The 576,716-nt window shown below is 40.7% G+C and overlaps 3 protein-coding genes, 2 long non-coding RNA genes, 1 other non-coding gene and 1 pseudogene across 9 annotated transcripts in view; 2 read left to right on the top strand and 5 right to left on the bottom strand.

The window, feature by feature from the left end:
- Window positions 1-99,735: 99,735 nt before the first annotated feature.
- On the bottom strand, window positions 99,736-99,839 carry LOC113600075 (U6 spliceosomal RNA). The gene has a single exon (XR_003421043.1). It is a non-coding gene; the product is annotated as a U6 spliceosomal RNA (small nuclear RNA).
- Window positions 99,840-106,708: 6,869 nt separating this feature from the next.
- On the top strand, window positions 106,709-463,553 carry FNDC3B (fibronectin type III domain containing 3B). Of its 4 annotated transcripts, none has more exons than XM_027061428.2 (26): window positions 106,709-106,848; window positions 183,784-183,922; window positions 206,447-206,522; window positions 296,072-296,148; window positions 313,353-313,596; window positions 317,566-317,856; window positions 362,389-362,447; window positions 370,129-370,280; window positions 373,257-373,316; window positions 381,039-381,177; window positions 384,923-384,976; window positions 399,428-399,552; window positions 401,030-401,204; window positions 403,043-403,129; window positions 404,518-404,656; window positions 407,297-407,368; window positions 409,441-409,559; window positions 411,253-411,358; window positions 412,238-412,410; window positions 414,425-414,538; window positions 414,876-415,025; window positions 418,926-419,206; window positions 431,784-431,996; window positions 445,747-445,913; window positions 449,054-449,181; window positions 459,990-463,553. In XM_027061428.2, exons 2-26 carry the CDS (start codon window positions 183,812-183,814, stop codon window positions 460,299-460,301), a joined length of 3,624 nt encoding a protein of 1,207 aa, XP_026917229.1. In that variant the 5' UTR covers window positions 106,709-106,848; window positions 183,784-183,811; the 3' UTR covers window positions 460,302-463,553. The 4 variants fall into 4 exon arrangements, with proteins under 4 accessions (XP_026917229.1, XP_026917232.1, XP_026917230.1 ...); XM_027061429.2 differs by lacking the exon at window positions 106,709-106,848 and adding an exon at window positions 107,619-107,753; XM_027061431.2 differs by lacking the exon at window positions 206,447-206,522.
- Window positions 168,968-181,595, bottom strand: LOC106990075 (replication protein A 14 kDa subunit-like; annotated as a pseudogene).
- On the top strand, window positions 384,983-398,817 carry LOC128315240 (uncharacterized). The gene is made up of 2 exons (XR_008297814.1): window positions 384,983-395,417; window positions 396,574-398,817. It is a non-coding gene; the product is annotated as an uncharacterized LOC128315240 (long non-coding RNA).
- Window positions 463,554-463,698: 145 nt separating the features above from the next.
- On the bottom strand, window positions 463,699-512,881 carry LOC128315241 (uncharacterized). The gene is made up of 3 exons (XR_008297815.1): window positions 512,765-512,881; window positions 511,705-511,908; window positions 463,699-464,082 (listed from the first exon to the last, which is right to left on the bottom strand). It is a non-coding gene; the product is annotated as an uncharacterized LOC128315241 (long non-coding RNA).
- Window positions 512,882-529,638: 16,757 nt separating this feature from the next.
- GHSR (growth hormone secretagogue receptor) lies at window positions 529,639-533,941 on the bottom strand. Its single transcript, XM_027060848.2, has 2 exons — window positions 532,898-533,941; window positions 529,639-530,750 (listed from the first exon to the last, which is right to left on the bottom strand). The coding sequence occupies exons 1-2, from the start codon at window positions 533,691-533,693 to the stop codon at window positions 530,446-530,448; spliced, it is 1,101 nt and encodes a 366-aa protein (XP_026916649.1). The 5' UTR covers window positions 533,694-533,941; the 3' UTR covers window positions 529,639-530,445.
- Window positions 533,942-568,536: 34,595 nt separating this feature from the next.
- Window positions 568,537-576,716, bottom strand: part of TNFSF10 (TNF superfamily member 10) — an 18,278-nt gene continuing 10,098 nt past the window's right edge. The window contains exons 4-5 of the mRNA XM_015088565.3: window positions 572,326-572,430; window positions 568,537-570,690 (exon numbers count right to left, since the gene is read on the bottom strand). Coding sequence (XP_014944051.1) covers window positions 570,257-570,690; window positions 572,326-572,430 — 539 coding nt within the window. The 3' untranslated portion in view covers window positions 568,537-570,256. The remainder of the gene's footprint in view (window positions 570,691-572,325; window positions 572,431-576,716) is intronic.

Below are 576,716 nucleotides of genomic sequence, written 5' to 3'. Positions count from 1 at the left end.
TAAGAAATGAAGACAAAAGGGAGAGAAAGAAGAGAGAGAGAAATGGGAAAAAAGATTAAGAAGAGAGGCTCTTTAAGTAATGTTATGTAGCTAGAACATATGGCCATTGGTAAAATATGGAGTGGGAAATGCGGAAGGGGAAAAATTGTAGATGGTCTTAAATCTCAGACTGAGACCCTGCAATCAATGAAGAGCCACATGGTCAAATCTATTTAAAAACAGCACTCTGGTAGTTTAGGGGTGGGGCTCCTAAGATCAGAGATAGGGAAATCAGCTCCCAGGTTATTGCAATGATGTTGACATAAAATCTTGAAACAGTTCAGGGAGTGGTAGCAGGAATGGAAAAGCAGGTCTGGAGAAAAGAGCTATTTAGGAGGTAGCAAGTTAGTGAACAATGGGTGAAAAAAATCATCACTGAGAAGGATACTGAGCTGTCAAACCTTCAGCCTCCTCTTGAAGTGGCTGGGCTTTTATGAGGAGGTTGAGCAGCTTGGGTGTCATTTTGAAACTGGACAGAACTAAAGACTGCTGGGGAATGCTGGCCACTTAGCGACTGCACAGAGAGCAGCTTCAGACCACAGCTACCGACCTGCTATCCTGGGGCTATAGGCCTCCTCCTCTCCCACTGCTCCAAGCTGCCTGACCACTAATGGGAAATGCCTGCAACCAGAGCAAAAATAAAGCACCGAAGCTTCCGGATCTCCTCTTCACACTGCCCAACTAGGAGAGGAAAAGCTGAGTCAAGAGCGCCTGCCTCCATTTCTGTGAGATTCATCTCCTCCTTTCAGCAACCCCTTTGTAGTTGGTGGAGCACAGCTCTCCCTAAGCCTGGTCACAGGGATCTCCCCTTTTTGCTCTACAAGCAGCAATGAGGCCAGCAAATTTGAACACGATTTTTTTGAAGGCTTGAGTATTACAAAAAATAAATACATTCGGAGAACAACATGAATCCCCCAAATTCATGAGATCCAGCCCCCTCTCCCAGATCACACAGCCCATCTTATTCCATGGGCCCCAGGACAGAAGCAGGGACCCCTTGTACCTTCCATCCTTGGCCTCAAACTTCTTCCTCTCGGTAGAGGCCATCTCTAATTCCCACCACACCAGAGGCACAGCATTCCCGACCAACCATTTGAACTCTGGATTTATTGTTTTCTTTACAGCTGCCCCGGTCCCCAAGAATTCTGAAAAAAGTAGTTGTATCATTTTTACTATATTTTAAGTTTTGAAGTGATAAGCAACCTTTTAAGAAAGGTTAATATTAGAAAAAAAAGTTTTAGAATTGCTCACAGATTTTAAAAACCTTCAGAAAACATATTAGTATTTTGTATATTCTTTCTTCTAGTGTTTATATATAAATATGTTACATAGCTTTGACTATACTGTATATACATATACCTGGTTTTTTGTTACATTTATTATATCATAGACATGTTCTCATATTGACTTTTATACCCTTTATTTTGTTTTTTGTTTTTTTTTTTAACAATTTCTAAAGTTCCATAATTACATTACCATTTCTATATTTAGGGCTATTAGACTGCTTCCATCATAAAATGATTTCTCATTCATTTTTTTTCTAATTATATAACGATTTTAATTGTTGACAATGTGGACTCTAAGAAAAATAATAAAACCACCTACACACAAAATTGTGACATACAGTGTACAGATCTGATTTCAACCTTGTCTCATTTGCTTTAGCCTTATATGGTTACACGGCTTACACGGTTACAGGGATTTAAGCTTATATGGTTATTCTTCATAGAGGAAATGTGCTCTAAGGTTATTGTCAGTCATTTGATCCCAATGAGGCTCTTGTCTCAGCACAAAGTCCCAGACAGTTCTTCCCCACGTTGAGGCTAGCTCAAATCTCAGTTTTTTAGATAGTATCACTGCCATCAGCAGTCACCCCGAGGCAGCCCTGTCTTCCCAGGGGCTTGATCCGCAAAACCACAGATCTTAGTCTCCCATTTTCTCCTCTTCTGTAGACTTCCGCCCCTCTGGCGAAGCCAGCAGAATCTCCAATAATGTGTCTTCTCCAGGGCCAGTTGTCTTACATTAAGAGATTGCCTGGGAGCTTCCAATCTGCACCACCCAAAATGCTCAAAGCAGGAATTGGCAGATTTCTTAATTTCTACATTATTTTTTTACATTGCTGACTGTTTTATAATTGCTTTACTCAGCAAGCCTGGGAAATGTGTAAGTAGTCATCAGTTTTACAGACGTGGGGATTACGGTTCAGAAAGGTTAAAGACTTGCCTTAAATAGACACAAAATTATATCATTAGAGAATCAAATGAGAACTCTCTTTTCTATCAAAGTTATATTCCTCTTGGGGTAAAGATAAACAAAATTGTAATAAAGAAAGTACATGTATTGGTCCAATAAGGGGATGGGGTGGGGAGCAAAAGCAGAGAGAAGGAGGTGAAAGGCAGATGGAAGAGCAGAGATGCAACAAAAGGCAGAGGTTGTAGGGGAAAAAAGCAATTTTGTAGCCTTGTCCTCTCAAAAAGGCTCATTGTGCGTGCGCATTTGTGTTTATGGGGAGCATGTTGGTTCCCGACTTGATCCACATGTAGGCTGTTTGCCGATTGGCTCACCTCCATTCTTGTACGAGCAGAAAGGAGGCTTCCTACCCACCCACCACCCATCCCACCACCCCTTTCCTTCAAGGGTCGCTTTTGAGTGGTACATGTGGAGACAGAGGGTTTGAGCCTCACATGGGATTAGTGTCAGTGCATGCCAACAACCTACATCTTCACTATGCTTACAATGACTCCTCCAAGCCTCATCATGCTCTTCAGCCAACCCTGCCGCTTAGCACCGTCCCAAACTCCTGGACAGCTCTCTCCCTCCCATCCTACCCCAAATCATGCTGTCACTGCCAAGGGGGCTACAGGGGAGGAGATGGACTGCAAGACTACACTTCTCTTCATTGTCTCAACCCTCAGGTCCTCAGAGCACCATTAAACAAGGCTGCTCTATTCAAGGTTTGAGTTTGATCAGTTTGATCAAGGTTTTGAGTTGTCTGTGGTGAGGGGAGAGGGGAAGCTTTCCTTCCCCTGTATACCTTTTGTATAGTTTTTAAATTTTGTATTGGGTGTGTTTATTACTTACTCAAAGGTAAAAACTAAAATAAAGCCATGAATGTTATATATAACTGTTTCCAGAGTTCAACTAAAGGAAACATCTCATAGAGTTCTACTCGTTGGCGTACCTCAGTTCCAGGTCTGACTTTTTGTCTCAGGATCACCTCTCTACTTCCTCCCTCTCTTAGTAAAGGTCACATTTCAATTCTTAGCATGAGAATTTCCATTCATTCATAGAAACCCCAACTTCCTGGCCACAATGGTGTGCCCTGACCTGCAATCTGGCTCGACAACCAAAACAACCCATAAGACACCCTAATCAGCAGAAGTCTAATTCTCAAAATCTGAGCAATTTCATCTAGAATAACCATTATAAAGTTGTCATCTAGAACAACAGTAATCCAGGATGGCCTTTGCCAATTCATTTCCCAATATTTTCTGGATTCCCTCTGCCAGGGTCAAGAGGAGACGTGATTTCTCATTCTCTTTGTGATCTCCTGATCTTGACTGTGTGTGCCCTATGGGTGAAATACACACCCACACACATCTGAAAGATAAATAATAATTCTTAGAGATCATATTGTCTAAATCATATTAAATGAAGAAAACTTCCTACGTGTTCTGATAAACTGCAAAGACTTATCCTGAAATAAACTCTGAAAATAGACCTTTACATTATTCCCCGGTGCCATTATTTGTTTCCTTTCTTCAATCTCCAACTTCCAGGCTGTGTCCTAAAGGTTTACAGGTGACAAAGACACTGCCATCACAAGTCCTGCTCAAACAGAAGAACTATTTACCTCTGATCTTTATTCTTAACTACATTAAAACAAAAAATAAATGAAAAAAAAAACAAACAAACAAACATAAAAAAACAACCCTGACAGTCACTTTGACTTCATAGGTTCTGACAAGGTCATGTCATCTGCAAATAGAGATAGCTTTACTTCTTTCTTTCCACTCTGGATGTATTTTCTTTTCTCTTTTATTGCTTAATTTCCTGGGCCATAACCTCAAGTACAATGTTAAATAGAAGTGGTAATAGCAGACATCCTTATCTTGTTTCTGATCATAGGAAGAAAGCTTTTAGTCTTTCACTATCTTGTATGTTAGCCGTGGGTATTTTGTAGATACCTTTTATCTGGTTGAGGAAGTTCCTGTTCATTTCTAGTTTGTTGAATCTTTTTAACATGAAATGTGTTGGGTTATCTTCAAATGCTTCTCCATCTATTATGATGATCGTGTAGTTTTTATCCTTCATTTTATTTATGTGATGTATTATTTTAATTGATTTTCACACGTTGAGCTAACCTTGCATTCCTGGTATAAAACTGACTTGGTTGTGGTGTGTAATCCCTTTAATATGCTGCTGGATTGGGTTTGTTAGTATTTTGTTGGAGATTTTTAGATCTATATTCATAAAGGATATTGGTCTTTTGTTTTCTTTCCTTGTGATATCTTTGTCTAGGTTCAGTTTCAGGGCAATATTGATCTCATGGAATGAGTTGGAAAATCTTCCTTCCTCTTCCATTTTTTGAAAGAGTTTGTGAAGGATTTGGGTCAATTCTCTAAACCTTTGGTAAAAATCACCAATTAAGCCATCTGGGCCTGAAATTTTCTTTGTAGGAAACTTCTTGTTTACAAATGACTTTAATGGTGAAGCCTTTTCTTGCTTTTAAACAAACATAGAATGATTCATGCTCCCCAGGTTACCACTACCACAACTCCTCTTGGTCTGAGATTGAAGAGAAGAATCACTGTGGAAGAGATTGAATATGATTTGTTCATTGACCTCTAAAGTAATTTCTTACACTCTCTCTGGTGCTTCTGCCAAGAGAGAATTTTCCATCTTTTCTAACAAGGAGGCAGGGACCTGGGTAACAATGAGAATTGAATCAACAGTTGTAGCTTCATGAAGAAATTCCTTTTTGTTATAAATTGCAAGAACATGTATACATAATATTTAGAAATACTATTCCTATTTATTTTGAACCCTAATTAATAGATATTAAATTATTTGTTTATTGAAAAATGTTAATAATATATTCAGTTGTATAAGTTTATCTGCACTAAATTTATCTGTTCCATATCTGTACTAAAAGTATAAAAACATACACAGGAGGGATACAAACAGGGTAATAGTTATTTCTAGAGAGGAGTGGAAAAGAATTAGAGATAGAACTTTAGTTGTATAGATAATATTTGCTTGCTTTTTAAAAATGAGAGGAAGAGGGGTGCCTGGGTGGCTCAGTCGGTTAAGCATCTGACTCTTGATTTCAGTTCAGATCACCATCTCGTTGTTCATGGGTTTGAGCCCTGTATTGGGCTCTGCACTGACAGCTCAGAGCTTGCTTAGGATGCTGTCTCCCTCTCTCGGGGCCCCTTTCCCGCTCGTTCTCTCCCTCTCAAAATAAATAAATAAACAAAAAATAAATAAACATTAAAAATTCTTTTCAAAAATAAAATGAGAAGAAGAGAAATTTGAAACAAATGATACATTCATGTTAACGTGTCAAATTTGGGTAGAAGGTTCTTGAGTGTCTAATCTTGATGGGCAGGTCAAAACAGGAATTATTTAAATAAAAGGAACATTGATGTTTTAGATGGTGCTTTTTTAAGTTTAATGTTATGATAATAAATGAAGGAAGTGAACAGTAAATTACAAAAGAGGAAATGAAATTGCCCCACCCTAATTATCCTTCTGGACTGAGGGACTTACTCCTCCAGCTTTGGGAATTGCCTTGGCTAAAGAAATCTGCCTCACCCATGCTCCCCTTAGTCACCCTTCATCCAATGGTTGGTCAGTGCAGGTATGAAAACCTGTTCCCTTGCCCTAACTTGGAACAATTCTGAAAAGACATCCCAGCTTCAAAATCCCCCATGGTTTATCTGAGACAATTGTGAAATTGCCCCTCAGCCCAGCTTCTCCCTCTGTTGAGTCCTGCTTTGTTCGTCTCCCCCACAGGTATTGACCCCAAGAACTTTCCTGATCACAAATCTCCATCTTGGGATGTGCGTTCTGGAGAACCCCACATGCGACATATATGTATGTATATAAATACAAAACCTCACTAATAACCACAGAAAAAGTCCAATTTAAACCAGAAAACATTCAATTATGGTCAGAGCAGAATGGTAGATGCCGTGCTGTGGCAGAGCTTGCCAGTTTCCTATACAATGTTTACCACCCCTTTTCACCCAGTGACAGAATCCTGATTTGATTTTGAGACAGCAGTGTGCTCTAATAGGAGGATATATTTCCCAGCCTCCCTTGTAGCTAGATGTAGATATGTAGAGAGAGATTTATTTATTTATTTATTTATTTATTTATTTATTTATTTGTTATATTATTATATTTACGTGACATTACATTATACGTGATGTTACATTCACATTTACATTATAAAATAAAGCCATATGAAATGACTTCTGGAAGTCCACCAACACTTTAGGAAAGTAAACTCAGTAAGTATTTTTTTGACAGCTTTCTTCCTCTTTCTTGCTGCCAGATGGGGATGTAACAGCTAGAGCTCCAGCAATCATACTGTGACCCTAAGGACGGCAGCCACAGTGGCACGTACACAGCTGGGTGCCTAATGATTTGATGAAGCACCGTATCATTCTGCTTCCTCTGGACTTAACAAAATACAAGGGCTTTGGGGAATCTTACATATGAAGCTTTGTCAACCTTAAGCATTTCAGCCACTTAGTTTTGTTTTGTTTTAAATTTTTGATATCTTTATTTTTTCGAAGTGGCTGTTACCGTGACTTTATTTGCTTGTTTGTTTTTTGCCACTGTTAGTTTTTACTTTCTATCATAAACTGCCAAACCTAATTATAACCGAAGCAAATGGGTTACAGTCTAAAGGTAAAATAGAAAATGAAAAAATAATTTTGGAAAATGAGTGTTTGGCTTGTCAATGTTCTTAAGGAGTAATTCTATTTGCAGAAATAAATCCTAAGGAATTGTGTGTGGGTGTGTGTGTGTGTGTGTGTGCATGTGTGTGTGAAGCTTTAACAACAGAGACATTTATACTATAAGAAAAATAGAAACTACCTAAATAGCAACATAATGGAATGGATAATAAAATGTGATGCATTCACTGAATTAAGAAATTAAAGAAACAAAGAACATTTTTATTTAAAAAAAACTTTTTTGGGAACAATTTAAAAATATAGAAATTTATGAAGTAAAAGAAATAGCCTCCCTCTCCTACTATACCATCCTCACTCTTAACTGTTTAGTCTAGTGTATATATTTCCATAATTTTTCCTTTATCTGTATGAACAAATACAGATATATGTTCACATTTACAAGGTGTTTCAAAATTGGATTATAATACATATATAAAGAATATATATTGTACTGTGAGCATTTCTCCTTTCTCCATGTTACTGATAATTAACATGGAGACATGCTCACAGTACAATAAAAAGTTTTACAAATAATATATAAAGTTGAGGGGCATCTGGGTGGCTCAGTCGGTTAGGTGTCCAGCTTCGGTTCAGGTCACAATCTCATGCTTCATGGGTTTAAGCCCCACGTCAGGCTCTGTGCTGACAGCTCAGAGCCCAGAGCCCGCTTTGGATTCTGTGTCTCCCTCTCTCTGCCCCTCCCCTGATCACACTCTGTCTCTCTCTCAAAAATAAATAACATTAAAAAAAATTAAAAATACTTATATATAAATTTGATATACAGCAAGATCTCAATTACTTTTCAAAAAGTGCCTAGAAAAAAAAGCCTGAAGTGAAACATATAATAAACAAATGTGTAAATGAATGAATATTAAATTCTAATTGCCAATATTAATAGTTTACTATTAATAATAAATACATTTTCTCCCAGAACTAATACAGAGTTTTTTCCACAATCCACACAAGACTAAAAGTAAAAAATATCTTACTATATTTCAGGGGAAATATGGGAGACGGAGGGCACATATTTGAACCACCTGCCTCCCAATCCCATCCAAAATGACCTAGAAAACTTAAAAATATGCAAAACCCTAAATCAGTACTGGAAGCTAGGGAAGGAAACCATACAAATGCCAGAAACTTCAAAAGAATTTCTTCTAAATCCTGTGCAGTTGGGACCATATTTAAAAAAGACATCCAAGGCCAAATTTGCCAGACACCAAAGGAGAAACATCCCCTGGAGGGGTGAGGCCTTGGAAGTGGACGACATCAGTGATCCTTTTCAGTCTTGAAAATTGTGTGAGTTTGAGGGTTAACACAACAGTAGAAGTTGGGAACAGAAAGCTTGTGAACAGTGGCCATAGTTGTATTATTGGATGGTTTCCCCAAGCTTTGGAGACCTTCCCTGTGTCTGCGGAGCTGGGCATGAAGGCGAGGCCTAAGTAGCTCCCCGAAGCCTCAGGCTGTCACTAGCAGCAGTATTCCTTGACGATGCAGTGGGCGCTGGGCTGGAATCCTTGGCCTGGGTGTATCACACACCCACAGTAAGCTTGGAGGTACCTCTGGAAGCCCTAGATAGGAAGCCTACCACAAAATCTGTCAAATAACACAGCCCTTGTGCCAAATACAAAGAAACTTTGTGAGTTGAAATTTCGATAACCATATATTTTTTTTCAATTTTGACTTCACTCTCACACAACACGTAAGAATTAATTTGAGATGGACCATAGATGTAAATGTGAAAAGTACATCAATGAAGTTTCTAGAGGAGAGCATAATGTCTTCATGATCCCTGGACAAAACTCCTTAAATAGAACACCAAAAGCACTACCCAGAAAATAAAAGATGGAAAAATTGAACTTCATTTAAACAAAGAATGTATATTTGTCAAAAGACAATATTAAGAGAGTAATAAGGCAAGCCACAGACTGGGAGGAGATATTAGCAATAGATACACCTGACAAAGGACTCATATCCACACCATATAAAGAATTTCCACCAATCAATAAGAATAAAATAGGAAAACAAACTAAAAATGGGTAAAATGCTTTAACGGTCAGCTTAGAAAATGACCAGTAAGTGTGAACATTATTAGTAACAGGAAAGCAAATTGCCAACGATATCAAGTGTTGGCAAAGATGTGCAGCAATTGGAACGCTCATAAATTGTTGGTAGATGTGTAGCGATTAAAAAGTTGCTTTAGGAAGGTGTTTGATAGTGTCCACTAAAACTAAACATATGTATACCCTATGGCCCAGAACTCCACTTTTAGGTACTTACCGTACAGAAATGAATGCTTGTATCTACCAAAATACATGTGCTAGGATGGTCATAGCAACTTTATTTATGAAGCCAAACATCTATAGGAGAACGGGTATATGGATTTTAGACTATCCATATCCATATGAAAGAAGAACAAACTACTCCTATGCGAAAACATGGATGGGTCTCAACATAACATTGAGCAAAATAAGCGAGACTCAAAAAAGTAAGATGGCAGTTGTGTCCTCCGAGAAGCAGACGCCAAGACTGAGTTAGAAGTACAAAAGATTGGGAATGCAAACTGGTGCAGCCACTCTGGAAAACAGTATGGAGGTTTCTCAAAAAATTAAAAATAGAACTACCCTAGGACCCAGCAATTGCACTACTAGGTATTTATCCAGGGGATACAGGTGTGCTGTTTCAAAGGGGCACATGCAGCCCAATGTTTATAGCAGCACCATCAACAATAGCCAAAGTATGGAAAGAGCCCAAATGTCCATCGATGGATGAATGGATGAAGAAGATGTGGGGTATATATGCAATGGAGTATGACTAGGCAATCAAAAAGAATGAAATCTTGCCATTTGCAACTAGATGGCTGGAACTGGAGGGTATTATGCTAAGTGAAGTTACTGATATTTGTCAGAGAAAGACGAATATCATATGGCTTCACTCATATGAGGACTTTAAGAGATAAAACAGACGAACATAAGGGAAGGGAAATAAAAATAATATAAAAATGGAGGAGGAGACAAAACATAAGAGATTCATAAATATGGGGAACAAACAGAGGGTTACTGGAGGGGGTGTGGGAGGGGGATGGGCTAAATGGGTAAGGGGCATTAAGGAATCTACTCCTGAAATCATGTTACACTATATGCTAACTAATTTGGATGTAAATTAAAAAAATAAAATTATAAATAAATAAATAAATATTAAAAAACTGTAAAGTAACAAGGCATAATCACTACCCTGTGTGGAGAATTTTGTGGGAGCTTTGCATATTATCTAAGCAAATTCTTTCATGAAAACATAATAAATAAATAAGTATTTTTAAAAAATTTTTTAAATAACGTCTATTAAGAAAATCTAAAAAAAAAAAAGAAGTACAAAAGATTTTCTGGGAATAGTAATGGGCAGGGGAGAGGCTCCAAGACTGACATTTAGAAGAGAAGGATACAGCTGCATAAAAAGAGCCTCAGCCTTCAGTGCAGCTCCAGGAAAATCTTGGCGAGCTCAACGAGAAGCTTCAACACAAAAATTACCCTTAGAGAGGGCTCTCACTAGCCACAAATGGCAAGCCTTCATACCAGCCTGCTCAGTCATTGACTGATGCTACCCCGGACGTACATGACCTTAACTCAAAGGCTGAAGCATCACTAGGATCAAAGGCACAGTTTCGGGAATATAGTCAATGGTATTGGAATGGCATTGTATGGTGACAGATGGCAGCTACAGTGTGGTGAGTACAGCATAACATATAGACTTGTTGAATCACTATGTTGTACGCCTGAAACTAACGTAACATGGTGTGTAAACTATACTTGAAAGAAAGAAAGAAAGAAAAAAAGAAAGAAAGAAAAGAAGAAGGAAGAAGGGAGGAAGGAAGGAAGGGAGGGAGGGAGGGAGGGAGGGAGGGAGGGAGGAAGGAAGGAAGGAAGGAAGGAAGGAAGGAAGGAAGGAAGGAAGGAAGGAAGGAAGGAAGGAAGGGAAGAACCACAGGCCAAAAGCTGAGGCACACATACATCTGGAGACTGTCACCTAACTGCACTCTTTGTGGTGAGTTATCTCCTGAAGGGTGATCTGAGTGATACACCTGTGTGGTTGCCACAGTTACTACCAAATGATTACACCTGTATGAAGTCCAAAGCCATCAAACCTAATCCACAGCTATAGAAAGCAGAAGAGCAAGGATTGTGACCAGGAGAAGGGTAGGAGGGAGCCTGCTGGATTGTAGGAAATAAGCTATTTCTAGATTTGGATGGTAAATACATATATTTACACATGTATATTAATGCAATTTATGATACATAGGTTATCCCTCTGTTAGAAAGGGGAGGAAATGATAGAGATCAAGTTTCCTTTCCAGGATTTCACATGGCCCTGACTCCCCCAGGTTGTTTGTCTAAGGAAGTAGCCACACAACTCCATTTTAGATTTAAGTGGTCTAAAAATATTTTTAAGAAAAAGAATAAACAGGGGCACCCGGGTGGCTCAGTCGGTTAAGCATGCGACTTCAGCTCAGGTCGTGATCTTACGGTTTGTGAGATCTCATGGTTCATGAATTCAAGCCCCATGTCAGGCTCTGGGCTGACAGCTCAGGGCCTGGAGCCTGCTTCAGATTCTGTGTCTCCCTCTCTTTCTGCCCCTCCCCGTTCGCTTGATCTCCCCCCACCCCCCGGAAATAAACATTTTTAAAAAGTGGGGAAAAAAAGAGTAAACATATTTTTTTCAATCCCCTTACCTGGTTTCTGGAGGAGGTAGCAAAAAAGAATTCTCACTATATAAATATAAGTAAACAGAAAAGTCTCATGTCAGTTAGGACTAAATTTGGCTGTGACAGAAAACCCAAAGTAATCCTGACTTAAAGAAGATAGTATTTATTTTACTATCACCTAAACAAAGTCCAGAGGTAGACAGTCCAGTCCTTATTTGGTGCTGCTCAGTGGGCCCCTTTTATCTTATCGTTCTGCCATCCTTGGCACATGGTTTTTACCTCACTGTCCAAAAGGGCTACTTTAGCTACAATCATTACATCTGCATTCCAGCTACAAGAAAAGATGACAAAGAGACACTCTCCCTTCCATTTAGAGACACTGCCCAGAAGCTCTGTACTTAGCGCTTCCACATATATCCCACTGGCTGCAACTTAGTTTTATGAGCATGCCTAGCTCCAAGAGACAAGCAGGTTTATTTCAGGGGCCAGGTGCCCAGCTAGAAAGCAGAGTTCTATTACTAAGGACAAAGGCAGGGGCACCTGGTTAAGCATCCGACTCTTGATTTCAGCTTGGTCATGATCTCACCATTCATGAGTTGGAGCCCCACGTGGAGCTCTGTGCTGGCAGCAAGGAGCCTGCTTGAGAGTTTCTGTCTCCCTCTCTCTCTTTGCCCCTCTCCCATTCATTCATGTGCACTCTCTCTCTCTCTCTCAAAAACTAACAAACAAACTTAAAAAAAAAAAAGGACAAAGGCAAAACAGGTATTGGGGCACAACTAGCCAGCTCTGCCATAACCCACAGAAGAATTTGTAGTATAAAGGAAAGAAAACATAGCATGCAAAAGATAGAAGAGAATCATATCAAAGAAACATAGAGACTTCAGGAACAAAAATTTTTAGATGTATCTATATATGCTCTTAATTAAAAAAAAAAAAAATACTTGTACACCCAGAACTGAGTGATACAAGATAAATTGAACAGACAGAGTTCAGGAGGGAATCAGTTGAGAGAAATGAAAAGGGAACTGGGAGGGGCGCCAGGGTGGCTCGGTCAGTTAAGCGTCAGACTTTCAGCTCACATCATAATCTCATGGTTCATGGATCTGAGCCCCACATCAGGCTGTGCCCTGACAGCTCAGAGCCTGGAGCCTGCTTTGGATTCTGCGTCTCCCTCTGTCTCTGCCCCTCCCCCACTTGCGCTCACGCGTGTGCTCTCTCAAATGAATAAACATTAAAAAAAATTTTTTTTAAAGAAATGAAAAGGGAACTGGATGACTAAGGGAAAAAGCATCTTGAAATTACTTTACAATTGTGAGATTTTGTACTTCATTCGAAGCAGTGAAGAGCAGAACTGACGATGTAGAAAACTGTATCATGAATACAGCTGACAAGCTTGATCAATTTTTCCAGGGCCAATGAGAGAGGGAAAGCAGACAAGACAAATGTGCATCTACAGAGATAACAGACACGGAACACTAACAATGAGGGTCCACTGTGTGGATAATGGCAGTTTTGGAGAAACGATCTAAACCAATGTAAAACGAGCAATATTTAAAACCACAAACAAAGAAAATGTTTGTGAGCTAAAGGTAAAATTTAATCTGCAGATCAACATAGCTTCCTAGATACGAGGAAAAAAGATCATAAATGAAAAGATATTTAGATGCATCCTAGTGAAAGTGTTAATTTCAAGGTAAAATAAAGATTCTTATGAGAATCCAAGCAGAAGAAAAATGTCGTTCATCCAGAATGGAAGGCAAATCATCTTTCCTTAGATTTCTCTCCTGTTGTATTAGAAACCTAAACATAATGGAGCAGCAACATCTATGGAGTGAAAACAGTGAGAGCAGGAGAGCTAATCTCTTAGCGACTTAGCAGGATTGGGAGACAGGGATTGTGCACTTGTGTTAAAGAGAGTGATGGTCCCTTTCTTGACCCATCCATTGTATTTTAAATTTCTAAGTAAAAACCTAGAAGATGGGAGAGGGGTACTTACTAGAAAATCCGTGTGATTTCTGCTAGCTATCATACAGTTGATTACTCCTGCAGGGCAAGAACAAGTGACTGGAAAATAATGGTAGACATCTTGTCTGAACACCATGAAAACCTTGGAACTTAAATAAGTTGCATCAAACCAAACCGAGGGCAGTGGAAGTACCCCCTTCCCAAGTGGACTTCATATGTGTGCGGGAACAGCTACTCGATTTCTGAGCCTCTCTCTCTCCCCTGCTCTTTGAGAGTGAGCAATGGAACTTCATTTAGACCAGGAGTCTATCATGGGGACATGAGCTTTCATGTAGGGATCACAGAGATCAGAAGAGTTGGTCTGTGAAATGATATGCAACTTTATGATGTGGCCATTTTGAGGGGGAATAGAATCTAACTTTAATAAAGTTCTCAAAGGCGTCTATGACTCCCAAAAGACCCAGAACCAGTACTGATGACTTTGAAACAAACTGATAACAGTGACAAAATGATGAGGGAAAATAAGAGAAATATAAGGGAGAGAGAGATCCAGGAAATACCATCAACATGTCCTAAGAATCCAAGAAAGAGAAAACAGAATGGATAGGAGGGAAGCAATATACAAAGAACTAACAGGGGGAAATTACTGAGTTTATAGAATTAAAGTTTACCAGGCAGTAATGAAGAGACACAGGTGCCTAGACATATCCTGTCGAATATTTCAAGAATTAAGGAGAAGGAAAAAACCCTACAAGCATCCAGGCAAGAAAAAAACAACTTAAGCCTTAAGCAGTGTTTCTCAACCCCAGCCATCATTCATTGGGTGAGCCTTTAAACAATACTAGTGTATGGGCACCATCCTTAGACATTCTGATTTAATTATTCTGGGATGGAACCTCAGCACTGACATTTAAAAAATCTCCCTCTCCGTGATTTGAATGTGCAGCGGAGGTTGAGAGCTACTGCCCCAAGGGAAGGAAAACCATCACCTTCTCCAGAGAACCAAATAGCAGCAGTAAATGAAGACAAGCTTCCAAGCTGGGGGGGGGGGGGAGGGGGGGGGGGAAGAACAATGTACTTTCATTTATAAGAAAGACCAATATTCTCCCATTAGCCAGTGCTCAGAAAATATTGTACTTGCAGTTTAGGGATACAATCCCGCCAACCTGGGGAGGGATCAAAAGAAAGACCTCAAGAATGAGGATGACGTGATAAAAGCAGATGATAGGGAGCAAAGGAAACCAATTAAGCCTAGATCAACATCTTGAAAACTGTGATTAGTATGGTTAGAAGAGAAAACAAATTTCAAAAATCAATCTCCAAAGAATAGTTAATAATGTAAAATAACAATAATAATTTACATCTAAATTCCAGAGTACATCAATCAAAACTGTGAGGTGGGGAGAGACAGTAAAGACAGTAAAAGCTTGAAAGACTTCTCGTTTTACGCATATGATAATTAATAGTTATATTCTTAAGCTTGATAAGCAGAGAGAAAAATATTTCAAATGGCTTTAAATAACATAAAGATTATTAGTAATAGAAAAGGTGTAATTATAGTTTAAATTACTAGAGAAATAAGAGGCAAGAAAACATAGTTGCGGAAAGTATATCAGGATATAAAAGCTATTATACAATATGATCCTGTTTTATATATGTATATATAATACACATAAAAGAATAGAAAAAAGGAACACCCCCATATTAACCTGGTTGCCTTTAACAGGTTGGGATTATGGTTTGTGGTTTTTTTTTTTACTAATGTGTTTCAACTTTTTCTACATGTTTTACAACAAGAATGCTATTTTTGTAATTCAAAAAATCAATAAACACTAAAATTGTAAATTAGTATTCATCTCTCTTTTATCTACTGTGCAATTCCATGGTGCATATTTACTACACAGGATAAGAGTTTTTTCATGTGCTAATTTTAGAAATGATAAAAATTTTTAAATCCGATCCCCCGTATTTTTAAAGACTCAACACCTATGAATACTATAAAGGTGTTTCTATTAACATTTCTTTCTAAATCACTTTCTGGAAGTAACATGTTTGTGTAAAATCTTGCCAAAAACAAGAATATTAAAATGTGTTCTACATTAAGAAGGAATCCACATCACAAGTATATTAGAAGTTAACAAGATTTGTGAGTAAAAAACATGAAACCAGAAGAACTGGGGAAAATGCGCTTGCAACTATAAATTCCATAATTAATTTACTTTACAAGTTTTTTTGGAGATGGTAGGTCACCAAGTAACATCTTGAATTTGCTTTTTATTCAGTCAAAACATATAAAAGCATGCATTACTTGCATGGACCACAGGACTGTGGTCTCAATGTATTTATCCATCCAACTACCCACTTTTGATACGAAGAACACTGCACAAAGTCATATTGTTCTTTAATTTCACTTCAATTATTCCTTATTTCTGCCCCACACAGAACTCAGGATTTTATTTAATTCATGTTTTCCCAGGCTTCCACAGCCTGAGGGTTCTAATGGAGTCAAATTAATAAGAACCCAAGTTTTATTTGCCCCTAACCCACTTTCCACGGTTACCTTCTGCAGGACCTCAATTGCCTGTGTCTCTCAAATACTTCTAGATGCCCCTGGACGTATACCTCATGTGCTCCCAGAGGGTCTGCTTTTGCTGTCTGCACTCCCTGCTGCGCCATCACCCACTGGGCAACCTGTGCCTGCTGCCATGTCTGTGGGTCCCACTGCCTTTTGCTGCAGCGGTGGCAACAAAGTCCTTAAAGCTTCAGTGTTGTGTTGGGAAGTAGGTAAGAATATTTCATTCCTCTCTTGCCATTGTGCAGCCCCCAGTGTTGTTCCCACCCTAGTGTCATGTTTTAAAATAAAGCTCCTCAGGGTTTTTCTCTCTGATAACCCCACTCTCTCTATGCGTCTCAGATACATTTCCAGTGGGGCTTAGGCCTGGGGTTAAATCTAAGCGACAACCGACACGCTGAACTCATTCTCCCCTCCCCTCCAAAGTCTAAAGTTTCATAGACTCAAGCTGGGACTCCTGTTGCACTCATGCTCCAAGGAGGCTATATACTCCGTATAAAGAAACATTTCATAATCTCGGTGTTGGATAAATGTATTTTAATGAATTTGTTGTGAATAAAGATAAATCTGATCTTTTTAAAAAGCACATGATTAAGCCATCGAGTTAGCCATTATCAGTTTCATTCTTGGGAGTTGTTTGTGGTTTCTTTTCTGGACTCTATTCTGTGTTGATTTTTTTTTTTTTTTTAATTTTTTTTAATCTTCTGACTGAGCCACCCGGGCGCCCCTGATTTTCATTTTGGAGAAGATGGCTACCTATCCTCTCTAAAATCTATCCGGTCTAGTACTGCATGACACGGGATAAAAATCACCCTGGGGTTAAAAGGCATTTTATTCACCTGGCTAGTTAGGTAGATCTTCTTATCAATATAAATAGATGCACTGCCAAAATAACAGGAACAAACAAGCAAAAAATTTCCTTGGAAATAGTGAGGAAAGACCTTGGCCCCTAAACACCTTAAACAAACAAAGAAATAAAGCATTGTGAAATATGTGAATTAAAAAAAAAAATGACTCTGTTATCTCTTAACCACATCCTTTTTTTCACTCTTTTTTCCAGCATTAATCACATCCTTTTAAAGTTGTCTTCTAATTAATCAAAATCCTTGTGAACTTTCCATGTTAAGATATGAATTTTGCATCATCATTCACTACTATATAGAGATTCCCAGGAACTTCCTACTCCCACCCCAGCTTGACAGGGTCTTGAATGTTTGTGGCTTGCTTACTCCTTAATTTCCTTGGCAGCCAATGTTTTTATTCCCTGAAGTACCTCTCCTTCTAAAGAAAAACTTCTCTAAGATAAACCAACCTCTCCTTCCACTTCTGTGATTGTTATTTTAAAGAATTTTCCCCTACTGAGCATCCTTCTGGAAGAGTTTTCAAACTTGTTCCTCAAAAAGAACTTTTTCTCCTTGATTCTCAATGAGAATTTCTCCTGAACTGCTCTAATACGGTGACATCACCATAGATCTCCTTTATATGTGGAATTTTTTTTTAAAAGTCAAACTCAAAGAAACACAGTAGAATGGTAGTTGCTAGTGACTGAACGTTGGGGGGAAATGGGGAGAGGTTGGTCACAGGTACAAACTTTCAGTTATAAGATGAATAAGTTCTGAGGATCTAATGTACAGTATGTGACTATAGTTAACAATATTGTATTGTATACTCAAAATTTGCTAAGTGGGTAGATCTTATATGTTCCCATGACAAAAAAGAAAAAAAAAAAGATAATGTAGGTGACAGATGTGTTAAGTAACTTTGTGGTGATCATTTCACAATGTATTGATACGTCAAATCATCACGTCAAAGCTCTAGAAAAATGGAAGACCTTTTCAGCTTTTTGGTGTGGGAAACCAAAGAAAAGCCAATTTCAAAATCATATTTACTCATTCAAATACTTATTATCACACTGGGTATGTCTAGAGCCTATGATCATGGTAAGGTGTGAGATTCCTCTTGGAGTCTCAAGGAGCTCACTGTCTACTGGGGGCTCACGCCATGCTCCTGGGAGAGTGGCTCTCTCTCCTTCCTCCAGCACGCCAAACTCAGTCCTTTCTCGGGAACTCATCTTCCATCTCCAGTTCTGTGTATAGCTTTCCTCTCATTGTGCTTCTGGACTCGATTCTAATATCACCTCCCTCAGAGAAGGCTTCCCTGATTTCCCACTCACATACCCCAACACTAGCTAATCATCATTTCACCCTATTTATTTCCTTCAAAGATTTGTATCAAATTTTTATTGGAAAATAAATCGTTCATATATTTATCATTCATTTTCTTCCACTAGAATGCAAATTCCATGAAAGCAGGATTTTTTTCCTGGCTTATTTATGGGTACATGTATCTCTAACATGTATCTCAAAGATGGCTGGTAAGCACACTATAATGGCATTGAAAAGGAGATGAAATAAATGGAAGTTAGATGAATGAATTCAGCAATTAGCTCATTATAATCCAATATGGTTATTGCCACAGTGGAGGAAGGATCTGGGTACCTCCTTGTATCTAACAATTGATGGGGTGGTAAACTATCCTAGGAGACAAGGGTTACTTTCTAGAGGACATGAAAACATGGACTTGAGAGAAGGGACTGCTCTAGAACATCCTGTAGCTTAATATGTCTGGAGATAAAAGGAAGAGGGAAGTGGGAGGAAGGGCTGGAGAAGGAGGAGATGGACAGAAAGCAGGGACCCACCCTGAAAGAGTTAGGGAGCCCGAGTAGGGATTCAGCCTTTATCCAGGGAGCAGTGGGGGGAGCAAACAGACCCTGAACAATGACAGGTGAGGGAGAGACAGGGAATGGGGACAGATCTGTTCTATAGACTGCTCACCTCAGAAGCACTATGGAGAATGGGATGGCATGACAGACACCAATAAGCCTGGTGACTCAGTAATTCAGACAAGAAATGAGAAAGAATTGAATTCCAGGGTTACGGAAACAGCAGAGAGGATGGTCTGGGGAGAGCATCTAGAGGTAAAATTGATTGCGGAGGGAGAAGGCAAGTTCAATTCTTCACGTAGTGACAGTTCTCAGTTCAAGTTCTTCATTTTCTATAAAGCAGTTCCAAGGGCTACCCCCTTGTTCTTTCTATACTGAGACTGGGGGAGCTCCTTCCAGGTCAACCCACCGGTTGAAAGGACAGCCTCAGAGTCAGCCACTCCTGCTGCAGGTCGAAAACATGACCAGATCTCTTTGTTTTGGCCCACAGGTCAGCTTCAGGCTGGGCCACTTATATTCTGATACATACGGTAGGATAGGATTTTTTTGAAGCTTCCATTTCCAGGTTCATCAAAATTCCTTTTAGATAAGGATATCTATTCTCTTCTATACTTATCTAACAAGTATTTGGTGAAAGCCAACTAAGGCTGGGTTCTGGGAACAAAGCCTCTGCCCTCAAGCAATCCAGAATTTCCTGAAGGAGATAAACCCCAGCAAAATGCCCTATGGTAAATACTGTAATAGAAGTCCTCACACAAAGAACACAAAACAGGGACCCCCTAAGCCAAAAATTAGTTTAGGGGTGGGGGTCTTAGATCAGTGAAAGGTAGGAATGGCTCCTGAAAAAGAAAAACAGCTTGTAACAAAATGAAGATAAATACCCATTAAAAAATAATGTCAGCTCAGGTATAAACACAAGTGCATCGAAAACGTCCACCGTAATAAGTGATATTTCCTGAGTGCATGAAATGTGAGAGGAGCAATGGGTCTTGTATCTGTTTTCCTCATTTCATTCTCACGGCAACCCTATGAGTTAGTCGCCCACTCCTCCATTTGCAGGTGAGGAAGCCGAGGCTCACAGAGGTTGAACACTTGGCCCCAGGTCCCACTAGTAGTTTAGCTGGGATTCACACCTGACGGTCTGAACACAGAGTTCTTAACTGGGATGTGGTCCTGCCTTCCACAGTTACAGCCATCTGTCTACCCATCAGCCAGTCCTCCACAGGGTTTAAGAGACTTGCCCACCATTCCCCTGGGTAAGAGTGAAGATTTCAATCCAGTTGGCTGAGCTCAGCTGCTTCTGCTTGTTCACACAGCCTTATCTTCCCACTGGACATACAGCCTCCATGGAGAAAGAGAATGAGGAAATACACTCGCAGAAAATTAACTTTCCCCTCGTTTTCTTTGTCTCAATTCTCCACAGGAGGATCCAAGCACCGCCTCCTGCCTACGTGCCTCTGTTCCACAGGGGAGTTTGTCAGAGGTTACAAGGCCAGGGACCGGAGAGGTTGGGCTGGCCCACACACCACTCCATCATGGGCCTGTGCTAAGAAAGCTGGCAGTCCCCAGTGGGCAGTCATCCTCAAGAACATTTGCCCATAACTGCTGCATTATGTGGACAAATAAATACTTTTTTTTTTTTTTCCAAAAACAGTAATTGGGAATGTGCAGTTGCTATACTGTTTATGAAAAATAGGAAGGGAGCACCTGGGTGGTTTTGTCGGTTAAGCATCTAACTTCGGCTCAGGTCATGATCTTATGGTTGGTGGGTTCAGGCCCCACATCAGGCTCAGCGCTGACAGCTCAGAGCCTGCTTGGAATTCTCTCTCACGCTCTTTCTCTGCCCCTCCCGTTTGTGCACGATCTCTCTTTGTCTCAAAAGTAAGTAAATAAACTTGAAAAAAAGAAAGAGAGAGAGAGAGAAAAAGAAAGAGAATGAGAAAGAGAAAAAAAAAAAGAAAAAAAGAAAAAGGGGAAGGTTAGCCTGAATCTATGTTGATATTCTTCAATATTTGCACCTCAGCAACCCAAGAGCTGGCTAATCATGGTAATAGATGTCCCTATTACCATATAACCATTGATAGCCTCTTCCTGTATAGTTGCAAGACCTAGATCTTTCCCCACCTGAAGGAGGCCCCAAGTTATTTTTGTGGGAGTCTGGGATGACTTTCCCAGGTTTCCTTCTCAGGCCTCCATCGCTCCCCTAGAGGAGAGATGCTTTCACGCCCCCTCCTACTGTCTCCCTCAAAGGCTCACATGGGCTGGGCTTCCTTTAAGCTTCCCTCTGCTGTTACAGAAAACTGGTCTGGATCACCCTGGCAGAAGAACCAAGTGGAAGGAAGGAGGTAGGACATTTATTTTACACCGGTAGGCCCAGAGGAGATCATTCTCCAGAGATCTGAGCCCAGAGCATCAACAGAGGGGACAATTTATAGTCTTACTTCTGCATCCCTAATTGGTAGTAATTTGATGCCTGTGGCAAGCAGAATAGGAAGGAAATCCCGGAAGGGGAGTCTTCTGACGAGGACTGGAATTCCCTTATCAGTCCTGTCGGCCATCTTACAACAGATTTTTCCCTAACACTGCAAGAAGGCTGGCTCTTTCCATCAAAATTGCAAGATGCCTTTCTCCACAGCTCTCCTTTACATCTTCCCAGTTGGGACCCGCCCCGACATTGCTTGTGTCATGAGTCTCAGGAAATCACTTGAGAAATCAAGGTCCTCAAAATCTGCTCCCCGCCCCTTCCCTCCATGCTCAGACTGGAAAGAGGTCCTTCCCCGTGCTTCTCCACATCTCCCTCCCAGGCATCTGCATCGAGGAGACTCTTGCCCTCGTGCCTACCAAGGAGCCCAAAGTGAGGCCTTGTTCAAAGTGGGAACCCAGGCTGCCGGTTCACCCCACCCAATTCAAACACTCACTTTGGCTCAGACACTACCTTTCTAATGAATACAGCCACCTAAAAATGATTGAGGAGATACTGGGCTATTTCTAGCAGGCATAAGGCTGTCACGTGATGATAACAAAAGGTGAGATAACATCCAATATATATATATATATATATGTATGTATAATACATGGATAAATGTACTTGAGATAATGGAACCCAAGAAAGAAGCTTTCTCATGTCACCTTGGGGGCTTTGGCAGACCCTGGGAAGTCCAGTAGACTGATCCAAAGAAGACGCCATGGCCCGGGCAGTCACAGAGCCTGCCTAACACGTAGAGTGGAACAGCATGAACCCATCAGTTATTCTTCAGCCTGAATGAGCCTGACCCTCAGAGCCTTACATTTGTTTTTATGTTCAAATGGGGATAATTATACCATCCTGACAGCATTGTTTGTGCTCAACATACTTATCTGTATTTTATAAACTGCAAGTACCACAAAATATTAGTATAATATTGCTTGCAAGGAAGAACCAGAACAGAAGTTGAGTTGGAGGCAAGGCTGGAGAAAAGAAGGGCCAGGAGGTTGAGGCAAGGAGAGTGGTCTCTAAAGACTATGGGATGTGTCCCACAGTGGCGGTAGCAGGGCTGGGGGAGCACCCAGTGCAGGCCAGGGGAGGTACCTCAGGAGGGTAGAAGAAGTCCCAGGAGACAGGAAGAGAAGCTTGAAGGAGGCAAAAGGGGCCAAAGACACTATCTAGAGGGAGATTGTCTCAAGAGTCCTAGATGCTTTTCGAATGTTCCACTGCCATTCCCGGCTTGATGTAGGAGAGAGCTCGTGCTTGGCACACTGCAGAAACCTGATGTCAGGAGCCTGCACACTGAGATAGGAGCCGGAAGTAGGAATCAGTGCCACTCAGACTTCCCAGCCTAAGATTCCAGAAGGTGTGTGTGTGTGCACCTGTCTCACGTGCACAGGCCCCGACCCCACATCTGAGCTACCCAAACCAACAAAGCAAAGGTTCCCCAATTCACCTCTAACTGCTGAGCTCTGTTTAGTATTACTGGGGGGATGCTAAACATTTCCTTCTTAAAGGGCTAGTGTGATTCTGGCAAGAGGAGATGGTCATTAAGCCTTGTAATGAAAACAAATTGTTTGGAAGGGATGGTTAAAATTATGTATGGTAGGAATTAAATATTCAAGGTAACAGATTTAATTCATCATAAGAGTGGTTTTTTTTTTTTAAGACTAATGCAATAAATGCTTCCCTTGAGACTTCTGGTTACAGTACAGGGTTTCACCTCAGGAAGCATTTCAATATAAAGTGTTCTAACTGTATGGGTTGTAAGGGAGGGCATTTAAAATATGCAGAGTGACTGGCTCGCTCTCAAACTCCAGGTGCTACTCTGTCCCTAACTGATAAGGCAACAGTTGATATCCAGAGGTCCCCCATACAAGGAGTGGGTTTGCCCCCCAAATGGGGGAAACCACTTTGACAGTCTTGGATTCCAGGCATGGTGGGGCAGCTCTAAGGAATTCCAAGTGAGCCCATCCTCACAGTCAGGAAGCAAACATTGGGGAAAATAAACCATCAGTTCTTCTCTTCCGCCTCACCTGGAGAGCAAATTACTTTGTGTTGTGTAAAAACAGTTCATACCCCCGTTAAGAAGTAAGAATAAGGAAGCCTGGGCAGCAGGAACAAAGGAATCACCCTGTCTCATTTGAATCGTTGCCTTAGGGGTCCCGGTGCTAGGAACAAGACCTCAGGTTTTAATACAAAAGAGTCTTGGATGAAACTCTGAGATGCCCCCCCTACCCTGGGGTTACTTAACATCACAAGGAAATTTTAGGGTGAGCATATATCCTGACTAAAAGGGAAAGGAACAATACTGGTTGAATTTTAGGCACCCAGATAGGCAGTCAGAGAAACTTTGGGGTGATTTCCCTGGCTCCTTTCACACTGCAAGCAACTACCTGACACACAAGACTGACCTCTGTGCATATAGATGTATGTCTAACATGTAGGGGGAAGTTTGCTTTGGCCGCTCTTGGAGGCATCCATTTGTCCAGGGAGGTCTGATGGCCAGAGAAGGCACTGCCTTCCTTGCCATCTTAGCAGTTTTAAGAGGGTGGAGTGTTTTCTTTGAGGCCAAGGTTGGCACAGACAACATCCTCAGCTGGCAAATTTTCTGCCGGGCTGGGTTGCTTTTCTTGCATGATTCCACCCCTCCCACCTCCCCCAAGCCCCCTCCCCCAGGCTTTGGTCAAATTTCTGGAGATTTTGGCATATGTTTGTGGGATTGTATCTATTCCTTCCTGATGTGGTGGATGCAAAGATATGCTTTCTCTTGGGTGAAATTTACAAGCACATTTTCCTCCATGACAGGAACAAAGAGCCACAAATATTTCCTAAGGGGAGAAAAAGGCTTCCAGATGCAGAGCTCCAAATGTGAGGGTTTTTTTTTTTCCTTTCTTTTTCTTTTGGCATTTTTAAAGCTTAATAATTACACTGGACATATTTATCCAGAAGGTCCACAATATTCATCGTAACAAGGACCTCACTAAAATCTCCAAGTCACAGATACATCTGCATCTCTGATCTTTTTTCCTAAAGCATCACCACAGAGGCCCTAAGTTTCAACCCTCACTCGAGACTGCAGAAGATAGAAGGCCCCCTTTCCTCTCCTTTTCCTCAGCTATGGTAGCGCAGACTGCAGAATAATAAAAGGGGGAAAAAAAACATTTCTAAACTCTTGAACTCTCAGCAAACTACTTTTAAATTGTCTCTAGTTAAAGGGCTACTGGGAAGAGAATTATAAATGTCAAGAAGACCTTTTAGCAAACTTTTACAACCCACAGAACAGTTTCATATTTTTAAAACTAAAGCATCCCAATTGGTATCGTTTTCTATTTTAGAATTGTATTTTCCAGGGCTAATGAAACCTTCAGTTTATATGACCTATAATCTAAAAATGTTCTGTCACCATGATCAGAGGAATTGTGGGTGATGCTTAGCTCACATGTGGAAAATCACTATCACCGACAATTAAAAAAAAGCTTTGAAAAAATAAGCTACTTGTAGTTATTTAGAAAAACATTTCTCTGTTAAGCATTGACAAAGAAAAAGACTGAGTCCTCAGAAATCTTTTTTTGGCTATCTATCATTGAGCAGGCATGGAGACATTTAACACAGGTAAATGGCTTTAGCCCAGTTTTATTCTAACAGGGACACAACTAAGGTGCATATGAATCAGATTCTGCCTTAGTGGGTCTGGGGCTAGAGCAATAGTCTGCACCCTACCAAGGTCCCAGGGCTGGAGATGCTGCTGGCTCATGCAGCTCACCGCTCAACCAACGTAGAGGAAGGTAATATGTCTTCCTCACCCTCGGCCTCCATTCAAGGGTGAGACGGTGGATACTGGAGTCACACAGCCCCAAGACACCGGAGAAGGGACTGGACCCTTGGGAGGTTTTCTTAGCATGTTCTTACAAGCAGTTTAATCTATGCTATTCAAAAAATAAGTGAATCCCTCCTAAGTTCAAAGCCCTAAGCTAGGTTCTGTATAACATAATATAGCATAATACTGTATAATTTAAAGGTAATAACCTCATTAAATGTAGCATCTGTGCTGATTATCCTCTCTGTTACTGTTCCTCCTCCAACACACGCACTTTTTATTTTGAAAATTTTCAAATTTGCAGAAAAGTTGAAAAACTAATATAACAATTTTAAATTTAGATTTACCAATCTTGAACATGCTGCATGCTCTGTCTCTGTATATACGGATACGTAAATATACATATCCATATATACATATGTAATATCCATATATATATATGGAATATATTTTTTGCTTATTTTAATGTTTGTGGCCAAGTTGCTTAAAAGTAAGTTGCAAGTCTCCATTGTTCTTTATCATGTTGCTATGCTTTGTCTCCATTGACTGGCCCCACTACGAAGTGGCTTGTTAATGGAGAGCTCTGTGAGTGCGGGAAACCAAGGTGACTTGGAGTTTCCCAGACTTTCTAGGATCGGGCTTACACAGGAGAAAAACAGATGGTGGAAACCTTTTCTCCGCCTTACAAAATATTCAACAGTTCACCCTTAGGTTCTATCCAGTCACCCAGCTCTATACCTTCTTTAAGAAGCTACGGAATAATCACTCTGGAGACCACCAGAAATACGGACTCTAAGACGGCAAGCAAAGAAGAATGACTTATTTTGCTAAACCATACGAAAATAGGTGAGCTTGTTTCTTCCTCAATGAGTTCGCATCTAGCTAGTGAATCTTTGGTCTATGCTGGGAAAGGCAAAGTTCTGTCTTCATATCATTTGATATCACTATTCTAATGTGATTAAAATAATTACCTATGCAAATATTTTGTGACATTATAAAAGGAATGTGTTCATGCTTGTTTAATCTATATAATATACAATCTACATCATCTATATGTATCTGACTTTACCTTTTTATTACAAAATGTCCAGAAATGAGGCCCCATCAGAAGGTCTCTGCATTACTTGAAAATTTCCCAGACAACTGCCCATATATTTTTCTGACCAAGTCTAACTAGAACTTCCACTCTAGCCTCCCCATCCTGCCATCACATTACTGCCTAGATGGTTAATGACCAGAGGAAGAGGCCCCACACACTGTGACCATCTTACTACTACCCATGATCTGTACCATACGTGGCTCACACCCTCTCAATCTCTCTCCCTCTCTCCCATTCTCCACTGCTGCTGAGCCACCTGCCTCCATCCTCATTCTTATAAGAGTCTATCTACATTCAGATATCGGTTTAAAAAATATATCTCAAATTATACAGGGTAGAGTCTTACCAGTACACCCAGTTTACATTCCAAAACAGAACGTTAAATTGTTCCTGCTTGGGGCACCTGGCTGGCTCACTCGGTAGAGTGTGCGACTCTTGATCTCGGGGTTGTGAGTTTGAGCCCCACGTAGGGTGTAGAGATTACTAAACAATAAACAAGCTTTTCAAAAAATTAAAAAATAAAATGTTCCTGCTTAAGCAGGTGTGCTGGGTTACATTCCTGCATTCCGCTTTTCTCCGAGGGCAAAAATCAGCTTGATGTTTAAAAATCACAAAATCCAGTTTCTAAAAGTAACAGCCTAGCTACTTTTAGACAGCTCTTTGTTGCAATTGTAGAAAGTTATCCCAGGGTCTGTCTAATATTCTGCAGTGGTTGTTCCCTGAACTCTATTTGTCAGAATTGGCATATGGCACTAGAGTCTATATTTCAACACTGGCTTCTAAGGGAATGGCCAGAAAAGAAACACATTTCAAATAAAAGCAAAGAAACATTTCTTTTATGTTTGCTCTTATTTAAGAAAATCACCCTGAGAACAATAGTTAATTAATCCCAATGACAAAAATATGGAAAAGTTTTTTTCAGTATAGAAACGTTTCAGAAGAATAAAAAATATTTTGCACATATAAACCTGTCTTCATGGTGTATAATTTGAAACTTTTAAAAGTTAAAAAATAAAAATGTTAGGGGCACCTGGGTGGCTCAGTCAGTTGAGCGTCCGACTTCAGCTCGGGTCATGATCTCATGGTTCATGGGTTCAAGACCGGCATAGGGCTCTGTGCTAATAGCTCAGAGCCTGAAGCCTGCTTCAGATTCTGTCTCTCTCTCTCTCTCTCTCTCTGCCCCTCCCCCACTCACTGTCTCCCTCTGTCTCTCAAAAATAAATAAATTTAAAAAATAAAAATAAAAATAAAATTGTTAGCCTCTAATTTTGAATCCCATTGAAGCAAAAATAGATGGGAAAATTTTGAAGAGGACCATACGCTATATTTTATATTGATATTTACATATCATAGAGAAAACCAACACTAATATTCCAGCCACTGCCTTATTAATAAGAATGCATACCTGGGACACCTGGGTGGCTCAGTTGGTTAGGTATCCAACTCTTGGTTTCATCTCAAGTCATGATCCCATAGTTCATGGAATCAAGCCCCACGTCAGGCTCTGGAATGACAGCATGGAGTCAGTTTGGGATTCTCTCTCTCTCTCTCTCTCTCTCTCTCTCTCTCTCTCTCCTGCGCACGCTCCCTCTCTCAAAAAAAATAAATAAACATTTTTTTTTAAGAAAGAATGTACACCGAGATGTTATAATGCTATCTTGATGATGTTTCTTTTCTACTGACTTGATCAACACAGCAGCATAGTGTTTTATAAATTTGGGATAAAATAGGACAATATATCCATGAATGCCTTAACAACAGCAGCTTGACCACATGTTTTATAGAATTAACTGAGTTCCATTAAATGGGAAAGAGTGTTTTTATTTTATCATGGTCAAACCAGTCATCTAATACTAAGGCAGCTGTCATGATCTGTTGGCCAGAACTCTAACTTATATCTGTGAAAGAGGACACTAGATTGATCATTTCAGTAATTGGCAGTAAGCAACTGTTCGTGGCAGTAAAATGAGGATGCTTCTGAAGCAATATCTTTAAACTCTGAGCTGCAATCCATTAATGGTCATGAAATCAATTTAGTGGATTGCATTTAGTCTTTTTTAGTTACTGAGATAGAATAAAAAATATTATTAACACACTAAAAGTAAGCATAGTTTTGTGAAACTAAAATTTTATTTATATATACACTCATATAAATCATGACATCTGTGTATATATAATTATATATAAACCTCTCTAAATATAATACACATACTCCATGGTTCCTTTAGGCAGTGTATTCTCACTGTAGGTCACAGTCAAAATAATTTAAAAGTCTCTGTTCTAAGGGTAGTGAGAGAAACCACAACTATCAAATCTTCTCTTACTAATGGAAAGCATTTTAAATAAATACCAACCATTCTCTTTGTTTAGCCTTGAATTGTGTTCCAAACATGTTAGTTTCTTCAACAGGCCATGAAAACCTCACAAGGAAACTCTCTGTCAGCAAAACTACGATGTCAACATTCCCAAGAGCACCACGAGAGAAATGATGTTCACATGCATCTGAATCGCACAACCCTTTGGCCATATCTGGATTTCACAGCTGTGGCAGAGGTAAGATAAGGTCTTGGTTATGTGATATTCCTTTAGAACTCTCTATAACTTCATTTCCTTCTCTCACTCAAAAAAGCACAAGGTGACAGATGCCTGGGTGGCTCTGTCGGTTGGGCATCTGACTCTCGGTTTCGCCTGGGGTCATGTGCTCACGGTTCCTGGGAACGAGTCCCATGCCTGGCTCCACACTGAGTGTGGAGCCTGCTTTGGGATTCTCCCTCTCTCTCTCCCTCTGTCCCTCCCCACTCGTGCTCTATCTCCCTCCAAATAAACATTTAAAAAAGGCACTGAGTGATGAAAAATAGTGACCGTGGTCGGGATACTTGAATTCACTCCAACACTTTAAAAAGAGAGAGAAAGTAAATCATTTGCAAAGTTCAACGTCGTATAACCGTTATTAATAACAAAGATCTGAGACACCTCACAACTGTGTCACTGAGACAAGGTCGTAGTAAAGCATTGCTGTAGAGCGCCGAGGGTATACTCATGTATCTCTTTCTCTACTTTTCCAGAACTGCACACAGTTTGCCACCCAACTGGCCAATCTGGTGTCTTTTGCAGAGGACATCTAGGTACCAAACACAAAGCAGTATACCCAAGAAGTAGTACCCCTGAGCTGCCACCACAGGGAATGGCCATGATTAAGAAAAGCTCCAAAAGTTCATCAGCGTGAATGACTTTACCTCAGGTCTCTTCTTTTCTGGCTTAAGATCAGTTGTGAGACTTACCTTCTTCCTTGTTTTTCCCCCTCTTTCGGTTTCGGGCTCTGGATAAAGAGAAGGTTTGGGGTTGGAAGGCTTGGAGGTGATGGAAACGCAAGGAGCAGACTGTAATAGGTGAAAAATTCCCGTACTTTAGAACTCAAACTTCATCTGCCTTTGATGGAAAATGAAAATTCAGGAAATCGAAGAGACTTGCCAAGCGTCATGAGGTTTCCTGGTGGCAAAGACAGGGGAAGCTTCCTGGCACTGAGATTCTGCACACGGTAGCCTTTCTCTGGGGATAGATTAGGATCCAGCCTGCACGACTTACTAGCCGCTCTTCCAACTGATGGTAGTTGCGCCTTTCACAGTGAGGAGTGTCAGGCCTGGCAGCTACGTTTGGGGAAGAGATAACAAAGGGAAAAAAGTATTGAGACACTTAAGAAGCGCTGCTAAATCATTCATTTGATCAACCCCAGTTTAAGTCACAGGTTCACAGGGTACAAAGATGGCCAAGAACGAAGCCTGCTGTCATAGAGTGCATACTGTGGCACAGAAAAAGATCATACACACACTTCATTATGAAACAATACTGGGAGGTTATAATGCCGGAATAAACCAGTGCCTTATATAAAGAGAATTTTGCCTGGAGCTTGAGCTGGTGTGGGGGCGTGGGGGTGCGTGTGGGTGTTGGGGGCTCATCCAGAAACCAGGTCAGCTGTGAAGAGGAGCAATTATGTCAGCAGTCTGTTTGAGAGGCCAGGTGGTCTAGCGAAATATTTTCAAACTTTAATGTGGGACTCTTAACTAGATCACAGACTGTGATTTAGGAAGCAGAGGGGAGAAGCCTGAGTTTCCGCATTTCTAACTAGATCCAAGAGATTCCCTTGCTGCTTCTCCACAGACCACACTGTGATGAGCAGAGGTTTAGTAAGAGGAGTAGAGATTTCACATTAAAGAGAAGAGAGTTTTTTTAATCCCAGCCCTATGTCCTGTAGTTGATGATGTTTGGGTAAATTACAGACTCCGCGTCCTTATCTGTAAGAATGGCCGTTATGTTAAAAACCTTACAGCTTGTAAAGATTGAATGAGAATGTAAGCACAGTGCTTAAGACAAGGTAAAACCCAATTAAAATTAGTTCCTTTCTTATTGATTTTGAATTATACAATATAATTTGGCTCCAAAGAACAAGATTCACGTAGAAAGCCCTCTCATATGAATCCATTCAAAGTCTTATAACCCTTTTTCAAAGTAAATATCCCTGATATGTATTTGTTTTTACAGCAAATTATGGCATTAAGATTTTCCCTGAGGCAATAACAAAACAATGGCCAAGTCAGATAAGAATGCAGGAAGTATTATGCCTAGTCCCATAACCTAACCACTAACCCACTCAACCTTGTCCTTAATGAACTAACGTAATTAATGGGTGAAACAAGGGAAATTTTGGAACTTCCCTATATAGCGAAAGGAAACGGCCCTGCAATAATGTGGTTTCATAAACCTAAACTTTCTTTAATGTACTTGGAAATCAGATAATCTGAAATAAACAGTAACCACATTTGCAAAGGGTTTTCATGTTTCTTTTCCTCATACATCAAGATCGTTGAGCCTCAGAAAAACAGTCAGGAAGGCCAGCTATTTTCACCTTTTACAAATGAGGAAACTGAGGCCCAGATTGATGAAGTGACTGGCTCACTGTACTGAAAGTTTTTTTTTTTTTTTTTTTAAATTTCTTTAAGTTTATTCATTTCAAGAGAGTCGGAGCAAGTGGGGGGTGAGGGGCAGAGAGAGTGGGAGAGAATCCTAAGCAGGCTCTGAACTGTCAGCGCAGACACTGTGAGGCTTGAACTCTCGAAAGACTAGATCATGACCTGAGCTGAAACCAAGAGTTGGACACTTAACCGACCGGGCCACCCAGGCGCCCCTGTACTGCAGGTTCTTAAGGAACACTAGCCCTGGCCTAGTATGGCTTACCTCCAAGGAATCTGTTTTGGCTTGCCAGGGGTGGGAGGTGAGTGGGGAGGGAGGTGGGAGTGAGAAGGTAGAGGTTTGTGTTGAGGGTGGGCAGTACAGCGGCAAAGTCCCAAGAATGGAGTATGCCTTTTGCCTTCTGGCCAACTTTGGCATTAAAGATTTAGTGCCTGTGTTCACAGCCACATTTGTTGGGCTAGAGTTAAATAAATCACATGGAAGGGGGAATGAAATCTCATATGAGATTTTAAAATGTTTTGGCAAATTTACAAGTAGCATTTTTGGGATTCACCCAATTTTTTTCTTGATTTCAATATGCCGTTTTTTTTTTTTTTTGGCTTCAGTTTTTTCCTGTTTTCTCTATTTTTTTCTGATAAAATTCCAACTTAAGGAAGTTGGCAAATTATGAAAATACTTATATGAAATGCAGATTTCCTCCTTCCTGTATATATTTCAATATTTATTTTTTTCAATATTTATTAATACCTGGGAAGCATAACGTTATTTTAACAAAAACATTTAAGTAATGGGATTAGAACTTTATAAGTAGAATTGCTATTTTGTACATGATGACAAGTCATTTTGATTCTTTTTTTTTCTTCAGATGAAATTCAAGTGTCCTACTAAAATTGAAAAATGAAAAACAGTATAAGCAATACTTTGGGAAACTTAATAGCATAGACCACCAGGAGATAAAGTAGGTTATTTGACATCTTCCTACCCAGGGATCTTTAGTTATTAATTTTTAGACTCAGTGATCATAGATGTTTATAAAAATAACACAAAGGGACAAGATTCATTGAACAAAACTCTTGATAAATCTTCACTGGACACAGCTGAAACCGTGATAGAGAAACTCCTGCCTTTAAGAAGTCGACATGCCCTAAGAAGTAGAAAGTAGAATACTTTCTCAAATATTTCTAAACATGAAGTAGTCTGTTCTTATCTTCAGAGTTGAATATTTTATGGTATTTAAAAAAAATTTTTTTAAGTTTATTTATTTATTTTTGAGAAAGAGAGGAAGTAGAGGAGGGGCAGAGAGAGGGAAAGAGAGAGAATCCCAACCAGGCTCTGCACTGTCAGCACAGAGCCCAATGCAGGGCTCAAACTCACAAACTGAGATCATGACCTGAGCCACAATCAAGAGTCAGACACTTAACCGACTGAGCCACCCGGGCTCAAAATTTAAAAAAAAAAAAAAAAAAATTGCAATTGATTATAGCACGCTAAATGTGTATTCTTCACTATGTATTAAAGTCCTTGAAGGCAGGAACCATATCTTGGCCATCCTTTTATATATCTGTAACGACCAGCAGAGTGCTTTGCTTATATTAGGCACTAAATAAACATTTGTGAATTCAAATTTTTGGATGGAATTATTCAGAGAATTTGATGAACTGACTGCAGTAAGTACCAGAATCTATTAGATAAACAGATATTTGTCATCCTAAAGTCTCTGTTGCTTTTCAGGATCAAATATGAGACTGGGGTGAATAGCCAATCTATCTCTTTGAAAGCATATAAATAGTCCTTTCCTAGCTTTAAAGAGGAATGGAAAAAGCTATTTGAACATTTTTTTTTTTCCCCTGTAACAACAGCTCTGGCCCTAGTCAATTGTTCATGGTTTTTACAAAGCAATAAAACCTAGCCAAAAATACATAAGTGCCTACAGGTGAGCACATGTCAAAGCTCAAATCCCAAATAGGTTATAAGAGTCATCAGGTTGGATTTACATAAGCAATGACATTTAGGAATTCCCTACAATCACAAATGTTACTCACTGGTAGAGTGAGTGCTTTAAATGAACTTGCCTGTCTCAAGAGCATCAAATATCCAGATAATAGAAGGGCTTATACCCTCCCTGATAAAAACAACTGTCTCTGTGGAGGCTTGTGATCCACTTCTATTCTAAATAGGAAGCCTGAGGCCTAATATTTGCTTCAGTTACTTGTCTGTATCTTCCAAGACCTCTCAGGATCTGACAAATGATAGGATTTCTTGACGCAAGTATTATTAGGATCATATTTTATAACAGTACTGACCCTATAAACTTTATTTTCTTTTTTACTTAGCTTATTTCCCATCTGTTTTGTCACCATTGCTTAAGTAATTTAATAATTAAACTGGATTGTCTGGATACCAATAAAATGTAAGTAACAAAACAAGCTTTCTAACCTTGCCAATTGTGCTCAGGACTGACCAGCTGTAATAATTTACATTTCTTATTTAGGAAAGAACCATAGGTGGTGGCAATTGAATCTAAGACCATCCAATGTATCTAAAGCATCTGATATAACCAGTGGCGTGCTGATAAATGTTTAGCAACCGGCTCTCTGAAAAGAAAAGAAAATAACACTGATTGATAGTGTTTGTTGATTTCATGGTACAAATACTCCCACCGTGGCCGTTTTCAAGCTGACAATGTGAAATCTCTGAACTCAGTCTTGGGAAGAGATGCTACAATGGGCTCTCGCGACTCAGTAGGAGCTGGCTCCATCACACTGCTCAGTGAAAAAACACACAAAATGGATCGCCTTTTCACAAAACCGCTATAAAGTTTTCAACGCCTGATCTGATGTAATGATTGACATTCAGAAGAAAGGAATTCCAAGACGTGTCTCAATATATAAAGCCCTTATGAAATAATAGGGATGACATTTCACTGATTCAGAAGTCTGGAAAGATAGAAAGTTCAAGACCTCAGCTTTGGTAACAGAGGTAAGTGTTATTATTTTTCTTTTTCAAGATATTGCCACCTAACGTATGATTTTGATAGGTTAGCCTCCACTAATCTTAAGAAGTAAGAAGCATATTATTCATTATTGTCAGGGAATAAGTATTTTACAGAAGCATTTTTTAATAAGTAGAGTTCATCTCTCTAACCAAAAATGTTTATTATTCTACTTACATTGCATCAAAAAATTAAGAAAATACAGCAATTCTTTGACTTCTTAGAAACTGTATAATGATGCCATCACATTCTTGATTCTTCTTTTAGGACATTAAGAAAGACTTTAGACTGATCTGTAAAACACTGCAGTGCATTGAGGAGTTATTTAAATAAATTGAGCTGCAGGGGTCCCTCGCTTACTGTTGTGTGCTTGAGCATTTAGGTTGGCTTTTTATATTTCTTCTTCACTTCATCCTTTCTGCCTGCTGTGAGCTGTCACTTGCTGTCTGAGTGACAGCCCCTGGCTATTTCACTGTCTCCTCCCCATTTCTAATTTGCTGCTTCCAACCTGCTGAAGGCTAGGAAACAAAGCAGCTAGCCCACCTTCTTCGCCTTATGTATGAAATAGACTCCGAGAGAGGGCCTGGGGGGAGTTAAAGGGCAATGATTTCAATCCATCAGTTCTGACATCTAGTTTCCCTATGGGAACTTACTCTGTACATTTCCTAAGACAAAGGGGAAAATGTACCAGTGTGGCTATAATCCTGTACAGTTAAAGTTGAGGTTGGATCTATATTGTCCACAAACTAAGATATTACTATTTTGTCTCATCTTACAACACCTTGAAATATTGAGTGTCTTTTTTTCCTATCTTAGGATGTCTCGAGGAATAGACTCATCCCATTATTCAGAGTTGGATTACCAACATGGAATCTGTCACCTTTGCCCCCTCCTATTCAGAGTTCTCTATTGCCTCTAAATTGTCATCTGTAGTCACACAGAGGAAGACAATTCAGCCTACATCTTGGGAACTTTCCTCCCTAGCTTTCCCCCCACCCACCTTAGGTAAACCTTATATACAGAAATGCATAGATTTTTTTTTTTTAACGTTTTTATTTATTTATTTTGAGAGAGAGAGCACGTGCACCAGCAGGGAAAGGGCAGAGAGAGAGGGAGAGAGAGAATCCCAAGCAGGCTTTCCCTGTTAGGGCAGAGCCAGATTCAGGGCTTGATCTCATGACCATGAGATCATGACCTGATCCGAAATCAAGACTTTGATGCCTAACTGACTGAGCCACCCAGATGCCCCACACAGATCTTAAATATACAATTCAGTCGGCTTTGATCAAGGTGCACATTTGAATATCCATCATCCCAATCATGATATAAAACATTCCTTCACTCCAGAGAGTGGTCCCATGTGCCTTCCCATCAATTCCCATCCCTCATAGGCAATCCCTGCTCTGATTGCCTGTTTCTAAGTTTAGTCTCTTACTTCTTTGGCTCAACATACAGTTTTGGGATTCAGCCATCTTATTGTATGTGTTAGTGGTTCATTCCTTTCTATTTCTGAGTAGCACTCTAGTGTATGCATACACCACAGTTCACACCCCCATACTCCTGTTGATGGACACCTGGGTTGTTCAAGTTTAGAACTATTAGGAACAATGCTGCTATAAATATTCTCGGATAAATTTCTGTGTGAACATATTCCTTCATTTAATTCGGGCAAGTACCTAGGAGTGGAGCTTCTGGGTCATAGGGTAGGTGTATATTTAAGTTAATTTTTTTTTTTAATTTTAGAGAGAGAGGGAGTGAGGGACAGAGAAGGAAAGAGAGAGAGAGTGAGAGAGAAAGAGAGAGAGACAGAGAGAGAATCCCAAGCTGGCTCCATGCTCAGTGCAGAGCCTGAGCAGGGCTCAATCCCATAACCCTGGGATCATGACCTCCGCCGAAATCAAGAGTTGGATGCTCAACCTACTGAGCCACCCAGGCGCCCTTAACTTAATTTTTTCTCAACATCTTTTAATGAAAAATTTCCAATATACAGAAAAAGTGAAAAAAAACTATACAATGGGCAACCGTTTCCCAGTACCCGACACCTAAATTCTGCAAGTAGCATTTTGCTAATTTGCTTCATCACATATCACATATCTATTCCTTTATTTGCCCCTTTTTTAATGCATTCCAAAGTCAGTCACAGACATCAGTATACTTTACTCCTGGACACTTCAACGTGCATCTCACTGACTAGAGCTCAGTATTCATCCACAGATTTTTAGGATAAAATTCATGTACAGTGACATGCACTAAACTTAAGTGTACTTTTGATGAATTCAGGCAAATATAACTCAAGCTCTTACCAAGATATAGAACATTCCCACCAAGCCAGAATGTCCCCTCTTCCCACTTAATCCCCACTTTCATTCACCATATGCAACGACTGCTATGAAATTTTTTTTATCATAAAATAGTTTTGCCTTGGGGCGCCTGGGTGGTGCAGTCGGTTAAGCGTCCGACTTCAGCTCAGGTCACGATCTCACGGTCTGCGAGTTCGAGCCCCGCGTCGGGCTCTGGGCTGATGGCTCAGAGCCTGGAGCCTGCTTCTGATTCTGTGTCTCCTTCTCTCTCTGCCCCTCCCCCCTTCATGCTCTGTCTCTCTCTGTCTCAAAAAAAAATAAATAAAAACGTTAAAAAAAAAAAGTTTTGCCTGTTCTAGAACTTTATATAAATAGAATCGTATAGTATGTACTCTTTGGAGTAAGGCTTCTCTGACTCAGTATAATGGTTTTATGTTGCATGTATAAGGAGTCATCACTTTTTTTTTGGCTGAGTAGTATTCCTTTCATTGGATGTATCACACTTATTTAAGCCATTCTACTGTTCATGGACACCTGGGCTCTTTTCAGTTTTAGGCTATTATGAATAAATCTGTTTTAAATATTCTTTTACAGATCTTTTTATTTTAATTTCTCTTAGGTAAATTCCTAGGAAGAGAATTACTAGGTTATAGAGTAGGTGTATGCTTAGTTTTGTAATTGTGGGACTGTATTTAAAGTGGTTGCTCCATGTTACATACCTACCAGCACGTATGAGAGTCCTGGTTTCTCTACATCCTTACCGACATTCGATAAAGTCAGTCTTTTAAAATTTAGTCACTCTAGTGGCGCCTGGGTGGCTCAGTAGGTTAAACGTCCAACTTCAGCTCAGGTCATGATCGCATGGTTTGTGAGTTCGACCCCCACATGGGGCTCTGTGCTGACAGCTCAGAGCCTGAGACCTGCTTTGGACTTTGCGTCTCCCTCTCTCTCTGCCTCTCCCCCTGCTCTCACTCTATGTGTGTCTCTCTCTCAAAAATAAATAAACATTGAAAAAAATTTTTTTAATTTAGTTATTCTAATGGGTGTAAAATGACATATCATTTGTGGTTTTTATTCACATATTCTTGATGACTGATGATATTGACTGTATTTCCATGGCCAATTTGGCCATCCATACATCTCCTTTGTGAAGCAGTTGCCCATTTTAAAAATTGAGTTTATTTTTATTGTTGGATTGTATAAGTTCTTTATATATTCTATCAGACATACATACTTAAATATTTTCTCTCAGTCTGTGGCTTGCCTTTTGATTTTTTTAAAGTGTCTTTTGATGAGCTGTTTTCATTTTGATGAAATCCAATCTATTGCTTTTTTATGGATTATGGTGTTATGTTTAAGAAAACTTTTTCAAGGCTGCAAAAATTTCTGTGTGCTCTTCTGGAAGCATTTTAGTTCTAGATTTTACATTTAGCATGGTGACTTTAAAAAGCCTTTTCTGAAATCCAGAGAACACTCCTGATATATGTATTGGTAATATACAAAATATATACAATATACCAATTACTAAGTTTATCATCTTAAATTCGAATCTTCTTTATTCTCTCTTGAACTATGTGTTTATATTTCTAAATGCTACTCAAACTGTTGTCATAAACAACAAGAAGGAATTCGTTTCCCCTCATCCCAAACAGCAGGAGAAAATTCATTTTGTAGTCTTGTCTGTGTGCTGCATGAATGTTTCCGGGTTTGCCAGCTGACGGGGGGGTGGGGGGGGGCGGAGGGCAGAGGGTGCAGAGCCCCAAGCAACGGGCAGTCCTCTCCAGTGCAGGACTGCCGCAGGCACAGTGCCACGGGGGCAGTGTTGTGTGGCTAGTCTGCCTACTTTGAGTAGCGGAATCTTGACTAAAATTGTCAAACACTCCTGGATCAGCTGTGTGTTCTTAACAATATTGTCTTAAAATTTGGAACCCGAGGAAGTTTTATTAATTGAGAACGATGCCAATGCACTGCAGAATAAGCTCTGTGTGTGTGTGTGTGTGTGTGTGTGTGTGTGTGTGTGTTCATAGTAAAACACACAGGATGTTTCTTCAGTGAGGTCTCCAGCCTTCCTCACTGACAAAATGTGAAAGACCTTCACGAATCTCAGGGAATTCTCTCTGTCTTTTGCGCAGTTTTGTGTCCTTTCCCATAATGCCAGTCCTGCACTATCTGTTGATCCTTTTCTCAGGATCATGCAGTAGTGGTGTGGGAACAACTGCTCCCTTGTGTTCAGACATTTAACACCAATTGCAGAGAGGGTTCTGGCTGTCTCTGTGCAGGTGCTCAAAGCTCAGGTTTTTCACTTTTTTTTTTTAATGTCTATTTGTTTATTTTTGAGAGAAAGAGAGAGAGACAGAGACAGAGCATGTGTCGGGGAGGGGCAGAGAGAAAGGGAGACACAGGATCTGAAGCAGGCTCCAAGCTCTGAGCTGTCAGCACAGAGCTCAATGCCGGGCTCGAACCCATGAACCATGAAATCGAGACCTAAGCCAAAGTCACATGCTTAAGCGACTGAGCCACCCAGGCATCCCTACTTTTCTTTTCTTTTTTTTTTTTTTTTTTTTTTTGGCTCTTCACCAACCTCTTTTCCATAACTCTTCCTAACCTCACATGAGTGTTACATAGCAAAAGGAGGGCCCCTGTGCCTTCAGCATACTCCACACAATTCCTAGTGCCAGTTGTGTTTTTGGCCCCCCCAGGATAGGTTCTTGAGCTCTTCTGTACCCTTTTGCTCATGGTCTTTAAACTATGGCAGTGAGAAGGTTATGTAACCTCGCTTTGGCCATTGATAAAAGACAGTTAATAGATACTCGAGATTGAATAAGTTTCTTGGACATCAATACTCCGAGTGTCAACTTTTTTTTTAATTAAAAAAAAATGTTTATGTTTATTTATTTTGAGGGAGAGATAAACAGACCACGAGCCGGAGAGGGGCAGAGAGGGAGACACAGAATCTGAAGCAGGTTCCAGGCTCTGAGCTGTCAGCACAGCCACCCAGATGCCCCCCGCTGAGTGTCAACTTTTAACACCCCTTTGATTTACATAGCTTTGCCCCTCGTTGTGCTCCTGTTCATTCCCTGAGTACATGGCCTTCGTAGACTAGTATGATTTGCCTAAAATAAATATTGATTTGAAGACATATTTCCATCTTTTAAGAAATGGGACTCACATGATGCCAAATAATCAGACGAACTAAAATTTTAACTTTTTAACAGTTGCTTTGGCTTCTTACCTACACAACCTTTGTTGAAATGCTTACTACTTTAATTTATGCAAGTTAGTAATTCTCATTCTACAACTGGCTTAGTCTAAAAATATGGACATTTAATTATACCAAAGTCAATAAATACAACAGGTTTTTGCATGAGAATTCTTGGGAAAACCTTTTAGCTATCTAAAATATCATTAATTTAAAAACTAATTAGCCTAAATAAGATTTGGCAAGTTCTACCCTAAAGACAAATGGCTCATATTTTTCTTAATTTGTTCATGCGTGTTACCATGGAGACAGTGGAGTCAAAACACACAAGCTAGTGTATTGTTCAGCTCTGCACTTCCTACTATAGATTTGATGAAGTCATTCTGGCCTCCTCGTTTTGAGAATTTGAGAACATAGCATTGTTTCTTTTATAAAAACATGGTCAGCATTCAGACATGATCAATAAGGCAAGAAAAATTAGATCTTACTTGTAATCTTTGCTCCTTCTGATGTGATAAAATAAGAAAGAGGTAAATCACTTCCTTCAATTAGTTATTTTTGTGGTAAAGGTAATGCCTCTGATTCATTCCTCAGAACAGCAAGGCTTAATCTTATTAAAAAAAAAAAAAAAAAGCCTGAAAAAAAACCCCGCCTATTTGGTGGATAAGGCAGGTGTCCTTTCATACTACAGCACTAAAAAAGGCCATTTGGCAGCTCATTTCCTTTGCAGATGCCTTGAATATTATTCTCCATCTTCCTGCCCTTCATTATACTTAAGAACAATAGGAAAATGCACCTCTTTTTCAATGAGGTGTGTTTGTGGTCCTGTCATTTTGCCTTTCTGAGACCCATTCGTGATGTGTTCCTGTTCTCTCATAATAATATTGCTTCTGTCCCCACTGGCGCTCACCTAGGAAATCAAGATGTTATTATTTCTCCATTCTGTTTCTTTTGCCGTTAAGATGGGCAGAAGAGCCGTTCCTAACCCTTTCATCCATTTCATGAAAAATGTTACCAGTGGCTTAGCAAAGGTAGGTTCCACATAGGTGAGAGTCCCTTCCCGGCACTTCATGTCGTGGAAACAAAAATGCCTTAGATTTGTTTTGTTTTGTTTTGTTTCTTAAGTGAATTGTCTGAATCCCAGAGAATAGCCAGAGACCATCTCATTCTGCCTTCTACCCATTACCAAGAAAATAAATGTGATCCTCTTTAGGGAATCTCCTTTCTCTTTGTATCCAAACACTCCCGTGGAGTTTTGAAGCAGCCTGGCTTCCTAGCAATTGTACTCAGTAATGGTCAAGTCACTTAGGCAACTGAAAAATTTCGGTTCTTTTATAAAAATGTTCCTGCTGCAGCAAACAATGAAATTATTTCATTGCGAGTGTACAGAAAAAGCCTAACTCTTTGGGTTTTCCTACTTGACTCTATACGGAAAATATTTCAATAATAGTTCATTAACGTATTTTTTTCTAATAATTAAAACGTGAATATTTAACCATGTAATCCCATTTCATCTCCGTAGAAAAACTATGTGTATCATTTCTATACCAATTCATAGAGCATGAAACAGCCTTTGCCACCTCAATCGCAGAAATGATCTCTCTCTCACAGCACTTAATTCGAGGCATATACCAGATGTCTGTGGCACACATCTCAGCCATAGTTACTCTGTAAATACCAACTCCGAGAGTGAGCTCATGGGAAAGGAACTATCAGTCTGAATCCGCCCAATAAACAGTCTGTTCAAGAGCTCAGAGATGAAGTGGGCCTCCTTCCCCATTTTTGCTGGTTTGGAGGTGGAGGTCCGGGGAACTGTCTCTCTGCCTGGGCAAGCATCGGCCCTCCCCTCCAAGGAGAGCCAGGACAGATGGGCAGTGTATTTGACAAGGAACCCCTGCGTCCTTGCTTCAACGCCCTTCTGCTCTACGTTAAAAGCAGTACTGTATTTTTTAAGTGTTGGAACTGGCAGCTATACTGGTCACTGGCTACAGCGAACAATCCTCCATTCAAATCAAGCAGCCCAAACCCAGATCCAGTGGAAAGCGGTGATGAAGCACACAGAGGGAGCCTCTCTGCCCTCCACCGTGCGGAGGGCGAGGGTTATGTCAGGCGCCCCGAAGATTCCAGAGGGGGGAATTCAGCAGAGTTCTTATACAGCATCTATTATACCAGTTTCACAAGGAGGATTTACGAACTGGAAAAAAAAAAAAAAAGAAGAAGGTTACCTTGGTTGGCTTCCTTTTACTGGTGCCACCAAGGTCTGAACCTCCCCAAATCTCCTGTAAGCAAGAGGCCTCTCTCCCTCCCTCACTGGAGGCCTCGTCAACCAGGCCATAGTTTGTAGTACTAACATTTCTAAGTAAACATCAGAATAAAATGTCCCTTTTAAAGGAGCCAACGCAGAGAGGAGGTGAGGGAGGGTTTGTAAGTTGCAGTAAGGCAAGGAAAGACAGAAGAGCAAAACAGGGAGGGAGAAAGGAGAAGCAGAATCTGCTCTTGGGTTTAAGTCATTTCAGACAAATGGCATCAGCTGAGTTTCCCAGGAGCTGGCCCACTACCTGCCCATGATGTAATTACCTTACAACACCAGCAACATCTTCCTAACACACACATGTACGTGCATACGGGCACGAGTGCCCCGTTCTTCCTCTGTGCGGCCCTCATAGCTCAGCCTGAATCCTGGATTTGTTTCCCAGCGCTGTAACCAAGTACCAGAAACTGGGTGGCTTAGAACAACACAAATGTATCGTCTCACAATTCTGGAGACCGGAAGTCCACAGTCAAGGCATTGGCAAGACCAGGCTCTCTCTGGCGGTTTGAGAGGAGACTCTTTCCTTGCTTCTGGCTTCTGGTATTTGCCAACAACCCTTGGCATTCCTCAGCTTGTAGATGCATCACTCCAGCCACAGAACCATCTTCCCCTTGTGAGTCTTCACCTCATCTTCCCTCTGTGTGTCTGTCTCTGTGTCCACATTTCTCTTTTTCATGACGACACCAGTCATATTGGATTAGGGCCCACCCTAATGGCTTCATTTTAACTTGATTAGCTTTGTAGCAGCCCTATTTTCAAGTAAGGTCCATTCTGAAGTACCAGGGATTAGGGCTTCAATGTCTCTTTTTTAGATGACACAGTTCCACCCATCACAGGCCTCCATTTGTGAAGGACCTCCCACTACTTTGTGCTCACCTCCCCAAAGCCTGCCCCCTGTACTAGGGCAGGGAGGAAGAACTTCTCAAGGGAGATGAACCTCTAGATCAGGGTAGTGGAAGAAACAGGGTACGACTGACTTTTCTAGTACGCTGGGGTGTAGAAATAAAGACATCAGGAAGGAATAAGTCTCTCCTCTCTTAAGGACTCTGTGCAGCAGGCCAGTGTTGGACACTTTCACAATCATCTCGTGTCTAAAAAGTACATCACCCAACCCCTTTTCACTTTGCCTTTTCCTCAAACCTCCCCCGAGGATTTTTTTTGCCCATAGGAAACTATGGATATTCCTTAGAAAATAACATCACCCAGGATAAAGTCTTAATTTTGTAGATGAAGACACTGAAGGTCAGAGAGACCAAGTAATCTCTCTCAAGATGCCCGGCTACTTAGTATCAGAGCTAGGGCTAGAATCCAATTTTATTGACTCCTTCTCCAGCAGTCGTTGATTCAATATTGCCTTCCAATTTGACTTGACATCATTTGCAGGTAGGGAACAAATTCAACCTTACTTAACTCCTACCCTTCTAGGGAAATGAAATCCCAGGCAGAGCAAATGGGAGGGCCAGTAAATTGCATATGACTAGAGTATAATATGGATGTCTTGCACCAAAATAACTGCTCTTGCCAGGGTCTGTGTAGAAGATGGAAATTCAGAGAGAAATGGATACAGACACTGCCTTCAAGGAGTTCATAATCTTTTTTTATTTTATTTTATTTTATTTTATTTTATTTTATTTTATTTTATTTTACAGAGAGAGCATGAATGCTGGAGTGGGAGATAGAGAGAGAGATAGAGATAGAGAGAGATAGGAGAGAGAGATAGAGAGAATCTCAAGCAGGCTCCATGCTCAGTGCAGGGTCCAATGCAGGGCTTGATCCTACACCTTGGGATCATGACCTGAGCCAAAATTACGAGTTGGACGCTCAACCGACTGAGCCAGCCCGGCACCCTGGGGAGTTAATAGTCTTGTAAGAGATTCAGAAATGTAACAAGTTAATCATATTCGAATGGAATAAGTGTCACAATAAAGGTTTTAAACAAGTCTAGAGGGAGCGTGGCCATGGCTAACAGTTGACTGGGTCCCATGGGCATGTTGCCTAGACAAGGTCAGTGGAGCAGGTGGATCCAGGAAGAGAGCCTGTGCAGTGACCTCCAGCTGGGGACCAGCAAAGGTTTGTAGGATCCTTGGGGCAAACAAGTCATGAGTGTCAAAAAGGAGAAAGGAAAGGTGGGCTAGAGCCAGTTTCTTAAGATTCTTCATGCTATACTAAATAACTTAAACTTCGTTATTGGCTGTAAAAGTCCAAAGTTGGTTTTAAAGCAAGGGAATGACAGGAATCATATTTCTTTCTTAAGAAACAAGGAGAAGGGGGGGCTAGGACCAAGGAAACCTTGGAAGCACCAAACCTCACCTCCCTCGATGCCCAACACTAACTAGCCCAGGGCCTTCAAGCTGAAGTAGCCAACATCAGGTGACACCCCCATCCCCCAAGTGGCTTCCAAGAAAAGCAGGGGTCCCTAGTAAGCACTGAATATCCAGTTTACCTGTGGGAAAATCCAGCTCCAGTGTCACGGAGAAAGCCCCTGACAAGCTGTTAGGAAAATGTCAGCAGGAGGGAGTCCCTGACATTTCAGAAATCCCTTTCCCCCTGTCTTTGTCCTTCTCAGTCTGTGTCGTTAATTTCCAGGCCGTCTCCATAGCAGAGTCCAAAGAGCACCTCAGGCATGTGTGTGGGGGTGTTATCTGGCAGGGCCTTTCGGAGCCATAGGTATGTTGTAAGTTTGATACCCGAGTAAACTCTGAGTGGTAGATGAAGCCGCTTTCCTCAAAGGTTAAAAGTAATAAGGCCGTCTTTGTGCCTTTGTGGTCTGACTTTTCACAGGCTATTATGAAGGTGCAGGGGGGGTGGTGCTGGTAGAGTTTAATCCATATAATTTGCATGTTAATGTCCAGTCTAAAAATATTCACTGTGAAAGGAAAAAATACACTTTAAATTACGCTTCAAGGGAACAACATTTCAGTTCTTATGATCCAAGTGTTTAGCAGTAAGGAAAAGGACACCAACTCATTTCAAATTAATTTTATTTATTACAGGCTTTCAGATATCAATCATTTTACTTATTATTATTTTTTCACTAATTATATTTAGAGTTTTGGTAACACATCATATTTTTTAAGTTTGTTTATTTTTGAGAGAGAGAAAGAGAGAGAGCACATGTGTGTGCACAAGTGGGAGAGGGGCAGAGAAAGAGAGAAGGAGACACAGAATCCAAAGTAGGCTCCCAACGCGGGGCTCGAACTCATGAACCATGAGATCATGTCCTGAGCTGAAGTCTGAGGTTTAGCCAACTGAGCCACCCAGACACCCCAACACATCATATTTTTATGCTTATTAAACTCAGAGTAGATTAAGGAAGTTCAAGGAGAGACTCTTTCAAAATGTCCATTCTTCTCCTCCCTCGACACACATGTCTCAGCTGCGTGTTGGGGGCCCCAGACTCTGCTGGATGAATACAGGGGCTCCTCAACATGTAGCACCCAATATTTTATCAGGAGCTGACATTAAATTGAAAGGTGCTTATGGTCAATCCTTTCCAGAATAAAAGAAAATGAATCCATACTGCTGTGATCAGATTCATGAGGAAGTTTGTGATTTATGTAAATCGGGATATGGGCTTTTTCTTCTAAAAGGAGAAACAAAATTCATCTTTGAGGAAAATTAGCAGGGCCAACTAGGAGTTTGGTGTCTCTCCTCTGAAACTCGTCTGAGAAGGTGAGCCTTTTGGGTGTTCCTTCAGGGTGGTGTGAAAGGAACTGCTGTTACCTGCTGAATCACCCTCCCCACATCCTGGCCCGCCTGCCTGCTCCCTGGGGGGTGTCTGCCCTTTCAGTCGTGGCCACACTTGCTCAGGGAAGGATGAGGTCACTGCCTGCGTGCATCTCAAGGATGGCCAAAGAACGGCCTCCTCAGATGAACTGGGTCCACCCTCAGGAGGTAGGAAGACTACCCTTTCCTGTGTACTTAACCTAGCCCTTTGGGCAAATAATGACTCTATCTTGAAGGTTCTTCACAGTTTTCTTCACAATTTCTTTCCCTTAATGTCCTGTGAGAAGAAAACCTTTCATGTCTCTCTCTAAAACTTTAGGGGCAGGGGTGGGTACCACATGAGGCTTTAGCAATAACAATTACACATACAGTGAGAGTGAAAACTCGCACAGAACAGAGCAGAAATCCGGATTCTGGGTTTAGTTTTCCTCTTCCTATGTGATCTGAGGACCACCAATTGACCTCTGTGAGATGTCCTTCCTCATGGAGATATTGCATTAATTCACAGGGACATGCACCACTGATGTGTGTAATGAAAAGAGAAGGGTAACATAAAAAATTTTTTAGGTAAGTTCTATACACAACATGGGGCTTGAACTCATCACCCCAAGACCAAGAGTCATATGCTTCCTGACTGAGCCAGCCGTGTGCCCCCAAAAATATTTCTTCGAAAGCAGATACAGAAATGGACTGACAAAAAGGCAGAGGTAGGGGACACAAGGGAATCAGGTCATGGACCAGTGTACAGAAGAATATGGACAATAAAAGGAATTGTCAGCACAGAACCAAAAGTAGAAAGCCCAACATAATTTTGCCCCAGCTTTATCCAGAACTAGAATAAGCAATCTTCCACTGCTGGGCCAAGGTATGAGAAGGAAAGAAAGCATTTTTGGATAGAAAAGAATTTATTTTTTCTTAAAATGCAAACTCTAATTCAGGAGTTAGGATGGGAACTGAGTGTGCTTTTGTTTTTCTTTTTCTTTTTTTTTTTTTTTTTTTTTTTGAGGAGGAGGAGGAGGGGTGCAGAGAAAGAGGAAGAGAGAGGAGAGAGAATCCCAAGCAGGGCCCACAGTGTCAGCTCAGAGCCTGACTTGGGACTCGATGCAGGGCTCGAACACACAAACTGTGAGAGTATGACCTGAGCTGAAATCAAGAGTCTGATGCTTAACCGACTGAGCCAACCAGGTGCCCCTTGAAAAAAAAATTTTAAAGATAGGATGGCATATGAGCATCTTTTTTTTTAAGCCTTATTGATGCATACTCATTCAAATAAGTTGACTCATCCATCTTGGCAGATTTATTTGATAAGAACAGATGTCAACCCGAGGCCCACACTAACCCATAGGACCCATTTAACTAAAGGCATTTAGGTATGTTGGATTGTTATCCCAAGAAGCACTGGGAATTGATGAGTTTGTTTTCTTCTTCCTTGTTTCAGAGCAATGTGCATTGCTGTCCTCACCTGGGGTTCTGAGTAGTATGCACATGTCAAATGTGGCCGTGACAGAGAGTTAAATCAATAATCATTGATTGGACACCTTTTAGATTTTAGGTATCACTTAAAGATACAAAGAAAATAAGACGTGGACCCTGCCCTCAGAAAGAGGCAGATGGTGTAAACAAACAAATTACAACACAGCATCCTAAATGCCGTGACACAACATGGCCGGGGCAGGAAGGAGAAGGAAGTGATTAACTCCTTCTGGGAAGGCTTTGCAGGAATGACAAAGAGAGGGGGAGGGGAGAGTGTATTACACAGTCTCTTCAATTATTTATAGAAGTGTTGTTTTTTAATATGGGGGGGAGGGGTTCATGATCAAATAACTTAAACAGACCCTTTGCTGTAAGATTTACTTTTTACTATTACAGGTGTGATTTTAGGTAAATTTCTTAATCTCTCTACACTTCTACTGGTTTAACCATAGACTCGTGATAGTAAAACACACCTCATATCATTACTGTGATCACTGCAAGATATATCTATATGTACAGACCTAGAGATATACACACACACCTCTAGTAAGTGGTAGAGCCTATGCCCACCCACCAGGAGATACCCACTAACAAAATAATTAGGGTTTATGTGTAATGAAAAATAAGCACAAGAAAAAAAAAATGACAGAGATTTTGCTCACAGTGAAGTAGTATCTTGAATTCTCTTATTGCCCAGAAAGAGAGAAAGAAAATCAGTAGAAAGAAAAGAATATCCTCATGGCACATCTCAGTCAGAAAAGACACGTTAATAAATATGTGTTCAATGAATTCCAAATCGTCTTCTTCAAGATCAAGTTCAAAGATGAAATAAAAAAATACCTCCCTTTGTGTGATAGTGACTGGGGATAAACAGATGACACTGCAGGGCTTTAGATAGGGGGTCTGATGAGAGCTTTGGGAATGGGACAGTTTACTTTGTATTTTGGAAAACCCTGAGTGGAAAAATGAAACTGTTGACTGTACTTTGTAGAAATACTTTTGAGTAAACCAGGGATAACGTTCCACCAATTCTTTCGCAACGAAACATGGCTAGCTCTAACTAGACAGCATGGGCCTGCTCTAAAAGAAGAGGTTTTGGTTTTTTAAACCTTTTTAAAAAGTCTATTTATTTATTTGTTTATGTAATCTGTACTCCCAACATGGGACTTGAACTCATAAGCCCGAGATCAAGAGTAGCATGCTCCTCTGACTGAGCCAGCCAGGTACTCCTAAAAAAGAGATTTTAATATTAATAGTTTCTATTTATTAAAAGCCTAATAGTTCAAAGCATTGGCTTTGGGGTCCAATATGTCCAGGAGTTCAAATTCCAGCTTTCACTCTTGCAGGTACAGGATGTTAGACAATTTACTCTCTCTGTCTGTGCCCTCATACATAAAAAAGAAGATATAAGAACACCAACTTCACAAAAGATTATATGAGGATTTAATGAGCTCACACATGTAAAGCACTTAGCACAGTACATAGCACCCACAAAGTCTCCAAAATTAGCTACTCTTATTATTACTGTATTATTCTTTCTTGTGAGAGCAGAGAGGAAAAGGGGGTTGATTCTTTTTGGAAAGAGAAAGAGCTAGAGATGAATTCACGTAAGAAAAATATGTATAGAGTCCACTAGGATGGCCGTAATTAAAAAAAAAAAGTATTGGCAACAATGTGGAGAAATTACGTAGACAGTTCCTTAAAAAGTCAAACATAGAGGTATGATACAACCCTGGCAATTTCATCCCTAGGTATATACCCAGGAGAAATGGAAACATATCCCCAATAAAAGTAGTACATGTTACTAGCAGTGATATTCATAACAGCCCAAAAGTAGAAAGAACCCAAATGCCCATTCACTGGTAAAAGTATAAACAAAATGTGATATATCCATATAATAGAATATTATTCAGCCATAAAGAGGAATGAAGAACTTATATATGCTACAACATGGATGAACCTTGAAAAAATGACACCAGGTGAGACCGGCCTGTCACAAAAGGCTACGTATGATATGATTCCATTGATACAAAATGTCCAGAATAAGGAAATCCTTGGAGACATAAAGTAGTGGTTGCCAGGGGCTGGAGGGGAGTGGGGAGTAGGTAGCCACTGCTAATGGGTAGAGAGCTTCTTTGTTGGTTGACAGGAATGTTCCAGAATTAGGTAGTGATACAGCTGCAGAAAACTGTAGATGTGCTAACAACACTAAATTTTACACATTAAAATGATAAACATATGTTAGGCGAATTATTTCTTAAAAAAAAATTAATGTGGGCCTTCAGAGACAAGTAGGGACATGCCAAGCAAGTGAGGGGAACAGAGGCACCCAGGCTGTCGGAAAACTTAGGGTCAGAGTTCAAAAGTAATAACAACCAAGGTTTGTTCAGGCTCTTGGTAAGAGCCTGGTGAGGATAGAGCCTATGGCTGTGCTACTCCAAGTGTGGTCAGTGGACTGTGATTGTTACATTCTCTGACCATATAAGGAAAGAAATCACGAGTGAGTAGGCTATAGAAACGTTGGTAACTTGACACTGCACGGTCAGTGGCCTCTTGTCCTGGGGCAGGATATAAACCAGGTGTGGTCAAGCATGTGTGGCGAGGGGAGTGTCTCCCAAGCTGCACGCTAGCCCTGCACAGTAGGACCACATATCCAACCTTGATAGATGGGACATAAAACAGCTGGTTCTTCACTTTGTCCAGTGTGAGAAGCACTGTCATATGGGATGCATTAGAGGGAGTACAGGCTGGAAAAATAGATTGGGAACAAAGTGTGAAAGACCTTATTAGTACAATAGTTTGGGATCACCTCTCTGTCCAGAATTCTTTAACTGGGTTGTGCCTAGTTATGCCCCATAATTGTGACACTGTGGCCCTTTAAAACATGGAGGATCTGTGAGGACTGGAGAAAACAGAGCAACGGGGCAATGTTGGGACAAAAAAAATCTTTACGAACCAAAACAAAACAAAAATACCTGGGAAACAAGTAAGGGCATATCTCTTCCTCTTGGAGTAAGCAGAAACTAGATGCAACAACCAAAGGGGTTAAAAGAGGCACATAGCCCACTGATCAACATCCAAAGGTTTGTTTCTATTTATTGAATAAGAGAAGCCAGAATACGCCATCCCAGCAAGAAAACCAGTGGAGAGCTAGGCTAGTGGTCCAGAGATGAACGAGGCAGGGAGAGGAGCAGTAGAAAATCTCACAGCTCACTCTCCCGTGTAGGGAAAGCGCATAGCCAGGAAGCTTCACGTGTGGGAAAATACTCAACCTCACAGAAGAAGAGCGCTATATTGATTCCAGACATTGTTATTCCTGCGTGCAGGGGGGACGAAGAAAGGAAAGGAAACCGAGGTATTGACAGAAAAACCAGCTTCTACTTTCTCAAATGTCTTAATATGTCACTATGAAGCAACCGCGAGACTTCCCCTGGTGTCTCATGTTGACTCATTCTTCCCCAAGCCAAGGCCATTTATTTAATGTCTAGTTTTGTTAAACTTGATGAGAATTTGTTTCAGAATCCGGGGCAGTGCTAATGTAAAGGCTTGTTTGTCCTGGTTGTGCAGAATGAAGGAAGTTCACGCTCTGCACAAGGAAAGCAATGTGTCATGTAATATTGCCAAAAGGTTGCATCATTTCTAAACTTTCCGGAAGACTGGATGGATGAGAGGTCATCTATGTTTATTTTGTGAAGTTTGGCCTACCAGGAAATGTGTGGGTACAAGAGATATTTTAGGCCCATGAGACTCTCACTTTAGAAGATGAATCCAGCAGCATGTGCTATAAGCTTCAGTCTCTAACTAAATCTTTGAAAAGAGTGGCAAGTTGTGAAGTATGCAAGGTTTTTTGGCTGCACTAACAGAGCCACGTATAAAATGCTGTTGCCAAACAGAGACTAGAACCAGATGACAAAGACTGAAAACACACACCATGTATTGACTTTCTCTATAAAGTACTCATTACAACTTAATCCAGTAATATTCATTTCTAGAATTGCATAATCACTTACCAAGCCATATTAATTAAATTTGTAAATTGACCATGAAAGAAGACTTTTAAGCAGAATTCTTCATGTTGAGTTTCTTTAAGAATGTAATGGAATTACCTCAACAAGGAAGGAAAGATGTTTTAAAGCAGTGATTTGTAGCGTATAGTTTAAAAGATGTGATCATTAATGGCCCACCAGCAACTCTATTCAAGCCTGCTCATGGACATTTTATTTGTGGTTTCACAATCTCTGTAATCCAGAAGATAACTATATTCCTTCCGTAGGAGAAACTGCTTTTCTCTACTTTTTTTTTCACATGGTTCTAGGGTGGGGGGCTGCCAAAGAAAATATCACTCACACCCCCAGCACACACCCACCCCAACAAAACACACACACCCTTCCTGCCCCCATCACACACAAGCATAGGAGATAATGATACTAACACAGAGGGGAATGCAATGATGCCAAGAGATGGAATCAGAGACCAGCTCTATCCCTAGAATGCACAGGAATGAGCCAATAGATCACCTCTACTGCTAAAGCTGTCTGAGTTGCGTTTCTGTGACTTGCAACCAAAAGAATCCTAACACCAAAACTCAAGATGTTCATCTCCCTATAGACAGTACTCCTCATTGCACTCTTCCGGAAGACAGGTGCAATGAGGAATATTAGCTAGGTGACTGGAGTAGCATCTATGGGACTGCCACCACCAGGAGCGTAGCCCCATTTACATAAGCTATGTGTGAGTGCTCCCCTCCCCAGAATTGTGCAATATGAGAATGGAAGGGATCATAAACTCTCCTTATTATATCTATCAGCACCGATTTCTCCACATACCTACTGCTGCTTCGGCTTGGGCTTGGGTGAGCTGCTTCTTCTCGAGCTTCCTTCCTAACACTATGATTTTGCACCAACACCACTGCCAGTTTTCATGAAATGCCTCTTAGAGAATGTTCCTCCAGTATTTTCCTTCCCCTGAGTCCTCACGACACAGGTACCACCTTCTCTATGGAGACTCTTTTAGCTTGATCTCCAAGTGGAACAAGACCACAGCATCTTCTCATAGCAGATGGGGGCCAATTGTTTCTATTCAATTCCTGGCTCCATAATTCTTGGCCCTAGAAACCTCTGTACCCCCATTTTCCTAGAGACTATAAATTCCCTCCTCAAAAATCATCCATAAGTCACATGCCCTCCAATCTTTTCCAGTTCTGTGATGGTGTCTTCTTTGACGTGCCCTCTCCCTCCTTATCAGATGTCTTTCTTCTCTGCTTTTAATATAATAGTAACTCCCAAAATGTGCTACCTTGTTTAAAAAAAAAAAAATTAAGTCTTGGAAGCAGTATTTATCAAAACTAGAAAGTTTTTTTTTACATGCAGGAATTTGTACACAGCCAAGCCCCAGATTCTTTTCTTAATGATTTCAGATAAATCTTTCCCATTCACTGTATACAACTCTGAGGGTCCTAATATTTCATGAATAAAATATTGAGACCTGTTCTCTTGAAGAGGGAAGAAGCCTCCTCCCTTGAAAACACTCTTGATAAAAAACGCAAGGCAAACTTCCTTGTTGAACCTCTGGCAAAATGTATCCAATAAAACTGGGGGAAAAATTAGAAGGGAAATGAGAGATTGACTATTAAAGAAAGAAATGACAAATGGACAATGACAACAACAGGGACAACAACGAGAGTCACTGCAAGGAAAGAATCGTCTCTTAATGATACACAGCATAAGTGCAAAAGGAAGTAAGTTGATATGTGGGAAACCAGTCCAGCCATGTGTTCAGCATTCTTCCAGGGACCAAGCTGGAAACCGTCCTCACAACATCTCACCGCTTCTGCCTCCCACCTGTCCTGCATCGGTCATTTGTCAAGTCACATCAGTTCTATCTCCACACCAGTCATGCGGTCATTCAGCACATGTTTTTTTGAATCGCTGCTGTGGCTCAGGAACCATTGGAGCCACCAAAAAGCAGTGAACAAGAAGAGAGACAAAGTCCCTGCTCTTGTGGGATTTATAATCGTGGGAGGGGGAAAAAACCATAGTCACGTGAACATACAAGAAAAGTAATTTCAACTTGTGACACGTGCCACAAACACAGCAAAACAGGATCATCAAGTATCCCGATCCAACCTTCTGTACATTCCCACAGCCACCACCATCCTATGATCTCTTTTCCTTCTTAGTTGGCTGGTTATGGTCACTTCCTACGTGGTCTTCCCATTCCCTACCTGCTGTCTGATGCATGGCCGGTCATGTGATTTCTCGTCTCTAAAATCTCAACATGAACCAGAGGTGACCACATGAAACACCAATCCTCACCGCGCCATCAAAGACACTCATGTTGTGGTCCCCACCCCCCTTTCAGGCCCATCTCCCACCATGCCCCTTGCCCATTCTGTGTTTCAAGCAAACTGGGCAACTCAGGGGGCCTAGACACTCCAGAGGCCTTCCTGCCTTCCTTCCCTTCCCTGCAAGTTCAGTTCACTTCTGTTTGGCTCATCCCAGAGGTCATCTACCTGTTGAAGCCCCTGCTGATGCTCTTCTTCCCTTCTCCCCCTTCTTCCCTTCTTTCCTTCTCCCTTCTTCCCTTCTCCCCCAAGAATACCTTTCCCTCTTTGAGCCCCCGAGAGAATTTATTTGTATTTGTCTCTGGGGCTTTATCTTACACTGCCTTATTTTACACTGCTGCCCTATCTGACCACTCCTGAGAGCAGAGATGATGGCTTCATAATTTCTGGGTTCCTATTGCCTATCACTGTGCTTGACAAATGGTAGCTTCTTGATTATATTTATTATGAAAGTGATATGAAATGAAGTGAGTAACTTTAAAAAAATTTTTTTACTGTTTATTTATTTTTGAGAGAGAGAGAGAGAGAGACAGAGCATGAGCAGGGGAGGGGCAGAGAGAGACGGAGACACAGAATCTGAAACAGGCTCCCGGGTCCGAGCTGTCAGCACAGAGCATGACGCGGGGCTCGAACCCACGGACCGCGAGATGATGACCTGAGCCAAAGTCAGACACTTAACCGACGGAGCCACCCAGGCGCCTCACTAACAGTAACTATTGGCTGTATGAAGAATATTCCATCACAGCTGTACCTAAAGTCCCTTTAGATTGACGTTAAGTGGCACATTTTGCTGAACGCGAAAGCACTTATTCTTGGTATACAGAATCACCTTCATGGATGAGTAGCTCAGGCTAAAACCAGAGAAGGAAATAATATTATTGAGCACCTACTATGTGTCAGATATTATGCTAGATACTTCATATATATTATCCCTCATTGAAGCAAGGAGATAACCTGACAATCTTGCAAAAAGCAGGACTCTAAGCGTGTAATTTGATCTTTCAGAGTTCAGAACAATTTTATCTAACAAACTGCACTCTTGTTGACTTATTATTTTTTCATATTGTCATCTTCTTCTACCTCCTTCCCTAGCTAGAATAGATTTGTCTCTTTCTTTCTCTTTTTCTCCCTGTTTTCTTTCCACTGCACAATTCCCAGCAGTGCTGCTGAGCCAGAGTAGACACTCAAAATATATTTGATGATTAGATAATTTTACCTTCATATTTTCCTTTCAAATCCCTGCTAACTAGCAGGTCTTGCAGTCAACTCCCTAGAACAAAATAACCATTTTGAACATTTGCATGTGAAGATCACATTCTTCTCACTGTAAATAAAACTCAAACATTTCTCCCAAGTGGCCCAGCTTCACAGGTGTACATCCTGAGAACCAGAAACATCTGGGTGGAGGGGGTGGGGGGAACCTGCAACGTTCCAACCCCACAAAATGGTTTTCAAAAGACAAAATGAGAGAAAGCTTTAGGAACAGCCAAAGCGTTTTGCAAAAAAAAGAACTCCCTTGTGGATTGAGGGAAAAATCCGGAACAGAGGTTTCCCTGGGGCCGGAAGTGTTACTGGCCTCAAGAGTCATCTGAACCAGAAGCACTGCTGGAGTGAGTGTGGGTTCCAAGCTCAGCACCTGCCAAATCCAGGATCTCTCCTCCCCAGTTCTGAAGACAAACCAGATAGAAATGAAATCTGTTGGAGATCGGCAGTGCAAGGGAAAGTCCATGTGGCTACAACAAGGGAAGGAGTCATTTCTATTTATTTAATACCAGGCTGGTTTTAGTTGACATTCCCTGGATTCTTGCATAATCGTGTTTCATTTACTTACGTGTGGGTGTTACTAGCAACTGTACACTCTTTTCTTCAATAAATAAGGCAGGTGGGACCTTGCCGTTAGAAAATATATTGATTTACCTCTGTTGTCTTTTTTTTTTTTTAACTTGCAGAGTAAAGTAATAAGCTTGTTCGTTTCAAGATACCTACCTAAATAACATTAACAATTCTAAACAGTAAATATTTCTTAAATTTCAGCCCGGGGAATCTGCTGTATTTTTTAGGGTATTTTCTCCTCTTCCGTTTGAGTCTGTACTTTTTTTCTCCACCTGAATTGTGAAAAGAAAACCAGAAAAGAATGATTTCTCCCATCCCGGCCCATCTTTTGTTTTTAATATCATCTTTGGAATGGCAACACCAAGGTCAACAGTGGCTTCTCTAAGTGGCAGGTGTTTTTCCCTTGTCAAAGAAGATAAAGGAGAGGGATAGGAGAGCATCTGGCTGTCCGACCTTAACACGAGATGCAAGGAGGAAGGTCTCTTTCGTCCTTTATCCCCTTTAAATCCATCTCTTATCTCCCTAATATTTCCCTCACCTAAAGTTCAAATTCAACTAATTTTTATAAGTGTTCGTATGCCATTCATGTGATACACATTCATAGGGTCATTTATTCCCTATAGCTCTTGAGCTCCTATTATGCACCAGGCACTGTCTAGACTCTAGGGTTAAAACTGCAAGGAAGGAAAGGTCTCTTCCCTAAAATCTAAGAGTAGATGGACAATTAAAGCAAGATGAGTACTATTATGGAGGCAAACGCATGATAGAAGATGGGAGGAACATTTAACTGTTACAAGGAGGCCATAGAAGGCACCATGGAAAAAGTGATGAAAAGGAGTTAACCTGCCAAGAGGGAATGAACAGGAAAAAACATGTGCAAAAGTCCAGAGGAACACACAGCAAATAACGCGATAGAACTACAAATAGTTCAGTGTAGTTGAAGGATAAGTCGGGGGAGGCAGTGGCAAGACACCGTGTGGGAGAGAACAGACCATGAAAAAGCTTTATATCCTGTGGACAAGAGGAAATCATTGAAGAATTTTAAGTAGGAGTGAGGGAAGGGACATGATTAAAGATTCAGAAAGATCACTACGGGTGGAAAATGTGGTCACATGGAAGCAAGGGAAGAGAGTCTTCCAACAGAGAAGGGAGTGGTGGACAGTGTCAAATGTTCAGAAGTCAGGTCGGATAAGAAATGAGCACTGTTCATGAGAATTAGCAATGGGGAAACAGTTTATGACCTGGGTGAAAGCAGTTTCTGAGGAGAGGTGTGGGCACCAGCAGATTGCGGTCAATTGAGAGGAAAGGGAGGTGAGGAAATGGCAGGAAAATGATAACAGTTATTTCAAGAACTTGAGCTGTGACAGGAAGGAGGGATAGGAGGAAAGTGTGGGGCCAGGGAGGGAAGGGAAGAGTTGGAGGGAGTGTTGTTTTTTTTTATTCTTTTGGTTTTCTTTGTTTGTTTGTTTGTTTGTTTGTTTTGTTTGGGGGGTTTTGTTTCATTTTGTTTTGTTTTAAGATGGAAAAGACTTGAGGATAGTTAATGGGAAGGATCCAGTGAAAACGTCAAGATTGAACTATAGAAGAGAGGATTATTGTTGGCGGGAAGCACCTGAAGAAGCCCAAGATGTGAGAGCCTGGGTTCAGGCAGAAACGTTAGTCTTGGGGAAAGGTAGGTAGGTGCAGGTAAAGGGACAGGTGAGGTGATGGGAGGGGTGGCAGGAAATTGTGGGCATCCACATCGGGCTTCTAGGTTTTTGTGGAGTAGCAGGCAGCATCATCTGAGGGCTGAGGTGAGGAGGAAGTACAAAAGAGCAAAGTAGAAGGTCTGAAGCGAAAGAAGGAAAAGGCTTATGACAGATGTTGTGGAGGCTGAAGGAACATGCTGACCAGGGAAGCAGGAGTTCCAGGGCATTGCTGATGGCCCAGGTGACCTGGAAATGAATTTGGACTACATGTTTCTGGAAAATTGGGTGATTTTCTCCAGCAGTACTCCCTAACCCAGAGCATGAAAAAGGCAGACAGCTATGGATGGGAGAGTTCTGCCTGAAATCTTGGAGGAAAAGTCAACTTAAGGATGCTGCAGGGGAAGCACAAAGTTCAGGAGTGAGCCAGGTTTCCAGAAAGTGGAGGCATTTCGTGGAGAAGTGGAAGGTGCATGTGATCGCCTTCCAAAAAGAATATGGAAATGCTCTGGAGGAGAGGAGGAGTGGAGTTTGGGTTAGGGAAAAGGAAACCCATAACAGAGGAGTGAAATGGGAGAAGACAGTTGTCCCAGGAGAGTCACACCTTGGCCAAGGACCAGGGAAGGCAATAAGATAGAAGAAATGGTGGGCTTAGCTGACAACCAGGTGTGTCCCCAAAATGAAGCCCAGCAGTCATCTGGGTAGCTAGGAAAATCTCAGGCCTCTGTGAAGGAGTGAACCCAGGCTTGCATTGATTGTCCTGTCAGGGGAACCCTGGCCCCTTCCTCAGGCCTGTTGGGTTAGCTGGTTCCTGTGACACTCCTGTTACAAACCACAGGGACTGGGACACTCTAGTGCCTTTGGAAGGAGTAAGCCATGTGTGGTTCAAAGGTGCTTTGTTCTCTTTAGCTGTCGCCTTGCGTGGTGAGTAGTAGTATTTCCTATTCACAGGTGAGGCTCAGAGAGTTGAAGAACTTGCTCCAGGTCATCAGCAAATAAATGGGAGAGGGAGGATGAAGCAAGCATTTTCTCCAAGTTCAGTGTTCCTTCAAATTACAGTCCTCCATGCTTTAGGACTATCAATCGCTCAGTCACTTCAAACCATACGGGGAGGTGCCAGTGCAATGGTTGTAATATTTTTGAAAGTAATACACTGATCTATTTTGATCCTAATGAACTCCCAACGTGTAGGTGCTCCTGATTCACACACTAGATAGGTTGTCAACAAGGGGTGAATACTGCCCATCTTAGGGATGTTGCAGGGGCACTTTTGATTGTCACATTGACTATGCAATGCTGCTGGCATTTAGTGGGTGAAGGTCAGGAATGCTGAGATGTTCAGCAATGCCTGGGACAGTCCTACCTAACAACAGTTGTCTTACTCCACATGTCAATGCTGCACCCATTGAAGAACGCTGGCAGAACTATGTGTAGCCAGCCTCCAAGATGGCCCCTGTTGATCCCTACCTCCTGGTATTCACACCCTTCTCCTGTCCCTCCCACACTCACTCTAGAGGAGGGTTGGTCTTTGTGACCAGCAGACTATGGAAGAAGTGATACTATGCCACTCCTGGGTTAGGTTATCTTGGGTCACCGCTCTGGGGGAAGCCATATGATGGGAAGCCCTACTGAAAGGCCCACCAGTAAGGAACTGAAACCTCCTTCCAGCAGCCACATGGGTGAGCTTGGAAATGAATCCTCCAGTCCCAGTCAAGTCTTTAGAGACTATAGTCCTGGGTGCAGCTTGATGGCAATGTACCCAGCTGAGCTACTTTTGGATACTTGACCCTCAGATACTGTGTGAGATTATAAAAGTCTATTGTTTTAATTACTACATTGGGGTGGTAATTAGTTCATAGCAAGACTTGATTTGATAGCCACACACAGTAGGCTCAGTTCATAGGGATCTCACATGAGCAATAAGAATGGTAACTCAGGATATGACATAAAGGGACTTCGTGACTCCCTAAAGAGAAAGGGGAAGTGGGGGCTCATTGGGGAGGAGCTGAGAAGATAAGAGAGGGAGAAGAAAAGAAAGCATTCAGATATTTGGGTTCTAGCTTCTTCCTCCAGACCTACTGCAAGTGGTTGTGCAATCTGCTGCTGCACCCAGATGCCTGGCCAAGGAACCAAGTAAGAAGGTCTCTCCAGGCCTTGTCTCTCCACTCACCAAGCTTTGCAGCCCGGCCCAAAGGTATATTCACCTGAGGAGTGTCATTTTCTAATTGTCACCAAGAATCTCTATGGGCTAGTCATCTCCCTGCCTACTTTTGGATCAAGATAATGAGAAATGGGGAAATGGAGACAATCAGATAGTTTAGAGGTTTTCCAGAGCAGGGGCCCTTTCCTAACTTTTTTGGATACTCATTGTGATGATTTCAAGTTCCTTAGGAGAAACCCAGCTTTAACATGGCACCATCCAAGCTGGTTGGAAATAGCTGAGGAACAGGTCCAGGTGGAGAGAAGCCAGAGAAGTGTCCCTAAGGTCTCCCTTGGCTGCTATCTGAAGTTCCCACATGACCCGTGTCAGGGATGACCGAGTAGAGAGCCAGTGGCCAGCCAGGAGGTTGCTGGGGCCTGGGGTAAGAATGGGCTTTCCCAGCCATGTTGGCTCTGGATGTAACCAGAGGATCTGCAACACCAGCAATAGTCTAGGCCTTGGCTGAATCAAGAGAATGCCAATTTCGTAACCAGAGATTTCAGTGGCAGATGTCAGCAGGGTATGCCTATAACCAGGAGGGATAAGAGCCATCATCCTGGAGGCCATCAAGGGCCTATTTTAATCCAACAGCTCTAGGAGAGCTCAAGGACCAGCACCCCCTCTCCCAGCCTCACCTCCAGGACCATTAAAAGAAGACCTGAGTGGTGGGGAGGGTATCCAGAAACAATGAATATTTACCCAAAATACACAAATTACCAAAGAGCCTGTTTTTAACTGAAAGACATTAAAATCTCTTTAACTGACAAGTTTATGCCTCATCCCAGCGGCTCGTGGAGCAGACTAGAGAGCTCTAGAGAGCTCTCAGAAATAGTTTGAAGAGAAATTTGCTAAACCTTTTTTTTTTTCACTTTCCAATTTGTAGTGAGGTACATTTTTGCCCCCATGGAAACATCAATGTAGTAATTACAGCAATTGCCTGATTCTTTCCCTCTGAAATTTTTTAGAAAGAAAACACTGAATATAAATGCAGCATTCACTTTCCTACCAATCACATCCCCTGTGCATGCAGTCACCCCAAAGCATAGCATCTAATGTGAATATGAGCAATACTATGGATTCTAAACTTCAAATAACTTGACCATTGACTACAGTAGAGAAATGGTTTCCTAATAAAATGCTGAAAAGCTCTCAAAGAATAATAAATTTAAGGGCACCTGGCTGGGTCGGTCAGTAGAGCCTGTGACTCTTGATCTCGAGGTTATAAGTTTGACCCCAAGCTGGGTGTAGAGATTATTGATAAAAATAAAATCTTTAAAAAATAAAGAAAGAAATAAAAATAAAATACTGAAAAAAATAAGTTTTCCTAAAATAGTAGAAGTCAGGAGTCTAAGTACCTACAAAGCTGTCTTCCATTCCGTAGCGGAATACAAAAAGGATGAGAAAGAAATAAACTGGGGAAGAGGATAACCCCATTTCTTGGCATTTATCCTCATTTTAATTTTGCCTCCTTATTCTCCATTTACATATTATATTCTTCCACTTTCTTTTAAACAAAGCTGTGTTGTTTTTTTAATTTATTTTTTTTGTTGTTTGATTTTTAATTTTTTTAATGTTTATTTTTGAGAGACAGAGAGACAGAGAGAGAGAAAGAGAGGGAGAGGGACAGAGAGAGGCGGAGACACAGAATCCAAAGCAGGCTCCAGATTCTGAGCTGTCAGCACGGAGCCCAATGCAAGTCTCGAACTCGTGAACCGCAAGATCATGACCTAAGCCAAAGTTGGACACTTAACCGACTGAGCCACCCAGAGGCCCCTCTTCCATTTTCTTTTAAAACCAAGGAATGATCTTTCTCAAACTGAGGTCAACAGACTGTCAAGGGGATCAAGTTGTTCTTGCTCTAACTCTGTAGAAAGAGGGCAGATATGAGAGCAGGCCAATGAACAACCAAAGAAAATTAAATCTGTGGATGTGTAGGGATCCAAAGACACCCCCAAAGTTTGGACGGTCATCTTCCTACTGGACTTGGAGCCACCATATGAGGGTGTGAACCCCAGTTTTGCTGTTTACTTCCTTTGTGGAAGCTCCTTGTAGGAGTTCTTGAACTACTTTACATCTCCACTTTCTCACCTCTAAGATGGATATTATAATGTTAATACCACCTACATCACCAGGTTGCTGTGAGAATTCAAGGAGATAACATGCATGAAATTCATATTATTTGAGGGTAGTGTCCCAAATCACCACTGGTATCACACAGAAAGTATTACAGTGCTATGCAGCTTACATATAAAGCAAGAAATAACTCTTCCTGTCCCTTCTCTCACCATTTACCTCCCCAGCAAAACAAAGAAAATTGAAGCTTCAGAGAATGTGGTTGCCAGAACCAGCATCCAAATGGTGCACAGATTAGCAACCAGCAGCTGTTCCCAGGGTTAACAAGTCCATACTAAGGAATCTACGTCATCAGTAACAAAACCCTAAGGCAAACACAGACACCCCTGGACAGGCCAGATGACAGGAGAAAATACAGGCCAGGCCCTTTCTAGCTGAGGTTCATCAACAGTTCCTTAACGTGAAGGAACCAAGGGGTGGTAACAAAACCCTATTACCTTTAGACCCTTGCTGCTGAAGTGCAATCTACCGACCGTCCCCAGCAGTATCACCTGGGAGCTTGTTGGAAACGCAGCATCTCAAGCCCTGCCCCAGACATACTGAACCAGAATCTGCAACTTGACACAATCCCCAGGTGAGCTGTTTGCACATTACAGTCTGAGAAGCACTGTTCTGGAATTCACTGGACAGAAGCATGGGAGATCGTATATGTAGTTCTCAACCTGTGTTTCTGAGTGTTCATAAGATTTCCGATGATAGAACCCCTCTGGGTATTGTTACACAGAAATCTCATGCAGGGGAACTCTACCTGGCTATTACCAAAGATTTGGATATGTAGATGAGCAAAAAGATAAGTAGCACCCTCAGGTTTTACGTCTTACTAATTTTTTCTCATGTTTATTCATTTTTGAGAGAGAGAGAGTGGGGGGAGGGGCAGAGAGCGAAGGAGACGCAGAATCTGAAGCAGGCTCCAGGCTCGGAGCTGTCAGCACAGAGCACAATGCGGGGCTTGAACTCATGAACCATTGAGATCATGTCCTGAGTCGAAGTCAGATGCTCAACTGACTGAGCCACCCAGCTGTCCCACCCAGGCTTATGTCTTAAATGCATATCCATGCCTCGGGGATGCTTCATGCTACCAAGAACACCTACTGAGTATCCTAGTAAGAATTTAATTTTGTACATTGAGCATTCATCCAAAAATCACTTATTGGACACATATTATGGGCAGGGTTCTATTCTTAGAGGAATAACCAAACCTGGAGTAAGTAATCTTTCCTTTCAACTTAAATTACACCAGCCCATAAAAGCCAAAATCTAGACATAATTGAAAAGCTTTTAAATGAAGACATTTATAGAATTTTACTCTTCTGTTTCCAAAACTGAAAAATAAAGTTAACAGAAAAATGAAATTTTTGTAGGAAAAATATTAGAAACCCTAAAATATATATACTTCAAATATATTTTCTCATCAGTGCACACGAACAAGCTGGGGTCAGGAAAAGGAAGAAAAATGCACAAAACAAGAAAGAAGCAGGGAAGCTCAAAGAAAGCAAATAAAGGATGAGATAGTGAGAGATGAACAGAAGAGAGACAGGGAGGGGCGCCTGCATGGTTCAGTCAGTTCAGCGTCTGACTCTTGATTTGGGCTCGGGTCATGATCTCACAGTTTCATGGGTTCAAGCCCCGCATCAGGCTCTGTGCTGACAGTGCAGAACCTGCTTGGGATTCTCTCTCTCTCTCTCTCTCTCTCTCTCTGCCCACCCCCCCTCCCCCACTGGTGGTGTCTCAGCCACTCTCAAAATACATACATACATACATACATACATATCTCTAAAAATGGAAGAAAAAGAAGACGGAGAGAGAGAGAGATACAGAGAAAGTGAGGCAGACACAGGTGCAATGGTGTGTGAGGTTTCAGACAAGTTAGAATTGCCACACCTGACACTCATTTGAGTTCATAGTAAGAGATCATTTCCTGTCACTTCCCTTTGTAAGATTCTGTACTACCTAACTATCCATGGCTCTTTACCTCCTTATCAAATATTGTTAACTCTAAAATTGAGGGATGCAGCAGCCCTTTTGTGCTTAGAAGTACTCAAGTATCACCTCTAATTGTGAAAGGAGGATTAATTAATTATCAACAAAAATAATTTGTAGAGTTCCGATATTTGGTGTGCTCTGTAAGACCTGATCTAAGGACCTTGCCATCTAATTAATCATCAGTCATCAAAGCAATGATAGAACTAAACTGGATCTACACACTATGACAACCAGGCTAATAGTTGTCTCCTCTTCCCTAAAAGATATCCAAGAATAGAGGTGACATCTCAACAAATTAATATGAAATTGACAGTTAAGGTATTCACATCAGAAATCTAGAACTTATTTTATATTATTTATTTGAGAGAGAGAGATGGAGAGCATGAGCAGGGGAGGGGCAGAGGGGTGGGGGGAGAGAGAATCCCAAGCAGGTATCAGCTGTCATGCTCTCAGCACAGAGCCCAACTCAGGGCTTGATCCCAGGAATAGTGAGATCATGACCTGTGCTGAAATCAAGAGTCGAACACCTAACCGACTGCACCACCCAGGCACTCCTTGAATTTATTTTAATAAAAGACCATGTTGGGCACCTGGGTGGCTCAGTCAGTTGAGCGTCCAACTTCAGCTCAGGTCATGATCTCACAGTCCGTGAGTTCAAGCCCCGTGTCGGGTTCCGTGCTGACAGCTCAGAGCCTGGAGCCTGCTTTGGATTCTATGTCTCCCTCTCTCTCTGCCCCTCCCCTGCTCATGCTCTGTCTCTCTCTGTCTCGAATATAAATAAAAACGTTAAAAAAAATTTAAAAAAAAAATAAAAGACCACGTCAAGCTGTCTGAAGTGAAAATCAATGGTTTTATTATCCATGAGCATACAAAATCTTGCTTTTTTTCACTTGTAAGATAGAAATGTTTATTCTTCTTAAGGCTTACATTGCTTCTAGGATAAAGTAATGCAGAGAAGAGAGGCACATAAACTCACGCAGGTCCAGTTTATACTGTATTGTGACAGTAATGTGCAAGGAAGCAGAGACTAGTGAGCTCGTAAATATAGAACAATTTGAGATTTCGCACACAAGTTATTCTAGAAATGCCAAAATACCTCGTTTACAACAAACCAAGAATTTAAATGTTGGTTGTTCCTGTTCACCAGGACACAGAAAACACAGAGTGAAAGGCTTTCACATTTCAAATAAAATACACTCAGGGAGCAACAGGATTCATCTCGCTCTAAAAGGCAAAACAACTTAGTTGGTTGTGACTGGAAATAAAATATGGCTGCGTATAGAAAGCAGAAAACATAACTTTCAGGGAGATAATCTGCTTTTTAAAAGATGAGCATATGGGGGTGCCTGGATGGCTCAGTCGGTTGAGTGTCCAGCTTCGGCCCAGGTCATGATCTCACATGTCATGGGTTCGAGCCCTGTGTCGGGCTCTGTGCTGACAGCTCAGAGCCTGGAGCCTGCTTTGGATTCTGTGTCTCCCTCTCTCTCTGCCCCTAACCCACTCATATTCTGTCTCTGTCTCTCTCAAAAATAAATAAACATTAAAAAAATTAAAAAATAAAAAGATGAGCATATGATTCTGCAATGATGACATAGAAACTGAAGTGTTATTTCCTGGTCCCTATTACATTTCAGCTGTCCCCGAAACTAAAGTAATGGAAAAATTATATTTCTATGTACAAAGTGACTATAAATTATCCATTCATTACAGAACATTTTACCCCTTATCTATTTAGATACAATTATAGCCTTGCTTTCCAGCGTTTTAGAAAACAGGATGTTGGTTAATAAAAATTCCAGTGAAAAGTAAGTATTCATTTTCTCTGAGCTTGTCTTGCTCCTATTTTGTCCCTTATTTCTTTCCTCCTAAATTGGGCAAAAGATGTGTCCCAGTGATCTAACTTTTCTTTCTGAAAACTAGCCGGAGCAATAAATAACTCTCTAACTAAAGTTTCCACTCTTTTTATAGTCTTCTGACATTGTCATTCAGTAAAAAGTTTTACATGATGGACTATCAGATGGGCTGAAACTAGATAGATTAGTAAAATACTATATAATAGCATCTGGCTGTGATCGCACTTTTAAAAATATAGTAGACACATGCGTATTTTATCTATGTCTGCTATATATGTATATAATTTCTTCTAGACTGTGAGCTCTGTGAGGGTAGTGACTGAGCCTGTCTTGTTCACTTCTGTAATGCCAAAACACAGCATAGTTTCTAGAATATAGCAAGTATGTGGTGCATTTATTCACTCATTGGCTGTCTTTATTGAGCGCCTAACTCTGTTCCAGGCACTGTTTCTAGATGCTGGGGATATAGGATTAAAAAAGAAAGAGGGAAAGAAAGCTTCTGCTCTCGTGGTGTTTTATTCTAGCAGGGATCTACGAGCAAACAAATGAGTAAAACATATAGTCTACACTTTGAGAAAAAAATAAAGCTGCATAAGGGAGGTAAATTGAGGAGTATGAGATGCTACCAGATACTGGTGTTTATGGCAAAAACTGCACCGCCTAGGTCCTCCTACGGGGGGAGACATTCATTCCTGCCTCCTCCCCCCGGACTCCTACCCGCCAGCTACCGTGAATATTGGCAGCTGACAGGTCACAGCTGAGTTCTCTCCAGGAACTGCTCTCTGTAGGAGGAAACTGCCTTGCTCAAGGTTATGCCCCTCCTGGGGGTAGCCTGCATCCAATAACTGGCTCATGCGGTGGTTCAGATCTCTTTTGCCTCAACTGGAACAATTCTGAGGGTCCATCCCAGCTCTAATGCTCCTAGTAGGATCAGCTGAGGACTCTGTCGTCACTGCTAGTAGTTCGGCTTTCTCCCACTTCTCAGTACTGCCTCCTTCATCCCCATCCATCACAGGTACCTGCCCCAAATACACTCCCCCCACATCTCCTCATGTAAATCTCAGAGTCTCAGAGTGAGCAAGGGGGAGAGTGGCATTTGGATTTTCTTCCAATTAGAGTTGTCAAATACGTACCTGGTATGTGATTCTGGAGCTCAGGGAAGAAGTGGAGTAGAGTACATAGATTTGGAAGTTGTCAGTAGTAGTTAAATCCATAGGACTGGATAAAATTCAGCCGGGAAGTAAGTGTAAATAGAGAATAAAAGAGACCCAGTGATGGATTTTGAAGCCCTCCAACACTTAGTGATTAAGAGAGATGGAAAGAAACAGCAAAGAAAATGGAAAAGAAACAGCTATTATAATAGCAGAATCGTGGAATGGCGTCCTGGCAACCAACTCCTGGAAATGCTCCAAGGAGGAGAGAATGATTAGCTGGGTCAAATGCTACAGACGTATCAAACTGAAAACTGAACTGGTGATTAGATTTGGCAACATGGAGGTCACTGACGACAAGAGTGGTTTCAGTGAAATTGTGGTGCAGTGAAATGGTATAACAGTAGAATGTGTATAGCATGTCTTAGTCAAGATTTATTAGATGCCTGTTATATTAACTGGCTATATTTATATTTCTTCCATGTTTGAAAGGGTAGGTTATTTGTATTCCCAGGGCCTAGAACAAATACCTGGCATGTAATATGTGCTCAATGCATATTTTTTGAATCAATGAATCACTTGGTGCCATTTTTATGTGTACCCAAGCTTCATTGACCTTAATAGTATAGAATTTTTAACATGAAAAGAGATTATAATCTTTCCACCTAATTCAACTACCTCTTTTTACAATCTAGCAAGCCATAGCCTTCAGAGATCGCCACATAGCTGAGTTGGGACCAGAATTCAAATCTCTGAAGCTGAGTTCTTCATTTTAGCCCCTGCAACATTCTGAGATGTGAAAATGTTTGCTTTTATGTAACTCTATGGACCTACAATCACCTTCAGTTCAAATTAGAGAAAAAGCAAAAAAATTTTTTTCATGGTGTTCAAATAGTTACTCGCCTAACCCCTTAGTGAGATTTCTTAATGCTTCTAAATAGAGTTCATTGTGTGGGGCGCCTGGGTGGCTCAGTTGGTTAAGCGTCTGACTTTGGCTCAGGTCATCATTTCTTCGTGGTTCTTGAGTTTGAGCCCTGTGTCAGGCTCTGTCCTGACAGCTCAGAGCCTGAAGCCTATATTGCACATTCTGTCTCCCTCTTTCTCTCTGCCCCTCCTCCATTCATGCGTGTGCATGCTCTCTCAAAAATAAACATTTAAAAAGTTTTTTAAAAACTAGAGTACGTTGTGTGAAACTTTATGATTAAAAAATTTACTTTGTAATTCTGTATTTTTATTTGATAAAACACTAAGGGGTCTAGGAGTCTGTGCTAGGGATTTCCATATTATTTCAAAAACCCAAAAAATTACCCTTTGGGAAAAAACCAGCATGGGATTTAGGTTCTATTGTCTCATTCTCAGCAAAAAGTTACCTAGCCTGATTCTTTTCAGATGAATCTTTAATAGAGCAATACAACATAAACCTTATCTAAGTGATGAGTCTCTAAATTCTACTCCTGAAACCATTATTACACCTAATGTTGACTAACTTGGATTTAAATAAAATTAAAAAACAAAAACATAAACCTTATCATTCAAACAAACTTTAAAGCTTTTTCATGCACATGGTGATTCTCTTGAAAAATGATTTTAGATGAAGCATTGCGAACTGAAATAGATTTCCGTTGTACTAGTCACTTGGACTCAGAAGCGTCTACTTTATTTTCAAAGACTGTAAGTATTTAACATCAAAAACCGGACAGTAAAAGTGCAGTATTGTGAATGTCCTAATTTATTTTATAGAGACAGATTTTGAATGTCATACTCAGAAAAATGCTACTTGTGGGTAATATCATTGAACGAGGCTTTGGCAGAAACTTCAAAAAGAAACTGTCAAGTGCAGAAAAATAGAACCTAGAATAATAAAACTTTATTCTGGTCAGTTTTACTAATCTATACTGCTGATGAAGGTGCCAAAATCGAAAGCATAATTTACCTGTCCCATTGGCTAATATGTTACAGTTTTTTTCCCTGGAAGTGTCAGATCGTCTGAGAGAAAACAGAAAACATCAACTGTATTCAGTTTGGTCATGGAGATAATGAGTAAGCATGAAGCAAGTCTGTTTGCTTTGAGTCTTCACAGGCCAAGACAAAAAGAAAGGAAGCCATTGTGTAGATCATTCAAACTTCAAAACGCACCAGGGAACAAAAACAGGGTTTTAAAAATGATTCGGTTCATTTCAGTAAAATTAATTTTATTGTATTTTATTTTTAAAGTTTACTTATTTATTTAGAGAGAGAGAATGAGAGCACAAGCTGGGGAGGGGCAGAGAGAGTGAGAGACAGAATCCCAAGCAGGCTCCATGCCACCAGTGCAGAGCCCGATGCAGGGCTCAAACTCACAAACCGTGAGATCGTGACCTGAGCCGAGCTCAAGAGTCGGACACTTAACTGACTGTGCCACCCAGGTGCACCAATAAAGTATATTTTATACAAAATAAAAGATTCATTTGTAACTACCTAATGTAATTAATTCATTTGGGCCAGGATACAAAATGCACTGAATGAAACGCATTTGGGGAACAGGATATTCATCTGGCCTCAAAGAAGCATCTCATATATTCGTTATCAAGTATAAGAGGAAATGGTATTTTTATGAGGGACAGATGCAAAAGACACTCACATATTCATACACATATATGCATAAATACATAACTTAAAAAAATTTTACATACTTCTCTACAACTTGCTTTTCTCAGGCAGTAGTACCTGAAAGAATTTCTAACTCAACTAGTATCTCTTTCTCTAACTTGCTATCTCTATCTTTTTCAGTGTGGTTGTGGATATAGTGTGACTGTTTGAACAAGTTTCTCCATTGAGGTGCATTTTCTTTTTCCCCTCTAATTTGCCTCCTCTATGGACAATGCTATAAAATAAGCATCCTTGTACATATTTCACATGTGCTGATCCTTCGTTTCTGTAAAATTACCATCTAAGAATGGGGCGAAAGTGTGTCTGTATCTTACATTAATGCATTACCAAATTGCTTTCCAGTGGCCCGATAACAGTTTGAGGTATTTCCACAGGAAATAGGAGATTGTTACTCTTAATCGTATTCCCACCAACAATAGATACTATTGCTCTATAGTTTCCCCACTTTGATGGAGTAGAAAATGATACCTGATCAATGCTTTAATCTGCATTCTCTCATCGTGCTTCAATTTATGCATATCTATTTATCTATCTATCTATCATCTATTTATTGACCATTTGTCTTTGCTTTTCATATTCTTTGCCTATTTTTCTTTTGGATTGTTTGTCATTTTCTTATTAACATCTAAGATTACCTTGCATTATCAGAAAAATTCGTGTTTTGTCAGCTGCTGATAATTTTCTTCAAATATATTATTTTCTCAGTTCATATAATTTATGGCATCCTTGGCCAAAAATTTTACAAATTTTTAAAATAAATATATGTTGATATGACATATAGAAATATACTTTAGGATTTCCTATCTTAGTTAACAATGCTTGCCATACCCATGGAGGGAGAAAATTGATTTTTCAGTTTTCTTTATATAAGTTCTTCTCCTTCTTTGTCTAATATATACCTAGGGGTGCCTGGGTGTTTCAGTCAATTAAGTGGCCAGCGGTAAGCTCAGGTGACGATCTCGCAGTTTGTGAGTTCGAGCCCTCTGTTTTACGTTGGGCTCTGTGCTGACAGCTCAGAGCCTGGAGCCTGTTTTCGGATTCTGTGTCTCCCTCTTTCTCTGCCCCTCCCCTGCTCACTCTCTGTCTCTCTGTCTCATAAAAATAAATAAGTGTTAAAAAATTTTCGTAAATATATATCTAAATTTTTCACTTTTTATTTTTTATAATAGTTTTATTGAGGTGCAACGTAAGTGTACAATTTGTTGTTTTTAATGAATTTATACAATTGTACGTCCACCACCACCATACATTTCTAGAACATCTTCTTCACCCTGAAATGTTGCCTCTGCCCATTCAGTCAATCCCTTCTTTGATCTCAGCTCTTGGCAACCACTGATCTTTCTGACTACATATTTGCCTTTTCGGAAATTTTCATATAAACAGAATCATACAGTACGTGTTTTTTGTTTGTTTGTTTCTGGATTCATTTTCTTAGTTTAATATTATTGAGGTGGTATTAGTTTCCTGAGGTTGGCACAACAAATTACTGCCATCCAGGTGGTTTAAAACAAATTCATTGTCTCACAATTCTGGAGGCCAAGCCCAAAATCAAGTTATCGGCAATGCTGCACTTCCTCTGGAGGCTCGCAGGGAGAATCTTGCTTTGCCTCTTACGGCTTCTGCTGGCCATCAGCATTCCTTGGCTAGTGGCCATATCACTCCCTTCTCTGTCTCGGTCTTAATCTCACCTTCTTCTGTGTATGTGTGTCTTTCAAATCTCCTGCCTTTCTCTTATAAGGACACCTGTCACTCCCTTGTCATTAGATTCAGGGCCCACTTGCATAAAGGATGTTCTCTTCTTCTTGAGATCTGTAAATGAATTATATCTGCAAAGAGTCTTTTTCCAAATAAGGTAACACTCACAGGTTCCAGAAACGAAGATGAGGACAATATTTTGGGGAGGCCACCATTCAACTCACTACACAGGTTAATCCGTGGTTTGGCATTTATCAGTGCTTCATTCCTTTTTATTGCCAAATAACTTTCCATGGTGCAGATGCACCATATTTTTTATCCACTCATCAGCTGATTGACATTTAGATTGTCTCTGCTTTTTGGCCATTATTATGAGCAATACTGCTATGAACATTCATATGTGAGATTTTGGTGGAGAGGTTTTCAATTCTCTTGGCCATATATCTAGAAGTGGAATCGCTGAGCCTTATAGTTACTCTGTATTTAATCTTTTTAGACATTGCCAAATTTTGTTCTAAAGTGACTATACCATTTTACATCCCATCATCAATTGACAAGGGTTCCAGTTTCTCCATTGCCTCTCCAACATTTGATATTAGCTGTCTTTTTCATGACAGTCATTTTAGTGGATTCGAAGTGGTATCTCATTGTTGTGACTTTATTCTGTGTATTTCCTAGCTCTGTCCACTTAGATAACCTAGATGCAGTGATATAGTGATATCTCAATAGCAATAAGCCACACCTACTACCCAGATCTTGGCTTCTAAAAAATTTTCTTTTAAAGCAAATCATGCTTTCCTAGGGAAATGACTGATTTCAAGGCCAATGCAGCAAAGTAAAAGATAAGGCTGGCACATCTTGCTATGAGAGAATATAAGGGCACGATCACGGAAAGATATAGATCTGTCCGAGAGACATAGAAACAAGCTTGTAAGTGATCCCACTGGCCAAAATATGGAACAATCTGATCATCAGAATAAATAACAGTAAGGGATGGTAAACCATTGAGTAAAATAAGAATTCTTTAGTCTACACTGATACAAATAAATAAATAAATAAATAAATAAATAAATAAATCAGAAGAAAAGCTCTTCCTCACAGTAGAATGCTAACCAATAAATGTAGAAGAAATTATCAAATTCTCCACTTAACCATCATCACAAAAATAAACAATCTAGACAAAAGCATTGCAAGAAACTAGTAAGTGAAAGTTGGACAAGGAACAGGACATTTACTAGTTATCTAAGTATCTTCCCGCAAAAGAACTTCTTAATTACAAAGAGAAAAAGAGAAATTCTATAGTGGAGAAGTCTAGGCAATGCCACCTTTCTCTGGTAAGCAAACTACCAGGTGTGGGCAGATCAACATCGAATACCACCCAAGGGGATGCAACATCACACATCACTCTGTGCTGTTCCTGCCAAAGATGCATAATCCACATGTAATCGTGAAGACACATCAGACAAGCCCAAACTGGGAGAGTCTACAAAATAGCTGGCCTGTGATGTCTTTGAAATGTTAAGGTCATGAGAGTCAAGCGATTGCCGAGGACCTGTTCCCAATCTGAAGAGATTAGAGACAAAGCTACGTGCAGCGCGTGGCACTGGGTGGATCTTTTTCCTATAAAGTGCATTACTGGAAGAGTTGGCAAAATTTGAAAAGTGTCTCTGGGTGAAAGGTGCATGAGAGTTCTTTTCACTGTTCTTGTCCTGTTCTGCGAGTTGGACATGATTTCAAATGAAAAAGAACAAAAATTATGTTGTTGGGTTTAGTGAGGGTGGCTGCACTATTGGAACAAACCCTGCTTGGTCACATGGATTGTTATTTGACACTCTCTTTACTGGGTTTTGGTATTAAAAATTTCCTGTCTTCATCAGATTAATTAGAGTGCTTTCCTATATTTTTTTCTAAGATCAGGAACAGTTTCATAAATTTTTTTAATGCTTATTTATATTTGAGAGAGACAGACAGACAGACAGACAGAACTTGAGCAGGGGAGAGGCAGAGAGACAGAGACAGAATGTGAAGCAGGCTCCAGGCTCCGAGTTGAGAGCTGTCAGCACAGAATCCGACATGGGGCTCGAATCCTGAACCGTGAGGTCATGCCTGAACCGATGTCGGACATTTAACCGACTGAACCACCCAGGAGCCCCTAAGATCAGGAACAGTTTAAATCGTCTTGCAATTATTTAAAGTTTTGCTAGAATTCAGATATGAAGACACTTGATCCTGTTGCTTTTGTAAATGCTAGATCTTAAATCACTTCTAAAAACTTTGGATTATTTGAGATGCCTGGGTGGCTCAGTCAGTTAAGCACTGGACTCTTGGTCTCAGCTCATGTCTTGATCTTGGGGTTGTGAGTTCAACCCCCACAATGGGTGTGAAGCCTACTTAAAAATGGTTTATTCAACTTTCCTGTCTTTATTTGAGTTAATTATTATATCGTTTGTTAGGTTTCAAATACCAGATTTTTAGAGAGTTGCACATAATGTCTTATTTCTTTTCTTCTCTTTGGTATTTGTCCTTACGTGCTCTTTGTCATTGATAATCTTGTATATTTTTGGTTCTCCCTGCATTCCTCAACCTCAAATGAAAATTGTTTCTCCTTTTGTATGTCATTCACATCAACTGATTTTGAGCTTTTTGTTCTTTGTACTCTTTTTATTTCCTATTTCTTTATTTTCAGGTCTTGTCTTTCTTAATTCCCCCTTCCTAGTTTGTTTTTTTTCTTTAGCTGTTTTTTTTTCTAATTTTTGTAAATATTCTAAAATTTCTATGTGTTAACATCTTTTGTCTTTATTTTTTATTTTTATTTATTTTCTTTAGAGAGAGCACAAACAGGGAGGAGGGGCAGAGGGAGAGAGAGAGAATCTTAAGCAGGCTCCACGCTCAGGGCAGAGCCGGACATGGGACCTGATCCCAAAATCCTGGGATCATGACGTGAGCTGAAATCAAGAGTCAGACGCTCAACCAGCTGAGCCACCCAGGTGCCCCTAACATCTTTATTCTTTAATAATAAAAAATTTAAGGGTATTACTCTTTTCTGTGAATGGAGCTTTTACCAAGTACTATATGCCTTGGTAGGAAATATTATTTTCATTACTTTCTAGATAATCTTAAATTTTTCATTGCTTTTTTGACAGTTTTTAATATTTTTTTGAATTTAGGAGCAAGCTATCTAGGTATGTACTTCTTGATTCCGATGAAGTTAAGGTTTTTGTATCATTTTTATTTATTTCTAAATTTGCTCAGTTATGACCAGAAAACCATAATTAGGTATTCTTTAAGGGAAAACACATAATAATTTTTAGAAATCTTCCATGGAATATTAAAAAAATGGCTATTCTATGTTTGAGGAGCTGAAAGTTCGCTCTAAATCCATATACAGGTGATTCTCATTATTCCCAGCACAGTAACTACGTTCTATAAAGTGACCGTGAACACGCAACCATTGCTTCTAGGGCAAAAACAGGGTTGGGCTCCTATGAGCCAACAACGTTTTTGTCAACCAATCAGTATATAACCTTCCTTTATATGCGTTTCTGTTGAAAGACATTATTTGTGTATTTGTGATTCATTAGCATTGAATTCACAGCCAACAGCACAATAACTCAGGTCTGAATGGAATGTATCTACCACGTGAGGCACATCCCAGCTTTCTTGTGCTTAGGACATTAGACAGCACTTCAACACTATGCTTGGGAGCCATTTGAAACAGTGAACTCACCAACAAAAAGCATAAAAACGTGAAAAACATGACACTAAATATCCCGGGGAAAAGGTTCTTGCTTGTAATATGAAAGCTGAAACAAGAAGGCAGCGTCACCTTGTTTGACTTCAGCTGTGAATGTGCCCATCAGGCAACTCAAATTTTTTGCTACTCTGCCACATGTCTGTGAATGGCTGCAAAAGTGTCGCAAATATTGATTTGAGGGTTGCATTTTCGCAATGCATTTTAAATGCATTTTAGCTAATGGGCAAGCCACCAATAACGGAATCCATAAGTAATGAGGATGAGCATATCTATATAAAGCAAGCATAATGATTATATTATTTAATTCGTCTATGTCTTTTTCTGTCTGTCTACCTCTATGTATGTATGTATGTATCTATCTATCTATCATCTATCAGAACTAGTCAATCCTGATATTCAAGTCTTTTGCTTATAGACTTAAGTATTTTTGGCTCATATAAAATATTATATATTTTATGTAACAGTTGGCACTTGGCATTTTTACCATTTTAAAATTTTGTTTAGCTGCTATGTTGCATAAAAACTTAGTATTGTTGGGGCGCCTGGCCGGCTCAGTCAGTAGAGCATGTGGCTCTTAATCTCAGGACTGTGAGTTGAAGCCCCACGTTGGGCATGGAGCCTACTTAAAAAATAATCTTAGCAATGTTTTATTTTCTTCATAAATTATGCTTTTTATCATTATATAGGGTCCCTCTTTTTTCTGTTTAGATATTTTAAACTTCAATTCCATGTTCCATAGTATTAATATTATAACACCTGCTTTGAGAGTTAGCTCTCCTTTTACATTGTGTTAATGGTTACTTGCCTTTCTCAGCCCTCAAAGAAAACCAAACCAATATTTCCCTGGTAGTGCATGAAAAAAAGACCGACACCAACTTTCCCCTGACTGAGGGGTTTTATTAGCCCACTACCACTCCCCACCCACGACACACAACTGGAAGAAGGCATCTACTGCAATTTCCTCCTCACTCCCCTCCCAAGAGATAAAGCCTTGGGAATATTTGTGCTTCCTTCCTCCTCATGCTCCTCCTCACCATTCTTTAGTTTTGCTGAGGTCATTTAGTTCTTTGAATCCAAGATTATTCTTGGAAGCTTCCTTTTTAGTACACTTCTCTATTTCTAGGGTCTTTATTTAGTACTTACATTACACGTTCCCAAGTCGATCCTTGTTCCTTCATTTTCAATTAGTTATCACAAACTCAAGACTCACTATAGTGTTCTCTCCTGGTCAAGTCTCTGTTTTATTTGTTTAGGGTTTTTTAAGTGTTATGATTAAAGTGTTTTTCTAGTATTTTTCCCAGATGAGTAATGAGATGTGCGACTTCTCGGAATTCACACATATCTACAAACATCTCTCTTGTACCCTAACAAGTGAGGTATATTTTTAAGCTGGAAATGTATTCCTTTGTGCTTTAGCTTCCAGTGTTGCGAAGGAGAATTTCAGTAACAATGTAATCTTTTTCTTCTATAAATAACCTACAAGCTTCTACACAGAAAGAATGAGATTTTTTACTTTACCTTTGGAGTTCAAAAATTTTACCAGGATACATCTAGCCATATATGTGTGTATATACACATATAAATAAATCTAATACATCTACAAATATAGATAAATGTGTATGTGTATCTATAGCTATCTATCTATCTATATAAATGAAAAAATTGCCATAATTATCATTCCTGTCTGAAACTTGGGTCCTTTCTTCAACCCCAAAAAATCTTTTTTGTATGCTTCATTTTGTTTTGCTTAAATATGCCCTCTCCTTCATGTGCCTCATTTTCTCCTTCTGGGACTCCAAATATTCTCGTGTCAGTTTTCTTAAACCTCTCTTTCATCTCTACTTATGATTTACATTTTTTTGCTCTGAGCTTGTAATAGGTCTTGCATCCAGTTTCCAGGCGACTAGTTGGATTTCAACAGTTACCAATTTCTTCACCAGTCATTTTATTTTTTTTTTAATGCTTTTTATTTTATTGATTTTTGAGAGAGAGAGAGAGAGAGTATGAGCACGAGCATGAGCATGAGCAGGGCAGGGGCAGAGAGAGGGAGACACAGAACCTGAAGCAGGATCCAGGCTCTGAGCTGTCAACACAGAGCCTGACATGGGGCTCCAACTCACAAGCTGTGAGATCATGACCTGAGCCGAAGTAGGAAGCTGGACGCTTAACTGACTGAGCCACCCAGGCGCCCCTTCACCAGTGATTTTAAATTCAAAAATCATGTTTTTGTTGTTTTTAAATCCGGGAAGTCTATTCTCTGTACCCCTTAGATCTCATTAGATACTCGTATTACCTTTTCTGTTCAAGTTTAAGTTACATTCTCTGCCCTCCAGTAAGTCTAATTCATAGAGAGCCACGTTCAGCTTGTTCCTCCTCTCTCTGCTTGGTTTCGAGTGATCTGCTCATCAGGGCTCAGCTCCAGCTGCTGGTATATGTCACCCAGTGACAGTTCAGTGAATCGTGGCCTGCCTGGAAGTCTCTGCCCACGAGGACACACATGGTGACATCAAGCAGACTGTCAGCCCTGTTAAGACAGCAGAAGGAAGTCTGTCTGTGCCCCAGCTTACAGTCTCCCAGGAGAGAAGACTTGGTCTACCCGTCTAGTTCTACCTGAGAGCCAGAAAGAATGTGCACAGTCCCCAGGGTTGAGAAAATCTCTCCTGCCTAACTTCACCCATTTTATTCTTTAGCTGATGTGTATTGTCTTATTTTTCTATAATTTTATTTGTAAACTTTGGGAAGAAAATAATTTAATCTGAAATGCTACTGCCCTTTTTCTACGTTAAGCTCTCATATTCCTTAAGAAAAGACTGGACTAGAATTCCTCTGTTACCAATTGGATTTAGTGAAATTAAGGAGGGGTAGAGAGGGTTTCTGGAGGAGGAAGTGTTTCTGTTTGATATGAGGAGATATCACTTAATGGAGAAACGCTGAATTTATATTAACCTTCAGTAATGTATTGGTTTCACATGTACATTAAAGAAAGATCGGGTGTAGAATTTGGAAGTGAAGCCCAGAATGCACCTATAATTCACATGAGAACCTATTTTTAGAGAAAAAATGTATGAAAATGATTATTGCTATGTTTATAAGTTTTGTTTTTTAATATATGAATTAACATTTTAAATTAGCTTTTGAGAAAATGAAGCACAGCTAGATTGTTTTGCCAGATTGTGGCCCTTCGTACAACTTTAAGAACTTCAAATTTTGTAGCCTCCAAGAAGTAATGGGATCTTAGAGAAAACATGCATTATGTTTCTTTTTTCTTTCTTTCTTTCTTTCTTTCTTTCTTTCTTTCTTTCTTTCTCTACTGTTGCTTTTTTTAAGGTAAAATTCACACAACATAAAATTTACCATTTTATTCATTTATTTTTAAGAATTTATTATTTTTAAGTAATCTCTATACTCAACCTGGGGCTGGAATTTATAATACCAGGATCAAGAGTTGCAGGCTCTATTGACTAAGCTACCTAGGCGCCCCTAAAATTAACCATTTTAGAATGAACAGTTCAGTGGCATTTAGTACGTTCACAATTTTGGGTAACCAGCACCTCCATCCAGTTCCAAAACATTTTCTTTTTTTTAAGTTTATTTTATCTATTTTGAGAGAGCGCGCACTCGAGCACATGTTCAGAGAGAAGGGGCAGAGAGAGAGGGAGAGAGAATCCCAAGCAGGCTTCGTGCTGTCAGCACAGAGCCCGATGCGTGGCCCGATCTCACAAAGTGTGAGATCATGACCCGAACCGAAATCAAGAGTAGGCAGCGTAACAGACAGAGCCACCCAGGTCCCCAGTTTCAAAACATTTTCATCACCCCAAAATGAAATTCTGTTTCCAGTAAGCAGTTATTCCCTAATCTCCCCTTCCCTCAGCCCCTGGTAACTACCGATCTGATTTCTGTCCTATAGATTTACCTATTCTGAATACTTCATAAAAATGGAATCATACAGTATGTGACTTTTGTGTCTGGTTTCTTTCACTTAACATGTTTTCAGGATACCTCCATCTTTTAGCATGGATCAAAACTTCATTCTTTTCATGGCTGAATAATATCCCATTGTATGCATGTGCCCCAATTTGTTTATCCGTTCATCCATTGCTGGATATTTGGATTCTTTCCACCTTTGGACTAGTGAAAATAGTGCTGCTATGAAAATTTGTGTACAAATATTTGTTTAAGTGCCTAGTGTCAATATTTGTGGGTATCTAGAAGTGAAATTACTAGATCATATGATAATTCTATGGCTTGCTTTTTGAAGAATTCTGTTTGATTTTAATTTTGCTTAATTAGCATGTAGCACTTAACTTGAACCTCTGCTTATTTCAATTAGATCAATGAATTAACAGTTAGCAGTATAAGATTATTAGGAAAATAATGATTCATATTCCTCACCACAGTTTGTCTCATGGAGCATTTTCTCTTTCCTTATTTTCTCTAAAACTGCCTCATAAGGAATTAAAGATCCTAAGAAACCCTGCTGTTCCCAACTATACACTAAAAGATCTTCAGGGGTTGCCTGGCCAGCTCAGTCCATAGAGCATGCGTCTCTTGATCTTACGGTCACGAGTTCTAGCCCCACGTTGGGGGTAGAGATTACTAAACCAAATTAAAAAAAATAAAAATAAAAAAGTCAGATCTTCCAATATAGAGTAAGAAACATGCTATTAATCAGTAAGGGATTGATAAACACCTAAACTACAAATTCCAACATTGTGCTATCAAACAAGTCCAAAGGTGGAGGGTGGGAGAGAAGCAGACAGAATAAGGAAATGTGTAAAATTTATTAAAATAATATGAAATTTTATAAAATAAAACGAAAGGCTCCTGGGTGGCTCAGTCGGTTAAGCATCCAACTCTTGACTTCTCACAGTTTGTGAGTTCGAACCCTGGGATTCTCTGCCTCCTCTCTCTCTAACCTTCCCCGACTCATGCTATCTCTCTCTCTCTCTCTCAAAAATAAATAAACTTAAAAATAAAATAAATGAAATGAAATGTTAAAATTTAAACCTTGAAGTCCATGTAGTACCAGTCGATCTTAAATCCACACTCTTTGAAATAAAAACATGAGCAGGTGCAGGTGAACCTTACAGAACGTAATTTTTAAGAACAGCACCATTTTGAAATGTTTTTAACTCTTTTAACCTTTTTTGAATGTTTCTGAAAACTACACACACACACACACACACACACACACACACACACTAATATATACACATACTGTGGCTGTGTTTTGTGTGTGTGCGTGTGGTTTTTTTTTAAGAGAGAGCCAGCAGTCATAAAACCATATGGTTTATTTTAGAGGTGTCATGATTTAAAATTTTATTCCAATTTCCCTTTTCCCCTCATGTCTCTCCCTCTTTTTCTTTCTTTTTCCTTTCTCCCCTCCTCCTCCTTCTCCTGCTCCTCCTCCTCTTCTTCCTCCTTTCTCTTCTTCTTCTTCTTCTTCTTCTTCTTCTTCTTCTTCTTCTTCTTCGGTTGTTTTGAATGACAAGGAAGAAGACAAAGCAAGAGTCGTAAAGAGTGTGCTTCAGGGGAAACTCAGGGGATATAACCACCTAATTATGAATTTCCTGAATGTGCAACTCGACCAGCAGCAACTGGACATGATTAGTACAGTGGGCCTCACCTCCAGCTGTTCTGCAAAAACAAATCAGTGAAGGATTTCCAAGGCACATTTTCCTTTGGACCCGTTTTAAGTTTTAACAATGCAAACAGCACAGTGTTGCTCTTTTTTTTTACGTAGGTGACAGATTGAGAAGAAGCAACCGTTTCCTCCAACAAAAGAACTAGCCTATGGAGCATATACTTCGGCTTGAGTTGAATGTGTTTGAATCTGTATAAAAACACAAAAACTGCAAATCTGTCTCCTTATATGTGGAACCAAATCTGGAAATATGTGCTCTAGAGGCAACTGTAAAATCATATTTCATTCTGGCGTATGGGCCAATGATTGTGTTGTGTGAGTAATGTATATATGTAATCCATGTGGTAAGCTTCGTGGACAGAGAATAAGTCAGTGTTATTCACTGAGGCTTGGCAAGCAGGAACCATTTATTTAGAAAAATTTACATGGGCTGAAACAATGTGAAAAATGTACTGTCCAGTTTGTCAGCTTGTGAACATAGCAGAAACCAGAGTACATAGTAGATAATACTCCAATTAGCACAAAGACTGAAGGAGAAATCTCTTTTTGCTGCTTTCTAGCTTACATTTACAGAAGAATGATTCCTCTTGTGCAATCAAGGAATTTATAACTCACACATACTAGCTTTCACCAAATCAAGAAGTTCAAATGGGTATTTGTAGGACCAGAAATCTGAAGAAAACTTCAGCAATTTGATGCACTGAGGGAAAAGCCAAAGATCTTTATAGATTTTATTGTCATTGTGCTCAGATCAATTCTTAATTGCATTTAGCTATGGCTTGTTGAGTTTCAAAGTAATCATAAAATATTTTTACTAAATGCATAGTAGCATAATTTCTGCAGGATGTACAGCTCCAAGGGAGGGAAAAACCAGGAAGATAAACTTAAAGAAGCCCATTAATCTTTGTGAATAGCAAGATATCATCTAGACATCGAGATTTTTTCTTAAATCCAAAGGCATTTAAAAAAGGAGAATCTTTAGATCAGAAAGGGCCTTACAAGTGATCTAGAGCACGCAGGAGAATAAAGCATGGGTAGTTGGTTGGGGAAATTGGGAGTGAGGGTGGATGGAACTCAAAAGGGTGAAAGGTTACCAGGGACTGGAGTTGGCAAGAGTTGAGGAATTATTGTTTAATAGGTACTGAGTTCCTGTTTGCATTGATTTTTTAAATTCTGGAAATGGATAGTGGTAATAGTTACACAACTATCTGAATGTAGTTCGTGCCACTGAAGTATGTACTTAAAAATGGCTTAAAAAATAGCTAAAATGGTAAATTCCATGTTATGTATATTTTATTACATAATACCATAATATTTTATGTTATTTATATTTTACATTTAAAAATGTAAAAAAAAAAAAAAAAGAGCAAGACCCAACTATATACCAACTACAATAAGCCCATTTTAAATATAAAGACACAGGGGCTCCTGGGTGGCTCAGTCAGTTGACATCTGACTTCCGCTCAGGTCATGATCTCACAGCTTGTGAGTTCAAGCCCCGCGTCGGGCTCTGTGCTGACAGCTCAGAGCCTGGAGCCTGCTTCGGATTCTGTGTCTCCCTCTCTCTCTGCCTCTAACGAGGTGAATTTATCAGACAGATATAGCAATCTTAAAGATGCATGTGCTTAAAAACAGATTCATGTTGGAATGAACACTGGGTGCTGTATGGAAACCAATTTGACAATAAATTCCATATTATAAATAAATAAATAAATAAATAAATAGATAGATAAATAAATAAAATCAAAGTTCAAAAAAACAGATTCAAATACATCAAGCAAAAATTTATAAAATGGAAGAGAAAAACAAACAAATCTACAATTATAGCTGGAGAGTTCAACACTCCTCTGTTAGCAATTGATAGAACACGTGGATAGCACTGACAACACGTGCAACTTAGACACTCACGCTCTGCTTAAACACTCCACAAAACTATAACAGATTACACATTCTTTTTCAAGGGCTAATGGAATGTTCACAAAGATAGGCTATAATCTGGGTCTTAAAAGAAGTCTCAATAAATTTAAAAGCATTGAAAACATGCAGTGTATATTCTCAACTACAACAAAATTAGAGATCATTAAGAATAAGATTTTCGGAAACTTTCTAAACATTTGGGAATTGAAAAATACATTTCTAAGTAACTCAAAGAAGTAATTATAAGGAAATTTGCATATATTTTCAACTGAATGAGAATGAAAACACAGCATATCAAAATTCAGGGAAAGGAAGCTAAACCAGTGTGCAGAGGGAAATTTGTAGCTGTAAATGCCTAATTAAATAATCTAAGCTTCAGGACGCCTGGGTGGCTCAGTCTGTTGAGCATCAGATCCTTGATTTCAGTTCATGTTGTGCTCCCAGGGTCATGGGATCAAGCCCCATGTTGGACTCTGTGCTAAGCATGGAGCCTGCTTGGATTTGCTCTCTCTCCCTCCCTCTGACCCTCTACCCTGCTCATGCTCTCTCTCTCTCTCAAATAAAATTAAAAAAAAAAAATTATCAATATCTGGAATGAAAACAGGAATATCATCATCGATCTCCCAGATATTAGAATAAAAAGGGAGTGTCATGAACAGCCTCATGCCAACAAATTTGACAGCTTAGGCAAAATGGGAAAATTCTTAGAAAAACACAAACTGCCAAAACTCATTAAAAAAAAAAAAAAATGGAGGGACACCTGGGTAGCTCAGTTGGTTAAGTGTCGGACTCTTGATCTTGACTCAGGTCATGATCTCACAGTTCCTGAGATGGAACCCTGAGTGAATGGGACTCTTTCTCTCCCTTCTCTCTCTGCCCTACTTGTGCTCTCTCTTTCTCAAAAACAAATAAACTTTAAAAAAAATAGATAATCTGTGTCTATAAAAGAATTGTGTAGTTGGGGCGCCTGGGTGGCTCAGTCAGTTAAGCATCCGACTTCGGCTCAGGTCATGATCTCACGGTTTGTGAGTTTGAGCCCTGCGTCGGGCTCTGTGCTGACAGCTTGGAGCCTGGAGCCTGTGTCTCCCTCTCTCTCTGCTCCTCCCCTGTTCATGCTCTGTCTCTCTCTCTCTCTCAAAAATAAATAAACATTAAAAAAAATTGTGTAGTTAAAAATCTTCTCACAAAGAAACTCCAGTTTCAAATGGCTTCACTGGTGAATTCTACCAAATATTTTAAAAAGAAAATATGAATTCAATACAATTGTTTTTATGAAGCCAGCATTATGCTGAGGTTAAAACCAAATGCATTACAAGAAAAGACTACATGTCAACAGGCACAAAAATCTTTAACAAACTTTACTTTATCAAATCCAGCAACATGTAAAAAATGATAATACATCATGTCCAAGTAACGTTTCTCTCAGGAATGTAAAGTTTTATTATTATTATTATTATTATTATTATTATTTTAATTTTTTTAACGTTTATTTATTTTTGAGACAGAGAGAGACAGAGCATGAACGGCAGAGGAGCAGAGAGAGAGGGAGACACAGAATCGGATGCAGGCTCCAGGCTCCCAGCCATCAGCCCAGAGCCCGACGCGGGGCTCGAACTCACGGACGGTAAGATCGTGACCTGAGTCGAAGTCGGACGCTTAACCAACTGAGCCACACAGGTGCCCCAAGTTTTATTATTTTTTAATTGAGATGTAATTTACATACCATAAAATTCATCATTTGAGCGGCATTCAGTGATTTTGTATATTTGCAAAATTGTGTAACCAATCCAGAGTATTTTTATCACCCTAAAAGAAAAACACTATTTCCATTAGTAGTCACTCCCCGATCCTCTCTTCCTTCACCTTACAAACCACTCATCTGCTCTGTCTCTATTCGCATATTGGGGGGATTTCATGTCAATGGGATCATACAGTATGTGGCCTGTTGTGACTGGCTTCTTTCAATTAGCATCATGTTTTGGAGGCTCATCCAAAATGCTAGTTTGTAGCATGTCGCAGTTTTTAATGTCGTTTTACAGCTGAATATTATTCCATTAAATGGATATATCACATTTTGCTTATCTGCTCATCAGATGATGGCCATTTGGGTTATCTCCACTTTGAAAACTGTTATGAATAATACTGCTCTGAACATGCATGTACAAGTTTTCATGAACATATATGGTTTCTTTTTTTTTTGAGTACATAGCTAGAGTGGAATTGTTAGGTCATATGGTAACATTATGTGTAGCTTTTTGAGGATCTGCCAAACTGTTCCCCAAAGTGGCTGTACTTCTCAACAATGTATGAGTGCTTCACTTTCTCTGTATCCTTACTGACACTTGTGATTGTCTGGCTTTTTTTATCAAAAGTAGTAATAAGATTGGTTTAACCTTTGAAAGTCAATCATTTTGGTAGACCTAAGAAGAAAAACCGTATGATCATCTCAAGAGATGCAGGAAAAGCATTTGACAAGATTCAATACTCATTCTTCATAACTAAATAAAGAAGAACTCTTGGGGCACCTGGGTGGCTCAGTCGGCTAAATGTCCGACTTCCACTGGGGTCATGATCTCGCGGTCTGTGGGTTCGAGCCCGCGTCAGGCTCTGTGCTGATAGCTCAGAGCCTGGAGCCTGCTTGGGATTCTGTGTTTCCCTCTCTCCCTGCTCCTCCCCTGCTCGTGCTTTGTCTCTGTCTCTCAAAAATGAAACAAGAACATTAAATAAATAAATAAATAAATAAATAAATAAATAAATAAGAACTCTTAGCAAACTACAAACAGAGACATCCACAACTTGCTAAAGAGCATCTCAATAGCTGACATCCTCCTAGGGGACATCACATTGAATTCTGAAACACTGGATGCTTTTCCCTTAATTCGATAAGAAGCAAGGATGTCTACTCCTTTTACTTCTATTCACCCTTGTCCTAAGAGTCCTAAAGTAAGAAAAATAAATATAAGGCACAGAGATTGCAAAGAAAGAAGTAAAACCGGTATTGCATTGAATGTGCAGGTAAATTTGAGAAAAACTGACATCTTAACATTGATAAAAACTATTGAACATCGTATATCTCTCCAATTCCAGAGACCTTCTTTAAATTTTCTGAGTAGTCTTTTATAGTTTTCAGTGTAGAAGTCTGGTACATCTTTTTGTTACAGTTTTCCTGAAGTATGTTTTTGACGCCGTTGTAAACGGTATTTAAAATTTTCACTTTTAAATTGTTTGTTGCTAGTATAACAATTTTTGTATACTGACGTTTCCTATAATTTTGTTAAACTCACTTATTAGATCAAATTGTGTTTTTGGAGATTTCTTAAACTTTCCTATGTATATTATCATATTCTCTGTGAGTAAGTGCAATTTTACTTCTTTCTTTGCAATCTCTATGCCTTTTATTTATTTTTCTTACCTTAGGACTCCTAGGACAAGGGTGAATAGAAGTAAAAGGAGTAGACATCCTTGCTTTTTATCCAATTAAGGGAAAAGCATTCAGTGTTCCAGCATTCAGTGTGATGTCCCCTAGGAGGATGTCAGCTATCGAGATGCTCTTTAGCAAGTTGTGGAAGTTTCTCTTTGTTGTTTGCTGAGAGTTCTTATTTATTTATTTCATATTATTTTTTAATATTTTTATTTTCTTTTTGAGAGAGAGACAGAGGCAGATAGAGAGGGAAACACAGAATCCCAAGCAGGCTCCAGGCTCTGAGCTGTCAGCACAGAGCCCAACGCAGGGCTCGGACTCACAAACCGTGAGATCGCTGAAATTGAAAAGATCGTGAAATTGAAAAGCTGATTATAAATTCTATGTGGAAGTGCAAAAAACCTAAAATAGGAAAAACAATTTTGGAAAAGAATCCCAACCAAAAAAAAAAAAAAAAAAAAAAAAAGAAGAAGAACAAAGTTGGAGGAGACTCACTATTTCAAGATGTACTATAAAGCTACGTTAACAAAGATCATGGTGCCAGCATAAAAAATAGACAAAGAGAAAAATGGAACAGAATAGAGAGTCCAAAGGTAAACTCATGCATAAAAGATTATTTGATTTTTGACCACGATGTACCACAATAATTCAATATACAAGTAATTATATTTTCAACAAACGATGAGGGGACAATTGTAGTTCCAGATGCAAAAGTTTGACTCTTGACCTTTATACCATATTCAGTCAAAATGTAGTCCACATTGGTCTAGACAGAAATGTAACAAATATGTACATGAAAAAAATGCTCAACATCCAAAATTGTTGCTCATTAGGGGAATGCAAATTAAAACCACGATAATACTCCACTACAGGCCTCTAAGAAGGGCTCCAATTTAAAGACTTACAATGCTAAATGTTGGCAAGGGTGTGAAGCAACTGGAAATCTCATATGTTGCTGGCAGGAATGTAGACTAGCACACCCATTTTGGCAAAGAGCTTGACAAGTTCTTAAAAAGTTAAATATGCACCGGCCATGTAACCTAACAATCTCACTCCTAAGTATTTACCCATGAGAAATGAAAACAGATACCCACAAAAACATTTGTATGTGAATGGTCATAGAAGCTTCAAGACAACAAAAATTTGGAAGCCAGCCAAATGCCCAGCAACAAATGAATGCATAAGCAAATTTGGTATGCTGCGATTCAGTGGACCACTCCTGAGCAATAACTAGATGTGAGCAACTGATGCCTGCTGTAACAGTGATGAATCTCAAGAACCATGCCCAGGGAAAGAAAACACACATAGAATGTAGGGTTACATTTATATGAAATTCTAGATTTAGCGACCAAAATCAGATCAGCGGCAGGCTAGGGCTGGGTGAAGGAATGGGTGACTGACACAGAGGTGGAGGGAACCTTCTGGGGTGATAGGAATGTCCTGTATCTCGATTAGAGTAGTTACATGGGTGTCTCCATTTGTTAAAATCCAGGAAAATGAACATTTAAAATAGATGCATTGTTGTCATATGTAGGCAATACCTCAAGAAAGTTGACTTTTAGAAAAATGGTATGGAACGCAATCGTTTTGGAGAATGCTTGGAGTAGTTCCCCTCACCCACTTGGCTATCTTGCTTTTTCTCCCCCACATCTCTTCCCCCACGTCCACCCCCAGTTTCTGCTCTTAAGCCACAGCCTTCTTTCATGTGCCGGCTCTCCAGGCTCTCCAAATATTTGGAGAGGTCACTATCCGCTATCCGTGCTTTCCTTCACCAGCCTCCCCCACCAAAATCTTCTCTCCTGCAAGTTAAACATTTCCAGTTCTTCAGCCATTCACATCAAGAGTAGTTTCTATTCTTGATAAAAGCAGAGCTGAAAAAAAAGCTGTGTGGCTTGTGCGGGAGGTCAAGATCTGGCAGGGAGGTGAATTCCCCAAACATAGGGAGAGTATTCAAAGAGCAAGGAAAACAAAACAAACAAAAAATGCGCATATTTACAGTTGAAAGGTGTACCGAGAGACCCAAATCATGGCAGGCCCCGTAAGCTTAAGGTCAAGATTTTGTTTCCTTCTAAGTAGGTTTTAGAGGGAAAGAGGTGTGATGTACCCCAGGATGGTCTCCCTGCATTGGGCCCAAGAATTCTTTCAGTTAGTTACTTTCCTCTGCTGCACACATCAGGGTACCAGTATCTAAGCAGAAGGTCATCCTTGCTGGGATTTCTCCTTTCAAATTTCCTGCGCTCTATGAAGATCAGTATCTTTAAAACGGTATTTACATTTTGCTTTATCTCCCATGTTCTCTTCTTCAGCAGATATCCTGGCTCAATTCTGTCCAGGTTGTTGAACTGCTTTCGGTGTTCTCTCTTGTAAAGTAAGGATAGCAATTGTAATAGTTTCAAAGTGTTGCGAAGATGATCACAAGTATTAAGATACATGAAATGCTTTAAATATTTCCCCGGCACATGTAGCAAGCACTCTTGAAGTATTTTCTGTTATTATTTACCCAAGGATAAAGAGGAAAATCATACTAGCTTCTAGACAGAATGAGTAAGTTACATGTGAAGAGGGTGGGGGTGGGGGTGGAGGGGTGGGAATAGGCTGCTAGTGAAATTCTTCTTTCCAACATTAGAAGGTAAAAGGGAGCTGAATACATTTTCAAATCTTACATTTAAAAATCTTACAGCTATGGAGCTCCTGGCCGGCTCGATCGGTAGAGCATGTGACTCTTGATCTCAGGGTCGTGAGTTCAAGCCCCATGTTGGGCATGGAGCTTATTTGACATACAAAAAAATTTTTTTTTATTTTTTTAAAGAACTTATGACCAGTTTGCTATATATTTCACTTGTCAGAATGGAAGAAAGGTATTCTTACAGACAGGTAAAATGCATCCCTGCCTCATAGTAAGTGCTCTGTACAGGTTTTCTGTTGTTATTGTTAACATAGGACCATGGTCTGAGACTTCTAATCTACCTGCCTGCCTTATAACTATCTTAAACTCACATTTAGCATACACCACTCACTGTCCCTCCTTCACCTGACCCATCCTCCTCCCTGTTCTTTCCACACTTGCATTTCAATTATTCCAGCTTCAGGAAGCCAGGAAGCCACATGACATCTAAATTTATGGAGTATCTCTCCCAATTTGTGTTAGCGATCAACAGACTTTGATTAGGGGAGCAGATAAAAAAGAATATTTTTGGCTTACCAAAACTCTTAAGAAATGTGAGAATCCTGGAAAACACCAGAAAAGATTCGGCCTGTCTCATGAGGAAATCTCCCTTGCTTTTAATTTTTAAACTCCTAACTGTATCAAAAAGCATTTCATACAACTAGAAAGTTCATTACCTTGCCATTTGTATTATTTTTCTAGTTACCCTATTCATTGATTCAATTGGCATTATTTCTTTAAATTTTTTTAATGTTCATTTATTCTTGAGAAAGAGAGAGAGAGAGCATGAGCGGGGGACGGGCAGAGTGGGAGAGAGGGACACAGAATCTGAAGCAGGCTCCAGGCTCTGAACTGTCAGTACAAAGCCCAACACAGGGCTTGAACTCACTAACCATGAGATCATGACCTGAGCCAAAGTTGGACGCTTAACCGACTGAGCCACCCAGGTGCCCTGGGATTATTTCTTTAAAAAACAAATTATTTGGGGGCATCTGGGTGGCTCAGTCAGTTAAGTGTCTGACCCTTGATCTCAGCTCAGGTCTTGATCTCAGGGTTGTGCCCTACATTGGGCATGGAGCCTACTTAAAAAAAAAAAAAAAAAAAAAAAATTATTTCATTATTGCTAAATTTGAGATTGTTTTTGAAAACTGCAGTTTGAAAAATTTAGACTCTTGTTTTGAAAAGGAGGAAAGGTTTAAACAAAAACTCTAAAGTATATTTGCCGATAATTTTATTTTTGAATTTTTTTTATAGCGATATAAGGGTAAAAGTAATTCTTACGTTTGATTCATTTATGCTTGGATCATCAAATTGTTTTTTTTTTTTTAAGCTAGTTCACATTCCACTAACTTTTGAATTCTTTAAAACTTTTTAATGTGTTTTTTATGCCTCATGAAAGACTTTTTGCTCTCTTTGGGGTTTTATCAGTCAGGTATGTGCCTTGTATTTAACCCATACTTCTCAAACAGCGATTGCTTGAACAGGTTTACTCTTACCTCAGGGTCCTTATTCTGGCGTTTTTCTTTACCTGGAAAATTCCTTCCTAGATACCTTTATGGCTAACGTCTTTATTTCCTTTGTTTACAAGAACCTTTTCAATGAGGCCTGCCTTGACCACCCGTTTTCAAATTACAAACGTAAAGTGTAGTCCCTGACAGCACATGCAAGTAATTGTGTAAATTAGCACAAAAACAGCATATCCAAGTAAAACTCAGAATCAAATAGTGTTAGAGAGACTTAGCAGTTCTTCCTGTCCAAATTTCTCACTTGACAGATGGAGCCTAGAGAGGTTACCTGGCTTCCCTCAGATCAGACAACCAGTTCCATTCAGAAATCGTTGTATCTAGTAGGTGTCTCGCACTTAATGTGCCCCAGACTGAACTCCTGTTGTTCCCCCAATCCTGTTTCTCCCACAGCCCTCCCCGCCTTGGTTGATGGCATCATCCTGCCAATTGCTCACACCAAAAACCTTGGCCTCCTCCTTATCTCCCTTTCTTTTACACCCCCCGTATCTAATCTGTCAACACATCTTGCTTGCTCCATCTTTGAAACAGATGCAAAATCCTCCCACCGTTACATCTGCCACACTGGTGCAAGCGGCCATGGTGTCACCCCGAGATTACTGCCGTAGATTTCCTGACTGGTCTCCCTGCCTTTGCTCTTGCTCCCAATCACCTACTCTCAATCAGTAGACAGAGTGACCCCTTTACACCTCAGCCAGTTCTTGCCATTCTTTTTTGCTGTTTTAAAGTACCTCTACACCCCACGTGGGGCTTGAACTCATAGCCCTGAGATTGAGAGTTGCATGCTCCACCGAGTCAACCAGGTGCCCAGTTCTTGCTATTCTTGCGCTCCATTCCGAACCTTGTGTTAACTCCCTATTTTACTCAGGCAGTGCTTACAGAACCCTCCACCATTTGGCCTCCATTTGCCTCAACTTTAACTTGTACTACTCTACCTCTTGCTTGCTAGACTCTAAATATAGTGATCCCTCAGCTATTTCTTTTCTTTTCTTTTCTTTTCTTTTCTTTTCTTTTCTTTTCTTTTCTTTTCTTTTCTTTTCTTCTTCTCTTTTTTCTTTTCTTTCTTTCTTTCTTTACTCCTTTCTTTCTTTCTTTCTTTCTTTCTTTCTTTCTTTCAGAGAGAGTGAGAGCATGAATGAGAGTGGGGGAGGGACAGAGAGAGAGGGAGAGAGAATCCCAAGCAGGCTCTGCAGGGTCACCCAGGTGCGTCCTCCCTGGTATTTCTTGAATAAGCCGGGCATATCCCCACCTCTGGTCTTTCCCTGGCTCTCTCCTTACCTGGAACACTCTTCCTCTAGATATCCCCACAGTTAAATCCATCTCCTTCGTTCAAAAGGCATCTTCTCAATGACTCTAAATCTTCTTACTGAAAATTGCAAACTTCCCATTTATACCCCAGGGGCACCTGGGTTCACTTATCATGTTCTACTTTTCTTTTTCTTTCAGAACATACCACCTACTTATATAGTATATCATTTATTGATTCCTTATGTTTATCATTTATTGTCTGTCTCTTCCCTGTTATAATGTAAGCTCCACAAGAATAAGGATGTTTGTCTGTTTTATCATTGTACCCTCAGTACCTAGAACAGTGCCTGGCACAAAATAGGCATTCGATAAATATTTGTTGCAAGAAAGAAAGGAAAAAAAGAGAAAGAGAGTGAAGACAGATCTCCTCTTTCCTAGACACAGAGCCATTAGAGTACCTTATGTTGCCAACACAAAGTAGACATGACTAACTTCACTGCAAAAACCTTAACAAGTTGAAAACAAGGCAAACCTTAGATTACCAGGAATGAGGTAGTTTTGTTCTTCATATCTCCTTTTCTGTGCCCTCTTGATCAGGCAAAGCTACAGCTCTTCTCTTTTATTCTACTCAGAATTTTTCTGATTGAGCTATTACTTTACCTGAAATCAGATGAATGTTCTCACTTCAGTTTTGGTTTCCAGGGTGTTATACTTCCTTAGGTTGCTTACATTTTAAGAGAAAGTAGCAGAAATAGGGCAATACCTAGGCTGACGCAGTGAGTTTTTATTGGTAAAATTTTAGGCAGTATGGTATATAGATGGTGGGAGAAGTCTCAGTTGCCCAACATAAGTATCTGTTTACTCTGGGTGAAATTAGCCCACTAGTATGGCTTTGCCAAAATACTTTAAAAATAAATATAAACTAATGTGAAGAAAAATTACAAATACAAATTCAATTACAAATACAAAAAGAACAAATACAAAATGGAAGTGACTTATGAACCCAGATATGGCAAGGTCAGTAGTGAGGGCTAGAAAAATGTAGTCAGTGAAAGGTTTGTGAAATTTAATAAAATGTGGTTTATTTGTTTATTTATTTCAAGATTATTTACTTATTTCTTTTTAAGTAATCTCCACACCCAAAGTAGGGCTCGAACTCATGACCCAGAGGTCAAGGGTTGCACACTCCTCCAACTGAGCCAGCGAGGCTTCCCATGAAATGTGGTTTAGAATAAACTTATAATATGATGAAAGGTAAAATTATATAACAGAAATGTAGAGGTGAATATCGAGTGGACAGAGAAGGACTTGAGCTGAAGTATGGATGAAGAAGGGATAAAAGTTAAGACTTCTCTGATAAACAACCAAGAATTGAATTGAATCAATTTTTCAGATATTTTAGGCAAAACAACCTCTCTTGCATTTTCAGCCAATCTATACATTACAAAGCATCAAGGGAGATAAGGTCAAGTTAGAGACACAGACAAATGCATTAAAAACTACATTTGGCTTTCAATATGACGTCGGGAAAGACATGATTGATTGACTGAAGTATTGAAGTATGAGAATGAAACAGCTTTGAAAGGGGTTAAGAAATTAGATGGTTTAATTCTAAAAATATGCATAATACCCCATTTGGGTAATCAACTGATCACACACAATATATTTTTGCAACACAAAAAATTTCTGAAAGCTTACCCAAAAGAATTATTATGGTTACTTCTTAGGGGAAGATATGGAAGTGTGCACGGGGCATAAATAAGGAAAACTTTACAAACATTCTGCATACTTGTATACTGTTCGAATGAATTACTTTGAGGGTATATTATTAGATAGAAAAAAGCTTAATAATTTTAAAGGACAATATTTAATAAAAGCTTATGGAGCGATAAAGGAAGTCTTGACACTACTTCAAATTATACTTAAAAATCACAAATAGCGGGGTGCCTGGGTGGCTCAGTTGGTTAAGCGTCTGACTTTGGCTCAGGTCATGATCTCACGGTCCGTGAGTTCGAGCCCCGTGTCGGGCTCTGTGCGGACAGCTCAGAGCCTGGAGCCTGTTTCAGATTCTGTGTCCCCCTCTCTCTCTGACCCTCCCCCATTCATGCTCTGTCTCTCTCTGTCTCAAAAATAAATAAACTTTAAAAAAAAAATTTTTGTTTTAAATCACAAATAGCAGGGCACCGGCCTGGCTCAATCAGAAGAGAATATGACTGTTCATCTCAGGGTCATGAGTTTGAGCCCCACATTGTGTAGAGGTGACTGAAACAAATAAAAACAATAATCTTAACAAAATCGTGAATAGTATTTCCCTTAGTAGTTATATAAATTTCAGTATCAAATTTGGATTTTATCTTTTAATCAAGTACAATATACACAATATCAAATGGACGTGTGCTAGCAATTCTCTGAATGGTACACAAATTCAACCCATTTTCATTTCTTCAATGACTTTAAATCAAGACGCTAAAAAGGCATCAGTCCTTTTGTTCATGAATTTTAATGAGTAAGCAAAATTAAACAAAGAACACTACGTAAGAGTTCCTCTTATTAATAACAGCATACAAATACTACAATTCCATTCATTGGTATTTACGGAGCGTCTATAATAGGCTCTGTGCTAGGCCCTGTGAGATGCAGAGCCACCCTCCGCCCTGGAAGAGCTCACAGTGTGGTGATGGAGATCACTGAGAGCACATGATTAATTACAATAGAGTATGATGTGTGCAAAAGAATGTGCACAAGATACAAACATAGCACAGAATAAGAAAGGATTATAAACTCAGCAGGTTAAGGAGGTCTCATAGAGGAGGGATGTGAAGGACAAATAGATTACTAGTTAAACAAAAGGAGGAAAGGGAGGGCGTTGGAGGCATGAAACATCTTGGTGTTCTCAGAGTACCACGTGCAGTTTGTTACTGTTGGAGTTTAGGGTGGGAGGAGTGGAGCAGCAGGAAGGAGATGAGACAGAGAAGGTGGTCAAGCTGGAATGCGATGAGTCTTGTGTGCCAGGCCAGGAAAATTGGTCCATGAGGGCAGGAGTGTGTCTGTCTCGTTCACTGCTGACATCCCGAGCACAGTGCCTGATGCACAAGTAGATCCTCGATACATGTGTATTGAACCATTAAATGAGACCGAGTTGGGGAGAAAACCAAAGAACACGTAGCTTTAGACACCAAGGTCAAGGCCAGGGAGCTTTGAGAAGGGGGATACCGGTGGACGCAGTAAAGGCAGGGGTTTTATACTCCACAACACAGGCATCTTTGTGAGTATAAAAGGCACTATTTTGTTAAATGCAAACACATAAAACATTCCACAACTTTCATAACCTGTTTTTCTGTCCCTCAATTTTTACTATACCCAGATCCTCAGCAGATGAAAGTATGCTCACAGTTGGCTAGTTTCCACCATCAGATGGTACAAGTCTGAAGACAAGCCTGAGCTGGGGGCTGGAATTGGCGGGGTGGTGGGGAATGGGGGGTGGAAACACTGCATTGAAAAGGTGCCCCCTCCCCATTCTGACTCCTTTTTTGCTATTTGGTTCATGATCTCGGCACGGCTGTAAACATAATGGATGCCCTGGTTCTTCTTTCACACTGCTTCTACCTCTACTGTCATGGAAGGTTGCCACTGGGGGACAATGCTTTTTAGAAGGGATCCTATGCTCTTGCCCCCTCCTTGCCCAAGGCTCTGGTGCCTGTATGTCTCTCAGCCTGGGGGAGGCCTTGATTAGGGGTCAGAAACCATTTCCATGGAGTGCTGAGAGGAGAATATGATTGCAGTAAATCGAGGATGGGGAATGATTGTGATCCCAGAATTGTGGCTCTGAAGCACGATTTTGGTCTTAGAACAAAATATAGTCTCTTTAGAAAGACAAAAAAATCAGGAAAAAAAATTTAGCTTCGCTCTGTACAATATTCCAGTATTATGACAATTAGAAACAATACACTGCATGCCCCTTTTTACGTTCTATCTATCATGCTCACGTCACCCTTTTCCTTTGCTTATTACTGGAATGCTCTTCCTGTCCTCCCTGCTTATGAAATGTCTCTTGCTACCAAACGTTCCTTCCTCCACTTCTGGGAATATTTCACCAAATATCTTTGGAGAAGACTCCTCCCCTATTGTTTGTCACTGGTTTTAGTGGGATAGACTCTATTCAGAGCTCTAGAGGTAGGCCCAGATTGGTTTAAAGCAATCATTATATCCCTTTGTCCGAATCACCATAATTAGTTTAAGGGTTGACACCCCCTCCCCCACCCCCCGCCCATCATCTAATCAGAGCCGACAAAGTGCTAGTATTCATTTACTAGGGATTCTGGGAAGGAGGTACTTCATTGCTTTCTCTCAGCTCTACTGGAAAAGACTATCTTCTGGAGGGATGTGATATGAAGTTATGAGGTCTAGAGCTGAGGCACATGTTTTTGCTGCCAGGAGGGAAACCAGGTAAAGAACAAACTCAACATCATCTCTCATTCCCTTTACCACAGATTTGGTACATTAGTACTAAATCATAGCATTAGATAATGGGCATAATTATTTACCAATATTATAATAAGATAATACCAAAATATTGTCATTAGAGCTCATGGCTAGATTTAAAGATTTCAAAGATTTAAATTCTAGAAATGCCAGTGTCTAGGTGTATGACGTAAGGAACATTTCTTTTTTTTTTTTTAAGTTTTGCAAATTTTTTTTTAACGTTCATTTATTTTTGAGACAGAGAGAGACAGAGCATGAACAGGGGAGGGTCAGAGAGAGAGGGAGACACAGAATCTGAAACAGGCTCCAGGCTCTGAGCTGTCAGCACAGAACCCGACGCAGGGCTCGAACTCACGGACCGCAAGATCATGACCTGAGCCAAAGTCGGACACTTAACCACCCAGGCGCCCCATGGAACATTTCTTAAATTTCCCATGCCTCTGATCCTTCATATATGAAAGGGGAATAATAAAATATAATATAATATTAGTGGTAGAAATTTTTCACTTCCAGAAAAGCAGTGGACAAAGCTAATGCTGCAAATCCACTACAAACAGTAAGAAATACAGGATAATATACAATAACAGCAGTAAAGCCTAATGCATATTTGAGTTTAGAAGAAAAAGAAGTTCTTGTGTGTCATGACTGAAGAGTGAAGAGTTTGTAAGTTGATGTCTTATTAGCTCTGGAGAAGAATATTACCTGTGAGTAATAGCTAGGTATATTGGTCAAGGTTCTGCAGGGAAACAGACCCAATAGGATATATACAGATATCCATATAAGAAGAGATTAATTAGAGGCACCTGGGTGGCTCAGATGGCTAAGCATCTGACTTCTGTTCAGGTCATGATCTCATGGTTCATGAGTTCAAGCCCCACATCAGGCTCTCTGCTGTCTGCAGCAGAGCCCGTTTCTTCGGATCCTCTGTCCCCCTCTCTCTCTTCCCCTCCCCAATTCCGACTCTCTCTCAAAAATAAGTAAAACGTTAAAAAAAAGAGAGATTTATTATACGTATTGGCTCACGTAATTACAGAGACTAAGAAGTACCACAGTCTGCCATCTGCAAACTGGTGAACCAGACAAGTGGGTGGTGTAATTCAGTCTGAGTCTAAAGGCCTGAGAACCAGTAGCACTGATGTCCGAGGGCAGAAAAAGATAGATATCCCAGTTCAAGGGCAGAGAGTCAATTTGCCCTCCCTCCATATTTTTCTTGTATCCAGGCCCTTAATGTATTGATGCTGCCCACCTGCATTGCTGAGGGCAATCTTTACTCGTCTACCAATCCAAATCCTAATCTCTTCTGGAAAACACCCTCCCACACAACCAGAAATAATGTTTTACTAGCTACCCGGGCATCCCTTAGCCCAGTCAAGTTGACATAAAAAATTAAACATCCTACTGAGGTTTTGATTTTAATACCCACATAGGGAAAGAAAATGAACCCTTAAGTCTATGGGAAGTAGAGAGTTAAAACAGATTTCTAAATAAAGCTGGGATGTTTTCTGCTAAAAAAGATATGCTCCTTAGCATAGTGAGATACCAAGAAAACTGTCTCTACCTGGGCCACAGTTAAAAAAAAAAAAAAAAAAGGAAAGAAAATCTATTCTCAGAAATTGGGATTCTCAGCCTATATCTCCTGGGGACTTAGACTTGGAGTTTATGAGTTTATGTGATCTTCATAGTATAGGAATGGCTTAAATTGACAAATTAACACAAAAATGGTGCTAAGTTATTGATTCCTCTGGGTGCCTGACGTGGGGGTATAGTCCCACATCCTAGTTATCACAGTGAAAGATCTAGTAATGACAAACTCACAAACCAATATACAGCACCCAAGGAAATACTCTAGCATGAGTAAGAATAACACACAGAAAGACTAGCAACCCCAAGAAATGGATGTAATTGAACAATCTGAAAAGGACTGCAAAGTAAACATATTTGAGTATTACATACATAAAAGAAAGAATTTTATATCACCAGAAAGGAAAGCAAATACAAGATTGTGATGTAAAGTACTACAGTTGCTTTGGAAAACAACCTAACAATTTCTCAGAGGGTTAAGCATAGAATAACCACATGACCTTGCAATTCCTCTTAGTTATACACTCGAGAGATAGGAAACCACATGTCCATACAAAAACCCATACACAAATGTTCATGGCACCATTTTCCTAATAACAAAAATGTGGAAAGAATCCAGATGTTCATCAATGGATGAAGTGATATATTAGATGTGGTATATCCAAACAATGGAATATTACTTGGTAATGAAAAGAAATGACTTACTGATACATGTGGCTATTACATCAATGGGTCTTGAAAGTAGGCTAAGAAGTTAATGACATAGCTATATGTTGTCTGATTCCATTTATATAAAAAGTTCAGCATAGGCAAATATAGAGACAAAAAGAAGATTAGTGGTTGTCTCAGGCTCACAGGGCTGGGAGGATTTGAGGAATAATGGGTAAAGGGGTAAGTTTCCTCTGGGAATAATGAGAATGCTCTAAAATTAATTATGTTGATGGATACACAATTCTGTAAGTAGTTTAAAAGCCGTTAAACTGGACATTTTATTTTATATTCTTTTATTTTTAATTTTTAAATGTCTATTTATATGAGAGAGAAAGAGGTAGAGCATGAGCAGGAGAGGGTCAGAGAGAGGGAGAGACACAGAATCCAAAGCAGGCTTCGGGTTCTGAGCTGTCAGCACAGAGCACGACACAGGGCTCAAACTCATGGACCGTGAGATCACGACCTGAGCCGAACTCAGACATTCAACTGACTGAGCCACCCAGGTGCCCCTGAATTGGACACTTTAAATGGGTGAATTCTATAATATGTGATTTATATCTCAATAAAGCTGCTTAAAAAATGATACTATGTCAATAAAACCTTAGAAAAATAAGATACTCCAAGAAAGGAATAGGAAGATTTGAAAACTAACCAAATAAAACTTTAAGAGGTGAAAAATATAATCATAAAATTGAAAACTCAGTAAGCACGTTAAAGAGAAAAGTAGGCATGAATGAAGGGGGAATTGGTGCACTAGAAGATAGATAAGGATATTAATAGGAAACAACAAAAAAAGACAAAGAAAGAAATATATGAGAGATTAAGATCCTACATTTATCTAATAAAAGTTCCAGAGAAAATAGAGATAATGGAGGAGAGACAATATTTGAAGTGATAATGACTGAGAATTTTCCAAAATTGATGAAGGACTCAGATCATCAGATTGGATAAGTGCACTAAGTCCTATGTAGGATAAATAAAAATAAATTTCTGCCTGAGATTTTTTAAAAAATGTTTATTTATTTATTGAGAGAGAGAGAGAGAGAGAGAGAGAGAGAGAGAGAGAGAGAGCACAAGCAGGGGAGGGGCAGAGAGAGAGGAAAAGAGAGAATCCCAAGCAAGCTCTGTGCTATGAGTGTGGAGCCTGATGTGGGGCTCAATCCACAAAACTTCAGATCATGACTTGAGCTGAAACAGAGTCAGATGCTTAACAAATTGAGACACCCGGGTGCCCCAGGGAGGGATGTTTAAACTTATTCCATCTTCTTTGGAATAATTATCATAAAGCTGGACAGAAAATGTTACTAATCAATGAAAAGTAAGTGAAAGAATATTGATTATCCTAATAAGCATAAACAATGTATTTGTTGCTCTATCACATGTAAACTATGGAATTAAAAAAAATAATTACAGGGGTGCCTGGATGGCTCAGTCAGTTAAGCGTCTGACTCTTAATTTTGTCTCAGGTCATGATCTCACAGTTGTAAGATCGAGCCTCTTGTTGGGCTCAGGGCAGACAATGGAGCTTGCTTATGATTCTCTCTCTCTCTCTCTCTCTCTCTCTCTCTCTCTCTCTCTCTCTCCCCCTCTCTCTCTGCCCTTCCCCTGCTCATGCCCATGCATGCTCACTTTCTCTCTTTCAAAATAAATAAATAAACTTGAAAAAAAAAAAAGATTACAGGGGCGCCTGGGTGACTCAGTCAGCTAAGCGTCCAACTCTTCCTCTTAGCTCAGGTCATGATCTCAAGGTTTGTGGGCTCTGCACTGACAGCATGGAGTCTGCTTGAGATTCTCTCTCTCTCCCTCTCTCTCTCCCTGCCTTTTCCCTGCTTGTGTTCTCTTTCTTTCTCAAAATAAATAAGTGGACTTAAAAAAAATTACAGTTAGTTTCATTTGTATTAGTGTTATTTTGGTTCAGGAATTTTATTTTAAAAATTTATTGTATTTTATTTCACGGAATGCTTCATGGATTTGTGTGTCATCCTTGTGCAGGGGCCATGCTAATCTCCATATCGTTCCAATTTTGGTATATGTGCTGTTAATGCTAGTGCTTGGTTCAGGAATTTCAAAATGGGTTTAGAATAAGCTCTTTTTTTTATTCTAAACCTAATATTTTTTTACCTCCAATACAGTTTGAATTAGTTTCCTGTCACTTGAAACCAAAGAGTTCTAAATAATATACTTACCTCCCATAAAGATAGAGCAGCATAAAATAAAACAGAGATAAGATAGGTTCATTAAAATAAAGATTAAGTGAATATGAATCATGTAATAAAGAGGGAGGTATAATGGTCTCACCAGAAATTTTAGGCTAAGGATAACTGCTGTAGTTGAGAACAAAACTTACCTTGACTTTCTTAGCAACCAAGGGAAAAAGGAACCTCAATAAATTGCTTTGTTCTCATTGTCAAATAAAAAAGCCTATTTCTTCATCAGTATAATGGAATATTATTCAGCCATTAGAAAGAAGGAAATCTCAGAGTGCATGGGTGGCTCGATCAGTTAAGCATCTGACTCTTGATTTTGGCTCAGCTCATGATGTTGCAGTTTGTGGGATCGAGACCTGCATTGATTGGGCTCTGCACTGACAGTGTGGAGTCTGCTTGGGATTCTGTGTCTCCCTCTCTCTCTGCCCCTCCCTAGCTTTCTCTCTCAAAATAAACAAACAAACAAACAAACAAACAAACATTAAAGAGAGAGAGAGAAAGAGGGGGTGCCTGGGTGGCTCAGTTGGTTAAGCATTCGACTTCAGCTCAGGTCATGATCTCAAGGTTTGTGAATTCTAGCCTCGCATCAGTGTCTCTGCTGTCAGCACACTTCAATTCAGATCCTCAGTCTCCCTCTCTCTCTCTGCCCCTGCCCCGCTTGCATGTGTGCTCTCCATCTCTCTCTCAAAAATAAATAAACACTTAAAAACAATTTTTTTAAAGAAAGAAAGCTTGCCGTTTACAACAACATGGATGGAACTTGAGGGCATTATGCTAAGTGAAATAAGTCAGACAGAGAAAGGCCAATATTGTGCATTATCACTTATATGTGGAATCTAAAAAAAGCCAAATTCATGGAAACGGAGTATGATTTATAGATCATCAAATATTGGGAGCCAAGGACCCTCTATCTGATGACCAGGATTAACTGAATTTGTCAAGGGAGAGGAAGTGAGTCTGTGGTGCTGATCTTATGGGGTAATCAGGGTTCCCTTTCCACAATTCTATCAACAGCAGGGGGCTCAGCACAGAGGTAGGTACAATATTAGCTGTCCTGGCTGAGTGAACAAGTTACTGAAGCAACCTGAAGAACTTGCTCTAAATTCACAGGAAACTTCTAGAAAGAACTGGAAAGAGTACAAAGGGAGTGAGCAATCCTACAATAATGGTGGCTGCCAGAGTCAGAGAAAGGGTGTTTATGTTAATGTGATCAAAATGTAACCCCCTTGCTAGTAAGATCTGAGACACAGGATTACATGTAATGTACCAAGGGGTATGCTTCCAAGAACTAAAAGAAATCTTGTGGTAACTACATAAAAGACTAGAAATGATGATTTCAAATATAACATCCTACCCTTCACAAACAGAATGGGCACCATTGGCTCTGCAGAAAGGTTACTCCGTGTTCAACTCATTGCTTCCTGGTCAATTTCAGAATTTTTCCTTGATCAAATTGGTTTGTATCTCAGGCACGTTGCTGAGCTGAAACTATTTGTTTGTGTTTTTTGCTTCATTTCTCTGTGAAAGACGCATTCTCCCTATCTCTAGTCTATATCTCTCTATCTCCACTTCTACCTTTATTTCTACCTACATGTATTTCTCTCCAGGGAAAATTTTGAATTTGTTTGAGGAAGACAGTATATAGCACAGCTGTGCTCTCGACCTCTTATGAAGAGAAGGTGACCATAGGAGTAAATCAGGTATGAGAGTGGGCAAGAGGGCTAACAATGACTGTGAATGAGGAAGAGTCAGACCAACCCGCTCCTCTCTGGTGGTGTGGTTCAGGTAAGCCAGGGTGATGGACAGATTCATAGCTATTTAAATAACTTTGCCTCAAATTCGCTTCCAACTGGAGAAAAATTACTAGTGGTCATCCTTGGCCTTGTCTTGTTTCATCTTTCTGTTAGTGACTTGGATGGCAACATGGAAAGCATGGGTGTCCTAATTATTAACGTCACAAAGCCGGTAGAGGTTTTTTGGTGAAAGACTCAATGTCTAGAAAGGCCCAGGTAGGCTGGAATGTGAGTATAAAACTTACAAATAAAATGTAATAAAATTAGTCAAGCAATTAACATTAATCAAAGTCAAGTAAGATGAAATCAATTGCATTCCTAATGTATGCCAACTTGACAAGTTTCATGGAAGGAAAAATGATTTACTGGGATGAGGAGGGAGCTAAGGAAATCAGCACAACATTAACCTGTAATGACACAGCGTTTTGTCCAATTCTGACGATGGGGGAAATGTAAACAGAATCTGGATACTCATCTTTTGGAGAGGTTGAACAAGTAGGCCAGCAGTGGTGGCAGGAGAAAGGGAAGGAGAGAGATCTGGAAGCCATGTGATGAGATAAGAATTCAGCATGTCTGAGATGATTATCCAGGAAAAGGGAAACTTTAGGGAGCATGTGACAGGGATGGTCAATTCATTGGAAGGGAAGTCATGTGGAAGGCAACTGTTGTTATTCTGTCCGCCTCCAGAGGGCAGGACCGTTGGGGGAAAGTGGCAAGGAGGCAGGTGTCAGAAGACTTGGAATAGATTTGGCGTTGCTGATAAAAGGCATTCTCCTCAAGAAACGTTTCCCTCTTCCTGGTGGCGTCCTGGCACTCATTCAGCTTCTACCTGAATAGTTTCTGACGACTATGGAATGGATGTTCTTGTTTGAAGTGACTTTACAAAATATATATATAAAATATAAAATATATATTTATATAAAATATTATATATATATATGGTGAAGCTATAACATTGTTCTAGAAAAGTGGGTTTGACTGAGGCTGAAGTATTGCTCTTAGATTGTGTTATTGACTGAGCTGGCTGTCCTTTACTCTAGTTAGTACTCCAGTGAATTCGGAGTAATCCAAACAGGATTAATTGGCTTTTTGTCAATGTTCATATTGAAACTGGTATCAGATCTGGCTCAAGACATCAGAACAAGAAGTAAAGGCAAAGAGTTAATGCCCTCTATCTAAGGTCAAGATTGGGTTTCAAGATTAGAGGGCAAGACTGCGCCTGCCTGGGAGAATCTAGCAAAGGAAGGATATTGAGACAGGAACCTAACTAGGTCTTCTAGATACTGTGTATTCCTGGCTGTAGTGATCTCTGAGAAAGAAGTTTAAATTTCAACAGTCTAGACTTAGAGAAGGTGTTCAGAGGTTTCATGGTTTAAGATTTTTTTTCAATGCTAGTTTTAAAACTCATGCTTTCTTACATGTTAAAGTTGCATTTCTTTTGTTATAACGTATTTGAAATCAGGAAGTATCACTTTGGTTTTTTTTGTTTTTGTTTTTTTTTTTTTTTTTTTTTAGTGCGACGCAGCCTATATTGCATGGACAATATAAAGGCTTGGGGTGCCTGGGTGGCTCAGTCAGTTAAGTGTCAGACACTTGATCTAAGGGCTTGAGTTCAAGTCCCACAATGGACTCTGTGCTGAGTGTGAAGCCTACACACACACACACACACACACACACACACACACACAGAAAGGTTTACAAGTCTGTATATTTTCATACAGGCTTTATCTTCCAGGCATCTTCATTTGGATGTTAATTTTTGTAATTGAGCAAATTCTAAAATGCTTTTGGAGCAAAGTTATGATTACAGTTCCACAATTTAGGACCTAGAGAGGCAGGTGACTTGGGTTGTCAACACCATATGGGAAGACTCATTGCCTTGTAGTCAGGCCCTCCTTCCCATCTGCAGACCATCTCTCTGGCCTAAGCCTGTATCATCTCCCATCCAGGGCAGGTTCAGGGCATGCCTTTCTGACAAGAGCCTTCTGCATCCTGCTGCCAGAATAGTCAGCTTTGAAACCTACTTCAATCACTCCATGAGTCTATAACCTCACTGTATTCAATTTGAACCCTTCAACGTACAGTTGAGAGCCCTTCTGACATTTTAAAAAATGTTTATTTATTTGTTTTGAGAGAGAGAGGGAGAGAGAGAGAATCCCAAGCAGGTTCCTCACCGTCAGCATGACCTGAGCTGAAATCAAGGGTCAGATGCTCAACTGACTGAACCACCCAGGTGCCCCTGAGAGCCCTTTTGAAGGTCCATCTTTTTCCTTGAAGTTTCCAATTGCTGTTCTATTCATTCATTCATTCAAAGAGAAACCGATATTTATTTGAGTATTGGCTGCTCGAGGCTTTTAATTCTTACAACTTTAAAAGAAGGCAAATCACCATTTAACAAATAAATATTTATTTAAATGTTTAACAGAGGACTCAGAGAACTTTAATAACTTGCCCATCATCATTGGCTTTTGTGTGATTATAATTTCCATGCCCTTTGCCTACCCCATACTTCCTCTCATTCTGCAAACATTTCTTGTGGTTTCTTTCTGTGCCGAAACTGGTATGAGGTGCTGGGATAAGAAGATGAATGAAGCACTGAGATCATGTATATGAACATACAGTTACAACTGTATTCTATATATTGATTCTTCTTAATTAGAACGAAGTCAGTCTAGTGGAAGAAACGGGCAGAAATAACTGAAATCAGGAGTGAAACAGGAGTGTGCGAGGAGAAATAGGATTCAAGCACTTGCTGAACTTAGGACCAAAAAAGCATACACACGCACAAACCAAAACCAAAAACCAGAATACTGAGAAATAGCTCCTTTCTTTTTGGAATTTACGATTCGATTTTGGGGATGTGTGAGATAATAGCGAATCTAGGCAAACGTGGCCCTCCGTCCTTATTGGCTTCTTTCAGCCAAATGTCTCCAAAGGGGCTCTTGAAGCCATCTTTCTAAAAACATGGTTCTAATCCTAGGTGATAGTCCTGCCTGGGAAGGAAAAAAAAGAAAAAGAAAGAAAGAAAGAAAGAACAAAAGAAAGAAAAGAAAGATGGAAAGAAAGAAAGAAAGAAAGAAAGAAAGAAAGAAAGAAAGAAAGAAAGAAAGAAAAGAAAAGAAAAAACGCAGTGCCCCCCACCGCCCTTCCAGCTCTGGTCTCAGCTTTTCCAGCTTCCCCCAGAGCCAGGTCTTGCAGTGCCGCTGAACTCTCATGACTTGGAAGCACACCTCTGTCCTTGTGCACGTGCTGTCACTTGTTTGGAGCATACCTCTTCCTCATCACTGTCCTAAGATCATGCAGTCGTCTGTCTTTGAGCTCCTGCTAAAATCACTGCCTGCCTCCCCACAGTCTGATAGCTCTTGTCCCCATAAACTCTGTAATTCTTTTTAGTTCTTCTCACATTGCTCTGAATCTAGTGCTTATGTCCTCCACTTGACTGGGTCTTGTTCATTTAAAGAAACTTTTTTTTAAGTTCATGTATTTATTTTTGAGAGAGACAGAGAGTAGGGGAGGGGCAGAGAAAGAGGGAGAGAGAGATTTTCAGGCAGGCTCCGCGCTGTCCGCAGAGAGCCCGATGTGGGGTTTGAACCCACAAACACTGAGCCAAAACCAAGAGTCAGATGCTTAACTGACTCAGCCACCCAGGCACCCCAGGTCTTAATCATTTTTGTATCCCCAGCATCAACCTAGCATTGTGCCTTGAATAAAGTACCCCTGATACATGTTTGTTGAATAAATTAATCGTAAAGTATGTGGAAGAATTGAAATGAGTAGATAAATTGGCAAACTTCAGAGGGCAGAAGGTTAAATTCACATGTGGAAGGAAAGACTTGGCAAAAGGAAGTAAAAGCAGGCAAGAGAAATTGAGAAGACTGGGGTTAGTTGCTTGCCCTGAAATTTCAGTTCTTTGCCAGGTTCAAGAAAACTCATTAACATGAAATCTGGACACATCTTTCTTTTCTTCTCCTTCTGCTCCCCTCTCCTCCTCCTTCTTCATAGGCAATTGTGATAATATCCCATCTCTACATGTCTGAGCTAAGATCTGAGTGCTATAACAGCTTTTTAAAACATTTTTCATTGCAGTATTCTTTTATGTTTTTCTGGCTTTAATACAGTGCTATGTACAATAACTTTATCAGATAGTTGATGCTGAACGTCATTATTTAGAATACCTGGGAAGCTGAGGAGAGAGGGCAGGGAAAACTGCCTCTTCCCTCCTGGATAATTTGAGGGGTGGATGGGATGCAATCTGTTAACCACTTTGAGCCTCTACAAGAGGAATACGTTACATTTACTTAATATAAACTCAACAGTTATCTAAGGGGTCCCATTATGCACTCAGCTCTGTTTGACAGGACAGAAATACAGATATGAATACGGATCAGTGCCCTTGTGAGCGCATATGAGTACTGAAAGGGGGAAACAGACATTTTAACTTTGGTATAATAAAATCTGTTCATGCTATGTTGGTTGTGTGAACAAGTGCTGTGGGAAATAGACAAGGGAGTGACAAAATAGCTCACGAGGTTGTGGGGATTTAAAAAAAGTTAATAGATGTGTAAATGAAAAAGCGTCATAGAGTCTTCGCTCTGCTTATTACTCAGCAAACACTGCATTTATATTGCTGTTTGGTGATCTGTTGCAGAACGCCAGCCCTCGAGTTTTAGGAGCTGCTAGTTCCCCAAAGCCTCCGACTTCTTTAGTCTGACTGAATCAAAGAGTGTCTCCTCAGTTGCGCAGGCCTGGGGCGCACGGGAGGCTCCCACAGTCCTGCGGAGCTGAGATTGTGGTGGCGGTTTTACTCTGCAGTTTACGGCAGTGGGCGGGCCCCAAATCCCCATGTGGTCCCGACATCATTGACATGGCGGAATCCCCCATCAAACCCTCCTGGTAGTTATTTGAGCGGCGGCGGCGGCCGGAGGAGGAGAGCGGCGGCGGCGGCGGCGGCGGCGGGAGCGGCGAAGGGGCAGCGGGGATCCTCGAGACTACCGGCTGGGAAGGCGTGGGCGACCCGGTGTGTGGCGCGCCCGGAGCCCCGCTTTTCAGCCCGAGGGAAGGTAAGGCGTGCACGATCGGCAGACTGGAGGCACCAGGACCCCGCACCTCGGCCGCCGGGTCCCGCGCGCTGGAAAGCCCCGGCCGGACGCGGAGTCCACGGGAGTGCGATCCTGTCCCGGAGCGCTCCGGGCGCGCCGGGCTTCCCGGGGAAAACTTGGCGCCAGAGTGCTAGGGCGCCCCGCGCTCTCCTGGGCACCCCGGGAACACGGGGCCCGGGAGGGGGCTGGTCTCCACTTTGGGGCCGCATCTTGCTGGGCTCTGGCCCCCCCTCCCGTCGCCCCAGCTTGCCTGGGTTTGGAGGAGGGAAAGAAGCGGGTAGATTCTTCTTGATGAAAAAAAATCTGGGCAGTGGCTCCCGGGCTCTCCCTCCCCCCCTCGCCCTCCCCATCCTTCCCAGCAGATTCTGTCCGAGGAATCTGCTCCCCCTCCCGGAATCTCCGCGGCAGGAACGCTGCCCGGGAGGGGGAGGGCGGGCGGAGAGGCCGAGGAATCTTCGACGTGTCACTTTCTGAGGCTGTAGATTTCCATATGGTGGAGGGAGGAGGGCGGGCGTGCGAAGTGGGGCTGGAAGTTGGGGCCGCCTCTCCGCGCCGGGCGGGGGCGGGCCGGGACCTCAGACCCTGGGATGCTCGCGGGGAGGGTCCGGGCCCGCAGCCCCGGGAGCCGAGCCGGCCCCCTGCCCCCGGCCGGGCCTCTCCAGGACACTCCCCGCCTCGCCGCTGGCCACCTCCGTGCGCGCCACGTCCTCCCTCCCCGTCCTGCCCCCCGGGCTCCCCCCGGGCTGGGGGCGGTAACCGGCGGCCACGGCCGGACTCGGCGAGCCTAGCGGCTGGAAGATCGGGCGGGGGAACGGGGCGCGGCGGGAAGGAGCGGGCGACCCGCTGTGTGGGCCAGCGTAGCTCCGGTCAGTCGGTCACCCCGAGGGGCGCCCCGGCCGGGGGTGGGGCGGGCGGCGGAATCCGCGCCCGGAGGCGGCCGGGAGGGGCCGCGCGGACCGTCTGGTGCCCGCGGCGGGGCGGGGGCCGGCCAGCGTGGGAAGGGCCTGTCACCCTGGGAGGAAAGTGGGGCCTCGGGCTGTGCCAGCGAACTTTCCCAGAGGTCCGGTTCCGGGCGCCCCGTGGGAGCCCGAGCACGGGGCCCAGTGTCCCGGGAGACTGGGCTGGGCCGCCTGGAGGCGCAGTTGGCGGAGAGGCTTCCAGGAGTGCGCGATTGGAGTTGGAGCTTTTCGAATCTCAACTCCCACCCTGCCATCCCAGACGAAGGGAAGCAGTGGCATATTATCCAGACAGTGCAGTTTTGCGACTTCCTTAAAAGTTACAACTTTTTATTTTCTCTTCTGCCTAGCATTTCCTTGGAACAAAATTTGGAATTGGGCCGCTATGAGCCGACGCTGGGGCTCCCAATCCGCACGTTTTATCTCTCCATCCCCGTCGGTTTCTAGTCTCCCTCCCCCTCTTACACCCAGGCTTAATCATATTTTGGAACGGGCGAGGTCTTTTGTTGGGTGGGCACCCTTTGATTGCTTGTCCGTTTATTTTTTAATGTGCAGCTAATTTGATTTGAATTTCCGCCAGTTTCCAGGCCCTGCTAGGGAAAAACTAAGGGAGAGGAATAAGCCACTTTTTTTTTTTTTTTTTTAAAGCGTGGAGAGAGGTGGGGCATTGGGAAAGGGGAGGCACTGTGGTTGTGGGCAAAGAGTCAGAGGGAGCAGACAGACCCGGAAGAAAAGGAATCTGCTCTGGAATAACACTTTTTTTTTTTTTTTTTTTTTGAGGCTACAGGCCTTGGGCAAAAATGCACCGCTCTGTTCTGATTTCTACTGCCTGAGTTGCTTTTCCATTCTCAGGCTAAAACTGTGACTCTGGGGACCTGGACAGGACGGGGGAAGAGGTCTAGAACCCAAGGCAGCCAGTGGCCCTGATTTTGTGCTTTTTTGGGGGGGGTCTTGGTTCCCCCTCATTGGAGGCAGGCTTTGTGGACCCAGCGTTCATTCAGTTTCCTGGTTCCCAGGGAACAGCTGTTAATGAGAGTAAAGTCTTTGGGCATGTTTCTGGCCCTGCAAAGGGGACCTCACCCATGAAGGTGTAATTCTCACTTTGTTTAGAGGGTCACCCACAAATGGCTAAGAATGAGGCATAGCTGGTTTAAAAAAATCATTAAAAAGTTGTGTTTAAACTCGTATGTGCTTTTAAAGTGTTTTGGTTTAAATACTAAGAAAGAAACATGTATCTGTAAAGATCATGTTCTTTTAAAAGAGATGTTGTAAGTGCAAGATATCATCATGGAGTAGGGGTTGTAGTTTCTAATTACAGTATATACAGTTCCAGAAAGATATTCCCGTAACCTTTTAGGACAGACTTTGTAAATAGCTCCCATCAGACTTGCGGACTATTGGAGAGCCCCAGTCTTTGGGGGTTTGGGGAAGAATGCTTGGGATTGGTTAGGAAGCTCTAGGAGTCTAGGTAGTAATTTATTCAGTAAGTGATGGCTCTCCTTAACACTCAATTTACTATGGAAGGATTTGATAGTGTCCTTAGAAGATAACCAAAAGAACTTCTCAAACATTACAGTTTAGGAAGACAAGGCCCAGGACGGTTGCCATCCTTGGCGGAAGTCTAGTGTAGAATCGTATTAATAACTACTCTTTATTGAATATCTAATGTGTACTAAGGCCTGTGTACTGTGATTTTAAATACATTATCTCATTAAAGTTCTAATAACAATCTTTACATTTAGGCGATGTTATGAGCATTTTATACACAAGGGTGTTGAAGTTCTCAGAAATGAAACTGACTTGTGTAAGATCACATTGCTACCAACAGCAGGGTTTTCTTTAATGATGGAAATAGCTTTATGGCTGTGTTGTCCAGCATGGCAGCCACCAGGCACATTAGCTTTTGTGCTTTTGAAATGTGGCTACTGCAATCGAGGAACTGTGTTTTACATTTTATTTACTTTTTAAAAAAATTGTATTTACTTTTAGTTATTTTAAACTGCTACTTGTGGCTAGTGGTTACCATATTGGAGATCACAGTGTAGAACTTTTCTGATTCCCAGATACATTCACATTTAACTCGATCATACTGCTTTTTCGATCTAGTTCAGTGTTCTTTTTTACCACCAGAAGATGCTTAGAGTCAACCTTCTAGTAGAATTTAAATGCTGAGTTAACGATAGCTCAGTATTGCTTTTATACCTGGAGTGGATAAAATAAGCACATTAAAAAAAATGCTTACATAGCATAATTAAAACTGATGGACAGAACTTTAAATGACATTTTCTTGTTTGCTTGAAATAATTGTTTATAGGAATTGCTGAAAAGGCAGACCTTTTTGGTTATTTTAGTATAATAAAGGAGTGTAAATAGGCAATATGAAAAGTCACTGATGGGGAGTTAAAAAAAAAATGACCCACTTAATAGCCATGTTTGCCAGTTCAGTGGGTGATTCTTTTCATATGACTGCATAAGTGGCAGGTAAATAATACAGTGAAACCATCATTCGCTTTTCCTTATGTAGGTGGACATGTAATCTGAAGAATTAAAATCATTGCTTTACTGTCAAAGAATAAAATTCAGATATAAAACACTAGATTCATCTATGAATTGGGAAGAATATATTTAAGATGAAAATAAACCTCCAGAAACACTTGGTGGCAAATGGTCAAGTGGTGTTTTGATTAGTGAGTTTCATTTATTTCTGTTTGCACTTTAGAATTCTTTTAACAGAAGGAATTTCAACAACTTTCTTGATTTTGTATGAAATCATGAAAATTCCAACTCATGTTAAATAAGCCTTCATCTGGATTCTGTACATAAATGTCCAGTAGTCGAATACTTTTGTGTGTGGGAGGCATACTACTTGCAGGGAAAGACAAATGGTAAAGTCATCTCTTTTTGTTAGGATTTTTAAAGAAGTAATTTCCAGGTTCAGTATAAATATATCTGAATCTGTTGTACCTTTCGTAGTTACCGTATTTCCCAGGATTGGTTGCAGTTCATTATCCCGACGCTAGAGCATTACATGATCCTGAAAGACCTATACTTCTAAATCAGGGCTAAGTTGATCTGTTTCGTGTTAGTGTTCTGTGAATTGCATGGCCTCCAAGCTCTTTCAAACTTGTAAATTCAGTCACAGGTAAGTCATTAGTTAATGACACTGTTGAGAGAGCTGAAACACCCTTTTCATACCCATTTCTGACCCTTGGGAGCCCAGTTATTTTCAAGGAACCAGGATAAAGACCACGTTATAAATAGGATTACAGTGTTCTCGTGAGTATGACCAATATAGGAAACACCGTTTAACTCATGATGCATGGTTCCGTTTGTTGAATGTCAAGTCACTAATACAAATGGGAGACTTACTAAAACCTTGAAAGATAAAAGATGTTGAAAGATTGGCAAATAATGGGCAAAGATTAGAAATCTTGAAAGTCTAGTGAGGGCTGCTTTAGAGCATCAGTTTGAAATCAGAACATCTACGCTGCCAAAGACTTGCTTTACTTTTTAGCTATGTGTTTTGATAAACTTCTGAACCTCTCTCAGTTTAGGTGTTTAGGTGTCCCGATTTTATTATGAAGAGAAAACATCTCATCCGTATCATGTGTCATCCCCCCCTCCCCCAAATAGTTGTCCCAAGGGATTGATGAGTCAGTGTATTGAAAAGTATTTGGGGAAATCATATGCAAACTCCATAGTTTGTTATATATCAAAGTTTAAAACTGAGCTGTTCCTATTCTATTAATTTGCGCATTTTTAGGGACGTCCACATTGCACGTGGACAGTTTGAAAAATGATTTATTTTCCCCTTTCTGATGAGTAAATAAAGCTTAAAGCTTTAGATTGCTGTGTTCATTTTCTCCCTTCCCTAGTAGAATAGTTGATTTGTGACCTCTCAAAAATTGTACTGTACATAAGTGATCCCAGCTCCATGTTTTGGGGAAGTTTTTCCTTAGATGTAGCCTATAGCTGGCTAGCATTGCTGACGTGGCATGCCAGTTTGCGTGGTTCAGGGTTTTTCGTAAGAGGCAGGGAAAAGAGTGTAATCTTTTAGAGGAACTTCCAATACTGAATGATAGAGGCACAGGGCTTTAGTCATTGTATAGTATCTTAGTAAGCCTGTTATTTGAGCTTTCCGTAATAGGCTGAGAAATGGCGGGGGGGGGGGGGGTGGTGGGGAGGAGAATATTTTCAGTGTAGAGGGATTTTTGCAATTTACCTGCATTTCCATTTTAGAACTTACAATTGCCTTTTCTTCATGTTAATGAGGTTAATCCATTAAATGAGTTTTTTGTGGTAAGGCATGTTCAAGCAAACCTTAATTCTCATCCTTGCAGCTGTGGGGAATGCATTTAAGTGCTTGAGGAGAAGCATCGTTCTATAGTTGACTCTGAATGCCTTTGAAAATAGGAAACTACTCATGAGCGTGTACACACATATATCCTTTTTTGCCTTAGACTATACAGTATGGTATGGTGTTACGTGTTTCAGCGAGGCAGAAAATACTTGAATCCTTGTGGTTAGACAGAGGCAAGTCTGTGTAGGGGTGAAGAACAGGCTCACGATTGATGGTCCTTGGGCACTTTGCAGGGTAGAGCTAAGAAGAGACTAGCCCCTGATCACAAGCTTAGCGGCGGGGGGCGGGGTGGGGGGTGGTGGTGGTGGTGGTGTTTTTGGTTCAGGTTTATGGGCAAGGATCGGTCCTTGTTGACCAGAAATATGAAGGATTTGGGGGTGGAGATAGGGAGACAGGAAGTTTTTAAGCCACCAAATGAAAATCGGGTAAGATAGACATGGTGTTTAGCATCCACAGGTGGGGTATTTCTCATTTTGACAGTGGATCGGTCCTTGAATCTTTTTTGTCCCGGGCTGAGCTATGCAGGTTTAGCATTCCGTTACTCCTGGACTGTAATTTGCAATGCCCTTGGCTGATGAGATGCCCTTGGCAATACTCCCTGTTGGTTCAGGGATTGGCTCCTAATGTTTTGTTTCTTTGATATCATGACAACTGCTTGTCAGTTTTAAACAACTGGAGGGAGAAGATTTTAGTGAGATTGAGCTGAAGTTAGCATTATTTGAGATTCTAGTAAGCATCAGTGTTTTTAAATATTCCTTCTATTATATGGTTATGCTTGATTTTAAAATTTAATTTTCTTTCATTCACTTGTTTGTTGACTCAGAAGGCATGTATTGAGTTCTAGACTAGATTCTTTGTTAATGTAATATTCTACTCTCTTCTGACTTGTTTGGGGCAAATGCAAAGCATTTTTTATTAAGTTACAAGAGAAGGGGTATTTTGCTCATATTTTTGGAATGTTGTGTAGAGAACCGTGTCTGCCACCAAACTCCTAGGGCAGGATGGTGGCAACTTCAGTTCTTTAATCCTTTCTGAAATTTGAGAAGTGTTAAAATTGGAGTGCTTACAGGCTATGTTTAAAACTAAATTTATATCCGAGCTTAAGGCTTCTGATACATCCCCATTTTGACTCTGGAAGATGAAGATTTTTATAAAGGCAACCAATCAGAAAAATTTACCTAAACTAAGTTGGTTTAATACTAACTCATAGTCTTCAATTGTGAAAAGCTTTCTGTTGAAATAATTGTCTAGAAAATTGTCTTTATGTATGAGCAAATGTCTTATGTTTGAGTAGTAATTGAAGATTCCAAAATCTTCAGGAAATATCCCAGGAAATAGCTTGATTTAATTTACTTTTACGGGACTCAGATTCTCCACAACATGTGAAAGGGATCTCTATTAAAAATAACTCCATTGTTCTTGATGTAACTAATTAGGAATTTGCAAGTATCCAGGCGGGTCTAAGATAAAGTTTGGTTTCCTATTCTATATGAGAAGGTTTTACTGTAACAGAAGTTTAAGTAGATCTTCAGAGGGAATATTTACCAAATTAGGAGAACAAACCACTTTTAAGCGCTTTGGAAAAATCAGTTTACTTAAAAGCAGTGCAAAACTGCATTAAGGGTTGAAGCTAGTTGTACTGCTGGACTTTGACAGAGATGCAGAAGCCCTTTAACATTGTTGATTTACCCAATGCCATCCCCTTCTAGGAACAGTTTACCAGCAAAAGTTAGAAATGTATTTCTGGATGCAGAGTAAATCACAACAACAAGTAAATATCTATCTCACCCTGCCCCCACCAATAGCCTCCAACTATGCCTCTTCATTGGGTTTTGGAGTTTTTCTGTTGACATTTGCTTTGCTACGTGTTAATTTCTTTTACCACCTGTAAGCACTTGATGGCAGATTGGTGAGAGCAGGTGTTAAAGGTTTAAGAACATCATTATTGCTTTTAGTTGCCCATCTCCCCTGCCTCTGCTGTTGGGGCGGACTTGGGGAAAGTCATGCAAGTAGTATTTAAATAAACTCATCACACACCCTTCTCCTTTGCTTTTACTAAAGCAAGACCTTCCTGGACAGTTTCATTGCAGGTGCTGAATGAACTGACTGGTAAGAAGAGTAAATTTCTTTAAAAATATCTCAGTATATTTACATCCATTTATTCAGACAATGAAATTTTTTAGTATGTGACTTTTTAGGGCTCAGATTGACCTGTTTTTACATTACAAATTGTATGTGTGGGATGCTGAAGATGTTTTTAGGATATTATGCTTCCTTTTATATTAACAAAGTTTTTGTTATGATACATTCTGTATCTTCCATTGTTTAAATTGTTTAGGAGGAAAATACTAAGTCTTTGGATATTTCTTTTGTGGTTTTTCTTGTCTCAGGAAAAATCATTCCGATTTAGAATTATAGAAATAAACATTCTGAATTAGTGAATCAGAAAATACTTAAACATACATTGAATCAGAACCCTAGTGTATTGCTGTTGAGAACGTAAAAGGTAGAGTTTTGTGGTTTCTTAAAAAATTAAGTACAGAATTACCTAGCAGTTCTTTTCTTAGGTATGTACCCCAAATAATTGAAGGCAGTGACTCAAACAGACACTTGCACACCAGTGTTTATGGCAGCAGTGTTTACAATATCTGAAAGGTGGAAACAACCCAGTGTCCATTCACAGATGAATGGATAAAGTGTGGTAGATATATACAATGGAATATTATTCAACCATAAAAAATATTGGAATTCCTATACATTGTATAGCATGGATGAAACTTGAAAACATCATGCTAAGTGAAATAAGCCAGACACAAAAGGACAAATACTGTGTATTTCCAAGTACTTAGAATAGGTAAATTCATAGTCACAGAGTAGAACAGAGATTACTAGGACTGTCGGGAGGGGGAATAGGTGTTACATTTTAATGGGTATAGAGTTTCTGTTTGAGATGATGAAAAAGTTTTAGAAGCGAATCATGGTCATGGTTGTACAACACTGTGAATGTGCTCAGCGCCGCTGAATTGTATGCTGAAAAGTGCTCAAAATGTTCGATGTTTTATTTTGTGTATTTTACTACAATAAAAAAAAAATAATGAAGGAGATTTATTCCATACCATCTCAGTTTGTCTCGCTTTGCTCCCCCTTGGTCTACCTCCATGCTGGTATGCGGTGTTTTTGTTTTTGTTTTTTTCCTTTTCTTCCTCCGATTGCATTCTAAAGGGAGATTTCCCTAGGCCATTTTTAGAGTTCGGAGAGTCCTCATTTGATTAACTGACTTGAATTTAAGAAGCTATTTAAAAAGTAGTGGATCTCTGGAGGGGAAAACAAAAAGACATTTTAATATTAAGATGAATCAGATTATTAACATCCACAGACTATGGAGAGGCACATAAAGGTAGTCTATCCCGAATTTCACTGTGAGTCATCTAAAAACCAGGGATGTACAATTAGACCTGTCATATTTTTTATTCCATTTGGTCATCTTCAGTACTTTAGGAAGAAGTTTGATTTCCACTTAAAGAAACGGCCTAAGTCATCTCAGTACTCATGTTGGAAGTGTTTAGGTGCTAACATTCTTCAGTTCCTTAGACTAAACCCTGTTGGAAGGGATAGAGTGAAAGAAAAGCATGTAGTATTCTGTTTTATGCATCTGAACTTGTCTCTAGCAGCTAAAAATTTTGTAGTCGTTACTGCACCCTGAGCGTTGGTGGTTTGTTTTTTGTTTTGTTTTCCTTCTGAGATACTGGTGTTGGGTTTGGGTAGGTCACTTAGAAAAAGGTGGTGGGATTTTCATTAAGTGATAAAGTACAAAGCTTAAACATCAGATGTGAAGTGCATGCTAGGAATACTGAAGATACAAAAATTCCGATGAGAAGGTTTAAGTTCATATACAAGTAAGCTCTAGGGAAGATTACATTACTTTAATTACACGCATATGTAATTAGAAAAAAGTATTGATTGTCCCTGATAGTTCGTTAATTCCTGAACTCCTGGAAAAAACAGTGTAAAGTTGCAAAGGTATGGTGGTAGTGTATGTGCGCTGTGCCCTCTCTGCGGGTATACTGTATTTTCTCTGCTGTGTATTTAAATAGTATTCATACCATAGCAGGCCATTTTCATGGCCCACTAATTACTCTAGAGGTAACTATCATTACCAACTGATACCAAAAGGTACTGAGAGTCATGGTGTCTTTACATCTAGTGGAGATATGAAGAATTATAACGTGTTTGCAGAGTGCTCCTCATTGCTTTTGGCCTACTCAAAAGAAAAGAATGTCCCGTTCCATTTTGCATAGCCTCATTCCATTCCAGAACCATCATTTTAGGTACTTTGTATTTTCTTTAAATTCTTCTCTCCCTTTACCTGTACTTTTTAGAACACTTGTCCTTTTCCGTGCTGTCTGGTTGTCTCCTTGTCACCCTTACTTGAATGTGAGGATGATTACTGATTTAACTTAGGGTTGTTCGTGGTGAGTGCATAGTAAATGTTCCTTGGATGGTTGAATGGATGAATTCCCAGGTTGAATGTGCCATTTAAACCTGGTGCATTATCTCAGGTGCTCAGTCAGTATTTGTTCTACCGATGTGGACCTCTTTGAAGCATGGGCCATATTGTGGACATTTTTGTGTTTCCAACACAAAAATTTGATTTTTTTCTCATAGTAGAGATACAATATTTAAACAAAACAAAGGCATGAGTCACCTTCAGTGCAGGCCTGGCTTTTCATTTATTACTATTTTAAAGAAATGAAAGGGGTGCCTGGCTGGCTCAGTCCATAGAGCATGTAACTCTTAATCTGGGGATCATGAATTTGAACCCCGTGTTGGATGTAGAGTTTATGGTAAAAAAAAAAAAAAAAAAAGAGGAAAAAAAGAAAAAATATGTAAATAAGGGTTTTCCACAGAATACATGAGCTTTTTCATATCTATATTAGATTACTAATGGATTTTGAAAATTTTTAACAAACAGCTTCTATTTCTATTCCCTAAAAATGTGGTCCTTGATTGTATATATTTTGCCTATCGGGACTCAGTTTGGGAATTATAAATTAAGAAATTTATTTTATGGGACACCTGGTGGCTCAGTAGGTTGGGCAACTGACTCTTAATTTGGCTCAGGTTGTGATCCCACTGTTCACAGGTTCAAGCCCTGTGTGGGGCTCTGCCCTGGTAGAGCCTGCTTGGGATTCTCCCTCTCTCTTTGCCCCTGCCCTGCTTGTGCTGTCTCTCTCAAAATAAAAACTTAAAAGTTATTTTATGAAAAAGGTAACTTTTCAGGGATTTGTGGTAGTTTAAAATGATCAATTTACAGGGACATTCTAGAAGGGTGACATGAAAGGATAGAAAAAAACCAAAATGTGCCTTGCTAAGATATTGGGGGCCCAGCTGAGGTAGTTGATTCTGCTAGACTAGTGGCCAAAGTATTTGGTGTAAAACTAAGCCATGGAGAAAGGGTCAAAGAGCATGTCATGGAAACTTGAGGAGAATGGCCTCAGCTATTTTAGGTGGAATTAAAGTATACTGGAGAAGAGAAGAATCTTTTAAAGTATTATAGCATGAGTGGGGTGGATGGTGCAAGGGAGATTTTATTCATTGTGTCTGGGGTGGGATCTGGGAGTCTTTATTTTATTATTATTAAAAAAAAATTTTATTTATTTATTTTGAGGAAGAGAGAGGGAGAGAGAGAATCCCAAGCAGGCTCTGTGCTGTCAGTGCAGAGCCTGATGTGGGGCTTGATCCCACGAACCATGAGATGAGCTGAAATCAAGAGTTGGACACTTAACTGACTGAACCACGCAGGCTCCCCCTATCCTCATATTCTTTAGGGTAAAACAATAACCAGCTCTTGGCAGTTTTATATAGAAACTGGCTTAGGACACTTGTCATTTGTGTGCTAAACTTACACTCTGTGACCACAAGTCAGATGTGAAATATAATAGTAGTGACCAGCAGTTGTGAAGCACCTACCACATGCCAGGCATTTCCACACAGATATATATATATATATATATATATATATATATATATATATATATATGCCGTATTAAAAAAACTAGCCCTGGAAGGTAGATATTATTTTGTTTTTCTGTATGTGTTACCAGTATCTACAGCAGAAGCTGGTGCATACCAGGTGCCCTAGAAATGGTAAGTGAATTGAAGATTAGAAGGCATGTTCGAGAAGGTTAAGAATATCACCTAGACTGATCCCAAAACTTTTTTTCAGCTTCATTACACTGCTTCTCAGTAGTTTACATGAAATATCTTATTTGTATCTCCGACTTGGAATAACGTCCAGTTGTGTTTCCAATGTAGCAAGCTGGGTTCTAAAGCCAAGTGTTAGTTGAAGGCCTTCCATGTGCTGAACTTGTCTATTGCCCAGAAGCCTAAAATTTATTTTTGAAACAATTATGATATTCTGGATGTTTCCCAAGAGAGAGATTTTCCTAAGTTGTTTTCTGTAATAGCAACTTAACCCTAGGATGAGAGAAACCAGAGAAGAAAATTATACTTGGTAGAAAGTAATATATAAGAAACTCAATGTAGTGAATGGGAAAAATCTAGAGCAGTGGGCTAGGAAATGGTAGTGAAGTTTTTGTCTTATTCGGGCGTCTGAGAAACTGAGAGGTTTTTCACTGAGTGGTGGTTCAGTTTTGCTCATCTTACTTGCATCCCTGTCCTTGAAGCCTTTCATGTAAGTTACTTTGCACAGAGCAAGATCCTGTGCTTCTAATTTGCACCTGGAAAAGCAGAGCCTGCTTCTCGGAATACTAACCCTTTCTCTCCTTTGGAGGCTAGTAGTTTGTGGTGTTTGGGTTGCTCCGGAGGCAACCACAGGGATGGAACCAGCACAGAACTGACTAGAGCGAGCCTCATCTCTGAGCTCAAAGCAGCAGCCCCTGTGGTTAATGAAAGGTGACCTCAGGATTCAGAGGAGCCCTGTGCTTTCCCAGACGGCCCAGGCTAAACCTGGGGAGCTGGCATCCCTAAATGCTTCCTTTGTTAGAAATCCTTTAGTTCTCTACTCCATCTTTAGAAAGTGAGCTCACTGAGGTGAGTTCAGGACAAGGCTCTGAAGTGGGGCCCGACTTGCTTTCTTTCATTCCTTGTGTGGGGCTGTGCGGGCTAAGAGGCTAATTAATGATGGAGCTCTCAGGCTGTCTCATCCAAATACTTCTTGCTCCTTCCCGGAAATGCTCCCCGGCCCCAAAGGAGCCGTGTGCTTCTCTGGGGCGTGTGTTGCCACAGAATGGGGAGGGCTCTTTGAACCTTTTCTTGTTTCTCTTCGGCCCAGGAGGGAGGCTGTGAATGGGAAACCGTCCGGAGAAGTACTGCCCCAAGCTGGGCTGCCTGAGTGCCCTCCTCTTTGGAAAGCTGGAGGCTGGGAAGCCTCGGTCTTAGTCCAACTCTCAGGCTTGCTGACGGCAGGTGCTCACACACAGATTACCATGGCTGCAACTAACAAGAATACTTACTTTTAAAAACCTATTTTATACCTTAGGGTTCGAAGAGAACAGTTTAAAGCAGCTATTAAAAAAAGGAATGTGTTTATTTTAGGATCTGGGCATCTTATTTCCTTATTTTTGTTTTAAATTGCTTGGACCCTCCTCTTCTGTCCAGCCCTTGTGCACCTTTGCCACCGTCACCCAAAAGGTGGAAATTTACTGAATTTTGGGTGAAGGGATCCTACAACTCGCCCATGTATGTAGACTCCTGTTCGAACAAATTATACAGTCTGTAGTTTTGAGCCTCTTAGGAAGTAAGTTTAATTGTTAAAATGCTCTTTTTTTTCTGTTCTTGTTTTTGGTTTTTGTTTTTTGTTTTTTTTCAAGGAGGAGGGAGAAGAAATGGGTAGCAACTTGAAAGGCTTGTATTTTACTTCAGGCTTTAACTAGCAACAGGTATCTTCATTTAACTTAAACTTTCTTCATTAGTGAAGAAACCCAGTTATTTCCAGGTCTGTCTGATTTTGACATATTTTAATCCTGCTGTGTGATTACTGGGCCGTGGCTTTCACTGCATCTTGATGATACCTGTAACTATCTGCAGAATTTTAAAACCTGTCTTCTTTAGATTTTGCCTGCTGCTTGTTCTATTAAATTTACACATGGAAACAATGCCACTTCCTATTTCTGTTTCGCTTTCTGATCCTCTCAATTTAGTTTGGTGTTCTCAGAAGTTTGTTCAGACCTACCAGGGCTTAGTAGTTGGCTAAAAGGAGAGAGAATTAAGGATTCGAATACATTTCTCTACTAGGTCCCCTTAGCTTCATTTCATTTGGAATAATTCAGGGTCCCAGGTGTTTGCCATGAACTTGCAAGTCTTGAAAGTTTTTATTCTTCGCTTTTTGTGAGAAGCAGGGATTGTAGGCCTGAAGAGATGAGGCCAGGGTTTGGGAAGGATGTAGCCCCACAAAGGTGAGCGAGTTTGTTCCTATTATATTTCATGTGGGGTGGCAAGTTTTCCACATTCTGGTTTCCACTGAGTCATCCATGAGTTCAGTAGAGGGACAGTTTTACTGTCAGACGTTCTGCTTGGCAGGTGAATGGAGAACCCTTTTTTTTTTTTTTAAGTGTTTATAACACAGATTGCTGTATTTGTGTGCCTTCAACAACAGGTTTCAAGAAATAGCTTTCATAATATTTTTCATGAAAAAGCATAGAATGATTTTCTAGAAAGTTTAATTGCAAGGTAGGTTAGATGAAAAGGAAACCTCTATTAAGGTTCAAGAGAAATCATTCTCCTTGGGAATTGTTGAGCTGCTGTCTGTAAAAGCAGATTCTCCACACAATTTCTGTGTTGGCAGGACATGGGAAACTACTCATTTCATTTGGAATTCATGTTTTTGGTAAAAGGTGAATCCTTAATTGTCATTTGTCGAGGAGTGACTGAACCCGTGTGCTCTGGGGAATGAGACCCCCACTGCAGATTGCAAAGTCTGACTTTGATTAAGTTACTCAGTCTCAGTGGCTTTTTGAACAGGAATTGTTAGGACTCTCTGGCTTGGCACAGAGCTTGGAGCCAGGGCTTAGCAAGTGATGGCTGCTGTTTTATTTTATTCACTGACTACAGTCATTTAACTCTTGGACATACTTCTTAATAGGATGATCGTTATTTTAAAAGTGTTCCCAGTTATTTTAGGTGGATATGAATATAAGCCATTGATTTTTCTCTTGGTCTTGCCACTGTCTCCTTGAGTATCCTTGTTTATGGGACAGCTTTGTATCTCCTCTCCAAAGCCATACATTAATTTGCTTGCCTTAGTAAGGTGATGCGGGCATAAAATGAAATAATATATGTAAGAAGCCCTTTGGGGGAAAAAGAAGCATGTCTGAACGCCAGGCAGTACTTAATTATTACATGTGCTCCTACCAGTGTTTTTCTTCCTCCCTGCCCCCTCAAAGAGAGGTTGTCCCTTTTTAAGTAGAGCTATGACAGCTCTGCTTCCTCTCCTAAAGTCTAGGATCAAAGGGGAGTTGTAATAAAGCAGAGTCCCTCCCTCTCATTCCCTCTCCCTTTTCTTGTGGATGTTGTTCCAACCATTTTTAAGAGAGAAGATCAGGCCTTGACATCGGTGGGTGAAACCATGGGGCTCCCCAGACCTGCCTTTCATGTCTGGGTCAGCGCCTCAGACGGTGTCCCTCATCTCTGTAATGGCATCACACTGCCACTGCTGGGGAGCAGTGCCCTGCAGGTTGAGACCTTGAAGTATTTCTGGAAATCTTAGCCACCCTTGCCGCTCATTCTTGGGATGCTCATTTCTTTATTTGGCGGAGTGTCCGTGAATAGTTTTCTCTGTTTTGGCAGAACCTAAACCTCACCAACTTCTTACAGGTTGGAAGCCTAGGTCCAACAAAGTAAGAGAAGAAAAACAAAACTGAGTTTTAGCTGGTTGTGTACCGGCAGGGTTTTTCTAGACATAAACACCGTTGAATGGAAAGGATAATAGGGATTGGAGCCTGGCTTGCTCCATGAGAGTGAATGAGCCAGTGTTAGACCTTCGTGTTGGAGAAAAAAAATAACCTTCACCTTTATTAGAAAAACAAAAACAAAAACCAGGCAGTCAGTGTAGGCTAACTGATGAAAATTAAAGGTCAGTTTCTTCAGTGCCCCACCTCAGTGCATGCCTCAGGCCATGTTAATAATGGCAATCCTATTATTTTCTTACAGTAGGCAGGAAATGCTGTCTACACCCATTAGATTTGTTTGAGTGGCCCCTGGCTGGAAACGAAGAAAATTAAATTTTCTAACTTGCGGGGAGAGGAAAAAAAAAAATCATACAATGCAGCATACAAGTTGACTGTTGGGCTGGGAGAAGAACAATGTCATGGGAAAAAAAAAATACTTGATATTCTTAATCTCAGTTGTAGGGACATTTGGCTCTTATCCACACTGAAATCTTGAATGGATTTCTGCAAGTTAGGTGCGTAGAAAAGCTTTCTGAATAGTGTCAGAACTTGCTCCCTTCTAGACTGTTCACTACAGGTTTGCAGACTGCCCAGTCTCTCACATCTCCCACTGGGTGTTGGAAACTTGCTTGAAGGAAGGCTTTGTCACAGCTTTCTTTCAGAAGATAAATTTGCTTTTCAAAGGCAACATTCATGTTGAGGAAAATCTGTTTATTCATTAGGGCAATCAATTACTTTGTGGTTTCAGCAACAAGAAGAAAAAGTTGGTATTAGTTAATGTTACAGAGAAAATCTGTGAGCCTGTCCCTGCACATCCTAGTCATACTGCCTTTCAGAGTTACATTTCCTAATCTCACAGCTCACTTGGTTTCCACGACTTCTTTTGTGTCTTTGGTTTTTAGAAGATCTTTTAAAAGATGATTTTTATTTGTTTACCAAGTTGATGTCCCTCCTATATCTTTTTTTAAAATAAGGCAGAAGATCTTTATCGCTATTTTGATATTTGCTCTTTTGGCGTGTTCTATTACAGATTCTCAGTTGGTATATAATTCGTTCTTTTATATAGTTATGTATTTATTTGAGAGTGAGTGGAAGTATGAGCAGGGTGGGAGGTTGAGGGGCAGAGGGCGAGATAATTCCAAGCAGGCTCCAGGCTCAGTGTGAAGCCCAACGCAGGGCTCGATCCCATGACCCTGGGATCATGACCTGAGCCAAAATCAGGATGCTTAACTGACTGAGCCACCCAGGCGTCCCATATGATTCATTCTTCTAAGACATTCAAAAGCAATTGGATTTTCCCAGAAACACGTGGTGAAAGGAAGGTCTTAAGTTGAAGGGACTTCCTTAACATCAGGAGTAGCCAGCGCTAGAAGAAGATGTGTCAGGCTTTGCGTCCAGAGGAAGTAAAAGAAATCATTCTACTTGAATGGATGTGTAGTTCGTGTGCAACAGAACTAACTTCTTGTGTTCCAGAGCTGAAGCACTATAATTGAAGGTCATCATATTTGTTATCGACTATACCTACAGCTTTTTCTTTGCTTCCTGAAACAATCTGTGAGAAAGGAGTTTGTAACATCTTTATAGGAAGAGAACAGTGAACCACGGGAGCTTTTCTGAATGTTGTCCTCTCTCTTTGTCTTAATTCCTAAAACCTTTTAGCAGTTCGCCTACAGTGGTGACTCTTTGGCTCCTAACATTTTGCCGCTGGTTGTCATCAATACCAGCATTTTTCATAACATTTATTTTCCTCATTCATTTGTCACTACAATTATGCGCAAGAATAAGCAAAGCAGGGGATTCTTTCATGGTAATTTTAGTACGTATAGCTTGTATGTGTGTTTTGTAAAACACATTTTGGCAGTATCATGCTGTAGAACATATCTGGGGGACATTTTTAAAATCCATATTTGTAATTTCATTTGTAAAAGAAACATGGCTTTCTGTTAGCTTTTTCCATAGGAGCCATAGACTCTCCCAGGGTTTTTTTTTTGATGACTCTTGAGGTTAGTTCTTTGGATTCCTGACACTAATTGCACCCTATGGCATGGGACGTTTGAAACTTACATGTAAAAATAGAGTTAAATGACTGAGAATTTCATCTGATATTCAGAGAGTGTGTGGGAGTTGAACATTTCGAGCTGAAAAATTGTTTTCATGATTAGGCATTTAGGTTTGAAGTGGTTGTATGGATTATTGACCACCTAGCTAGAATTTGTTGTAGATTGTCTAACCCGTTTATTGGAAATACATCTGCTGTATTTAAGTTTGGCAAGAAATCAGGGCAGAGATACAAGTTAGGCGTTATTGTTTATTTTTCTTAATCAGTAACGCAGTTCGTGTTTTGCCGTGGAAAAGTAATCATTGAAAACATTACAGCTGATAGCCTATATAAACTTGCTTAACCTTTAGCGTAATGATATTTTTTCCAGGATACTAGATGGATGATTGCATATAAGGATGTTTATCTATAGCTTAGTGAAATAAAACTTTTAGACAAATAGAAGTCATGTAGCATATATTCCTTCCTCTGTTCTTTTGAATGATGTAGTTAGTGAGAACCTTCATTTTGAAATGTTTTAAACCAGTTAGGCATCTTTTGACCTATATCTTTAGGGAATACATATCTGGATTTGCAGGCATGTGAAGATTTAGCCAGGTAGTCAGCTCCTGTTAGTTGTGGGAGGTCTTTGGCTCGAATTGACTGTTGCTTATTAATGTTCCACAGTGGGCTTCCATCTTCAAAGGAGGACCCTTATGGTGAGCCAGTTGACACTTAATTCTCGAATGTTCTCTCTTAGGATTCTCATGACTCAGTTTTGTAACGAACCTCTGCATAAGTAATGAAAGCTGGTGGGAGTGCCTGACCGGCTCAGTCAGTAGAGCGTGCAACTCTTGATCTCGGGTTTGTGAGTTTGAGCCCCATGTTGGTTATAGAGGTTGCTTAAAAATAAAATTTTAAAGAAAAAGTGAAAGGTGGTGGATTTTAATTAGAAATGATAAGTCCCTCTTTTAAATGTCAGTCCCATTGCTCTGGGGCACCAGGTGGCAGTTGTCGGTGGCATGCAGGTGAGAGTTGGTGGTGATAGAAGACAGAGGGTAAGGCATGTTTGTGAGTTGGACCCATGCCCAAGCTTTCCTCGGTGTCCCCTAGGTCATGAGGCTGATTACCCACTTTGGTGAGAGAAAACCCTGCAGGCCCACATCATACTTTTCATTTCCCCTTTAGAGGTAGAAGACTAGAGGAACTGATGGGTTGCATGAACCAGTACCTGAAGCTTAGGGAGCCTTTAGTTCAGTTAGAAGTAGTGTTTGAGCCCAAGAGTCGAGGCGTGCGGCAAGGAGAGGAGCAGGGACACTTCTAACTTCCCTCTGTGTTCCTCACTAACAAATTCCTTGAGGGCAGGGACACTTTCCTTTTTCGTTTAATACAGTGCCTGGCCAACAAGAAGTAATCATTAAGCGTTTACTGAATAAATGACTTAACAGAGCAATATTGACACCGATAGCCCATTGTGTTTGAAGCAGGAGAAAACTTGTTTGGTATTAATTTTAAAGCTGTGTTCCAGTTCTAATTCTTGGAAGTATATGAGATTTTCACTTTACGGTAACTGAGATGGGGCACCTGGCGGGCTCAGTCGGGGAGTGTGTGACTCTTGATTGTGGAATTGTAGGTTTGGGTGCCATCGTGGGTGTGGAGATTACTTAAAAATCGGACCTTTGAAAAAAAAAATAACTGAGATGCTTGGAAATACATGAAGATTGAAAGATTTTTCGTGTTTAATAGTAGTCCAGAATTACTTGTCTTGCAAATAGCAGAAACCCACTCAAACCAGCTTAAGCAAAAGGTTGGATTCATTGGTCAGGAAAGTGTTCCTGGACCTCTTGAGGTCATGGAACCAGCCCTGGGAAGTCATCGAAGCCATGACTGGGAGCCATAGTTGCTTTTCTTTCCCTTTCTCTCTCTCCTTCCTTTTTGATTTGGTACTTCTTCCTCTGTAGGCTCCATCCTGTATGAATGGTCCATGCTTCTGAACTTGTAAAGGTTTATCAGTTTTTATTTTTCCCTTCCAAAATGGCAGAGTCTGCACATTACCCTTTAATAACGAATGCAAGATATGGATGGTGGATATTTTGTTAGAGGCATTTTTTCTTTTAATGCTTATTTTTGAAAGAGAGAGAGACACACACAGAGTGTGAGCAGCAGAGGGGCAGAGAGAGAGGGAGATACAGAATCCGAAGCAGGCTCCAGGCTCTGAGCTGTCAGCACAGAGCCCGACGTGGGGCTCGAACTCATGAACTGCGAGATCATGACCTGAGCCCAAGTCAGCTGCTTAATAGACTGAGCCACCCAGGTGCCCCTGTTAGAGCCATTTTGAAGCAAATTCTTTTCCCAGTATGTCATTTACAGTCTGTTTGTGGGAGGAAACTCATGTAAAGAAAGAATGGCTACTATTCAACAGAACAATGATATCTATATTTTCCTGTTTCGTGTTTTTTTTTAAAAATGAACTGCAGTGAGACATGGCCGGGTTGATTTCTTCCCTTAATCATCTCAGAAACTGTGCCCAGTCCATTAATTGCTTTGTTCAGTGGGCAGGAAGTGATTATGTGTGTACAAGTTACACAATCTTGACTAAGTTGGAGCAAAGAACCAAAGAGATCTCTGATCTTTCTTCCAGGATTAACTTGTTGGTTCCACAAACTTACGCATGATGCGTGAACCTGGTACCAGGGGATACTTACCAAAAATCATGATTTGTTTTCTGTATCAGAATGTCTGCCTGTTTAGGGATACTGAGAAAAGTGGTTGCATGAGACGCTCATGCTGGTACTGAGGTTAAGTTTGTGCAGTTTTACTTCCTTCTTAACAGTTTCTTGTGATGCAATAAAGATATCTGAAGCTGGTGCCCTGCTGGCATTACTATCAAGAGTCAATCCCCGCCCGCTCCCCCCACTCCTCCTTGCAGCCATTTGTAAATAATATTCTTTTTCTTGTCTGGCTCGGCAAGTTCCCCCTGTGCTCACGCCTGTTACCTGTCTCTAGTTCCCCAGTTATCTGCTACTTTTCTCCTTGAAAGTGGGATTTTTCTCTTTATCACTATTTGATGATTCTTTAAGCATTATGATTGACATTTTGCAATTTGAGCAGGGCTGATTTTATGTACAGTATTTCCAAGTACTTTTTTCATCAGCCTGTTCATTCATTCATTCATTCATCTTTCTCTCATTTTAATTTCTGTTATTTCCTGATGCCCCTATAGCACTGAGAGAAAATACAATTTGTTTTAAGTTTATTTATTTTGAGAGAGAGAGAGAGAGCAGGGGAGGGGCAGAGAGAGAGAGAGGGAGAGTGAGAGAATACTAAGCATGAGGGGACGCTTGCTGTGAGGCTCGGACTGACAGCTCATGAGATCATGACCTGAGCCGAAACCAAGAGTCGGACGCTTAACCGATGGAGCCACTGGGGCACCCCTGAGAGAAAATAAATATAATCTTAACTAAGTGAATAACTAATAGAGATCAAAAAGAGAGGAGAACGAATGAAAGACCTAAGTGAATTTAGGTGGAGTCAAAAGATAGTTTCCCTCTTTAAAATATTAACTATCGGTAACTCCTTTGAAAGAAGTCAAAATACTATATCAGCTATTGCTGCAAAAACTCATTTATTCTCCTTAGATTTCTCTTTTGAGTGACCCATTGTCATCACTTGCTTCCTTGTAGCTTTTGTTCCCTTTCCTCCTTGTTAAATACTGCTGAGGCAAGCCTTGAGTTTTGTGTATGTTTCTCATTTTTCTTCTGGTGTTCCATAGCACCTGAAAATTACATAGCATTCTTGGTCTTTTCTCACTTGTGGTCTGTTCTTTGCATTTTGCCAAATCACCCGCCTCACCCCAAAATGTCTTCAGAAAGTCCTGCTTTTCTTTAGAAGGCTTCCTCCTGTTCAGAATCCTGCAGTTGTTGAAGCCCTCTCCTCCTACTCCATTCCTCCCAGAAATTTCCTTTGATGGTGATACTTGCTTTGGAATTTCCACTTGAGCCTCTTAAACCCTTTGGGAAAGGTAATTCTGTCAGCATTCACTTCTCTTTCTCTTCTGTTCCAAATGACTAAGGACAAAGAATCTTCCTTATGCATTCCTGTGCTGAGGATTCTGCTTTAAAGTTTCTGCTTCTGTTTTCTTACTGGTATCTGAATTCTCTTGCCACTGTGCCAGATAAGATTGTCCATCTCTTTTCCAATCTCAGGACAGGACAAAAGGGTGCCATTTGGAATTGGCTCCAAATGAGTATCCGTATCAGGATACTCAGATACGAATAATTTGGTAATGATGACATGATCCTTTGAAGGCAAACACACAAAATAACTTCTCTAAGAGGTGAAGTAGGTAGAATCAGGGGGGAAAGATCTCTAATGAGTTTTCCAGCTCTCTTAGCTCTGAATCTGTGAATGCATCCTCAAGGAAGAGTTTGCTCATCAGGGGAGTGAGAGACCCGTAGTAGCCTATTTTCTATTCATTTGTAATCTGTCTGCAGTTTAATTTTGTAATCAGTCTTTAGCTACTGTTTACTGTTCCGTAAAACTCCTTATAGCTTATCTCTGTAAGAAACAGCCTGCTACCAGATACATTTTCAGATTGTTCAGTTTTAAAATATTTTTCTTGAAAGGGTAAGCTAGTTTCCCAATGGAAAGTGTGACTTTAGAGATAACTTTCATGTCCTTGAAATCTGGAGGAAAATATTTGTAGGAAGTCCATAGCCATCGCTGGTCAATACTTTCTACTCAGTATGCTCCAGGGGAAGATTGCCAAATTTAAGTCTCTCAGCTTTCAGGTTGCTCTTATGATGAGCATAGTGCATGAAATTGGCAGAGGTGTTGAGAAGTTCAATTTCCATTGACCATTACTGTGTGTACCTGGCATGTAATTGGCTCTCTGGTTTATTGGTTGAATGAAGAAAGTGATCCTGCTGGTTGGTCAAGGGGGTTGAAAAAGAGGTCTGTACCAACTTTATAGATCACCGGGGTCACTCCTGTTGCCCTGTGTATTATGTGACTCCATGTTTATTGCGATCTTAAAGACGTCTCAGTCACTGCAGGGGACAGACTCCATATTTCTGGGGGATTCCCATGTGCCATTTCTGGAGAACTGAAATATTGACATACATAGGTTTCATTCTAGTTCAGAGATGGCTCTTTTTAGTGAAACCTGCAGAAGGTCCTACTTTTGCCTGTGAAATTGGGTGATAGGATCGTACCCTAAAAATGCCATCTTGCTCAGAAGTGACATGGAATATTGGTAAGCGGGCAGATTTATGTGGAAGCACTTTGTTTTTACTACATGTGTAAAACCCCAGGGAACACTGACTAGGCTATGAGGTGCTCCTTTCTGCTGTGCATTAGCAACGTGGCAGTTACTGATCTGTCATTTACTTTGAAAAGGAATTGCAAAGTTTTGGCCTCATGCCTAGAGCAGCTCCAGATGGTCAGAAAAGATTTTTGTACTGAAGTCAAAGAGTATATTGCAGTGATAGAATTGGGCTAGTCATGTTTATATTAGAACATTGACTTCTTACTTTATCCCTCTGTGAAGTTTTTATGTTTAATTATTTTTCCCTGAGGAAGTGAGTGGAAGAAAATGTTGCTTTAGAGTTACAGAATCTAATATTTGGAATACATTTGTTCTTGGTGACAGTGGTATCGAGGTAGGATATGTGGTCCATATACTTGCTTTGTCAATCTCAGTATCCCTGATATTTAGTATTTACCAAGGATGCATGAAGAGTTGGAATGCGGAGATATACCAAGGGCCATTCGAGCTGATTTGGGAAATGCAGGTCAGAGGCTTCATTTGGGTTGTGTGTGCTTCTGTGATAAACTGGCTGTTAGCCCACAACTGTTATTTAGTGGCTTTCCTTAGTCATTTGGCCCATCTCTGATGGGAGCTGGTGTTACTTATCTCTTTTCATGTTTCCCCATGATTCTGTGGCTGATAGGGTAACAGCGAAGTATAGGTGTTCCAGTATTGGGTGGGAGGTGGGGTCTGGGGCGATGAGCTGGGAAGAAGTCATGGCATTGACCAACAGTTACCATGCTTTGCTCTCCTGGGCACTAGAGCTTAAGTTCCACACATGACCTTGTTTATGTACCTTCGTGTCAGTCCTGGAAGGGGAATGAGGTGATTCCTATATTCTAAATGAGAAAACATTCAGAGAGAGAGTATATCTGCCCAAGATAATAACAAGATCATTCTCTTTTGCTGTCTGCCCTTATACAGCTTTGGAGGAATTTATTGCAAGTATCCTGCCCTTTCAGGTTCGAGGTGACCACAGGCTTCAGGAACGAAAGCTCATTTTCCTCTGGGAAACCGGGGGTTTGTCGAAGCTGAGCCTTTTAGTAAAGCTTGGTCACAAGGCTCAGATTAAGACCTAAGCCTACAGGCAGACTTCTGCTCCTGCACTGTGTTCGGTTACTCTTGGTGGTTATTGTGTAATTCAGTGAGTTTGAAGAACACTAACAAAATTTCTGTCTTCGAAGACAGTGCTACTCATGGGGAAGTGACATTTGGTTTGCAGACCACACAAAGGAATTTTTATCTCTTTTGAGATATCGGTATGTAGGTTGAAGACAAAACATCTGTAATTTTGATTCTTGTCCTCTCAGTTGATTGTCCAGGTGTTTGACAGAGGTAGCTGTTTTGAAGCACTCGTCTTGAAAAGCATGAGGATTTGTGTTCTTCAGTTAAGCAAGCACACAATACTCCTTCACCTGGGGCTCGTGCCAGCTCTCCCTTTGCTTAGATTGTAGCTGCTCCCGAGTCTCTGCTTTGCGGGGAGTCGTTTCTCAATTGATTTTCTGTGCAGACCTGAGGCCTGGTTAGGACTTTTTCCTGACTCAGTCTTCATGAGCTTCCAGAATCCTCCTCTAGGTTGTTACTCTGCTTCTTAATTTTGTCTTTTTATTTATTATTATTTTTAATGTTTATTTATTTTTGAGAGAGACAGAGAGAGACACATACACACAGAGCACGAGCGGGAGAGGGGCGGAGAGAGAGGGAGGCACAGAATCCGAAGTAGGCTCCAGGCTCCGAGCTGTCAGGACAGAGCCCGACGTGGGGCCGAAACCCATGAACCGGGAGATCGTGATCTGAGCCGAAGTCAGACGCTTAACCGACTGAGCCATGCAGGCGCCTCTTTGTCATCTTTTTAAATCTGCTGTTTAGATATTGTTCAGGCAGTATTAGTTTTCTCTATTATATGGTACTGTAATCAGTTCATGAGTTCTTTTGGGATTGGGTCCTAACCTGCAGGAACACTCCGTTCCAGTTGATGTGCTTTTTGAAGTCCTGCTACCTTTTTGATGGGAAGGATCAAAGCGGAGTGGAGGTGAGTTAGTGCGGCTTCATGTAAATCTGATCTCTGAGGCTTTACCACATTCACAAAGGCACCAGATTGGGGCTTTCCTTTTAGTTCCTGTTACTTTATTACAATTATGAATGCCACATTAATGCTGTTGTTTTATCAAAGAACATAAAAATAAAGGTACCTTTTCTTAGTGTTGCGTATGTTAAGAAAAAGAGGCGACTACTGTGAGTCATAGAGCTACACTTACCTCAGGAATTTTGTATCTTTTAAAAAAAAATTTTTTTTTAAGTTTTATTTTTCATATTTGTGAGAGAGACAGAGACAGAGCACAAGCAGGGGAGGGGCAGAGAGAGAGGGAGACAGAATCCGAAGCAGGTTCCAGGCTCTGAGCCGTCAGCACAGAGCCCGACGCGGGGCTCGAACTCGCGAGCAGTGAGATCATGACCTGAGCTGAAGTCAGACGCCCAACCGACTGAGCCACCCAGGCGCCCCAGGAATTTTGTATCTAAAAACACTCTGCTGGGTTTTCGCTGCAGTGTACCCGTATCAGGGGAGTGGAAGGTCATCGCCCTTTAAGAAAATTACATGAGGCCTATACAGAGTGTATAGGAGGTTGTAGTTTCGTAGTGACTTGTGGGCCAGGAGGTCGTACTCTAGAACCAGCTCTTTCGTAGACCTTGGGAACCCAGTAATTTTCCGTACTACTTGCCCTCATGACTAATTAAGTACGTTTGAAGGAGTGTCCCCCTCGTGTTTGTTTTGAAGAGACCTCCTCTGAGAATTAATGGTAGAATACCTTTTTTTAGATCCCCCCCACACAGAGGATGTGGGATTATGACTGTTTCAGGTTGTGTGTTGTGGTATTACCCAAAGGCCCCTGAGTGCAGGCAGTGTTCGGGGTATCTTCCCCGGCCTCCACACCCATGCTCCCCATGAGCACTGGTCAGCTTGCCGCTCAGGAATCTACCTGTGTTCCATTGCTTGGAGTGTCTCCTCCGCCCTTCTTCTGTCCTTGAGTCATAGGGTGATGACATAGATTTTTTTTTTTTTTTTTTTTTTGGTACTAAAGATTTTAATCTACATTTCCTAACACACAGGCCCAACCTAGTGGAACCCATGCTATAGCCCCCACAGCTCTTTCCAGGTGCTTCTGTTCTTTTACCCTGTTGTCGTTACCTACCTGTTTCTTCTCCCACTGGACTCTGGGCTCCTCTGGAGGGACTGTAGGTTCACCTCTTACATCTCTAGTGTCAGCTGATGCCGTGCCGACTGAGTAAAGAAGAACATGAAACAAGAAGATAAGATATTCGTGTTTGAGGATCCTGACCGTGGCCCCACTACTCTAAGTACTCAACCCTGCCGTTTCCTCAAACAGTTTACTTGAATTAGTGTGTGGTTCTCTCCTTCAAAACTATGGAGCAGGTATTTGGGCCAGAATGTTGTTGTTGTTGTTGTTTTTTTTTTTAATTTTAATTTTATTTAAGTTTTGTTTGTTTGTTTATTTATTATCTCTTATACATGCACAAGAGAGTGTTCAGGAAGGGCAGAGAGAGAGGGGGAGAGAGAATCCCAACTAGGCTCTGTGTCAGCATGGAGCCTGACACGGGGCTCGAACTCACCAACCATGACATCATGACCTGAGCCAAAATCAAAAGTCGGTTGCTCAGCCGACTGAGCCACTCAAGTGCCTGTGGGCCAGAATGTTTTTTGAGGAGCACTTATTTATAGCAAGAATAAAAATGTTTTGTAGGGAAAGAGAATAATAATAATAATAATAGTAATAATAAAACATAGACAGAGTCCTTGCTATGTGCCAGACACTGTTTTAAGTGCTTTATACCCATTTCACCTGATCTTCACAGCTTCATGTGGTAGATATTGTATCATCTCCTTTTTGTAAATGAAGCAACTGTGGCCCTGAGAGGGCTGGCAAGTTGTGGAGTCAGGATTTGAATCCAGGCAGTTGTGGTCTTTATAGGTAAGTTGTACAGGAGAGGAGAGGGCATAATAACATCCTCTCCCGAACCTCCATATTCCTCTATAAATCTTTTCTGTGTTACATATTGCATTGTTCCTTGTAGAGTTACTTGCGTCAACTTCTGGTGTTTTCGCTGAGAAACGTCATTGTCCACTTCCGTGACCTGGTAACTGTAGGTTGATGGGCCATTTCAGAGGGTAACCACAATTAAGCCTCAGGACATGGCCTTGTTCGGCTACTCCTTTCATTCGGGCTAGATGTGTCGTCTGTCTCAAAGGGATTGGAGTCAGAATTTCTTTGGTATTTATTTATTCCTTCTACTTAGCTAAGCAAAATGTTTTGTAAAATGTTTGCTGGCTTTTATGTGGTCAGAGTGAGCGAACACAGGGTTAACACTCTTGGGCAAAGGTTGAGCTCCTCAAAGAATTGGTGAATCTTAGAAGTTATTGCCATGGTCCTTCAATCTAACTGGCTGGCCAGCCTCAGTTCTTGGGCGGTGCAGACCCCTTCCACACTCACCACTCAGAGCACCTTGGTGCCTCAGCCCAAAGAGCCTGGATGTTCTGGCCAGGTTACTCCTGTTTCCTCACCCCTGGGAAAGCAGTGGTGAAATCTGGCTAACAATTCCAGTTAGTCCTCTTCATTGAATTGGCTCTTTATTCCTCTCCATTCTAAGTAAGGGAATAGCCTGAAACCATTTTTAGAGGGGCTACTAATGCTGTTTACAAGTTAATATGCCTTTTACTTAAACAGATTCCACCCCCCTCACTCACTTTTCTTTCCAGTGCTTCATATCATCTCAAAAATGAAGAACCTCTAACTGAAAATCTGTAGGTGCGTGTCTAATGCACTTTTAATGATAAGTACCGTGAAATACTTTTACCATGCTAACATTTTCCGAGACTGTTCGTAGAATATTTTGCAACTTGATAAATGACCGAGGGAGTTAGAAATCACTTAGGTTACCATAATTGTGTAATTTTAGATGTTCAGATACTAACCTCAGATCCATCAACAGAAGGCAGCTTCTTGATAGCCTTAAAAAAGGGGCACATCTTGAGTCAAGAATTATAAGACCCTTGGCTATTTCTGGAGAATGTGAGCTAATCTACCTTATGGTTTTCTTTCTGTGGAATTGGTGAAGAAAGAGACGAACAAAATCCAAAACCCAAGTCACATGAAAGAATTAACACTCCTTGGGGCATCCGGTTGTTGGGGATAATCATAAATTCTGCCACCGGTAGTGGCTGACAAGGGGGAAGAGACTTGTAGCACTTGGCTGTTGACCGTGAAACAGATGGACGTTTGTTATGATTTTTACCCCTTACCTTCTACATTAAGCAAAAGAACCTTCTACTTAGGTGAGGTTTTTTGTTTTGTATTTTTTTTTTAAAGGTGCAATTTTGAGGGGCACCTGGGTGGCTTAGTCCGGTTGGGCTTCTAACTTCAGCTCAGGTCATGGTCTTGCGGTTTGTGGGGTTTGAGCCCCGCATTGGGCTCTGTGCTGACAGCTGAGCCTGGAGCCTGCTTCAGATTCTGTGTCTCTTTCTCTCTCTGCCCCTGCCCTGCTTGCGCTCTGTCTCTCTCTCAAAAATAAAACATTAAAAAAAAAAAAGTTGCAATTTTGAAAAAATTCAAACATACACAGAAGTAGAGAATAGTGGTGGGTCCCTGTGTCCTTGTCATTGTCTAAATAAACATCACTTCATGGTCTGTCTGGTTTCACTCTACCCCTGTCCCTTCCCCACTTTCTGCTGTAATATTTTGAAGCAGATCCCAGACCTCTTATCATTTAATCTCTACATATTTCAGTATTTTTTCGGAGAAGGTCTTTCAAAAGTTTATTTTCTTATTTAGAAAAGTTTCACAAATGAAACATTGGAATTTTTGCTGTATAAAGTTGTGGTTGAGATTAAGCAATTTCTAACTGATCAGCACTTTTCAGATTTTTGGCTGACAAACTTTCTGAAACTGGGAAAAAGTTAATCACAGTAACAAATGCGTGTCTTGGTAGTGCTAAAAATTAGCTTATTTTTCAGACTTGATTGTTCTTGTTGAAAAAATGAAGATATTTCATAAGCTTTTTTTTTTTTTTAAGCTTATTTATTTTGAGTGAGTGCATGTGCAGGCGTGGGGGAGGGGTGGAAAGAGAATCCCAAGCAGGCTCCGTGTTGTCCGCACAGAGCCTGATGCGGGTCTCAGTCTCCCAATCCGTGAGATTATGACCTGAGCTGAAATCAGAAGTCGGACACTTAACCGACTGAGCCACCCAGGTACCCCGATGTTTCATAAATTTTTAAACTCTTGGATAGTGCCATTAATGTTCTTCCGTTTTGTTTGTTTTCAACCTTTATATTTCCCAGCTATTTCAAACAGGCTAAATAGTGTACCTTGCGCTCATGCAATCATTTAGGCTCAACTGGTAGGGAATTTTCAGTAAGTTGGATATAACTTTAATAGTAGGTTTCCATTCAAGAACTGTATTTGCTAATTGCAGGTGCTTATTAAGTAGAATTCTTGGGTTTTATAGAATAAGTAAATGGACTTATGGGCTTTATTTATATGCGTATATATATTTTAAAAATATGTTTATATGCTACGAATTTAATCTGAGTTAGAGAAACTAGCCTAGTTTATATGTAATCAATTAATTGATTCATTAGAATTTTACTTTTATCATAAATAATAAAATAAAATAATCTTTATTCTTTGTAAGTGAGGAGCCGACTTTGTGAAAGGTAATCAAACTTAAAAGCAAGTTTTGGCTAATTAATCTTATCTTTTCTCTTAAGTGTCCCGAGAGGGCATGGAGATTGTTACAGGCAGTCACACATACTAAAAAGAACAAAATACTCATTAACTAGAAACAATGGTGTGCATTTTTAAGGCTCTGAAGCATACTGTCAGGCTTAATAATAACAACAGCACATATTGGCTTAGTACTTGCTGTTCTGAGCGCTTAACTAACTCATCTATTTGCTACCATAGTCCTGTGGGGATAGATGTTGAAACTATCCTTGTTTTATAGATAGGAAACTGAGGCACAGAGATGCTAGGTGCTAGTCCCAACCCAGTTCGTAAGTTGTCAGTTGGAATTCAGCAGCTGGGCTCCATAGTATAAACCCTTAACAATTCTGCTAGAGTGCCACACTTGGTTTATAAGGTGAAATACTATTAGTTCATAGGCCTTGCGTTTTTGTCCATGAGAACATGTCCTTTTAGACCGCTGCTGTCCAATAGAATTTTCTGAAATGATGGAGATATCCTGCTTGCGTTATCCAGTAGGATAACCACTAATCACATTAAACATGGCTAATGTGAACGAGGAACGACAGTTTAAATTCTATTTAATTTTAATAGCCACATGTAGCTGTAGTGGCCCCAGTATTGGACAGTGAAGTTTTAGAGTCTGAGAGACCTGGGAGAATTTATAGTTTGCATTTTCCTGGAGAAATGACAACTCCTTGGCATTTTATGACTCAGTATCTTGACCTCAGTAGGGTAGTCAGTGATTGTATCATTCAATAGCAATGATTCTTATGAGTTAAAAATACTTTTACAAATCAGTTAACTGAATGTTTAAAACCGTAATGCCTAACAACAAAATCCTGTTTGATCACTAACATGAGACACGGTCGGCCTACCACGTCTGGAGGCATCCCCTTGTTAATTCCTCCGTAGCTGAGCAGAAATTGCTTTGACATTCCCTTATGCTTGTCAGCCTTGGAGGAGAGCTCTTGGCTTGTAAGAGTCCAGCTCCTTGGTCAAGCTTAACATCAAGGAAAGATGATAAGACAGTAAAATGGACTTTGTGGGCCAAAAGCAGCTCTTAAGAAGGAAGTGTTGAGTTTTTCTTCTTTCTCCTACAGCCTGCTCGGTAGATTTGTGTTGACAGAACACAACTCCCACCTAGCAACGTGCAGCCAGTACACTCATTGGTAATAAAGCCAGGTTCCATTTCAAATGAGACCACATAAACTATGGTATTGCTGCCTCCTATAATGTGCTTTCATCTAAGCCTTTATGAGGCACTTAAACCTAATTATTTTAATCTTTTCTTTATGTTGATGAAAAGGTCCGGAGTGGTTGTTTCCATCAGCAGCGGTGGGGACCTGAAATGCAGGCAAGCCAACAGAGCTTGCAGATGGTGGCAGGTTTTGGACTTTAGCCACTCAGCAGACATAATTAAACACGTCTGCAGTTCTAAAACAGACCTTTTCTTTGTTTATGGGATTGAACTGTTATCATTAGCATTTAAGTGAAGGACTTGGAGTCCTAGAGCCAGGTGCTATATCAGCTACGATGTTAAGTACTGGATCTGGAACCCTGCTTTGAAAGGTTTGTATGGAGAAGTTTCCACAAGCATTTGGGAATTCGGAAGGCTGTGGGGTGTTTTCAACAAATCTTGTTTGCTTGGTTCCTGTTCGTGATTCTCAGATGTAGCGAAATGAGAACAGAGAGAGTCAGGATTGGATGCGAGAGTGGATTGGGACTTTAAGGCAAAAAGTACGGAATGGTAGGCAACTATACCCTATTCCTGGCTCTGGTATTAGCTTCTGTTTGAAGTTGGGCGAATCATTTAATTACTGTGGACTTTGACTTCTCCACTTGGTGAAAACTTCTTTAGGGATGGGAAACCGCGTATCACAAGAAAGTGATTTGACTTCTTGAAAAGACAATTACGGTTTATTGGTAGAATGAAAGATAGCTTTGAGAATGATTTTGCATGTTTATTCTAACTGCCTCATTGCCAATAAACTCTCCATTTACACTTTTAATAATGATTTAAGGAAGGGGTGAGCATTATTTAAAGACATCTGGGTTGAGTTTTGCTCATGTAGGACACTGTAGAGCGTGTTCTGTAGCTACCTTTTTAGCCAAAGCTTTAGAACTAAGTCAGCCTTGTGCTGGGTAGTGACTGCACAGCTTAGGTAAGTTTACTGACTGACTTGCCCTTATGTCCTCTCCACAGACAAACTCTCCTTATTTTGGCCAGGAAATAAAATCACTCTTCTTTTGTGTTTTCCCTGGCCCGCTTTCCTTTCCACATGACCTTTAAGAACTGTCCTCTCTGGGCGCCTCTGTGGCTCAGTTACGTGTCCAACTTCGACTCAGGTCATGATCTTGCGGTTTGTGGGTTCGAGCCCCGTGTCGGGCTCTGTGCTGACAGCTCAGAACCTGGAGCCTACTTCAGATTGTGTCTTGCTGTGTCTCTACCCCTCTCCTACTCCTCTTCTGTCTCTCTCTCTCTCAAAAATAAATTAACATTAAAAATATATATATATTCTCTCTGGGGGCGCCAGGGTGGATCAGTTGGTTGGGTGTCTGACTCTTGATTTTGGCTCGGGTCCTGATCTCCTGGTTCATGAGTTTGAGCCCTATGTCACTAGTAGCGTGGAGCCTGCTTGGGATTCTCTCTCTTTCTCTCTCTCTTTTTCCCTCCCTCCCTCTCTCTCCCTCTCTCCCTCTCTCCCTCTCGCTTTCCCTACCACGCTTGCTCACACGCTGTCTTTCAAGTAACACATTGAAAAAAAAACCCAAACCAAACTGTTCTCTTTCTGGAAACAAGGTCTTCCCTCATGAACTTAGGACCGTGCTGTGCTGTATCTCAAGCAAGGCTGGTGTCACAGAATGATGACTCTGGAGGATGACTTCATCAGGTTATGACCACGCAAATGCTGTATTGAGATAGTTGCCTACAAATGGATCAACGTTTGTTGGACCCATTTTTTCAGTCACTTAATGGTACGTGTGCCTCTGTCTTGAGAGAGGTCATATACAGTTGACTGCACGTGGGTGCTGAGCTATACCCGTGACTGCTGTGACTCCCCCTGAGGTGGCCCTTTTGCTGTGCTAGAGAGAGCAACGATTCCAAACTCATGCTAGGCCAGCGTGCAGATCTGGTTCTTGGTTTCCAAATCCTGTGCATTCTGTAACTTAGAAACCATAATGTGTGTGCGCTCACACGTGTCACGTCTGCACACACACAAGCAGACTGTACCAAGGACTTGGAAGGACGATTGAGCCTTGCACACCTCTTAAACAGGAAACATTACCCCAGAGTGAAAACATCACGAATTTAAAGACAGACTAGTTCTGTTGAAGAGCAGCCCTTTACTTTGTGCGTTTGCACGTTAGTAACTTGTTTTAGGGAGATTTGTTGCTTATGACTGTAGCATCTTGCCTTCCTGCTAGAAGAGGATGATTTCATGGTGGAGGATGCCTCAGGTATCTTAGTTTGCTACTTGATAGCATGAATTATGCTTTAAGGCCTGGAAAAAAAAAAAAGTAGTTTAAGTCTGTCTTGAGACCCATGCAAAGGAAGCTATTTCGTAACTATCGGGCACATGAAACTTGGCAGGCCCCAGGTCCATTAGTGGCCACAGTCACATGATTGATTAGCAGTTGGAAACGATAGTTAGCTTATTGCAGACCTACATCTGGCATAATTGATGTTGTCATCAGTGTCACACTACTCACACTGTTCTGCCAACTTCCTTCCAATAACAAAAGTTTCTTGCTTGGCGTGTGTGAAAGTGTGACAATGTATGTGTATGGAATTAGAGAGTTTTTAACCATGAGCCAATCATAACCGCAGGCTTACCTTGGCGATACCATGAGTTCGGTTCCAGACCACCACAATAAAGTGAATATCACAGTGAAGTGAGTCAAATGAAAGTTTTGGTTTCCCAGTGCGTACGAATGTTGTGTTTACACTATACTGTAGTCTGTTATGTGCGTTATGTCACTAAAAAAAAAAAAAAAAAGAAGAAAGAAAGAAAATCCATACCTTAATTAAAAAGTACTTTATTGCTGGGGCGCCTGGGTGGCTCAGTCGGTTGAGCGTCCGACTTCAGCTCAGGTCATGGTCTCACCGTCCGTGAGTTCGAGCCCCGCATCAGGCTCTGTGCTGACAGCTCAGAGCCTGGAGCCTGCTTTGGATTCTGTGTCTCCCTCTCTCTCTGTCCCTCCCCTGCTCATGCTCTGTCTCTCTCTGTCTCAAAAATAAATAAAAACATTAAAAAAATTAAAAAAAAGTATTTTATTGCTAAAAAATGCTAATCGTGATCTTTCAGCAAATTGTAATCTTTTTGCTGGTGGAGGAGGGTCTTGCGTCAGTGTTGATGGCTGCTAACCAACTGATCAGGGTGGTGGTTGCTGAAGTTTGGGGTGGCTGTGAGGATTTCTTAAAATAGGACAACAATGAACTTTGCCTCATGGATTGACTCTTCCTTTCATAAATGATTTCCGTGTAGCATGGGATGCTTTTGATGGGATGCAGTTTGATGGGATGCATCTTACCTATATTAAACCCTCTTTCAAAATTGGAGTCAATCCTGTCTAACGCAAACACTGCTTTATCAACTAAGTTTATGTAATATTTTGAATTTTTTGTTATTTCAGTAATCTGCAGGGCATCTTCAACAGGAGTAGATTCCATTTTAAGAGACCACTTTCTTTGCATAAGAAACAACCCCTCAGCCATTCAAGTGTTATCATGAGCTTGCTGCAGTTCAGTCTTTTCTTCAGACTCCATTTCTAATTTTCATTTTCTTGCTGTTTCTACCACAGCTTTGGATGTGGAGTCTTGAACCCCTCAAGGTCACCCACGAGGGTTAGAATCAACTTCTTCCAAAAGTGCTCATGTTGTTATTTTGATCTCTTCCCATGAATCACAAATGTTCTTAATGGCATCTAAGATGGTGAATGTTTTCCAGAAGGTTTTCAGTTTACTTTGCCCAGCTCAATGAGGAAAAGCACTGTCTATGACACCTATAGGCTATGGAATGTAGTTCGTAAGTAATAAGACTTGAAAGGGGAGCCTGCGTGGCTCTGTCGGTTAAGTGTCCAACTCTTGATTTTGGCTCAGGTCATGATCTCAAGGTTTGTGAGACCAAGCCCTGCATCAGGCTCTGTGCTGACAGCACGGAGCCTACTTGGGATTCTCTCCTCCTTTCTCTCTGCCCCTCTGTTGCTCACACTCTGTCTCTCGAAAATAAATAAAAAAAAATAAGACTCAAAAGTCAAAATTACTGCTGATCCATGGGCTGCAGAAGGGCTGTTGTTTTAGCAGACATGAAAAACAGTATTAATGTCATTGTACATCTCCTTCAGAGCTCTTGGGTGACCGGGTGCATTGTCATATTTTGAAAGGAATCTTTTTTTCTGCACAGTAAGTCTCAACAGTGGGATTAAATAGTAAACCATATTGTAAATAGATGTTTTATCATCCAGGCTTTTTATAGAGCACGGTAAGAGTTGATGTAGCATAATTCTTAAGGGTCCTAGGATTTCCAGAATGGTCAATGACAATTGACTTCAATTTAAAGTCACCAGCCGCATTAGCCCCTAACAAGAGAGTCAGCCTGCCCTTTGAAGCTTTGAAGCCAGGCATTGGCCTCTCCTCTCTAGGTATGAAAGCCTTAGATGGCATCTTCTTCCAATATAAGGCTATTTTGTCTACACCGAAGCCTGTGGTTTAGTGTAGCCACCTTAATTATGTTAGCTAGATCTTCGGGATAACTTGCAGCTTCTACGTGTACTCGCTGCTTCACCTCGTACGTTTATGTTATGGAGACGGCTTTTTTCCTTCAACCTCATGAACCAACCTCTGCCAGCTTCACGCTTTTCTTTTGCAACTTCCTCACCTCTCTCAGCTTTCATAGAATTGAAAAGAGTCAGGGCCTTCCCCTTGATGAGGCTTTTGGCTTAAGGGAATGTGGTCGCTGATTTGATCTTTTATCCAGACCGCTAAAAAAGTTTCTCCATATCAGCAGTAAGGCTTTCTTATCATTTGTGTGTTCACTTTTGAATAGCACTTTTCATTTCCTTCAAGAACTTTTCCTTTGCATTCGTAACTTGGCTGACTGGTGCGAGAGGCCTAACTTTCAGCTCCGCCTGGCTTTCAACATGCCTCTCTCGCTAGGCTTAATCATTTCTAGCTTTTCATTTCAAGTGAGAGACTTGTGACTCTTCCTCTTACTTGAACACTTAGAGGCCATTGTAGGGCTGTTAACTGGCCTGATTTCAATGTCGTTGTGTCTCAGGGAATAGGGAGGTCTGAGCAGAGGGAGAGAGAGATGGGGGAGTGGCTGGTTGGCAGAGCGGTCAGAACACACACAACATTTATGGTTAAGTTCACCATCTTGTGTGGGTGTGGCTGTGGTGCCCCAGACAATCACAGTAATCACACCAGAGATCACTGATCCCAGATGACCGTAACAAATACAATACTGAAAAAGTTTGAAACCCCGCCAGGGTTACAGAATGTGACCCAGGGACACGGAGTGAGCAGATGCTGTTGGATAAATGGTGCCGGTATACTTGCCTGCCGCACGGTTGTCACAAACCTTCACTTTGAGGGGGGAAGAAAAGAACCCAAACCAAAAACAACCCCACGCAATAGCTGCAAAGTACAATAAAGCGAAGTGTGGTAAATTGGGGCATACTTATACTTGAACTTCTTGATTTTCATGAAACATAAGAAAAATTGAAGATTCCATACTTCTCTACTCTCTAAATTTAGAGAATCTGTGGGTTTCTTCTTACTAAGTAAACGAAGAGGAAGAAACAAAGAAAGGCTGCCCCAAATCATGTCATCTTGTGCCCAGGGCCTGTAAAAAAAATACAGGGGCAGACGGGCCTCCTGAACTTGGACAGTGACTTAAAAACATGAATTAATGTAATTTTAAATGTTTGTTGCTGGTTTTTCATGGAAGTTAGTAGTTGTTTCCTGAGGGATTTGCTTTAAGGATTCATTTTGTGCTCTTGTGAAAGGAAATGGAGGGTGGTGAAAATGTAGGTGGGTCTGGACTGGTTAGAAATTGGATGAGCAGGTCTCACAAATCTTTCCTTTCTACTTTGCTGCAGATACTCAAAGACTGGGAGTTAATTTCTCCCAAACGTGGCAAAGGGTATTTCCATTTCAGAGATTTTAAGTTTTGTAACTTACCTCAAGGTGGAATTTCTTCTATTTAAGGGTTATCTAATGCATTTTTTTGGTCAAAAAATGTTTTTCCTTGTCTTTGTGTCTTCTCAGACTTCAAAAGAAGAAGCTTTTTTTCCTTAATGGTTTTTATCATGTTTGAAGTCCTGAGTCCTATGAGTAATGACATATATGTAAATGAAGTCCCTGTTATCTTTTTTCCCGAAAATGTGTAGATCTGATCGTCAAAAGATAAGTACAGAAATACTTGGTTGTAGCTTTACATTAAAGAATTTTGATCTGAGGTATCAGGGAGGGCATCTAATTCTTTATTTCAACTGATGTCAAGGCCACCTGTATGACATCTTGACACATGGTCAACAGCCATTGTGCCCCTAACTACCAGTTTGGTGTGAGGTATCTTTATGTTTATAATTAGTGAAATGGAAGAATTGGACCAGGTGGTCACTAAGGTTTCTTTCAGTTCTTTTGTTTTGTTTAAGTTTATTTTATTTATTTTGAGGTGGGGAGGGGCAGAAGAGGGGCAGAGAGAGCGAGACAGAATCCCAAGCAGGCTCGGTGCTGAACGCAGAGCCCGACCCGGGGCTTGAACTCCTCAACCGTGAGATCATGACCTGAGCTGACATCAAGAGTCAGATGCTTAACCAACTGAACCATCCAGGTGCTCTGTTTGTTTGTTTTTTTCATGTTCATTGATTTTTGAGAGAGAGACAGCATGCGCATGCGCGCTGGCGTGAGCAAGTGGGGGAGAGGTAGAGAGGGGAGGACAGAGGATCCAAAGCGGGCTTCTCGCTGATAGCAGCGAGCCTGATGTGGGGCTTGAACTCATGAACCACGAGATCGTGACCTGAGCCGAAGTCGGATGCTCAACTGACTGAGCCACCCAGGTGCCCAGCTGCCATGGTTTCCTGACAGAATGTCTTCAGCTTTAATGATGAATCAGTTAATTTTTTTTTTTTTTTGATATCTTTCATTTTTACATTGAACCCAAATTGTCATGGTTGAGAGGCTTTGTGTAGCAATATTTTTTTCACATATTTTGACCAGGACACACTTTGAGGTATAGTAGCTTAGTAAATACACATACACAAAAATATTTATGTATGTAATAGCTGAATCAAAAGTCAAAAGTTTCGTTAAGTCCGTGCTTGCCTTTATTCTTTGTGATGCAATTCTGTACTATTATATATTTTTTAAAAAGAAAGTCAGTGACCCACTAAATTGATTATATGACACAGGAATGGGTCTTGGCCTCTAGTTCAGAAAATACTGCTCCATAGCAACCTAGAACAGGTTTGTTTCTTCAAAGTCAACTCAAATTCAACTACAGTTAGCTTATTTGCCTTTAGCTCTTCTCTTTTAAGGGCCTTAATTAAGGTCCCTACTTTTTAAAGGTTTTCCTTGTGTGTTTGGATATTTTGAATTTCTTAAAAACAGTTTTTAATGTTTTTTTTTATGTTTAAATTTATTTTTGAGAGAGAGCATGACCAGGAACAGGGGAGGGAAAGAGAAAGAGGGGAACAGAATGTCTACGCAGGCTCTGTGCTGACAGCAGCAAGCCCGATGTGGGGCTCGAACTCACAAACTGTGAGATCGTGACCTGAGCTGATGTCGGATGCGCAACTGATGGAGCTACCCACGTGCCCCTGTTTTGATATTTTGACTACCATCATGGTCATCTGCCCTTAGATACTTAAAGTTTGTGCCCACCTTAAAGTAATGGTGACCGGAAGAAATACAATCTCAAAATAAAATTTAACCACTGCCATGTCTTTTTCCTGTCTTCTTTCCTAGTAATGTCTACTATGTGTGGCACAATTTTTTTTTTTTTTTTCTTACAAGTATTTATTCCTCACACACTTGCCGAGCACTGTTTGGACTGTTCTTGAGGCATGGGGATACAGCAGAGAGCAGAACAAAAATTACTGCTTTCAGAGAGTGTACATTGTAGAGAATTGTGCTGCCGTTTGGAGTATGATGAGTCCTAGCCATGCCCTCACCCATGGAGCTCTCTTTTAGTGCTCAATTGCTCAATTGCACGTGGTCTTTTATGGCTCTGTGTTGTATGCTTGTATGTGTTTCCCTTCTGAATTGTGAGCTCTTCCTGCCTTTCCACTTGAGTGCACGTCTCAGCAAAGATGAAATGGCAGCTCCTAGGAAGAGAGTGGATGTATACAGTTTTCCTTTATTTTAATTCGTTAAAAAAATGAAGTGGAAATTAGTTAAAAAAAAATGATCACAGTACAAAAATACTAAGTTATTTTTCTTGAGTTTCAGAGTGGTTAAGGGAAGTTTGAAAGTTTCCATTATATGTGATAAAAGCCTGTAAATTCTCTTCAGGTCACAAGGGCATCAAGAGGGGTCTTTAACTTTTTAAGACAACGAAGTATAATTTTAAAATAAAATTGTAACTATTTCTAGAGTGACTTTGACATGGGTAAATTTGGACCAATGTTAATAGTTTTAGAGATTGAATTTTAAAAAATGTCTGTTGTAACTGAGGGTTGATGGGGGGTGGGGGAGAGGAGAAAGTGGTTGATGGGCATTGAGGGCACTTGTTGGGATGAGCACTGGGTTTGTATGGAGCCAGTTTGACAGTAAATTATATTAGATAAATAAATACATACATAAATAAAAAATGTCTGTCTTATATAAAGTAGTATATTGGGGGGAAGAGGTTTAAGTAAACAAAATAAATAGGAATGTGGTTCTTCAGAGTTTGCATTCATATCAGAAAATAAAATCTACACTCCCTCTTTCTCTCTGTCCCTCCTTCGCTTGTGTGCCCCACCCCCCCAAAATAAGTAAATAAACTTAAAAAAATTTGAAAAAGGCGGGGGGGACACCTGGGTGGCTTACTCGATTAAGCGTCCAACTTCGGCTCAGGTAACGATCTCACAGATCCTGGGTTCGAGCCCCACATCGGGCTCTGTGCTGACAGCTTGGGGCCTGGAGCCTGTTTCAGGTCCTGTGTCTCCCTCTTTCTCTCTGTCCTTCCCTCTCTTGTGTCCGCCCCTCCCCTCCCCCCCGCCTTTCTCTCTCAAAAATAAATAAATAAACTTAAAAAATTAAAAAAAAAAAAAGAAAGAAAAAATCTATGTACACGAAAGCCACATAAGTACAACTTGAATATAATCATAGGTAAGTAGGATTATTCAAGAGAGGTAACTGGAGACCTGGCATTTGAAGTAAATGGGACTGGATTGGTAAAAAAAAATCATGTCTTTTCTGAATTGAATATAATTTAAGGGATTGGAAGCACTTAAAAATCTGTGCATAGGTGTAGTTGGAAATTTATTTATTTTTTTAAAAATAGAATTTCTCCTATTTAAAAAAATTAACAACTTAGGAATTTTATTAATGAGAAATGTAAATATATTTGTAACATGAGAAAATGTGTAGAGTCAAAGAGCAAGGAAACCAAGCCTTAAATGTGACATTATTCAGCCAGATTGGGATTGCATTGGTCTAGGGGCAGGAAAATCTCTGTGAGGTGGCATTTTCACATAGGCCTGCCTCTTCCTTTACTTTATTCTGAACTACATATATATCAATTAAAGCTTTCTAGTCCAAGAAAGGTGGCAATTTATGATGGACTTATAAACAAAGCCCTAGAACATTACTACACTTAACTGATGAATGCTCTCTCCCTTCCCTGGTTAAAGATTGTGGCCTCCAGTGTGGTTGTCTGAGAGAAAATTAATGGATTCTTTTCTCTGATCTCTTGTAGAAAGGCTCCCACTATAAAAAATGTTTGACTTTTTTTTCCAAAGAAGAAAACTGGAATACTTTAAATTTTTATTTCTTTTTTTTTTAATGTTTATTTATCTTTGAGAGAGAGGTTGAGAGAGAGAGAGAGAGAGAGTGGGGGAGGGGCAGAGAGAGGGAGACACAGAATCTGAAGCAGGCTCCAGGGTCTGAGCTGACAGCACAGTGCCCAAAGCAGGGCTTGAACTCTCACAGACAGTGAGATCATGACCTGAGCTGAAGTTGGATGCTTAACCGGCTGAGCCACCCAGGAGCCCCTAAAACAAATACTTTTGAGTTTCCTAGTACTTTAAGTTCATAAAGGCAAACTGAAAAAGTACTTAAGGAACTAGTATTAAAGTCACCTTAGGAAAAAAATCATTTTTGTTTTCAGAGAAAATGATGCCTCAAAGCCAAAAGTAGTAACCCAAATAAAATACACAGAGAAGGAGAATCTGCCTAGTTGTATGATTTCGGGCAAATCCAAATTGGATTTCATGTTTTTAACTTTTTCTGTGAACTTCCACTTGACATTCTTTAAAGTGAAATGACACTTTGTACTAATCCTTAAAAGGCCCCTCCTCTCCATTTAAAACCTGTGAAAATAGCTATCTTCTAATAATGTCATGTTAATGGAATCCTGGGATTTGGGAGGGTGAGCACAGGTGTCCACGTCCAACTGAATGCAGATCTCTGTGTCAGAAGAAGGTGAGAGATGCCATTTAACCAATATGACAATGTCTGTAGAAAGTACTCATTTTTAGTGTGGAAATGGTAAATTTCAGATTATGAATGAATCTCCCTTTTCATCGTAGCTTCTCTGCGAGCAGTAGGTTGATTGAAGTAAATATTTAAGTATACTGAGACATTTAGATTGTGGCAGATGAAAACACGGGCGCCTTTGGATGAGGGCAATCTGCACAAAATGCTCTTGACTCTAATGATAGCTTTCTGTCTGCTGCCACCCAGGCATCTTTCTTGTTCTCATTGATTTGAGGGGCATTCCCTAAACTGCGGGAGGAAATTCAGACACTAGTTTTGGAGATTCCTGGCCATGGCCGCCTTTTACAGGAAGTTCTTCTGGTGATGAGTGTCATATGATTGCTATGGGAATGTGTTTACTTGACTGTCTGTTGACCCTTTGATACAGGAGATAAAGGACACACTTTTGTTGTTGTTGTTGTTGTTGTTGTTGTTGCTGCTAAACTCCTATGTAGGTATTTAAGCAACCTTTGAGATAATGGAACCCACACCCTACAGAAATAGTGTGTCACAGAGACAGGACAGGGATGGGCATTTGTATAAATCTGCGTATCCCCAGGATTAGGGAGACATGAAAAATAAGAATTCATGATTTCTTCTACTAAGTACTATAAATGTTATGCTGTTAAGCTACACAGAATCTGAGATGAGGTCTCAGTATCTTCTATTATGTGCTGATTAGAATAAAAGAATAAATCTGTATCAGTTGCAGGAATCTAGAAGGTCCTTATGCCTTTGCCCTTGGTGGGATTTTGTGTTTGGAGCTACAGTTCCAAGTGTACCTGCTAGCTTAATAGGAGGAGAGACCAGGAAGAACAAACTGGCAAGCGAGTTGGGTGGATATTGACATGAAGGTCTGTAGATAGTTGGAAAAAATTTTGCAGGCAGGTATTTGAAGCACAGGTATTAGGATTACCCCTGTGTTGCCACTGTTCAGGTCTTCCTTCAGTCCTCAGTTCTGTACACAGGGAAACGTGTTGAGAGGGCAAATAATGCCTCAGTAGCCACAATTTGGCAAATTGTCAATATCCTTTAAGATGAGGAGTTCCTAGTAAGGAAAGATAGGACCTGGGAGTGTTTTTTTAACGTGAGGTGTTGGGTGAGGGAAGGCCGAGTTCTGATCGGTGCCTTTGCTTTTCGTGAGAGAAGTATTGTTCCTGGAAATGAAAAGCATGGAGGCAGAAAATCTATTTCTTTAAAAAAAAAAAAAAAAAAGGTAGGGACTGGATTTTTGCACTGCTGGACTAGCTGTTGATTTGGCAGCCTTGCTAACTGAAATCCTGTCTGTGTGGCTGCGCAGAATCTCGAATGCTTGGTTTCAAATCTGAAGTCACAAACAGCGTTCTAAAACAAAAGAATGGATTTAGAATAATAGAGGGTGGAGAAAGAGAAAAGACTGACAAATAGGCCGGTTATTATTTTTTTAAACATGAATGAGGCGGTTGTTTAAAACCTGAATCAAGAAAACAACTATGGAAGAACCTCAACAGAAAAATAAGGTTTATCTTATCAAAAGTTTGTACTTCACTCTGAAGGCTAGTTGATAATGACCTTCAGTTACCTGAAAGAATTATTGGAAAGGGTGGGGTGGGGGGGCGGCATTACCCAGTTTTAGTAATTGTCTTGCACCTGAGGCTTTGGAATATGCTTGGTTTTCTCATGGATTGACTGTTGAAGTTGAGTGTGGTTCAGCTGTGACCTTCTTCTGAGACTTCTTGCCCTTTTTAGGTTGAAGACATCCTTTTGAATCTTAGAATTTTTAGCAATAGCTTGAAGGGATGGGAACTGCCCATGTGATGTTTCGTCTTGGCACAAAGCCAGAAGGCTCTGCTCTCACCTGTAATTTAAAGGTGGTTTGCTGATAGACCATCACGGGCTCAGATTTGATATGTTCTTAGTAGAAAGCTTCGAGGGCCCCAAAGAAAGTCTAGACTAGGAATCTCCTGCTGATTGTGTTTATTAAGGACATCCCATGATTACGCGTAAAATGTGTGTGTCTATTTGAGTCTCTGAATCTGGTGGTTATTTTTGAAGGGCTAACTCATTTTCCTTACAGTAACTTTCTTAGGAATTAGAATCAGTTTAGAACCTCAGCTACTTAAACTGTTTCCCCAGTATTTGGAAATAGTTAATTAACACTTTTTTGAAAATTGATTGACCATCAGGATGTCATCATGTTAGTCTAAGGTTTGAGTTTAAAAATTTATATATATGTAAAAACTGATATATAAAGGTTGGAAGTTGTGATTTATTCTTTTTCCAGAGATTCATCTGTTGCGTCGTTTTCTATCCCTGTACTCCTTTCAGGACTGATTCAAAGACACTGGTTGTTACTAGTGGCTGTTCGTTAGTATTGCAAAATGGGAAGAATCGGATTACCTCCTGGATTCTTCCATTTAATGGCCACAGAAATTTGCTTCTGACTTACTTTACTTCTCCAATCATCTCTGTTTTCTCCATTGATCTGAAATGTAACCCTGGTTTCTGTGGTGTATCTTTTGTTTCATTGTCTCTCTGATCTTTGTTCTCTTTGTTTTTTCTGTGCATGGCACAAAATTGGACCCGAGTCTAGAATTTTGAGTTTTATGCTGATATTGTGCTTCTCCGTATTTGTGTTTTGTATGTCAAGTGATGATTTTGAGTCTTACATTTTATAGGTTAAAATCTTAGGATCTTATTTCATACATATATTTCAAGGCAGGGCATTGACTTGATATAAAAGTTACTTTCTTCTTAAATCTATAATATACTGAATCCATTTTTTGGAAGGTTTTCTTTGTTTGTTTGTTTGTTTTAAGAGCAGTTTTAGATACACAGCTAAATTGAGAGGAAGGTATAGAGACTTCTCATATATATACCCCTTTCCCTCCACGCATACATAGCCTTCCCATTATCACTATCCCCCATCAGAGTGGTGCATTTGTTATAATTGATGGACACTACATTGGCACATCATGATCACCCAAAGTCTGAATGTATTGCTGAACACGGAAAGTAAAATTTTCAGCAGTGTTGTAACTTACAAGATTGAACGGCTGGGGGTAAGGTTAGCAATTCCCATTTGCCGTTAGTCTTGCATTTTGTCAGTTATTCCTCAGAGCAGTTAGGTTAACACATTAAGTTTTTGGGTTTAAGAAATGTGCTTCAAAGTGTAAGGTAGTTAATGCTTACCTAATTGGCTAGGAAGAGCTTTTATTTCTTCTTAGGAAAGTAATTTCCTCTTGTTTCACATTATCCAGCATGTTGGTTGAGTGAAATTAATTGTTAACTTGAAATGCATTTATTTTCTATGGTTGTGAGTATTCCCAGAGTACATTTGACACTTTGATAATACTTAATTGTGGATTAGGTTCCTGGTTCCATGTGATACGTTGACATTCAAGTCAGAGGAGGCTTTACATTTACAAAAGTTCAATGGCAAGAAACTCATCATTAACTAGGATGGCAGGAAATAAGGAAATAGTGTTTTGGCATTTGAGGTATGTATGGGAATTCTTTTCTGTACCAGCCTTGTGAACCAATAAGGAAGTCTGACCAATACAGATTTTTCTTTTATAAACATCTCCCCCATGCCCAAAGTCAGCTTTATTACTTACTGTCTGCTGTGGTCACTTACTTTCTATGGATAAATAGTATTCCTTGTTATTTGCAAGGCTGATGTAACAGCACAGCTGTCATTTGCTTGGCATTTCTGCTTCTGGTGAAATGCTATTTGTGCAGATTTATCTGATCCAGATGTGTGACCAGCAAGTTACATTTCTAATTATAAGGATAGCCAAATTCCATTATAAGCACATCATGGGATTATAGGGCCAGGAGGTATCTTGAGAGGACATCTAGTTCATTCTCCAGCTTTTCTGCAGGACCACACTTCATAAAACCACTCCAGCACTGAACAAAGCAGTAAAGAATGTTCCACTCATGTATAGGCTGCATGTAGAATCATCAGATTCTGGAAATCATCAAAATTGGAAAAAGAGATGTGTCCCTCTGGCCCAGCCCTCCTACTTCACGGGTAAACAGATTGAGGCCCTGAGAAGTTGGACTTAATCTGGATTTTTAATGTTTGTTTATTTTTGAGAGAAAGAGAGATTGCTCATGAGCAGGAGAGGGGCAGAGAGAGAGAGAGAGGAGGAGACAGAGGATCCAAAGTAGCCTCTGCGCTGACAGCAGACACCCCGATGTGGGGCTCGAACCCATGAACTGTGAGATCATGACCTGAGCTGAAGTCAGACGCTTAACCGACTGAGCCACCCAGGTGCCCCTGGATATTTAGAACTCTGCCTAGAACTTGCTCCCCTGTCTTCTGAAGCAGTCTGTGCTGATAGGGTGGGAGACTTGATTGTAATGCCAGGTACAGATTCAGATGCAGCTCTCTAGTTACTTAATTTCGACGAGGTAAGGATTAATGATAGCTGGATTCGATTGGAATTTATTAACTATTTCTGAAACCTAATGTGTGCGGCACTCTATTAGTAATATGTGTATATGTTTGTGGACGTTAGTTCGAAAGTACAAAATGAATCGGGCATGCATTTAGGATAAGATGGTTTGTAAGTGTTGTCTATAAGCTTACTAAGAATGACCTCTGAGTAAGTAAGTTTGGGCTTCTTTAACTTGATTTGGCATTGTTGAGTCTGGCGTTTGATTTACCTTAAGCTAATAGTTCTTCTGTTGCCATTTGTCCTATATTGGCAGAAGACGAGGGACTTCTGTGCCACAGACAGGGGCGTACCAAACAGCCCAGACATCGGCATGCTTGTGTCAGTTCCTCCTGGCTCCCCAGACCCGCAGAGGTGATCTGAAGCATCCAGATGGAGCCGCACACATGTGGAACACTAAACTTGGGGCAAGCCACTGCTGTTGTAGCATGCAGTAGGTGAACTTGGTCTTTATCCAGAGGAGAGACCTCATCCCATCTGTCAAAGTTGTTCACTGCAAACAGAACTCTGAGAAACAGCCTGGGTACAGCACAAGCAGGGCCTTGCATTTTTACTTACCTGGCAGGACTTGTATGAGCACCAGAGACTGATGGAGTGTGTCTCACAACAATATTGCCCTGTCATTTCTGTCCGTTTCTGGGTTGCAGGAAAGAGACGATCACACGTAATGCATACTAGCAACCTTATAGAGAGTAAAAGACATTACATAGCTGTTAGCAAGCAAAATCATGGTAAGAGAAAATGCTCGGTGCTGGATAATCAGGAGAATGAAAATGGGAGGAAAATATGAACAGCTTCATTCTATTTCTTCTGTAAATTGACATCTTACTACAGTACTTCAGAATGTGGTCCGATCTTAGAAGGGAAAGGAAATGTTAACGGTTTTAGTGGCTGTTTGTTGCATCTGAAGGATAGAATCTAATAAGCTCCTGGGACATTTAAGAGGTATTCTGAATACCTGGAAAGATTTAATAGGCAGTGTTATGACTCTTTCACTAAAATAGAACATGTTCACTTTTCTCAGATAGTAGCTAAAGATCGTCTTAACAATAGTGGGCGTTAGGTAGGCTAGGCTAGGATCTTTATTTTAGGGATAGGGAATTGAAGCATACAAAAATTATTTGCCTAGTTACATGTTAGCCATGTTAGACTTTGTCATGGCTTAGAAAACATTTTGGCCCCAACAAAATCTTTGTAGGACATGAAATTAATACGCTTTAAATTTTTTAAATGTTTATTTAGTTTTGAGAGAGACAGAAAAGATAGACAAAGCGCGAGCAGAGGAGGTGCAGAGAGAGAGGGGGACACAGACTATCAGCACAGAGCCTGATGCAGGGCTCGAACTCACAGGCTGCAAGATCATGACCTGAGCTGAAGTCTGATCATTAACCAACTGAGCCACCCAAGTGCCCTAATATGTAGTACTCTTGATTCTACTTGCCCTGCTGTGTGTGTGTGTGTGTGTGTGTGTTTAATTATCACTTTCTTACACACTACATAACTAACTTATTATGTTCAATGTTTGTTTCCTTTTAGTAGAATGTAAACTCCAGGAGGACAGGTTTTTTGTTTTTTTCCCCTCCACCTGTGCATTGGTGAATTTCCAATGTCTGCAACAGCATCTCAGTCACAGTAGGTGCTCAGTAAATTTGGTGATTAAATGAAACAACGTGTGGTAGTTAGATGGTGCTATAAATTGATGAGACTCATTTCTTAGATCATGTTTTCAGCTTTGGACAAGTGATGGGATCTCTCTGGGTAGTTTTGGTTGACCCATCTGGTTTGATGGGATTGAATTTGTAAACTGGGCTGAAGGATATGACCTGCAGATTTTGTGTTCTGACCTTACACAGTGTTGTTTGTTCTTGAATTTGGAAGCAACACTTAAAAATTAAGGGATTTCACCTAAAATGAAATTTCTGATCGTTCTTGGAAATTTGGCAGTGTGGGCCTGCGTTCCTGCATGGTAGTGAGGCCTGAGCTGAGCTCCCTCTTTAAAGGGGGCATTTACTCTCCAGCTTGTAGCCGTCCCCATGTAGCAGGATTCTTGCACAGAGAGGCATGACACCGAGCCTTATCTTTCCAGGAAGCAACTTTATTTGTGCCGGCAGGGCTCAGTTGGGTTTCTCACCAAAGAACTGAGCCCCCAATGCCATGTGGTGTAGTTTTTTATATATTTTCTACTTCTTTGTCTCCCATACATAGTAACACACGGACATGCAGTCTGATTAAGTAGTCTCCTGTCACAAGGTCCTGAGGGATGTTGTCACGTACGAATGCTTATAGCCTTAAGGTTTTGTTCTGTTTTTTCCTTAGGGAGGGGACCCTACCACACCCATAGATAATGAAGCTGTCTGTTGGTTTTTACTATTATGTGCATACTTTTAGCTTTTCAATTTTTTAAAATATTTTTTTAAGTTTATTTTGAGAGAGAGAGAGAGAGAATGAGTGGGGAGGGGCAGAGAGAGAGGGGGACAGAGGATCTGAAGTGGGCTCCGTGTTGTCAGCACAGAGCCCAATGTTCGGCTCCAGCTCATCATGAACCCTGAGATCATGATCTGAGCCGAAGTCGGACGTTCTACCTCCTGAGCCACCCAGGCGCCTCAACTTTTCAATTTTTAAATGTAAAGACATATTTCTCTCTAGCCATGTTTTACAAAAGAGGGAAAAAGGCAAACTGGACCACTTTAGTCATTGACGTTACGTTCTTGGCTTTTGTAGTCATTCGAACATCGTAGCCCCTTGATGTAATGTTTGTCTAACATCTCTATCTCTTTTAGGTCTAGCCTTTTTATGATTGTAGCTGTGATTGCTGATGGTATGCAAGGGGGAAGAGATAGCTGCTCTGACTTAGAGGAATGAACTTCAGTGCTTTGACTGTGAAGTGGCCGCATGGAATGTGGGTCTGGAGAAAAAATGCTTCCTTTGTTGAACTGTTTGTTAATGCGTAATTGGTTCAGATGTTGAAAGTGCATGGCCACGTTGTTTTCTGCTCAGGTACAGCGTTAGAAGGGCCCTAAAGGTGTACGTTCTCCATTTGTACATTTCCTGTTTACTAGAGAGACTATTTTCTATTTGTAGTGGTGGCCTGGAATGCAAAAGGTTGAGAAAAAAGTTTACTGTTTGGGAAAAGCGATACTTCTTCCAGGGGAAGTGAATGTTGTAGGTTTCTTTTTGCATTGGGGACTAGGAAAATTGAGCCTTTGGATCTCTTTGGTAGAAAGAACAAATGGCATACTATTCCTAGGGGAAATTCGAATAACTAGACAATTTCAAACCATGTTTAATGTGGAAATGTGACTTATATTTTGGTATTACGTGGAGGAAGAAGATTGTGCAGTCAGTCCTTTAGACTTGTGAGTGGTTTGTTTGATTATGGAGTTAACCACTGGATCCAATTTTCGTTGACTCTTTACCAAAAATTTGGACTAAGTTCTTAGGTGAAAAAAGATAGAGATATCACATCATTTCATTAGGAGAGTTGAAAATAATTAGATAGCTACAGCAGTATTACCCAAAGAATATTATCTGATGAACCCTAGCTCTTGAGACAAGTTTGTGTTCAAAAAAGTTTGACCCTGGAGCGATTCTCAGTGTATATTAGTTCTGTGAAGTCTAGTATTAAAGAACCTCGAGCTATTCAATCTAGAGTTTTCAGGTTTGGTTATGGTAGAATTTTGTTTTCACATAAGATATATTAGTACAAAGCAGCTTATTTGTTCCATTTTATACACTTTGGAAGTTCCCACCTGGATGGATTTAGGAAAAAATAGATACATGTAGTTCGTTCCCGCTTCCTTACAGGTGTATCTGTTTCCTTCACTTTCCCTTGGGTTTGCAATTACTTTTCCTCCAGGCTACTCCCAGGGATATTTTGCAGTGACTTGGTTAAAACTGTAGTATCCAGATGGAATGTAGAGGATACTTTTGAGTCTTCCTGTTTGTTTAGAAAACAAATCTCTCTGTATTGACTCCCCCTCCACCTTTTTTTTTTTTTTTTTTTTTTTAAGGTAATGTGCTTCTAATTAAGACCTATAATTTACTATGCCTGTATTGTAAACTACCATTCTTAGGCGTGGTCATCTTTTCCTTGTGTGTGTCGTTTGGAGATTTCCTGTTATTAATGTAGGTAATACTTGTTTTCTCTGAGAGCCTCAGTAGTTGACTGGTTTGGGACTTTGCAGATAGAAGCTGATGGAGGTCAGGGATGGGAGGAGAAGGAGGGAGGATAATTAACCGTTGGAATTTGATAAAACGAGAGTTGGTGTATATGTGTGTGGGTGTGGTAAAGAGCTTCTAACTCCGTTGTTTCATATATATATGTATATGTATATTCTATATATATATATTGTGTGTGTGTGTGTATGTGTGTGTGTGTGTATATATATATGTATTATTGAGAGATGGTGCAAGTGAGCTTGGGCAGGGGGAGAGAGAGAAAGAGAGAGAGAATCCCACGAGGGACAGAGTGGGGGGAGAGAGAGACAAGTGGGGCTCTGCTCACCAGAGGGGCTCGTGCTCACCCAATGTGGGGCTCGAACTCGCAGACCTTGAGATCATGACCTGAGCCAAAGTCAGATGCTTAACCAACTGAGCCACCCAGTTGCTCAAATTTCCTTTATAAACTTAGGTAGAAAATATGTTCAGAAATATGAAGTGATTGGAGAGACCAGAGACCTTACCCTTCCCATTAATCACTGGTGTGACCTCTCAAAAATAAGAGATGGATTAGATAATCTTGAAAGTGCTGCTGTTTTAAAAACAAACTTAAAAATTCATTGCAAATTTTAAATGCTGAGATTGATTGCATTTTTGAAATTAGTGTAGGTTGTAACATGCTAGAGGGGTAATCAAACCCTCGTGGTAGAAAAGCTCATGCCGATGTAAAAAATATGATTTGGAGTCTTTGGTATTTGCCAGGGGCTACGAGAATTAAGTGATTCTGTATTTGTGACCTTCTTATACCTTGTGAAAAAGCTGAAGGAGAATTTGAAGTTCTAGGCAGACCTTATTCAGGGATGTTCAGGACATCCCTCACTACATACAGCAAGAAATGATAGTCTAGTATATACCACTTTGCCTTCAGATTTCGAAGTTTTTACCATTCATCAAACAACCATTCGGTTTCAAAGTAATGAGAAGCTTAGTACCAGAGAAGTGCTTGCCTCATCTTGTTCTAGAAAAAGCTGGCAGCCTAAAAATGCTTATCATTCAAGGTGTGACCTGAGTGAGTGCTGTACGGCTATTGTAATTTTTCGTTAAAGAGATGTGGCTAAGCAAGTACTATCCAGGGAAAATTCCTTCTAACTAGACCTTTATGTAGGATTTATCCCACATTGCTGAAACTGCTGTATTGGGATCCCGGAATCAGAATTAGAAGGGAATTCGAGATCAGCTAGTCCAGCCACATGATGTTGCAGGTGTACGTAAGCTCTGAGAAACCTAAGTCACACAGCTGGTGGATAGAAGAGAACTTGAATTAAATTCCAGATATTGGATTGCCACTGAGATCCTCTTTGCTCATATCATGTAGAGTTTAGGCAGTGTGTCTGGCGTGAGAATTTCTTATGAAATATTAAAAAAATTTTTTTCTAATGTTTATTTTTGAGAGAGAGGGACAGAGCTCGAGCGGAGAAGAGGCAGAGAGAGAGGGAAACACAGAATCGAAGCAGACCCCAGGCTCTGAGCCGTCAGCACAGAGTCCGATGCGGGGCTCAAACTCACAAACCGCGACATCATGACCTGAGCTGAAGTCAGACGCTTAACAGACTGAACCACCCAGGCGCCCCTCTTATGAAATGTTTTAAAAAATTGGAATATAATCTACATATATCAAGTTAGAGATCTGCATCTTCAGAGGTATATTTTGAAGTGTAACTGATCGTGTAAAAACGTTTTTTAAAAACTTTACAAAAGATAGCTGTCATGGAAGAGAGTATGACCTCATCATTTGTGTTGACAGCATTCTCTTAGGATATGAGTGATGTTTGTACAGAAGGTATTAAAAAATAGTATTTTTACTCACTTATCCAGCAGTTAGGCTTTTAAGATATATATATATATATATATATATATATATATATATATATATACACATATATACATATATATATATATATACACACACACATATACATATATATATAGATAGATAGATAGATAGATAGATGATGGCCAAATAATATTCAGAGTTCTGGTTTAAGTGAGAGGGAAATATGCTTTATTTTTTTAAGTGGCTTTGTATTTATTTTGAGAGAGGGAGTGAGAGAGTGGGTGTGTGCATGCCCACATACACGCATGTGGGAGTGGAGGAGGGGCCGAGAGAGAGAGGGGGAGAGAGAGAGAGAGAGAGAGAGAGAGAAAGAGAAAGAATGTGTGAGAGAATCCCAAGCAGGCTGTACACTGTCAGCATGGAGCCCGACCTGGGGTTTGATCGCAGGATCTGTGAAATCATGACCTGAGCTGAAATCGAGAGTCGGGCACTTAAGTGACAGAACCACCCAGGTGCCCCTGGAAATAAGCTTTCTTAGGGACTGAATAGGCATTGGGAGAGAAGTGATTTGTCTTGGTGTTGCATTTCATGGAGTTAGGTTTGAATAAATAGTATTTTCAATGTGCTGTGAGTTACTTTTATTTTTTAAATTTATGTTTTTGTTTTTTTTTAATTTTTATTGTTAAGTATTATCTCTATACCCAATGGGGAGTCGAACTCACAACCCTGAGATCAAGAAGTCACATGCTGTACCTACTGAGCCATCCAGGCGCTCCTAATGCTGTGAGTTTTTTAAACTCACAGTAAGTTATTTCCATAGGAAATTAGTAAAGTAAAAATTAGTTCTGAACAAATTATTTCTTTTACTAATTTTTATTTCCAAATTAAGTATATGAATCCAGAATATACAAAGACATCTTTTATTTAAAAAAAATTTTTTTTTTTTTAACATTTATTTATTTTTGAGACAGAGAGAGAGCATGAACAGGGGAGGGTCAGAGAAAGAGGGAGATGCAGGCTCTGAAACAGGCTCCAGGCTCTGAGCTGTCAGCACAGAGCCCGTCGCGGGGCTCGAACCCACAGACCGCAAGATCATGACCTGAGCCGAAGTTGGACGCTTAACCGACTGAGCCACCCAGGTGCCTCCAAAGACGTCTTTTAAACTGTATGTTACAGGAGGATAATCTAGAACTAGGGGCAAGCTGTTTTACCACAGGGTTGTTTCAAACCCTGGAAAAAAGACGGTAAGAATTTATCAGGGGTAAGGAAATTTTCTTAGTGTTGGAGACAGAGTGCAATGTGGTGCAGCTGTCGGCAGAGGTTTGGAGGCTCTCCAGGGGACAGTCAGTCCTGAGTCGTCGGTTGATCGAAGGTCGGGGGTAGCTGGAGACCCATACCACACACGAGGTGAATGTCAGGTTTACAAAGCCCTCAGCAGTGTGATTTCAGGTCATAATTTCAATCATAGCAATATCTTGATACCTTTGACAGAAGGATCTTGGAACATTAAAAAAAAAAAAGGGATTCCAATGAGGCTGTCGTGTAAAGATCAAGGACAGGGAGGTTTGAAAATCTCACTCTTTATTACTGAAATCTTAGCTCAGTTACATAGTTTTAGCCAAATGTGCAAAGCTGGATGCACAGTGCTAGGTGTGGAGGATACCCAGGAAATGTTTGGACAGCCGAGGGGATGGACGGCCAGATCCGTCAACTCGTTTTTTTTTTCTTTTTATGACTTCAATCACACATGATTTCCACATATATCATTCATTTGTTGTAGTGCTCTGGGTGTGATAACTGTCAGCTGTGATTAATGAAATGAGTTGAGTGGGTGTACTTAATCCTAAGTCTTTTTTTTGTTTGTTTTTATAGTTATAAAACTTTTTTTTATTGAAGTATAATTACGTACAGTGTTACACGGTTCCAGGGATACAACATAATGATTCGACAGTTCTATACATTACTCCATGCTTATCATGATAAGTATGGTCATCATCTGTCACCAAATGTTTTTACAATCTTATTGACTATATTACCCGTGCTGTCTTTTCATCTCTGCGACTTAACTTACTTTGTAACTGGAAGTCTGTATCCCTTAATCCCCTTTGTCTATTTCCCCATCCTCTCACCCACTAATCTGAAGTCTTAATTATTAGAAGTTGCTTAACAGTTTTTTAAACATTTTTATTTTAGAGAGTGTGTGTGCAAGTGGGGGGGGGGAGAGAGAGAGAGAGAGAGAGAGAGAGAGAGAGAGAGAGAGAGAGAGAATCTCAAGCAGACTCTACATTAAGCATGGAGCCCAACATGGGGCTTGATCCCACAACCCTGGGATCATGACCTGAGCCAAAACCAAGAGTCCATTGCTCAACCGACTGAGCCAGCCAGGCACCCCTGCTGAACAGTTTTTAAAATTAGTCACTATTGAGTTATCAGATACTAATATTGTCGGCAATGTTGAATGAATTAGAGGCAGAGACCAGACACTTTCTGGATCCTTCTAACCCAGCACCAAATATGCCTCTTTTTTGCCACCACAGTTCTTGATTGAGGAGAACGCCCAAGTGGGAGGGTCCGTGGTGCTTTTTCTAACCAATGGGTGGCAAATATGTGACATGGCTCTCTTCCCTCAATTACACAGCCTTGGCAACCCTCTCTCATTATCACGGAACTGGTGCAGTGAATCTTTCTCAATACTGTACTGAATTAATTGGAGTGGGCATGTGAAAAAAAAAAAACCTAGGGCTCTCACCAAACAGCGTATGGTATGAAGCTGGAGAAGGATTTGTGCATAGGGACACCGACATAGTTCTTGGTAGAATCAGAACAACCCAGGTGTCCTGATTCTCCAGTGTAGTATTTGTTATCACTTTGCTTTCTCATGTAGCAGGATAGGCTTAGGAATATGAGTTGATACTGTTACTTAGGGTCCAGCACAGAAAACAAAATAAATCATTCTTTACCTAGTTTGGTCTAGGTACTGAAGAGAATGCGGTGAATCTGATTTTTCACCCCAATAATCTCTTCATCGTCTGTGAAGAGTTTGAAAAATAACTTAGCAAAATGAGGCTGGGATTGGGGAACCGGGGAGAGGGAGTAGAATGTAATAAAACTCTTCTGAAGTACTTGGGAAATATTTTTTAAGTAGCAGTTGTTAGAGGTACTCGTGTGTCTTATCTGTTAAGTAGAGTAGGTAGGAGTCCCACCTGGCAGTGCTTTTGGAAGTTCCAGCTGCATTTGAATTTGCTCTTACAGATGTTTCTTTTTATACATTTAGATGGGCCTTCCCTTTCCTCAATTAATTTGAATTACCAAGGTTTTATTCTATGTAATGTTAAAATGTAAAAAGACAGCACAATCTGAAGAAGTGGATATTTTCTCTTAATTGCAAGCATCTGAAAAAATATGAGAAATTACAGAAGTCAGATATTTTGTAGGTTTAGACATGGGCATTGTAATCTCAAGCACTCTGTAATATCCTAGTATTTGAGAGAGAGAGAAAGAGAGAGAGAGTTTGTGTGTGTGTATGTGTATGTGTGTGTGTACACGTACAGCCCCCTGTATTTTTGTTTTGGAGCATCTTGGATTTTAGCTTTACAAAGTTAACTTTATCACTGTAGTTGCTGGAAGTAAAAAAGGGCATACTTGTACCTATAAAATGTGATCCGAAAGTTATTAGCTTCTTCAAAAAGTTGGCTTTTATTAGTAGGATGCCTTCTGACACACATTTTCATGTGGAATTTGTATTTATTCATCTTGACAAGAGTAGTCACTGAAGAACAATTTTCAAAATTGTGTTGCTTCCAGTAATATTACCCGAGTGCTCTGGCATTTTTCTGACCTAGCGCTGTGTGGGTGGGTGGGGACTGTAATGAATGGCTGTAGCCTGCCGCAGAGAATACGATTGCAGATGGACCACAAGATGGGCCAGTTATCTTTGTTCATTTCATGCCATGGAATGCACCTCTAACCTTAGATGTACCGCTGTCCCTCAGATGCTGTTATAAAGCCATCATTACTGGCAGAAAAACCAAAACACATCACAGGTGTTTTTGCCACGAGTTGGTAGTGTTGGAAAAGAAGGGCAGCAAACATCGTATGTCAAACAGAAGCAGTGTGGAAATTACAGGTCTCCCCACACCAAAGATTTGTGTGGATACCTCAGCAAACCTAGAAGTCTGTGAGTAGACTGGAGCTCCAGGAGTGACTTCTTAGGCATCAAGGAATTTGTCAAATACCTGAGCCCTTACCATATGCCAGACCCTATAGCAGTATCTTGAGGACCTTTAAACACATACACATTCTCCAGCCTTTTCAAGCAAATTCCTCAAGTTATTTAACTTCTCCATACACTAAATTAAGTAGGGGAAGAAGTTGCACAAGACACATTATTTGGAGGTAACAAGCGAACTGAATGGAAGAAAGTCTGCTTGTCGAGAATTTCTCTGGAGTCTCTCCTCCGAGAAGCTCAAGCTGTCAGATAGGGAAGGAAGTCTAGTAGTCCATCACCCTCGTTTCACACTTGAGGGTATGAATGTCCACAGGGTTCTTAGTAGAGTTTATCATGAATGGGAGCAATCCTAAGGTAGCTTTAAGCAGCAGGTAAGGCCTGGGCAGAACAGATTGATGTCCCAGGAGGAGAGTACCAAGAGCAAAGGTTGAGTGGGCGCCCGCTCCCCGAAGAGTCACTGATTAGGAGGGGTGGTTGTGTAGGCCGAGTAGGAAATACATTCATGTAGGGTGGGTGACTAAAGTAGATGTATCGGGCCTGAGAAATGGTTTTGAGGAACAGAATATGATACCAAGTCTGTTTATATACAGCGTTGGGAAAGGGCTAGAGGGGTGTTAACTTGAGCGCATTTTATGACTTTTCTGGGGTACTTAGTAAACATGTGTGTCCTCCTCCCTCCTGCTGAGGGAAGATATCTAGGCCCCTCCCTCCAGAGATTCTGCTTCAGCAGTTCCGTGGTGGAAGGGAGAGATCTGTATTTTTAAAGTTTTATTGAGATACAATTCACATGCCATACTGTTTACTCATTTAAGACGTGAAATTCAGTCTTTGTAGAACATATTCACAGAATTATACAACCATCACGACAAATTCCAGAACATTTTTGTACCAGTCAGCTGTCCCTTCCGACTCCACCCCCACACCCAGCCAGCCCCAGCCAGCCACCAGTCTACTTTCTGTCTCTAAAAGTTCACCTCTTCTGGACATTTCATACCAAGCAAACCATACAGTATGTGGCCTTTTGTGACTGGCTTTTTTCAGCTAGCATACATAAATCTATTTTTTTAACCCACAGACATGGTGTTTTGGGACTAGCAGAGAATTGCAATCTGGGTCAAGCTAACTCGTGAAACTACAGGCAAGCCCCTTAGCACACTCTGTTTTAAGGTTGATGTTGTAGCCTGTTATCAGTACGTCATTCCTTTTTACTGCCGAAGAATATTCCGTCATGTGGCTGTACTTCATCTTATTAATTTATCCTGAGGTTGACAGATGTTTGGGTAGTTTCTCCTCGGTTGGCATTTATGAATAATGCGGCTCTGAACATTTGTGCGGAAGCTGCATTTCTCAGCAGGCGCCCCACTTACTTCCGTTGAAGGGTTCCTGCGTCATCCTTGGAGAAACACTCGCCTGAGTGGTTAGGGCTGTGGGTCAGCTCCTCCCACAGCGCGAAGTCCGTCGTTCTGCATCCCTTGGCGGTGTTTCTCTGGCCTCTGCTCCAAGAATCACTGGTTTTGAGCGAGCAGTGACTTAGCGGAAGTGATGTTCCGGAAGTGAATTTCATGATCTGCGCGTGCGGGGTAGAACAGATGGAGGGGGGCGGTGCATAGTGGGATGGTGGGCAGAGTAAGCTGGTTTCAGGTATTTCCAGGACCTAGAAGTGATTTGCTTTAGTTCCTGAAGGAGGGTGCTGCCGCGTGTGGTGGTGATGATGGAAAGGAAGGGTCAGGGATAACGTCCTTCGTCAAAGGAAGAATTCCTTTTATTGTGGTGATTTTAAAATGTTCAACAGTTTATGCTTTTCACTGACTCAGACACAGGTCTGGCTAATCCTGACCTTATCTATTCCTGTCATCCTGTTATTCCGAAGAAACATATTTTTACTGACTGTTTGGGAGAGGAAATCCTGGGATAACTAACTGAAGGATATAGTATAATAAAAAAATTCTGAGTTATTATATTTTCAAGCCTCTGGTCTGTTAGAGATGTTTAGATAATTGTACAAGTCTGAGTCAGAACTGAACTTTTCAAGGTTCCTTTTTAGACTTAGGATTCTCTGATCTATCTTGGAACTGAAAATCGCTTCTAGGAGGTTCACAGTCCTCACCATCACTGCTGGTCTGCCCAGCTGTGCCTCAAGTGAAGGGGAAACCACACCTGTGAGCTAGTGCACAGCTTTAGAATATGGGGCCGGCACAACCAGTGGCCCATGTCAGGAAGTCATAGAGGTGTGTTTTATGTAATAGAATTGTCATTGACCAGATATCCATTATCTGTTTCTCATTTTTCCATGAGATTCTTTGACAAATATTATGAGATCACCTCTAAGATGCTCTGTGGTCCATATACTTCCTCCCCCCCGTGACAAAAACATTATAACAAGTATCAGAACATGTAGATAAAAGCTTCCTCCTCCTCCTTCTCCTTTCCTCACTATAATCATTGTGAACACTTACGGTATATTCTATTTTTTTTTTTCCTGTGTGAAAAATAAACTAGTCCTAGTTTTGCACAAATAAGACCATGGCTTAGACCTTTTATTTAACATGTGATTCCTTTACGTCGTTTCCCTATAAACAGTGGATTGTGAACATATTCCTTTATTAACCGATTCATTTCTACAGCACTTAAAATTAGTTTTCTGTTGTATGGATGAGATAGTTTCCAACTTTTCACTATTCTGTCCTGTGATGATATATGTGCTCAGACTTTATATTAAGATATTTTAAGTCACATCAGAGTCTTTGTCACTTCGATTCCCTGGTAATAATTTTCTTGGCATGAGTACGCCTAGATGCTCGGGGATAAGTGTTTTGGGGCAACCAGAACACTTGATTCCTGGCATATATATTCTGCTGGGAGGGTAGGTTTGGTTTATAGTTATGAGAGATGTGTTATGAATAGTTAACATAAAACATCCTATAGCTCTTAGGAGGTAGAGAATAAAACTTTACTTTTTAGAAACCTGTATATAGATAAACATGGAACAAAGAATTGAATTTACAGTGATATGTGGGGACCATTTATTTCATAATTCTGTTTAAATACTTGTACACAATCTAAGAGTATTCTGTCGCTATGCTCTGATACCGTCTAGAAAGAAGTTAATGCCTCTGGCTGCACACTGGGTTAGGTGCACGTTGGGCATGTGGGTTAAATATGTTTTCCCTCCCCTATCTTTCTGCCAAAGTCAAGGACCCTAGAAGAGGATTTTACTGCCTTTGAAAATGTGATTTTTAGGAACCAGTCCTTACTTATCTTTTAAAGTTGACAACGTTCTTGTTATGATCATGAAGTGTCAAATAAAGAATAGATTGGTCTGCACTGTGTAAATTGTAGCCCTCCAACTTTATAGATTTCATACGGATAGAAAAAAACTGAAGTGAAGCACATCACCTCTTAACAGTGGATGTTTCTTGGTGATAGGATTCTGAATAATTGAAACTTTGTTCCTGCTTTTCTGTATTTCCAGATTCCTAGAGTGAACATGTGTTGCATGTTATAATATATGGGGATGAGGGAATAAAAATATGGGACAAATATTTTTAGAAGGTTTCACATGAGGGAGGGTGCGGTGGAGAGAGCCCACGAAGATAGGAGTGGGTGGGTACTTTTCCACTGACAAGGAGGCCTGCCAAGCCTGAGGGAACTCTCCGACTCCACCCTGTACTTTTCAGAGCCAGAGTTTTTGAAGTCCTTTGTGCTAGTTAAGGACTAGCATAGTTAGCACAGCTAAGTAAGTATGTAACAGATTTCTATTATTAGTTTATCTTTGTTGAGTCTCGTTTGATTGACAGAGAGTCCTCCACCCAGAAAGTTTGATTTATTTTGGCAGTTGGAAGAGGATTTTTTGGAGTGCTTGTTATCTAAAAAAAGTAAGGCTGGGGAACCTGCCTTTCCCCTACTCCCTTTAAAACAAAACAAAACAAAAACACAGAAAACTGTTTGGGTTGGTCCTGGTGAGCGGGCCTAATCTAGGGATTACTTAGCAAGCATGACCCGAGGGCTGGTTCTATAAATGTTACCGAATCTATTCCTTAACCGTGTGCAGGTTCTTCCAGTGCCGCGGCCCACAGTTCTGGTTAATTGGTGGAAACCAGTTTTGTGAGACTTGGGTAAACCCATACCCCTTAGGTCTACACATCATGTCGGACAGTGATTTGAAAGCATTTTGAGTTACAAACATTTAAACAATCACGCGGAGCAAAACGAAGGGGATTACATCAAGTTTCTAAAAGCTAACTTTTATCATTATAAAAACTACAGTTGCTCATTGTAGGCTACTTTAAGAGCTATAGTAAGTACGAAGGAAAAATATAGTTGACTCGTCATTTCGTTATCTGTAGGTTAAACATTGTCTACATCTTGACTATTTCATTTCAGTTTTTTTACATAAATAGATGTACCTTCGGATTAAACATTGTGAGCATTTCCTCCTGGTATTTCTGGTTTACTTCTTCTGTCTTGCAAAAGTGACTGCCTGTGGCTAGTAAGTGGTGTTATTTATGGTTGGCATGGGTGCAGATACCTTTTATTTTTACGGTGGCTGCCTTAAGTATTACACTTCTAATAAATCCATGTATGTGTTAATTGTGATATTCTTTGTTGCTGTGCCCAAATTGATAGATTATTAGAGCTGGCAGGGACCTTGATGATGGAGGTCAGTACTTTAATTAGAGAAATGAGGAAAACTATCCAGGAGGGTTGCCCTTTGCCCAATATCATTAAATTATTTAATGGTCTAAAAATATTACTGTAGGAAACAGCTGTTACCTCTCTTTTGCAGGTTGAGAAACTGGGTTATTGAGAATTTAATGAACACATTTTTTTCAAACAACCAGGTTATGTTTTTTACATGCTTGGGAGGAGAAAGAATTACCAGTAGTTCAGTGGTTTAGCATTGAATTGACAAAACCTGTTTATTAACTGCATTTTTCAACCACCAGTTGATGGATTTGATGGCATATATAAGCAGCTACCTTTATTTCCTCCCATATTTGTGCAGAAGTCATTATTGATACGATGTTGACAATGCCTGCTTTTCTATTAGGAGTTAAAATAATATTTTTTTTCCTTTGCAGTTAAACAAAATGGTCAATATTTAAGGAATCATAATTTTCAGTAGAGATAATAAAGTGATTTTTGAAGCTTTGATATTTTAAAGTCCATATTCCATACTGACACTTTTCATTTGACTTTGAAAAGCAATAGACACTTGGAGTGTTTTACAGTTTGAGAAAAAAAATGTTATGGCTGTGTGTGTGTGTGTGTGTGTGCGCGCGTGTGCGTGTGTGTGTGTGTGTGTTTGTGTTTGTGGGTTTTAATTTTTTGAACAGAGTGATGTCCTGAAAGATAAGCTAGGAAAATGAAACGGAATTGTTCACTGTTTCAATTTCACCTTGGGAAGAACCGGGGTGGTGGTTGTGGGCAACACTAACTTTGTTGACCCTGAAGTCTAGGCATTTAGGGCCTGTGAACGTGGCATTTGCAGGGTTTCACTGGACCTGCTGCCTTGGAAAAGCTCTCTGGAACAACCAGAGGTGCTGTTAGCAAGGCCCGCTTCCTGTGTGAGTACCTATTGTGGAGCCCTGCGCTGAATGGGAGGTTTGTGAGAAGTGGTTTCCCACCAGCACACAATGCTGCCCCTGGGCCATGTAAATACACATTCCACTCAGGGTCAGCCGAACAGGGACTGGCCAGGACGCCCTTGCAGAGAGAAAGATATTTTGGAGTTCCATTTATTTATAGTGGCCGGTGGAAAATTAATAGGCTTATTAAATCTATTTTTAAAAATAAAAGGGAAGTCTCTTATCTAGTATTGTTTGTTGCATGCAAATCAGTTAGCCGTGCTGTATTTTAATTTTACTAATTTGTTGCTCTAGGAGATGAATGTCACTGTCTTACTGATTTGTCTATATTTGAAACTTGAGTTTCTTGTTGTAAGAGTTCTTATGCCTCAGAAAGATTTTTTTGGATTCTTTGATGAAAGACATAATAGGCTGAGGCAAAAGAAAATAAGTTAGTGACCTTAGAAGATACTAGATCAAGTTGTCTCTGGATTTAGAATGACGGCGTTAAGCAGTAAAGGAAGGTCTAGCGATCAGAGCAGGCACGATTCTTACTTGGGAATGGCAACACAAATTTTTGTCTTTATTCCTTGGACTTGAGATCTTTTAAAAACGATTTAAACTTTTGTTAATAAAACAGAAAAGTAAATTCAGGGCAACTGCTTTGTTCTTGCAGATTATCTGACCATATACCAGGGTGGCTCAGTCAGTTGAACATCTGATTCTTGATTTTGGTTCAGGTCACGATCCCAAGGTCGTGGGATTGAGCCCCACATCGGGCTCTGTGCTGAGCATGGAGCCTGCTTAAGATTCTCTCTCTCTGTCTCTGTTTATCTCTCCCCCAATTGTGCTTGCTGTCTCTAAAATAAAAAAAAAAAAAAAAAAAAAGATTGTAATGTCTAACAAAGTTAGGTAAATGAAATTAAAAAGAGAACAAATTAAATACTAAAAATCATAGAAATCTTTCCTTTAAATATCCGGGGCCTCCTTAAATAGTATTCAGTGTAGCTCATTTGCAATCATAAAAAAATCATCAAGATCAATCATATTGTACAACCCCCAAAGGAAAAAACCGAGGGAACTCATGGGTATTTTTCACAGCTTCATTGTAAAGTCCAAGATCAAAAGGATGGTTATCTTCTTTAAACTGGACATAAGATACACACATAATGGTTGCCTTGGCTCTTAACTCTTCCAGCTATTTCCATGATTCCAGAGATTTCTTCATCAAGGGGCTCCATCAACTCAATGGTCTCATGTTTTCCTTTCTCCATCTGAAAGAGTAAACATTTTCCCAGTAGAATGACTCTTTTCCAGCTTCCCTACAAAGCAGACCAGCTGGATGATGAACTGAGCTAGCATGCTGGCCTTATGTGTGACCTGGGGAACTTCATCATGTCCACAATGATTGTTGTGAGCTTGATTATTTGCTTTGAGTACAGGGCGTGAATCTGATCAGGAGAGGTTGAATGGGAGTCCCATCTAGCAGGCCTGGATTTACTGGAATCTGGTCCTACCCTGTTCCTGACCTCCAGTTTTGCTGACCATCCTTGCAGAGGGAGACCTGGCCTTCAACATCCATTTTCTTATCCCACCAGCCTCCTGTTCTTACTTCCTTCAAGATTTTACCAAATGAATGTGTTTCACCAAAGTGATTTATTTATTTATTTTTAAGTTTATTTATTTATTTTGAGAGAGAGAGAGAGAGCTAGCAGGGGAGGGGCAGAGAGGGAAGAGGGGAGGGAGAGAGAATCCCAAATAGGCTCTGCACTGGCAGTGTGCCCCTCCCCAAAGTGCTTTAAAGAGTGTAACATAAAGTCCTAAAGAGAGAAATCCCTGCTAGAATTGGATAGCTTTTCATTTGGATTAATAATTTTGTTCAGAATCTGTCAGGTGAATTGTGAATATACAGACTATATAATATAAGGACAGCCATCTTTGTCTACTAGAGAATGAACTTAAAATTTTCTTCTTTTACATCTAAGCAGCTTAGTTTGGTGCAGTAGGTCTCACAGTGTGGTGTGGGGGACCCTTTTGTGGGGATCATGAGGTGAGAACTATTAATAACCCTAAAATGTTCTTTGTCTTTTTCATTCCCATGCTTCTGAGTTTTTCAGTGACATTCATGGCAATATTTTTTGCGTGTGTCTTTCATGCATTGTCATTATGGGAAATATGAAAATTGAATTGGAGAATACGGGTTTTGTATCCGAGTCGACATTTAAAATTGTTTTGCTGGAAAGATTTTGACATCTTAACAGACTCCTCAGGTTTAGAATTTGCATGATTTCAGATTAAAAGTATCTTGCACTGAGCAGAACCTAGGTGCTTATTAAATGAATAAATGTAGCCCCCTTATATTAATAAATTATATTAGTGTAATTAATGATGTCCTCCTCGTTCACAGGGAGTGTTTAGAATATAGGCAGGCACCATACATTCAAACGTTTAGATTCATCCACTTGCACGTAAAGCACATGGATAGGAGTCATTATCTTCATCTAGGAAAACCAACCTCCTTAATGTTCTGTGGTATGTGACCGTTTTTTTTTCCCCTTGAGAAGAGGAAAATATTTTTCCTAAAGAATTCCACATTTTTGTGTTTTTTTAAAAAATGTTGGTCTAAATTAGTAATGTGGTTGCATATATTATCTCATACTAAAATTTTATAGTAATAAGTTAATCTGAAATAGTAAATAGATGTTTCCTTACATGAGTCTTTGCACCTGCTAATTTGTTTCTTTGCGAGTTTTGTCACTTCATGTGGACTTTCTGTTTCAGTAGGTTTTAAGCTCAAAGAAACACCTGGTGTGTGTTTTGTGTTTAGTCACTTTAAGTTAAATACCAAGTTGCTTATGAGAATGTCATCAATTGTAGTGATTCTTCAAGAAATAACACCATGCTGGTTTTCAGTGTATCCTATAGTATTCTCTCATTGACACCCACCCCCTTCGCCTTAGAGGTGGAGAAAAGAATGAGATATTAAAAAAAAAAATTGAACCAACATCTACGATTGTTAATGAAATGTCAGAAATCTTTGAAATACATACGTAAGTATAAATAGACAAAACACCAACGATCTTAATGGTGCAGACGGTTTTCCTTATAAAGAGTGTTCTATGATATCTGTTTACATAAACAAAACTGGGTATGTAACGTAAACATGGTTGAATTCTATATGAGCTGATTCGAGAAACAATTTTAGTATCCTCCTGGCTGATCAGAAGTGAAGATTGAGGTAGGGGGCATGTTTTGAAGACAAACTCCTCTTCTGGAACACTTAAGTCGAGAAAAGAGGCCACAGCTGGGAAACCAAATTTAGACACTGGAGTTTATCTCCGATGAAAGGGTTCATAGAGCATGGAGGTCTGTTGACTCTGTGTTGTTTCATCAGAAGTATCCAGCTTGGATTTTGTTTTAGTTATCCAGTGTAACATTTCACTGTAATGCTGCTTAACCCCGTGCCTGTATTTCTAGAATCCTAGGATTCTAGTACAGTGACTGGCACACAGTGGGTGCTCAATAAATATTTGTTCAGCCAACAGATGATAGTTTTGTTCAGGTCCTTTTGTAATGCCATTTTAGAAGGTATCTTCCAACTAAGTCCTTTTGAGATATTGAAAATAATAGAATCTTGAAACCCTTCGCACGAAAGGCCTTATTCTAACCACCTCATCAATAATTCGGTCAGCTGCATTCTTGCTTTTGTGGTTAGTCCTGGCACATCTCATTAACAGTCACCATGGAGAGTATCACTCTACTAGTTTAAAATATGGTATATGCAGGGGTTTTTCCCCCTCCCTGGTTAACTTTTAACCATCTGGACTACATGCTAATACAATGAATTTGCTTACCCTTAAACTACTTTAAAAATGTTTTAAAAATTATTAAATCTGTACCTTGGTAAGGATACATCAAAGATTCAGAGTTGTTGCTGTTGTATGGGGAGCAGTGGAGGATAGGTGAGAAATGTACTTTTACTGAGTGGCTTTGAAAGTTACTTTTTGAATTTTGTGTCATGTGCTTGTTCAATTAAAAAAAAAAAAAAAAGGAAGGGGTGCCTGGGTGGCTCAGTCGGTTAAGTGTCAGACTTCTGCTCAGGTTGAGATCTCCTTGCTCATGGGATGGAGCCCTGTGTTGGACTTTTCGCTGACAGCGTGGAGCCTGCTTCAGATCCTTGCTGTCTGTCTGTCTGTCTCTCTCTCTCTCTCTCTCTCTCTCTCTCTCTGCCCTTCCCCTGCTCGTGTGTGTATGTGTGCATGCTCTCTCTCTCTCAAAAATAAACATTAAAAAAAAAATAGAAAAGAAAAGGGGGTGCCTGGGTGGCTCAGTCCGTTTGTTAAGCATCCAACTCTTGATTTCGGCTCTGGTCATAATCTCACAGTTTGTGGGTTCGAGCTGACAGCACAGAGCCTGCTTGGGATTGTCCCTGTCTCTCCCCCTCCCACTGCCTCTCTTTCAGAATAAATAAATTTAAAAAAAATAAAAATAAAAATACAGTTGACACACAATAGTTTATTAGTTGCATGTGTACAACAGTGATTCAACAATGATGAACATTGCAAAACACCATGATAATGTTTTCTATAATTTTTAAAGCCACTGACCTATGAATTCTGCATCAGCTTGTCCACTTTGTGTTTCCTTGGGAGAATCTTGAATGTTATAATCAGTTGGCTATTCTTACCATCACTTTCTATTTGAGTCTCCTTGGGCAGATTACTCAATAGTTGCTACATATGTAAAAGAGGAACACCGCCCACCTCACATGAATATTGTGAAGCTGGATGAGCATTAGTGCGAGGTGGTTCACACAGTGCTCTTGCCACCCCCCCCCCACCCCCCCCACCCCCCCCCAGGCTAAAGGAAGATCTTCGGAGCTCTTCTTCTAACGCTTTCCCAGAAAGCAGTCAATTGTTTGGTGCTTGTAACACATTTTTACCCCCAAATAAAGGGTGTTATGTGTGGCTGTTAGGTACTCAGTGGTTGCACAAATGTGAACTTAATTCTTAATACGTTTGGGGTTTTATTAAAGGGGAGTCTAGAAGCCATGTTAAGCACCCCTGTTACAGATGCAGAAACTGAGATGCAGACAGCCTGTGCAGGAATACCCTGAACCACAGAGGACAGGCAGTGCTGTGGGGGTTTCAGGCAGATAGTGGTGCCTGAGGACTGGGTAAGGAGTGAATTGCGGGTGCTGGGAAGGAGAGCGTGTCTTCTGACTTCACATCTCATCTCTTTCTACCTTCTCATGCAGTTTGGAGGTAGGTGGTATGGTGGTGGGAAGTCTTAGAACTGGAGGGGGCTTTAGAAATGACCTTTCCAGGGGTGCCTGGGTGGCTCAGTCGGTTAAGGGTCCAGCTCTTGGTTTCAGCCCAGGTCATGATCTCATGGTTTCATGAGTTCAAGCTCCAACATCACAGAGCCTGCTTGGGATCCTCTGTCTCTCTGTCTGTCTCTCTGTCTCTCTCTCTCTCTGTCCCTTTCCCACTCACGCTATTTCTGTCTCTCTCAAAATAAATAAACTCAAAGAAATGACCTTTACATTCTTGGACTAAAGTTTTCTAGACTTTTCTTCAATGCCCTATAGAAAAGGATATAAAGAAAGAGCGATACAAGTCCAAATTTCATTGGAAATATGTATTTTCAGTTACCTGCATCCATGGATAAAGTATGTTGGGAAAGTTAGGTTGGATATGTGTGTAAATAAGGGCTCATAGCTTTGGAATGTTTCATTGCAGGTGCTAGAGTGTCATCCTTGGGAGGTCAGATTTATTGTGCTGAGTGTAGCTGGAGTTGATGTGTTCTAATAAAAATGTCTAATTACATATGTAAACTTCAGACAAAACAAACTTCAAACTTGAACAAACCAAACAAACATTCGTTAAGCTTTTGTTTGTAGATGGGTCCCCTTTCCTTTTAGCTAATATTTGCAGAACTGAGTTGTTACGTATATACGGATGTGGATCTCAGGTCCAGAGACTGTAAATATACAGTGCTGTAATTTTTTTTCCTATAGGTTTTATATTTTTTATTTAAAAAAATTTTTTTAACGTTTATTTATTTTTGTCAGAGAGAGAGAGACAGAGCATGAATGGGGGAGGGTCAGAGAGAGGGAGACACAGAATCTGAAACAGGCTCCAGGCTCTGAGCTGTCAGCACAGAGCCCGACGCGGGGCTCGAACTCACGGACCGCGAAGTCGTTCGCTCAACCGACTGAGCCACCCAGGTGCCCCGGTTTTATGTTTTTTAAAAGATTTGGGACGTATTGAGTTATGGAAGCAACCTCTGTATTATTTATGGAGAATTATAAAAGTAGCCTCAGATTAGTATAGTGTTTACATATAATCTGTAGATATATAGACTCCCCTTCCCCCACCAAAAATGGTGCCTTCTAGATAGTAGGTTTTTTTTTTTTTAATGTTTATTTATTTTTGAGAGAGAGAGACAGAGCATGAGACAGAGCATGGGGAGAGGCAGAAAGAGAGGGAGACACAGAATCTGAAACAGGCTCCAAGCTCTGAGCTGTCAGCACAGAGCCTGACGTGGGGCTCGAACTTGGGAATGGCGAGATCATGACCCAGGCCGAAGTCAGATGCTTAACCAACTGAGCCACCCATGTACCCCTGCGTAGTAGTTTTGAGTTCAGACATGGGTGTGCTTTGCCATTTAAGCAAAGGCAAACTAAAAGTACACACACACAAAAAAACATGTATGTATTCTTGAAGGCAAGGCCTATATATTAGACAAGTTGGCATCCCTCCTTGTTCCCCAGATCGCAGTGGACAATTCTTTTTTACTTTTTGCTTCAGCCATTATTTATTTTAATCCAGGGAGGTGGTGGTGGTTTTAATCTGAACTCGATTTCACAGGATTTCTTTGTGGATTTAAACACTGCACCTGAATGTCCTGTGTTTATAATTGGATGCAAAAAGCAAGAATGTTTTTAAGGCTGAGAACTTTTTAGACGACCGTGATTTAACTTCGCTAATGAACCCATATCAGACAAGAAGACAAATTCCAGACAATTTGTGCCTCAACCAACCAGCTGGGTGCATACCTACAGGTACTGCTCATGTCTCAAGAGGTTTTTCTGCTTGAACAGTGATCACCCCTCCTCCTTTCATTCACGTGGCAAGCCGTGGCAAGAGTCTTTCTTCCACAGCTGTGTGGAACTCAGCTGTAAAATTAGATTTCATTGGCATAAAAACACAGTGATTACCATCGCTGTTTGCTCAATACATTCTTTTTTCCAACATTTTGCTTAGATCCTTCCTCCCTTTTATGCATGAGGCTCAGGTTCTACTTTCACAAGTAAGAGCAACTATAGGTTTTCAGAGTTTGAGTAAGCCTCTTTCTAGCTTGAGTTTAATCTGTGTTAAATCAGCAGTGGTGTTTGAAAGTGTGGTCTGTTAAGAGCAGAAAAGAACCTTAAAGGCTAATCTATACTCTTGTCCTTTTATGAAAGGGGACATTTCAACTTCAGAGTAAATGGGCAAACCCCGGATTAGAACTCAGACTTTGCAGTACTCAGTCCTGGAGTCCTACTGTAATGCTTTTTACCATAACACACTGGTCCTTTGAGCTCTTGATAGCCAAGGGGCTGTGAAGATTTCGGATAAAAATCCATAGTCCCTCTCCATATCCTCCCCCCACCCCCATTTAATTTGATTTATTAAAAAGCAAAGGGGAGTGTTTTCCTGTCTCCAAGTACCTTTCCAGTCCACGGTACGGGAGAGGTGAGGGCAAGAAAAAACACTAAAACCACCCCAGCTTTCTCAACGTCCAGGTTTGTAAATGGCCACATGCTAATCTGCATGGGCAGAGCCAGGCGCAGGGAGCTGGTTTTATGTTGCCGAGAAGGGAGAGAAAAACTCTCCTCTCATAGGCGCAGGGAGGTGGTAAAAACAGATGTGTGCTGATCGATGGGCAGATTTTTCTCAGCTCCAGAGGTAAAGATGATTGCACAGTGTTTCTGTTTTGTTTCAGTCGCTTTTCCTCCCCTATTGATGCTATTGGTGTTTCCATAGTTATTATTAGAAAGCTGTTTCTTTCTAGTTTTGCTCTGAAGGCTAGAAATGACAACCATTTTCAGAGTTTCCAGGTCTTGAAATACCGGTCCAGGGGTTTACCTTTTAAAACCAGTGTGGAGCAGTAAGGAAAGAGGTTTTTCTGATGAGGAAGATAAAATAACAAATGATACTTTGACATCGTATTAGTTGTCAGGAATGTGTACAGCTAACTTTTTTCCTTCTCTCCCCTCCTGTCTCTGAGCTCTCTCCCTCCTTCTTTGTCTTTCTGAATCTTGCTAATAAAGCTTACAAAGGGAGACCACACATTAGGAAGTTGTCAGTCTTTTGACTGATGGCATATGGGCATAAAGGCCACCCATATGAGACAAGGTTCGTGAACATAGTTTTTCTTTATTTCTTTTTTCTCTGCTCTGTGATTCTCTCGTAGCACCCTTTTGCCCCAAACACAACTTGGTAAAGTACACCCCCCCCCCCCCCCCCCCCCCCCCCCCCCCCCCCCGTCTTCCATGATTAAGTTAGTTTGTCCTTTTGTCTTTCTGACTACTGCTGGGGTTTTTCTTGCCTTTGCAACAAGAAAAAGTTGCTTTTTCTTATTAGTATTGTGTAAATGGCTAGAACGTTTCTCTGGTACGTTTGTAACAATTTTCTAAAAGCTGGTCCACAGTGTTAGAAGTCAATTGGTATTTTTAGTAGAGAAGGAAATTTTCTTGAAGTGTGAATCAAGCTATGGTTTTACTAATGTACCCATGACAGTATTTTTCTCTGGCTGTAGAACAAGCATGTTGCAGGCAAAATGTTTACATGCTGTTTAGATTATGTGAATGTGATTGGTTAATCTCTGTTTTATTGGAAAAAATACAAACCTTATGGAATCACAGTTATCTTCAGTGGCATGAATTTTGAAGAGTATTTATTAGGCCAAAAAATCAATCTAATTAGTATTACTTAGATTGATATTTTAATAACTATTAATAATTAACATTAATAAATGTTAATTTTAATAAAAATTTAATAAAAAATAATTACGGGTTAATATTTATTAGATTATTTATTTGCCCAATTGCTTTATAAAAAGTTCCTGTAATTGATATGTTTTCATCAATGTCCCACTCATCAAGGAACCCATTTGGTTTCTGAAAGTGCATTTTAAAATGCAGAATGGAGGCGAAAAGTTAACGCTGATCATGTGCGTTCTTCTTATTGGTTTCCTCACCGCATCTGCTTTTTAGACACTTCCCTAGGATCGTCTAGAAATCAGTCAAAAACAACGTCAGAGTGTAGGTGAAGTGAGCCTGGGAGCTGTGCTTCAGGGCCTGACTTGAGATGTAACTCAGAGAGTCCCCTCCTTCTCCTGCAGCTGTGTGGGCTCCTTTGGTTCTGAGGGTTATACTTTGCTCCTTTTGGTGTTGTTACGTTTCTTTTTCTCTTGTCGTCTGAAACTAATTTGTGTACTGTACTGCCAACTCACATTTTGAATTAATGTAAGGAAATTTGGGTCATCGGCCCATGGAGTGAGGGACCAGGACATTTTGTTACTGATTTGAAGGCCAGGTTCACCGATTTAAAAACTCTCCCAACAGCGATTAGGGCTTTGGTTTTTTCGAGTTAGAAAAGCTTCCTAGTATATAATTGCTTTCTCTGGCCTTTGGAAATGGATCTGCGGTTCTCTCCTGAGAATCCAGTTTTTCATGAATTTGGCCAGTGTGTTTCTTGGTATAGGCTGGGGCCAAAATACCATGGAAAACCTTTTTAGACGTGGAGTTGGGAAAGCCAAATAAGAGGAAAAAGTAATAAGCCAGTTGCCTAGAGTAATGTAAAAACTGAAGACCTTTTGTAATATTCTTTTAAAATAAGGTGTTCTTTAAAAGCTTTGGGGCATATTTGGACGGAGTTAAATGTCTTAACTAACAGTGAGGATCTGTTCGTTTCTCAGAGCGCCCAGCCCCCACGCCTGCTGTTAGCTCAGGACTTCTTCCCTAGTGCTGGGCCGTGCTAGCAGGTAATCAAGGTGGCAAACGACTGGCTCTCGCAGGAGAGGGGGAAGTTAACCACAAGTGCTCGTGTGGCCTCCCTCCCCTGTCAGTCAGAAGACGAGAACTAGCTGGGCATGAAGCACTTGTGGTTTTAGTGTTAGGATGTGTGGTTAGGGGGAGAGGTTGTGAAGGCCTGTGGTTGTTACCGAATTCTTTGAAATGGAAGCATGGGTATGGGTAAGAACAAAATAAAGAACAGGAGTGAAACCTTGGGGCCCTGTGTAAAAATAAATAAATAAATAAATAAATAAATAAATAAATAAATAAATAAATAAATTCAGAGGATTAGAAAAAAGCATTGTAATAGAAATCATCCATTTTCCATTTTTTAATTCTCATTAGTCTTGCAGCACATTTATTCTTTATTTGTAAAGGGTAGTGGTCTAAAGAATGAGATCTGTGCAAGAACTCTGTTGTGTGTGAAGGGGACGGTGTGAATGTGGTACAGCCTTGTCTGAAATACTTGAGTTCCGTGATCCATTTGGCCAGCCCGGATACACATTTGTCTAGGGGAGAAAGAACCCAGACCAGAAAAATGAATGTTTTGTCAGGGTGGTTTGTCATGAGACTTTCTGACTCAAATAAAAAACAGTTACAGCTCAGTTTTCCAGAGATCACACCTCTGGCCATTCAGCCTCTCTTAGAGCTGATAATCAGCAAATGGTCAAGGAAGGTGGCTCAAGGCACATAGGGGAGCTTCAGTGACCCCACAGAGACTGTTCCTTTCTACTCGTGTACATGACTAGCAGTCTGGCTTCCTAAGGAGCCCAAGGAAGAGGTAAGACAGCAAATTTAGGATACGGTCCTGAAATGTGAGGAGGGATGGTCTGCAGTGTTTCCTAATGAGAAAGAGGAAAAAACCCAAAAAGTAGGCATGAATTTCTCTGTGTACAAGGTCAAAATGCTTCAGTAACTCCTTAACACATCACCTTGTGATTGCAGGCAGTATTGTTGTAAACAGTGACCCCACATCCCTGAGAAAAACTAAAGTTATGGCCAGCCTTCTCTGTAATGAAGATGTGTGACTTTCCATCCACAGTCATTGCAAATGGAGTAAGTTTTGGTTCTCATGGTCAACTGTTTGGGTAGTAAGCCTTCCACATTTATTGCTTCATCTTTTCATTCCATTAAAAAGTCATATGGGGTCTCTTGGGTATGTCACATGGGTCTCCTCAGAGCGGTGGGGTTGAGGCACACCTGTTCAAATGGAGGACCGGTGCAGTTTATTTGGGTTACCAGTCCAAACACAGGAGACTCACCTTCTCAGGAGCTGATCGATTGAATGATTGATGCCTAGTAAGCCTTCCCAAGTCTTCTGGCTGGACTTAACCTTCTTTTTTTTTAAGTTGAAGTATTTATTTTGAGAGAGGAAGAGAGTGCAAGCAGGGGAGGGAGAGAGAGGGAGAGAGGGGACAGGATCTGAAGCAGGTTCTGTGCAGACAGCAAACAGCCCGATGTGGGGCTCAAACTCACAAGCTGTGAGATCATGACCTGAGCCGAAGATGGATGCTTAACTGCTTATCCGTCTGAGCCACCCAGGCGCCCCCGGACTTAAACCTTCTTTAACTGTCAATGTTTAATGGCAGTGTGGTTTTCCCACTTTAATACCTGAATATTTGACTTTGCATTTTGTATTGGGGAAACTTGCTACATTTCTCCTCATCACTGGGAAATAACCAAAACGGTACTAGTGTGTATCCTATTTTATGTTTTGCATCTGTGGTTTTCATTTTTCTTAAAGTCCCCTTCTTGCCTTTTCGCTTATCCTTCAGTCTGTGATGCTAAATTGTATTCCGTCATAATGTTAAGGGACAACTTGGACGTGGTTTCCTTTGTAAATAGCTGAGCATTATCTTTTTTTTTTTTTAATGTTTATTTATTTTTGACAGAGAGAGAGAGAGAGACAGAGCACGAGAGGGGGAGGGGCAGAGAGGGAGACACAGAATCTGAAGTAGGCTCCAGGCTCTGAGCTGTCAGCACAGAGCCCAAGGCAGGGCTCGAACTCACAGACCTCGAGATCATGACCTGAGCCACCCAGGTGCCCGGGCATTATCTTGCTTAGAGATAAGTTACTGATTATTTCCATATATCTCTTGCATTTCAGGCAAATGAAGCTCTCCTACGTATGCGAATGGAGCCTAGAAATGGGAATTTAAATATTGCTGGCTGTGTGTACCACCTCACCTCGATGAATCTCTTACCTAATATTCCACTCAGGATAAAGTCTGGTTTATCTCTGCTAAAACTCAGAGATTAGAAAACAGACGTCGGCTTTTAGCAAGCCAGTGGCCTAGGAAAAAAGAGGATCGATCAGCAGCTTTGGTTATGGCGAAGGGAGACTCTGTGCCAGGGTTCACAGTGGCTTTCTATGCATTATATTCATCCTTCCATTTTCCTCCATGATTAACAGTGTGGTTGAGTTTAGACGGTAGGAGTGTCTGATGTTTATAAATTCTCACTGATTGCCATCTGAGTGATGGTCGTATAGTTGACTTTATTTTATGTGCCGTTCCTCCTGCCTTCCCCTCCCCTGCTCCCCTCCGCAGTCTGCAATAACCACTAGACATCTGTGAGGTAGACAATCCATTGTAGTAGGGGGGAAGAAAAAAAAAAGGATTCAGGCATCTTTTTTTCTTTATAGAATAGTTGCATTACCAGAATTGTCCGTACAGTTTTCAAAAGCAAATGCCACTTACCTCTTTTTGCCGGTGGACTTGGGTTTCTTCGGGTGTTTTTGCAACTCTGGGCTCCCATCCTACATCTGTCTATAAAACCCGTGTGGGCCTCAGGTCTCTCCCCTAATCCCAGAGTTGCAGGGCCTAGAGTTTAACTCCATAATTTGGAAGTGACATCTGTGCTTAAGAGTGTTACCTGGCAAGACAGGATTGCTATGTCCTGTTAATAGCGAGTCCCATTGTGTAACATGGCACCAACCAGGAGCTTTCTTCCGTTGCAACTGTCACTGTAAGATATAATGTTGGTGTTGAGATATTCTTTGGTATTAGGGCCAGCGGGCCAGGAACGCTTGAATTTTGTGTCGGATTACAACTGTCTCCTGCTACCCAGTGCCTGCAGTTATCCCCAAGAGACAGTGACAAATAGGAATAAAATAGAACTGGTGAATTGGATTTGAGTCTCAACCCCAAATACTGAAAATCAGGCAGCTGGGTTGGACCAGTGGAGCATAAATAGCTTTAGCCCAAAGCAGGTCCTGACTAAGGACCTCAGTCCTGGCCCCCCTCCTCCTAGCCCCCCATCATCATTTACTGTTCTCTGGCCTAGTGGCGGGACCTCCAGGCTGCAGGGACCTACCGGCAGGCCCTGAGGTTGGTTTGCTCCTGCTGCCTCATTGGGTGAGAAAAAAGGTGCAGGTTCCATCCTTGTGCTCGTGTGTGACATGACCGGGGACTGCTTGCGTGGCAAACGGCTTTAGCCCCTCACTGCTTTAGCAGGGAAGGGAGAGAAGACAGAGCCATAATCTGTGCCAGCAAGTGCCTTGGAACTCTTCCTGGGGAGGAGTGAAGAAAAGATAGAGGAGAGTGCTTCTTCACCCCAGAGGCTTCATAGTCAGACCCCTGATGTAAATTACTGCCCTGTTTACCCAGCCTGCAGTTCGGAAGAAACGTGAAGTAAAACATTCCACTTAAGAAACAAGCCTGTGTAATATCAGCAGTCTGGAGAAAGTAGCTGGCCTTTCCTCATGCGCTAGTAGGATTAAGTATATTAGGAATACAATTGACATGGACATCAGTTCTCCATCGTTCGACCTACTCAAACGGTGATGTCATGACAGTGTCAATGGGATTACCTTAGTTAATTTTATTGAGCAAGAATCTGTTTCCTTCATCAGGATAAACTATTGGGCTTTGGGTTTTGTACCTTTATTTGCTTAGGAACTGAGTAATTGCCTCATAAAACAGCATGATGGTACTATTAACACTGAATTATAAGACCTGTTATTATAGAATGTGCTTCCTTAGTTGGGACAAGACTTCGTTGTTTGGTGCTTAAAATAATTAGTTTCTCCAAATGGGGTTATAATGAATAGTGTAAAATTTTACCTATTTAAAATAAAAAAGTTTACAATCTCTTGGGTGGCTTTTATGCATCATTTGATACTTCCAGAGAAGGATTTTCTTTGGGTGGGATTGTGGGAGAGGGAAGTATATTTAATGTTCAGAATGGAGGGGTTTAAGAATGAGAAAAATATTTGTTTTCTGTCCTGTGCATCTGGGACAGATTTGAGACAGCCATTAAAGGATTTGTCCCACAGTTTTGCCTGGTTTGGACATTGAGTATTAAAGTGTTCATTGATCAAATATCCTTGCATTTGATATTTGGGAGGACTTTATTATGAATGACAAAAAGTTTATGTGGCTTTATTTCTGAATGGACTTAAATGCATGTATTTGTTGTCTCTTCCTTGCACATGCTATTAAACTTTTTGTGCCATAAATTTTTAGGCATAAGTGAAGGATGTTTAAATACTTCTGAAAGAACAAATTATAATTCTGTATAGGAATTTGTTATTGTTTTTCCGACTATTGTATTGGAAAGCTAATTATTATTGGTACCAAGTACCATTTTGGAATGAGAGTGCACTTTGTACTGTTTTGAATACTTGTTTGAAAATCATTTATTCCGTGAAGCAAGGTAGTCTGCCTTTCAGCCCTACACTGCACAAGGTGCCTTGGGTTCTGGCTGGGATATGGGGAAGTTCAAGATCTCCACAGCGATAAAGATATAAATACACAGCAGGTTAAATTCAATTCAAGGAAATGACGAGAGAGAGATAATTAGAACATGATTAATTACCAAATTAATGGCAAGGTCAGAAATTGTAACAATTGCAGTATAACCTTTGTTAACTTGCTTGGATTAACGGCTTATGAACAGTATTTTGATCTTAATGAAAGGGAACACCTGTTTTTATAGGTCATCCTCTTTGGCCTTGTTTTCTGTAATTAAAGATAATGATACCACCAGTTTTTGTTTGACACTTGACCTTCTCACAGTTTTGTCTAGTTTTAGATCCAAAAAGATCCCTGGGGCAGGGTAGTTGCTATTATTCATATATTTTAAAAAATTATAACTAAAAGACGAAGTCTAGGTCCAGGAGGTTATGTTCACATAGCTGCTTGGAAACTCAAGTCTGTGGTCTCCTAGTTTAGGCTGTTTTCTTGCTTTTGCTTTACCCTTCTTGGGGACTGACACAATTATGCAGTGCTCTAGGGGCATCTGGGTGGCTCAGTCAGTTGAGCGTCCAACTTTGGCTCAGGTCATGATCTCACAGTTCATAGGTTCGAGCCCCACGTCGGGCTCTGGGCTGAGAGCTCAGAGCCTGGAGCCTACTTCAGATTCTGTGTCTCCCTCTCTCTCTGCCCCTTCCCTGTTGTGCTCTGTCTGTCTGTCTGTCTGTCTCTCTCTCTCTCAAAAACAAATACTAAAAAAAAATAATGCAGCACTCTGTGATTACAATGATTTGATTTTCAGCTGACTTCATCACAGTGCACTTAAATTGCTGACTTGTTAGAGATGACTTTTCGGGGTCCTGAGTCCTTTTTAAAAGATGGTGGTTCTTTTACAGGAAGCCAGTTGAGGGAAATTCTCCATGAATGTACGTCACAATGATGATGACCGACCAAATCCCTCTGGAACTGCCACCATTGCTGAACGGAGAGGTCGCCATGATGCCTCACTTGGTGAATGGAGATGCAGCCCAGCAGGTTGGTGCAGCAAGAGGGGAATTTAAGTACAGTTGTCTGAGTGCAAAACATTAGCTCATTGTTTTTGCTTGAGATTCAATATCTGTGATTTTGAACATTAATAGTTCCGGAGGTAGGCGGTGCTGTTGTAGAATTACTGTATGCTTTCAAAAAATATCCCATTGTGTTTTCTGAGAACAGCAAATCTGATCTCATTCAGTTAGTATTCCTGGTGAAGCGTCACAAAAATGTCTGATTTTGGAAATGAATCATTTTGAAAATATGTACAAGTCTTTGGAATAAAATGTCTGTTTATCCATGTCCTATATTATGCTTGACTGGTTTGCCTGGTCGGCCAGAGCAGGACACTCAGAGGGAGGGTCAGGTTTTGATCTCACACAGGGACACAGGGCGTGAGTGACCTGGGCAAGATGCACAGGCCCATGTGAACCCACTCTGGCTCCTGGGACCACCCTTCCATACATAGAGCCTGCTGCTCAGAAGATGATGGTACTTCTTTTCTGTAAAACTTCTTTGTCAGTATTATTGAGTGCTACTGAGTAGAAAAGATGTTTCTGAACTCGTTCATGTAACGCTTGGGAAGAGAGAGATTTAAGTGGTAAGTAAAACTGTAAGGAAATTATTAGGTGAGCTGTTCTGATAACACATTGTTTTTATTGACCACAAAAACCGGGTCTGCTTAGTCTTCTATTAGATAAATAGCGTTTGTCTTTGTGCCGTTCTTTAGAAGCGTGAAAGTTTCTGTCTTAGGAAAAGTAGAATTGGGAACAATTGCTTGAAGAGTATTTACCCAAACTCTGTCAATGATTCAAGTGAGTTTTAGACAGCCATTCAGGTGATGGGAGTACATGCCCATTTCCCCTCCCCGCAATCTTTCCCGGTACAGGAACACCCTTTCTCCATCATAGCCCATTCATGCGGCATCTCTGCCTCTATTGGATCTTACTTTGCTGCCTCATTTATTTATATTACTTTCTTCTTCTTTAGACCGTGACCCTCTCAAGAGCAAAGAATATCTAATGGTGCTCAGTAAACGTTGGTTGGTTGAGTGAATTTCACCCCTTCTCACCTCTGATACAGGCATCTCCCCTCCTGACTCTTCAGTCTCTCTCTCTCGGTGCTGGATCATTGCCACTAATCACACCGTGGTGTCTTTTACCTCAAACGCACAAACAGCCACCCCGTTCCCCCACCCAACAAAGCCAGAGCCTCTCCCTTGACTCCACAGCCCTTCCCAGTTACCACCTCCTGTCTCGGCTCCCTCGTGGCAGGTCTCCTCTAAGCACAGCCTCGGCCCCCTTAGCTCCATTGCTCCTCAACCCCAACGTCTTCACTTGGACCTGCTACCCTCCTCTCCCCAGCCTGTCAGCAAGGCCTGTTGGCTTCATCTCAGGACCACTTGCTGAAACCATAATTTGCCACGCCCACTTCATTTCCGCTCCTACCGCTGGACTCCAAGCCGACGTCTCTCACCAGGGAGGACAGTTCCTCTCACTGGTCTCTCTGCTTTTATTTTTGCCACAGAAGGTATTTGCCACACCGCCCTCGTTGGAGAGAGTTGCTAAAAAACACATGCATCACGTCAGTGCCCTGCTCAGAGCTGTCCTGTGACACCCGGAATAAAATCCAAGTGAAGGGCCATGGCCCGGCAGCCTTCTGGCTTTAGTCCTTACGCTCTTCATCGTTCTCCCCCTGATCTGCTCACAGGAAGATCTCCAGAGTGCCATGAATTGTTCAAGGTGCAGTGTCTGGTCTCCCTTCTCACTAATTAAAGGGTTTAAAAAAACCCCAACGTGCTCAAATGCGACTCAACTTGGAACGCATCTTGGGACTTAGCGTCGTCACCTAGTTCCTGTTTGCACGTGTGTACCTGGGAGACCCAAGGCCACCTACTCATGCTGTTACTACTGTGCACCATTTATGTGTTTTGATGGTTCCTTCCTCATTGCTGTGATTCAGTCTGCACAGAACACCCTCTTGTAGTTTATGAAATCTAGCACACAGAGTTTTCTAATTCTTTCTTTAGAAGTAAACTTTTTTGTACCTAGAAACGAGCAGAGCCTGAAAAGACTATGACGTCCTCAGGCCATGCGGCATTTCACTGCTCTGTGTGTCTACCTCAGCTCCAAGTAGAAGCTGCTTCATAATTTTGGTGTATCAAGTCACATTTTTATTTTATTTTGTTAAAAAAATTTTTTTAATGTTTATTTTTGAGAGACGCGCGCGCGCGCGCACACACACACACACACACACACACACACACACACAGAATTGAGTGGGGGAGGGGCAGAAGAGGGAGACCCAGAATCTGAAACAGGCTCCAGGCTCATTTGCGAGAGCTCTCTCCTCACGGAAAGCCCTACTAATGCTTTTGAAGGCTTTTACTGCGCTGTCCCTCTGAGGCAACACCTTTTCATCTCAACGTGGACCTTTTGGAGACACAGGGCTGACTTCAGTGATGGACGTTGCAGGCGCTGCCTGGCAGGCCCTTGGGGGTGACATTTTGAGGGAGGCAGCCCTTGAGCCTCCTCTCCAATTCTACCATTCTAAAATGCTGCCCACTGGCCACGGGGCTGTGCCTCTGCATTTCTGCCGGGAGCGTGTATGGCGAGGCTTACCTTGTGTGTGTGTGTGTTTACAGCATTCTTAATACTTTGCAGCTGTGCGGAGGACATTCTAAACATTTCCGTATATGCAAAAGAACCACCACAGTTATGAGAAAGCTCCTCAGTCCCCACAGGCCTCCTCCTCCTGAGTTTTGTACTGATGGTTTCTGGATTTAGTTAATACAGGTCCTTGGCAAGATACGCGGCCCTACTCTGGCTCTCGAAATAAGAGACACTGTTAATTTTCATGATCCAAAGCTTGAAACTTTGGTCATTTTATAGAGGTAGCAGGAAAAAGATGATTCTTTTCTTAAAATGAAAAGCCACCCTCATGATTGAAGATGTAAGAAAACTATATATTACCAACTAAAAAACGAACAGGAACAATGGTAAACACGGAGTGTGGACCGAAGCGACTTAACAGCTTTGCTTATGTAACAGCTTCATTGAGATATAATCCACATGCCATGTAATTTGCTTATTTAAAGTACACAATTCACTGGAATTTGCTACAGTCACAGAATTGCACAACCGTGACCACAATTTTAGAACCTTCTAATCATGATACAAAGAAACCCGGTTGCAGTCACTTCCCAGGCCTTTCTTCCCCATATTCCCAGGCGACCACTAATCTACCTTCTCTTTCTGTAGATAATTTGCCCATTCTGGACCTTTCATGTAAATGAACTCGTGCTATATGTAGCCCATTGTGGCTGGCTTCTTCCACCTAGCGTAACCTTTTCAAGGATCATCTGTGTAGCGGCATGTATCGATACGTTATGCCTTTTTTACTGGCATCACGTGGATATATTACATTTTGTTTATTCATCCATCAGTGGATGGACATTTGGGTCGTTTCCACTATTTGGCCATTATGAATAGTACTGCTGTGAACATTTGTGTGCAACTTTTTGTGTGGATGTATATTTTCATTTCTCTTGGATATCTACCTAGGATTGAAATGGGAGCAGCTTTATTTTGAACTGTTGTTTTCTAAATCAAGTATCTCTGTTTCTGTCACTATAATTTGTTCTACCTCTGAATAGATCAGCATAGCTAAATAAAGTTTGCTTCTTTTAATATGCCTGCCAGCATACTACTCTCGTGTTCTAAAAATCAGGTTTCCTGACCTGAGTTTTTGTGTATGACCATATCAATTATAGTGAATGCCCATCAATAATCAGAATATTGGTGCAAACATTTTCAGAACCTATGGTATATAACCTAACTACCTTTGTTAGAGACTATTAGCATATTTTAGAGGTAATGTAATAGCTAGTTTTAAGCACAAAAGAGTAAGCCTCAGCCCAATTTCCAACTTTTTCTATTGGTTTAATATTTTAATAATCTCTGAAGAATTACAGCAGTCATGACCAACTTCGGCTCAGGTCATGATCTCACAGTTTGTGAGTTTGAGCCCTGTGTCGGGCTCTGTGCTGACAGCTCAGAGCCTGGAGCCTGTTTTGGATTCTGTGTCTCCCTCTCTTTCTCTGTCCCTCCCCCACTCACACTCTTGTCTCTCTTGCTCTCAAAAATAAATAAACATTAAAAAAAAAAAAAGAATTACAGCACTCACCAGGGTTTAAATAAGGAAACCATTAGGTTGAGAACAGAAGTGTTAACATAGAGTTTGCTGATTTGCTAACTTAATCTGTGACACTTGTAACCTAGAGGAGGGTGGAATGCCTCTTTATATCCTCGTGTTGTTGGTGACTCTTCTCATATATGTGTTCATGAAGGGGTCAGTGGGGATGGGTTAGATGCCCCTCTGTCCTACTGTTCTTTGAGGGAAAGTAGCAAATGTTTGGTAACCATGTTATATTTCTTTTGTCTTTCTCCACCCCGCCCCGCTTTAAGCTTGCACAGTATTAATTGCTAATGAGTGTTCTTACTGCCTCTTCTTCAGGAAGTAGATCTCCTTAAATGTAAACAGAAAACTTGTTTCTTCTTCCAGTTCAGGATAACCTGTAAACAGGCTTGCCCTGGAAGACAGGTTAAAGTACCTCAGCCGTGTCCGTAGTTCTCTTGACTTTGCCTGTTCCTTTTGATCAGCATTCAGCATGTCATTTTATCAAGACTGAGTTCCCCGCCCCCACCTTTTGTTTCTTCTTTTTGAAAGCCTTTGTTTCCACTAGACAGAATACACAGCCAGAGATTTCCTGGAGCATTCTTTTGAGTACACATTTCCAGACAGCACGTTAAACATATTAAAACTTTCCACGTTCAGATGGTGCTCGTCATCGGTGTGTCTTTTACATCAAATGTGCTTTTCCTCCTAATCCAGTGACCCTTTCTGTTCTGGTTGATATCTTCTTAATAACTTTTCCTTGATGGCTTCCTTTCGTGCATTCAGTAGTTCAAATCCTCTCACCATGCAGGTTTACTCTTTAAATATCCTGATAGCCACCGTGTCAGGGAGACACAGAGAGTGTTTTACAATCAGTACAGTGGAGACAAATGGATAAACAGTTCTTGGGAAGTTTGCCCGGGAAACAGAAAGATACTCAAATGAGAATGGGACCGGTGGTGAAAATAGAGGCTGCAGCTATTATTGCTGAGCAACGTTACATAACAGCTCTTTGTATGACAGAATCCTATTTAGAGGCTGGGGCTCGGGTCAAAGATAGAGAGGTAGGTTGGTCAAGTGTTGGGTTTGGGAAACTCAGCGTGGGGCAGCTGGGTCTCAGGGCAGACTCTTCGGCATCCAGGTGTAGAAGTGCACAAGTTGTGCACAGATGTTGAAAGAAAATGGTTACCGCAAGCTGCCATCCAAGTTCTCTCTACCCCTCACACATAACAAGGCCGCAGGTGTCAAGGGACTGCGGTCATCTTTTCTTGGAGATTTGGGGTAGAAAGGAGGAGAGAGAGGGTAGGATTTACGACTGAATTTAAGGAGTGACTCAGTAATAGATTTGTTCGTTTTAAATTTTTTTTTTTTAACGTTTATTTATTTTTGAGACAGAGAGAGACAGAGCATGAATGGGGGAAGGTCAGAGAGAGAGGGAGACACAGAATCCGAAACAGGCTCCAGGCTCTGAGCTGTCAGCACAGAGCCCGATGCGGGGCTTGAACTCACAGACCGTGAGATCATGACCTGAGCTGAAGTCGGATGCTTAACCGACTGAGCCACCCAGGCGCCCCTAGATTTGTTCGTTTTAATAAGTATTTGTGCCATGTGTTCTGTCCCAGCATTGCCCTAGGTGCTGGCAGGTGCTGGCAATGCAAAGGTGAATGCGACTGTTCTGGCCCTGAAGGAAGGAGCGATCGAGTTGGGGAGCAAAACGTGGTTTACCAAAATAAAGAGGCTGTATTTCTACATGTGTGGAGCCACAGAAGAAGTGCTTGGATTGTAGAATACGTCCGTGCCCTGGGAGCGCAGGGGAGGGGTGGACCAGGAGTGGAATAGGCGGGCAGGAAGACCGACCTGGCTAGGAAGAGTGTCTGTGGGGAGGCTGAGCCTGAACAGACACCTCACTTGAAGTGAAGTCTGGGACTGTTACTCAGCTTTGCGTATCAGGTAATCGGGTTCTGTTTTATGAAGTGACGCTGCTCTGTAGGGATAGTATATTCAGGGGAGGGCTAATGTTAGTGGTGCTCCAAACTGCATCTGCACATTCTACCCTCTCTTTTCTGGCGCCTTTGCTCTTCAGTGTTCTTGTCAGTGCATCTTTTTGTCCTCCGATGCATCCAGTGTGGCTGTGCGTCCCATGATGTCCTTCAGAATTACTGACCCCATAGAGATGCAGAGTGGGGGCATCTCTCCCCCAGAGCTACCTTCCAGCAGCACAGGCAGCCACCCCTGCTTCTGAGGGCCTGCTTTCAGCTGTAAAAAAAAAGGCCTGAGTTTATCCAGGTCTGTGGTCTGGTTTGACAGTCCTCTCTGCCTTAGGTTTGCCAGTTTCGCTCACTACAAAGGCTTCTGAAAAGTCATAGCCTATGCATAATCTCTGTCTCATAAAGGAAAATGTTGATGCTATATTATCAGAGGCTGTTGTTATATGTGGCACCCACGATAATTACAGCATATGACATGTAATTATGACAGCTCTGAGCTGTCTGGGTTGAGAGACACTTCAGAATTTAATTAGCCAAAGGCAATAATAATGAGACAAAACGTAGGCCGTATCCTTCAAATGGGAGAAATTGAGCTGCCTTCAAAAAGGAGAGGATTAAGGGAGAACACTGGAGTGGCAAAGTTGCATTGCAAAACAACGGCAATTTTAAACTCTACGGTGGTTTTAACATTATGACTGTTTTCAGTTTACTGCAATGTTTGACCGTCTGGCTGCACTGTAAACTCCAGGAGAGCCAGGGACCGTGTCTCTTTTTCACACCACGCCTGGCGTCTGAGGTAGCACTCGGTAAAGCCTTCAGAATGGGTGAAGGATGAGTGAAATGAGCAAATTTAATTCGTCTTAACCAGGGCTTGAAAACAGGCTACTTGTTGCATCTGTCATACAGGCCTCCTCCACCCCCCCTTCTTTGTAATTGATACAATTACTGAAAAAATCATTACGTTGCCGGTACTTAAAAATTGGAAGATTTACATAAAACTCTGGATCTTTCTATGTATCTGGAAATCCCAGAAGATCTGATGACACTGGGCTGGTCTTCCCACTTGGCAACAATGACTGGCACAAAATGGCAACTGCCCGCGTTAGATGGGGACCGTCTTTCTCAGGCCCCACTCTGTCCACTTCACTCGGTTTCCCCGCTCGCCCGGGTGCTATGGCCACCCGAGTTGGAACCTGGAAACTGTCAACCTTTTTACCTTTGAAATTGCATCCTGTGTTCACACAGTTCATGTTTTAAACAGAGTAAAAATGTTTGACTTTTCAGGCACACTCATTTTTGTATCCTACTTACGAAGTGATTTTCAGCCTCTTAGTTTTCTACTTACGACTTGTGAAATGAACTGCTGTGGGCTTTGGTTCACCTGGCTTTGTGGGAGGGTTTCAATTATATGTCTTACAAGTTAGGACCCACGTATTGTTTTCTTTGGCCTCTGCTTTTCGGTGAGCAGAACTTGGGCCCCCAATCAGTGCCACATCGAGAGTTCCCCAAAGCATCGGAAGGGCAGAAGGAACAACCCGGCGCCTTGGTTTTTACTGTTTACAGACCAGTTAGGGACATTAAACACAGATGCAAGCTATCATCGTTCCAAGGGCAGAGATGCAGATACTTGTGTTTATAATCTTGCTTTTCAGTCTCCAAGAATTGAGGCTTCCTTAAATACTTATTGAAATAGAATCTTTTCAAAGCAGACTTTTCCTGGTTATTACCTAGATGAGGCATTTCATAGCATTTCTGTATTAACTTTCTCCTTGGATAAGATTAAATATGATAGTTTTCCGACCTCTAATGTCTATTTTCTTTTGCAAATGTGTATGTGTCATGTTAAATGCGACGTGACAGCCATTGCTGTATCACACAGTGCAGTAAAAATAATATATATACACACACAGAGGAAGCAAAGATCCGTCTACATGTGTTAAGACATATGTTTGCATATAGCCATTTTCGTGTTGGCAGACTTTTCTCTTTTTTGTTCAAATGATTGATTTTAAAAGTAAGATTATATAGAAATGATATATACAAGACAATAGTGAGCAAGCTGCATAAAATTAGTAACATGAATCTTTATGTTCCAAATGCTTATGTAAAAATTAAACAGCCTACCTAGAAGCCAGTTGCTCAAGTGACAACAGTATTGTAACTAGGTTACAATTCTGGGTTTAGCTACCTTCAGACTACATTTATTTCCCCATTTAAATTGGGGTTGGCCAGAATTAGGTGCCTCTTAGTAATTTTCCAGCCAGCTCTAGGTTTCGAATAAACTGAAGCTGAACTGTAGTGGGCCTCCAGAAAAAACAGAATTCGTGTGCCATTTTCGTGTTCATTCCTACATCGCTATTGCTTCTCTGCCCTGGGCCTTTTTCCTTAATACGCGACCATCAGATCAGATCATTGCTGGAAGGGAATGTGTTTTATGGGCAGCAGGTGTGTTTGGCGTGATCATTAATTGGAATAATTTGACCCTGCCTCTCCTGGATCCACTCTTTATTGCCCATTTCTTGCTCCTTGCGGTAGAGTAGGTGTGCGTTTGGAAAAAATGGACAGCCTCCATTTAGAAAATTCCTTTGCTAAGGGTTTCTGCTTGGCAAATAATTGGGCAGTTAAATGGAGACAGCACAGAGCTGGAGCGGACTGTCTAGCTTTGGGGGCAGGTTGACGAGAAAGTATATATGTCAGTAAAGCTGTCATCAGGGTTCCATTGGTATTATTTTCAAGACGTGGAAATTAAATCATGTGAGCCAAACTTTAGATTTGGAGAGTAACGGACTTGCGCTTGTTACCTAGTTATGTTATATGACTTAATTTTTAAGAGGTATCGTTAAAATGTTCTTGTGTTTTCTGAGTAGTTAGAAAAATTCAGCACCGACTGAAGTGTGTTACTACTTCAGACAGAAATTTCTTTGGTCTTTGTGGGAATGTTGAGTTCTAGCTTATGGGAGAAACTGTGACACACTGAAGCATGTGCTTTGCTCAGCGATGTTGTTCGGTAGCTGAACCAGCCAGAGTCGTGTACCTCATACATCTGTCCTGATTTCACCGTTTTAATTTTTGTTTTGCATTGTCAGAATGGGCCTGTTTGAGACCCATCTTTCTTCTCCTTACCTTGCAAAAAGTCCATATGAAGAGTATCTTTTTGCAATGACTGTTTTGTTGATGATTTATTTGGTGACTTTAGTCATGACTGAAAATAAAAGTAATATAAAATGTGAGTATACTAGGAATTACGAAGGAATGGCAGCCATAGGTTTCTTTTGGGGGTTGTGATGGGACATCAGACCTTAGGCTTATGTATACCCTGTCTGTGAATAATACCTATTTTAAAGACCCAGGGAATCCACTTAGGGTGGAGTTGGGTGATAGAGGACATTATCCCTTAATAGGTGGGGGTTCGCATCCAATTTACTTCTCAGGAGTCTCCATCTTCTCTTACATATTTATTTAGATTTTTAGAGAGAGTGAGCTCATGAGCTAGGGAGGGGCAGAGGGAGAGGGAAAAGAGAGAGAATCTTAAGCAGCTTCCATGCTCAGTGTGGAGTCTGATTAGGGACTCCATTTACAACCCTGGGATCCTGACCTGAGCCGAAACCAAGAGCTGGACGCTCAACGGACTGAGCCACCCAGGCGCTCCCATGTTCTCATTTTTAAAGTCGTTTCCTCAGGGTCAGGCACTGAAGAGTTTTCCCATTTTTTTATTGACGGCCTTTGCGCATCACTGCTTCTTCCAGCTGCCTTGGGACTTCGAAGAGCCTCTCTTCGGGAGACCAGAAGGTAGGCACTACATACACCAGCTTTACCTGCTCCGCCTTTGGACCGGAGCTTTGTTACAGAGGCTCCTTCTGTAATGATTACTCCAACACTAAGGGGCAAGTATGGGATAAAACATTCTGTAAGTTGGCCTTTTCCAGATATTTCAGTGCCTGAACAATGTAAAAGATTCATTAAAGGTCAGATATTTGACACTGAAAGAATTCTGAGTATCTGAGTTTTTGGCATTTACTTCAATCTTAAATGTTACTTTGTAAGCTTACTGATCACCAGAAGGCTTTTGGTCTCCACTATGGTTGAGTGGATCTTTCTTAGTGGGCAGTATGTTGAATTGTTGGAAACAATGGCTTTTGATATTTTGATTTCCTTGTTCCCTTTGTGGTGGAGGAAGGGGGGGGGGGTGAATGATAACTGCCTGAGGGCTTCTTAGGTGCCCGTGGGAGTTGGTGCTAGGGGCTTACATACCTTGTTTCATCCAGTAATCATACACCCTGCTAAGGTGCTGATCATTTTTCCAGACAGAACAGGTGGCAAAAAAGGTTAAGTACCTGCAGCTGGATTTGAACCCATTTAGAACCTACCTTTCGAAAAGGGTGTAGAGTTGCTTGGGTTAGGGATGTCTCATTGTCTTGTTCAGGTAAACAGTTGGGAGAGACCTGGGACCAGTTTTACCTGATAGTCCATGATAAAGTTCATTGGGAAGAGTATTCCTGTTATCTTATAGATGATGTTCACACGAGCTCTGGAAGGTGGTAGTGATTCTGGGCCTGGAGCTTCTGAAGCTTGCAGGCCACGTGGTAGTGGTGGTGTCTGAGGCCTGGAGGAGGAGTTGGGAGTGAAGTCATCTTAGGCCCAGGTCACCAGAGCCCCTCCCTTTCTTTCCTTAGGGGGATAGTTCTTTCCCTGAGATTTGCAGCAGAGGCGTGGTTCCCTCTGGGGTCACAGCTGTGGAGAGAGACAGTGGTGACCAAAGAAGGGAAGCAGGGGTTCCTTGTCCCAAGGAGCAAGGAGATGACCTTTTTGTCTGCCCTCTTTTCCTCCCAAACCCGGCCTTTCGTTTTCATTCAAAAATTACATCACCCCAGAGGCACAGTTTTTTGTGTCTGAAGAACTCTAACAACTTCTTGTAAGACTCGAATCTATTACATTGTTTGTTTTTCATTCTGAATTTATGATTGTTTCTCTTAACTGAGGTCGAAACTGCAAGCACCAAACACCCCAAGTTTATTCTCCCAGGAGAAAGAAAAGGGCCACTTTGCCCCGTGAGCGTTCCTTAGATCTCTCACCTCTGCTTACTCTTATTCTCAGGGGGAATACAGAATTAAGTGTCATGCCGTATTTGTACCATGAGCCATGAAACGGCACCCATTTGCTTGCCAGTTCCTCGTTTTCTTTGTTTCAGATTGATGAAGGGCTGCTTGGACTTAGTCTCTCCTCAAGATGTTAATTATATGTTTCAAAATCATGTGTTCTGTTAAAAATCACTTACGCATAGCCTTGGAAAGAGAACTGGAGGCAGGGAGTTGCTTCAGGGGTGCAGAATATTGTTTTGGAGGCCTTGGGAAATAAATCTTAAGAGTTAGTTCATTTACCACCAAGACATATTTAGTCAGTGTATATAAACAAAAGAAGTCACAGTGTGCCTGGACATTATTTGTCCCAGATGGAGCTTAAACTTGGCTCATTATACTGCACTGATGTCATGGTGCATAAACTGGCCCCGAATTAGAGCCGCGCATTGAATCTGCTGTGTACTTCTATGTGCTGAGGGCGGGTGAGGAGGAGGGGAGGGGCCGGCTGGAAAATCTTTGTCACATTTTTCCTCCGTTGTCTGCAGAGACTAGTGTCAGTCCTGAATTTGGACTTGGTGCAGAATGAGGGAAGAATTGGAATAATCTGTTCATTTGTACAGATCGGTATGTGTATGCACTCGGGGATATCATTATTCCAAGACTAAGAGTACAAATGCTCTGAGCTTTCCAACAGTTGCTTACAAAGCTCTGATATTAAGATCTAGAAAGGAAAATCTTAAAGCATTTTTGAAGAGTGTTTTTCAGTCTGTTTGTCTTGAAACCTTAAATCTGGACAGTTTCTTTAAACTTTTTAATGGTTTTAAGTATCCAGCTGTATAATTCTGTTTCCCTGGAATGTATGGTGGCTAACCTCTCAAGCTACTTGCTTAAGTGTTTAAAAAGGCAAATGCCTGATGCTCCTTGGAGAATGTGGCCAAGTTTAATTCTTCCTGTGTGTTTTGAGAAGGCAGCTTGTGGGTCAGAAAAGGGTCTTCTGGAGTTCTGAGCAGTTAATAGGAAATTTCCACATACTGTGGTGTTACTTTATTACTTTTTATTGCTGACTTTCATTATGATAATCTTAATTAGATGCATTTCCAAGTAATTCAAACCATTTTGTAGACGTAAAGGGCTTAGATTTCAGAACTTCTGTGAATGGATTCCAAAGTCCCTGTTATTGCCTGAATCCACGGAAACTGAACAGACACCGGAATGCGAATGAGTTGGGAGGTGAATTTTTAAGGAAAGCCAGAATGTTTCTCAAACAAAATCTGGTCAGAGGTGAGAATTGGCTGGTTTTAGATTTTTTTTTTTTTGAGAAGATTAAATGCAGATTCAGTTAAAAAATTATATATTAATATATATTATTTATATATTAATATATATTTATATTACTTATATATCTATATATTATAATATATATTAATATATAACATATTAATATATATATTAATGTAAATATATAACGTATATGTTTTCTTCAGAGGCCACATTTTTTTCTTAGAGGTTTGTTACTGGTAGAAATTTGAAGACGAGGAATTAATAGTTATTTATTGAGTACATATTATGTGTAAGCCTTGTACCAGGGCTGCATTAGGGTTGCTCTTTTCCTTAAGTGCACATAATATGAGGTATTATCTCTCGTGTGTGTGTGTGTGTGTGTGTGTGTGTGTGTGTGTGTATGAGTGAGGAAATACAGGGCTAGAAAGGTTAAGTGCCTTGTGTAGCAGAGTGGGACTCAAGTGCCATCTATCTGGTTTGCTCTTCTCACTGTGCAGCTTGGTTATCTTGGCTGATTTTTTAAAATGAACTGAAATTAAAATAAGATGAGCAGAGAGTGACTTAACTACTCAGTATTTACATGCCAGCATGTTATTTAGAAGACAGCTGTGGCCTGAGTTCCATTTCATTTTACCTCACCATACAGTATGGCAGGAAAAGACACTTAAACGTGTAGAAGAAGTATGTGCCATTGTATATTTATTTTTTTTAATCTAAAATTTCTTAAGATTGGTTTATCTAATTTAAAGATGGCATTGTAGGTGTGATATGGTTTTATCTAAAATTCTGAGTCCTTAACTTATTCTTCAAAACTTTTTGTGGATGTACGGTACGCTGAAAGGCAAACTTTAACTTCGAGATTTAAAAAGCGAATGGACTAGTGTGAAATGGAATTCTTTAGGAATCAGCAAGTAGATGTTTTGGGGAGATGATTCACTTTGGGCCCTTGAATCCTAATTCTGTTTCCCAATATCCTACCAGTCCTACTTGTCGTCCTTTTCTTTTCTTTCTTTTTTTTTGTTTTTAAATTTTTGAATGTTTATTTATTTTTGACAGAGAGAGAGAGACAGAGCGTGAGTTGGGGAGGGGCAGAGAGAGAGGGAGACACAGAATCCAAAGCAGGTTCCAGGCTCTGAGCTGTCAGCACAGAGCCCAACATGGGGCTCGAACTCAGACCACGAGATCATGACCTGAGCCGAAGTCAGACGCTCAACCGACTGAGCCACCCAGGCGCCCCTGTCGTCCTTTTCTTGTGGTGCGAAAACCCACCAAAAATATGGCAGGTGGATGCCTTATCTGCTGTGACTGCCTGGTGAGGTGACTGGAAATAAAGGAAAGGAATACCAGGTGGCTGTTGAACACTCTTGGGCTTAGCTTTTTAGAGCAAAAGCCAAGAACCCAAAGCGAAGAAATAAAGGACAGAAAAAGTTGAGGAGGGAGGAGACACAAGACGGGCGGACGGTGGATGCCCAGCAGCGAGAGCAGGGTAGACACGGAAGTGGCAGCATCACAGAGGACAGAACTAGAGTGATGGGAAGTAGGAAAAACTAAAGTAGTTCTGGATTGCAGAACCATAGACCTTACTACACCTCCATGATCTTAAAAAATTCAGTGTTGGTAAAGAGATGGGGCTGAATGTGTCTGCGGCAGAGCCCGTGACCTGGCCAGCCGTATTTAAACGCTAAACCAGCAATTGGTTTTGAAAACTTCAACTTTGAACAGCCTAATCCCTGAATGATGTCCCAGGTGGATGTTTCATTAACCTCTTTACTGGTCTCCATGTGCCCAGCATCTCCCATATCAGTTTGAGGTCCCCACACGTGTTGGGGTTGTCTAGTAATGCTGCTTTCCCATTGGGGGGTTCTGCTCACAGGGTAAAATCCAGACTTGTAAGTGGGAAGAACAAAGACTTTCCGTAGGTGGTCCTGCTCTGCAGTCTCGCCTTTACCCCTCTGTTCCCTGCATGTGTCATTATGGCCACTTGGGAATTCTAAACACATCCTGCCATCCAGGCCTCCGTGCATTTGCTTGTGTGAGTGGTCTTTTGAGTATCCACTTGCAGTCTCTCGCTCCCGCTTTAATATCACTCCCAACTTAACTTTCCCCGATTTCTCAATGCTTCCTTCAGTTTCCATAGCTCTTTGTAGCAAATAGTCTGATTTTATTACAGTTCATTGTATTTTCTACCCTTGCACCACACACAAAGAGGATGTCCTCTTTCTCGTCTTGGCATCATCAGTACTTTACAACATGCCTGGCACATGGTAACTACTCAGCAAGTAAATGCTTTCCAAAAATCAAGGCTTCAATAATAGCATTGAGCATCGATGTTAACTAAGTGTCATTGATGGAAAGTCAAGGGCTGAATAAGTGATAACATGCTGTGTAGTGGTGGGGAGGTGAAGCCCTCTCTGTTCCGTAAAATCCTTCCAAATCCCTAGAATAGGACTTCTTTGAATTCATTTCTGATTTTATGTTAGTGGGCATAAGATACTAGGCAATAGGAGTGCCAATTTTAGACAATTGAAAACACATAAGTAGTATAGAAAAGTTAGCTCTGTCATTAGAATATTTAATGACAAAATATTGGGCACTGATTTCCTGTCAGTTAGAAGGATGAGGATTCCCCTTGGGCACATTATTTCTTGATTATATCTTAGTGGGGGAAGAACAGTGTTCAATGAATGACATGGCCAACATTGAAATAGGTTTAAAAATATTAGAATCTTGGGAATATAGGCAGTTAAATCTGTTTCTTCACTGAACTGGCCTTGAGATTTTTTTTTCTTTTTAATGTTTATTTATATTAGAGAGAGAGAGAGAGACCGTGCAAGTGCCGGGGGGGGGGGGGGGGGGGAGGTGGGCAGAGAGAGAGGGAGACACAGAATCCGAAGCAGGCTCCAGGCTCTGAGCTGTCAGCACAGAGCCCCACATGGTGATCAAACTCACGAACTGTGAGATCATGACCTGAGCTGAAGTCGGAAGCTCAACCAACTGAGCCACCCAGAGGCCGCTGGCCTTGAGATTCTGATAGTAGAGTTGTTTGTTTAGGTTCAATGTGTAGCTTACCAGACTTGCATGACATGAATTATTACCACATCAGTGTGGGTCACGTTGCTCTTTCTCCGCCGATCAAAACTAGACATGAGGTGGCTGGATCTAAATGGTGGGGGACACTTTCGATTCAGTGTGCAAAAAGCACATGGTAGGGCTGGTTAGTGAAAAGTGGTCTGAACTGCCCATTCGCCATCAGTGTGGTCGGAACCCAGCCTGTGGACGTGGGGTGAGTGGATGGAATTGAGGGGGAGAAAGGGGTTGTATCTCACCTGATGGACATTTTTGAAAAGGATTAACCCCAAAGTAGTGATGACAAGAATCACATTTTGTTCTCAGTGAACATAATTTTCAACAAAGGAAGAAGCGTTCTATTTTTTGGCCCTGAAAAACTGGGTGAAAAATTTGTTTATTAAAGTGAAAGAAAATTATTTAAAGTAAACATCATGGTGCTTCAAATACTCAAGAATATATGGTGGCTGTTACTTTTAGCTAGGGAAAAACTATACTTAAGTGTACATAGAATTTTGGTCTTTTATATTCTTGAGTTTTATCTTGAAAGTCCTGTAGTTGAAACCTTAGATTCTGGCATTTGTGGCCCTCTTAAAAGAGGCTTTTAACCTAGTTTTGGCCATCTATATTACATTTTGCATTTTTTCCATTTAAGTTAAGGCTATATTTTTATTCTTCGCAAACAGCAGCTCTTTTTGTAATAGAATCTCTATTCAAGGCAGTATACAATTAAAGAGAGGAGAAATGTATGACTTCTTACAAGCTGCCATTGTATTCTCTTTATAGCCCTTACCACTATCTATAAAGGTTTTATTTTTGCTTAAACACTACCCACCCCCACCTCTCCTCATCCCATGTAAGTTCTGTTTGTCAGCCTGAGGTGGGCAGAACTTTGTATTGTCTAAGGCTCTATTCCCAATGCCTAGAGGAATGCCCAACCCATTCTGGCCACTCATTGCTACTTGCTAAATTAATAGAGATACAGTAGTAATTTTTCTGAGGACACTTGTTTTGTGAAATGGACTTACTGAACTCTTTTGAATGTATGTTTTCAGCAGGCACTGGCATGATTTCAGTGCATAAAAGTGTCCTCCTTGGTTTGATTTCTCTTCCCTTGGTTACCTGTTAATCCATTCCTGCCTTTTTTTTTTTTTTCTTTTTTCTTTTTGGTTAATCACAGATGACTTTGGGAAACATAGAAGCTGTGGTACAATCTTTCTAGGAGTCCTCTTTTATTTTTCTTATGCCTCCTCTTGGCCCATGAGAGTGGCACCTAGTGATTGTGATAGTCCGTCATTAGCTCATTGGTTCATCTTAGGATTCTAGGGGAATTCAAGGACTTGACAAGGGCTTTATGAGAATAAATCTTGCTCAGTATAAAAACAACTGTTTGTTGTTAGGTAAGGGTTTCCAACTGCCATTTTGGGCAGTTTCTGACTGCTATATTGGCTCTGGCTCAGGGAGTGGGCTTAGATTTCCTAGAACAGAACTTGTCCTCAGAACATGCCTCGGAGACACGCCTTTGACCCAGTTAAGTGAGTTCTCTCCTTATAGCTATTTATTAAAGTGTAAAGCATCTTCATGAAGAATTGACTTTGTGAAGCCCATGGCTATCAGAGCAGGGAATGCGTGTGTTAGAAGAGAAGAGCGTGCATTTTGGTCAGATGGGGCTGGATTCCAGTGCTAACTCTGTCATTTTGTAGTTTTGTGACTTTAGACAAGTTTCTTACCTTTCTTCAGCCTCAGTTTCCCCATCTGTATAATTTGGTTAGTAATACCTACCTGGCGGACCACAGGGCTTTAATAATAACTGTTTATGTAATTATCAAAAAAAAGCTGTTAAAAAGACTTGATAAAGTAGCCTGCATCATGCTGAGTTAATTTTAGAGCTATGTAGTGGTCTGATGAGGAGGCCAACTTTTGAACCTGCCATTCTTTGAAGAAATCAAACTATTAAAAATTTTGGAACATTGGAGAATCCTTGCTCCTTGCTTTAAACGGAACAAGTCCAGGGGTGCCTGGCTGGTTCAGTCCATAGAGCTTGCGACTCTTGACCGCGAGGTTGTAAGTTCAAGCCCCACGTTGGGTATAAAATCTTTAAAAAAGAAAAAATTAACTGAACAAGTCCTAAAGCTCAGGAAGAAAACAAAACAAAACAAGACTATTTGTCATATCAGTGTTACAGACCAAGCCCCAGCTTCACATCCCATGCAAGTCCCTGTGCCTTGACCCAGTGTGTAAGTACTTTTGGAGGCTTCCTGGTCTTACATGTTTTTTTTCCTGCCAGCTTTGGATTCAGGTTTCAGGTAGGACAGCTGAGCAGATGAGGCAGTCAGTACCCTCCTATTATCTTCTAGTACATTTCTATTTTACCTGTCACATTTTAATCTTAGGACATTTTCTTTGTGTATATTATTCCCACAAAGATAATTATTGGTTATTTGCAGCTCATCTTTTCCCTTTTCCTGATTCGGAGCCAAGAGAGGGGACGCAGAAAATAAATGATGCCTACTTTTCAGTTTGTTTGAGGCCAGCTCTGGTCTCTAGCCCAGACACCAGGGTCTCAAAGGTGGATTGATGGATGGTTTGGGCCTTCCAGGGTCTGGGTGGAGCTTTGCCAGGATTTCTCTAGAGTTTGGGAATCTGGAGGGAGGGAGGGAGGAAGAGAGAGAGAGAGAGAGAGAGAGAGAGAGAGAGAGATAATTCAGAAAAAAAAGTGCTGCTATTCCTCTCATGTAGTCAGAAGTCATTTTTCCAAAGTTATTTGATATTCTTGGGTAGAATCCTTCCTTACATGGAACTCTCCTGCAGCTTTTAGGTTATATCATTTTTTTTTCTGCCTAAAAATATCTGTTGAATAATCATAAATGCTGGCTCCAAGTGTGGAGTGTTCATTTATACATAAAACTGCTAATAGTAAGTAAGACCAGCCTCATAGAGATGGCAAGTGGAGAAAGCATCAGAAATGAAATGGGATCCCCTCTCCTAGCACAGTTTATATCTTGATTGTCTGGGTACTGGATTTAACTTGTAAGGAAGCTGCGAATGTAATGTCGCATCTTGGGTCAGTCAGTACCATTCTCCAGCAGAGGCTTTTGTCATGGACACATCACATGGCAGTGACCGGTAAGGGGGCTGGCCATTTTTTATTTGAGGCGTACATTGGGAATTTGCCTCCAGGAATAGTCTTAGATACTATTGATCTGGTTAACCAGCCACCCACAGTTTAAATTGCAGAAGTAGCTTTCCTTTTCCTCATCTACTGGGTAAGAAGCCTAGTTAGATTTATACCTTTTAAGGAAAGATCTGTTAACACCTGTTTCAGTAGTCTTGTTAGGCAAAGCTTTGTCATGATGCTCTGTAGCCTTTTAGCGAATAATATTAATTCTACCTCTTGTTTTATTGTTGGAAGATTTTAGAAGAATGGTCACTTATTTTTCATTGATTTTTGACAAACTAGCCTCTGGTTATCTTGGGCTGCTTGGTTCCTGTAGCCCTGATTTGAGACTCATCTGATGAAGCAAGCATAGCCTGAAGTATGCTCTTGTGATTTGATTAACATGGTTCTATTTTAATATCTCTGGGGACAAAGAATATATCAGTGGTTAAAATCTCTCTCTCTCTCTCTCTCTCTCTCTCTCTCTCTCTCTCTCTCTCTGTCTTTTCCTCCTCTGACAAGACACAGAATGCAGCACGAGTTGTTTTAATGCTGACTTTGGAAAAGCAGGAAATTCTTAGTGGACAAAAAATGATGAGGTTTGGGCAGTGATAGGATGTTTTACGTTATGCATTTCTGAGAACTTGTAATAGTTATGTCTGTCTGCTTTGTGGCTAGAGAGAGAAAGGGAGGGAGGGAGGGAGGGAGGGGAGAGAGAGAGAGAGAGAGAGAGAGAGAGAGAGAGAGAGAGAGAGAGAGAGGCAGGCTGCTATGATAGGAAAGGTTAAGTGCCAGGGAGCCTGCCAGGATGTGACTCACGCTCCTCAAGGCTGGGTGATGCAAGACAAGGCTGCTGCTGTCTCATTCATGTCTGTTGTCAGAGACAGGTCCCCGGGCACTGGTGTGTGTCAAAACTTTTTTTTTTAATCTCTCCTTTATTGACAGTGAAAACAGCAAAGTGGTCAGTTGGCCTCAGGATCATAAAATGCCTCCTTTTATAATAACTCCATGCCAAGATGAATACGGTTTGCTCCAATAATGACTTTTGCTCTAAGAAAAATTGATATTGGGACACAGGTGATTTGCCTGGTTTCTGAGGTAACTTGGTAGATTATAATCTGGTTGCCATAGCAACCCAGCAGCAGGGAAAATTACAGGGGCTAAACATTTGAAGAGTGGTATTTAGTAGGATGCTTAAAAGCTCTTTACCTATCATCTTTCTCCCTGAAGAAGCGGAGTGGGGGTCAGGAATTGGCCTCCGTAAGCAGAGAAGGGATGGCATAAATGGCTTTTGGAGGCTGGGTGCCTCAGGGCCATTCTTTGAATTGTGGCCTGGTGTCAGTGACCGCCAAGGAACCGTTACACTCTTCATGCAATGTGATAAGCAGGTAATGGGACAGAATCTGGAACATACCCCAATTCAGAAATCCCTTTTCTTGCCCGGGACTTTCCATAATACTGGTGAAGTGTACTTTGAGAACCGGCATTCGGGACATGTTGTCTGACAGTTTTGAGAGTGGTGGAAGAGAGTACGTGAATCGGGGATTGTCAGAGAATATCTGGGGCAGAGTCTTGGTGTCCTTTGATTTTTTTTTTTCCTCCAACTTACTAATTCTACAGGCACGTAGTATACGTCTTATCCCGAGAGGTTCCACATAAGCAAATGGTTTCTGCTGTATTACAGTGATGTTGGAATTGGTCTAAGGACTTTTAAAAAGACCTAGGGAACTTTCTTTGTTGGAGTGTCTTTTTGTATTCCATTGTAGTCGAGTTATGTCCTATGTTTATGTGAAAATAAAGTTAAATCAAAACTATTTTCATGTTAAGAATGACTTTAAAAGCTCAGTTTCAAGAAAGCAATTGGAATGTTTTAATCTCTCTATGGAGATCTGAAGGGATTTCCTTTTGAGTTCTTAAAATGGCACAGTGTGTTTACATTGGTGAGAATTTGAATACTTAAGACTGAAAGATTATTGACACAGTTACCGTACAGGAAAAATAAATTGCCTTGAAACCACCGTTACAATTCAAGATAATGAGAAGCACCAGGGATGAAACTTGGACTGCTTTTCCCTGAACGATCTTGTTTTCTCCAGCTAATGTATTTCCTGATTTAAATAATTACAATATCCCAGCAGTGTCTTCTGTGGGGAATTATTAGAAGAAGGAAAATACATGGATATTAAAGGTTTAGTTTTTAAAGATCAAACAGCTTTGATCTCAAACATTTTTACCAAACAAATTATGGTACATACAGTAAATAATGTTATCTTTTTAGGGTGAACATTATGAAAGCTTAATTTCTAAGTTAAAATAATTGTTTGCGATCGTTTTTCCTTTATGTTTTCAGACTTTCATTCCTTAAATAGAAATGGTTATCAAGCACATACTCTATGCCAGGTACAGTTTTGAATACTTCTTTTATGCCAGGCCTTGTATTTCTAGAGCCAATGTTAAAGAAAGAAGGACAGACCCTAAAATAATGGCTTAATTAATTGCAGTTGTAAATTCTAGGAAGGAGAAGTGTAGGGGTGTGTGTGTGTGTGTGTGTGTGTGTGTGTGTGTGTGTGCGTGCGCGCGCGCGCGACATATGGTGGGAGATCCAACCTGTCCTGAGAGGCAAATGCCACTTTTCTTTGGTTTGGTTTGGGTTTTTTTAGATTTTATTTTTAAGTAATCTCTACGCCCAACGTGGAGCTCAAACCTACAACCCCAAGATCGAGAGTAACAACCCTCTACCCACTGAGCCAGCCAGGTGCTCCAGCAGACAATACTTCTTAAGCTGACAAGAATGAATAGGCATTAGGTGGTCAGGCAAGGAGTAAGGTGGGTGGTAGGCAGTGAAGGACGACAGGAAGATTATTACAGGCAGAGGGAACGGTATGCTCGATGGTTTCAATGCAGGGAGGGACAAGGCTTGCCCCGAGAGCTAGAAGATGAATATGACCCTGACATCCTTTCAGTTTCCAGAAACGTACAGTAATTATTTTAATAGTGTTAACCTTGCACATGATGATTTTCAAGTAAGCTTGGATTACATCTTTTAATTTGTATTTAGATACAAATTAGTGATTTTTTTTTTCTTTTGTTACCTAAAGGAACGAGATTAGAGCTAAAACTGTAAGGCTGTTGAAAGAACATACTTTGCCATTGCTGTGCTTGGTCTAGTCTTGGAAGTTGTCTGCTAATATTAAATATTTATGTTCACTGACATTTAGATAATAGACTTAAAGATTTGAGAGTTTGAGGCCGATTTGTGATATTATTCATTTATTTTATAGTGTGTATCATTATTTCTAGATCTTCCAAACATTTTTCTTATAAATTGCTTTCTTTGTTTACACAGTAGAATCCTATAACCTAGGTCAGTAATGGACACTTGGGAACAATAGTATACGGTATACAATAGTGTTTAGGCCAGAACTATATTTCTCTGTGCCATTTTCCTTTATAAGTATAGTTTCTGGTCTTTTTTCTTCTTTATCTGTTGTTTCTAAATTAGTGAAAGAAAAGAAGGAATTGTGTGAAAGAAAAAAAATTGAGTTTTTAGGGTACATAACATCATAAACAACACGGGAGAATTCACTTAGCTAAATTCAAATGCACGTACTTCTCCCCCTTAAATTTGAACCAGGTCTAAGACGTATCCTAAGTGTTGTGTTTATACAGGATTCTGTGCCACATACTTCCTGTCTAGTACATAAATTCAAGTAATAAAACCATTGAAGAGAAACCCCAGATGCTCTAGTATTAAATTGAAATTAATGTGTTATTTTGGCAGGTCATTCTCGTTCAAGTTAATCCAGGTGAGACTTTTACAATAAGAGCGGAGGATGGAACGCTTCAGTGCATTCAAGGTAAGGAAGTTTCTGTAAGCCTTCTAATCAGAGGGGTTTCTCCTTTATTTATTGTTTTAAGGAAGTAAAGTTTTTCTTTGTGTCTGCATGTTCTTTTCCAGAAGTAAAATTTATCTTGGATTTTTTAAAAACTTTTTTATCCTTCTGTAAAATAGGGTCTCCTTACTGCTGACGCAGGCCTGTGATGTGTAAGGGACAAAATCAAAATGCCTCTGGTATTCTGTCGGCTTTTACGTGAATTAATTTAACTTGGGAAAGCTTGCAGTATGTTAATATATTATGGAATTTGGAAAATGTTGAGATTTTGAAAGACTTTAAATTCTCAGCTGAGAACACGAACTTGTTCAAAGTAGATAAAAATTTCAAATATATATTGTGATGCTAACCAGATGATGTTTTTAGAGGTAAAGTCTGTATGAAGTGTCTGTTATTTGCTACTGATTAACAGAGGACTCTAAAATTTAGTGGCATAAGACAACAACGTTGATCATCTCACAGTTTTTGTGGGTCAGAGATTTAGGCACAGCTTCACTGTGTCCCACGGTCCCGGGCCTCTCAAGACGCTGAAATACAGGTGGGGGCTAGGGCCACAGTCATTGGGAGGCATGGCTAAGGGTCAGTCTGTTTCCAGGCTGGCTCGAGTGGTTGTTGGCAAGATCCAGGTTTTTGTGGGCTATTGGCGGGAGGCTTCACTCAGTTCCTCGCTAAGTGGCTTCTGCACGTGGCAGCTGGCTTCATCATAGCAGCAACTAGAGGGCAAGAGGGCAATACTAGGTCCCGCCCACTCCAGAAAGGGAATTGCATGGGGTGGGAGCACTGGCCGGAGGGAATCATTGGAGGCTCTTTAAGAGCTGCTCGCCCCGGTCTTCCCTCTGCCCGTAGTAAATTATGTTCCTCCATATGCAAAATACTCCCTTGCAAGTTCTCTGTTACAGCATCAACCCCGAGTCCAGAATCTTGTCATCTAAGTAAGTTCCAGGTGTAGGGTGACACTCCTTGGGTGTAGTTCTTTCAGTACAGCTCCTAGGGCATTTAATTTCTAGTTGTGTAAGACAATGCCTACTCTCTATAGTTCACTTTGGAAAGAAGTGACTTAGGTAGAGTTCCGTGTGGGAAGCTCAATCCAGATCTGTAGTTTGCCTGTAAACTCTACCGTGTGGGAGGACACTGTTTGTGACTGCTCTTCTTGGCAGTGATTGGGATTATAGGGATTTGCCTGTAATGGCAAATTCAATACTAGGTTGTTGGCTGGACTAGAATCTGACCAGAGGCCTTATTTTTAATTTTCTGGACTTGTTCACCAGTATATAAATGAATGAAGGGAAATGCCCGTTAGTTTGAGTTTCCCATAATGAGCTGCATGGAAAAAGGGTGGTTTTTCTATTGCTTTGTTTAATAGCAGAGCATGCTGCTTTGTGGTTTTGCTACTTGGTTTTGTACCTATGAGAACAAAATTTAGGGAAAAAAAACCTTCTACTTTTGGAGAAATGAGTGTATTTTCAAAGATTCAAGCCTAATGAATTTTAATTGCAGTTAATCTGAAATGACTTAACCATTCTATTAATGATTTTTACCGATTGCATTTCTCTGACCATTATGTTCCTGAGATTGATCTTTGGTGTTCTAAAGCATTTAAAAACTGAATCTAGGCTTTGGTGATGAACCATACAAAGAAACTTCAGGTAAAAGAAGAAAGGAAATAAATATATTAAAATAGTATGAGATACAGAATCTTTTATGTACATATAGTTCTGTAATAAACAGATACTGTCAACAAATAAAATCTCAAGATCCACTGTCTTAAAAAAAAACCACTCTAGAAAAATTCGGTAAAAAGTCATTTCACCTACATAGAATGAACCCAGTATTTTCAGTTCAGTAAGAAAGCATTTGAGCTTCTGGTCATGGTCACATTGGAGCCCCATGAATTAATTGGCAGGTAGACTGTGTTCCTCTACAACTCGAGTGTGTGCAATATAATCTATAAAAAGCAAATTGCTGAGTAGATCAACATATATGAAATCCACTCTTTCGTGCCACCTGCTTTTATTGTTCTGTGTCTAAAGTCTGTGCATGTATGCATGCCTGCATGCCTGTGTGTGTGTGTGTGTGTGCGCGCGCGCATGCTCATCTAGTTAGCATCTCCCCCACTTTTTTTTTTTTTTTTTTAGTTCATGTCAGTAACTGGTATACTCTGCTGGGAACGTTGCAAGTATATCACTCTGTTCATAATTGGAGCATTGTATTTATTCGTGATGATACTTGGAGATAAGTGACATTAACACCTCTTCCAGTGTTTTCAGAAATGCCTTTGACTAAAGCAGAGTTGTGGAGTCATTTATCTTTGGCTTCCCCAGCCTTCCTATCCTTTTTGCTCTCTTCTGAACCCCCAGCTACTATGGTTATCTACATGTGGGGCATGGTGGTACCTGGCCCAATTAATTGAAATGACACAGGATGTGAGAGACCAGGAGAGGGAACCAAGTGGTTGGGTAGAGCTTGGGAAGCCCTGGGGCAGCAGGATGAACTGCAGGAGCTGAAAGGAACCAGGAGCTGAAAGGAACCTGGAGTCCAGACCCAGGGACTGTCACTGTTGTATAATAGATGGTCCCTGAGCGTCCCCCACAAATAAGCCTTCTGTCGAGTTCCAGTGTAAGTGAATGCTTCACTCCACGTGGGTAGAGCATATCAACACAGAATGTGGGAATGAGCACTATATTTGTAAATTCCAACACAAATTGTAACATTTTTATCCTTTCACTGCAATTTACATCCCTGGTGTTGCTAATACTTATTTAGTTCTCAGGCTAGGCTTTGTATTCTCTCATTTAATGGATATGATAGTATACATGAGGCTGAGGCTCATGCAGGTTAATTTAAATACGCAAGATTCAAAGAGGCAGAGTTGAGTTTTCACCCCTTGTGTGTCTGATTGGAGAGCATGAGCTCCTTATTGCCTTGCTCTGTGGCTTTACATCAGGGAACCGCAGTAGTAGGACTCCGTTCCCTTTGGGCATGTGACAAGAGCAAGGTAGGTTTCTGTTCTAAAATAACAGGATTCTGGGTAGGATACCAGGATACCAGTACTCAGATGGCCAGGATGAAGTACAGGTGGTTTGCAGAGCAAAAGCATGTGGTAGAGACTGGGTCTATGGAAGAAGACAGATGTCCTGCTAACGGAACTAAGAGCAGAGAGTGTGACACAGGAGTACTGATTTAGAATTCCTGAAATTGTTTCTGCCCAAAGTTAGGACTGGGCCCAGAGTTGGGTTGGGCTGAGCCAGGTGGGGCTTCCAGTTCCAGCTGCCGTAAGAGGAGGGGGTATTAGGGGAGAGGACCAGTAATGTGGGAGGCAGCTTCTCTTGCTTACCTTTTAAAGACCTAGTAGGAAAAGATCTGAAAAGGAATTTTATTGTAATGGGGGGCTTCTGAAAGAAGTGTTTGCATTTTGCTAGAGATTGAAATGAAGAGAATAAAGGTCTAGTTGTGGTCTTTCAACAGCAGCCGGCAGGTGGGGAGGTGGTTTTTTGGGGGTGTTTGAGAGGGTGTTGGTTGTGGCCTTTCTGGAAAGTTTGAAGTCATAACTATTGCTTATACCACGGTTGAAACTGGCAGCTTAGTAACTTTGCTATTTCAACACTACTATTTCAGCGGGTTAGGGATTGCTGTTGGGAGTGGAGGGGATTAGGGGTAGGGAGCGCGGTTGGTTGTGAGGCTTTCCTGGAAACTCTGAAATTACACCATATGACGTCAACCTTCTTTACTTGAGTTTGTTAGCCTACTGATTTTCTCTATAAGACATGTATGACATCACTAGAAAGACACCAGAAGCCCATTGTGATTCCACGAACAGGCAGTTTGGCGAGTCGAAGCAAATCAATATAAAGAATATGGTTACTCTGGGGGGAAAACAAGACTTTGTTTTCATGAGAATGTCCTTGGTGATAATGAAGGAAGAAAAACACAGGAAACGTACAATTTGCTGTGAAAGCAAATTCATTTCTAATGGAATATTTCTCAATATTTTCCATGGAGCATGAATCATAGGTCTTGAAGGGGCCACAAAAGGTCATAGTTTATTCTCACTTGGAGGCAGCAATGTACCTATGGCACCCTAGACAAAAGATTTTTCTTTCTTAGGCCAGATGAAAGTATAAAGAGCCAATTGTCAGGGGGAAAAAAGGAATCTTAGCAATCAATATGAAGTCTTGCCTTTGCTTAAATTCAGGAATTAATAGAGGGCAGCTGCGGGTCTCTCCTATTATTTTCATATCCATGTCTGGGCTGAGGTGCTGGCATCGCAGCCTTCCTTCCTGTCCACACATGCCATCTTTTTATCTGGGCCATTTTTCTGTTCTCTGTAAAATCCTGCAGCCAAAACAAATACTGCACTTCCTTTAGGGCTCTGGGTCTGTCTCCTCCAGGAGCCCTCCTGGACCACTCCATTCCATTATGACCTCTGCATTCCTGGAGGAGCAGGTAGAGGTGGCATTGCCTGGAACAGCCTGATGATCTGTGGGTACCTTTCTTTAGCTCTTGAATTAGACTGTGAACTCAGTTGTGACCCAGTGTCCTCACCCTACCTGCCAGCCGCGCAGCCTCTTTTAAGGGACTTTTTAAAAATGCTTTTATTATTTGTATGTGAGAGAGAGCGAGCAAGCACATGAGTAGGGTAAGGGCAAAGAGAGGGGGAGACAGAAGATCTGAAGTAGGCTCTGCACTGAGAGCAGAACGCCAGACACGGGGCTCGGACTCAAACTGTGAGATCATGACCTGAGCCGAAGCAGGATGCTCAACCGACTGAGTCACCCAGGCGCCCCAGCAGCCTCTTAGTAATTATTAACTAGATCCTTGACTGGCTCTGGCATCCCATTAGGTGTGATGATTTTTTAAAATGTTATTATTGTGCTGGGAGCTTAAAAATGTTTAGTTCAATACTTTTTGTGGTCTCTAATGTCTCTGTAGAAGGACGTCCACTTTTCAAAAATGTTGGATCATTGAAGCTAATCAGTTTCCTTTAGAGAAACACGTTTAGAATCTCAAGTACTTTCATACAATATATTGCAACTTCAGTTTTTGTGTTTTAAGACTTATATACAAATCGTGAGCCTGAAGAAAACAGGTGGATGTCATGGTGATCGGAGAACAGACAGATTAAAGTAAAATGCTTGGGAAACACCATTAATTTAATAAAGAATACTATTGAGAGATAACCCAGTTGTTAATGTTTTCTGCCCAGAATAACTTAGACGCCTTTTACAGATGCGGTTTAGTCCTCTCACTTGTGTCCAGGGAGTTGAGACTGTGAAACGACAGCAGAACGTGTGGTAGGAGGTAAACAGGAGACCCCTGCTCCGACATGGCTGTAGCTTGGCTTGCCATCAGAGTATGGAACGTTCCCTCCCCTACTTATTCTCTGCAAGCCTTCTTCAGTTCTGTGTCTCATTCTCCTCCTGCTCCACTGAGTGTGGGAACTGTCTCATTGATGAACACCACGCTCTGCTCAGGGGCTCCGTGAATGACACCGTTGAGAGCGGTTCCACATTTCTGAATCTCCTCGATTGTCTCCCACCCCCCTCCCATCCTTGTATGATTCAGCACCCAGACCGCCACAGGGACTTTAATGTTACTTTTTTGTTTTTTTTAATTCCCTCATTTGGTGCCTTAAGTGCATTTATTAGACTTGTTTGGCACATTAAAACACTGACCTGTCATTCTTGTTAGGAATTTTATGACAGGTCCAAGGGGACTCTCGCTGTCTCTTGCTTTGTGTATCGAGAAACGACATGAGTGGTGTCAGAGCTGGGGTTTACAAGTTGAGGCAGACTATAGTTTCACAAGCAAAGCGTCTATATGGTCTACTCCTTTAAAGCAGACTCTGCATATAAATGAGAAATTCTTGTTTTACTGGCTTAGAACCAAGGGAGAAGACCTGTGACAAGTGAAGTCGGTCTTCTGAGGTTGATTGAACCCTTGCCTTGGCTTACATCTGCAAACAAGTTTTTCATCAAAAATATTTGCGTGGTTTGAGAGTGAAATTAATTTTATGTGAGTGCCTTACTTTCTTCTGAATCTTTGCAAACTTTCATTACATTGAACATGTAATTGTTATTGGACTATGTTTATTTGTAGAATGTATTATATATAAGTGGAAATTTTTTTTTCTTATTATAAGACTAGGATTTTGAGAGCCACTTTTCTGTGTGAGAAACTGCCTTAAAAACGCATTTCTTTCGCAATAGGGGCATGGGGGACGTGGGGCGGGGGGCGGTTTGTGAGTGATCGCTTATCTGAAATGTTACATGAAGAGTTAGGCCTCACTTGAAAATCTTTTAGAATTGCCCAGACTAGCCCCAGTGTCCTGCATGTCTTTCTGATTGATCCCAAACTGTATTCGGTGAGGGAGGGTTCACAGTCCTTCAGTGAGGTTCTAAGCTGGGAAGGTCTGAGTTTCTAGGAAAACTTGGACTTGCTCCATCAGCTTGCCAGTCCATCATATAGCTCTTAGATGTCAGCTTCCGGACAAAGCGGTTTTGCCTGTGTGTGTGTGTGTGTGTGTGTGTGTGTGTGTGTGTGTGTGATATTGGTCAAAAATAACTTAGCATTTTGGAGTATACCCGATCTCTGAAATGTTTGGGAGCTTTACTTTGAACGTGATGATTTGGCTTTGCTGTCATACATAGACGTGCACAGACATATGTTGTGAACGGGCATTCCATAAGGGGACCTGCTAGGCCTCCTTCAGACCATAGCTTGCTGCTGAGCAACTGGAAGTTGACCAGTAGGGTCGTCTCCGCAAGGGCTGGCAAGTATTGATGGGCCTAGAGGAGAAAGTCCAGGTCATGGAAGGGGTGGGAGGAAGGTCTGTGATCGTCCATGCAGCTGTCATCATGCCGGGATTGAGTAATGTCACGAGACTCGGTTGCATCAGTGCCAAACTATGTCGCTTCCCAAGAGGTGTAAAGTCCGTCTCCACGGAGGTACCCAGTGTATCTGCTTCTTTCTGTCCTTCTTCTGCCCTTGCCAGTTATCTCGATTGTTTACATCTGTTCTTACATTTACACAGTTAAGACAAAAACTTCACCTAACGTTCCACCGTCGGACTTTCTTTGGCCTTTTTTTCTCCAAGGAAAGTTTTGTGATTTGATTAGTTAGCAGTTATAAGGAGGATGTTCTAAGAGGAAAGGCTATGTAATGTGATCCCTGGTTGTTTGCTAGCTAATGCTTAATCCCTTAGCCTCAGTTTTTCTCTCTGAAAGTGGGGATGATACTAATATCTATCCAATACAGTTGTGAGATAATCCATTGTAAGGGCCTTCATCACCACCACCACCACCACCACCACCATTATCTAGCAATATACACAGGTTTGCTGATCATTTTTGTTCTAAGGAGATGTCGTGATAAGTTGTGTGCAGGGACTTGATTTTCTGACTCCTGGAAATCAGTGGAAGGACTAGCCTTCATTTTACTTACTACTTACTCTAGCCTTGCTTTCTTGGGGTTGATGGTGATGGCAACAGATCAGACGTTTCTGACAAACGTTTATGGGAATGTATGTATTGTTCAGACGTAGGTTGTGGAGAAGACCATGGGTCCGCTGTTCCACTCATTTAAAGTAAGCTCTGCTGTAGTTCAAGCCTCAGCTGTTGCTTTTCTTGGGGGTAATAAATAGTTAACTCTCAGAGCATGCCTGAGCAGCCATACTCAGGCCTGTAAAGCAGTTCCTCTGGGTATGCCTTGCCTTTTACATTTCAATTAAATCCCATGCTACTTTCAAATAAAATAAAATGTATTTATCTAAGTAGACTCCACACCCAACGTGGGTCTGGCACCCCTGACCCTGAGGTCAAGGGTTATGTTGCTGTACCACTGAGCCAGGCAGGCATCCCAAATTTCATACTACTTTTAATCTTTATTTTGTGTGTCCTGCTTTTAGGCAGTACCAAAGGGCTGTAAGGCATATGGGTAGATCTTTATGGGCTTTGGAGTGAGATTACCTGGCTTAAAAATTCCTTGCATCTTGTAGATCGTAAAATCAGTTACTTCTCTATTGCTCTGTTTTCCTATCTGTGGAATAGGAATGACAGTATCCATCTTGAAGGGTTACCCTGAGGATCAAATGACATACTGTGTAGAAAGCACTTAGCTTCTGGGTCATTGTAAGGTTCCAATAAATAAGAACCATGTTAGGCCCCCAGTTTCCATTATGGCCAGACATTGAATAACTCTTCATTTTTGTTACCTGCCATTTTAAAGTATTCCAGGAAAACCCATGTGAACTTGTGTGATTGGTTAGGATTCATTCTTTCTTTCTTTCTTTCTTTCTTTCTTTCTTTCTTTCTTTCTTTCTTTCTTTCTTTCTATTTTTTTATTAGAATTTTTTTTATGTTTATTTTTTTTGGGGGGGGGGGTACACAGCACACAAGCGGGGGAAAGGCAGAGAAAGAGGGAGACACAGAATCCGAAGCAGGCTGCAGGCTCTGAACTGTCAGCACAGAGCCCGATGTGGGGCTTGAACCCAGGAGTCATGAGATCATGGCCTGAGTTGAAGTCGGACACTTAACTGACTGGGCCACCCAGGTGCCCCTGGTTAGGATTTTTTAGATGTCTTCACATTCTTGTCATCATGCTCCAAAATAACACATTCAAAAATTTTACGATGGGAATTTAGCTTGTGTGCCCTTTTGCCTTTCAGACTTGTTAAACAATGGTTAAAATGCCATTTCTGAAGATACCACTGCTTGGAGTTGCTTAAATGTCGCAGTTCTTTGGATGTCCGATAATTCAGAAGAGCAAATGGTGTCCCATTACCTCACTTGTCTGCCACATTTTATTTCACAGCTTGTAGTCTTTTGGGTCTTGCTTTTTTCTTTCTGTAGTTTTTACTCTTACAACTTGAAACGGAAACTGTCATGTCGGAAGTGTCTTTAAAAGAAACTGTAAAGGGTTCTTCAAAGGGTAGGGTTCTCAAGACCAGGGATCAAATCTGGTGATCTGTGTATCCCAGTGCCTTTCCAGCACCTGCTAGGCATTCAGAATAAAGAATGTCATTTATTAACAAACTGCTAAAAATCCATGTCAAAGTGATGGGAAAATTCTGAGTTAATTCACAGAGATTCTTTTTCCTTTTTGTTTGTTATTGTACTTAATTATATGTACTCCTAGTTTTTCAAATTAAGATAATGAATGAAGGGAAGAGTGCTTTTCAGAAACACCCAGCCCTTCTGACAAAGTCCATTAGGTATATGGGTTAGGTCCACTTATCTGTAAAAAGGGTGAAGGAATGATTATTCATTCTTCTGGTAATTTGTTTCCTTTTGTGGGGAGAAGGCTGGGAACATCTCGGAAAATATTTTTAACACTCTTTAATAGTAAAAGACCAACTTTATTTTTTGTGTTATTAGCAAATATTTTCATGTAGATTACTCACTAATGTTTTATAAATGTCTTCGTGTGGTTAAAAATTACCGCATTTATCTGCAGGAGTCAACTCTCAAACTCTGTGTCAGACCCAGGAATAGGTAGGGTACACTTTTAGTTGCAAATGAGTCTGGTCACTGAATTAAATGGAGTAGTTTTTCTCTTTGTCTACCGCCATTGTGATCTAAGAGGAGAGGGAGGGAAGTGGGGAGGTGGGCAGCAGGGAAGAGCAGGCAGGAAGGAGGCCAGAAGAGCCTGGTGTGGGCAGGGGGGCTGGTGGTGGCATGTAGAAGTGGGAAGGGCAATCAGGTGCTTAGGGAGGTGGTCATGACTTGCTGACCAGGGCGGCCCAGTGAAGGGATAGAATGAGTGATGGGTGCTAGATGAATTGGACATGTCTCTAAGATAGATGGAATCTGCTCTTTGAGAAAAACTTTTTTCCTTTAATGAATATTTTGTACTCCTTCCATCCCAATTGGACAAGCAACAGGATGAACAAAACAGGATGAGAAGGCAAAGTTAAAAAAAAAAAAGTAAATCACTTTTTTTCTGCTTGTCAACTTGGCTGTTGCTTCTCTGAGGACACTTTTCAGTGACTCGGAAGGTATTTTGCGCACTGTTTTTTGAGTGAAGACTGCTGGGTAAAAGGTGGGGGGGAGGATGTTTTAATGCTTCTTTCTGGGCCCATCCAAATGTGGAGAAAGCTGGCCTCAGAATTGCCCAGATCAGTGACTTTCCTTTATGATGTTTGGTTTGGGGTTGTTTGAATATACCCACATTTCTTATGTGGTTCAATGTAACCTCCTCTCCCCTCCCTGACCCTCCTTTTGCAATTTGGAGAGAAAACGTTTTTTTTTTTTTTTCAAGTCTTTCTGTGTCTTGAGTTAAAGTGGAAGCATTTCATAATTTAACTGTGGCACCTTTATGGAAACTTTGTATGTTGCATTGTAGAGTCAGAATTAACACCAGTTTTGTGGTAACTTTCTGGCTATAGGAGTTTCCACATTTTTACTTAATTTGAAGAGCTTCCCATCATTACCGAATTGTAATTTCTATTCTAAACGGACAAGAAATGGAGATACAGCATCAAGGGAAGAAAAGTCTTTAGGAATAGGAGTAGAAACTTAAGATCAAAATATAAGCATTATTCTTAGTGTATTTTTTTAAAAAAATTTTAATGTTTATATTTGAGAGAGAGAGAGAGAGAGAGAGAGAGAGAGAGAGCGCGAGAGAGCGAGCGTACGTGCACGAGCTGGGGGAGGTGGGGTGCAGAGAGAGAGGGAGAAGCAGAATCCAAAACAGGCTCCAGGCCCGAGCTGTCAACGCAGAGCCTGATGTGGGGCTCGAACTCACGGACCATGAGATCATGACCTGAGTCGAAGTTGGATGCTTAACCGACTGAGCCAACCAACAGGCGCCCCTATTAGTGTATTTTCGAGTGAAAATGTTATTCTGTGAGAGGACTGGCCACGTGAATTTTGTTTTGTTTTGCAGTTCTCATTAAAGTGAATATATACACGCACCTCATGTAAATGTCCTGTTAAACTCTGGTTTGCTTGTCCTTTTCTTGATGTGCCCAGTCTTTAACAGGTTCCAGGGTTGGATTATTTTGGTTCTTGAGGATTGGATCTTTCAACATCGGTTCAATGGGTCTCATGCTACATCCAGCAGCGTTGATTTTCTGTGCCTACTGTACCAACAGAGAAGCAGTGAGGTCTTTGCAAGTAGTGTAATCAATCTCTATACTTAAATTGTCTTGGAGTATAAGCATGAAATAGTTATGAAATATTAATAAAGTACAGAATACAGCAGAAGCATGGTATGTTATCCCATAAATTAGAAATTAAGATCTGAGTTAACTTGGTTAATTTATTCCTTTTTTTTTCCCTTAAAGTTTATTTATTTTGAGAGAGAGAGAGTGAACAGGGGTGGGGGCAGAGAGAGGGAGAGAGAGAATCCCAAGCAGGCTCTGCAAAGTCAGCACAGAGCCCGATGCAGGGCTCAAACTCATGAAGCCGTGAGATCACGACCTGAGCCAAAAGCAAGAGTCTGACGCTTAACCCAGGCATCCCTAGTTAATTATTCTTAGTTAATGATCAAGACAGTTTCTATTCTGTGAGTCAAGTATTCACATTTTAAGTGACCTAGTTCTTGCATCATGTGCTTAAAATAAATAACATCTCTGACATCTCAGAATTTTATTATTGTTTTTAATATTTATTTCTTTATTTCCCCCCAGAATTTTAAAGCTGGTTGTATTAATGTGGTGATTTGTAAATTTTGCTCATTAGATGACCCAGGGAACTTAAAAAAACAATATAACAAAATAAATGCGGTCGATCTTTGGGTTAGTTTTAGGAAATTGTCAGATTGTAGATGGGTAAGGCCTGGGCATTAGTCGTTTTGAAAAGTTTCACAGTTGATGCTAATCGCAGTGGAGATTGAGAATCACTGCTTAACCGAATCCTCAGGCTAGCTTAAACTCCTAGGCCATGTTTCCCCTAATAAGTTACACTGCACATACTGCGACCCTTGTCTGTCCATTTCATTCAGGTTAGTGTTCTTGAGGAAGTTTTGCAGTTTTTCGAAGTGCTTAAAGATCTTTTATTTTGTATTCAGATACTTACTAAGGCAACGCTACACGGAGGTTGTGTTTATTAAACCTGTTAACTAAATTGGCCTCAAGGGCCAACAAAGAGAAATTTGATCTCTGCGGAGTACAGATTTGTTTTCTCTCTCTTTAGATGTAAACACAATATTTGTTCACCTGTTGTAAACTAAAATTCAGAATTGATCAGAACAGCTAAGATTGCTTAGGGTGGATGAAGTTGGAAAAAGTGAGAAAAGAACCATCTGACGACCACTTGGTGCTTGCAGAAGCTGCTTTTACCCTGTTTCTGCTTGACTTTATGAAAGAATCGGGGAAGCACTGTTGCTTCCCTCTTCGTGTCCTTCGTTCTAGATTGTACCCACTACCTCGAATGGGGGCAGTGTCCAGGAAACACCTTGGTATTTGACTCCGGTCGTCCCACAGCGTACGTGAATCCAAGGGATTGTATCTGGTGTCAGGTGCGGGTCATTACCAATGACTTTAGCAGGGAGGTTGTTAAAACACACATTGCTGGTACCAGCCCCAGGGTTTCGGGTTCGGGTTGGGGTAGGGTGTGCTGATGATTTGCATTTCTGAGGAGTTCCCAGGTGATCCTGATGTTTTTGGTTTTGGGACCCGGCTTTGAGAACAACTGAGGTGAGGTAGGTGAAGGGCACTTGTAAGGAAAACGGACTGTAAGGGTAGCGCACTTAAAAGAGAGAACTCTTGGGATTCAGTTTGGTCACAAAATGGACAAAAGGGGCAAAAAAAATCCACGTGAATGCAGAAAAATGAGAAAGAATCGGCTTAAACTCTTCGATCATAAATTCAAAGGTAAAATTTTTTTCTTGGTCTGAAATTTTTTCCCCTTTGTCTCCTGGAATTTCAAAGACCTGACATTTGGATCAGGGGCTCTGTTTTCAAAGGATTTGTTTGTAAACCGTCTTTCACTTTACATCTTCTAACTCCATTGCCATTTTATCAGGAATTCCTCTTTCTTTGTGCCTCCATTCCCACATAATGAGACTATGATTGCCAAAGATATCCTAGGAATATTTTAAAGTTTAATGAATATCATTATGTGCATGTGGGGATCACTGAGTTAGGAAACTATTCTGAACAGATCAACAGGTAATAAGCAAGTACATTTCTTTCGCCAGTTAGCTGTGTTGTACATAGTAAAAGAAAAAGCCAAAAGGGGGAGGGTAAACATAGGTAGACCCATATGGAAGTTGGCTTCAGCGTGTATCTTCTAAAGAAATAGGCAGGTTTTAAAGCATAAAACTGGGGGGGGGGGGGGGAGGAGGAAGTGACTCAGAATTCAAAATAGATAGGGTTGCACACCAGTAATGGTCCAGGAACGGTGCCTGGAGAAGAGAGGAGAAACAAGCCATGGGAGGCATTTGGGGTTGGTGAATGACTCCATAGTAACGTGGAAAACAGGATTATACATATTCTTTTTTTTTCCCCCTCTGGTGGACAGGGCATCATTGTAGGAACTCAGAACTTTGTGCCTTGTTTTAAAAATCTGTTTCAGGGGTCAAACTGAATTCCAGACCGATTATTAGTAATTAAAGTTACAGCTCTTGAAGAGCTTTTCTCATGATCTCTAGATGAGTTCTGCTGCTGTTCTGTGACTTGAATTCATTGATCATTTTTCTACTCCTCATTGCACCTGTCATGCTGGTATCAGCAATTAACATTCCTCCGAGGTGAATAGAATGCCAGCCTCCATCTCAGATGGAACTCAAGAACAACAGGTGCATTCTACCTGTTTCTTGGCTTTACCCGGGGTGGTCAGAAGGCAAGTAATTAACCACAGAACAGACTCTGGAGAAAATGAGATTCTTTCAAATTTGAGCCAGAGTGCTGAAAAGTGGCTCTGGGTAATGTATTTAGGAGACGTAGGGAATGTCTCAACAGGAAGGGTGGAATAGTCTTGCTAACCTGACCTCTTTAAATTTATGTCAAGCTTGTTTCCCTTTGTCGATAACAAATCTTAACTGTGCACCTTCCACAGACCCTCTGTGTTGTGCAGCTTTTTGTTGTTGTTGACTTAGGTTCACATCCAAGGTCACTAGACTTGAACTCCTAAGGTGAAAATCAGCTGATTATATTGTTACTTTTCCTCCTCCCTCTTAAATGAAGAAACCTGACAAAACCTTGTGGCTCTGATTAGAGGAAGAGTCCCCCTGATACAAATTTAACTCCGTTCCCATTCACTCTAGTTCCAGTAATCAGAACCTCGCTTTCCTCACCTGAGAATAAGAGGATTGGACCAGATCATGTCTAAAATTCTTCTTACTGTTCAGTGTTCATTCCTCTCTCACTTTAATTCCTCTAGAATTCTCTGCCACTTATATGTTCCTAATTTTCATGAAAAGACTAAGCTCTTAAATAGGTTCGAGTGTGGGCAGATTTCAAGAGCTTAATTATCTAGGATTTTCTCTTTGCAAGTGAGATGTTAAATTATCATTTGAGACTCTTTAGGTACTACAAGAATTTCTCTGAAATTTTATTAGTATTAAGTTAATCTTGACTAGGAACAAAAAAAAGGGAAAGAAAATTACCCAGGATAATTTTTTTTCTTGTTTTAATAATTGCCACATATTTTTTAAGTTTAGAGAATGTTTTATTAATTTCTATAATCAAACCAATGTAGATAAGACTTTACGTATATAATACAGTGCATTACCCCTGTACAAATGGAAACAATTGTTTAATATTTCTAGACCGGTATGGCTGTTAATTTCTGTAGTTTGCCAACCCAACACTGTACAACTGAGATACTTTTCCCAAAGTTGACAGCACAGCTAAAGTTTCCAAAAATTCATATATGTAATATGTGTGTGTATGCGTATGTTTGTATTTTCATAAAAAGATCAGTGGTAGTATGTTACGCATCAATAGCAGCAACAGCTTTTCTAGGTTCTGTAGTCATCTGAACAAGATGATAGGGACATCTGGGACACTCCATTAATAAAGAAGAAAGAAAAAAAGTCAAAACAAAAAACAAAACCGCAGAAAACAGCAAAGTTCTGTTACTGTCATGGTACCTGGCACCAGTTTTTAGTAGCTTCTCAGTTGGTAATTGGCACATTTTAACATGTAAAGCATTGAGGCGCCTGGGTGGCACTGCTGGGTGAGTGTGCGAGTCTTGGTTTCAGTTCAGGTCATGATCTCATGGTTTTGTGAGTTCAAGCCCCGTGACAGACTCTGCACTGGCAGCTGGGAGCCTGCTTAAGATTCTCCGTCTCCCTCTTTCTCTGACCCTGGCTCACTCACACACACACTCTCTCTCTCTCTCAAAATAAGTAAATAAACTTACTAAAAAAAAAAAAAAATTAAAGTGGGAAGCATCTGGCATATGGTAGACATATACGGACATCGCTGGTGTGGTCGTCCCTTCACAATGGAGTCACCTGGGATTTAAAAGCTTTTATTTATTTTATTTTATTTTTTTAATTAATTAACTTTTTTTAACATTTATTTTTGAGACAGAGAGAGAGCATGAACAGGGGAGGGTCAGAGAAAGAGGGAGACACAGAATCTGAAACAGGCTCCAGACTCTGAGCTGTCAGCACAGAGCCTGACACGGGGCTCGAACCCACGGACCGCGAGATCATGACCCGAGCCGAAGTCGGACGCTTAACCGACTGAGCCACCCAGGTGCCCCTCACCTGGGATTTAAAACAAGTCATGCTCTAGTCGCTGCCTCCAGAGATTATGGTATAACTGGTACAGTATATGTTTAAAAAAAAATTTTTTTTTTTAATGTTTATTTTTGAGAGCCAGAGAGAGACAGTTTGAGCAGCAGAGGGGCAGAGAGAGAGGGAGACACAGGGTCCGAAGCAGGCTCCAGACTCGGAGCTGTCAGCACGGAGCCTGATGCAGGGCTCAAACTCCCTAACTGTGAGATCATGACCTGAGCCGAAGTCAGAGGCTTAACCAACTGAACCACCCCCACTACCTAGTATGTTTCTAAAGATTGAGTTCTCATTACTTTACATTGCATTTGTTAGAGCACTGGGTGGGTTTTATTTGTATGACATCTGCTATTTAAGGTATTGAATTATTTGTGAGTGGCGGAATTCCTAAGGGCACAAAAAGCGATGCTTTCTCATCCTAGGCGTACCACAGCTACTGTAAAGGGTCTGTCTTGGCTCCCATCCTGTGCCTGCCTCTTGTCCATGAACCCGATGGCATTGCCTTGCCACTGGTCTCTCATCTATAGGACACCACCCATGCTTGTCCTTTTTGCTTTGGTTTCTTAGGATTATTTGTGGTCATATTACTCAATCTACAATGCCATTGATTTTGAGAATATGTCATTATTTTATGTATCTCCACAAAACAGGAGACAGCCATCCTTGAATAATGACTTGCCATTAATGTAAAATGTTTTCCTTTTTCAGATGTTAAAATGAGGAAAGAGAAGTTACTTGGAACCAATGAAATACACTAATTTAGTTTTTAATTTCTCTTCCAGATTTAATCAGGTCTTTATTATTATTATTTTTTAATGTTTATTTATCTTTGAGAGAGAGACAGAATAAGAGTGGGTTAGGGGCAGAGAGAGAGGGAGAACACAGAAGCCAAAGCAGGCTTCAGGCTCTGAGCTGTCAGCACAGAGCCTGACGCGGGGCTTGAACTCACAAGCTGGGAGATCATGACTGAGCCGGAGTCGGACGCTTAACGGACTGAGCCACCCAGGCACCCCACCCCAATCAGGTCTTTAAAAATCACAAATTGATACGGGGTTTTCCTAATTCTGTGTTGCATAATCATTTCATGTACGCTTGTGTGTGTAAAAATTGGAAAACTTACTATTCTATTTACTTTTCAGTTTTAGGAATGTGACCAATTTGTTTAAACACTATTCCTTCTAGATCTGTCCTCGAGCATTTATCTACAAACCATAATCTTGCGATGCTCTTTGTTAGTTTTAGCTTCTCACCAAATGTCTGTCTCATTATGCCAGAAGGCTCATTTTTTTTTTAATGCCTATATATGTTTGAATACACACACACACACACTGTATGTGTGTACATGTTTGCCATTGTTACCGCTTGGGTGGGTTCTGTTTGGTCCAAAACTTTTGGTAAGATTTTCACTTTGGGTTTCACTTTGGGTTTTTGGTAAGATTTTCAGAGTTCCTCTGTGGTTCATCCGTGTGCTGGTTTTTACAGCATTATCCTATTAAAAATGATATAGTCTGGTTCTTATGTGCTTCTAACATTTATGTGGAAAACATTTAGTCCTGGCGACTTATCCCTGCCCCCCACCTTTTTTGTTGGTTTGTGTTTTTTGGCCTACCATGAGTGTTAACCATGTTACCTTTGAATCTGGACCATCTCCCTCTAAATACCTTCCTTGCATAAGAACTAATTTAAATTTATTCCAGGTGTATAAGCAGTATATGAGGTTTGGTAGTTTTTATTTTTGAGAGGAGTTTAAAGCTTCGCTGTAGTTTATCAGGGCATCTGAGTATTTTTCTTCGGTGAAAGTGTTACATGTGAAACCTGTGGTAGCCAGTTAAACTGAGTTTCTCCCCCACAAGGAGGTACTGGTGAGATCCACTTAAGATACTCTGTTCCTCTGTGAAGACCAGGTTTGATGAGGTGATGCTCAGCTTAGATGTACTGTTGTTCATTTTATGAATGGCTAAAGATTAAAAGAGTACTTTTTATGTCACTAAATCTCTAGGTACCTAGAACATTTGATTTTTAGTCTCCAGTTCCTCATGGAAAAGTTAGTGCTGTAGCCACATGTAGTGTCCTGGCTCTGTGTGGTTTTCTTCTGTCTCTGGGTTGTTCCTAATGCTTCTATTCCTATAGACTCCTCTTGGAAGCTACATAGTCCCTTTTGCATTAGGGTTTGTGTGTGCGCATGTGTGCTTAGGGCAGTTAACACCTCTCTGCGTGGTAACTCAGTGCCTTCCAGAGCTGATGGGAACAGATTGCCTTTGCCGCGTCCTTGCGGTGTTCGTGTGTATCACTCTCTGCCCTCCATCCTGTGCTGCTTCTCTCCTTAACACCCCCTTCTCCATGTCCTGAATCACTCTGTCTTCACTTTCTTTCTGTCCTTGTTTCTTCTGTTACTGCTCTCCATGGGAAGGGATGTTTTCTTCAGCACACATAGTGTTTTTGAGGAGAAAGATTTGACTTTTGGGCTGTCTGCTTAAGACCTTCCAAGAGTAGAGGGGAAAGCCCTCAACTGAGGAGGTTTCTGGAGGGCGGGAACCACATTTGTTCTTTACAGAATCCCTGTTCTAATTTGCAACAGATCAAGAAACTTTTGGTACCCTAGGTGCATAGGAACCGTGCTATTTTAGCATCTTAACCTTAATCATGTTGGTTTACCTGGGCAGGATTGATTTTACTAGACTGGCTACTTAAAATATGGTACAGTAGTACCCCCCCCACCCCTCTCCACTGGGATATATTTTAAGCTTCCCAGTGGATGCCTGAACTGCAGATCATACCAAACCCTGTACGTACTATGTTTTTTCCTATGCCTGCATTCCTATGATAAAGTTGAATTTATGGATTGGGCACAGTAAGAGATTAATGACAATAACTAATAATAAATTAGAATAATTATAACAATATGCTGTACAAAAGTTGTGCAAAATATGAAACCGAAAGTTGTATGATATCTCAAAATATCTTGTTCTCTACTCCTCCTTCTTGTGATGATGTGAGGTGATAAAATACCCTCACGATGAGATGAAATGGCGTGAATGGCACAGACCCTGTGGCCTGGCGTTAGGCTGCCCTTGACCTTCTCAGGAGGGGCCAGAAGGAGGGTCGTCTGCTTGGTGGGTAACAAAGGCTGCCGTGCAAAACCTTGGATAAGGGGAACGACTGTATTGTCCTCTATTCCTTGGGTCTCTTTGTGCAGGTCTCTCTGCTAGTTGTCATAAATCTGTCCTGTGAGATACCACGATGACATCTGGCATACCTTATTTGTTTATTGTTTTTACTGTGCATTTTTAGAAAAGACCCGCAGTGACCCCTTTGTGTGTCAGCCCCTTAGGTCAGGTTTTCCGTCCTGATTCAATGCATGTCGGGGCTGCTGAGATTGGTTGAGTTGCAGAGTTTTCCTCTGTCGGACTCAGGAGCCAGAAAGCCACGACGAAGTTTGATTTGGCTGGTGGCAGCCTTTTCCAAATATGAATCTGGAGGCAGTACAGTAAGCCCTCTAAGAAAAGAAGGAGAAGGGAAACCAAACACTATAATTGGAAATATTTGGGGAACATTTAGAAATGGGGGAAAGCAACCCGTCGTGCTTGGAGTGTCCCTCAAGCTTGTGTTGTTGTGGCGCTCGGAGGCCGGCCTTTCTTTCCAGGCCGAGCGCTCCCTTCGCTCGGGAGAAACCATAGAGCAGCCTCTGTCCTGCGGGTGCTGCACGCTGACTTGCTCCAGACAGTCTTGAATGTGACCTGGCAGCCGGTGCTGTTTCCTGCTGACGTGGCCTCCCACAACCGAGCAGAACAGAGCCGCCTCAGTGTGCTGAGGGAGGAGCGGCCGAAGGCATGAATCACCAGCGGGATAAGGAACAAATTAAGAGGGGAAAGCGCCTAGCTGTTCGGGTTTCCTTCTAGATATACTTAAAAGACACCCTTTTTTATAGGAAGGGAGGAGGAGGAAGAAAAACAGGAGTGGTGATTTGTTTGGCCATAGGAAGGGTTTCTTATCAGCGGGAGCTAACTTCTGGGGTGAGACCCAGGGCGCCGCAGACATCTGAGGGGAGGCTTCAGAAGGCCTGACCGGGCCGCAGCCTGCAGCCTGCCCTGGCCGCGCTCTTGCACAGGCTGGTGGGCGTGCGAGCTCCCAGGCCTGGCCTGCAGACGAAGCAGAGGCAAACTGTAGTTTGTGCCTTGGTGGCAACAGCTCTTTCAGCTTGGTAGGAACTGGAGAAAGGGGCCGTGAGGGGCCGCGGAGGAGCAAATCCCGCCACATGGTGTCCGCGTCCGCACCCGCGCTGCCGGGATCCCGTCTGATGCCCCGTGTCGGCGTGTTGCGTCCACCGCCTGCTGCTTTGAATTGCTTCCTTGAAAAGCTCCGAGTACAGCTCCTTGTTGCCTTATAAAGGGGCCAAAAAAAGTCAAGTCCTGGAATTTCAGATTGAGATGGGACTTCGGTCTGATTTAGGCCTTCCGTGGCTTCCACCGTTTCCAAAGGTTATTGTAGAACCTTTTCTTTAGTTAGTCCTACGTGGAACCTCCACTTTTAGCAACAGTGGGCAGTCGGGGTGGTGGCGGGGGAGGGGCGCGGAGAGGCCTCAGACATACCTGCTCATCCTTCTGGTGGCGGCCCTCAGGACGTCTCCCCTGGCCACCCTGTGCTCCGAACACACATACATTGAAAAGCCACTGAGCTGATACACCTGTCTCGTTTTATACATAAGAAAATTTTGCCTTTCAGACAGGCCAGTCGGGTAGGTGATACTACAGCGACTTTCAAGGTGTCTTAGAATAAAAGTTGTGTTCTTTGTCTCCTGCTTTTGAGCTTTCATAATCTCTCAGCTGTTGTGACAGTAGCCTCTCCTGGTTTCCCTGCCTCCAGTACGGCTAGTAGACAAACCATGCTGTTAGATGTATTTGTAGTCTAGAGAGCTAGAAATCCATCGGCGTGTGACCCCGATGGCGTCCCCGCTCTAGGTATGAGGTGAATGTGGAGTGGCATCAGGATTGCAGATGAGGGGAAACCTTTGAAAGGAAGAGCCATCAGCGCTGTTGCAGCATGGCTTACATTTTTCAGGATGGTTTACATTACAGAAATGGGAAAGTTACAAAGAGAAAGTCGGCGATGACCCTCAAATACTTAGCCCAAGCGATAGGGAGAATGTGGAGCCCATCTGCCACAGAGATGGGGAAAGCTTTCTCGGGTTTTCAAAAAGCCCTCTTGCTCTTTTAGGCTCCTAGGAGTTCCTCGAGGCCTCTGGAGATGGCCAAGCGATTTGATACCTGTTTTCCTTTATCGTTGTAGCTTCCCTGTGTGATTGGTGGGTGGCTTTTGGCATGCGGTGTAACTCTTAGTTCCTGGCGTATCATTCATTCACTTATGTGATTCCCTTGAATCGGTTTGGTGGGTTGTTTACCGTCGATTATGGAGCAAAGCTGAGGCAGATTCAGGCCCAGCGTGCGGATCTCATTCCTGCTTCAGCATTGGCTTTCCTCCATCACCTTCAAGTCTACTAGGTGGGTGGACTTGTATTTACAGCACATTTTGGAAATCCTTTATATTGGCCATATTTTGCAGTGTTTCTTCTCCCCTATAAGCCACTTTCCTCTTTTGCTCTCCAGGTTACCCCTCGGCTCAGTAAAACACAAACCTCTGCCCGTAGCAAATGAATTCGCAGGAAGAGCCAGCAAGATAAGAGGGACGTGGAGAGGATGGCATACTAAATGTAGAATAATCGGTCTATTTACGTTTTCAGTCAAGTCCTCTGATTTTCTTTAAAGAGGCTTTGATATTTTTTTCATAGGCCATACACCGGTGGAATTAGAAAGTTACCCCAAATCATTTATGATGTTTTATTGCTGTTGTTTTGGGCTAGGCTTAGGCTGTGGGCAGGACTAGAAGGGGAGAGACAGCTTTATATGTTGGTCCTGTTTCAGTGGCAGGGGAGCTGTCTATGTAATTATACGCTCTTTTTCTCGCAACACATACCAGGGGGGGAAAATATCCAGAGACTCTTATTTCCAAATGTTCTTGGTAAGTCTCTTCTTCAAATACGACTGTGAGTAGGACGCCAGGGTAGTGGGAGTGCTCATTCTTTTGTGTGATGGTAATGAGATAATTTGTGCATTACACATTTTCAGGACACTCTTTGTTGAAATGAAACTTCAGAGTCTTTGCCGAGCCACATTAGCAAGTCTCTTTTCTTTATTTAAAAAATAAAAGTCTTTATTAACTTCATATGTTTTGCTGTCATCAGTTGCATCAAGTAATACCATTATTTCGAGAAAAAAAGAGAACTTAGGCCATCATTTGTCTGGTGTCTCGTCTTTTGTCCATCTCTTCCCCACGTACTGTCTGACCACGTCTGGTTAAGAGTTGCTGTTGTTCCCGCCATCAGCCACCTAGCCCCAGTGGCAGCTGCCAAGGGGCTCCATCCTGGTCTTGCAGGAGGAAGTGGGTGCTCAGGGTTGGGTGCAGAATTGCTGGTAGCATGGGCGGCCTACAGCGGGTGGGCCCTCACAGAGGCTGCCAGCAGGGGATGGGCACAGGGATGTCCATTATGCTGCGGGAGGCAATAGGGCAGGCCCGACATAGCCACCCTGCCGGCCCAGATCTGGAATGGGTCTGTACATTGTTTGCTGGTCAAACCCGGAAGGCCTTGCTGTGGAAGCGGGGGTTCTGTAGTGAAATCTGGCCGTTGCTGATTTTTGGAATTTTATTTCAGTGCTCATTTTCCAGAGCAACTGGAATTTATTTGGTTAAAGCAGCTAATTAATGTGTTTGATCTTGATGTGGCAGTGAACCGTATCAAATTCCAGGTCAAATCGCTTTCCCTTGTAGAATGTTTGCTTAACCTTTTGAGGTTTATTTCATCAGCTTATGGACTATTGAAAGTTTATTTGTCCTCAATATTCTAATCTACGTGGTGGCATGGCTATTGCTCTAATAATGTTCGTAAGTGTAAAACCTAATTTTGTCTACAAATAAGAAAAGTCACATTTACAAATGGATTGCAAAAAGTTGTAGGTAGAGTGTGTGACTTAATCATATGAGCAATACCATATATGGAATGATTTTTGAAAAATATTTTGCCATCTGGTCCCATTTATTGAAGATGAAATACTTTTTCCCCCGTTCTAATTCTCATTAAGCTGCCAGCTAATATTCATTATCCTTATTTAAAAGGTGAAGAAACAAAAGTTCAGAATGGCCAAGTAAGGTATCCACAGTAGTAAGTAGCAGATCTAGAATTTGAACTCAAGATGATTCTAAAGCTCCTGGTATTTAAAAAAGCATTTTTTAAACTTACAATAATTATAAATTCACAAGAAACTCGGGAGAAAAAAGTATGTGGAGATCCCATGTATGTTTGATCAAGTTTTGCCTACTGGTAACATCTTGCATGGCTATAGTATAGTCTCAAAACCAGGAATTAACATTGGTACAATCCAGAGTTTGCTCAGATTACACCAACTTTCCACGGATTCATTTGTGTGTATGTTGATTTGTGTAGTCCTTACCACAATCAAGGGTATTCTTTAAAAAAAAAAAATTTTTTTTTAATGTTTATTTATTTTTGAGAGCAAGAGAGAGACAGAGCACAAGTTGGGAAGGGGCAGAGAGAGAGGGAGACACAGAATCTGAAGCAAACTCCACGCTCTGAGCTGTTCTCACAGAGTCTGATGTGGGGCTCGAACCCACAAAATGTGAGATCATGGCCTGAGCCAAAGTCGGACGCTTAACTGACTGAGCCACCCAGGCACCCCAAGGATGTTCTTTTACAAAAAGACTACCTTGCATTATATTATAGCCAGTCCCTTATTCTCTTAACACCTCTGATCTGCTTTCCATCTCCCTGATCTTATCACTTAAAGAATATCCTATACGTCAAATCTTACAGTGTATAACTTTTTTAAATGTTTATTTCTTTATTTTTGAGAGAGAGAGCAAGAGCACAAGTGTGAATGGGGGGGGGGGCGGGTGCAGAAAGAGAGGGAGACACAGGATCTGAATCAGGCTCCAGGCTCTGAGCTGTCAGCACAGAACTTGACGCAGGGCTCGAACTTATGAACCGTGAGATCGTGACCTGAGCCAAAGTTGGCGCTTAACCGACTGAGCCATCCAGATGCCCCTTTACAGTGTATAATTTTTAAAGATTGGCCTTTTTTCTCTGAGCATAATTTGAGATCCATCCAAGTTGTGTGTACCCAGAGTTCATTTTATTGCTGAGTAGTATTCCATGGTATGGATGAATTGCAGTTTGATAGTTGACTTGCTAAAGGACATTTGGTTCTAGTTTCAGGCAATTACAAGTAAAACTACTGTGAACACATGTGTACAGGTTTTTGTGTGAACATGCTTTTCATTTCTCTGAGATGCACAGTGATATGTTGTATTATAATTACATACTTCATTTTGTAAGAAACGCCAAGCATTTCCAGAGTGGCTGCACCATTTTGCATTTCTCCCAGAAGTGTGTGAATGGTCCAGATTCTCCTCAACCTTGACAGTATTTGGTCTTACCATGAAGCTTTTCTCCTCACCCCACCTCACCCCCTCACCCCCCCCCCCCATCAATTTTCAATTATTCCAGCACCGTTTGGTGAAAAGAGTTTTTTCATTCCACTGCTTTTGCACCATTGTTAAAAATCATTTGGGTGTATCTATGTGTGTCTATTTCTGGGTCCTCTGTTTCTGTTCCATTGATCTATGTATCTGTCTCTTCAATACCGTACAGTCTTGATTACTATTGTTATGTATAGTAAGCGTTAACATTGGCTCCTGGTATTTTAAAAATGATTTTTATTTTAAAAAATGATTTAGGTATTTAGGTGAAGACCCAAAAGAGGCTTGTCAGTTCTTCTTAAAGGAGTACTTCTAAATATGAGTTTTCACTTAGGAGTTTTGGTTCGGCTCTGACTTATTCTGAGAAAATCGGTAGGAAAACCATAAAGGAAGTGTGCAAAAACATGAAGACAGATTAAATCATAATTGGTTTGTAAGTCTGAAGTTCTATACAGCTGTCACTGAGGTCCTTGAGTGACTTTGAGTCTAGAGTGACCATAAAGACTAGATCTTTGGGTCTCTTTGGCTTGAAACACCAGCTGTTGATAATCAAAAAGGGAATTATGTGAGTAGAAAGTTAAAAAGTTAAGATTCAAATCCATTTCATTTTATTTTTTAAATATTATTTATTTTGGGAAAGAGAGCACAAGTTTGTGTGTGCAAGTGGAGGGAGGGACAGAGAGAGAGAGAATCCTAAGCAGGCTCTGCACCGTTTTAGACAATGTGGGGCTCAGTCCCACAAACCGTGAGATCATGGTGCCAGAACCAGGAGTTGGACAGGTAGACAGCTGGGCTGCCCAGGCGCCCTGATTCAAATCCATTTTTTTGTTTTTAATTTTTTTTTTACGTGTATTTATTTTTGAGACAGAGAGAGACAGAACATGAACGGGGGAGGGTCAGAGAGAGGGAGACACAGAATCTGAAACGGGCCCCAGGCTCTGAGCACAGAACCCGATGTGGGGCTCGAACTCACGGACTGCGAGATCATGACCTGAGCCGAAGTCGGGCGCCCAGCCGACTGAGCCACCCAGGCGCCCCCAAATCCATTTTTAAAAAGTCACTGCTTGTGTATTTTAAGGTACCTCAGTGGCACTCAAGCCTTCTCTGTGTTTTGTCATCTTCAGAGAGCGCAGATACTGTAACATTTCAGGTTTGGAGAGGAGATATAGAGGTCGATTAGTTCAGCCTTTACATCATACAGGTAGGACACAGGGTCCTTTTGTAAATGGCACGTCATGCAGGGCAGATAGCCTGTCCACACGGGGGGAGAGAATCTTGATCCAGGGTACATGGGCTATGCTGTGAATACTCACACACTTACTTTATCAGCCATTACTTAGGGAAGCCCGTCATTTGGGCCCAGCTGAAACATCTTCTTGCAAGGATGTGCTATAGACAAAAAGCAAGTAGAAAACTAATTCTGTGGCCTGCACGTATATGTCTGCGTCGGTGCTGTAACATTTCTCACACACTAGCTTTAACCAGTACGCACGAAAATTTGCAGGAAGCCCGTCAGCCCCTGCCATATCCCAGTGCCGTTTCCTCTATCTGGAGTCATAACCTGACTGTTGATGGGGAGCCTAGTGTGGGAACTGGTTCGGGAGCTGCAGCCTCATGAACTTGATTTGAAATCGTTTTCTGTAACTCTAAACCTGAGGGCCAGAGGCTTGGAGGACAACCTCAGAAGGCAGCTTTGCCTGGAGGTGAGTGCCTTCTTGGATCCGTGTTTGCTGTGTATGAAATGCACATCGGGGTCCAGTTTGCCGTTCTCGGCCTCCTCCTGCCCTGGGCTCTTTTGTGCCCTGGGTTTCTGGTAGGGGTATCAGGGGAGGAGGGGCTGGAGAGGCGTCAGCTGTTGACCGGAGTCTGCCTTGTGGGGAGTGTGTTAGCCTTGTGCCCCTGCGGCAAGCTTTTCTTTTCCATCTGACGTGGGCCTGAAGGCAAGCACAGAAACGGGCACCACTGCTGTATGGTACAACAAGCGACACACACCTAAGCCCCCATCCTCTTCCCTTGAACAGAACCTCTGCTCGTAGAGCTGTGCCTGGAATTAGGTGGAAGTCTGGCTGTGCTCTTCACCTGCTGGGGGGAGCTGCCCCTCGTGCCCCTCAGGTCTTGACTGCATTTCCGCAGGTTCTTCTCTTTAGTGTTCATTATGGTCACCAGCCTGCCAACTTGAGCCTGGTCCCTGCTGTGGGTTATATTAACATCTAGGGGTTAGACCCCAACTCTAACAAGTCCTATTAAGTGTTATGGAAGAAATGCTAAAAAATTAATGATACTGAAACTGCCTTCTAAATAACATTAGTCTACTCCTTTTGGGATTGTGATGGAACAGAGCAATGAAAAGGCCAACTATAAATCAGAAATGTCAGTTTGATGAGCTGCAGGGGGTGGGGCAGGATCCAATATTGGAGTCGGATTAATAGAAAAATCTATATGATTGTATAATTTAAAGTATACTTGTCTATAGGATGAGGGTTGTACTTTTATAATGTTGGAGTTTGTTTTTTTTTTATTGGGCTTTTAAAAGCCACATAACGGTAAGCTGTTGCTAAACATTTATATTGGCTGCAACTATTTTTCAAATGTAGAACAATGGAAGGAATCCCTATTTTCCACCTTTGGATTTTGTCTTTTTACCCCAACTTCCTGTTGAAAGGATTGTTGGCAGCTTACATTTATGAATATTATATGTTGAGATAAAATAAATGTAAAAGAAGTGGGGGAAAAAAGGATGTCACGAAAATAAAGCCATCAAAGGCCACCAAAGAGAAGGCCAGGAGTGATTTTGACACTCCTTTTTAGAAAGCTCTTAAAAATCTCATTCTTGTTTTTGTCAGTGATTATTGTTGGTACAGTGTTTCTATACTTTTTTAGCTGTGTTCGTTTTTAACTGCTACATAGAACTTTGATTGGAAATAGCACGCAATGACATTGGGACTGTTTCACTTTCACGTCTACATTTGGGCAGGCTGTTGGATTTTGGTGGCATGGAATGTGAAGTAACTGATCGCTTTTCCAATCCTGTTATTTTCCAGTGTGGTTTGGAAAAAAAAAAAAAATCTCTACATATGAAGTCAAGAAAGCACAAGGAAGCCTTCTGGTTAACGAATTTAGTGAGTTTCAGATTTTCCTCTTGTGGAGAGTCCTGGAAAATCACTTCAGAAAAGAGGTCATGGGTCATGTATAGAAGAAACTGCTTCGCATGCATATAAGACTTAGCACACTCTGCGGGCTATCATGCATTCTTGCCTAACCTCGGATGGCTCAGCTCAAAACCTATTGATTACTGCACCAAGAATTGGAAACAAAGCCATTTTGTGCAGCCTTTAGGTTTGTGACTGGTTAGATTTCTTCAGACTTAGAATATAGAAGTTCGTTTAACACGTGTGTGTGTTTACCAAACCCTGACAGTTTCTAAGGACTGTTGTGTATTATTTATGGCGGGGATCATCTGTAATGCATTTAAAAAAATTTTTTTTTATTGTTTATTATTTTTGAGAGAGAGAGAGAGAGACAGACAGACACTGAGAGCAAGCAGGGAAGGGGCAGAGAGAGAGGGAGACACAGAATTGGAAGCAGGCTCCAGGCCCTGAGCTCTCAGGACAGAGCCCGATACAGGTCTTGAACTCACAGACCGTGAGATCATGACCTGAGCTGTAGTCGGCCGCCCAACCGACTGAGCCACCCAGACACCCCTGTAATGCATTTTTTAATAACAGTTTTATTGAGGTATAATTCACATCCCTTACAGTTTGCCTATTATTTAAAAAAAATTTTTTTTTTAATTTCTTTAATGTTTGTTTATTTTTGAGAGAGAGAAACAGAGCACGGGTCAGGGAGAGGCAGAGAGAGAGGGAGACAGAATCCGAAGCAGTCTTCAGGCACTGAGCTGTCAGCACAGAGCCCAACACGGGGCTGGAACCCACGAACCACAAGATCATGACCTGAGCCGAAGTCAGACACTTAACCGACTAAGCCACCCAGGCGCCCCTACAGTTTGCCTATATGAAGTATACAGTTCAGTCATTCAGTGTATTCACAGTTGTGTAACTATCACTGCGATGAATTTTGGAACATTTTCCTCACTTGAAAAAGGCTTATACCCATTAGCAGTCATCTCCAATTTCCCCGTATCCCCAGCCCTTGGCAACCTGAATCTACTTTCTGTCTCTGTAGAGTTGCTTATTCTGGACATTTTAATTGAATGGAATCCTATAGTTTGTGGTCTTTCGTGGTTGGCCTTTTTTTACTTTGCATAGTTTAAGGTTCATCTGTTTTGTAGCATGTATCAGGACTTCATTTTTTAAATTGCCAGATTAATATTCCACTGTGTAGGTGTACTATATTTTATGAATCCATTCATCAACTGGTGGGCATCTGAGTTGTTTCCACTTTGTTTCCACTTTGTGGCTGTTGTTAATAATGCTTCTAGGAGCATCTGTGTACAAGGTTTTGTGCGGATAGATGTTCTTAATCCTCTTGAGTATATACTTAGGAGTAGGACTGCTGGGTGATATGGTAACTCTGTATTTAACTTTCTGAAGAACCGCCAGACTGTTTCCCAAAGAGGCTGCACCGTTTTTACATTCTCACTGGCAGCATGAGGCTTCCCAGCTTCTCCATGTTATCACCAAACTTGTTATCTGTTCTTTTTGGTCTTCAGTACAATTTTACTCCCGCCCCTTTGCATTGTTAACATTTGTTCCTTCAGGGGGATGGGTATTTGTATACTAAAAGAAGTAGAATGTGGTTAGCTGTGGTATGGCTTTGAGTTCTAAGGAAGCTCTGTGCCAGAACCAGCATGCTTCCTTGTTTCTGACCTTGACCCCAAATCACAGCATTGACAAAACCACAGTGGTACCACAAACAGTAATTCTCTTTTAGAAGTTCAGTTTTGATCTTTTTGATTTCATCCTGAGCTATTAGACCTACATGAGAATGCATAAGATACATATAAAATATATGTGTTTATATGTAAAAGAGATATATAAAATACATATATATAGTTAACATATGTATAGTTAGAGAACAATGATAAATACCCATATCACCCACCTAGATCATAAAATAAAAATTTACAGTTCTAGGTGATACTAAATAATGAAGATGACTGCGAAAGTATATAAAGATTGTAAACATGAATAATCATTAACAAATATCTGTGCCCTTCCTTATCATATCTGTCCTCCCTCTCCCCAAACCACTAACCTCTGGGGATAATCATTTTTCTTATTTTTCTTTGTAGTTTTACTGTATACACATGAATTCACGTAGATACCTATGCACACGCGCACACACACGCTGAGAAATGTGGTTTAGTTTGCTTGTTTTCAGACTTTCCATAAATCATACATATAGTTATTCTTTCTTGACTTCTTTGTTAACACAGTTTATGACCTTCAAAGATACTATGTATGGCTTTTTATGCATGCTTTTGTTACCATATAGGATTTGGGTTCTTCATTTCTGTGTTCTTCTCCTGATGAAGGTTTGGGTTTTTCCTGGATTTTGGACATTATGAACAGAACAGTGAAGCTGCATACATTTCCATTTGCACCTCCAGGTCTGCTGGAATCTCTCTAGAATATTTACCAAGGAATGGGATTTCAGCTTTATTTAAACAACGCCAGACTTATCCCAAAAGGCTGCAATGCTTTCTCCTACAACCTTACCAGCCTTTAATAATTTTAGACTTTAAACACTTTGCCAGGGGTGCCTGGCTGGCTCAGTTGGTGGAGCATGTGTCTCTTGATTTCAGGGTCGTGAGTTCAAGCCCCATGTTGGGCGTAGAGCTTATGTAGAAAACAAACAAACAAACATACATTTTGCCAGTCTGGTAGGTAATGGTATCTCATCATGGTTTTAATTGGCATATCTCTAAGTGTCTTACTGATTTAAAATGTAACCAAATTATGCATAAGCAGTTATGTTTTTTGTTTCTTTGAAGGAAAGTCAGCATTGAGTTACCTGAAAAGTGTATCTTTGCTATTGAAAAATCATTGTGGTGGTATATTCCTTATACATATTGTAACTTAAATTTAGATCACTTAGATGAATGCCATCAGATTTTTTTCAGTGCAGTGATTTTTCTCTTGCCATATCTACATAAATTTTTGTGTAATAAAGTTAAAAATGTATGCAATTATTTATCGATTGTTTGATATCTTTTGCCTAACTTACAGGCAACTACAAGCAGTAAGTCTGTGGTTTGCCAATATTTATTCGAAGCTCAATTTATATAAATAGTCCTTTTTTTTTTTTTGTGGTGAATGGAGTACTTATACTTCAGAGGAATTCACAACTACCTTTTGTGTAGGCATGATAGGTGTCAGTGTTTATACATGTATTTGTGTATGTGTGTGTATATGTAAAAGGCTGAAAGATGTAGCGTTTTCATCTTTTTGGTGATTATTTGGTGCCAGAGGGAGGAAGATATTGTTTTTAAAGAGGAAAACTAATAATTTGGGAACTTAACAGCAACCTGAAATCAAATCTTGCTGATTAATTCAATGAGAAAAAGTAAGACCATCGCTTCAAACGTGAGGAAATGTGCTGAAAGATTCTTTTGTATGAAATTAAAAAAATCAATTATGAATACTCAGTATGTGACTCATAAGAGGAAAATTTCATTGTACACTCGTGGGTTTTGCTGGTGTGTGTGTGTGTGTGTGTGTGTGTGTGTTTTCAACTTAAAAAAAAAAGTAGCTACAGGTGAGTATGATCTTGTCGGTTGATTGGTGTAGTGTCTTAAGGGAGAAAAATGAATGAATTACAGCCGTTACTTTCAGTGCTTGGAATATAGATGAATGTAAGTGAATATAAGGTTGTTATTTGAGGGAAAATATTTTCTGTTTCCTCCCATCAAGTACTTTATCATAGTTTTTAGTTAGTGGCATAAATTATTTTCATACCTTACTCTTGAGTATTAATACAGTTTTCAAGCTATCCCGGGAATATTTGTACTCTTACTGTTATTAAAAAAAACCTCCCCAAAAGTGAATTCTGTATTTCATTGAATTTTTGTGGGGGAGAAGGGATAGTCTCAAACAGGTTCCCTCACCGATACTGGGAATCTAAATAGGACTGTTGAATTACTTTCCACTTTTTGTCTTTATAGTTCAATATGTTTTTCGCCAAATTACAGTTTGTTTCTCCATGTGTACAACTGCAATATATTTTATAGACTTACTCTAGATTGAGAATTAATACTGTGCCATACAGAGCAGAATTAGTCTTTGTTTTCCAGTACACTAAACTTCAGTTCTAAAGTCATATGAATTTTTATCCTGTTTTCTACAAGTAAAATCGCATTTTATAAAATGCCTCATAAAGATGTCCACATTATAGAACAGCATTTACAAATGGCAGTGGTAGGTACAAAGAAAAGAAAAACTGCCAGAAAGCATTTACTCACATGGCTTGGGTGTTCACAGACGGATTTCGCTATGATCTGTATGAATCACATTAGGTTAAGAAATCCAGGAATATTCTAACATACATGTATTTGTCCTAGAAAATAACGTGCTGTCAGGACAGATGCTTTCATTCTGTTCTTTTGAGAAGTGCTTGCACTTATTGTTGGGAGGGTGTTTCTGTTTCCCAGGCGAAGGAGCACTGTGGAGATTTGACATAACTATGGCTGTCCAAAGAGGTCTTCGGGTATTCTTTGATACACAAAGGGCTTAAAGTGCTCTGGTTTATATTAATAGATGTATTGACACTTTAGGAAATTACATTTCATTCATTTTAACAAATAATTTATTTAAGATCTTTTGTCTCTTGCCCGGGGCAAGGTATTATGCTAGGCACGTTGCAGATTGTTGGGAGTTGAAAACAAAAAGATTAAACTGTGTGGAATCCAGGGACTAAAATACGTACATTTCAGAGTAAGCGTCTATGAAGTTTATTTCAGATTTTACATTCTAGATTAGTCAATCTAGGTCAGAGCGTGTGTCTGCAGTGACTTTGGAGGAAAACGTCAGCATGTTAAAGCTACCTGTTTCATTCTGAATTAGGAGGGTTGTAATCTTACAGCCAAGCTCGCAAAAATTTGGCTTTTTCCAGTACGTATGGGATTGTACTGATCACTCCTATATTTCTAGTGCCTCAGAATACACCCTCTAAATTTTTGTTGAATGACTTTGTGGAATGAATGAATGAATGAATGAGTGGTTATTAGCCCTTCTTGGATTGTTTGAGAGCCTACGGTTGAGTTGTTTGATCTCTCCCCATTGAGATGATTCTTATGATTATAGTTGGAAGTAATTCACTTGAATGCATGTGCTCTTATCTTGATCTGTTTGTTCTACACACTCTGGAATCTAGATCCATAGCTCTATGTTCATTTCCCTTCTGAGAGTAATTACCTGTCTAAGGTAATGACTAAAGAATCAGAACCTGTAAGAACTCTTGGAGGTCCCAACAGTCACTTCTTTATATACCCGCTCAGATGGTTTAGAATTTTGGAGGTTTCTGCATCTCTGTTCCTTCCCAGAGAAGAAAATCAAAAAGATAAAAAATGTTGGCGTCCTTTCCTTTTCTACAAAAGGAACACATTTAGATAGTGACAAAAAGGACAAAAGTGACAAAAAGGACAAAAGTGCCCCTTGTGCCATTTGCATTGTCTCATTTAATTATCTTAATAGCTCTGCAAGGTTGGAATAGTGATCAGCGCAGTTGAGAGATCAGTCACCCAAGGCTCTCAAGCGTTAACACTGTTTGCACTCTGGAATATACACTCGGTGAAGGCTGCAGTTGCGTCTGTCTCGTTCCCCGTTGTCTCCTTATGTAGTAGAGTGTCTGGTGTTTGGTTAGTAAATAGTGATTGGCTCTACTTTTGCCTGAGATCACACAACTAGTTAGTGGAAGCAACCGCGATTACACGTGGTTTTCTTTCATTTTCCTGTCTATTCCTCGTTTCACTGCAGTTCTTTTAAGTTTTCCGAGAGATCATTTTGAGGTAACACTTTTCTGAAAAAGTGGTCCTATTCCAGTGACGTGCTTTTCCTAAATTTCCCGGCATGGGCAGGATTTGGGCCCAGGACCTGTCTTCATGCTGTGGTGTAGGTCTTTTCCCTAGGCAGAACATGCTCATGGGCTGTGTTTCTTGGCTGCTCATGGTGTGTTTACACATAAATCTTAGGTAATGCTCTGTTTACCCTCTTTTATTTTTTATCTGGAGAGAGAGCGTGCGCATGAGAGTGCATGCACGCTCGTGCTGGGGAGAGAGAATTTTAAGCAGGCTCTGTGCTCAGCGTGGAGCCTGACACGGGGCTCAATCCCCTGACCCTGGGATCATGACCTGAGCAGAAATCAAGAGTTGGGGACGCTCGACTGAGCGAACCCTCATTTTTCAAGTTACAGTTTCAAATTGTGATAGCCGGTGAAAATAGCTGACAGGCAGCCATCATTGCAGACGTTGCCCTACCCTAGCATGATTTGCCCCCGTGAGCCCAGTAGTTCACAGACAACAGTCTGCCCCTCCTACTTTCCTACTAATATTCTAAAAGGACTCTGCCAGAGTAGCCCTTGTTTTCTTACACTCTTTGATTCCTGCTATTTTGAAGTTGTGGGAACCAGGGAAGGTGTTGCAATTTCCCTAGCATTCCACTGCCCCTTTGCCTGGTGTGACGCATCAGGGCTGAGTAGACCTTGTCATGGGAGTGCTGCAGATGGCTTGTGCCTTCTCACAAGAGCTGGGTGTCAAATTTTCAGATGTTTTGCGAGCTGATCGATAAACCTAGCTATCATTAAACACTAAACTATACCAGCTCCCAATTTAAATTATATTTAATTTAACAAAGCTAACAAATACTCGAAACTTCTCACTTCCTGGTCGTTTTACTACCTGTTGATATTATCTGGGCTTTTGAGGTGATTCAGTCTGTTGTACCTAGAGGGTGGAAAGGCTGTGTAGCAGCACCTTGCTGCACATGTCTTTTCAAGTCCATGTTTAGTAGTATCGTGTAGGTGGGTGGATATTGGCCATGGGGGGACTATTAATATGGAGGAAATTGGCCAACACTGTCGTCCGGGACACGCCTTCCCCCTTTTTTCCTGGAGAGCCATTTGTTACCAAATATTTACAACCACACACTCCGGCGGGATGCCTAGAAATGAGAAGGAGATTGACACTTCCATCTTTTGGGTTATTCGTTTGGTTCTCTTGATAGTATTTAGTCATGGTGAAGGAGAGAAACAGCCAGGAGATAAAGAGACAACAGTGAGGAAGAAAGTTGAGGCACAGAGGCACGCGTCAGCACAGAAGCAAACACAGAACCAACTCAGGTACATGTGTATGATAAAACTGTGCTGATTTACTCACTGGCATTAAAGGTTATTTTTACAAAATTTTCTTTCAAAAAGATGCAGCTTTGTGAAACAGTGACTACCTAATACCTCCTTCTTAGTAGACAACCATTTATAATTAGTTTTTGTGTGTGTAAATGTTACTGCCTATAAATAGATCTAGAATAATTTCATAAACTTTTGGAGTCCAGGGAGTCAGGTTTGCTTTTGAGACACAAACTGGAACCTTTACTAACTTTTACCAGGTATTGGTGTTGGTGATCTATTTGTGCATAACTAATAACTCGGCATTTCATAATTTATGCCCATTTGTTGATATTTGTATATGGGCCTTACAGTCAAACAGCTAAGCTAGATTGCTCAAGGCTTTCCCTCTACTCCTGCCTTGATGTGAGTTTTCTTTTGCCACACAGTTATAATTTTTTTTTAATGTTTATTTTGATAGAAAGAGGGAGCTTGGGGGAGAGGCAGAGAGAGAGGGAGACAGAACTGCAAGAAGGTTCCACGCTGACATTGGTGCCCAATGTGGGGCTCGATCTCACAACCACGAGATCGTGGCCCGAGCCAACATCAAAAGTTGAATGCTTAACCGACTGAGCCACGCGTGTGCCCCTATATTTCCTTGAGTGACATCCCAGAATGCTTCACTGATGTTTGAGGTTCTACACCAGCAAGCCCACATCTGCACCCATAGTCCCTTCTGTTCCGAAGGTGCCTTGAACACTTGTAGAACACTGAAAACTTCACCGATGCTGCCAGAGGTGCACAACAGCCCTTTCAAGGAGCCACTGAAGGGGTTGCCGGAGCAAGGCTCTGGAATGTTCAACAGCCTCCCGCTGAATGCACGTTACTGAGTGAGGCCAGCCTGGAGAATGGAGCCACTTGGTGCATTTGGGAATAGGGGGTTGGACCTTGTACTTATGTGTGCTCACAAAGTAGTTGCTAACTATTAAAATAAATGCAGGGTTAAATGCTTCCCAAAGGGATGTTTTTTTAAAGCAGGACAGTTTTATTTATTGCAGGGATTAGAGGACTTTGTTGGAAAACAACATTGAAGAACAGTAGAGATGAGTCATGTATTTCCTGCCTGCTTGGCCAATATCAAATAATTAAAAGCCGTTTCATGGATAAGGCCATGCAGCCAGAAACTGACTTTATGATACTCACTTCTTGAAAAGAGCGGGCTGAATGTAACTTGCTCTCGTTGGGAAGCGCGCCACATAAACACTGAATGATGAAGGCCGTGCGTGTGCCAAATAGGTTGCTCTGGTCCATTCACTTCTGTTGGATGAGTTACCTCGTTCCCCATTCTGAAAGCTCTCTGCTACCATTTCCCATTTACATAGCACTTTATGAAAATTCTCACGTAGTACCCTCACATTTTGTGCTTGCCACAAAGAAGGAAATTCACTGCTTAATTAAACCTAAAAAAAGGGCGGGGGCTGGATTTCTGAAAACTGAAGGCACCTAAAAGCCACTCTGACTGCAACACGTGAGTTTAAGCCCCTGCGGTCAGTCTCCATCCGGCCCCTGCTGTTTTACATGGACCGGCTTCATGCCCAGCTTTGCCTTTTGCCTTTCTTCAAGTAGAATACTCAACATTCAAATCTAAGGGTTTTTTGTTTGTTTAAGTTTTATTGTCTTTGTTATTTAATTGATAAGTTTCCACGTGTTAGCCAAGTTCCACTCCTCTTAACCCCTAGTGACTTTTATTAAAAATAGAAATGTGAGTCCAGAGGGAATATTATTTCCTAAAACTGTAGATTCCTGCAGCCTTTTTTTTCCAAGGACCTGGCAGTGCCTTCTCTGCCACTCTTCGTTTGGGTGTAGAATATTCAGAATGGTGGACAAATCATGTGTTGAGGTCACCCATGGTCCGTCTGTCCCCCTTCACGCTGCCCCCTTCCCCATGATCAAAAAGCCACCAGAGGTTCCACGTAGAAGAGAGGCCTTTGGTGAGTCAGGGCAGACACCAAAACTTGACCTTAGCTTTGCAAATGGTTGGGGTTGGGGAAGTGAGCAAGGCTATGATCCTTTCTTACCTGCCTGTAGTTGTTCCCAGTCGCCCTTCCATGATGACGTCCAGAGTTGATGAAGAGAGAGAGAGGAAGGAAGAATGTGAGGATTTGTCTGTCTCCCGCTCCAGGAGGCAGGTGGGCTTGGTGGAGAATGCGAAGGAGGCCAGTGGATGGAGACCCCTGGGAATGTCCTACAGAAACAGGGCCGTGTGTACTTTCTCCTCCTTCCACTTGGTCTTCTCCAGGCTTCCTACATAAACCAGCAGAAGAGTTCAGCTGAAACACATTTTGTAAATGCAACTTTCAGGTATTGAAACATGCCCTTCTCCCCCTGCCCCCGCCCCCCTTTTTAATAGCTAGTTTTGAGTTCAAACCAAGGTAGCAGAATTTCATCATGCAAATCTTTGAGCCATTTGGATGGCATCAGTGCCTCAGCCTTGCTCTAATGTTAAAAGTCTTCTCTGTTTACTGTAAGATAAAACCTTTGTGTTTAGTTGGGAAAGAAAGGGACTCCTCCGGAGGCCTTTGCCAGTGGCTGTATGAAGATCTGTGGCTGAGACCTATACACAAAGGTCTTCTGTGCTGGGTCCGTGTGGCCCTACAAAGGTGGTAAGCCGAGCCGGGCGGGGGAAGTCCACAGAAGAGCGAAGCTGGAACTCCTGTGTCCATTATTGCAAAATGAAGTCGCTCCTTTATTTAGAAAACAAAGTGACACCCCAGACAAGCACATAAACATTTCATATGATTATATTAGGACAGACTTAAAATGTACTTTGGAAACACTTGGTTCAAAAGCACACATTCATCTTCTGTGAAATCAACTGCCATTTTATGTGAGTGTGATCCAGCATGCACATTCTTCGTAGGAAATTCTGGTTGATTTCCGTGTTTTCCTTGCTGTAGATGTGGCATATATTACTACTGGAAACTTGGATGCCCAGCATTTTTTCCCTCTATTCTTTTTATTAAAGAATGGGATAGCTTTTGAAAGTTCCCCTCATATATTAGTATGAACAGGGAACATAATACTGGTGGAGATGAGCTCGGGGGAGTTTTGGAGACAGGAATTGCATTCTTTGGGTGTTCCTGAGAGGAAAACAGCTGTATTAACCATTTTTCCCTCCTTTTTTGGGGGGTGGGGTGGGTAGGGGGGAGTAGGGTGGGCTGGGGAGGGAAGTCCAGGGGCATCTCCCCCGACGCTCAGAATTCCAGCTGTTTATAGCCGAGAACAAACAGCTTGGCACAAGCTGGAGTCCCTGTGCATATGTGTGTTACAGTTCCGATTATTAGCCAACAGAAAACAGCTGTATACATTAGTAATGAAAGTACTTTGAAATAAAAAATCCAATAGTAGTGTTTCCCCCTATAAACACCAGATGTGTACAGGGGTTGTACCCTGTGTCTGCCCTGTATTTTAGCACTATTGTTCGGGGGTATAAATGGAAGCCAGCATTTGAGAGGTAGGCATGTGGTGAAAGTAGATATGTTTGTAGCAAAATAGTTATGTCGTGGTTGACTAGAAACATTTTAAGGTTTATTATTTTAAGGAGGGCCGTTGCTGCCTGGCCAGTCATTCCATCCCTCCTCCTTTGCCTCTTACAAAAAGAAAACATTGTGTGCCTACAAAAATAGGCTCCACTATCAGGATTCAAACACCCCATGGTCTAAATCATTTAGCAGCTTTTAGTGCTCAGTAGGTAAATGATAATTTAAGAGATCTACAAATTGATATGTGCTTTTTAAACCATCTCTGGAATGGACATTTTCTTTTTGTTGCCTGTGGGAATTTCTGTACTTTTGTTTGAGTGTGTTTAAACCCATGACCAGAACTACCTATGTCTCAATTTCTGGGGTTTTTAAAAAAATAGTGACCAAGTAAGGAATATCTAAGATTAGAAGTAGAAATATCTCGAGTTCCCTAGGTCTCAATTTCTGGATTTTTTATGTGACCAACTAAGGGATGTCAAGATTGCAAATCTCAGGTGAAATTCAAAGATGCCTCCTCCCCCTCTTCCCCTCCCCCTCCTCCCACTTCTCCTCCTTCCTCTTCCTCTTCTTTTATTCCAAAGTAATATGCTCCTGGGGGAGGGGCATTTCCTGACTGGTCTTGGGGAAGAAATGAAGTAGAACTGGTATGAGAGGCCGTCTTTCCATGGGAATACAGCAAAAATACATTTCTAAAAACTTGCCTGGGGAATTCCCAGATTCTCTAAACCCTGCATGTGAAATCGCTTAATATAGACACAGGTTTAGACACACAGACCTGATGTTCCAACACCTATTTTTGTGTGCACTTGTATCACCCAGGTCTTCCGTTTTCCAGTTGTTCTGTGAAGTCAGGGTTTTTAAAAAACGATCATGATTTGACTGTAAGGAGCTTCTTCCTTTCCCCTTCTTTCATTTTCTAAAATTCTTCAATGAAAGATAAAAGGAAAGCTCAGGAGTGGATTGCTAAGGGTTTGTTCTAGTCTTAGTGATGTCAGTTTTACTACAGCTGTATTTAATCTTATATCTTAATGCCTCTCATCCGTATAATGTGGGCATTGAAACGATTCTTTAGTTTGTTGTGAGAAGGTCCCAGTAAAATCGTTTATAGAAAACTTTTAAAATGAAATTACTAACTTTTCTTAAGGAGTCTCTTAGGGGAGTTTTTCTTTCCCCTTTGTGTAAGTTAAAGAACGAGAAACTGGAATACAGTAAAAAGAAGGAGGAATGTTGCGAGCCTTTTTGCTCAGGGGTAAATGATAAGAGATTTGTAGAATGCCCTTTTCTGCTTGTTACAAAGGTTACCTGTTTCTTCCTTTGGACATCTCCCTGGTGGTGGTCCTACGGCTTGCGTCACGTTCTTTTATCACAAGAGTCCTGAACTGGACCGTAACTATTTTAAACTAATGCCCAGGGGTTACCGCACACCTTACTAGGAATTTCTCCATTCACGTACAAGAGGTGAACGACAATTCCGATGGGTTCTTTGAACCCACCGTCTCTGGGAGAAGACTCGATGTGTAATTTTCGAGCTACCGTGTGGAATCATGCTGAAGATGTTTGAAGCCTCACCATGCCTTGGAAGAGAGGGCTGTTGCCGTGGCAAGAGTGCCGAGATGCCAGAGAGCTGCCAGTGAGATTCATTCACTGTTGATACAACGTGGCCCAGCAGTGTGTTACTTACAGGGAAAACCCTGAGCCCATCGGTGAACTGAGAATCCATTCATGCATGTGGTAAAAGATGCCCTTTGGGGGAATGTTTCTGTGCTCTGTGGCCACCTCCTCCAACGGGGAATCCGGAGGCTCTCGGTGAGGGCTGTGAAGACTGTTGGCTTTCACACCTCGAGGTGCAGAATGACTCCCATTTTCCCCCACCAAAGGGTGGATTCATCATTCAGCTCGTTATGACCAAAAGCATCTGAACGTATTTGGGAAGACTGCTCTTGTTTTCTAGGGGGCAAATTCTGAAAGACCAGAAGTTTCCCAAGATTGAACTTTATTCTAGTAGTTCAGTTTCTGCCTACCTTGGTATCTACTGGATAGAGAGACCCCCATTTAGTTTAGTCATGTGAATTGAAGCCTGTTTGTACAATATCAAGTCTGACATAGAGACTATTATTTTTAGCCTGAAAAAACCCTGAAAATCATCTATTTAAAACTCTGAAAGCTGAATGGCAGTCTCCTCTTGCTTAAAATTCCTTCTAGTACTTTTAAGCCAGTGGAAGGGAAAATATAAACAATTTGTTAATTGCACCAGCTGCTCTCTGATTATTTTTATGTTAATGTTTTGAATGGGTGGATTTGAAAGATTTTTTAGAAAGAGCATCTGGACTAATGTGGTCCTATTCAAACTTCAATCTTGAGAAGTGGAACCAGCCTCTTCAAAACAAACAAACAGCAGCCTCCTACGGAAATCAGAGGGTGACTGCAGAGGCATGGTGAAATTTCTCTCCGGTCATGGAGGACGGTGAGACCAATGGTTCCGGTGAGGCTGTACCCGAACAGCCTCTTATTGGATTTAGCATGGTGTTTATCTGACTGCTGTGGTAAATGAGGTGAAGTCCTTTGCGTACACAGTTAATTCCCAATTATTCATACATGCTTTAGCCAGATTGCTGATTCTCTATGGACTTTGGAGAACTTTCCTCTGCGACGCCCCCCACCTCCCCATTTGTTGTCCATCCGGTCCCCTGGTCCAATTTCCTCTCTCACCATGCTTTCTCAGAGGGGTTCCCAGCTGCTCTCCTCATTTTCATTTTTGTTTCCTTCTCTGGCCCCCACCACTTTGCTTTCTCTGCTCTGTTCCCCGGATTTACCTGACAGCCCAAGGCTCTTGTCTCACACTGCTTTCGCTGTTCAGTTATCTCAGGTGTGTGATAGAGAATCTAGTTATTGTCGGGGAAAAACTCTGCAGAAGATGATGTCTGCTGTCCCTTCCTTCTCTTCCTGTCCCCTGTGGAACTTTGTGGAATAAAGGAGGGGAGACTGAGTAGAAGAAGTATTCTCCCTAAAACATTTCTGAGTTGTTCTTTTAAATGATTTCTTGAGGATTTTACAGTCCTGTGGAGGAGGTATTATAGCTAAATGCGTACATAGTCTTTTCATCCTTCGTTTTCAACTTGGACATTTCTCCTTCCCATCGCCATAAGGCAAATAATTAGAAAGGGGCTCTTCAGAGTATGTTTATCTGAGGAAAAGTCCAACTTTGGGATGGAGTTGCAGCTAAGAACAGCCTTGAGTGGTTCCTCACTTAGCAAATACCTAATTTATTGAACTCTTTTTATATTTTGCACACTGTGGAAGATATAAAGTGAATTTGATCTGCATTCTGTCTTTGAAGAGGTTGGAATATATCGAAGAGAGGAGTCTACCCCGAAAGCCATAAATCTAAAGCCAGTACATAAACACTTGATTACCATAATATGTGAGAAACTTGTTGAATGTAGATGAGGTGTTAGGACTCTCCTGAGAGGACTTCATTTCTCCTTGGGGAGGGGGCCAGAGTTAGTAGAGATGTAAAAACTCTGCCCTCATATTCCTTTTCTGCACTGTGGGGATGGAAATGAGAACTCTTCTAGGCCGAATAGTCTTATCCGGACAATTTCTAGGAACCTTTTTTTATTCCCTTTTTGTATATTAAGTGTCTACATAGAATATAAATTTTCTCTCATCGTGTGAGAGCTCAGTAGAGATATTCAGGCCCCACCTAGCTGAAATGTTGGTTGAAGGAACGCAATTCTGTGTCCAATTCCCAAACCAAGCCCAAGCCAGGTAATTGAAAGGCCTTTGATTAGCCAATCAGATTCTGAATAAGTCAATACCAAAGCAGTGTGCATGGGATTCATAGAAGAGCCCTTGGTGCCCTCCCTAGTACCTGCTGTTTGGTTTATTTGTTGTCCATGGAAGCTTTTGGTTTCTCACAACAAATGAGATGAAAATCAGCAAATTTGAAGGAAGGGGAGCTATGTATGTGTGTGTGTGTGTGGGGGGGGGGGGTGGATAACAAGACTGAAAAACCATAAGTGGACACAAGAATTCTGAGGGCATGGTAGTTTTCAGCAGGATTTCCATTTAAAGTGGAAATGGAAGGCTTAACCTTCCATTCTCAACTCATTCTGTTTGTATCAGTGAGGTGTTTTTGTTGTCCTAAAATGTGAGCCAAATAAAAGTAGTCTCTAAATTGGAGAAGATTTAGTTCCTGCTGTCACTACAGATTTCATGGGGAGGATGAGGGAGGGTCCAGGGATTAGAGATGATTTGGGGGGCATGTCTCTAAAATTCTTGCCCAGGACGGTGATGGTCAAGGGAGATCATGTGAGAGTGCTTTGCAGATGGAAAGTGCTGGAGGAATCATGAGTTTATCTGAAATGTGATTCACTATTTATTAAAGAGTATTAAAGTTATTTTTCTGAGGGACTTGCAGTGGCTGTTATGTACGTAGTTTCCTGAGCCTGATGCTGGGTCTACTGAATCAGCATCTCTGAGGACAAGTATCAGAAAATCTTCATCTTATTTTAACATGTTCCTTGGGCATTTCTTCAGCACTTTACACCCGAGCTACTTACATCCGGAGTTGTAGCCTTTCAAAGCGTGTAGTTGCCAGTCGTGAAACTTTGCTGTTGGATAGCAGGGGAGTGCAAATGTCAGCTCAGAGCTGACCACAGAGTTACTATGGGAAGGGGTTCCTAAACATGTCTTCTGTCTTGGATGTAGGTATGAGAGACCCTCCTCTTGAAAGCCTATTATGTGTGCTGTGTAATTGGCTTACATGATACAATTTTCCCAATAGCCCTGAGGAAGGTTTGATTTTTACAGCCCCTGCGTTTTGCACAGGGGCAAGTTGAGGGTCAGAAAGGCTGGGCAACTTGCCTAGGACCACACAGCTAGTCATAAAGGAACTGAACTTGAATCTGATGGAAGCCTGAAGCCCAAGCTGTCAGCCTGTGTCAGTTCTAGATTGCCAAGTGTGGATGGGACCGTCACAGCCTGTGGGGACAGGATGGGGTGGGGGAGGCAGGCAGAGGCTAACGCATTGCTGCCGCGGTAAGCTAGTGCAGTCACAGTACTGGCCCACGGAAGCCGGACACACTGAAACCGGGCAAACCCATTAGGCCTGGTATACTGCTGGGTGAATTGGAAGCCTAAGAAACATTCATGAGAAGCTGGCTGCTTTCTCATCTGAAAGCTCATATATTGACTTTCTAAAGCAGGTGGGAAGAGAAGATCACACGCTTTGCTTCAAGCTGCCTGTGAACTTTTTATAAGGCTTTTCAAATTAACACTCATCAATGCTTTTTCTTGACAGATGGTAGGACACAGACTGGTAAGAGTTAAGAGCTTGTATAAAGTTTTGAAGGGGGCCAAGGCTGTAGCTGTGAGAATAAAAGAAACACGTGAGGGAAAAAAGGCAACAAAAGCTTGATGCGTAGAAACCCAGGGAGCTGGGATATTCCTGCAATCCCACATTCTTGTTATTTTATTATGTCTTAGAACCAAAGATATCTGTAGAGAGTGATGGTAAAGGGGATAAAAATACAAATTATAACAGAGGTCCCACAGATCAGGAAAATTGGAAGAAGCCTGAAGTTGCTTGTGGGTAAAAAGCCCGTGCCACATCCTGAGAACCTCGGGGTTTTTTTTTTTACTTCCACATTGCCTGTTAAGTTCAGCTTCCTCACACACCCAATGGGTAAGCATTTGTGATTTTCGTATTTCTGCTTTGTGATTTAAATATGAATACCATAAATATCAGTGTTTGACCAAAAGCTTGGTTTGTCTTTGGAAATGTATAGTTTTGAAAAGGTTTACTCTGTATTTTGCTGTTGTCTAGGAACCAGTGGACCATGGAATCGCATAAAAATAACAGTTGTGGGGCGTCTGGGTGGCTCAGTCTGTTGAGCGTCCGACTCGATTTTGGCTCAGGTCATGGTCTCAGCATTGTGGGATTGAGTCCGGCATTGGGCTCTGCTGAGCCTGGAGGCTGCTTGAGGTCCTCTCTCTCTGTCTCTGTCTCTGTCTCTGTCTCTGTCTCTGTCACTCTCTCTCTCTCCTTCTCTTCCTCTGAACCTCTCCCCTGCTCACACTCTCTCTAAAAGAAAAAGAAAAAAAACCCAAACAGTTGTAATCAAGGTAAATATACGATATAAGACTGAAATTACTTTGAGATGATTAAAATGTCTATATTACAACAAAACACTCCTTTCATATATACAAGGGAGGTGGTATACCTGGGATTTGTGCCATATCCTTCCTGTTGGCAACATACATATGGTCCCCAAGTGTCTCCTGGGCTTTAGACGAGGGGAATGGTTGAACGACATCTTTCGGGTTTTACATTCCATGGTTATCAGCCATAGTTTTGTGGTGACCCCGACTTGCCCCATTCTGACCTAGCGATTTATGGAAACATTTCTTGTCTTCTTCCTCTCTTCCCATTGGCTTGATTTGATTGCACTGTTCCTTAGATTTCGTGGGTCCCTAGGCAAAAACAAATATGTCTTCCTCTGCAGCACATAGAAGTGGGTGTGGGCGGGCAGTGTTGTCCCACGGCTCCATTCCCGCCTCATCCATCCAGCTTGACAATGTCTCTCAGATGCGGATGGTGGGTCTCCTGGGTGTTGGGTAAAAGTGCAGATTCCAAACCTCTTGCAGACCTGTTGAGAATGAATCTCTGGAGATACGGCTGTCTGGAATCCCTGTTTTAACAAGCCTCCAAAGTGATCTTTGGGCTCACTGCACTTTGAGAGCCTCAATGATTCACCTCTAAGTATGTGCTATGGTCTTCAGATCTAACCCATGGTTCCCTGAAAGCAGTGGCCATGCTGTGTGTGTGTGTGTGTGTGTGTGTGTGTGTGTGTGTGTAAATAAAACTTCCTGAGAAGAAGTCATAATCATCTGATTTATTCATTCATGTAACAAATATTTGCATGCTTACCATACACAAAGCCCTATGTAGTTGCTGTGGGAATAGAGGCAGGACAGATCTCAGCAACTGATGGGATATGAGGGATGTGGGGGAGGTCAGAGCAGGTTTATAGCTGGGTATGGGAATCTAGTTGTGCCACGGAGAGAGGCGGGCACACAGGGAGAGCAAGCAACAATGTGGGGGAGAAGATGTCTGTAAATGAACCTATAGTGTGGTGATAAAATATGCCTGGATTTCTAGAACCAGTCATAAAACTGGCACTACTTAGAGATTGAGAGTATCTTAGAGTTGGGAGGTTATTTTCTAGATTCTGTTCAGTCTCCTCAGAAGCAGGAAAAATGATACCATTTGGAAGCTGTGGTTTAGGGTGGGGGGAAAATGCAATGAGGGAGGCCACTATGTGTAAATGTAACCTTTCCTCTCCAACTTGACAGAAGCTGATTTCCTTAATAATCTTTAATCGATTTTGGATCTCTACCAGAATAACCTGGAATTAAGATTTGAAATGACACAGGCATTCCTAGCAGATACATTTTTTTGATGTTAAAAAAAAAATCCTTTTAGGAGCACCTGGGTGGCTCAGTCGGTTAAGTGTCCAACTTCAGCTCAGGTTACGGTTTCACAGTTCATGAGTTGGAGCCGTGTGTTGGGCTCCGTACTGACAGCTCAGATTCTGATTCTGTGTCTCCCTCTCTCTGTCCCTTCCCCACTCACGCTTCGTCTGTCTGTCTGTCTCTCTCTCTCAAAGATAAATAAACATTAAAAAAAATTTTAAAAATGCTTTTAGGATTTCTCTCTGTGGTCACGTAGAGTGTTGGTATGTCTTCTTTAAAGGTAGCCACTCCATACCTGCCTCCATCCATAAGCTAAGGAAGAGGGAGGTATCGAGGCCTTCAGGAAACAGACCGCTGCTCCCCCACTGAGGGGATGTCCTTGGGTAGCCTCATAGTGCTTTCCCAGACTGCTTAGTAAATGAAGGCTGGACATGATGGTTTTCTTCCATACTCTGGCCTGAGAGTGATGCAAAGTAGCCTGTTGAGTTTAAAAGAGTCTTGAGCTTCCAACACCACAAGTAGCTTTAAGCATGTGTGTCATTCTCAGCAGCCGTGACTTGGGCCTGGAGTTGGTTTTGCACTTGAGGCAGTGACTTCTTGGTCTCACCGGAATCAACAAGGTGTAGATGGGGAGAAATCCTTTGCCAACGGGACTGGAGACAGCTAGCGAAGGCTGGGTCAGCAGAGGAGGACAATTCACGATGCTGACGCAGTCACAGGAAGGATAGAGTCAGGAAGAAGTGTGAGTCAGGCTGGTGACCATCCGTGGTCTCCTCACACCAGCAGCTGGAGAGCTGGGTCCGAAGGTTGAGTCAGCCGTCGGGCCCGAGGCCAGCTCGGTGGATGTGGCGTGCCAGACACCAGACTCCCAAGTGGACTTCCTCGGGCTAAGAGCTCCCTGGGCTCTTCCTCTCCTAGGGAACCAGTGATCAGCATCTTGCGTGCTGTGACCTGTGACTCGTTCCCCGTCCGGAGCGTCAGCCCAGGCAGAGCTTGGTGGCAGTGCTGGGCACGGGTTTGCTAAAGGCACTTGTAAGATGAGTGGTCAGAGGGGCGCCTGGGTGGCTCTGTTGGTTAAGCATCCGACTTCAGCTCAGGTCGTGATCTCGTGGTCCGTGGGTTCGAGCCCCACGTCGGGCTCTGGGCTGACGGCTCAGAGCCTGGAGCCTGCTTCTGATTCTGTGTCTCCCTCTCTCTCTCTGCCTCTCCCCTGTTCATGCTCTGCCTCTGTCTCAAAAATAAATAAACGTTAAAAAAAAAAAAAAAAAAAAGATGAGTGGTCAGGGTGGCAGTTGCATTTGACATGATCAGCAGTGCTCTTCAGTGCAGGTGATGCAAACTGTAGGAACTGTAGAGTCCCCGCCACAGGGAATTCGGACGTGGAATCTTGAGGAAGTTTCTCTTCCTTGAGGTATCATTCTATATCTTTAATGCCCGTGCAAGGAAAAACAGTGATAGGTGGAATAAATGTGAAGTGTGCTTATAGAATCTGTTTAATTTCGTGGCAGAATGTAATGAACTTTAGGAGCAAGGATGAGAAATAGAGATGAAGTATTTTATTAGCTTAAAAAAGGGTTAAAAAGGAACTCGGAATGTTATACAAACTACTCTGCTCCCAAACCCCACCCTTTTGCCACACTAGCAGCAGAGAAATTACAGAAAGCTGATTGTGTTGTCTATTTGGCAAGTCAAAGCAAGATCCAGCAAGCTAAAAGATGAGTATTCTAGATTGCTGTCACTTTCTGTGGCATGAAGGTTCTAAATGTAAAAAAAAATAAGAAGCCCCTGGGCGGTTGCTCTTTGGAATTTGTGTGGACAGACCCGGGTCACCCTTCTACTCCTTTGTGCTTTTTAAGAAGTGAGACTTTCTTGATGAGTGAGTCAGAAGTTCTGTCTGATAGCTTTTGGGTGTGATTATTTGAAAACACAATTTGTTATACAAAATTTACATTTACAATTTATGACTAAGTAAGAGATGAAAATTGCACTCCTCCCAATTTCATTTCCAGAGGTTTAGAATTGCCATGTACCAAAACCTAGAATTTCTCCTCTACTTTACAGATCTATTTATTTATTTATTTTTTATTATGAAATTTATTGTCAAATCGGTTTCCATACAACACCCAGTGCTCATCCCATCAGGTGCCCTCAATACCCATCACCCACCCATTCCTCCCTCCCATCCCCCATCAACCCTCAGTTTGTTCTCAGTTTTTACAGATATATTTAAAAGACGGATTTTTATTTCTCTTTAGCTGTGTCCTTAAAGTGAGTTGCTTTACTTAATTATGGACCCACTATGCTTCTCAGAACTTTGTCAGGATGTGTGTCATTGTAACCCACTTCTGATTGTCGGTGAAAACCGGTTAGGCTATTTATTGACCTTACAGTCAGGCTATTTGAGAACATTTTGTTTTGGCTTTGGATGATGTTACGTTTCTTTCAGTCTTTGGTGGCACTTCATATTTTCACTTCTCCAAGTTTTGCTAGTCTTAGGTAGACCAGTGTCTGGTCTGTTCTAGCTCTCGATTAAGATAACCCTTTCAATATTAATAAATTCAGCTACATTATAAGATTATTAAACGGTTACATGGAGACTAAGGATTTTTTGTGTTGTCCCCCTCCCCACGCCAACCCCCATTTTGGCATAGTGATCGGCATTAATACCACCAGCTGACTTCTATTCATACTTAGTGTATGCTGGGTATGTGGCTAAGTGTGTAGCCTGCTTCTGATCCCCATAATTACTTTGTGATAAAGCGCTGTTATTTAAAGTACAAATGACGAAATAGAAATGTAGAAATTATAAGCAATTTATCTGAAGTCAAATAACTGTTAAGGGATGGATATTTGAACCCGGGGCGGTCGCTCTTTGGAATTTGTGTGGAAATTTGAGCCCAGGTCTCCACTGACCTCAAAACCTCCACTTTTGATCTTTGGTACTTCTTGCATTGTTCTTTCATTCAGCTCATACTAATGAGCTCTGACCATGTTATTCATGGTTCTCTGTGCTGAGAAGACAACAGGAAGTAGAACCAACAGGGTGAAACAGACAGTAAAGAATTAAATGAATAAACATACACCGTCACCAGAGGTGGTAATGGCTTTGAAGCAAACAGCATTGGTTAAGAGGGATGAAGGGGTATGTTTTCTGGCAAAACTTAGAAAAATATGAGATCCTTTTCCAGTCTTTGGTTCTGTTGACATCCTTGGGCAGTTTGAGCAAAAGGCAAGAAAAAAAATCAGGCCTTTAAAAAAAAATTCAGGATCAGTAAAGTTTCAAATTTTAAGTGAGATGGTGACGTTACCGGCAAATTGGCTTGCCAGCCTGCAGACTTGAAAGGCTAATTGTTTGTATATCTCACAGGGCAATGTGACCCGACAGACGTAATTTTGAAGGAGATGAAGGTTTAGATGTTGGGAGCACTGTCCAGTTATTCCCAAGCTACAATACCAGCGTTTCAGATCACAGTTGTGAGAAATTTTCCTCTGGGGTTTTCCTTTGCTTTAGGAAATACTATTTTAAATTATTATTTTTTTAATGTTTATTTTTGAGACAGAGTGCAAGCAGGGGAGGGGCAGAGGCGGGGGGGGGGGGAACACAGAATATGAAGCAGGTCCCAGGCTCTGAGCTGTCAGCACTGAGCCCGACGTGGGGTTTGAACCCACGGACCACGAGATCACGATCTGAGCTAAAGTCAGACATTTGACAGACTGAACCAACTAGGAAGTACTATTTTAAAATTATTTCACTAGTATCTCCTCTAGTATCACAGATCTCCTCTGTTACCCCTTTTGCTAATAATTCTCATGTATGAATTTTCTTTCACTGTTCAATGTTTGTTTTAGTTGGTGTGCTGCTTGGATAGTTGATTGCTTTGTTTCTATGCAGGTTTTTCTTTTTAGACCCTATGGCAGTGTAACCGTCCTGATGCATACAGTACACAAAATAACATCCTTTAGAGCAGTTACACACAATACACGTAATGTTGGATTTATATGTCGGATCCCAGGATGCAATTGCAGAAAAAAGTTGGTGTAGGTATCCTGAGGGAACTAGAAGTTCTGTGACACACATTTTAAACACAGGTCTGGTTTGAAGAGCAACTGTAGCATATGCAGCCTTGGTGGTGGTGCCTCCAAGGGGTGGGGGAGCCGCTTTTGCATTAATCGGGTTAGGACTGCACCAGATAGGTACCATCCAGCGTCAGGATATAGCTGCACGGTTTTGTGAACCGTTCCTGTTTGTAATGTTAGGAAACTGGTGTTTTTCCTAGCCCCTTTTAATGTTACTGCTTGAGTCACTGATCACGTAAAAAGAACAATATGTACAACCCCCAACTAAAATCCGGTTGTAGCATAGACAATGAAGTGTCCCAGGATTAGAAGGCTCTTTCTGGATTTTTGCAGCTCTTTCTGGATCCTGCAAAATGTGTCTGTGCTCTTCTTCACACGGACCCTTCCCCAGGAGTCTGTCACCTTCACAACATCTGCGATTCCATTCTGTCCCATGATGCAAGGAACACCAGGGAAGACATCATCTATTATTCCATAGAGACCCTTATCATGGTGGAAATTGGATGCACACCCATTTAAGATTCTTCATAATACTTCCACCAAAATTGCCACAGACAGTCCAGTGGCCCAGGATGTGTAGCCTTTCAGTTTGATCACGTCATAAGCACAGCCAACCACCTGTTCCACAAATAAAGTTTTTAAGATTTAGAAGTAAAGAAGAAAAAAACAGACCAAAATTCAAATATTAAGAATGAATGTTGTGACTGTTCTGAAAATTGGTGCCTAAGTAGTGAAATACTACCTGTAAAAAAAATTTTTTTTTCCAGGATGGTAGACAAGGGCCATTACTGTTTGCCATTTTGAAGGTGTGTGCTCTCATCAGTTCCTTTTGTCAGGAGCATTGATCTGTCAAGAAGACCCTCTCAGCTCCATCGTCTGCTTGGTTGGCTCTTTAGTAGGTTGTGTCCATTTCCTGGTGTCTTCTCATGTGACACATGACCTTTTCATTTATAAAAGGCTGGAGAGGCTGGGGGGCTCAGTTGGGTAAGCATCCTACTCCTGATTTCAGCTCACGTCATGATCCCAGGGTTGTGGAATCAAGCATGGAGCCTGCTTAAGATTCTTTCTCTCCCTCTTCCGTCCTCTCTCTTTCTCCCTCCTTCTCCATCCCCCCCACCCCGCCCCTCTTACCTGCTCATATACTCTTTCTCTAAAAAAGAAAAAAAGAGAGAGAGAGAGAGAGAGAGAGAGAGAGAGAGAGAGAGAGAAAGGAATTCCCATATCTTTCTACTAGATAGTCTTAGAAAAAAATGTCCTGGCCTGTTTCTGGCCACTTTTCTTCCTCTCACCATATCCATTGATTAGCCTGATAGCCTAGAAATTGATAGATGAGCAATCCAGATAGACACAGAAGACACCTAATCCTGTGTAGGTCTCACCTCTGAAAAATTATTTGTGCAAAAAAAGCAGAACATTTCTGTTTTCATTACTTGCATTCTTACTTTGGGAGAGCTGGAGATACTCAGTTCTTTTACAGACTGTATTTATCTTATTTTCAAGTGTTTAAAGATGGAGTTAAGTTCTTTTGCAGTGATCTCTTTCTTATTGAGACTTGAAAGGAAATGTTTTATTTTAAAAACTCAGGAACAAAACTTAACTCCTTCGTATTTGCAGCATTTCATGTTACCTTGTATCATTTTACTTAGAATATGTTTATCATAGTTACAGGACAATTTCCCTGCTGTTGCCAGAAAACAGGCCAATGGGCTCTGTGAACTTTGTATTGGTAATTTAATTCCTAACAAAGAAAAATAATTTGCCTAAGGTTTTCACTGTGCTTTTTAATTACAAGGAAGTAATTATACTGCACTGACTTCATGTAGATTTTGTGCCTTCTTTGCTTCTCTCTAAAAAATTTAATATACTAGGTGTATATTGAATTCTTACTGAATTGCTAGCTCTTGCAAGCTATCACTGCTTTTGGAGACTGTACCTTCTGTTTTACTCGGAGACGGAGATTTTAAAAAAAGGAGAATGACTCTACGTGACAAAAACTTGATTGTAGATGCTGAGGCTAGAAGAGGAAGAAAGCTGAAGTAGGGCTTTCCAAAGTTGGGGAGCTTAGAGAATTTCCATGAATTAATTGTTCTTAGAATTCCTTGCCTCACTCCCGTCCTCCAGTGATGGAAACTTCTCCCTCTCTGATGTTCTATCTGCCGTGGTTTTTTTTTAACTTATGGAGCCTGGCAAAAGTAACTGTGTCGTTCATGAATTGTTGTGTGTTTCTTTTTAAAGAAATAAAATTTGGGATTGCATATGTTCGTTTCCTTATCTCTATGCAATATTTTAGAAAAACCCCTCCCAATTTGGGATTTGAGCATTGTGGCAAAGTCCTTCAAAAAGCATCTCAGATGCTTGCTTTACTCAGTCAGATATTTAAAGATTGATGGGTAGGGCACATTTATGGGTCCCCTCCTCGAAAACACCCCCAGACTCATTGACGACACCCCCGGTCTTAGAAAAGCCTGACAAACTGCATAAACTTGACAAGGGGGAAGATGCACGTGCCATGTCCCCAAATTTCTGACTTCTAGTGCCTTGGCACTGTGTTCTTCTTATTCCTATCTTACAAATCCTCCGCCAGCATGAGAAAGTGAAATAGAGGGGAGAAGAATAATGGATATTCTGCGTGTCCTCCTGTAGCATCTCCCCTGTCCTTGCTTTTCTCTTCAACACATGAGAGGGTGCAGAGAGGCCAAGGCCAAAGATTTTTCCGTGTCGGCGTTCTCTTCCTCAGCCTGTTCTCTCTCATACTTTCAGTGAGCTACGTTATCACTGTGTCTCCAAACAAGCACTGCACTGTGGCTTTTCAGTGTTCTCACCGACAACCAAAAGAGGTTACGTGGCTCGCAGTGTGTCTGACTTGAGTTTCAAAGCCAAAGCCGTCCCTGACAACCTGATTTAACTTACTTTTTATTTTTTAACTTACTTAGCAGCTGGAGGTGGGGGACTCTCATAAGGTCTTGTCTCCATTATTGTGTCAGGTGGTGACATACTTACTGGTTCTTCTAAATGAGTTCTTCCGGGATACCGCACAGTGGCTTGCCTCCGAGAAGAACTCCATGTGCAGTCATTCTCCTGAGGTATCAGAAGTATATGGTTGACTTCTCTATATCTTAGTTGAGATGATCAGCTGTGTGTGTTCTTCTGTCCAAAAGTGTTTGTAGAACTGCCTTCTTTTTATATGTGTTGCTCCTTTTTTTAAAAAAAAAAAACTTTATTTTTGAGAGAGAGAGAGAGAGAGCGAGCGAGCATGAGAAGGGGAGGGGCAGAGAGAGAGAGAGGGAGACACAGAATCGGAAGCAGGCTCCAGGCACTGAGCTGTGAGCACAGAGCTCGATGCGGGGCTTGAACTCACGAACCATGAGATCATGACCTGAGTTGAGGTCAGTCACTTAACTGATTGATTCACCCAGGCACCCCTGTGTTGCTCCTTTTAAAGGAGCACCTTAAAAATCCTATTATAAAAAATTCTATTATTTGGGGGCACCTGGTTGGCTCAGTCCGAAGAGCATGCAAGTCTTGATCTTGGAGTTATGAGTTCGAGCCCTACATTGGGTACAGAGATACTAAAATAAGTAAAACTTTAAAAGAATTCTATTTGTTTTGAAAAATGAATGCAGTTGTCTTAGGTGAAAACATTTCTTGGCCCCTGCCTATTTGTTGGGTAGTAGTAATGTGTAACAGAATTACTATATTAGTGATCGACTGTTACACCACTCTGGCCAACCCAGCCAAAGAGGTGAGCTTTGTGTAAGTAGCAGTGTTGGGGGTTTTGTTCCCCTGCATGTCACTCAGGGCAATGCTTGGCGCTTGGGCACTCAGTACCTATTGGAGGAATGATTGTTTTAATACACGAATTAGAGATCAGTTCTGGAGAATGTGTAATTAAAATACTAAAAATTTCAGACATCATTGTTTCAGTTATTCTATAACTTTTAAACCATCTTCCATGAATTTCAGCCTGAAGACATACTACAGATGAGTTTGGTCAACCTCTTTGTTTTTATTGCTATTGTTTAGAACTCAGCCTACACTGAGTTACAGTTAAAACCTCTTATTTATTTATTTATGTATGTATGTATGTATGTATGTTTATTTTTGGGAAAGAGTGTGTGCAAGTGGGGGAGGGGCAGAGAAAGAAGGAGACAAAGAATCTGAAGCAGGCTCCAGGCTCTGAGCTCTCCACCCAGAGCCAGCGTGGGGCTCGAACCCATGACCTGTGAGGTCATGGCCTGAGCCAAAGTTGGACGCTTAACTGACTGAGCCACCCAGGCACCCCTAAAACCTCATTTTTCATTTTTAAGCAAAGTTTTTAAAGCACTGCTAAGTGGTACTATTGTGATATGGGTAGGGCCTTGCTTTTTCATGTTTCGAGTGCTGGTGTTGAGTTTAGGTTGGAAAGATTTCAAGCCTGTGAGCTATACTGATTGCATACTCTGGGCATCTTGTCTTCTGGTCTTTGTGTTCGGTTCCATGCCTCAAGGGCCCCAACCTCCTCCTAAAATGTGAAGGTCTTATCACACCTCTTTCTTCACTGTGCCCCAGGTGTCTTGCCTACCTTGCAACATTTGTTTTTGAATTTTTTTTTTTGACGTTTATTTATTTTTGAGACAGAGACAGAACATGAACGGGTGAGGGGTCAGAAAGAGGGAGACACAGAATCCAAAACAGGCTCCAGGCTCTGAGCTGTCAGCACAGAGCCCGATGCGGGGCTCGAACTCACTGACCGCGAGATCATGACCTGAGCCGAAGTCGGCCGCTTAACCGACTGAGCCACCCAGGCGCCCCCTACCTTGCAACATTTTACATTGCGTTGTGCAGTTTGCACTCATTAAGATCATTGTCTTTTGTTCTCTCTTGTTTTATCACTTCCAGGTGTTTCCCCTACTATTGGAAGAAGGGCACTAGCAATGAACCATCTCAGTGGGAAGGGAAGCATTTAAACTTTATTTCCTATGTTTTTTATAGTTGGGGAACTGTGAGTATTTTTATTAGCATTAATATTTGCTTCCAAAGAACAGTGAACTTGCCTGAAGTTTGTAAATTTTAATCACAATAATGGGATATTCACAATTGTTTGTTTGTTTTTTAAGTTTATTTATTTATTTTGAGGCAGAGAGAGAGAGAGTGGAGAGGGGCAGGGAGAGAGAGAATCCTGAGCAGACTCAGTGCTGTCAGTGCAGAACGGGACTCAGGGCTCGGTCTCACCGTGAGATCAGACACCTAACCGACTGAGTCACCCAGGCACCCTACAATTGTTCTTTTTTCTAAGATATAGTTTGCTTTGTATCATGGTGCCATTTTAGAAGGGAAAATTTGTTTTTAAAAAAAGTTCCATTACAATATTGCCATTGACACTTAGTTTTCAAGATGCGTGAAAACAAATGTTCACTTAGGGCAGGTTTGTTAGAGGACATCTTGTCCCGCCTCTACCTTTCTGCTGGTGTCTCCTCTACAACACCCGTCATTGAGAATTAACTGCATTCTATTTCAAATTCTCTCTGACAAGGTGCTCCCACCTCAGCAGAGGCTCACCATGGCAACAAGGTAGTCGTTTCCATTTTTGGAGTATGAAAGCGGTGCCTTCTTAAATCTAATGATAAGTGATAGTCCCAGGAAACTAGTGTTTTGAATAAATTTGCCTATTTGCTTTCTTCAAAAATCACATCGTTCAGTTATGTTTCTTACATTGTTTGGAATGGGGAAACACCAAGGAGCTAGTTTAATTGTGATCGTTTATTATTCTCAAATACTTAGCAACTGAGGTTGCTCAGTGTGTCTTGATAAGTTAGGTACTTGACCAGATTCACAGCTAGCGAGAAAGGGAGTGGGATTGCCAGCCCAGGCCGCATGGCTTCACACCTGCTGCTTGAAACCATGTCTCTTTCCTCCTGGAGCCTTGTTTCTGTCTTGTGAGTCCAGCCTGCTCTGAGTGTCTGATCCTTTATAAAGGTGCTTTATAAGGTGCGAGGCCCCAGGCAAACAGGGCTGGGTGAACAGAATAAAGGGCAGTGAGCGTGACGCTGTGGGAATGGCTGCGGTTCGGAAACACCGTGGGATTCCTACAGTGAGCTGTCCTTTCCCGGGGTTTTAAAATTACACAGTCTCAAAGGTAAACCTTCTTAGAAAGGCTACCGGTGGCCCACAAACTATGGAGCCACCAGAGGTTAAGGTGGAAACACTTCCAGTGTTCTTGGAAACAGTACGGTAGGAAACTGATCACAGCATCACAGTGTTTCACACAGCATTTGTTAGGAAATTCCTTTCTTTCTGTGGTCAGTTTGTAAGTTTCATCCCTGTAAATACTATTAGGTGTAATTGGATAGGTTAAACTAAACAGTGATGGGTAGTAAGTTTATTCAGTGTAACATCTGGGTGGGGAGAGGTTGAGGATTAAATATTCAGAAATTTGATTGTGGTTTGATAGTGATTGTGTTTTGTTTCATGATAAAACAGTGAACCTGAAATTACCTTTACATATATAATCTCATTTCACTTATAAGATCATGCAATTTTAGGAGTAAATAGCCAACCCCCTTTATTTTCCAGGTGAAGGGACTGAGGCTCAAAGAAGCTGTGTAATTTGCCTAAGATCACACAGCATACAGCTGATGATGCTTGCAGACTGAGTCCTTTTGGCGTCATCTCACTGAGTTTGCTCCTGTGTCTCTGTGTATTGTTACTGTTTTTTAGTCCTAGTCCTCACTATTAAACTCACAGAGTCACTTAGTGTTGTATCAGTATTTGATGTATGTGTTGTTATTAAATCTGAACACAGTGGTATATTTTGGGGGCAGTGGAAGTGTCTTAGAGGAACTTAACACATAGTAAACATTTGCTTACTCTCAACCATCACTGTTAATACTGTAAGAGTTGACCCTGCCATCACTGTCCTCCTCATTGACCCCTTCTAGAGGTTAGAAGGCCTGAGTTGCTCAGAGCTTATGCAGACTATTTAAGTAGTAGATCTAGGTTTCAAATCCAGACTTTCAAGCACTGTCTGTTTTGTAGCAAGGAAAATGAAGTTTCAACTTTCCTGCCAACTCACAACCAACTGATTGTCGTTGACTGGAGTGCTGAATGCAGGATCCAGAAACACCCTCTGGGCTCAGTGGGAAAGGTGCAGCGTTTGGTGAGGTCTGCCATGGCCTTGGATTGGGGTCAGAGATGGTGCGTGTGACATACGTGTTGCCAGGTCTACTGTTTCTCCTAATGTAACAATGTGATTCTTGGATTCACAGGGTAGAAAACTCAATTTTAAGCATACATGGGAAGACGGAGGTAGGGTTTGTGACCAGGCTCTGGGAAACCAACTCCTCATAATCATATTTGCAGAAGACTTTTTGTTTGTTTGTTTTGTTTTTAATGTTTATTTATTTATTTTTGAGAGAGAGTGTGAGCGGGGGAGGAACAGAGAGAGAGGGAGACACAGAAACCGAAGCAGGCTCCAGGCTCTGAGCTGTCAGCACAGAACCCGACATGAGGCTTGAACTCACAAACTGTGAGATCATGACCTGAACCGAAGTCAGATGCTCAACCAACTGAGCCTCCCAGGTGCCCCTCTCAGAGGACTGTTTTATAAGTACTGGTACCAATTCACTAATTTGCCTTTCTGTTGTTGGGTGCGCTCACTGTATTTATTCAGGAAGGATTAATTCTGTAACTATCTTATCCCCTATTTTATTTTGACTTTTATACTCTCCAATTATAGTTGATTACGACTCCTGACTTCATCTGACTTTTAGTATTTCCCCTCTGAAGAGCCTATAGCCCCTGGTGTACATATTATGGTTACAAGGACTTCACTTCAGAGCTCCGGAAATATAAATTCTTATCCATCCAGGTTGGATGTATCAAATCAGTTATTTCAGGCTAGAAACAACAGCGTCTTCAGAACTCCGGTGATTATTTGGAAGAACTCATTGTCTAGAGTGTCAACATCAAGGAGAATGCAGTGTATTTGCAAAGCAATGAATGTCGTAAGGGTATACTGGTGATTGTTCGTTTCTCATTTCTGTCTTTCGACTCCTCTCCAAATCTGCAATCTTGTGTTACCAGTGTTAAATGCCAGGCCGCAGTCTCTCTTCTCTCTGTCCTCTTCCTCTGACCTTCTTTCTCACTTGCACTATCATTGTTTTTTTCCGTGATATTTGGGTTGTTAGTCTCCATATATTAAAAGGTACTGCAGGGTACTACTCTAATACAGAGTCTGGGTCGTGTTACTCTGTGTTTAGTAGATTGATTATGTTGAATGGCTTTTTTTTTTTTTTTTTGGCTGATAGCGCCTACTTGTTGATTTGTAATCTTGTGCTTGGTGACGCTTCCCGTTCCACATGCTCCCATCGCATTTTGGTTGCTGGCTGGGGGCACCTCTGCCCTTCTCCACCACTGCTGGACTCATGTAGGGCTTGGGATGCCTGCATTTTGTCTGGGTTTGCTTGGCCTGGTGTCTTTCTTGCTTCTCGTTCTGGGACTCTTTGATGGAAGGGAAGATGTTTTTGATGTCAAGAAACGAGTCCTTGTGAGGAAACTGTGATGACTCAAGGTATTGCCCCAAAAGGAAGATCAAATAAAGCTTCTCAAAAATTGCATCACATTTATAAACGAAGTGCTTACACTGAGAGGTGAATGGCAAAGAAAAATACTTATGGGTGAACAGGCAAAATTTACAAAATTGTCTTAAGAGTTACACTGTTGTGGAGTGGTACTGATTCAAGCATTTGTCCGGTCAGCAGCCATTAGTGAGGTCCTCCTGTTTGCCAGGTTCTCTAGCAGGTGCTTCAAGAGCTATAAAAATGGAAATGTGTGATTCTTGCCTTAGATGACTTACCTGCCATGTGAAATAATATATAAAGCAGGATCTACACTATACAATTATGAGTGAGATTATGTGTCATTATGAAAGATAACAGTTACATTTGATAATCAGGCTTGTATTTCTTTTGGAATATTCTTTCATTGGGTGAGATGAGACTGAAAAGCTCCCAACGTGAAAGCATAGCATTTGTGAAAAACATTCTATTTTTATGAATTCTTAAGTAATCTTAAGAACGATGGAAATGACTGGGGTTGCAAGGACCGTAAAACTGAATAGCTCATGTAACTCTTAAGTGCAGTTTTAAACCTATATTTTCCCAACACAAACAATCTCTGCTGTAGCTTTTGGAAAGTGGTATTTATATAAATTATGAATTTATTTCTTTCCATCCATAGAACATTTATTAACCTTCTGTAATATGTGAGCCAATGGTTATATAAGTATTTGACTTTAAAAGTAAATTATCACTCTTTTGTTTCATAGATGTTTTTAATGAATTGGAAATCATGATTTTTTGTTATTTATTTGTTATTTTGTTATTTACTTATTAAGAGTACTTGCATACACACTCTAAAGTTTTTGTTTTTTGTATTTGGATTATAACTTTCTGCTTCTATAAAATCATCTTCTCATCAGAATTATACCTTGCCCTGTTAAGTTTTCACTGTTGGTGAAAAAATACTCTATTGAAAAGACTCTACTTGTAACATAGATCATATAGCCAGCTCCAAATTTCTTTTTTAAAAAAGGTATTAAAAACATTAAGGACTGTTTTACATTTGGGAATTACGTTTCTAAATATCTACTTATCTACTGTAGCACTGAAAAGTCACATAAGAACTTAATTTCATAGGTGAACCACAAATGGCATTAAAAAATTTTGTGTTTTTCTTGTTACCTTGGGCCTATAGATTTAATGAGTTTAAATTATTCCTTTGGCCTCTACCCGGGTGGGTAACCTAATTCTAATACCATGGTGAATGGTTACTCTGACTACCATGTTGCTAAGAAACCTGTTATGTTATCAGGTTGCCTTGGTGAAGCAATGGCTTCTCAGGCTTCCTTAGCACTGCTGGGAGGTGGTTAATCAGAGCTACGAGGGACCTTCATAGAATTTGTTTCCCAGGTTATAACTAATTTTTCATCAGGAGGAGAAACAAACCTGGGTCTGTAAAAGTTGACATAAAAGAAAGTCCAAGTTACTTTAAATTAAATCATGACCTCTAGTCATTTTTTTCAAAAAGTTGTGATCCAAGATACAAAGCTATTCATACTAGTATGAGGTTGGAACCATTTGTGTATTGAATGGTAGGTATTTCTTTTCCTCCTTAACTTTGCATTCCGTTTTTGTTTTCAGGGACTGACTCTTGGCAGTGCCTTTACAATGTGTAGATGAGCGTTTGGATGGAGTCTGTGAGAAAAAAATGTGTGAAATGATTTTAGTCACTTGCTAGAAATTGCTCTTGCTATGAAATGAGTTTGTAAGGAGACAAACCCTACACTCTGTAGCATGTTTTGAAATGTACTGAGACTTGTTAGGTGAAGAATCCCATGCAGGGCAGGGATCTGGCTCTTGCGGCTTTCGCTTCATGGCAAAAGTTTCTTAGATAACTTTGTCATCACTGCAGATTTTTCGAGCTCTACGCCACAAGTTAACATGTTATGGGATCTAAGAAGTTGTGCTGTAGACTGTTTATTGTCTGGGCGGGTAACTTCAGTTTCCTCCATACTCATTTCTTCGAATTCCCGCATCTTTGACGTGCTTGTTTTTAGCAAATCACGTTTTGAGAATCCTCGTTCTGGACTACTGTCAGAATGCCAAAGGAGTTCATTCCCCTTTGACACCAGCCTGCTCAGGATAGTACCCGTTAAATCACGAGGCAGTCGCACAGGCGTGGCGGACCAATTGGGCCCCCAGGACTGGGTGCAAGCACTTTCAGAGCCCAGGCTTCAGAAGTCAGGCTGCCTGGGTTCAGTTTTGGGTCTTCTGCCTCAAACTTTCTGACCTTAAATGAGTTACATAATGACTCTACTCCTTAATTTCCTCCACAGTAAAAGAGGGATGATAAATTTCTACCTTACAGAGCTGTGAGGATTAAACGAGATTATGTGGAACACTTAGCATGATTTTTGGCACATAGTGTGAGCCTTCATAAATGTGCAATGGTAATTATTGTTATAGAGGACATTTTTAGGGGACTGTGAGTTGTTCCTTCAAATCTTAAAGACTTTAGGTATCTTGCATTTGACAAGGCCTCCCACATGAAAGCTTTCGATTGCTGAGAAGAGCTTTCACATTTTATAATTTTTTTTTTTTTAAGATTTATTATTGAGAGACAGAGAGACACAGAGCATGAGCAGGGAAGGGACAGAGAGAGGGGGAGACACAGAATCCGAAGCAGGCTCCAGGCTCTGAGCTGTCAGCACAGAGCCCGACACGGGGCTCGAACTCACAAACTGCGGGATCATGACCGGAGCCGAAGTCGGACACAGACTGAGCCACCCAGGCGCCCCGAGCTTTCACATTTCATAAATGTTTCTTTGATGTTTCACTTTTTATAGTTGCTTTCTATTTGCCATTTTTCCTCTTTCCTTGAGTTTGGTGTTACCCCTTGGTCTTTCTGGGGCCTCGGTTTTCTTACCTGTAAAATGGAGGGGTAGAGGTGGGATTTGGTTGATGTCTCCAGTTGTGCCTAGCTCTGTGATCTGAACTCTGCGTGTGCATGGTGAGAGATTCCATTCTGAACAGAAGAAGGGGATCTCGAGTTTAAGGACAGCCTTAAAGTGTGATAAAATCAGAATGGACCACACCAATGAGAACATCTCCCTTTTCTCTTTTCCCTGAGAAAGCCGCAAGAGCTCTCAGGAGAAAGGAAGTGGACATTGTTTACATGTTTGGTGGGGTTAAATATATGCTTTAAGCCATCACTTTCCTCTCTTTAAAAAATGATTCTTTAAAATTTATGAAACAGCCTCAGACTTGACATAATTGTTACAAATACAAATAGAATGCCTTCTGGCACTTGTTGGGCATCTGCCAGTCTTCTCTCTTACAGATTGTCTCATTTTCCCTTTGCAATAAGTATTTTGTAGGAATGTAAATAAGTCAGTGTCAAAATGTCCATTTACTCATTTGTTCATTCTAGTTCAGACACATGGTTTTGGTTTACTTATTTACTTATTTATGTATTTAAAGTAGGCTCCATGCCCAGTGTGGGGCTCGAACTCATGACCCTGAGATTAAGAGTCACATCATGGTTTTGGTTTAATTCAGTGGGTTATAATACATTAGTAATGTCATTTATTTTGATGCTCACATAAAATCTCTTCCAGCCATCTTATGTGTCCTTTTAACATGTCCCCATCATTTTTTGAGCACTTCCTTTCTGGCACAGAAAGATCTTCCAGGCTTGTCTTGAAATTTTCCTGCCATAGTCCTGAATTAACCATTTCCTAGTTATTCCTGGTTTCTTTTAGAAGAAAATGGTATTTAGAAGCCAAGATCTGAGTAGTATGTGCGTCTGTTACTGTGGGGTTGCATCTCTCCAAGACTGTGTTCAGGGCTGGAGAATATTTGAATGTATATATATACATAATGTGCGTATACATACATACATTTGAATATTTGAATGTATATATAATATTTGAATATATGTATAATATCTCTTGTATATGCAATGTATATACACACACATATATGTGTGTGTGTATACATGTAAATCTGTGTTTGCTCTGATAACATCCAGTTCTAATCCAAAACCAAGGGTTCATTTTAATTTTCCTTACCACGTTTCTATAAAACTCTTCTTTGATAGTGAGAAATCTGTCTCCCTCCACATGTAGTCAGCCTCACAGTACTTCCCCTGTCTTACCCCTTGGGCTCTGATTCCCCAGACTCCCTCCTTGCCCTGCTCAGGCTCTGATACAGTTCCAAGTTGCCACCATGCTTGATATTTTCTTCAACCTGGTCTCCTGATCCCCATGCTAGGCCACCCTCTCATGTGGACGCTCTGTGCTGGAGCGTTTCCACCCCTGGACTTCCTCCTCCTCCCACTCCAGCTTTCACTCCCCATGGCAGGCTGACCACCGGACCCTGGGATGCCTAGCTTGGGGATAGGGAACAGGAAAGGGAAGAGGTAAATGAAGTGCCATTTTCATGATTTTAATATGCCAAGCGAAGGATTGGTAGCTGTTAGGAATATTTTATTTTTGACAACACTGTTAGTGACCACACTGTTGTACTAATAATTGCTTCTCTTTTTTTTTTTTGTCATTTGAATTGAGTTTAAACACATGAATGCAATGGTGTATGTGCCCTCAGCTTATTGGCTTAGTTAGAAACGTAAAACTATCCCTGAGAACTGGGCAAAAATGATCTTGTAGTCTGGAGAGAGGAGCAAGGAGCATTTGGAGCAGTAAATATGTTTTTCAGAAGTATACCTAAGTACCTTTGCTGTTATTTAATTTTTGATAAAAGGGCTATCTTTGTGGCAATTGTTGTCAACGTAATTGCTCCCATATGCAAATGTGAGCACAAGTTTAGAGTTTGAACAGCACTTGTTAGCTAACACCAGCTTCTTGGTGGATTTATTTGAACAACGCTTCAGAATTTTTATGCTTATGATCTTATCCCCGTGTGGATGTTGGGGCCAGCCATGTTTTCAGAGCTCCCTGTTGCCTCCAGTCTCTCTAAGGGCTCCTACAGTGAAGTTCTGTTAACGCTTCCATTGGAAACGTATCGTAGGGGCTGGGTTCTGGCTGAGTGCCTCTCTCGAGAAAGCCATAGCCCCAGCGGGGAAAGTGCAGGGTAGAGTTTTTCCACCCAGATTCTGGCTGCCTTCCAGACCTTTTAGTATCTGTGGGGTTTCTTCTCGTTTCTTTCTCCCTTTACCAAATACTGTAACACTGCTACTTGGACACATTAAGGATGTGGGCAGTGTGTGTCTGCCAGGAGGGTGAGAGTGGAGTGGGCCTTTTAGTTAGCTCCCTGGCGGTACCCTTCTGCCGCTGTTTTTCTTGTGAGGGTGACCTCATGAGAACTCAGAGCAGCACTGTAAGGTAAGTCCGCACTTCTTGAGGATTTCCCAGTCCTGGGTGTTTTATTTCCCTGTGGTTGTTTGAATGAGGCAATGAGAGTCTCCTGCTGTGTCTTTAACTGCTTTTCTGTAGCATTCTTTGCACAAATTGCTGACGGATTGAGAGTCTAAGTCATCCTCACCTGTTTCTCACCTTCCAGCCTAAAGAGTGTTACAAAATGGCAGCTGTTTAACAGACGCAGGGTTTCCCTTCACTCTTCATGTACCATTGCCAGATTTAGCAAGTAAAAATAGAGGATATCCAGTTAAAGTTGGATTTCATGTATACAGGTAATGTATACAAGAAATTTTATATACAAAAAAAATTACTTTGGATCATAGTTACATGAAAAATTATTTTGTATCTGAAATGCAACTTTAATGGAGTGTGTCCTGTCTCTTTTAGCTGGCAACTCTGCTTCATGAGTTTTTGCATGATGCAATCACTTGGATATGAGTCGTACTTGAAGTAGTGTGTGTATGCGTATGATCAGTTTCGAAAAAATTGGCAGCCTTCTCAAATAAACCCTTGAGTGTACAAAAATTTGAGACTTGATCTTGACCATCCTTAAAAGGCAACTGAACTGCAACGGAGTTGGCAAATCACATTTGCCGGATTCCCAGACTAAGTTGAGTCGGCCATCTTGAGGTAGAACTTGGAGTTATAGCATCCAGAATTTCTAATTATCTTTTATTTCCTCTCTTTAATGACTCTTCAGCTTCAGCTTGTAGGTTAGATGTTTGGGCTTTACTAAGTATTTTCCTTCATAAAAAGCCTCTTTTCTTTATTCACTGAAAAAGATAGCTACCTGAGGTTGGATTTGTGCACATAGGAAATAACAAAAGAAGTCTTGTAAAGCCTTCTGCCTTGCCTTCTCTTTTATTTGTTCAGAATTTCCTTTGGCATATTCTATAAGAAAACCAGAGGGCCTCATGTGATACAAAGATCTCTCTCACCCTCTCTTAGGTACTCTCTTTCATATCCTTTGACTCACTTGATTGAACTAACACCCTTTTACAAGGGCAAGCGGTAATGATTCCTAATTTTGTAAGTGAGGAATTCTCCATCTTGAGTGGTTTGTTAGGTACGTTTCCAAAGAATAAAGAATTTGTCTTATTATGAAGCTGTAGAATAGGATTGTCTTATCAACCCTCTGCAGTTGAATCAGTGGAATCCTGGCCGGAGTCCTTCTGTCCTCAATTCTGTCATGTTCATCTTGTCCTGAGTCTCTGGATCCTCGAACCCTGGAAGAGATTATTTGAAAGCACAGTCATAAGTGGGCTTCGCATTCATGATTTGGCTTAAATAGAATCTGGAGTTATTATTTGAGGCTTTTTAAAAGTTTATGTATTTATTTTGAGAGAGCGAGCGAGCGAGCGAGCGTGAACAGGGGAGGGGCAGAGAGAGAGAGAGGATCCTAAGCAGAGTCCTATCCAGGGCTCAATCCCACAAACTGTGAGATCAGGACCTGAATCCAAATCGAGAGCCAGACGTTCAACCGACTAAGCCAATAGGCGTCCCTATTTGAGGCTTTCTTAAAACAATGTTGGTTTGTTTATGTAGAGCTTATGAGCAAGCTGGGGACGGGGAGAGAGAGAGAATCCCAAGCAGGCTCTGCACTGTCAGTGCAGAGCCCCACTTGGGCTCCATTTCACAAACTGTGAGATCGTGACCTGAGCTGAAATCAAGAGTTGGACGCTTAACTGACTGAGCTACCCAGGCTCCCCTATTTGAGGCTTTTTAATGATTTGCTACAACATTGGCAAACTTTCTACAAAGGACAAGATAGTAAATATCTTGCAGATGTATGGTCTCTGATGCATATTCCTCTTTATTTCTTTTACAACCTTTAAAAATGTGAAAACTCCTAGACGGTACCAAAAAACAAGCCATAGACTGACTGGCAGTAGTTTTCCTAAGGAGGAGTGTTTACTCTTTTTTTTTTTTTAATTTTTTTTTAATGTTTAATTTATTTTTGAGAGAGAGAGATAGTGTGTGAGCGGGGGAGGGGCAGAGAGAGAGAGAGATAGAGAGACAGACAGACAGAGACCGACAGAATTTGAAGCAGACTCCAGGCTCTGAGCTGTCAACACAGAGCCCAATGTGGGGCTCAAACCCATGAACTATGAGATCATGACCTCAGCCAAAGTCGGATGACTAACCGACTGAGGCACCAAGGCATCCCTAGGAAGGTTTACTCTTAGAAGTCTGTTACATGGAGAATTTTCTGGGTTCTGAGATTTACCCTTCATTTTTGACATATATAGAAGTGATGTCGATAGGGAGGTAAGGTATAAATGAATACTTAGTAATGAGAATAGGTTATAAGCGATGGGCACTATAATATCCTGGGGGACACTGCCCCCCCCCTCTGACCTTCCTCTGTGACATCATATCATACTCCTATTTTCATTTGATTTCATATTTATACTAAGCAAAATGACATTTTGGCAGATTTCTCTTATCAGATACATAGGAATAAGTAGTCATACTGCAAGTTCATGCCCAAAGTGGGAGAAAGCAAGACAGGCCATGAGTTTGTCGTCTGTCTTTAGGGTTTTTTTTTTTCTTTCTTTCTTTCTTTTTAACTCATGTCATGCAGGATTTGGTGAAAGTTTGGGTAGAACTGGACATCTTAATGAGTTTATGGCATCTTTCAGGACTGACAGTTCTTAAGACACTGCATAAGCATATTATTTTGAAACCTTACAGGAAGGGATGTCACATTCACATACATAATTTACTCCATCTTTCCTCTGGCTTCTCTCTGAAAGGTTATACTTGATGTTCTTCCAGAATGCAATGGTAACAACATCCGTGCTCCCAAAAGCACCTTAAGGGAAGAGACAGCCCATTAGATTCACCATATGCTTTGTACCTTTCCTACTGCTTTTCTTACTGATTGGTATAAAGCCATTCAGCCATTTCTTATCTATTATTGTAAATGGAAATTGGGGTGGTTCCCTTTAGTTTTTTCCTCCAGACCTTTACAAATGATTTTTGGGCCCGAATGCAATTGTGAATAGACAGACATAGCTTCTAGGAAAGCCGTTGGGACCCACTGAATTGTGACTGTTGGACAAAGGCATTTTGTTTAGAAGGCTTGTCCCAAAGTGGTGTTGGAGTCTGAAAGAAGGGCCGCCAGCGTCTGGTTCTTTCTGCCGTGAACTAATAGGAAGGCTGATGTTTGCTGAGTGGATGGCTGTGCTCACTGTCCAAACAGATCTCTGTTTGCCAACTGTGAACATATTGCTGCCTCTGTGAGGCACTCCATCATGCCTTGAATGGATCCTCTTGTGTTCAGAATTTTCTGACTCAAAGAGAGGGAGAGAGAAATACTTCTTTCAGACTTCAGCATTCACTGTAGCATCCATAGTCTCATCAGACCTTTAGAAACCAAGCATGCACCAGAGATGCTTCTTAAGGAGAATGAGAAAGGGGTAGAGAATAAGGAAGAAAGTAAAAGACAGCCCCATTGAAATGCCTTTATTCTGGCCACTTGCGGCCAAGTTTTCGTAAATAAACCAGGCTGCCTTAGTAAATAGAAAGGATTGTGAGAATATTCCTGATTTTTCCCGAGCAGAAGAAAATGCTCGGCATTGAGTTTCCAACTCGTGATTCGTTTCTGTTCGCTTTGACCTACATGCACCTCCCAAAGCATATAATGCATTCATAATATGTTACTGAATGAGTAATAGAGTTTTATTCCACCTGAATCATTTCTCAAATAAGGGTAATTGATAGAAAGAAGTTTTTATTACTTTATAAACTCTCTTTTGATCTTAGAGTTCCAAACTTACTCTATATTAAATTAAAGGGTGCAACTGAGACAAGATTGTTGTCAATTTGGTCACTTTCTACCCCAAAGTCTGCTGTTTGGCAGGGTCTGGTGTTAGCGGTGTGCCATGAGGACACAGCTCATTGGGGCAAGGTTAGGCATTCCTTGCAATTACCCGTTGTTTGTTTTAAGGTTCAGAAACCTTGGCTGAGTGGGGGCGGGTGAGGGCCAACAGTGTTGACTAGCAGTGCAACCAAGTGGGCACATGGCATGGACAGGACCTGTCCGTTGTGGCTTGCCTCATTACCAAGAGCCTGTGAAACACTGGGCACACTTTGCTTGGCAAAGTATGGGGGGAAACGCAGAGGGCTGTTGGAGTCGATGGCAAGGACAGATGCTTTTATGAACGGGAAGGAAGAGTCACATGCAGTAACACACCGTATTGCTTTCCCTTGGTCAGTGAGAAATCAGCATTGATGTGCAGATAGGCCTGTGAGTTTTTTGGCCGAACCTAGCAAAAACCTTAGAATCAGAATCACCACCCCATCCCAAGCTATGCTACTGATAGTTTTTGTTGTCTGGATATTTTTATTCACGACTACATGTGCCCATAGGAAAGTCTGGGTCCTTACCTTTACTGGTTAAAACTGGAATGTAACAGGAACAGGAGTAGGGTCAGTTGGGGCGGGGGAGGACGTGGTGGCCGAGGCTGTGGCGTAATAGCGGTGACATCAGCTAACCTGGTTGTGGAGCCAAGCACGTGGGCGGCATTCTTCTAAGTACTTTCCATCTAGCTCACTTCTTCCCAGCTATAGAACTGTGGCTTTCTTCATCATCTAGATGAGGAAACGAAGCACAGAGAGGGCTTTAGTAATCTGCCTAGGGTCACACAATTAATAACTAGCGGAGCTTGGAATTAAATCTAGGAGAGCGTGGCCCCAGTATCTATGCTGCACTAACTGTTTTACTCTGGTGGACCTACTAAGGCAACCTGCCCTCTCCAGAAGCAGCCCGAGTGTCCATCAACTGATGAATGGATGAAGAAGAAGTGATTTTATCTAAATATATGTCTATGTCTATGGCTATGGCTATGTCTATGTCTATGTCTGTATATCTACAATGGAATATAATTCAGCCATAAAAAAGAATGAAATCTTGACATTTGCAGCAACATGGATGGAGCTAGAGAGTATTATGCTAAGCAAAATAAGTCAGTCAGAGAAAGGCAAATACTGTATGATCTCATTCATATGTGGAATTTAAGAAGTAAATGAGCAAAGGGGAGAAAAAAAAGACAAATCCAGAAACGGACTCTTAACTATAGAGAACAAATTGATGGTTACCAGTGGGGAGCTGGGTGGGGGATGGGTTAAATAGGTGATGGGGATTAAGGAGTATATTTGTCGATGAGTACCAGGTGATGTATGGAATTGTGGAATCACTATATTGTACACCTGAAACTAATAAAACACTGTATGTTAAAAAAATGTGCATTCTCCTTGCAGTTTTCAATTTACCTTTCCTTTGCTTTCAGTGTGGCTTGGATAAATATTTAAAGTTGCTCAAAATGCAAGTACTAGGAAGCTGAGATCATTTCAGAAAGATAATGTATTCTATAGGTAAAGGAATTTGTCCCTTTCCTCATTCTGTTTTTATCACAGAGATGTTCCATATTTAACTTATTCCTTGGTAGTTATGATTGTAAATTGATTAATGATATTGTTCTGGTCTAGTAGATAAGGTTGGGTGATAATATATTTTGTTCAGTGCTTAATTGGCATCTTGATGGTCGACTCAAAACCAATGAATCATTTTGAGCTATTTTAGTATAAAATCAGGCTATTTGCATACATTTGTGCGCTGTACATAAAAAAAATGAAAAGCAGATATACAAATTATTCAGCCATATATTTCTTTATGATGTGATGAGAGAGAGTAATAAGGAGCATAAGGTTTGGAAGCAATGTTTTTAGACTTTTACTGCTATAAGGTAATGTGACTATTGGCAGCATAATTAGTTTTGCTCAAGGGACAGTAGAGGTTATTGAAATTGACCAGTTTAGGATGATTTTTATAGGAGTTACATTTATTGCAGCTCACTAATGTTATTTTAGTAGTTACTGGTCATCTGAAATGTTGCACCAAGTAAAGAGGAGGAGGTCCTGTGACTCCTAAAGAGGAGTCAAAGTAGTTTTGCATGAATAACGGTAGGCAAGTCTTGTCACTTATTTCTAGGAGCCCATCAAAAAGTACGTTTGTAAGTATATCCTAGAGACTGTGTTCCACAAAATCAGTTATAAAACATATCAATAGATCACACATATTGTGATGCTTTATGTAGTTGTAAGCCCTGTAGCTGATATAAAAAGTTTTACAAATGTGTTGAGCCCATGAAACCTCTACAGAATTTTTAGTATTGGGTTTGCTGTAACACTAAAGTTTGTTGAAGTTTCCTTTGTTTCGAAAGAGACATCGTGACAGAAAGTATAACGCGGGTTTCTGCCTCATTATAGGAAGCTTGGTTTTGGCCGCCTTTGCCTTTGTCAGTTTTGTTTATTTTACTTACGTATCTTGTGTCTGTTTCACCCGTTTTGAACCTGTTTTTGTGGAGCTTTGGCCTCACACCCAGAGAATTCTCTACCCCAGCTTTCTGAACATTTATGATCACCACCACCTTAATATTCTCACAGCAGCCATCCATTTTTCAGCAGTCTTTTCTGTTTGGCTTAGGATCAGTCTATAAAGTGCAACTAAAGATGTTAATTTATGTGAAATCAGAAAACGTCTTTGGTGTTAGTTTTTCCTGATATGCACTCAAAAGTAGAAGTAATTGAGGGGTGCTTGAGTGGCTCAGTTGGTTAGGTGTCCGACGTCGGCTCAGGTCATGATCTCACGATCCGTGAGTTTGAGCCCCGCCCCACGTCGAGCTCTCTGCTGACAGCTCAGAGCCTGGAGCCTGCTTTGGATTCTGCATCTCTGTCTCTGCCCCTTCCCCGTTCATTCTCTCTCTCTGTCTCTCTGTCTCTCTCTCAAAAATAAATAAACATTAAAAAAAAAAAAGTAGAAGTAAGTGATAGCATTATTTGCACTCCCTCCCCAGTCATCGAGAGCAAATGGACCACAAGTATCAAATCAACAAGAGAAATGACAGGGGGAAAAAGTGACCAAAGCATCTGTGGATCAGATGTGACCACTTTTTGCTTTTGTGTACATATGCTTCTAGGTTAGGTAGGTTTCTATTTGGTAAATTTTGATAGGCTAGACTTCTCCAGATGTCGCGAATCACTTTGTGAGTAGTGAATTTAGTAAAATTAGGACATTAAAAGATAACTAAATAAAACTTGGGCATTAACAATAATTCTTTTTCCAGAGTCTTTAGAGAGAAGATTTGTCTTTTAACTTCCTGGTAATTCTCATTCTGTAAAGCCCAGGTTAGGACTGCACGTTGGCAGTTAAAATCGGAACTTTTATTTCCTTTCATTTGGCTGACACTAATAAGAATATTTAGATATGAGTACCTGGGAGCAAGAAAACAGAGGATATGATAAAGCACAAATTGAAGGAACCTGGCATTTCTTCCAACTACCAGAGAACAATAGTAGTTCAAACATTAATTTACCATGTGGTTACAGCAATCGTAGGTTAGGTAGACATACTTCCTGTCCACTGTCAGAAATGGCTTCTTGAAAACATGAGTAATAATACATGTATTTATCTTAAGCTCCTTCCCATATAGCCTTCATCCAGAGGTTGTGGGTAGGGGGACAGGGTCAGGGGTAGGTAGGAAGCAAATGGAGAAGATGGAGTATAATTTAATTTTTTAGAAGAAAGTATTAATCATTTATTGGTTATTATATCCCAAGAATTAATGAGACTAAGAGGGATGTAGAATGCTTTCAAATGTGGGATAAAACAATATTTTTCCTTAGGTTGAGACTGAGTTTTCGAAAACACATGTGTTTGTAAGGCATGGCATTTTAATACAAATCAGACGTATTGTAGAATTTATGGGATGTCGGAACTTTCCTAGCACTGTTTATACTCCATCTGCCCAGGGATGCCAAACTTTTTTTAAAGTAATTTTTGCTTTGCTAACCAATTGTGCTAAGACTTCTGAACCAATGGTTGTATGCGTTCAGAATAGGAGGACCCTAGATTCATGGCTGATCTTAGAAATTACCTTCAATTTTAGATTTAGTGGGTAGTGAGACTGCCGGTCTCTTCAAGGGGATAATGACTCATCTTTTTGTAAATTTTAGATAATTAAGAAATTAATATAAAAATTCTTGGTATTTAAAGTAGTATGAAAAAATTGGTTATAGGAATATTGTATAAGAGATCAACTAAAGTGTGATGGATCCTCATTTGAAGTTAAAAGGAGAGAAGGGTCAGGTACATGTGTTTAGGTGCTACTATATCATTGCATTTTGAAAGTTTTGTGCAGGAAATGAATTTTTGTGGTTTCTGAGACACCAGACTTAAAGCTGGGTTTTTTGAATGATGCATGTTGGGCTGTTCACAACCAAATATTGTGATTGTGTCCGTGAAGCTCTTAACGTGCTCACTGGGCAACTTTGGACTGTTGGATAGCTCTCTAAGTTATGTGTAAGAACTTGCTCATTTCTTTATTTATTCTTAAACTGTATACTGTATTTCATTAATTTTTGAAAAGCACACTTCGGGACACCTGGGTTGAGCATCTGACTTTGGCTCAGGTCATGATCTCACGGTTCATGGGTTCGAGCCCCGCATCGGGCTCACTGCTTTCAGCGCAGAGCCTGCTTCCAATCCTCTGTCCTCCTCTCTCTCTGTCCCTCCCCCTCTCATGCTCTCTCTCTGACTCAAAAAAAATTTTTTTTTAATTTTAATGAAAAGCACTCACTTCCACTCCCATTGTAACATCTTTTAAATTGTCAAGCATCTTACAATTGATTGAATGTCAATGGAATACAGTTTAGGCAGTGGTTTTGTCTTTTTTAGTAACATATAAAATCTTCTTGCATCTTTCCAATGATGTCCTAGATTTGGCGGAATAATATTTATAAAAGAATAGACCCTGTAGTATACATAAAAAGATGCATCATTTTTTTCCCCTTCTTATTCTACTGGGTCAAAGTAGGGATTCCAGATTTGGACTGCTAATAAACGCAAATGACTTTTGTTTTATTTTTCAAAAGGGTAATCCCTTTATGACCCTCATCAGTTTAAGAGTTTTGTAAGTTGCTATAAGCCCGTAGCAATATGATTATACCATGAACAGTCTTCATGAAAAAACCCATACAGACTAGGGTAAAATGAAGAAACAAGTTCTCACAAAAGGAAAATTTTGTTTTTGAAAGTAAAAAAATCAAATAGAAGCAAGCATTTCTGAGTAAAACCTTTCCAGAATATTTCATGAATTATATTGGTACTTTCAAAAAAGTTCATGAAATTTAATTAGGGAAGTATTTACAGACACCCCCCTCCCCACTACATTATAAGCTGTTATATTTATTCTTAAGAGTCTACATTTTTGTGGTACTTTTAAAAACTTTCTAGCCATGTGTAAAAAATGAAAAGATTTCTTTATGTAAATACCCAAATGGGTGTGAATATTGAGGAGAATAAACTCAGTTTTAGGGAAAGAAAGCATTCTTTTTCCTGTCTCCAATAAGAGAAATGTCAGCTAAGAAGTTATTTGCTTTTTAGATGGGTTATCCATATGTAGCATCATTGTCATTATTTTTATTTTTTATTTCCGAGAGAGAGAGTGAGAGATTATGCCCATGTGAGTTGGGGAGAGGGGCAGAGAAAGAGGGAGAGACAGAATCCGAAGCAGGCTCCATGCTCCTTGTGGAGCCTGACTTGGGGCTCCATCCCATAATCCTGGGATCATGACAGCTGTCAGACCCTAAACCACCTGAACCACCCAGGTGCCCCTTTTGTCATTATTTTTATATACATTCTTAGAGCTGAAATTTGCCACTGACACATGCAAAAATTGGGATTGAAGATTAGAAAGTATCTTGATTAAATCAGACTTGTCCTTTAGTGCCTGACTATTCTGTTACAGAAACTTTTGAATTACGGTTACAGATAATAAAACTGTTTCATGTGAAGTGAACTTTGTTATGATTTCATATGATAATGTACATACACACACCCAAAAACCTATCTAAAAGATTTCCTACAACATAAGAATTACTCACAGCATATAAATATGAAATCTATTTAAATAGTGACTGTAGTGCTGACTTGAATACCAATGATATCAATAACCTAGTGCAATTTAGTGAAAAAACAGTGACATCATGATCTCCTTCAGATTTGAACTTGTCAGTACCCTGTTTTCAACTCTGCCTAATGACAGTGGATTGAGTCCCCAAGTGCCCATGGGTTACCAGAGGGGTGGAAGATTTGACAGTTTATTCTCATTGGTCAGATGGTCATAGTGAGGGGTAGAGGTGGTTTGTTCTGGCCAATAAGTAGGCTAGGGCAATGATGGTAATCCACGTCTTGTACTTACAGAGTGATAGGCTGCAGTGTTTCCAAAATCTGATTTTTAAAAAGGGCCTTAGAAAAGTAGATTATTAGAGTTACCCATGGGAATCCAGCTGGAAGTCTTTTATTTATTTTTTTTTTTTTGAGAGAGAGAGAGAGAGAGAGAGAGAGAGAGAGAGAGCAAGCGAGCACATGAGCGGGGAGGGGCAGAGGGAGAAGGAGAAGAAGAGAGAGAATCCCAAGTAGGCTCCACACTGAGTGAGGAGCCCAATACGAAGCTCCATCTTCCGATCCTGGGATCTTGACCTGAGCCATCCATCTTGACCTGGCTTGTACTGGAAGCCATTTTATAGAAAGAAATCCCAAGTGGATTTGTAGAAGAGGAGGTCTGATAAGATTTAACTCTCCAAGTATCTGAAGGGATTGTTTTATGGGATTGAGGTTACATTTAGTCTGTTTGTTAGGAACAGAATTAAGATTTCTGTTTGTTAACAGGTTATTAAAAATAACAAAAATTCAACCTGGTAAATTAACAAAAAATTTTTTTAAGTTTATTTATTGAGAGGGAGAAGGGGAGGGGGGCTGGGAAAAGACAGAGAGAGAGAGAGAGAGAGAGAGAGAGAATCCCAAGCAGACTCTGTACTGTCAGTGCAGAGCCTGATGCAGAGTTCGAGCTCACAAACTGTGAGATCATGACCTGAGCTGAAATCAAGAAAGGGTCTCTTAACCGACTGAGCCACCCAGGAACCCCTCAACTGAGTAAATTATAGAGATCTAATTGGCATTATTAATCGATTAATGAAATGAGCAGCATCCCATCTAGGCAAGTAGATGGGAACTCCAAAGAGGTGTAGAAAGGGAAAGGTTTTCAAAGCTAAGACAAGGGAATCATGAACAGAAGAATGTATTGTTTCAGTTGAGCTCATCTTCATTTGAGGACAGAAGGGTTTCAGTACGTGGATTACATTATCTTCCTTTGAGGGATGAAGAGGGCCCACATGACAGATTACCTTATTGGTGCCGGCCAGAAAATTCCTGATTGACTGGTTAAAGGTTACATTCCTGAGGGGCTGAAACTGCAGCTAGGTTAGGTATTAAGTCTTGTTTTACAGATTTGGGGCTTTAACCCAAGTGACGCCATTTTGGGCCTGTGGTTTTCCTTTTAACAAAGGGAAAGCCATTTATCAATTAAGGTTGCTAAAAAATGGAATCTACATTTTGAGTAAGCAAACTCTACATTACTTGAAGTATTCTGTCCACTTGCTAGAGTTTCTTCAGCAGGTCACTCCTTAAAGGGGGAACTAGACTGGATAACCTTTAAGATCCTTCCCCACCCCAGGGGAATTCTGATTCTTTGATTTTGGCTGTCCACTAAAAACATTTCTAAAGAAGTTAATCAACTGCTCTACCTGTTTACCTCTTCTTAGGTAAGCTGAGTTTCATAGTAAACTATCACTGGTGGCCAGTAATCATGTAAATGAATGGATTGATTACATAGACTGCTTCTTCAGAAGCCCGTATTATTATTAGTCTGTATCATAGGAAATCCTGTGGTCATTTTGTTGTTGTCTTGCAGTATACTGATGGTTGCTTTATTATCATTAAACCTGGAGGACTAGTTCTTACCAAATTACAGTCACCTTTGTTGAAATATAATCAATTAAATACCCATCGATAGGATAAAATGTAACTCTGCTGTCTTGTTTTCCCTCTTCACTTTTAAATGTTGTGCTGAAATTAAAAGTCAGCTAAGCTTGCTTAAAGTAAGTACAGATGAGATGTGTTTTAAGGTTCTTGTATGTGCGTATTTTTTTCTTCCTTTTATTTATTTATTGTGCTCTTTTTTAAAAAATCGTTTTTCTGTCTTGTTGTTGTTGTTTATTTACTTATTTTTGAGAGAAAGCGTACAAGCATGGGAGGGACAGAGAGAGAGAGGGAGACACAGAATCCAAAGCAGGCTCCAGGCTCAAGTTATCAGCACAAAGCCTGACCTGGGGCTCGAACTCACAAACTGCGAGATCATGACCTAAGCAAAAGTTGAAGTCAGGTGCTCAACCAACTAAGCCACCCAGGTGCCTCTTCATTGTGCTTTTTCTAGGCCATTATTCCTGTGACTGGTCGATAGAGTACCTACATCAGAACCAATGCCATGTGTGGTTGGTGGGAGGTGGGGAGGAAGGGACAGGTAGCCAGCCTGTAAAGAAAAGCAGATTCCAGGGGCCTGGATATTGACATTTCCAAAAGACCTCAGAGACTCATTTCTTTCTTTCTTTCTTTCTTTCTTTCTTTCTTTCTTTCTTTCTTTCTTTCTTTCTTTCTTTCTTTCTTTCTTTCTTTCTCTTTCTTTCTTTCTTTCTTTCTCTCTCTCTCTCTCTTTTCTTTCTCTCTCTCTCTCTCTCTTTTTCTTTCTCTCTCTCTCTCTCTCTTTTTCTTTCTCTCTCTCTCGCTCTTTCCCTCCCTCCCTCCCCCCCCCCTTCCTTCTTTCTAGAGAATATGAGTGGGGAGGGGCAGAAAGAGAGAGAGGGAGAGAGAGAATCCCAGGCAGGCTCTACATTTTCAGCACAGAGCCTGGTGGCAAGGCTTGATCTCCAGAGCTGTGAGATCATGACCGGAGCCGAAACCAAGAGTTGGATGGACGCTTAACTGATTGAGCCATCCAGGCGCCCCAGGCCTCAGGGACTCTAATGTAACTCACATTTGAGGCTCCTAGCTAGAAGGATTTTAGGGATTGTCAACCAACAGCTGTTTTGTAGAATCGCAAGCATAGACATAAATGACACCAGTGCCATGTAGCATATTACTGTTGAAGGAAACATAGAATTTATTAGGTTCCTTTTTTTTTTTTTTCCACTTTGTATTTGAAACCGTTGACATGAACAGTTAAGTGAATTGCCCAAGGCCTTGCAGATGGGAACCCGTGTCTCCACTGAGCACCACTTGGTTTGGGGGTGAGGAGTACATTGAAGAGAAGAGATTTTAAAAATTCCATTTGAAAGCTGAAATGAACCAGTGACCAGCCTCCTGTGATGCTTTTTATATGTTGCCATTTTAAATATCGTGTGTGTGCCGTCACTGCAGACCTTTTAATGTGTCAATTGAATTGGAAAACAATTCAGTTGAGATTAATTGGGGCCATAATATTTTGTGAGTGTAGTTTTCTTCCTGGTCTGTAGTTGTCCCCCGACTAAGTTCACCAGATTGCTTTCTCTTCCTGCTTCCCCTACCCCTTCTTCCATGTTAGGTTATCTGTCTAGATCCTCCTCTCTTTTCAAAGAGAGGGTCAACTTTCTATCCCAAACTCTTCCTTTTCATTACCTGCCTTCACTTAGTTCTAGCAACACATTGCCCAACAGACCTGACCTCATACCTGTGGCCGGGAAATTTTGAATCAAGTATTTTGACATTGTTTTCGTCTTCTAAAAGTGAACCTGGTACTCCTTGGTAAGTATGAGGCTGAAGGAGTGTCTTGTTGAACTTCAGGACAGGTGCACAGATATACATGGGGATTATTTGATAGGTGAAATCAGGGGGAAGGGAAGTCACACAACAACAGTAGTTTCTCAAAGGCAGTGATGGAGAAAAAGACAAAAATTGACGCTCACAGTTCAGTCTGAATAGGAATGTCTAGAAAGGAAGGGGTACAGTCCTAATATTTTACCTTGAAAGGATTTATGACTTGCTCATGTTTTGCATATCACGCATATCTGCATGTGTTATGGTCTTGTTTAGCCACTGCTAGTACTAGATGTGAGATTCCCATTTGGATGTAGTTTTGTTTGTTTTTATTGAACATGTTGATCAGTTTTCCTTCTCCCCTTCTTACCGATCCTCGGATGGTGTAGGCCTAGTCTTGGTCATTCCTGATTGGCAAACTGAGGGCTGGTGGGTGTCTGGATGAGATAACTTCAAAATAGATCCATTCTTTTGAGAAGCCTGCTGCTTTTTCAGCTTAGGAAAAAATAGCCGTGTATCAGTGGGGACACCTTCCTGGTGACCTGTTCCCTAAACATAGACCCTTTATTTTCCTTTGTCTCGGGCCCCCTTAGTGATGGGAGGGTTCATTCTTGAGAGTGAAATTGTAGCCTGTTCAGTCAGATTGTTTCTGTGGAACCAGTGTGCCAGGACTAGAAAGTATTTATGCCATAAAGCAGTCTGCTGCCCCTCAAACGGTAACTGTGTCAGCACATTTTTATAGCTGAGAAAATAGCTGGCCAGGGTGACCCAACCTTCCCACAGTTACTCACTCAGAGGTGTTTACTGACTGCCTTTGATCAGACTTCAAATGAGAGAGCCTAACCTATTTGTGGTGTTGTTTACTGTCAGTCCTCAGCCTGCCCTTTGTTTTTCACATACAAACAAAAGAGTGAAAGCAACAGGCTGTGTAAACATGGCTGGTGTATAGGAACTCTCATTTACTTTCCTGGCTTCCCCGGTGTGGTTTAGGTAAGGCAGAGACTAGAACTATAAATTGAACTTGTCATTTCAAAACCCCTTATTAGATCCCAGCCACCGGACAATTTAGAGAAGTTTTATTAGCAATCAAAACACTTTTGTAAAATTAAGTTAATTTCAGAAGATTGCTGGTCTTGGCTGTGAGAGACAATTTCCAGTCTGACATTGGGAACTTGTGAGTGAGGGAGCAGGCCTCCTAGCTTGGAGAGAAAATGGCGTCGGGCAGGTAAACTGTCATTGGTGTCTTATGAAACATTAAATTCCTTTTTTTAAATTCCATTTCCATAATAACTGTTGCTTTTTTGAAAGTAGTTCTGTTCCATGGATCTCAGATATTGCTCTCTTGCATTGAGATTTCAGGTGCGTGAGTTAAAAGAACTAAGCTAGTAAACCGTGTTGGGATGTTGTCAATAAAATGCCTTTAGAGTGTTGTCAAAGGCTTCCCTTTCCGGCAAGCTCTCTTGCAAGGGCAACTGCTACCCTGAGAATAGTTCAAGGGGATCCTCTTTGGTTTGGTTTGTAAACCTCATTAGAGCAATGGATAATTGCACTCCCCTGAATACATTGAGTAATGATACGTTGGTAAAGTTATACATCAGTATTATTTGTAATGCAGCTGTCAGGTGGGTGATGTTTTTAATGTTGTTTCATTTGTAACATGAATAATGTCCAGTGGCTTGTAAGGAATGAAATCACATATTGTTGTCTGGTTAATAATTGTGGTACTTTTTTCAGACTTGCCCCACTAGAGCATGACCTTGGAATTGTGAAGCAGAGCACAGATAGCATAGGAAGTGCACGCTTGCCCCTGAGTGCTTCACAAAGTTGTTATGCAAGAAACTATTTGCTGTCCTGTATTCTGCTCACTGTTCTGTCCCCCCCTGGGAGAGGAGGGCCTTGTGGCCAGCCATTTGGGGTGGGAGTGGGGGTCTGGAAAAGAAGAGTGGACATTTTATTCATCCCTTTTCCCCTTTTGACCCTCCTGGAGAGCAGTGAAAACTGGTGAGAGAATGAAGGCAACCCCTTTAAAATCGTCAGGGCCACAGTGAATAAATTCTGCCCATTCCTGCTGGCACGTCCTCTGTTGCTCTCCTAGCCATCACCTTTTAATCAACAATCTTTCTGATCCTTTTCCCTATAAAATTAATAGCCTTTAATGCTTTTCTTTAAAAACAGCAGTTTGTGTCTTAGCTTGGGACATATAGAATGAAATTTAAAATACTCTGCTCTAAATAATTTTTACACTTAATGAGAACTGCTTGGGATGGCTCCACTGGAATTATGCTCAGCTTTTTTGACTCACTGTTCTTGGTAACTCCCTCTTGAGTTTGTTACTAGTTGGAATACCAGCTGTTGGGTGAAGTGGTCCTCTTTACCATGTGTGGGGAAGGGACGAGGGTTCTCGCTAATGCTTTTGAGGGGCATGATAGAAAATATGCCCGGCTGGGGTGCCTGGGTATCTCAGTCGGTTAAGCATCCGACTTTGGCTCAGGTCATGATATCATAGTCTGTGGGTTTGAGCCTCACGTCAGGCTCTATGCTTACAGCTCAGCCTGGGACTTGCTTCAGATTCTGTGTCTCCTCTCTCTGCCCCCTCCCCCCCCCCCCACTCACACTCTGGTGCACGCTCTCTCTCTCTCCCCCTCCCCCCCTCCCTCCCTCTCTCAAAAATAAATAAACATTAAAAAAAAGAAAGAACATATGCTGGGAAAGAAGGCTTTGAAATAAAGTGCTTAATGCCCTTTTTGATACCTTTAACTTTGCTGCTGATATTTGCAGAGGCTTTTCTTTTTAAAATATCAGAAACCTGGGGCACCTGGATGGCTCAGTTGGTTAAGCAGCCAACTTCAGCTCAGGTCATGATCTCACAGTTTGGTGGGTTCGAGCTCCGCATCGGGCCTCTGTGGTGACAGCTCAGAACCTGGAGCCTGCTTTGGATTCTGTATCTCCCTCTCTCTCTCTCTCTCTGCCCCTCCCCAGCTCTCACTGTCTCTCTCAAAAATAAAATAAAAAATGTTAAAAAAAATTTTTAAAAAATATCAGAAACCCTTTCTCAGTATTATTGAGTTGTATTTGTATCAATCCTGAGAGCTTCGAAGTTTATATTATAAAGTTCTGGTTTAAGTATAAATAAGCAAATCCATGGGTTATCTGCCATTAAAATCTGACATTACAAATCAAAACAAAGACAGACTGAATCTCCGTGTTCATTTAGATAGTTGAATTAGCAGGGTAATATTGGATGTGTTTCCTCTGTAGACTGGTAACATATATTCCACATTTGGATAAGACAGTAAAGGTGAACTTGAAAGCGGGGCCAAGAGACCTTGGGAGGTCGAGCTTCAGCATCAGTTGTGAGCACACTGTTTTCTGTTTTTGTTTTGTTTTGTTTTGTTTTTTTTCCCAAAGAGCAACTTCTTGAACTATTTCTCATAGGCCTTCTATGTAATTCTTTAATCATTTCTATTGCTAGACCAGAGTTGCACCAAATAGTCCCGCTGCTTGAGCTGTCTGGGCTATATGCCTGACTCCATGCTGAGCTACAGAGTGTCTGTCACAGAAGCCTCAGGCCAAACGCAGGACACGAAGCTGGGTTCCCCCCTCCCCCCACGCACTTCTGTGCACCTGCGCATTACTCATTCTGCATGCCATTCTCTCCGTAATTAAGAACAGAAATGCTTGTTCTCTTCAATGTCATTGTGTCCTTGGCATCCTGCACGGGCTCTGGCAACTAGACCGGGTTCAGCAAAGGTTTATTGAACTGAACAAAGCAACAATCAAGAGTTGTAAAATCAGGAGGGGAGGGCTGCGTTACCGGCCTCTCAAGGTACTAGTATCTTGGACAGTTTTACGGTGCATTTCTGAAGCCCTGAATTTAAATCAAGTTCTTTTTAAAACTGTTAGATCATCATGCCTATTGTGAACGGATTCACCAACTGATTTGACTCTTGATTGCCCCAGTCACTGAGAGTTTTCAGTGCTTCCCTTCCCCACCCCATGGATAATTTTTATCTTCCAGTTCTAGAGCTCTTGGCCTCTAATAAAACAATTGCTGCTTATTTATAGTAGTTTATTGTTAACATACGTGTTGTAAAATCCTCTCTGTGGCTTTTAATTCCTTATGGCATCTCGTACGATAAGGGTTTATGGAGTTCAATAAAATATTAACTCTGATCACACAGTAATTATGTGGATTTTATTAGCATTTAGGCCTTAAAACAACTTGATAAGGTAAATTGGGTAGATATATCTTAGTTTTATTGAAATTGTAGAAAATTGGGATTTGGGCAGTTTAGTCTCATGTAAGAATTAAACCCTTGTCTTCCAATTCCCGATGCCTTTATAACAGCTAAGTAGGAAAACAAGTTCCAAGAGAAACATTTGGAAAGGAAAGACTTGGATTTCAAATCGGCAAAGCAGGCCAGATAACTAACAAAGCACCTCCTTGTGTGTTGAAATGGTTAAGTGATAAGAGGTGGTGACCCATTATTTATGAATCCTATCAGTAATTCAGTTTTGGTTCTTGGTGGAGTGGTTGACTACAAGATTTCAGCAGGAATGTTTAGTCATTAGGCAATTTGTTGTTATGGTCACTTGCTACTTTTAAGGACAATGGCTGAGCCAGACTAGAAATTCTTGTAATGAAGCCAATGTCAGAGACAAGTGGGGGATCGACTTGCAGAAAACAAGGGCTGATCCTTTGATTTAGTGCTGTCTCAGGACTTTTGAAAGTTAGGCACACCCAACTTTCTAAGGTTTCCTAGAAATCAGGGAAAGATAACAGGTAATTTGGGGAGAGGTAGAGAGCTAGGAATAGGATGGAGAAGTAGATAACTCTGGGAAAGCATGCATCCTTCCCTTTTTAAATTTTGGTTCTTATTTTTAAATCACAATTAATATATCTTGAATATATTACATTTTTTTAATGGAGGATACTATTTCCAAGGTACAGAATGCAAATGTGTTTTTAGAAGAAAAAAATATCAAGAACAAAACAATTAACTTGCTCATTTGAGAAACTGTAATTCTTTGTCTCTGTGGTGAATGACTGCACACTATTAATCTCTTTATTCATACAGTATTTTTCTTCTAGCAGCACAATGGTAAAGTTGCTTTTCAAATACCGTTACTTGACCAGGCACCGTGCTAGGGTATCTTACATACATTACATCTTGCAGTCCTCAGGACAACCTTGAAAATAGCCTTTGTCATCCCTTTTTTTAAGTCAGAAATGTGCTAACCAGAGAGATTTTAAGAAACTTGCCCAAGGTCATGCTAGACTGTGATAAGGTTCATTCAAACCCAGGCCTCCTTAGATTCACGACTTTTTCTTCTTCACGCTGTTCAGATTCTGCTGCTCCCAGCCTGTTTCCTCTCTGGCAGAATGCCTCTGGGAAGAAGTAGTTCCAGGTTAGAGAGACCAGCCTATCTGAGCCATGGAAATGTGCCATCTATACCTGGCTTCTGTATGAAAATTACACCTAACGGAAAAATGACTTAGCAGCGTTTTAAGGAACAACAAAATTTACTCCAGAAGGAAAGTAAAATTAGAAGCAACTAAATCTACTCTACCAAATCCAAAGGGCCCTTTAAATGCTTATTTCTGTAATTACTAATGTGTCCAGGGGTTGATAATCTTTTAAAATCTTGCTGAATTTAGACAGCGCCTGAAATGCCTCCTTGCGTTTGTTTATGTGTCCGTATCCCCATAATTAGACTATCAGTCCTTTGAGGATGGAGAATGTATCTTACTGGTCTTTGCATAGCACAGCATCTTGAAATAGCATCCTCCCAAATACAACTGTATGAGGAATGAAAATGTCCTCTAGGAGACTTCTACTCTGTTGCTTTTCGATAATTTGTTAGTAACTCCAGTTTTACTATCTTCCCCCCCCCCCCCACCTTTTGTTTTGGTTATATGCTCATCATCTTAAAAAAATGAAGTGAAATTCACATAACATAAAGTTAACGCTTTTAATTCATTAGCATTTAGTAAATTAGTAAATTCACTGTGCTGTGTAATCACTAGTTCTGAAACATTTTCATCTTCCCTAAAAGAAACCCTGCTCCCAGTAAGCAGTTTCTCTCTAGATCCCTCCCCACCCCCCCTCAGCCCTTAGAAACAACAAATTTGAGTTGTGTCTCTTTTGATTTACTTATTCTGGATATTTCATATAAATGGAATTATATATAATATGTGATCTTTTGTGACTGGCTTTCACTTAACATAATGTTTTCAAGTTTCATCCACATTGTAGCATATTTGATTCCTTTTTATGGCTGAATAATATTTCTTTGTATTCTGTCATATTTTATTTATCCATTCATACTTGAATGGACCTTTTGGCTCTTTCCATCTTTTGGTTTTTGTCAGTAGTACTGCTGTGAATGTGTGTGTATATGTCTTTGAGTTCCTGTTTTTGATTCTTCTGGTTATATACCAAGGAGTTATATTGATGGGTCATATGGTAATTTCATGTTGAAATTTTTGAAGAAGCACCAAACTGTTTTCCACAGGGACTCTACCATTTTACATTCTTACCAGCAGTGTACAAGAATTCCAATTTCTCCACATCCTCCCCAACACTTATTTTCCATTTTTCTGAGAATAGCCATTGGAGTGGGCGTAAAGTGGCACCTCATTGTGGTTTTAATTTGTGTTTCCTTAATGACTAATGATGTTGAACATGTCATGCTTGTTGGCTGTTTGTATATCTTCTTTGGTGTAATGTCTATTCAAGCCTTTTGCCCATTTTTAAATTGGGCTGTTTACTTTTTTATTGCCTTGTAAGAATTCTTTATATTTTTGGGATGCAGGTCTCTTATCAGATATATGACTTGTAAATATTTTTCCTCATTCTGTAGTTTGTGAGTTCACTTTCTTACAAATGTCCTCTGCACCAAAGTTTTTAATTTTGATGAATTCCAGGTTTTTTGTTGTTGTTCTTGCTTGTGCTTTTGATATCGGATCTCAGAATTCATTGTCCAATTCAACATCATGAAATGTAGCCTGTCTTCTTCTAAGAGTTTTATGGTTTTAGCTCTTGTATGTAGGTCTCTGATCCATTTTGAATTAAGTTTTGTATATGATGTCAAGTAGAAGCCCAAATTTATTCTTGTGTCTGTTTGGGGCATTTGGCAATTCCATATGAATTTGAGGATTAGCTTTTCCATTTCTGCCCAAAAGGCCACTGGAATCTTGATGGAGACTACATTGTCTGTGTGATCACTTTGAGTAGCCATCTTAACGATACTAAGTTTCCATCCCATGTCTTCATTTAGGTGTTCTTTAGTTCCACTTAGGTCTTTATTTCAGTAGTGTAGTTTAAGTGTCAAAGTTTTTCACCCCCCTTGGTTACATTTATTTCTTAGATATTCTTTTGGATGCTGTTGTAAATGGAATTGGTCTTTTTAAATTTCTTTTTCAGATTGTTCATTGCTGGTGTATAAAAACGCAGTTGAGTTATGTGTTGCATTGTGCCCTGCAAATTTACTGAATTCATTTATTAGCTCTAGTAATTTTTTATGGAATCTTTAGGATTTTCCTCATACAGGATTATGTCATCTGTGGGTAGATCTGGTTTTACTTCTTCCTTTCCAATTTGGATGCCTCTTCTTCCCCCCAACCCCCCCAATTGTCCTGTTGAATAGTGGTGACGAAAGTGGGCATTCTTGTCTTGTTCCTGATGTTGCGGGGGGTGGGGGGTGGAATTTCAGTCTTTACCCATTAGGTATGATGTTAGCTGGGGCTGCTTATCATCTTTTAACCCACTAAATCATAGGTTATCAACGTGTGGCCCCTGGACAGCAGCATGTGTATCACCTGAAAACTTGGTAGAAATGCTAATACTTGGGACCTGCCCCAGACCTTCTGATTCTGAAACTGTGGGAAGCAGAGGTTAGAAACTAGATTTAAGAAACACTCGAGGTGATTCTGGTATACACTAGATTTTAAGTTTCTTTGAAGTTAGGATGTTTGTTTTGAGGACCTGTGCCTTATTTTTCTTTTTGTATTCCTTTTCATTCTCTTGTGCGATTAATCAGTGTGGAATAATTTTAAAAAATGAAAATAAGAAAAAGAAAGTTGGGGCTCCTGGGTGGTGAAAGTTGGGGCTCCTGGGTGGTTCAGTTGGTTACGTGTCTGACTTCAGCTCAGGTCATGATCTCACGATTCTTGAGTTCTAGCTCCATGTCTGGTTCTCTGCTGTCAGCACAGATCCTGCTTCAGATCCTTTGTCTTCTTCTCTCTCTGCCCTTCCCTGGCTTGTGCTCTGTCTCTCTCAAAATAAATAAATAAGCTTAAAAAAAAAGGAAAAAAAGAAAATGTCAAAAGTTTCCCAAAGTGCCTGCACAATCTCTTATTTTGTCTACATGTTTTGAGCCACCATAAATAATTGGAAATTCATTATTAGACATTCATCAGAAAACCTCACATTTCATATTCAGTCTTAGATCAATGACAAGCAGCACAGTGCACTTTGATGTAGACCATTTGTTCTGATAGTGACTTGCACTATAATTATCTGCTTACCTGCTAGCTAGGGACTTATCCTTCGGACTACTGCTGGCAAGAATTTCTCTTTTGGCTATTTAGAAAGACACGAGGGTCACTTTTGTAGGGTTTATTGGATTTTATCACATCATTATTTTGCCTTTGCTTTTATTTTTCTCAGTTTCTTTTATCTTGCTATGTTGTGATTTCAGCCCCCTTACATCTTTTTTGAACAAGACAATATTTAACTATTAAGATAAGAATGTGATCTATTGCTACTAAGGACTATTGTTGAAAATAGCCATTTGGACACACAGTATCAGTTTATAGACAAATACACTAAGTGTGTTTAGTCACTGCTTATTTACCTATTGGTGAATACTTCGCTTTTTAAAATACCATTTAAAATTGTCCAAAAATTGTGGGATATTTATTTATAGCTGGCCTTTTTCTAAAGCTGGTTTAAATGATAATTTATACCCTGCGTTCCAATTTTCCACCACTCTTACGTGTCTGACCCTCCTTTGTATGCTCAGCTCAAGTCCATCTAGTTAACCTTGCCCCCAGAATGGGGGAAGGTTCTGAGTTTAGCATCAGAGCATGGGTTATATACACGTGTGTGAGCTCTGGGGGTCGCTGGTAGCAGGAGGAAGCACAGAGTGAAGCAGAATGTCCTCACAGCCTTGGCAGGAGCTCAGAATCTCTCCATGGACATGTGTGGTCCTAAAAATACAACACTGGGCTTTCCTTCAGTCTCTTTGATGTGGGAGTATAGTCCTCGCATCATTGTAGGAATTACTGTTGATTGACTACACTGCTCTCCAGCCTTTCTTGTTCAAGGTTTGCTATAAGCAAATGAAAAATCATTAACAAATGCTAGCAGACTTCTAAGATGGTAGACCATGCACTTGCATATTGCAGTTAAATTTTTTAATGACTATAAACAATCATGGTTCTTATTAGTGTTTCACATCTTGTTCAGTGGGGGGAAAAAAGGAATTCTTGACATTTGAAGTCATAGGCTAAAACCTGAAATTGATCAAATTACCCAAGGCATTTTTTTCATGGGGTTACTTGGCTCTTAGCAAACATTCTTCTTCCATTCTAAAAATTGTGCATGTGACATTTTTCATCTGTCTATGGAAGAGTTCATGCGGTCTCTAGCTGGGCTTGCTTCTTAATTACGTTCCCCCAAAAAGAAATCTGACCGTAGTTTGGAAGTACTGTATATATGTGTTTACTTTTGTTTTTAGATTATTTAATTGACGTATACATATCTGTGCATATCTACCTATATGTAACGTAAGTGTTTAATTAAAGCTTCCAAATACATAAGAAATTCAAAATTTTTTTGAAAAGTTTTAATAGTTCAGTGCTTTCCCAATATAGTCAGAGAGGAGATTGGTTTGAGAAAAGCGTGTGGCTCCCTCCTCCTTCCCCCAATATATCAAGTGTTAGTTTGAACAAGAAAAGAATAATTTTCAGCATATTCTAAGAGCTGTATCATTTAAGTCTTGTGTGTTGATTAAAGGGTATTGATTAAAAAATCAAAAGGAACCTAGTAGTCCTAGAAGTTTAGTAAGAGCACTTTGTTTTCATTAGGGAAAGGTAGTAATAATATCAGGGGGGTTCTCAAACACAAACAGTTCAGCAGAGGCAGTAAACTCACTGATTAGGAGATCAGTATTTGGAGAAACTTTAACTTCTCATACCACCATTGTGAATGGATTTCATTTTGCTAGCTCTTACGCTCCTAAATGCCTGTGGGTATGGCGGTGTATTTCAGAAAGGAGAGGAACCTTGGGGTTCCAAGGCACAGCTGAGTTTTGGGAGCCATCACTATATATTTTGCAATGCCCTTTGAAAGGGTTTGAGGACAGTGACAAGAGGAAGGGGGAACAAGCATGTTAAAGTCATTTGGCTACTTTCGAAATCAAGGCGGGGAAGAAAACATTTTCTGGCTGTAAATCACTTAGTTGTCCTACACGCTTTAAAGCATTTTATACAAATGACTTTAACAGTTTTAGGGGTCATGTCTGGGGTTAAGAGACTGTTTGCCTGGTGTATATTTCAATGATTAAAAAGCAGTATTTTATGGAGATGGTACCATTTCTGTTCACAGTCTGTACTGTGAAATATTTGATATTTATCTGATGAGCAAGGTTTGCCTCTTAAGTCAATAATACATCAAATGTATTCTTGTTGAGTTTGTGTTACAGGAACATGGACTATTTAAAAAAAAAATTGTACTCAGTGTAATTGTAACAAACAAGACACAGCAGAAAGTTACAAATAAACAGAAAAAAATTGTAACGATTTTGATGAGCCGTTATTGTGCCATGCAGTACTTTTTCCCGTATTATTGAACTTAGTCTTTAAACCCAACCTAGTGAGGTAGGAATTGTTATTCTCGTTTGTAACTGTTGAGAAGTGAGACTCAGAAAGTCTAAATGAATTGTCTAAGGTCACACACCCAGTGTGAATAGTGAGCTAGGGACTGAAACCAGTCAGAGGCCATGCTTTTAACACCTGCTTATAAAGCTGAGTGCATTAACCCTTGGGTTTCACAGACAGTGCTCAGGCTATGGCTGAAGTACTTGCCGATGTGTTTTTTAAAGTGAGTCAAATAAAAATTTAGTAAATGCCTAAATGTCTTGATGGCTGGGGCCAAAATGCTGAGGCTGAAGAGAACGATGGATTTAGAAGATGATTTGGAAAGTGCCTTCAGTGGCTGGTGGTTGGATTAGTTTAAGTCGCACTTAAACATGGAATGGGGTCATGCAATTATCCACTCTCATGTCGTCGTTGTCTTTTCGCTTTCATTGATTTGCCAGTGTGTTAGCGTGTGCGTTACTGCTGTGGTTTTGTATGTGTTCAGAACTTATCACATAGTTTAGTTGCTTGGTATATTGTCCATGGAGCTGGAGTGAATGCTATAGTCATATGGAGCTTTACGTGAAGATTAGCATCTTTTCTGCCTTGCTCCTAGTTTTTACCCTGTACTTGCAGACCTGCTGATTAGGCACCCAGTATCCTTGTCCCTCCACACACCCTGCACTGGCCTCCCCTGCAAAGTATTTACAACACTGGATTGTACTCGCAGGTGAAAGGTGCATTATGCTTCCAGTGTAAATGCAGCACTGGGTAGTGGGATCTGTCTTCTTTTGCCAAGAAAAGTGTTGTCTTTCTCTTGGTTTTTGTTACAGCCAAACAATTTTAATTGCCCACAGCACAACGCACTTTAGGAGAAAGCAAATAAACAACACAAGGCACTTGGAGCCAGGAAGTCGCATCTCAGACTAGAAACACAGCTTCGGACGGACATTTGGGCAGTGGGTTGCTAAATAGGGCAGCCAGCTACCAAACTAAAAACCAGTGACCGTGAGCTTCTTGCACTTCTAGGGAAATCATTTAATCACAGGGTCATTGGAAGGGTGTTAGAAGTTGATTTTAACCTTATGATGATCAGTTTCTTTGTAATTAAATATTAACTCAAACTATGTCTTAGGTAACTGACTTCAGTAACTGCTACTCTTTGTTTTCCGTAGACATGTGGTTAATGTTTATTGAATTTAATATTTTGAAAATAACGTCTTGTTAACTGAATGCTTTACTTTGAAATAATCCAGGTAAATTTGACAGGAGTGTTCCCGATAATGCCTGCTTTTACAGTAGGATCTATTTTTTTCCCTTAAAAATAGTCCAAGTAATTAATTCTCTTCAGTTTTGATAATATTTTTAAAACACCAATATCATTTTGAATAATGTGTGTTTCTTCACCTCTTGATATCTTACTCTTGTCTCTTGTAGGACCTGCTGAAGTTCCCATGATGTCACCTAATGGATCCATTCCCCCCATCCATGTGCCTCCAGGTTACATCTCACAGGTAACCATTGGATGGACTTCTCCGTTCATTATGGGCACTATCGTTGTTTCAAGAGAATGTATGCTACAACTTAAAAACTTACCTCAAAATTAACTTCGTTAGGGTAATGCTAGAGTTGCCATCATTTTTGTAGCACCACATAGTCCTTCCCAAATCTTGCCTCTTAACTGGCCGGGGGGCCAGAGAGAGAGAAACACGTAGGGCGCCTAGGCTGTCCTCAGCCAAGGTGCGTTGACAGCTGATTATGCCGGAGAGATTTCCTTCTATCTGTACCACAATTTGCTGGAAAGAAAGAATTGGTAGATAGGTTTAATTAGCAAAAATACCAAAGGAGACATTGTTAAAGCAAATAGGGTCTGCCCCTCTATGATTGGAGTCTCATTTCTCTGCAATGTGTCCTCACCTGGGCTTGGTGAATTGTTGAGTATGATGAGGGGAGAACTTGGCTGCTGTTGTACTTACATTTCTCTGAGATATAATTTTTCTTAGTAAAATAGCAATAGCAATTTAAAAAGTGATAGCGGTTTCGGAGGTACGTGGGAAGGATTAGAGAAGAAGTCAAGATAAATGCTAAAGGAGAAACCAGACAAAGTTTACGACGCTCAGGGTGCCTGGAACGTGGATGTCTGTACAAACTTTCATTTTGTCCTGTGCTCACTGCAGGATGAGCACGTCCCTTCTCTCCCGGTACAGCTTCCTTTCCAGATGCCGAATTGACTGTTTTTCTCTCTGCCCATTTTGTTCTTTCTTTGTGTGCTTATGAGAGCATTCTGTGCTCCTTAGGAAAAAAAAAATCCAGAAAAGACAGGAGAGAATAGAAAAGAAAATATTTATAATTTTACTACCCATGGAAGAGAATCATTGCATTAACATTTTTTGGATTATATTCTGGATTTTGTCCCTTTCTATTCTTCCTCTGTCTGCTTTTAAAGTGGCTTAAAATCTGTAATTTTCAGTTTTTAATGATTTTGTTAGGGTGAAAAAAATTGGCAGTTACATAGGAAAATTGCTAAAGTGCAGGCAGGAATCAAAGATTTATCCTTCTCTGATGTTAAAACTTAGCCATTTCTTCACTGTCTGAGCCATAGTGCAGCCACTATAATTTCATTTTTTCCATCCCTACTTTTACACGAGCCAATTTGACATCTTTTTTTCTTTTTTTCTTGAATAGTCAAAATGTCGGCCAGTTTCCCCACTGTTGCAAATAAATGACTTGTTTTACACAAGTCTTTGTAAATAAGAATCGGTAGAAGGAGAAAGGGGGCAGAGCAGGCCCCTCCAGCCAGGACACGCAGTGATGGATCACGTTCACGTCACCAGTCAATTAACAGAAAAGAACAGGAATGTAGAATTCCATTATGTCTCCTCATTTATTTTGAGGAAGTGTTTCATTCCATTGAACCGTGTACAGTTCTCACAATTGTGACAGCAGAAATAACACCTCCTTTCACACACTAAAGGTCCATTTAAGGAATAGCAGTTAAAAGTTGGGACATTCTAGGGCAGAGAAGCTCCAGTGTGCTTTTCCTTGCTAGTGGTGTTCCTGTGATTGCACTCACTACAAAACGTTTATTTGAGTCCTAGGAAAAACAAAAATTTTAGCCCGTGGTATATTTCTGATTCCCTGAAAACTTCTATAGAGAATCCGGCTAGAGGGATTAATAGCAGAACTATAAACTCGCTTTCGTAAAACTGATGATAGAAACGTAGTGCGATACTTTCTCAAGTGAGAATTAGGGCAGAAAATGCTAGAGGATATTGGAAGGATAGTAGAAATGGAATCATTTGGATGCTCAGTTGAGAAAAGAGAAAAAAGCAGTCTGTAAGGCATGTGTTCAATTTCATTTAGACTGGGCTCCTGAATCAGAAGAGAGTCCCAGCGTTAAGTATACTACTGATACCTGGCAGTGAAGTCTGTCTGAGTAAAACCAATTGCTTTTCTTTTTTTTAATTTTTTTTTCTTTAACATTTATTATTGCAAGACAGAGAGACACAGAGTGTGAGCCGGGGGGGTGGGGGGGGGCTGGGTAGAGAGAGGGGGAGACACACAGAATCCGAAGCAGGCTCCAGGCTCTGAGCTGTCAGCACAGAGCCAGATGCAGGGCTCAAACTCACGGACCGCGAGATCATGACCTGAGCCGAAGTCGGTCTGTTAACCGACTGAGCCACCCAGGCGCCCCTAAAACCAATTGTTCATATGGAAGAAAAGTGACATTTCTACCAATGAAATTCTACATTGGTAGAATGTGTGTACAACATCTTTTTAAAGCGCACAGCACATACCCTTCAAGGAAATGGGGAAGGTGGAACCAAGAGTAAAATGTCTTAAGAAACTTGTCATCACCAAGAAATCTAAGGAGCAAAGTACATTTTGTCATGTAGTTGTGGAAAGAATCTCTCTCTCTCTCTCTCTCTCTCCCACACACACACACACACACACACACACACATTCTCCTGGCTGGACATATTTGAGAAGTGCCCAATACTGGTCTGTCCCTATGTGCATCACCTCTGCACTGTATCCCCACAGTTCTTTTCCTCAAATACATATGGCTCCCTCGTTCAGATCTAGAGTTGGGTGTACATCACATAGAAGCAGAGTTCAGGTTCTCTAGTATAGAGGATGGATCTTGAATAGTTAGCTTTGCTCTCCTTTTGAGGGCCACCTTTTCCTGTTGGCCTACATTGCTACCACCTTAAACTTCTGTCCCTGGGATACATCACAGGTCTTCTCTCAACTACATACTTTTGTACCCATTATTTCTCTCTTAGAATACTCTAGAGACTTTCTTGGTCTGACAGTTCAGTCATCCTTCTCATTCAAATAGCCCTCCCCAGTGTGACCTTTCAAGAACCTCCAACACAGAAATGGCGGTTCTGTTTTTCAGCATCTTTGGTGCTTTGCCGCCCTCTCCATCATGAAATACAGTATAATTTTATAGCCATCCTCAAGAACTCTTAGTGCCTCGTTGGGATTATATTTGAGAATCTAGCATACTGCCTGGTACCCGATAGTAGGTACTTGATAAATGTTTTTAAATGTAAGTGACTGGCCAAGCTGAAGTAAAGTAAATGTAGCATAGATTTGCTTCAAAGATTTAGAGGTTCAAGTAGAGTAATAAAATACCTGACAGTTGGAAAATTAGCAAGATCAAAGGGATGTATATCTATAAGAATTAAATTCTCTGTATGCGAACTTAAGAGGGAGAGGAATGCCAAGACAGTGCAGAAGAGGAAAGAATAGTCTCTTCAACACATGGTGCTGGGACTGGATATCCAAATGCAGAAGACTGAAGTTGGACCTCTACCTCATAGCATATACAAAAATTAATTCAGAGTGGGTTATAGACCTAAGTGTTAAGAGCTAAGACTGAATAACTCTAGGAGGAACATTTCATAACCTTGGGTTAGGCAATCAATTCTTAGATTTGACAGTAAAGGCACAAACAGCAAAAGAAACAAAACAAAACAAAAAACCAAAAAAACAAAGAGATACATTGCATTTCATCCAAATTACAACTTTTTGTGTTCCAAAGGACACCATCCACAAAATGAAAAAGGAACTTAGAATGGGAGAAAATATATGCAAATCATATATTTCAGGAGGGACTTGTAAGATTCTTTATATATTCTAGATACAACTGAAGAATAAAAAAACAACCCAATTGAAAAATGGGCAAAGGATCAGAATAGACATTTCTACGAAGAAGTTGTATACATTGCCAATTAGCACGTGAAAAGATGCTGAATGTTATTGTTTTTTTATTTGTCTGTTTTTTTCTGGTGCAAAAATGTGGTTTTATTAAAGCATGGGGCCAGGACCCATGAGCAGAAAGAGCTGCCAAGGTGCTGAAAATTGTTAACCATCAGGGAAATGCAAGTCAAAACCACAATGAAATATACTCCACTCGTACTAGGATGGCTGTAGTTAAAAAGATAGATAATAGCAAGTGTTGGCAAGGATGGGAAACAATTGGAACCGTTATATACTGCATGTGGTGATGTAAAATGGTACAGCCGCTTTGGAAAACAATTTGGCATTTCCTAAAACAGTTTAATATAGAGTTACCGTATGACTCAGCTATTCCACTCCTAGGCATATGCCCAGGAGGAATAAGACCCGTGTTAACGCAGAAACTCTGAGGTGAATGTTCATAGCAGGGTAATTCCTAATAGCCCCTAAAGGGAAACAGCCCAGATGTCCATCAGCTTTATGAATGGGTAAACTTGATGGGGTATATGCATACAATGGAATATTATTCAGCCGAAAGAAGCCACTGATAAATGCCAAAATGTGGATGAACGTTGAAAATATTACACCGAGTGAAAGAAGCCAGACACAAAAGCCATATACGGTATCATTCCATTTATTTATAATGTCTGGAACAGGCAAACCCATGGACGCTGAAAATAGAGGGGCTTTTGCCGGGGGCGGGGAGGAGTGACTGCTCCTTTTTTGGGGGGGGGTGGGTAACGGAACCGTCCTGGAACTTAAACCGAGGCGGTGGTCGTTTGGTTAAAGTGTCTATATCAGACACTGTAAAAAGATGGATTTCATGGTATATAATATCTCAACAAAGCTCTTATAAAAGAGAGGGGAGAGGGGGAAGGTAGTGACTGATACTAATTATTCATCGGTAAACAATGGGGCAGCTGGGGAAGATGGGCCAGCCTGCATTGGTGTGGGTCGCAATGGTGCTAGTAACTACTGTGTATGGTAGGAACTAGCCTGCCAAATGCTTTCGTTACGTCTCTAGCTTTCGCCGTCTTAATTTGACACGGGAGGAAGCTGAGGCCCTGAGTAGAAGGAGGATTGCACCCTAAGCATTTTGGAGCTCACCGACCTATTTCCCTCTGTGTTGTGATTTCAGAGTCAGCATCATCCTGCCTTGGTGTATATATTTGCTTTACGTTACGTTGCTTTCTGCCAGCGTGAGTGCGGGCGTGTGGTGCGCCTACTCGTGCATCTCCAGGGCTAAAACACCAGCTACTCACCTGTGAGGTAGTCCGTCATTGGAAGAAAATCGAAGGGGGCGGTGATTAAAGATGTTACGTCAGTAACTCTCATCTGAGTCGGTGGAGAAATCCTGGATTATAGCCTTCCTTACAGAATTTGATAGCTGGAAGTGCTTTAAGGATAAGTTGATGAAATTGGTAAAATACAAATTAAATGTCAGCAATGCACAGATCATCTTATCGAAAGACGAACATTTTGTGTTGAAGGCAGCTCTGGGTGCGGTCAACAGCACAATCTAGGCTGTTGTGGGTTGAGAAGGACTGAACCCACGGACCTAAAGATAGTGTAGACTTAGGGTGGGATAGGAGGGCAGTGGAATCTTGTCATCTCAACCCAATAATCTCTGATATTGCAGGCTTTCATGTCTTAGAGCGTGTGCGTGTTTTGTGCTTTACCTTTTGGTGAGAGGCTAGGGGACGTCTGAGGAAAAAGTAACCTGAGCTTTTCAACCTAAGAGAAAATAGAGGCTAAGTTTTGTTTCAACTATAAGCAAGTAGACTTAGATAAGAGGGAATTTAGTCTTATCACACTCATCACCATTTTTTCATTTATATAAAAACAATTATGAATGTGATCAGGGCTGAAACTGGGGGTGTTAAGGTGAATACTACAGCTGGGAAGAATACGAACAATACTTGAAGGGGTCTGCTTTCAAATTCCACCATATTTCACCACGGCTACTTTCTGTGTAACTTCGACAAATTTTTTCGCCACATATGTGAATACCTACCTGATAGGGTAGAGGTAAGAATTCAGAGAAATGTTAACGTGAGGTCTGTAGCCCACAGTGGGCATTCAGTAAATGATAGATGATATTATGATGAAGACTGTTAGAACAATTTCAGTGAAAGTTTGGCAGACTTTGCCTTCCTAAATGCATACTGAGACTGCGCAGTATGAAGCAAATTTTTCCTTGCATTGTATACTGGCCATGGCTGTGGTTTTTCTCAGATTTTTTAACTTCATCATTAACTTACGAATAATTTATATGTAAAAATTTCTTTCTTTTTTTTTTTTTAAATTTTTAACATTTATTTATTTTTTAGAGAGAGAGAGAGAGAGAGAGAGAGCCAGAGTGTGAGTGGGGGAGGGGCAGAGAGAGAGGGAGACCCAAAATCCAAAGCAGGCTCCAGGCTCCAAATTGTCTGCACAGAGTCTGACGCGGGGCTCCAACTGATGAGCCGTGAGATCATGACCTGAACCAAAGTTGAGTGCTTAACCGACTGAGCCACCTAGGCCTCCCAATATGTAAAAATTTCTTAAGCAGATGCCTTGCGTTTTATTTTCCATGCTTCCATAGTAATTTATAAAACATTTTTCAACTGTTACGGGAAAGACTTCATGTAGACCAAAAGATTTAAGCATATGAAAAGAAAATGTGAAACATCCAAGTTAATGTTCTGTCATTTGGGAAACCACTCTTTTCCAGATTAACTGATGTGACTTAAAAACTTCTAATAGTGGTCAAAATAAATGTTCTTGTTGTTACACCACAAGTACATGCCTTCCCTCATTTCATTGTTTTGGGGATTAGTTAATGGGTTCAATACCTGTTGAAATTGTATATATTCCATTTCCCTTGACCAGGGAGAGGCAAGAAATCTATTGAAAATACATGTAAATTTTGGTTGGTCATTCTCCAATGGGGATTGTTTTAAGAGTTGGCCACAAATCAGAGCCCCTGTGAAGAAATAATGGGGTCTGGTAGGTGGAAGACATGGAATGCTTTTTCTCATTTTGCTCAGCCAAGCTAGCTGAGAGCTATAAACATTAGCCTCAACTGCTTGCCTTTGGTAGTTATAACCTGGGACTAAACCAATGCAGGGTTCCACCTTCAACATTGTGAAAATGATGAACAGAAAGAATAGAGGATTGCCCTGTGCCCTGATAGACTGAGAATCAGACCCATGTGGTGGCCAGTCATAAGAGAATTGGAAGCTCTTTCAAAACTTTAAATCCTTTAGGGGCGCCTGGGTGGCTCAGTGGGTTAAGCATCCGACTTTGGCTCAGGTCATGATCTCACGGTTTGTGAGTTCGAGCCCCGTGTCAGACTCTGTGCTGACAGCCTGGAGCCTGCTTTGGATTCTGTGTCTCCGTCTCTGCCCCTCCCCTGCTCTCTCTCTCTCTCTCTCTTTCTCAAAAATAAATAAATGTTAAAAAAAAAAAAAAAAGACTTTAAAATCGGAAGTTAGGAAAATGTTCCACTATGAACAGAGTGCGTGCATGGCGACTGGGAGCTTCTGTGGAAAAGAGCAGAGGACTTATATGTCCGTTCTGTTTTAATTCCATTATCAACAGATTTACAGCCACTTTGTTTTTCATTTTATGGCTTATTTTGTCTGAGGACTCAATTACTGACAGGGTTGGCAGTGGTAAATTAATGTGCCAAAGACGTACCCTCCCTCAAAGCATTGTGCGAGTTTCCTCTTTCTGAGCCTTCTCTTTGTCTCCCTGTTCTGCCTTTTCTTTTGGATTTCTGTCCTTTGTTTCTGAGATCCTGACATTGTGGCATTGCAGAGCACAGGGTTAACAGGAGGAAACATGAGCATGAGCGGGCTCTGCGTCTAACCCCCTGTGTGATTTTAGGAATAGTTTTATTTATTTGGGCCTTCCACTTGCTTTCTTACTTGGTGATTGTTGACCTTCTTCCCTTTTAGCATGTAAGTTTCGCAAGTCCAGGGATCCCGCATGGCCTCTGCATCCCTGGGTCTCTAGTTCCTTGAAAGGTGGTCTAGCACATAAGAGGCATTTTTCAAACTTTGGCTGGCTGGCGTCATTTTTATTTTGTAGAGGGGGAGGGGCAAGGAAAATGTTTGAGGATCTCTGAGGTTCTTTTCTGATCTAAATTAGATGATTCACCTCTACTGTTCATATTATTCCTTAAAAAGGAGACCCAAGTGAGAATGTAGCTAAGTTTCCATAAGCAATCATTACCAAAATGGTGTGACCTACTCCTTTGGTATTTAGCATTCTATTGACTAAAATGCTGACTAGAATACTATGTGTTACTTCTATAGAAAAATGATAGTTGATTTTTCTTTCTCTTTTTAAGATAGTATTTGTATTTATTTTTTTTAAGTGTATTTAGTGTTAATGTTTATTTGAGAGAGTGCATGTTCTTGTGCAAATGAGTGGGGGAGGGGCAGAGAGGGAGAGAGAGAATCCTCACGCAGGCACCAGGCCATCACCCTGACACAGGCTGGGCTCAATCTCAACAAAGTGTGAGATGACCTGAGCCAAAATCAAGAATCAGATGCTTAACCGACTGAGCCACCCAGGCGCCCCAAAAGATTTTATTTTTACGTAATCTCCATACCCAACATGGGGCTCAGACTCACAACTCTGAGATTAAGAGTCACATACCTTACAGATTGAGCCAGGCAGATGCCCTGATTTTCATAACAATAATATTGAAACAGTGTCACATGTAGAAATGACTTCTGAATCATTAATAAGGATTAAATTATGCACTTTATATTTAACTTCATTGCACAATTAATTTTTTTTTTAAATTAGTAGCCCACATTTGTCATACGTAACAACTGTTTTTGGAAAAACACCTTTGCTCCACTTGTTGGGTACAGAAGCTTATTAAGGTTAGGTGGATTTTATACTCCTGCACACTCTGAAATCCATCTGGTTTATTAACTTAGATTTACATTAATAATATAGTTCTTTTGCTCTGTGATAAATATGATCCGAGTATCATCCCAGATTCTTAATCCTCGTGCTGTAGAACCCAATGGTGGATTGGTGAGGCATTTGTAAACGTAATACACAAAATTCAAAGATACACTCTAGAATAATCCTCCTATGTGTCCATGGGCATGAGTGTGTCTGAGACACGGGAGTGGAGAGATGTGATTGGCTTTCTCTTCCATGCAGATCCATGGAGATGGCCTGGGTGAAAAAAACAGTGAGTACCTACAGATTCCTGTAGTGATATCTTCATTAATATATTAAAATCATCTCGGCTTGGCACAGATAACACCATCAGATCTCTACTTACTGTTTGTCTTCTGACAAATATTCTGTTCCTTAAAATAGCATTTCCATTTAGTGTGAAATACTCATTTGGTCCATTTTACTGATTGAAATTCTGTGATATAATTGTTCTCACTTCTCTAGTGTGCTTATGTGCTTACAGATATTGGGGAAGATTAGAGTTGATTTTTGATCTTCAGATGTGGTTTCTTTTTCGTATTTAGGTTGGTGACACACAACAAAATATGATAGAAAAGGCACAGCATTTCTATAGTACTTGGGTATGAACCTTGACCCCCCCCCCCCCCCCATAGGTTAAGTTACTTAATTGCTCCTAGAGGTACTTCACCTTGAATTTAGGACCGTGATGTTGCCAGAACAGTTAAGTTCTGTGCCGAGGACTTTACAAGCTATTAAATGATATACAGATCACAGGAGTTGTTACTGTCACCTTTAACTGTTACACCAAACCGATCACTTTGCCATTTTGCCTTTAGCATCAGTGCCCAGGGCTTTATTTCTGCGTGGAGAAGAGGCGTCTTGGCCATGAGCAGTATCTTGAGATCTTAGCTCTTTCTAAGCAAGGACCTCTCTATCCCTGTGGGATCCTCAGGTGGGGCAGTGAGTGTGGTAAGATAGAGCTAGACTTGGTTCTGCAGCTCCTAAGATGTTTCTCACAGCTTGTTGGGCATCCTTTTTATAAAACCTGAAAGGTCTTAATTTACTACCAGTGTCCCCTCAACTACAGCAATTACAGGCTTTACTGAAGGTGATGGGTTAAAGAGATGCTACAGACGACATACCTGTTTCCATCATCCTCTCCAGCTCTCAGGGGTTTAGTTATAAATCACTGGGTAGTTAACCCAGATAGAGTTAGGTGTGTTTAGTAAAGAACTGAAAGTTGGTTTTACTTATATGTATGTGCCTTAGTGGCGTTTTTGCGAGATTAAAGATTTACGTAAGTGTGAGTAGCTTGGCCTGTTCCTGTGTGTATAAAGGTGTTGGCATACTGAAAACGGGCAGAAGGGCGGTTACTATTTATACCAGTATCTTCTTATGCTGATCACCTCTGGAGCAGACCTGTGTGCAAGATTCATGCCCAGAAAAGGACAAATGCCACATAATGCCTTCAGCTTGTGATCCCCTATATAGCAACCTCAGATTTGTATCTGGATCTGACCATTTCCGGCTTAGCCTATACCTAGCTGTTGCATGGAGTTGGCCATGTGGGTTAAAAATTAAGCCTTGGGGCGCCTGCGTGGTTCAGTCAGTTAAGTGTCTGACTCTTGATTTTGGCTCAGGTTGTGGTCTCATGGTTCATGGAATCGAGCCCCACATGGGGCTCTGCACTGACAGCACAGAGCCTGCTTGAGATTCTCTCTGTTGCTCTCTCTCTGTCCCTGCCCTGCCTCAAGTGTGCTCTAAATAAATAAGCAAGCACCAATGGAAAACGTAAGATTTATAGATACAACTGAGTGTATAGGTAAAAATGGAGAGTTTTTGTTTATTTATGAATCACCCTTATTTCTTAAAACCTTTGGTTTGGTTACTGGTAAAGCAGATGAAATTGGTTGTTTACTTACCATTGACAAGAACTGTTTGAGAAAAATAATTGGAACTTTTCTTGATTCAGGGGAGAATATTTATTACCAATCTATAACTATTCTGCAGAACAATCTTAAGACGTTATTGAAAGGGTTTTTAGAAACCTAGAAACATCACCAGTAATTCATTTTTCCTTTTGGCTACAAAACCAAGAGTGCTGTATGTCCAAAGGATCTGGTGCTAAACCTGGAGGGTTTATTGTCTAAAGTACAATGATGATGGAATGTTGGAAGGAGCAAATAACATTTCATCAGTGTTAGCCATTACAGATAGGAGAAGGGAAAATGAGAAGTAGGGTTTGGTGTTTTCAACCACAGTTGTAATCTTTAAATTTGAAAAGACAGGAAAAAGTAAGTCAGGAGATTTGGGCAATACGTTCGATTCTGCCACCGTTTTTAAGTCCAGTAACTTAACTTCATCTGTAAAATAGAACAACACCTTGCTCGTGTAACCCTGTGCTCAGTCACTCTTTGAATGTTCCTTTATTCCAGTTTTCACTTTCTTCTAATGGCACTTGGGTGATGAAGGGGGTAGTTTCCACCAGGGTAGCAAGAAGGGGATGGGCTAGGGAAGGGATGGTCATTAGGTTTCAGGGTTCTTGTCTTCCATGAAGAACAGACCTGCTTTTCCTCTTTTATGTTGTTCACTATATCAGAAAATGCAGAGTGAGGGGTTAGTACAAGAAGGAAACGTGAGAACAAAAGTAACACTTTTGTACTCCTGGTTGGTGATGAATAAAATTCCTCAGCTGCATTTGCAATGAAAGTAGAACTTACATTGGAAATGTGTAATTTTTTGTGCCTTTTTTTTGGCAAAAATCACATTTATTCAGAATAAGAGGTTCAGGAATGACAAGTGGGGAATTAACTGGGTTTAGATTAACTGAGATTTTAGAGTAGGATGTCAGATATTTACCTGAATTAAGGGGAAAATTTGATAGTGGATGTGTAAATAAGTCCTGCTAGACCTCAAGTCTAAGAGAAATCCTTCTGTTTCCTTCTCTTTCCTCCTTCTCTTTTCTTCTTCTCTTTTGCCTTCACTTCCCTCCCCCTCCCCCGCTCCTTCCCTTCATTCTCTCCCCTCCCCTCCCCTCTCCTCTCTTCTCTTCTCAGCCAACATTTATTGAAAACCTCCTGTGTGCCTAGGCGTCCTTGGGGGATTTACAGTTGGGTGCAAGAGACAGATCTGTACACAACCTACAGGACAGAGGTGCTGGTGGACGGGTGGACCCCGGTCTGGTTGGAAGAAGCCTAGACTGTTTGCCTGCTCATTCCTCTTTCCATGCAAGTGTTGTGTACTATTTGGAATTTTCTTCTCCTTGTTCACTGCTTGCGTGCTTAGTTTTAGCTGAGACTTCTTTCCTTCCTGGAATGGCCTGGGAGCCCACTTCAAGTATGTCGGCAACAGTTAGGAATTGGTTTGGAGCCTGAGTTTCACAAAATTGTTGGGTCCTAGTTTTCTGTGTGTGGTCAGCTTAGTGCTGTGGCCACTGCAGCAGACTGGCTGCCCGGCCTCACACCCGGCCTGCATGCATGTGGGTTCATGTGTGTCCGCGGGCCGTCCGCGCTGCCTGCTTCCTGGATCATCCTTGGCCACCTGGAACAGCCTTTGCAATTTTTTCTTTTGTTTCCTACCACGTAAGCTCTTGAGTGTTCTTGCTTGCAACCCAGAAGTAGAAGGGAGAGGGTTGTAGAAACTGAGGCGTTAACAAAAATTTCCCGTGGAGCATTTTATTTCAGTAAGGGGGACTTACCTTCTTTCTCTGTTAGCTATGAGAAAAGACCCTCACGATGTAAGTGCTATCATGAGACGCATTTTAGTGCCTGCGACTCAAAATTGGTCCCTTTCTTCCCCCTTAGCTCTCTGACCTTTGGCTGGTTTGCTGACCCTTTCCTGAGCTTCCTCCTCCTCTTAATCTCTAACGTGGGAATAACTGGATATGCCTCCCAGGGCTGGTGGGAGGATTAATAGTAGTAATGGCTAGGTAGGAGTTTTCTGTTATGTACCCGTTACTGTTCCAGGACCTTAATATGCGTTGCCTTATTTCAGATAGAGGGTATTAGAGCAGCAGGTAGTCAATACAGTATATGCTGGTTTGTCTTGAGTCTTTTCACATCTCTTAATAACCCAACTGTTCTGTTTGCTGCGGTTCATTATCTACATCTTTGTTTCTCATCAGTCCTAACTTCTGTATAGTTCTCCACATAACGAAAACTTTGGAGTACAGATCCGAGTGAGAATCTGGTTCTGCAGCCGAACCGGTTCTACATTTTAATCTTGCTGTGCTTTGGTTTCCTCGTGTGCGGCAGGGATGCTCATATCTAATTCTGCAGGAGTCAAGGAAGTGAAATGAGACAATCCATGTCAGGGAGCTGGCAGACCGAGGCACTGGGCAGTGGGTTTCTTTCTCTTCTCCCTCCGCAGGCTGCCCCCCGGCACCCCCCCCCCCCCGCCCCCCCGCTCTTGCCCTTGCCTCCACACTGTATCATTCGGTGTTAATGATTCCCTCGGTCATACTTTTAAAAACACTTGTGCAAGTAGGACAAAGGTTCTCCCTGTTGTGAACACCTTGTTCTCTAGCCTCTCATCCTGTGTCTAGGCCACAGGTTAGCAAGAATACTAGGCACGTAGAAGTTTCTCGGTGAATGTCTATCGAGCAGAATAAATGACGTGGTTGAGAATCCAACCAGCTCGTATTTGCTGTCACGCTCTGATAGGTAGTGTGTTTATTTGCTGGGGCTGCCATAACAGACCACCCAGACTGGGTTGCTTAGACAACAGGAATTATTTCCTCACCGTTCTGGAGGCTTGCAAGTTTGGTTTCTTCTAAGGTTTCCCTCCTTGGCTTGTAGGTGACCATCTTCCTTCGGTGTTCTCACGTGGTTTTCTCTCTGCGTGTTTGTCCTAATTTGCTCCTCTTACAGCAGTATCAGTCATATTGGATTAGGGCCAGCCCATAGGACCTCATTTTACCTGAATTACCTCTTTAAAGTCCCTGTGTCCAGAGAGTCACATGCCAAGCTCCTGGGGAGTTAGGACTTCAGTGTACAAATCAGTGAAAGGGAGGGAGTGCACAATTCAGCCCATAGAGAAACTAGCACAATGATCTTTTCTAAGGGTCTGTGCTTCTCCGGAAAAGATATGTAAGTGACTACTCTGTTGAGTCACAGAGCTGGAAAAAAAAAAAAATCTAGATGAAGAATACTAGATTTTTTAAAGAGTTGAGTGATGTTTGAAAATTTGTGACTTTGGAAAAAGCAGTAGTGCGTTCTGATTTCTGAATAGCACTTATGGGACTTAGTGTAATTTTTCTCTTTATATTATTCTTAGACGATACACATGAATCCTACCAATTTTTTCTTCACTTTTGAACACCCAGTGCTTCGCTCTTAGTATGTGTTAGGAAATGGTTGTTGAATTGAATACAGGGGATTTGTCTGTGTCCGGACAATGTCACAATTTTATTCACTATAAAAGCAAATGAATCTGTCCGTTTGATTGTCACTTGTGAAGGCGCATTTTATTGTCTCAGGGTTTTTGGACTGAACTCTTTCTAATATCTGAATTCTTCTCTAGTTATATTTCTTTATGAACCTAATTTTTAAACACCGTTTCCTCAGTTGTTTATTATTTTGTGCATTGTTATTGCTCCTTGGACTTTCTCACTCTCTGGGGGAACATAGGCAGAATTTCCTTATCCAGACTAAATTCGTTAATTAAATGCATTGCAGTTTGTGTTACAGAAGAACAATGAACAAAATATTCACCATATAGTTTTTACTTTGACTTGTGTTTCTGATTATTTGAGAATTAATATTTCATTTCTTGAAAATATTTTTAATGGTGAGGTAGGCCTTGACTTTAGGTAAGGGATCAGGTTTCTGAAAGCGTCCCATTACTCATATACATGTAAATAGATGTCTTTCACAAATCCCACAGAATAATTTAAGACAATTAAAAATGGGGCTGTGAAACGATTTTCATACATGCAGGCAATTTGTGGTTTCGAAAGGCTACTTGGTTTTCTAACTAGAAACGTATTTTTTTTGTTTTGTGAAGGGTAATTTATACATCAGATTTACTAATTTTTTGAATTAGTAGTGATACTTATTCTTACAAAATATGGTGGTAAAAAGATCATCTTTTAGTTGTCTTGTATTTTTGTTTTTCTTCCCCCGACTAGAATTCTTATCTTTGTTAGTGCTTCTTGTTCAACTCTTTAATGCTTTATTTTAACAAGTCAAAAATCATGATAAAATGAAAATAATTTCTTTTCACTATAACTGCTCCTGTTTACAAGCCCACTGTTCTTCATATTAAGTGAGCGCCCTGTTCCTGGTTTTACTACCTCGGTTGAGTCTGTGGGGCTGGTTGACCTTTGGGAGTATTACAATAATGAAAATAATGAATGTTGCAAGTTTCAAGAAAACAAATACTTTGCTTCTGTGAACCTTCCAGTGTCTAGCACAGGATTGAATAAAGGTTCTGTGAAAGAGGAACATCTGGAGTATGCCTTACTTTTGTCTTAATAGCCAGTGGCAGAGTGGGGGAGAAAGAAGATACTATAGAATAATGCATGTTTATATCAGATAGAAAGAAAAATCTGTACTTGTACAAAAATTGTACAAAGTGTGCTACCAAATGTTATTTTAGATAATACAGAAGATGCTAACATGTGTGTTACAATTTCCAGTATCACAGTTTTAAGCATCATTTCACATCTACCCGTAAATCGACAGCCATGCCTTCATAAATGAGGTTAATGTAATTAGCTTGCCTGAACCCAGAAGAGGTTACATTTATTAAAAAAATACATAAAAACCCATGTCTGAGGATGACTCAGAATCTTAATTTTAAGGAGTTAATATTGTTTTCTTAATGAACTGTTAACATGACCGTTAATTCTGAAACTATTACATTAATTAGTTCATTAATAAACATAAAGATTTTTGTTTTCTTAACATAAAGACTAATGGCCATTAATTCAAACGAGACCTATCTTATACACCCAAGTACAGACTAATGTTGATAAACTTGCCATTTAAAAAAAATTTTTTTTAATGTTTATTTTTGAGAGAGAGAGAGAGAGAGAGAGAGACAGAGTACAAGTGGGAGAGGGGCAGAGAGGGGGTGGTGGGGATACACAGAATCAGAAGCAGGCTCCAGGCTCTGAGCTGTCAGCACAGAGCCCGACACAAGGCTCGAACCCACAAACCGTGAGATCATGACCTGAGCGGAAGTGGGATGCTTATCCAACTGAGCCACCCAGGCGCCCCTAAACTTGCCATTTTGTATCAAGCAGTGTTTTAAAAAAACAAAGCTTTCACTGTAAATTTTTTTTTATTAGAATGTTTTAGACATGATTTAAGTCATTTTATTTTGGTCTGTAATCAGCCTCCTGAGGTATAATGAGAAATCCATTCCAAAATACAAGTGTAATTTTCAGTGTATGTATGTATGTATTTAGCAAACATCCTACCAGTGTGTGCCTGATTGTCTTAAATACTTGATTAGAGCAGCTAGTCTCTTTGGCTCTGAAAGTCCCCTTCCTTGCATGGCCCTGACCCAAGGGTCTTTCTGTCTGCTGTCGCAATAGTACTAATTCTTTCAGGTCCCCGAAGCCCCCTTGATCCTGCCTTTCCCTGTGCTTTTCTCTGTACTCCTCAGCTTTCCCGCTTGATTATAGTATCTGTTGGGTTATTTCTTAGCTTGCATCTCAACAAAAGTGTTTCCTTTTAAACACTTTAAAGCAGGTAGCATGGAGTTGGCCAAACAGGCAGTTAACATTGTCATTGAACAGCCTTAGCCACCTGCCTTGGGGGAACTTAGAAGGCTTTGCAGAAAGTAAGGACAGAGTGTTGATGGGCTCCCTACGCTCACGGCAGGTCCCCGTCATAGTATCTGCCTTCACCACACCCATTACGTTGTCAGGATGTCTTGGGAGCACAGGTGTCCATCTTGATTTTGGTATTGTTCAGGTTTTTTACTGTTTGGAATCCCCCCATTTCATCAGTGTCCTTGGTGTCCCAGACTAAATGAAACTTTGGTACTCTTAGGGCCTCTGAAGTTAATGTTCTGCCCTTGTACAAATGGAATGGTCATGCTAAAGCCGTAATGAGTCCAGTGCCATCAGGCCAGTCTGGAAAGCTGTGCCCTGTGAAGCACATTTGTTACTCAGAAATCTCTTCTTTCTGGAAAACCACTGAGCCATTAGTTATATTCAAAGTCATTCCTCACATCAACTTAATCACAAATTAAATTCACTGTCTTCGGTGAAGTTTTCAGAAGTCTTCGTGTCTTCTTGGAAAATGTTATGAGACAAACAGGATTTATGATCAAGCTGTTGATCCCTCCGAAGAGTTTTGTGTAATCAGAATCACGTGGTTGATGAAAAGTTTACTTTCATACATTTTCATTGTCAAATGTTACTGTTTCTAAAACTCATTTAGCTGGTTGAATTAGAGAAGCACTAATTTTTTTCTTTTTCCCTCATGAGGAGAGAAAGTTAAATTAAGGGAAATAATTAAATACTGTATATATTCACAGGATGTTTGCTGATAATACACACGAAACTCTTTCTTTCTGCTGTTTTCTCTAGGTGATTGAAGACAATACTGGAGTCCGCCGGGTGGTGGTCACACCCCAGTCTCCTGAGTGTTACCCCCCAAGCTACCCCTCGGCCATGTCTCCAACCCATCACCTACCCCCCTACCTGACTCACCACCCCCATTTTATTCATAACTCACACACGGCTTACTACCCACCTGTTACTGGACCTGGAGATATGCCGCCTCAGTTTTTCCCTCAGCATCATATTCCCCCTACAATATACGGCGAGCAAGGTGAGTAGATTGCTGCTGGCATCGGGAGCTGTTGAAACTGGTTACAACACAGAAGTAGCTTAGGAGAACCAGAGAGCCAGCCCTTTGTTTCTTCTGGAAGGAGCACAGTAGGAGAGGATCCACCTGCTGTAGAAAGCTCATGGGAAACTCCTAGCTCCCTTTGTCCCGAAGCGTGTCTTGAAAAGATTACTTTATGGGGGACAGCTCTTTCTATTTTCCAAAATTCTATCCACCCACCCCACAAAAAGCAGGGAGTGGGGTAGCCACATCTTAGTTTAGTAAGAAATAACTGATCTGTCGTATGTTCCTGTGTTCCGTTTACATATTTTTAAGTGACAGTGCCCTTGGGTGGAGCTGCATTATTTCTAGAAGTAGAAATGGTCTAGAAGTAGAAGAGAAGTTAAGTGTTTTGTGCCCAATTTCCAATGATAGAAGACTCTGAGGTCTCAGTAATCTTTCTGATTCCTGGATGCTCTAGGTTGCAATCTTGGTAGAACTCCGAATCTCCTCCGTGTGGTCCTCCTGCAGCCTGTTTTTACGTGAAGAGTAGTAACCATTTGCGTGGCCACACTTTCACTGGTTGTTAGCCAGATATTCACCTTGAAATGAGGGAGTCTCACACATTATGTCTTTGTAGTTTTGGCATTGGTGTTGGTTTAGTGTAAAGCCTTTTTCTATCAAAATGGATACTAAGAAACCAGGTAAGTGAGGGTAAAAATCAGACTTAAATGTCTAAGACTTTGCAAAGTGATTTTCTTCTAGGAATTGAAGCCTTTTATTACTTCAAACATATTTTTACATTGGTTCAAATATGAGAATTGCTGTTATGCTATTGAGTTTGAGAGTAAGTTATCCCCTGACTTTCTCTCATCAATTATATATGTATATATCAATGAAAAAATTTTATTAATAAAAAGCAGACTGTCCTCTAACTTAGGGATAGAATTGCATTTTGTTGTTTTAGGTTTTTTTGTTTGTTTTAGTAGAAAGAAATTTAGTATAATTCGCAGGAATCAAGTGCTATCGTAAGTGGGGTGTGGAGAGGTGATAGCATCTGTAACTTTGTATCCTGCCCACGGACATCACACCCTAAAACATCAGACTAGTGAGGAGATGCCATGAAAACATTTGGATAAAATCCCCCCAAATTAAGTGAATTGTCATTTTAAAAAAACACAAAAAGTATTCAGTGTTTTGACACAATGTACATTAAGTATTTGAGCATTGTCAGAGTTTTCTGATTTGCTCTGAGCTTAACGACCAGGAGCCTTGGTGACTGATCGCTTGGTGAAGAGTTGTGTGCCCTGCCTTGTGTCAGCATTGTGTTACTAGGAAGCCACATAGTTCCTGTTTTGTAAATGATGTCCTCTGGAATTTTAGATAATAGTTTGATTTAAATGGTCATTAGAATTAAGAAAAAAAATTATGTCTAGGCTTCAGGAAAAAAAAGGGGGTGGCGCCTAGGTGGCTCAGTTGGTTGAGCGTCTGACTCCTGCTTAGGTCATGAGTTTGAGTCACTCGTCCCGCTGGCTCTGTGTTGACAGCTGGGATCCTGGAGCCTGCTTCGGGTTCTGTCTGTCTGTCTCTCTTTGTGCCTCTCTCTCTCTCTCTCTCTCTCTCTCTTTCTCTCTCTCTCTCTCTCTCTCAAAATGAAATTAACTTAAATTGTGTCTTCACTTCATAGGGTATTTTGGTTTAATTTCATTATAATAACCTATAACGATAACATACAAATGCAAGTGCCTCATTGATTTCATATTAAAGAAAGCAAAAAACAAAATCCCTTTGCTTTATAGATATAAAGCCATTTATATATTCCCTTACCTTCCTTTTCAATGTGCATATCTAAAAGCAACTTAAAACATTTAATTTCCTAAACCATAGGAGTAAAGTCTTCAACGTGCTTTAAAAGATTGTTTTGTTAGTGTCCATGGTTAATATCTTAAATCTCAAGTGTGATGCATTGTGATAGTTAAAAAACATTTACCATCCTTTTTGTATAGTTGGGTATAATTTATTTGGGCATAGGGTTCTATTTGTTTTTTTTGTTTTTTTTTTTTCACATTCTCTAGTGCAAATTAATTACCTTGCAAAGATTTGCTTTTTAAAGATCTTTCTTAAGCTATGGGAACAGAAAAAAAATGAAGAGCGAAGCCTTGCCATTGAACACTCGAAACATCGGTTGGGTGTTATGTAGGGTGACGGTACATTCCTGGTATGCTTAGGATAGTCCTGGTTTCAGTCTCTTGTATGGAGACATGATTAGGAATGCCAGGGGCGCCTGGGTGGCTCAGCCCCTTGGGTATCTGACTCTTGGTTTCAGCTCAGGTCATGATCACACAGTTTGTGAGTTCAATCTCTGGGATTCTTTCTCCTTGTCTCTCTGTCCCTCCCCTGCGCATGCATGCGTACACTCTCTTTTTCTCTCAGAATAAATAAAACTTAAAAAAAAAAAAAAAAAAAGAAAAGAAATGCTACCTTTCCACTCTCAGAAGTATTCAGTTTGGATGCTAATTTATTTGGTCATTCTGTGGCTATGGGGCCCTTTTCTATTGTAAACATTTAAGGAACCACTCTCTGTGGTATATATTGTCATTTTTATTGATGGCCTAAATTTAATTTTTAATTGATTTAACATTTTTTACTTAAAATGTTTTCTCCTAAGATCATGAAATTATTTTGTAGACTCCCATTCTTTTTTTGAGCCACCTACAAAAATACACATAGTGAAGCCAGGTGACATTTTCTACTCAGTTTGTTTTGCCTCTTGATTACTCCAGAATAGAAGTTTGAGACCACAGCTTACTATGTGTGGCACCAGGCTGCAGAGATGGCCTGTATTTACCACTACTATTTCTCCTTAAACGTTTCCCCTGATTCTTTGAGCTCTGAGTATTTTTAGTGGAAATTTTTCATCTCATCGTGTTAGTAAGTTTTAGTCAAATGTTGGCTCTTTTATTTTTTATGTATTAAAAAAATGGTTTTTTGAACGTTTATTATTTTTTGAGAAAGAGACAGAGCATGAGCAGGGGAGGAGCAGAGAGAGAGGGAGACACAGAATCTGAAGCAGGCTCCAGGCTTCGAGCTGTCAGCACAGAACCTGACTCGGGGGCTCAAACTCATAAAACGTGAGATCATGATCTGAGCTGAAAGTTGGACGCTTGGCTGACTGAGCCACCCAGGTGCCCCAAATGTTGGCTCTTTTAGATGCCACAAATAACTCTTTAGATTCTGGTTGTTACACTCTTTCGAGTAGAAATGCTGTTTTGTCTATAATGATGAGTATATTTTTAAGTGTCTTGATTCTAAGGACATGTTTATGGGGGTATTTTGGGTTTTTTTCTGACTTTTTTTTTTTGGTATGCTGCAACTAAAAACATTTTGACAGTGATTTTGACGAAACAGAATGAAATTTGTTTATAAATTCAGCTAGATTATGAACTCTTTATGAACAGCAGCCTTGTCTTCTTCAGCATTTTCCATAATTTCTGGAACATTCATTAACACACTGTACGGTTTTTAATGATTATTCCTTGATTGGTCAGAAATGAGTGGGAATATTTTATTTTTATTTTACTTCATTTATTCTTTTAAGTTTATTTGTGCATTTTGAGAGAGAGAGAGAGGGAGAGAAAGAGAGAGAAAGAGGGGAGGGGGAGGTGGGGAGAGGGAGAGAATCCCAATCAGGCTGTGCACTGTCAATGCAGAGCATGACACAGGGCTCAAACTCAAGAACTATGAGCTCATGACCTGAGCCGAAAGCAAGAGTCAGATGTGTCTGAGCCACCCAAGTGCCCCAAATTGGGAATATTTTAAGCATGTATTTTATTTGTACATATATAATTTTAAAGGTATTTACTATGGTAATATTTTAAACTTCATCATTCAGGACTCAGGTTATTTGACCTGTTAGAATTTATTATCAAAACTGTAGACTGAGCGTGCATTTGTCATAACCCTCCATTTCAGAAATTATACCACTCTATGGAATGTCAAGCTACATCACCCGGGAAGACCAGTACAGCAAGCCTCCACACAAAAAACTGAAAGACCGCCAGATTGACCGCCAGAACCGCCTCAACAGTCCTCCTTCTTCTATCTACAAAAGCAACTGCACAACTGTGTACAACGGCTACGGGAAGGGCCACAGCGCCGGGGGTGGTGGAGGCAGTGGAGGCGGCAGTGGTGGTGGGCCAGGAATCAAGAAGACAGAGCGGCGAGCAAGAAGCAGTCCAAAGTCGAACGATGCAGATTTGCAAGGTAATGTGCAAAGATGTTTGCCATAAAGCATAAAACCATGGACACCTGGACATCCTAAAAGAAACGTCTTTTACATAACAATGTCATTTCACGGTGGTTGGTCTTCCTACTAGGAATGACTGGTTAGACCTTCTCTGATCAGCAGAATATTGGATCCTCTCTTTTATTACTACTTTACGGCAGAAATACGTGTTGGTCACAGGTGCCATGTGACGTTCTACGTACTCTCAGTAACAAGTATCTGAACTTGGTTCACTGCAAGGAGACAGGCGGGGAGGAGATCCATAGGAAAACAGTCTTTCTAAGAAGTTGAGGGCTGGTTTAAATCTGAACAGTATAATACTTTATAAAACCAGACGTCATTCCTTGGCTCTGTAGTGAAATTTATCATTGTGGAACAGTAATCTGTTTCTTGGTTTCAGGCCTCAATTCTTGTTTAATGCCACCTTTGCATCCTGAATAAAGTACTCCTATCCCAAGAATGAGGTGGAAGAAATAAGGTTGCTACATAGGAGACATCTGCTCAAAAGGACATGTTTGTGTGTGTGTGTGTGTGTGTGTGTGTGTGTGTGTGTGGTTTTGTTTTTGTTTTTGTAGATTAGTCTTGTGGCTGTAGATCAGTTAATTTGGGGAGGAATGTATATGTGCTTTAAATGAAGTTTTTAGCCAAGATTTAGAAACAACCTATTTTGATGCCAAAGGAGTTAAAAACAGGCTCTGTATACAGTCACGTAGAGAAGGCTGACTTAACTGAAGCACAGTAAGGTGTTGTTTTGAAAAAGCCAGGTGAATTAACAAATATAAATATGTGAAGGCATGAGCAGCTATAAAAGACAAGATCAGAAGTGATTATAGCACTCATTAAATATACTCCTTCCTTTTACCAGACCTTATCTGGGTGTGTGTGAGAATGTGTTTGTGAATGAAAAAGACAGAAGTTGAGTATGTTTGATTGTGTACGGAAGGCTGGACTCTTTTGGGGCCAAGGACACGTAGGTCGGACCAGATGTTGGCATCAGCATTTTATTTATGAGTGAATTATAGCATTAAAAAGAGGAATAGTAAGGTATAGTAAAAAGTGAATAATAATTTCTCTGAGTAAAGTGTTATTCTTCTAGTTTTATCTTTTATTCTTTTCTATATTTTCCAAGTTTCATGTAGTTATCATGTGTTATTCTTAGTCATTAAAGCGTAAGCAAGTATATAAAAGAAACCCAAAGTTTAAGAGGCCTTTAAATAGCTTTTTAGGTATAGTCCTATTTCTGCCATATAAAGTAATTTTTAGTCAACTGATACTACAATTTCTGAGTTTGAAATTAGATTACAATCAATGTTAGAATTTTTAACCAGGGGCATATAAAGGAATTCAAACAAAAAATTAGAAATAAGTTTTTCTAAGGAGAGTTTTAGTTTATAAAAAAGAGAAGAAGAATGTATAAGCAGTCTTCAGAGAGCGTAAGGAGGTTTGAACTTCCTTGATTACATGATTCATTCTCTAATAAGTTTTGCCCTGCCTTACACCAAAAGAGATTTAAGACAGGTGACATAGATATATATAATAGAGTCAGATAGTATAAATTTGAGTAAAGATCTAAGGGGCAAAGAGATAAAGGAAGGAAAATAAGATGCGTCAGGGTTGAAGTTGGGAAATAAAACTAATGTAATTATGGATCAACTATGGCAAAAATAAGTATCTTCCTTCTATGTGCAGTTATTTCGTATCATTTGTCTAAAAGTGTAAGCTCCTCTATATTTTAACATACTCCTAGCTGGAAGAGAGGCTATGGATTTGCACTGAAATCTATATGGAAATGTTTGCTAATATCCATATGTTTACAAGCATTTTGGTCTTCTGTGTAATGAATGAGAATATAATTGTTTTGAGCACCTTAAGCTCTTTGCTGTCATGTAGAAAACATTATTATTATTATAAGTTTTATTGTGATGCTAACAGTGAGATCACTTTCGCTGTGGACTTCTGGGAGGGTGTGTGTTGCAATGAAAAATTGGAAAAAAAATTTTAGCTCAGCTTTAGTCTGAACTTGGTCTATTTCTCCTTTTCCCATCACATTATTTACCTCCTCAAAACCACTCAAACTACAACTCTCCACATGGTTGAGTCATGAAATAAAGAATCAGATGGGGTATTATGTGTTCTACTTCATTTCAGTAAGGATCTGAGGGGTTTATGTATTGGATTTAAAAACTAAGTATTCGTTTTTCCCAAATGAATTGGAAACTTACGTCCCGACAAAAACATACACACAAGTATTTATACCCGCTGTATTCATAATTGCCAAAACTTAGAAGCAACCAAGATGTCCTCCAGTAAGTAAATGAACTGTGACACATGCAGACAATGGAAACCCAACACTAAACAGAAATGAGCTGTTAAAGTATGAAAAGACATAAAACCACCTTAAATGAAACATGCCAATCTGATGACCATATTCCAAGGAGGTAAAAGATCTGGATTCCAAAAACCAAGACATTGAGGAAAGGAATTGAAGAAGACACAAACAAATGGAAAGATATTCCCTGTTCATAGACTGGAAGGATTAATATTGTTAAAGTGTCCATAGTATCCAGAGCAATCTACAAGTTCAATGCAGTCCCTATCAAAATACCAATAACATTTTTCAAAGAACTGGAACCAATGATCCTAACATCTATATGGAACCGCAGAAGACCTCAAATGGCCAGAACAATCTTGCAAAGGAGCAAAACTGAAGATATCACAATCCCCTATTTCAAGATATACTACAATGCTGTAGTAATCAAAAGAGGCTGGTACTGGCAGAAAAATAGATACATAGATCACTGCAACAGGATAGAGAATGCAGAAATAAACCCATGATTATATGGTCAATTAATCTACAACAAATAAGGCAAGAGTATACAGTGAGGAAAAGACAGTCTTTTTTACAAATGGAGTTGGGAAAACTGGACAGGTATATGCAAAAGAATGAAGCTGGACCATTTTCTTACACCATACACAAAGATAAAGTCAAAATGGTTTAAAGACCTAAACGGGAGTTCTGAAACCATTAACACTCTTAAGAGACGACATAGACGATAATCTGTTGGACTTGGACCATAGCAGTGTATTTATGGACACGTCTCCTGAGGCAAGAGAAACCGAAACAAAAATAAACTATTGGAACTACACCACAATAAAAAGGTTTTGCAAACAAAATAATGAAAAGTCAATTTATTGAGTAGGAGAAGATATTTGCAAATGATACATCTGATAAAAGGTTAATATACAAAATATGTAAAGGATGTCTGCAACTCAACAAACAGAAAAACAATACAATGAAAAATAAGAGAGGATTGAAATGGACATTTTTCCAGAGAAGACATACAGATGGCCAATAGGCACTTGAAAAGATGATCACTATTACTAATCATCATGGAAATACAAATCAAAACCATCAATGTCACCTTGCAACAGTCAGAACAGCTAGTATCGAAAAGACATGAAATAGCAAGTGTTGATGAGGTTATGAAGAAAAAGAAGCCCTCATGCATGGTTTGTGGGAATGTAAATTGGTGCAACCACTGTGGAAACCAGTATGGAAGTTCCTCAGAAAATTAAAAATATAACTACCATATGACCCAGTGATTTCACTACAGGTTACATACCCAGAGAAAAACACTAATTCAAAAAGATATATGTACCCCTATATTTATTGCAGCATTGTTTACATGAACCAAGATATAGAAGCAACCCATGTGTCCAATGACACATATATATCATGGTTATACACACACACACACACACGTGCTTAAATATTATTCAGCCATAAAAAATGAATGAGATCCTGCCATTTGCAACAACATGGAGAGATCTAAAGAGGGTATGATGCTGAGTGAAATAAGTCAGAGAAGGACAAATACCATATGATTTCACTTACATGTGGAATCTAAAAAGCAGGCAAAAAAACAGACTGTTAAATAGAGAGAACAAAGTGGTGGTTGCCAGAGGGGAGGTGGCTGGGGGATGGGCAAAATTGGTGAAGAGAATCAGGAGATGCAAACTTCCAGTTTTACATACTTTAAAAGAAAAACATCTCCAAATGAATCAGATATTGTTTAAAAATAAAATACTAAGAGTAAGCAGGGGAGCCTGGGTGGCTTAGTTGGTTGAGTGCCTGTCTTTGGCTCAGGTCATGATCTCGCAGTCTGAGTTTGAGCCCCACATTGGGCTCAGCTGTGCTGACAGCTCCGAGCCTGGAGCCTGCTTCAGGTTCTCTGTCTCCCTGTCTCTCTGCCCTTCCCCCACTCGTGTTGTCTCTTTCTCAAAGATAAACAAACATTAAAAAAAAAATTAAAGAATAAGCAGATGAAGCAGTGTGCAAACAAGAATAGAATTGAATAAAATACAGTAGACAGAATGAAATAAACTAACATTCTGGATCCAAAACCAAAAAATCAAACCCGAAACAGATCCCTAAACCTCATTTTCAGACCTACCAAAGCAGAATATCTTTGCCTGATCTGGATTCATTTTTGCTTGTTTGTTTGTTTTTTCGTCAATCCTCCACTGAGAATGATGTCAGCCAAGATGAAGAAATACTGTCCTAATATTAAGGATGGTTACAGTAGGTGTGATTCGCTAAGTTGTACACAATAGGAGGTAGGAACTTTGTTTAATTCACCATTCTTACCTCCTGAAACTATGTCTGGCACATAGTGGTTACACAGCAAATATTTGTGGAACGAATGCTGTATTCTTAATTGGTTTTCTGGAACAGGCCTTCTGTTTGAGCACATGGAGCTGTTGCACCATTTTTTCTTCCTAGGAAGAATCGCTGTGCTCCTCAGGGGTACAGCCGTGCAACCAACCCCTCCTTTCATTTACACTTACCTTTGGGAAAATAGTGTAGGCAGGGCAAGGTCCCAATGATACCCTCAGAGAAATGTAGGCTTCCTGTTTTTTGGTACTACCGTAGAGTTCATGGTGTGTTGGCATAGAACGGTTGGGACTTTGTTATCAGACGTACTTGGCTTAGAATCGATCCAGCTTTGTTGCTTGCTAACTACTTGCTTTCAGTATTCCCAGAATCTCTGTTATCCTCATCTGTAAAATAGGTATTTTAATTTTCTTTATTAAATACTAAAAGTAGCCTAGTTCAGTTCTTAACCCCTCAGTATAACGGTCACCCTTGTTACTTGGATATTTGTGACTGTCTCCCGCCTGTGATCTGAGGATCACCTTGCATCCAGGACATCCCCTCCTATCCAGTGGCCTTCCTCCTTCCCTTCAGGCCCTCTCCCTCAACTCCTTCCCCTGTAAGCCAGAAGTGTCTTCCTCCTGCTCAAGCCATCTTACACTTTCAAAAGCTCAACCCTATACTCCTAGACATGTGTATACTTTGCTAAATGATCACGACAATAAGTCTAGTTACTGTCACCACGCAAAGTTACAAAAAAGTTTTCTTCTGATGAGAACTTGTCAGATTCACTTTCTTAGCAGCTTTCACATTTGCAATACGGTGTTCTTGACTGTAGTCACCATGCTGTACATTGTCTCCCTGCAACTTACTTGCTTAATAGCTGGAAGTTTGTACGTCTTGATCCCCGTCACCTATTTCACTGATCACCTAACCCCCTTCTTCTTTGGCAGCCATCAGTCTATTCTCTGTATCTATGGGCTTGGTTTTATTTGTTCATTAGTTTTGTTTTTGTTTTTGTTTTTTAGATTCCACATTTAAGTAAAATCATATACAGTAGGTGTCTTTCTTTGACATAATTTCAGTTAACATAGTACCTTCTAGGGACATTCATGTTGTTGCAAATGGCAAGATTTCATTCGTTTTTATGGCTGAGTAATATTCCAGTGTGTGTGTGTGTGTGTGTGTGTGTGTGTGTGTGCGCGCGCGCACTTGCAACTTAGGTTGCATCCATACCCTAGCTACTGTAAATAATGCTGCATTGAACACAGGACTGCATTTATATCTTTTCAAATCAGTGTTTTTGTTTTCTTTGGATAAATACCCCAAAGTGGAATTGCTGAATCATACGACACGGAAAAATTTGTCCTCATGTTCAGAACATTGCCCAATTGATGGGCCTTGAGCCTGTTCTGTAGCCAAGACCCAGTTAAAGTTGTCCTCTTGTCTTTCATCACAGAGACTAAGGAACTTACTGATGTGCGTCACTGAGTGGGAAGGAAGTTTCATTCCTTCCCTTTTATTCTCAAGAAGAACCAAAGCATATGACATTAAGGAAGTTACCCCGTGGTTACAGGTTTGAAACTGAAATCCTCCAAGTTTTAATCAGGGTTAGAGTCCTACTGTCCTGTATCCTCTGAAGGGAGGAAAAGGTTATTTGTTGGTGTTGTTTTGGAAAAGATTGTTTGAATCCAGAGTGGAAAATAAAAACTTTGGGGAGGATCCACTGTCTAATAATATGAAAAAGACCTAAGCAATCCCTTTAGTTATGGGGTGTGTGTGTGTGTGTGTGTGCGCGCGCGCGCGACTGTGTGTCTGCGTGTCTGTGCGTCTGTGTGTCTGTGTCTGGGGTGGTTCAGGGAGAGGGAAGGAGAGTACATCAAACATGCTAAGTCACAGTCTCTACTCTGTGTGTAGAAGTATGTCATGCATGCAGTTGATACTGCTGACCTTTACCTCATCCCTAAGTCTACTGCAGGAGTAAGATTTCTTTCTCACTCATTACTTGAACATTTTAAAACCATATGGAATTGTAAGATATAGTAATACAGTATATGTTTTGGGCCATATGATACACAAGTCATTTCACCCTGCCTCAGATTTCCTTTAGTAAAATGAACAAGTGAATTAAGGTCGGTGATTTTCAAAATTTATCCATGAGTAGATCTTCCGTTTTCAAACAGTCTTGTGTAGATCCTCAATTAAATACAAATCCTTATTCCCATACCTCTATCATATGTGTTCATGCGCACGTGTGCACATGCACCCACACATCCTGAAAGCAGATAGAGTTGGTGTTGCTACGGCTGGAGTGGGAGACCTGGGTACTTGTTAGCATCCACAAGGCTTTCCCCGAGGTTAATCCCTCACCTAGACCCTGGCTGCTTGGTCTCAGACCCGTGGCTTCACCACCATGGAGGAACTTGTGAGATAAGTACCCTCATGGCCTGCCCCAGACCTAACCAACAGTCCGTGGAGGCGGGACCCAGCAATCTGTGTTTCCCTAGACTCTCCAGGTGGTGATTAGGCACAGTAACATTTGAGAGCCACCAGCCCTTTGAGTGCCAAGCAATTTTTAAGTGAGATTTTAAAATGGGGGGGAATCTGGGAGGCATTAGTTAAAATACTTGATTTAAGTTGAAGCATATTCCTTTTGTAGTATACCTGTATACCTATAGACATATACTGGTGTTGGTAGAGTTCCATTTGTGTTGCTAACATACAGGTAGTAGCCGATGTGGAGACCTGTAGAACTTTCAGGGCTGTGTGGGAAAAAATCGGGACAAAATGGTAAGAATTCCAAATATAGAAGAAAATGAGGATACGGCATACTTTTGGCATTTGACCTTTGGCCTTTGAATTGTTGACGATCCAAAGCTTCAGTTATACTTTAGATGAAATTCCACCACATGGAGTCATAATTTTTTTGTTTTAACTCTAGAAGCTGGTGACAGAAGCATTATTCTTGTGCTTTTGTCCTTCAGACATCACAGATTGCCTTCTGACCCCAGCAGTGTTCCTCATTACCAGGTTTTTGTATTCTAATTCCTTCTCAGCTGGTCCTCCCTGACATTTTTTTCTCTTTTTATATTTTGCTATCACTGCTCAGAAACCAGGATCTGACCTCAATATCTATTTACCCAAACTTAGACTGAAAGCTTATTCATTCTGCAGATAAGAATTACAGTAGTAAATTCGGGATGGTGTTTTCCTCTACCTCTGAGATTGTGAGTTTGGGAGTCCTTGGGGTTTATCCTCTTGCTGGATGGCATGGGCTCCAGGAGGGGGTGCCTGCATCCACCTGTGCAGGGTGACAGTGGTCCTCTTTGTTTGGGAGGAGGAACCCAATGTTAATAAGGTCTGGAATGTTGGGAGTCAAGGCAGATTTTTTTTTTTTTCTGGAATCTCTTTTGGTCTTGGCTCCCTATAAAAGATAACACGGGTGCTTTTCTGTTTAAGATATTTCGTGGGGCTTGCTCATTTCACAAGTGGCTGCTGTCTTCTTTCACTTGCAACCTTTTCTATCTCCTGAGCACATGTCCTCTCAGGCATGTTCAGACAAGGTGTTTTGGAAGACAGTTTGGTTGTGGAGGGGCAGTAGGGTTTTTCTTTTCTCCTTCATTCAGTATGCACTTTCCTCATTGTACTTGAAAATGGACAGTTTCTAGATGGATTTCCATCACTGCTTCATCTCTCAAGTCTGTAGCTGCAGATAAATCCTGTGTGTTTTCACTTGTCTGCAGCTGTGGACAAATCCTAAGCATGGCAAAAATACCAAGAAAACATGAAAAAAATTAAAAGTGAGCTCAGGTCAGTGGAATTCACCCATCTTTCTGCCAAGTACAGTCTGAAAGTGAAAATAGTCCAAACAAGCCCAAGTAACTTTTTTTTTTTTTTTTTTTTTGAAGGATGATATGTGGACCCCTGGCTCAAAATGCAAGAGACATTCTTTCTAGCAGGAAACTGGGCAGTTAACACCCTGTTTTCCATTTTAAATGTGGGCTGCCAGATCCATTCTCTGGGTTTTCGAGGCCTCTGAGTGATGCTGGTTGAGGTCTGAGCAGACTTCCTACAACAACCGCCTACGTGTGGGGTGGGAAAAGTGAGACAAGCCCGGGGATATAAGGCAAAGTTTTCAGAAGGAATGTGTTGCTTGTTGACATGTGCTTTCTGACCTGGGCATTATCTTCTGAAGGCCAGAGCTGGAGAAATCAAACAATGAATAACTCTTCCTTCTGTTAAGATTCCAGTATGCTGATTTTTTTTTTTTTTTCCTTAAAGAGGTGTTGACTTACCTGACTGGTGCAAAGGCACATGTGTGGCTCATCAAAGAGGAAACGAGGGTGGCCCAAATTGTGGCTCATGAGTAGAGTATGTAGGCGTCTTTATCAAGTCCTATCACTTTCTTTTTGCCTTTTGCCCTCTTCCCACCCCCCTGTATTGTTCTTGCAATCTGGAATATTTTCAAGATGTTAATTACATGATTCTTTGAATAGACAGATTGAGATATTTTTGTCATGTCATGTTTAAGAAGTCTTTTATAAAGTATTTTAGGATGAGATATTTTTGTCATATCATGTTTAATAAGTCTTTTATAAAGTATTTTTTAATGTTTATTTTTGAGAGAGACACAGAGTGTGAGCGGGGGAGGGGCAGAGAGAGGAAGACACAGAATCCAAAGCAGGCTCCAGGCGCCGAGCTGTCAGCACAGAGCCCGATGTGGGGCTCAAACCCACGAACTGTGAGATCATGACCTGAGCTGAAATCTGACGCTTAATCTACTGAGCCACCCAGGCGCGCCCCCACTTTAAGAAGTCTTAACCCATTAAATCATACTTGAAGCTTCACATTTTTCACTTACATATAAAAAGACAAATAACACGTGAAAACATTCTTTGAGTTTTCTTTTGAAATGAATGTTCACCACGGGGTGCCTGGGTGGCTCAGTCGGTTAAGCGGCCGACCTTGGCTCAGGTCATGATCTCGCGGTCCGCGAGTTCAAGCCCTGCGTCGGGCTCTGTGCTGACAGCTCAGAGCCTGGAGCCTGTTTCAGATTCTGTGTCTCCTCTCTCTGACCCTCCCCCCTTCATGCTCTCTCTCTGTCTCAAAAATAAATAAACGTTAAAAAAAAAAAAAATTTAAAAAGAAATGAATGTTCACCAGGCAATCGAAGGCAGAATTTTGATTTGTTTGTACCATATGTAGTACTTAACTCCGTGAACCTGTATTATTTTCACTGTCTTTTTGCTTTCTTGGGAACAGGTCATAGAGGCAGTTTAGATGACATCAGAATGCATGTTGGTAAAATACATGGCATTCCAAAGAACCCTTTAAATAGCAGATATAAGTGATGACATGCTTTTTTCCTGGTACATATGTAACCTTCAGTTTTATCGAATTGAAACTTTTATATGTGATTCTCTCATTTAGCGAAGTTGAATTCTGAATTTAACTGGGTCAGAGGTCATCATCACAAATGTGTCAGAAGCAGAATAACTTACTAGTTGGGACCTTGCAGTTCTAGGTTTAGTCCCAGCTCTGCCACTTGTGAGGTGTGTGCCCTTGGGCAAGATAGTTCCTCTCTCAAAGCTTCAGCTTCTTCACTTATGTATAAAGTGGGGGGAATTAATAACACTTAATTCATAGGCTGTTACAAGCTCTGAATATAATTTCAGGCACTAAGTGCTTTGCAGGTGTTACAGAGCATGGACGAAGAAAGACCATGACATTTTTCTGCTTATGAGAACTGCCTCCTGTGGGTCATGTTAGCAGAACCCCAGCCTGGGATCGTGCCCCGCCGAGTGCCGAGGGCCAAGGCACCTTGCATTCTGGGTCAGTCTTGAGTAATGTTGAGTGCCAAGGACGTGATACACGAGAGGATTCTGCGGAGCATGCAGTCCCCCCCCAAATTCTCACTGTTGCTACCCACAAACTACCTGAATTCTAAGCAAGAGTGAACTTCATCCCTCTCCCCTCATCTTTCCTCTGCCTCCTCTCTGGACCGGATTCTCTTCTGAGATTTAGGGGAGAGCCTGACAGGCGAGCTTGCTTCTGTGTTTGAAACTGCCCAACATATTGACTGCTTTACATTACTGCGCTAGTGCTGGGGGGAAAAGGGAGAGAGGTTAGCTGGAGGTGATTTGGGTGAACAACAACTTCTCTGTATTTATTTTGCCAGCACTGATATTACTTGCTGTAGGACAGTTAGTTACCCCAAGTGGAGAAGCTAACTAGGAAAATCCACTAAATTTCATAATCTTTCACAATTCTTTCTTACACCTCGTAAGTCATAACCATCGCGTCCGTGTCCCGTTGCTCATATCCTGTTGGTCGTATATTGTCGGTTGATGCATTGTGGAAGGCACGGAGCTGTGAATATCAGGAGAAGACGGTCATGGGGCAGGGAAGTGGCATGACAGAGGCTGCCCGTCACATGGTGTGTGGAGCCAGAAGCCATTTCTATTAATACTCCATCTGAAATAGTCTCACCATTTGTGATGGAATTTTGGCAACTTTTATAGGATCAGTGCATTATAATGTGACAATTGTAGTCAGTATCGCAAATGCGTTGTTAACTATACAGATCATCTTTTCTGCCATGACCAGCCTTGGCTTTTAGCTTAAATTTAATTTGCCCAACCATACACTCCACGGTATCACTGACTGTATTACCCTGTTCCAATTTTTAGTGCGTAATAAGACCTTGAAGTCCTATTAAGAATTGAGTGGAGAACGCAAGAAATAGGACCAGTCCAAGGGAAACAATGGTGAGACTAGCTAAGTGCTCATGATTTATGATTTACAAAATAAACAGTATAAATGTCTCCGTAGTTGATTATACAATTTCCTCTTTTTTTTCCTCTGGTGCTGAATTTGCATTTTGAAAAACTACCCCCCCTGCACCAGTGCACGCGCGCGCACACACACACACGCGCGCGCGCGCGCGCGCATGCACGCACACACACTGCCCCCAGCTCGTAACTCGTTCTTTCCAGCTGCGTCGGAAAGATGGGGGCTTTCTGTGTAGGTGTTGTGCTCAGAAAAGGGCAGGCAAGTCCAGGTGATAGTGGTGGGATGATTTGTTCCAGGCACAACAGGGAATTGTGATTGTTTAGGAAGACTGGAAAATAAGAAGGCGGGAGAGAAATGAGAAGGGCCTCAGAGGAATGGCACACGGAAATAAAAGGAAGTGGTAAAAGTAGGAAAACGAGTAGCGTGAAAGGAACAAACAACAGTAGACAAGATTCAGTGGAATGTGGAATAAAATTAATTTGGAAAAAACAGATAAAATCCGAGAAAATTCATGGTTCCATTTGTGTCCACTCCATGCCTCTCACTATGTGAACCTTTTCCAGTGGAGTGGGTGGAGGGGGCAAGCCTGTCTGCCATATTGTGGTCCTCGAGCCCTGTTATTGGTGGCTGCACTTTGAACAGATTTCCATGTGAATAAGTCTCTTACTCTTTTCCTATTTGGACTTTTCCTAACATTTCTGGCTTCCTCCTGTGCTGGATGAGTGCATCTACTGCCAGTGTACATTGATTTGATAAGCAAATTAGAAATCAAATGTTAGGTAGCGCTTTCAAAGGAGTCAGCGGTACACTATACTCAGGTTTCAGCTTTTTGAATAGTGATCTGTAGTTAAAGTGATATTTTAAGAGCTTCGATGTGCTTAAGAACTGGAAATTTAACCCCCCCCGCCTTTTTTTTTTTTTTTTTTTTTTTTTAGCTTAAAAACTAACAAGGAAAGAGTTTATTTTTACCCTTGGTTAGTACGCCTTTGTGAAAAGTAGCCTGCCTTTTTTTTTAAATCGCAGTTTTATTGTTATTATTATTATTATTATTTTATTTTATTTTAGAGCAAGAAAGGGTCAGAGAGAGAGAGAGAGAGAGAGGGAGAGAGAGAATCCCAGGCAGGTTCCATGCTGAGTGCAGAGCCCAATGCAGCGCTCAATCTCACAAACCATGAGATCATGAGCTGAGCCGATGGCAAGAGTCAGATGCTCAACCAACTGAGCCACCCAGGCGCCCCAAAAAGTAGCCTGCTTTAATTGAAGGTGCTGTGATTACTTTCAGGTCTTGTTACAAACTGAGGAGACCTTAAAATGCAGTTGGTTTCTCTGAATAGAAAAGTTCTCTCTTACTTACCTTTATATATAATAAAAAGGAGTATGGCTGGCATTTCTATCAAATGACCAAGTTTTGCTTTCTAGACTTACTAGAACTACCCCATGAAAGCAACATGAGTAAGTAAGAGGGAAGAGCTAGGTCAGCTAACAGTATTTTTTTTTTTTTTTAATTTTCGTAAGTGCATTTCTTACTGCTAGCTTTAATTCACACAGTGAACTTACTGAGCTCTTTTTTCCTATTATTTGAAAAGACACAGATTATTATATGGAACAGGAAGATCCTTAAAACAAAGAGGGATGGAGAAATTGCCACACTCTGGTTCACTGAGTTCCTGAAAACTATTTAAGTATCTTGCCAAGCACATTAAAAAAAAATAATATTTAGTCTTTCACAAAGATTTATCTTTCGGTGGAATTTGCTCTAAGGAACTCCGTAAGATATCAGAATCTCTTGAAAACCGGTTAAAAATCATGTGTTACTTAAGTGGAAAATGTTTATTACTGCCTTAATTCTTCAGCTATCAGGGGTTTTTTTTTGAAACACACTGACACCATTAATATTATTTACTATTCACACTATCATCTGTGAGAGGATGGCTCGAATTTGATTGCAGCTAGTTTTCAATTTGAAACTATATTTTCATTTCTTTGAAGGTTTCCCTGTCCGTGAAGTCTTAGTCTCCATTGATTTCTCTGGATTTAGTGGATTCAATGTCATCTAGAAGATAATGTGTGATGGCAAAACTGTCTCTACTGTTTGTTAAGTAACTGTTGTATTAGTGTTTTACAGAAGAAAGGTTATATTTTAGATAGCAAAGATTGTAGGGTCAGTAAGGTTTCCTACTGATTTGCCTGATTCTGCAGTGCATCTATGCCTGTTTTCTGCATCATTTCTTCCAAATCACCTCGAGGTCAGTTGGTTACCATTCTGTGTTCATGCTACCCATAGTTGGAATGGGAGATACTCAAGAAAATCTGTTGTACATTAGCCTCTGTACTTAAGCTTTCAGAACTTTAATTTTCCGAATTTGATAATCTGTGGGATGTTTTATACCTGGAAATTAGGATTCTCACACATTCTACTTTTTCTCCTACCTTTTTTTTAAGTTTATTTATTTATTTTGAGAGAGAGAGAGAGAGAGAGAGAGAGAGAGAGAGAGAGAATCCCAAGCAGGCTCCACATTGTCAGCATGGAACCCAGATCAGGACCTGAGCCAAAACCAAGAGTTGAGCGCTTAACCAACTGAACCATCCAGGTGCCCCCTTTTCTCCTTCTTTATACTTTATTCTGTGCAATTTAAAATTCTGTGAATTCTTTCCCCTACTCTGTATACCTGCCTTCTGTGACCTGCTATATTTATCATCACTAATACTGTGAGTTCAAAATTTTTTATTTATTCATTTGTTCATTTACTGCTGGGGTATTTCATTTTGTTTTGCTTCAAAGGAAGTAGGAGAAGAATGTTTTTAGTACTAGATTTTTGTCATAGTTCTCTCCCCATTTACTTTTGAAGAAGAAAAGTTCAAAACTTGTTTTAAGACTAGGTTTCAACTTCATTGAGCTCATCTGAAGAAAAAGGGAAAGATAGAACCTATCAGTTCTTGGCCCTTCTTTACAGGAACATGATCCACATGGTTGATGATCTGTGTCCCCTCATTTTTCCTTATGTTTCCTTTCTGCTCATCCCTTGCGTCCATCTTGATCTTCAGTAATCTCCTCCCCAATGAGTAACCAGCCCGGATAAGAGGATAAGGGAACATGTGTCCAGATGGCTGCTGTCCATAGCTCCACTAAAGTTTTGAGACCCCGAAACATAAAGTGATGCTCCGGAATGATCTTTAGGGTTCATTCATAATACTGAATAGGTCCATAAGAAACTGGGTGGACAGGGGGTTGGTCAAAAACAATTGAATAGTAGACATTTTATAATTTAACTCAATATTCCAGACCCCCAGTATAATGGATAATCATAAGTATCTTACATTGTGTATCTCTGTTCTGTTTTTCACCTATTGCTATGCCTCTTTCATTGTTCTTATTTTCCCCTCTTTCAATGTCAAGAAAGAGTAAGAGGCTTAGAGAACAGGGTGAACACCGAGGAATGCAGATGATTTGTCCAATTAATAGGTTAGTTTTTGCAGTCAGCATATCACAAGTGATATTTTTGGGAAGCAGCGGATCAGTTACCTATTTAAGGCAGGATATATACTGGATTTTATAAAGATACCAAGGCATAAAATGGAATCAGGTTACAGTCTCCACGGTGTTTACTTGAAAATGGTGGCCAGAGTCCTATTGATTAATGCTGGTGAATGAGAAACCAAAATGGAAAATAAACCATCCCTAGACAAGTGCTAATCATAGGTGATGATTATGTTAATTCTACTTTATTTAGTGGTGGTTTTGTTCCTGGAAAATTACTTTTATTTTTTTCCAAGAGGAATTTGAGGCATTTGAGAGTTACAGTTACATGTTTTGCAGAAGCTCTTGTGTATAATTTTTCAGTTTTATCCAACTTCATAAGCCTTCAGGGAATGTTTTCAGGCCTAGATTTATGGACACTGTACATGGTATCTGCTACCAAAAGAACATTCTGCCATCAGGCCCATTGGAAAGCATCTTGTCTGTCTTTCTGTTACAGTGTTGTGAGCAGCTGTTCCTTCAGCATTTTGGAATCATTTTAATGCACAAGATGGAAAAAATGGAAAATCAAAAGAAAAAGATAGGCATAAATTTCTGTGACAAAGAAACTGCCAGGGGTAAATGTCAGTATTTTTCAATCTTTTTTTATCCCTGTGCTAGATTTGGGATAATATAGGATGGTGACAGTCAGTTGTCACCCCCAGAAATTCAGTAGCAAATTTCAGTTCTGTCCCAGGAGGAGAATGGACTCAAAATAAGTTTGGGATTAAACTCTAGCACAGTCCTGGCACATAGTATGAACGTAGCTCATTTAATTTGGCTTGAGTTTCTTTGTTCTGCCTTTCTTCGTATTGAATCATTGCTGTCCGCGGAGAAGCTTAGCCCCGTGGAGCCCACCTCTGATAGGCTGTGTCTTCGTTCCCTGGGGCTGACAAATTACCACACGGTCAGTGTTTAAAACAACAGAAACTTAGTCTCTTACAGTTCTGGAGAGAATCTAGAGGGTACCATTTTGGAGGTCAGAAGTCTAAAACCAGTGTGCTGAGGGCTGAAATCAAGGTGTTGGCAAGTTGAGCTCCCAGGCTCTAAGGAGGAGTCTGGTCCTTAGCTGTTCCAGATGCCTGTGGCTACCTCGTTCCCATCTGCAAGCCCAGCATCTTCCAACCTCTCTCTGTTCCATCTTCCCATTGTCTTCTCCTCTCAGTATGCCAGATCTGCTGCTGCTGCCTCCTTACACAAATACGTATTAATTTAAGGCCTACTCAGGTAATCCAAGTCAATTTTCACATCTCCAGAGATTTGGCCACGTAAAGGCAACATTCACGGGTGCCAGGGACTGGGATGTGCATCCTCTGGTGGCTCTCTTCAGCCTTACCGCAGACTACGTTCAGTATCATCATGCTGGCAACCTGGCCAGAGCTAGCCCATCGGCCGGCATAGTGTTTAGATCTGATTGATGTATTCCCTCACCTTTCTCAGCATCCACCTCAGGCTTTTCGGTGACTTACAGTTAACACACACGGCCAACAGCCGCACCAAGTATCTGTTTCTAGGAACATAGGCCCAGAACCATTTAGCAGAGCTCCCTCCTCTCTGTGGTAGTGTGCACTGGGGAAATCTCTGCACAGTACGTTAAGCTACTTGAGGCAAGTCCACGAAATTGTTCAGTTTAACTCTGAAAGTACAAGCGAGTTGGATGTGCGTGCGTATAAACATGTGAAATAGTGGATGGGTGTTTTCAGGACATGTTTAATGGAAGTTGAATATCAGGATCTGTGTAATTACTTAAAAGATGAGTAGTTAATGGCATTTCCCAAGAAGTGAAAGAAACCTATCTAATTTGGAACATATATTTTTTTACAAAAAGGAAACCAAGGTAGTTTTCATCTAGCCTGAGATAAGACTCACAAAGCTTTTTTTAAATTTCTTTTTTAATGTTTAATTATTTTTGAGAGAGAGAAAGAGAGAGTGCAAGCAGGGGAGGGGCAGAGAGAGAGGGAGGCACAGAAACTGAAGCAGACTCCAGGCTCCAAACTATCAGCACAGAGCCCAATGCGGGGTTCAAACTCATGAACCACGAGATCATGATCTAAGCTGAAGTCGGACGTTTAACTGACTGAGCCACCCAGGGGCCCCAAGACTCACAAAGCTTTTAATATAATTCCTAATGAATCTAACAATTCTGCGATGATAATGATTGATCATCATAGAATTCTCCTAAAGAAATTCCATACCCATGGTGCTGATTCGATATTGACTGGATAGTTAATGTTATAGAGTGATTATCTATAATACACTCATGGAAAGTGTATCCTTTCCATGATGACTATTACTTACATGAGGTCAGGTAATTGGTTTAACTTTGAAGAAGAGTTATATGGAGCCCAAGTTTTCATAAGGGTTATAAATTCTCCATCCCTGTTGTCTCTCTTGCTATGTTTTAGATTGTTGCCTGATGTAATAAAACTTGTGTCTTATAGATTTTCTTTTTCACCCTTTGGTGGGTGTTTTGCCGAAAATGGAAAGACACAGGTGATTTCAATTATATACAAGATAGTTTTTATTGTTTTTAATATATTATTTTGAGAGAGAGTGTGTGTATGCACAAGTGGGGGAGGGGCAGAGAAACAGGGAGAGAGAGAATCCCAAGCAGGCTCCACGCTGTCAGCACAGAACCCAATACAGGGCTTGAACCCATGAAACCGTGAGATCATGACCTGGGCCGAAACCAAGAGCTACACATTTAACTGACTGAGCCACCCAGGTGCCCCCACAAGATAGTATTTTAAATCAGTTAAGGTTCTTTTCTACTCCAGAAACTTGGTGGGAGATATCTGTCAAGGTTAAGTTTATACTGTGTAACTGTTTATCTGTTTATTGTGCCCTGTATACATCTGTTTAAAGCAGATCATTGTTTGGATGAGCAAATTAGAACCCTGCATCTGCTGTAGGTTTTCAAAAATTACTTGGACAGTAAATTGTAGAATTATAAGGAATCCTAAAACCAGAGGTTAAGACAAGAGGTGAGCCTGGGCTTACCCAGGCCCGTGTTTTATGTGAAGCGGGACTCAAGCTCATCCAAAGCGGGGTTCGTGCTCACCTGATGTGGGGCTTGGGGCTCGAGCTCACTCGATGTGGGAATCAAACTCGTATCATGACCTGAGGTGGAGTCAGATACTTAACGACAGGTCCACCCAGGAGCCCAAAACAATGAAGTTTTGACTAGACATTGAAAACTCAGCTGGATTTTCCATCATCAGCCAAGATGATACATGACAGAAGATAGCAGGTGTGGATGCCATGACAGTCTGCAAATAAGAAATCGAGAAATTGAAGATAAAGTGCCAGTCATGTAGATTACACCTTGCTTGTAGCCAGTTTGAAGCTATGTCTATGTGCTAGATTAGTTGTCTAATTAACTCTTATGGTATTAATAAAGGGGAAACAGAAGCTGAGGGAATCACATCACGTTACCTGCTTGGAATAGCTTCTCTGGTCTTTTAGTGAATTTAAACCATTAAGTCTGTCCAATTTAAACCATTTAACTCTACCCATAGTCATGAGCTTTTAGTTTTAGCTACTTACGTGTTTTTTCCATAAGAGTATCAATCACTTACAGCATATATTATGCCCTGCCAGTTCCTTTTGGAACCAATTTAAATGAGAAAAATAAAGGACTTGGGTAAAAACTATTTAAGTATGTCTGGTAAGTTGTTTTACTATTTGAGAACAACTCTGGAGACCAAAATACATTTTCCACTTAGTAGAATTTGGCTTTTTTTTTTTTTGTGTGAGCCACGACATTCATGGAAATATGTTGAAATCTTAAATGTAGAGAATGACTTATTTCTTTTGGTATTACTTGCTGTCTAAAATGATGTTACAATCTATACTACGATATGTCTGTGATCAGCAGCATCTAGGCTGCAATGAAACGTGCTTATCATGATCCATAACTTCTTCCTGTTCTGGATTCTTTTGATTGTAGGGTGAGTATACTACAAACCCTTGGATTTCTATGGAATGTTGAATGCATATTTAGGTCCCTTGAGTTCCAACTCTTTTAAAATACTAATACCATATACTAAACCTTAGGTCTAGAAAATCACATTAATTATTATGAAACAAACAGTAAGTTTCTGTATATCTGAAACGTATTTTATTAAATATGACCTTTTTCCTAGATTTTCAGTGTTATCGTAGTCCTTGCTTACTTTTTAAAGACTATGTTTTGAGAGCACTTTTAGGTTCATGGCAAAATTGAGAAGAAGGTACAGAGAGTTCCCATATTCAGTGCATGTTTTTAAATCTGTGTGTGTGCCTGTGTACTTTCATAGAGCTTTAATTCCCCTGGCTAGTTCCTCTGCCGTAACTTGTGTTCCCTTGCAGTTCATTCTTAACACAGCAGCCCGGGAGACTTTGTTAAAACCCTCTGTTTTCCTTTTGAACTTACGATGAAGTGCAGACTCTTTACCCCCATATCTGAAGTCTGCACCGGCTGCCTCAGCTCCTTCCAGGCATGCTCCCGCTCTCTGGGCTCTAGACACACAGGCTTCCTCTCCATTTCTCGTACATGTGAGGGCCTTAGCCCTTTCTATTCCCTCCGCCTCCAAAAGTCTCTTGTTCTTTGTTGGGGGGGGGGGTGGGGCGGGAGGTGTCCCCCTCATCCTTCCTGGAGTAGCCCAAATGCTTCAGACCCAGTGAGGCCTTCCTGGGCTGCTCCATCATATCACCCTCTGGCACCTGCCGCTAGCTGAGCTCATCATGTTTGTTCATAGATATGTATGTTATCTATATTCACCCCCAGAGTTTGCACTGCAAATGGATTAGAAACGGATTGGAGTTGTTGGAAGTGCCAAGTACAGAGCTCATTCAAAGGGACCTCTAGGCATCTCTTATGAGTGGTATGAATTGCTGAATTTGTCTCTTATTTAGAAATTTTCATATTATACAGCTTGAGTTAAAATACAGAATGCCATTGCCGTTGGAAAGAGTTACCAGATAGTTTAGTGTGCATGCTTGTGTGGCAGAATTGCATAGCATGTAGCTTAGAATGCTTTTCTGAGGAACTGAACTGCTGGGTAGAATTTGCTGCTAAGCCTATTTCAGCCCCACAGATAAAGGCCTTTCCTATACATGAAGTCTTGTATTTCCCTCCTGCCAAATAAATGTAATAAACTGTCATCACTGCACCCCTACCCCCCAATTTTTGTTCAGTAAGAATTAGCCTGTTTGGGGAGTTTCAGAGTCCATTTTGGCTCTCTCCGTATCATTAGCTTTTACCCTTACGTGGAATCTGGACTTTGTGTTTCCACCTATGAAGTTGTCACTGAGTTCCATGTAATTCCTAAGAGTTAAAACTTCCCTCAGATACTCCTGACTGCATGGCGGTAAACATAATTTGGATTATTAAAGTTTTTATATGGAAACTGATTCAACTTTTTGTTTTAAACTGTTTTCTTCCATTGTTGGGGGTATTTTTCAGACACCAACTTTTAGTAGTCTGATTCTTTTAGCACTTTTATTAAAGAATTTTTTTAAAAATGGTATTGCACGGGTGCCTAGGTGGCTCAGTTGGTTAAGTGTCTGACTCTTGATTTCTGCTCAGGTCATGATCTCAGTTTGTGGGTTTGAGCCCCATGTCAGGCTGTGCACTGGTGGCATGGAGCCTGCTTGGGATTCTCTCTCCCTCTCTCTCTCTACCCCTCCGTCGCTTGTGCTCTCTGTCTCCAAATAAATAAATTGAAAAAAAAAAAAAGGTATTACAACTTTTATATTACTTAGCATCTTTGGCACTCAGAATGGTTTTATATGCTCTTATTTTATTGAAAGATGAGATGAAAATAGTCTTTCCTGGCTGTTGGGAAACAATGTGGAACCTGGCTTTTGGACCACCCTCTACCAGTGTTGGGGACTGCTTGCCCACTTGCTCCCACTTGGCTGTTCCAGCCAGGGCTCCCTCGAGTGGTCACCATGCTCTTAGAAGAGAGTTCTTAAGTGGACTTCAGTCTGTGCCAGAAATAAAAATGGGCATGTATCATCTTCCAGATGTTAATAGAATGAGAGAGCAGCACATTTGTCTTTGAAATTATTATGATCCATCCATGTATGAAAGCATTCTCCACCAGGGAGTACATTGACATTTTAGAACAAGGATAGACTACCATCTTGGTCTAGAGACACGCTGGTGTCCCCCACGCTAATAATAACATTCAAGGAAAGAAAGCCTCTGTGATATGTAGCCTAGGAGATAAGCTTGTCCTGGGAGAACTCATCTGAATGAGAAGCAAATCCGAGCCCTTATAATATTGTCAGTTAGGTCCACATCACCACCGGGCTTAGGCAGAGACCTCTAATTCCAGCTTTTTTCTCAGAAGAGTCCAGCAGTCTGAACTAAAGGTACAGGAGATATTATATACCCATGTTTGCTTGAAAACCATCTTGTTGCCAAGATCAGGAACCAGAATTAGTCCTTCTCCTGTCTCCACAATAACTCTAAGAGGGTGGCGATGGAAAGGTATTTCAGCATTCAAAAGTAATAAACATGCTTGCGACTTCCGTAAAATCTTGGTATTTCGTTTGGTTAGAACATCTCTTCTATTTATGCTATGATGACCACCTGTATAGAGCCTATTTAGAAACTGTCTGAAGTGCCTTAAGGAAAAAGTAGCTGAGTTTTGTGACAGTGGGGAACAATTAGTTTATAGCGCCCTGACCCTGTCTGTGGTCGGTGACCAGCAGGCAGAGGTTGTGTATTGCAGTGGAGAAAGGGACTGACTGCTGCGGAAGACATAACCTCGTTCTAGACACAACTGGACGCGATCTTTTTTTTTAGATATTGCCTTTTACAAGTTTCAGGGAGATTTTAATTTCACATTTCCGGCAAATATTCTTTATTTGGGTCTCTGGACTTTGCTGGAAAGCACAGAACCCTGAAAACTCAATGTGATGACCTTGGTACCTCCTTAATTTCTTTCTTCCTGTTCTTTATCTCTCTTCCGACTTCCTTTCACTCCCCTGAAAGTTAACACCTGCCAGCGACATCAACTGTATGCTGCTTTCACTGGAGACGGGTGCCTCAAAATCAATCCTGGCAACTAGTGTAAAGTAAAATTTGGAAGACGCCTGGATTCTCATGGAGTTGTGCAAGCTGGAGTTATTAAAGAGGATTAGGGACCACAGCTGGTGAGCAGATGGAATGCTTATAATTTCACAATCTTAGGTAGCTGTAAACCTAAATCTGCATAAAACCTATTTGGTTTTTCTTTAGTTCATTTCACTCTATCCTGCCAGAATATAACCCCGGTCAAATGTGATACCTTAATTGTGGTAGATGATGAGCCTTAAGAGGTCCCTCACTTAGGTAACATCGTTTGTGATTCGATCATGCAGTTTCTAACTCAATTGCATTTTTGTGACCACTGTTTAATAATGTACTTCTGCCAAGCTCAGGAGGTAGGGAAGAGAGAATAACACTTTTACCTTTCATACAAAATACAGCAGTGTAGACAAGACTAGTTCACAATCACACAAACGATGTAATTATATTACTATGAAGACTAGTTCACAGTAATTATAACTAAATAGTTCAGCTGTTCGCTAAAGAAGCTCTTCAGCCTGTTTCCTCAGCTCTTTTTCTGTGTCCACTCCTTTAGAAATTCCTTTTGCTGTGCAGTCAGTAAAGTCCTGTAGGTCAGCCACCTTCAACTGCTCTGCAGCCTAATCGCAGGCCACCACCCTCCCACCCCCACCCCCACCCCCACACCGACGTCCCTTTGTCCCGGCATATTATGATGAGGGCCTTAGACACGTACAGAGCAACTGTTAATCTCAGAAACACAGGCCTGGGCCACACTGTTCACAAAAGTACTTGTGAAACTTGCTCAGTGGTTTTAAGGAGGTCACATTGGGGACTTCATTCTATTATTAACGGTGCAAAGATACTGATTTTTGCTTTAATGGCAGTTACTTTATCTAAGAAAAGACAGTGTGGCCACTTCTTTATACTTAACCAGTGAAGGAGAAAGAAAAATGGCCACCCTACTTTTGAGCTAACGCTGAGTGTCTGAAACAGCTGGAGCCATAAATAAGTTTAGTAGTCTGGATACACTCTGTACTAGCTGGTTGGGAAGAAAACAACACACAGATATTTCAGGTGCTGCTGCACAGCAAACAGCTGTAGTTTATGGTCCAACACAGTCTCTGTTCTTTTGGAACCAGTATGTGCTTCTTCTCTAAAGCCACAGTCAGCTGCAAAAATATTGTAACATGTGTTTTGGAAGCAATTACTGCATAATAGTGTTCTGGCCTCAAAACATCCTGAATGATCCATTTCTATATGTGGGGGGGGGGGAGGGGTGGGATATTATGTTACTGATGCATTGGCATGAGCAGTCTGTAGAATTATCATAGGAAGTAGTCTTTTTTTGGATCGGCTTTTCAATGATTTTTCAGTAGCTTCTTTTTGGACTTCTAAATCGGCCTTCTGTGATTGGGTATGACCTCTTATGGAAGCAGTACTATAAATACATGTTAACTTTCAGTGTGATTATTTTGTACTGAACCAAATAGTCGAGCTGATAGTCTTGTTTATCTATCATAACTAAAATTGTTCCCCCTTTGTTCCCTCTGGATGTAGTAGATGGCAGGATGACAGGAGGAGGAGGTTTTGGAGGCCCCCCAAGAAAAAATGGAATTAGAGTGAGAATCAGAAGACTGAGGGTTGATACTGGGTTCTTTTAGAGTTGCCTGTGTAATCTTGACCAAATTCTTAAAATCTCTACTTTATAGGATTTGCATGTAGGAAATGGGTGTAATAATACAGAGTACCACGCACTGGGTGGCTTAACCAACAGATATTTCCTCAGAGTGCTGGTGGCTAGAAGTCCAAGACCAAAGTGTTTGCAGCATTGGTTCCTACTGAGGGCCATGAGGGAAGAATCTTTTCCAGATCTCCCCCCTTGGCTTGTAGATGGCTCTCTTCTCCCTGTGTCTTTATATCGTCTTTTCTCTGTATGTGCGTATGTTCACATTTCTTCCTCTTAAAAGATGACATTAGTCGTATTGGGTTTGGTCCCACCCTGATGACTTCATTTTAGCTTCTTAATTACCTCTGCAAAAGACACCGTCCCCAAATACAGTCACTCTCTGAGTTACCAGGGGTTAGGACTTCAAAATATGAATTTGTCGGGAACACAATTCAGCTGACAACATTATAGAGGCCTATCTAATTATAAATGATATTCTCAGGCTATACTTAATAATTATTTGAACTGCTCTGGCAGTTTGAAATATTTTAATAAAGTTTTATTCTAATGGCTACATTGTTAGAAAAATATACTTTCCTTTTTTAAAAACTAAAATTTAAGACTCACCTGTGTTCTCATTCCTTAGGGTTGATTTGCAAATGAAATGATACATCTTTTACTTTGTAGGCAGTAGATGGAACTTCTGTGCACACACCTATCTCTTAGGACATCTTTTTGTTTCACTCTTAGTTGTAGACGGTGGTTTGGGAGCTTACTGGGAAAGTTTCAGTGAGTTGAATTGCCTATTGCCAACAGCATCAAAAAAAAAAAAATCTAAATTTATTTTTTGCTTAAGGGTAAATAGACTCTTGCTTGAAAGTGAAAGTTTGAGCAAATGGCACTGTTTTACTCGAAGTGTCTAACTGCTAGACTGCTTGCTACAGGTGGTTAGCAGTAAAGACTGAGCCTGCAGTGAAGCCAAGAAGCACTTTGTGACCCTGGGTAGAGAGCAGTGCAAAGAATGAGATCCCTTAATGGAAATTGCTGAGCTTTTCGTTTACTGGGATTGCAATCGGAGGATTGTTAATTATGGGAAGAAAAGCAACCAGATGGTCTCATACTCCAAGGCGAAAAGGAGAAAGGGTAGTCAGGGCAATTGGAAGCATGCATTAAGATTGCAAAGAGGGGGACTTGCAAATACTTTTGCAGGTCAAACTTTCCTTTTTGGCTGAGTAATTAATTGCTAAATAGACATAATAGAGTCATCTCAAATGGTTCTTTAGAGATGCATGATTTGTGCACACACAAAAAACTATTGTGGAACAGGAAAGCTGGAAAACAACTAACTTGACTAAACAAAACCAAGGCATTTTAGCCACTAAAAACAACTTTGTGCATTCTGATTTAATTTTCTGCAATTAGATTAGTACATAACAAATTAAGAAGTTACCACTAGTAGGTAAAATGCTCCATTCTTTTCCAGAATACTATCCAGAGTGAGCTCCAAGAGTTCTCGGTTATTTGATTAGTAATGTACTCGGTTGCATTTTTATCGTCACAGCAAGCAAGTTTAATGGTTTTATGGAGTTTTTTGTCAGGCAGTCTTAGCCTTAGTTATAGAAATGTTTCTAATCCACAGCTAATTTAGGATTCTTACTGAATGTATTTAGCATGTGCATACTGGTTTTCTGTGCAAAACTATAGATCCACAGGTGTTTGACACAGTTTGGTCATAACGTGTTATTTGATATAATGTCATGAGCTATCGAGGTATCTTCCCCTTATAACTCTCCCCATCATGATGGCGATCATGTACCTAAAAGATTAAGCAGAGATTAAAAGCATCGTATCTGCATATGTAGGTAGTGTTTCCCTGACCGTTTATTCAGTCATACATTCAGTAAATGTTCCTGTGCCAGGCACTAAGCTAATCACTGCAGAATCAATGACACATGGCACAGACGTGACTCCTGTACTCATGAAGCTCACCCTTACCACTTTTGTAGAGGTGGAAGGGATTTACTGTGAACAGGAACATGCAGTGGGATGACATATACTTTAAATACGGCGAGGAGGGTGGGATGTTGGGGAGATCCTCCAAAGAGCACCAGTGCAGACGGGTGAGAAAGGCAGCACTTCCTGGAAGTATTGATCGGTCCCCAGACTCATGAGGAAGGGGAGGGATAGACTCATGTGAATATTCTTCCACCGATGGATAACTAAAAAGTTAATCGACCACACATTAGCCTTTTATATTTTGGCATTTTATAGTAGAAATTGTATCACTGGAATTGCTAGGAAATTATTTTACAATCAGTCACCTAGATGAGAAATTGTCAGTTGAATGTATTTGCTGAGAGCCGCATTTTGAATCTTTTTTGTTTCTGTCATTCATTCTTTTTTCAGTGCCTCTCCCCCTTTGGCCATCTCATCTATTTTTTTCTTCTGTGCTGTCTTTCATATTTTCTTCCTGTGCATTGTTACTTCTTGTCCAGTTTGGTCTATGACCTAAATAAAATGGCTGCTTTTGCCGATGGGTTTTCCCCAGACCTGATGGGCTCACCATGATCCAGGAATTGTGCAGTTTAGCTGTTAGGAGACAGAGACCAGGTGACCATGGTTTGTCATCTGCAGACATGAAAAGTGAAGCTGGTAAGGTGTGCCACTTGTAGAGCTAGTTTGGAGTATAAATGTAATATTGCAGTTCTCAAACCTTTTAACTGAATTTTTAATGTACGTGTAAAAGACCTTTTATTATTAAGGCCTATTACTGTCCTGTTTGGGACAACTAGGGCAGTCCATTTGGACAACAGAAGTTCCAGCTACATAGCTTCAAAGGTGCCTTTATTTTAGGTAGAAACAGAATAGTTTATAAATTCCAAATGATTCAATTTTATTAAGCACTTTGAGACAGCAAGATCAGTGCCTGTGACTTTAGTATAGAATAGTTGAGAGTAGAAGGCTTCTGGCCATCAAAGAGTAATCCCAATTCTGGAGAAAAATCTCTGATAACGTCCTCCATACAGACGTTTTCTGCCTGCTGGCCCAGTCTAACTTTCCGTTTTAGTTTATTCCTCAGTGTGATACATTTAGAATACAGTCCATTTTCTCTTACGGACTGGGGCAGATGGTGCTGTCTCTTTTGATTATCTGTTTTTTCAAGGGAAATGTTGATTAGGAAGAACAAGAAATGAAACATGGCCAGATTAAATTGAGAGCAGAAATTATACAGTCTAAGAAGAGCCAAATGTGTTCAATGTTTTTCTACTTAAAGTTTACTATGGTTCTTATTTGAGTTTCTGGAGCTAAAGTTTGCTATAGTTTGTTTTTGTTTTCTTCGGTTTATTATGGTTGGGGACTGTATGGTCATTTTCCATGGAGTTTATAACCTGCTAAATCAGATAATGGCTTGACTAGATTTATATTTAATCTGGATTATGTTTTTTTATATAAATTTCATATGTATCATTGTGTAAATTTGTGTTCTTTGATACATTTGTTTATTGCAATACAATTGGTAATATAGTGATATTTATCACATTACATAATTATGCATATTATTGTCTCTATTCATTATACAGTGGGTTAGATCTCTATGGCTTATTTACTGATTACAAGTTTGTACCCTTAAATACCATCGCTTTTTTTTTTTTTTTTTTAAGTTTCTTTTTGAGAGAGAGAGAGGCAGACTGCAAGCAGAGGGAGGGGCAGAGAGAAAGGAAGACACAGAATCAGAAGCAGGCTCCAGGCTCTGAGCTATCAGTACAGAGCCCGACGCTGGGCTCAAACCCACAAACCGTGAGATCATGACCTGAGCCAAAGTCGGTCGCCCAACTGACTGAGCCACCCAGTCGCCTCTAAATACTATCACTTTTGCCTCCTCAACCATTCTCCTCCCCTTCCACTCCCCCTTTCTCTAATCCCTCTGTACCACCGTTTTACTCCATTGTTTTTTTCAGGTTTAACTCTTAGATTCTGCATAAGTGATATAGTACTCATCTTTGTCTGACTTATCTCTCTTAGCATAAAGTGCTCAACGTTCATCCATGTTGTCACAAACGGGAGGATGAGTTTTCTTTCTCATGACTGAATAATACTCCACTGAATACATACACCACATTTTTTATCAATTCATCTGTTGATGGGCATTTATTTGGGTTGTTTTTGTCTCTTGGCTATTGTGAATAATGCTGTGATAAACATGACAGTACACATATCTTCAAAATCCTGTTTTCATTTCCTTTGGGTATGTCCCCAGAAATGGAATGTTGGGTCATATGGTAGATCTATTTTTAACTTTTTAAAAAATTATTTTAATGTTTATTTATTTTTGAGAGAGAGAAAGAGAGTTGGGGTGGGGCAGAGAGAGAGGGAGAAAGATTCCGAAGCAGGCTCCGTGTTATCAGCACAAAGCCCGATGGGGGCTTGAACTCACCAACCATGAGATCATGGCCTGAGCCGAAATCATAAGCTCAACCAACTGGACCACCCAGGTATCCTTATTTGTACCTTTCTGAGGAATCTCCATATAGTTTTCCATAGTGGTTGGCCCAATTTACATTCCCATCGGATGTCTAAGGGTTCCCTCTTTACCACATCCTTGCTAGCACCTGTTGTCTCTTGTCTTCTAGAAGATAGCCATTCTAACAGGTGTGAGGTAATAGCTTATTGTGGTTTTGATTCTCATTTACCTGAGGAATAGTGATGCTCAGCATATTTTCATGTGTCTATTGGCCATTTTTGATGTCCTTGTTGGAGAAATGTCTGTTTAGTTCTTCCTGGTTTTTAATTGGATTGTTGTTGTTGAGTAGACTAAGTTCTTTTTATATTCTGGATATTAATCCCTTATTCAATACATTGTTTGCAAAGGTTTCTCTCATTATGCAGGCTGTCATTTCATTTTGTTAGCTGTTTCTTTTACTGTGTAAATTGTTTCTTTTACTGAGTTTGATGTAGTACCATTTATTGATTTTTTCTTTTGTTGTTTATGCTTTTGATTTCATGCCCTCAAAATTATTTCTAAGCCAATATCAGTGAGCTTTTCCCCTATATTTCCATATAAGAGTTTTATGGTATCATGTCTTGTGTTTTGACCAGACTATGGATCCATTTTGAGGGTTTTTTTTTTTTAATAATACAAATTTGTCATTTCATAGTTCTATACATCTGGAGTCCAACCAGGTCTAAAATCAAGGTGTAGGCAGGGCTGTGTTTCATTCTGGAGGCCCTAGGAGAGAATCCATTTCCTAACCGTCAACAGCTTCTTAAGTCTGCCCAATGTCTTTGGCTCATGGTTCCTCTCCTCTTCAAGCCAGCAACAGCTCATTAAGCCCTTCTCACTCTGTATCAATCTGACCTCCTCTTCTGCTCCCTTCTATTTTTACTTATTATTTATTTATTAATTTTTCATTTACATCCTAGTTAGCATATAGTGCAATAGTGATTACAGGAGTAGATTCCAGTGATTCATCCCCCATGTAGAACACCCAATGCTCATCCCAACAAGTGTCTTCCTTAGTGCCCCTTACCCATTTAGCCCCCACCCACCCACCCACCCACAGCCCCTCCAGCAACCCTCAGTTCTCTGTATTTAAGAGTGCTCCCTTCTACTTTTAAAGACTTGTGATTACATTGGGCCCATCAGGATAACCTCGGATAATCTCCTTAATTTAAGATCTGTTAATTGGGAGCCCTAATTTCTTCTGCTACTTTAATTCTCCTTTATCTTGTAACCTGACATATTCACACACTCTTAGAAGTAGCACATAAACATCTTTGGGGACCATTATGCTATCCACTGTACCTTGAAGTCAGCTAGAAGCTGTAGAATCAATTATGTGTTTGTTTATTCTCTTATTTTTTGTATTTGAATATAGTTGACACATAGTGTTACATTGGTTTCAGTTGTACAACATAGGGATTGAACAAGTTTAGGAATTATTCTGTGCCTACCACAGGTGTAGCTACTATCTGTCTTTATGCATCACTATTAGAACATCATTGACTATATTGTTCCCATGATTTATTCATTCCATACCTAAAAGCCTGTATCTCCCACTCCCTCTCACCCTTTTGCCCAAGTGCCCATCCCTCTGGCACCTATCATTTTGATCTCTGTATTTATAGGTTTGATTCTGCTTTTTGTTCCTTCATTTTTTTCCTCCAGATTCCCCTCCCATTTTGTGCTCATTTCTGAGTGGTGTGAGATTTCACGCAATTTCATTATTTAGCATATGTTTATTTCTCCACTTTTCCCAGTATCACTTGTTGAAAAGACTCTCCTTTCTCTATTGGGTATTCTTGTCTCCCTTGTTAAATATCAGGTGACCATACCATATATGTCATGGCTTAATTCTGGGCTCTCTCATTTCTTCCACTGGTCAATGTATCTGTTTTTGTGACAGTACCATACTATTTTTTATTACTATGGCTTTGTGGTATAGTTTGAAATTAGAAGTGTAACATCTCCAGTTTGTTCTTTTTTCTCAGGGTTGCTTTAGTTCCTCAAAGTCTTTTGTGGTTCCACACAAATTTTAAGATCGTTTCTTCGTTTCTGTGAAGAATGCCTTTGGTATTCTGATGGGGATTACGTTGATCTGTAGGTGGCTTTGGGGTATGGCCATTTCAACAGTATTCTTCTGATTCATAAACATGGGACATCTTTCCTTCTGTTTGTGTCTCCTTTGATACCTTTCAGCAAAATTTTCTAGTTTGCATGGTACACATCTTTCACTTCCTTGGTCAGATTTATTGTGATTGGAATGTTTAATTCTTTTTCAGATGCTTCCTCATTAGTGTAAAGAAAAGCAATCAATTTCTGTATTTTGATTTTGTATCCTGCCATTTTGCTGAAATTGTTGATTAATTCTAACAGTTTTTGACTGATTGTGTGGGATTTTCTATGTATAGGATCATATCAACAGCAAATAATGATAATTTCACTTCTTTCATTTCAATTTGGATGCCTTTTGTTTCTTTGTCTTGCCTAATTGCTCCAGCTTGGACGTCCAGTACTGTATTGAGTAGGAGTGGTGAGAGTGGGTATCCTTGCTTTGTTCCTGATCTGAGTGGAAACACTTTCAATTTTTCTCCATTGTGTATAATGTTTGTTACATATCTTTGCTCCATATTATGTTGAGGTATGTTCCTTCTATACCCAATCTGTAAAAGGTTTTTATCATGAAAGGATGTTGTAGTTTGTCAAATGCTTCTTCTACATTTATTAAGATGATTGTGTAATTTTATCTTTCATTTTATTGATATGTATTACATGTATTGATTGGTGTATGTTGAACTCTCTGTATTACATCTCAGGGATGTAATACCCACATAGTAATGTGGGTATTACCCACATAGTAATGGTATATAATCCTTTTAATGTGTTCTTGAATTTGGTTTATTAATATTTTGTTGAGAATTTTTGCATGTATATTCATTAGAGATTGTGGCCTGAAGTTTGCTTGTGGCATCTTTATCTGGTTTTGGTATCAAAGTAATGCTGGCCTCACAGAGTAAGTTTGGAAGTGTTCCCTCCTCTTAATATTTGGAAAAGTTTGAGGAGGATTGGTATTAATTCCTCTTTCTGACTGGTTCAGTCTTGATAGGTTGTGTGTTTCTCGAAATGTATCCATTCCTTCTCAGTTAGGTAACTTGTTGGCATATAATTGTTCATAGTAATTTCATGATTCTATGTATTTCTGTAGTATCATTTGTAATGTCTCTTTCACTTCTAATTTTGAGTCCTCTCTCTTCTACTTGGGCTAGCTAAAGGTTTGTCAATCTTCTCTTTTTTGAAGAACCAACTCTTGGTTCCATTGAATCTATTTTACTTTTTCTTTTAAGTTTATTTTATTTATATGGAGAAGAGAGAGAGAGGGGGAGAGAGAGCGAGTGAGCGCGTAGGGGAGGGGCGGAGAGAGAGGGAGAGAGAGAATTCCAATCAGGCTCCATCCTGTCAGCGCAGAGCCTGACGCGGGGTTCAGTCTCACAAACCGTGAGATCGTGACCTGAGCCAAAACAATGAGTCAGACACTTAACTGACTGAGCCACCCAAGTGTCCCCCTTCTATTTTCTGATTTGTATTTCATCTACTTCTGTTCTGATCCTTAATATTTCCTTCCTTCTGCTAACTTTGGGCTTAATTTGTTCTTTTTCTAGTTTCTTGAGGTGAAAGTTGTTTATTTGAGGTCTTTCTAATTTCATCATGTATATGTTTATTGCTGTGAACTTTCCTCTTATAACGTCTTTTGGTGCATCCCACAATATTTGCTTTGTTGTGTTTTGTTTTCACTTGTTTTGAGATAATTTATTCCTTTTGATTTCTTCTTTTACCCAATGGTTGTTTCAAGTTTTCTATGTCTTAAAATATTGTTTAAAAAAATTTTTTAACGTTTATTATTTATCTTTGAGAGACAGAGAGAGACAGAGCATGAGTGGGGGAGGGGCAGAGACAGAGGGAGATGCAGAATCTGAAGTAGCTCCAGGTTCCCAGCTGTCAGCACAGAGCCTGACGTGGGACTCGAACTCAAGAATCGTGAGATCGTGACCTGAGCCAAAGTTGATGCTCAACCAACTGAGCCACCCAGGTGCCCCTTAAAATATTGTTTAAAATGGCTGGCTCTTGGATTATTGGGTTGCTTTGTTTTAACTTTAATTTCTAAAAGATTTAGAAACCGGAAATACTTACATGTTACTTTTTCTTTCTAGTCAGTTAAAAACATTTTTTTTAATGTTTATTTCTGAGAGAGAGACAGAGACAGAGACAGAGACAGTGAGCGAACAGGGGAGGGGAGAGAGAGAGAGGGAGACACAGAATCCAAAGCGGGTTCCGGGCTCTGAGCTGTCAGCACAGAGCGTGACACGACGCTTGAACTCACAAGCCGTTGGACGCTCAACCAACTGAGCCACCCAGGCGCCCCTCTAGTCCCTTTTGAATAAGTAAATCCTTGGCTAATAGTGGCTTTTGACAAATCTGACTAATTTGGATGAACTCTACTTTATGCTACTAAAATCTGTCACTAGCTGTCTGTACATTTTTGTACTTTTGGCCAACTGATCTTAAGCCAGAATATTAAATAGGTGTTTAAACCAGAAATCTTCTTTTTAAATTTTTTTTAATGTTAATTTATTTTTGAGACAGAGACAGAGCATGAACGAACAGGGCAGGGGCAGAGAGAGAGAGGGAGACACAGAGTCTGAAGCAGGATCCAGGCTCCAAGCTGTCAGCACAGAACCCAACGGAGGGCTCGAACTCACAAACCATGAGATCATGACCTGAGCCGAAGTCAGATGCTTAACTGGCTGAGCCACCCAGGCACCCCTAAACTAGATATCTTAAGGAAGTGGACAAAGGGGCATAGAAAACAACTTGAAGGGACTCCCACTAGCTGCATTTGGGACAGTTTTAGCATCGAAAAGAACAATTGCAATGTTGCATTACAATTTTTTTAATAAAAAACAGTCCATGAGTTCATAGATACTTAAAGTGGCAGAAAGAACTAATACACTTGGAAAAAAGGGTAGAATTAGGAATATTGCCATCTTGAAACTATTAATGTAATATTTTCTGGCAAAAATCATCAGTGTTTAACCATCAGGTGAAAGGAGGAGAAGGTGCTTTCACTGTGGAGAAAGAGGTTACACAACACTATAACCAAGTGATCACAGTGCAGGGCATCATCAAAAGGTTCAAATTGGTACTGTGTGCTTCCTCGTGTAATGGATGGGAAGTACATCTATACAGAATTCTTGCCAAAAGTTTTTAATTTGAATATAATTAAGAGGATGTAGTCACCCAGTCCAGATAGTGGTACATGCCTTAAGAAAACTGGCCCAGACACATTAAAAATATCAACCGTATGAAGATAAAAAAGTACAGGGGATTTCTGTTCTAGGTTGAAGGAATCTAGTGAAACTTGACAAATGAATCCAACATGTGTTCCTTGATTGGATCTTGGATTAGGGGGCAAAGGATTAAAGATATTTTTGGAAGGGTTGGGGTAATTTGAGTATGGAATACACATTAGATTTTATTCTGTCAATGTTAAATCTTGTGGTTGTGTTATGATTATGTGCAAGAAAGTTCTTGTTCTTAAGAAAGACATGCTGGGGGCGCCTGGGTGGCTCAGTCGGTTGAGTGTCCGACTTCGGCTCAGGTCATGATCTTGCGGTCTGTGACTTCGAGCCCCGCGTCAGGCTCTGTGCTGACAGCTCAGAGCCTGGAGCCTGCTTCGGATTCTGTGTCTCCCTCTCTCTCTGCCCCTCCCCCGCTCATGCTCTGTCTCTCTCTCTCAGTCAAAACTAAATAAAACATTAAAAAAAATTAAAAAAAAAAAAAGGAAAGACATGCTGAAGTTTTGAGGATAAACTTAACATCTTAGCATAAGATCAACATCTTCCTTTCAAATGGTTCTGAAAAAAAAGTGTATATATGTAGAGACAAAATGTGAATGTGCAAGTATAGCAAAATGTTAACAATTGATAAGTCTGGGTGAAGGGCATATGGGTGTTCATAGTTCTACTCCACTTTTCTGTAGATTAAAAATGTCTTGCAATGTATATTTTGACAAATCAGGCAATTTCATGAAAATTTTTCCATTTCTAGATTCTTTAGAAAATGGCAGTGTTTGTCAACCTTAGACCAATGATCCTGCCTGGCAGTAATTGATTGCCATCCATAGTAGCTGCCCCCTTTAGATAGGGGGAGGGCTTTTTCCATTTTCCACAGTCTTTACCCCCCCCTTTTGCCTAATGTGTCCACTGTCTTTTACTCGTTGACATTACCTTCCTGGGGGCTAATATGCATTTTCGATATGTACCCACGTGTATATCCTTGGCTGATTTCCTGGGTAGGGTAGGTTGTACCGTGGGCGGTAATGACTTTTCCATATGCTAAAACTCTGTGGAATTATTTGGCACCCTGCCACATGACATTAGCTCTGAATTTGATCCCCATATCAGCTGATGAGCTTCACTGGATTCTTTGAACATACACTGAATACCTATCCTCCAAATGGATATGTTAGTCATATGAGACATCAGTTAAGAAAATGTAGGTGTGCTTTCTTACACCATACACAAAAACAAATTCAAAATGGATGAAAGGTCTAAGTATGAGACAGGAAACCATCAAAATCCTACAGGAGAAAACAGGCAGCAACTTCCTTGACCTTGGCCGCAGCAACTTCTGACTTGACACGTCTCCGGAGGCAAGGGGAACAAAAGCAAAAATGAACTATTGGGACCTCATCAAGATAAAAGTCTTCTGCACAGTAAAGGAAACAATCAGCAAAACTAAAAGTCAACTGGGGGGAATGGGGGAAGATATTTGCAAATGACATGCCGTATAAAGGTTAGTATCCAAAATCTACAAAGAACTTACCAAACTCAACACCTGGAAAACAAATAATCCAGTGAAGACACAGGCAGAAGACCTGAATAGACACTTTTCCAAAGAAGACATCCACGTGGCAGAGACATGAAAGGATGTTCAGCATCGCTCATCATCAGGGAAATATCCAAACCAAAATGAGATACCACCTCACACTGGTCAGAGTGGCTAAAATTAACAACTCAGGAAACAACACATGTTGATAAGGATTTGGAGAAAGGGGAACCCTCTTGCACTGTTGGTGGGAATTCAAACTGGTGGAGCCACTCTGGAAAACAGTATGGAGGTTCCTCAAAAAAATTAAAAGTTGAATTACCCTATGACGCAGCAATTGCACTACTAGGAATTTATCCAAAGGATACAGGAGTGCCGATTCCAAGGGGCACATGTACCCCAATGTTTATAGCAGTGCTTTCAATAATAGCCAAATTATGGAAAGATCCCAAATGTCCATCAACTGATGAATGGATAAAGAAGATGTAGTGTATAATACACACACATACACACACACACACACACACACACACACACACACACACACACAATGGAATACTACTTGGCAATGAAAGAGAATGAAATCTTGCCATTTGTCACAACATGTATGGAACTGGAGGATGTTATGCTAAGCGAAATAATTGGGTCAGAGAAAGACAGATACCACATGATTTCACTCATGTGGAATTTGAGAAACTTAACATGATCATAGGGGAAGGGAATGAAAACTAAGATAAAAACAGAGGCAGGCAAACCATAAGAGACTCTTCAATACAAAGAACGAAGTAAGGGTTGGTGGGGCTGGGTAAAATGGGTGATGGGCAATTAAGGAAGGCATTTGTTGGGATGAGCAGTGGGTGTTGTATGTAAGTGATGAATCACTGGGTTTTACTGAAGCCAAGACTACACTGTATGTTGTGTAACATGAAAAGAAGGAAGGAAGGAAGGAAGGAAGGAAGGAAGGAAGGAAGGAAGGAAGGAAGGGAGGGAGGAAGGAAGGAAGGAAGGAAGGAAGAAAATGTAGGAATAAAAACTTCAAAACTTGCTATATAGGTGGTATAAATATTAAAATTCTTGGGGCACCTGGGTAGCTCAGTCAGTTAAGTGTCCAACTTCAGCTCAGGTCATGATCTCAAGGTTCATGAGTTCAAACCCTGCTTTGGCCTCCATGCTGACTGCTCTCAGCCTGGAACCTGCTTCACATTCTGTGTCTCCCTCTCTCTCTGCCTCTCCCTTGCTGGTACTCTGTCTGTCTGTCTGTCTCTCTGTCTCTCTCTCTCTCAAAAATAAATAAGAAAACATTTTTTAAATTAAAAAAAATATTAAGGTTCTTTTTCAGATTTAATGTGTTACAAAATTGTTCTCTCTGGATTCTGCCTGTCAGTTGACACAGTTTTGCAAAAATTCTGAATAAGCTACTTGAGAAGTTTTCAATGTGACATGCCAAGTCTTAATGAAAAAACATTTTGTGGAAGCGTTTACAGACGCCAGCGCAGAAAGGAGTGTATAAACTTTAATTACCTTTGTAAGTCGCTCTATCCTGTGTTTAAGCGATTGCCTTCCTGTTACACACCCAGGGAGGGCACCAGCTCTTGCTGGATAATCATGGCGTTGAGCCTTCCCCCAAAATAAAAGAGCTATATCTGGCACAGGTTAGGGCTCAGCTAGCCAGTGAAACGTCTCCAACAGACAGAGGGAGGGAAAGGACAGGACTGGTGTAGAATCAAGCTTGCCAGGCAAGCATATCTACCTAATACTTTATCCATTTTTGTGGGGTTTTCATCCCTATTTAATTTGATGTTCTTAAAAATGCTAGCTGTGTGTGTCCAGTTCCATGCAGAAGTACGATTTTTGTGAAGTAAACACAAGAGTGTTTCTTAGGCAGTTGGCAGAAATGAACCTAGAATCTCCTAGTATTTCAGGTAGACCCCAGTTTAGTTGGCATTCAAAGAAGGTGGCCGAGACATAACCTTTGAGTTGACCTGAGAGTCAACAGAAGTATTGTATCTGGTGCTTTCCCTTTTCATTCAGGTCCTAGACCTACCACTTCTCTGTTGTCCCTCTTACTACCTACAGTGGTGGACAGCTTTTGCCTGAAGAGACCCATTTTTGCCTACGAGTAGGTTAATGTAAATATTCCCGGTAGGACTTTGCTCAAATCCTGGACCAGGAAAGAAAATCATTCTTTCTACTCAGTTCCAGAAATATTGACAAAAGCTTAGAGGAAACTAGCGCACCCCCCCACCCAACCCCCGACCCTGTCCCATTTATGTCCTCTGGCCATCCCTCCTCCCCAGCCAGGCACTCCACCTGCAAAAGGAATTCATCTCTGCTCTTTCTCTTAGGGCTCCACAATCTGTTGGGAACCCAAGTTCTCTTAGAAATATTTCCCTGGACTGGAAGGCAGCGTCCCCCAACATATGTTCACCTGCCTGCTGCTTTGTCGTTCGTGTTGAGAGTCTGGTATTCCCTTGGCTATCTTTCAGAATTTCCAATAGAGTAACCACTTAACCAGCTAAATGGCTAGAGAGAGATTTATTTTTGTATTTTTAGCATCGGGATGATTGATATCTGAAGATATTCCTGGAATATTTGTCCTTGGGGATTAACTGCATTGTCCTAGATTATGTAAATGTATTCCTTGTGATTTTGTACATTTTGAATATTTGATTTTAACACCATTAACTCTGGGTTATAATCACTAAATGGAGGTTCTTAAGTAATTAATACTACTTTTGTGTGCATTTATTGATTCTTTGTTTTTCTCAGCATAGGTAGTATTTCAAAAATGAAAATGGCTAATTTATTTTTTTCTCTCATTAGAAAAGCAATTCAGTAAGCATTCTTAAGCCATCTTACTTCATCCCCATTCATTCTCATTAGCATTGGTAGGCAGTGATTGGATATTCAACGTGTCCTTAATTATTGAGTCATATTTTTTTCGTCCAAAAGGATTTATTTCTGTTCATATAGTTCTTTTCTTGAGTAGTGAGTTGAAGCCTCTTATCCCTAAAATGGGCATGACAAGAAGTTGCATATTTTCCACACCCCTTGTTTATTATATATAATGTGTTAAAGATAGTAGCTAAGTCAGCTCTTTGGCAAATCTGAGAAAGCATATTCTGTTATGCCGGGCATATCTGTAAATGAGCCGTGCGGATGAGAACTAGACGGAAGGTTTACAGAGAAATAATGCTGATGTCATTCCATTGGAATGAAGGGGCTGTTACAACCATAAATACATTCTATAGCTAGCAGCTAAGTGTCTAGATGTATTTCTTTTCTAAGATGGAAAAAATGTGAAGCAAACCAAAGAAGTAAATTGTGTTTATAAAGGGGGATATTTTAATTAGTTTAGGCCTTACAGTTATTCAAACAGTCTGAACTTACAGTTCTTTTTGGAGCAAACATGAAAACCATTATTTGTGGAAAGTTTAAATTTCACATGACACATATTCTCTCTATGTGTGTGGGTTGTTGTTGCTTTTTTCTTCTTTTTTTTTTTTTAAAGTATATTTGCTTGCTTGTGTATTTTTATTTTAACTTTCCCTTTGCTAAAAAGTGCTTTATTTTCTTGGGAGGAGATTTCTTTTGGGATGAAGAAAAATGTAAATCACTGAGCTGAATCCCCCTTCCCTTTTTTTTTTTTTTTTTTGTCATTTGCAATTTGGGTGGTTCTCAACTCCTTGGGGCATGTTGAAACTAGAGGCTCCCATCTTAACTCCTTTTTAAGAAATTACCTACCTCCCAAATGTGTCTGTATCTGCAAAACAACATGCCTGTTCTGTTTGGAGCACTGAGAGTACCCTATAATCCTTTTTTATTGATCAGCACCATCTTCACTGCAAGGAAAAGGTTTTTCAGTATTAAGAAGGTAGTGATATGAAAGGTGGGTTGTCATGTCTATCCATATCAGCCATGGTTGCAACAAAATTAAAGCAGGAAGAAAATGATTTTAATCTGTTTGCTTAACTCGTGGCAGTTTTAATGCGAGGAGAAAGAAATACAAGTTGGCCTGTAAGATTTGCCTGTGGATTAATTTCCTTGCTGCAAACCAGGGGGAAGAAGGCAGACATGATAATGAAAAGAACCTCATCCTACAACCCTGTAACAGAACCTTGCATTTTTTTCCTCTTTTTTTTAATTAAAAAAATTTTTTTTAATGTTTATTTCTGAGAGAGAGAGAGAGAGAGAGAGAGAGAGAAAGGGAGAGAGAAAGCATGAGTGGGGGAGGAGCAGAGAGAGAGGAAGACACAGAATCCAAGGCAAGGTCCAGGCTCTGAGCTGTCAGCACAGAGCCCAACGCGGGGCTCGAACCCACGAACCGTGAGATCATGACCTGAGCTGAAGTCGGACGCTTAACCGACTTAGCCGCCCAGGTGCCCCTTAATTTTTTTTTAATGTTTATTTATTCTTGGGCGGGGGGAGGGAAGGTGGGAGAGTATGAGCGGGGAAGGGGTAGAGTGAGAGAGGGACACAGAATCTGAAGCAGGCTCCAGACTCTAAGCTGTCAGCACAGAGCCCGATGTGGGGCTCGAACTCATGAGCTGTGAGATCATGACCTGAGCTGAAGTCAGATGCTAAACCGACTGTGCCACCCAAGTGTCTCCCCCCACCCCCTTTATTCCCCTCTTCTAGGACAATCTGTTGCTCGGCTGTCACACCAAATTCTTTAAGACGTAAACACAGAGACAAACGAGACATAGTTTTCTTTGGTTAATTATTATTATTATTATTAATTTTGAAAGAGAGAATCCCAAACAGGCTCTGCGCTGTCAGCATGGAGCCGACACAGGGCTCGAACTCACAAACCGTGAGATCATGACCTGAGCCAAAGTCAAGAGTTAGACACTTAACCGACTGAGCCACCCAGGCTCCCCATAGTTTTCTTTTTAATTTGATATGAAAGATTTCCTGAAGACAGATCACCAGAACTATTCTTTTTGGTTTTGCTCATAAATTTTTGTGACCACATTAGCTGTTCTTCCTCACTCACGATATGTGTGTGTGAGAGCATAAGAGAGGGAGAAGTAGAGACACAGAGAAAGAAAGCATGGCGAGCAAGCGAAAGCTTTACCCAGACTCTGAAATACACTGAATAGCTGAGCTCCGAGGCTGTTTAATGGAAAGGGTGATAATTCATAGACTTCTCCGAGGCCCAGTTAAATCTTGCCTTGGGAGAGGTAGGCCAGGGTCCAAGTGAACTCGGTTATTTAGGTAGTGAGTCGTGAATTTTGGCATTTCGTACCAGACTGCTAGCTTTCGGACAAGAGCTTATTTTACACGTGGTAAGTGTCACTTTAGCTCAGTTAAAGAGATTTTATTTTCACTCTTGTGTGTGCATATTGTATGCCTGGCATTTATTTACCCTTAGCCTGTGGCGGCACAAATGGAAAAGCATTCAGTAAATGTGGTGCGGATGCATTTTTCTCTTCTTTTTCCGTATTCACATTTTAGAGTCTTGAAAGAAAGAAGGAATCCAGTCTGGCTTTGATACCGCATTTCTCCTGATATAATGGGGCATTGATTGTCCTGTCACTACCTTTCCTCCCCTCGCCCTGCCCTTTGGATTTTTGATCTTCTCTGAATCCTTTGTTTATTTGGCTCCATTCATGCCCTACTTTTTCTTCCCTTTCTCACATACCTTCTGCCCAGATCCAGAGGCTTTGCTCTATTTCTCTGACAGCCTTCTCCGAGATTTAAAGTGTGTGTGTGTGTGTGTGTGCGCGCGTGTGCACACACACACACACACACACACACACCCCACCACCAACAACAAAAAACCCCAATACAAACCCTCTCATGGGATCTGGATGGTTTCCCCTGCTGCCTTCCTTCTTCCATGCACCCCGGGGCAAAACTCCCTCCACTCTTGTCTCTCCACATCCTCTCCCTTGTGACCCCCCCAGATCCCTATTAATGTGTCATGATGCAGTGAGACGTTCTCTTTGCTTTTGGACCAGGTACTGGTCTTGTATCCCTCGGGGAGATCGCATCTGCTGTCTGAGCCTCAGTTTCCTCATTCATTCCTTCTCCTCAGTTTCCTCATTCATTCTTTCTCCTCATCTGTCAGACGCCTGCAGGTGTCGTACTCAGCACCGAAGGTGAAAACTGTGGTGGACAAAACAGACTTCAGTCCTGCCCACTGTCAGAAGACTGAGCAGAGCATGTCCGTCTTGGAGGGGATGTTGTAAAAATGAGCAAGGTGTTGGCCCCTCAACCAGCACATAGCTGGGTGCTCAGAACACGTCAGCTTTCACTGCTATAATCAAAGACAAACCTGGACAGTCCTGACCTCTCTTCAGAAGTTGTTTTTATCTCAGTCAGGACCTTTCCCTTGTATTTCTGGCTCTTACCCACAACCCATTCTTTTTCATTTTAAACAGATCTCTACCCCACCCTCTCCCCCTTCTAATCCAACCTCCTTTCTCATTTTTTTCCTTTTTCTGTCAAAAGCCTGGCCATTTCTCCTGTCATCTGCGTTTGAAAGCTGGCCAGAGGGAGGGGCCTCCAATTTTTGTGGGACAAAGCATCCTTTTTTGCTTCTCTCTTTCAGGCCCTGTATCTAGTACATAGTCCTGAGGATACTTCTTTTGCTGAGCTCTTTAGTACTTCCCTTCGTTGTCGAATAGGTGATTATCTCCGCTCTAGTCTCAACCTTTATTACCTCAAGGGTGGGGTGTGGCTTGTGGCTTCTGGCTTCTGGTCCTGGTGTCTGCGATGGCGGAAGGAAGCAGTGGCCTCCTCCAGCTGGTTCTGTGCATGTGTCTATTTCTACGAGTGTCTGAAACCATAGGTTCCTGCAAACTCTGGAATAGCCAGAGATTCAGAAAGTTTGGTCTTTGACAACCGAACCAGTTCGTATATTGCAACTGTATTTATTTTACTTTTGTACTGACAATCAGCTCCTCAGATTATGAGATAAATGTAGAGTCTGCTTAGTACGAGCTTCCAGAAAATGTGAGGGTATGTGCGTGTTTGACTTATGGGTATAAACCATTATCTATATCTTAACAGGATTACATGACTATAAACAAGGGTGTCATTTGGCCTTTTGAATGCGAAGTTTCTTTTTGTTGTAATACAAAACACCTGCAATTTAAACACCAGTCCGTTTCTTTTTCTCACCAAAATAGAAGTAAACATCTTCTAAATAGAATACAGTAAGAAACAATGAAGAACTGATCCTTTTAAAGTTTATGGTGGTGCCAGCTACGAGTCTTATTATTTATTTAAAAATATTTTAATGTTTGTTTATATTTGAGAGAGAGAGAGAGAGAGCGCGCGCGCGCGCGCGCGCGCGCGTACATAAGTGGGGGAGGGGCAGAAAGAGAGGGAGACACAGAATCCAAAGCAGGCTCCAGGCTCTGAGCTGTCAGCACAGAGCCCGATGTGGGGCTCGAGCCCACGAACCGTGAGATCATGACCTGAGCCGAAATCAGATGCTTAATCGGCTGAGCCACACGGGTACCCTGAAGTCTTATTATTTTTCACTTGGGCTTGGTTCATTTATTTAGGTAACAAAGCTATTGAGCTTGGATCACACAGGAATGGTGCTAGGTGCTGTGGGCTAAATCCTGAGTGTGTCCTACCAAAGGGGTCCGCACACTGTAGCCAGCCCCGTGGTCTGTTGTGTGTGAGTCACAAACTGAGGAGATTGTTACGTTTTCACAGGGATATAACAACAAAGAAGAATACGTGACGGTGGTCTGCGTGCAAATTGAAAAATATTCTCTGTCTGATTCTGTTTCTTTTTTTTTTTTTTTAACGTTTATTTATTATTGAGAGACAGAGTGTGGGAGGGGCAGAGACACAGAATCAGAAGCAGGCTCCAGGCTCTGAGCTGTCAGCGCAGAGCCCGACACAGGGCTCGAACTCACGAATAGTGAGTTCGTGGCCTGAGCCGAAGTCGGACGCTCAACCGACTGAGCCACCCAGGCGCCCCTGATTCTTTACAGAAAAAAAAAAAAATTTTGTTTTTTTTTGGATCTGTAGCATCTCTGCCTTCCTGAAGTTTATATTTTAGTAGGAAAGAAAAGTAGTAAACGAGAACACATGAATAAGAGAACTTTTAGATTTTGGTAACCACAAGAAAGGAGATAAGTGGGACTGCAGAATGACTGGAGGCTGAGCAGGGGGTGGGGTTGAGGTGGGATTCTTTTAAAAGGTGACTTTGAGATTGACCTGAGCAATGAGTATGAACAGCCTCCGAAAGAGCTGGACTTACTAACCTCTCACCCCCTTGTTCCACGTCTCCCATCACCTCCAGTGGCCTGCTTGGCCACAGGGTCAGCTAGATGTTGGTGCTTAGGAAGCCTTCTAGAATGCTCTGTCTTGGGTTGCCTATACCAAAGTATGTATCACATGGAATTGCCTGCTGCTTTCATTTCCCCCTCACTAGACTTGAACTATTTGAGGGTGAGGACATATGTCTTGGTAATCATGTAACTCTAGCATTTACCTCATAAACTAGGTTTAACAGTTAAATCTGTAAACTCAAAATTAGATTACATCAAGTAGGTTGCGAAAGTCAAGGGATTCCTCTGCAAAACAGTCAAGTTTAAAGGCTCTTACCCTTCTTTTACATACTCTTCCCTCCCCATCCTCTCTACTCTAAGCACTGTCCTCCCTTTGTTTTTAAAACACTTCTTGCCCCAGTGCAAAACTTGCCCGCTTCCTCATCTTATTAAAAGATATCCTCATCCATCCAGTTGATCAAGCCCAAAACAGGGAATTATCTTTGATTCTGTTCATTCCCTCACCCTCGACTGTCACACCCAGTCCTTTAGCACCCATACCTCCAAAACCAGTTCCGTTTTCACCGTCTTTGCTACCATCCCAACCCAGGCCAGCTCTGTCCTCCTTCACCTGGACCAGTGTGGCAATGTACTGACTGATTTTTCCACGGCCGCTTCTGCCTTCTGTATGTCCATTATTCCTGCAAAGCCAAACAGATCTTTTCAGACTTGGGGAAAAAAAAAAAAAAGATCACGTCAGTCCCTCTACTTAAACACTTCAGAGGCTGCCCACTGAACTTAGAATAAAACCTGAATTAAAATATCTGAACTCCGAGCCCTCGATGAATCGGCCACTGTCTCTTCAACCTCATCTCTTAATTGCTCTCAGCCTCTAGCTGCACCCATTTCTCTCCTTCTTAGGACCTTTTATTTTCTGTTGCCTGTTGAGTTATTAGATGGGACTCAGTGTTAATCTCGTCAACTTTGTGAATATGTGAACCGAGATAGTGGCAAGTTAGCACAACCACAGTGAAATCCCCACCCCAACGTCCTTCCCATTCTGAATTTTCATGATCCTGTCTGTGGTACCCAAAGTTCACGGTAACGGGCAACTGACTTAATGCTCGCTATAGTTAAAGGCCTTGGAGGAGGAACTTGGCAACATAATTGCCTCCTAATGGTATTAACGGCTTGTCTATTTTTCTCTTTCTCCATGCAGAGTATGAGTTGGAAGTAAAGAGGGTGCAAGACATTCTTTCAGGAATAGAGAAACCACAGGTATGTCTTCTGGATTTCTCAGCACAAATGACACATTCTTAAGCATTTCAAGTGTGCTTTTCTTTCACCACATCGTAGGTAAACAAAAGGGCCCCTTCCTATTGCTGATTATTTATAAACTATGAAACAGTGTTGTTATTAATGGAGCATGAAAATATAGAACAACAGTCTTCTGTTCTGTCACAATCCACCAAAATGTGTCCTTTATTTAGATATTCCGAATGCAATTAGGTATTCTTCCCTGCTTCCAAGGACACATAGCGTCCCCCGACACCCTTCCCTCCCACAGGTCTGTACCACTGTTTTCTTTTGGCAATTTCCTTGAACCTGTGTAAATATAGTAATAATAATTTTTGAAAGCCTCAGTGATTCCGAGCATTTTTCCAGGTAAATTTCAAAAAGGCATTTAAATATTAGCTGAAAAGAAGTCCAAGATATTGAGTGTAATGGCAAGAAAAAAGAATTGGTGGGAGTGATGATATTGTGAGGTTTTAGGTCTGATTTTGCCAAATGCTTTGAAATCCAAGTGAAAAATTGAAAACGTTGACTCAGCCTTTCACCTGAGGTCAGAGAGCCAAAGTTCTTTGGATGTTTTCCGGCCCAATTGGAAAACCTTGATCCCTCGTGCGTTTCAAATCCTGAGGCTTTTTAACGGAAGAGCTCAAACATGCCTGAGGGTATACAGTTGAGTTTGACTAAAACCTAAAAGCAGGTGTGTTGGAGTATGGGTCCCACAGGGAACTCCTGGAGCGGGGAGTCTGCACTTACTCTGGTGTAGGGAGCAGGTTGCCACGAGAGTTTTGGGGCATAGAAGTTACATAGTCAGGGCTATACTTTTAGGATGCACGGACGGTTGGCGGATGCATCGGGGTGAGAAAAGGATGGACCCAGGGAGGCAGGCACCAAGAATCTGTTACCGTAGCTCTGGCAGGAGGGTAGAGGAGGCAGAATTCAGGTGGTGGCCCTAGGCGTGTCAGGAAGAGGATGCATACCGCAATTGCCTAGAGAAGTCAGTAAGGCTTTATGACCTCTCAGATAGCTGGGCTTTCAGGCTCCGATGCCTCCATTGAGGAGTTGCTGCCTCCAAGAGTCTCCCTTGATTGCTGTCCCTGCCCATCAGGTGGGATTCTCCACCTGATATATAGAACCCCTGTGGGTACTGGGTTCTATATACCCACTGGGGTGGGTACTACCCCCAGCTTCACTGTGCTCTGCGTGTATGTATATGTGTAATACATTTTACGCCATTTGCTTTTTCCCAGTAATCTGTGAATTCCTCTAGAATGGGTTTGTGTAGTTTTTATGATTTCCAGTGATATTCTTGGACCTGTTGAGTGTGTTTCACTGGCAGGGCACCAAGGAAGTAAATGCAGGGGCAGTCATATATGTCTGGTAGGGCAGTGCTGGGGAGAGAGGGGAACGAGATAGTGATCAGATCACACGCATAGAGTTATAGTTCAAGCTGTGGGAGTAAGAGTGGATGATATTTTTGGGCCTGGGGCGGGGGGAGTATAGGGAGAGGTTAGAAAAAGCTTGGGGACATAATTGTGGTATATAGTATATATATTCATGGTATAGCAAAAAGAAGGAAACTCCATGAAGAAAACAGGAGTCCTAATCAAGAAGGCAGAACAACAGGTTATTTGACTGTCTCAAACACAGTCACAGAACTTCACAGGCCTGCCTTCATCATGTGAACACACACTGGGTTTTTCTTGAGTTATTCCTTGTCATTTCTTTACGGCAGAAGTGACAGAGTCTATGTTTGTTAGGATCGTGTGGCTCTAGCAAGATAAAAAAAAAAAAGCACCATTTAAATGCACTAGTCCTTTCCTTGATTCAGCATTTATTAAGTGCTTACTCTTTACATTTTTTGGAGCAGGGTGGATAGACCAGCTTTTATGTAAACAGATACGACACGAAGTGCAAAATTGGTAAGATTGTCATCTGAGTGGTTAAACAGTCCAAAATGGGTCTCACTAGGCTAGCGTCTGTTGGCAGGCGACATTTTTTCTGGAGGCTCTGGGGAGAATCTGTTCCTTCATGTTTTCCGGCTGCTTCTGGAGGTTGCCTGCATTCCTTGGCTCACGGCTCCTTCCATCCTCCTGTCTCCTTCTCTGACTCTGACTTTCCTGCCCCGCTCTTTCACTTATAAGGACCCTTGTCACTACACTGAGCCCACCCAAATAATCCAGGATTGTTTCTGTCTCACACGATCTGCAATGAATCACATCTGCAAAGTCCCTTTCACCTTTTAGGGCAACTTATGCATAGGTTCCAGGGATTAGGATGGGGACATATTACGGGGGTCATTCCTTCCCCCTTGGCCCCACCTAAACCTTCTCTGCCTGGTGATCGCCCACTCGTCCTTCCCAGCCCAGTTAGATGTTTACACATTTTTCCTCCCTTCCTCTTCTCCCCTGTCTCTGTCTGAAGGTCTTATTTATGACTGGGTCTTATTTATCTTTGTGCCTCTAATACCTAGCACTGTCCTTGGCACCTTGTGAACCTTTAACAAATATTTGCTGAATAAACGTGTGGCAGACCGCAATGGCTGCAGCTAGGTTCTGGCAGGGGAGACAAATGCCTGAAGGCCCGCCAGCATCAGATGAGGTTCGGCCAGCATGGTGGAATGTGGGGACAGCCTGGTGCCAGAGCTCCAGGCAGAGGCCTGGAGAGCAAGGGCCTCTGCTTTGCATTCTGGCCCTCTGGGCCTTTAGCTGTCTCTGTGACCTTGGGTAAGTTCCATGACCTCCCTGAGCCTCGGTTTCCTCACCTTCCAAAGGTAGGATGATACATACCACATGGGACTATGGGAGAAGTAAATCATATAGTATTTAGAGAGGACTTGGGATAGGGTATTTCTCTGGAGTTTATAGCATATCAGTATGCAAAAGTGAAATTCCCCACCACACTCTGAAATGGGAGAGGGGTGTCCAGCTGCCTTCCAGGGAAAGAAGCAGAGTTCAGCAAGTTGGGCATTTTGTTCCTGATTTTTTTTTTCTTTCAGCCACATCTGATAATACGTCTAAATAAAAGGCACATATTTTTTCTCTGAGATTTTGTAGATGGTTTGTGTTAGGTGTAGAAGGAAGTTTTAAGATTTGTGGGTTCCGGTCATCTTTCTAGAGCTTTGGGCACACTGAGTTGAGCAAGTCATTTACTCTACAGAAACCTGGATACTATAAAGATCCAAATACTGAGTCACGGAGTAAAACCGTACAGATTTGCTAGGTATTTGTCCTGAGACTGTAAGAGTTAGGTGCCTTGGGGACCAGAGTCCTAGCCACTGCTCTGTCAGAGAAACAATTTTGCTCCTGTTCTAAGTGATTGAGGAATAAACCTCTCCCAGTACCTGCCACCTCCAGCCTTTGATCTGCTCTGATGACAGCGCTAGATGCAGCCTCCCACTTACCGCCGGGCTGTTTATTTTCAGGATGTAAATAAATGTAACCTGCATTGTTTCCCTACGCTAATGTTTAGCTTGTGGGAACAATTGATTTGTCGGTTCCAGAAGTGAGTGCACTGACCTAAGAGAAACAATTGCCCCTCCAAGAAGCCATTCCTCGAAAAATAAACAACAGTGTATCTGAAAAGGTTTGGCAGTTCTTAGCACTTGAGGGATTATAGAAACAGATGATGGTGAAATTCCTAGATTTGAGTCTCTCTCTCTTTTTTTTTTTTTTTTTTTTTTTGAGTAACGATCTCTGACCTTTTGCTTTTAACTTTTCCATTGTGTTATTATTTTTCATGATGGTACTTCTGAAGTGAAGCCAATATTTCCATGGTAATATTTCCTTAGCGTTCTCCCTAATTGGATCTGCAGGCCTCCCACATAGTTAACTCCAAAGTCCTGACCAGATTTAGAAGCTACTTACTTACTCAAATATTTTTTAACATGGGAGGAACAGTGTAGTAACTTGATGAGAGTAAATGGTATTTTTGTTCCAAATAATAAATATAATTTGCATATAATATGGCCTAAGAATTAAGATAGTAACATTTTACAGAAAAGTACTAAAATAATGAACAGGAGAGAGGGGGCACAAGGTGAGTGAAAGATGGTGTATCAAATAGCGACGCGATCATACAGTCTTAGGTCCTAATGGATATGCACATATATACGCTTTTAACTAGCAACTGTCCTCAAGCTGGAGTCTACATTTAACAAATATATAGGCAACAACGATTTCTAGTCAGGATGTAATTATTTAGAAATAAATGATGGTTTTATGACTCCTTCGAGATACTTCAAAACAGTTTAATTTCTCTGAAGTCTTGCTACTCGTAACCTCCCCAACAGACCTTTTACATCTCTGGTGCCAAACAAAGTGTCAGTTTGGGTCTTGCCCAATGATTTTGTAACCAGAGATCATCACTTTTATTATCATCATAAAGGAGATTGACTTCTATTTACAGTCTGATAATTAAACATCAGGAAGTCAGTTTGTGTTATGGCTTCTAATCTTCTTTCGGATGTCAGCCATGATGCTCCTTGTGACTGTCAGATTAGCTGCCCTCGTGTAGTTCAGTGGTCACTGCTGGTGAGAAAGTTTTCCCCACGGAGAAAGAGAGAGAGAGAGAGAGAGAGAGACAGGGACTTAGAAGTTACTGCTCCTCTGAGATTGCTTTCACTCTGAAGTAGGCCTGAATCAGTCAGAGTTCTTAGAGCTCGGGTCTCTCATTAAGGTTATCCCTCCCTGGACACTTAGAGTGTGCGTCCGGTGCTGAGGGTTCCCCTTTACGTGACATTCTCTTGAAGGGCACCATGAAATTTCCTGGCATCATCCTTGAAACGGAAGTGAGTTCCAAGTTCTAACAGAGACGAGGCATTCTTTCTCTAGGGAGGATTCCAGTGCCTTAAAGAATGGAAACCTGAAGCCCTGGAGTCTGAAAGAGAGGGAACAGGAGTACAGGGGGGAATTGGTTCCAGACCAGTGGTAGTAATCTAGGTGGCAGGCTGCTTAGCTCCAGGAAAGAATTCTCAGAAGCCATGGCTGCTGTCCTTTGAAAATGATGTAGAGTTCTCAAAGTGTGCTTCCCACAGTCTGGCCTATTGGAAGAGTGCATGTGCACGGAGACCTGCGTTCAGAGGACAGTTTGCTTTCTTAAGGCTTGCTCATGGGAACTAGAGAGGGCGCCTGGGTGGCTTAGTCCATTAAGCGTCTGACTTTAGCTCGAGTCATGATCTCACAGTTCGTGAGTTCGAGCCCCGCATCGGGCTCTCTGCTGTCAGCACAGAGCCCGCTTCAGATCCTCTGTCCCCCTCTCTCTCTCACGTTATCTCTGGGGGCGCCTGGGTGGCTCAGTTGGTTAAGCGTCTGACTCCTGATCTCCGCTCAGGTCACGATCTCACAGTTCCTGGAATTGAGCCCCACATCCGGCTCTTTGCTGACAGCGAGGAACCCACTTGGGATTCTTTCTCTCTCCTCTCTCTCTCTCTCTCTCTCTCTCTCTCCCTCTCTCTTCCCTCCCTCCCTCCCTCCCTCCCTCCCCTGCTCTCTCTCTCATTCTCAAAAATAAACATTAGAAGAAAAAAGAAAAAACATCAGGAAGTCCGTTAGTTTTATGAGGTACCAGTACCTCAAGATGACTGATTAATGGTGTATCAAAGAATGCAGCAGATATCCTGGTATGCATTGTAGAAGCACTGCCTTAAAATCTAGTCAGGAGAATGAATGCACAAATAACCAAGTAAGGCACAGTACAATGAAATGATTGCCCAGCATAGGTACCAGCAGAATGTGACCAGAGCACAAAGAAAACAGTGGTTGATTCTCAGCATGGGTTTAGGCAGGAATGTACAGAAACCTTTCCAGAATCGCCCGCAAGCTGCTCTGGGTCTCTCTGTGCCGTGGGTCTGCTATGAGGCCATCTCTCACGCATCCGTCTCTCTTCACCATGTTGGTGCTCTTTGAGGCAGAGATCCTATGTTAGAAAGCAGGAAAGTCAGAAGCTAAGTTATAGGGGCATGAAAGGGAATGGCATCCTGAAGGGGTGTGTAGCACAGGAGGGTCAGGGGACAGGGCAAGAGGAGATGCTAGTCTGGAGTCATGGCACAAAGGGTGGAGTTTGATTCTTAAGAGTGTCTCCCCAGAGTTTTTTTAAGAGGTATGTACTGCTGGTCTGCCATCCCCTGTGTCTCCTGTATCACAAACTCAGACTGTCTCACTCCCTTTGATTTTTATTTTTCATTCAACAGACATTTACTAAGCAACCACTGCTCACAGTTGAATATGACTTGGGTCCTGTCCTTAGGAAGTCCCACAGTCCGGTGGGAAAGGTAGACAAATGCCCTAAACTCGATTTGCAGAGGTAAAGATAACCAGGTGCTGTAGAACAGAAGAGTGATGACAGGTGAAAGACTTCAGGGAAGTTTACGTGGGGATAGTGAGGGCTGGCTAGGTCTTAAATGATGAGCAGGGATTTGACTAAATAATTGGTTAAATAGATCTTGCTGCTTTGTCTGTGTGGAATAAAAATGATATGGAGGGGTCGCTGCTAAACTTGGAAAGAATGACAGCCTGAAAAGAAATTCAGTATTCACGGTCCATATTATTCATGTTTTTAAATTATTTTGTATTACATTTTAATACTCTGTATCGATCAGATAGTGACAAAAATGGATGAAAAAAGGGGAGACTGAATAGTTTATGCATCTCTACCCATAGACTAATAATCTGTCACTATAAAGTCTTTATGAACATGAAGCTTTAGCATGTATGTTAACCCTTGTTTTTAATATTATTGAGACCAGTATCCAGAGAGCAGCAAAATAACCTTTAGAAAATTAGAACATCAAAGTTCTGTTGATTTATTGCAAAGAATTAGACTGTGCGTTAGGTTGAGTTTCTCCAGAAATGGACTCTAAAACAAAGATTGGAGTGCAAACAGTGTATCTGGGAGGGGGGGTGCCCCAGGAAGCACCAGCTAGAGTGGGCACCTGGGATGGAAGGGCAGGAAGCCCACTGCAGGGTCTCTTTAGTGGGCAGGTTACGGCCCGAGGTGGCTGGAGCTCAGTCCTGCTGAGGAACAGTGGCGTGGAACCTGCCTCAGTGTAGTTGGTTCTAAGTAAAGGAAGAAAGTTGGGATGTTCGAAGGTGCCAGAGTCCTTTGTTCAAATGAAGTCTTACACAGAGGCTTCCCCAAAAAGAAAAAGGCAGAGCTTAGAGAGGTAAAACATCACCTCCACACACATTTCAGCCTGAGCCATGGTTCTCCTCCCCCATCACTGGGTTCTCCCAGAAACTGAGGCCTTCAACGAGGGTGATTTGAAAGGTACTGGCATGGGAGGCTCAGAGGCAAGCGGAAAGTACCTGCAGACATGGCTCCTTCCATGTAACGTGATGGCCATCGTGGAGATCACTGAAGTCTCACACTCAGCTTCTTACCTTTAAAAAAAAAGCTCCCAAACAAGACTGATGACTTTACTTTCTGGAGGATCTAACGTGAATTACGTTATAAGGACAGATGCTTTAGGAACTATTTTGGACACCAGGACTTTGACAAAAAAGTACTATATATGATGTGTTTTTCATTGTAATTAAAATTGTTTGCCTTGCATTAACACTAAGCCAATTTTATGCCACTACTAATCATGACAAAAACGTTACTGGAAGAAGTAGTGTCTGATGTGTATGAAGTGGATTTGAATAATTTTGTCTGTGTTTTTCTTCCCCAGGTTTCTAATATTCAGGCAAGAGCAGTTGTTTTGTCCTGGGCTCCCCCTGTTGGACTTTCCAGTGGACCCCACAGCGGTCTTTCTTTCCCCTACAGTTATGAGGTTGCCTTATCAGACAAAGGACGAGATGGAAAATACAAGATAATTTACAGGTAGCATATATTTCCATGTGTTTTGCTCTTCTGCTAAGCTGTGCAGTTGGAGTCATTAAGGAAAATAAGAAACAGGAAAAGTTTAGAGGCTTTGCAAACTTTTCTTTAAATAGTTCATTTTAAGAATTAGTGATAATTATAATGTCAAGAGTTATTTTTGTCCAGAGTAATTACCAGTCAGAAATGACTTCTGTAGAGCTATTTGATGTTGATGAAATATCATTTGGTTATGTTAGTTTGTCAGTATAGTACTAAAGAAAAATTTCCATTAATGTCTGTCAGGGTTAAAAGTGAGTATGATTTTTAATTTTTATGTACATCAATCATGCACTTACGCGGTTACCTTTTTCGACCCAGACCATTTTCTGGTGTTTTCTTGAAATTCTCTAATATGGTTTCCTTCCATTTTATCCTGTTTCTTACCATCCACAATAGGTTTCTAGCCTGTAGTAAAGATGCCTTTAGAGCATTTCATTCCAAGACTTTCTTAAATAAGTTTAGCTCACAGGGTAGGGGATTGTCCCTTCTGTGTTACCAACTCCCAGATATTAACCATATAAATGATTTATAGCCATGTCCTAAATGTGATTAAAAATTTTCAGGGTCAGGCCTTTTCTCTTTTGTAATTGCTAGGCACCGCCCACATTTGCAGAGCAGGAAATCAGAGCATCAGTCTTGTTTTCACTGCTTGTTTGACCTCCCTTTGAGTGGCCCCCAGAATGACCACCAGAGGCCAGCCTAGCGTGGTCACACAAACTGCACTTCTTCCTCTGCCGGAGAGGCTGGCTCTCTGTCCCGTTTCCCTGCTGTACCAGTGCCACCAACCTTGTATCTCCCCAGCCCTGTTGTGAGTTCTTAACTTGCTCCAGGACATGTCTTCTGCACTAAGAAGATGGGTAAGAGACAGGGAAGGAGGCCCATTAGGCACTCTCTCCTCCCCTCACTGCCCACTGTGCCTCCATTGTCCCCTCCCTGGACTCCTGCAGGGATGTCCTCAGCCTCTTCCAATGTCTCCTCTCCTCCTGCTACCTAGCCTCCACACGACATAAACCAGGTCACACCCCACTGAAGACACTGCAGTGATTCCCCACTATACTTAGAAAAAAAAAAATCCTAACTCCTTACTCCAGCTCACAATTATTTGGTTCTATTTTGAGAAGTCCACATTGGTCAAGAAATACAGAGCACCGTTTGCCCCAGCCGTACCAAGAAACCATGAGATTCTGTCTACGCCAGATGACCACTAGTGGCAGGAGCTGGTCTCAAGTGACCAGGGGGCTAGGCAGATAACGTTAAGCGAGAAAAGGAGGAAGATTGGGGATGGGGTGCACAGGAGCACCCCTGCCTTCCTCGGAAGGAGCAGCCACCGCTCACCTAAAATAGGTTGGTGCCATAAGGGAATGCAGGCCTTAGAATTGCTGATTTCTTTGGATTTTTCCCCCCAAAAAATACTGAAAATCTGAATTTTTATGTAAGCTTTCCTAATGCCAGACTCATTCAGCAAATGCAAAACCACATTAAACATACAGTGCAGGTCAGACATCAGAATTATAGGCAGGGTGTGGACATTGGCTTCCAGTTGGCAACTTTAAAAACATATTTTTATTTAAAATTATTTCAAACTTATAAAATGTTGCAAAAATAAAGGGATCAAGGAATATGCATAGACCCTTTACCCAGATTCACCTATTAGTAGCTTTTTATCCTGTTTGGTTGACCACTGGAGTACTCTTTCTCTCCTCCCAATCTGTATTTTTTCCCATTAGTTGTATATATCATGGCCTTTTACTGCAAAATTCTTCAGTATATTTCCCAGGAATAAGGATATTTTCTGACATCGCTGCAGTGTAATTACCAGCTTCATAAATTTGCATTGATAATATACTTTGATCTAGTCCATCGACCACACGCTGGGTTTGTCAGTTGATTAAATAATGTCTTATAGCATTTTCCTTCCCCTCTAGGGCAGAATCCTGGCCAGGGTCAGATATTGCAGTTTGTGCTCATACGTCTTTCACCTTTAATTTGGAACACTAACACAGTATTTTGGGGCACAGAGATTTTTGAAGAGTATGGTCATGTGCCCCCCCCCCCTCCGAATAATAACCCTCACCTTTTAAAAACTTTCAATGGAACATTTCTTATTTTGTCACGGCTTTTGCCTCATGGCTAAGTTAAGTTTCATTTGCAACTTCTGGTCATATAACTGGGTTTCATTTATGTAAGAGAGCTACTGATTGGTATGTGTATATATCAGAGAGCTATTAGGATTGATATGTGAAGGAAAGCACATTGAAATTTCTTCAAGAGAGATGAGAAGTTGAAGCAATTGGGGTTCCTTCCACGGTGAGTCTGAGAACTACCTTCGGTTGACAACTGGAATAGTTATTTTACACTGAAAATTTATCTCTGTCTTTAATTTCCTTCCTTATTTATTTGTTTTTATGTATTTACTTTGAAGAACTGATAAGGCCTTTTGGAACTTTTATTAGTATGTTAATCTCACCATTTTCCCGATCTAGGATAGTATCATTGAAAGGAATCTAGGGGTGCCTGGGTGGCTCATTGGTTGAGCGTCTGACTCTTGATTTCAGCTCAGGTCATGATCTTACAGTTTGTGGGATCAAGCTCCGCGTCTGGCTCTATGCCGACAGTGTGAAGCCTGCTTGGGATTCTCTCACTCTGCACCTTTCCAGCTCATGCTCTTTCTTTCTCTTTCAAAAAATAAATAAGTTTAAAATATATATATATATACATACATATGTGTGTGTGTGTGTGTGTGTGTGTGTATAGAATCTAATTTCCTAGTTCAGAAGGGTAATAATACCAAATTGGCAAGTTTATTTCTGGTTTATGGTAGAATCAGACGTAAGAGTTCTTTAATCATTGCTGGTACATGATGATGAGACCCAAATCCAAAATCAGTCTTACTGTTGAAGCTGGTATCATTGACTAATAAATGATTTTTCTTTGCAGTGGGGAAGAATTAGAATGTAACCTGAAAGATCTCAGACCGGCAACTGATTATCATGTGAGGTGAGTTAGGATATGAGAGCTGACCTGTGTTGGGCATTCAGATTGCTAAAATAAATCGTGTGCTTCTTTTAAAAAGTTTATGGTTAACAGCATTTTCCTAACCAAAAGTTGCTGTTCCTTGGCTCATTGGCCATTCATTAGTGTTCTGCCCTTGAGAATGTAGTGATTACACAGAAGTGTTTCTGATAATAGAAAAATAGATGATACACTGAATCAAATTTTAAAAACTATTTTAAAGATAAATTGTATATAGTCTAAGATCTTTTGGACTGTATGGTTTAATATATATAATGTTTCCTTTCTATAAAACAAATGCATTTTTTTGCCATTGGTAGATCAGTTGTTTGTGATAGCCCATACCTATCTACTGTATGTTCAGCACAAGTGACTAAGTTCTGCCATGTTCCAAGAACACCTTTGGACCTTAAAAGTCAATAGGTTTTGAAAAAAGACAAGTAATGCATATATCAAATTATCTCTGATAAGAATTAACCCAACTTGGCAAAACAGTGAAACAGTGAATTCATATAATCTGAAAGATAGTCTGAAATCTGTACTGTGATTTTTCTGGAGTCTTCTGCTGTGACTACTCTGGAAGGCAGGGCTATAACTAATCTTAGAAAGAAATACAGCCAACCGCAGACTTGTGAAGAGGAAAGTATTACATGAACTTGTGCAGAGCTCATCTAATTATTTAAAGATACATTCACATATCCATTTGCAAATAGGTTTCTGAGTGTGGTCCGTAACATTTTTTTAAATTTCAATTTTGACTTACAATTTTTTTTAATTTATAAGTTGACCAGAAATGGTAATTTTATCTAAAAGAGTACACAACAACGGTTTCTCTCTCCATTCTTCAGTTATGTATGTGTATGTCAGAATTGTGTAATAGAATTGCAACATCAAGCACACGTTCTTTATTATACTTACCAAAGGTTCCTTTGTAATGGAGTAGAGGGAGCATAGCCTAAAAGGAGGAGCATACATTAATTATGAGGAGGCTTGCGTTCTAGTCTGGTTCTGCTGTGAATTAACTGTCGTAACTATGCTTAATCACATAGGTTGGAGGCCACAATTCTTTCCATAACAAAGGTAGGAGAGTAGGGATGTGTTCAGATTACGATACTTTACAAGCCATGTAAACGTTTAAATTAAGTTTAAAGCAATACATAAAAGCAAGGTGTTTTATATGCAGTTTTAAAGTGCTTATCTGCCTCGTTGCTGCGTTGTTTAGAAGAACTCTGTTGCAACTGTCTCTTCCTGTTCAAATCAAAACATTTGGGTTTTGAATCAGTTAGCTTCAGCCCAAACATATTGAATTTTTCAGTCTATACAAACAAAAAGATTTGTGTGCTTTGTGAAACTGAGATGATAATAGAAATACTTTACTATTTCAAAAGGTTGATTTAACAGCAAACCAGAGCATGTAACACCGTATAGGGAGCCATGTAAATGTTCTCCATTAGTCGTCAACATATGTTTCCTTTTCTCTCCATCTTTTTTAACAGTTTATTGTTACTGCTTTATAAAGGTTCACTTTATTAATTTTCTGCTCATTCATGAGCTAACAATGTCTTTTTAAAGACACTTAAATGTCGTCAGGAGTCTGCCCTTTATTTGCCATCCCGTCTGTAGCTTGCCTTCATTTCTTTCTGACTTGTCTTACAAAGGGTGAATTCTGACAAGATTGGCTTATCAGTTCTTTTACGGCCACGTCTTAGGAACATCTTGAACTTCTGGGCAGATAAAAAGGAGTAATTAATGAACTCCCCAAGAGGAATAGGGACATGAGGTAGTGCCTCTCTAGAGGCTTTGGATCCAGACTTTGTCCTGACACATCTGGGACCTCTTGTAACATACATGACACATAGGTGACATAACACCACAGCCTAAGGCACCACCAACTGTCATTTGGTCTCTTTCTCTGCTTGCCAGAGAGAGAGAAAATTTTTCCTCTCTTCAGTAGCAAGCTCTTTTAGTATTTAAAAAAAAAAAAAAAGAGTCTCTCCTAAGAAAAATGTCTACAGTCCAGATTTTACTTTTTTCTTGTCTGGCCCACAGTTCATATAGATCATTCCGTCTCTTGCCTCTTACGGTCTTTCATTTTTCAAGCGAGAGAAGAATTGAAATCCTTCCTGTGCCTGCTTAGATTAGCTTCCTCTGCCTTGAATAGCTTTGGTGAGGCAGCGTGACACGTAGTGGACAGAGCTTGGAATTGGGGGTTAATGGCTCAGTCACTTGCTAAGGGGGTGTGCCGAGGCAAGCCATTTAAACTTAAATGGCCTTGTTTTCTTGTTTCTCATAAAATGAGAATAATAATGATACCGGCTTCAGGAAGATGGTGTGAGAACAAATGAAGTGTATGTGCAAACCTATCATAAATCTGGAAAGTGTATAAATGTTTTTGTTTGCCCAGAGTTGCTGCAGTGTTTCCACACTCTGATAATAAAAAAAAGACTTCATGATGCAGTCCTTTGAACCTGTGTATAGTTCGACCATATCACTTACTATTTTATTGGGATAAAGATATATACCATACTTGACACTGTCAAAAAAAAGGAGCAAAATCTCTTTTTCTGATGCAGTGGAGTTAATGTTCTCGAAGCCTTAGTTCCAGGAATGTCAACTTCTATCAAATACAGCAGCCTCAAATAAATGTGAAATTTAAAAGTCACCTATAAGACCTCAAAGGCTGTGTGGAATTTGTTTTCTCAGTCATTTCCATAATATAGGAGCTGCAAAAGAATTCTGTTATTGTACCGCCGCAAAACGAGCAATTATATTCATTGCCATTTTTATTTATTTGTGCATTACCAATTTAGAAAGTGTCACCCCGGTGAGAGTCTGGAGAGCCAAGGATGGAAACAATGAGATATTTCTTTCAGCATTTCCAAGCAGGCTACCTTCTCCTTCCCGTTATTAATATTGCACACTTTGACGAAGGCCTGCAGAAGTCTCCGTTCAAATCACTCTTCAATACAGTGAAAGGTTTCTTTCTCAAATTGTATACTAAAGTCCCATCTGTGGCTTCTGTTCCTAACATTTCTTGCTGCCTTTGATTTTGCGACTCTGATTCCCTCCCCTTCACTCTGTTGGTTCCCTGTCTTTATTCGGTGCTTTTTCTCATTTTCAACTTTTTTCTCCCTTATGTTAGTATCGTTTGAGGTCACCCATCAGATATACAAACGTTTTTTTTAAATTTTTTTTAAATGCTTTCATTTATTTTTGAGACTGAGAGAGACAGAGCATGAGCAGGGGAGGGGCAGAGAGAGGGGAAACACAGAATCTGAAGCGGGCTCCAGGCTCTGAGCTGTCAGCACAGAGCCCGACGCAGGGAGTATGAGATCATGACCTGAGTTGAAGTCGGACCCTTCACTGACTGAGCCACCCAGGCGCCCCTACAAACATTTTTTTAAGCAGCAATGTCTCAGTCATGGATCGTGGATGCTGTCATTGAATGTCTGGTGCTTAGCATCAGTTCCTGGGCAAGACAGCTCGTGACTTCTTGTCAGCAGCCCACTGCGGTTATGGGAGTCATTTATTAGGAGACCAGTGGCATTTATATGTAAGTATATAGGTTTATGTACATAAACGTTTATATTCATTTAGCTATATGAATATTTACACATACGCAAAAATACCTAATTGGTATTCTAATTGGTAGTTACAGAATTAGTACTGACTTTGAAATAATCAGTTTATTTGGGAGTCAAGAATTTATATTTTTATCAATAATAGGATAATCAGGAATTTGAGTGAAGGAATGGATAGCAATTTTATGACACAATTTGAAGCAGTTTTCCAGTCATTGGCATTAACAGTTTGGCAAAGAAGTTGTCCAGAAATGATATCATGTAGCAACATTTCTCAGAAAAATTATGTGATGAAACATTTCCAAAAATACGGTTGACCATCTCAGTACAGAATTATGAAATAGGTGTTATTGACTAGAAACTGTGGCTCCTACTATGTTACAGATGTGCTGGAGGAAGTTGGAGGCAAATTTCTGAAATTCTTGGAGCACCTGTTTCATAATCATTTAGTCAGTATTTAAGCTGAAACAAATGTGAAAATGTAACACAAGATTAATCATATCGTTAGAAAAATATATCCTTCTTCGCTGTGATAAATGCAAAAGGAACTGAACTTTTTGCTGATTTATTTAACCTAAGAAACTGATCCTACCCCGCTGATGCTCATATCGCATGATGGTAGAGAAAACACATCACCATCATATGAAAAACATTTTTGCGACCTTCTTAAAAATCACCATTTCCAGAGACATTTCGCTAAAAGTTACTGGTAAACACAGCTGGTGGTTATGACAATTAGTTGCTGTCTATTTACTGAACAACTTTAACTGACCGATATATCATGGGGTACTTAGATACTATGTCAAATTTTACATACTGTGTATGGCACATTTATATTGCCATATACAATGGATCTTGTTTCCTTTGTGGACAGAGTTTTATGAGTACAAAACACTGACCCCTAATTTCAACTGTAACATTCTTTCAGTTGAAAGACCAGAAAAATAATTCCTTGTAGCCCAGACAACTATGTATCTCCAACGTCCTCAAATTTTTACTTCTGCCACCAGGATCTTCGTTCCTCCCGACAATAGTCATCCTCCCAACCTGCCTCTGTCACTCATGTTCTCTAGGCTAATAAGTATGGATTTCCCAAGAATCTCAATAAAGAATGAACTTGACAGAGTCCAAATCTCCCCAGATAAGTAACTGCAGTCTGCCAGCCCTTCACAGGGCCTGTCCCTGCCTCATTTCCTCTGCTCTATTCTCCATGTAGATTTTTGGTGCTGTTTTTGTGAACATTTAGTACCCAGTATACCTGAGTATAGTCTGAATAAGCAAATGCCCAGTGATTATAAAGTGAAATCTACTAGGAACCTAAGCGGGTAAAGAGCTGGGTAAAAGGCAGTGGACAAGCAAATTTATTGCCAGGAAGACAGTAAGAGATGGGGAGGACTCTGAACTGGATAACACCTGCCCCATCCAAAGGCGGACTGTTCTCACCTTTATCTTGAGTACTATCAGGCAGGTATGCCGCTGTGCTGCTAGAAGCAGCATTTTTCTAAATGAGAGATCTCCAGAACTTTTTGTCAGTGTTGGCTTAACCTTTAACCTTCTGTTTCAGAAAATTTCAGATACAGTCAAAAGTGGAGAGTAATTGGGGTGCCTGGGTGGCTTAGTTGCTTGAGCGTCTGACTTAGTCTCAGGTCATGATCTCGTGGTTTATGAATTCGAGCCCTGCGTTGGGCTCTGTGCTGACCGCTCGGAGCCTGGAGCCTGCTTCGGATTCTGTGTCTCCCTCTCTCTCTGCCCCTCCCCAACTCGCACTCTGTCTCTCTCTCCCTCCCTCTCAAAAATAAATAAACATTAAAAAAAATTTTTAAGAGGACAGTAATTGATGGGTTTTCGTATACCCATCATCGAGCTTCTTATTCCCTTGCTGCCCCTCCCTCCTCCTCCTACCCCACAGCTATGTTGAAGTCCAATCCAGACACCATCGTGTTTCATCTATGAACCACATTACCGTCATCACATGCCCATCCAAAATAAGCAAAAATGATAACATTCCTTAACATCTTTAAAATTCAGGGACTCTTTCCATTTCCTCAACTGTCCTAAAAATGAAGGTTTTGTCTCTTCAGTTTGTGGTAGTTGAAATACAAACATGGCCTGAATATTCTGTTTGGTTGGTATCTTATAAATTTCTTTTAATCTATAGGTTTCACCTCCCTTTTCTATTTTGTCCCCGTGCAATTTATTAGTTAGAATAACTTTTTTGTCCTGTAGAATTTTCTGCAGTGTGGATTAGGCAGATTGCAACCCTGTAGTTTTGCTTAATATATTCTCTCTGTGTTTCCTATATAATGGGAAGGAGGCTTAATCAGATACAGGTTCCGTTTTTCTGGCAAGGATTTTGTAGGTTGTGGCATTATCGTTCATTAGGAGTGTATAACGTCTGCTTGTCTGTTTTTGTACTGACCATTGCCCATGTCCATCCATTCATGCACAGGGGGCTGTGATATTTTAAATCACTCTATTTTTTCCCTTTCTCCCACACGTAGCTTGGGCCAGATGTAACCCATGAGCCACCAGCTGGAGAATCCAACTGATCTACTAAAGTTTAGGCAGGAACCCTGCCCACGTCTGGAATATTCTGTGATTCATTTTAAGTAATTTACTCCTAGTGAGCCTATCCTAATACATGGAAATGATCTAGCCAAATCTACCATTTCCTTTTATATTATCATGTTCCTATATTTAGGACATGCAAAAGGGAACATTTGTTTTCATCAGGTTGGGTGAAGAGCATCCTAGTAAGTGTATTTGTTTGGATCAGATGTTGTGGTGTCCTCCCCTAAGAGAAAGAAATCAAATATCCAGTCATCTGTCTCTTACCTTTTAGGGTGGCAGATAGCATTAGTGATTTTAACTTGCATGACCTCTATAAATTCTTTGTGATAGACCTTGAGGAGAAGGGACTTTGCAAATCACACACCTAATTAGGTCCTGTTTTCCATAATGTCGTTATCTTTAGCTCTTGTTTATGTTCGCTGAGTAGAGTGAGGGGAGGTAGAGTGTGGGTGCTCAGAGAAGCATAACTGCAGGGTGAGTAAGGACGGTAGGCAATAGAGGACAGCAGTTAGATTTACACGGCTGCATTCAGTTGAGGCAACTTTCTAGCCGTGTAGCTCTGGAAAGTTTACTTCCCCGCTGGATTCTGAGTTTTCTTCTGTCTTTAATGGGGCCTCACAAATTAAGGGCTTGATGTATTTGCCAGTTCTGAATAGCTTGAATCCTTGCATCTTTTTTAGGCTGCAAAAGTTTCTTTGTTGTCTTTTAAAACGAGTAGGTTTTCACGTTGGGATTTTTTTAATGCTGAATATTTTAAAAATGGAAAAATAGAAAGGAAGATGATAAAAATCAACATAGCCCTATTTTAGGATATTTGAAAGAAGTATAGTTTTATAATAGCACATTATGTGCTTTTTCTTCATAGCTTCTCTGGAGAAATCAGACCCATATGTTCGGTGTTGAGCCAGGCATTTTAATGTGCAGAGTACCCATCTTTAATCTCGGCGCCAGGTGCAAAAGTGAAATGTTCACATGGATAAGCTGTACCTGAACATTGTTTTCGTTGAGTTAGAGATGCACTTGGCAGTAACAAGCACACCGTCTGTATTTCTCCCAAATATCTGCAGTGTTATCAACAGTTTAAAGATGTTATCTATTCTACCCCATTGTGTATACTTCTTCTCTAGTTTGTAGGCTTGTCCCTTTTCGGCCAACCCTTAACTCTCCTTTCAGTCTTCTTCCAGACAGAGTCAACTGGAGAGTGGTTCATGGTTTTAGAATGGATATTTGAAGACCACTTTGGGGATAAGGATGTTTTCTTATTCAGCATATTCTTTTCCAGTCAGTAAACCCAGCCTGTCTTAATTGGGGCTGAGGGTTCTGACAATTAATGGAAGGAGAGAATGAGTTGAGGCACATTCCCTGCTGGGGTGATTATCCCCTGGAGATGCTGGCCATAGTTAGGTCAGGACATCCAGGAGATAAGAAGGAGTCATGGTGTGCAGCACCTCAATTTTGTTCCTCTCTGGAAAAAGTCCTGGGGCAAAGCACAGATAAAAACCCTGGTCATCTGTGATGGGCCACTGCCACTGACTGTTTGTCTGTTTGTTTTCAGGGTATATGCCATGTACAATTCCGTAAAGGGATCCTGCTCCGAGCCAGTTAGCTTCACCACCCACAGCTGCGCACCTGAATGTCCCTTCCCACCTAAGCTGGCACACAGGAGCAAAAGTTCACTAACCTTGCAATGGAAGGTGGGTAGCTCAAAGTGTCGGGAACAATGGGAAGAGTAGCCATTTGAAAAATTTTTATTTAGCATTACTCCAGTTTTGTGATGGTGTTAGATTTTCTACATAGTAACTGTGTGAAACAAATCTTTATGATATCAAAAGTTGGTATGTCTATAAAAATTGGGCAGAGCGGTAGTAGATGGAACTACAAAAAGAAGTTTGAGCTCTCAGGGCACCTGGGTGGCTCAGTCGGTTAGGCATCTGACTCTTGGTTTTGGCTCAGGTCATGATCTCGCAGTTTGTGAGTTTGAGCCCTGCATCATTGTCTACACTGACAGTACGGAGACTGCTTGGGATATTCTCTCTCTCTCTCTCTCTCTCTCTCTCTCTCTCTCTCTGCCCCTCCCTTGCGTTCTCTCTCTCAAAAAAAAAAATACACTTAAAAAACATTTAGCTCTCTTTGCAGGGATAAATCTTTTAGAATCATAAGTAATGCCTTATAGGTGATATAAATACTTAGATAACTGAATTTCATCACTTTTTTAAGTTTATTTATTTTGAGAGAGAGCAAGAGTGGGGGAGGGGCAAAGAGAAAGGGAGAGAGAGAGAATCCCAAGCAGGCTCTGAGCCTGATGCAGGACCTCGATCCCACGAACCGTGAGATCATGACCTGAGCCAGAATCCAGAGTCAGACGTTTAAATGACTGAGCCACCCAGGCGCCCCTGAATTTCATCGCTTTCGAATGGTTTACTTCATTTCAGGAAACAGTTGAGGACTTTAGTAAAAAGTTTTTATAAAGAAAGATTTAGAAAAAAGTAAGTTTTGGGCTCCATTGGCTTCTTTCCGTGGCAACTCTGAAATGTTTAATATTTAAAACTGCCTAGAATTTTTAGTGTTCTAAACTACATTAAGACTTAATTCGTTTTTCCTAACTAGGCCTTAGATCTATTAGGATTACCAATTATTTTTTAAAGTCTAAGTTATATAGTAGTTTTCATAAAATACAGTTCACTGACTACAAATCGCTCCTGCCAAAGAGAGGTCCTAAAGGTGTATTGTTAGCTCATTAGTCACAGTTGTGTGTTTGCAAGAAAACAGTAGATTCTGTTATCAATATCTATAGCAATTATTTCTCTATGTTTATATATTTTTTAAATGTTTGTTTTTTTTGGGGGGGGAATGGCTGAGAGAAAGGGGGACAGGATCCAAAGCAGGCTCTGTGCCGACAGTAGAGAGCCCAATGGGGAACTCGAACGCACCAACCGTGAGATCATGACCTGAGCAAAAGTCGGATGCTTAACCGACTGAGCCACCCAGACACCCCTCTCTGTTTATATTTTAAAATGTGTTTAAGATGTGAATTTTTAGAGGTAGAGATAAAAATTTGTGGTGTTTGGGGAATACACTAATGTGTAAAAGAGATAAGATGGCTAGGGAGGTCTCTTATTGGTAAAGATATATTTTGTCCTTTGGTTCCTAGACCAGGAGGTTGAATTTAACCAGAGCATCCATAAAAGCCATTGAGAGTAGTGGTTAGCAGCAAAGCATGGGCTTCTGGAGACCCCTCTCGTGTGGGCTGCGTTCTCATAGGCACTGGCCAACATGGAGTATGTTACTTGGCAAAGGCAAAGCTTAGACTGGCTTAGAATCTGAACTATTTTATTTTCCTTCCTGGCTTCCAGGGATAATCCAGGTCAGTGATTCCCTACCTTTTCCGAGTTGTAACACTCAACTAACCGGTCGTCATTGTTTCAGTCCTTGGAGATACACATTTTAAAACATGTTCTCTATTTGCACGTATACGCACATAAGCATATCTTTTTTAAAGAAAAGAATTAAAATTCATTTTGTTTGCAAAATATAAGAAATCTTCTTAAGATTGCCAGAGGGACCCCGGGGTCTTATAAACCTAAAGTTGGGAATCACTGATACATACTCTGCTTAAAACCTGGATGAAATTCAGGTCTTTGGCAGACCAGCATCTTCAAGAAAAAGTTTACTTATTAGGACGAAAGTATTTCACATTTTCTTTCTCCTTTTATTTAATTTAATTATAGATCAGAAACCTACATTTGTTCCACTAAGTCATGTACAAACTTGAAAGTTCTGGATTCAGTTCAGTGTTTGCTTAAATGTCCTTAGAACAGATCTCCTGATCACAGTGCTCTAGCTGAGGGGCACAAGGACAGGGGACAGTGCTGTCACTGCCCAGCTGCCCTTGAATCCAGGAAAACATCGAGAGAGTGCAAGATCTAACTTCTTCTTATTAGTCAGCAATAGGAGATTGGGCAATACAAAAACCAAAGTCGGTGTTCCCACCCTCAAGGAATTAAGAACTCGGTGGTGGGGCAGGAAGTGTATCATAGAAGAAACTACTGAAAGAACAGTTTCTCTAGCAAAATTTGTAAACATCATAAATGTAGTTCTTATCTTAGAAATGTGTTCTCATCTAAAACTTTGATTGTGTCCATTACTTAGAACTTCAGATGGATCCCTGTCTACCAAATTGAGCCCACAAAAGCCTGAAATTACGGTTCAGTAGGACATACAGCACTCCCCTGAAATCTGGCTTTGAGACTCAGATTATATGACTCAGAAGATGAAAGGAGAAGGAAGGAAGGAAAGGAGGGAGAAGAGTTTCTTTATGAATTTGACTAATATTTACTGAGCCCTTGATGTCGTTTTATTATTAGCCAAAATAAAACAACCACTATTGTTTACTGAGTGCTTCCTCAGTACCTGGTATCGGGTAGGTGATTGATATATATATTCTCCCAATTACTTGTCGCATCCATTTATTCTTGGAACACAATATTAAACAATGATATTAAGGGCCTAACAAAAGACCACACATGACAAACAGCCAAGCCGGGTTTTAGTGTAACTCCAGTGACCTGGCTGCCCTTTACTAGGTAGGACAGTGCCGTTTGTGGGGCTCCAGCTCTTTCCTGGGGAAGGGGCCAGGCCCAGACACATTTGTGCAATGAGGGAGTGGTCTCCTCTTCCTTCTCCTTGCCTGCTCCCTGCAGCACCCCCTTCTGGCAGGTCTAACCCTGCACAGCACTCGTCTCCAAAGTTTTCTGCCCCCCTTCCCATTGTCCAAGGCCTGTTTCTTAGTGAAATAGACCTCAGCATGCTTTTAAGAGGAAAGCAAATTATGAAACTTCTTTTTGCTAACATGTGAAGGGCTAATTGCTCTTGGTAATCTCTCAGGGGATCTCATCATTTTTCCTCATTTTTTTTTTTTAAGGGAAATCTCAGTGGCACAAAAGGCTCTCTAATCTTAAGCACTTAAAAAAAAAAAAAAAAAAAAGGCAACTGTATGGAGGAGGTTACAAAACCATAGACTCTTGACCCTGAACCTAGCTGGGTCAGATTTACCCCCGCAAGACTCCAAGCAGCATCTAAGTTTCTCAGCTTCCTTTTTAATCTCTCCCTTCTTAACATGCTTCTTGAAAGTTTTATCCCCAGAGGAAGTAGGGCACCAAGTAGGTGTAAAGGTAGAGGCAGTGGGGAAAGCAGGTTTGGCTCTTTGTGTGGGACATGATTTATTATTGGGGTTGGGGGGGCTTTCTCTACAGTTGAATTGTATTAAAATTCATTTGTGGTAATGTTTCCCAAGGAAATGCAGGAGCCACTGGGGTGATCCCTCTTAGGGGAGAGCACAGGACTAGCATAGGTACTGTATTTGAATCAAGTGGGTAGCTCCTAAGTTTTGTCTGTGAACAGCTTTCTCTCATCTTATTTTACTATTTTTCTTCTTTTCAGGCACCAATTGACAATGGTTCAAAAATCACCAACTACCTTTTAGAATGGGATGAGGTAAGCATATTTTCATACCATCCAACTAAAACGCCACTGCAGAAACAAAGTTGCTGAACAAATAACCATTTTATGCTTTTTTAAGATGCACTAAACACATGGGGGAGGAAAGAACGTAAATAGAGAAAAGTTTAAACCTATAGTATTGACTGTGGAAAAGCAGGACAGACTAAAGTCGCATAATGAATTGTATTAGATTGCATTAAATGTATGTACTTGCTTTATTTGCAAGAAATTCTACTGAAAGAAAAGACAGGGTCTTATCTATTATGGAGTCCCTAGTGCCCAGCCAGCCATCAGTTAGTATTATAAATCGACTGCTCTGTTATCTTGAGTGCTCAGGGCCATTCTGCATAGATGGTTTTGATAAGGTAACCCACACTGTGGCTTAGGAAATGTAATTTGTTTCTGCTTTTTGAAGCCATGGATGAACATTGGTGTTGCACCATTGGGTGTTCTCTGTGGGACAGTTGGAGCCATGCCTGGAGGTCTCACTCTACCAATGGCACGTGTGATCATCCTGTGGACTAGAGCACCCTATAACAGGCTACCTTCTTGCTGTTTCTGTCACCAGAGGTCCTAGGGTGGTATCCATGGTGAAGTTTCCTTATTCTCAAGGCCGCTGGGTGCTGAATGGTGACCCTGTGCATTTCTGGCCTTGCTAACACCATCCACAGAATCTCAGGCAGGAAATGCTGGATGCAGAAAGAAGCCTTTCGTTTCTAAAAAGGGACTGTACTTATTGTCCCTGTGGCTGTTAGTTCTATTTATTCATTCGTTCATTCACCCTTGCTCTATTCTATCTGTCAGTGATTGAGCAAACAGACGAAGATTTAAGAATAGGAAATGTGGAATTGGGAGAGAAATGCAAGTTAATAGTCTTTGTGACTTAAATTCAGGGGGATTTTAAAGGTTCAGAATACAGGCTTAGGCAAAAAGTGACTTGTCGAGTGTGGAAAAAATATTCCCACCAAATGTAGAACGAAAGTGGACAAAACTCGCACCTGCAATTTTGATGTGAAAAAGGGAGCCCTTCGTCACTTTCTGCAGAAGTGTGTTTTCGCATCTGGGTTGCATCTTAACGCTGGGGCTCCATGTTACCAAAGACAACGATCTATTGTTCTGGGGATCCTTGTGAATAGTTCCTATGTACAGATTGGTGAAATCTCAGACTTGACCAGGATATTTTACAGATTAGGTGGGTTTCATTTTAAAGTGGTTTGAAGGGAAAGCGAAACCACCCCCATGGCTCTTGTGGAAAGAGATTTTTATAGGCAGTTCAGAAGGCTGGAAAGGAGCCTGGCCGACCTGTGAGCACATGGCCACACCTTACCATCTCCCCCTCCTCCGTAAGGACGAGTGAGTGTTGACTGAGAGTGTTTTTAAGTGTCTGTTGGTGTGTTGCACTGATGTGCCTGATGCTTTTTCTCATATCTTGAGGTTTTACATCAAGATAGAATTTACCACTGAAGAGGAGGCAGGTTTTCATCTCAGATCTCCTCTCTGAGCTGTGCGTCTGTGTGTGGGTGTCCTTTTTTTTTTTTTTTTTTTTTTTTTTTTTTTTTTTTTTTTGCTGCTTTGGACCATGGCCTCATAAGTGAAGTAAGGTCAGAGAAGTCGAGTATTTGGATGGGAAACCTCCAAGGAAAACCCAGGTGCTACAGGAAATGGTCATGGTGACTCAGTTGTTGGCCTTCTTCCCTTTGAATTTGGATGGAAAGTGTCCTGGCAGGATGCGTGGAGGAAATAAGCTACAGCGTCACATGAAATGGAGAAGCTTTGTCTAATGACCGTTTATAATCAATAGCACCCACTACAGGCTCGCAACCGCACAGTGTTAAATTGTTCATTTTTTTGTCTTCTCCTGCCTCCCCCTGCTTGCTGTCTTTCCATCCTCTCCTTGCTCCCGTCTTCATTCTTCAGGCTTTGTCCTTCCTCTTCATTTTCTCTCCACTTGCTAATTCCTGCTGGTGTTGACTCTCTTAAGCCTTATCGAAGATTCCAGGTGAGTGAACTCCCACCTACCATAGACCTTTTGCCAACATAGGAATGCTTTTGTCTTCCGTGGCTTACTATTCACCTTCTAGAAAGACTTCTGGACCCTAAACTCTCCTGTGAGCTCCCTGAAAGGAGAGGATAGTTGAAAGAACACCAAGATGAGGGGCTGTAAATTCTGTTCCAGGTTTTATACTGGCAGCTTGACCTCTCCAGTCCTCAGTTTACCCATCAGCTCATGTATACTTACGTCATTGACACTCTCTCAAAACTCCTTATTTAGGATTGTCCCTTCTGATAAGAGTGTATTTTAGGATCCTTTTCACTGTTGTTTGTTTATTAAATACTTGAGCATTTGTGGAACAGACCCTCAGTGTCTCAACACTCTACACTGTCCTGTGAGGGATCTGTGACATAGGGAAGCTCTCTTACTCTGAGAGCTGAAAAAAGCTCATGTAATGCTATCCTCCTGTACTTTTTTAAACAGACATAAATAAAACAGACTTAACCACTTGCTTCTCAAATTTTTCCATCAAATAGCTTTTTTGCTTTATATGCTGGCTCTCTCCTTTTCAGTCCCTCCAAAAAAGATTTTAAAATGGTGTCATTGGGTTTCCTGACAGTGAGAATAGAAGCAATAGTAACCAATTCATTCCTGCCTGTTGTGTCATTTCAGAAGTAATGTTTCTGACAGAAACTAATAGCTTGTATTTCTAAATTCGGGGCTAGGTTGGGGATCAGTAGCCCTCTTGAGGCACCTCACTTAGGTTGGTTTCTGCACCACACCACCCCCCCCCCCCCACCCCGCCATTCCCATACTACTCATGACTTCGTGAAGGAAGAAAATCAGATGCACAGAGAACGACATCTGACCTCCAGGAAGTGTGAGCACATGGGGCCCTGGGTATCCCTTTAAAACCTTCTGCTGCCCTTCAAAACCTTCTGCTGGTAGTCTCTGGACTCAGGTACATCTAGTACCAGGAACTATTTCCAGAATCTGCCCTAGTGGAGCATAATGCCCTGGGAAGAGCCAATAGTTAATCAATAGCTAACTGCTGCTGGTCTCTAAGGTCAGGTGTAGCCCTAATGGGTCACAGAAAACAGAAGCCTGTTACAGCTCAGGGGAAGCTGATACTCTCTCTCTCCCCTCAATTCATTGTCTTTAATGTTGCATTACTGTTCCACAGAATTCACTTGGAAATTACTCACTAATTGTTCTGCCAGAGGTTAGCTGCCTACTTTTCTCTGTTAGTAATCATAACTAGATAGTCCTTGAGTTTTAAGTCAGGGTGGGAAGTAACTCTGACTGGGAGATGGTAATGAGCCACCAAAAATGGACCACACGGGTGTCACTGGCTTTTCAGCTGTGGCCATCAGTTTTGATCTTCCCCTGAGACAGAGCAGTTTTCATAATGTGGAAAGGTACGCACTTTGCTGGTCCCTTCCTCCTCCTGTGGTGACTCAGATGAATTGTGGCGTTTACAGGCATGGGACCTGAGAGCCGACCTTGCATTTTTATAGACTTTTAGCCACTGTTTGCCTCCGGGAGATACCACTGGAAAGGAAGGAGGTCATTTTCAAAGTACTGTTCTACTTGACTGTAGGATGAGCCACCATTATATTTTAACCTCTTCCTGATCACACTGTGGCCCCCACCCCCACGTTTATCCCTACATTTGCATTTTAATTCACAAGTCATAGGTTTCCGGCTGGCAGAAAGCAGGCCCAAACCCTTATGAGGGTTTCTATCTTTTGCTAGATTTGAGTTTTATACCCAGCCTGACTTCAAAGAAACAGCAAACTTACTGCTTTATGAATCCAGTTTTAGTTTAATCCAGAATCATGAGTAGGAGAACACAGCAAAACCATGCTTCGATGCTAGGTTTCTCAAGGTGAACGTTCTTTCCCACAATGGAGATTTGGGGATAGGAGTTCAGGAGGGAGGACCTACTGCTTAAAGCTCACTACCCCATCCACTAACCCTCCCTGCCCTCGAGCTAACCAACCCCTTTGTCCTGCCCACATCCCTCTTTTGGGCACCTCCAGAGCCACATTATCTGCCCTGTTGCTTCTCTGCCTGATGGCACTGAGGTATCCAGTAGGGGGTGGGAGTTTTTCTCTAGAAGCTAAAATGTAGGGATTGAGGACTGATCTCTCTAGGGTAGGGAGGGGCTTTTACTAAAAAGAATTAGTAACCTCCAGCTGACTTGCACATCAATGCCTGCTCGGTCTGTTTTAAGGGATGGTGATCTGGCCTTTTTTCTTTTCTTTTCTTTTATTTCTTTTCTTTTCTTTTTTTTTTTTTTAACAAGTAAAAGAACAAACTTCACAGTCAGATAGGAACTTTCTTTTCCATTTTAGAAAACGTTCAGTCCTGTAAAGGAAGTGTGTATGGAAACTTGTCAACAGAGTTTTACTCTTAGATAAGGTTTTCGGTTGTACCATATAGAAGCCCTACCTGGTGCTGTGTGGCCTGGAACCCTATTGCTGATATGTTTCAGTCACATGGCATCCACTGAGGGAGACTTGGATTCCGAGTGTCTGCTTTATCTCTTACCAGTCAAGCAAGTAACTGAGGCCCCAAGTCTTAGCTTCTCCACTCGAAATCAGTGTCCGTTATCCCACCGGGGTTCGGTGGGTTAACTTGGGCAACAGCAGATGCAGTGTAATGAGTATTTCATGTCCCCTAAGTGCATATTAGGATCTGGGGCAGGAAAAGTCAGCCATTAGAAGGACTGTATGAGGGGATTATGACATTCTTCTGTGGAACTTTGAGGAGCCTTGAGGCTAGTGTCTCCAGTTTGAACAAAACAAACACGGATGTCAGTGCTATATATAGATGTTAATTTGCCATTAGCTTGGCTTCCGGACATGACATGTAGAGAACATACGAAAGAACCAAAAAAATAGCTTTGTGGGAATGTGACTAGTACAGTTCCCAAGATTCATCCTCCCATGTGACTCAGCTAGCCCAGATAGGAATTTCACATGTGGCCGTCCTGGTGACTAATGAGCCAACACAGCTGCAAAACATAGGCGACTAAGAATGACATAAATGGCACAGAAATCAAGGAAGTATAATTTGACGTAGAAAGAGTAGAAGAGGCCAGCAGCAGGTGGAGCCCACAAAGCCCCTGGGGACCCATTATCGAGCCAAACCACGCTCAGCAGTCCTGTTGCAGAAACCTCATGGAGCTGACAACAGGCCATAGATTGTCGCTTTGTAGACACCTAGGTTAGGAAGAGCCAACTTAGCTCATTTAGGGATTGAGCTGGCCCCTTAGCAGGTGCTTGGTAATTAGTTTACTAAAAACATTACCTCTTAGCTTAGGTGTCGCACAGTTAGCACTGATAATCTTTCAGAATGCTTCTTGGCACCAGTGAATTTGCCCATGGCCTCTCTGGTTGGACAGACAGCCGTTCACAGAAGGTACTGGAGCTTCAGCAAACACAGTGACTTGCTGGGTCTCCCACAGTGTGGGAGAGAGCCCCCTGAGAATCCGGCCAACGCCTTCTCCAAGGTGCCGCACTGCTTTGGTTGCGTAGCGTTGGTGCAGTGAGAAAACTGGTTTGCATTCCCCAAGCCATCGCCCCTGCCTGACTGAAATACAAGGGAAGCTGCCACTTGCCAGGCCTGTGTGCTCTTTCAGTCATTCTCGGGGAACGCCCTCATGGAGATTGCAGAGTGGGGTCCCGGGATCATGTGGCACTCGCTCCATCACAAACCATCTTTCACACAGGAGCCTTAAGCCCAGTCAGTGACCTGGCAGAGTAGTAGTGTTTTGCCACATCACAGACCTTCAGTGCCACACCCACGGGTGGTTTCAGAGAGCCAGGGGGCCAGCATCCTCCCCTGTAGGCTCTGTTGGTGGGAAGTAGGCCAGGATAGATTTAGAACTGAGAGGGGCTCATGGGTACCAAAGGCAGAGCTAAGTTAAAAGGAGCCCTCACTTTTAGGGATCTCCGCCCCAGATATCTGCACACCTGAAGCAGATTCTGTCATTTGTCACGTGTGCAGGATGGGTTATTGTGTGTTTGGGGAGCAGACTTTGTGGGCAACTTCTGGCTGCTACTAAATGACAAATCCCTTTCTTGGTCCGTGGCACCTAATTTATCAACTCATGTTTTTCATGCTTGTTGGATGCCAGCTGGAAGATGACTGCCTTGTGCCTTGGCCAGGTGGATGGACTAAGTTCGTCCATGCCTGCCGTGGTTCACGCGTCAATACTACGGCAGCCTGTCCTACAGTCACCCCTTGCTACTTTCCTTTCCCTTCTCTGGGCCAGTGGCAACCTTCTGGTCTTATCAAAGCACTGGACATTCAGATGAGCCTCCATATTGGGAGGAATATATAGGAACGTTGTATTCCTTGGATTCAAATCAGAGGACCTGCTGATTATCCTTGACTATTTCAGGGACCTAAGCCTCTCCCACTAATAGAAACATCTAGTGTGCCAAGGGCTAAGATGCATGCAGTATTTATTTAGTAACATGCAACACAAACAATCCCACCCCCCTTTTCTTACCCGTGAAAGTAACTCTGTGCCAGTGTGCTCAAAATGAAAGAGCCATCACTGAGGGGAGAGTGAGGTTTGGCACGAGGAACCTTTGAATCCATCCAGATGTGGAGCGTCTCTACCCCCTGTTAGGAGCCCCTCCTTATATATGGTTATGCTGAACGCATACACGCTCTTTTATTTCTCAAGCCAACATTTATCTTTGATGTTGCCTAGGGCTGGCCAGTGCTGGCACGACTTCTAAATATAGACGTACTAGCAGACTAAATCTTTGAGGCTGGCAGTAGTTCAGTTGGCCAGCGCAACTTTATTTTTTATTTGATTTATCGTTGCCATTTTTGACAGGTTGGACTATGCTGTTACAGAGAGTGCCCAGCCCCAGAATCATTCGGCCCAGGTCTCGATCCAGCAGCCCTGGGCCACGAGCACATGACAACCGATAACCAAGTTCACGTAACTTCTTTAGCAGGCAGTTAGTTACCAAACCTGGTAAGAGCAGCTCAGCTCCGGAAGGCAGTGGGTGCGGCTGTAAAAGAACCTGTGAGACAAGGAGGTCGATGGAAAGAGGCCTAAGGTTAAGAAATATCAGGAAGAGTTCTCATGACCAGAGGGAGGTGGTTCCCCATGGATTCTAACGCCCTTGTGGTGGCCACTCTGATTTCCTTGTGCCAGGAATCAAGCTGTCTTAAAGAGGAACAGGAAGGATCTTTTCCAATCTATTAATTAGAAGGCAATTGAAAATATCAGCCAACTTCAGCTAGTAGTGCCAGTGTGGGGAATACAGGCTCCCAGGGTTGTTAGTGCCAGGCTAATTGGAAATGTTAGCCAAAGCAACCACATTCCCCACAGTCTCCAGAATTACTCTTGGCAGAAAAATACTGTAGCCTGAATTAATTGAGTTAGGCATGAGTTATATGTATAGAATCAGCCGTGGATGTGTTAAATAAGCTCTTTTTAATGGGAAACCAACCCATTTAGAGGATTCATCTTCCCAAGTACTGAGGGCAGCTTTATGAAGACACGGAAATTAATAAAGAAGGAAAAGGGACTTGAAAAAATAGTTGCTTTCAGTCTTTTAGTTACATAGTTCTACAAATTAAGAGTTACTTTTAAACATATTTTAACCTTAAAAATCAGTTGCATTTTATGAAATGGATCAAATGCCTTTTATTTAGCAGTTTTTAAATAAGCAGACCCATCTGTAAATTGACATCTCTACTGGAACTTTATTCCATTATGTGTTTGTGAACAGATACCACAGAGAGGTGGAAACCTAGTACCACGTGGTGGTCATCTGAAAGGTTTTTTAATTTGTTCACTCCAGTAGCTTTAGGCTACACCATACCTGAACCATCCCCAAAAGACTGTTGCATGTCTATATTTTAAAATGTGTCCGGGGCGCCTGCGTGGCTCAGTTGGTTAAGTGTCCAACTCTTGATTTTGCCTCAGGTCATGATCTCACAGTTCCTGAGATTGAGCCCCGTGTCGGGCTCAGTGCTGACAGCGCAGAGCCTGCTTGGGATTTTGTCTCTCCCCCTCTCTCTGCCCCTTCCCTGCTTGCACACTCTCTCTCTTCTCTCTCTCTCTCAAAAATAAATAAATCAACTTTAAAAAAATCTCCCAACGTTTCTCTACAGCGATTGGGATAGTATTAAAAATCTTGCGTCAGTCTAAAATATAACGCTGTACGGTGTAGTAACCGCATTGCCCTTGCTTAACAATTTGGGTTGACTTTATCATCTAGGAATCTGGTTACAGTTTTAGCTGCCACAAAAATTCTTAAAATCTTTTCAGAGGCCTTACTTTGTTGGATGGCTTTGAGGAAAAAAGGCATGTACCAAGTGCGTACAGAAAATAGAACCCTTTATTCAGTCAGACATTAAACATTTGGGTTCTAGCACGCACCTTCCACTCCCTTACCTCCTAGCGATTTATGGCATGAAAAGTTCACTGAGAAACATCATACTATTAAACATATATGGACATCAAAATAGATGAGTGCATAACACTCCTATCACAAGCTCCTAATATCACATAACAGATTACCTCAAAACCGGCTGGCTTAAAACAATTACTTTCTTAGGCTCATGTGTTCTCAGTTGGGAATTTGAACCAGGCACTGGGGGAATGAAGTATGTGTTCCACAACTTCTGGAGCTTCAGCTGGACAGAGAGGCTCATTGATTGGGATCTGGAATCTTCTGGTGGAGTCTTGACTCGCTAGTGGTCACTGCTGGCTTGGATGGAACGTCATCTGGGGCTCCCTTGCAACGTGGCAGCCCCAGAGGAGTCAGAGTTGCGAAAAATGGGTCTTCTGGGGAAAAGACAGAAGCTTTATCACCTCTTCAGACCTAGCTTTGGAAGTCACACAGCTTCATTTCCACTCTATTCTGTCAGTAGCAAGCGCGTCATGATGTCACAAGCCCACTCAAGTTCGAGGGAAAGGACCATAGACTTTCTTAGTCATGCAAAACCATTAAAAACCTTCTTTTCCCCTTGTCTTTGTATAGCACATACAGTGTTTCAGGTACTGAGTCCTAAGATCGTCAGATACAAGGGCACAGACTTTGAAGGGCAAAGTCTTGTTCCTACCTCTGCTTCTCTTCCAAGTGTCCTGGGAAGAGGGAGAAGGAAGGCAAATATGTACCCGGGGATGCAGTGGTAGGTAGGACGGCACTCATCCTGGCACCCGGTACAGTTCTGCTAGCCCGGAGGGTGTGGCTTGGGGGCGCTCAAACACTGCCCTTCTCAGTTAATAGATGGAAGACATCACTGCCTGCTCCCTTACTGGTAAGGACAGGGAACCCATGAGATGAACAGTATTCCTGCCACAGGTGTCACACTTGAAAAGCAGGACCATGTGTCCTTTTCCCTTGGGTGACTCACACGAGGTCAGCAAAATATTTAATCTGGGGGAGGAGATAATTAAGAAATATGTTAACAATTTTATTAGCTATAAAATTTAAAATTTTTAAAACTACAAATTAGAAAGAAATGGAAAAATATTTAAGTAAATAGTAAAAGGGCAGAAGAAAGATCAAATAGGATAAAAGAGACTATGTTCCTTAAAATATTTAAAGCCTTTTACGTTTATAATTTATCTCCAAATTTTATCTTGCAGAATGAAAGATTTCAGAAGGCACGTCCTTTCCCCCACCCCTCCCAGTGGCTAGGGGAGTATCTTTGTCCCCGAGGTTATTAACACGTCTTGAAAAGAACATTTCCAAGGGTGAACCATTCTCTGCTATTTAGCCACGTAGGAGTCCACGTTTTCCATGTTCCTCTATGCTTCCTTCTCTTATCCCTGCCCGTTCAGTCTGGCATAATGTTGGAGGTTATTGACAGTTGACATTCTTCACAAGTTAGCAGGAACCTTATAGGACCTAGAAGAACATCTGGGCTCTGATTATTATTAGGACTTGTAACCAAATGTGTGACCTTTCTAAAAAGTGAGTGCTCTAAGAATTCTAAGTGTTACAAGACTGACACTTTGCCCAAAGATGGTGCCTCTCTTCGGTATGTGAGTCTAAACGGAAAAGAGACACTTGCTCACCCAGGATGAGACAGAGAAGATGTCCTGTGAATATCTGCCAGGTGAGCTCGGTGGTGAAGAGAGGTGCAGTGGTGCAGGGCATGGGCTGCCTGCGACATGCTCGAGGGAGTGGGGAGTAGCCGATTCGGTGGGGTCTCGGATGTAGATAATATGCAATGTACTTCAGTTTCATCGGTAATAAAGAGGAGGTGAGGCAAAACTGAGCAGCTCGGGCCCAGGGAAGGGCTGATTTGACATATTCTGTGTACACACACCAGCTTGCTGGCCTTCTGGAGAGCAGTTGTGACCGGGAATGGAAGACAAGCACCCTGTGTCCCGCCTCCTGGGAAACAGTTCCATTTGTCTGGAGGCCATGGGTGCCGATTCGGTGCTCTCAGGTGGGGTCTGGGTGTGGGATGATGATAGATTAACAAGAACTGTGGATCAGGTTGTATGAGAAGAACACTCGGCTGAAATAGGAAGGTTTCTAATGCCACACCCCATGCCCAGTTTGAGTGTCTTAATCAGCACAGAGTGGGTTTGTGCTCCAAGATTCCTTCACATCTAGTAGAGATGAATCTTGTCCTTGAACTCAGTTGCGCTATAGAAACCTGCATTGGGGCATGCCCAGGATTCTGAAATGGAAACAAGCCAGGGAACCCTGAAAATGTGCCCCTTTTGGTTTGTGGACACCGGCAGTAGAAAGTCAGGCCAGAAGGTGGCTAGCGATCGCATCGCCTCGTGTCAAATATAGCTTAGTGCCTAGATCTGTTCTAGAATAATGAAGGGTGTGGGCTTGAAGCCTCCTTTCTGCTCTTTGTCTAATTGGAGTGAAGTTTTCTTTCCTTGCTCAGAGCAGGAACTTAATTGCTCCTCTTGGGGTGGTTCTGATCCTGTTTGCTCACATGCTGCATGATCTCCCCACAGGCAGAGAATCGGGTACTGGTAGCAGACACGTGCCAGCCCTTCCCTGTAGACCAGCCACCACCCAGGCCCCGGCTCTTCCTCTTCCTCTGTGTGACACAAGACAAGGCCAGGGCCCCTGAGGTCCCTACTGCCTGAGTCTGATCAGATTATTGACAATAGACCTAAAAAGTGACTAGAGCTACTCCTTTCTGTTAGGACCGTGTTTTAGTAGGGAACTTCGGACAAGGCTGACTTGAAATGATTAAAAGTAAGCTTCCAAGCAAAGCTAGTGTATCTCCGTAATCTTGTGTAGTTTAAATTAGGTTTTATTAGAAAGGGTCTGTGTTCCAGAGATCATAATCTCTCAGAACCATTTGGAGCCACGCTCCCTATAAAATATCAAAGTTATGACTTTCCGTCTGTAAAACTTCACTAACAGTGATGCTTAGACATATCTAATTTCTGATAAACAATGATAAACATCCACATCACCACCCCTATCAGTTCATCTGAATCTCTGTGTTCTAAAGCATTATCTTTTTTTTTTTTTTTTTTCTTAAACCCTATTCATTTCTGTCAACAAAAAGAGCTGGGTAATATTTTATTCACAAATGCTGTTTGCAACGTGGCCTCCTTCTTGGTTTCCAGACAGATTCTCCACATCACCTGTACCTTTGGACATGTTCTTCCTCCAGAGCCCAAGCCCCGGAGCTCTCTGAGAGCCTGGCACAGTCTGTCCCAGAAGACCACGGGGATGCTGTCTCCCATGGCATTCTCCAGCTTCGCTGGCTAACCTCTCAGCTGTAGTTCGCTTTTGCACTGCAACAGCTTGTGTGAATATCAATTTTTTTCTTCCCAGATATCCCCTTTATATTAAACTCCGTGTCATACATGAGTATTTCCTTTTACTCAAAAGCTTCTCTCATGTTTGAAGTGCTTTATTCACCTACTGTCCCTTATTTTTGCTTATTCTCGATGACTTCTAAACATTTACCAGTGAGCCTCACTTCCTTCATTCTGTGAACTCTGTGTACTCTTACCCCTTCGGACTCTACAGATAGTGTTTCTAAAACTTGTTTCTAAGGTTCCAGCAACTCTGGGTCTTCTACAGGTTGTTAAGGACCACGCACATAGTAGCACATCTTGAAAGGTGGAAAATTTGGGGTCCTCTATCTAAACAAGTTGGAGTTTATTTAGCAATTGTGCCTCATACTGAAGCAGGAAAAAAAAAATGTTAGCAACATAGGGAAAACGTCTTGAAGGCTACAGAATGCCTCTTCTAATTCTTTAGTGAGCCGCAGTGCTGTGGCCCTTTAAAAGAAAAGTCTAGTCCCCATCATCCATCTTTCCCATTCTTTTTTCTCATTTAAGCCGCAGACAGTCCGACTTTTACCATATTAAAGCAAATCAACCTAGTAAGGAACAGACTGGCTTTTATTTACTGGCTATAGTTCTAAGCACCAGAAATGGGCAAAGGAGACCAAACAAAGAAATAGGAAAAATGAGGCATTGAAAGGGAGCCAGCATCGGGGTTTGGAAGACATGAGGCTTCCGTGGCGGCAGGATGTGCCTTTCTTGCACTGTTTACTCTGAGCTCAGAAATAGAGGAGGAAAGAAGGTAGATCACACTACAGCTCAAAGTGGATACAAAACATACCAGGGTGTGCAAGGAGTGTAATCAGACACTGGATGTAATTATGCAAATGTATGTATGAACGGTTTTTCTATGAATACATCGTCTGCAGCAACCTTAACACTCAAGGTTAAAGTAAGCATAAGGGCATGATAGGCCAGCCACGCGGTGACTTTGCACAAGTAGCAGCTGAAAAATGTTATGCCTTACTGTTTGCATCTGAATGTACTTTGAAACCTTGATAATATGAACTTTGAATCTTAAAGATTAATAGGACTTCCACTCCCTTCCTGGAAAGGGCATCACCTTGCTCGGGGAGGGGAGGCTGGGGAATTAAGTCTGAGGATGAACGTGCCAGGGTTGTTTTTTAATCTGTTCACCCTCGTGACACTTCAAGCTAGTTGTATGTTTATTTTATTTTTAATTAAACTTCACCTGGAATGTGTTTCAGTGGTAAGCATTTGGAGGCCCGCTTCGAGGAAGGAAATGCTTAAATTTGCTTAGGAGGAAAATGTGCTTTCATCTTTCTTTATAAAATAAATCGAGAACTTCAAACATTTCTGAGGGCCCTGGGCCCAACCGTCTGATTAGAATGCTAAGATCCATTCAGTGCTAGCATGTAAAAGGTTTTCTTTGTGTGAACATAGATAAAATGCCGTGGGTTATGGGTATGAAATATTTGTTCTACTATATGGCTGATATGAGGATTCCATGCCTGAGCATGGGTCAGGGCAGTTAAGTTTTTTTCTTTTAAGTCTATTAAGACAACCTACTGGAGTGTTTTCGTTTTACTTCAAAGAATTTGAAGCATCATGGAAGACTACAAAGGCATTAAATATATATTTCCAGCCTCATAAGACACTTAAGAGTAACGATAACACGTAGAAGTGAATTCAGCCATTGTTCCACATGCCTATCGGACTTTCAACTCTGCAAGCAGCGATTGAGCTCTCTTGATTGTCCAACGCACTGTTACAAGGGAAGCAGATATGGGCAAGATACAAAGGCATGTGACCCATATTTAGGAATCAGTGAGAAATAGCTCACCATTGCAGGAATGCAAGTGTTCAAGGGTCGGGGGGCAAAGTGGGAAAGGAGAGGACTGGGGAGGGCTTTTCTAGCCACACCAAGCTGCATAGACAGATCTTAGGTGCTATGCGTCTCCAGAACTGTCGATCCCCACAGTGAGGGCAGACTTGCTCTTGGTTGGTCAGATTGGGCACTTTGACCAACCCAAGTGAGGAAGATCTTAGAAAAGGTGCGTTGGGGTCCCTGGGTGGCTCAGTCAGTTAAGTGTCCAACTTTGGCTCAGGTCATGTCTTAAAGTTTGTGGGTTCGAGCCCTGCGTCGGGCACTATGCTGACAGCTCGGAGCTTGGAGCCTGCTTCAGATGCTGTGTCTCCCTCTCTCTCTACTCCTCCCCCACCCACACTCTGTCTCTGTCTCTCAAAAATGAATAAATGTTAAAAAGAAGGGAGGGAGGGAGGGAGGGAGGAAGGGAGGAAGGAAGGAAGGAAGGAAGGAAGGAAGGAAGGAAGGAAGGAAGGAAGGAAGGAAGGAAGGAATGGTGTATCGCCTCGTACCTGAGAGAACCTTTTTTATTTTGTTAACCGAAGCCACTTTCGAAGGACCACAAGTACAATGTGTTACTTGTCTCAGTTACAGCCTCTTCTGTAGTGTTTCATGTTAAGGATGACATTTCATTGTCATGTGCTTTATGTACAAAGGAACACACCCCTAGAAGCTTTCCTTCTGCTGGTTTTGTTCATCCAAACCAGGAAATGAAACAATTGTTCAAAATGCCTTCCTCATTTTCCTACTGTATGCTTTGTTTTTAATCGTGTACGTTGTTGTACTGTTTTCTTTTAGGGAAAAAGAAACAGCGGTTTCAGACAGTGCTTCTTTGGAAGTCAGAAGCACTGCAAGTTGACAAAGCTTTGTCCGGCCATGGGGTACACGTTCAGGCTGGCTGCTCGGAATGACATTGGCACCAGGTAGGATGTTCCCTCGCCCTCATGCCGTTAAACGTACCGTGTGGTGATTCTGTGTCTTCCTCTCATGTTGCTGGAAGGCATGAAGACATCCACCGCCTCCACACTGGACCGATTTGAGATTTTCCTAGAGGGAATCGAATGAGAGGGTAGAAGGCTTCCCCGGAGGTGAGGAGTGCTGCTTTGTGGCCTCTGTGTGGTCTCACACGCTGTAATGCCAAGGCCCCACTAGGGGTCTCTGAGAGCCAAGATGAAGGCAGCAGTTTAGGTTTTGAAAGAAATACCCCTTAAGGCGTTTTTTTTCAGAACACGCGCTGTTTCCTTTCATCACTTTAGCAAGCTACTTATTCAGCTGCCTTTTCCAGTTGTATCTGAGGTTGCCTGATAGAGAGGAAGGGGTGCTGGGCCAGCCATTGTCGTCAAGCCCTGGCAGATACTCACAGGATATGAGAAAACCTGGACCGTCCAGGGCACCACAGCTTGCCTCCAGGCTGCGGAAGAAAGGCAAGAGCAGGTGTCCAGTGGAGCGTCTGTGGATTAAAGACGCTTTGAAAAGGCCATATTTCAATTGCACTTCCTGGGTAACTCTTGATTAAGGGAAAAATCCTTCGTCTTTCATCACTGCTCATTGAAAATCTTAAAGGTTCAGCACATCATTGGTCCCCAAGCTTTTTTCCAGCCTCAAGAACATCACAAGGTTTTACAGCCCTCTGTCCCCACCCATGATAGCTGTTGCATTTTTAGAGTCTACTAGTTGAAAAAGTCATAATGATAAAGGCTTCAAGAGTTTGTAAGTGAATCGGAAGCACCCACAAACTTTCAAAAACTAGCCCCGTCTGTATTTGTAAAACGTTTATTTCATCAGCAGACAATTATCTGTGCTCACACTGATTTGAAGGTTCCTTGGTAGCTGTGGGTCATAGCTTAGTAACACTGCACAGTGTTGTGCTTTCTGCTGGGTGCTTTCAGAGGGGAAATCAATTCTTAAATATATTGTCCTGTGATGTGGTGTGCTTTTTTTAGTAGCAGAGTGAAGTGGGGAATCAGGCAGACCGAGAGTTGGGGTAGGGGATATCACATAAAGGATACTTGCCTTCCTTTGTTTGCTGAATCTGTCATGCCCCGGCCTTTCCAACCCAAGCAAGTTGGGCAGTAGGTAGGCTCATCCTTCCTCTTTTAAAATGCCAAGACTCCTGGGGCACCTGGGTGGCTCAGTCGGTTGAGCGTCCGACTTTGGCTCAGGTCATGATCTCACAGCTCCTGAGTTCGAGCCCCGCGTCGGGCTCTGTGCTGACGGCTCAGAGCCTGCAGCCTGCTTCGGATTCTGTGTCTCCCTCTCTCTCTGCCCCTCCCCTGCTAGCACTCTGTCTCTCTTTCTCTCAAAAATAAATAAACTTAAAAAAAAAAAAAATTTTTTTTAAATGCCAAGACTCCTCACATGTTCCTAAATGTGCGTCTTACTGGGTTTATCTCTTTGTAGTGGTTATAGCCAAGAGGTGGTATGTTACACGTTAGGAAACATCCCTCAGATGCCCTCTGCACCAAGACTTGTTCGAGCTGGAGTCACATGGGTCACGTTGCAGTGGAATAAACCAGAAGGTTGTTCACCTGAGGAAGTGGTCACCTACACCTTGGAAATCCAGGAGGATGAAAACGTAAGCTTTGTAGATTTTGTACCCTTGCGTGTGTTTTGTGTAAGTCACATTGTCGTTAACGTAACAGGACGCCATCAAATTATGTTCAAATTACGTTTGGTTCAAAACCAAAGTCTCAATACCTACCACTACCATCACCGGCAGCAACCTGTCCTTGCCACAGTCATCCCTGTCTCAGTGACATTCCTGTCCTTTTGTTCGGGGAAGCCAGAAAATTCGGAGTTGTCCTTGAACCCATCTGTATAATCAGTCGGCAAATCCTTTTCAATCTTGCTTCAAAAATCAACCAGAAATCTGGCCATTTCTTAGTATCTAAGGCTACTGTCCTTTCGCAAGCCACCATTGTCTCATCCCTGAATAATTGCAGTGGTCTCTAAGTATTTTCCCTACCCTCCTCCTTCTCTGCTATAGTCTGTTTTCCACACAAAGCCTGAGAGATCTGTTCAATAGAGTAGATCCTGTCGATGCTCTGCCTAGAACCTTTCCTATCTCTGGGCCTTCACCTCAGAGCCCTTACAATGCCTATAAGGTTCTTTGCTATAGGATTTTTCTTTAATGTCCTTGTTTCTGCCCTTGTGTGTTTGAACACGAGAGCAAGCCCTAGCCTCAGGGCCTTTGCAGTTTCCATGCCCTGTAGCTAGAAGGCCCTTCCACTTATCTTTGACTCTTTTCCCTCATTTCCTTGAGGATCTCTTCTCTCACATGTCTTCTGTGGAGAGCCCTCCCCTGGCCGCCTTGTGTAACAGTACTATCCAGTAGAACTTTCCACAGTGATGGAAATGTTCTGTGGTTTGTGCTATGCGATAAAGGTAGTGCCTAGTCACACATGATGATTGAGCTCTTAAAATATGGCTGTGGGGCCAAGGAACTGAATTTTCAACTGTATTTAGTTTAAATTTAAAGACCCCATGTGGCTGCTTTAGTTAACCTGCACAGCTATAGAGTAGCACCTCACTAGATCCGCCCCTCGGTCTTTTGACCCAACTTGATATTTTGGGCCACAGCACTTAATACCGCATAAAATGCTTCATAGTTAGATCCGTTTCATTTTTTAATCACTTTGTCTACCTGGCATGTAAGTTTCTTGTGGGCAAGGCTTTGTTCTTGGACAGTGCTGAACCCCTAGAACATGGAAGGAAGCCTGATGCGTAGAAGGTGCTCGGTGATATTTAATGATTGAGTGGATGGACGGATGATTGAGAATACAGTTGAATGAATTCAGTACATTCAGCTTTTAGTGGGATATTTATCCTCTTAAAAGGATCATGCTTTTCCCATCCCAGGTGTCCTTTCTTCCTTGGCCAGAAGAGGACACTGTGTGGTCAGAAACCTCAGCCTCTGTGTATCACATAGCACATTGCAGCTGGACAGCAGAGACCACAAAAGAAGAGGCTTTTTTGATAATAACGTTAAATACGTATTTTTAAAATGTACACTGCTTTGTCACATAGTACTATTTGGTGGCTTAATTCCTTATTGAAAATACTTACTGAGGAACCTTTCCTCTGTAAGGAAAGCATATGGTGGCATCCATTCCAAAGCAAATTTACATCCTCTCAAAGAGAGAGCATTGTTCTCATTCATGTTGCTATTAGCCTCACAAGAAAGTTCTACAGACCCAGCAGAACCTACAATGAGACAAGATTATTTTTTTTACTTGAAGCTGGAGCACGGTACACAGCACCGTGGACTCCGACTCCCCTTTCTCCCGTAGCCGCCAGACAGACCTCTGGCAGCCGGTGGTGATGGAAAGAGGCAATAGAAAGATCCCATACACAAAAGTATTTAATGCCCAGATTTCATGATACTGATGTCTCTTTCTGGCTTTGTTTTTGCAGGATAACCTTTTCCACCCAAAATACACTGGAGAGGATTTAACCTGTACTGTGAAAAATCTCAAAAGAAGCACACAGTATAAATTCAGGGTGAGTCAATCGTTTTGGTACCTGAACTGCTTGAAAAAAGAAGCAGTTGCATGTTTTACCCATTTACCATTTCAAATGGACTCTGTCCGTTAAGAAAATTTTGAAGTTCCCTGCACTTTACATTTCTAAAGTGACACAAAATGCACGCCATACTTTAATTTTAAACCCTAGTTTTGAGAGAGAAAGCTACTGTCGTGTGCTGTAACAAATTACATTACAGCGTGGCCAGATGCCCTCACCCAGGAGCACCCAAACTGAATGCTCAGTGCACCTATCTCTCCCCCACTTTTCGATGTTTCTCCTTTTTATTAGATTTCTCTTTCACTCTCCCTCTTCCTTTGCTCTTCTGCCCATTTCTTTCCTTTTGTCTTCCATTACCCACTCCCTCCCTACTTAGGCTTTGCTTTGGCGGTTAACAACCACTGTTAATATGACCATAGGACTTTGTGTTGTAACGAGAAACAAAGCCTTGCAACTGATAAGAGAGGAAAAAAAGCAGGGATATACCTGAGTGGCTCAGATGGTAGTGCATCCAATTTAGGCTCAGGTCATGATCTCGCGGTTCACAAGTTCTTGTCCCGCGTCAGGCTCTGTGCTAACAGCTCAGAGCCTAGAGCCTGCTCCGGATTCTGTGTCTTCCTCTCTCTCTCTGCCCCTCCTCCTGCTCTGTCTCTCTCTCTCCAAAATAAACATTTAGAAAAGAGAGAGAGAGGAAAAGCAGTAAATAGCATCCTTTGCCATGGCACCCTTTATTGATCCATGCACAGCACTGGGTTTTCTGATAGGACTGTGTGCGTTTTGGAGGGAGAAATTTATCTTTTGATTCTACCCTTCCTTCTCTGGTTTGGAGGCCAAATGATGTAGCTTGGCATGTAGTAGTCATTCAGTAAACAGTTGTTAGATCACCAAGTGAAGTGTGTGACTATTTGAGGAAAATGACAGTTTCTGATATTTAACAAACGCTTGCTGTTTGGTGCCATGAGAACATAGGTAGGTATACTGCTAGCATTTCTCCACAAGGTGGCATTGCCCTACTCTTAAATAAGTAAGGTTATTTTTACCTGCTTTCCCCTCCCCCAATTTCTTCCCACAAAACAATAAGAACTAGGTGGTAACATACTGGTTCTATGTCTTCTTGAAAGGGTAAAAATGTCTTTAGCTGCAACCCACCTTAGTGTTTTATTTGTAATTGTCAGTAGCTAACTGTACAGAAAATAAGCACCCCATAAAGGAAATAACTTGTAAATCAGTTGTTTGAGATTGAGAGAGAGGAGAAATGTCTGTCTGTGTGAATTTATAGATGCCTTGATCTTGCCTTGGTAAAACGTTGCCATTTCTTCAATACATGACATCTAAAGCATGTTCATATTTTTTCCGTGGTGTTATAGCTGACTGCTTCTAATGTGGAAGGGAAGAGTTGTCCAAGTGAAGTGCTGGTGTGTACGACGAGTCCTGACAGGCCCGGACCCCCCACAAGACCCCTCATCAAAGGACCAGTTACATCTCATGGCTTTAGTGTCAAATGGGGTATGTTTTGCTACCATTGCTGTTGCTTGTTTTTGATAGATTTTTAAAAACTGATTTCAGTGGTGACAAACCAAAATAAGAAATAAGAGGTATTATTTGTGGGGATTTTACAGATTTGGAATATATGTATCAGAAACATCCAGAGAATTCCACTGGAATTGTCCATTTTATGAGCATTTTACTTTACGATTTTTCCTGTATTGTTTTGCCTCCTACACTTTTGTTACTGATTTGAATGTAATAATTTCTGAATATGTATTCATTCTTCAGTAACTTGCCCTTAACAATGGTAGTGATATTTAATGTGAAAAATGGATTTATAAAATTAATATTGAGAATAAACTTCAAACTTTAGGTATGTCATCTTAAGTAAATTTTGACATACAGAATGTTCAAGTTAAGAACTAGGAAAACTTTCGTTTTTGTTGTTTGTATGTAACCAGAAGTTTTGAACTTCAGGAATTTTTCTTTTTTCTTTTTTTAAATGTTTATTTATTTTTGAAAGAGAGAGAGCACCCATGAGTGAGGGAGGGGCAGAGTCAGAGGCAGTCTGAAGCAGTCTGAAGCAGGCTCCGGGCTGTCCCAAAGCCCAACATGGAGGTCGAACTCAAGAACTATGAGATCGTGACCTGAGCCGAAGTCAGATGCTCAACCAACTGAGCCATCCAGGGGCGCACCCCACTTCAGGAATTTTTCCTGTTGAAGTTCATTAAACGGTGTTTGAGGGTATCTGGTGGAAGGATATTCTGGCTCACCTCTGCAGCTCGGATTATTTCAATGAAGTGAATGCCTTTAGAATGTTGATAAAGATTTGCAATTGTATGTAAAACTGCTGGGATGTGTGTAATTATCACCAATGTGTCATAATAGTATTAGATTCCTGAAAGACAGAAAAAGGAAAAAGAAAAGGATTTAATTTTTTTATTTTTTAATTTTTTTTTAATGTTTATTTTTGAGAGAGACAGAGTGCGAGTGGGAGAGGGGCAGAGATCGAGAGGGAGACAGAATCTGAAACAGGCTCCAGGCTCTGAGCTGTCAGCACGGAGCCCGATGCGGGGCCCAAACTCAGAAACTGTGAGATCATGACCTGAGCCAAAGTCAGAAGCTTAACCTGCTAAGCCACCCAGGCACCCCAAAAAAGAGACTTAAAATAAGATTTTACCTGGCAGCCAGGTCATATAAAGGGAATTTAAAATATTATTAAAGAGGCTCCTGGTTGGCTTGGTCGGTAGAGCATGTGACTCTTGATCTCAGGGTTGTAAATTCAAACCCTGTGTTGGATGTAGAGATTACATAAAAATAAAGTCTTAAAAAAAAAAAAAAAACCCACAGAGCATTTTTTTTTTAAGTTTATTTTGAGAGAGAGCAAGAATGAGGGAGGAGCAGAGAGAGAGAGAAGGAGAGGGAGAATCCTAAGCAGACTCCGTATTGTCAGCACAGAGCCCCACGTGGGGCAGGAAATCATATACCATGAGATCGTGACCTGAGCCGAGATCAGGAGCCAGACACTTAACTGACTGAGCCACCCAAGTGCCCCAACACAAAACGTTATTAAACTGTTATTGGAGGTCAACCATTGAGACATAAAACTGTTTCAAGTTACCTAATAATTTTGAGGCAGAATTATTAGGATATCTATTTCCTTGGAAGATGGACGTGATTAAGAGAAACTGTAAAACTCTAGGTGTGCTTTTCTTGCCGGATTGTGAAGCTTTTTCCTCACAAAATCCTAGAAAGTAAATGTTTACTTTCATTAGCTATATGCTATAGTATTTAACTTTGTAATTATTGTTTTAAATCTCTCTTACTGAAATGGGTATGCATTCATGGAAATACCAAGCGAAAGGAGGGCCATGAAGTTCCTAAGTGTGTATCTAAAATAGAGACTTGGGAGAACTGATGGTAGAGGGAACTTCTGCATAGTCTTACAAAATTACAACGCGAGGTATCTTGCTGCTCAGAAAAGAAAACTCTCGCGGACGGAGTTAGCAGTGGAGTAAATACCCACAGTCCACAGGGCTCTGGTAATAAGCCAGCACCCCTTCCTCAGACCACCTGTCTGGTGCGTTCTCGACTCACAAATTCGGTTGCGTATCAGATTCCCTTGGGATATACAGCATGCTTAGTGGCAAACCGTGATGGAACATACTTATTACGTGTTGATGTTTTGTTTATTTTATCAGTAAACTTTGCACTTCTCTTTCCTTCCCTCTCCCTCTCAAAAGAATCCGGTCACTGGTAATTTAAGTGAGGTAAAGAATAAAATAAATAATAAAAGAGTTACGTATTTCATCTTATATAAAAATTGAATGTTAAAGAGCAGGCTTCAGAATTCTCGAAGTCGATTTACTAAGTTAACTCTTAGAAAAATTAATTCATAGTTTGAGTTTTGCTCGTATTTTGGTAAATAACTCTGACGTGTTAGACCTAAGAACTTCGAATAATCTGATAGCGCTCAGGGCTTCTTGGTGGTTTTGTTTGTTTCTTTTGTTTTTCAAGAGTAATACAGTAATTATTATACCTTTTGCTTAAATTCAGAATTAAGGAGTATAATATGACATGTTTTCTGTCTTCTAATGATACTTGTTAATAAAAATCTCTGCCCTTTCATAACTAATAAGGCATCTGCTTACTCTCCAGATCCTCCCAAGGATAATGGTGGTTCAGAAATACTCAAGTACTTGCTGGAGATTACTGATGGAAATTCTGAAGGTGAAGTTTTAGGAAATTGTTTTCCTCAAATCCAGTACCAACCTCTACTTTCTAACGTCCTAAAACATCTGTATGGTAATAGCGGGAAGCCGTCAATTCTACCGGTAGTGCCATTACAACAAATAGACCGTAATCACATATTTACAGTTTTCTCTTTTACACATAGCATCAGGGATCAGGGTATGCTTGAAATGTACATTTTTATCATGTTTTTAAATGTTCCGTGTCCTTTCTTTAAGCCAGAGGTCCTAATTAATCGAATAATTAAATTTTCATCCCCTGTCTTGGCACACTTTCTCTGAAAATTCTTACGAGCAGAGGGAGTGTCAGAAGCAATCAGCAGGAAGGATAAGGTGGAGAGAGCAGGCGAGTTTGGTAATCGACAAGTTCCCACGTACAGCGATGGCAAAGAAAACATCGTATTATCGGGAGAGAGTTGACAGTGTCACAGTCCCACTTTCCTGACAAGTTTAGCAAATGTCTTTCCATCTTTGTGACGTCTGAGTCAGACTGTCATCACTTGTGCACTATGTGGATTAAAGTAGTACAGTGTTAAAGATCAGATTCCTTAAGAAGTGCCTTTAAAAATACTCGATCTTTTTTTTCTAGTAAAACTCATTAGGCTTTAATAGGAAAAAAATATAGCTGTCAGAACTTTTAAAACGACCTATCTCGCCATTCTGATAATCCCATAACCATTCATAACGGTGACTTTTGCGAACAGGCCGGGCAGGCGTGGGCTGCTCTTTTGCCCTCTACTTGCGGTGACCACCTGGAGCTCTGGTTTTCGAGCCGGTCCGCTTCTATTTTGAACTAAGAACGTAAGAATGCTTTGAGGTGGGCACAGCTGTTCTCATCATAAAGTCCTCTTCTGGGCTAAAAATTTGATTTAGTTTTTTACGTTACAAAAACCTACCGAAGAGAGAAGTCAGGTGTCTGCCGTGGCTCCTTGTGAAAGCATGTTTTCCATTTTCATGACTCTCTTGACCACTGATGATATCAAATCAAACTAGATGCCGTTCTCTACTGAAAGTTAACAGCTTTGCCAGCACATAAAGTGGGTGATTAATTGAATCTTGTCAGTCATCCCTGTTCCCATGTGCCTCTTCCCAGGTTTCTAGCCAGCGATGTCCTAATAACGCTTTTTAGTGTCCACCCACAGCCCCCACGGCCCTGGTGCCTGTGACTTCATTGTAAATCTGTCCTAATAAGTGGCCGAGGGAAACTTACTTTAGTAAAGTGTCTTGGGTAATGGGGAAAAATCCCCCAGACATGTGGCTCTGTAAGGAGAGCAACACAGAGGAGGGAAGCCTGCAGCAGCCCAGATTTGCGAGGCAAGGCGGCCGGGGGAAGCGGCCCCCCATGCTTTGTCCCTGGTGGCGTCAGCCTTACCGGGCAGTCAGACTGCTGCAGCCTTCAGCAGCCCTGCTTACTTTCTTTAGTCCCGAGAAGTGGCCAGATAACTAGGTCACCTGAGTGCTTCATCTTTAATTCGTCACCCTCCCAGCCATTTTTGTCTCTTACGTGAGCTCTGTGAAGACAGCAGGCTTTTCCCCAAAGGACTCTGTGCGTGATGGGGCCCTGTGCCCTCCAGCATGTGAGAGCAGGAGGGACTCTTGAGCATGTCCCAGACTGACCAGGAGCCTCCTGGCTGGGCAGCCTTACCCTACCCAGCTGGCCCCAAGGCCTTCTCTCGCCACAACCATCCCACAGCTCGCTTGACCCCGTGCTCTGTCTCCGTTTCCGCCCACCCCCCCCCCCCCCCCGTGCCAACGACGGGTTTCTGTGGTTTCCAGCATCTGAACCTCATAGTCAGCAAATATAATAATGGTGGTATTAAGTAGTCTAGCCTGCAGTACTAAGTATGAAAAATGACTCCGTGTCATTTTAAATATTTAACTTCGGGAAGGGAAGGGAGAGAGGGCCCTTGGCTATTTAAAAAAAGAAAAAAAAAGAAAATAGGAGATGCTGGTTTTCATGGAAACCGCTTAGAGCTTGTTCCCCTCAGGAATGGCTGCTACTGTTCCGCGTTTGCAGGAGGCACAAACTCACACGCGAGTCTTGTTTTACAGCGAGCCAGTGGGAGGTGGCATACAGCGGATCGGCTACAGAGTACACTTTCACCCACTTGAAACCAGGCACTTTGTACAAACTCCGAGCGTGCTGCATCAGTACTGGTGGACACAGTCAGGTTGGTTTTGCCGTGGCGCGAAAGGAAAACCTCTTGGGTCGGGTTCAGACAGCCACTCTGTAACATCACGAGACAATTACTCTCTTAGAATGCATCGTCACAGCACAGCCTGCCACGGGGTCACATCAGGAAATGAAAACAAGAGTTTTTTCCAGTTGCGTTTTCGGAGGACATGAAAGATAGGCCCGGGTGATTCTCAGCTAAACTGTGGAATTGTCAAGGCGCGTTTGTCACTTAGTGATTTCTCGGAAGACTTTGGCATGATCCCAGGTGACGGTTGAAAATTGATTGTTGTCCGGAATTCGTCTCGCTAAATAAGAAGAACCTGAGTTATTGCAGTGCTAGAAAAGCATAGAATTCAGGGTCAAAAAGACGTGACCTCCTGCACAGCTCTGCTGTTACCAAACCTGGCAGTTTTGTGAGAACAGGGGATGCGCCTTCCCCAAGGTGCTTTACTGCCATCTGCTGGAAAAACCACACAAATCTATGACGACTGAGCTGAGTGACACCATTGTAGTTGTGCAGTGCCCAACTTACACACCTGTAGGCAGCAGCATATCCCTTGCTCTCCGCTCTTTACTTGACCTGAGATCGGCTAACATGTCAGGAGCCTTGGTTTCGACCACACAGGGTTCTCACAGGCTTAACATAACCTCAGAAATACACAGGGAGTGCGCTAGAAATCAGATACTAACTGGCTGTAACGCACATTCAGAAATGAATGAAAGGCAAGATGGTAAAAAGCCATTTTCATCGTAGGGATGTTTCACATCATGGTTTGAAACCATTAATAGTGAGAGACGGTAGCTTATAGCCCTTTGCTGGGTTTATGTTTCTCAAGAAGACTTGCCGTTAGGGTGCCTGGCTTTGCAGTCAGCAGTCAGCACACCTCCACTGGTGTCCTGTGTGTTTCTTTTTCCCGCAAGGATAGCAGTGCCGTGATGTTTAGGCTACCCACATAGACAGACTGTGAAAAGAAGGTCCAGTTAGACCACCGTCCAGCACCAGAGCTCTCTAGTGCTTCCCTGGGTGGGCTGTCCCCACATCCAGGCCCCAGAGGGTCAGCAGGCACCTCCTGTGTGAGGTGTCTAGGGTACCTCTCCCCTGCAGCACTTCTCGGGGAAAAGGGAAGAGTCTGGCCAAGCTGCAGAGTTGCACCTTGTTTTCTCCTCTCGCAGACAGTTGACTTCCACATCCCCAGCCTTGCACAATCAGCTCCTAAAAGGAGGCCCGCTTATTTTAGCATTAAAAGAACCTGCCGGTTAATGTCAGACTCAGTTGATTAATACTGAATTTATTTGCTCTTCTGCCCCCGTATGCGGATGGTTTCACCGTTTATAGCACCATTTAAAAATTTCATCCAGCTGTTGTTTTGTGTTCTCTTCTGTCCTCACGACAGATCTCTCTAATTTTGGCTTAAAGGAAAGCCGTTGTGTGCTTAGAATACACAACCCGTGGCTACGAATCTGACTTCATAAATAAGCATTTTTACCAGTGCCACATGCAGTGTATGTTCACGCCTGACACACACACGAGAGAAGACCCTTCTGCACAGAAATCAAGTGTGTACATTCACCGTGTGATCCCCTTTGGGCAGCATGTTCAGTTACAGGGTAGGATCTGCCTGGGATGTAGAGGTCTGGTGAATTCACAGTAACTAAGAGATGGTTCTCTCCGGTGTTTTCTCCTGCAGTGCTCTGAAAGTCTCCCTGCTCGCACACTAAGCATTGCACCAGGTCAGTGTCGACCACCGAGGGTTTTGGGTAGACCAAAGCACAAAGAAGTCCACTTAGAGTGGGGTGAGTGAACAAATCTTCACGTTGACATTGACGGTTGGGACAACTGGAGGTGGAATTGGAGATTTCATGCTTTGTGATTAAGTTGGCAGTCTGCTAACGACCGTAGTCCTTCCTGTTGAAAATGTCCGCTGTCTGTCTGATGTGTGTTGGCTTGGGTTTGTGTTCTGCGGCATGCCGTCGCTCATCCTGAGGGAGCTACGCTCACTGGGCATTCTCTGTCCTTCGGAGGACACTTGCCTAGAAAATCTTGCACAGCAGCCAGTCTTTCCCAGGAGTTTTTCAACTCTATTCACAAAAGCGAAGTTGCGTGCAATGTAGAGATTAAAGCGAGGTTCGTAAGGTAACCTCTGATTCTCCTCGTCTTTTGTCACATGTGGGCCCTGAGCTGTACAAGCATTTCCTGTTGTGACAGCAGTTTGCAGCATGTAAACTCGCAAATACAAACCTGCAGAACTCCATCAGACTGTTTTTTTGCCACTACTCATGTCTACAACGTCATAAAATATTGTGCCAACCTTGGGTCATTTATCTTGATTTAACGTGGCCTTTGGTTTTAAGTTAGAGAGATTTTCTCCCTCTGTTTCTTCCTTGTCTTACAGTGTAGACATTTGCCAAGGGGTTCTGTTGTTTCCAAATTATTTTGTTGAAGTAATTGAATGTACTTAGATGTAGTTTGGAAAGTACGGATAACATCCTTCAGAAACTTTTTCTTCCGTATCGCTTTTCTTTTGGGGGGAGGGGAGGGTTCCTTTTTGTGGGAGAGATACTGAGGACCAGCCGCCCACACGATGTGTTACAAACCTTGTGGGAAACCAGGTGTGAGCTGCTCAACTGGAAGCATAAAAATGTTCTAAGATGAAAAGCGTTCTCCATTCCCAGACGTTCCTGCCTCAGAAAGTGGCTGTGAGGTCTCAGAGTACAGTGTGGAGATGACGGAACCCGAGGATGTGGCTTCGGAGGTGTACCATGGGCCAGAGCTCGAGTGCACCGTGGGCAACCTGCTCCCCGGAACTGTGTATCGTTTCCGGGTGAGGGCTCTGAATGACGGAGGGGTGAGTACAGGCTTGTGCACCATAACCAGAATACCAAGGTGCTGACACTTCCGTATCCTCCCCCCCGAAATTCCTCAGCAGTATCTATCCAGCCTTGGTAGCCATTAAAGAAGGGTATGTGAATCTCATTTCTGAATTGATACATTGTTGTGACTTCATATTGACCCAGCATTAGAAATTTCTGTCTTCAAATCATTCTGTTAAGAAAGAGTTCAAGGTTACTAAGAAAGAACATCACCCTTTAGCTATTTTGGGTTGTTTTCAAAACAATTTCCTTCTTACCCAGCTATAGAAGCCTTGCCCTTCTATACGCAGCAATATCTCAGGTCAGTTTTTAGAACTGGAGTGGGGTAGAGGCCAGGGAGGCCAGCTTCTGGTTTTTGTTTTGTTTCAAATGAAGACCGGAGAATTCTTCTCAGCCCATCATAGATTGGAAGTCTGTGTCTAGATTATACCCATATTGTATTTATTTTATTTTCAATGTTTTATTTATTTTTGAGAGCGAGAGAGAGAGAGAGAGAGAGAGAGACACAGACCACGATCAGGGGAGGGTCAGAAAGGGAAACAGAACCCCCGAAGCAGGCTCCAGGCTCCAAGCTGCCAGCACAGAGCCCGATGTGGGGCTCGAGCCTGTAAACCACGAGATGATGACCTGAGCTGAAGTCAGACACTCAACTGACTGAGCCCCTAGATTACACCCCTATTTTAAATCGCAGAGTAATGTGGGTTTGGGGGGGGTGGGATTCATGATGAGAACAAGGTAACCAGAAACTGTCTTTCTGGTGCAGGCTGCTGCTGTACCCCTCCCCACTGCCAGGTATACGCGTGATTTGTACAGATGGGTTCCATGTAAATAAGTAGATATAATTAATTGATGGGATTTTTAAAAATAAGAAAGCACAACTGAGAGCAGCATGAAGTTGGTGATTTTCTCTCGTTCTCGGTAGCCCTGTGCAAGCCTGGCAGAGGAACATGCGTGGGTCTCCAGTCTATTTCCTGTTGGCCACACTGTGAAAACACTTGGTCTGAAGTAGCATCTCAAACCTTTAGCAGGGGCTGGATTCCTTCTAATTCCCAGCTAGGAAAGAAGTTCAGATACAGTACAACTATCTAAATTAAAAAAAAAGAAGACGACGACGACAACCAGAGTGGATCTAACCAATAACAATGTTTTGATGAGAAGATAAGAAAGCTGATGCACCTGAGCTTACATAATTAAAAAGCAGTGGCAGGTGATGACCACAGATGCTGCAGAAAATGTTTTACTGGTGTTTTTGCTCTTTTCCCTGTCAGCTGTGCAGGGCATCTCTGCCATAACAAAGATAAATATGCCACTCTGATGCTCCGAGTTTTACTTTCTGTCAAAGAAGAAATTTTTTATCATCTAATTTATCTAATTTATCATCTAAAAATATTATCATCAGCCTTAATTTATTCCTGTTACATTGAAAGTTACCCAGGGGCGCCTGGGTGGCTCAGTCGGTTAAGCATCTGATTTTGGCTCAGGTCACAGTCTCGTGATTCATGAGTTCAAGCCCCACATCTGGCTCTGTGCTGACGGCTCACAGAATTGGATAACCAATTTCGAGTCGATTTTTGTGTGCTAAAAATTAAGCTGCAGTGTACGTCTGACTTAGTTATCTTTGACTTAGTTTTCTTTGCTGTCCTGGGAGACCTGTTGAAACAGAATGCCATGCTGCGTCAAAAATCAGCATGGTTTTGTTTCTGATGGCACAATAAAGGGGAAATGTTTGGTAAACCAACTTTCTGATCCTTTTGAATAAAAAGAAATAATACATACATAATAGACATCTACCCCTCAGAGAGTGTATGTAGGAAGAAACCTTATGCACATTCAATTGAAAGTGAAAACCTTTAGGCAATATTTTTTAATCAGTTGTACTGATGATGGTGTTAGTCTGTCTAGCTCTTATTTGGTTATAAGCTTGTGTGTGAACACACACGTGTGTGTTCACACTATACATACAGGCATGTGTGTGTTCTTCCCTTTCAGTATGGCCCCTATTCTGATGTCTCAGAAATTACCACTGCTGCAGGGCCTCCTGGACAGTGCAAAGCACCTTGTATTTCTTTTACACCTGATGGATGTGTCCTAGTGAGTTGGGAGGTAAGTCAGGCACGTGTTCTGCATCGATTTCTGTTTCTTGTACTTTATCTGCCCCCAAATGCAAGTTACGAGGAACCTACAAAGCTATAATTCACATGTAGGTGATTTTACACATTAATATCTCTTGGCGCTTGCTTCTATCGCTTGGAGTTGTGGAAATTTTACCACTGGTTAGAACTGAGAGGAAATCGAGTACCTCTTTCATGCCTTTTTCTTCCATGTATTTGAAATACCCAGGGGCATGTTGCTCTGTTTCCCTAAGTTTAGTTAGTTGAGCACAAACATCATGGGATTTTCCTTCTCAGTGAAATTAACTACTTAAATCTCTGCTTTCCAGAGTCCAGAAAGCTCTGGTGCCGACATCTCAGAGTACAGGTTGGAATGGGGAGAAGATGAAGAATCCTTAGAACTCATTTATCACGGGACAGATACCGGCTTTGAGATAAGGGACCTGTTGCCCGCCGCACAATATTGCTGTAGACTACAGGTAGGTTGACATGACTCCGATGTTACTCATAGACCCAGGTGTTCCATGAAGGACTCTGGGGCAGTGACCCAAAGGCTTGTGATGGAGACTATCAAGACGGATGATATGGAATGAAGAGTCCTTTTAAATGAAAATAAATTGAATTGTTTTGGTCTTACAATTAATGTCTGCTTCTCTGGGAGGTCCTGTAGCAGAAGGACAAAATCCAATTCTGCACCACTCTCCTTTTTTCCACCCTTGTGTCCTGTCTGTGAACTCACTGAATAAGTGACCAAATCCAGGGCCGAGGGGTCAGTCACAGCTCCTTAGGGAAGGTTCCTTCTCTGTGAATTCCCCTGAGATGCATGTTTCAGTGGGAAAGACGCTTAAGACTGGCAAAAGACACAAGACGTGTATGCCAGTTGTTAAATGGAGCCAGAAACAAACATTAGAGTGATTTGAACTAGGCTGCATTAGATGACAGGATCCACCTCCCATTTCTCAGTGACCATTATTAACAAGGCTGGTTACAAATAGAGTAACATGAAGAACAGTTGGCTTCTTAGCCTAACCCCTAAAAGTGACAGTAGTCATGAGTTTACTTTTATTGACTTGGATAAGTGATTATTTTTTCCCCGTTGTAAAGCCTTAATTGTCCTTAGAAAACAGGGTTCTTTGTCCATTTCTTTCCATTTGTTTGGTAACATAGTTTGAGCACCACTTTGTGCCAGAATCAAAGGGTGAACAGGCTGATCAAGAGGAGAGATACCAAGATTAGTCAGATGTGGTTCTTGATCTTGGAGAACTCTGTCTTCACACATGTTTAGATTTAAATAGATAAAAAGGCAGAGATGCCAGATTTAGGTTTCCACCTGATTTAAGTCATGAATCAAATTGCTGATTACAAGTCCATGAACATATCGGTGTCTCTGACCTCTTTGGAGAAAATACTCCCTTCATAAATTAATTTTCCAGATCAACTGAAGCTTCTCTGTTAAATTCTGAAGGCTGCTTTTTCATAAACATTCTGATTAAACTCTTTTGTTATACATGTTCCTTCCTTCTTGAATGGAGCACCTGGGACATAATTAACTCGTCAGTGACTCAGGGTCACGGCACTTTATCTGATCTTTATAATAGCAGTGCTGAGTCATTGGGAAAAGGTTATAAAATATGTGCTACACTCCTGTTTTTGGAACAAGGCAGGATATAAATAAAGAACTGTCTGCCACCACAGGAAAAAAAAATTCACTATGCTTTTTGAGTTTTGGGTCTCTCCTGAAAATGTTCTTCTTTTTTCCCCTTCAGGGTATATGCTGTCACTTAGCACTGACTCCCCCAAATGGCATTTTAAAACATACATTGAATAGAGTAGGAATAGAGCCTGCATAAGAATTTTGCCTCCCTGGTTTGAAAGTGAGGAGTAGAAAACATTTTCAGATGTCCATACCTGTTTGTCATAAAATGAATCAGAACCTGTGAAGGGGGTAGTTCTTTTCAGACCACTATCACTATGCAAAAGAAGTACCGTCTTGTCAGGAAAGGGATCTCCTCAACCTAAATTGACTTACTTGGCACATGTAGGCCAAATATGAATTATTTTCATGAATTAATATTACTTAACACACTGCAAAGTCAGACAAATCGTTTTTTGAATATTTGGCATCTTAAAATTAAATCATTGTAATACTTATATTGTGTTTTATAAAAATTGGGTAAAACATTTCTTGTTTTGCTCAAGAATTTTTGCACTTTGATATGCTTCCTTAAGGGTATTTTAGTTAACAAGTACCAAAAGAGTACTGTTCACATGAGACATACTATATATTAGAGGCATGCTTTTATTTATTTTATTAAAAGATTCTTCTGAGGGGCTCTTGGGTGGCTCCTTCGGTTCAGTGTCCAACTCTTGATTTCAGCTCAGGTCATGATCTCAGGGTTTACAAGATCAAGCCTGGAGAGCTCTCTCTCTCTCTCTCTCTCTCTCTCTCTCTCCTGCCCCCAAATAAATAAATAAATAGAGAGAGAGAGAGAGAGATCTTCCAAATTATTTGTATTTTTTTTTTTTGAAAACTGGTCATAATAAGTAGCATAAATCAAGAAAAGATTTCTTATGAAATGAAGGTAGTAAAAGAATATGGGATCCAGGGTGGGATCCTGGAATAGAAAAAGAACATTGCTGGAGAAATTAGTAAGGTTTGAATCAGATCTGTATGTAGTTAATAGTATTATATCAATATTAATTTTGTGGTTGTGATCTGTAGTTGTATAAGGTGTTAACATTAGGGAATGAAAGGTGAGAGATATACACAAGTTTCTTTGTACTATTTTTACAGTATTTCTGTAAATCTAAAATTAGTTCAAAATTTAAGGAAAGTTGTTTGTTTTGTTTTTTTAACAGAAAACAAAATGCTCTTTTGTTCTGGCCTTCCCCAGAAGGGATGCACTGGCTAACGGCCAGGATTTTTCATGTTGACCAATTTAATCTTTACAGTGATCCTGTGAATTAGGTGTTGCTGTCTCCATTTTACATCTCAGGAAACAGGCTCAGAAGATCCTAATTTGCCTAAGATCACACAACATGCATACATATGTGTATGCCTACTAACTGCACAGTTAGTAAATAATGGAATCAAGACTTGAACTAAGCTGCAACTCTAAAAGCCGTGTGTTTTCCTTCTGGTACATGGTTGATACGAACATGGAGCTTCATGATGTCTTATTTTTCCGCCCCTGTGATAAATTTGTCTTAAAGAATGAAATCTCTATATATATTCTTAACGTAAATCATGACATCAAAATTTTACCAAAAAAGAGAGTTGGAGTATTGTCATGAAATAGAAGTAGGTATGAGAAAATATTACAGTAGAGTTTCACAAGTGGTTTGTTAGCAAATGGATGCTCTGAACTTCTTTGAGATTAACAGTAGTACCTAAGTGTTGTAACTTTTGTTTTGAACCTTTAAGAGCTCAGACTACTTTTGTTTAGTTCTCTAATTTGTCCTTCTAAACTCTCCTATGAATTAAATGAGAACTAGAGTTTAGAGTGCATTCGCTTTTGTAAGGAGGCTGCTAAATGTTTTTAAAGGGAAAAAAATACAAGTTTAACAACATTTATTGAGTACATACTCTGTATCAGACGCTGTTCTAGCTGTTGGGGGATACAACAGTGAGCCAAACAGACAACTTTACCTTTATGCAACTTACATTCTCATGGTGGTGATAAACGTGGTGATGAAAAATAAAGAAGGGAAATAGGAAATGAGGATCACAGGGGGTGAGGGTGGGGTAGGGTGACCGCAGATGTAAACATGGTGTCCAAAGAGGGCTCACTGTAAGGCAGCACTTGTGAGAAGACGTGAAGATGCTTGAGCAAGCTGTGCAGATGTCTAGGGAAAAAGGTTCCGGGACAGGAGGGGCAGCAATTTGCGAAGGCCCTGAGGTGGGAGCACACTTGGTGTCCCCATGGAACAGCAAGGAAGCCAGTGTGGCTGGAGCAGAGTAAGTGAGGGGGAGACTAGGAGGTGATAGAGTCAGAATGGCCATGGATAGGAGTTACTCGTGCACATGGAAAAGACGAGAAGAAGACTTGCCATTTAGTGTCCACCCCACAGTAACTGTGAGGATGCCACAGGACCATATATAGCCTGAAGTGGGCCAGGCAAATACAAAGTGTTGTTTTAAAGTTATGTTTTATAAAAGGTGACGATGGTGATATTATCTTCTGCTTTATTAACAGAGAAGGTGTCTTTGGCGGTTTTTTGGAACGTCATTAAAGCGAACGTTTTCTGAGATTTCTTTCTACCGGTGTTTCTAGAAGTAAATTGTGTATTACGTCAGATTTCTGTAACAGTGCCTAACACGGAGGCTTCAGAATTTACGGTGGGGTAATGTGGACTTTGTCTTGCTGTTGTCTTTTTAGGCTGTCAATCAAGCTGGAGCAGGACCGTATAGTGAGCTTGTCCTTTGCCAGACACCAGCATCTGCCCCTGACCCTGTCTCCACTCTCTGTGTTCTGGAGGAGGAGACCCTCAATGCCTACCCTGATTCACCTTTTGTGTGCCTTGTACTGAACTGGGAAGAGCCGTGCAATAATGGATCTGAAATCCTCGCTTACAATATTGACCTTGGAGACACTAGCATCACCGTGGGCAATACCACCACCCATGTTATAAAAGACCTCCTTCCAGAAACCACCTATCGGTGAGTGCAGGGAAGCAGAAATAGAGCTGCATGAACACATCAGCCCTTGGAGCTATAGACCTTTCAGGTTCTAAAGGCCAAACGACTGAATTCTAATCCTTCTTAATTAATATATTTAAGAGTACTAAATGCAGATATAGCTTTTTTTTCTTTTTTTAACATTTATTCAATTTTGAGAGACAGGGTGTGAGCAGGGGAAGGGCAGAGAGAGAGGGAGACACAGAATCCGAAGCAGGCTCCAGGCTCTGAGCTGTCAGCACAGAGCCCAGACGCCGGGCTCGGGCTCGAACCCACAAACTGTGAGATGATGACCTGAGCTAAAGTCAGACACTTAACCGACTGAGCCAGCCAGGCGCCCGGTAAATGAAAAATACAGCTTTAAAGCCTGTATTGCTTTGTACTTTGTGAGTCTGTTACAAATTTATACAATTCGTAACCCTCGAGGGAGAATTTCACCTACTGCTTTAAATTAGTTCCTCCCTCTTGGTCTCTTAGCAGCCACTTTTCCTTATACTTTTACTGTGACTCATGTCACTCTGTGGGCACCCTCTGTCCTCTCTGTGGACTTGCCCACCTCTGAAGCTGGGTTCCACCATTCTTTTCATTCCCCAAAGCAGACACAATGTTACAAAGCATTTGTGATGTAGCTTTTTACTCAGCCTTTCACAAGGGGCCAGAGGAAAAAGTTACATTACACATAACTGAGCAAAGCTCAGTTGGCATCTGCATTCTTTCTTTCCCCTGGAGTCCTCTCCCAGCCAGGCACCTCACCTTCCATCTTTTTCTCCAACACGGCCTCTTAAAATTTCAAATTATTTAGCTCCGTCTCCAAGTTGCCTCAACTCCCTCAAGACGAAAAGTGCACGACTAGCGTAAGAGGAGCACAGGAACCGTCTGTGGTTACTCAGGTGTGCCCTCTAACCCTTGGTCAGGTTACAGACAGTCCTGATTTACAGTGGTGTGAAAGCGATACACAAATCAGTAGGAACTGAGTTTTGATCATCTCCTGGGCTGGGGCTTACATGATTTGAAGCTGTCACTCCTGACGCTGGGCAGTGGCAGTGAGCCACGGCACCCGGTCAGCCACGCGGTCAGTAGGGTCAACAACCGATGTGCTCACGACCACTCTGTGCCCATACAGCCATTCAGGTTTTCACCTTCAGTACGGTGTTCAGTATATTTTAGGAAAGAGTCAGTACTTTATTATAAAATAGGCTTTGTGTTAGAGGATTTTGCCCAACTGTAGGCTAATGTTAAGTGTTTACATTGGCTAAGCTAAGCTACAGTGTTCAATAGGTTAGGTGTATTAAATGCATTTTTGAATTGTAATATTTCCATCTTATAATGGGTTTGTTGAGATGTAACCCTATCGTAAGCCAAGGAATGTTTGTAAATGTTTCTTGAGGAGGGAAATGTATAGATTCAGATTCAGGTCATCAGCCATATCTTTAGGAGGCTTACTTACCATCTCTGTGTTTCAGTTTCTTTTTTCCATAAAATGAGGACAAGATTCTTTCCTTCATAAGCATATTGTAAGGCGTTAATACACAAATGTTAAATGCTTAGAAGCCAACAGTACATATTAGGTGCGCAGTAAGTATGCATTGCAATTTCAGTCATTATCAATCGTGCCATCCAGCAAAAGTGGTTCTTCTTGGGGTAGGATGGAGGGAGTGAAGGACGGGCTAACAAACTTGCTGCTAGAAAAGGATGTATCATCTCATTTATTTTTTTTCTACTGTGTTTTCTCGTTCTGTGGTCTGACAGACTACCTTTTTTATATTCCCAGAAGCTGAAGAAAGAAATCAGCTAATGCACTCGAAGATACAAAAGCCCCATCTTGCCAGATCATATCACCCTTATTCTTTTTCTTTCTTACCAAATCTGTTTTGTCTAATTTATACAACTAGATTTATTTTACTTTTCAAAACAATGACAAGGGGGCATTGTTCACTTTTGTAGTCTTTCATTATTTTAAAAAATCTCTTTGGGGCACAGCATTATATACACTGTGGGTCTGTAAAACAGTGATAGACTGGCCTTGCCCTCAGAGCACTCACAGAGTTGAGGGGCACTTAAATAGCAACAGTAGCATACGTAGTAGGCTATTGTGACATCATGGGCTGAAAACAACACAGTGTACAGAATCCTGTTGATGTTTCAGAGAGGAAGACCTAGGGTCCCGGATGATCAGGATAGTTCGAAGTGGGACTTGAGACAGAAACTAGATAAAGGCGGATATGACTTACAAAGAGAAGAGGCAGGCCGAGGGCGTTCTTTTTGTTTTTAGCCTTTTAGCCATTCTCAAAACACCAGTCTTCACTCTTGTTTGCCAACTGAATGCTAAGTGTCTGTTGTGTCTAGAGCACTCTAACCAGGTGGGGAGGAAATCCAGAGATGACTAAACTCAGACCTTGACTTCAGGGAATTTCCCCAATGATGATACTCTAAGGAAGCCTTGCTGTGAGCTGGATCTTGGGGTAAAATGACTAAGTGAATGTCATTCCCCAGCTGTGCCGAATACTGCCTGACCTTAATCCCTCAGGGCCAAAAGAAAAACAAGGAAGAAGCCACACTGGTTCAGGGACTCACTGAATGGTTTTGTGTCCATTCTGATCCACACCCATTTCGACCCCAGAGTGGAATCAAGTCCTCAGGTCAGTCCTGAATGTTTTAGATCAGAAATCATGAAAGCCTTTTAGGGCAAAATGTTAGCCTGTGAATTTTGTTCCAGACGTTGTGCCAACTATAAACTTTAAGATTTGTGGAAGGATGATAAGGGAGGAATGCTGGCTCTTACTACTCAACATACAGTCAGATGACTTCTAGAAGGAAACCTAGAACTCACAGCCTTAGTGAAGGAACAGATACAGGGAATCTTTGATTAATGATCAAATGTCATTTACAGTGGAAATTATCAAACAAACTTCCACATGTTTAAAAGTATCTCATAGGATAGTTCTATTTTATTATTTTTTTTTAAGTTTGTTTATTTACTGTGAGAGTGGGGAGCGAGAGAGAGCCCGACATGGGACTCGATCTCACCAACCACGAGACCATGGCCTGAGCCAAGATCAAGAGTCAGGCGCTTGACCGAGCCACCCAGGTGCCCCCGAATAATTCTATTTTAGAGAACACAAAATGGTTTAGTAATGGAAGGACTATGGAAGAATGAGTTTAGATTGGGGGTGCCCAGCTGGCTTAGTCAGTGGGGCAGGCAACTCTTGATCTTGGGGTTGTGAGTTCGAGCCCAATGTTGGGTGGAGAGATTACTTAAAAATGAAATCTTAGGGGAAAAAAAAAAGATTTGGATAGTAAAACTTCAGGACTATTTAAAAAGTATTTAATGGATATAGCATAAACAGTTCAGTATTAACATGTAAGGCTAGTATATTGAGCTGAATGTGGAAGGTCCCTTTTTAACCTTATAGGGAAGTTTCGAAGATACCGTTTTAGACAGATTGCATGAGAATGGCATGACTTAGGAAAGGTGAATCTTTGGATGTAGTTGTACTCACCCTACCTGCTCCACCGAAGAGTTAGCCTGTCCTTGCTGGCTGAGCAATAAATAAATGGGTTGTTTCCGAGTTAAGATATTAAGGTCATTATTCCCATTTAAGATCGTTTTTTATGCAACTTTATGCTAGTTTCTATAGTACATAATTGGGTACCTTATTGTAGAAGTCTGACCAACCCAGTCTTGTTCTTTATATGTTTTAAAAACACAATCACAATAATTATGATGAAGTACAAAATGAGTATTTCAAGTGACTAAGGGTATAATTTCAGTCCAGTCAACTTTTACCTCACCTTTTTCTGTTCCATAAATTGGTTAAAATATAAATGAACAGATCATGATGTTCTAGACAAAAGCGTGGAATGAAACATTTTAAGCAGGCCATGGGGCTGGGAGATAGGACTTGTTTCTCTTGTTTGTTTGGGTTTTTTGTTTTGTTTTGTTTTGTTTTTTTAAACCGTCAGCAGTTACACTCTGTTCTCACACTGAGTTTGTCTTTCTCTGTTTTGCCAGACAGAAAAGTGCACCTCTGTAAGCAAACCTACTGACGCAGAGAAGGGTTTGGGTGCTTACAAAAGCACCCATTGGCTGACTGACACCCCCTATGGGGTTTGGTTGGAACTGCAATACTGTTTTTAAAGGCATTACTTTTAAGCTTAGAACTGAGTTTGGTATGGAGTTTGTGTTTTGGTTTGAGGAAAAGAAAATGTTATTGAAAACAGAGACCTAGCTTTCTTTTGACACATGGTGTCTTAGTCTCTGCGAGCAGAGAGAGAAAAGATGGCCTGGTGAGTAAATCTTGGTAAAATAAAATACAAACCATCAGGCACTTCTCTAGACCTACTGAATCAGAAACTCTACGGGTAAGGCCTGGCACTCGCTTTAATTACCCCTCAGGAGATTTTGATGCATGTTAAAGTTTAAGAACCTCTTCCCTAGATGGGGCACCTGGGTGATTCAGTCGGTTAAGCGTCCGACTTCGGCTCAGGTCATGATCTCGCGGTTTGTGAGTTCAAGCCCTGTGTCAGGCTCTGTGCTGACAGCTCAGAGCGTGGACCCTGCTTCGGATTCCGTGTCTCCCTCTCTCTCTCTGTCCCTTCCCCACTTGTGCTGTGTCTCTCTCTGTCTCTCAAAAATGAATAAATGTAAAAAAAAAATTATTTTTAAAAGAAGAACCTCTTCCCTAGAGCAGAATGGAATGTTGATGTATATAAGAATCACCTGGACAGCTTTTGCAAAATACAGAAGTCTGAGCCCCATTCCTGTAGACTTCAGTTTAGTAGGGCTGAGGAGGTCTAGACATCATTTTCGTATAGTGTCTCTTCTTCTACTTAACCATCCTCACTTCATTCAAATCTGTCTTTATTATTGGGTTTCCTGTAACCTCCTCCATCCTCTTGATCGGGTGAGTTCTGCCTCTTGACGGACTCTTTAATAAGAGCAGTGCCCAGACCTCTGAATGGTCTGGATGACTGGCTCAGAGCAGAGCAAGACTGTCACCTTACATGTTCTCCATATTGAGCGGTTAGTAAGGTTGCCTAAGATTACTTTTTTTGGCAACCTCATTATCGTCTGACTCATACCAAGCTACCAAACAACTAAAAGTTAAGGTAGATTTGTTTGTTACACTCATTTATGCTCCTTTCGCTAGGTAGAACAGTGACGAAAAATAACATCTATTGAGTCCTCACTGTAGGTCAAGCACTACATTAGCCTGTCAAAAAGTGAATCATAAATCATTCTAACAAGATGAGGTGGACTTTATTAGGAGCAAATTCTAAGTAGTTCAGAAGTAACAGACTGGAATCAAACAGCTTGACTTCAGTCCTCGGTCCCTTGCATAGGTCTCTGTGACCTCTGGCAAGTTATTTAAGCTCTCTGTGCCTCCGTTTTCTGATCTGTAAAATGAGGATAATAACTTGAGCTACCTGTCTGTCTTAGAGAAGATTCCAGGCACTCATATAGGACCTGACACACAATAAGTCAGCACTCAATAACTTGTGTGTTGCTAATGTTTGGTAGGGAAAACAAGAGCAGGAAGGTGGGTTGTGACCAGAATAGAGGAAGAGGTGTCTGTGGGGATCTGGCATCATTTCTTAAGCAGTGGGAGACATGGAAGGTTTTCTTGCCTGTCGAAGGCGGATCTAAGTGCTTGGAGACAGAATGGCAGCAGACATACCCCAGGAGCTGTCAGGAGAAGTAGCTTAGTGGAAGGGACGGATCTGAGCCAGCTCAGGCCACCCTTCCCGGAAGCCCTCTTCTGAATCACTCTGCTCTCAACGCATCAACCCCTCAAAGGGAGTTCCTTTATTTCAGCTACTATTTTATATTCTTTCACAACTCATCTGATGATTATTCCCTTCTTTTGCGTTTCTGTCTGCTTAGAGAATTAGATGTAGACTGTGGGGGAGGGATGGGGGATAAAAAGTCTATCTTTGGCTCCCAGGCCTCTCCTGCCCCAACTCTTCCTTGCTCCCCTCATTGCCCCCCCACCCTCACACTCGAGACATCCCGACTACTGGGATGGCTAATTATGACTGAGAAGTCACCTTCCCCAGCTGAGGAAGGTTTGTTTTGAAAGTCATTTTTCTTACAATGTATGAAGTGCCAGAAACTTGAGTGTGTGTGTGTATATGTATATATAAAGGGCATTGTGGAGGGCTATGAGCTCTGAGGCAGGAATGTATTTAGCATCTAGAACTAGTAGATATTTTTAGTGGATTTTCAATCAAAAGCTGTAAGGAATTTGCTTCTGAATTGAATTTATTTGATCAGTATTATCAGTATACTGTTGGGTATTACAGACTCCTGGGCACTTGAGATTTTTCATATCAGCCTGGCCAAGATAGAGTTTATCAAGACTTACATTGTCACCTCCCTAGATTGGAAGGCAAAGTTCCATTGCCCTTATACTTAATTTGCAGAGCTCACGGTTTCAGAAACTGATAAATTTCAAGATTAACAGGTTACTTCAGCTAGAGAGAAAACTGCTCAAGTTTGGGTTTGGGGTAGATTGTAATTAATCTAATAAAACTTGAAAATCTGTTTCTTCTGAGGTGAATTCTTTGGAATTGTTCAAGTCAGTGGTGGTTCTGCTCATTAGTCCTTAGTGAGCTCTCACTGGAATTAGAAAACTATTTTCACATGCAGTATTTTTCACTCCAAAACAAAACAAACAGCAACTACCTTAGTCCTTGTTTAGTTTTCTCAGTCTCCTGGGCTCAGACTATGTAATATTTTTACTAGAGTGCAAGAAGATATGGCCTCATTATTTTCTTAAGTTTTGTTTTTTTAAGTAATCTCTACACCCAGTATGGGGCTTGAACACGTAACCATGAGGTCTAGAGTTGCATGCTCTACCAACTGGGCCAGCCAGGTGCCCCATGGCCTCACTTTATTTAATCAGTTCTCGGTTGTATTTCAATTTTTAGTGTTATTTTATCGTTAGAACTAAATAGTGTTAGTTCAGTGCATCGGCTACGCAGAAAACTGTAGATAAGTTGATGTATTTTAAAATGTAAGTAGTTGACAGGGCGCCTGGGTGGCTCAGTTGTTTAAGTGTCCAACTTCAGCTAAGGTCATGATCTCACAGTTGGTGGGTTCGAGCCCTGCTTCGGGCTCTGTGCTGACAGCTCAGAGCCTGAACCCTGCTTCGGATTCTGTGTCTCCGTCTCTCTCTGCCCCTCCCCTGCTCATGCTCTGTCTCTGTCTCTCAATAATAAATAAAAGTTAAAAAAAAAAAAGTTAAAAAAAATGTAAGTAGTTGACTTTGAGGCCAAAAGTTGATGCAATAATGTGAAAACAAATTTATTGACTATCCTAGATGCTCACTTTATCGGTGAACGGCAGTTGTTGAACTGAAAGTGTGATTTGAATTAAAATTCCCTTTTGGTTGGACACCGTGTTTGGTTCAACTAGGAGAGTATAGCATGCCAGAATGCACAAAAGACTTTGAGCCTAAAAAGATGAGGTTCGCACTTTGATCTAACCTGTATCTGCTGTGTAGACTAGTGCCCATGGCTGAACCTAGTCAGGCCTCATTTCCTTCACTTATACAATAGAGTGATTCCTACCTCATGGAGTCAGGCTAGAAATTAGGGGTACTGTTGTGCATATCACATCCAGGCTTCAACACCTAGAATGGCTGTGCCATTCAAGTTGAGTCGTTTAACCTCTCTGTGTTTAGCTGCAGTATTCTCATCTCTAAAAGCAAGAGGAAACACTGCTCCTGCTCCAGAGCACAGTCCTCTGAACAGAGCCAGTTCTAGGTGTTGCTCGTGCTGGATATTAACACTTCCTATTGTCTCTGAGCTCTGTGTCTCCCCCTCGCCTCCTGAGGATGCTTTACAAAGAAGCCAGACCTTCTAGGTGTTACTGGTTCCTTGGCCATAATTTGGAGGGAGAAAAAACATAGATGGTGTCAGCAAATTACTCGAGTTCTAACGAGGCCACACGTTTGAATGCCCAGCGCAGTGCACCCCTCACGGACGCTCTTCACTGTGAGAAGGGAAGGACAGTCTCAAAAGAAATCAGAAGAATGGTAAGTGCATAAATTAACACTCTGAAGTTCACCAAAGTGCTTTGGGCCACCTTGAAGCCTTTTCTGGCCGAATGGTGAAATATAAAATATTTAAAAATAGAGAATGCTTCTTATATACCTTATCTTAACTACATAGCCAACTTTGTAAATGCAGCGAAGGTATTACTATACCCATTTGATAAATAAGGAAACCCTTACTCAAAGGTATTAGGTAATTTCCCCAAGGTCACACCAAAGTGATGAGCAGGATTCCCAAGGAGGCTTCACTGCTAAAAAGTATTTTGGTGGTGGTGGTGGTGGTGTTATGTGTGTATTTAAGGCTAAGATTATGTGCCTACCAAATATGTATCAGTAGTAAAAGGTCAGAGAACCATAGAACTTCAAATTGAAGGAATACGATACCTATGAAAATGTTATAGAGGCTTTGAGATAATAAGTGAATTTACAAAAGGAATCAAAGAGTAAATCTACATTTATTTTGTATCTTGATTCAGCCAGAAAAGGATTCAAGGTGGCCAAGAGCACTTTGGTGAACTGCAGAGTGCTAATTTATGCACTAAATGATTCTTCTGACTTCTTTTGAGACTGCCCTTCCTTTCTCACAGTGAAGAAAGCATGAGCGTCTGTGAGGGGTGCACTGCGCTGGGCGCTCAAACGTGTGGCCTTGTTAGAACTCGAGTAATTTGCTGACACCATCTGTGTTTTTCCTCCCTCCAAATCATGGCCAGGGAACCAGTAACACCTAGAAGGATTGGCTCCTTTGTAAATTCATTTGTAAACTCATTTTTCGTTCTTCTAAATGATTCAGGATATTTTTTCTTGAGCAGAATAACAATCTTAGGCAACCGATTACCTTCCTTCCTATTGTTTATTAGAGTACTGAAGGGCTGTTTGGCCGCACAGAACAAAGCAGTAGGTTCACCTGGAACAGAAGGTGAGTTTGGCTCTGGAGGATATTGAGCAAGCAGACAGAAGAAAGGATCTTGAACTCTGGACTCTAGGAATACCTGTACTATAATAAAGGGAAGGAATGACAGTCTGGACAGTAGAAAGACATTAATATAAACGCTGTTGGTCAGGAAATTTGTTACACCTTTGAAGAAAGACTGCAACTTAATGTCTGGCTTAATTCCCTTTTCCTAAGAAGGGAAAAGTGGTAGTAATTCCAACCATCATGATGACCTCTTTTTAAAAGACTTTTCCTCTCCAGTTGCAGAAAAATTTCTTATTTTCCAATCATAGAAAAAAACCCTCTTGTGTTAAAACCATAAAACTACAAGATTCATATTGAGAGGTGAGAAAGAGTTTATTTTAATCTTTTGAAGTCATGTTGAGAGACTTACTTTGCACTATCTACAAGAGACCTTTGACAGCCCCTTGTATATTAGAATCTGGGAAAAGTCCAGTTCTTTCTAATGGAATTTTTACTGTACTTTATCAGAGATAAGTATTTGGTACATTCCAAACTATGAGGCAAATATTTATCTAGTTTGGGGTGATTGTGGATAGAGCTGCTGTGAATATTTGTGTGTCAGTTTTGTATGAACATAAATTTTAATTTCTCCAAAGAACAGGGAGTGGGATTGCTGGGTCGCACAACTGTGTGAAGCTTAATAAAAAATTTGATAGGAAAACCGTTTTCCAATGTGGCTGTACCATTATGCACTCTCACTAGCAATATATGAGAGTTGTAGTGCCTCTTTATCCTTGGCAACATGGTATGGTTCTTTCCTTATTTCTAGGTAACAAGTACTATTTATTTTCTTCTGTTTGCTCCTTAAAAGTTTTGTATTTTACGTTTTATGTTTAGATCTATGGTCCATTCTGAATTAAGTTTAGAATTTAGTTAAGTTTAGAAGGTTTAGATTGAGTTTTGTCTTCCTACTGATAACCAGCTGTTCCAACACCATTTGTTAAAAAGACTATTCTTTCTCCGTTGCATTACTTTTGCACTTTTGTCAGAGATCAATCATTCATATTTGTGTAGATCTATTTCTGGAGTCTGTATTCTCTCATATTGATCCATGTGTCTGTCTCTTACCAGTACCACACTGTCTTGATTACTGTAGCTTTATAGTAAGTCCTAAGTCAAAAAGTGTGATTCTTTCAACTTTATTCTTAGTTTCCAGTTTTGTGTTTGGCAATTTTAGCTCTTTTGCCTTTCCACATAACTTTTAGAATCAATTTCTCTAGATCTGCTAAGAATCCTGCTGGAATTTTCATAGAATTACATTGTATCTATAGATCACTTTGGGGCAAACTGACCTTTTCTTTCTGTGTAGCCTTCCAATTCGTGAACGCAGAATGTCTCTCTCTATTTAGATTTTCTTTAAAATTTTCAGCAGAGTCTTGTAGTTCAGTTCCTTTCTTTCTTTGTGCCATTTTTTCTGCCACTGGCTGGGACTTCTAGTCCATGATGTTGACTTGGAGTGTTGAAAGTAGACATCCTTGCTCTGTCCCTAATCTTAGAAATTATTTAGTCTTTCACCGTTAAGTATAAGGTTACCTGTAGGTGTTTCTGTAGATGCCCTTTCCAGATTGAGAGAGTTTCCTTCTATCCCTAGTTTTCTGAGAATTTTTGTGATGAATAGACGTTGGATTTCATCAGGTGCTTTTCCTGTACCAATTCGTATGAGCGTGTGTTTTTTCTTCTTTATAGGCTATTAATATGAAGGAATTGTCTAAGGACTGGGGAGTGAGAGAATGCAGGAAAAAAGAAAAAAAAAAAAGAATGAGGAATTTCCCCCATTGACTCTGAGCTTCCAGAAACCCCGTTCTTTGAACCGCATTTCCCCCAGAGCCCTCAGTCCATGCAGATGTCTGCCTTTGGATTTCAGGCTGCATTGAGTCCAGTTTGGGGGATAATAGAGGGGAAAAGATGGTAAATGCAATGGTAAATGAATTAAAAAATGGTAAATATTTCACCAAATCCTCCAGCTACTGTTTGCTTTTTGGGAGTTGTTAAATAGCCGCTCCATTTATTTTCTCCAGGTTTATTGCCACGTTCAGTGGGGGAGACAGGGTACAGGGTAGGGCGTGCTTGCTTCCTCTCACCTGTAATTAATCTGAGGGGTTTTGTTTGTTTGTTTGTTTGTTTGTTTTTGCCTTGTCCGCAGTCTACAGGCATATTGTTAGACTGACGTGCTGAATTATGTAATCTTTAAATTTGAAGAATTAATGCTAATTGGAGATCACAAGATGAATTTAGGTATTGTAGTACCTAAATAGTATTTTCTATGTGTAAGCAATAATTGCTGTAAAAGAGAAACACATAAAACTGAATTATGAGAATGTTTCAAATTGATCGGTTTCCTAAGAATTTATCTCTGGCTCTATGTTTTATTATTATCATGTGCTTTGAAACACTGTTTTGAATGTGTGCACACTTTTAGAACCAGCGCCCCCACACTGCTCAGTCAGCTTGGTAAGATGCTTGTGTACCTAGCGAGGGTCCTGGGTGGAGGTTTCTGCTGGAGGCCAGGAGTGGGGCATGAAGAGGCGGAAAGGCAGAGCTGGGAGTGAGTGGTCTTCCAAGTGGGTGGAGCCATGGAAATAGACTATTGACAGAACTGCCCGTACTGTGCAGAAAAAGAGAAGAGGAACAGAGGGCGATGGGGAGGTGATGTCAGAACTTAGGTCTGAGAAGCAGAGGAGGAAAGCCTGAGCGAGGGGTGTGCGGGCCGCCAAATGCCTGGAGGAAACAAGCTTCCAGAACATGCAGTCACCGCGGGGAGCGGTGTCGAGAATGAGGTTGGGGCAGTGCCATCCATGTGTTTGTTGTATGAAGACCTTGGAGAGCTGTTTCAGTCAACTAGGAAGGAAACAGAGGCGCGAGGAAAAGAGGAATAATAGCAGGATATTATTTTATTTATTAATTTTAACTCTCTTTGATTTTAAATTCACAGACTGTGAGGACAATGTTAAGGCATCTTTATTATCCATAACACTGCACACTGCAAACATGCAGTTGCGATTCAGATACAGACAGCTGAGTGACAGCCCATTACCAGCAGTGCCTGCGCGCTTATGTGGTTCTGGACTAGCAGAGGTGGTTGGGCAAAGCTGGAGACGTGCCCTGTTGAAGAGCTTCTGCCCTTTGTAAACCCTAAAGGAAATTCCTTTGCTTTCCTATTTCATTTCTTCTTTACAGCCCACTCACTTCCAAAAGTGACTCTGAGGCAGGTAACATGTGGCTTAGAACAAAATACAATAGCACATCTTTAGGATGTGTTCCCTCAGACAACAGACTTTTTTTTCCCTTTTTTTTTTTTTTTTTTAAATTAAAGGGCTAAGAGGTATCTTGCTAACTGCTCTATTTTTGCTGGGTTTTGGAAGGGGGAGCGAAATCTGTTTGCCCAAGCTGCCCTATTCTCTATTTGTCTTGAATTACATTGGCTTATTTTTCGTTATTCCATGGTACAGTTTTAGGGGCGCAGAAGAAATACTCCACAAGTGTCTGCTTCCAGTGAGGAATTGCCGCATCTTCAGCTGCAACGTGTGTATTTTTTCCCTTTTTCCAGGATCAGAATTCAGGCCGTCAATGAAATTGGAGCTGGACCGTTTAGTCAGTTCATTAGGGCAAAAACTCGGCCATTGCCACCCTTGCCTCCGAGGCTCGAATGTGCTGCCGCAGGGCCCCAGAGCCTGAAGCTGAAGTGGGGAGACAGTAACACCAAGACCCACACAGCCGCTCACATGGTGTACACACTGCAGTTGGAAGACAGAAACAAGAGGTGAGCTGGCAGGGCGGGTGCAGGGGGCGGTTCTGTCCGAATGAATCCTTACTTGTTCACCTATCCTCTAATAAAACACTCTTCCTCCCGTTGAAAGGTTTCCTGTGTATTGGGGTCCTGCATCGTGGACCTCCGTTCTCCATTTGGAATTTTCTTTTTTTTTTTTTTTTTTCTAATTTTTTTTTAACGTTTACTTATTTTTGAGACCGAGAGAGACAGAACATGAGCAGGGGAGGAGCAGAGAGAGGGAGACACAGAATCCGAAACAGGTTCCAGGCTCTGAGCTGTCAGCACAGAGCCCGATGCGGGGCTCGAACTCACAGACAGTGAGATCATGACCTGAGCTGAAGTCGGACGCTTAACTGACTGAGCCACCCAGGGGCCCCTCCATTTAGGATTTTCTAAACTAACATTCTGAAGATCCTGATTTGCCTGCAAGTCATAATCTGTGTGTTTGTTTTTTTTCTTTCATAGAGCCAGATAACGGAGAGAAATTATCTAAAAATAAAATTGTCATGTGCAAGCCCATGCTATGTTATAGCGTTAGATCAGTCACAAGTGCAGAGGGAAATGAGACTTAGGGAGAGATGCTAGCTTTTTAAATATTCAGTAACCATCAGGACAATCATGTTTAGCAATCCGAAATAGCTGTGGTGATGTACAGATGGAGATTGTATTCTGTAACTATGGGCAACACAGTATCAGATTAGCCAGAGCAAACAGGAGATTCTTTATAAGACTCCATGCCCAGGAAAATACTCTTGGCCACAGAAATCAAAGCCAGCCTTTCACCTAGTATCTATTTAACCTAACTTCATTTCCTCTGAAAATGGCCCATCAGAAGGTGGGCCTCTGAACTGTATTAGGAATAATTCAGATGCAGAGTAAGAGGTAATGATGGCAGAATTGTTCTGTTACCAAAAGTCCAAATCAGAGAATCAGGTGAAGGAGGTGGGAGGTGACCATAAATCCAAGACACCCTGCTGGAACAGACCCGCGCTGCTATTTCCCTTTGGCCTATCTGCTAAACACAAAAACATTCCTGTCCTTTCCACTTTATGCATTATAGCTCCTGCTCCTTTACACAGGGAATTGGTTTAGTTAGCACAGAAACCGCTGTCCAGTCTTCACCCCCCACTCTACTCAAGAACTTTGATTCATTTCAGTGCAGTGGAGTCCTGTGTGGCAGGCATTTTATGAGATAGGCCTTCAGTGGAGACCAAGATCAAGGAAAAACAAGCCCCTGCCTCCAGACGCATAGTATCAACCCACAGATGGTCTCAGAACTTTAGTACCATTGGAGAAAAATGCTCTGGGACGTTGGAGGAGGCAGAGACCATCGGGTTGCAACGATCAGGAATGGCTTTTTGAAACAGGTGATGTTTGAACTGGACTGAAGGACCTGTCAAAGCCAGTAATTTGACTACAGAAGAACAAAAATGATCATCTATTGGAAACTAGTCCTGGTGTAGAAAGCACAGAGAAAATGAGGCTGCTTTTGGTAGGTTCATTAGAGGTTAAATGCATCCTCACTCATGGACAAGATCATTCATCTTAACTGTGCTTTGTACCTTTGGATGCGTGTTTGCGGGTTCATTATGTTACTGGCAGGGGATTCCTCGACTAGAGAGGGCTGGCAAGAACACGAATTATGGACTAACAGAAACCCTGGTAAATATTTGAAGCTAGCATTTGGGGAAATTTGCAAACAAGCCTTTGTTTTTTCCTTGGGCTTTTGGCATCCTTTGACGATAGAATCTTCATTAGAGACTGTCTTCTAGTTGTACTGCTTCAGAAAAAGTGAAGTCCGGAAACATTGACGTTGGCAGCAGAATTGGGGGCTTCCTAACTCCTCATGCAGTTGCCTCTACTGTTACCTCCAGAAAGGTGGGGAGAGCGAAGGCTCTGCTCCAAACCAGCTGGGTGCATCCTGCAGCAGCCCTGCCCTTTGTGGGGCATCCGCCTTGGGCGCCTTGTATGGAGAACTGTACAGATGCTCAGAACAAAAGTTCCATGAACACCAATCTGAATGCGTATGAGACATTTTAATATGCCAGACAGAAAACAGTGTAGAATGTAGTAATCAATTTGTGCTATTTTGAAAAAGAAAAAAAAAAGGAGGCCCAAAGTTAGCATTGTTAATCAATAAATGACTTGCCAAAATTTAAATGGCGATTTAAGAAAACCAACCATTAGGAACAGTATTTTTCTTAATTTTATGATCTGGAGTCCAAATTTATCTTTTTTAAATTAGATTTGTCAGTGCTCTCAGAAAGTTATTAAAGTGATGGGAGTATAGAGCATAATAAATTCTCATTCTATTTGTGGAATAATTTTCCTATGATTAAATAGGATGAAACTTGGCCTAATTTGAGTTTGAAGATGACCTTCCTCAGTGTCCTGAAACTGAGCTCTTGTATCGATTGGCCCCTCAAATCCAAGCCTTTATTTAACTTTGGATCTTGACTCATGAGGACTGGGGAGAAATCATCTGGCTAGGATACATTATAATTCTTGTGATTAGCGTGGTTTTTGTCAGTTCTGGTCTCCTTGTGGTTCTTTAGGACTTGGACCTGGCTTGTCCGTTTGAAAGTGTCTTCTTTCAAGGACCAGCTTTTCCATTAAACTTGTTGCCAGAGTGATTTCTAGTCGGGACTTCTGGGAAAAATATACGTATTCCTTAGCGTATGCACTGATTTCATTAGCCACTAATGAGATCTTATTATGGATGTGTCAAAAATATTGTGTGTCTTGCTTGTGGCCAAGGTGAGAATCAGAGATAGACTTAAGTGTGGTTTTAATTTACTTTACTCACCAGCCGTTGTGGGCATTGGAAAGGAGAGCTGGCTATGTGAGTCGGACAGTTGTCCTAGTCAGTATGAAAGTAATATTACTCTTAAAACATTTTGCAATGGGGGCACCTGGGTGGCTTGGTCAGTTAACTATCTGACTCTTGATTACAGCTCGGGACATGATCTCACAGTTCATGGGATCAAGCCCCACTCCAGGCTCTGCTCTGGAAGCACCGAATCTGCATGGGATTCTCTCTCTCTCTCTCTCTCTCTCTCTCTCTCTCTCTCTCTCCCCCCCTTCCTCCCTCCCCCCACTCCTCCCTACCCCACTCCTGCACACAGGTGCAGGATTGCACATGCTCTCTCAAAATTAATAAACATTTAAAAAAATTTTTGCAACAGAAGCACAATGAAAATTAGTAACTCCATGCTTCGTAATTATAAAATTAAAGAGTTTGATTTGACTGCTAAACTATTGGTCTTTCTTTCTCTTCTCATCCATAAAATAGAGGCTAAACTAGAAGATTGAATGCAGAGTTCCTTCCCACCTTTTTCACCTTAAAGCACTGAATATTTGTATATCATTTGTGAGCTAGATCCATTACAAAAGGGTGTCTCAGCACGTTGTCTCTTTTTTCTTCACATTCTAGTCTCTGCTTTTGACAAATAAGTAAATAATAAGAAAGATGCTAACTTTCTTTAGGGCAGCCACTTAATGTCTCACACCCCTAAACCCCTAAGGTTTTACATCTACAATGTGCTGGTTTATTATATTTGTTTATATACCCCTCAATCAAAAAATCTGAAATGAGCCAGAGATATCTAAGTATAATGTTGAGCCAAAAATGTATTTTCAAACGTCCTAAAGCACACTTCTATTTGTTGAACACCTACAAAGCACCAAGCACTGAGAGCTTTTATCTACAGTAGTCTTTTTTTTTTAATGTTTATTTATTTTGAGAGAGAGTATGAGCAAGCAGGAGGGTTTGCGGGGGGGGGAGAGAATCCCAAGCAGGCTTCCTGCTCAGTGCAGAGCTCGATGCAGGGCTTGATCTCACAACTGTGAGATTATGACCTGAGCCGAAATTGAGTCAAACGCTTAAACAACTGAGCCACCCAAGCGCCACCCTCTACATTATTTAGTTTTTTAATAAAAAATGAAATATTTTCTATGCTGATTGGATTTCTATCAAAGCCTTCCACCATCTAGATGAAAAAAAAATGGGTTTTGATAAGTTGATTTAACTCATGATTATTATGATTTTAAGCTTAAAATGAAATGAGCAGAGAATGCTTCTTAGAGATGGTAACAGGTTGAGTGAGTCATAAAGGGGTCCTGATCTTATAATCTCATGCAAAATAGCCTTCAGTTAGAGATGGGTGGTGCAGACTCAGGATTGGGTGGAAACCAAGGATACGACCTCCAAAGCACAGAAATGTGCCCTTGGTTTTTTCTCCAACTAAGTGTCTCTTTCTATTCTGGTTCTTTTACACATGGCTCTTTTTAAGTTTGGAGCTATTTCATGTAAATAGAAGGGATCCCAAAAGGGCATCTTGCCCAAGTCCTTGTCTCAAGGTAAGTCAACCTAGAATTCATCTGGGTCACCTGGACTTGCTACATTGAATATTCTTTTCCCCTTGAATGGCACATTTGTTTTCCATGTGTTCAAGCTTTTGACTCACAAGTCTCCCTTTGCAAGGGCACTGACTACATATTTATGCAGCAGCTTCAAAGCAGTGCTTTATATTTATAGGACTAAGTTTATCCCTAATAGATTATAATCACTCAATCACAGTTGTTGTTGTTGTTTTCTTGAATTACTATAATGTGCTAAGTCTTTTGAGGTATGTGGCTACCTGTAAGGAACTTATCTGCTGAGAAAATAAGTTAATGGGAAACAACGAGCAGACAGCACAAGAGATATTATTTGATTTCAACAGAAAAGCACAAATTACATTAGTTTGGCCGTAGAGTGATGAAGTCTATTATGCTTAGCAAATCTGGCACAGAAGATCCGAATGTCTTTGGTTCCTGTGTATGCAAGAAAAATATACACCCAAAGTAAACATTTTCGTAATGCTGCATTAACCTAATACAGGGATTAGAATAACAAGATCAGCTCATGCATTTTAAGATTGTAACGCTGTACTGATGATTTTGAAGATGCATCTGTCTGTGTTATTGAAATGAAACGTTATGTTGCCCTAACAGAATTTGAGTTGATGCTGATTCTCGTCCTGACCCTTATGGGTCCACGTTCTTGATAATTGTACACAGCACCGAGGCGAGGGGAACTTAAGTTCCAGGAATGCATTTATGGCTACTCTGTTGTTCAGGTTTAGTCAGATGGCCAGTGTATTTTAAAGCCAATATATTTCCAGCAAAAGGGGTTGAGAGAGAGGGCTCTAATAGAGTGGATCATTACCAGTTGCTCTCCATTTAACTCAGCCCTTGTGCCCGTGACACTTTTCCTTACAGCAGGCAAAATTGGAGGGCTTTGTTAATGTGTTCCTTATGACTGACTATTTATTGTTAGAGAGGGACAGAAAATAATCTACATAATGAATCCCTGAAAAAATACACATTAGGCAACTAATAAAAGTCTCCAGGGTATATGGAGCACTACGGGAGAAGTGAACTTTCTTAATGTATGCCTATTACAGAACAAACCCCTGCTTCTGTTTCTCAGAGCATATTGCTGAATTAAATAGATATAAGGCAACTAGCTCAGGGCCCACACAGACCCATGGTATTCATTTCCTTTGCTTCTCTGGAATTGTCCTGATACACATGATCACCCTTGTTGGATAAATGACACTTTTATTTATCTTCAGTCACCGGAAGGCAATTGTGGTTCTCCACGGGGGTGTCAAATCTCTTATTTGTAATCCCAGAGTTGTTACTGAGTTTCTAGATGGCTAGAGGCGTATCCCTTAACTTCTTTTGCCTTAGTTTTTCCCTTTACAAATTGGAACTGATGATGCCTGTCTCCAGTCCCTGACTGATGGGGAAAAAACATTCTCATGTCTCAAAAGAGCCTCAAAAATAAAAAGTACCGCTGGCTTAGTCAGTTGCAGGCTGAAATGTCAGTTATGGGGAGAGGTAAGTGACCGTAAACGAACCATTGGAGATCTTAGTGGCACCGTAAGTAAAAAATTGATTACGGGTTTGTTTGTTTGTTTGTTTGTTTGTTTGTTTTTTCTATTTGAAAATAGAATTTTTATCTACTTGAAACATAAATAAATAGAATTGAGTTGGGTAGCATTTTTCTCAGTATTTTTTCCTAAATCAGATCAGATTGAGACAAGCCCATTAAAATAGAAGTAGGCAAACAGACATCTGGAAGACTCTGCAAAGAGTATCCTTGAAGATAAGATTCCCTGCAAAGAAAGTAGAAGAATGGGATGTTTCAGGGTTCTCAGGTGGTCTTCATCCTGAGACCCTTTATTTGAAAGTAAATAAATCTCCTTTTTAATATATCAATAACGAAGTACAGTGTGAACAACAAAAATTGAAAAAAAAGCATTTTCTTTTATTCTACGTGGAGTCTCATCAATAGCTGTATGGACATGTTATTTCTTGGAAAAGGAGCATAAAACGAAACCTAACTAAAAAGTGTTGCAGCTGGAGCACTCACAAGCGGATAGGCACATATGCAGCTGAGAACGTGCAGGGAGGAAAGCAACTGCTTGCGCGTTGGTCTTTCGGAACTCCTTGACACTTGGGTGCTTCGTCTGCAAATGGAGACGCTCACCAGCATCAAAACCGGTTTAGGAAATGCACCTTCCCTGCCTCAGATGTCCCCACATGATGCCATCTGCTTCCATCTGCTCCTGCGTAGGCATAACAGGACTCGGTGTTCTTGGTAGAATGAGGACACATACTATCCATTCCTGTTTTGAACATTCTCCATTCCCAAACATGGCTTCAGTAACGTAGGAGATTCTCTCTCACAGACGCATATACATAGTCCATGCAGCCCTGGGAAATTAAGAAAGAATGAAGGCAATGACATGTCATTGTTAAGGAAAATAGCTGTCCTGAGCTTATTAACAGCTGTTGATTTGTGCTGTTGTAGGACGGGTTTCAAAATGTGCAGCCGTTAATAGACTAAGTCCATTTTAGGTCAGCAGAGTAGATCATTTTGAGGAGTTAATATTAATGAGCTGCTGTTAGCCTGTAATGGACCTTGGGATTATAAGGTAGCAGCAACAGATAGTAAACACAAAATCCTTAGTGTCATCTCATTTTGTACTGCAAATTTAAGTTATGAGCTGTCCAGGGCATTTTTGGATTTTTGTTTTGGGGGGGGGGGGGCGGTGTACAAAACTTTTAAGGAAATTGAGTTTAAAATTAAATTCTTTATATATCATCATTTTACTCTAAAATGATTTAAAATAAATATTCAAAGATGTAACATGTCTGAATTTCTTCCCTCAGTAGCCCGTCAGTGTAAAAAAGTCATCTTTCACAATGTGTTGAAGCCTAGAATACTGAGGTTAAAAGGACAGCCTTCCCCTAGAACTTCTTGAAAACATCAAGAATCTGCTGTTTTTCCTTCCTAGTGTATAAATAATGAGAAATCATAGAATTTACTTGTTCCCCTCATTTGGATCTCCTAAAAATCCCTGCCAGGTGAACAAGACATTATTATCCCAAATGTCTGGGAACTCAGCCTGGGGAGTTATCAACTTGTCCAAGTTCATAGCGAAGGCAACAGACTATGCACTGTGGCCAAGGTCTTTGTACGTCTTTGTACCAACCCTGGAGTACTCTGATAGGCCAGCAGAATCATTTTGTATTCACAGATATGTAAAACATTTTCATGAATCAGAGTTAAACTGGCAACATTAGAACCCATGTGTGCTTGTTACCACAGAAGCGCTTAGTTTCAAGACATTGCAGTCCACGCCGAAGCAAGTTGGAGGCAGAGCCGGAAAGAATCCATTTCGACTGTAAACTTTCAGTGACCCGCCCAACCTTCTGCCTTGTTTATGTTTCCCTTTCCAAGTAAATATTTTTAGTACAAGAGAGCATTTCTTCCCATTTTTTCCTTCCTCTAAGTAAGAATGCCCAAATTCCCATTAATGGGCAGCCCTGCTAGGCCCCACTGCCCCGTCTTCATCTGTTGTCAGCAGCAGTTCTCAGCTGGGTTCATCTGGACGGGATGGATGGTATTCATATGCGCAGCTTTCTCTCTGGTCCAGGAAAGCCTAAGGGAGTATAAGTAAAGAAGGCCATTCTGGGCACATCCTTCAGGCTTCTCCAATGTTGAGAAACAAGGTACATCATTCATAAACCTTGGCATTTTGTGATTAGTAACGTTAGTATTAGTATTAGCACAGGTGCTATGCATTTCGTAATGAGTTCTCCCCGCATTATGCCATTCGATTCTCTCACAACAACCTCTGGGGCGGGGGCACTGTAATCATACTCATTTTACAGAGAAGGGAGTAGCTTACCTGGCTATAGAGTCCATGATCAATCACCAGGCTCTTGAACCTAAACTCAACCTCAAGTCTGCGGACTGCAAAGAGTGCTACTACCCCTTGTCTCTTCAGCTCCTGAGCCAGTGGGGCAGCTGCATGGGTGTTTCCATACCTGTTCTCTTACTTGCTCTTCACAGGAGTCTGGGGTCACGCGGTTGATGCCACCAAAAGCACATGGCCGTGGGCAGCAGGGATTGAGCACAGAGTAGAAGACCCCTCAGAGGCAATGCCAGTATAGGCCCACGGTGCCAAGATGACTTTTAAGGAGCTATGATTCCACAGGGGTCCTTGTGGCTACTTATGCTTCAGCCTGAACTGATACTAAAACTACTCAGTGATTTTATTGAGCATGTACTATGTTCCAGGAACCATGCCACCTGTTATACATGTTTCATTGCATTGCTGTAGCACCGGAACGTTCACGTAATAACAATAACAGTGTGAACATTTCAAGTAGATTAACTTAGGTGGTGGGAGAGCTATGTGTCTAACGTAGGCCACAGCAGATGCAGCAGAACATCACAAATTCATATGGACCTATTCCTGCTGGGACATGAGCCAGTGATGGCCGCAGTAACCTGGAGAGAGGCCTGCTGTCCTCAGGGCACTTTAGCCTGACTTGGACACCGTGTGTTGAACTCTTACCAGGTGCTGGATTCCATGCTGAGCTTTGTACCCACATTTCTGCATTTGACACTTAAAACAACCTAAGAGGCAGATACTGTCCCTGTTTTGCAGATGGGCGAACTGATGCTTAGCAGGGGCGCGTGGTGGGGCAGTAAGGGGCAGAGCTGAGGTTTGCATCCAGTCTTCCTGGGTCCAAGTCCCTGTGCTCCAACACTGCCCACCAACAGGAGGGGGAGAGGGGGACGACTCGGGGAGAAGCCCAGAGTGGTCCAGTTTCTACTGGCAGCCTAGACCAGGGGAGTGGCCCAGGGCGCAGCAGACTCTCCACATAGTGCATCACTGATTGCCTGGGCCACGCTCTCACCTTCAGAAATCAAAGGATTGGGGCCTTGGTGAGAGGTTTTTTTTTGACCATCTTTTGATGATGTAGGCACCCCAGCTGCTCCAGATCCTCCCCATTCACGGTTGATTTTTCTCCCATTCCAGGGATATCCCTTTTTCCCAGGCTCGGGCAGTGCACACTAAAATAGTATGGATCAGGGCCACCAAGACAGCAGGACTCCCGTTGGCCTCTAATGGTGACTCTTGTCCCAGGCCCTATGGTACATGAGCACATATGGAGCCCAAACACTGACGCTGGACTGCCTAAATATAAGAGGGAGGGAGAAGGATCAGAAAGCTGAAGGGCTACCCTCCTCCTCTTTTCATGGCAAAGACATGCTCTAAGTGCTGAATCCTTGGTTGCAGTGAAATATGTAGCCTTTAGTCATTGTGTCTTAAGACCCATCGCATATATTCCATTCTATCACCAAAGGCCTCTGGCTGACTTATTAATGAATTTTAAAATGAGGGTGGATTAAAAAAAAGATGGAGGAAAGAAAAAATTGACTTGGTCTTTGTAAAACAAGTATTTGATGAATACTTTTAATCTCCCCGGGTGATTCTGGCCACAGGGCGTTAACCTACGGAGCCTCCTAGAGAGGCCACCGTGCAACTGGCATAAATCACTGGCTCCAAAGGAAGAAGATTCTTTCCTCTCCCGCCTCTTGGAATGATGGAAAATAATGGCAGAATTGCGGTAAAAGAGGGATTCCATTCTTTTTGTGTTGGCTTGTGTGCTTATTTTGTCTTGGCTGGCCTTTCTTTGAAACAGAAGCTACCATCGGAATATACAGAAAGAAATTCAGGATCAGTGGCATTTATTTAAGACCTACTCTGTGTAGGGACTGGGGCTGTCAAACTGAATCCCACCCAGATTGGGAAAGACGTTATTCTTGCCCCACCCCCACCCCCCCTCACGAGGGGTCCCGGGCACAGAAGGTGAGCAGCCTCACTGACCGAGCCCCGAAGCAGATGCCTGGTTTGCAGCCTCTCTCACCACACAGCCAACTTCCTACCCAGGAGAAAAGAGAACAACCTCTGTATTAGACCTGAGTGATATAGATGGTCTCTCAGAAGGAAGAGTGGCCTTTCTTGGTTAAAAGTTCCTAGCATTATAAAATAATCGTGACTGACTCCTACTGAGTGGTTAGTACAGCTCAGGACTGGTCTAAACACTTTGGTTAACCCATTTACACCTGACACCAGTCCTCTGAGGAAGGTTCTAGCATTACCCTTGTTGCACAGAGGAAAACACTGAGGCACCAAGAGGCCAAATAAGTTGCCAGTGGCTCCTAGTCTGCAGGACCTGTTCTGTTTGTGGAACCCACATCGACCAAGAGCATACCAGACGCCCAGGTGGGTGGAGAAGCAGCATACAACCAGTGTTACCTCTGAAAGTCTTCCACATCAAAACTCTCGAAACCCTTGGGATTAGACTCAAAGTGCCAAATTGGCTGTTAACATAAGGTCCTAGTTCCAGAAACCTCAAATGGAGAGCTGAGATTTTGTGAAGGATTTTTGGCTTTTGACTGACAAACTTACTTCCGTGTAGCATTGAACTATAATTTTTTTTTTTTTTTTTTTTTTACTGAGGCATATACTAAATTTCTTTGTTAAAAGTAAAGTAACATGGAATTAGGACTATGTGTAAATGCGTCCCATATTATAAAAAGCATTAATTAGTGCCCAGTCTATCTCCTCCCTTCACCCCACTCTCTCACACTTGCACTTTTTCTTCAAGAAGAAGGAAGGTACGGGAAACCTTTAAAGTGAGAGACGTATGAATTTTTAGACAGTTTGCAGACTTGCTGTCTCTGTCTCTTAATGGCTCCCTGTGGCTCTCAGTCACCCATCAGAATGAGCCATGTGGGGAGAAGTCCTCAGGAGGGAGTGGCCCAGCTGTCTTATTTCATTGCTCAGCTCCTTCTGACTTGGACCTGTGTGTCCACCTTAGGACACAGGCCCCAAGAGGACAAGTCACCTCTTTTTCTCTAAGTGCGCTAATTATGTGACCTAGGAATTAGCCCCATATTAGCCCCATCCATTTTCATTGATCCCCATACACATTTTGAGAACAAAATTTCCCCCAGAATTTCTTCCCATGACTTTTCTAAGGGGAGGGAAGCCAGACAAAGCAGGGCAGCAAGCAAGTTGTGATTTATTACTGCCAAAATAGAGGGCTAAATCAAAGGGCCAAACACATGCTTATTCTAGAAAAGGCTGGAGGGAGAAAGAACTACCCCTTTCCCTCCTGCACCTGCCTAAGTGCACCCTCACTGAATGCAAGGGGAGTAAACTTAAACCTGAGATCCTCTGGGTGAAAGCCTCCTTTAGAACCTTCAGAGTCACTCTGGCTTTTTTCTAAAAGCAAAGCAAATGCAGCCTTTCTTTTTTCTAAGTAACATTATCCCCAGACTCAAACCAGTGCTCTAACGGTGAAATTGTAGATTTCATTGCTAGCACCTGTTTCCACGGTGGCTTCTATAAATTGGGATGCAATGTAAAAAAATTAAAATGCAGTAAAAGGGCAAAACAGTAAATGAAAGAGAAAAAAAAAAAGTCCAGAAGCAGATTTTGATGTATTTGAAAATTGATGTGTATGCTCTTAGCCCAATTTAGATTACACTATCAAATTAGAGCCGTGAATCTGCTTCAGTACCTTCCTCTGGGACTGTGAGTGCTACTGCCCAGATAGATGTATTGACCTTATTTTCAAAGGGAAACAGTCTCCTTAGATCAGGGCATGGCAGGGAAGCCGTACTGTTGGTAGTGAACCTCTCCAAATTCTTTTAAAAACCAGGTCTTAGTGCAAGTTTGTAATGGAAGTATAACACTTGTTACTCCTTAAACCATGACTTCCATTTTGTGGTATAACTCGGGGCAATTACTCTGGTTAGAGATTCGGGCCCAGGTGAGGCTGAGTTAATGAATAGCTGTTTGCCTCTAGCATTAGCAAGGGTATCTTCATTAAGGTGGTAATGTGTCAAGAGTACTAAATAGGTTGCCATGGTATTTATGGGTTTCAGCATGGACTCTGGCTTTCCCTGAAATTGAAAATGTTCATCCCTCAGTAAAAGGTGCTTCCTTACACAGTAAAGCAGAAGGAACATTAAATAGTGAAATGACTAGGGCTCAGGAACTCAATTGTAAAGGCTGATGAATGCGTGGGTGTTTTAAAATAAGGATGGACTCTTGACAGGTTTTCTGAAAAAGTAGTTTAAGCTCTAGAACTATCCACAGGGACTGTTCTCTGGCACAGGGAAAGGCGACCACATACACAGGACCAACTAGCCCACAGGATTAGGTCTTGCTCGTCTTTGAATCCACAGAGTGTGGCACACAGCAGATGTTCAAGAAATGTTTGCTAAATGAATTCATAAATTCTGCCTTCCCCTTGAGCTAAATGGGCCTAAGAGTCGAGACATTTTAAATTGTGATTCTATCTGACCGACTTCCAACGGTATCTGAAGACAGCAGATTGTCCTCAGATGCTGTGTCGAACCACCGGAAACTGGGAGAACCATGGGCCTGTGTAGCAACAAGGTTGTGTGTTGGGTTAACTCATGTAGTGGTTCCCAAAATGTTCCTGGAACAGCAGGCTTCAAAACTGTAATCTACAGAAATTCTGGGTCATTTGGGGGAAGTTATTTCCAAATTTTTACATTTAATTAATAAAAAGACAAATGACAATAGTATGTAGTAGTTCTAGGTAATCCCATTTCATTGTAAAAATACAAATGTTTCAAGACCCTGGGAGAAAAACACTTGAAAATGTAAGGGCTTATTTTTTTTTTAATTTTTTTTTTAACATTTATTTTTGAGAGAGAGAAGGAGACACAGAATCCAAAGCAGGTTCCATACTCTGAGCTGTCAGCACAGAGCCTGATGCGGGGCTCAAACACATGAACCATCAGATCATGACCTGAACTGAAGTCGGACATTTAACCGACTGAGCCACCCAGGCACCCCAAAGGCCTTATTTTTTTATCTTCATGCCTTCTATGTTTATGTCTTGTAGAAATAATGATTAGCAGCGTACAAAATTTTCCTCGTTCAGATAGGAGAAGGCTCCAGAAGCTACCAGTTTAAACTGTCCAGTTCACCTGGGCTGTTTTTCTGTTATTTTGATTAACCTGATAGAGGATTCTGAGCCAAGTATTTTTTGTTTTCTCCTTTTAAACTGTTTTCTGAAAGCTCTGTAATCGTAAATGTCTTCTTACTAGTTTGGGAAAGGGGCTTTGAAAGCTGTTGCAAAGATAAAGGTTAAAATTTAAGGAATTTTCTAACCAAAACTCACTTATCTGGAAAATATGGGTAAAGAGGACGTCGTATTTCTCAGGTGCCCAGTTAACATGAACTTCATTGCCTCTATAGGATAGAGTAGAAGGTAAGTTAACAGTGACGATTTCTTGTCACTAATAAAAGTTCAGATGGCTAATGGTCTCTGCTCCTTCCTCTAGGTTTATTTCCATCTACAGAGGACCCAGCCACACCTATAAGGTCCAGAGACTGACGGAATTCACCTGCTACTCCTTCAGAATCCAGGCGGCGAGCGAGGCCGGGGAAGGGCCCTTCTCAGAAACGTACACTTTCAGCACAACCAAGAGCATCCCCCCCACCATCAAAGGTCTGTAGGCCGTGAGTTTCTGGCAGGCTCTTCTATGAGAGTAAGGAAATGTTGGACCTGGAGTAGGAGGCTCTGTTCTGACCTTAAATGTACTCTCTTAATATTTCTAGTATCAACAACATAGAATCAAAACAACTTTTTGAAAGAGAAGGCTGAGGAATGGGTTCTCTGAGGAATCGCTAAGGCCTTTCCTCAGGTCTGTATAAATGTTTACTGCAAATAATGTAGTGGCCTCATCCCTGCAGAGGATGGGACAGAGAAAAGGAACACACCCCAGTGGCACACTTGGGGTTAGAAATGAGGGTGGACCCCGGTGTGGGTAGCACTTGTGACGATTTACCACAGAGGGTTTGACAGTCGCCCTTCCCAGAGACTGGCAGGAGGAGCAGAGGTTGGCCTCCGTCTTCAGATGGCTGTGGTGCCTAGAGGCTAGAGACTGACCCAGGCAATTCATCAGCCTGTCCCCCCCGCCACTGTGGAGAGGTCCTTTGGAAGGGTGTTCTCACCAACTTGAGCATTTGTCTTGAGGTTTGCCAGTGACTAGTTTACTCTGTCCCTTCATGGGCATGGAGAGTGAGCAAAAGCCACTCTGCCCAGGCTCTCCTTCCATGGGGTGTAGTGAGCACTCAACTCCCATTTCCAGCCACGGAGTTCTGCCTTGTGCCCAGCTGACTTGCAAGATGACAGGGCAGACGACGTCTGGCTCAGCCCTCCCACCCAGCCACTCACGGCCTCCTCAGCCTTGCCCTTCATTCGCCAACAGGGTGATTCTTGTGGAGGTCCCTGCTGCCCAGGATGACCTGAGGCTGCTGGACAGACAGGCAGCTTACCTGAACCAGATTTTACACGGGTAAAGTGAGTCGCTATATCGTTTAGGTGGCTAGGGGGATGAGCACGACCTGTGCAAAAAGGTCCTTCATATGTGTGGCCCCGGGAGCAAGGCTGTTGGATTCACTGCTTCCACATGGAGGAGCTGTGTCAGCTACCACCAGGGTAGGGTCCGTTACTGAGGATAAGAGACCTCAGGGCCTGGGTCAAGGTCTGGCTTGGATTCTGTGAAGGTTTCCTGTAGCTCTTTCGAGGGTACTTTATGGTAGCTACCTTCTCCCTGGCTTCCCTGCTCCTCAGCAGTCCAGAAGTTCTTTGGCAATGGGTTTTTCACGTGACTAAGAAACTACTATAAATGGATGCAAGGCCTTGCTGGGTCACGTGGGTAGTAAATGCCCCAGCCCCTTGGTAGCATTTTGCCTGTCAGCTGTAACAGAAGAGATTCCTGAACACACTGGGTTTAATAGATTTGTTGTGACGAGGAACATTTACCAACCTTTACCAACTAGCAAATGGCCCGGGTCTTTTTTTTTTTTTTTTTTTTTTAATTTTCTTTTTTTTTAAGGTTTATTCATTTTTGAGAAACCGAGTGTGAGCGGGGGAGGAGCAGAGAGAAAGGGAGGCACAGAATCCGAAACAGGCTCCAGGCTCCGAGCTGTCAGCACAGAGCCCGATGTGGGGCTCGAACTCATTGACCATGAGATCATGACCTGAGCTGAAGTCGGCCGCTTAACCGACTGAGCCACCCAGGTGCCCTGTCAAGGGTCTTTCTGCCACTAATTTTGCCTCTCAACATGTTTGTTGGTGGAGATTCATTTTGTGGACAATGGAATACTAAATTGATAGCACTTGAATTTCATGGTACATTTTCTACAGGACACGCTCCTCACACTGCCGCATGGTCAGATCTTCTTCCTCTTCCTCTTCGGTTCAGGAAATTGTTACCTTAGCTGGAGAACTATTTGGTCCTCCAAATCTATCTATCTATCTATCTATATCTATCTAGATAGATATAGATAGATAGATAGATAGATAGATAGATAGATAGATATAATATAATAAGCTGGAGAGCCTTATTTTTTCCATAAATTAATTAGGGTTTTAGCCAATTAATTGCAACTCATTTTTGAGAAAGCCTTTATTTTTCCGAAACAGTACTATACAGATGCAAATAGAAACAGCTACCTCTAAAGAATTAATTTCATGTAATCACAAATTAAAGAATAAGGGGGTTCAGAGAGGAGTTATGTGTTCTAGTTATAACGTAGAAAAATATCAGATATTGAATTAAGCTGTAGAGAGATAGCATAGGCTATGAGAAAATATTTTAAAATTCTGTAACATTTTACATGCTTTACTACAAACTAATGTAATTTTCCTTTAAGCCAGAATTAGGAGTCCAGTAGGTGAAAAATGTACTAAAAAATATATACAAATATGAGATAACTTGACTTTTACAGGCTTTCTCACAATGCTGACCATTCTCTGGGACTTAAGCTCACATGTGACCCCTCCTCAAAGCTTCCCCCTGGAACTTGCTCACATTTTATTTCTCTTTGTATTTGTCTCAAACCTTGCTCTTCCCTTCCCTCAACTAGGTCTTAATTCCCTAGAAAGCAAGGTTTATAGTCGATGTTTTGAATTCTCCAAAGTACCCAGCTCAGGGCCTAATCCTACAACATGTTCAATAGCTATTTGAAAAAGAACAAAAATGCAATCCAGGCTAAGCCATTTTTTTTTTTTAACGTGTTTTATTTTTTATTTTTTTTAATTTACATCCAAATTAGTATATAGTGCAACAGTGATTTCAGGAGTAGATTCCTTAGTGCCCCTTACCCATTTAGCCCATCCCCTCTCCCACAACCCTTCCAGTAACCCTCTGTTTGTTCTCCATATTTATGAGTCTCTTCTGTTTTGTCCCCCTCCCTGTTTTTATATCATTTTTGTTTCCCTTCCTTATGTTCATCTGTTTTGTCTCTTAAAGTCCTCATACGAGTGAAGTCATATGATTTTTGTCTTTGTCTGACTAATTTCACTTTGCGTAATACCCTCCAGCCCCATCCACGTAGTTGCAAATGGAGGCTGAGCAGTTTTTAATAGGATAATAAGCAAAGGAGTTTTCATCAATGGCTTGCTAGTCATGGAGGATCTTTTCTTTATAAAGGGCTCCCCGCAGGTCTTGTAGGAGGTTGGGCCAATAAACCCCCCTCTCAGAGCGGACACTAAGCACTCTCCCTCTCCAGTATTACCAAAATGTTGACTGTTACTATGATTTTGGATTTTGAGCTTGGATCTGTGGATCTGTATTTCAGCACCTCGAGTCACACAGTTGGAAGGAAATTCATGTGAAATTTTATGGGAGACGGTACCACCGATGAAAGGTGACCCTGTCAACTACATTCTGCAGGTATTGGTTGGAAGAGAATCTGAGTACAAACAGGTAAGAACCAGCGTGCATGACATGTGTGCAGCTTCTCAGTCTAAGCCTCTACCTCTAGCCTTGAAAGATTCAGTGACTGGTGAGCCTAAAGGCTTTACTACAGAGGAAGAGTAGTTTCAACCTAACTGCTGAAGCCTGTGTCCTGTCTGCCTTTTTTTATAGAAGTTAGAAGGATAAAGTACATGACTTAGCAGCTCTTGAGGCCTGTGATTCAGCAACTCGAGGTCACTGTTTGTCACCCTTAAATGTGCAATCACCTAGGAATCTGTTAAAATGCAAATTCTGATTCACTAGTCTGGGGGGAGGGTTCCAGCTCCCACGTGATGCTGGTCCATGAACCATAACTTGAGTTAGCAAGGCTTATACAGATCACCTGATAAACCCATGCAAGAGAGAATGTAATTGGAATATAACCGATAAAGAATTTGGTTTTATTATTTTTCATAATGCTTTTTGATCCTTTGTTCTTTCACAACTGTACATGATCAGTCACTGGTACTGATACCACCAGCAGATACTGATGATTTCAGATACTCCATCGGTTTCCGTAATGTTTCCAGGAACTTAATAACTGTTTTTGTGAAATCAGGATATGATCCCATTACTCTGAGGAGAGGTGAAGCCCATTCCTTCCCAGAGCTTTTAATGCAGGCATGCGTGTATATCAAACTTAGAAACTTGAAGATAAATGTCACCTGTCTTCTAAAACATTGGCCTAATTGTAAGACCCCTCTGTTCAGTTCTTGAGGCTCCAGATACACAAAGCAGGTAGAAAGTAATTTGATTCAGAGCTTTTGCTAAATTACTGGCTAATATTCCTTATACAATAATGAAGAATACTTGCAAGTGTGTAAGATGATCAGAGAAAATTTTGGTGCACTTCATGTACTTTGTTAATATGAAGAATCAGATAAAAGGATGAACCCCATTTTGCAAAAAACTATGACATTTACTAGTAAGTATGGATTAACCTCAGTGGATGATATAATTAAGGTTTCCATTATTCCTCTTTAAGAGCAAAACACTAGAAAACAGAGAGGAAAACACTGTTGTATCATTTCACTTTCCAATCTCATTCTTTACAGCATATCCCATTTCAGACTAAATAATTTTCTGTGTTTGTTTGAGCTCACCAGATAGATAGGATTGGTTGCAGGGTCTCAGCTCAGAGGGCAGAGGGCTTTTCCCTCTTAACTGCAGTCATCTTAACTCCGGCAGCACTGTCCTGTTCCATAGCAGTGAAAGATGAAATGATACCGAATTTCACAGCGTATCATTTAACACTTAAGAATGATTTGTTTCCCAACAGTACCTTCACTGCATGTTCGTCCTTGTTATTTTAAAAACATTGTATTCCCCGTACCATGCTTTTGCACCTGTTCTTAGAAAAATTGTTCTGCTGCTTAAAAGAGGGATTGCTGTTTTACATTGAGAAGGCAGCATTATTTGATCAAGATCAATACATCATAAGCATTGCTAAAACATGGGTAAATCAATGCAGTAATTTAGATTTTATCAGCAATGTGGCTGTTTCTAATCTGCTATTTGTTTGGGGTTCCTGGCTGACTCCTTTGGAAGAGCATGCAATTCGATTTCAGGGTCGTGAGTTCAAGCCCCACGTGGGGTGTAGAGATTATTTAAAAATAAAATCTTTAACAGGGGTGGCTCATTCAGTTAAGTGACCAACTCTTGATCTCTGCTCTAGTGATCTCACAGCTGTGTGTTCCACTCAACACGCTCATTGGGCTCTGCACTGGTCATGAAGCCTACATATATATGTAAAATTAAAAAAACATTGTTTTTAAATCTGTTATTTGTTTAATGTTATATATTTAGACCCATGGATTTATAAATCCTAATAGGATATGCAGTCACATGTGTAGAACTCAGAATACATTTCTTATTGTAGTTATAAGCGAGTTTCTTGTTGAAAATATATGAAAACATCGTACTTTAGGGCAGGCTCAGTAGATAGGGATTAGCATTCTTCACATAACCATGTGTTTACTACATTTACCAAGAAATGATTAAGGTGGGTCGTGGTGCATTAAAAGCCACGGTTGAGTCAGGGACAATTTGTACTGCGGTTTTTTGGGTTTTTTTTTTTTTTTTTGCTTCTCCCTGTTCAATAAGCATTAACTTAAACATGATGTTTTGAGTACTTCATTCAGTTTTTCTGGACATGAAATAGGAAATGAAACCTATTTATATTATGGGTGCAGAGTAATGGTTAAAATAATTGTGCTCCGGAGATAACAGGCTTTGAATACATAGAAGCAAAGCAAAAGAAAAGGGGAGGTAATTCTCACCGAGCATACACCACGGCAGAGCTCCGTGCTCTTAGGGAGCACTCTGGATTCCTCAATCCCAGCACTAACCAGACAGGACCTATGAATGTATGGGCTTGTGTTACTCCTTGTTATTTCTCAGTACTGGCACGTAGTTAGGCACTCAGTAAATGTTTCTTGCCTGCGTGAAAGAGGCAGTTTCAAAGGAACGGTGTTATTTATACTCAGGGTAGTAGTAAGAGTAAGCTTCAGCATGGGGTGGATTTAGAAGGTTTGTAACTTAGGTGAAAAAAATCAGCTGTAACAGGAGAGTGTCTTTCTGCTTCCCAGGCTTATCTTATACAGGCAAATATGGCAAACACCAAGGCTTTTTCTGATGTTTCACTTGAAACATTGATTTTAACTTTGCCTTGGTTCTGGCTTATTAGCTTTCTTTTGTTCAGCCACCAAGATAGGAGGTGAGCAGTTGGTTGTAATTATAAATGGTCTCTTAAAGGAGTAAATCCTCACCTAAAATTTTACTCTATATTAGAACGCATACATAGATTGATTTGGCTTTCCTGCCATTAATAAACATGCCAAGCACAAGTTTTTTCAAAGAAGCTTAAAACTTCTTGTCAGACAGTATTAATTATAAAGCATTCTGGAAAGGAATGAAAATTATATGTATATGCAGGTGACTGATATTTTTTTTGCACGAGATATAACATAGTTTGATACCTGTATAAGAATGTAAAGCAAGATGATTCATATTCATACCCCAGAAGTATGAAAAATTTTTACCAAATTTTATATAATTTTTACATGAAAAATTTTTAAGTTCGTTTATTTATTTTGAGAAAGAGAGCATACAGGGATGGGGCAGAAAGAGAAGGAGAGAGAGAGAATCCCAAGCAGGCTCTGTACTGTCAGCATGATGCAAAGCCAGACTTGGGGCTTGAACTCACAAACCATGAGATCATGACCTGAGCCGAAATTAAGAGTCGGATGCTTAACCCACTGAGCCACCCAGGAGCCCCTAAAAAAATATTTCATGAAGAGGAGCAAAGAGTACCAAACTGTAACACATTGTTACATGTTAGGGAAAAATTTGTGACAAATCATTAATATTCTTGGTGCTCAGATTTGTTGCATTAAGTAAACCTTTAAAGCATCTCAAAATTGGTGGACCTTTACATTTAATTTGGTGGCATCTCTGAATAAATTTTCATTTTATATCATGTTTTAGAATGTAGTGTTGGGACTTAACATTGGTTCTTCATGGCATCACAGCAGGTACTATGAGGAAAGAGCTGCTCTTAAGGCAACCATTTGGAAGTCTTAGAGCCTACATATGTTTTAATGGCTTTCAATTCAGTTCCCTAATACACCTCTTTATTTTTGCCTGAATAAAGGATCAAATCCAAAGCAAAATAATAGATCAACATGGGGACATTTAAAAGCCATCATTTATTTTACGGATTGACTTTTTTAGGTTTACAGGTTCCTTTAAGTATCTGATGAAGGCCATCAGAAAAATGCTCACACATCCACTTAAAACTTCACGAGACAAGTTTTTATTCTGTTCAGCGAAGTCCAGGTTTGGGACCCTGGTTTATTGAGAACCTGTTAGGTACTTTGTACCATGAGAGAGCCGACATAGAACAGAAGAGCGTGGGCAGTGCTCTCAGAGCTTAAACGCCCATTGGGGTGAGACCAGCAGACCCCCAAGAGGCAGTTCAGCAACAGTACCCTTACCTGTCCTCTTCAGCTCAGGGACAATGATGCCTGCCCAGCACTGCGCCCTCTACAAAGGAGGCTTGCAGGTCGGTGGGTTCCCTCTTGAGCTGGAGGGTATCCCACAGTCGTGTGATAGTAGAATTAATTCACTTCACTGAGCCTCGGCCACTTTGTTATAAAAGTAAGGCCTCTAAACCTCTAACTGGGGGCCACTGTGAGCTTCAGGCCCTTCACTAATGAGAACGCTCTACATAAGTGACACTGCTGTGCAGCTCTGCCCCCCTTTGCAGTTCTTGAGAGGGGCAGTATTAGTAAAGAGACCCAAGCATTGGCCCAGGTGCAGACCTCCAGGGATCCTCCCCCAGAGACTCTCCAGGATCAAGGAATCCAACTGCAGAGCATGTTGTTCTGAATTAACGGGCATAGGTTGTTCATTTCAGTTATCTGAATATTACTTTCAGTCCTCCTGTTTGGAATAAAGGTCAAAATTACTTTAAGATCTATTGTACATCAAACCAAGAACAGAAATAGTCTTGATAAAAATAATATTGCTTCTATACTTATTGAGATATTATGATTGGTTACTTCAATAAAGACCATCTTAAATGGAGCTATGCCTTTTAAATTGGGTTCAGGCAGGAGGAAAAACCCATAATGGTGCCCCTGTCAAAATGAATGAAAATAAAGGGACACGAGGCCTGCCATCCTGATGCAGAGAGCTGTGCAGTCCCAGGAAAAGTCACTTCAGTGGAGGCACAGCTGTGTGATGGATAGGACGAACTTGTGGTTTTGTGATCCCCTGGCTGTGACTGTTTACACAAAAACAAATCAGTTATCTCCAGCCTCAGGAACCAGAGTCCTCAGGAAATGGGGTGTTGGAATTGTTTTTCCTTAGCTAAGAATCCAAAAGTCGGGGCACCTGGCTGGCTCAGTCAGTTAAAGTATGCAACTCTTGATCTCAGGGCTGTGAGTTCAAACCCCATGTTGGGTGTGGAGCCTACTTAAAAATAAAATATAAAATAAGAATCCAAAAGGCCTAATAAGCATCATTGACTATTTCTAAAATATATTAGAAACTATAGTTTCTATTAATGCACTAAAAACAACTTACTGTTAATGATAACATTTTTTACAATGATGGCTGCACCTGTACTGAAAATTCTTTTCTGTTGCCTATGTGGTTTGTGTGTCTAATACTTAATGTTTCCTTGTTTCTGCTAATTCTCCCCTCTTTTCAAACAGTGTGGTGTAAGATTATCTGCTCTTGAGTATTTGAAAGTTCTAATTAGAGGACCATTCACTGAGTATCAGCTTAGTTGAGGCTATCCATGGTGCTGGTTGCTGTGGATAATAGAACACAGTCCCACACTCAATATGTTTACCATATTTTTTAAAAGATTTTTGAGTTGGCAGTGCTTGAAAAGGGGGGAGCTGTTCCAATTAAAACACCAAGAATGGCTAAAAGAAAAACATTTAGAAATTAAGGCCTAAGTTTTAATTGGATTCGTCATTAAGGAAGTTCCCTTCGATTAGACATTCATTTTTCCTTCACTAAAGCTTTTTGCCAAATGGTATGAGAAAAGTAGCATTCCTTTGCTTTCTAAAAACATTTTCAGAGATCTTCATTCCAGAAAGTTAGAGTTGAGAAGAGCCATCAAAATGAATATATGAAGTCTCTGTTCAGGATTCCATGAATTGGGTTCCTAAGAAATGAAATCTACTTTTGGGCCAGCTTTCTTCCAAAGCTCTAGCTGTGCAAATTCTGGAAGCCATAGAATTCATTTAAATAAATAGAAGTGAACATTTACATCCAGTTTCCAAAAGTCTCAAAAACATCTGTGGGGATAGGTTATTAACTGGTTTCCTTCAACGAGGTCATTGTTTGAAGGCAGAAATTAAGAGGCCACAGCACAGAAATGCTGCCCAAGCCTTTGCCTGGCACAGACTGAGTGGGGGAATTGCTGTCCATACAGCATAAAGGAAAGGCAGTGTTTTCCCCCAGAGGCAGCAGGAACCAGGATGGGGTGATCTAGGAGGGGTTTAATGGAAACACCAGACAGAGAGTGGGGCTGTCTGGGAAGACCGAGTCAGGCCAGGAGAGCTGGACCTCATGGCAGACTGTAGTCATTAGATGAGGAGTAAAGCAGAGGGCAGGTGGTGGCATCTCTACCAGAGGGAATGGCACAGGCAGAGCTGGGGCAGTTCCAGTGGTGAGCAGAGGTATTTGACTTAGGAGTGGGATCTCATCTTTGCAAGGAATCCTTAAGAAATGAACAGCCTTTCTGAAGATCCTCACTTCATCTCTAAGCAGGAGGATTAAACTGGATAAAGTTGGCTTACCTTCTGCAGCGTGTTCTCACAAAGCATTCTTCACATACAGTTTCTCTTTAACCCTCAGCCCCCCCTTAGAGTTAGGTTAGGTACTGTTACTATTCCCATGTTAAAGGTGAGGAAATTAAGGCTCAAAGCTGTTCGGTTGCCTAAGTTCACAAAACCTAGAAAGTAACGGAGCGAGCATTTAGACCTGGGATCCTGGTTCCAGTCCCTGTGCTTGAGAAGGGAAGGCCCACTTGCCTCCCAGTTCCCCAGGTTGCACGGAGGAGAAGAGCTCCAACAGCTACAGTCTTTCGACCTGTGTGTGGTAAGTGCCAACAAATACTTCAGGAGGAGCGGCCTCTTCAATAAAACAGATCTAGCAGGAAATCTTACAGCTAAGCTGTATGACAGCTTCTCTCCAATTCAGTAAACATCCCAGTGCTAACTTCTCACCACAGAATCAGAATGGCTTGTTTACTGGGACGTTGCAGATAAGAAACCAGAGCTGTGTGGCAAGTGTGGAACGACCTTCTTTATCAAACTGGTCCCGTGGGTTGTAAATCATTCCCTCCAGGAATGGTCTCCATAGTTTCCAAGAAAAGGCTTTTCTCCGAAAATACCAACTTGAGCATTTAGACTTAAGAGATTAAATCTCAATTAAGAAAGTAAAGAACATTACAGTTAAAAGATTTCTTTAACGAAAAAACACGTACACCATTTGTTTCCTTGAGACCACCCACATGTTGGGAAATAATTCATAGACAGTTCCATCAGGGTGTAGTTGAACTCCTGAAGAGCTGGCAGTGTGTGGGTCGGGGCAGTCACCATGACAACAAGCTCCTCTTAAACCATCATTTAACTAAATCATCACTGGAGCAGTGAGAGACCTCTCCCTCAGTGGTCTCTTAGTACCAGACGGGGGCGCTCTTCTTACAGCCCTTTCATACTTGGTTGCTCCAACCCAGTTCTATGACTCCAGTTGCTAATGCTCTTGCTACAGTCTTTAAAGAAATAAGGTAAGTAACTCACCAAGGGGAACATGCTTAAAATCTTTTTTTTTTTTTTAGTTTTTTTTTAATGTTAATTTATTTTTGAGAGAGAGAGACAGAGGGTGAGCTGGGGAAGGGGCAGAGAGAGGGAGACACAGAATCCGAAGCAGGCTCCAGGCTCTGAGCTTTCAGCACAGAGCCCCGACGTGGGACTCAAACTCACAAGCCGCAAGATCTTGACCTGAGCCAAAGTCAGACGCTTAACCAACGGAGCCATCCAGCCGCCCCAGAACATGCTTAAAATCTTACAAAAGGCCTAGCAAAAGCAATGATGAATCTGAATAGTAGTAAGAAACAAACAAAATTGGTTTTCTGGCACTTGGTCATTAGACAAAAGTACAATAAGACATTGTAAAGTTTGAAAACGAGGGAGGAAAAATCTTAAGAAAAAGGCTAAATATCTGGGGCGCCTTGGTAGCTCAGTCAGTTAAGCGTCTGACTTCAGCTCAGGTTATGATCTTTTAAAAAAAAATTTTTTTTAATGTCTATTTACTTTTGAGAGAGAGAGACAGAGTACAAGCTGGTGAGGGGCAGAGAGAGAGAGGGAGACACAGAATCAGAACCAGGCTCCAGGCTCTGAGCTGTCGGTACAGAGCCTGATGCAGGGCTCAAACTCACAAACTGTGAGACCGTGACCTGAGCCAAAGTCAGACGCTTAACCATCTGACTGAGCAACCCAGATGCCCCCCCAAAAAATTGTGTAAAGGCTAAATATCAAGTGAACATTGGTAGTTGGTTCCCTTTTCTAAACCGTGAGATCCTTCTACTGTCTTTGTTTGCCCAACACTAAATGCATGGCCAGTATACTTGTGTTCACTGATGGTAGGTCCTATTTCTTGGTAATTGGTAGAAGTTGATACACCAGGCTTTAAAAACACTCAACATTTGGAGGCGCCTGGGTGCCTCCGTTGGTTGAGCTTCCAAGCTTCAGCTCAGGTCATGATCTCACAGCGTGTGAGTTCGAGCCCCACACCAGGCTCTGTGCTGACAGCTCAGAACCTGGAGCCTGCTTCGGATTCTGTGCCCCCTCTCTCTCTGCCCCTCCCCACTCATAGTGTCTCTCTCTCTCTCTCTCTCTCTCAAAAATAAACATTTAAAAAAAATTTTTAAAAACACTCAACATTTGAAGATCCCCACTAACTCTGTAGCTGACAAGCGTTTCAGACATTGAGAACATTGGAAATACTTTTTATTTTCTAGGGGATTTGTATTGATGGGCAAAAACGACAGCTTTACTAAGTTAGCCTGTAGCTAGGTTGAAAATGCTTATGATTATCACTTTTAATTGCTGTGTTTTAATAATATATTTGGAGTTGTTTTTAAGTTCTAAATGGTGTAATAGCTTCCTTTTCCTGTGCAGTGCTATGTACCAGGCATATTTTAAGTGCTTTATCAATCCTCAGTGCCATTCATACAGGAAAGAGTCAGTTAATTTTACTTTCTTGTTTAGCAACTCATCAGCCAAATCTCTTACTGATTTGCTTGAGTTCCAGGTACTTTTTTTCCTATCTCAATTCATTGATTGTAATGTAAGCCATGAATTTTTATGTAATTTTAATGTGATCATCATTTTCTTTAAGTTTGAGGCTATCACTTTGATAAAAGAGCCTTGTGAGATCTCCCTTCCTCCAAGAGTTCTCTAAGTAGACTGGTAGTTTTCAGGTCCCTGTAATGGTAAGCCTCGTGGTGATTGTATTAGAGTTAACAAAGGGGAAGAAAATTTCCCAGGTCCTTAATGGAAAAAAACAGATTGTCTTGTGTTTACTGTCTGTATGACCAGATGGACCACTGAATTACTTAAATGTTAATTTGGGATAAATTGGAGTGTGTAGAAAAAAATTTTTTTCAAGAAAACAATTAGGCACATACCTCCCACAAAACTAGGAGAAAATATTTGTAAGATGTATCTGGCCAAGGATTTATATCCAGATGATAAAAATAGCTCCTACGGGGCACCTGGGTGGCTCAGTCAGTTAAGCGTTCAACTTCAGCTCAGGTCATGACCTCACGGTTCATGGGTTCAAACCCCGCATCAGGCTCTGTGCTAACAGCTCAGAGCCTGGAACCTGCTTCAGATTCTGTATCTCCCTCTCTCTCTCTCTGCCCCTCCCCTGCTCACACTCTGTGTCTCTCTTTCAAAAATAAATAACCATTTAAAAAAATTTTTTTGAAAGAAGAGCTCCTACAAACAACTAAAAGTAAGTAAATTAAAAACAGGCAAAAAGACTTGAACATACTCTTCACAAAAGAAGGTATATGAATGACCAATAAGCAGATGAAAATATAAGAAACATCGTTAGGCATCAGACAAATGCAAATGAGATAGCATTATCACCCATCAGAATGGCTAAAATATAAATGACCAATAATAACAAATGTTGATGAGGATGGGGTACAACCAGAACTCTCCTACTTTGCTGGCAGAAGGTACAAAGTGATGTAATCACTTGGGAAAACTATTTCTCATGAAGTGAAATGTAGATGTTCCTGTGACCCAGCACTTCTAAGTATTTACTCCAGAAAAATAAAAACTTAAGTCCTCAAAGATTTGTACACAGATGCTCATAGCAGCATTATATAAAAGCTCCAAACTGGGAAAAAAATGCAAATGTCCATCATAAAGAGAATGGATACATTGAGGTCTAGACAGGTGATGGAACACTACTGAATCCGTAACCTGGATGAAGCTTGTAGGCACAAGAGCGGGCATGAAGTGGGATGCCATTTATATGAACTTCTAGAGCAGGCCAAACTAATTACAGAAACAAGTCAGAATAGCGTGTACTTTTTATTTATTTGAAAGAGAAGGAGAAACAATCCCATGCAGGCTCCACCCCATCAGTGCAGAGTCCTATTTGGGGCTCGAACTCACGAACCATGAGATCATGCCCTGAGCCGGGATCAACAGCCAGATGCTTAACTGACTGAGCCACCCAGGGGCCCCAGAATAGGATGTACTTCTTGAAGGTGGAAGTAGGATATCTTGATGGGGTAGTGTTATATGGTGCATGCAACTGTCAAAAAATCATCCAACTGACACTTTGCATTATATTGTTTCTACAACTTTTTAATTGTTTCCTTTCAGCAAATGTTAATTTGTTCTGTGGACCAAGACCTGGGGCTCTTTGTAAGAATTAAGTCATCTTCTAATTTACAGCCTAAATGCTTATTAAAATTTAGATGCGTATGTATTACTTAGGCCAGCTGCAATTCTAGTCGCTGAATTTTGTATTATGTTTATTCAGAGTGGGTTAGAACACCTTCCTTTGTTGCTGTTGGATGAAATACAGATTGGGAGAAGTAACCCGTCTACATCATTTTTGTTTTTATGGCGTAAAGCCAGGTCCACAAGGCCCCCAGCGTTATAGGATTATTCCTTTAGAAGACCACAGTGTTACAGATTAACTGACCAGGACTTTTTCGTTTTCCCCGGAAGGTATACAAGGGAGAAGAAGCAACATTCCAGATCTCAGGCCTCCAGACCAACACAGACTACAGGTTCCGCGTGTGCGTGTGCCGTCGCTGTGTAGACACCTCTCAGGAGCTAAGCGGAGCTTTCAGCCCCTCTGCGGCTTTTGTATTACAGCGAAGCGAGGTCATGCTCACAGGGGACACGGGGAGCATAGACGATCCCAGAATGAAGAGCATGATGCCTACTGACGAACAGTTTGCAGCCCTCATTGTGGTTGGCTTTGCAACTTTGTCCATTTTGTTTGCCTTTATATTACAGTACTTCTTAATGAAGTAAACAAACCCAACAAAACTAGAGGTATGAATTTAATTAATGCTACACATTTTAATACACACATTTATTCAGATACTCCCCTTTTTAAGCCCTTCTGTTCTTTGATTTATATACTTCTCTTGTTTTACAGATTTAGCTAGGAAAAAAAAAATATCAGTGTTTTGGTGCACCTTTTTGAAATGCAAAACTAGGAAGAGACTAAACTGGATTTTTTTTTTTTTTTAAAGAAAAGCAAACCGGATACCAAAAGCTAGCTTTCATATGTTTTCTTTCATCTTCAGATTTACCTTTATTCTGTTTTCACTGATGTCTTTTGCAAGCCTTTGGTTGGTTGTTTTTTTTTCTTCCATGTTACAGTTTAGTAATTTATATTCACCAGTCACTTCTTTTGTCTTGATCATCGATATCTGTGAACATGAATCACAGTGTGTGTAGTTACAGGTCTAGGATTCCAGTGTTGTCAGAGTATTAGCACACAACTACAATGGCAACAACAACGTACAGAAGATGTGTTCGCTCAGATAAGGCTGCCCTAAACAACCCTTTTGTCACTCAGTTGTTTAACTGTGTTTAGCTCATTTGAATCAAAATGTGTACTTTAATCTAAAATGTTTTAATGATCTGTATTTCTTCTGATTTTAACACTTATGAGCTGCCTGTCTAAGAAATCAAGTAACCAAAATGCACCTATAAATTATGGAGCATTGTAGATTTTTACCCCATCGATTCATAGCAGTAATTTTAAGAGGGCATTGTGCAATAGTTAGTTGTTTCCTTGTTCAGCTGTTTTAAAAGCTGCTTTAACTTGTTTGTTTGTCTTTGTGTAGAACTACTTCTAATCTAATCACTAGAGTTATTATATTCTGTTATGTTTGACCAGAGTTATATGGCGAGAACTGGTGACTGTTTAGTGCCTCTGCCCATTGTCCATGATTCATACTAATTGTGAGCAGTCTTCTTACAGCTTGTTGTTTTGGAAAGATTTGCCTTTAGGCTGTTCTTTGAGGTATCAATGAAGTGATCGAATTTCAATACCTTGATTCAATGCACATCATATTAATCTAACAGCAGATGAAAACTGGTAAAACCCAAACGAGAGTCATCTAAATTTGTAGTTCCTATTTTTGTGGGTTTGACCTGGCCATGTGTGGAGAGGGAATGATATTTGGTGGTGAGCACAGGGTGTTTGGGGGTGAAGGAGCCTAGATTCTCTCCCTGGATCTGTCACTAACTTGCTGCGTGACCTGAACACGTCACTTTACCTCTCTGTGCCTCAGTTTCCCGTGCATTAAAAATAAAATGAAATAAAATGAAATGGGGATTCTAATGTTTGTAAGTGCTTTGAGATCCTTGATCAACAGGTGCTATTGGAGTGCAAAGTGTTACTCTTGCATGTTTATTCTGAGTCATGAGATAATCAAGTTTAACCCAAAGTCATTGGATTATTTATATGAAGTCCATAATGTTCGCGTACCTCAGGGACATTTAAGAGTTGGAGGTGCAAATAAATATATTCCAAAAGGGTGCAACAGACACAGTGTATCCCCCTGCTTCTGTTTTTGTATATTTTTGCTACTTGGTTTTTCTTGATCATAGCGATTTTGTGCTTGGTCTATGTTGTCTTAAGATGCAGTATCCTGTACTAGCTTATAATATTCCCATACCAAAGTCATGGGGAAACCAACATTATTTTGTTTTTGGTTTATTTATACTATATTCTGCATACAGTACTTTAAATGCCAATTACAGTGCAATCTTTATTTATTGTAAAATTTTTTACATGTACTTATGTACTAATTTCCCCTTGTAGCATGTTATTTTGTGTTTTATACTTTTGTAATTTTTAGGTCAGTCCTGTACCTTGGCAACATCTGTAGTATTATTATCAATCTTCTGACATTTTCTTGTGTTTTTAAAGAGAAGAGCATCTAGTGCATTAAATGCCAAAAAAAAAAAAAATCCATTATCAGTGATTGAAACGTTTACATGTACCCAAAAAACCATAATCATCTCTTGAAAGAAAGTGCTGAGATCAATGAATTACTCTGGGTGCCTATATTGATGTAGTAAGTACTAGAGAGTTTTGTATTTTGTTATTGGCTGTAATAATTAGTTTAATTAGCCTTGCAAAGTGATGGCATCAAGGTAAATATATTTTTGCCAAAGTTCTGGCCTTCCAAAACTCAGCCCTCTGCTTAAGTATATATTATGACCCACTCTACCGTGGCATCTGCGTTTCTGGAGACCATTGCTTAAAACACACCTTCTCCCCCCAAAACACCTGCATGAAATGAAGAGTTAAGTGTGTCCAAAAACCCTGTTTGCTGGGTAGGGGGGAGGTCCCTTTTTGGAAACACTTCAGAACTGCTGCTATAAAGAAATTCTCTGAATTGGTTGAAATGTTTTAAATGAAAGAATACTTAAGGCCAAGACTGCTACGAGTACTTTATCTTTTTTGAGATTGTCATCCTGTTGAGCCACCAGAAAGCTGCAGTGGGTGAAATACCAGCTGGCGGCACTTTATTTTATTGTTCTTCGTGATTTGGTGTCCATTATAAACCCGTCAGTCCAAAAATTATTACTCCATCTGGCTCTGTTTTCTATCACAAATACGTATTTGTGACATCAGTATATAACTATATGTGTATTGCCGTTACACACAAACGATAAAATAAAGTGTTATATCGACCTTATTTCTCTTGCCCTTTTGCAATACATAGGAATGAGTGAGTGGCCGATTCCCGATGCTCTGTATGTCAGATTCCTCCCTGGCACAAGAAATTCCAGTCATGTAATGCAAACTGCCCTTTGTCCTCAAAGAAACTGTTTAAAGAGAAAACTTTTTTAAAAGATTTTTTTCATATTATCTGCCTTGTTCTTATCAACTTGAGATTGTTGGCATTTTCTAACTGTGTTTTGTTGGCTACAGTAAATCAGTATTCCTGTCAAAATTGAAAAGTGCCCTAATTGAATGTGTTTGAATGTTATCCTTGCACAGTTCTTTAAATTGAAAGACAAAATGTTTTACCTCACTGTTGGACATACATTCCAAGGTTTTCAACTCTAGGAGAAAAAAAAATAATCATGTTTTCCTGTATTGTAAATTTTAGACTATTTCATACACATTGTATTAAAACTGCCATATCAATTTTAATGTATAGATTTTGCAAATACTATGCTATATGTAATACCTAACTGTATCTGTAGTGTATATGTAATATATTTATGCCCAATAAATGTTTTAATTCTTTCTGACGTAAGTAGGGTTTTTCTGCCATGAATAGGATTGCTTTTGTTGTTGTTGTTACTTTTTAAAAACTTAAACCACATCCCCAAAGTTGCACAGTCAAATGCCTTTCGAGGCCACCCAGGTGGCATCCAAAAGAGCAGTTGCACCCGAGGTCCTGCAAGATCACAGGCCATAATCACATGTGCTAAAGTCTCAAAAGAAGCTAAAGATTCAGATTTCCCTGTATGGGACAGCTAAAATGTGATTATGGACAATACAGGCCCCGGGGGCTGCCAGTTAATTCTTTGTCAGAGTCTGCGTCCCTTACCTGTTATCCAAATGCCAAACCTTAGGGGCCCAGGTCTATCTCCGTACACACGGAGACCCAGAATGCTCTCTCTCCAAGACAAACTCCCAGGGTTTTGACTTCCATCTTCCCTCCCCTGGGTCTCATTCAACAACAACAACAGCAATAAAGCACAGTGCCCCTGCTATGGCCATGGTTTCCTTATGTTCAGATGGTTTTGCTAGGAATTGCTAGTATCTTTCTCATTTCTGGAGGAAAAAAAATGTACAGAAAAACTTTCTAGAAGAAAATAAGCTCTGCATTATAAAGAGTGATGGCCATTCCTGTGAGTAAAGGTGACAAAGTGGACACGTGAGAGTTTGCATGCTCCTAACACTCCACTGAAAGTCTAGTAAAGATTTGTTGTTGTTACTGTTACTGTTGTTGAATCACAGCTCCCCTCAACACTGGGAAGAATGGGAAAGCACTTGCTAGCACCAGAATTTTGGAATTCTAATTTCTCAAGGAGAGGAATGAGCATCACCTCAATTCACATGCAGAATACGCTGAAGGCTCAAAAACTGACAGAAACATGTCCTTTTGAAGTGATGATGAACAGGGAAAGGACCCTAAAATACTACCAGTTGAAAGCTGTTTCAAATGCCATTGGATCCATAAAATTCCTCCCGTGTTGTGTTGTTTCCAGTTGGACAGCTGCAACCCTGCAGAAGCCTGTATGTTTCTCCTCAAAAGGTAAAATAGAAATCCCTAGCCTGGGAGACGCAATCCACAGCTGAGAGTAAAGTTGTGTGTACCATATCAGAAATGGGATTCAGTGAACATATGCATACAGGAGAATATTAAGCGTGTTACCTAGAGAGCCTCATAGGCCAAAAAGATCTAAAGATGGTCAATGAAATGGTTCAGCCAGAGCATCCTTGGGTGGTTCTTCTCAGCCTGGGCTGCACAGTAATATCACCTGCAGTGCTTTTCAAAACCCCTACACCCACATCACACTTTGAACCAATAAAATGTGTATTTCCAGAGCGCTGGTGATTTTTTTAAATGTTTTTTTAATGTTTATTCATTTTTTGAGAGAGTGGGGGAGGGGCAGAGAAGGAGACACAGAATCCGATGCAGGCTCCAGGCTCTGAACTGACAGCACAGAGCCCGACGTGGGGCTTGAGCTCACGGACCGTGAGATCATGACCTGAGCTGAAGTTGGATGCTTAACCGACTGAGCCACCCAGGCGCCCCAGCATCGGTGACTTTTAAAGCCCCACAGGTGTTTCCTCTGTGCAGCCAGGATTGAGAACCACTGCCCCGAGGTGAAACACTCAACAATCCCCTGTCAGCTTTTGAATGACCTGACATCTGATGAAAGCTGCTAACATGAAAAGCCAAAGCCAACAACGTGGAAGAATCAGAGACTAAGGGAGAAGCAACTTCAGGAAACAATTGTTTATCTCCCGAGAGATGAGAGGAAATAAATCCTCTTTAGACTGAGGACAGAATGCTATTGAAAAGGGTGCTTAACGAACGTGGAAATGCTCTCGGAAATGAAAAATTCAGAAGGGTTAGAAGCTGCAATTAAGAGAATAACCCCAAAATAAAACAAATGAAAATATAAAAGATTAGGATCAGACCAGAACATTCAATATCCAAGTAGTAGGGACTTGAGAAAGAACAGAGAAAATGGAGAAGAAATCATGAAACACCATGTTTCCAGAAGGAAAGGGCAGGAGGGTGCTCAGCACGATGAGTGGAAATAAACCCTCCCCCAAGGCACACCGTCCTGAAATTTCAAAACACTAGGACCAAGAGAAGCTCCCAAAAATGTAGGAAGGTGGTCACATAGAAGGATTAGAAATCAGAATAGCTTTATACTGCTTGCTAGCAACACTGGAAGCTAGAAATCAGTGACGCAAGTACGTCAAATTTGAAAGATGAAGACTTCCCACCTGCTTACTCTTGGCCAAGTGTGAAGTATCATGAAGACATTTTTAGAAATGTGAGATCTCACAAATTTGCCTCCCATGCTCCCATTCTCGGAAGCTATTAGAGGATATGCTCTCCCATATTTGCCATACAGGCAAATAAAACAAGAAAGAAGAATCCATGGGATTCTGCCCCCAGTGCTTTTCATGCAGAAGTTGACTATCCAGCCCTTTGCCCCAAAAGAATTTATGTAATTTTCACTGTATCTTCCTCCTACCCCCACCCAGCCAACATGTTTGCATGACTGCCCCCCCAAAACGGATGCAAATGACCCTTTTAAACCTCTCAAGATATCTTACCTTGTGCTAATTAAAAGTAACAATTAGATCTGTGTGCAGCTACCCTTTATTCAGAGTGGCGACCAAAAAAAAAACAGTTTCCGCCTCTACTGCTGGACTGGTGGGAGGGAATATATGTTTGGGACAGCAAGTCTCATCACCTCTGCAGCATTTGGCAGTGATGTAATCCATAAGACCTGTTGCTCCAAACCATAGTCTTTTGCATGGGTGTGTTACTTTTAATGCAATATTTTCATTTTAATTGAAGTCGTCAATTTTTCGTTTAAAATGTGGAAATTTAAGGGCGCCTGGGTGGCTCAGTCGGTTAAACGTCTGATTTAGGCTCAGGTCATGATCTCATGGTTTGTGGGTTCAAGCCCCATGTCGGGCTCTGTGCTGACAGCTCAGAGCCTGGAGCCTGCTTCGGATTCTGTGTCTCCCTCTCTCTGCCCTTCCCCCACTCACGCTCTATCTCTCTCAACAATAAACATTTAAATGTTTTTAATGTGGAAATTTCATACAAAATACTGAATTCCAGATTCTACTAAAATTTGAAAGACCTGGCAACTGCAGGTCCTGTTCTAGAATCATGATACTCAACAAAGGTGAATAATGGCTGTCCTTGTTGGTTGGGGCATTTGCTGTGCAGCTGACCACATTTCTCACCAAATTCTTGATAAGAATATGGATGATCCTATCTCTTCCAATAGAAGAATATCACCTTTTACTCATCTCTGACAAAAGTGAGTAAACGGCATGTGGGGTGGGGGAAGAGACAAGATTTCCAAGAATTTGATGGAGAACGTCTGTATATATTTGCTTCTCCATCAAAGCAACAAAAACAGTGGCAACAAGAAAAATGCCAACATCAAGTTTTCCAGAACTCTGGAAATTAACTAAAGCCTTGTAACAATCTGAACCTTGATAAGAACAGCAGGCTTTGTGTTTTTTTTATCGCAATCTACTCTTCTCCCCAGCTCCACAGTAGCCTTGAAAATGAGCCCTGCGGCCACCAGAGGGAGCATACTGGGTTTGGAGCATCTCAAAATATCTCCTCCCCAGATCAGTGTCACTAACTTGACTAGGAGCTCGCTTTATGGGAAAAACCTTATATCCAGGGCATTTGTTGAAAAATAATCAGTTTAATCATGTAACACTGTCGCTGCTTGAGGCTGCAGTACCAGTTGGGGCAAACAAGAGCCTGGTCAAAAGCTTCCAAGACCTGGGGACGGAGATATCCAAGGGGGCGGTTAAAGCTTGTGACGTGGTCCTGAGCATCTAGAAGGCCATGTACATGTACAGGGCTATGAGTACGCCAAGGAAGGACCTGAGAAGTCCTCAGTCTCACTTCTGCCTGATCACAAGGCCCTGTGCAAGCAAGGAATGAAGGCCAGGGTGGAACTGCGAACTCTCTGCCTGTGGAAGGCATGCTCCAATATACACAGCCCTGTGAAGAAGAGTGGAAAACTTACTGGTTCAAGGCACTGAAGGAAATCTGTGAGTAGCTGTTAACTGACATCAAATGGAACAGAGACAATCGTGGCCAGAAGTCTGAAAGGATAGAACCTGAATTTGTAACTCAGATTTACCCTAATAAGAAATGGGGAGGTGATGATCAAAGAGGATTTTAGCCTTAACTATAATATTTTGGCCTTGTAGATGAAAGATGCATTTACATATTAGGAAATAAAAAATAATTTTATGGTTAACAAAACCATAGAAGAAATAAATTTCCATCCCCTTTTCCGAGTCAAAGGATAACTAAAGGATGCTTCTTAGTTTTTTTTTCCCCCCTAGGACTGAAGGCACAGATGTTTTGTTTTCTATCCAAACAGGTTCTACAAGAAACATGTTCAATTCACATCAACAAAATTTCTTGCACATATGAGCTATTGAACGCTGTAGATTTTCCACTATAGCATTGTTTCCCAAAGTGGGGAAATATACAAGACAACTGTAAACGGTACATGGCTTGACATCTTTAAATTATGTAGTTTTGTCATCTGTACTAGGAAAAATTGTATCCGGCATATCAAAGAAAACCAGGTAAGATTAAAGTGGATATTTAAGAAAAGGAATATGGTAAGTAAATAATGGCGCAGGTGCTACTCAGATATGGCAGAAATCACAGGAATGATGAGCAAATGGATGAAGTTTGAGAACAGTGCACCACAGAATGCAGTGTCCTAAATAACACACGGATCTATGCGAGGCAATACATTTCTAAGTTGTCATGTGTAAATACATTCTTTAATCATCATGTGAAGAGTTGTGTTGTATTGGGGGGGGGGGGCGGAGGGGCGGGGCACGGGGGAATGGGGATAAAAATCAGGATCCACACAGAATTGGAAATTGAATTGAATGAGATTTGTGTAACTGACCCCTACCAGCCTCAGTGACGTGCTCAAACCTTCCTATCCTGCTGTGCATATTTTCATGTTCAGCACTTATGAATATTAGCATAAATGAAAATTGGCTTCTCTGCAGTTAAGGTGCTTTTGCCCAAAGACTGAAGGCTCTATGGTGTTATTTTTGCAGAGCCTGAGCTAAGATAACATTTTGGTTTCATCAGGCATGGGGAAGAAAAGAAAAGTATGATAGGCCTCTATTGTTTTGTCTGCCACTCCCTTCCAGGACAGTGGGCTAGAAACACCCTCTCCCACACTCAACCCCATCCACTCTGTTCTCCACAAGTTGCTGGATTCCTCTAAAACCACTACCCAGACTTCACTACATTATTCTAGGGATGGCCTAGCCATCTGGGATTGAGACTCAAGGTGGTCTTGCTCTAATGGCTGGACCTCTAAGATGAAAAGCTTGAAAATCTTGAGCAGCTGTTTTTCTCCATGTAGATAAAGCCAGTGAGACAGAACAATGAAGCTGGTAAGAGGAGAGAAAAAAGGGCAATGATGCAATAGAAAGTCCCTAGTTAAGGCCCAGTTTATTCTGTCCTTACGTTCACTGACCCCTTTTACAGTTTCCTTGTGACCCTTTGTGTTCAAGCTAATTGGACTTGAATTTCTGACACCAGGGACTAGAACATGCCCAACAAAGACAGAAAGCACTTAAAACCATTTCATATTGCAAAGGGGGCCTATTTAGAGTAGAATATTCAATGTATAAAATGCACAACCTCAAATATTTTTATGCTGGGAATTCATGCAGAGTTTTGTTTCTGTTTGTTTGTTTTTACCTTTCAAGCAGTATACACTGAACTTAGGAAAGCTATAGATATTTTTGTAATGTTATTTACTTATTTTGAGCAGAGAGCATGAGTGGGTGATGGGTAGAGAGAGAGGAAGAGAGAATCCCAAGCAGGCTCCGTGCTGTCAGCTCAGAGCCCAGATCCCACGAACCGTGAGATCATGAACTGAGCCAAAAATCAAGAATTGGACCCTTAATCTATTGAGCTACCCAGGTACCCCCCAAACTACAGATTTTTTAAAAATCAAAACCAAAATAAAATGGTGCTGAATGTGAGCATTTATTAGTGAGCACTTGCAGCATGCTGAACACCTGACATGTATTATCTGACTTCTGACTCACAGCCCTTTGAGGTGAGTGTAGCTATCACCCTTGAAGCACAGGCATATAAGTCAGTATCGATGGAGGATTCAAGCCTGGCTCTAATTTCTGAGGCCAGTTTAGTCTAACTCTGCATTGTGCTGCCTGGCAAGAACCCTTCAAGATCTCTTCTGCTATTGTATTTAAATGATATGAACAACAATGGTACTAGCATTGGATCTTATCTCATAAATGTTGTGATGTAAAAATAAGATTTAAACAAATATTAAACCACAGCAGCTTTGACCTTCAGTCTCTAGTCCTTTTTTTTTTTTTTTTTTTTTTTTAAAGTCTGTCCCTTTACTGCCGTCCTCTCCCCTCCTGAGAAAAGAAAAGGGACCAGGTATATTTTATCCAACAGTCAGATGTGTGAGTCAGGGATGATTGTCCTTATAAAGAACAAGCTCCCCTGCAATGAGTGAGAATGCGGAGTTCTGAGCTTGGCTTTCCTCCAATGTAAGGCAACTTGAACATAGTCTCAAGTCCTAACTTTATGATTCTATGAAGACTGAACTCCTCTGAGGTGGATGGCCTTCTGTCCAAACTACAATCCCTTGAATGATAGAATCAGAGAACAGTCTGCTAGTTCCTTCTCATATATGCAGCCTCCACCTTTGACTGAGCAAATTGGCACCAAGCACTATAAACTTCTAAAATTCCGGGATCGCAAAACTTCCCGGAAGGTTGTCCAGCCAACCCCAGGACTGCCGCTCTGGGAACACACCATGTTTCTCCAAAGCTTATTTCAGATGCTACCACACAGGTGTTAGGGACTAAAAAATAGCATAGAAGAGAGTACACATGTGGTACTAAGGGTGTGAAGAGAAAGGGAATGCAGGAATGGGTTCTGAAGGTTGTTTTGCAGTTTAACACACATCATCTCATCATGACTTTGGGGCAAGAGTCTGCATGGCTTAGCTGGTTGCCAACAGTGTGGGAAGGCCAAGGGAGGCTGCTGAGGCATCCCATGAATTCTTGCTAGGGTTCTCCAGAGGAGGCCTCATCTCCAGGAAATGGACCAGTTCACCGCCCCCCCTCCCCGTGTCTGCCCCCCTGAGGTCTTCAGCCTTGCAATAATGTCAAGCCCTTCAAAACCAAGCCCTGGGATTTTCTTTCCCTCTGTCATCAAAGCAGTTTTATCACAAGCATCTTGTAAGCATCTTTCCGGATTGGTTTATTTAGCTTGTGTACTTAAAAGAGATTTGCAGCCATTTGTTAGGAGGAAATACAATATTTTTTAAAAATATATACAAATTTATATAACCTAGGGATGCATGAGATGGTAACTGTAAAAAGAAACCTACAAGCTAGAAAGGAAAAGATACATTTAACTAATCAAAACTAGAGAAAAGCATTGCAAAACATCACTGATAAATGGTGAATATCCCTAATGTACACAAGGTCCTATACATTATACAAAAACAATCCAATTAAAAAAAAATAGACAAAGCAAATAAATGGACAGTTTATAGAAGAAATGTAAATTGCAACTGTCATGGGGAACAATGTTCAACCTTCTTACATGTTAGGAAAATTAAAATTGAAGCAATGAAAAATATTTGACAGTTGGGAAGAAATTCAAAAGGTTATCCCATGCAGGAGAAAGTATGGGGGAGCAATCACATCTCTCTCTGGGATGAGAGATGTAAACTGCTATAACATTTTTGGAAGGTAGTCTAGAAATGTTAATATTTAACATAAATATACACTTGACTAAGCAACCATATATTTAAAAGTCTAAAGAAATAAAATGAATATGTATGTAAGTATGTGAAAGGGTGTTTATTTTAGCACTGCTTATTACAGGAATAAAAGCAATTTAAATATTCCTCAACAGAGCAATGTATTCATATTATGGACTACCTTTGGCCCATTAAAAATGAGTTAACATCTCAAGAAAAGATCACTATCCCTTATGACAACTATAGATGCAAAAATCCTCAACAAAATACTGGCAAACGGAATCCAGTCACATATAAAAAGAAATATAAGCCATTGACAAGGAATGCAAGATGGGATCAACCATCTTGATATGACAATCAACCAATGTACAACATCATATTAATAGAATAAAAGATAAAGCAATATGATCATCTCAATAGACAATTAAGAAGCATTTGACAAAATCCAACAGTCTTTTATGACAAAAACACTCAACAAACTGGGAATAGATGGGGACCCTCCTCAACCTGATAAAAAGGATCTATGAAAATCCCATAAACTTCATGATTAATGGTAAAAAAACAAAGCTCTAGGGGCGCCTGGGTGGCTCAGTCGGTTAAGTGTCTGACTTCGGCTCAGGTCATGATTTCCTGGTTTGTGGGTTTGAGCCCCGTGTCGGGCTCTGTGCTGACAGCTCAGAGCCTGAAGCCTGCTTCGGATTCTGTGTCTCCCTCTCTCTCTGCGCCGCCCCCCCCCCCCACGTGTGCTCTGTCTGTCTCTGTCTTTCAATAATAAATGTTGAAAAAAAAAAAAAAACCTGAAAGCTTTACCCCTAAAATCAGGAACAAATCAAGGATGTTCATTCTTGCTACTTCTAGTCAACATTGTACTGAAGGTTCTAACTAGGATAATTAGGCAGGAAAAAGTAGTAAAAGGAAGAAATAAAACTATATTTGCAGTTGACATTATCTTGTACATAGAAAATCCTAAGGAATCCAGTGGGGGGAGGGAACTAGTAACACTCATTAACCAGTTCATCAAGGCTGCAGGATATAATATCAATAAACAAAAGTCAATTACATGTGTATACACTAGCAATGTCCCTCTCAAAAAAGTAGAACTAAAAAAACAATTCCAGGGATGCCTGGGTGGTTCAGTCAGGTAAGCCTCCAACTCTTTATCTTGGCTCAGGTCATGATCTCACAGTTGTGAGCCCCTGCATCGGACTCTGCACTGAACGAGTGGAGACTGCTTGGGATTCTCTCTCTCCCTCTCTCCCTGTCCCTCCTCTTCTCACACTCACACACATACACACACTCAAAATAAACTTAAAAAATAGAAATAAATTTTAAAAATAAAAATAATCCCACCTAAGATAGCACCAAAAAGAATAAAATACTTAGGAATAAATTTAACACAACAGTGCAAGACTTGTACACTGAAAACCACAAAATATTGTTAAAAGAACTAAATGCCAAAAGATAACCCGTGTTCATGGGTTGAAAGTCTTAAAAGTGTCAAAATGCCAACACTTCCCAAACTGATCTAGAGATTCAACACAATCCCTATCAAAACTCCACATGCCTTTTTTTTTTTTAATTTGAGAGAGAGAGAGAGAGAGAGAGAGAGAGGGAGAGCACATGTAAGCAGGGGAGAGAGACAGAGGCAGAGAGAATCTTAAACAGGCTCCATGCTCAACACAGAGCCCGATGAGGGGCCTGATTCCATGACCCTGGGATCATGACCTGAGCTGAAATCAAGAGTTGGGTGCTCAGCTGACTGAGCCACCCAGATGCTCCTCTTTTTTATTTTTAATACAAAATTGACAATATGTTAAAATCCATACAGAAGTTCAGGAACTCAGGTTAGCCAAAACAATCTTGAAAAAGAACAACAAAGTTGGAGATCTCATGGGATCCCTGGGTGACTTAGTCAATTAAGAATCCAATTCTTGATCTCAGCTCATGTCATGATCTCACAGTGGTGAGATTGAGACCCATGTTGGGCTCTGCACTGGGTGTAAAGTCAGTGTACTTAAGATTCTCCTTATCCCTCTGCCCCCCCGTTTTGTTCTCTCTCTTTCTCTCTCTCAAAAAAAGAAAAAAAAAGTTGAAGGTCTCACACTTCCTAATTTTAGAACTTATTGCAAACCTACAATAGTTAAAACAGTCTGATACTGGCATAAGGATAAACATATTGATAAATGAAATAGCACTGAGATTCCAAAACTAAAGCCAGATAACTATGGTCAACTGATTTTCAATAAGAGTACCAAGGTCACTCAATGGGGAAAGGACAGCATTTTAACAAATGATGCTGAGAAAACAGGAAATACACAAACAAAAGAATAAACTTGGACCCCTACTTTATCCCATATACAAAAATAAACTTAAAATGGAACAAAAACCTAAAGATTTGTAATAGCTAAAGCTACAAAATATATAGAGGATAACATAGGGGTAAAGGTTTATGACCTTGGCTTAAGCAATTTCTTATATATGACACCACAAACACGTGTATGCACACACACACACGATAAATTAGACTTTATCAAAATGTTAAAACTTTTGTTCTTCAAGGATACCATCAAGAATGTAAACATAGGTGCTTGCTTCAGCAGCACATATACTAAAATTGAATGTAAAAATACAACCCCTAGAATGAAAGACCTAAATGTAAGACAGGAAGACATCAAAATCCTCGAGGAGAAAGCAGGAAAAAACCTCTTTGATCTTGGCCACAGCAACTTCTTACTCAACACGACTCCAGAGGCAAGGGAAATAAAAGCAAAAATGAACTATTGGTACCTCATCAAAATAAAAACCTTCTGCACAGTGAAGGAAACAATCAGAAAAACTAAAAGGCAACCGACAGAATGGAAGAAGATATTTGCAAACAGCATATCAGATAAAGGGTTAGTATCCAAAATCTATAAAGAACTTATCAAACTCAAAACCCTAAAAACAAATAATCCAGTGAAGAAATGGGCAAGAGACATGAATAGACACTTCTCCAAAGAAGACATCCAGATGGCCAACCAACACATGAAAAAATGCTCAACATCACTCATCATCAGGGAAATACAAATCAAAACCACAATGAGATGCCACCTCACACTGTCAGAATGGCTAACATGAACAACTCAGGCAACAACAGATGTTGGCGAGGATGTGGAGAAAGAAGAACCCTTTTGCACAGTTGGTGGGAAAACAAACTGGTGCAGTCACTCTGGAAAACGGTATGGAGGTTCCTCAAAAAATTAAAACTATAACTACCCTATGACTCAGCAATTGCACTACTAGCTATTTATCCAAGGGATACAGGTGTGCTGTTTCAAAGGGACACATGCACCCCAATGTTTATAGCAGCGCTATCAACAATAGCCAAAGTATGGAAAGAGCCCAAATGTCCATCGATGGATGAATGGATAAAGAAGATGTGGTATATATATATATAATGGAGTATTACTCAGCAATCAAAAAGAATGAAATCTTGCCATTTGCAACTGCGTGAATGGAGCTGGTGAGCCAAGAAAAATTAGAGAAAGACATATGACTTCACTCATATGAGGAATTTAAGATACTAAACAGATGAACATAAGGGAAGGGAAGCAAAAAGAATATAAAAACAGGGAGGGGGACAGAACATAAGAGACTCTTAAATATAAAGAACAGAGGGTTGCTGGAGGGGTTGTGGGAGGGGGGATGGGCTAAATGGGTAAGGGGCACTAAGGAATCTACTCCTGAAATCATTGTTGCACTATATGCTAACTCAGGTGTAAATTAAAAAAATAAAAATATAAAAATATAACCCCTAGAATGAATGAAAATATTTGCATATTATATATCTGATCAGGGACTAGTATCCAGAAAATATAAAGAACTATTACAACTCAATAGTAAGACAAATAACCCTGTTTAAAAAAAAAAAATCAACAAAGGATTTGAATAAACATTTTTCCAAAGAAAATATACAAATGGCCAATAAGCCCATGAAAAGGTGTTTGATATCAATAGTCATTAGGGAAATGTAAATCAAAACTATAATGAGAGCACTTTATACCCACTAGGATAGCCATAGACAAAACGACTATAACAAATATTGGCAAGGATGTGCAGACATTGGAAATCTCATACATTGTTGGTGGGAATGTAAAATGGTACAGCTGATTTGGAACACAGTTTAAGAATTCCTCAAAAAGTTAAACATAAAATTACCATATAACCCAACAATTTCACCCAAGAGAAATGATAACAAAGGTGTACATGAAACTTGTACACAAACGTTCATAGCAGCATTAGTGATAATAGCCACACGTCAATTGATGAATGAATGAACAAATATGGTATACCCATACAATGAAACATTTGGCCATAAGAAAAGTATTGATACTACAAGATGAACCTTGAAAACGTTATGCTAAGAAAAGAATCCACACACAAAAGGCCACCTATCATATGATTCCATGTATATGAAATGTCTAGAATGGGCAATGTAGGAAGACAAAAAGTAGATCAGTAGCTATGAGGGCTGAGGGGAGGACAAATAAGAAGTGACTGCTAATGGGTCCAGAGTTTCCTTTTAGGATAATGAAAATATTCTAGAATGAGATAAGGTGATAGTTGCACAATCTTGTGAGTATACTAAAGACCACTGAATTATATACTTTAAACAAATACATTTTATAGTATGTCAATTAGATCTTAATTAAAAAAATTTTTTAATGTTTATTTATTTTTGAGAGATAGAGAGAGTGCGAGTCAGGGAGGGGAAGAGACAGATGGAGACACAGAATCCGAAGCAGGCTCCAAGCTCTGAGCTGTCAGCACAGGGCCTAATGCGGGGCTCGGACTCATGAACTGTGAGATCATGACCTGAGCTGAAGCTGGACACTTAACCAACTGAGCCACCCAGGTGCCCCTAGATCTTAACTTTAAAGTAGGAAAAATAAATTTAACTATTCTTAATGACCTGGAAATATATCCCTGATTTATTATAAGATAAAATAAACACTAGCATAAGAAAATATAGAAGGTTTGTCAAACTCTTAATATTGATTACCTCAGTAAGACAAGTAAATATGTACATATAAATAAACCCATATACATGCAAGCACAAATACATACATAAAAAGCAATTATAAAATCCTGGCACTTAGCAGGTTTGAGACCTTAAGCAAGTCATTTGTCCAACCTAGGCCTCAGTTTCTTCCTGACAAAAATTGATTGGAGTGGATCTCAACAAGGATGTAGAGAGACTTCAAACATTTCCTAACTAATGATGCCAGGGAACAAATACTTAGCTGAAAGAAAGGTGAAAACAGGCACCAGTGTTTGAATCCCAGGTGATTGATTCTTTCTTAATATACTGCCCTCAATTCCCTCTACTCACAAGACTCCCTAATGTCTTTCAGATTCAAACCAAAAAAGCCACAACAAAAAGCTCTTTTAAATAGTCTCTATAGCTCTTTCACTTAAAAAAAAAAAAAAATCAAACCACCCAAGAACTTACAGGGAAGATGGCAGAGTAGGAGGAACCTAAGCTCACCTTGTCCCACAAGTATGACTGAATAACACACACATTGGTGTAAATAACCCAGAAATGACCCAAAGACTGGCAGACAAGTCTCTCCACGGTAAACATAGAGAAGAAGTCAGAAGGGCAAACTTGTGGGAGCTAAATGAGCCCATGGGACTGTCTGAAGGAAGGAGAGACACAGCAGGCACTGAGAGGAGAGAAACAGACTCATACCAGGCATCCCATGGAGAAGACAAATCCCCATAATATTCAGCTTTGAAAACCAGAGCAGCATAATTTCCCAAGTTTTTACAATCAGGGTGCCTAACATCTGGAACTTTAAAAATCAGCAGGCTCAGCTCAGAGCCAGGAGGACAAGAAGAAACTGAGTCCCCATCCTGAAAGACTCAACACAACAAACATCCCCTCAGAGATACAGCATACATGTAGCAGTTTGAAAAAGGCCTGAGATATACGGGAAGGAGATTTAGCTACTAATCTCAGAGCATGTGCTGGAGGAGGAGGGATCTTTAGGAGACTTTCTCAGGAACAAAGGAACTAGTGGGCACAATCCTTTCAACCCCAGCTACACAGACTCCTGCAGGAACAACATAGTGCCAACACTCCACTTAACTTGGTAACAGGTATCCCACCTCCACCTTCTCCCAAAAACATGCCCCCTTCAGCCAGGCCTAGGCCCCATGTCTTCGCCCACAGGAAACCCATAAAACTTGCTAACAACAGGCGCCCATAATACCCACCCCCCCATCTCTTCTGTAGATCCAACCTTCCAACCCAGCTGACCTTGGTTTTGGGCAGCTTTAGGTCCCCTGTGCCAGCAGACCAGCATGGACCCTGTGTGCCCATCCCCATGCTCTCCTGTGGACTTGCCCGCTCCAGCCTAGTGGCAGGAGTTTCCTGAGCAGCTGCAGGTCCCCTCTCATCATGGATCTGTGCAAATCTTGCTAACCCTGGGAAACCCACCCCCTGTTCTCCTGTGGACCCGCATCCTCTAATATGCCCTTGGCCTGAACCATCCAAAATGGTGCCATGAGCCTGGCGGTGCAAGCAGCCCCGATAGGGGCCAAAACCACTCCAAAATGACTCCTGCCCTAGGGAGAGGGGAAGAAACTTACACACGCCAGTCTGACTGCAGCCCCAACAGTGGGCTAGGGCAGACTCCTTCTCTGACTACAAGCCCCTCCCACCAACAAAAACTTCTCAGGGGTCAATACAGAGAAAGCACTCTGTAGTTTGGTGCTATGGCATCTCTGACAAATACCTGGTCTGATTCAACTCAAGCCCAAGTTGACTGGCCCACTGACAACACAGGGACCAAACTCTGCCTACAACAGGTAAAGAGAACCATTGCAGATAACTAGACTGAAGGAAAAGGCAGCCCAGCCACAACAGCAGGGTGCATGCAACACACATAGGAGACGCCCCTGAAGCACCAGGTTTTGGTTGACAGAGGACATTGCATTGCAGGGCACTACAGGACCTCTTCTTCATAGGACCACTACCTTCAAAAGCAAGAGACGTAGCTGATGTCTCTAACACACAGAATCAGAGACAGAGGAATACATCCTAAATGAAAAATGGGACAAAATCACAGTAAGAGAACGATACAAAATGAGCTAAATCATATGCCTAATAGAGAATTTAAAGTAATCTTCAAAAAGATTTTCACTGAACTTGGTAAAAGAGTAGGGGATCTCAGTGAGATCCTCAATAGAGAGACAGAAAACATAAAAAAAGAACTAGATATGAAATCAATACCTGAAATTAAAAATACATTAAAGGGAGTAAATAGTAGTCTAGAGGAAGCAGAAGAATGGATCAGCAATGGGCAGAAAAATGGAAAGCAAATAAGTGGAATAGGAAAGAGGAAAAAATAATCAAAAATGAAAGGTAAACTCAGGGAACTCAGAGCCACCATCAAGCATAATAACATTTGCATTATAGAGAATACTGAAGAAGAGGAGAGAGAGAAAAGGGGGCAGAAAATTTAGTTGAAGAAGTAATAGTGGCTAACTTTCGACTCTGAGGAAGGAAACAGAAATTGAGATCCAGGAGGCACAGAGATCCCCGAACAAAATCAACTTAAGAAAGTCATCGCCAAGATACCTACTAATTAAAATGGCAAACCATAGTAATAGTAGGGAATTTTAAAAGCAGCAAGAGACAAGAAAACAGTTACATACAAAGAAAACCTCAAGAAGGCTTTCAGCTTATTTTTCAGCAGATACATTGCAGGCTACAAGGGAGTGGCATGATATATTCCGAGTGCTGGAGGAAAAAAGCCTAGAACCGAGAATACTCTATCCAGTAAAGCTATCATTCAGAATAGAAGGAGAGATAAAGAATTTTCCAGACAAACAAAAGCTAAGGGAATTCATGACTACTAAACCAGCCCTACAAAAAATGTTAAAGGGAATCTGAGTGGAAAGGAAAGACCCCGAGAAGGAGAAAGAAAAGCAGGAAGCACAAAAGCAGCAAAATTAACTATATATATAAAAATCAGTCAAGGCATTCACAAAAGAAAAGGATATAAAGAATTACACCCTATACTAAAATTGGGGGTAGGGAGAAGAGTAAGAATGGATTCAAATTTAAGCAACCATCAACTTAATATAGATTGCTATATGCATAAGATGTTATATGTAAACTTAATGGCAATCACAAATCAAAAACCAGTAATAGATATGAAAAAAATGAATAGAAAGGAATCCAAGTATATCCCTAAAGAAAGCAGCAGTGAGAGGAGAGTAAGAGAAGAAAGGACCAGAAAAGAACTACAATAACAACCATAAAACAAGTAACAAAATGGGAATAAGTATATATCTACCAATAATTACTTTGGATGTAAATGGACTATATGCTACAATAAAAAGCTATAGGGTGACAGAATGGATAAAAATGCAAGACTCATCTATGTGCTGCCTACAAGAGACTAATTTCAGACCTGAAGACACATCCAGATTGAAAGTACAGGAATGGAAAAGCATTTGTCATGCAACTAGAAATGAAAAGAAAGCTAGGGTAGCAATACCTATATCAGACAAAGTACCCTTTAAAACAAAGACCATGACAAGAGACAAAGAAGGATGCTACATAATCATAAAGGGAACAATCCAACAAGAAGATATAACAATTGTAAATATTTATGCACCCAACATGGAAACAACCAAATACATAAAACAACTAATAACAAACATAAAGGAAGTCATTGGCACTAATACAGTAATAGTAAGGGATTTTAACACCCCACTTACATTAATGGATAGATTGCCCATACAGAAAATCAACAAAGAAACTGGATTTGAATGACACATGGGACCAGATGGGTCTAACAGACATACTCAGAACCTTCTATCTGAAAAGAGCAGAATATACATTCTTTTCAAGTGCACATGGAACATTCTCCAGAATAGATCACATGTTAGGCCACAAAACAAGTCTCAAAAAATTCAAAGGATCAAAATCATACCATGCATCTTTTCTGACCATAACACTATGCAACTAGAAATCAACTAGAGGAAAATATCTGGAAAGAACCCAAATACATGAAGGCTGAATCACATGCTAATAAACAATGAATGGGTCAATCAAGAAATAAAAGATGAAATTTTAAAAAAGAACATGGAGTCAAATAAACATGAAAATACAATGGTCCAAATCTTTGGGATGCAGCAAAAGCTGTCCTAAGAGGGAAGTGTATAGCAATTCAGGCCTATCTCAAGAAGCAAGAAAAATCTCAAACAACATAACCTGACACCTAAAGGAGCTAGAAAAAGTAGAAAAATTAAAAACCTAAAACTAGTAGAAGGAAGTAAATAATAAAGATTAGAGCAAAAATAAAATAGAAGCTAAAAAAAAGCCAATAGAATAGAGCAATGAAACAAAAGGCTGGTTCTTTGAGAATATCAAAGCAATTGCTACATCTTTAGCCAGACTCATCAAGAAAAAGAGAGAGAACTCAAAATAAGAAACAAAAGAGAAGAAATAACAACTGACACCTCTAAATTACAATGATTGTGGGGCACCTGGGTGGCTCAGTCAGTTGAGCATCCAACCCTTGATTTTGGCTCAGGTCATGATCTCACAGTTCATGGGATTGAGCTCCGTGTCAAGCTCCACACCGAGAGCATGGAGTCTGCTTGGAATTCTCTCTCTCTGCCCATCCCCCATTCTCTCTCTCTCTCTCTCTCTCAAAATAATAAACATTGAAAAAAGAAATACAAAGATTATAAGAGAAGATTATAAAAAATTTTATGCCAAGAAATTAGCTTACCTAGGAAAAATAGATAAATTCCTAGAAATATATAATCTCCTAAAACTAAATCAGGAAGAAATAGAAAATTTGAACATACCAATTACCAGCAATGAAACTGAATCAATAATCAAAAACTTCCCAATAAACAAAAGTCCAGGACCAGAGGTCTTCACAGGTAAATTCCACCAAATATTTAAAGAAAAGTTAATCCCTATTCTTCTCAAAGTATTCAAACGAAGGAAGAGGAAGGAAAGCTTCCAAATTCATTTCATAAGGCCAGCATTACCTGGATACCAAAACCAGATAAAGACACTACAGTAAAGAACCACAGGCCAATATCTCTGATGAACAGACACACAAATCCTCAACAAAATATTAGCAAAATGAATCCAACAATACATTTAAAAAAATCATTCACCACAATCAAGTGGGATTTATTTCTGGGATGCAAAGGTGGTTCTATATTTGAAAATTAATCAATATAATACATCACATCATAGGAGAAAGGATTAAAACCATATGATCATTCCAATAGATGCAGAAAAAGCATCTCACATAGTACAACAACCATTCATGATAAAAACCCTCAACGAAGTTGGTTTATATGGAACATATCTCAATATAATAAAGGCTGTCCACGAAAAATCCACAATGAACATCATACTCAATGGTGAAAAATTGAGAGCTTTTCCTCTAAAATCAGGAACAAGACAAAAATTTCCACTCATACCATTTTTATTCAACATAGTGCTGTAAGTCCTAGCCACAGCAATCAGACAAGAAAATAAAATAAAAGGCAGCCAAATTGGTATGGAAGAAGTAAACCTGTCCTTTCCGCACATGACATGATACTCTATATAGAAAATCCCAAAGACCTTACCCAAAAACTACTAGAACTGATAAATAAATTCAGTAAGGTTGCAGAATACAAAATCAATATACAGAAATCCATTGCATTTTTTTTAAGAGACAGAGACAGTACAAGTGGGAGACAGAGGTTGTGGGGGGGAGAGAGAGAAGGAGAGAGAGAATCTTAAGCAGGTTCCACGCCCAGTGTGGAGCCCAAAGCAGGGCTTGTTCCAATGACCATGGGATCATGACCTGAGCTGAAATCAAGACTCGGACACTCAACCAACTGAGCCACCCAGGCACCCTCAAATCCACTGCGTTTCTATATGCTAATAATGAAGTAACAGAAAGAGAAATTAAGAAAACAATCCCATTCACACTTGCACCAGAAACAGTAAAATACCTAGGAATACACTTAACCAAAGAAGTGAAAGACCTATACTCTGAAAACTACCAAACACTGATGAAAGAAATTAAAGATGACACACAAAAAATGGAAAGATATTCCACACTCATGGATTGGGAGAACAAATATTGTTAAAATGGCCATACTACCCAAAGCAATCTACAGATTTAATGCAACCCCTATCAAAATACCAACAGCATTTTTCACAGAGGTAGAACAAATAATCCTAAGATTTGTGTGGAACCACAAAAGACCTCAAATAGCCGAAGCCATCTTGAAAAAGATGAACAAAACTGGAGATATTACAATCCCAGATTTTGAGATATACTACAAATCTATTGTAATCAAAACAGTATGGTGCTGGCACAAAAATACACATAGATTAATGGAACAGAATACAGTGTCCAGAAATATGCCCACAATTATATGGTCAATTAATCTTCAACAAAGGAAGCAAGAATATGCAACGGGAAAAAGACAGCCTCTTCAACAAATGGTGCTGGGAAAACTGGACAGCTACAAATAAAAGAATGAAACTAAATGATTTTCTTATACCATACACAAAAGTGAGCTCAAAATGGATTAAGGACCTAAATGTGAAACCTGAAATTATAAAAATCCCAGAAGAGAGCAGAGGCAGTAATTTCTCTGACATTGGCCATAGCAACATTTTTCTAGATATGTCTCCTGAGGCAAGGGAAACAAAAGCATAAATAAGCTATCCAGAGTTAACTAAAATAAAATGCTTCTGCACAGCAAAGGAAATAATCAACAAAACAAAAAGTCAACCTACTGAACAGGAGATGATAGCTGCATATGATATATGTGATAAAGGGTTAATATCCAAAATATATAAAGAACCTATACAACACAACACCAAAAAAACACAAATAATCCAATTTAAAAAAACGGACAGAAGACATGAACAGACATTTCTCCAAGGTAGAAATACAGATGGCTAACAGACACATGAAAAGATGCTCATCCACTCAGTGATGCTGATCCACTCATCATCAGGAAAATGCAAATCAAAACCACAGTGAGTGATTACCTCATACCCATCAGAATGGCTAAAATTAAAAACACAAGAAACAAGTCTTGAAGAGGATGTGGAGAAAAAGGAATTCTTGTGCTCAGTTCATGGGAATGCAAACTGGTTCAGCCACTGTGGAAAACAGTATGGCAGTTCCTCAAAATATAAAAAATAGAATTACCTTATGATCCAGTAATTCTCCTACTGGGTGTTTACCCAAAGAATATGAAAACACAAGCTTGAAGAGATGTATGCACCCCTATGTTTACTGTAGCATTATTTGGAATAGCCAAATTATGGAAGTGGTCCAAGGATCCATCGATAGATGAATGGATAAAGAAGTGGGTATTTATATACAATGGAATATTACTCAGCCATAAAAAGTATGAAATCTTGCCATTTGCTACAACATTGATAGATCTAGAGGATATAATACTGAGTGAAATAAGTCAGTCATAGAAAGGCAAATACCATATGATTTCACTCCTATGTGGAATTTAAGAAGCAAAATGAACAAAGAAAAATAAGGATACACCAAGAAACAGACTATTTTTAAAAAATGTGTTTTTTCCTAGCAGTGCTATTGATGGGTCATAGGGTAGATCTATTTTTAATTTTTTGAGGAACCTCCACACTGTTTTCCAGAGTGGCTGCACCAGTTTACATTCCCACCAACAGTGCAAGAGGGTTCCCATTTCTCCACATCCTCTCCAGCATCTAGAGTCTCCTGATTTGTTCATTTTAGCCACTCTGACTGGCGTGAGGTGATATCTCAGTGTGGTTTTGATTTGTATTTCCCTGATGAGGAGTGACGTTAAGCATCTTTTCATGTGCCTGTTGGTCATCTGGATGTCTTCTTTAGAGAAGTGTCTATTCAAGTCTTCTGCCTATTTCTTCACTGGATTAATTTTTTTTTGGGTGTGGAGTTTGGTGGGTTCTTTATAGATTTTGGATACTGGCCCTTTGTCCAATATGTCATTTGCAAAGATCCTGTCCCATTCCGTTGGTTGCCTTTTAGTTTTGTGATTGTTTCCTTTGCAGTGCAGAAGGCTTTTATCTTCATGAGGTCCCAATAGTTCATTTTTGCTTTTAATTCCCTTGCCTTTGGAGATGTGTCAAGTAAGAAGTTGCTGTGGCTGAGGTCAAAGAGGTTGTTGCCTGCTTTCTCCTCTAGGGTTTTGATGGTTTCCTGTCTCACATTCAGGCCCTTCATCCATTTTGAGGGTTTTTTTTTTTTTAATAAATGGTATAAGAAAGTGTTCTAGTTTCATTCTTCTGCATGCTGCTGTCCAGTTCTCCCAGCACCATTTGTTAAAGAGGTGTTTTTTCCATTGGATACTCTTTCCTGCTTTGTCAAAGATTAGTTGGCCATACATTTGTGGGTCCAATTCTGGAGTCTCTATTCTATTCCATTGGTCTATGTGTCTGTTTTTGTACCAATAGCATGTTGTCTTGATGATTACTGCTTTGTAGTAGAGGCTGAAGTCTGGGATTGTGATGCCTCCTGCTTTGGTCTTCTTCTTCAATATTACTTTGGCTATTCGGGGTCTTTTGTAGTTCCATACAAATTTTAGGATTGCTTGTTCTAGCTTCGAGAAGAATGCTGGTGCAATTTTGATTGGGATTGCATTGAATGTGTAGATTGCTTTGGGTAGTATTGACATTTTAACAGTATTTGTCCTTCTAATCCATGAGCATGGAATGACCCAGCAATAGCACTGCTAGGAATTTACCCAAGGGATACAGGAGTGCTGGTGCATAGGGGCACTTTTACTCCAATGTTTATAGCAGCACTTTCAACAAAGCCAAATTATGGAAAGAGCCTAAATGTCCATCAACTGATGAATGGATAAAGAAATTGTGGTTTATATACACAATGGAATACTACTTGGCAATGAGAAAGAATGAAATCTGGCCTTTTGTAGCAACGTGGATGGAACTGGAGAGTGTTATGCTAAGTGAAATAAGTCATACAGAGAAAAACAGATACGATATGTTTTCACTCTTATGTGGATCCTGAGAAACGCAACAGAAGACCATGGGGGAGGGGAAGGGAAAAAAAAGTTAGGGAGGGGACCAAACCATACGAGACTCTTAAAAACTGAGAATAAACTGAGGGTTGATGGGAGGTGGGAGGAAGGGGAGGGTGGGTAATGGGCATTGAGGAGGTCACCTTTTGGGATGAGCCTTGGGTGTTGTATGGAAACCAATTTGACAATAAATTTCATATTAAAAAAATAAAATAAACATTATCCTTAAGCCCTAAAAAAAATAAAATTAAATAAAATTAAATTAAATTTTAAAATGTGTTTTTTTATTCGTTTTGAGAGAGAGTGTATGAGCAGGGGAGGGGCAGAGAGAGAGAGAGAGAGAGAGAGAGAGAGAACCCAAAGCAGGCTCCATACTGCTAGCATAGAGCCCAATGCAGGACCTGAACCCACAAACCATGAGATCACAACCTGAGCTGAAATCAAGAGTTAGATGCTCAACCAACTGAGCCACCCAGACACCCCAGATTCTTAATTATAGAGAACAAAGTGATGTCTACCAGAAAGGAGATGGAGGGGAGGGGTGAAATAGGTGAAGTGGATTAAGAGCACACTTATTATGATGAACATGGAGTAATACATAGAATTGTTGAATCACTATATTATACATATGGACCTAATATAACACTGTATGCTAGCTATACTGCGATTAAAATTTTTAAAAAATTGGGGCACCTGGGTGACTGAGTCAGTTAATCGCACAACTCTTCATTTCATCAGGCTCCGCCTGGACATTGTGGAGCCTACTTGGGATTCTCTCTCTCTCTCTCTCTCTCTCTCTCTCTCTCTCCCTCTCTCTCTCTCTGTTCCTCCCCTGCTCACTCTCTGTTTCTCAAAACAAATAAATAAACTTAAAAATAATAATAACAAAATTAAACTTAAAAAAATCAGACCCTTCGAAGAATGCATTAGCCTTACTCCTCATTAACTGCTAACATGGAAAGACACTGGGCTTTGCAATCGTCACATGGGTCAAGATTCTGGTTTATCAATGGTATTAGCTATTTCTGTATAATAAGCCACTTTCAAACTCAGTGTCTTAAAAGAATCAAAAGGCCCCAGGAGTTATTTGCAAGAACAGTTTCCAGAAAGATGGGACAGAAGACAGATTACAGAGAGTGAAGAATGAATGGTAATGAGGCAGACTCATAGGCAGTGAGGTCTATGGTGAAGGAGAGGACAGTATAGTAGCTGGACAAAGAAGCAAGGCTAAAGAAAGGGTGTGCTTGGTTGGTTGGTTGATTTTGATTTGGTAAACTAGGAAAGGCTTCAGCATGTAATAGATCTGAGGAAGGTGCTAATCTAGAGATTGCAACTGATGATACAGAAGATATAATCAGTATAGCAATGTTCCATCAAGATAGAAAAAATAAGAGTGCAAGACTGAAGAACTTAGCCTTAGAAACCAGAAGAGACAGGTCTTCATTTTGAGATAAAAGGTGAGAAGACAATGATGGGTGCAGGAGTGGCTGAGTGTGGAAATGGAGGAGAGGGTGATGAGGAAACTGTTTGGAGGGGCCTTTGTTCTCTCAGTGAGAGAAGTCACAAGCTATCTTCAGTGAGTGAAAGGTATGGGGGCATGGTGTGGAGCTTGGGGAGAGAAGACAGGGTTTACACAGAAAAGACACCTGAAGAAGTGCTGAGTAGCCTTTGTAGAGATGCCAATCAGCAATAAGCAATTTTCTGTAGCAAAGATGGGACCCAAGAAATACTGTCAAGAAAGTGAATGGAAGGACTTGATGAGGATTTTGACATCACAGGATGTCAGACCCCAAGAAGGAGAACAAAGTCTCCTCCAGAATATGCAAGAGGGGGTTACAGGAAATTATACATTGAAGATAATTACAAAGAGATGGAACACGATTTTGGATTTTGTATCCTAGGTCTGTAAAGTGGGAGCTACAGTAAGGGCCACAAGGTCCAGGATTCTCTGTTAATAGCAAACGTTTATTAAGCACTTACTGGGTTTTTAGCACAGGGCAAAGCTTCTTATAAGGATTATTTCATTTAGTTATCACAACAATCCTTTATAGGATTCTGTTATTTTTATTTCACAGATGGAAACTGAACTCTAGAGAGGTTATTTTCTCAAGGCCATTGTGGCAGATTTTATTTTAGATAGCTGCAACCATACCTCCCATCTTCTACAGTGTGACCTTCTTACTCCCCTGTCAAAGGGCAGAGTCTGATTCTCTACCCTTGGGGTTGTGATTGTTTATACCAGTAGAGTATGGCTGAAATGACCCTGCATGACTTTGTTATAAAATGCCATGCATCTACTGGTTCCACTGCTTCCACTGGAACATTTGCTCTGGCAGAAGATGACCACCATGTAGGAATTTTGCTACCCCAAAGGCAGTCATGTTAGAGCATCACCTGAACATGGCTAAACTCCCAGCCGACAGCCAACATCAACTGTCATCCATGTAAGTGAGCCATGTTGCTCTCATACCTGGTTCAAACTAATCAATCTTTCAGATGACTGTAGCTCCAGCTGATATCTGACTGAAAACTCAGGAGAGGACCCAAGCAAGAACTGTCCAGTTGAGCCCTTCCTGAAGTTCTGACCCTCAAAATTGATAGCAAAATGAAATGGCTGTTGCTTTACAACAAATTTTAGGGTACTTTGTTATGCAGCAAACTATAATCAGAATAGCCTGACAACATCACAGGGCAACAGAACTAGGACGCAAATATACATTTGGCAGACTCTGGAGCCCAGCTCTTAACTCATTCTCCTTGATACTCCCCTATATCTAGCACAGTTCCTACCTCGGAGCATACACTGAACAAATATTTTACCTACTTGTTAGGTAGATGCCTTCTTTTCACCTCTGTTTTTTCTTTTCCACTTCCTACCAGATTTACATGATATAATGTGTCATCATCCGACATTGCTAAAACACAACAATGGTTAGCAAAAACCTCATCACATGATTGCCAAGTAAATCTTCAATACAACCAACCAATCACATCCTATTATTTTAATGCTTTGAGAAGCCAAAAATCCTTCAATTTCTAGGTTTTGAGAAAAAGATTGTGTCCTCTCTTCTTACACATATTAAGCAGAAATTACCTAAGTCTTCATATTTATCTTCTGGATTTTTGCTGGGCATATTAAACTTGAGGAGGTTAAAAGCGCGATAGATACTGGCCACAAAAATGGCTTATCGGGACTGAGACCATTATGAATTCAGTACAGTTGAAAACTTAAACTTGTACAGAACCTGGATCATATACTCTTCAGTGCTTTTCAGTGTTACCACCTCTTTAAACAATATGGCATCTTCTCGAATGCTCCATCCATCCTGAAAACACCTCTATCAACACTCAGCAGAACATGCCAGGAATCATGAAGCAAATGAAATGTCAAGCAGAGATGAGTCAATATGCCCTGTATTTCATTAGCACCATCCAGCGAAGTCACAAATCCTGCCTGAATTGAAATCTAAGCCACACCAAGATCATGGGTCCTGTGCTCAGATCTGTTTTCCTTTTGAATTCTAAATGGCTGAGTTGTTACTACTGAACTAAGAAAATAAGTCTGCCCTTGAGTCAACAGTGCCCCTTTTAAATATCATTTGGTCAGTACCTGTCTCTGTTTGTGCTATTCCTCCCTCGTCACAAAGGTCTAAATTGGGCAGCTTATCTTCATATCAAAAGGGAGCAGGATGTCAATCCCCTTCATTACTAGTTCATCACTAGATTTTTTTCTCTAATATTCCTGATCTCCATCCCCACTCTTGCCATGAGTGATTGGCACAATCTTCACAGAAGACACATTTCACTTCACCCACAGGTGGTCACTCTCAGGGAACCTTGCCTGAGGAGTGATGCTCATGCATTAACTACCCCAGAGGAATCAAGGGTCTGGAGCCTACTTGGGCCACCTGAGACTGAGGCGATGGCTTTACAGTGTCAACAGCAACATCCACCCCTTCCTCACCATATTCCTAAATCCCTGTTGGTTTCTCTTTCTCTCTTCTCCTGTTTGTCCCCTGCTTTCCCATGTCTCCTGACAACAGATTTACAAACAGGTTGTAGAGTAGGGAGATATTATTGTGAAATAGCAAACATGCATCATTTGATAATCATAAGCAGAATAGGTCCCAGGGAACAGTCACAAGCTATTGCAAGTCTCGTATTTCATTATTTGATGTTTATTACTTCACTAGCTGAAGATTTGGGGAAAGAATATCACAAATAATGTGAATTCTAGAGGTTAGTTCTGACTCATCTATTTTATTTATGATGAAGTCAGTCCATTCCAATTCTGCAAAGATGTCGTTGGGGCCTGGATGCCAGGTTTCCTATTTTATTTCAGGAATTTCAGGCTTTAGGTAGAATAGGATGGTGGCTAATGAGCAAGGATCTGGAATCAGACTGCTGAGGTTTGAATTCTGCTCTGTCTTCACTGACTGTTACTTGGGCAGATTCCTTAAGGCTGATAAATGTTTATCTATCCTGAATCTCATTCAATAAAATTGAAGCACCACAAGAGCATAAACTGTTTCTTTTCACCATCCCCAGTACCTAGAACATTGCCTGGAACATAGTGTCTGGGCACTTAGTAAATGATAAATCAAGCAAGTAAATTTATATATAAATAAACAATGCCTGCCATATTGATTTTATTCATCTAATTATCCACTATAGCAGAGTATGCCCCACTCATCTTTTTGTTTCTTACAGCACCTAACCCAAGGTTTTGAAGTACTCATCAACATTGATGAATGTGAATGCATTTGAACTGGAACACATCATTGTATAATTGAAGCATCTTTCTATTCTTCCATGGTGAACACCAGAGGAGTTACAAGGACTCAAGAGAAAAGGATGGCATGGCAGCATGACATCAACTCTTTTTCCTTGCCTCTGGCTCTTCTCTCCTTGGATCGTGCCTCTGTATGGTAGCCGCTGGACATTTCTTTTCCTCTGCATATCCTATCCTGCCTAGCCTTCAAAATCAATAAAACTGATCCCTGGATGATGAGCATCTTTCATAAAAATCAGGTACTAATCCCAAATTCTAATCCTGATTCCTCTGTAGCCAACCTTTATAACCTCAGCAAGTCACATCACCTTATGCAACTATGCAGGGCTTTGCTCACTGTAAGGAGGAATTCTACTTCACAGGGACATTGTGGTACAGATGGGAGAGGGAGTGTGAAAGCCCTGTGAAAAGGATGATGTAAGTAGCAGTTCTCAACTTTTTTTTTTTTAATTAAGAAACTAGAGACTCAGGGTGCCTGGGTGGCTCAGTCAATTAAGTGTCCAACTTTGGCTCAGGTCATGATCTCATAGTTCATGAAATCAATCCCTACACTGGGCTCTCTGCTGTCAGTGCAGAGCCCACTTCAGATCCTCTGTCCCCCTCTCTGCCACTTCCCTGCTCACATTCTCTCTCTCTCTCTAAAAAATAAACATTAAAAAGAAGTAGAGATTCATTTTTCTATGAAATTTAGTGTAAGGTCATGAAAAGACATCACAAGTAATTTCTTTTTCAAGATTGTGCCACACGGATCTCAACAGAGTTACTTCTACTATTACACAATTTTAAAATCATGGTTTGTTTAGTATGTGTTCCTAAAATCATTCCAGAAATACATATGGAGCACTTACATTGTGTAGAGAAAGTGCTAGGAAGGAAAACTCCTGAGTCGGTAAGTTGACATTCTGGTGGTGGAGCCAGACCTATAAACATATAGTTACCTCATTGGTAAATACGAGGAGAGAAAATTCATCAGGATATTTCTACCACAGAAGCCTAGAGTAAGAATCCCTCACTGGAGTTGGGAAGATGGTGTTGGTGATGGAGATTAGGAAGTAATACCTGAGATGTGCCTCAAAGAATAAGTCAACACTTATTATGAATGAATGAATGATGCTTATCCCATTCTACTTGATATTCAAGTTCCTGGAAGGCAGAGTCCAGCAAGGGAATGAGGAAGGGAAGAAGATATTTCATAAAGGAATTTCCAGCACTCAATTTTGAGAATGCCAAATAGGAGGCTGAAGTGGGAAACATGCAGGAGCAGAATTGATTCAGGCATCATCAGGTCATGGGAACTTAGGCATTATCCTGCTGGAGATGCGAAGTCATCCTTAGTTTAGATGGACCACTCTGGCTGGTATCTCTTCCTTGCCATCATTTCAGTGACTGCAGAGAAACTTGGCAGTCACGTGTTCTCCATGCCCCATTCTCAGTCCCACTCCCCATGGCTGTCTGGAAATGATGACCCAACATCAGTCCATACAAGAGAGTTTTATTTTGATATTCACATATTTCTGTGTGACACAGGACTGGTCTTCTAGTTATAACCAGCCTTTCTCCTAGGGTTACTTTCATGCTGAGAAAGTAAACCCACTGTTTGTCATAGCTATTACTATTCAACAGGTTAGGAGTGCACAGGGGCAGGGGTGGAAATGAGTGAAGGTGGTCAAAAGGTACAAACGTGTAGTTTTAAGATAAATAAGTACTGGGGGTATACTGTACAAAAGAAAAAAGAAAAAAAAAACTCCCCCAAAATCCAACGTGCAAAAACATCTTGCTAGATGGTGACAAGACCAGAAAAATACAATCAGTCCCAAACTAGTCAGTACTCTAGTGAGATTCATAATGGAGAATGGTAACTACATTATTGTCTTGACAATAAGTGAGCTTTAATGAATACATGTTTTGGGGTGCCTGAGTGGCTCAGTCGGTTAAGCATCTGACTTTGGCTTACGTCATGATCTCACAGTCTGTGAGTTCAAGTCCCATGTGCTCACAGCTCAGAGCCTGGAGCCTACTTTGGATTCTGTCTCCTTCTCTCTCTACCCCTCCCACACTCATGCTCTGTCGCTCTCTCTCAAAAATAATAAATGAACACTTCTAAAAAGTGAATACATGTTTTGCTTAGAGAAATCCATCTACTCCTCACCGATGTTTGCACCCCATATACCCATCGCTCTGGTCATATTTTATATTTCCTCTTTGTTGTAATAGCAATTTATAACTTACAACATACTTTTAATCATTTCATTTGATCATATGGATCCTGTGAAATATTAAATCTGCTATTTTTTAATAGGAAATTATTTGAGAGAAGGAGCACATGTGAGCAGGGGAGAAGGGCAAAGGGAGGGAGGGAGGGAGAGAATCTTGATTCCATGACTCTGGGATCATGACTTGAGCCAAAATCAATAGTCAGAACTGACTGAGCCATCCAGGTGTCCCAAATATGCTATTAACCCCATCTGATGAATGAGAAAAATGAGACATTCAAGGAAAGAACCAGTACTAGAACACAGTACTTTTACAAAATACACAGAGCCAAGACTAGCTCTTCTTGGCCTACCAAACAGAGTCCAAGAATTTCCTTTAGGATTGCTTAAGTTCCTCTTAAACTGCATAAGAAATGCAAAGTGTTCTTATAGAAATAAATTGTATTTTAGAAACCATTAAGAGAAACTTCAGCCTCCCTTTATCAATGTTTTTGACTTTTAGAATCTGATAGACCCTCAATAAAGATGAAATGTGAAGTCTCATGGGCACAGGAACTTGAGTGCAACCATGCCCCACCCCCATTTAGAGCTAGTAAACTCCTCAGAGCCAGGGATCTCTCTTCCCTCCCCATAAGCATCCTTCCTTCCTTCCTTCCCTCCTTCCTTCCTTCCTTCCTCCTCCTCCATCTCCACCCTTCTTTCTCCTTTTTTCATTTTCTCTCTCTCTTATTATCTCGCTTTTTTTCTGCTTAGTCATAACTTCTAACCCCTCATGGCTTGGCTTGTACACAACCTAATTTGCCTTAACTTTAGCTCTGACTCCATATGATTTCAAAAGTCCAGTGCTCAATACCAACTCATCTTGGCTTCCTAGTATATTAGTTGAAAATCTCAAGAATATAATTGCCCCAAATCACCTGCGTATGAATGAGCTACTCTTGGGGCAAATCCTGGTTCAATCACCTATGGCTAAAAAAGAACAGATTCCCATAGTATAAAACTGGCTACCAAGGCAAGTTTTTTGAGAGGGGTTTTTGGTGGGGCAGTTGCCCTCCACTTATGGCACAGGAGGATGTGCTAAAACATGTCTTCTATGCGGACTTAATTCTAACTATTTTTTTGTATGTTGAGAATTTTGAAATTATCTCCTAGAAAAAACATTCAGTGTTGGTAAGCATTTTTTCCCCTTGAGCTTAAATTCACATAACTTGCACAATTCAGTGGCAATTGGTACATTCACAATGTTGTGTGGTAAGCCTTTGTAACCATATAGCATGCAGATTTTCAAATTTTTGAATTTTCTTTCTTCCTTAAGAAATTAAGTAATCGATACATTTTCAGAATATAAGTAACAATCATAATCAATCAATCAGAGTGTATTGCTGGCTTATTATGCAGGAACTCTTGCTGTGGAAATTGTTTCAAATACAGTAGCAAATAGTGGAAATACTTTTTTTTTCTTTTTAAGAAAAATGGGAGGAAGAAAGCAATACTTTATTCTTTGAAAATGACTTCCCTAACAAAAAAATACATGGCCGAAAACTTCTATTCTTCTCAGAATGACTGCTCACAATGATACTCCCTGTCAGAGTAGAAGCCCCTTTCTCCTGAAAGAGCTCCTTGAGGCGGACACTGTGCTCACCTCTGTTTGGAATGATGTTCCAGAGAGAGAAGCTATTGGAAGGTTGCTTTACCTCTGGCTTTACCTTTGGTGCTTGGATACAATGGGTCAATTGATGAAGATAGGAACACATGGACAGAGGGGTGGTTTCTGTCATAATGGGGGTGCATGATTCTGTCACGGCCCTTAGTCTCTTACAAGAACTAGAAAACACAAAGACCAAGTCTTTCTTTAGCACAGATGAAAAAGAACCTCACTGAAGTAAGAGTGGCTTTGCTGAGCTCTGTTGGGCACATACTCAATTCCTCTCATGCTACCAAAGTGGCCTTCTAGCACAAAGGATCTTGTGAACATTAGCTGTGGATTCTCACAAAGTATGTTCACAGGCTCCACCCCTTACCAGCTGTTTGATTTGAGGTGAATTATTTAACATCTCTTAGCCCCAGTTTTGTCCTTGTTGCCTTGATTCCACTTCACCCCTAAGACTGATGATGCCAGGGTAGGCAAGAACTCTTATACATCGATGTACCAGAATATAAAATACTGCAACTACTTTAGAAAGCAGTTTGATACTTGCTTTAATTTTTTTTAAATGATTATTCACTTTTGAGAGACAGAAAGAGATGGAGTGTGAGTAAGGAAGGGGTAGAGAGAGAAGGAGACACAGAATCTGAAGCAGGCTCCGAGCTCTGAGCTGTCAGCACAGGGCCTGATGCAGGGCTCAAACACATGAACCATGAAATCAAGACCTGAGCGGAAGTCAAACGCCCAACCAACTGAGTCACCCAGGCACTCCAATAGTTGCTTTAAAATGTAAACATATACCTACCATACAACCAGACATTCTACTCCTAGATATTACCCATGAGAAATTAAACCACATGTCTGTACATGGACTTGTACATAAAAGCTCAAAATTTACTTAGAATAGCCCCAAACTGGAAACAACCTAAATGTCCATACACAGATGAATGGATAAACAGATTGTAATATATCCATGCACTGGAACACTACACAGCTATAAAAAGACATGAACTATTGAAACACACAACAAAAGAGATGGATCTCAGAATAACTATGCTGATTGAAAGGAGACCGAAAGAAATAGATATATGACTCCATTTACTGAAAATTTAAACTTCTATAAATTCCATTTACAGACTATTCTGTAAAGTCCAAACAATTCAGTAGTACCAGAGAATAGATAGTAATCACCTAGGGCCAGGGGGTGGGGGAAAAGGAGGAATGGGATACCAAAAGGCCATGATGAAAATTTTGGGAATGATACCTATGTTCATTATCTTGTAATAAAGCTTTCATGTGTGTATACACGTCAAAACTTATCAAACTTGAAATATGTATAGTTTATTGTGTATTTTTCATTCCTCAATAAAGCTGTTTAAAACAAAGTTCATCTAGGGAGTTTAGGTGAGAGACCCCTACTGATGGTATTTGTAATCCAATTAGAACTTAGTGGCTCATTACTCTGGCTACATATTATAGTAAGTGGGGAATGTTAAAAATTTTTATGTCTGAGCTTTGTAGAAACTTTTATTTACTTGTTTAGTATATGACCCTGGCATCAATATTTTTTACAGCTTCCCCAAGTAATTCTAATGTGAACTGAGGGTTGAGACCCATGGCTATGGAAAACATATTGTTGTCAATGAGCATATTTAAGGAGGACACATGGAGGCAAAACACTGATCCAGGGATAGAAGCCCAGAGAGTCAAATAGGAAGAAACCAGCCTTGGCAGCAGAACAGGTAAAGCAGTCCAAGAAACAATGGGGAAGATAAAAAGAAAGTAGAACTTGGTACCACATGAGTGGAAGGCTGACTTTGGCTCAGCAAATGGGAAAAGTAATCGAAACTGAAGGGAATTTTGTCTCGGTAAAGTTTTTTTTTGTTTATTTTTTTTTATGTTTATTCATTTTTTGAGAGACATAGAGAGATAGAGCATGAATGGGGGAAGGGCAGAGAGAGAGGGAGACAGAATCTGGAAGCAGGATCCAGGCTCTGAGCTATCAGCACAGAGCCTGATGTGGGGCTCGAACTCACCAACTGTGAGATCAAGACCTGAGCCAAAGTCAGATACTTAACCAACTGAACCATCTAGGCGCCCCTCTTGGTGAAGTTTTGATAGAACAAACAATTGGTCCAGGGCAGGCAATGCAGATGTTGTTTGGGTATCTTTCTAAAACTCTAACCATCTAGGAACTTCTAGATACTTGCTCCACCAGAAGTGACCCATGGCCTGGCAGCATTGGCAACATCTGGGATCTTGTTAGAAATGTAGAATCTCTGACCTCACCCAAACCTAATGAATGAGATACTGCATTTTAACAAGATCCCCAGGTGATTCATATGCTCAGTAAAGCTTGATAATCACTGTTTAGATCCTAAAAGAAAAACAGCAAAGCATTTTTAAAAATGTATTTATTTTGAGAGAGAGAGACAGAGAGAGGGAGGGAGAATCCCAAGCACCAATGCAGCGCTGAAACTCACAAAACCATGATATTGTAGCCTAAGCCAAAATCAAGAGTTGGACTCTTAAATCGACTTAGCCACCCAGATGCTCACACAACAAAGTATTAATTGATGAAGATCAATGTCCTCCTTTTACAAAGGAGGGTTTGTTTATGGCAGAAGAAACCTTGGACCAAGAGTCAGGGCTCTGCTGTCTGATCTCCACTCCTCCACAACCAGCTCTGTGGGCTTTCAATTTTTTTTTCCAGTTAGAAATGCCCTTCCATTCAAGTAGGCATGTGGCTTCAACCCTCATTCTTTCAGGTTTCTGCTTTGAAGGAAAATAAAACAGCGAAAGAAGGATAAGTACTATATTACATAGGCTGCTCGGGGAGGCTTTTCTGATATTTGAGCAGATGTCTGAGGCAACTGAGAATTCAAGTCATGTGAATATCTGTTAATGAATGAAAGAGAATTTGAGGCTGGAAAAATAGAGAAGGGAGAAAAATAACATAAGGGCCACTAGAGAGAGCTAAGTAAATTATAATCAATACATTTAATAGAATACTATGCAGACATTTAAAAAGTTGTTCTCTATTAAGTACTTGGTAGCATGGAAAGATTTCCTTAATTTCTTGAGCTGAAAACTAGCAAGCATATAGTTTATCTTATTGATGTAAAAGTGTGTGTGTGTGTGTGTGTGTGTGTGTGTGTGTGTGTGTAGATTTTCAGGGAAGATGGTGGAGTAGGAGGATCCTAAGGTGACCTCATCTCATGGATATATCTAGATAACACCCACACAGTGTAAATAATTCAGAAAAAGCCTGGGGACTGGCAAAACAGTCTCTCCACAGATAAATGTACAGGAGAGGCCACGTTGAAAAAGGTAGGAAAAGCAAAGATGTGCTCAGGAACCAAACTGGCCTGAGAGACTGTTCTTGGGGAGGGAGGGACCCTGCAGGCATGGAGAAGGGAGAGAAGAAAACCCCACACTAGGCATCCCAGGACCAACCCTGGGAAGATGAATCCCCATAATATTTGGCTTTGAAAAGCAGGGGGCTTAACTTTGCAAGTTCTTACAGTCAGTAGGGCTTAACATCTGGAAGTTTAAAAATCAGCGAGCTTGACTCTGGAAGGGCCAGGAGGCTGAGAGAAAATTGAATCCCCACCCTTAAGGAGACACCACAACAAAAAGGCTGCAGAGAGATAACACGGAAGGAGTTTGAAAAATGCCTGGGGTATATGGGAAGATTCAATTACTAATCTCAGAGTGTGTGCTAGAGGGGAATGTATCTTTGGGAAACTTCTCCAAGAACAAAAGAGATGGTGGTTGCCCCTTCTTTCCCCTGCCCCCCAGCCTAGATACACTGACATCTGTGGGAAACAGCACAGTGCAAACCATCTCCATCTAACTGGTTAGTGGCATGCCCCACCACTATGCTCTTCTGTGGACCCACCCCTTCCAACCCACCCTCAACATGAGTTTTCCAAAGCAGCCATAGGTCCATTCCCACAGCAGAGTGATGCAGATGTTGCTAGCACCACACCCCCGCTAATGCAGCCTTTCCTGGAGTCCATACAAAGCAGCAACACATGCCTGGCAGTGTGCAGGCAGCTCCAACAGAGGCCAACACTATCCAAAGTGACTCCTGCCCCAGGGAAAGGGAAAGATAACCACACCAATCTGACTGTGGCCTCAGTAGTGGGCTGGGGGCAGACACCTGATCAGACTGAAGGCCCTTCCTTCCAACAAAACCTTCTCAGGGGACAATACAGTAAAATCACCCTGCAGTTTGGTGCCACTGCAGGTCTGACAAATTCCTGGTCTAATCTAACTCAAGCCCATAGACTGGCCCATTAACAACACAGGAACCAAACCCTGCCCACAACAGGTAAAGAGAGCCATTGCAGGTGACTGGACTGAATGCAAAAGCAGCTCAGCCACAACAGTAGGATACACACAACACACATTGGAGACACCCCTGAAGTGTCAGGTTCTGGTTAACAGCGGACATTGCACTGTAGAACACTATAGGATCTTTCCTTCATGAGGCCACAACTTTCAACAGCAGGAGACAGCTGACTTTCTTAACACATAGAAATAGACACAGAGTTACACAAAATGAGGAAACAGAGGAATATGTCCCAAATGAAAGAATAGGACAAAATCACAGCAAGAGAGCTAAACAAAATGAGATAAGTCATATGCCTACTAGAGAACTTAAAGTAATCATAAAGATACTCACTGATTTGAGAAAAGAGTGGAGGATCCCGGTGAGACCCTCAACAGAGTGATAAAAAAACAAAGTACCAAACAGAGATGAAGAACTCAGTAACTGAAATAAAAAAATATACTAACTGGAATAAATAGTAGACTAGAGGAAGCAAAAAAAAAAAAAAAACATATCAGTGAATCTGGAGGACAGAGTAATGGAAAGCAATAAAGCTGAACAGGAGAGAGAGAAAAAATAAGAATAATAAAAACAAGAAAATAGACTAAGAGAACCCAATACCACCATCAAGCCTAATAACATGTGCATTATAGGGATCCCAGACGAGAGAAAAGCAAGAGAAGATTTGAAGAAATAGTAACTAAAAACTTCCTCACTTTGAGGAAGGAAACAGAAATCCATATCCAGGAATCACATAGAGCTCCCAACAAAATTAACCCAAGGAGGTTCCCACCAAGACACATGGTAATTAAAATACAAAAAGTGGTAATAAAGAAAGATTTATAGGGGAAGGACCAGGATGTCAGAACAGCATGGAAGGTTTTTTTTGTGTCTCTTATCCCTGAAATGAAGCCAGATCAACACCAAATCATCTTGCACACCTAGAAAACTGATCTGAGGATTAACACAACAATCTGAACAACCTGAACCACAGAACTCAGCAGATACACAGCATGGAGAGGTGAACTGGGGTAGAGAGAAGCCATGAAGAGCAGGGAGCTGTTTTTGCTTGTGGAGAGAGGACAGAGATGGGGGGAAAGTACAGGAAAAGCACCTCCCCCCCATCAAAAGCAGCTGGAGAGAAAGAGGAAGAGTGGAAACAGCCACAAGGACTGAACAAAAAAAGGAGAAAAGAGAAAAGAGATGGTTTAAATTCCATTAAGACTCCTTAAACAAGGGGAGTGGAGAGTCTGAAACTCCATAGCCTAATACCTGGCAGTGCTCTGGTGGGAAGGGCAAATCCCCAGAAGCAGACCGAGATCCAAGGGGCCCTCAGGCAACACAGGGAGAGGCAGTTCCCCTGCTGGGAGGACATTTGGTAGAGGCTGTGTGGCTTCCCCACAGGCAAAGGTCCCAGAGGACCCTGGAGAACAGCCACATTCACTGGTGTTGGAACAAGAACATTAAGGGGAAAGCCTGGCACCAGATATGTGTTGTAATTTACCATAATCCCTGAAATGCTGCCACTACATGATTGTGTGAACATTTTCTGGGGTGGGCTGGTACCCAGTTTCAGTCTCTGGACATCTGCAGCAGCATGGTCCTGCAAACGTTCCTGGGGGTAGGTGGGCACCCGGCCATTTCTTGGCAAAACCCTCCCCCAGAGGGTCCGAGCAGATCAAAACCCCAGTCCCTCAGAGGTGAGGGGTTGCAAAACACAGCCCCATCTAAGATAGGACTCAGGAGGAAGATGTTGCCTGGCAGCCTGATGCCTGGTCATGGATAGTGTAGAGGTGGGGAGTGGATGGAAACTGGAGACAGAGGGGTGCTTGATCGCTGGTCAGGAAAAGCACAGAGCTCTGACACTAGAGACTGGGTAGCTGGGTGATGCCATTTTCACCCCTCCTGCACATGTGCATGTGCATACAGGCCTACATGTGCCACAACAATCCACCCCAGTGAACTAAGCAGCACCACCTATTGGAAAATGGAACTGTTACACTAAGCCTCACCCAACTGGGACAACTGTGCTTTCAAGGAACACCACAAATCTCTCTGCCTGCTTAGTTTATGGACTATAAAGTGCTTCGTAGTTTGATTTCTCAGGGAAACTGGATGTAATATCAATCGCATTTCTTTCTGTTTGCTGGTCCATCTATTCAATGGTTTTTCTTTTTGTTTTCTTATTCTTGAATACAGAAAGTGAAAAAATTTATTTTTATTTTCTGTTTTTATAAAAAATATTTTTCTGCTCTTTTAGAATGTAGAGGGAACAGGAAAATGGCAGCATAGGAGGATGCTGGGTTCACCTCATCCTGCTGATCACTTAGATTCCACCCACATCTGCCTAAATAACCCAGAAAACCACCTGAAGACTAACAGAAAGGACTCTCCAAAGCCAAGTGTAGACAAAGGCCCATGGAAGAGGGTAGGAAGGGTGGAGAGGCTGTGTGTGCTACACAGACTGGCGGGAGGGAGCTGGGGCAGTGGAAGGGCAGCCCGCCGGGCAAGGCAGAGCCCCAGAAGTCTGGCTTGCAAAAGCAGAGGGGCCAGACTCCGTGCGTTCTGACAGCCAGCAGGACTTAACATCTGGAATGTTAAAAGTCAACAGCTCTGCTCTGGGAGAGAGGGGAGGGTGAGAGGACTCTGGGAGGGAGAGTTGTTGAGCCCCGGAAGACAGAGCTCAGCTCTGCGGGGGAACAAAGGCACTGGCAAGCACCATCTCCCTCTCCCATCCCCCAGCTGGAATTCCAAAGGGAACCAGTTCCCATCACCAAACTTGCTTGCATTACGAAAATGCCCAACACTGTGCTTCTGTGGATCCATCCCTCTGATGGGTCTGCCTCCCTCCCGGTGCTGCAGGGCCCCTCCCACAGGAGACCACCACCGGCAAAGTGAGCTAGGCCTGCCTCTCCCGCCCCTGTGTACCTTGCCGATCCACCCCATCTAATACGCCCTTGGCCAGACCCCATCAAAGCAGCACCACAAGCCTGGCAATGTGCAAGCAGCCCAGACAGGGGCCACACCACTGCACAGTGAGTCCTGCCCCTGGGAGAGGGGAAGATAAGGTACACACCAGTCTGACTGTGGCCCCAGCGGTGGGCTGGGACAGACATTGGGTCTGACTGTGGCCCTGCCCACCAACACCTGTTATTCCCAACAGCACAGGGGACGTGCCCTGCAGTTTGAAGCCACTGCAGGGACTACCCAAAATGGTGAATCAGAAGAATTCTTCTCAAAAGAAACTCCAGGAAGTAGCAACAGCTAACGAATTGATCAAAAATGATATAAGCAATATAACGGAACAAGAATTTAGAATAATAGTCATAAAATTAATCGCTGGGCTTGAAGAAAGCATAGAGGACAGCAGAGAATCTATTGCTACAGAGATCAAGGGACTAAAAAATAGTCGTGAGGAATTAAAAAATGCTATAAATGAGGTGCAAAATAAAATGGAGGTGGCTCCATTTTAATAATATATATAATAATAATAATATAACAATAATAATAATATAGTAATAAATAATAATAAATAAAATGGAGGTGGCCATAGCACGGATCGAAGAGGAAGAGGAGAGAATAGGTGAATTAGAAGATAAAATTATGGAAAAAGAGGAAGCTGAGAAAAAGAGAGAAAAAATCCAGGAGTATGAGGGGAGAATTAGAGAACTAAGTGATGCAATAAAATGGAACAATATCTGTATCATAGGAATTCCAGAAGAAGAGAGAGAGAAAGGGGATGAAGGTGTACTTGAACAAATCAAAGCTGAGAACTTCCCTGATCTGGGGAAGGAAAAAGGCATTGAAATCCAAGAAGCACAGAGAATTCCCTTCAGACATAACTTGAATCGATCTTCTGCACGACATATCATAGTGAAACTGGCAAAATACAAGGATAAAGAGAGAATTCTGAAAGCAGCTAGGGATAAACAGGCCATAACTTACAAAGGTAAGCACATAACGGCAGTAGCAGACCTATCTACTGAAACTTTGTAGGCCAGAAAGGAATGGCAGGAAATCTTCAATGTGATGAACAGAAAAAATATGCAGCCAAGAATCCTTTATCCAGCAAGCCTGTCACTCAGAACAGGAGAGATAAAGGTTTTCCCAAACAAACAAAAAAAAAACTGAAGGAATTCATCACCACTAAACCAGCCCTACAAGAGATCCTAAGGGGGACTCTGTGAGTGAAATGTTTCAAGGGCAACAAATTACCAGAGACATCACTACAAGCATCAAACCTACATACATCACAATGACTCTAAACACACAACTTTCAATATTAACACTGAATGTAAATGGACTAAATGCTCCAATCGAAAGATATAGGATATCAGAATGGATAAAAAAAACAAGACCCATATATTTGCTGTCTACAACAGACTCATTTTACACTTCAGAACACTTTCAGATTGAAAGTGAGGGGATGGAGAACTATCTATCATGCTACTGGAAGTCAAAAGAAAGCTGGAGTAGCCATACTTTTATCAGACAAACTAGGCTTTAAATTAAAGGCTGTAACAAGAGATGAAGAAGGGCATTATATAATAATTACAGGGTCTATCCATCAGGAAGAGCTAACAATTATAAATGTCTATGCACTGAATACGGGAGCCCCTAAATATATAAAACAATCACAGACATAAGCAACCTTATTGATAAGAATGTGGTCATTGCAAGGGACTTTAATACCCCACTTACAGCAATGGATAGATCATGTAGGCACAGAATCAATAAAGAAACAAGGGCCCTGAATGATACACTGGATCAGATGGACTTGACAGATATATTTAGAACTCTGCATCCCAAAGCAACAGAATATACTTTCTTCTTGAGTGCACATGGAACATTCTCCAAGATAGATCACATACTGGGTCACAAAACAGCCTCTAATAAGTATAAAAGAATTGAGATCATACCATGCACACTTTCAGACCACAATACTATGAAACTTGAAACCAACCACAGGAAAAAGTCTGGAAAACCTCCAAAAGCATGGAGGTTAAAGAACACCCTACTAAAGAAAGAATGGGTCAACCAGGCAATTAGAGAAGAAATTAAAAAGTATATGGAAACAAACGAAAATGAAAATACAACAATCCAAACGCTTTGGGATACAGTGAAGGCAGTCCTAAGAGGAAAATACATTGCAATCCAGGCCTATCTTAAGAAACAAGAAAAATCCCAAATACAAAATCTAACAGCACACCTAAAGAAAATAGAAGCAGAACAGCAAAGACACCCCAAACCCAGCAGAAGAAGAGAAATAATAAAGATCAGAATAGAAATAAGCAATATAGAATCTAAAAAACTGTAGAGCAGATCAATGAAACCAAGAGTTGGTTTTTTGAAAAAATAAACAAAATTGATAAACCTCTAACCAGGCTTCTCAAAAACAAAAGAGAAATGACCCAAATAGATAAAATCATGAATGAAAATGGAATTATTACAACCAATCCCTCAGAAATAAAAACAATTATCATAGAATATTGTGAAAAATTATATGCCAACAAACTGAACAACCTGGAAGAAATGGACAAATTCCTAAGCACCCACACACTTACAAACTCAAACAGGAAGAAATAGAAAACTTGAACAGACCCATAACCAGCAAAGAAATTGAATCAGTTATCAAAAATCTCCCAACAAATAAGAGTCCAGGACCAGATGGCTTCCCAGGGAATTCTACTAGACGTTTAAAGCAGAGATAATACCTATCCTTCTCAAGCTGTTCCAAAAAATAGAAACGGAAGGAAAACTTCCAGACTCATTCTATGAAGCCAGCATTACTTTGATTCCCAAACCAGACAGACCCAGAAAAAAAAGAGAACTACAGGCCAATATCCCTGATAAATATGGATGCAAAAATTCTCAACAAGATACTAGCAAATCAAATTCAACAGCATATAAAAAGAATTATTCACCATGATCAAGTGGAATTCATTCCTGGGATACAGGGCTGGTTCAACATTTGCAAATCAATCCATGTGATACATCACATTAATAAAAGAAAAGATAAGAACCATATGATCCTGTCAATCAATGCAGAAAAAGCATTTGACAAAATTCAGCATCCTTTCTTAAAACCCTCGAGAAAGTCGGGATAGAAGGAACATACTTAAACATCGTAAAAGCCATTTATGAAAAGCCCACTGCTAATATCATCCTCAATGGGGAAAAACTGAGAGCTTTCCCCCTGAGATCAGGAACACGACAGGGATGTCCACTCTCACCGCTGTTGTTTAACATAGTATTGGAAGTCCTACCATCAGCAATCAGACACCAAAATGAAATAAAGGGCATAAAAATTGGCAAAGAAGAAGTCAAACTTTCACTTTTTGCAGACGAGATGATACTCTACATGGAAAACCCAAAAGACTCCACCAAAAGACTCTTAGAGCTGACACATGAATTCAGTAAAGTCACAGGATACAAAATGAATGTACAGAAATCAGTTGCATTTTTATACACCAATAATGAAGCAACAGAAAGAAATAAAGAAACTGATCCCACTCACAACTGCACCAAGAATCATAAAATACCTAGGAATAAACCTACCCAAAGATGTAAAAGATCTGTATGCTGAAAACTACATAAAGCTTATGAAGGAAATTGAAGAAGACACAAAGAAATGGAAAAACATTCCATGCTCATGGAATGGAAGAACAAATACTGTTAAAATGTCAATACTACCCAAAGCAATCTACACATTCAATGCAATCCCAATCAAAATTGCACCAGCATTCTTCTCAAAGCTAGAACAATCATAAAATTTGTATGGAAAATTTGTAGGGAATAGCCAAAGTAATATTGAAGAAGAAAACCAAAGCGGGAGGCATCACAATCCCAGACTTTAGCCTCTACTACAAAGCTGTAATTATCAAGACAACATGCTATTGGTACAAAAACAGACACATAGACCAATGGAATAGAATAGAGACTCCAGAATTGGACCCACAAATGTATGGCCAAATAATCTTTGACAAAGCAGGAAAGAGTATCCAATGGAAAAAACACAGTCTCTTTAACAAATGGTGCTGGGAGAACTGGACAGCAACATGCAGAATAATGAAACTAGAACACTTTCTTATACCATTTATTAAAAAAAAACCCTCAAAATGGATGAAGGACCTGAATGTGAGACAGGAAACCATCAAAACCCTAGAGGAGAAAGCAGGCAACAACCTCTTTGACCTCAGCCACAGCAATTTCTTATTTGACACATTTCCAAAGGCAAGAGAATTAAAAGCAAAAATAAACAATTGGGACCTCATCAAGATAAAAAGCTTCTCCACTGCAAAGGAAACAATCACAAAACTAAAAGGCAACCGACAGAATGGGAAAAGATATTTGCAAATGACATTTCGGATAAAGGGCTAGTATCCAAAATCTATAAAGAACTCACCAAACTCCATACCCAAAAAACAAATAATCCATTGATGAAATGGGCAGAAGACATGAGTAGACACTTTTCTAAGGACAACATCCAGATGGCCAACAGACACTTGAAGAGATGCTCAACGTCACTCCTCATCAGGGCAATACAAATCAAAACCACACTGACATATCAACTCACACCAGTCAGAGTGGCTAAAATGAACTAATCAGGAGACTATAGATGCTGGCAGCGATATGGAGAAATGGGAACCCCCTTGAACTGTTGGTGGGAATGCAAACTGGTGCAGCCACTCTGGAAAACAGTGTAGAGGTTCCTCAAAAAATTAAAAATAGAACTACCCCATGACCCAGCAATAACAGTGCTAGTAATTTACCCAAGGGATACAGGAGTGCTGATGCATAGGGGCACTTGTTTTAAAAAATAAATTTTTAAAAAATATATTTATTTAAAAAATAGTTTTTTTAGCCTGAAGCAGGCTCCAGGCTCCGAGCTGTCAGCACAAAGCCCAACATGGGGCTCGAACTCACAGACCATGAGATCATGACCTGAGCTGAAGTCGGACACTCAACCGACTGAACCACCCAGGCGCCCCTGCATAGGGGCACTTGTACCCCAGTGTTTATAGAAGCACTTTCAACAATAGCCATTATAGAAAGAGCCCAAATGTCCATCAATTGATGAATGGATAAAGAAGATGTGGTTTATATATACAATGGAATACTACTTGGCAATGAGAAAGAATGAAATCTGGCCATTTGTAGCAACGTGAATGGAACTGGAGGGTATTATGCTAAGTGAAGTAAATCAGGCATAAAAAGACAGATACCATATGTTTTCACTCATATGTGGATCCTGAGAAACTTAGAAGACCAGGGGGGGAGGGGAAGGGGAAAAAATAGCTACATAGAGGGAGGGAGGCAAACCATAGGAGATTCTTAAATACTGAGAACTGAGGGCTGATTGGGTGCGGGAGAGGGCAAAGTGGGTGATGGGCATTGAGGAGGGCACCTGTTGGGATGAGCAGTGGGTGTTGTATGGAAACCAATTTGACAATAAATTATATTTAATATTTTAAAAATAAAAGATATAAATAAACAAACTTTAAAAAATGTAGGAATGGAAAAGAATTCGTCATGCAAATGGAAGTGAGAAGAAAGCCAAGGTAGTAATACCTACACAGAACAAAGTGGACTTCAAAACAAAGACTGTAAGAGGGACAAAGAAGAGCATTACATAATCATAAAGGGAACAATCCAACAAAAAAGATAAAACAATTATAAATATTTATGCAGCCAACATGGGAACAACCAAATACCTAAAGCAGCTAATAACAAACATAAAGAAAGTCATCAATGGTATTAACATAATAATAGTGGGGACTTTAACACCTCATTTACATCAAGGGATAGATCACCCATACAGAAAATCAACAAACAGCAGCTTTGAATGAAATATTGCACCAGATGGGTCTAATAGACATATTCAAAACATTCCATCCTAAAAGAACAGAATGCACATTCTTTTCAAGGGCACATGGAACATTCTCCAGAATAGATCACATATTAGATCACAAAACAATTCTTAAAAAATTCAAAAAGCTCAAAGTCATACCATGCATCTTTTCTGACAACACTATAAAATTAGAAATCAACCACATGAGGGGCACCTGGGTTGTTCAGTTGGTTAAGCACCCAGCTCTTGGTCTCGGCTTGGGTATAATCTCAGTTTGTGAGTTTAATCCCTGCATTGGGTTCTGTGCTAACAGTGCAGAGCCTGCTTGAGATTCTCTCTCTCCCTCTCTCTGCCCCTTCCCCACTCACACTGTCTTTGTCTCTCTCAAAATAAAGAAATAAAAACTTAAAAATAAAAGAAATCAACCACATGAAGAGATCTGAAAAGAACACAAAAACATGGAGGTTACATCACATGCTACTAAACTATTAATGGTTCAACCAAGAAATCAAAGAGGGAACCAAAAAATACATGGAGACAAATGAACAGGAAAATACAGTGGTATACTCTTTGGGGTATAGCAAAAGCTGTTCTAAGAGGGAAGTTTATAGCAATAAAGGTCTACCTCAAGAAGGAAGAAATATCTCAAATAAACAACTAATCTTATGTCTAAAGGAGCTAGAAAAAGTAGAAAAATTAAAAACCCAAAACCAGTAGAAGGAAGGAAATAATAAAATTTAGAGCAGAAACAAAATAGAAACTAAAAAAAAAAAAAAAAAAATCAGTGAATCCAGGAGGTGGTTCTTTGAAAGCATCAACAAAATTGATAACCCCCTAGTCAGACCAATCAAGAGACACTCCAACGCCATCACTGCATCACTGGCTCCACATCACTCTTAGAAAATTGATCAAAATCCCTTGTGTCGCCTTTGAGATTGCCTATCTCTCAGGCAGTGTCCACCTTTGGTCACTTTTTCTCTTACCCCATTATGCTCCAGCCCTGTGACCTTTCATAGTTCCTCAAAAACGTCATATTCTTCATAACTCAGACCTTTTCCATTAATTCTTTATGTTTGGAATTGTCCACTCCTCTTCAACAATCTGATCAGCTCCCACTCATCCTTGTGCTATGGCATAAATGTCATTACCCCAGGGATGCCCTCATCAGTCTTAGACCCCAGGCCCAGCTAGGTAAAGGAAAGAGCTCTCACAGCATCAAACTGACACTTCTTCACCATAGCACACAACTCAATTATAGTGAAATAATTATTGGCAGTTATTTGTTTAACACATGTTTTCTCCATGGAGCAGACTAAGTGGTCCTAGCACAGTACTGGTTTGTGTGGCCTTGCTTAAACTTTCTTTTTTAGTACTATTAGCATTCTATGATGTCAGTGGGGTAATAAATGAGTGAAGGAGAGAAAGAGGATACTGAATATTTCAGCAGGTTTGGCTGTGAAGGGGAGGAGAGAACTAGGGTGACAGCTGGAAGTCACCTTAGGATTGACTTACTCTGCTCATCCTGTCTTAAGAAAATAGCATAGACCAGGCAGCTTAAACCACAGAAATTTATTTCTCACAGTTCTGGAAGCTGTAAGTCTAAGATTAAAGTGCTAGCATGGTTAGCTTCTGGTGAGACCTCTCTTCCTGGTTTGTAGGTGGTCATCTCCTTCCTGTGTCCTCATGGTGGGGAGGAGGGGGAACGGGGGGAGGGAAGGGGGCGGTGGAGAGAGGGGTGGTGGTGGAAAGAGTTAGGGGTGGTGGTGGAGAGAGCGGGGAGGGGTGGTGGAGAGAGCGGGCAGGGGTGGAGGTGGAGAGCGGGGAGGGGTGGAGGTAGAGAGCGGGGGTGTGTGTGGAGGTGGAGGGGGGATGGAGGTGGGGGGGTGGAGATGGGGGGAGAGCAAAAGCAAGCTCTCTGGTGTCTCTCTCTTTTTTTTTTAATATGAAATTTATTGTCATATTGGTTTCCATACAACACCCAGTGCTCATCCCAAAAGGTGCCCTCCTCAATACCCATCACCCACCCTCCCCTCCCTCCCACCCCCCATCAACCCTCAGTTTGTTCTCAGTTTTTAAGAGTCTCTTAATGCTTTGGCTCTCTCCCTCTCTAACCTCTTTTTTTTTCTTCCCCTCCCCCATAGACTTCTGTTAAGTTTCTCAGAATCCACGTAAGAGTGAAAACATATGGTACTTGTCTTTCTCTGTATGACTTATTTCACTTAACATAACACTCTCCATTTCCATCCACGTTGCTACAAAGGGCCATATTTCATTCTTTCTCATTGCCACATAGTATTCCATTGTGTATATAAACCACATTTTCTTTATCCCTTCGTCAGGAGGAGCTAAAAAATGGTGTCTCTTCTTATAAGAGCATTAATGTCATCATAAGGGTATCATCTCGATACTGTCACATGGGGAGTTAGAAATTCAAGATATGAATGAGGGGCACACAATTCAGTACATAGCAGGAGTTAAGTGAAGATTTTTTTAATGGTTAAAAAGTCTTGAGCAGACTTAAATTCTGATGGCAGATGCGAGCAGAGAGGGGAAAGTCATTGGAGATGAGAGGAGAAAGCAAGTAGAGCACTGCTGGAGAGAAGGGCAGACATGGCTCCCACTGTGACATGATAGGAGGGGCAAAGGGCAAGTGCAGTTCCGTGTGACCTTTTCCATATGGTGTCAACCAGCTAAGAGAGCTCTCAACTCATGACTTGTTTCCTTTTAAAGTAACATACAAGGGTATCTGCTGAGGGTCTGGCATGGTTTGAGGAGAAGGTCCTAAGTAGATTATGTGAAGAATGAGAGCGGAGTAAGGGCACACGAGCACAGAGTGCTGATTATCAGGAGAGTTTGTTCCACCAAGTACTTAGTGCTATGAGATGTTTCTCTGGCACCATTCAGCATGTGGAGCATGAAACCAGGAAGGAGGATAGCCGCCTTGATCTAGAAACAGTGACATGGTAGAAAGCAGGCATGTGAACTGAGAACACTCACTGGAAAGTGGTTGATGTGAGGGTCATGGATTGAATTAGGATCATGGGGATGGGAGGGGACTAATAGGGAAAAAGTAAAGAGACTAAAGACTTTCTGTGTGAAAGGGGTAATGGCTGAGAGCCCTGGAACGGGAGAAGATTGTGGTCGCCAAATGAGATGTTTCAATGCAAGATTTCAACACTGTCCAACATGTCAGCTTAGGAGTGAGTGGCTGAAGTGGATTCATGGTAAAGGTCCCTGCAATGGAGAAGACCAAGATTGGAGACCAGTCTAAAAGAGATGAGTCTAGTGCTTAGTGCAATGATGTCCAGTAAGCTGCCTCCTTACAAAATTCCATTTTCACAAGGCTTCTTCCCCTGTGGGAGGGCTGCATGAGCCACAGCACTGCTTCCCCAGGTAGTTATCATAGCCACCAGTCTCTCCCTCTTTTTTCTTATTAGTGCTTCACGTCTTGAAGCTCTTGGGATAAAGAGACAGAAAAAAAGGAAGCAAGAAACTGATACAGAGGGTCACACAAACCATTGAAATCACAGAATTCAGATGATGTTATTTATCTGATAGGTTACCCTTGTTCCTGGCTCTCAAGACTAAATGGGAATCTCTGCCCTGTAACAACTGTGTTACCAGAGACCTTTGGGAAAATCCTCCTTTGGGGCTTCCTTTAGGGCCAGCAGTGCCATATACATATAAACCTTTTTTTTTTCCTTCATACAGGACAAGTAGAGATTAATAGTTACTATAAGTATTGTTTTCCAGCAAGAATTGCCAAAATTAGAAAATTCCCCAAGACTATCTCACTCACAGCAGATATCACCAACAGATCATGACAGTTTTTACTGCAGACATAAGATGTAGCTTTAGAATTGATAATATAAATCATGGGCCATTCTAGAACACTTTGAAGACTGAAAGAGAATGTAACTGTGTTCCAAGCAGCCTAAAGGTTACCTATCTCTAACCCTTTACCTTTGCCTAGCTTTAGTAACTATAGTTTTGTGATTTCAGCAGAACACTGGCCCAGGGGAAACAAGGAACCAGGTGTTCCCAGAAGACCAAACTTGGCCATACTAGAAAATAGACTTCCATGCTGCCAGCAAATCTGTTTGAGATTATACTGAGAATGCTTCCCCTGCACAGCGACCCTCATCACCTCCCTGTGCTTCCCTTTTTAAAATCCCCTGCTTGTTCCAAGACTTTGGAGATGGTCTTTGGGCATCAATCCACCATTTTCCCAGGTTGCCAGCCTCCTGAATAAGCAACTTTTTCTTTCCAACCAACACTTGTCTCTTGAGTCTTGGCTTTAAAGAGATGAGCAGCTAAACTCGGGCTTTGGTAACAGATTTTGGCGAGCCAGCCAGGAGTCTATGCCCCCCTCCCAACATCTATCCTCCTCAGGTCTCCCCAGGACAGAGTGATTGGCTGTGACAGCAATGCCAGGGCTTACCTGTTCCCAGCTTACAGAGAGCAGATATTCGCAGCAGCACCCCTGAGCCCACCATTGGTTTCCTGAGTTAGTGATGTTGATGTCAGGGAGACAGCTGCTCATGGTTATTGATTTTAAGGATGGTCCCAAACAGCTGCAGATACTTTTTTTGGGGGGAATCTCCTTTCTTGCCGCTGCTTGGCCTCAGCTGCCTCCCGTCACTTCCTGTTGGTGGAAAGGAAACATGAACTGGGATGAGCTAATAGGCTCCACGGCAGGGTAATTCCACCAGAATGCATGCTGGGAGTCCTCTTTTATTGCAGTTTGGCCAATTAAGCTGTTTGGACCCTTCTGGGTCAATTTGTGGTACACCTGGTAAGGGACAAGACTCTAAAGTGACTTTGTGCCAGTCTCTCTTCTTAGTTTTTTTTTTTCTTCATTATTTTTTTAATGTGTATTTATTTTTGAGAGAGAGAGCGCACATGAGCAGGGGAGGGCTAGAGAGAGAGGGGGCAGAGGATCCGAAGCAGGCTTTGCGCTGACAGCAGAGAGCCCGGTGTGGGTTGGAACTCACAAACCATGAGATCACAACCTGAGCCAAAGTCAGATGCTTAACCAACTGAGCTCCCCAGGTGCCCCCCCATTCTCTCTTCTTAGAAGGGGAGTTGGCTTGTTTGACAAGTACCTGATTTGTTTTAGTATTTGTGTAAAAATGGGGGGATCTAGTTCAATCCCCTCTCAGAGTCCATTGGGACTGGTATTTTCTGATTGGCACACACCTACAGCTATAATCCCGTGACTAAAAAGAAAATGGTATTTTATTGTAACACTAGCTAGGCTTCATTTAGTCATAGTTCTGTTTCTTTGGTGTTCTTTCTGAACTTCTGCCTTGGGGTCTACTCCTTCCGTTCCCAAAGAAAGTCCATTGGGGCATATTTTGAATAAATGATGCAGAGGGCTGAAAAGCAACCAGAGACAAAGCCTGTTTTGCAAGGAGAGACAGGAGACAGAGATAAAAGAATGTTAGTCCAAAGTTCGAGTCCACCTGTGGCCTTGCCCGTGACACCCCTGCCACCTCTACCTCCGCCTCTGCTTTCTCTTCCTGTTCTGCACCACCACCTGGGCCGCTTGCACAGCCGGCTCCTATACCATCCTCAGTGCCTTGGGTGCCATTGGCTCCTGCTCCTCCTACCCTCACAATGGAGGAGAAAAAAGTCTAAGCCGTCAGGCTACCTCCTTATGACGTTCAAACTGGAGCACCTCCCAAATCAACATGAAGGGGCCCAGAATCTCCCCTAGACTTAAACTGCCCACTTCAGATTTTCAGGAGCCCACATGAAATTGACAGTGGGGAACAAATTGAATGACTTTTATTGGACACAGGTGCAACATATTCGGTATTAAAGCTAATTCAAGGTTGTTAGTTTAGCTAAAATAGACATGTCTTTAGAGTTGTCAGTACTAAATACAAAACTTATTCTACCAAGGTTTACTAAAGGTCACATAAGCTCATATTATATCTGTTGTCATTTGTCAGTAAAAAAATGACTCAAAATGATAGTTAATTTTGTCTGTGTCATGAAGTTTTAGGTTAAATAAATAAAAAGGCTTATAGATAAACTTTTAAACAGCTTTCAAAATCTTTGGCAACCTGAAACTTTGGAGTTTGTTGGTTTCTTTTTTAAAGATTTTTTAAAAGTTTTAAGTAATCGCTACATCCAGTTGGGGATTTGAACTTACGACCCTGAGATCAAAAGTCGCATGCTCTACCAACTGAGCCAGCCAGGCGCCCCTGAAGTTTTGCAATTAAATGATGAATTGGGTTGAATTTATTGGATTTCTAAGTCTTTTTTAAATGAGATAAATACTGAAATCTTAATTACTAAACATAGGTTTTTATCTGCTTTTGGCTTCTTATTACAGAGAAACTAAAGATACTTGGGTCTTCCAGTAAACGTGTTTTATGCTTTATTGAAAATTGTACTACAAAAAAGCACATTTCCAAAATAATGACATATTTACAAATTTGCCAGTCTAAAGACTTCTGGTTTAACACACAGTTCACAATTAGTTACTACTTAGTTTTCTCTAGAAACTAAGGTTTCTAAGAGTTAAAATTCTGATAAGTGTAATTAAGACTGCTAGAAATGATAAGGAAACAACTCTATATGCGTAAAAAGTAAGGTGTGTTTTTTTAAGGTTTGAAGAATGGGAATACATTTTTGTTGAGGGAAAAAAAAGTAATTTTGTCCTAAAATGAGACTGGTTATTTAGAGAGAGAAGGCTTAGGAAAAATTCTGAATGTTTAAAAAAAAAAGTAGAAAGTTTGTGAAAGGGAATCTTTGGAAAAGAATTTTATGGATGGCTAAGACTAAGATTGGAATGAACGAGTTTTAAAAGTATACTAGCATAAGGTTGAAATTTGGCTTTTCTCTATTAAAAAGACAAAATTTTCTTGGATTGTTGGTCTGCTCTTGATAAGAAATCATAAACAATGTTTTTTTTTAATCTTTCCAGAAAATCAAATTTTCTATGTTTCGTCTTGATCAGGTCTTAAAACCTCTCAACATTAAAGGAGCTAAGTTTTGTTAACAACTATACAAACTGTAGTATCTCTTATTGCCATCTTGGTTAAATAATTAAACATTAAGTTTTATAATGATCTGTGATCCTATTTAAGCAGGAGCTTTAAAACCTTCTGAAGTTTTTAGCAAAACTTCCCCAAAAGTCAAATTCTAAATGAAGTCTTTTTGACTAATTAAGCTTGTTTATTTGTTATGTTAAATTACATGGGAAACATTGTCAAACAAATGATGATAAATCTTCTTAGGTTATATTGTGTGGGTTGATGTTATAACTGTTCTAGAAATTATATGAAATTTCTAAAGCTATAATATGTCCTGGCTTAAGGTCATCACTTGACATTCTACTTATTAAAATGTATGTCACCAAAATAACTGGATTTCCTTGTCAGCTGCATTATAATGAACTCTCTTCAGATCTTTGACCGCGTCCATTTTTTGAGTCTTTTGTCATTTACAGCTATTGTTTTGGTGCTCTTAGAAAATGTGTTTCATCTTCAAGGAGATTCATGAAAAGGATTTTTGACAAACACAGGTTTCTGCTATCTTTAAGATCATAAAACTGAACTGGGTAAGAATTTCTGAAATTAAGGAAAAGCTGCATTCAAACAGAACAAGATTATTTACATGGGACTAAGTGAATTAAGAAAGATGATTATAGTTGTTATGGCTCTTTTATTTTTTTTAATTTATTTTTATTTATTTCAGAGGGAGAGAGAGAGAGAGAGAGCAGGAGAGAGGAGCAAAGGGAGAGAGAGAGAGAATCCCAAGCAGGCACCATGCTCAGCACGGAACCAGACACCGGCCTCGATACCATGACCCTGGGATCATGACCTGAGCCAAAATCAAGAGTCAGACACTCATCAGACTGAGCCACCCAGGCGCCCCTTAGGACTCTTGTTTGATACGTTTGCTCTTCCAGATTTAAGGAAACTTTTTCTCTTAAGATACCTGTAACTTATAGAAATATGATAATATTCCTTCATGAATAAACTGAAACATTTATCTTTTCTCCCTATCTGAACCCTCCAGAATTCATAAACTCCTAGTATTTTTTCTTCCATGGCAATTATAACTGTTTGCATAAGTTCAGTAAGAACCTGTTGTCTTTGTAATGGGACACCATTGAAATCATTGGTTAGATTACCAAGGCTTTGACTGGAATGTCATATTTGAGAGAGACAAGCAGAGACTCAGATATGACCAGAGAGCTTGAAGGAACGAGGGTTGACTTTATGGAGCCAATGGAGCCCCTTGGAAATGTTGGCTTGGTACCTTGCTTAGACTTCCCAGCAGCCTTATCAATGAGTAAAAATGTCACTTCCTAGCAGGTACAGGAACCTCAGGATGTTTTGGGAAGGTGGAGAAGATAAATTCACCTGAATCTATAGGTATTGCAGGCAAATCTAATGGCAAGCATTTGGCTTGGCTTCTGGCCTTGAGAAGCTATTAAAAATTCTATCTGAAATTCCTTATAAAACGTTCCAACAAAGCAGGTTTTAAAGAATTTATATGGTCAATTACTATTCCTGCTATGCTTATGTGCTTATTAGGCCAAGTTTGTTAAAACTGGGCTTGTTTTGTGGCGCCTGGGTGGCTCAGTCAGTTAAGTATCTGACATTAGCTTGGGTCATGATCTCGCAGTTAGTGGGTTTGTGCCCTGCGACAGGCTCTCTGCTGCTCCTACCCTGCTCGTGCTCTGTCTCTCGCTCTCTCTCTCTCTCTCTCAAAAATAAATAAACACTAAAAAATAAATAAATAAACCTGGGCTTGTCTTACAAACAAATTAGTCTTAATTTGGCTATCATTGATAGAAATGAAGGTGATTTTAGAGAAAAAAAATTACGTTTCAGTAACACACATTTGTGGATGTTAGATTCTAGTTCTGATTGTCTTTGAATGTTTGTTGTTTGCCCAAGCTAGACAACTTGAGGTAAACTTCAGAGAAATTGCCACAGCAGCTCATGTATAGACAACTTTCATGCCTGTAACTCTGAGAATAGTCAAAGGACCCCATGGGCATGTGATTATTTGAACAGTTGGACAACGGGAGGCACTTGCTCGTTAGGAGTTCTTACTGCTCCCTTTTCAGTCCACAGTAAGTCTAAAGTTGCCCATTGAACAAGCTCTCTCAAATTATTCACCCGTGTCAGGCAGGACCTCCCTGGGGAAACACCAGATGGAGATGAATATTTCTTTGGGTATAGTTTGCTCCCCTGATGGGGAGTTGCAGCTCATCAACATGTGTTATTTGTCTAAAACCTTATTCTCATCACTAACAAAACAGCTAACTCCCTCACCAACCCGCAAAATTTTTTGGACTGCTTGGCTAACGTGACACTAGATAAGTGCTACAGTAGCCTTAGACTAGTTTGGTGAACAAAATGGGGTATGTTGTAGTAGCCAACAACTCTTGCTCTACTTACACTAACTCCACCCTGCCGGCTGAAACTAGCGTAGACAGAATTAGACAACAGGCCACTTGGTTGCAGCAGACCCTAGAAGAGCACATCCCTCTGTTTCAAGGGAGTTGGAATTGGTTTGCTGGCCTATTTTCTTGGATACCCACTGAAATCAGATCAGTTCTAGAGGGAATAATAAAAATGGGCCTTACCAATATTATGGACTTACTGGAATATACTTAGGGCAAGACTAGTAATGTCATGTGCCACCAGATGATGCAAGAAGGCGTCCAAAACTTTAAAGAAAGAACTACCTTTGGTACTACCCCCACCCAACACACTTAGAAAAGGGGGCCCAAAGTTACATCCTGCACTATGTCAGGGCCTTCCATTCCAAAGACTCTTCTGTGCCCTGATTCAGCCTGAAACAGCTACAGAAGATGAACTTTTGCCCATATTCCATAGCAATGAAAAGAAGGGACGACAGTGGGGATATGCTTGTTTCAAGCAGCCTAAAGGATACATATCTCTAACTCATTAACTTGTGCCCTGTAGCTTATATAGCTTGATTAATTATAGCTTCTTTGAGATTTCAACAGAACACTGACCCTGGGGAAACATGTAATGAGGTGTCCCCAGAAGATCAAGCTTGGCGATGCTAGAAAATAGTCTTCCCTAATGCAGTAAGTCTGCTTGAGATCATACTGAGAATGCTCTCCCTGAATAGTGACCTTCATGACTTCCCTATACCTCCCTTTTAAAACACCCTGCTTGTTTCAGGCCTTTGAGATGGTCTTTAAGACATCAGTCCACCACCTTCCTAGGTTGCCAGCCTCCTGAATAAAGCAACTTTCCTTTCCAACCAACTCTTGTCTCTTGAGTACTAGCTTCGAGTGGTGAGCAGCCAAACAGGGTTTCAGTAACAAGAAAACTAAAAATAAGTCAATGTAAAATTATTGATTTTTATTTTCTGATTGACAAGTTAAAACTAGTTTGTGAATGGAACTATTTCATAGTTCTACCAATAAAATAAAATCAAAGTTTTTCCTAAAAATAAAATCTGTGGACATTAAATCCAAATAAAAAGACTTTATATTGATTTTCAGAATGTTTAAAAATAACAAATGGGAAAATTATTCCTGGCATGTATTTGTATACTTTATTCAGGCTTTTTGCCATATCTATCTCTAATACTGTATCACTAATATTTTTATGAAGAATAAATCATTTTTAACATTTAAATGTTTGTTTGTTTATTTATTTTGAGAGAGAGAGAGTCTCAAGCAGGCTCCACACTATCAGTGCAGAGCCTGATATGGGGCTCGATCTCACGAACCATGAGGTCATGACCTGACCTGAAATCAAGAGTTGGATGCTTAACCAACTAGGTGCCTTCACATCATTTTTAATATAATCTATTCATTTTTTTGATAAAATTACCTACCGTACCCTTCTCTGTTGCATTTGTGGTTAATAAATGTGAAATTCTTGATGTCTTTGATTGCTGTTTCTAGTAATGTCAGAGCAAATTCTGAGAAAAAGGAGGCTATTCTTTTTCTGTTAGTTTCTTACTGAAATTTTAATTTCAACTTCAATTTTTTTACAGATTCTGTCACTTTGTCCCTACTGAGAGTATCTTTCTTTGACAAAATCCTTATAAGACAAAATTTGTCAAATAAGGTGACCGTGATTCTTTTGAGTGTTTTACCATCTTTAGACCTTGGAAAATAGTAGACCTTCTCAATTTCATTCCATCAAAAGATTCAACTCAAATTTTGAGATGTTCCAAAGATCAATTCTAGAATATCAAAATTAAATCTATACAATTTCTAATCCTTGTTACATAATTTGTTCAGTTTCTTGTTTTCATAAGCAGATATTTTAATGTTTTCCTGTTGTGAGCTGTGTTTTCAGTAACTTTACACATGTCTCAGAGCTTCAAACAGAGATGTTTTTAGTTTTTAGGGTTTTTTCTTGGTATTCCATTTGTTAACTACTCTGATTAAAGATTTTAACTGATTTTAAGCAAAAGATAAATATAGAAGACTCATTTACAATTCTATTTGAGAACATAAGGTTGATTTACAAAGTAGTTCTTCAAAAGCACAAGCATTATTGAAATTCAATTGATGATGGGAAGAAAAAAGAGAAAGAATGAATACTACCATTCTGAGACATTTTATTTTGTGTCTCAGTTTGTGTGTGTGTGTGTGTGTGTGTGTTGTAAATTTTGGCAACATATCTTCTATTTTAATTCGTGGAATATTACAACTTCTTTGGATGAATTGTAATTATGCAAGTACAATTCCAAGTTCTGCTGTCTGTTCCATAAGATTCATAACTTTAGTAAGAGTACTATTTTTATCATGGCACTTTGCCTCACCAAAATTATAGTTGTATTATCACTCCAAAATGAATACATTTAACTTCATGGGGAAAAGCTTAACTAAAATTACAATTATTCTCAATAACATAAGATGTTTCACTTTGGCAAAATGACTCCCAAAACTTTATTTCAACTTCATCAACTGGATGAGAAAACTCAACCCATTAGTGAGATTAAATAATCTTTTATTTCAAGTGTCTGATAGCATGGATATCAAATTGGCCTTGTTCAACCTTGGGCCAAGATCATTTTCTGACAATAGGACCAGCACAGTAACAGCTGTCATGAACTTTTGGTGCATGTGCAAGAAACTACAGAATCAAAAATGATTAAGATTAATTTGAAGAACAATTATTTAAATGAATTATTTACATTCACATGCTGAAATGTAAATGTATCTTCTGCGGTGCTTGCTATGTGTTAAATTATTGGCTCAAGCACAGTTTTCTTAAAATAATTACTGACTCGAGCAGATTTAGAGCAAAGTTAAAAGCCTGTTACCATTGTAACAAGAGTGTTTAGGGTGTGCTCTACATGAGGAGTGTTCAGCTTCTATTTCCTGGACTTATTACACATATTCCTATAATTTTCCCCACTTCCCACTGACCCTGCTGACTGGCAGCCTGGTGAGTATGCATCTTTAAGACTACAGTGAGAGCAAAGGCACAACTGGAGGAAAAAAAAAAACAACAACAAAAATGCTTAAATATTTCCCCTGCCACCACTACTGAGATACGAAGAAGTTGACTTTCCTTACAGCATGTATCAAAGTCCACTTTTTTTTTTCTTTCAGGAAGTGTTTTGCATGCTTTAGTGGGAATAGAGATGGGTTGGTCATCTCTCAGTTTCCTATGTGTTAAGGAGAGAGCTCTGTTCACTGAGCATGCACTATACATGCACCTAGACAAGACTATGGCAGAAGCTGGAAATACCAACTGGCGGTCTGACAACTGCACCCAAGTTTTCTTTAATGCGACTATTAATGACAAGTCCTTAAAAAAAAAAAGAGTCCGATTTCTGCTCAGGTCATGATCTCGTGGTTCATGAGTTCAAGCCCTGTGTTGGGCTCTGTGTGGACATGTCAGAGCCTGGAGCCTGCTTTGGAATCTGTGACTCCCTCTTTCTCTGCCCCTCTCCCACCCATGCTATATCTTTCTCTGTCTCTCAAAAAATAAATAAATGTTAAAAAAATTTTTTTAAAGAAAGAAAGAAAAATCCATCATAAATGCAAAACCAGATGGGATGCCTAGACAGGAGGAGTAACCGGTACTGTCACAGGCAAAAGGGACACATTGTCTCCCTAATGTCCTTCCTCAGCCAAGTTTCTGGGAGCCTACTACCAATTGACGGGAGTTGCCTACAGCATGAAACCTTCTAGAACCCCTAGGACTCTAGACAATCTGTAATGTGTTCTGCACTAGGACTTATTCTGTTTGAATGGAGCCAAAAAGTTACTATATTTGAAGTGCTTTCACATAGGAATTAGAAGTGTTCTTAATTAGATTGCTAGGATCCAGTGTTCTTCCTCCCCTGTAAGGGTCCTGAATGTGTCATGTGCCAGAAGGCCATGCTCTAGCTCACTCCTGCACTTCTTCTCCACCAGCTGAGTTTTTTGTTCTCAAATCCATCTCTGCCAAAGTGCCCCTGTTATTCTAACTACTTGATTTAAATTATACAAGTTGAATAAAATGTGACTGCAAAAAGAGAATCATTATTTCTTGGAAAACTACACTGAATTCTTTGGGAAGTCTCAATAAAGTAAGTCACCAAAAAGCTCATTTAATTAGCAGTGGGTAAAACTGTCAAAATTGGGGTTGGGGAACTTTCTTACACCATACACGAAAATAAATTCAAAATCGATCAAAGACCTAAATGTGAGACAGGAAACCACCAAAATCCTATAGGAGAACACAGGAAGCAACCTCTTTGCCCTTTTCTTACTAGACACGTCATAGAGACAAGGAAAACAAAAAGAAAATTGAACTGTTGGGACTTCATCAAGATAAAAAGCTTCACAGCAAAGGAAACAATTAACAAAACTAAAAGGCACCCTATGGAATGGGAGAAGATATTTCCAAATGACATATCTGATACAGGTTAATTATCCAAAATCTATAAAGAACTTATCAAACTTATCACCCAAAAAACAAATAATCCAGTGAAGAAATGGGCAGAAGACATGAATAGACACTTCCAAAGAAGACATCCAGATGGCTAACAGATGCATGATAAGATGCTCAACTTCACTCATCATCAGGGAAATACAAATCAAAACCCTGATGAGATAACTAACCTCACACCTGTCAGAATGGCTAAAATTAACAATGCAAGAAACAACAGGTGTTGGCGAGGATGGTAAAAGGGGAACCCTCTTACACTGTTGGTGGAAATGCAAACTGGGGCAGCCACTCTGGAAAACAATATGGAGGTTCTTCAAAAAGTTAAAAATAGAATCTACCCTACAACCCAGCAATAGCACTGCTAGGTATTTACCCAAAGGATATAAAAATAGATTCAAAGGGGTACATGCATCCTGATGTTTATAGCAGCATTATCAATAATAGCCAAACTATGGAAAGAGCCTAAATGTCCATTGACTGATGAATGGATAAAGAGGATATGGTGTGTGTGTGTGTGTGTGTGTGTGTGTGTGTGTATACATATAATGGAATATTACTCAGTCATCAAAATAATTAAACTTTGCCATTTGCAACAATGTGGATGGAGCTAGAATGTGTTATGCTAAACAAAATAAGTCAGAGAAAGACAAATACCATTTGATTTCACTCATATATGGAATATAAGAAACAAAACATATGAATATATGGGAAGAGGGGAAAAAGAGAGGGAAACAAACCATAAGAGACTCTTAAAGACAGAGAACAAACTAAGGGTTCATGGAAGAAGGTGGGTGGGGGATGGGCTAGATGGGTGATGGGTGTTAGGATGGAACTTATTACAATGAGCACTGGGTGTTGTCTGTAAGTGATGAATCACTGAATTCTACTCCTGAAACCAATATTGCACTGTATGTTAACTAAGTAGAATTTAAATAAAAATTTAAAAAGAAAGAAATTGAGGTCGGGAGACACTAAAGCTATAGAAGGATTCTGCATTCAAATTTCTTCACACGTTTTGGGTTTTTTCTCTGCTTTAAAGAAACTCAAATTGGAAACTGTAAATTCTAAACAACCTAATAGGTTGCTGTAATAAAAAAGAGTTAACGTATATTGGGCTCTTCTATGTGCCAAATGCTGCCCCTTGACATAAATTATGTCACTGAAACTGTCAAAAACCACAAAAAGCAAATACTTTTATGGTTTCTATTGTAGTGTTAAATCATCTGAGATTCAGAGAGGTCAATGCTAAGTTTTGCCCTGTGTCACATGGCTGGTTAATAGTTAAGCCAGGAGAGAATTCTGTAACTCTTTAGCTCCAAAGCCTATGCATACTTCACTTTTCATGCTTTGTTCCTAGGAAGTAAATTCTGAAAGAAAAAAGTTTTTTTAATAAGGGTTTGGAAGAGGGGCACTTGGGTGGCTCAGTTGGTTCAGCATTGGACTCTTGATTTAGGCTCAGGTCATTATCTCATGATGGTGAGGTGTAGCCCCATCTGGGGCTCTGTGCTGAGCCTGGAACCTGCTTGAAATTCTCTCTCTCCCCCTCCCCCACCCCTCCCTGCTTGAGCTTGCACTCTCTCTCACTTTCTCTCTCTTAAAAAAAAAAGGTTCTGAAGCAGTTACACATGCCAATATAATGAACATGTGGCCATGAAGAAAGGTATACTTTCAGGAAACGGATTTTGCCAAGCTCTTGTTCCCTCTTTCCCCCCCCACCCCTTGCTGACTGAGTCTGAAATTATCTTTTCATTCCATAAGTAGAGGTGCAAATGTCTCCTGGGAGAGAGGGTCCAAGGGTTCACTCCAAAATATGTCTGCTGTATTTTGAAAACCTGACAGAGGCTTGTCAACACCCTGGGCAAAGCAATTACCCAGCATTGTTAAATTTGCAGCTGCTCTTACCAGCCTCTCTAAATATCTGTACATGGTCAAAAAAGTCGCGGGACACCTCTGCTAGACAACTTAGGAGGGTGGACACACCATGGTGCTGTTTCATGCTGTGCCAAGGAACCAAATGATAATAGCAGCCACTTAATAAGCATCTGCTAGGTTTTGGTACTTTTCATGGGTTTGGTAAAGAACTTGCCCAAAGCAATGCAGCTCCAGAACTAGAATGTAAGCCTAGTTGATGAGTGCTGGCTTTCCTCTCCCACCGCTTCTCTGTAACTTTCTCCCCTGGAAGAGCAGGTGTCCCAGTCAGGAGCTGCAGGGGTTAGTGTTGGGTATGGAAGATATCATCCTGAGGACGATACTCCTCAGAGAAACCAGGAAAACCCAAGTTGCTAGAGGCAAAAAGCAGAGAAAAGTGTAAGAACAGAGCGGGGCTGGGAGGGAAGCCAACCTCTGAACTGTTGTAACGCAGTTTGCCATTTACCATTACTACAAGGATAGTACGCATTCTTTGTAGAAATGTTAGAAACGGTGGAAAAAATAGAGGAAAGTCTTTTCACAGATCAGAGAAACACTGTTAATACTTTTATATTGCTGTATCTTTTCAGTCTTTGGCTTTGTGAACACCTTTATTTTCCTTTACAAGATGGGACAGTATTTTTTTTCGCACTTGCTAATAGCTGGTAAACATTTCCCCACATTATTAAAATTCTCCTACATGATCATTTTTTTGAGTTTAGTTATTTGAGAGACAGAGACAATGTGAGAGGGGGAGGGGCAGAGAGAGAGGGAGAGAGAGAGAATCCCAAGCAAGCTCCATGCTGCCAGCGCAGAGCCCATGGAGGGTCTCGAACTCACAAAACCGTGAGATCATGACCTGAGCTGAAACCAAGAGTTGGACACTTAATCAATTGAGCCACCCAGGCGCCCCTCCTACAATATCATTTTTAATGCCTGCCTAGTACTCTAGAATAGGGGAAGTGAAAGGACTAGAACCTCGCTGGTCTGGGGTCCATTTCTAGCTCTGCCATTTCCTGGCCATGTGACAAAACTCTCATCTCAGTTACCCCCTCAACCCCCATGGGTATAATAATCAAACCTCCTCCTAGGTGTGTTGGGATGATTATATGTGAAAAAGAATTGAAAGCATGTATCACAGTGCTACATACAGGTTAATTGTTATTGTTGCTGGGATTTATTTAACCAATTTCCTATTCCCCAACATTAGAGTTTTTCAGGTTTTCACAACTATGAACAAGATGCAATGAACACAATTACAGGTAAATCTCTGTGTTCCTCCGTAATTATGTCTTGATGTGCAATTACTGCCTCAAGAAATATGCAAAATTTGTATGTGTTTGATACATACTGTCCAGCTATTCTTCAGGAGACGTGTATTGATTTATAATTATTTTGACGACCCCTTGAAGGAAGCTGGCTATGAAGTCGGGAACTGATGATGGATTATGAGTCAGGAGGCCAGGAACAATCAGCATGTGAACACTGGCCTCGGAATGTGAGACCTGCCAAGTCCCAGGCAGACATGCTAACCTCTCCTCTCTTGGCCTTAGAGTCAGTCTCCTCTTTTGAACTTAGGACACAGGGATGGACTGAGAGAATGTGAGGGGCAATGGCTGACACTGAATTGAAGGAGGGATGGACAGAAGGGGTCAGAAGACACTGGAAAGGGCCTTAGCAAATCAAGAAAAGTGTATCTCATGTAGGATTACTTTACTATATTATTAATTATTGCCAGATATTATTTATACATTTTAACTCAGATACTGCCTTAAAGTTGTAATTAACTCATTTAATAGCGTATGTGTACTAATACATTGAACTTTCACACTATGATTATCCTTTATTCACTTCTCATGTTCTTCTTAAGTAGAAATAATGATGGCGGCAGGGCACCTGGGTGGCTCAGTCTGTTCAGCGACAAACTTTTGATTTCAGCTCAGGTCATGATCCCAGGGTCGTGGGATCAAGCCCTGCATTGGGCTCTGCACTGAGCATGGAGCCTGCTGATGATTCTTTCTCTCTCTCCCTCTGACCCTCTCCCCCACTCGCTCTCTAAAAAAAGAAAAGAAAGAAAAAGAAAAAAAAATGATGGTGGCAATAGGTAGTAGAGTATTTTAAAATCATTTAATCAGCAAATTAAAGTTGGCCACCTTATTGGTCCTCCAATTTTAGTTTTAAATTTTATTGGTCCCAGGAATCCATATGTCTAGAAGATAGTGCCCAGGTAACACATACCCAGTCTTTAAACCTTCATTTATCCAACCAGCATTCAGTGAGGGGCTGACTGCTGTATGCAAGGTGTACAGGAAGTCTGCCTTTGACTCAGAGAGCTTGTGGTCTTTGGGTCTCACATTAGGGTAGCACCATGCAGGTGCAACACCCTTGGCTCTGGGGATTACAGACCGTAAGGGACAGAGAAGTGAAGAGGGCATGAGGATTACAGTCCATCACAGGGTCCTCGGCTCTTAGCTTAGAAGCCACCTCTTCTTCTAGAAATTGTTTCACTCATTATTAAATATTGGAGTCCTTGGGAAAATAATGTTCACTATAATAAACACTTCCTCATTGTGGCAAAATACAGTATTTCAGAAATTAAAAGGACAAAGAAGAATTGAATCTAGAATAGGGGGTAGGGGCAAAATATCCCAGACACCAAGATTTATAACTGCACATGGAAGAAATTATCTATAGGCTTTTAAAACGTATTTATTAAGCTATTGTTTGGTTTAGAACATCCAAAAGAAGGAAAACCAGTGTCTAATTTCACAAGACATACGAGCTAGAATAAACACCTCAACATTTACAAAAACCTTAAATAAAAAGAACCACAAATCAAAATACCAGTAGTGACATGACACATTGTAACAACACAAATCAACAAAGTTGTAAATTCCACATTACCTAGAACACAGCAGGTTATGAGTGAAATAGGAGACTATGCTGCTTGGATTTATTTATATGAGCAAGTGCTCTCTAGTGTGGTAAACGTGCCATGCTCAAAGGGTTAAATGTAAGTGTTTTTGTTGTTTGAGTCAGAGAAATGTTTGGATTTGAGAGATTAAAAATCACAGAAAATCTTTCAAACTATTCTTCACAAATGCTTTCTGTGGGGCTGAGGGTAGAGGGTGAGTACAGGGAGACTTCTTCTAGAAGGAACATTTGAAAACATTTTGGTAGAACTTTCTGAGCAGTTGTGTGAGGCATGTTTTCTGAGGGATTTACTGGTTTACCAGTTTTGGGGACAGTCGGTAGCCCCTTGTGCAATGGGTATACTATGTCATAGTGTAAAACATTAATTGAAATTCCAGCAAATATCCAGGCAATTGGGAGGCACATAGGCTTGGCAGCCTTTTTTGTTTTGTTTTGTTTTGTTTTGTTTTGTTTTGTTTTGTTTTTTAAGGGTATTTTCCTCAACCAAAAATGACTAGCTTCCAATACCCTTCAAGAGTTTGCATCCAAAAGGAAAAACACAATTGGGGCACCTGGGTGGCTCAGTTGGTTACATATTCGACTTCGCGTGGCTCAGGTCATGATCTCACTGTTTAAGATTTTGAGCTCTGCGTCGGGCTCTGTGCTGACAGCTCAGAGCCTGGAGCCTGCTTCAGATTCTGTGTCTCCCTCTCCCTCTTGTGCTCTCTCCCAAAAAGAAATAAACATTAAAACATTTTTTTAAATGACATTTGATTTGTATAAAATCTTTTTTAAAAACACAAAATAAGCCTTAGGCAAACTTTCTCCCTCTCTTGCTCCAAACTTCGATTACTGCCAAGAATTAATATGACTGAATTCATTTAATATGAATAAATAAGTGACGCGAGCTTAAAGTGGTTGGCCTTTGCCACCAGCACATCCCTTTCTGTTGATCTTGACTTGCAGCTTATTCTCCAGATAAAAAATATTTGTGTTATCAATTCATTGAATTAACATCGGTTACTAATTATCTAGTTAAGTTATAATTGGAAAGATTCTCGCCAGTGTTGCAAATTAAATTGCAAAGAAATCATGGGAGGATCATTAGATAACATCTTTATCTTTAATGACATTATTTACACTAGATACAGTGTTTCTGAAAGCAGAAAGCTCTGTTCTAATCATTTAGACAATGTGAGAAGAAATGTTGATATATGTGTACATGTATGTCACGTTTTAAAAATATACACACTGTTTTTTAAAGGACAAGTGTTTTCAGGCACCAGTCTTGTGATAGGTTGTTTTTGTTGTTGTTTTAAACTAAGTTCGAGTATATTGCTAAATGAAAAACAGCCAAAAATTATAGCAAAAATTGCCGATGTTAACTAACAATAATAAATTGTTTGTAATGATCCCAGCCTCTTAAGAAATGCATTAGAGTCAAATAGCCCGTGTTTCAAGAAAAATCTCATCGCTGCGACCTTCACTGCAGTAAGAACGTGACCATAAAGAAATGGTTTCCAAGTCTGACCAGTCATTGGAAGTGTTTCTTAATCTCAGTGCCACAAAACTGTGATTTTAAATAACTCATGGCAAGAATGTTTTCTTTGAAGAAATTATTAAAAAGTTCTTAGTCATGTACAGTCACTTCCTAGAATGAAAAAGACCCAACCCTTGATTCTGTGACCTGGTGGAAGGTATAGTGACAGATGCCTCATTGCTGGATAACCAGGAAAATGGAAACACAGGTTAAAACTGAAACCAATTCCTTTACTTGCCTTACATTAATGAAGAAAGCTGTGAGTGTAATTACTGCCAGCAGAAATACTACGTGCATCTACAAATTTGACTGGTTTGTGTAGCAACAGCCCATTTTGAACTTCTTTTGAACCAAATACATAACAATACAGGGAGATGAATAACCCCTTAAAATACTGGAGAATAATCTGATTCAGGGTCAACTGGAGATGTTTATTTCATAACTTAAAGACATTTATTAGTTATCTACTGCAACACAAGACACAAGTGATCATGAGCTCATTAAGGATAAAATCCTTGGCTTATGAGTCTGTAGAGCTTAGAATTACCAGGCACATACTAAACGTTTGTGACATGATAGACTTTTAGAAACAATTTTCCTCATCGCAAGTTCCTCTTTTCCCTGAGTCTTAAACAATTTATGAAGTATGATGATACGATGTTACAAACAATAAAAAAGGCAATGATACAAGAGGGCAAATTAAAGACGTGTTTCTCTAAACATCATCTCTAAGTTTGCTCATCAACACCAGTGAAGGGCATTGGTGGTCCTTGCTAGGTAAACTATGCCCTGTAAGTGAGTTAGGCTGAGACTGTAGGCTGAACTCACAAGACAGGAAAGACCATTAAATAGGTAGGTAACAAATTAAAAGTTAGATGTGGTTTTCTCCAAAGCAATCAGCTGTGTGATAGAAGTCAAGCCTTCTTTGCTTATTTTCTCTCAAATAGGATATACTTGTAGACAAAAAACTCTAAGGTTTTGGGAAAGTGAATTACATCTTTGGGATTTGCTGGACCCTATTTAGGACAATAATGCTGAATGACCTAATTAGCATCTCATAGGCTTAAATGAATGAGAGTATTTTTTAAAATATTGATGTACTCCCAAGAATTAGCTGACTAATCAATTTGTGAAAGTTCTGAATTTAGACTAAATTGGTGCAATTTTAGTGTCAGGAAGGATTTCAAAAATATTTTTCCCCAGAAATCATTCTAATTGTAATGATGTTTTTCATTTTTTAAAGATGAATAGTCAATTATTTCAGCATAATAATCTTTACTTTTGGTAGGGGAGAAAATCAATCATGGCAATAATTTCCCTAACTGGTTCATGCACTTCCATAGTTGAACCAATAACTTCATGTAGGAATTGCTTCTATGGCTTAATATTATACACGATTATGACAAAATCATTTTTAGAATAATATAAATATGCAAAGAGTTGCCTATGCAGGGAGCAATGTCAATACAAATGAGAAGTTTAGTTTTATGACCAAAATGCTCAATATTTAGTTGAAGGTGCTTAATCATTCATAAGTATGAATCAGAGGGAGACTGGGAATCCAAGTAAACATATCTATCAGGCAAGCAGTGAGATGGAAATAGCAAAACTAATTTGGAGACAGGACACGGCATAGGCATTTTGAAATAAATGGCTATAAGATTTTTTAAAGTTTTGAATATCAGTAAGCGGTAGCATTTAAGGGATTCTAAATTTTTCACCTCTTGACAAATGTCTATGTTCACTAAATTCCTGTAAGCTTTCCAGAGTAAGTTATAAATTATTCCTTTATTCACAAAGCAAAGCCTTATGATTGGCTTACGTATTTTTGTTAAGCCAAATAAGGCGGTTTGTGATTTTCTATAATTTCTATAAAGTCTCATTGCCTGAATATATAAATACACATGTACTTCAACCTAATTTAAAAAGGCCTCTTCTATTTCATATCCATTTTCTTCCAAGCATGAAGACTAGGGCATTTAGGTGTAATTTTGAAGGTTTATCACTCTAACGTTCTGCTATGCTAAGTTCACTATTAAAAAACACTTCAGGGAATGAGTTTTATTTGTAAACATTTTTTATAAGATTAACAATAATTTCACATATACTCTTGAGCTGCACTGTCCAATATGGTAACCACTAACCACATCTGAAAGGTGGCTTGAGAATTTTAAAAACTGAATTTTTAATTTTAATTCACTTTAAATTTTAAAAATTCCAGTAGTTTATTTATTGGAAAACCTTTAGGTGTGTTTGGGCCACTTAGATTTATGGAATCTACTTTTTCATCTGCGCATTTCATGAACCCTAAATACATCCAGTCTTACTGGTGAAAACTTAGCATCCAAATTAAGGTGCATTGTAAATGTAAACATTTGAGAGATTCTGTGCAAAAAAAAAAAAAAAGAATGTCAAATTCTCATTAATACGTTTTATATGAATTACTTAAGTACCTTGCATTATATTTATCTTGGACAGCACTGATCTGGAGCTATATGAAAATTGCTAGTAGTTAAAAGATATGTCTTAAATGTTTCACTTTAATGTCATTCTCTTGATCAAAATTTTTTTATCATTATGAACAAGTAAATCAGATTTAGTATTTACACAGTACAAAGTACCCTAATTGCCCCTCTGCACACCCTCCTTTCTCCAAATTGCCAAGTCCTTGTTAGCACCAACAGCAGAATGCAAAATCATAGACAGTGAATACGCAGAAATAGTGTATGAGAGCACTGATGAGCGTGCAGTCGAATAGAACGCTGCAAGTTCTATCTTTTCTTTCCTCCCAATTGTTTCCAGCTCTATGTGTTCCTAATTCCAAAGTTAACCTTCAACTTCTTCCCAAGTTCTGCTGTGCTATGGCTTCCGGTTTAGAATAAGCGATGACTTTGCTCGGCAATGTGCTCGGTCATGTATTAATGCTAGATTCTGTCCAGGCCCGAGAACTTTCATCCTTCAGAGTGGAGAGCTTCCTCTGGGGGAAGGGTTCAAATCCCAGAAGTCTGAACACTGCCACCCGGTACTTCTTGGACATGATGTTGTACAGGATGGGATTGATGGCAGCGCTGAGGTAGAAGAGGACAAAGGATACCAGGTTGCAGTACTGGCTGATCTGAGCGATCTCCAGGGAGCCGGGCTCGAAGGATTTGGAAAATAAATATCGCCCTACGTGGAAGGGCAGCCAGCAGAGGATGAAAGCAAACACCACTACAGCTAAAAGGACAACGGGAGAGAGAGTGTGAGTTCAAAACATGTCATAGCAAGCCACATCCTATTTTGAAGACACAGTTTTGTTTTGATTATGTATAGAATGACCATTGATTTCAGAGAAACATTATGTTCTGCTTTTCCCTATTGCTACTTTTTAACTAAGATTGGACTAACAGTTCAACCATTTTTATCGAGCTTCCCGATCATTTCTACTTAACAACTCTTTGAGTGGTTTTGTGACTAGACTGGCATATTGACGCAACAGTTTGTTCACAAGAGTCCACCATTTCACATGTGTTAGATACAACCAGACACGCATGAAGTACAGTGGTTACACTCAACGGCTGGGGGGTATCAGAGTTCCTGGGGCACAGATTCCTTGTATGTACTATAGACTCACAAAATTAATAACCCTAGGAAGGAGACCAGGACACCTGCCTTTTTCTTTTCTGTTCTTTTTTCTTTTTTAAAGGTTCACAGAAGACTGAATATGCATGCAGTCAGGATTGAGAACCTCTCAGATGGATGATACTCTGCCACGTACAATAGGCATAAGTGACCATGAAAGCAACTAACGCTGATTATCCTCCATCCAAGTCTTCATTTTGCCCAGGCCAGATGATTTTTCCCAGGACCTCTGAATTTCTAGATTAGGTTTTTAAAATTCAGAAGTCAAAGGAAAAATAACAGAAAGTAATACTTTAGTCTTTCTACCACCTTAGTGATTCCCTTTATAATGCCAAGGCAAAAGAAAATTAGTGTTGCTGTTGAGACACAGTGAGGATAGTCAACAGCTTAAAAACAAAGCTGGAGGAAATTACTAAACTTCTCCTCAAAACTGACTGCCACAGTAGCAACGTGAATATTAGAATCCCCTGGAGGTCACTAGCAGGTGTGCAATATGTTAGTCATATTGTGAGAATCACTGGTCTAGAAAATGAAAAAATTTCACATTCTTTGAAAAAACTGTGTCACTTTAATATACAGGATTCCAGGAACTATAAAAATACAAATACAAAATCAACCTGGAACTTCTAAGAAGCACTAAATAGGTAAACAAATACAAAACGTTAGACTATAACGAGGAATAATAAAACATACAGATCCTGGTTTTGACAAAGCAAGTAGAATCAGTATTTTGCTTGTATGTGAATGCATTTTTGTACCACTTCACTTGTACTGAACACACATACTTAAATTTATGTAGTAAATAGGCAGTGCACTCGAGGCCTGATACTGCACCTCAATGCTCTTGGAAGGACCGTTTGGAGAGGGATAGTAAGTCAGCTCACGCAAAGTCATCTTTTCTCATGTGGGAAGCCTGCATGTCTTAACTTATCTTGCTTTATCCTGGACTATCCTACCAGAAGAAACAGGTGGTCACAAAAACAAATGGAGACTCCAGCACTGATTTGTCATTGACTTCTTTTCAAAGCTAAAATAAACAGCAGCAGGGTAAACAGAACTGATGCAATTATCTAAAAAAAAATGCAGGTCAGAAAGCCTACCGCAACATTGAAAGAAAAATGAATCATTTCCGACAGAACTACCCACATTGATCATGTCTTTGGTTAAATTTACCACTAAATGCTTTCTAGATCCAATGCCTACTCCTCCCCCCACCCCACCCTACTTTTTAAATGCAACTTGATATCCACAAATTGAGACAGGAAGCTTAACCTCACCTTTAACACTTAAAGACCACAATAGACTTTTATGAAATATCTCATTTTTAAGGCAGTGTTTCTGGGCTGATAACATTCATTTAAGGGAAATATAAAGGTGGGGCATCTTTTCCTGAAAAAAAAAAAAAAAGGGAGACCAAAAGAAAGACACGAAGAGGTAGAGAACAAAAGAAAGAATGAAGACCCTGACGTAGTGGGGGCGTGGGGGGAGGAGCAGGGGACACAGAGAAACAGAACAAAAAACAGAACAGAGAGAGAAAGAGGGAGACGCACACACCACAGAGAAACTAAGAAACCAGAGAGAGCTCAAGACAGAAACAGGAAAGAGTAACTGACAGACATGCAGATTGAGACTGAGAAAAACAGGGGAAAGATGTAGAGGCTCTGGGAGAAGGGGAAAGGGGGGAAGGCAAGGGGAGAGGAGAGGACGCGGGAGCGCGAGCTCGAGGGCGCGCTGAGACCCACCCAGCATTTTCACGGTTTGCTTGTGGTTCTGGTCCCTTAGCGAGGCGCCCACTGCCGCCTCGCCGCGCTTTCTCCGCCACAGCTTTCTGCCGATGAGGCTGTAAAGCACAGTAAGGCAGAAGACGGGCAGGAAGAAGAAGACGCTGGAAACCCACACCATGACCGTGAGCAGTCCGGAGCGCACCGCGAACTCGGTGGCGCGACACTCGTTGGTGTCCCGAGGGTCGGTGCCGTTCTCGTGCTCCACCCCGACCAGCACGAAGATGGGCCCGGCGCTGCAGAAGGCCACGGCCCAGATGACCAGGATGACCAGCTTCACCCGGCCCTTGGTGACTACCACCTTGGCCCGCAGCGGGAAGCAGATGGCGAAGTAGCGCTCGACGCTCAGCGCGGTGATGGTGAGCACCGTGGCATAGGTGCAGCTCTCGCTGACGAACTGGAAGAGTTTGCAGAGCAGGTCGCCGAAGTTCCAGGGCCGGTACTGCCACAGGCGGACGAGGTCGAGGGGCATGCAGAGGAAGATGAGTAGGTCGGAGAAGGCCATACTGGACAGGTAGAGGTTGGTGGTGGTGCGCAGCTCGCGGAAGCGCGACACCACCAGCATGGTGAGCAGGTTGCCCGCGATGCCCACCACAAAGAGTGCCACGCAGGTGGCGGTGACGCCGGCCAGCAGCGGCGCGGGGAAGAGCGGCAGGAGCTCGTCGGCAAACGAGTCGTTGTCGGGGGGAGCGTCCCAGCCCAGGTCCGGCAGCGTGAGGTTGTACCCCGGCTCCTCGCTCGGCGTCGCGTTCCACATGCTGCGGGCTCCCACTTAACAGGTTCTGGGATGCGACTGCCCTGAGAGGCTGGATCCGGCTGGCCCCAGAGGGTCCCTTTGGTCGCGGGAGAGTGCGGAGGAGGCGGCGCGGGCTGGCGGGGAGGATGCTTGGAGAGGAAAAGAGAGGGAAGTGAGAGGCAGAAGCGCAGGGAGGTGAGATTGATAGCGTGGGGCGAAAAAGGGGAGGGAGGGAGACACACGCGCACGCACGCACGCACTGGTGGTGAGGACGAGTGATCCACCGCTCTTTCTGGCACCTCTATTTTTCCCCATTATCTCCCCCAAACCTAGCCTCTGGCTGGCCCCCACTCGCGTACCTTCACCTTCTCAGGGGAAGCCCCGCCAGTCCCGCCTCTCCTGCGTCTTCTCGCTCCTTCTGCATCTCGCACTTCCCCAAAGCGTCCCGGCTGGTGGCGGCCTCGGAGACCCGGCACTGCGAAATGGGAGCGAAAGGCGCTCTCTTTCCAGCCTTGGGCGCTGTCAGCTTTGAGTGGTCCAGAAGGACAGATCACACCCGGGGCGGGGGCGGGGACGGTGGGAGTGGCGCGGAGAGTGCCTTCAGTGGCCGGGACCTGAGTTTTTCCTCAAAAAGGGGTAAAGAGTTGGTTATGGACCTGGTGGGAAGAAGAAGCGAGTATGCCCCACCGGCACACTCCAAAAGAGAGATCTCCAAAAGAGAGATAGGGAAGGAAGGAAGGAAGGAAGGAAGGAAGGAAGGAAGGAAGGAAGGAAGGAAGGAAGGAAAGGAAGGGAAAGAAAGAAAGAAAGAAAGAAAGAAAGAAAGAAAGAAAGGCCTAGTATTTGTGTTCCGACCAGAGAGGAGACCAGTGCGCACCTGGGAAGAACCTCACGCAGTTCTAGAACCTATCATCGTGTTAACCAAGACAAACTGGCTCAGAGTCGTGTACCACTTGTCCGAGGTCACACAGAGAGTTGGGGGACCCAGAGACTAGACTTGGAGCCCTCTTCGGATTTGGACTTCTGAGCACGAAGGGCAGGATGTGCTGAATAAACTTTCTTCTGAATCCTAGCCCTTTGTAGGTCCTTCCCTTCAGCGGCTAGCTGTGGTAAGCGATTTGTTGTGTAAGAGATTACTTGCCTTATGCAAATCTCAGGGTGGAGGTGGGAGCGGGGAAGGAGGGGCAAAAGGAAAGGGACATGGAGGGAGGGTGGGGCGGGCAAAGGAGGAGCACGGGCTGTGAGGCTGGCACGTGGAAGGTGCGCAGTAAACATTTTTTTGAGGCATGATTGAGAGAGATCAGCTTTGTGTAGCTGTGTTCACATGGTCAAGGTCATCAACTTTTTATTTTAAACTGCAAGGATGCTTTGAGGACCACTGGGACTGGGTGTCAAGGGTCGGGGGCAGAGTTGGATCACAAAAAATACATACATATATATATATATATATATATATATACACACACACATTATATATATATGTGTATATATATATATAATATGTATATATATACATATACGTATATACATATACGTATATACATATACGTATGTATATGTATGTATATATACATATACGTAAAATATGTATGTATGTATGTATGTATGTATGTATACATATAAATACACACACACACACACACACACACACACACACACGCATACATCCACGGGCAGTATTACTGTTACGTGATAGCTGTTCCAGGAGCAGGAGCTGTGTCCCATGGAAATGCGTTGGAGGCCACTTGCAAGGTGACGCCCTTGGACGCGGCCTGTTATGTCCCTCTGTCCGGAGCCCGGAATCTACAACCTAAGACGTGAGACTGGCCACTGCCAGCGATCTCACCAACCAGCTGGGCCTCTTCCTGCCAGGCATCTTGGGGACAATTGAGGGCGTGTTCAGCACCGCGGCCAGCGACTGGTCCCCGCTTACAGCTCTCCATAGCTTTCAGTAGCCGCTGCCACGCCGCCCTCCCCTCTTTCCACTTGCGCCTCAGCACCGCAGTCCTCCTCCACGCGGAAGCCGGAGAGGTTCCTCCCAAGCACAAAAGGGGTTAAGCCGCTGCACTGTACACACCTATTAGTGCTCACCTGCCCCTGGCCTAGATGAGAATCCTTTCACTGTGTATGAGAGGGCTTTCCCGAAGCATTTTAGTGTGTTTGCATATGACTTTGACAGGTGTTTTGCATCACATCTGCCGTCTAAATTGTTAATGCTTCGAAGTCCACAAAGACCTATGGCTGAATGAATCCACACTTGCACGAAAGATTCCACACATAGTGAGAGACTGGATGAAGGAGGTTTGATACAGCCTGCTAGAGAACACACTGCATAAGTTATCAGTGGTGTGTTACAGATGTTGTACCAAATTGACTTTTATTATTATTTTTAAATGTTTATTTGTTTTTGAGAGAGACAGAGACAGAGAGACAGAGCGTGAGCAGGGGGAGGGCAGAGAGAGTGAGACACAGAACTGGAAGCCGGCTCCTGGGTTCCACGCTGTCAGCACAGAGCTTGAGGCAGGGCTTGAACTCATGAACAGTGAGATCATGACCTGAACCAAAGTCAGACGCTTAACCGACTGCGTCACCCAGGCGCCCACCAAATTGACTTAAAAATTTTTTTTTATTTCAAACTACTAACTACTATTTTAAAAAAAGATTACAAGCAGGTCAGGCCACCAGTTACAGTTGACTTTTAATACTTCCCACCCTACATATCAGTAGATCTATGTGTGCAGACAGGTCTTTAGTGCAGAAAACAGAGTGGGATAAATAAAAATACTGTAGGAAATTACTGTCTAAGAATAAAAATCAGAAAAAGATTGTGGGGCATATTTCTAGTCTACTTAGTGCTAAAGCAATAGATGATAGGAAAAAAAACTTAAAAAAAATCCATGGTGATAAACATTGGGCATGTTGGCTAAAATAGCCAGGTATTTAACTGCATTCGAGCATTTCCTAAAATATAGACAAATTTGTATTGTGTGATGAAGAAGAAACAAGGGATAATATTGAGATTGGTCCATTCACCTACAACAAATAATGTTATATAATATATAAAATTGTCTATAAGTATGTGTTAGGCACTGGGAATAACAAAATAAATAAAACTCAGACAGGCCTTATATTTATAAACTTACGGTCTAGACAGAAAATACAGTTAAACAATCAATTCCAGTACAGTATGATACATGTCTTTGAAGAAGCAGATAAAATGAGCTCTGTTGAAATATGGAGAAACAATGAATTACATAGAGTTTTAGGGATGGCTTCTCAGAGGAAGTGGTATGTGAGCTGGATCTTGAAAGTTGAGTTTTATCAGATTAAGCAAAGCATGCTCAACTGTTCAGACAGGGGCACAAAGGCCCATTAGAGCAAATGAGCCCAGCATGTCTTGTCCTTTGAATGGTGTCGGGAGTATTATCATGGATTTGTGGATTTTTATATAGCCAATGCACACCAATCAATTATGGTTACTTCCTTTTTTCTTTCTGATTCTCTGGTTTTCCTGTCTTTGGCTTATGAGATCCTTTTCAAGCCAGCTTCAGAGTCTTTTGACATGACTCACTTAGATTTTGAGAACTTCCTTGCTTTGTGGTACAATAAGATAGCCCTAACTCACCTTGTAAATTCCCTACGCTAGACCTAGGGTAGCCATTTCTCCAAGAATTCCTGGTATCTTGTACTGAGAATGGCATTTAGAGACTTAAATTTGGGCAATAGGGCTGGTTATTGCCCCTGGAGCATTGTGGACTAGACCCTGTCTTTGGACAGAGCTAGAATATATGTTTTTAAAGAAATCATGGGATGATAATGATGATGATACAGTAGATAAATCAGAAGTACCCTTATCAAGTGATCAAAATTAGTATCACCCATGTGATACTCTGGGAAGGACATAATGTCACACAGTGGAATGTACAACCTCAATCTAATCACAAGGAACATCAGACAAATTCAAAATGAGGAATATTCTATTCTAAAAATTCTCTGTTTTATAAAAGAAAGAAAGACTGAGAGAATGTTCCAGACTAAAGGAGACCAAAGAGGTGTAACCTCCAACTATAATTCCTGACTCTAGACTGGATCCTAAACTGGAGGGAAAAAAAAACTGCAATGCAGGACAATATTGGGTCCTGGACAAACTTAGAATATGGCACATAGATTAAATAGAAATATCGAATCAGTGTTAAGTTTGCTGAAGTTGGTGATTGTATAAGAGAAAATATCCTTATTCTTAAATATATACACCCATCATGATTTATGCACCTGTTTCTGAAAAATAATTATCTGTGTGTAGATAAACTGAACAAATGATAAAGCAAATGGAGTAAAATATTAATAATAAATGAATTGAGGAAAAGGGTTAAAAGATTTCTTTGTACTTTTCTTGTAACATTTCTTTAATTTGAAATTATTCCATATAAAAAATTAAGAAGTCATAGTTTACATAGGTACTTCCATTTCCAATTATTTCCTCAACTTATTTGATTTTATATTTACACCTAACACCCTGGTTTCTAACAACATAAATATAAATTATTTGTTACAATATTCACTAAATGATTTCAAACTGATAACATCAGCATTACCACTAATAGTAAACTTAACAAATAAAGTTAGAGATTTTTTTGCAGATCTCTTTTGTCCTCAGAATATATCCCACTAAGTGTATATAGTTACTATGTTCTAAAATTACTTGAAATAATGCTTTTCTATGTGTGGTTATGTTACCAATTTGACAAATAATTAGATTTATTTGTTTCAGTTCATCTCAATTTTAGTATTATTTCAAAATTTAAATTTTATTTTATTTATTTTAAAATTTTTTAAATGTTTATTTATTTTTGAGACAGAGAGAGGCAGAGCATGAACTGGAGAGGGTCAGAGAGAGAAGGAGACACAGAATCCAAAGCAGGCTCCAGGCTCTGAGCTGTCAGCACAGAGCCCGACGCGGGGCTCGAACCCACAGACCGTGAGATTATGACCTGAGCCAAAGTTGGACGCTTTAACCGACTGAGCTACCCCGGTGCCCCTAAATTTTATTTTTTTAAAGTAAACTCTGTGCCCAACGTGGGACTTGAACTTACCACTGTGAGTTCAAGAGTCACATGCTTTACTGATTGAGCCAGCTAGGTGCCCTAAATTTTATTTCTTAATATGTAAAACATTTATATGATTTGACAAAACTTTAAAACAAACCATGGTCCTAAATTTAAAACTTTAAACTGAACAATATTCAGTAAAAAGTTTACTTCTTTTTCATACTCCCCAATAGACATTTAAAAAATTTAGCTTCTGGTTTGCCTGTCTTGTTTGTGTTTCTATAAACGTGTGTGTGTGTGTGTGTGTGTGTGTGTGTGTGTGTGTGTGTTTCTGTAGCCTGCATAAAAGTTATTACACTATATACATTTTTACAATCTTGATTTTTTGTAACATTACATTCTAGAGTTCTCTCATATCAATACTTTTTAAATGGTTTTATAGTACTCCATCTTGAGAAAGGTACATAGTTTCCATTATGGAGATGTACTTTATTTTCATCCTTTCAATGTTTTACTGTTTTTATTTGTTTGTATGCTTTAATGATTTTTTACTGTTATAAATAATGCTGTCACATATGTCAGGTATATTACAGAATGTATTACAGAAACATATAAAACAAAATTACAGTTTAATAAAAGAACTGGCACATGGCATATATAACTTATTGAATAGCACAAATAAAGAAAGTGTGGAGAGACAGTATATAGTGCCTGAGTGTTGATTCTGAGCTCTAAAAATGCGTATGGAAATATAGTATAAAATGACAGATACAACATTACTTTATATTTTTAGAAGTGGAATTGTTGGATTAAAGAATAAAAGTGTCTGTAGTTTTCTTATACATTAGTTCCCATTATCCATTCCAAGATCCCCAGTAGATACCTGAAACTGGGGATAGTACTGAGCTCTATATACACTATGTTTTTTCCTATACATACATACCTATGAGAAGTTGAATTCATAAATGAGGCACAGTAAGAGATTGACAATAATTGCCACTAATGAAGTGAAACAATTGTAATGATATACTGTAATAAAAATTACATGAATGTGGTCACTCTCAAAATATCTTGTTGCACCGTTCTCACTTTTCCTCTGATGATGTGAGATGACAAAACGCCTATGTGATAAGATGAAGCGAGGTGAATGAGGTGGGCGTTATGATGTGGCATTAGGCCACTATTGACTTTCTGCCAATACTCAGAAGAAGGATCATCTGCTATGGACTGCGGTTCATCATGAGTAGCTGAAACCACAGAAAGTGACACTGTGGATAAGGGGGGAACACTGTATATCACCACATGTCTCTCCCTGGGTTTGTACCAAATTGTATCTCCATTAACCATGAATAAGAGTGCTTGTTTTCTTCCAACCTCTACAACAGTTTGGTCGGCTCTTAGATTTTTGCCGATTTGTTAGATGAGATATGGTTTCTCAGTGTATTTTTAATTTACATTATTTTATTAGGAGTGAGGTAGAACATCTTTTAATATGTTTAAGGGCTATGTGCCTTTCTTTTTGTATGGGCTTCTAGGCTATTACTTTTGCTTATTTTTCCTATTGGACTGTTGTTTTATTTAAAATTGATTTTTAGGAACTCTTTGTGTTACAGAGACATCTCTTTGAAATAACAAAACTTGAAAATATTTTCCCCAGCAATCTTTTTAATATTGCTTATGGGGTTTTTATTTTGACATTCAAAAGCTTAAAATTTTGGTGTCATCAAGTTTGTCAGTCTTTTTTGTTATTGTTTCTGGATTTTGAGTTATATTTGTAAAACTATACTACTCATTGCCAAATTATGAAAAATTTTATCCACATTTTACTATATTACTTTGTGCTTTTGTTTTTTTTAATATTTATGTTTCTAATCCATTTGCAATTTATCCTGGTCCATTAAGTGATATATGGTTTCAATTTTATCTTTTCCAAATGATTATACAGCTGTTTCCACATCATGTATTAAAAATTCCACTTTTTCTTAATAATTTGAGGTGTCCCCTTTGTCTTATATAAAATTTCTCTATGTATTTTCAGAGCCCAGACTCAACACTTGGACCCTGTATACTGCCTCTCTATGCTTTATTTGTGCTTTTCAATAAATAGTGTTCTGTCATGTGCCATTTCTTTTTTTATTAAGCTGTAATTATATTTTATATTATTCTTGAACATTTTGCTTAATTACATCTTATTTCCTACTTTAATTAGAACTAGAATTGGATACATCAGGAACTTAAAAAGAGAGGGAGAGACTGAAACATGATTCAAGTTCATGTTTTGGTTTTTTTTTTTTCTAAAAGAAATCAGAATATAGGATGTGCAGGGCTGATATGCTGTGATCAAGAATGGTGCTCCTTCTGCCTTTCTGCTTTATCATACCTTGTGAGTGGCTTTCAATATCAAGATTGCTTCATGGCCCAAGATTGCTGCTGGAACTATAGGTGTTCAAATGAGTTCCAGGCAAGAAAAAATAGAAGAGGAGACAAAAAGGGCTTTCCTACTTATGTCACATTGGCCAACTCCTTTTCAGGGGAGGCCGGAAAATATACTTTTATAGCAGGGAGCATTATCACTCCCGAGGTCCTAGATTTGATCAAACAATTTACAATCTCTACTGTTATTTCCCAGCCAGACTGCAATTTGAAAACAAAAATATTTATTTCCTTAAATGGCCCATAAAACTTAGTATAGTGTCTTATGAGTAGTAGATCATTTAAAATAAATACTTAGTGATTTGATTAAATTTCTATTTCCTTTGAAATCATGTATGTAAACATAAGACACATAAGAAGATTCATAAGGAATCTTAAGTGTTACATTTTACCTTTAATAAAAATACATGATTTATTTTCATGTTTCATTCAAACCTTGTACATATATTTGGCTTCATCACTTTTACTTTTTCTATCACATCATGTAGCCTCATTTAAAGAATATCATGCACATATTTCCAACTAAGAAATACACTTTTTTCAGATGGGCAAGCTGTAAGAATCTAGATTTAATATCAAGTACATCAATGGAGAGAAAAATTAAATCTTAGCATTCAGGCACCTAACAAGCATTTTTCTAGTTAGCAAATAAGATACATTATCATGAATGATCACTATCAATAATTAAGTAATTATGAATTTTAAAAATCCATTTAAAAATATTTATGCTTTTCTAATTATATATTGCTTAAAAACTCAAATGTGTTAGAAAATCCCAAATATCCATCTCTTTCCAAAGTTTCTCCATAGATATTCCAGTGGGACTTTCCATATTTTTTGTTGGTATTCATACAACTACTTTTACATCTGCTGTTAAGCATTATGACTTTCAACATAGCCATTTCAAATATAAGTAGTACCAAAATGTATCTATTATATTTATCAAAGTTATACATTCTAATTTAAATAGTTATACAAAACTTACTAACTATGCTCACACTGGTTTGTGTGTTATTATTTATTGGCATATTGTTATGGAAGAAGAGTATTTAGCTCTCTTACATTCTTAACCCATGCTTCACCTGTATTCAGGGTCGCATGCGCGCGCGCGCACACACACACACACACACACACACACACACACACACATAACTTTTTCATCTTCCAAATACAATCACACTGTAATTTTGGGTTAGATCCATCTTCAAGCACTCATACTTCAGGCTGATATAGACATGACTAAATCCAAACCATGTAAGATAACATTCTCCTTTCTTGAACCATGTTTTGTTTTCCTTGCCTGTGCAATGGAAAAGTATGGATTTGCCATTAATAGATATAGAAAAGATTGGAAGTGTAACAGATTTTGAAAAGAAGATTAAGAGCTTAAGTTTAGATGTGCAAAATTAGAAAAGCTTACTAGAAAGTTAAAAAAACAACTTAAGAAGGGAGTTGGATATACTGGTATGGAGATCAGGACTAGAGATGCAAATCTGGGAATAATTCGCAATAGATCGTATTTAAAGTCAGGATGCCAACTGAGATAACCTAGGGAATGAGTTTAGCTAGAAAAGAGAAGGGGTCTAAGGCCCTTGAGTTTTGGAGCCCTTCGGCTTTTAGAGGTAGGAAATCATGAGAACTAGAAAAAGAAACTCATAAGTGGCCAGTAGAATAGAATTACAACTTTGGAGGATGTGATAGTCTAGAAGACAAGTGAAGTATATCCAGGAAGAAGGTGTGATCAATTGTATCAGATACTTCCATGGGTCAAGTAAGATGAGAACTGACCATTGTATTTAGCAACATGGAAGTAATTGTTCATCGATGATCTTGGTGGCATGTTGAGGATAAACCTATTTGGTTCAAATAAGCATAGGAGAAAATACTTTGGAGACATTGAGTATAGACAACTTTTTAAAGAGATTTATTATAAAGGGAAGGAAACCAATGAAGTGGTAGGTAGAGGAGGATGTGGGTCCATGGAAGTTCTTTTTAAAGCTGTGATAAATAACAGTATTTTGTGTGCTGTTGCGAATAATATGCTCTAAAGGGGAGACTTGAAAGTGTAATCTAAAATATGCAAAGAAAAAAAAGGATGGCTGGAGTGGCGTTTCTAAGAGGGGCTGGACCTAGTAGTCAGGTAAAAGTGATGACTTCAGTAGGAGTGTGGCTAGTTCATCATCAAGGACTTGAGAAAATGCAGAGTATGTGAGCACAGATGTAGGAGGGTAGATAAGTATGCAGGGTGTGGCTTGTGGGAATTCTTTGACAGCTTTGGTTTCCTCAGCAATATAGGAAACAAGGGCAACAGCTGAGAGTGGGTGGGGAAAGAGGTAGTGGAGGATGGAGGAAAGAGATACAAGTATGAGATAGTTGTCTAGGAAAGTGGGAAAGTGAACACATGAGGGTAATGTATGATTGCTGGGCAGCAGTAAAGGCCCACTTGAGGTTAATGATAATCCAATCAACATGACTGTTGGTTTTCCCATCTTTATGTTCAGTTTCACTGGTGCAGAAATGGAGTGGAAGGAAAGTTTAATTTGACTGTCGTTATGATTTTGTTCAGAAAAGATGAGAAAGCATAAGAGGAACAAAGATGTGGAGGTTCTAGCCAAGGAATTGATTAGAACTATTGACCATTGAGTTTAAGCTGAAAGAGGGAAGAGAGTACATGAGGAGAGAAGAGGAGAGTACAGAGAAGAGATGATTAGATCAATGAATTGTCTCTTTGTTTCCAAGCTATAAAAATTGCCCAAGATGTGCCTTGGTGTGAGTCTTTTTCCATTCGTTATGCTCCATGATCTTTTGGCTTTTCGATTTATGTTCTTCAGTTCTGGAAAATTTTATTGAATTATTTTTTTTGTTATATACCTCCCCCTCCACTTTCTCTAGTCTCCTTTTTAAGACTACTGTTATTTATATGTTGGGCCTTCTAAAGTATCTTCTGTTTTGTTTTGTTTTCTTTCTCATTCTTATTTCATGAATGCAATATCATCTCATAGTGCCCTGGAAATACTAATTATAATTTTTGGAAATTTTATTTTGCTCCTTGTGCTTTGTTTTTTTCAAAGTTCTTACATTCCAATATAATGCAACCCCATGCACCCACCCCCCACCTTTAAATGTTATCAATATTTTGCCAATTTTTTTCATCTAATCCATCAACTTTTGCATATACATATCTTTTAATACAAAATAAAACAAAAACCCAAAATCAAATAACAATAAGGGAAGTATTAAATAAACTATGGTTAAACCATGCAAGGAAATATTAAGAAAGGGAGAGAACCAGTGGAGGAATTGGCCCTGGGAGAAGTGGATTATATGAGACCACCTCTGAGAGGTGTGAAGAGAGATCTCTTGGACTCTAAGTGTATTTGGAAGTTCTTAGAAGTAATATTTTATTCTTTTAGATAATAGATTGTAATGCCCATTATTTTAGATAGGAGAGAATAATGACAAATCTACATACAACACTATATTATGATGATATGAAAGAGTGAGGTCCTAATTAATATTTTAAATTTGTTTCCTGTTAATGATATTTAGTACTCCACCATTATAACTCATTCAACATTTGAGCTTCAAAATCCCCAACTATGTATCAAAAGCATGAAGGAAAACCCCCAAATGAGCAGTCATCTGTGTAGTAGGATTACAGGTCATATTTACTTTGTTCTACATTTCTTGATTTTCAAATTTCTACAGTGGAAAAGCATTACATTTATAACAACAGCATATATAACATGTACTGAAATTCCTTTATCTATTTTCTTTTTTCTTAAGTTTTATTTATTTTGAGTGAGAGAGACAGAGAGACAGTGTGAGTGGGGGGAGAGACAGAGAGAGAAGGAGAGAGACAGAATCCTAAGCAGTCTCTGTACTGTCAGCACAGAGCCCAACTCACGAGCTGCGAGATCATGACCCGAGATGAAATCAAGGGTTGACGCTTAACCAACTCAGCCACCCGGGCTCCCCACTTTGTCTATTTTCTTAAAGAGGAAAAGGTTTAACCATGAAATGTGTGTTCTAAAGATACGATTGAGATGAGGTAGTCTCCCTCAATGCAGTCTCCATTCTGAAGGTTCCCTTAGCTGCTTTTTTGGCCCCATCTGGGAGAAAGATGAGGGGTCATTCTTGGGAAGACATTCCTATAGACCTAGGTCTCCCCTGAATGATCCCTCCTTCTTCCTTGCTTCCAGCCTTCTGCACCATGAGGTCCACCAGTACTGACACTGCAGTGTGACAGACACTGGAGGCCCCATCTCTGATAAAGTGGATGTGCAGAGTGATGCATAATTCAACTGATTTGGTTCAACTTTCAGCTCTTTATTAGGGTCTTTCAGTCATCAGATGCCTCTTCTGCGTCCCTTTGACTCTTATTGTGGTAAAATACTGTGTGTGTGTGTGTGTGTGTGTGTGTGTGTGTGTGTGTGTTTCTAACCATTTTTAAGTGTCCAGTTCAGTGGCATTAAGTACATTATCATCGCTGTGAAATCATCACCACCATTGGTCTCCAAAACTCTTTTCATCTTCCTAAACTGAAACTCTATATGCATTAAATAACTCCCCATTCCCCACTCTCTCCAGCCACCAGTTACTTTCTATCTTTATGAATTTGACTACCCTAGGTACCTCATATCATTATAATTGAACAGTATGTGTTTCTTTTATGAGAGGGTTATTTCATTTGGCATAATGTCCTTGAGATTTGTTTATGTTGTAGTATATGCCAGAATCTCCTTCTTTTTTTCAAGGCTGAATAATATTCTATTGTGTGTATATACCACATTTCGCTTATCTGTTCATCTGTCAATGGACATTGAGTTGCTTCCACATTCTGGCCATTGTGAATAATGCTGTTGTGAATATCGGTGTACAAATACCTGTTTGAGTCCCTGCTTTCAATTATTTTAGTTATACACTCAGAAGTGGAATTGTTGGATCCTATGGCAATTCTATTTTTATTTGTTTGAGGAAATGCTATATGGTTTTTAGCAGCTGCATCATTTCACATTCCCACCAGCAGTGCTTAAGGATTCCAATGTTTCCACAGCCTTGTTAACACTTATTCTCTGGTTTTTGTTTGTTTATTTTTCTATTTTGTAATGGCCACCTTAATGGGTGTGAAATGGTATATTGCAATTTTAATTTGCATTTCCCTAATGATTAGTGATGTTGGGCATATTTTCATGTGCTTATTGTCGATTTGTATATCTTCTTTGGAAAATTTCTATTCAAGTCCTTTGTCTTTTAATCAAGTTTTTTTTTTTATTGTTGAGTTGCCCCTTTGACTCTTGAGATTGTGTTTTTTTCTCATTAACTTATCGTCTAATGATTCTAAAAGCATTGGAAAATAAAGGGTAAGATGAAAAGTTAGTACAAAGTAGTATTCCCTTTCAACAGATATGATTGTTACATCCGGTTCTACATAAGCAAGTCAATTTCAAGGCCTCAACAGATGGTGCACAGCAATTGTGCTTTACTGATGTAGTTATAACAAATTCCATTAAATTAAAAATCCCACTTAGCAGATGCCTTCAACAGTTGTTACCCACTCTGAAGCTAATTTCTGTAGTAAAGACATTGTTCTTTTGGAGTTTCTAATTTGTAGTGTGTTTGGACTTTTGACATGTGAGATTTTCCACAAAATATTCTATTAGTATTTTGGTGATAGTTTATTTCAGGAGAGCTGAGGGGCGGGAGGATGGAGGGATAAAGAGTACTTTTATCTCTGACAAAAAGTCACAATGAAGGTGGGTTATTAATAAAGTAGAGAAGATTAGTAAACAAGATATGATTGTATGAGTTTCTGTATAAATATGAACAATACATCCTGAAGCTGTTTTGCTATCGACTATAATATACATTAATTTTAGTGGAAGTTAAATATAAGTTATTTTGTATCTCCCCAAGCTCACTAAAATAGGATTCTATTTATAGGTCAAATTTTCTAAAAATCAGCAATTATGAAAACTGGTAAAGAATACAAACAAGTCTATGACTGCTTGGGTAGTTCAATTTTATTATGTCAATATATTTAATATGAAATTAAAGTGATATCTTAAAATAGTTAATTCTGTAAAGTCTTGCCAAGTGCTTCAGAATGCAGGATTTTTCCTTTGTGCAAATCACGGAACATTCCTTTTGGTAACACTAATGAGGAAAGACAACATGGGATTGTAAACAATGCAGAGGAATGCAAAGAAAATCATCCAGTCTATGTTGCCTTCTGAACATTTATTTCTGGAACCCTTATCATCATTTCAAGCTCATTGTGTGTCTAAAGCAAATTCATCATCTCCAGCCTGTTGGACGTTCCTAATATCCATCCCTCATCCCCATTCCTAACTGCCACCACCTAAACCCAGCCCACCATTCAACAACCATGCAGGTAGCAAGTTTTTCTCAGTCTAATTAGCCACAAGGGTTCGGTTAAGCTAAACTTTTTAAAACGTTGCCTTCATCTTGCACCCTTCCCATGTAAACCATTTGTAGTGGCTCATTCTTTAATCTCACATCAAGTCTTTCAAACTCTGGCTTTTTTGAGTTCTCATAATTTGGCCTTACCCTGCATATCCAACAAGACTTGTTCTTCCCCACAATGTGCCATATCTCTATAGGCCTCTCCTCTCATTGTCCTGCCTCTTACAGCCTCTTGCTTCTCTCTCTAAATTTTAACCGTTGGAGTGCTGACCCATTTTTCACTCTCAATTCCTATGTCCCTCAAAGTTTGAACTTCTCAGCTTACTTCCTAATTATGCACTGTTTCTGTGATTTCATAGCTGTGAGTCACCTCTTCAGTTACAACCAGATCTTCAGGGAAAAAAACAATCCAACAACCTCTGTTTGTAATGTTTGCCAATTTCTGTGGTGTAATTCTTCCCACCACCCTCAATTTTACACTACCATGGTCACTGAAGGCAGTTTGAAAGTAATGCTAACAATGGACTCTTACATATCAGGAAAAACTGGGTCCAGCACAGCACTGGGTGGAAAACTATTTAACCAGTATGACTTGGGAAAGTCAGTGATTTGATTTTATGTAGGTATGTTATGTAGATTGGGTTTCTCCAATTTGAAAAAATCACATGCAAAATTGGTAAAATATATCTAATCATGTAACTATGGATGAGATAAACTTAGGTTTCACTCTGTAATAGTCAGGGCTCTCCAGGGAAAGAAGACACATACACACACACTCATACACACACACACACGTGTGTGTATATATGGTTCTGCTCTGTGTGTGTGTGTGTGTGTGTAAACACACACACATATAAGTTCTGTTTCTCTGGAAAACATGTGTATATATTTGTGTGTGTGTGTGTGTGTGTGTGTGTGTATAGAAAGAGAGAGAGACTTACTACGAGAAATGGGCTCATGTAATTATGGAGGCTAAATCCCACAATCTGCCATCTACAGTCTGCAAACTGAAAATCCAGAAAAGTCAGTGGTATAATTCAGTCAGAATCTGAAGACCTGAGAACCAGGGGGAGATGACAGTATAAACCCCAGTCCAAGGGAAGGAGCAGATAAGATGGGATGTTCCAGCTCGACAGTGAGGCAGGAGAAAAAGGGTGAATTCTTCCTTCCTCTGCCTTTTCAGATCCTCAGTGGATTGGAAGATGCCCACCAGCAATGGGGAGGGCAATCTACATTACTGAAAACATATCATTTTCAAAAGATAGTTTAAAGCAAATAAAAGGAAGTGCTGCAGTTAACTCTAGATCAGAGTTGGCCAACTTTTTTTTAAAATAAAAAATCAGATAAAAATATTTTAGGCTTTGTGAACCATAGGATCTCTGTTAGAAGTCCTTTGTCATTGTAGCATGAAAGCAGAGATCAATAATACATAAAGAAATAAGGCTGTGTTCAATAAAACTTTATTTACAAAAACATGTGTGGGCCACTGATCTAGATTAACTAGAGTTATAGAGATAAGGAGATACTGATTATCCCAATCACAATGAAAACAAATGTGCAATCAGAATTCTCACACCCTAGATGTTTATTGAGCCCATCCCCGGGCAGCGATGGATTCAGGAGTGGACATATGACCTAACTCTGGCCAGTGAAACAAGACAGGGAGTATGGTTAGGGGCATCTGGGGAGAGTCTTGCCATTCCTAATGGGAAGCTGCTGTTCTGCCCCTTTTGAACCTTGCCTTGACTAGCTGTGACACCTGGAATCACTACAGCCACCAACCTGAGGATGAAGCCAACACTAAAGAAGGCAGAACCAAGAGATGGAAAGAGCCTAATCAACCAACACTGGAGCCTGCCCTACCTCTGGATTTCCTATGATGAAAGATGAATTTTCCTATTTCACAAATGGGGCTTCTGTACATCGAACTGAAAGTATTCTCATTGATTCAGTTATGTTTCCCCCAAGATTTCTTTTAGTTACAAATTTAATACTGAACCACTGACTCCTCCATGTAGGGAATTTCTTGTCTCTTTTAAAAGACATAATCACATTAGTTTATCTTTCCCTAAAAAAATCATTAGGGGGTTGAGATTGTCATATCAAATCAGAAACAAAGAAATAGTATTTTCCAGTTATTCTTTGGCTTTTATTCTCCTCCCACAAGGCAAATACCCAAAAGCACCAGCCCTGCTTTTGAAGCAGATTCCTTTTAGGCTCTTTCTCTGACTCAACATAGCAGTCACTGTTGACCACCCACCTTGCAGTCATTCTATCCACTAATCTTCCCTTTGATCAGAACCTTGATTTTGTTCAGCTATCAGGAGACCGCATAGTTTAGAAAAGGGTGGACCTTCCCCCAGACCTATAGAGGATGATAATTAATCTAATCCAGTCCTGGAAATTCCATTTTCCTTGCCAGTGAATGATTTAGGAATGAGCATGTCTGTATTTCTGAATAGTGAGTGTGGAAGAGAAAAACTCAGTTTTACAAAGGGATACAAGGAAGCATTTTATAGTTGTGAAGTTGACTCTTGAACAATGGGTTGTGGGGAGAGGAGCTAGGGGTAGCAACACTCTGGGCAGTTGAAAATCCATGTATAAGTTTTGAATCCCCCCACCCCCTGCCCAAACTGAACTACTAAATAGCCTACTGTTTCTTTTTTCTTTTTTTTCTTATATCTTCTTTTTTTTTTCAGTTTTATTTATTTTTGAAAGAGAGAGAGAGAGAGCACTTGTGCCAGAAGGGGAGGGCAGAAAGAGAGAGAGAGAGAGAGGGAGAGAGAAAATCCCAAGCAAGCTCTGCACTGTCAGCACAGAGCCTGGTGCGGGGCTCGAACCCACAAACCATGAGATCATGACCCGAGCTAAAGTCGGAAGCTTAGCTGACTGAACCACCCAGGCATCCCTAATAGCCTACTGTTGACCAGAAGCTTTATAGAGAACATAAACAGTCGATTAACACATATTTTGTATGTTCTATGTATTATACACTGTATTCTTACCATAAAGTAAGCTAGAGAAAAGACAATGTTATTAAATCATTAGGAAGAGAAAATACATTTACAGTACTGTATTGTATTTATATAGTTAAAAAAAAATCTGTGTATAAGTGGACCTGTGCAGTTTAAACTGTGATTTTCAAGGGTCAACTGTCTTGAATCTGCAGCAGCCCCCTTGCAAACCTGTGATCAGAAGCCAACATGGTGAGCAAAGAGTAGCAGAAGATTAAAGAGAACCTGGATCCTTAGTGATGGCAATGAGCCACTGCCTTCACCAAACCTGGAATCACCCTCCCTCAGGCTTTCCACGTTTTTGGTGCCAATTGAATTGATCTTCTGTTAAGTGCTGCAGAAACCACACCAACTGGAACACTCACTAATAAGTTGTCTTGGGCAGACTGCATCGGGTTCCTGAACTTGTCTTAACTGGTTACAAAGAAATAGCATGATGATTGCACTATACTGATCTAATATATATACTATACATTGGTAAATGATTTTATGGAACCTATGAAGACAGTATGACTCTGGAATTATTTTAAAATATTAGCCAAGCCTAATGAATAAGCCAGGATGGTTTATACTTCTAGGACAAATTCAAATTTGTATATACTTTAGATTATAGGCTATCAAATCATTCACTTTAAGGTCTGTACCAGGAATCATATTTTTTTAAGTTTAGTTATTCATTTTGAGAGAGACAGAAAGAGTGAGAGAGAAAGTAACAGAGACGGGCAGAAGGAGAAAGGGAAAGAAAGAATCCAAGCTCCCCTATCAGGAATCATATTAAAATACTCTGGTCTCCTGAGGTGCCTGGGTGGCTCAGTCAGTTCAGCTTCAGACTCTTGATCTCAGCTCTGGTCATGAGCTCACAGTTGGGTTCGTGGGATCAGGCTCCCTGGGCTGTCAGCTAGGAGCCTGCTTGGGATTCTCTCTCTCTCTCTCTCTCTCTCTCTCTTTCTCTCTGTTCCTCCCTCGTGCATGCACACTTGCTCTCTCTCTCAAAATAAATAAATAAAACTTAAAAAATAAATGAAAACATCTTCTCTAATGCTGTATCTGTCAAATTCTTGTTTTTATTCTTTTTCTTTCAACACATTTTAGAGTTCCCAAAATGTGGTGATGATGACTTTATATTGCATTGTCACAAAGAATGATAAAAATAATTATTACCTCATTAGTATAAAGAATACAGAAAATCATCATTCTCTATAATACCCTAAGGAATGACAAACTGTCTACATTTCCTTTAGTGGCAATTCATGGAAATTAAAAAGAATGTGGTATGTTGTTATTATTTTATTTAATTCTTCAGTGAAACATTCTGGAGAGTGAAGCAAAAATAATCCCACACTTTTATTTTTTTATTTTTTTAATATGAAATTTATTGTCAAATTGGTTCCCATACAACACCCAGTGCTCATCCCAACAGGATAATCACACACTTTTAGTGCTAAATAGAATAATTCGTAATGACCAAGATGATATAAATACACCATTTCTCTTGCTCCGTATTCTTAGCTTTAAGAAAAACTTTTTCTAGAAGGGATTAGCATAAAAATGAGGTGGAAGGCTTAGCTGTGGAATCAGACAAACCTAAGGTCAAGACCTGGATCTTTCACCTACTACTAGCTCCATTCCGGGCTTCTCATATGTAAATGGATGATTAGCCCAATCCTTCCATTTTAAGGTTTTTGCAGGGATTAAGCAAACAGGCAGAAAGAGTACCCACAATAGAGAAAGTGTTCAATAAATGGTTCCTCCTTCTCTTCCACGTTATTATTATCTAGCTAGAGAGAAAGCTGCCCAAGTGCAAAAGCACCACATGCAGGTCACTTTTCACTTCCTAGTCCTGTGATGAGCTTCCTGGGGTCGGGTGGAGGGGAAAGGGGCTTTGTATTATCCTCCCAATCTTCAGCCATTGTCTGTACCCGTCCTGGACTGGATTGGAAAACAAAAGAGGGCGGACTGCAGGCAAATAGCGTGGGGAGCTTTATGGGAAAGGGGAAAATTTATAAAAAGGGGGAAGCAAAGAATGCAGAAGGCAAGTTGCTGCTTCACAATTTATCTTCAGGAATCCTTCATCTCCCCTCACACAGCAGCCAGGAGCAAATTGAATTTAATAAGTCGAATCAAATCCTTAAGGCAGAAAGGCAACGTACTTTCAAAGGAAGTCCATGATGATCTCTTTTGAAAATACTCTTGCAAACTCTTGAATTTATCCATTTTACAAACTTGGAGGTTTTGTATATTGATTTTCAATTTTTACATAGATATGACTTTGTAGGGGATTTTAGAACAAATAGGAATCTAAGGAACAAACTGATGGTTGGTAGAGGGGAGCAGGGGGATGGGCCAAATGGGGAAATAGAATGGGAGGTACAGGCTTCCAGTTTTGGAACCAATAAGCCAGGGGGATAAAAGGTACAACGTACCTAGGGTAGAGTCAATGCTATTGTAATAGCGTTGTATGGTGACAGATGACAGCTATACTTGTGACCAGAGCATAACGTGTAGACTTGTGCAATCACTATGTCTCACGCTTGAAACTAATGTAACATTGCGTGTCATCTATATTTCAATTTAAAACAAGAGAATAAACAGAAATCTGAAATGGAACTCAATAGAAAAGCAATTAAAATGAGGTTGCATTACCAGAGGCTTTTTCAATTTTAGCTTTAAAAAAAAAAAAAATAGGCTTATTGACTGCTTAGAACTTGCCAGGCAGGGTCTGAGCACTTCATACACATGCAGCACTTCCTCACAACCTTTCTGCAAGGTGGGTGATGTTGTCTGAGACACAGGGAAGCTAGGACATAACTACCATGCATCCTTGTCCCCTTCACTTTTGTTTTATACAGATAGAGAAACTGAAGTCATTTATTCTCTCCCACTTTTAAAGCAAGTCGGGCTTTGAGGAAAATAAGGGAACCTCGCCATCTGGTGGCTGCTCATGGCATGTGACGATAAGGTGACCCCATTCAGCTGTCCAGGAGATAGGAGGTGAGAAGGCCTCCCTTTTGCTACTGAAACCTGCGAAGGCACCTCTCAAACAGCTGAGCTGGCCTCTCCTGAAGGGTCACTGTCTTTAAAAATCCCATGCTCTGCCCAGATCCTTCCTAATAAAAACTGAAGTAACACTATTTTTTTTCTATTCTTCAAGTGAGGAGGTTTCATGAGACATGGTCCAGCAACAATGGGCCAGAAGTCCCCTGATCTTATTTCATTAAAAACAACAACAACAGCAACAACAACATAGACATTCAGTGTCCATGCCTTCTAGAAAGGGATTCACAGTGGCCAGAAAATTGTTATTTGAAAATATCCACTTCATAGTTGCCTCCTGTATCTTGGGCTTTACAGCAGAGAAGGGGACACATAGGCCTCCCTTGTTTTAAATAAGTCATGGAATTAAAATGTTCCATGTAAATTGAATATTTGAGTTTCCAACCATAACGATTATCTGGGCACGTTGTTTTCTTTTCTTTTCTTTTTTTTTAAATTAATGTTTATTTATTTTTAGAGGGAGAGAGAGAGAAAGAGAGCATGAGTGGGGGAGGAACAGAGAGAGAGGGAGACACAGAATCCGAAGCAGGCTCCAGGCTCTGAGCTGTCAGCACAGAGCCCAATGCGGGGCTCGAATTCATGGGCCATGAGATCATGACCTGAGTTGAGGTCATATGCTCAACCTATTGAGCCACCGAGGTGCCCCTGGGGACATTGTTTTCTTAAACACTTAATTCATAAATCACAGCTTTTGAAATTTGGGTTTCTCAACTCTAGATAGGTTCTGTTCATGATTTTCTATCAGATGTGTGCCCATCTAGCTATATCAGAATCACTTGGGGATCTTAAAAAACCAAAACAAAAAGATCCCAGACCTTTTCCCAGACATTCTGATTTGGCCCCCCGCACCTGCATTTTTAGATGCTCCTCAGGAGTTACTGAAGGACAGTGAGCTTAGGGAACCACTGCTCCTACACCACTTTGCTGACCATAATAAAGAATGTTGGTGGAAAACACACAAATTAGATACTCTTTCCACCCATCAGGTTGGCAAAACAGAAGAATTGTTACTATCCCCTTCCAATGACGCTATGGAAACAGCTATTCTCATTTCCTGCTGCTGTGAGAGTGAGCTGTGACCAAAGTTGAAGAAAGCAATCAGACATTATTTGTAACATCTAAAATGTTAAATCGGCCTAGCAATCCCAATTTAGGACCCAAAGGCCAAAAAAGGATCAAGGCCAAAAAAGTTTATCGTAGCGTTATTTGTAGTGATTAACTAGGAACACGCTGATGGTAGAATAAATTAGGATTTAGTCATTCAGTGAGGTATTATGCAGTATTTTTTAAAAAATCAATTAGACGCGAATGTTGGAAAGGGGTCTAAATACTATTAAAGAGTTGCTGAGTTTTATACACACAAGTGCGTGTATAAAAGAAAAAATTAATAAAGCTGGAATATTAGTTATATATACTTGTGTGAGAAGGGAGAAAGATGTGAAAGCACACATCATTTTAACATTAGATTCTTCATGGTGGGAAGAAAGTGGTGGAATCATTGATTTTTAACTTGTTCCTCATATATTTCCACATTTCGTTCATCATAAACATCATGAATTTCTTTTGGAATTTCAAAGACCCCATAGATTTTTTGTTTTTAAACATGTTGTTGGACCAAAGAGTAGTGTATTCTCTTCCAAAATCTCTCCTTTGGCGTGATTATCAATACCACTGAGATAAAGCTTAATTTATAAAATATTAGTAATACATGTTCAAGACGTAAAGAATAATATACTAAAGAGAACCAAGGCTGTGCGCCCACATCCAGATTCAGAAACAGAGCATTACCCTGTCCTTTGATGCTTCCTGGAGACCCTCAACACTCGCATCCCCTCCCTGCATCCTGGAATTATGCCTTTTTCATACTGGTGATTTTCATTATAAATTCATACACATGTATCCTACACAATATATAGGTGGCTGAGTAATAGTCTATTGTGTGTATAGGCCACATTTTGCTTATTCATTCACCTGGATAAAAATGGATATTTGGGTTGTTTCTTCCTTTGTGAACAGTGCTCCTATGAACATGTGTGTACAAGCATTTGTTTAAGTATCTGTTTTCATTTCTCCCGGAGTTACACTTGGGAGGGGAACCGCAGGGTCATATGGCAATTCTATGTTTAACTTTTTGAGGAACAACCAAGTTGTTTTCCACAGCAGCTGCACCATTTTACATTCCTACCAGCAGCAACGTATGATGGTGCCAATTTCTCCACACCCTTACCAGCGTTTCTTATTGTGTATAGTTGTTGTTGTTGTTGTTGTAGAGTAACCATCCCACTGAGTACAAAGTGACATCTCATTGCGGTTTTGGCCTTTATCCAGTTTTTAATTGTGTTGTCTTTTTGTTGTTAAATTGTAAGAGTTCTTTACATATTGCGGATATGAGTCCCTTATCAGATATATGATTTGCAAATATTTTCTCACATTCTGTACACTGGCTTTTCACTTTCTTGATGTCTTGTCGCTTTATAGACAATATTCTTTGATGTACAAGAGTTTTTAATTTTAAGTCCACTTTATTTTTTTTCTTCTCTTGCTCATGCTGTTAGTATATATCTAAAGTCCATTGCCAAATATAAGGTCATGAAAATTCACTGATATTTTTTTTTCTGAGTTTAGTAGTTTTGCTTTTATATATAGGTCTATAATCCATTAGGAAAATTTTTTAAATGTTTATTTATTTTTGAGAGAGAGAAAAAGAGACAGAATGTGGGTGGGGGAGGAGCAGAGAGAGGGAGACAGAATCCAAGGCAGGCTCCAGGCTCTGAGCTGTCAGCACAGAGCCTGATGCATGGCTTGAACCCACGAACTGTGAGATCATGACCTGAGCTGCAGTCGGACGCTTAACACACTGAGCCACCCAAGCGCCCCCATTTTGAATGGTTCTTTTATATATTGTGAGGTAGAATCCAACTTCATCCTTTTGCATGTGGATGTCCAACTGTTCTAGCACCATTTATTGAAGAGACTATGCTTTCTTCCATTGAAGGGCATTGGTATCCTTGTCAAAAATCAATTGGATAAAGATGTGTGGGCTTATTACTAGACTCTCAATTTTATTCCACTGTCCTGTCTATCCTTATGCCAGTGCCACACTGTTTTTGATTACTGTAGTTTTGTAATATACTTTGCAGTTAGGAAGTGTGATGCCTCCAGATTTGTTGTTCTTCCTCAAACTTGTTTTGGCTATTCAGGGTCTTCTATGACTGTGTATGAAATTTTAGATTTTTTTTTCTATTTCTGTGAAGAATGCATCAAGATTTTGGCAGAGGTTACATCAAATCTGTAGATCACTTAGCACAATAGAAGCATTTTAACAATATTAATTCTTCCAATCCATGAACACAGAATATCTTTCTATTTAACTGTGTCCTCTTTGATTTCCTTCATCTTCATGCTTCAGTATAGAAATCTTTCATCTCTTTGGTTAAGTTTATTTCTCGTTATTTTATTCTTTTTGTTACTATTGTAAATGTAATCATTTGCTTAATTTCCTCTTTGGATAGTTTCATTGTTTGTGTATAGAAATGTGACTTAATTTTCTAAGTTGATTTTGTATCCCACAACTTTACTGAACTCATTTTATTAGTTCCAACAAATTTTTTGTTGTTGTTGAATCTTTAGGGGTTTCTATATATATGATAATATTACCTGCACAGATAATTTTCTTTCTTTCTTTCCAATTTGGATGTCTTTTACTTATTTATCTTCTCTAATTGCTCTGGCTAAGACTTTCTATACTCTGTTGAATAGAAGTGGTAAGAACATGCCTCATTGCCTGGTACTGGATATTAGAGGGAAAGCTTTCAGTTTTCCCCCCACGGATTATAATGTTAGCTTGGAGCTTTCACATATGGCTTTTATGTTGTTGAGGTGAGTTTCTTTTATCCTATTTTGTTGAGAGTTTTAATCATGAATGGATGTCGAACTTTGTCAAATGATTTTGTGTCTATCGAGATGACCATGTTTTGGTTTTTTTCCCATTTTGTTAATATGGTGTCTCACATTGATTGGTTTATGGATGTTGAAGCATTGTTGTAATGATTTAATTGTTGTTGAACTCAGTTTGCTAGTATTTTGTTGAGTTTTGAATCTATATTCATCAGGAATATTGGCTTGTAGTTTTTTTCCTTATGGTATCTTTCTCTGGTGTTGTTATTAGGGTGGTAGTGGCCTCATAAAAGGAGTTTGGAGTGGCCCCATAAAAGGAGTACCTCATAAAAGCTAGTGGCCTCATAAAAGGAGTTTTCCCTTTTCTCCTTTTGGAAGAGATTAAGAAGGATTGGAATTAATTCTTTTTTTTGTAATTTGTTTTGTATTTATATTTATTTACTTATTTATTTATTTATGTATTTATTTATTTATTGTCAAGTTAGCTAACATTCAGTGTAGTCTTGGTTTCAGGAGTAGATTCCTGTGATTCATCACTTGTGTACAACATCTGGTGCTCATCCCAACAAGTGCCCTCCTCAATGTCCATCACCCATTTTCCCCACCCCTCAAACCCCCGTCCCCATCAACCTTCAGTCTCTTCTCTGTATTTAAATGTCTCTTATGCTTTGCCTCCTTCACTGTTTGTATCTTATTTTTCCTTCCCTTCCCCTATGGTCTTCTGTTAAGTTTCTCAAATTCCACATATGAATGAAATCATAGGGATATCTGTCTTTCTCTGACTGACTTATTTCACTTACCATAATACCTTCCAGTTCCATCTATGTTGTTGCAAATGTCAGGATTTCATTCTTATTGCCAAGTAGTATTTCATTGTATATATATACCACATCTTCTTTATCCATTCGTCAGTTGATTTTCCATATTTTTGCTGTTGTTGATAGCGCTGCTATAAACATTGACTTACATGTGCCTCTATGAATCAGCACTCTTGTAACCCTTGGATAAATTCCTAGTAGTGCTATTGCTGCATCATGGGGTAGTTCTGTTTTTAATTTTTTGAGGAACCTCCATACTGTTTTCCCAGAGCAGCTGCACCAGTTTGCATTCCCACCAACAGTGCAAGAGGGTTCCCCTTTCTCCACATCCTCGCCAACATCTGTTGCTTCCTGAGTTATTAATTTTAGCCACTGTGACTGGTGTGAGGTGGTATCTCAATGTGGTTTTAATTTGTATTTCCCTGTTAATGAGCTATGTTGAATATCTGGATATCTTCTTTGAAAAAGTGTCTATTCATGTCTTTTGCCCAGTGGTAGAAATCCTACTTGGTCGTGATGAATAATTTTTTCAATGTATTGTTGGATCGTGTTGGCTAATATCTTGTTAAGGATTTTTGCATCCATGTTCATCAGGGAAATTGGTCTATAGTTCTCCTTTTTAGTGGGGTCTCTGTCTGGTTTTGAAATCAAGGTAATGCTGGCTAATAGAAACAGTTTGGAAGTTTTCCTTCCATTTCTATTTTTTGGAACAGCTTCAAGAGAATAGGTGTTAACTCTTTCTTAAATGTTTGGTAGAATTCCCCTGGAAAGCCATCTGGCCCTGGACTCTTGTGTTTTGGCAAATTTTTGATAACTAATTCCATTTCTTTACTGGTTATGGATCTGCTCAAATTTTCTATTTCTTCCTGTTTCAGTTTTGGTAGTGTATATGTTTCTAGGATTTGTCCATTTCTTCCAGATTGCCCATTTTATTGGCATATAATTGTTCATAACATTCTCTTATTCTTGTTTTTATTTCTGCTGTGTTGGTTGTGATCTCTCCTCTTTCATTCTTGATTTATTTGGGTCCTTTCCTCTTTCTTTTTGATCAAACTGACTAGTGGTTTATCAATTTTGTTAATTCTTTCAAAGAATCAACTTCTGGTTTCATTGATCTGTTCTCATGTTTTTTTTTGTTTGTTTGTTTGTTTTGACAGCATTAATTTCTGCTCTAATCTTTATTATTTCCTGTCTTCTGCTGGTTTGGGGTTTTATTTGCTGTTCTTTTTCCAGCTCCTTAAGGCATAAGGTTAGGTTGTGTATCTGAGATCTTTCTTCCTTCTTTAGGAAGACCTGAATTGCTATATACTTTCCTCTTATGACCACCTTTGCTGCATCCCAGAGGTTTTGGGTTGTAGTGCTATCATTTTCATCGACTTCCATATACTTTTTCATTTCCTCTTTAACTGCTTGGTTGGCCCATTAATTCTTTGGTAGGGTGTTGTTTAGTCTCCAAGTATTTGTTACCTTTCCAAATTTTTTCTTGTAGTTGATTTCAAGTTTCATAACATTGTGGTCTGAAAATATGCACGGCATGATCTCGATCTTTTTGTACTTACTTAGGGCTGATTTGTGTCCCAGTATGTAGTCTATTCTGGAGAACGTTCCATGTGCACTGAAGAAGAATGTATATTCTGCTGCTTTAGGATGAAATATTCTGAATATATCTGTTAAGTCCATCTGGTCCAGTGTGTCACTCAAAGCCATTGTTTCCTTGTTGATTTTTTGATTAGATGATCTGTCCTTTGCTGTGAGTGGGGTGTTGAAATCTTCTACTATTATGGTATTACTATTGATGAGTTTAAAAGTGAGTCTCTTGTAAGCAGCATATAGATGGATCTTGTTTTCTTATCCATTCTGTTACCCTATGTCTTTTGATTGGAGCATTGAGTCCATTGACATTTAGAGTGAGTACTGAAAGACATGAATTTACTGCCATTATGTTGCTTGTAGAGTTGGAGTTTCTGGTGTTGTTCTCTGGTCCTTTCTAATGTTTGTTGCTTTTGGTATATATATATATATATGTATATATATATATACATATATATATATATATATATTCATCATTTCTCCCCTCAGAGAGTCCCCCTTAAAATTTCTTGCAGGGCTGGTTAAGTGGTCATGAACTCTAATTTTTGTCTGGGAAACTTTTTATCTCTCCTTCTACTTTGAATGACAGTCTTGCTGGATTAAGAATTCTTGGCTGCATGTTTTTCTGATTCAGCACATTGAATATATCCTGCCACTCCTTTCTGGCCTGCCAAGTTTCTGTAGATAGGTCTGCTGCAAACCTGATCTGTCTTCCCTTGTAGGTTAAGGACTTTTTTTTCCCTTGCTGGTTTCATGATTCTCTCCTTGCCTGAGTATTTTGTGAATTTGACTATGATATGGCTTATTGATGGTCGGTTTTTGTTGAATCTAATGGGGTCCTCTGTTCTTCCTGGATTTTGATGTCTGTGTCTTTCCCCAGGTTAAGAAAATTTTCTGCTATGATTTGCTTACATAACCCTCTACCCCTATTTCTCTCTCTTCCTCTTCTGGGACCCCTATGATTCTGATGTTGTTCCTTTTTAATGAGTCACTGATTTCTCTAAGTGTTAAATCGTGCTCTTTTGCCTTAATCTCCCTCTTTTTTTCTGCTTCATTATTCTCCATAAGTTTGTCCTCTATATCGCTGATTCTCTATTCTGCCTCATCCATCCTTGCTGCCACTGTATCCATCTGTGATTGCAGCTCAGTTATAGCATTTTTTATTTCATCCTGATTAGTTTTTACTTCTTTTATCTCCACAGAAAGGGATTCTAATCTGTTTTTGGCTCCAGCTAGTATTCTCCTTATCATGATTCTAAATTCTCATTTAGACATCTTGCTTGTATCTGTGTTGGTTAAGTCCCTGGCTGTTGTTTCTTCCTGCTCTTTATTTTGGGGTGAATTTTTCATTTTGTCATTTTGAAAGGAGAAAAAGAATTAATGAGGTAGAAAAATTAAAATTAAAAAAATAAAATTAAGAAATATTAAAATTAAAAAATTAAGAACACACACACACACACACAAACACACACACACACACACTAGAATAAATGATGCTAAATCCTAGGTGTTTTTGGTCTAGGTTTGAAAGTGGCTTGATAGATTAGTGAAAAAAAGGGGAAAAGAAAAAAAACAAAAACAAAAGAAAGGAAATCATTTGAAAATTTGAAAAAAATGAATACATTGAAGTATACTAAAATGCAATGATGGAAGTAAAATAGACTTTGTAAAAATTTACACAAAAGTAAAAAATATAGGAGAAAAAAATTAAAGAAAATATTTTTAATAAAAATTGAAAATAAAAATGAATTTTTTCTCTTTCTGTATTCAAGAAAAAGAAAAGAAAAAAGAGAAAAGAAAGAAAGAAAGAAAGAAAGAGAGAAAGAGAGAGAGAAAGAAAGAAAGAAAAAGAAAGAAAATAAACTGAATAGATGGACTGGCTAACAGACTGAAATACAACTGAAATTACTTCATTTTCCCTTAGAAGTCAAACTATGAAGTGCTTTACAGTCCATAAACTAAGCTGGCAGTGAGACTTGTGTTCTTGAAGAGTGACGTTGGCCCAGTTGAGCAGGTCTTAGTGTAATGGCTCCGTTCTCCACTAGATGGTGCTGCTAGCCTACTGGGGTGGATTGTTGTGGCACTTGTATGTGTGTATGCGCATGCGCAGAAACGGTGAAAATGGCGTCACCCAGCTACCCAGTCTCTAGTATCGGAACTCTGTTCTCCCCGATCAGCAATCGCGCACCGTCCTTCCTCTTTGGCTTCCGTCTACTCCCTGCTTCCACACTGTCGTGATCAAGCCCCAGGCAGCACCTCCCTCCTGAGTTTTATCTCAGATGTGGCTGCCTTCTCCGGCCCCCCACTTCTGAGTGACTGTGGCTTTGACCCTCTCTGCCTCTCTGTGGAGGGTCTCACTGAGCAATGGCCAGGTGCTGGCTGCACCCAGGAATGCTTATGGGACTGTGCTGCTGCTGATGCCCAGAGAGTGCGCGGTCAGCTGCCATCCTGCTCCCAAAAATGTTCGGGAGATAGTGTAGCAGCAGCTTCTCAGGGATTACGGAAAATCACAATACACATCTGACACCAGGCTTCACCCCCAACAAACTTGTTCCAGCACCAGCAAATGTGGCCATTCTCTGGGGTCTGCGGGCCCAGGTGGCCTCACAGCCTCTACCAAATGTCCTTCCAGCTGTGGAATTGCTTCTCCCTGTGTGGCCTGAGAAACTCCCAGACCCCACTCTGCTCCTGGGGATTCGCCCTTTCCACCAGAGCACTGCCAGGTATCAGACCCTGAGCTTTCCCTGTTTAGAGTCTTAATGTAATTTAAAGCCTCTCCTTTCTCCTTTCTCCCTTTTTAGTTCAGTCCCTGCGGCTGTTTCCAATTTTCTACTTCCTCTCCAGCTGCTTTTGGGGAGGGGTGCTTTTCCTGTATTTTGACTCCCCCCATCTCTGTCATTTCCAGATGCAAAAGTGGCTCCCTGCCCTCTGCAGCTTCTCTCTCCCCAAGTTCACCTCTCCATGCCACATACCTGCTGAATTCTGTGGTTCAGTTTGTGCAGATTGTTGTGTTAATCTTCAGATCAGTTTTCTAGGTGTGTAGGATGGTTTAGTGTTGGTTTGGCTGTATTTCATGGACGTGAGACACACAAAAAACTTCCATGCTGTTCTGCAATCTCCCTAAGCGTTCTATCCATTGTTGTAAATGGGATATTGAAGTCCATCCCTATTATTATATCATTGTCAATTTCTCCCTTCAGATCTGTCAGAATTTGCTTATATTATATGTAGGTGTTCTGATGTTGAATGTGTATATATTTATAATTGTTATATCTTCCTGGTGAGTGGAACTTTTAGCATTATATATGACCTTGTCTCTAGAGACAATTTTTTACTTAGAGTCTATTTTGTTTTATGTAAGTGTAGCCACTCGTGTTTTTGTGGGGTTACTATGTACATGGAATATTCTTCCATCCCTTCATTTTCAGGCTATGTGTGTCTTTTTATTTAAAGGTAATCTCTCGTAGACAGCATATTGCTGGGTCTTATTTTTTAAATTTATTCATCCACTCTATGCCTTTTGATTGGAGAGTGTCTTATTTGATCTAGGCTGCTCTAACAAAATGCCACAGACTAGATGACTTATAAACAACAGAAACTTATTACCACAGTTCTGGAGGTTTGAAGTCAGCATAAGAGCGCCAGTATGGTCTTGTGAGGACCTCTTCTATTCTAAGCCTTCTCACTGTGTCCTTAAATGACAAAAGGAGCAAGGAGCCTCTCTCAGGTCTTTTTTATGAGGGCATTAACCTCATCCATAAAAGTGGAGCCCTCATGACCTAATCACTTCCCAAAGACCCCAGCTCCTAACACTATCACATTGGGCATTAGAATTTCAACACATGAATTTTGAGAAGACACATTAAGACCATAGTATTCTGTCCCTGGTCCCCTAAAATTCATGTCCTTGTATGCAAAATTCATTCATTCCATCTCAATAGTTTTAAAAGGTGTTTTAAAAGGTTTTTAACTTGGGGCGCTTGGGTGGCTCAGTCAGTTAAGCGTCCGACTTCGGCTCAGGTCATGATCTTGAGGTTTGTGGGTTCGAGTCCCGCATCAGACTCTGTGCTGACAGCTTGGAGCCTGGAGCCTGCTTTGGATTCTGTGTCTCCCTCTCTCTCTGACCCTCTCCCGTTCATGCTCTGTCTCTCTCTCTGTCCTAAAAATAAATAAACATTAAAAAAATAAATAAAATTAAAAAAATAATAAAAGGTTTTAAACTTATTCTAGCATCTCTAGCAATTCAAAAGTCTAAAGTTAAAAGTCTCATACAAATACCTTCTAAATCAGATATGGATTAGGCTTAAGGTACAATTCATTCTGAGGCAAATTGCTTTCCAGCTGTGAATATGCAAAATAAAACAAGTCATGTGCTTCCAAAATACAATGGTGGACTAGGCATAAGGTAAACTCCCCATTCCAAAAAAGAGAAATAGGAAAGAAAGAGGTGGTCAAGCAAGTCTAAACCCAATAGGGCAAACATCAAATCTTAAGGCTTAAATAATCTCTAATTAGATGCTCTGCCCACCAGGTCCAGTGGGGTGGAGATGGCATCTTTTGGGGACATTCGGGTATCCTTGCCCCCATGGCTTTTCTGAGGCATCCCAGATGGCAACTCTCATGGGTTGGATTTGCATACCTGCAGCTTTCCCTGTGTGAAATTGCACACTGGTGGCTCTACTGGCATGGGATTGTGGGAGCATGACTCCACTAGGCATTTCCTTAGCAGGGAGCTCTCTGCATTGAGCTTGCCCTCTCTGTGGTCTTCTATCTGGTTTGTATGCCCACAGTTCTGGGTGGGTCCATTCTCTGAAATATAGGTGGAGGCAGACATACCCCATCACTCTGTTGGGTAAGGGTCAGCCCTCTATGGCTTTGGGAGGCCTGATCCTATAGCTGTGGGTGGCACCACTCTTACAGCTGTGAGCAGGAATTGTCTGGTCTGCTGAAACCCAAGGGATAGATTTCCTCTTTTTAATACCAAGGCAGCAGCCTTAATGATCTCTGAATCATTTGGGAGGGGGGGGTCCTTCTCTTATCTTGAAGAATACTGTGTATTCATAGCTTAATTGCTCTATGGTCCCATCCTATAAAATCTAAGAAGTCTCACAACTTTTCTTCATTCCATTTTATCTCTTTCCCCTTCAGTCAAATTGGCTGTTTTCCTTCTAGGGTGATTGTTGTTTCTATTCACATGTTCAATCATATTGATTGGGTAGTTTAATCCGATATATTTAAAAGATGCCATTTATTTGTTTTCTGTATGTCTTATGGCTTTTGGTTCTTTACTTCCTCCATTATTGCCTTCCTTTGTGTTCAGTTAAAATTTTATGGTGTCTTGTTTTGATTCCCTTCTCATTTTGTTTTATGTATATTCTATAGAGATTTTCTTTGTTGTTACCATAGGGATTATATTTGACATCCTAGAATTATAACAATCTAATTTGATTTGATACCAACTTCACCTGCATACAAAATTTACTCCTTTACAGCTCTGTCACCCTACTACTTCATGTTATTGATATTACAAATTACATCTTTATATATCTTGTACCCATTAACAGATTTATGATTGTCTTATGCATTTGACTTTAAATAGTATAGAAAATAAAAATGAGTTTTACAAACTAAAATTATAATCATAATGGCTTTTATATTTTATCATGTATTTTCCTTTACTAAAGATATTTATATGTTCATATGGCCTCAAATTACTGTATAGTGTCCTTCAACCTGAAGCATTCCCTTTAGCATTTCTGGGAGGGCAGGTATAGTGGTAATGCACTTCCTCAGCTTTTGTTTACCTAGGAATGTCTTAATTTCTCCCTCATTTTTGAAGGACAGTTTTGCTGGATATAGAATTCTCAGTTGACATGTTGGCTTTTAGCATTTTAAATACATCATCCCATCATCTGCTTTGCCCCTACTATTTCTGCTGGGAAATTGACTCATGATATTATTGAGAATCTCTTCTGTGTGACAAGTCACTCTTCTCTTACTGCTTTCAAAATTCTCTCTTTGTCTTTGACAGTTTGATTTTAATGTGCCTTGATACGGGCCTCTTTATCTGGTTGGAGTTCATTGAGCTTCTCAGATTTGTAGATTCACATCTTTCCTGAAATTTGGGAAGTTTCTGGCCAGTTTCTTCAAATAATCTCTTCACTCCTTTGTCTTAGTCTGTTCAGGCTGCTCTAACAAAATGTCGTAGCTTTTAAACAACAGAAATTTATTTCTCACAATTCTGGGGGCTGGGAAATCCAAGATTCAGGTACCAGTAGATTTCATATCTGGTGAGACCTCCCTATTTGGCTCATAGACAAAACCCTGTTAAACTAACCCTTACCTTCCTAGTCACTTCTCCATCTAATTAACTACCCTAACCCAAGCCCCTTTGCTTGGTCATGTTTTTACAATTTACCACTCTTTGTCCAACTCATTTAAGTGTTCAACTCTAACTGCTTCTTTGGGTCTTCATTTATCTTGTGAGAGCTCCCATGTATATTTAAGAAAAATGATAATAATGAAAACTTGTTTCTTTTTTTTCCTGTTAATCTATCTTATGTCAGTTTAATTCCTAAGCCTAGCTGGAGACCTTAAGAGGGTAGAAGAGAAATTTTGCCTCCTCTACACTATCAAAAAAAAAATCCAAAAGATTGTGTGTATGTTTGCAAGTATGTGTGTATATAGTCATATGACTTCCAGGCAGTTTCTAAATTCATAGGGAAAGTAAGAGCTAAGAATTGACCACGTTATTTTGTGTGTGTATGTGTGTGTGTGTGTGTTTAGGTTTATTTATTTATTTTCAGAGATAGAGAGAGCGAGCATGTGCATGCAGGAATGGGGGAGGGACAGAGAGAGGGCAAGATAACACTCCAAGCCATCTCGACACTGTCAGCATGGATTCCAATGTGGGGCTTGAACCCATGAATCATGAGATCTTGACCTGAGCCAAAACCAAGAGCCTGATACCTATCCAACTGAGCTAGTTAGGATCCCTGCTTTTTAAAACTTTATTTATTTATTTTGAGAGAGAGAGGGGACCATGTTATTTTGAAACAGAGGACTAAAGAAGGTGAACATACATATTGGATATCTAGATTTGTAGTAAGGCAAATAGTAACCATTAAAGCTGGATGATATGATTGACAGGTGAATGAATAAACAAAATATGGTATATACACACAATGGAATATTATTCAGGCTTGAAAAGGAATAAAATTCTGGCACATACTTCAATACAGATGAACGGAATATATTATGCTAAGTGAAATAAGGTAGACACAGAAGGGCAAATATTGTATAATTCTATTTACACGAAGTACCTAAAATAGACTCATAGAGAAAGAAAGCAGTATGGTGATTACCAGAGGCTGGGGGAAGGGATAATGAAGTTACTATCTAATGGGTACAAAGTTTTAGTTTGGGATGATGAAAATGTTCTAGAGATGTATAATATTGGTGGTTGTACCACAATGTGAATGTACTTGATGCTGCTGAATTGTATACTCAGAACGGTTCAAATGGTAAATTTTATGTATATTTTACCACAATTTAAAAAACCCAAATGATATGGATGTAAAGATGGACAACTAGATCAATAAGGGGGGAAAAAAGGTAAACATAGAAAGAGACCTTTGAGTGCTTGATATATGATAGAAGAAAAATTAAAATCAGTAGGGAAGAAAATGGACTCTCTCCAATGGACAGTAGTCGACAGCTACTACTATGGTAATAGATAAAATTTCATCCTTGTCTCACATCCCATATAAATTAGATTATAGTTGAATGATGCTATCAAACTATGAAAGGCCAGACCTTAAAGCTTTTAGAAAAAATAGACAGCAGTATCTGCATAGTAGTGGTAGAAAAGATATCTTGGGCATAAAATGAAAATCTGTATTAGCTTTCTAGGGCTGTTGGACCAAAGTGCCACAAACTGAGTGGCTTTCGACAACAGAAATTTATTCTGTCACAGCTCTGGAGTCCAGGAGTTCAAAATCAAGGTGTCAGGAAATTTCTGAGACTCTGGTCTCAGATCCTTCCTCTGAGACTGTGAGTAGAATCTTGCCTTGTCTCTCCCTAACTCCTGGCAATGGCCATCAATCCATGGTGCTCCTTATCTTGCAGTTATTCCAATCTCTGCCTCTGTTGTCACATGGAGTTCTCTCTGTGTGTCTACTTCTAAATTTCTTTCCTTGAATAAGCATACCAGTCTTATTGTATTAAAGATGCACACTATTCCACTATGGCCTCATCTTAACTTCTTGTATCTACAACAACCCTATTTCCAAATAAGGTCACATTCTGAGGTATTGGGGAATAGGACTTCAACATACCTTTTTTGGGAGACCCAATTCAACCCATAACAAAAGCATTAACTGTAAAGGAAAGGACTGATACATTTTACCATATTAAATACCAAAGTGAGCAATTAATCCACTTCTTCTGTAAGATACATCAGATAAAATATACCATGAAAAAGAAATTAGAAGTCCTACCTCCTCCCCCAAAATGTCCTTTTCCCCATTTTTAGTAATCTTGGTACTATAAAACAAATGCAAGTACTAGATCAACAAAAACCACACATTTTTAACATGTCATTTTTATTGAAAAAGTAACATTTTTAAAATTTAGTATAAAAATATAGAGTAAAAATTGATATTCTCTTTCATTTCTGAATTTTATATTCACAATCATTGCAGTTTTTTACTTTGAGTTTTAAATCTTTGCTTAAAAGTTCTTCTTTGAGGCGCCTGTCTGGCTCAGTCGGTGGAGCCTGTGACTCTTATCTTGGGGTTGTAAGTTTGAGGCCTTTGCTGGGTGTAGAGAGGACTTAAAAATTAAATCTTAAAAAAAAATTAAAAATAAAATAAAAAATAAAACCTCACTCTGAGGTTACTTTTGAAATTCCTTGAAGTTTTTTCAGTGTAAGGGTTAAGGCAGGGGATATTTTTCATGTTTTCCCCCATATGATTAGATATTCATTTACTCAGTCATTCATTTATTCACAAATACATTTTGTGTGGTTACTATATTCAGGTACTGTCCCAGGTACGGAGGTTACAGATATGAGCAGGACTAAATGTTCCCTGCTATCACAGCCTTATATTCTAGAGATAGGAAGCAGGCTTTAAAAAACAGAGTAACAAATAAGCCAATTTGTCAGTATGTAAGAACTTGACTAGTGCTATGGAAAATAGAGTACAAAAGGCCAGAAGTACCAGGAATCTGCAGCATGCTGTAAATTTAAATTTAAATGAGCCTTTTTGAAAAAGCCCTATTTGATCAGACACATTTAAATGAACATTTGAGCACACAACCTGAAAGTGTAAGTTAAGCTGTGCTTAGGATAATAATTAGAAGAGATTAGACAAATACGCCAACTAATTTTTTTCTCCAACTGGTTAGATTAAATGGCACAATGAACTATTCTGTGTCACAATTTTGGAAGATAAAAGCAATTGCTGTTCTGACAAAGGCAAAAAAATGATACAACCTTAAGGAGATGTATACTAGATAAGACATTTGACAATGGAGAATAGGGTCGGGAGTGGGAATCAGATCTTTCTTTGGCTCTTTTCTGCTGATTTACCTGTGTTTGTCATTTCCACTTTCCCATTTCTCCTCCTGCCCCCATGAGACCAAATTCCCTGATTTCTGATTGGCAGTTCACTCATCATAGAGTCCTTTATCAAAAATATTAGTGCTTTTGGCCAGTTTGACTTTTGGTAGGAAAAAGCACAAGCCATTCAGAAATAGCTCCTTATTTGGGCATCATAAATTTAGTTTGTTTTTTTAACAACACGATATTATTTCCACCAAATCCAGATGTATGAGATACCTCCTTTGACGTCATGCACAACACAAATTGCCTTCGCACATCGCATGTATAGGCAGAAGATTGCCTCCCAAGATCATGACCTTTGACTGGTTCCCCTTTCTCTTCCAACTTTGGGAATGGCAACTTGAAAGCAACCAAGGTGATATACTACTTAAGAGATGGTCATTAATCTTCTGGAATCTTCACAAGAATAGATAATAAAGACAGATGTTTATAGGTACACAAGTGTTTGGTAACAGAATCTTCTAGATTCCTGCTAGCAAGCTGATATCAGGAAGAGCCCAAGGTCTTTTGGCAATTTCACTTTCTTCTTGGTTGCTTTCTTAGACTTGGTCACTTTCACAGATATTAGAAAACCGTGTGTTGTTTTGGTCTTTTGGTTGAGGCAGCTTTGCTCAGGCTTCCTTGCTTTGTTGTGACAAGCAATATTTGTTGAGAATACTGTTTTTCCTTTGCAGATTATTTAGCCAATTAAAAAGGCGCCAAAAAAACTGGCTTCTTGGTCCATGTCAATCAATTGCTCATTATTTACAGAGACAAAAATTCTGTCATTTTCCTTCAGCTCAAATATCCCACCTTGATAGATGGAATAGAGTCCATATTCTGAATCCTTAGACCAACAACTATTTCTAGCACTTTTCATTAGCAGTATCGGGTCAGGATAACTTGTGTATTTGTAGATATATTGTACCATTTGTTTGTTTCTCTTTCTGTTCTGTTCTGTTTCCTCAGGTTCCTGAAATCTAAAGTATGTTTGGGAATAGATGTAATAAAACCCCCTCTGATGAATAACCAGCTCACCATTCCTCAAGTGCAAATTATTCAAGAATGAATGTCCTTTTCTTGATGACTCCCAGGAGTTTATTTTCTGACCCAAAGCTTTTTCATTCTTGGAACCTGGAGGAAGTTTAGAGAGAAAGAAAGTTTGTAGCAAAGGCAAGAAATATCTCAGTAGCCATGGCTAGCCAGTTTTTTGGTTGGGATTGTAAAGAATTTCAATCTAATATAAACCTTCTTGCTCCTTCAATCTTACAAGATTCTGAATTTCTTATAGAAATCTGGAGGCTACTGTATCATTGTGACCTGTTGTGAGTCCCTTTCTTTTCTGTGCCTCATCCACCACTTAACACTATATCTGCCAAACTCAGCTCTAAACTGTAGCACAGGGGATGATTAACTCAGGTGGCAATCTGCGTGGGCAGAACTTCTGTCCCAAGTCCCTGCCTCCCTTCCTAGGCAGGTGAACTAAAATGAACAACACGCAATGAAACCAAAAGAAATATATCTGTTTCCTTAAGCCTGGAGCTCAGAACTTATTGCTATTCCTTTGGATCACTTTGGGTTCCTTCTTGGTCTTTCTCAGCAATCCAGAGTCAAAGACACCATTCAGACAGAAAGCATCTCCAGTACACAATAAGACAGGGCATAAGGTTTGGCAAAGAGGTCCAGATTTAAAGATCTTTAGACCCTTGGATCTTTAACTCCCAAAGACTTTAAATGAAAAAGGGCCCTACCAAAATAGGATATTCCTTTAAACTTTGGGCTCATCTCCACGATTGGTGTAAAGTTTAGTTTTTCAACAGGCAAAACAACTGTTGTATTTCTTGATAAATAGTAAACACTAACATTATAATAATGATCTCACTCATAGGCAGAACATGTCTCTCATTCATAAAACATGAGTTCAGGAATACTAAGAAGACAACTGCCCAGGAAAAAAAAAATGAAAAAAAATTCCAAATCTTTTCATCTTTTAACTGATACTTGAAATTTCTTTAACTTGAGATAAAACCTTTTGTAATAATAAAAGCAACTATTTATTAAGTACTTACAATACACAGGAATTTTGCCTGTGCTAATCTTCACTATTTTGAGTTAAAGATTATCTCCACTTCATATATGAGGAAACTGAAGCTTTATTTGATTAGGTAATTTGCTCAAAACATATATCTAGGTAAAGAGGGGCTGGTATTCCAATGTGCGTATTTAGACTGTAAAACTCTTGCATTGTTATAGCACTGTATGGACACCTGTTCTTTAGTTAAGAAGTACGCTTACCATATTGGCTAAGCTATATGAAACTGACATTTCTCTAAGTGAGAAATGGTCAAATATTGGCAATTTCCCATAGTTCGACCAAGTACAAATGCCACAAGGAATAACTAGTCACTTCTGGTGAAAGTATATGACTGACTCGGAACTCCTAAGGAGGAGGAATATTTGATGGAGGGAGAAAGAGAAATTACTTTGAAGAAGAAGAAGAAAAGCACATATAGGGGCATGGGAAACTCTAAGACAGAGTTCTCCCACCAGAGGATTCTCCTGAGAGCATTTATGCCAGAGTAGTTACTGAGCTATTTTCTCTTGTAATCTTCCTTCTGAGAAAGAGCCAATCTGAGCCCCAGTTACCACTGAGCATTTTGTAGATAGTCATATAGACATTTCATGTAGAAAGTTGAAAGAACAAATTATTTGGAATGAATTTTTTCATTGCCTTCCTTGAAACCATGATATATTTGTTGTTTCTCTTACTTGGAACTGGGAATGTGCTTCTTCTCCGACTGGTTCCAGTTATGTGAGCTGCTACTCTCTGAGGACCTCTTTCTCTTACTAGGTAAGGAATATTTAGCTGCTTTTCTAAAAGAAAAATGACAAAGAATCTTCAGCACTTGTCAAACTACTTTTCAAATACATTGCTATTCAGAACTGTTGTTGATCAGACATCATAAGCACACTGTGCTTCCAAAATTGATTGTATGGTCGCTCATAAAAGCAGCCCATATATTAATATGATGATCCATCTATTCCAGCTTATGTTTAATTTGGAAAGTATTTTAGATGAGAAGAATAAGCAGCAACTTGGATTATAATTTATCGACATATCAGAGATAAGGTCCAACCAGAATACAACAAAATGAAGATTATGGCCCTTTTCCAAAACAAACAGACAAACAAAAACCAAACAAGTAAGTAACCATGGACATGTAATAACTCTGCTTGAGTCATTTAAAATGCACAAATAACCAAGTCTTGGCAAATTTCCACTATGAGTTATATATAGAGACAAACAGAGTGATTCTGATTCTAAAGGAGTAGCAGTGTAACAATGGTCCAAAGATGCTACAAACTGGTATCCAACAGTAATCCCTTCACCATCCCCCCCAAGAGAAATATGAATTGGCATACTGGTCATGATAATCAATATGTAAACATAAAAATCACTGGCTCACTAGATCATAATAAACAAATAACACCTATTGATCACATTCCAAAGTACTTTGGAACAGACTTTAAATATACAAATCCAACATATTACCCTTTAATTTTTAAATTTTTATTTATTTTGAGAGAGAGAGAGAGAGAGAGAAAACATGAGTGGAGGAGAGGCAGAGAGAGAAGGAGAGAGAGAATCCCAAGCAGGATCATGTTCAGCATGGAGCCCAATGTGGGACTCCATCCCACAACTCTAGGATAATGACCTGAGCCAAAATCAAGAGTGGGACACTCAACTGACTGAGCCACCCAGGTACCCCAACAAACTACCTCTTTTTAAAAAATCAGCTTAAACGTCCCAAGTGTGCTTCTACTGGTTGTTAAGATAAATTATATTCTTTCATCAAGCAAATATTGCCAGGACTAAGGCACTGCACTATGCTGTATATGGGTTGCAAAGATTAGCCACTGATTACACTGACTGAGCCCTCAAAGGACTTACAGTCTTTTAGGAAAAATATAAATTAGAAAGTGAAAATTTACCTGTGAGAAATATAGATACAGGGTGATGGGTGTTCACAAGAGGGAGAGATTCCTACTTATTGGAGAATTGAGGGGAGGGTTTGTGCTAATGCTTACTCCAATAAACCAAAGTGCCCATCACATCTATGCCAGGCACTCTTTTAGGAGCAAGGAGAAAGAATATAAATAAATGAATGCAAACAAACATTTGAGGTGCAAATGGCAATTTGATCTGAATAGGATGAGGATGGGCAGGCTTGGGAAGGAGGGCTGGAAGAAGGGCATTATCTGAGATCTAGGCCAGAGGCCAGAGGCAGGACTCACAAAGCATTCCTGGGACACAGACAAGGGAGGAGTTCAGTTTTAGGCTTGAATGAGGAGCCAAACTATAGAGGATTTGAATGTTAAACTAAGAGATTTGGATTTTACAGGATGTGGATTTTGAATGATTTGGGGCAGGGAAGTGAAGGGACAATGTGTTGTGCTTTAGGCTATCCTGTCTCAAAGAAAGCTGTGATGGTTAGAAGGTGAGAGGGCTGGAGACTGGCAAGTAAGTGATCAGGACTGAGAACAGGAGGCCTTAATCTAGGCTAGTAGGTGGGGGAACTGAGAAGAGGTGGTAAAAAAGGGAAAGAATAAATAGGAAACGGGAATCTCTTCCATCTATCTGGTATGAGTTGTTGCTTATTCAGGATGGGAAGGCATTTGTACAGTGCTGAATACCAAATATATCATGAGGCTGCATGGTCAATTACATAATGCTCTCAGAATGTTCAGCTTTCAAGGTTGATGTGTCCATTCACCTTGAACTCCCACTGTTAAATAATTCATAATGCCTTGCCTGCCCTTAGACCTTAGCACTTTGTTTTAAAATATTCAATAACTGAATCCAATTATAAATATCTTGCATTTGAGGTCATTGCAAGGATATGGGAAAGCCTAGATAGAAAAGCAAATTCTAAAGAGGATATTTCCTCTTTAGAGGCTATAGCAAACACTTCCTAGAAAAGAAACCTGTCAATGTGTCTATTTGGATGTCATCAATACATCTAGGTATGCTGATTAGTATATGATTTCTACATTTCATTGGGATGAGTGAAAAAGAGTATTTTTCTTACAACACTGAAAGTGTTGTATGTACATCTACTATAGATCGTAGATCTGTTGTGCCTCATCAGAAGAGGAAGAGTATTCAATGTTCTGACTACCACTTTTGCTTTTGGGGAAAGAATGCTTAGACCCTGGGATCAGGTCTTATCTCGTTTAATAAAAGCTATTTAATAAAGAAAAATGGGAGTTGTTAAGTAATGAGGAAGCTTATCATATTGAAAAAAGATAGGTGACCGGGCACTTGGGTGGCTCAGTTGGTCATGTCCAACTCTTGATTTTGGTGCAGGTCATGATCTCCCAATTCATGGGATCAAGCCCTCCATTGGGTTCTGCATTGACAGTGAGGAGCCTGCTTGGGATGCTCTCTCCCTCTTTCTCTGCCCCTTCTCTCTCTCTCTCTCCCCCTCTCTCTCCCTCTCTCTGTCTCTCTCTCAAGATAAATAAACATTAAAAAGAAAAAAGGAAAAAGAATAGTTGAAAAGTAGAAAGACATCATTACAACACTTATATTGAAGAACATTTTCTTCTCTGCCAGGCTGGTATGCCCTAAGTCTCTGGTATATGCATTCAGGCCTCTATGGCTATTATCATGGGAAAATGGGACTATGGTGAGCCAAATGTGAAGAAGTAGCAAACTGATTTAATAGTTTTATTTACTTATGTATTCACTTTAAAAATATGTATTAAGAACCCTCTTTTTTGAGAGAGAGAGAGAGAGAGAGAGAGAGAGAGAATGTATACATGAACAGAGGAGGGGCAGAGGGAAAGGGAGAATCTTAAGCAGGCTCCACACCCACCACAGAGACTTGCTCAGGGCTCAATCTCACGACCATGAGATCATGACCTGAGCAGGAATCAGGAGTCAGACACTCAACCACTGAGCCACCCAGGCACCCCTGTATGAAGAACCTTCTATGTGGAGAGAGATGGTGGTGGCACAGTATTGTGAATGCACCATTTGCCACTACACTGTGCACTGCAAAATGGTGAATTGTAAAATTTTTGAAGGTAGTGGGGTAGGAGGGTCCTGAACTCACATCCTCCCATGGACACACCAAGGCTACAACCACATATAGAGCAATGCTCTCTGAGAAGGACCTGAAGACTAGCAGAACAGCTCTTCCACAGCTAAAGATATAAAGAAAGAGCCACATGGAGAAGAGTTGAAAGGGGCAGAGACAAGTCTGGTCAGGACCCACACCCCAGGTGAGGCGATCTACAAGTTGGGGGGATATCATAGGCGTGAAATTCCCCCTGGGGAGCAAGGGATTCAAGCTCCACATGGGACACTGACCAGGGGCCTGCACTGGGAAGACAAGCTCTCACCATGTCCAGCTTTGAGAATGAGTGGGGCTCAACTCCAGGGGAGCCAGCTAGCACCACTCGCCTCATCCTGGCATTACCCTGTGGACCTGTCCCCCTCAATCTTCCCATCCCCTAAAGCAGCTGGGCTGAGATCAATTATCCCCATGAAGCTGCTCCTTCCCTGCCACATGCCAGGGGTGACCCCAGCTGAGACCGGCGTCCTTCCAAAGTGGCTTCTGACCCAGGGCAGGTAGCCAGACCTAGGGCCAGCCACACCCACCAGCAGTTGTGGCCTAGTCACTACAGGAGGATACACACAGTCCACACAAGGAATACTCTTGAAGTGCCTGATTCTGGTGACCAGAGAGGATTATATTTCTGGTCGCCACAGAATACCTTCCACATAAGGCCACTCCTTCATGAAAAGATGCTCAGCATTGCTCATCATCAGGAAAATAAAAACCAAAACCATGATGAGATACCACCTCAGACGTGGTAATAACAAAAGGACAAGAAACAACAAGGGTTGGTAAGGATGTGGAGAAAAGGGAACCCTACTACATTGTTGGTGGGAATATAAATTGGTGCAGTCACTGTGGAAAACAGTATGGAGAGTTCTCAAAAAGTTAAAAATAGAAAAACCATATGATCCAGCAATTCCACTTCTAGATATTTATCCCAAGAAAATGAAAGTGAAATCACTGTCTCGAAAAGATATATCCACCATTATATTCATTGTAACATTGTTTATAATAGCCAAGATATGGAAGCAA

This window comes from Acinonyx jubatus, chromosome C2 (assembly GCF_027475565.1).
Source record: "Acinonyx jubatus isolate Ajub_Pintada_27869175 chromosome C2, VMU_Ajub_asm_v1.0, whole genome shotgun sequence".
Lineage (NCBI taxonomy): Eukaryota > Metazoa > Chordata > Mammalia > Carnivora > Felidae > Acinonyx > Acinonyx jubatus.
Note: the sequence above shows the minus strand (reverse complement) of the source record. Positions and strands in the feature narration are given on the sequence as shown.

Bases quoted from the DNA above. Each gene is read 5' to 3' on its own strand.
- GHSR (XM_027060848.2), bottom strand. From the start codon at position 533,693: ATGTGGAACGCGACGCCGAGCGAGGAGCCGGGGTACAACCTCACGCTG. The intron at 530,751-532,897 runs GTGGGTCTCAGC...TTGTCCTTTTAG, and splicing joins GCAAACCGTGAAAATGCTGG to CTGTAGTGGTGTTTGCTTTC.
- FNDC3B (XM_027061428.2), top strand. From the start codon at position 183,812: ATGTACGTCACAATGATGATGACCGACCAAATCCCTCTGGAACTGCCA. The intron at 370,281-373,256 runs GTAGCATATATT...TTTTCTTTGCAG, and splicing joins AAATACAAGATAATTTACAG to TGGGGAAGAATTAGAATGTA. The intron at 409,560-411,252 runs GTTGGTTTTGCC...TTTCTCCTGCAG, and splicing joins GTACTGGTGGACACAGTCAG to TGCTCTGAAAGTCTCCCTGC.